The 569925-nt window shown below is 45.5% G+C and overlaps 7 protein-coding genes, 3 long non-coding RNA genes, 1 other non-coding gene and 5 pseudogenes across 57 annotated transcripts, besides 37 other annotated features; 8 read left to right on the plus strand and 8 right to left on the minus strand.

Moving 5' to 3' along the window:
* Positions 23240–23767: an enhancer, noted in NCBI's record as "H3K4me1 hESC enhancer chr2:131484365-131484892 (GRCh37/hg19 assembly coordinates)". NCBI's record gives its function as "activates a minimal SCP1, AML or CMV promoter by ChIP-STARR-seq in primed H9 embryonic stem cells {active_cell/tissue: H9 hESC(primed)}" and the evidence as "EXISTENCE:reporter gene assay evidence [ECO:0000049][PMID:30033119]".
* Positions 24089–24668: an enhancer, noted in NCBI's record as "H3K4me1 hESC enhancer chr2:131485214-131485793 (GRCh37/hg19 assembly coordinates)". NCBI's record gives its function as "activates a minimal SCP1, AML or CMV promoter by ChIP-STARR-seq in naive H9 embryonic stem cells {active_cell/tissue: H9 hESC(naive)}" and the evidence as "EXISTENCE:reporter gene assay evidence [ECO:0000049][PMID:30033119]".
* Positions 24151–24320: a silencer, noted in NCBI's record as "silent region_11961". NCBI's record gives its function as "represses an Ori minimal core promoter by ATAC-STARR-seq in GM12878 lymphoblastoid cells {active_cell/tissue: GM12878}" and the evidence as "EXISTENCE:reporter gene assay evidence [ECO:0000049][PMID:35858748]".
* Positions 24669–25247: an enhancer, noted in NCBI's record as "H3K4me1 hESC enhancer chr2:131485794-131486372 (GRCh37/hg19 assembly coordinates)". NCBI's record gives its function as "activates a minimal SCP1, AML or CMV promoter by ChIP-STARR-seq in naive H9 embryonic stem cells {active_cell/tissue: H9 hESC(naive)}" and the evidence as "EXISTENCE:reporter gene assay evidence [ECO:0000049][PMID:30033119]".
* GPR148 (G protein-coupled receptor 148) lies at positions 25518–26784 on the plus strand. The gene has a single exon (NM_207364.2). It carries the CDS (start codon positions 25600–25602, stop codon positions 26641–26643), a length of 1044 nt encoding a protein of 347 aa, NP_997247.2. The 5' UTR covers positions 25518–25599; the 3' UTR covers positions 26644–26784.
* Positions 36880–37381: an enhancer, noted in NCBI's record as "H3K4me1 hESC enhancer chr2:131498005-131498506 (GRCh37/hg19 assembly coordinates)". NCBI's record gives its function as "activates a minimal SCP1, AML or CMV promoter by ChIP-STARR-seq in naive H9 embryonic stem cells {active_cell/tissue: H9 hESC(naive)}" and the evidence as "EXISTENCE:reporter gene assay evidence [ECO:0000049][PMID:30033119]".
* Positions 37382–37881: an enhancer, noted in NCBI's record as "H3K4me1 hESC enhancer chr2:131498507-131499006 (GRCh37/hg19 assembly coordinates)". NCBI's record gives its function as "activates a minimal SCP1, AML or CMV promoter by ChIP-STARR-seq in naive H9 embryonic stem cells {active_cell/tissue: H9 hESC(naive)}" and the evidence as "EXISTENCE:reporter gene assay evidence [ECO:0000049][PMID:30033119]".
* On the minus strand, positions 39362–52330 carry LOC124907890 (uncharacterized). The gene is made up of 2 exons (XR_007087239.1): positions 52131–52330; positions 39362–40494 (listed from the first exon to the last, which is right to left on the minus strand). It is a non-coding gene; the product is annotated as an uncharacterized LOC124907890 (long non-coding RNA).
* Positions 51764–52263: an enhancer, noted in NCBI's record as "H3K4me1 hESC enhancer chr2:131512889-131513388 (GRCh37/hg19 assembly coordinates)". NCBI's record gives its function as "activates a minimal SCP1, AML or CMV promoter by ChIP-STARR-seq in naive H9 embryonic stem cells {active_cell/tissue: H9 hESC(naive)}" and the evidence as "EXISTENCE:reporter gene assay evidence [ECO:0000049][PMID:30033119]".
* On the plus strand, positions 51988–64582 carry AMER3 (APC membrane recruitment protein 3). 5 transcript variants are annotated; one of them, NM_001105193.2, is made up of 2 exons: positions 51988–52253; positions 58502–64582. In NM_001105193.2, the coding sequence occupies exon 2, from the start codon at positions 58521–58523 to the stop codon at positions 61104–61106; it is 2586 nt and encodes an 861-aa protein (NP_001098663.1). In that variant the 5' UTR covers positions 51988–52253; positions 58502–58520; the 3' UTR covers positions 61107–64582. The 5 variants fall into 5 exon arrangements, with proteins under 5 accessions (NP_001098663.1, NP_689911.2, XP_011509095.1 ...); NM_152698.3 differs by having other exon boundaries at positions 51988–52122; XM_011510793.3 differs by having other exon boundaries at positions 51988–52122; positions 58505–64582.
* Positions 53142–53645: an enhancer, noted in NCBI's record as "H3K4me1 hESC enhancer chr2:131514267-131514770 (GRCh37/hg19 assembly coordinates)". NCBI's record gives its function as "activates a minimal SCP1, AML or CMV promoter by ChIP-STARR-seq in naive H9 embryonic stem cells {active_cell/tissue: H9 hESC(naive)}" and the evidence as "EXISTENCE:reporter gene assay evidence [ECO:0000049][PMID:30033119]".
* CYCSP8 (CYCS pseudogene 8) lies at positions 73040–73605 on the plus strand (annotated as a pseudogene).
* A 2748-nt stretch (positions 73606–76353) lies between these two features.
* On the minus strand, positions 76354–82156 carry LOC124907891 (uncharacterized). The gene is made up of 2 exons (XR_007087240.1): positions 82000–82156; positions 76354–76593 (listed from the first exon to the last, which is right to left on the minus strand). It is a non-coding gene; the product is annotated as an uncharacterized LOC124907891 (long non-coding RNA).
* Positions 82095–82595: an enhancer, noted in NCBI's record as "H3K27ac hESC enhancer chr2:131543220-131543720 (GRCh37/hg19 assembly coordinates)". NCBI's record gives its function as "activates a minimal SCP1, AML or CMV promoter by ChIP-STARR-seq in naive H9 embryonic stem cells {active_cell/tissue: H9 hESC(naive)}" and the evidence as "EXISTENCE:reporter gene assay evidence [ECO:0000049][PMID:30033119]".
* Positions 93993–94142: a silencer, noted in NCBI's record as "silent region_11962". NCBI's record gives its function as "represses an Ori minimal core promoter by ATAC-STARR-seq in GM12878 lymphoblastoid cells {active_cell/tissue: GM12878}" and the evidence as "EXISTENCE:reporter gene assay evidence [ECO:0000049][PMID:35858748]".
* Positions 94453–94702: a silencer, noted in NCBI's record as "silent region_11963". NCBI's record gives its function as "represses an Ori minimal core promoter by ATAC-STARR-seq in GM12878 lymphoblastoid cells {active_cell/tissue: GM12878}" and the evidence as "EXISTENCE:reporter gene assay evidence [ECO:0000049][PMID:35858748]".
* Positions 110784–111283: an enhancer, noted in NCBI's record as "H3K4me1 hESC enhancer chr2:131571909-131572408 (GRCh37/hg19 assembly coordinates)". NCBI's record gives its function as "activates a minimal SCP1, AML or CMV promoter by ChIP-STARR-seq in naive H9 embryonic stem cells {active_cell/tissue: H9 hESC(naive)}" and the evidence as "EXISTENCE:reporter gene assay evidence [ECO:0000049][PMID:30033119]".
* Positions 116504–117107: an enhancer, noted in NCBI's record as "H3K27ac-H3K4me1 hESC enhancer chr2:131577629-131578232 (GRCh37/hg19 assembly coordinates)". NCBI's record gives its function as "activates a minimal SCP1, AML or CMV promoter by ChIP-STARR-seq in naive H9 embryonic stem cells {active_cell/tissue: H9 hESC(naive)}" and the evidence as "EXISTENCE:reporter gene assay evidence [ECO:0000049][PMID:30033119]".
* Positions 119830–120405: an enhancer, noted in NCBI's record as "H3K27ac-H3K4me1 hESC enhancer chr2:131580955-131581530 (GRCh37/hg19 assembly coordinates)". NCBI's record gives its function as "activates a minimal SCP1, AML or CMV promoter by ChIP-STARR-seq in naive H9 embryonic stem cells {active_cell/tissue: H9 hESC(naive)}" and the evidence as "EXISTENCE:reporter gene assay evidence [ECO:0000049][PMID:30033119]".
* Positions 120406–120983: an enhancer, noted in NCBI's record as "H3K27ac-H3K4me1 hESC enhancer chr2:131581531-131582108 (GRCh37/hg19 assembly coordinates)". NCBI's record gives its function as "activates a minimal SCP1, AML or CMV promoter by ChIP-STARR-seq in naive H9 embryonic stem cells {active_cell/tissue: H9 hESC(naive)}" and the evidence as "EXISTENCE:reporter gene assay evidence [ECO:0000049][PMID:30033119]".
* Positions 120746–120795: an enhancer, noted in NCBI's record as "active region_16529". NCBI's record gives its function as "activates an Ori minimal core promoter by ATAC-STARR-seq in GM12878 lymphoblastoid cells {active_cell/tissue: GM12878}" and the evidence as "EXISTENCE:reporter gene assay evidence [ECO:0000049][PMID:35858748]".
* Positions 120956–121115: an enhancer, noted in NCBI's record as "active region_16530". NCBI's record gives its function as "activates an Ori minimal core promoter by ATAC-STARR-seq in GM12878 lymphoblastoid cells {active_cell/tissue: GM12878}" and the evidence as "EXISTENCE:reporter gene assay evidence [ECO:0000049][PMID:35858748]".
* Positions 122138–122713: an enhancer, noted in NCBI's record as "H3K4me1 hESC enhancer chr2:131583263-131583838 (GRCh37/hg19 assembly coordinates)". NCBI's record gives its function as "activates a minimal SCP1, AML or CMV promoter by ChIP-STARR-seq in primed H9 embryonic stem cells {active_cell/tissue: H9 hESC(primed)}" and the evidence as "EXISTENCE:reporter gene assay evidence [ECO:0000049][PMID:30033119]".
* Positions 122714–123291: an enhancer, noted in NCBI's record as "H3K4me1 hESC enhancer chr2:131583839-131584416 (GRCh37/hg19 assembly coordinates)". NCBI's record gives its function as "activates a minimal SCP1, AML or CMV promoter by ChIP-STARR-seq in primed H9 embryonic stem cells {active_cell/tissue: H9 hESC(primed)}" and the evidence as "EXISTENCE:reporter gene assay evidence [ECO:0000049][PMID:30033119]".
* Positions 123292–123869: an enhancer, noted in NCBI's record as "H3K27ac-H3K4me1 hESC enhancer chr2:131584417-131584994 (GRCh37/hg19 assembly coordinates)". NCBI's record gives its function as "activates a minimal SCP1, AML or CMV promoter by ChIP-STARR-seq in naive H9 embryonic stem cells {active_cell/tissue: H9 hESC(naive)}" and the evidence as "EXISTENCE:reporter gene assay evidence [ECO:0000049][PMID:30033119]".
* ARHGEF4-AS1 (ARHGEF4 antisense RNA 1) lies at positions 127421–133442 on the minus strand. The gene is made up of 2 exons (NR_186036.1): positions 132758–133442; positions 127421–129564 (listed from the first exon to the last, which is right to left on the minus strand). It is a non-coding gene; the product is annotated as an ARHGEF4 antisense RNA 1 (long non-coding RNA).
* ARHGEF4 (Rho guanine nucleotide exchange factor 4) lies at positions 133362–343701 on the plus strand. 8 transcript variants are annotated; one of them, NM_001375901.1, is made up of 16 exons: positions 133362–133440; positions 210434–210467; positions 213845–213946; positions 227400–227427; positions 227539–227705; positions 242957–243083; positions 324393–324532; positions 335301–335480; positions 336464–336640; positions 336709–336888; positions 337678–337910; positions 338263–338392; positions 339900–340031; positions 340747–340990; positions 341817–341894; positions 342486–343701. In NM_001375901.1, the coding sequence occupies exons 4-16, from the start codon at positions 227406–227408 to the stop codon at positions 342635–342637; spliced, it is 1962 nt and encodes a 653-aa protein (NP_001362830.1). In that variant the 5' UTR covers positions 133362–133440; positions 210434–210467; positions 213845–213946; positions 227400–227405; the 3' UTR covers positions 342638–343701. The 8 variants fall into 8 exon arrangements, with proteins under 8 accessions (NP_001362830.1, NP_056135.2, NP_001354422.1 ...); NM_015320.4 differs by having other exon boundaries at positions 210434–213509; positions 227400–227705; NM_001367493.1 differs by having other exon boundaries at positions 210434–213946; positions 227400–227705.
* Positions 142690–143224: an enhancer, noted in NCBI's record as "H3K4me1 hESC enhancer chr2:131603815-131604349 (GRCh37/hg19 assembly coordinates)". NCBI's record gives its function as "activates a minimal SCP1, AML or CMV promoter by ChIP-STARR-seq in primed H9 embryonic stem cells {active_cell/tissue: H9 hESC(primed)}" and the evidence as "EXISTENCE:reporter gene assay evidence [ECO:0000049][PMID:30033119]".
* Positions 144084–144761: an enhancer, noted in NCBI's record as "H3K4me1 hESC enhancer chr2:131605209-131605886 (GRCh37/hg19 assembly coordinates)". NCBI's record gives its function as "activates a minimal SCP1, AML or CMV promoter by ChIP-STARR-seq in primed H9 embryonic stem cells {active_cell/tissue: H9 hESC(primed)}" and the evidence as "EXISTENCE:reporter gene assay evidence [ECO:0000049][PMID:30033119]".
* Positions 146776–147310: an enhancer, noted in NCBI's record as "H3K27ac-H3K4me1 hESC enhancer chr2:131607901-131608435 (GRCh37/hg19 assembly coordinates)". NCBI's record gives its function as "activates a minimal SCP1, AML or CMV promoter by ChIP-STARR-seq in naive H9 embryonic stem cells {active_cell/tissue: H9 hESC(naive)}" and the evidence as "EXISTENCE:reporter gene assay evidence [ECO:0000049][PMID:30033119]".
* Positions 177934–178435: an enhancer, noted in NCBI's record as "H3K4me1 hESC enhancer chr2:131639059-131639560 (GRCh37/hg19 assembly coordinates)". NCBI's record gives its function as "activates a minimal SCP1, AML or CMV promoter by ChIP-STARR-seq in naive H9 embryonic stem cells {active_cell/tissue: H9 hESC(naive)}" and the evidence as "EXISTENCE:reporter gene assay evidence [ECO:0000049][PMID:30033119]".
* Positions 193699–194297: an enhancer, noted in NCBI's record as "H3K27ac-H3K4me1 hESC enhancer chr2:131654824-131655422 (GRCh37/hg19 assembly coordinates)". NCBI's record gives its function as "activates a minimal SCP1, AML or CMV promoter by ChIP-STARR-seq in primed H9 embryonic stem cells {active_cell/tissue: H9 hESC(primed)}" and the evidence as "EXISTENCE:reporter gene assay evidence [ECO:0000049][PMID:30033119]".
* On the minus strand, positions 226210–226332 carry LOC124900527 (small Cajal body-specific RNA 4). Its single transcript, XR_007088720.1, has one exon.
* Positions 245829–246156: a silencer, noted in NCBI's record as "fragment chr2:131706954-131707281 (GRCh37/hg19 assembly coordinates)". NCBI's record gives its function as "represses an EF-1alpha promoter that drives an FKBP-Casp9 reporter gene in an ReSE screen in K562 erythroleukemia cells {active_cell/tissue: K562}" and the evidence as "EXISTENCE:reporter gene assay evidence [ECO:0000049][PMID:32094911]".
* Positions 263111–263730: an enhancer, noted in NCBI's record as "OCT4-NANOG hESC enhancer chr2:131724236-131724855 (GRCh37/hg19 assembly coordinates)". NCBI's record gives its function as "activates a minimal SCP1, AML or CMV promoter by ChIP-STARR-seq in naive H9 embryonic stem cells {active_cell/tissue: H9 hESC(naive)}" and the evidence as "EXISTENCE:reporter gene assay evidence [ECO:0000049][PMID:30033119]".
* Positions 282411–283229: an enhancer, noted in NCBI's record as "H3K4me1 hESC enhancer chr2:131743536-131744354 (GRCh37/hg19 assembly coordinates)". NCBI's record gives its function as "activates a minimal SCP1, AML or CMV promoter by ChIP-STARR-seq in naive H9 embryonic stem cells {active_cell/tissue: H9 hESC(naive)}" and the evidence as "EXISTENCE:reporter gene assay evidence [ECO:0000049][PMID:30033119]".
* On the plus strand, positions 331540–331710 carry SMIM39 (small integral membrane protein 39). Its single transcript, NM_001414894.1, has one exon. It carries the CDS (start codon positions 331540–331542, stop codon positions 331708–331710), a length of 171 nt encoding a protein of 56 aa, NP_001401823.1.
* Positions 338203–339075: an enhancer, noted in NCBI's record as "H3K4me1 hESC enhancer chr2:131799328-131800200 (GRCh37/hg19 assembly coordinates)". NCBI's record gives its function as "activates a minimal SCP1, AML or CMV promoter by ChIP-STARR-seq in naive H9 embryonic stem cells {active_cell/tissue: H9 hESC(naive)}" and the evidence as "EXISTENCE:reporter gene assay evidence [ECO:0000049][PMID:30033119]".
* A 622-nt stretch (positions 343702–344323) lies between the features above and the next one.
* On the minus strand, positions 344324–389908 carry FAM168B (family with sequence similarity 168 member B). 13 transcript variants are annotated; one of them, NM_001321743.1, is made up of 9 exons: positions 389662–389908; positions 388257–388411; positions 385491–385784; positions 379025–379105; positions 368303–368386; positions 352001–352143; positions 351720–351897; positions 349339–349463; positions 344324–348900 (listed from the first exon to the last, which is right to left on the minus strand). In NM_001321743.1, exons 4-8 carry the CDS (start codon positions 379092–379094, stop codon positions 349351–349353), a joined length of 588 nt encoding a protein of 195 aa, NP_001308672.1. In that variant the 5' UTR covers positions 379095–379105; positions 385491–385784; positions 388257–388411; positions 389662–389908; the 3' UTR covers positions 344324–348900; positions 349339–349350. The 13 variants fall into 13 exon arrangements, with proteins under 13 accessions (NP_001308672.1, XP_016858816.1, XP_047299293.1 ...); XM_017003327.2 differs by having other exon boundaries at positions 385411–385784; XM_047443337.1 differs by lacking the exon at positions 388257–388411.
* Positions 389362–390081: a silencer, noted in NCBI's record as "silent region_11964". NCBI's record gives its function as "represses an Ori minimal core promoter by ATAC-STARR-seq in GM12878 lymphoblastoid cells {active_cell/tissue: GM12878}" and the evidence as "EXISTENCE:reporter gene assay evidence [ECO:0000049][PMID:35858748]".
* Positions 394355–394526: a silencer, noted in NCBI's record as "fragment chr2:131855480-131855651 (GRCh37/hg19 assembly coordinates)". NCBI's record gives its function as "represses an EF-1alpha promoter that drives an FKBP-Casp9 reporter gene in an ReSE screen in HepG2 liver carcinoma cells {active_cell/tissue: HepG2}" and the evidence as "EXISTENCE:reporter gene assay evidence [ECO:0000049][PMID:32094911]".
* Positions 395160–395660: an enhancer, noted in NCBI's record as "H3K4me1 hESC enhancer chr2:131856285-131856785 (GRCh37/hg19 assembly coordinates)". NCBI's record gives its function as "activates a minimal SCP1, AML or CMV promoter by ChIP-STARR-seq in naive H9 embryonic stem cells {active_cell/tissue: H9 hESC(naive)}" and the evidence as "EXISTENCE:reporter gene assay evidence [ECO:0000049][PMID:30033119]".
* Positions 401508–401637: an enhancer, noted in NCBI's record as "active region_16531". NCBI's record gives its function as "activates an Ori minimal core promoter by ATAC-STARR-seq in GM12878 lymphoblastoid cells {active_cell/tissue: GM12878}" and the evidence as "EXISTENCE:reporter gene assay evidence [ECO:0000049][PMID:35858748]".
* Positions 401784–446293, plus strand: PLEKHB2 (pleckstrin homology domain containing B2). 20 transcript variants are annotated; one of them, NM_001309452.2, is made up of 9 exons: positions 401784–401846; positions 417382–417426; positions 420018–420115; positions 422201–422353; positions 423132–423234; positions 427169–427208; positions 429350–429439; positions 436615–436723; positions 443085–446293. In NM_001309452.2, exons 4-9 carry the CDS (start codon positions 422308–422310, stop codon positions 443219–443221), a joined length of 525 nt encoding a protein of 174 aa, NP_001296381.1. In that variant the 5' UTR covers positions 401784–401846; positions 417382–417426; positions 420018–420115; positions 422201–422307; the 3' UTR covers positions 443222–446293. The 20 variants fall into 20 exon arrangements, with proteins under 20 accessions (NP_001296381.1, XP_011509687.1, XP_011509688.1 ...); XM_011511385.4 differs by lacking the exon at positions 420018–420115 and adding an exon at positions 440856–440897 and having other exon boundaries at positions 429350–429463; XM_011511386.3 differs by lacking the exon at positions 420018–420115 and adding an exon at positions 440856–440897 and having other exon boundaries at positions 429350–429463; positions 436618–436723.
* Positions 410348–410937: an enhancer, noted in NCBI's record as "H3K27ac-H3K4me1 hESC enhancer chr2:131871473-131872062 (GRCh37/hg19 assembly coordinates)". NCBI's record gives its function as "activates a minimal SCP1, AML or CMV promoter by ChIP-STARR-seq in naive H9 embryonic stem cells {active_cell/tissue: H9 hESC(naive)}" and the evidence as "EXISTENCE:reporter gene assay evidence [ECO:0000049][PMID:30033119]".
* Positions 450802–451071: an enhancer, noted in NCBI's record as "active region_16532". NCBI's record gives its function as "activates an Ori minimal core promoter by ATAC-STARR-seq in GM12878 lymphoblastoid cells {active_cell/tissue: GM12878}" and the evidence as "EXISTENCE:reporter gene assay evidence [ECO:0000049][PMID:35858748]".
* Positions 453045–453214: an enhancer, noted in NCBI's record as "active region_16533". NCBI's record gives its function as "activates an Ori minimal core promoter by ATAC-STARR-seq in GM12878 lymphoblastoid cells {active_cell/tissue: GM12878}" and the evidence as "EXISTENCE:reporter gene assay evidence [ECO:0000049][PMID:35858748]".
* On the minus strand, positions 473866–475536 carry NEK2P4 (NEK2 pseudogene 4; annotated as a pseudogene).
* NF1P8 (neurofibromin 1 pseudogene 8) lies at positions 484896–494456 on the minus strand (annotated as a pseudogene).
* Positions 497192–497693: an enhancer, noted in NCBI's record as "H3K4me1 hESC enhancer chr2:131958317-131958818 (GRCh37/hg19 assembly coordinates)". NCBI's record gives its function as "activates a minimal SCP1, AML or CMV promoter by ChIP-STARR-seq in naive H9 embryonic stem cells {active_cell/tissue: H9 hESC(naive)}" and the evidence as "EXISTENCE:reporter gene assay evidence [ECO:0000049][PMID:30033119]".
* Positions 497392–499389, minus strand: MED15P8 (mediator complex subunit 15 pseudogene 8; annotated as a pseudogene).
* Positions 505984–561726, plus strand: POTEE (POTE ankyrin domain family member E). 5 transcript variants are annotated; one of them, NM_001083538.3, is made up of 18 exons: positions 505984–506267; positions 507476–507631; positions 514037–514131; positions 514758–515371; positions 520044–520158; positions 520318–520491; positions 523271–523377; positions 524692–524829; positions 527284–527354; positions 533180–533250; positions 534642–534686; positions 535726–535892; positions 541855–541925; positions 547226–547296; positions 548974–549018; positions 549366–549547; positions 558174–558294; positions 559803–561726. In NM_001083538.3, the coding sequence occupies exons 4-18, from the start codon at positions 514851–514853 to the stop codon at positions 561129–561131; spliced, it is 3228 nt and encodes a 1075-aa protein (NP_001077007.1). In that variant the 5' UTR covers positions 505984–506267; positions 507476–507631; positions 514037–514131; positions 514758–514850; the 3' UTR covers positions 561132–561726. The 5 variants fall into 5 exon arrangements, with proteins under 5 accessions (NP_001077007.1, XP_047300374.1, XP_047300377.1 ...); XM_047444421.1 differs by having other exon boundaries at positions 506002–506267; positions 514037–515371; positions 559803–561702; XM_047444418.1 differs by lacking the exons at positions 533180–533250; positions 534642–534686; positions 535726–535892; positions 541855–541925 and having other exon boundaries at positions 514037–515371; positions 559803–561702.
* On the plus strand, positions 526055–526161 carry RNU6-127P (RNA, U6 small nuclear 127, pseudogene; annotated as a pseudogene).
* Positions 561727–569925: the final 8199 nt, after the last annotated feature.

The raw sequence follows: 569925 nt of genomic DNA on the forward strand, positions 1-569925 counted from the left end.
GTTAGCCCCTTTATAAGGGAGGAAGTCATCTTCAGCATGCTGAATTGTCATCTTTCTTAGCAGTGCAAATGACTAAAACTTAGCCAATGTAGAGTTTGTCCAAATTTGGAGCTCATAACTCAGTTCTTGAGCAAAGTGAAAAGAAAACATTGTGATTATGGGGAAAATATTTGTACGGGACTTATCAAATAAAGATAGGAAAAGAAGAAAACTCAAATATTATAGGCAGAAATGCTAAAGGTTTTAAAATATGTCAGGATTGGAAGAAGGCATGGATAAAGAACAAAGTTCAGTTAGGAAAGAGAAACACAGAAGGAAGAGACACAATAAAAGTCATTATGTATTCTGTGAGAAGTCAGACAGTAAGATTTGTGGGAAATGGGTTGGTTTGTTGTATGGTATGTATTTTAGCAATAATCTTTATGGCAGAGAAAGCTAAAATCCTTTAGCTTGCGTGAATGATCACTTGCTGAATTCCTCAAGGTAGGCATGATGAAGGAGGGTTTAGAGGAGACACAGACACAATGAACTGACCTAGATAGAAAGCCTTAGTATACTCAGCTAGGAATAGTGATTCTGAGGGCACACTGTGACATGATTATGTCATTACATGTATGGTAGTGATGGGGATGATAGAAGGAAGAACTTATGGCATATTTTCACCCCCACAAAAGTCAGTTAAATATTGGGACACTAACCATCCAGGTCAAGAAAAGTCACATGCCATAGCCATGGTATTGCACATCATTCATCTTGCATTCTTTGAGAATAAGAAGATCAGTAAATAGTTCAGAAGTGGGAAGCTTTGTCCAGGCCTGTGTGTGAACCCAATGTTTTGTTTAGAAATAGAACAAGTAAGTTCATTGCTATAGCATAACACAAAATTTGCATAAGTGGTGGTCAGCAAATCCTTGAATGCTGCTTAATGTGAGAGGTTGGTAAAATCCTTTGTGCAACACTCTAACTCCCTGAATGTTTTGCTGTGCTGGGACCTGTGCATGCCAGACAAGGCCAAGCTGGCTGAAAGAGCAACCAGCCACCTCTGCAACCTGCCACCTCCTGCTGGCAGGATTTGTTTTTGCATCCTGTGAAGAGCCAAGGAGGCACCAGGGCATAAGTCTACTCACTTATATCTGTTTGTCTGGAACATAACCCATGTTTGTTTTTACAACAAATAAAATTGATCTTGAATAAAAAGTGAGTGGTCGTTGTCATTAATCTTTGAACCCAGATTAACCTTTTGGTCATGCCTAGTCTAAGAGAAAAGACATATTCTTATCAATAAATACAGAGCCCAGCTATGTCAGTGAAGATCTCAAGTGCATGGACAGTAGTATAGGGAAGAGTCAGAGGCCAAAAAGACAGGAATGGCAGACATTGAACAGAGGAGAGTGTGGTGTTTGCCTCTGCATCAACTGAGATTATGGAAGAACACCTGAGGCTTGGGGAGAGCACCTACAAGATACCAATAAAGCATTCTAAGAACATCTATGAAGTGAGAAAATTTGAATTACTGTTGTTCTTGTGGTTATGATTGTATTTATGGTTGTTACTTCATTCGTATTAATCACCTATGTGCCCAAGTGTAATCATGAAGTTAGATTTTTCCCAGTTTTTTTTATTAGACTCAAGAATTCCCATAGACAAAGGCAATATCACTATCCTATTCATACATTTCTTGTCTCAGTTCTGCAGAGCCAAAATGTAGAGTCCAATGCAATAAAGGCTGACTTGGATTATCTAACTGGTACATGAGGCCCCGTGTGGTAGTTTACTCCAGAGGAAATTGGCACTTGCATATAATTGTAGTTAAGTTGATCCCTTGATATCAGAAAAGTTTCTGCTATGCAGTCCTTTTTGATGATTTCTTAATATATATCCTCATTTTAGATAGTAGCAGTGGCCATAGATGTACTTGGCAGCAGAGTATTACAGATGGTAAAGCTTGAATCTGCGTTTTAGTAGCAAGAGCATTTGGAGTCTTGTGCTTCCCTTGTAGACATCTTCTTCACATCTACAGCCTATCTTTCGTCTACTGTTGTTACTGCTACTAGTTCCATAGACATTCTAATTTTCACTTGGGATATAATTTTTGTTATTTGTAAGCTCCCCCTTCTTTTTCATTTTTTCACTCCATTTCAGACTGTTCTAAAATCAGAAAGGAAATTCTCCTCCATGAGCATGTATATGTTTTTGGCTCTTGGAACTTGAGATGGTGCAAGTAAAGTACAAGGACATTTTCCAGATAAGTCATGTGAAGTGATTTACATTTCATAATATGATCATTTCTGATTGATCTTATCTATTAAGACCACCCATAGAGATGGCTGTAAAGAATTAAGAACATCAAACAATGTCAAGTTGTTCATTGCATGTATTTCAGAACATTGCCAAGATAAAGCCAGGTGGAGTCATTAATTTCACCAGCTGGTTATTTCCTTGCTGCAGTACCAAAGATTGTTATTTTAGAATTAAAACCTCTGGTTTTTCTAACTCATCTTTCATTGTTGATCATGGCAAGTGAATAATTAGTGAATGTATATGTTTGGGTTATGAGGAATTTAAAACACACCCTAAGAGTTGTAATGTTGATTGCTTTTAAATGTTGTAATGGTTTTGAGAGTGTCTGCTAATGATTCCTTAATTACATACTTGCTTTTCTTAGAAAATCAACTCATTTCATTATTAGTGATTAATTTTCTCTTAAATATTTAACTTTATATTTTAATAATCACTATGCCTGGGATTCCATTAGATATTTGAAAAGACCAAGTTTAATTTTTTTACCCAGGTAACATATACAATGGCTGAAGATTTGTGTTCTTTGATCTCACAATTTAAAAAAATACACATTAAGCACCATGGAAATCCCAGCAACTTCAGCAAGAAAGAGTCTTTGTTCCACAGTTTCTTTGCTTGATAAATACGTGGAATAAAATAAATGGAATATCTTAATTCAGTTTTTGCTTCATGAGACTGGTTGAGTGAACATAGGCCTAGTGCTTTGAAAATAGGCCTATTGTAGAAGATTGATATTCTAGTAGCCTAAAGAGAATCCATTTCTTATAAGAATATATATATTTTGGAAAATGTGGTATTTCTCAGAAAACTACTGAAATGAATTATGTATCTTTTCTATCTTTATCTTTACTTCTATTACTTTCAAAGATCTAAAGGTTTCACTTGAAAATTAGTCTTTTGGAAAAAAAAGACATTGAAACTAGTGTTAAATTAATTTCATTGAGGTAATGAATATGAAGATTCATTTGCTGTAATCTCCTTGTGATCTTTTAGTTTCTTGTGCTTTTAAAAATAACAATATAATGGTCTATATGTTTATCAGTTTTTACAATAATTTGTCTAAACTTCGCTTATACCAGTGTGCATGAAGAACCAAGTGCAGTCTGAATTAGCACAATGCAAACAGAAAACCGACCTTTTATTTTCCTCACAAAATTAATATAAACCTTATGTAAAAGAATTTTTAGGTGCTTGTAAATTAATAACAAAATCATACATAATGTCAGTGGAGGAGAAAAGTTAAGGATTTTATATTGCAGTAAAATGCATTTCTAAATTTACTTAGTATTGTTATAAAACATATTCTTGAATATTGTATCAGAGTTTATCACCACTACTGAAGTCAAAATAAAGATGGATCTCTAAAGTATGCAATTTATTTGGGAATCACAGAATTGTAGTTCTGAACAAAACTGAAAACCACGGTGGTCTTCTATATGTGTGAAGGACAAAGAGAAGATTGGGGGTTTACTAGCGAGGGAAATGCTACATATTGTTTTGAAAGAAAGCTCACAGACACTAGAGAAGAATTTGGGAGCTGGTCAAACAAGCCTAATGGGAGACAAATCTTTTGAGACTTCCCAGGATCCCAACTAGAAAATCCCTTAGTCAATTTTAGGTGAAAAAGAGTTAAATTTGAATTTGATTCTGGGGAAGTTTGTCATTTGTTTGGATTCAAAAAGCCTAAAAATATTTAATTAAAGTAGAATTACATATCCTTGAGAGATAATGGTCACTTATTTAACCAGAGTAATAATGGAAAGACTTCAAAAACAAATTCAAAAGTTACATAGTCAAGAGAAAAAAAATAGTTAGACCTGTATTAGAGATGACTTAGTTTTTTCAGGTGGTCAAAACCCGAATAAAGACAGCCCAAACCACAGGAAGCTATCTTGAAACATAAAATACCTGCTTATTAGGTGGATTACTTAGAGAGAGAGAAAAAAAACCTTTTGTAGTATGACCATTTCTCTTGGTATATGCCCTTTTGAGTAAGCTGGAAATTAAACCCCATGAAAAACTACTTTAATTCAATTAGACACTGGAAGAGTGTGTGTCTAAGGTTATAAGTAAACCATATTATAGGATAATAATACACACACACACACACACACACACACACACACACACAAGTAGTACCTCCACCAGGTGGAATGGATGGCTTTTAGAAAAAGTAAGAGCATGTGAAATTTCCTGGTTACATAGAACAATTTGGATACATCAGGAAAAGCCGAGTACAGAATTCGTCTATACTGGAAAAACATTGTTTTTCCAGTTTTTTTGAGGCAAACATTCTCAGTGTCAGGTTATAATACCAGAGTGCGAAGTGGGGAAAAATGCAATAGGAACTGACAAAAAAAAAGAAAAAAAAAGAAAATGAGAGAGAGAGTCACCACTCACCACACAAAAAGATGTAATGTTTTAAGGAGAGAAGTAAGAGCAGAAGGCATGGATGTATTAACTGCAAATTACATGTAGTGAGATGCATAAAAAGCCAAACCCTTGAGATAAAAATCTGAAAAACTTTAAGAGGAAAACTCCACCTCCTGAAATGAAGCGATCATTTATTTTTCTTTATTGCTGCTTCTAAAAAGAAGATACATGTACAGAATGTGCAGGTTTGTTGTATAGGTATACGTGTGCCATGGTGGTTTGCTGCACCTATTGACCCGTCCTCTAAGTTCCCTCCCCTCACCCCCATATCCCCCAGCAGACCATGGTGTATGTTGTTCCCCTCTCTGTGTCCATGTGTTCTCAATGTTCAACTCCCACTGAATGAGTACATGCAGTGTCTGGTTTTCTGTTCTTGTGTTTGTTTGCCAAGGATGATGGCTTCCAGTTTCACCCATGTCCCTGCAAAGGACGTGCTCTCATTCATTTTTCATGGCTGCATAGTATTCCATGGTGTATATGTAACACATTTTCTTTATCCAGTCTATTGTTGATGGGCATTTGGGTTGGTTCCAGTCTTTGCTATTGTAAATTGTGCTGCAATAAGTAGAATGATTTATATTCCTTTGGGTATATACCCAGTAATGGGATTGCAGGGTCAAATGGTATTTCTGGTTTTAGATACATGGGGAATCACCATGCTGTCTTCCACAATGATTAAACTAATGTATATCCTCACCAACAGTGTAAAAGCATTCCTATTTCTCCACAGCCTCACCAGCATCTATTGTATCCTGACTCTTTTAAATAATCACCATTCTGACTGGCATGAGATGGTCTCTCATTGTGGTTTTGATTTGCATTTCTCTGATGATCAGTGATGTTGAGCTTTCTTTCATATGTTTGTTGGCCAACTTCCTTTGAGAAGTGTCTGTTCATATCCTTTGCCCACTTTTTAATGATATTGCTCATATTAATTTTGAAATGACTGAAAATTCAAAATAAAGACAATAAAGATAAAATTATATTTTTTAAGTTACAGGTATGAAGTATTTTTGAAAGGAAAGAAACCTCCAGATTATATATATATACATATGTGTATATATTTATATGCATATGTGTGTATATATGTATTTGTATATATAATATATAGATATTGTTTTCAACAAAAAAATTATTAGAGCCGAAGTAGTACCATCTTGAGATGTTTTTATTCAGCTTGGTATCTAAAATCATTTAGGTGACTCATTCCCATGTTTGGAAAATTTTTAAAATTTGTTGTCTACATCTGTGATATTCAGTATAGTAGCCACTAGCTACTTTTAATCAGTTATAATTAAATGAAATTTAAAATTCAGTTCTTCCGTCATACTAGCTACATTTCAAATGCTCAATAGACGCACTTGGCTAGCGGCTTCTTTATTGGACAGGGCAGGTATCACAGAATATTTAACCAGACAGCATTGATCTAAATGGTTGGTTTTTTTGTTTGTTTGTTTGTTTTTTAAACTGGAGTGCAGTGGTGCAATCTCAGCTCACTGCAACCTCTGTCTCCCAGGTTCAAACAATTTTCTGCCTCAGCCTCCCAAGTAGCTGGGATTATAGGCGCCTACGAGCACACCCGGCTAATTTTTTTATTTTTAGTAGAGACGGGGTTTCACCATCTTGGCGGGGCTGGTCTTGAACTCCTGACCTCATGATCCACCAGCCTTGGCCTCCCAAAGTGCTGGGATTAGGCATGAGCCACTGCACCAGGCCAAGTATCTTGTAGAGAGAGTTTATATTATGATTCAGATTTCCATGTTGCCCATCTTTTTAATTAATCTTACAGACACTTAATGGAGCCCTTATTATGTCTTAAGTGCATGAGAAGTGCAAAGAGTGTAAAGACAAAAATCATGTAGCCAAATCAAGTGGTGGAGACAGACATTTAAAACATAATTGCAACCCAACATGAATTCTCCAGGGAGAGGAGAGCAAAGGACAATGAAGGCAGAAAGAATCACGCTTGCAAATCCATGAAAGCTGTGGTGTGTTTGGGAAACTCTGGGTAATTTATTTAGCCCTAGACTAGTAAAAATAAGGACTAGAAAGGTATGCTGAGGCCAGATCTTGAAAGATTTCAAATAACTGCAGTCAGGTTACATTCCAATGAATGAAAAGCCAGTTGAAACTGGTTTAAAACACAAAGGTGGTGTATTGATGTACAATGGAAAAAATCCAGCACTAGAGTGGTGAGCAGCTGTGATTCAACTAGAACTCTGGCTGCCTTGGTCTTTGAGTCTCTCAACTCTGCCACTTTGTTCTGGTTTTATCCTCATGATGAATAAGATGTTTGCTGTAGCTTCAAGCTTTGCACACATAATATGGCAATCTTTGGATGAAGAGAGGCTGGCCCTCTTCAAGATTTTCTCCCAAGATTGATGAAACTTGTTTTCTAAAAACCCTCAGCAAATTTCCCTCCCATCGCATCAGCTTAGTTAAGGTTACCTGTCCATTTCTGGCCAGCCCCTGTGGCCTGAGATTATGCCATGTACTAATTTGTTGAGAAACCTCAGACGTAAGCCAATCACTGTCTAGAATGTAAGAGTGCATGGAGATCAATCAGCTTTTCTCTGAAGCTGGGGTGAGATTATGTGTTTCTGAGGCAAGGTCGCTACTGGAGAAGGGTGAATACCTGCGTGATAATTCAGAACTCATCAAGAGATAGAAGACTGGGTGTTAGGGGGTTAGCATTCTGAGTGGAGCATGGTTTCTGAAGTCAGACCTGAGTTGGTGTCCTTTATCCACCACTGCGTGGTGTAACTTTATGTAACTGAGCCTCAGTTTCCAAATGGAGATTATAATGGTCATTCTCTTTCATACCATTGTGAGATGTAAAAAGGTTAACATAGGAAAGGCACTTAGAATAGTGCCTGAACCACAGTAAGCGCTCAGCAAATATTAGCTTTAAATTCATACTCAAATATGGGAGGGAGTTTGAGCTTTATCTTTTAGAGTCTGACACTCCCATTGAAGGTCTTTTGTATCTTGACAGCTAGAAGATTTCCTACTACTTAAATAATAATAAAAGATTAGAACTCAAGTGATGCTGATGATGACAGGAAATGTGAATTAGTTGAGTAGTTGGGACAGAAATCACATGGCCCGCAAAGCTGAGAATATTATCTGGCCCTTTACAGAAGTTTGCCAACTCCTGAAATAGAGGACCAGAAAAATGTCTTCTGATATAAAACACCTAAACATGTTAAGCCTGGTGCAGTGGCTCACCCCTGTAATCCCAGCACTTTGGGAGGCCAAGGTAGCTGAATCCTCCCATCTCAGACTCCCCAGTAGTTCCATATCAGCCTGGACAACATGGTGAAACCCTGTCTCTACCAAAAATACAAAAATTAGCTGAGCATGGTGGCAGTTGCCTGTAATCCCAGCTACTTGGGAGGCTGAGGCAGGAGAGTGGTTTGAATCCAGGAGGCAGAGGCTACAGTGAGCCGAGATCACACCACTGCACTCCAGACTGGGCAACAGAGTGAAACTCTTTCTGAAAAAAAAAAAAAAAAAAGTTTTTATAAAATAGTTTTAATGCATAGCTGAACTTGAAGCAAAATAAGGAAATTCCTAAGTGTCCCAAAATGACAAGAAAGTACACACCTACACACAAACAGAGTGAGAGAAGTTGAACAAGCACACACACAAATATGACAAATGTGTATTGAGAGCCAAATATACGTCAGGTACATATTGCTCTGTGCCTGGGGAGCAGGGGCAATAAGGTAGAAAACAAAACAGACATGGGATTAACCTCATAGATCTTAAAGTCCAGTGAGGTAGGCAACTTCTATAAGAAATAAATGTATATTAAATATTTTGAAAAGTACTGTGAAGAAAAAGAGCAAGATGCTTTGAAAGAGAGTAACAAGTGACACCTGCTTTAGGATTAGGTGCCTTGAAAAGGACTCCAGAAATAGTGCCACTGGAACTCAGGAGGAGTTAATGTATTCACGGAAATGGGAGAGAGCATTTCTTTTAGGTAGATGCCTAGGCTCTGCCAACTTTGCTTGATTCTATCTGATTCTATTAGACAAGTTATAGAAGTATAATAATGCCTTTGCTACAAAACCAGAAATGGATAAATACTTAAGAATAAATTTTCACATCTCATCAAATGTGCGTTTTGATGCTATAGTAATTGTTCCAATTTAAAACATTCATTTATACATATTTTCTTCTTTTCTTTTCTTTTTCTTTCTTTCTTTTTTTTTTTTTTTCTTTTTTTGAGACAGGTTCTCACTCTGGTTCCCAGATTGGAGTGCAGTTCACAATCAGCTCACTGTAACCTCAAATTCTTGGGTTCAAGGGATTCTCTTGTCTCAGCCTCCTGAGCTGCTGGGAATATAGGCACACACAGCCACAGCTGGCTAGTTTTCATACTTTTTATACAGATAGGGCCTCACTATCTTGCTTATGCTGGTGTTGAACTTGTGGTCTCAAGCAATCCTCCTGCCTCAGCCTCTTAAAAGTGCTAGGATTACAAGTGTGAGCCACCACACCTGGTTTATACATATTTCAATCATTTTAATATAACAGCAAAGTCCGTTTGAGGCAGAGGACAGACTTTTATTTTTTTAATTATTGAAACATCTGTCTTGCTCTTATCACCAAGGCTGGAGGGCAGTGCATGACCATGGTTCACTGCAGCCTCATCCACCAGGCTCATGTGATCCTCCCACCTCAGCCTCCCAAGTAGCTGGGACCACAGATGTGCAACACCATGCCCGGCTAATTTTTTTTTTTTTTTTTTTTTTTTTTTGTAGACATGGTGGCCTCACTACATTGTACAGGGTAGTCTTGAACTCCTGGTTTTAAGCAATGTTCTGGTCTCAGCCTCACAAAGTGCTGGGATTACAGGTATGAGCCATCACACCTGGCTAGAGAACAGACTTTTAATAATAAAAGAAAAGTCCTTTTTATACTAAGGTTGACTTTAGGGGCCTGTCTAAAGTAAAGGTGGGTAGATGAGACTGCTTACAGAAAGCTAGCTTTGTGTGCTGAACTTGATACTATTAGAGGTTTCTTGAAAGATGTGGGAAAAAAGTTTAAAATTGCAACTGGAAGATGTTTGCTAGACTAGAAATGGAGAGTCCTAAGCACTCAGGAATTCAGCAAATGGCTGCTGGTTAGGTTTTTGTTTTTATTTTTTGGATTTAAGATACCCTCAAACTTTAGTTATTTCTGAATTGAAGATGACCAATTGATGGGTATGTTTGTATTAGTAAAATTGAAAAGCTTATTAATTTATATTTCACATTATCAAAACCCATAAAGAAATTATACTTTGCCTTTGTAACCCATATGTCAGCTTGGATATCCCTGCCCTTTAATAAAATGTAATTATTGGCATTCCCCAAGAATTGTTGAGGATTCTCAGGTGGCTAATTGTTCATGGTCATCTCTGCTGTTGCTGGGGATGGATCAGTTTTGTTTATGAATCATTTTCATTTCACGTGAGCTCCATAACAAGTCGATCCAGACCAGGTAAAGGCCTCATTCTTCATTTGTCATAAATTGAGAATCAAACAACAAAAAAGAGAGAACACGTGCCTAGGCCGGCCTAACACTCGTAGGACCTGCCTTTACATACCACACATAGACATCCAATCTTTCAATGGGTCCTCTACCCTGTCAACTGAAATTTTCTGTCTTTATTTTTCTCATCTTTTAAATCTTCCATTTACTGAAATTTAGGAGAAAATGAGGTCACTGAGTTTGTTAATTCATTTTGCTGAGTTTAGTACACAAATTCTAGGCAACATTTCACAGACCTGGCTCTTTCATGGTGTAATAAATGTGGGCTTTTGCAAACTGTTTTCCTCTTTTTGGTCTCACAGCTATGTTTTGGATAATTAAAGTTGCTAAAGTTCTAAACAGTCAATAGCAGGTTACTAGTAGGTTTTGTTCTTACATCTGCACTGGGTGGTAGCATAGGGCGGTAGAAAGAACACTGAAGCTCTAGTTACTACTATCTCCTCAATCAGAGAAGTAGAGCTTGGTGGAGAGACCATAGCCTAGTTAGCTAACCCATATGAGTCTTGTTTTTAGTATGCATAAAGTGGATCTGATAATAATAGCTATTTCACAGGGATTTGCAAAAATCAAATGTAATCCTAAGTATAAAATAATGTTTTATATTGTGCAATATAAATATTAGTTTTGTTATCAGTAACCTCTCATTTCTTTTACCCAGGTATGTTCTTTTGTTCATTATCCGTAAGCAAGACTCTCTACATTGCCTGTGTCAGTTTCACACTCTTATCAAGGATGTATACATTCCTACATTTTCTTTTCTACAGTTAGTCATCATTTCATTAGAAAGACATTTAGTATTCACATTTATATTATAACATTTAATTTGAAAAAAGCTTTTTGCAAGAAAGGAGAGTATAATCAGAAATTCATCTATAAAGTCCTAGGTTTCACCAGCCTGTGCCATGTGTGTTCACAGTCACTCTCCATTCTGCATGAGTTGTACTAATGTGGGAGCTGAAGGAGATAAACCCCCCAAATCAGTAGCTTAATACAAATGAAATGTGATTGTCAATCACAGTAGTTCTAACTGGTAGAAGGCGTTGCACTCCACAGTCACTCAAGGATCCATGCTGATGGAAGGTTGCCATCTTCTGCACGTGGCTTCTAAGTCATCCATCTCTCTGGATGACAATATCCAGCTGCCAATGGAGTAAAAGAGGCACTGACATAATGTGGAAGGATTTTATGGTCCAGTCCCAGCAGTGCCCATCACATCTGTCCATATTCCACTCTCAGAAGTGTCACTGGGCTACATCTAAGTACAAGGATGGCTGGAAAATACATAGCTGTGTGCCCAGGAGGAAAGGAAAATAGGATTGCTGAATAGCTAATGAGGTTCTGCCATGGCCTTCTTTTTAGGTCACCAAATATCTGCTTTCCTGTCTTTCCCACACATACAAGACACTCATTCCTACCCAAGGGTCTCATACCATTATTGCATCCAGTTCAAAGTCCAAGGTCCAAAGTCCAAAGGGGAATAGACTATCCTTTGTATCAGATTCTGATATGTCAGCTTCTGGTTTGGCATTCTTGAATAAAAAGGCCAATTTTCTGCCTCCCATGTAGGGGTAAAAAATGTCTCTCTTCTACCTCTTGTCATGGTAGAACAGTGAAAAGACCACCATAATTGAAGAAAAAAATAAAATTAAACAAATAAAGAAACCTGCTATGCAGGAAAGAGAAGACAGGCAGGCAAGCAGCAGTCCCTAGATTATAATCATAAGGAAATCCTGAGTAGCAAGTAGTGAGAAGCTCCCTACACTGGGCATGGAGAAATTCCTTAAATAGCCTCTGAATCTACTCTCTGGGAGGAACCCTCTTTTCTGTCATTTTTGGTGGTGGCTCCATCCTCTGGAAGGTTCTTATTTCTTATTCGCTGGCTGTCACCTCTGAACTGGCTGTTAAGGAGTGTGCTTTTCTTGAGGTCTTTGGCTTTATAACTCATGCTGCAAGAGTAAAGGTGAAAACTAATGGGTGTTTTATGCTGATCTGTCCCGCAGACTCTGGCCAAGCGATGAATGAAAGGAGTTCCCTGACACAGGTATTTTTCCTGACAGTGAGCTAGGGGACTGCACCACTCAGCACTGCCAATGAGAGAGTGCAGCAGCCAAAAGGAGTGCAGCCCCCTAAGCTGGCCCCACTTGAATTTATTTAGTACAGATTTAATGACAAGGGCTTGGAGCAAACACAATTTGTGGGTAATTAACATTGTCAACCCCTGCAAGTAGAGAGCAGTCCTGCACATGAATGATCAAAGGTTGGTTTCCAGAGATATAAGTAGAACAATTTATCTAGATAAGTTTCTTTACATTCCCTTGTTATCTAACCCTTGCTCTTAAGAGAATTTAACTGCCTTCAGCTAAATTCTCCTTTGAAGCTTTTGCAAAACCTCCCATTCTTCCAAGAAGATTTGTGTCTTTCCCTATAACCTTTTCTTACAACTTTTCCCACCACCCTGACCAAACTCCTACAGTTTTAGGTTTAAGGTCAGTCATTTGCTGGCTCTGGGGCTGTGGAAGAAAAACTAAATCCCTCAGTTCATGCACACAGTGTGACAGCTTGGCATAAGTAAAAGACATGAACAAAAGGATTAATGAAGGAGTGAAAGAAGGAAGGAGTGTGCATTAGGCACAACATCATCTAAAAACTAAAAAAACTAGAATGCATTAAACTTGTTCACTCAACAAGTATTGGTTGAGTGCCTACTAAGTGTCAAGTGCTGGGCCCAATGTGGGGGATACAGTGGAGGATACAGTGGCAACACATGGAAAGTAAAGGCAGTGAAAAGGCCATGGATTTAAAAATTAAAGGAAAAAAAGGGGTAATACATTTGTTATTGGTCTTAGCAAATCGAAAAAATGTGAGAAAATAGTGCAGCGTTTGCCAAATCTACAACTCTTTCACCCTCACTGAGTCTCAAATTAAGAATGCACAAAAGCAGAATTACTAGGAAATCAAAGTTTTATGGGTGTATTCCCTGAAGTAATAGCACTATACTGCAAAATTGGTGGAGGCCGTCTGCACATTTGAAATAACCAACCTGCACCTTTACCCCCTCCCCCAGATTCTAACCAAATAAAGTATGAAATAAGGCAGAACTCACCATGCTACACCAACTTACCAGGAATGAAGTTGATGCTGATTGGAAAAGTGTCAAGCAATAAAGAAGAGTTTGGATTTATCTTTAACATTGTCTTCATGTCACTCAAGACTTTAATCTCAGCCAAATCTACTTCCAAAACCAATCTCTTGTGCAATGATCTTGTCTGGGTCCAGGCCAAGGCTTACTTCTATTGCATAGCCACTCTCACCCTTCTTGATTTTCACTCTGAAGAACTTTCCTGTCTGGGTTAGAGTTTCCTCTGGTAGGCATCAGATTCTGCAAATATTTATTGTCTCATGTTAATCAAGACCCCCTCTAGATTCTGCTATTTAACTTTAACTATTTTGACATAAACAGAGTGATTTAAATGCAGTTGTAACTTGTTCCTAAGTAGGGCCTGGTATAGCTTTTAAGCAATATATCTCTCCAGTCACACGTAATAATGAATGGATTCTAACTTACGCTAAGTACTACCGTGTTCCTGAAGGTAAATAAACCATGTCAGCTGTGTGAGGCTTATAAATTTTTCTTTAAAGCATAGTAACCAAAAATGTTACCAGTTTTCCTTTGATTACTACTATATTGCCCAGGAAGTGTGATCAAAAGACATCTGTTGTATGTATCAAAATTCATACATCTGTTTCATTCATTTCCTTTTATGGTATCACCTCTGACTTCCAGTTTCCCTACTGTCAGAGAGAAACAATTAAATGGGAGCTGCTTTGGACAACAGGATTTTTAAAAATCCAGTGGCCACAGAGAATTGGAACTGAAGAATCAGAAGAGAGGATTAATTTTCTTTCTTCTTACTAAGTTTCTTAAGTATTTTCAGAGCTCTTAAAGGGACATATCAATAGCAGGGAAAGTATCTGAATTAATGGCAGGATTCTTGAGGACTTTCTCACAAAGATAATTAAGGTGGCACTCTAAGAAAACAACCAGAGACATCACAAATAATGTATAGATATTTTTATTGTATTATTACTTATGGTAAACTTGGATCCAATTTGAATGTTCCACAATAGAGGAAAGATTCAATCAACAACAATACATACAAGTGTTAGAAAAGTATTCAGGCATTAAAAATCATGTTTTATCAAATACTAAATGACACAAAAAGGCTTGTAATATATTCAATGCAAAACCATATTCAGTATAATCTCAACTCTTAGCCCTAAATGTTCATATGATCTTGGATTAATTTTTTTTTTTTACATTTTCAAATTTTCAAATTAGAAGTATGATTATTCTACTTCTATGGTGTGGAAAAAATTACCCTCTGTAAAAGTGAAAAAGTAAGAACAGTCATCTTCTACTTTCCACGTTTTCCAAATACAATGAACACATTACACTTTCACAGTGGTAGAAAAGAAACATCTATCTTTTAAAACAGTAAATAAATCAGAATAAGACAAATTCATCATGAATTTACAAAATTATGTCATCAAGTATAAGTTCAGTTCATGTTTAGTTTTGAAACTGTTTATCAAAATTAAATAGTTTGACTTATTTTTATTAGAAATATGATTCTAAGTATTCAACATTGCTTTTTAAAAAATTATCTTCTAGTTTTTCACAAAATCTGAGGAGCTGATACGGAAAGCACACCAGATCTCATGTGTTGAAATGTGAACATGCTCACCACAGACCAAGGACATTCAACCTGTCAATCCCCAGGATTTCCAAGCCAGGAGTTTCATCTCTTACTTGTGGAAAATTTGTCCATTTAATTGTGAACCAATCAGCTTTTCATTGTGTCAAAATCAAATCTGGATAGTGAAATATATATTTTATCTTTATTGTTATCTTAAATATATCTTGGCTTAAAGAGACATAAGTAGCTCTTCCCCACTACACCAGATAATGAGTTGCAAATAAATCATTCAGTAGTAAAGTTCAAAGAAAGCTTGAAAGCATTTTGAATTTCCTAGTGTCTTACAGATTTGTTTCTTTTTACAACAACCATGTCCCATGTATATCTGTTTAGGACCTTAAGTTGTTAATAATCTACTCTGAATAATTCCTTAAGAAAACATTAAAAGGACAATGTCTATACCTGGGAAATAAAACCCAAAGTAGTAGAAATTATATTAAAAATCATGTAGTTAATTACAAATGAGTGTGAGCTTAGACACTGAAAAATGTGTCACTGAAAAAATACCAAAAATGGTCAGCCTTTTCCTGTTAAGTTACAGAAAGGTATATAATATAAGTACTTAGTACATAAGAGAAGAGTTAGAATGAGATTGTACCAGGTTCAGAATTCCTCATCCGAGAAGACCAGACAAAATTCAAGGTTTTTAGAGAGGGACTACCCTGAATGATGTCACCAGTAAGTGAGTTTATAAACAAAGACAGAGCTTGGCAAGTTGCACTGGATACTTCAAACCAGTTTCTCTGGAAAAATTTGAGTTACTCAATAAACCCTCAGTTTTCCTGAGGTAAATCAACTTTGAAATACAGTGGAGAACTCTGGGTGATAAATCACGCCGTGCTACACACTAGGACTGCAGTTCACAGAACGTGATTAGATTTAAGGCAATAGAAGATAGGAACATTTTTTGAACTAGTTTATTGAATCCTTTTGAGAATATCACTGTTTGGCAGTTCCTAGAAAGCTTAGACAAATTAATCTTCAAGAGGCAAACAAATTAACTTTGAACTAAAAAACAAAAACACAACCAAAAACTTTGAATTAGAAAACATCTGCTAAGAAAAGCCCAACAATCTGACATGTTGATTATTATTTTTTAACACTTCAGGAATGCAAAGATGATTTTACTATTCAGACCTTTACATATCACACAACAGAAAAATCCTTCAGTTGACTAGTTTCCATAAACTTTGTAGCGTTATGGCAAAACAAGAGTCATCTGTGAAATACACAAATGTTTTGTACTGAGGGATATTTTCACATAACACAGGAGATGATACACTTAAATTTAGACCCCCTCAATCTCATCGTCATACTGATTATACTGTAAGCAGTGATTGGGGTGCACACACTGTAACCTTCGACACCCTGGTTCAAGTGATTCTCCTGCCTCGGCCTCCCGAGTAGCTGGGATTACAGGCACGCGCCACCACATCCAGCTAATTTTTGTATTTTTGGTAGAGAGGGGGTTTCACCATGTTGGCCAGGATGGTCTTGATTTCCTAACCTTGTGATCCACCCACCTCAGCCTCCTTAAGTGCTGGGATCACAGGCGTGAGCCACCGCACCCTGCCAATTAATCTTTAAAGTTAAGTGAACACAACAGGCCGGGACCTGCAGGAGTGCTCCAGGCAGAGGGGCAGCGCGTGGGTGGACTCTGGGCTGGGCATGGGCGGGGTGTGCTGAGCAGAGGACAGTGGGTGGGGCAGCTGCCGCCCTGCAGGGAGGGTAGCCACAGGGCTTTGCAGACCAGGACACCAGCTGCGATGACTTTAATTATCATCCAGACTTCATGGACCTTCAGGAGGCTTCAGTGGGGGGTGGACATGGTGGTCAGAAGAGAAATATGGTCATCGACTAAAGAGGCTTTTCAAAGGCTTCACATGTGTGCCAAAATCCAATAAAATAAACTCCACCACTCAAGTCAGTGGATAAATAAAAAGTCACTCTGCCATGAGGAGAAGGGTGATAGAGATGCTAGTGTGTGTAGGAGGAGAGCCTACGCACACTAGGAGGAGCAGGAGGCAGGCCAGTTGCATGCCAGGAAGAAGGACCAAACACCATTATCATCCTTGCCAGCGCCCCCAGGTGCATACAATCATTATATTTATCCTTTCCAGAACTGACTGGGCACCGCTCTGAGCCAGCAGCCACCATGTGAAGTGGGACTGGGGCACAGGGCCAAAGAGACCCAGCCTGGCAAGGAGCTCAGTGTGGTAGAGGGGGTCTAGCCAGAAATTGAAAGAAAGGAGGGAGAAATATTGGGGGACTATGGGAGCTGTCAGAATTAGTTTATCTTTAGCAGTATATATTACTTAATTATTTTTTAAAATCCAGGTTTAACCAAGAGATGCAGCAACATTCCAATATCCTTTGATATGGATTGGAAATCTAATTGCAATGATGTCAATATGCTCAAGATCTCTCAGATCTCGAGGAGTGTTCCAGAAAAGCACCATACCTCTGACACTCCTGATCAATTTAAAACCTGGCTTTGGAGGAGCACTCCTCTTCCCTACCTCTGGCCCATCACAAGGACACTTCCCTCTGCTTCCAGGACTCCTCTAGCCCATCGTCTACCTGGATGTTCACTCTGTCCTTGCAGATGCTGAGTTTAGTCTTGTTGCTCTGCAGTTTAAGTTGCTTCTCTCCACCTTCCTGTCACAGCCAAGGAAGCCCATGTGAAATGCCATGGCGTGGCCCTGGCCTCTGCTCAAACTGAGTCTTTGGCCTCAGATTTCCTCTTCATCTTTTCCCCCCATCTAAATCCGCTGGCCTTAAAGACAAGCCGTTTAATAATCTTCAGTCTGGCATTTGCCTCTCTGCACAATAGGCACTGAGGGTACACCAGTGGGCAGGACAGACACAGCCCCTGCCTTCATGGAGCTGATCCTGATAGCAAGGTTAGGCATAACATTAAACATTAAGAAAAATTGTAGTAAATGGTGTAAGAGGAATAAAGGGCAATATATGAGTACAGGCATACCTTAGTGCATACAAGGTATGTACCATAATAACTGATGAAGGTGGCTACACTAAACAACAAATTTTCCACGTAGATGAAACAGCTTTCTATCGAAAGAAGATGCTGCCAGCCTGAGCAACATGGAGAAACTCCTTCTCTACTAAAATAAAAAAAAAAAATGGCTAGGCATGGTGATGCATGCCTGTAGTCCCAGCTACTAGGGAGGCTGAGATGGGAGAATCACCTGAGCCTGGGAAGTCAAGGCTGCAGTGAGCTGTGATTACACCACTGCACTCCAGCCTGCATGACAAGTGAGACTCTGTCAAAACAAACAAACAAACAAACAAACAAACAAACAAAAAACAAAAAAAAAAGAAAGAAGATGCCATCTAGGACTTTCATAGCTAGAGAGCAGAAGTCAATGTCTGGCTTCAAAGTTTCAAAATAACAGACTGACTCTCTTGTTAGGAGTTAATGCAGCTGGTGATGTTAAGTTGAAGCCAATGCTTATTTATCATTCTGAAAATCAGAGGGCCCTTAAGAATTATGCTAAATCTACTCTGCCTGTGCTCTATCAATGCAACAATAAAGCCTGGGTGAGAGCACATCTGTTTACAGAACGGTTTACTGAATATTTTAAGCCCACTGTTGAGACCTACTTCTCAGAAAAAAAGATTCCTTTCAAAATATTACTGCTCATTGACAAGGCACCTAAGAGCTCTGGTGGAGATGTATATAAGGAGGTTAAGGTTTATGTGCTTGCTAACACAACATTCATTTTTCAGCCCATGGACCAATAAGTAATTTCAACTTTTGTCTTATTAAGAAATACATTTCATAAGGCTATAGCTGCCATAAATAGTGATTCCTGTGATGGATCTGGGCAAAGTAAATCGAAAACTGTCTGGAAAGAATTTACCATTTTAAATGCCAATAGGAACATTCATTATTCATGGTAGGAATTCAAAATGTCAACATTAACAGGTGTTTGGAAGAAGTTGTTTTCAACCCCCATAGATAACTTTGAGAGGTTCAAGACTTCAGTGGGGGAAGTAACTGCAGATGTGGTGGAATTAGCAAGAGAGCTAGAATTAGAAGTGGAGTCTGAAGATGTGACTGAATTGTTGCAATCTCATGATAAAACTGTAAGAGATGAGGAGTTGCTTCTTATGAATGAGCAAAGAAAGTGGTTTAATAAGATGAAATCTACTCTTGGTGAAGATACTGTGAATGTTATTGAAATATTACATCCACTTCATTGATAAGACAGCAGTAGACCTTGAGAGGACTGACTCCAGATTTGGAAGAAGTTCTATTTACTGTAGGTAAAATGCTATCAAACAGCACTGCATGCCATGGAGAAATCTTTCATGAAAGGAAGGGTCAATTAATGCAGCAAACCTCATTGTCTTATTTTCAGAAATTGCCACAGCCACCCCAGCCTTCAGCAATCACCGCCCTGATCAGTCAGCAGTCATCAACATCGAGGCAAGGCTCTCCACCAGCAAAAAGATTATCACTTGCTGAAGCCTCAGATGATTGTTAGCATTTTTTAGCAATAAAGTATTTGAAAATTAGGGTATATACATTTTTTTTTAGACATAGTGCTATTGCACACTTACTAGACTACATTATAGTGTAAACATAACTTTTTTTTATTATTATACTTTAAGTTCTAGGGTACATGTGCACAACGTGTAGGTTTGTTACATATGTATACATGTGCCATGTTGGTGTGCTGCACCCATTAACTCATCATTTACATTAGGTATATCTCCTAATGCTATCCCTCCCCCCTTCTCCCACCCCATGACAGGCCCCAGTGTGTGGTGTTCCCCACCCTGTGTCCAAGTGTTCTCATTGTTCAATTCCCACCTATGAGTGAGAACATGCGGTGTTTGGTTTTCTGTCCTTGCGATAATTTGCTCAGAATGATGGTTTCCAGCTTCATCCATGTCCCTACAAAGGACATGAACTCATCCTTTTTTATGGCTGCATAGTATTCCATGGTGTATATGCGCCACATTTTCTTAATCCAGTCTATCATTGATGGACATTTGGGTTGAGTGTAAACATAACTTTTACATGGACTGAGAAACTAAAATTCATGTGACTTGCTTTCTTGTGATATTCACTTTATTGTGCTGGTATGGAACCAAACCTGCACTATCTCTGAGGTATGCCTGTATAAAGCAGGGAGCTGAGGTCCATTCTAAGCATCAGGAGACATTTTCCAGAAGAGTCATTCAAACTGAGATCTGGCTGAGCAGAAGTGAAATGTGCGAAGAGGGTAGCAATGTCCCCAGATAACAAAGGTTGTGCATTCTTTAACGAGTAGAAGGGGTGCAAGAGAGCTGGAGCACAGAGGATTGATGTGGGAGGGACAAGGGATAGTGATATAGTTTGGATGTTTGTCCCATCCAAATCTCATGGTGAAATGTGATTCTGAATGTTGAAGGTGGGGCCTGGTGGGAGGTAATTGGGTCCTGGGGCAGATCCCATGATTTGGCACCATCCTTTTGGTGGTAAGTGAGCTCTCACTCAGTTAGTTCATGTGAGATCTGGTTGTTTTAAAGTCTAGGACCTCCCCCCACACCTTGCTTCCACTCTCGCCATGTGACATGCCTTCTCCCCCTTTGCCTTCCACCATGACTGTAAGCATCCTGAGGCCCTCACCAGAAGAGGACACTGGTACCACACTTCCTGTACAGCCTGCAGAACTGTGAGCCAAAATGAAACTATTTTCTTTATAAATTACCCAGCCTCAGGTATTTCTTCATGGCAATGTAAGAATGTGCTAACACAGATGGGCTGCTGTAGGGCTTGTGCATTAAGACCAAGATTTTGGTTTTTATCTATCTTAAGAGTGATGAGAAATCAGTGGGGAGTTTGATTTAATATGGGATAATCACCATCACAACATGATATGATGGTGGTGATGATAATGGTGAAGAGGAGGATGATGATGGTGATGATGGTAGTGATGATGGTGCTGATGATAGTGATGTAATGATGGTGATGATGGTGCTGACAGTGATGATGGAGTTGATGATAGTGATGGTGATGATGATAATGATGGTGGTGATGGTGCTGATGATAGTGATGATGGTGTTGATGATAATGATGGTAATGAAGTGCTAATGATAGTGATGATGATGATGATGTTGACAGTGATGATGGTGCTGATGATAGTGATGATGATAATAGTGATGGATGGTGCTGATGAAGATAGTGATGATAATGATGGTGGTAATAACAAAAGTGGTGGTGATGATATGGCTGCTACGGTTTGGACGTGTTTCTTAAAGTTCATGTATTGGAAACTTAATCCCTAATGCAACAGTGTTGAGAGGTGAGACCTCTAAGTGGTGATTAGGTAATGGGGGCTCTTTCTTCATGAATGAATTAATGGTGTTATAATGGAAGTGAAAGTGGGTTAGTTATCTTGGGAGTGGGTTCTTGATAAAAGGATGAGTTTGGCCTCCTTCCCTTCTCTTTCTCACATGTGCTGTCTTGCCCTTCCACCTTCCATCATGGCATGACGAGCAAGAAGACCCTCACAAGACACTGGCACCTTGAACTTGAACTTCACAGCCTCAAAAACTGTAAGAAATAAATCTCTGTTTTTTATAAATTACCCAGTCTCAGGTATTCTGTTATAGTAGCATTAAACAGATCATGACAATGGTGATGGTGATGGTGGTAATGTGATGATGGTGATGGTGATGATGATGAGATAAGGGTGAGGGTGATGGTAATAGTGATGAAGACATGAAGATAATAAAGATATGTTGACTGATATTGATGGAGACTATGATAATGATGAAGAGTCCAGTACCAATGCCAGCCAGGAAGGTAGAGGTAGAAAGATCATCCAGGGAACAGATGGAGCGAGGATGGAAATAACACAGGATTTGGAGTGAGACATGCCTATTCTCTGCCACTTATTTGCTAGGTGGCCTTGGGAAAATTAATTGGCCTCATATGCATGTCAATTTCCTGATCCTCATCAGGGTTCTGGAGGATGAAAGGAAATGTAAAATGGTACCCAGAATTTGCCACGTCAGTTCTTTGTGTATTACCTCTGCCACACATGCATGTACCCAGGTGCAATGATGAGGGCCCGGGGGCGGGGGGGCTGGAGATTTTCTCTGCTCCTGCAGCTAGGTCAGGTGACATGGCCAGTTGCTGAGGGACATTGCATTGCTGCCAGGAAACCAAGAACCCCTGTTTAGATAATCCTTTTCAACCTGGCTGCCAGCTGCCTTTGGGAGCTGCTGTGTGATGGGAGGCCCAGCTGGGAGTCTCAGTCACCTCTGCCAGTGCCCACTGCCCACCCTCTGACTCCCCGAGCCTTGACCTGACACCACGGTGAGTAACTCCTGTCCTGCTGCCACCATTGGGGGCCATAGCAACAGGGTCTGCATGTCTCAGGAAAGAGAGCTTTTTTTTTTTTTTTTTTTTTTTTTTTATGGAGTTTTGCTCTTCTTGCCCAGACTGGAGTGCAATGGTGTGATCTTGGCTCACTGCAACCTTCGCCTCCTGGGTTCAAGAGATTCTCCTGCCTCAGCCTCCTGAGTAGCTGGGATTACAGGCATGTGCCACCACGCCCAGCTAATTTTTGTATTTTTAGTAGAGACAGGGTTTCTCCATGTTGATCAGGCTGGTTTCAAACTCCTGACCTCAGGTGATCTGCCTGTCTCGGCCTCCCAAAGTGCAAAGTGCTGGGATTACAGGCGTGAGCCACCGCTCCCCGCCAAAAGATGGCTTCTTACTAACACTGAACTCTCTCAAAAGGTGACCTTAGGCAGGGCACTTAACCTCCCTGGGCTTCAGTTTCCCACAGAGCAGCATGTCATTTCTGTGAGTGTGCTCAGTGCCTGCACAGAAGGTGCTCCACGATGAGGCTGTGGGTGGTCACTGTTACCTCATCTCAGCCGGAGGACCCAGGAGCATGTCCATTCTGTGGTTTAAACATGTTTGCATTAGGCACGCCTACAGCCTCAGTTTACCTCCACCTTCCTAGAGGGCAGGGACACTCCAGCATCCCCAGGCTCTTGAAGGGCCACGGATGGCTGAGATTCAACTTCCAAAGTTATGTTCAGATTCACTAGCCTGTGCTGCACACCCACCCCGCGTCTGCACCCAAGGCCAGCAGGCCCGTCCTGACCCATAATGATTACAGGAACGGGGCAAAGGAGTTAAAGGCTGCAGGGTCCTAACCAGGGAGGCCAGCTCTGTGACCCCAGAGCTGGCACTGGGTGACCCCACATCTGGGGTTGATTACAGTGTAGAAACTAAGGGTGGTTCTGAGAAAGCCCATCTTCCCTTTCGGAGAAACCGCGATGCCATAGGGCGGACCCCGCCTCCCTGTCCCCGCGCCCTGGGCTGCACTCCCTAGGGCCCCGGACTGCATTTTCCCAGGAGGGCAGCCTGGATAGGGAACCTCGGCAAGTGAGACCAAACTGATGTTCCCTTAGGGGCAGCACCCGCTCGGTGCTCTGAGATTGTTGTATGGGCTATTTAATTCCTAAGATGATTCTCAGCAGGAGGCAGGCTCTGTATCATCCCAGCGGCTTTTTCACCTTGGGAGTTTCGCGCTTTCCGATTCCATGAAGTTGCTGCTTGTCACCCCGTCACCGGCTATAAGGATTTAGCTCACAACCACATTTTTACTGAGGGATTGTCATTTAACGAGTTTCCCTCTCCCAGGGAATCTGCATTCTAAGACCCCAAAGGCCGGCGAGGGTCGTTGTGCTGGGCTGGACAGCAGAGAGAGGCTCGGCCTTGGCCCTCAGCCCTGCAGCACACAGGGCACCCGCGCAGAGAGCGTGGCCTGCGAATGGCTCTGCTGCCTCTCCCGGCCTGGGGCCGATTAGACCGGTCAGAGCATCTGTAAAGTACAAGGGGCCCCTAGGGAGTGCAGGCCAGGGCAGCTGGGGCAGGGAGGCGGGGTCCGCCCCATGGCATCGCGGTTTCTCTGGAAGGGGTGATGGGCTTTCTCAGAACCACCTTTAGTTTCTGTACCGTAATCGGCCAAAAAGGCGCAGGCGCTGCTGCTCCTGGCAGCTGCGTAACAGGCTCTCAGAGGAGGACGCGGTTCCGGGCTGCGGCGGGCGTGGTCCGGGGCTGTTCTGGGCGTGGTCTTTGGCTGTGATGGGCGTGGCCTTGGGCTATGGAGGGCGTGGTCCCAGGGCTGCGATGATGGTGGTCCGGGGCTGTGGTGGGCGTGGCCCCGGGCTGCGGCGGGCGTGGTCCCCGGGCTGCGGCGGACGTGGTCAGGGGCGGTTCTGGGCGTGGTCCCTGGGCTGCGGTGGACGTGGTCTCGGGCTGTGACGAGCATGGTCCCTGGGCAGCAGTGGACGTGGTCTCACACCCAGAGTCTGAAATTTCTGCCTCTTCCTGGCCCTAAAAATATCCTGCCTGTTCCCACGCGGCTCCTGCCTTCTGGAGCAGTCTGCCAGGCCGGCGGTGGGTGTTGGGCAGGGGTCTCAGGCTGCCAGCAGCCAAGTGCAGCCCGTTCTGCAGTGATGACAGGGATCTGTGGGCAGAGGGGACCGAGCCTCGGAGGATGCTGTAGGTGGGAGAGCTAACATTGACTCAGCATTTACTTCAGGCTATGCACTGTGCTGAGTCCCTTACCTCTGGGCTTCCGCAACGTTTCCCTGAGGTCAGTGTGGTTGGCATTCGTGTTTCACAGATAAGGAAACTGGAACAAAGCTTTTCAAGGCCACGCAGCCAACACCTCGAGAGAGCGGGAGAGCTTGTTCACTTGAACTGGATCCCCAAACACCAACAGCCACCCTGGCCACTGGCTCTGACTGAGCTCACCCCACCCCCGACAAGCCAGGTGCCTGGGGAACCTGCCTTCCATTCCTCCCCACTAGCTCCTATGAGGTCTCTGCCTGCCAGGCCTCCTCCTCCCCAGAGGAAGGGACGTTTCTACCACACAGCGACCCCACAAGTCAGCTGAGATTTTGGGGGCACCGAATACTCACATGGAGCCCTGAGTGGAAGGGGTGTAGGAGTCACACTCACACGCATGCACAGGGTCACCCTGAGCTGGAGACCATACCCAAGGCTCTGTGAGGAAATGTGAGTGCGCCCAGGCCCCTCCAGCCTGGTCCAATTTGCTGAGCCTCTAGCTCGACAGAGGTCAGACCAGGTCTACAGCCCAGCGATCCTAGTTCCAGACAGCTGCTCCTTCCTTTCTAGGAGGGCAGCCCGGAATATAATCCAGTGTGGTGAGAATCCATTGCACACTCCCTGTGAGCCAAGCAGACAGGTTTGGGGGCCACTGAGATAGGGGACACTTCTGGAGGGGTCAGTGACTGCAAAATGGTGGCAGTGGGATGATCTGTTATGTCTACCCACGCACATGCAGCTGCACAGTTGCAGAGATGTGAATGCAGGAAGCCAGGTGTGAGTCTGAATTCACATTGGTTTTTTTATCTTTATTAAGCAGTCATTCCTAAGGCCTGCCCGAGCCTGGCATCTCTACAGAGGAGTGGTGCCATCAGGACCCCTGTGGGGCAGATCAACACTCAAGGCAGGTGCAGAATCAACAACCTGTGACAAAGCCAGCCATCCCTGCCAGGAAGCATGGGGGATGAGCTGGCACCTTGCCCTGTGGGCACTACAGCTTGGCCGGCCCTGATCCAGCTCATCAGCAAGACACCCTGCATGCCCCAAGCAGCCAGCAACACTTCCTTGGGCCTGGGGGACCTCAGGGTGCCCAGCTCCATGCTGTACTGGCTTTTCCTTCCCTCAAGCCTGCTGGCTGCAGCCACACTGGCTGTCAGCCCCCTGCTGCTGGTGACCATCCTGCGGAACCAACGGCTGCGACAGGAGCCCCACTACCTGCTCCCGGCTAACATCCTGCTCTCAGACCTGGCCTACATTCTCCTCCACATGCTCATCTCCTCCAGCAGCCTGGGTGGCTGGGAGCTGGGCCGCATGGCCTGTGGCATTCTCACTGATGCTGTCTTCGCCGCCTGCACCAGCACCATCCTGTCCTTCACCGCCATTGTGCTGCACACCTACCTGGCAGTCATCCATCCACTGCGCTACCTCTCCTTCATGTCCCATGGGGCTGCCTGGAAGGCAGTGGCCCTCATCTGGCTGGTGGCCTGCTGCTTCCCCACATTCCTTATTTGGCTCAGCAAGTGGCAGGATGCCCAGCTGGAGGAGCAAGGAGCTTCATACATCCTACCACCAAGCATGGGCACCCAGCCGGGATGTGGCCTCCTGGTCATTGTTACCTACACCTCCATTCTGTGCGTTCTGTTCCTCTGCACAGCTCTCATTGCCAACTGTTTCTGGAGGATCTATGCAGAGGCCAAGACTTCAGGCATCTGGGGGCAGGGCTATTCCCGGGCCAGGGGCACCCTGCTGATCCACTCAGTGCTGATCACATTGTACGTGAGCACAGGGGTGGTGTTCTCCCTGGACATGGTGCTGACCAGGTACCACCACATTGACTCTGGGACTCACACATGGCTCCTGGCAGCTAACAGTGAGGTACTCATGATGCTTCCCCGTGCCATGCTCACATACCTGTACCTGCTCCGCTACCGGCAGCTGTTGGGCATGGTCCGGGGCCACCTCCCATCCAGGAGGCACCAGGCCATCTTTACCATTTCCTAGAGTTCTTGAGTCCACAGTCTGGCAAGCTGAGGTTAAAAATCATATGTTGAATGCAGCAGTGTCCACTTATGACTAACTTCTTAGAACAGCACAATATAATAGTGGAATTGGGCCTTTCAGAAGACCTCAACTGATGATTTTCACCATTTTGACAGTTTTTAAGTAGAGAAAGCTCTCTTATGACACTGAAATCCTACTTGGAAACGGAAGCAAGTAAAGGCAATCAAGCAGGGCTCTGGTCTAAGTCAAGCCTTGATCTGCGTCCCTCCAATGGCTTGCTGCACACCCTCCCTGGCCACTGTGGATGCATCCTTGCTGACCAACACACAGAAGCCAAAATGTTGCTGACAGTGAGAACCACAGAGGTAAGCAAGCAGAGCTGCTGAGTCCTGGGACCATGAGCTCTATCTGAGCAGCCGCTCAGGATGTGGGAGGGAGGAAAGGAAGCCAACGATCCACAGCAGTGGAGAGTGTCATGGAGATACCACTATAAAGCTGGAGTGTGCAAGGGTTACACTCTCACAATAAAGGTAAATGATAACCTAACCTTACAGAAGGGGTCAGCAAGGGAGTTTGCCTGCCTTGACTTTCGTGCTGTGTAGAAGAAGAAAATTCCTCGAGAATTCTTAAGTAGAAGCCACTCTTCAGACAGTTTTAGAGCTAGGCTTCAAATTATGTTAGTGGTAAAAAGACCTCAGTCTGTGGTTGGTGTGGTTCTCCTGGACGATCTGAGCTTCACCTTAGGCTGCAGAGAATTTCCAGAGTCAAAGAACCTCAAATAATGGAGTTGCACATGGTCAAATCTCACAAAACCACATAGGGAGATAAGGCACCATGAATGAGAGCAAGAAGAAACAAGAAGACAGCAGCGTCATACCACAGCTCCTTGAATTATCAACACTGGGTTAATATAAAAATGTTCAAGATGTTTTAAGACATTAATAATGACATGAAAATATGAGCAGGGATAATACTTTTTTTTAAATAACCAAGAAAATTTGGAAAATATTTAAATAGAACTTCTTGAAACAAAAATATTAGAATTATGAGTTGAATTTAATATGGATTAAAGAGCATGTTAGACACAACTGGAAACAGACTCTGCAAATTGTGAGAGAGGTCCAGATAAATTACCTAAAATGCAGCCCAGAGGGACAAAGAGACAACCATATAAAAGAGAGATTAAGAGACATTGAGGTTGGGATGGAAAAGACTAACATACATTTAATTTGGGAACACAATACAGAAAATGTAGGAGGGGAAATATTTGAAGCGATAACAGCTGAGGATTTTTTCAGATTTGTTTAAAGATATCAAACTTCAGATCCGAGAAATCTAACCAATCATAAATAAGATAAATGACCAATAACCCACGTTGAAGCACATGATGCGAAACTGCAAACAGCTAAATACAAAGACAAGATATTTAAAGCAGGCAGAGATAAAAGACAAAAGAACATCAATTAAACTCACCTTGACTTCTCAAACAATGGAAGAGACCAGCCTGACCAACATGGTGAAACCCCGTCTCTACTAAAAATACAAAAAAAATTAGCCGGGCTTGGTGGCGGGCGCCTGTAGTCCCAGCTACTCCAGAGGCTGAGGCAGGAGAATGGCGTGAACCCGGGAGACGGAGCTTTCAGTGAGCCGCGATCACGCCACTGCACTCCAGCCTGGGCGACAGAGCAAGACTCCGTCTCAAAAAAAAAAAAAAAATAATAATTAGCCAGGCCTGGTGGCATGTGCTGTCAGCTACTTAGGAGGCTGAGGCAGGAGAATCGCTTGAACCCGGGAGGCGGAGGTTGCAGTGAGCCGAGATCACACCACTGCACTCCAGCCTGGGCGACAGAGCGAGACCCCATCTCAAAAAACAAACAAACAAACAAAAAACATGGAAGCCTTGGCAACTGGAATAATGTTGCCAATGTGCTGAGAAAATAACTGTCTTCCTAGAATTTTATATACAGAAAAACCTTTCCAGACCTTGATAGAACACAAAAGCTGAAAGACAGTATTCCTAGCAATACACATTAAGAAAACTTCAAGGGATGTATTTGTTGCAGAAGAAAAATTATTCCAGGTGGAAGGTTTGAGATGTATGAAGAAATAGAAAAGTCACTGGAGACTATGCACATAAATAGGAATAGTTATTGTCTAGTTGCCTACATAAAAGCAATAAAAATGTCTAATTTCGGCCCGGCATGGTGGCTCAATGCCTGTGATCCCAGCACTTTGGGAGGCCGGGGCGGGGCCCATCACCTGAGGTCGGGAGCTCAAGACCAGCCTGACCAACATGGAGAAACCCCGTTTCTACTAAAAATACAAAATTTTGTATTGGGATGGTGGCGCATGCCTGTAATCCCAGCTACTCGGGAAGCTGAGGCAGGAGACTCACTTGAACCCCGGAGGCGGAGGTTGCGGTGAGCCAAGGTTGTGCCATTGCACTCCAGCCTGGGCAACAGGAGTGAAACTCTGTCTCCAAAAAAAAAGTCTAATTTAACGGTTTAGAAAAAATGGAAAAAAAGAATTACATAACAGTGGTATATGTGTCAGAAAGGTGTAATTGTACTTAAAGCATTCTAAAGTCTAGCAGTCTTCAGGAGGAAGGTAGAGATATTAATCTAAGACTTTGTTAGGCATGCAAGTTGAAATGAGGTAACCACTAACAGACTAGACAAAACGAGGATCACTCTCTAAATAATCTAAGGAACAAATGAAATGAGTAAGAGAAAAGATCACTCAGCCAAAAGAAGGCAAGAAAAAATATATAGAAAAGTCAGGACAAATAGAAAGCATAAAGTAATATGATAGAATCCAAACAACTAATTCAAATCTACTAAAACAATAAATTTAAATGACTAAAATTTGATGGTGGGGAAACAATATTGTCCATTTACTTTTAAATTGGATATATGTTATTTATAAGAGATTATGCTAAACAAACAACAGAGAATGGGTGGAAGTAAAGCAATAGTTGGGAGTATAGAAAAAGACAGAAAGCCTTTCCTGGATCCTCCAATCAAAACTTAACTCAGGCTGGGTGCAGAGGCTCAAGCCTGCAATCCCAGCACTTTAGGAGGCAGAGGCGAGAGGATTACCTGAGGTTGGGAGTTCGAGACCAGACTGGCCAACATGGTGAAATCCCGTCTCTTCTAAAAATACAAAAATTAGCCAGGCATGGTAGAGGGCACCTATAATCCCAGCTACTCAGGAGGCTGAGGCAGAATTGCTTGAACCCGGAAGGTGGAGGTTGCAGTGAGCTGAGATCGCGACATTGTACTCCAGCCCAGGTGACACAGCGAGACTCCATCTCAAAAAAAAAGATAGAAACTCGCTAAATGAAAGCCAATAGAAGAGACAAAGCTGAATTTAAAGCAAAACAGCCTTACTAAAGAGGGTGACTACATGATAAGTTCCAATTTATCAAAGGAGATAAAATTAACATAATAAGATAATGAAAATTTATAAAGCAAACATTGACAAAATTTTGAGGGGAAATTAACAAACCAACTTTCATAGAGAAGTTTAAGAGTGCTCTCTCCCTAACTGGTAGAGCAAACAGACAAAATAAATAAGGATATTGAATATTGAACAACACAATTGACAAGTTTGACTTAGTGAATAAATTTAAAATATGGCACTTGACTATTGGAAAATACATAATATATATAAGTATGCCTGGAATTATTAAGAAAATTGACCACATGCGGAAGGCCGCAGGGTCCTCTGCCTAGGAAAACCAGAGACCTTTGTTCACTTGTTTGTCTGCTGACCTTCCCTCCACTATTGTCCTATGACCCTGCCAAATCCCCCTCTGCGAGAAACACCCAAGAATGATCAATTAAAAAAAAAAAGAAAACAAAAAAAAAAAAAAAGAAAATTGACCACATGCTACCCCCATAAAGCAAATCTAAGTAAGATTTCAAAGACCTGATTCCAATGCAGACTATATCATCTGGGTCCAGTGTAATTAAGTTAGAAATAAGTAACAAAAAGATAATTGAATAAAATATGCTTGGAAATGTAAAAGTCACATTCTAAGCAATTCATAGATCAAAGACTAATTAATTAAAAGCAGAAATCAGAAAATTGTTTAGAACTGGGTGATAATAAAACTAGTACACATGGAAATGCATGAGATGCAGCCAGCAACATTTAGAGGCAAATGTACACTCACGTGTGTTCTACCCAAAATGAAAAAGGCTCAAAATTAATGAGCTAGGATCCAAATTAAGAAACTGGAAGAACAGCAGATATGTGTTAGTTAGCTCTGACTGTGCCCCACAGGGGCTTTACAGATATGACTGAGTGAAGGATCCTGAAAGGAGGGTTATCCTGGACTATCAGGTGAAATGATGCAACCCCAAGGGCCCTTGCAAGGGAAAGAAGGAGGCAGGAGGGTGGGAGAGATATGTGATAATGATGGCAGCCAGGTCAGAGACCAGGAGAGATGGGAAGATGCTGTGCCGCTGGCTTTGAAGATGGAGAAGGGGCCACCACCCTAAGAATGTGAGCAGCCTCTAGAAAAGGCAAGGAGGTGGATTCTCCCTTTGAGCCTCTGGAAGAACACAGTCCTGCCTGCACTGATTTTAACTCAGTAAGACCCATTTTTAACTTCTTATCTTTAGAACTGCAAGATAATACATTTGTATTGTTTCAAACCACAGATTTTTGGTATTTTGTTACAGCAGCAACAAGAAACTCATCCAGTGGCCTTGGCTTGGATGCTCTTCTCTGCTTCCCAATGTTGTCACTGCCAGCAGGTTAACCCAGGCTCGTTCACAGGCTTCCAAGAGAGGTTCACTGGTTTCCAAGAGAGCAGACGTGCCAGAAGCTTAAAAGCAGCACGCCATGACTTTGCTGCACTCTGCTCGACAAAGCACCACACAGCACAGCACAGCACCAGGCTCATGAAAGAAACAGTAGACACTATCTCCCATAAAGGGAGTTCCAAGGCCACTCAGCAAGGGATAAGGATACGGGGAAGGGGAATACTAAGGCTATTGTCGTAATCTTCAACCACAAATACAGCAAAGTTGAGGATGCCCTTACTTTAGCAATTACGTTCCCACATATATTCCCTAGAGAAACACTTGTTCATTTACTCCATGTTCACAGAAGCACTATTAGCTAAAAATGAGAAACAACCCAAACAACCATCAATTAAAGAATGGGTCAATGCATATGGAAGAGTCATGCGATGGAATACTATACAGCATTGAAAAATAAACAGTTGTACACATCAGTATGGATGAATCTCATAAGTATATGGTTTTTGGAAAAAGGCAAGTCCCAGAAGAATACATACTAATATGACTGTATTTGGAGATAGGGCCTGTAGGGAGTTAAGTAAGTTAAAAGAGGTCATGAGGGTGGGGTCCTAATCTGATAGGATTGGTGGCCTTAAAAGAAGACAGATATCTCTCCCTTCTACAGTGAAAAAGACAGCCACCTGCAAGCTGGGAAGAGAGGCTTCGCTGGGAACTAGTGCCGCCTGCACCTTGATCTCAGACTTCTGAAGCCTCCAGCACTTCGAGAAAGTACACTTCTGTTGTTTAAGCCACCCAGTGTGTGGTATTTTGTTACGGCAGCCTGAGTAGGCTAATATAGTGGGAAAGTACAAAAAAAAATTAAAAAAAGATAATAGTGAACACAAAATTCAGTACAATGTCTATTGATATGTGGTGGGGAGGACAATGGGGAGTTCTAAACTGTGGTTCATATATTTCTTCAGCGGGGTGATGGGCATACAGCATCTGTTCCTTTGTTATATTTAAAATTGCATAAAGAGGCCAGGCACAGCGGCTCACACCTGTCATCCCAGCACTTTGGGAGGCCGAGGAGGGAGGATCACGCAGTCAGGAGATCGAGACCATCCTGGCTAACACCGTGAAACCCCGTCTCTACTAAAAATACAAAAAATTAGCCGGGCATGGTGGCAGGCACCTGTAGTCCCAGCTACTCCCCCCTCAGTAGCTGGAGGAGTCCCAGCTACTGAGGCAGGAGAATGGCGTGAACCCGGGAGGTGGAGCTTACAGTGAGCCGAGATCGCACCACTGCACTCCAGCCTAAGCGACAGAGAAAGACTCCATCTCAAAAAAAAAAAAAAAATTAGCCAGGCATGGGGCACATGCCTGTAATCTCAGCTACTCGGGAGGCTGAGGCAGGAGAATCGCTTGAACTCGGGAGGCAGAGGTTGCAGTGAGCCGAGATGGCACCACTGCACTCCAGCCTAGGCGACAGAGTGAGACTTCATCTCAAAAAATAAATAAATAAATAAAATAAAATATGAAATAAAATTGCATAAAGAGTTTATATACACCATTTAATGTATGATGCGTACCAAATAAAATAATTAAACCACATAGCCTACAGCCTCCCCCCAGCCCTCCCACTTTCCCTCTCCCCTGTGCACGGGAGAAAATAAGACCCAGGAGGGACAGAACGTGCCCAACGTCATGGGCTGCTCATGAAGAGGCCAGCCTGCCAGCTCCTGGCCATGTGCCTTGCCAGCTTACAGCCAGCAGCAAGCTGCTGTGGCGTGGTGGCACTGTGATCATCCCCAGGCTCACCCTGCTCAGAAGCCAGCTCGGATTGATTTGTTAAATACCCCACAAAATTCTGTCAATGTTTGCTTTATAAATTTTCATTCTCTTATTATGTGTTAATTTTATCTCCTTTGATATTGGAACTTATCATGTAGTCACCCTCTTTAGTAAGGCTGTTTGGCTTTATTTATTTATTTATTTATTTTTGAGACGAATTCTCGCTCTGTCGCCCAGGCTCGAGTGCAGTGGTGCGATCTTGGCTCACTGCAAGCTCGACCTCCCAGGTTTACGCCATTCTCCTGCCTCAGCCTCCTGAGTAGCTGGGACTACAGGCATCCGCCACCACGCCCAGCTAATTTTTTTTTGTTTTTTTAGTAGAGACGGGGTTTCACCGTGTTAGCCAGGATGGTCTCGATCTCCTGACCTTGTGATCCACCCGCCTCTGCCTCCCAAAGTGCTAGGATTACAGGCTTGAGCCACTGTGCCCGGCCGCTCTTTGGCTTTAAAGTCAGCTTTGTCTCTTCTATCGCTTTCATTTAGTGAGTATTCGCTTTCTTTCTTTTTGAGACACAGTCTCACTCTGTTGCCCAGGCTGGAGTGCAGTGGAGCGATGTCGGCTCACCGCAACCTCCACGTCCTGGGTTCAAGTGATTCTCCCGCCTCAGCCTCCTGAGTAGCTGGGATTAAGGGCTCCCTTTACCATGCCCAGCTAATTTTTGTATTTTTAGTAGAGACAGGATTTAGCCATGTTGGCTAGGCTGGTCTTGAATCCCAACCTCAGGTGATCCATCTGCCTCAGCCTTCCAAAGTGATCAGGAGCCAGCTGGGGATAATGTGAGTGAGCATTTCTCAGGCAACTGTTATTGGTCCAGAGTGGCAAGTACTGTAAGCAGTCCATCGACAGAAGTCTTCTCTCCCATCTGCGGGCTCCGTGGCCTGTGGCTGCCATCTGTGGCCACTAGGACAGCAGAGGTCCCAGCTCTCCTGATAAGAGGCCAGTGAGATGCCTCACCCCAGACCCGGAACCAGGAGCCAGTGATGCCAGAGCCGGGGCAGCCGTCGTGGTCGCTGCAACACCATCCCCCGGGCAGCAGAGCCCCTCTGAGCCCGCCCGTGTGGTCAGCCAGGCAGGCTGCAGCCTCACTGGCCAGCACCAAGGGTGGCACCGTGGCGACTCTGAGACCTACCCAGGATCTCTCGGTACACCTTTCCTTCAGTTAAACCAGCCAGGGTTGGATTGTTGCTTGTGACTAAGAACTTGGATTTATACAGAATTTGATATAGGAAGAGGCAGAGTCATTACATGTTTAAATAATACGGCTTAAATAATAGCAAAAGAAGAAGTGAACTCATGAGAAGCCCTGTCCTGGTGATTCTACATGATAAACAATTCTCCCTAGCAACTTATAAATGTAACATGATCCCAATCCACACTTGAAGCAATATTGCTTTTACAAAAACATGAATGAACAAGGATAGCCAGGAATATCCTGGAAAAGTAACAAGCAGGCACTGGCCTGCCAGCTACAACCATGGGGTACTAGCACAGGATGGAACGGGATGCTCAGAAATTGCTCAAAGACACAGGTCATGCAGGTATCGAGCCATGGTCTTCAGCAGAAGCCCACCCTCTGTACTCCTCCTTGTAGCACTGGGGCTGGGCTCTGCACACCCCGCTTGACCAGCTGTCCTCTGGTTAGGCTCTGCCAATAAGGGTCACAAGAAGCCAGCTGGAGGGGGGTGAGACACTGGGCCTTCCTGTTTTGCCCCGTGTCTGTCTGCATCACCCAACAGCAGCCCTTCCCCTCAGCAGGAACCACTGGTTCCAGCTTCCACCCTTCCAGGTTCTCTCTCACTGTGGCAGCACCCACGGGAGAGCGCCCCTTTCTCTGGCTATGGTAACCACAGCCTCTTCCCTATGTCCCACAGTGCTTGGGGAAGAGCTGCTTCCTAAGGTATTATCTCTGCGTTACTCTCTCAGGGTCCCCTCCCACCCGTTTAAACATGTTCAAACAATTCCCTATGTCTAGTTCTTTTTTTTTTGAGACAGAGTCTCACTCTGTCGCCCAGGCTGGAGTGTAGTGGTGCAATCTCAGCTCACTGCAAGCTCCGCCTCCCGGAGGTTCACACCATTCTCCGGCCTCAGCCTCCCGGGTAGCTGGGATTACAGGTGCCTGCCACCATGCTCGGCTAATTTTTTGGTATTTTTAGTAGAGACGGGGTTTCACCATGTTAGCCAGGATGGTCTCGATCTCCTGACCTCGTGATCCGCCCGCCTTGGCCTCCCAAAGTGCTGGGATTACAGGCGTGAGCCACCGCTCCCGGCCTAGTTCTATTAAAAGAATAGTGTGGTTTTGTTTTTCTGGCTGGTCCCTGACTGATAGAATTAAAGAGATGATAGATACATAGCTTGACAGACACCATTCCATAGCAGTGGGAAATGATGGATTATCCAATCAATCATGTGGAACGCCCAGGAGACCATCCAGACAAAGACAATTTCCAGGCTAATCAAATATTTAAACATCAAAATACAATCATAAAGAGCTAGAAGTTTTTACACTCTTTTTTTTTTTTTTTTTAATGGAGTTGTACTCTATTGCCAGACTGGAGTGCAGTGGCACAATCTTGGCTCACTGCATCCTGTGCCTCCCAAGTTCAAGCGATTCTCCTGTCTCAGCCTCCCGAGTAGCTGGGACTACAGGTGCGAGCCACCACGCCTGGCTAATTTTTTGTATTTATAGTAGAGATGGGGTTTCACCGTGTTGGCCAGGATAGTCTCAATCTCCTGACCTCATGATCCACCCACCTCGGCCTCCCAAAGTGTTGGGATTACAGGCGTGAGCCACTGTGCCCAGCCAGTTGTTACACTCTCACAGTATGGAAGGTTTCTCAGTACAATAAAGAATACTGAAGTGTTATAAGGAAATATTAACTGATTTTCCCATAGAATACTAGAGAGTTCTGCAGAAGGGAAAAATGCCGTAAGTGAAGTAAAAAGGCAAATCAAAAATTGTGACAAAACATTTACTACTGATATGCAAAAGGGCCAGTTTTCAAAAATATATAAATTCAATAAGTTTAAGATGAATAAGCCAATTAAAATTGTCAAAGAACACACACACAGTCCACATAAAGAGAAATGGCCATGGCCCATAAATATATGAAAAGATGATTGGCCTCACTCATACAAGAGACGTGGAAAATAAGGCCACATGGACATGCCATTTCTCACCTCTTGGTTTGGTAAAGACTTAGTAAATTTAAGAATATTTTCCATTGACAAGTGTGATAAGTCTGGCTTGTGAGAATGTAAACTGTTTAAACTCTTAGGGAGGGCAATGTGCAATAACTAACAATATTTTAAATATGTATAATAATGATCCTATGCGATAGATACCATATCGCTTCTCATTTTACAGATTAGGAAACTGAGGCACACAGAGGGTTAGTATCTTCCCCAGGGCCATAGATCTAATAAACAGTAGAACTGGAATTCAAGTTCAGGCAGTCTGGCACTGAATACAATATGCAAGAACAGTCCACCACACGAGTGATCCACTCATGTGACCCAGGGGTTCCACTCTTAGGTCTTTATCCTACATCTCTCATTGCACATGTACAAACTAAATATGTTCAAAGATATTCACTGTAGCAGAATACTGGGAAATAACCTATTTCGCTCCTAGAGATATGTTCATATAATTATACTGCATCCATAAAATGGAATACAATACAGTCATTACATAACTGAAGCTTATACCAAAAAAAACAGACAAACTGTTGAGTGTGAAAAACAAGGAGCAGAGGGGTTCCAGTTCTGGCAGCAATGGCGCGGCCTCTCCAGGTCTCCCCCTCACACCATATGATTGATAAAAGCTGGACAAATCCCTTGAAACCATAGTATGCATTACAAAGAGCAACCAAAGCAGCCGAGACAAGGGTCTGAAATCCTTGAATGAAAGGAAACTCATGAGTTGCGTTCCATATCTAGTCTGGCTCTTCCCCTGGAAGTTATTCCGCGGCCCACAGGGAACAGAGCCCAAGCACAGCACAACAGCATAACTGCCCTGAGGGTAGAAGGGCCAGCAGCACAGACAGAGGGGAGCTAGGGAGAGGGAACCCCAAAGCCTGCATGCGCATTCTCTTCAAGGTGTGCAGCGGCAGGGCTGAACTCCAAGAAACTAGGCAAAAAGCAACCACTGGGAGGAAAAGAGCTGGTGGGAAGTTGTTGCCGACACGGTGCAGGGGAAACAGAAGCTGGAGTCAAGTCCGGCCGTGGGGGAGAAGAGTTGCGAACATCCCAGGCTCTCTGTGGCATGCCCGAGGAGGGAGGCCATGCAAGAGGTCAGGTAAATTACAGCGGCCTGTCCCAGTGGACAGTAGAACATATTCAGACTGAAGCGCAGTGAGAAGGATAGCAAATGCAGAAAGGGCACGGGAGAGATATGGGATGTGGCAAAAAAAAAAACCGGAATATATCTATATCTGGAATCCCAGAAATAAGAGATTGGGAGAGAAGCAATATCTAAAGAAACACTAAGTGGCCGGGAGCAGTGGCTCACACCTGTAATCCCAGCACTTTGGGAGGCCGAGGCAGGTGGATCATGAGGTCAGGAGATCAAGACCATCCTGGCTAACACAGTGAAACCCTGTCTCTACTAAAAATACAAAAAATTAGCCAGGCGTAGTGGCGGGCGCCTATAGTCCCAGCTACTCGGGAGGCTGAGGCAGGAGAACGGCGCGAACCCGGGAGGTGGAGCTTGTCATGAGCCCAGATCATGCCACTGCACTCCAGCCTGGGAGACAGAGCGAGACTCCATCTCAAAAAAAAAAAAAAAAAAAGAAACACTAAGCAACAATTTTCAAAATCAATAAAAGATGCCAAACCACAGATTAAAGAAGCCCTGTGAACACCAAAGGGGATAAATACAAGGAAAACCACACATTATACTAAAACTGCTAAAAATAAAGGATAGACAAAATATAAAAGTAACCACAGAAAAAAAGACATGTTACTTTAAAAGGAGCAAAAAGAAGACTGGCATATCTGAGAAATAATGGAAGCCAGAAAAAAATGAAGTAATATCTCAAAGCTCTGAAAGAAGAAAAAGACTGCAAACCTCAAACTTTATACCTGAGGAAAATATGCTCCAAAATTAAAAGTGGAATAAAGCATATTTTGTTTTTTAAAAAAATAATAAAATTGTTCAACAAACCTGAACAAGTAACGAACAAAAATGTCATCTTGAACAAAGGGCCCTTCAGGATGCACAGAGCACAGAAACGAACAAAGGAAACCGGAAAAGAAAAGTTAGCAGTAAATGCACTGACTGCCTACAACAACAATAATAAAAGTATCTTTAGGGCTTAAAATACACACGGGAAAAAGACAATAGTCGTTACACGAAGAGTCTTTAACTATGACTATTTAAAGTCATTTCCACAGTTAATTGCTTAATTCTGATGCAGTTTCTGGTAACTTCACAAGCACACAAAAATCCTATAATATATGGTTTCTTTTAGGAGTTCCATAAAAGGATGGAATAAAATAAAAACATATTTTCAGACTGGATAAAAAAATATAAAGTCAACTACACGTTAAAAAAAACACACATGAAATGGAGAAACACAGAAAGACTGAGCAGCTGGACCCAATCGAGGGTGAGGAAAGTAAGGTCTCAGATCCCTCAGGGGTGAAGCTCTGGGCCACCTCTACCTGCAAGGCTGAAAGGATCTAGAATGGGTGACAGGGCAGGGAGATGATTAATACTGTCTACAATCTTGGGACCAGCTAAAACCCTAGGATTATAGCTCTTGTTTGGTCTTGCTGCTTTCTTCAAGTTACTTATTTATCATTTGTTATTATTATTATTGTTTTTTGAGATGGAGTCTCACTCACTCTGTTGCCCAGACTGGAGTGTAGTGGCATGATCTCCACTCACTGCAACCCTGCCTCCCAGGTTTAAGCAATTCTCCTGTCTCAGCCTCCGGAGTAGCTGGGATTACAGGCACCCGCCACCATGACTGGCTAATTTTTGTATTTTTAGTAGAGACAGGGTTTCATCATGTTGGCAAAGCTAGTGTTGAACGCCTGACCTCAGGTGATCCACCCGCCTCAGCCTCCCAAAGTGCTGGGATTACAGGCATGAGCCACCACGCTGGGCCTATTTATTTATTTATTTATTTATTTGTTAATGACAGGATCTGGCTCTGTGGCCCAGGCTGGAGTGCAGTGGCATGATCATGGCTCACTGAAGCCCCGACCTCCTGGGCTCAAGCGATCCTCCCATCTCAGGCTCCTGAGTAGCTGGGACCACAGGCATGCACTATGTCCCACGAATGTATTTTTTATTATTTTTAGTAGAGATGGGGTCTCCCTGTGTTGCCCAGTCTGGTCCCAAACTTTGGAGCACAGGAGATCCGCCCACCTCGACCTCTCAAAGTGCTGGGATTACAGGTGTGAGCTACCGTGCCCAGCCTGGTTCTGCTTTTTTTAACTCCCCTTGTTGATTCTCTTCAGAGACCATCGCTTTCCACTCCGTGACAGGGGCTCTGTGGCTTGCTGGATTTGTCTCTTCGCCGTCAGGGAAGAAATGACATTGTGTTCCCAGATCAATGCAGTGTAGCCACCGTCAATGACTGGACAGAATGAGAGGGCATGAGCCAGCCAGGCAGTTTCAGAGAGGCCTGCAGGAGACACAGCCTAGCTGCCACCACGGCTCCCCAGGGTCCTTGGACGCCTGCTGGTCCCCACTGGGCTACAAGCAGCTTTGTGAGAGACATGGGGGCGGGAGGATCCACTGGCTTGGTACCTCTGCAGCCTGGAAATGGAGATGTTAATGTTCTGTGGGTTCTTCCCCTGTGAGATGCGGCAGTTCACAGGTCTTTCAGAAAATGAAAGGTGAAATGGGAGCTTAAACACAGTATGCATGTCCTACCACGCAGCCGCCAGCTCTTTGGGGCACAATTCCGGTCGCTTTCCTTGCTTGTCTGACTCATTCTCCTTTTCTTTTCTCCTGCTTCCCTGGAACTGCGTTCTTCAAAAGATATAGCATATATATTTTATCTGAGACTCTGCTTTCTGAGGAACCCCATGTAAGCAAAGGTCAAAGAGGAAAATCCAGACCGCTGTTCTGAGAGTCCAAATATCCCTATGTTTTACCTCTTGAATAGAAAAAACATCTGAAGAGGAAGTCAAATCAATCTCTGAAAATGTAGTTGCATGTAAAGGTAAAACTCTTGGCTCCAATGGGTTATATGTATAAGATGCCATTCCAGGAGAGAGGCCATGCTCTACACACTGTTGACATAAAAAATAATGTTTAACCTTCTTCAGGTTATATTTTAGTAAATGTTAACATATGATCCAAAATTCTATGGGATTTCTAAAATTCTAATATGCCTGAGTATATGCTATCAATCATAATTATGGTTATGTTGTTATTGCAGACCACAGAAATAACCAAATTTCCTTGTCAACTGTGTCTTTAACTAAGACTATTTAAAGTCATTTCCACAGTTAATTGCTTAATTCTGATGCAGTTTCTGAAAACTTCACAAACACGCAAAAATCCTAGAATATATAGTGTATTTTAGGAGTTTCATAAAAGGATGGAAAGAACCCTGAAAAGCACTCATGAACAAAGTCCAGGAGCAATCCAGGGAGCCCAGGCCCAGACGCGGCAGGCAAGAGGCAAGGCTGCAGCAAGCAACTCTGCAGGAAGGACGACCTGCGCATGCCACCACCTACTGACTCCCCAGCACAGACGCGGCTTCCCCTCCACCTTGGCATAGGTGGCAGGGGCCCAGGATCCCTTCCAGGGAAAAGGTGTTCCCTTGGAAGGTGCAGAGGCAGGAGAAACAATCCCTCCCTTGACTGGCTCCAGGGGCCAAAGTCCTCTGAGAGCTCTTTGTGCTTCCCTGACAACCCCCCATGGCTGTCCTGTCGCCAGAGCCCTACGGAGCAGCAGATGGTTGTGCGCTTGATCAAACACAGGCAGAGATAAGACAGTGTCTGGGATTGCTCCAGAGGTGCCATGGCTGGCAGGAGTCAAAGGACACTTGAGACAGTGATGTGCTCTCGCAGAATCTATTGAGCTGAGCTGACTGAGCGGTCTGTTTTTCCTCCCGAGGCCAGCAGGCCAGCATGGAGACTGAGAGGAGAAGAGCACTTAGCCTAGGGCGGCCGGGGAGCAGCAGGCCCACCGCCCTTCCCGAGAGGCTTAGCTGGGGCGGGGGTGAGGCCAGGGCCCAGTCCGCTCTCCAGGCTGCCAGGAGCTGAGGCTTCATCCCAAAGGGCATGAACCTGAGGATCCGTCTCCAGAGAAGCTGAGTGGGCCCAGACTCTGAGTGTGTGGGGGTGTCAGCAAGCAACGGGCTGCACACACCACCAGTGGCGCCCCCGCAGGGCTCCTCACCCACCATCCATGGGGGAAGCCTCCAAAGCGAAATGCACAGATCAAAGCAAACACAAGAGAGGATGGAACACAGAGGAAAAATGCAATGCAAGGGCAAAAGGAAACTGGACTCTACAGAAAGGAAATTATAGGAAATAGGGAATCCGGGACTCCAGGAAGAGGGGCTCTGAGAAAAGGAACAACCGGGGCCCCAGAACACTTCTAACATCTGCCAGGAGCTCTTAGAAATAAAAAATTATGCGCGAGAAATGAAAAGCTCAAATAGAATAGGAACATGAATTTGAGAAAATCTATTAGGAAGTAGAGAAAATAATAAAATCAAAGGATCAACCCAGGAAGTCCAACTTATAAATACTAGGAGTTCAGAAGGAAAGAAGAGGAAAGGAATTACAAAGATATTCAAGAAAATTTCCCGGCCGGGCGCGGTGGCTCACGCCTGTAATCCCAGCACTTTGGGAGGCCGAGGCGGGTGGATCATGAGGTCAGGAGATCGAGACCATCCTGGCTAACAAGGTGAAACCCCGTCTCTACTAAAAATACAAAAAATTAGCCGGGCGCGGTGGCGGGCGCCTGTAGTCCCAGCTACTCGGGAGGCTGAGGCAGGAGAATGGCGTGAACCCGGGAAGCGGAGCTTGCAGTGAGCCGAGATTGCGCCACTGCAGTCCGCAGTCCGGCCTGGGCGATAGAGCGAGACTCCGTCTCAAAAAAAAAAAAAAAAAAAGAAAGAAAATTTCCCAAAGTTTGGTTTTCAGATTTAAAGAGCCCACTGAGTTTTCAGCATAATAAATGGAAAAAAAAAATCCCACCAAGTTATATTACCAGCACATTTCAGAACAGCAGGAATAATGCTAAAAGTTTCCAGAGAGAAATGGGGCAAATAGGTGACAGATATATATATATATATATTTTTAATGGAAGAAAGAAGATCAATTCCTTTATAATTCTGAGGGAAAGTTATTCCCAGCCTAGAATTTAGCACTCAGTCAAATCTAAGAGTAGAATAATCTCAGATATACAAAGTCTCAAAAAATTTACCTAAGGAAGATACTAGAATACAGATTACAGCAAAACCAGTGAATTAGCCAAGAAGTAGGAAAATGACCCATTCCAGGAAAGCAGCCAGAATCCCCCAGGTGGTGAAAAGAAATCCTTGGGCTGGGGCTGTGCAGCTGGTCCCACAGGAGTAGGAGAGGCAGTGCCAGGGAGGAGATATTCACAAAGAAGAAGTGAAAGAAATTGATAGATGAGGAATGCGTTTGACCATGTGAGAAATATAGTTTATTTACAGAGTTGTTGAAGAGTTTGAGCAGCCACAGATATATGCCCGGCTAATTTTTGTATTTTTAGTAGAGACAGGGTTTCACCATGTTGGCCAGGCTGGTCTCGAACTCGTGACCTCAAGTGATCTACCCGCCTCAGCCTCCCAAACAAAAGCTAGGATTACAGGCATGAGCTACCGCATCTGGCCCCTCACGTTTTTAATTTGTGTTTCTCTAGTGACCCAAGATAGATACCTCTACACATGTATAAAAAAGACTGAGGTTTTGGTTGTTGTTTTGTTTTTTGGCCTAACTGAAGAGAATCTGCTCATCCTTAATCTTAAAGACCTGCTGGACCATAGAAGGGTCCCTTGGATTCCTATAGTTCAGCTGAGCCTAAACTAAAATTTTAAAATAACCCTGACAAAAGGAAGTGATCATAGCCGAACTACAGCACTGGATGTGGTATCGGGAGCTCATTTCTGTTCAGCCTGACGTGCAGTGCTGCTCCTGAGAGCTGACTGTGAGCGAGGAAAGAGGTTCTGGGAAAAGCAAGTGTGCATCCCCCCCATCTCTGAGAGATGGCAGCAAACACTTTAAGCCACCCTCCTCTTGAAAATAGTTTACATAGCAAGATTCAATATTGAAAATGCACCTTAAATAAGTCATCTATCAAGACCAAAAATGAAGAGAAACATGGATTCCTGGAAAGTCATTATCAGTTTTGCCCTAAGGGCATCTGCAAAACCTCAAGGTCTAACCACTGAGAGGGGCTTGGAGAGGGGACACAGGGTCCCAGAGTGAGAAGTCTGGGAGGAGGCATTGGCAGAGAGCTGGAAGACTGTCTTAGATCATTCTCGCTGCTAGAGCAACAAACCACAGCCTGGGCAAGGTATATGGAATAGAAATTTATTTCTCACAGTTCTGGAGGCTCAGAAGTCTAAAATGAGGGCACCAGCAGGTATGATGTCTGGTGAGGACCCAGTCTCTCCGTGTCCTCACACAGCCAAAAGGACAGAATGACAAAGGGGGTCACATGCTGAGGGAGGCCTCCTTGATAAAGGCCATCTTCCCACCCACAGTGAAGGGGCCCTCACGACCTAATCATCTCCCCAGGGACCCACCTCTCCATACTGTTGCGCTGGAGATTATATCATTTCAAGAGGAATTTGAGAGGGAACACAAACATTCAAACCTTAGCAGAACCTAAGTGTGAAACAGGACGTAAGCCTTGGGAATTGAAGGAGTCCGCAAAGGCACCTTCCTGTGTTGAACAGTGGCTGGAGGAGAAACTCAGCTGAGACTTCATGAGCGTAAGTCAGTCACTGTGTGGATTTGCACCCCAAAGCAGAAAAAACCCTCAATCATAATTTGATTTTTTTTTTTTTTAGACGGAGTTTCGTTCTTGTTGCCCAGGCTGGAGTGCAATGGCACGATCTCAGCTCACTACAACCTCTGCCTCCCAGGCTCAAGCGATCCTCCTGCCCTAGCCTCCTGAGTAGCTGGGATTACAGGCATGCACCACCAGGCCCAGCTACTTTTTGTATTTGTAGTAGACATGGGGTTTCACCATGTTGACCAGGCTGGTCTCAAACTCCTGACCTCAGGTGATCCTCCTGCCTCGGCCTCCCAAAGTGCTGGGATTACAGGCGTGAGCCACTGCGCCCAGTGGATAAATTTTAAATTTAAAAAGTGATGCCAGATGGGTAGAGCCCCTAGAAGACTAGAAGAAATGAATTCAAATGAAGGAAGTCATAAAGCTTCAAGAAATTCCAACAGATAAAGTTCAAGGAAATTGGTCAGCTTACTGTGAAAAAAATGTCAAAACTCACAAGGAAATAATATGACAGAGAACCAAGAGAAAAGGCAGAATCAGACCCAGACTTCGGATCAGACACAGAATGTGAAGTAAGTTTAAAGGGTTTAAAGAAATAAAAGAGAGACTTAGAAATATGAACAATTAAAAAGACACTATAAAAATTAACAGGCAGACTTGAAGGGGGAACAGATAGACGAACAACCCTTCTAAAAATGAATTATATAGTAATTGAAGTTAAAAACTCAATGGACAGCAGAAAAGCTGCCACAAAAAAATAACTGAGGAAATATAAGATATATCTGAAGAAATTATGCAGAATCCAACCAAACAATAAATCAAAAAGATTTAAAAATATATTTTGAAGAGGGAGAGTCATGGAAGGGAGATTGAGAAGATTTAACATAACTAGATTCCAAGAAGGAATAATAGGGAAATGAAGAAAAAGCAAAATTTGAAGAGATAAAGCCTGAGATATTCTACAATTATTTGAAGGTGCTAAGCCTCAGATCCAGGAGGCAGTTGGCCCTAAAAAGGGATAAATAAAAAGAAATCTGCAATAGACATGTTACCAGGGAAGTTGGAAGCAACAGAAAGAAAAGATCAACCATTTACAAAAGATCAGCAAATAACCGATGACAGGTATGTATTTTTCAGAAGACGAGCAAACCACCCAGTGACCTTTCACGTTGTTAGGGGTCTCTCCTAAGACCTTTTTCTGGGCATTGCAGCATCCTCAGTTCATTCTCAGGATAGGCCAGGAGTGCGTGACACTTACAGCCTCTGAAAGCAGCCCTCGGCCCATGATGAATGTTAAATATATGGCCCAACTTCCTTTCCCCAGGTGTGGATAACTCAGGAATGCTCTAGATAGCCTCTTGGAGCCTCACAGGGAGACTGAAGGCCACCCCTGATAGGAGCAAATGGCCTAATAGTGTCCCCATCCGCTGCCTCAGCCCCACTCACTGCTAGCGCTTCCTGCCATCACATCCCAAACTAGTAAGCACCCACATCATCACGGCCGGCTTCTGGGGGAATCCAAACAGGACAGGCTCTAGCACAGTGGCGTTCTGCACCCCTCATCCTCTCAGCAGGCCACTTTTCCTAAGGAAGCCCTCCTTCCACCTCAGTCTTTTTTTCTTTTTTTTTTTTTTTGACAGAGTATTGCTGTTGTTGCCCAGGCTTGAGTGCAGCGGCATGATCTCGGCTCACTGCAACCTCCGCCTTCCGGATTCAAGCAGTTCTCCTGTCTCAGCCTCCCGAGTCGTTGGGACTACAGGCATGTGACACCACACCCAGCTAATTTTTTGTATTTTTAGTAGAGACGGGGTTTCACCATGTTGGCCAGGCTGGTCTCGAACTCTTGACCTTTAAACTGGATCACTTTAATCACTTTAAAGTTGACTTTTAAAGTGGATCACTTGCCTAGGCCTCCCAAAGTGCCGGGATTACAGGCGTGAGCCACCTCACCCAGCCCCCCTCATTCTTTAGAGTCATGGCCTGGCCGTGACACCAGCCCCCAAAGGCATGGTGGCCAGGTCTGTACACATCCAGCCCATTCCCTGCATAGAGACCCCAGGAAAAGGTGTCCCCACTAGTGCCTTCTTCTGAGGAAAACAGTCATGCAGGGTGAGAGCTTAACTAAGGACATTAGGGATCCGCTCAGCCAGTAGGGCTCTGGGCAGTTGGGGCAGGCGTCTGCCTCTTCTTTCAGTGAGCTGCAGGGGCCCAGTGAGATGATGCGTATGGACATGCTCAGACTTTCCAGGAGTGTATGCTCCTTCACACATGAGCCAATGCTGGCTGCACATCCACTATGCACACAACACTGTTGAGAAGAAAGAAGAGCAGTCATTTGACCCAAAGCAGAAGCAGATGACAATGATCGTGACAATTATTACAGCAATTATGAGAGTAGAGAAAAGCAAATTGTAATTAAAATCATAGGTAAAAACTACATGGAATACGTCGGGAAGGGCTGGAAGGAAGTTAATGTATGTGAAGGCATTTGCGCTTTCAGGAAGGGGGAGGGTATATTATACCTCCTAGCCATCAGGAGATAGGAATTTTTCAGCTCCATTATAATCTTATGGGACTAAGTCTGTCATTGACCAAAATGCCATTATTATATAGCATATGATTCTGTGTGTGTGTGTGTGTGTGTGTGTGTGTGTGTGTGTGTGTACTGTACATGTGTTTTTAGGTTTTTTATATTAACCATGTTGGTTTATAAAAACTTAGAAAAAAATCACAAGGCCGCTATAATTCCACCACCTGAATACAATCTTTTAAATATTTTAGTATACATTTTCAAGTTGTTTTGTTAAATATATTTATTTTACAGAATTAAAACAAGATTATATGTATTCTTCTATGCTGCCATTTATTTAGAAACATTTCATGAATATCATTTCATTTCCCAGGTTAAAAAATATGGTGTCCAACGTATTTTCAATGGCTGCATAATTCCCCACTATATGGATGTAACCAAAACTTATTTAACCATTATCAGTTTGGGGGCCAGAAAGCTATATTCTGTTTTAGACTGCATTATAAGCAAGGCCATCATAAGCATCCTCAAGGTTTTGTGTCTAATGGTTTCCCAGCCTCTTAGCGACCTTATTTTTCTCCATAACTAACCAACCATCTTGCTTATAACCAACTTACCATACATTTATTTTACTTATTGTCCATCTCCCTCAATCAAAATCTAAGCCCCTTGAAAGCAGAGCTTTTTATCTGATTTATTCCCAATGCCAAGTACAGTGCCTCGGATGTCATAGTCACCAAATAAATACTTGTTGGATGTGGATGGATGCATGAATGGATGGATGGATAGACACAGGGATGACATCAGAGAAATACAGAATATGATAAAATCCTGGAAAAATGGGCCAACAGAGCCAAATGTTTTGATGGAGGGATTAGGGAGAGGCAGGAGTTTGTGTGAGTTCTCTTGGTGACAGGAAACAGTTTATACTTGTGGATGCCAAGTGTGGGTGGGGTTGGGAATCTATGCTCGTTGGCCAGGGGCTCTTTCAGGCCCCTCCCCCACCCTTGTTGGAGTAGACAACCCCCAGGTCCAACCAGTTTCAGAACCTATCATTTTGCTAACCCAAGCCTTTTTTTTAAGACAGAGTTTTGCTCTTGTTGACCAGGCTGGAGTGCAATGGCGCGATCAGCTTGCTGCAACCTCCACCTCCCAGGTTCAAGCAACTCTCCGGTCTCAGCCTCCTGAGTAGCTGGAATTACAGGTGCATGCCACCACACCCGGGTAATTTTTGTGTTTTTAGTAGAGACAGGGTTTCACCATATTGGTCAGGCTGGTCTCGAACTCCTGACCTCAGGTGATCCACCCGCCCTCAGCCTCCCAAAGTGCTGGGATTACAGGTGTGAGCCACCGCACCTGGCCCCCAAGCACTTTTATAGGTTAAATGAGATTGTGCCAAATAAACTGTATTTCATTATTTTTTTCCCAGTGTTTAAGGGCATGGTTGTTAATAAGAGTGATAAAAACAAGAAACATAGCTAAGCCAGAGAACCTCCACATAAAATTTTAAAATAAAAGGGTTAGGGCCCGGTGCAGTGGCTCACACCTGTAATCCCAGCACTTTGGGAGGCCGAGGCAGGCGGATCACGAGGTCAAGAGCTCGAGATCATCTTGGCTAACTCAGTGAAAACCCCATCTCTACTAAAAATACAAGTGGCGGGCACCTGTAATCCCAGCTACTCGGGAGGCTGAGGCAGGAGAATGGCGTGAAACAGGGAGGCGGAGCTGGCAGTGAGCCGAGACTGCACCACTGCACTCCAGCCTGGGTGACAGAGCGAGACTCCATCTTAAATAAATAAATAAATAAATAAATAAATAAATAAATGGGTTTGAATGCTTACAAAAGTAGACTGGGACAAAGCTACAGTAATCGAAACAGTGTGGTACAAAGACAGACATACAGACCGATAAAATAGGATAGAGAGCCCAGAAACAAATCCTCAGGTATTTAGTCAAATGATTTTCAACAAGGATGCCAAGACCATTCAATGGAGAAAGGACAGTCTTTTCAACAAATTATGCTGGGAAAACTGAATAGTCACATCAAAAAATGAAACTGGACTCTTACCTTCTGCCATATACAAAAATTAACTAAAAATTGATCGAAGAGCTAAAAGTATAAAACTTTTACAAGAAAACCTAGAAAATCTTTGTGACATTGGATTTTGCAATGATTTATTTGATATGACACCAAAAGTTCAAGAAATAATACACAAAATAAATAACCTGGACTTTATCAAAATTAATGAAAACCACTCATCAAGAGTGACAAGGCAATCCACAGAATGAGAAAAAATATTTGCAAATCATCTACTGGGTAGGGGATTAACATCCAGAATATATAAACAACTCCTAGAACTCAACAATAAAGACAAACAATCTAATTAAAAATGGAGAAAGGACTTGAATAGATACTTCTCCAAAGAATATATACAAATGGCCAATAAGCATATGAAAAGATGCTCAATATCACTAATCATTAGGAAAATACAAATCAAAACCACAATGATATACGACTTCACAGCCATCCTAATGGATGGCTACTATTTATAAACAAATAACAAACAAACAAAAACACACAGAAAACAACATGTTGGCGAGGATATGGAAAAATGCTCTACATTGCTGGTGGGATGTCAAATTGTACACAGTGGAGAACAGTATGATAGTTCCTCAGAAAATTAAACATAGAAACCATTATGACTCCAATATGGCACTTCTGTGGTTTATATTCCAAAGAACCAAAAGCAGGAACCTAAACAGGTATTTGTACATTGCTGCTTATAATAGCATTATTCACAATAGCCAAAGGTGGTGCAACCCAAACGGTCCATTGACAGATGAATGGATAAACAAAATGTGGTCTCTACACACAATGGAATAATATCCACTCTTAAAAAGGAAGGATATTCTGATACATGCTGCAACACGGATACACCCTCAAAACATTATGCTAAGTGAAATAAGCCAGCCACAAAAAGACAGATACTGTATGATTCCACTTCTATGAGGTACCTAGAGTGGTCAAAATCAGAGAAAAGTAGAATAGTGGTTCCCAGCAGCTACGGGGAGAGGAGAATGGAGTTTTAGTGCTTAATGGGTACAGAATTTCTGTTGGGGTCAGGAACGTGTTTTGGCAATAGACTGTGGTGATGGTTGCACAACAGTGTGAGTGTAAATGCCACTGAACTGTACACTTAAAAAGGGGTAAATGGTAAATTTCATATTATGTATATTTTACCACAATAAAGAAAAAGAAACCGGCCGGGCGTGGTGGCTCACGCCTGTAATCCCAGCACTTTGGGAGGCGAGGAGGGCAGATCACCTGAGATTGGGAGTTTGAGGCCAGCCTGACCAACATGGAGAAACCCTGTCTTTACTAAAAATACAAAATTAGCCAGGCGTGGTGCTGCATGCCTGTAATCCCAGCTACTCAGGAGGCTGAGGCAGGAGAATCACTTGAACCCGGGAGGTGGAGGTTGCAGTGAGCCAAGATCACACCATTGAACTCCAGCCTGGGCAAGAAGAGTGAAACTCCATCTCAAAAAATAAGATAAAAATTTTTTTAAGAAAAAGAAACCAACTGTTCACTGTTTGGAAATATGAAATAAAAAAGTTTTTAAATATTGAAAATTTTAAAAGAAAAAGAAACAGCTCAAAGCAGTAGGTCTGATGGTACCCCACAAATGCAGCTGACGTGACTGGCACAGTGGATGGCCGACTCATTTGTGCCCACAGTCAACTCTTTGGCCTGCCAAGAAAGCAAGGGGTGGTGTGGCCAGAAGGTCTGAGACCCTGGGGACAACCAAGTGACCAGAAAGCTAGTTCCAGGAAAGAAAAGGTTTACAGCCACTGCTCAAAAACACAGATGAGAAATCTAAGTCAGTGTTTTGTGTGTGTTTTTTTGTTTGTTTTTTTTTTTTTTTTGAGACAGAGTCTCGCTCTGTCACCCAGGCTGGAGTGCAGTGGCACAATCTCGGCTCACTGCAAGCTCCACCTCCTGGGTTCACGCCATTCTCCTGCCTCAGCCTCCTGAGTAGCTGGGACTACAGGCGCCCACCACCATGCCTGGCTAATTTTTTTTGTACTTTTAGTAGAGAGGGGGTTTTGCCATGTTAGCCAGGATGGTCTTGATCTCCTGACCTTGTGATCCGCCCGTCTGGACCTCCCAAAGTGCTGGGATTACAGGCGTGTAAGTCAGTGTATTGTAAAAATAAAATGTAAGTTCACATTAGAATAATATTTAAGAAAAATCATTCAGTGGTATCTGAACTGGGTAGCCTAGTGTAAAAGATTTTTCCAGGAGTCCCTGGGGAAGACCTGATCCCACATCTTGGGGAAATAAAAAATTTGAAATATATATTTTCATGTTACCCAAAAGTTAGGGGTGTTTGAAAACTGTCTGAAATGACAAAGTAGAAGGGTTGGAACAGTTTGCAGTGGCCGAACGATGACCATGTGAGCATCGAAAATGAGCAATTGTCACTCACTGGAAGAAGCTGAATCTGTAATTATCCTCACAATTACATGATTTTATAAGACACATTAAAAAATCCTTAAATGCAAAAGCGGGGAGAGCCTAATAAGGAAGGCTAATGCTTACTAATTTTAACAAGAGGAGGACTGTGGGGTCTGCGGGAGTCCTACCCCTGACTTGGGGTGTATGTGGCAACGAGGCAGAAACTGCCTTCTGTCCTACCTAAGAGAAAGACAGGGAACTCCCACAGCCAGGATCTGCCAAAAAAGGTCAAGACTACCAGCAACATGGGCGAGGGGGCCTCTGGGGTCACGTTGAGTTAGTCGCTGCATAGAAAGAGGGCTCAAATCTAAAAAATGCAAGAGGGTAGGTCACCCAAGGGTGGGGAAGGTCTTGGCTGGAGGATGAAGGGGCCTCTTGTCTCTGGGGCGAGGCGATGTCAAGGGGAATGACAAACCAAACCAGTCCAAAGCAAGGGGACTCTGTGTCCTGGGTTCTCAGACAAGGTGACCGGGAGGGAGCCCACCAAGCTCAGGGAAAGGCCTGGCCTCCGTCATCCACCTGAGCTCTGCCTTCCCTTCAGCCTTAGCCTCAGCGTGGACCCGGGACTCCTGCATCCTCCCGTCCTGCCCCGCCTGGGCACACCACGGCCGAGAGCCTCCTGTTGGCATCAGCCTCTCCCCAGCACCGACTGTGCGCTCCCGCTCCCCCCTCCTCCCCACAACCCCGCCCCACACTACTGGCACTGCTGCCTGAGCCTTCCTGGAGTTACTTAATCCACCCCAGCCCCAGGCACTGAACCACGCGTGCAGACCCCTCGTCCTCAGTTCTGCGGAGACAGAGTCCCCACAGCATTTCTGCTCCTCCCTCAAGACTGCGGCAGAGCACAGCACCAGTAGACCCCACACAGTGAGTACCTGTAGGGCAAGTGCCTCTTTCGTTCTCTTAATAATAGAGTCAGGTCCCTTCTCCAAGGGAAGACCCTGCCTTGCAGCCCCAGCCTGGCCTGCCCCTTCTTGCAGGCCCGCTCCGAACCCTGGGTAAGACTCGTGACGAGGCTCCGGGTGGCCGAGCCCTTCCGAGAGTGCTGCGGTCGGCAGGGCTGGGCTGGCTCTCTGGGCTGAGGGGGAGGGGCTCCCACACCTGTGCGCTCCCGGAAGAGGGGACAGCGGCGGGGGCGCCGTGCGCACGGGGGCGAGGGGAGACGACTGCACCTGAGGGAGGCGCAGCCGCAACCGGGTGGGAGGCAGAGACACCCAGAAACAGAGACGGGGCGATACGAACAGACAAAGCCGGCTCGAGCGCGGCCCGAGCGGCGGCGCAGGGAGGCGGCAGCCTGGCGGAGCAGCCCCCACCGCGGCCGGCGCGCCCCCTCGCCACCCCTGCGCGCCAGCGCCGGCCCGCCCCTCCCGCTGGCCTCTGGCGGCTTAACCCTCGCCTGCCCGACCCCGCGGGGCCCCTGGAGCCGCGGTGGGTGGGTGCGGGCGCCGGGCCTCCCCCTCCCGGCCGCGGCGCGCGGCGCCGGGAGCTGACCGTGGTGCTGAGCGCGGCTCGCGCTCCGACGCGGTGCCCGAGCCTGTCGCGGCCGCGCCCTGCTGCACTGCGGGCCCCCAGCGGTAAGTCGCCAAGGCCCCGAGAGGCTGCGTTGGTCCTGCCCCGCGGATGTGGACCCCCGGGGAGGGCAAGGATTGGGGAATTTGGTGCATTCTCTGGCGCGATGGACGGGCTGAGGGCAGGAAGCAGGGTCGACACCCTCCACCCAGCGGTTCCCGGCGCAGTCAGGGGCCTGGGAGCGGTGACCCTTTTAGGTCTGGGCTAGGGAAGCGGAGAAACCCTCCGCCGGCGGATGCAGGAGCTGAGGGAGAGCCAATATCGCTGTGAGGCCCATCTCCTTGCCCCTGGGCAGGCCAGGACCGCCCAGAGGCGCCCTCCAAGGAGGTGGGCCAGGACCTTCCCTCCCCAGAGGGCCCTTTGTCTCCCCAGTGTGGGGGTTGGGTGGCTTGGTGGTGCTCTCACCGCAGATTCTATTTCTGTTTTATTCCCCATTCCCACCCCCACCCCAGAGCACGGTCGCTTTCCCTCCGCACAGTGGCCCTCACTCCAGCCCTCCCATGACAAGGCAGCCTACTACTGAGAACGCTATTGCCCCATAGCTCTACCGCCAGCCCAGTTTCCAGAGGTCCCTGGGCCTGCGCTTTTTTATCACCATACACTCCTTTGTATCACACTGCTGTGACTTTCCTGCATACCGGGGAAGGCATAGAAAATACCAAAACTATTAGCCAAACGTTTTTTTGTCTCAAGGCGTTTCTGTGGCATGTGTATTCCTCCAGGGTTTTTATTTTGCTCCATGAAATCAAACACCGGGACACTTTCAGGTTAAGAAAGGAAAAAAAAAGCCACGGAATTACCTTCTCAAAGGAAAAAGAAAAAGCTGGGCAGCTAAGCCTGAGTTGGTCATGTAGAAAAGCAACCAGTAGAATAACTTCATTTGCCCAATTTGCAATAAATCCATGTCTGTGTGTGCCGTGTAAAACACTGTGATGGGAGGTGCACAGACAGAGGAGTCTCTGCCACCACCTTCTCTCCCCTAAACCCTGCTTGGGCTCCTAACTCGCCTCTGTGTCTCCGCTGTCCATTTTCACCTGCATCTTTGAAAGTGAGAATTGGCCCGTCACTTGCCCTGGAAGGTTGGCTCCCTGTGGCTTGCAGATAAAAGCACGGCCCTCGCTGAGACCTCAGGCCGGGTGTGGTGTGTACAGCCCATCTCCAGGCCTCATCCCTCTGGCTTGCTGCTCTGGTCACTTGAGCTGCTTTCAGATCCTTAAATATTCTACTTCTCTTGCTCCTCGGGGCCTTTCTGAAGGGTGTTCTCTCTGCCTGGAATATGTGTCCAATGTCTTTTGCCTGGCTGTCCTCTTCTGTCTTTTAAGTTTGGTTTAAATATCACATCCCTGTAACAGAATTAATTAAGTAAATACATTGTGTGGTCCCTGTTCCCATGGAACTTGCAAGTTCGTCTTAGAGATGAAAGACTCAGCCCAGGGTCCTGGTGTCAATGCTGTCTTAAAAAATGATGCACATAGGCCGGGAGCGGTGGCTTACGCCTGTAATCCTGGTACTTTGGGAGGCCTAGGTGGGAGGATCACAAGGTCAAGAGATCAAGACCATCCTGGCTAACACGGTGAAACCCCGTCTCTACTAAAAGTACAAAAAAAATTAGCCGGGCATGGTGGCGGGTGCCTGTAGTCCCAGCTACTCAGGAGGCTGAGGCAGGAGAATGGTGTGAACCCGCGAGGTGGAGCTTGCAGTGAGCCAAGATCACGCCACTGCACTCCAGCCTGGGCGACAGAGCGAGATTCCATCAAAAAAACAAAACAAAACAAAAAACCCACCATCCTGGCCAACATGATGAAACCCCATCTCTACTAAAATTAAGAAAAAAAAAATTAACTGGGCGTGGTGGTGCGTGCCTGTAGTCCCAGCTATTCAGGAGGCTGAAGCAGGGGAATCGCTTGAACCCAGGAGACGGAGGTTGCAGTGAGCCTTGATCACACCACTGCACTCAAGCCTGGGCAACAGAGGGAGAAAAGAAAGAAGGAAAGAAGGAAAGAGAGAGAGAGAGAAAGGAAAGGAAGGAAGGAAGGAAGGAGAAAGAAAGAAGGAGGGAGGGAAGGAAGGAAAGAAGGAAGGAAGGAAGGAGAGAAGAAAATGATCCACATAAACTGTATCACAGAATTAAAATCTCAGACTCTGCATCCTGTTTAGGGAACTTAGGTGTAAACATTTGACTAAGATATCTCAAATATAAAATAGTTCATTTAACTAAGTAATAGCTCACCGCCTACTATAGTTGGAGTCCTGGACCTTAAAGAATTTTCAATCTCGTTGGGGAGTGCAATCAAGCACCAGAATGAATAGTTGGTGGTTGCTGAGCCCTGCAGACAAGAAGGCACCCGAAGGGTAGGGACGGGTCTGAACCCTCCTTGGGGGAGGGATGTGGCACTTGTGGGAGTGGACCTGTCATGTTTCTTGCTGGGGTTCCACTGACGGGTCTATAGCCACAGGGTTACAAAACAGTGTGCATTTTTGCAACTGAGAACCTGGACACATTTGGCCTCTGCCCTCAGGCAGTGACAAGGCCAGCATCTGGCTGTCCACATAAATCCCATTCTGCCCCAGAGAATTGTCACAGAAGTTGACTTCTCAGTCTGCCTCCAGCCAGGCAGTGGGCCCTCCAACCACCCAGGGAGTTCCCACCCCCATCATAGGTCACACATTTCCAAAGAGACAGGTTCCGATAAAACATTTTAATATGGATTTGGACTGGACCGAACACAGACTAGAGTTCATGGGATGCTCCAGTATTGCTAAGCCTCTGGTTCCTCATTCTGTATCCTACACTTATTGTCCTGTCTCTATGCAAAGTGCTCAATAAACTCAGGAGATGGGCTTGGCATTGTTAGTGTCACTGAGTCCAGCCATCTATAGCAATGACAGTTATTTTAAAGGATCATTTTTCAAGTTCAGAGTGGAGTGAAATTTCCAACTGTTCATGATTTTAAATCAGTTGACTGTTATGAGAACTGAGAAACTGGTAGTTTTATTTATAGACATCTATATCAAATAAAACATTTTTGTTCTTGCAGTTGCAAAATTCTGCACAAGGTGAAATAATCCTTGCTGTGCCTGGCTGAAGTTATATCCAACAGAATGTCAATCAAAAGATTTTTCCAAAACATAGAAAAGAATAAGGGAAATAGAGATCTCATAATGAATATTTCCAAAATTTCCTGCCATAGGAATTATTATTACCTTCAATTATAATTTTTCTAAATCTGTGTGAGCTACCCTTCTTGCTTTTAATCTTCACTTTCATTGTGTTTTACAATATTTTTCATGAAAACACATTTATTATTCTACTTTTAGATTTCCCACAAAAGAGTCTGAGCTGTCGGTTTATAGACTGTCAGGTTCAGAATCAGATAGACCTGGGTTCAGATCCCAACTCTGTCACTTAACACCTGTGTGACTTGGGTCAGTTCATTGACTTTTCTGAATCTGAATTTATCCTTTGTAAAATGGGGGTTACAGTAGTTTGCCCCTCATACAGTTATGGGCCAAGCTGTCTGCCTGGTTAGGTGGGTGTAACCAAGACTCCAGCCAGGGTCATCTGAGCCACAGCTTGGAGAGTAAGCCCTGTGCTGTGTGCAGCAAAGCCCAGCAGAGCTTCGGAGGCCTTATCACGGCTGCAAAGGATTGTGCAGAGTAGAAAGTCTGCAGGTGCAGGGTGGGAAAGACTTAGGCATACACCATCTGGCATGAGGCAGAAAAGCCAGTGTGGCTGCTCAGGGCAGTCTCCCTCTGTCCAGGGTGCCACTAGCAACAGCTGAGCTGCAGCTGGAGCCCAGCCCAGGTTCTGTGGCTCTCCTGGCATGGTGCCTACTTCTTCTCATCCTCCAACCAAAAGTCTGAGGTGCTTCCGAGGAAGCACTTCCCTTGGGTGGGAGCGGGTGGAGCCTGGTCAGCTTGCCCCTGCCAGCCCCTGCAGTGTCAGCTCTTCCACCCCTTCCCATTTTCTTGGCCTCAACGTGCCCACTGGGCTATGAGGCAGTCCCTCGCCCCCCTGGGTCCTCATGAAGAAGCATTTCAGGGTCTCTGGCAGGTAGCTGCAAAGCTTACTTGGGGTGGGGTGTGAAAGGCACACCGGCTGATGGAGCCCCAGGTCATGTTCATGCCTGCTGCAGGCTTCCTCACAGCCAGGAGCTGGGGGATGAGTGCAGGGTTGCCTCCGTGTAGTCCTTATGGAGAGGCGAAGGAGCCAGCCGCAGTCTCTTCCTGGCCAGACTGACAGAGTACTGACTGTCAGGCCACTCACTACCAAGAAAGGTGGAGACCCTGGCAGACAGAGGTATTTTGGGTGATAGGAGCAGGCTGAGTCCAGGGCCTGAGGACATGGTGAGGGGAACAGAGGGGAGGGACTCAGTCTGCCCTCTCTTCCTGGGTACTGAAGGTCTCCACAACACACCCCAAGGCAGCATGTTTAAAAACTAAACCCTAGCTCTTCTTTCACCTTGGCTCAGCTCCCTCCTCCTTCGCTCATTTCCCTCCTCGAGCTGTCCCACGCTGTTGGTGTAGATCCAAGCCTTGGCCTTCAGAACTCCCTGCCTGCTTCTCTATCCCTGCTGTCGGTGAGCCCTGGCATTCTTCCCTTTGGAAGACCCTACATTACCCCTGCAGCCGCCATCTGCCTTGCTCCCCATCCTCAGTCCATTGGGACTGCCTCTGGCAAGTCCTCTCTGCTCACAATTCATTTTTTCTGTCCTCCACTCGGAGGTCAGGTGCGTGGCCCTAGACCGCCAACTTCATTAAAGTCCCTGCTCCTACCCACCCACAGGAAGATGGCTGTAGCTCCCCACTGATCTCAGTGTAGGGCCGGATGCCCTAACTGGGCCGGGACAGTCAATTGGCTAGCACTGCTGCCATCTGTCCACCTCCATGCCCAGGGCAGATCCCAGGACCCTTTCCCATTGAACTCAGACCAGGCATCAGAAACCTTCTCTGCATGGCACTGCAGGCATCAGTATGCCTCGGTGATGTGTGCACAAAAGGTGGTGGCTGCCTACCCTTGCAGCTCTGCCTGCCCACCCTGTGTCCCATGCTCACCTCCCACCACGATGCTCTGGTTCCTCTGTGTCCATGCTCTTGCACCATGAAGTTCTGGGCTGTGTCTTGCCTGATGGCATCTGTAGATAGAGTCTTGCCTCCCTGCACAGGCACACAGTCCTGGAGTCTGCAATATGCACACCCCCATAGCCCCAGCTGAGGGCCAGCTGCCTTCAGCCCAGGAAGCAGGCAGGTGTGGGTGTCCCTTTAGCTGCCTGATGAAGGAGGCCACTGCCCTAATTGGATCCTCCGCCCATCCACTCAGAAGGGCCATGACACCCACTCCTAAGGACCTGCTACGGATACACTAAGGAGCTGTTTGTAGAACGCTGGGCACTCTACACAGAACACGGAGTCTGAATGGGCCAAATGAGCTAAAAGGGGGATTGGGAGAGTCAAGCACTCATGGGTGCAGCAGTCACCAGGCCCCAGGCAGCTCTCATTTTGGCTCCTACTGTGTGCTGTTAGGGCTGCTCCCATCTTTCTCCCCCACCTGCAAGGAGGATCTCCTGGGACAGAGGCCCCTGCAGAGAGTGAGCTGTGTGAGAGGGGTAGGCAGGGTCTTCCAGAGCCCAGGGCCCTCCCGTCTATGATACTGAGTGCCTCCTGCTTTCCTCCACAGCAGCTGGGGCACTGGCAGCATGGAGCTGAAGAGAGGAAAGACCTTCATCAAGTCCAGCCTGCAGGTTTCCCACGAGAAACCCCCAGACCCAGCAGCCGTGGCTGCAGCCAGGGAGGGGACAGGCCCCTGGTCAGTCCTTCCAGGAGGGCAACAGAGGCCCCACAGTGAGAAGGGCCCCCAAGCCAGCCCCAGTGCCCAAGAATACGACAGATGCCCCAACAAAGGGGCGCAGCTGGACCCCAAAGGGGGACCCGCAGCCCTCTGTGGAGCCACCTTCAAACCGGTGCGAAAGTGCAAGACTCACGACAGCATGTCTGGGGCAGGCAGGGCCACGGCTGCCACAGGGCAGCTGGTGGGCAGTGCAAGCTTCCCGGGCTCCCCGGGCAGCCGGCGCATGATCGACTACCGCCACTTTGTGCCCCAGATGCCCTTTGTGCCAGCTGTGGCCAAGAGCATCCCGAGGAAGAGGATTTCCCTGAAGAGGCCCAAGAAGTGCTTTCGGAACCTATTCCACATTCGGAGAAACAAGACTGAGGACTTGGCCTCGCTGGCGGCCGAGGGGAAAAGCCTGCCCTCCCCAGGGGACCCGTCAGACCCTGGGGGGCGGCGAAGCAAAGCCTTCCTCCCCCCGGGTGAGGGGCCGGGGCTGGACGGCCTGTGCCAGGACCTGTTGGACAGCGAGCTCCTGGCCGATGCATCCTTTGGTCTCTGCAGGGCCCTGTGTGAGGACGTGGCCTCACTCCAGAGCTTCGACTCGCTCACGGGTTGTGGGGAGGTGTTCGCAGATGAGAGCTCGGTGCCATCTCTGGAGCTGAACGAGGGCCCGGAGAGCCCAACCCAGGCTGCTCAGGGCCTGGAGAGCAAGGTTCCCAGGGGCCCTCTCCAGGGCAGTGTGGAGCAGCTGGCCTCGCCCGCCCAGAATGAAGCCTCTGACTTCACCAGGTTCTGGGACAGTGTGAATCGCTCAGTGCGTCAGCAGCAGCGTGCCCTCCTAGGCCCGTGGCTTTCAGGCCCCCAGGGGACAGACAGGGACCAATCCCGGCTGGACACAGCTGGGCTCGCTGAGCTGCCCCTCTGCCCCTGCAGGGACCCTCGCAGCGGCTCCAAAGCCAGCTCCATCGACACAGGCACCCCCAAGAGCGAGCAGCCCGAATCCGTGTCCACAAGTGACGAGGGCTACTATGATTCCTTCTCGCCAGGACTTGAGGAGGACAAGAAGGAAGCTGAGAGCCCAGGCACTCCTGCCGCCACCTTCCCACGGGACAGCTACAGTGGGGACGCCCTCTACGAGCTCTTCCACGACCCCAGCGAGGGTCCTCTTGGCCCCAGCCCAGATGATGACCTGTGCGTGTCTGAGAGTCTGTCAGGGCCGGCCCTGGGGACGCCACTGTCCATATGCAGCTTCCGAGTGGGGGCCGAGGAGAACTTGGCCCCAGCACCAGGCCCTGACCTGCTCAGCCAGGGCTTCCTACAGAGCTCCTGGAAGGGCAAGGAGTGCCTGCTGAAGCTGTGTGACACTGAGCTCGCCATCACCATGGGCATCGTCAGCTGGCTGCGCCGAGGCCCCACGCCCCGTGCCCCACCCACCCCTGGGCAGCCTGCAGCTCCACCTGGTTCCCAGGGAGCCCCTAGGGCACCCACAGAGAAGCTGGGGGGCAGGGAGGGCCTGGCCTCAGATGCAGGGGGGGCGACAGTTTGCTCAGCACCCAGCAGGCAGGAGCTGTGGGCACACCCGGGCACCACAGGCCTGCTCGCCGGAGAGAGCAAGGCCCTCGGAGGGGCCACACAAGGGACTGGCACACTGTCCAGGGATGCCTCTCGAGAGGAAGAGACACGAGGTCACTCTGAAGGCTTGTTCTCCTCTATGGAGTCTGCAGCCACTTCGACAACAGATACTTCCGGTAAAAATAAGGCCCCAGTTCCTTCTACCTGGCCCTGCTCCCAGAAGGAGCCTGGGCCACCAGGGGTCCTGGGGTGTTTCCGAGGCCCCTGGAGGCCAGGTCACGGAGGTGACACTCTGGATGCAGAGCCCATGCTGGCAGGCTGTGTGGCCCGTGTGGCAGCCCTGAAGATCAGCTCAAACGAACAGCCCCCGGCCGCATGGCCTCCAAGGCAAGACATGGGCAGTGGGCTCTTTGGGCAGCGCTGGGCCAGGGGCCCTGACATGCTGGAGCAGAAACAGTCCAGCAGCTCCCCCAGCATGACCACCATCCATGGCCTACCCTACTCAGCCAGCACACAGGACCAGAGGTGTCGAGATCGTGTCCAGGACCTGAGCTGGCTCAGGGTGGAGCCCACCGGGCTAGGTGTCCAGGCCTGGGCCTCTGTGGAGGACCAGCCCTTGCAGCTCAGCACAGAGGCTGTGGAGCAGGTGGCACACGGCAGCCAGCTGGACTCTGAGCCCCGCTCAGCCCCTGCTGCCCGGTGGAGTTCCCAGGGCCACCATCCAGAAAGCCTGGGCCTCACTTTGAACAGCCAGCAGGAAGGGGGGGTCTCTGCAAGTGCCCCAGAATGCCGCTGCAGCCTCCTGGCCCGTGAGGGCCTCCTCTGTGGCCAGCCAGAAGTGGGGGCCTCTGGGCCAGCCATGGCTGAGCCCCATCTGTAGGACAGGCTCACATGCACCAGGAACTGCATGTGTCTTCATGACCACTTTCAGGAGAGCCTAGGACTCAAATCTCTATCTTTTGTCCCTGATGTGGGGACTGTGTTGGGGGTGGGGGGTGGCAGGACTCAGGCATGCAGAGGGTAGCATGTTCATGTGGAGGCATCCTTGCCTGAACCCACCAGCTCAGGCAGCCCACCGCCAAAGACAGCGCGAAGCTGCAACCACCTAGCTGCTCCTCATGCAGGGGCTGGAGAGAGGGGCTAGGGCTTGAAACTGAGGGGGAGAAAGAGCTGCACATTGTAAATGGGAAGCAGAGAGCCAATGAGTCTGCCTGGGATGTGTGTGAATCCCAAAAGACGCAATCCCAAATGCCATAGTCCCAAGTGTTGAGAATCCAAAATATTAAAATTACTATACTCTAAAATCCGAAAATCACAATCCCAAAAGATCTAAATCCTGGAAATATAATTCTGGGAAAATTTTTTTTTAATTTTTTAAAAGATACTTACATTTTAAAAGGATTTATTTGAGAAACATAAAAACACAACAGAACACATCAGCCACTTCACACAATAAAATAGGCAATAATACATATTTTTGGAAGCATAAACAGGTATACAGACAGTTACACCGGTGTGAGTTATTAGCAGACAAACTATATTCATGAAGAAATAGGTCAAAATGGGAAATGTATACATGCATGTCACTATGCTTGGTAATTGTGTGCACCTCGCTTTATACTTGCAGTCATATCATGACCAACAACCTAAGTCTTTTGACGAAGTCAATCTATGATGCGTCACCACCACACACACAGTTGCCCAAAGAGCGGAGATGGCAAGAACTTTCATCTCTCACAATTGCAGATGTACAAAAATTACATCTCTTCATTTATTGAGGAAGTTTTGACGTTTTTATACACACGCACAATGCTTACACACACAGTCAACCTGGGATGCCGGCAGGGTGGCTCAGGACGAAAGCCTCAGGACCCAGGAGGGCCATGGGTGTAAGTTCCAGAGTCCAAAGGCCAGCGAGCCTGAAGCTCTGATGTCAAGGCAGTGGAAGAAAAGCCTGTCCCAGCTCTGAGAGAGAGACCAGTTTGCCTTCTTTATTTGTTCTCCCTGGGCCTCAGCAGATTGAATGCTGCCCACCAACATTGAGGGTGGATCTTCCACACCTAGGCCCCTCAGATTCACACACTAATCTCTGGAAACACCTCACAGACATGCCCAGAATAATGATCTCCCAGGTCTCTAGGTATCCCTTAACCCAGTCGAGTTCACACCCAAAATGAAGTCCACAGGTCCACCCCTTGTCAACTTGGCATCCATCCGCATCCCCTTAAACCATTTTCAGTCTCCAAATAAAGCCCCAAGCAAGGCAGTAGCTCCACCTAACATGATGCAACTATCCCGGGATTGTGATTTTTAAGACTTTAGATGTTAGGGATTTGAAACTTTAGAGATTTGCGTCTTTCAGTATTTCAATGTTGGGGACCAGTGTTTGGGATTATGTCTTTTAGAATAATGATCCAAACTTGTGTGAGGACTGTGAGGCTCAGGGTGGGAGACGGGTGGGGGAGCCGACCTTAGGAGGGCCCACTGAACCGGCCTCAATCTGGCCCCAGTCTGGCCTACTCGCTGCCCCAGGACAGGTGGCTACAACATGCTGAGGGCCTGAAGGGCGTCCCCTCAGGAACATTGTATTACTGTTTTGTGTTGCTATAAAGGATAACTGTGACCAGATCATTTATAAAGTAAAGAAGTTTATTTGGCTTGTAATTCTGCAGGTGTAGAGGCATGGCACCAGCATCTGCTGCTGCTTTTTTTTTTTTTTTTTTTTTTTTTGAGACAGGGTCTCACTTTGTTGCCCAGGTGGGAATGGGAGTGCAGTGGCACAGTCTTGGCTCACTGCAGCCTCTACCTCCTGGGCTCAAGCAGTCCTCCCACCTCAGCCTCCCAAGTAGCTGGGACTACAGGCGTGCGCCACCTTGCCTGGCTAATTTTTCTATTTTTTTGTAGAGACGGGTTTTCGCCATGTTGCCTCAGCTAAAATGTCTCAAAATCTCCTCAACTAAAATGTCTCAAAATCTCAGCCTCCCACAGTGCTGGATGACAGGAGTGAGCCAGCCAGCATCATGCATCCCTGTGCGCCCTGCCAGGGCTGGCGGGACCCTCCCACCCTTGTTGATGGGCAGTGCTAGATTATTTGTCACGAATCATCCCCTACAAACAATGATTTCCCTCCGCTTGCACTCTCTAACTAGAGCCATGGATGGCCAAATGCTTTTTGGGAAGAAGCCAATGGATTCTCCTCGGCTCTGCCTGCAAGTAACAAAGGCTTTTGACTCCACTCCCTCCACGCTGTCAGATCGCCATTCCCCTTCAGGAAAACTTCGAATGGGGCTGTGGACCTCACTCCCCAAAATGTCACAACACATGTGCAGCACCCCGACATTCAGAACCATGAAGGGAGAAGGTGGCTGGTGTCTGTAGGAGGGACAGGTGTCCGTCCTGGGCCAGTGTCAGGCCAGCAGGTGCAGGGACAGATGGGCCATCCACATTCTCCAAGATTAGCTTCTACCTCAACCAGCACACCTCAGCAAGATGCCAGGATTGGGCTCCACAGGCAGCCATGAAATGGGTTTCTGGAGGAAAGATCAGCACAGGAAAAGGGGTCAGTCAGGTCGCAGGCAAAGTGCTAGGGAAATCCCATCTCATGCAGAGCTCCCACCAAGAGGAGCGTGAGTTGTGCTGTCCTGGCTCGAGAAGAAGGCAGCACAGGATCTGTAGCTGAGGGTGGCCCTCCCACCAGGGGACGCTGGTCAGTGCCTCTCCTGACTGCCTGACGCTTGGTCTCCGGTGGCCCTCTCTCACCAGGGCTCCCTGAGGCCTGCTGCAAGCAGGACACAGGCTGCACATCACAGGTTCCAAAGTGTGCAGCAAGGCTTCTGACCAGGCCCGTCCAGATCTGGAGCCCCTGTGGAGCCACATCTGAGCCCTCCTCCCAAGACTCACACACAGGACCACAGCAGCATCACTGAGCCGAGCTGGGGGCAAGTTTCACCAGATTCGCTTACCTGATCCTTGCATCAACCTCAATGCAGTTGTCAGCCCCATTTTTCAGACCTGGACACGGAGGCACAGGGTGCTGGTGTGACTTGCCCACAGTTATTAGTGTGTGAGGTGATGGGTTTTGTCCCGTCCCAGCTCCAAAGGCCCTGCTCTTCCTCAAGCTCCAGAACCTCTCACTGAGCTCCTGCAGTGAAGTCCCCCCTCAGAGCCCTCAGCCCTTCCTGCTTTCAGGCTCCAGATGTCAGAGCACCCTTGGGTGCCAGCCACAAGTGGCCCTCCAGCAGGCTGAGCACCCAGGGGGAGGCTGCCCTGACTCAACCCCAGCCTGGGGCTTTGTGCTGCACCTGAGGGAGTAGCCGCTCTGTAAATCCTTGTTGAAAGAATGAAGTGTCAAAAGGTTGTGCGTGCTTTTCTGATTTCTTGTTGACCATAAGCCTTGTGTCTGGAGGGCGACTCTGGCCTGAGTGCCAGCCGCCTCCCCGCTGGCAGAGACAGAACACTCCCTTGTGCCATGCTGTGATGCGGTGACTCGTGGTGATGGAGAGCCCAGCCAGGCCCAACGGCGCTGGGAAGGGCAGGAATCCAGGCGGTCAGGGAGTGGTCAGGAGGGCCTAGGGTCCAGAGAGGAGCAAAGGGTGCCCAGGACCCGGGCCATGTGGAGGCGTGGTCTACAGTGACCCGGCTGCAGGGCCATGCCTCCTGGGAGGACCCACTGGCCTCGGCTCTCCACTTGGGGGCACTATAGACAACCTCAGAACCCCAGATTCGAATTCAGCATCTGGGCCTGGGGTCCCAGGAGTGGCCTGCTAGGCACCCTGCTGGGGGATGGAGGGGGCAGCGTGAGCTCCCTCAGGGTGATCTCTCTCTGTCTGCACCCCACCCTCAGCCTGTTTTTCCCTGCAGGCCTCAGGGTGACCCACTGTGGATAAAGAAGGGAACTTCAAGCCCAGCTCCCGGGACACGTGCCTAGCCCAGTGCCGGGAGCAGAAGAGGCTGGCTGGGCATGTTCAGACCTCCCTGGTCATTTCCAGCCCTCTCATCCACACATGGATGGCTGTAGAGGTGACAGCAGATTTCCCCACGTGAAATAAAATCCTGAGAAGTCAGTCCAGTTGCCCTAAGCTCACAGCTGTCCCACAGAGCTTGAGTGGCTCGCCCAGGCTCCCAGAGTCCCACAGGTTGTGGAAAAGGGGTTTGCCCAGGGGCCGTGCACTGGGGCTTCCAACCTGCCACTGCCACGTTGTGCTGGGAAGCTGGGAACATTGGGTAGGGCCAGGAGGGAGAGAGGGAAGAGGACAGGGAGGACGGGCAGGAAGCGCTGAAGAAGAGAAGGGGCGAAGGCCAGCACAGGCAGGGAGAGACTGCAGACCACATCCCAGGATGCTTCATGTCTTTCTTGGTTTCCTATTTTATTTTATTTTCTGGAATGGGAATAAATACACAGGATACAAAACTCAGAAGGCACAGCAGGGAAACAGTGAAAGTCGAATCTCCATCCTTCCTTCCTCAGCCCTCTGTTGTTACAAAATTAATCCACTCTGACAGAAGACAAAGTTGCAACAAATTTCATTACAGATCTAATTGGCTTTTATTTGTGATTGGTGAATGCGGCAGCCTCCATTCTACAAAACAGAATGAGAGCTGCTCCAGGCAATGACGGAACACTGAGTTTTGTAAGGTGGGGGCAAAAAAACAGTAACAGGAAAGAAGCTGATCAGTTAACAACAGGCTACTTCAGGTGACTTCATTGTAAGGGCTGAAGCAGAGGGGCTTGCTTATCACACGGACTCCAGGACACTGGAATCTCTCATTTCCAGGAAAAACTGGTCTGTTTTGGAATCTATCTGCTTAAAGTTTCAGTTTGGTGATGTGGCATTTAGCACAAGTGACTGCATTGGGGTTTGGTCTGGTCTGTTGGGATCTGGGGCAGGAGCTCAGTCCAGAGCCAGGGCCACCTGGGATTGTGTTTTCACAACAGTGACTACACCCAATCCAAACAGCCCCAGTGCACAGGCCCCTTCCCTCCTTTTCTCCAGCCCTGGTGGGAGACGTCAGACTCTTTGCATTCCCGTGACATACATACTGTTAACGGAGAAATCATATTCTGTGGAATATCTTCAAGAGGCTTACCCTGAGCCAATATGAGTGACTGCGGGCCCAGGAAAACACAAACCCAAGAAGTCCGGAGTCAGTGGGCCTGAAGCAGTCGGATTACAGTTTGGTTTTATGCATTTTAGGGAGGCAGTGATTACAGGCAAAGACATAAATCATACTTGCCTGAAAAATCTACCTAAAATAATAAAACATGAAAAAAAGGGGGGGGGGAGATATAAATCAATCAGGGAAGTATACATTGGTCCAGCCCAAAAAGGTGGGATGTCTTGAAGTGGGAGGGAGGGCTTACAGGTTATAGGTGGCTTTAGAGATTCTTTAATTTGCAATTGGTGAAAGGAGGCAGGCTCTGTGTAAAACTTTGAGACAGCAGAAAGGAAAGTTTTCAGTTCAAGTAAGAATGCTATCTATGTAGCAAGATTGCTGGCCTGCAGGCTGACTTAACCCTGGCCTTGCATGGCCTTAGGTCTTGCTTATAATTTGGCATCTTATTGCCCCAAAGAGTCTGTTTTGGCTGGTGCAGTGGTTCACACCTGTAATTCTAGCATTTTGTGAGGCCAAGGCAGGAAGATTGCTTGAGTCCAGGAGTTTGAGACCAGCCTGGACAATATGGCAAAACCCCATCTCTACAAAAAATACAAAAATTAGCTGGGCATAGTGGCTCTCACCTGTGGTCCCAGCTACTTGGGAGGCTGAGGTGGGAGGATCACTTGAGCCCAGGAAGTTGAGGCTGCAATGAGCCATGATCATGCCACTGCACTCCAGCCTAGGGGACAGAGTGAGACCCTGTCTCAAAAAAAAAAAAAAAGTCTCTTCTGTCAGTTTTATGGTTTCTGTTTCAACATTAATGCTGGTCAGTTGTACCGAAACTCCAAAAGGGAGGGGGTATAAAGAGGTGTGTCTGCCCTCCCTTCTTATCATGGCTGATAATTTAGATTTTATGGGTTTTCTGGGGTCCCCTTGGCCAAGCAGATTCCGTTCAGTCAGTGGGGGGCTTAGGATTTTATTTTTAGTTTACAACACGTGAACTTTAATGAATTTTTACTGCCCAGGACATCCTCCCTAGCTTAGCAGGCACCGCAGTGGGCAGCTCCCCCATCCTTCTGCACAGCTGCTCTCCTGGAGGGAGCGGTTAATTTAAACATTCCCCTGTTGATGGACATTCAAGTTACTTCCCATTTGCTGTTAAAATAATGCTGCACTCACTCCTTCATTCCTGGAGTGTTTACCACTAAAGTCCTCTTCGAGATTGTAAAAATGAAACTGACTTGTCGAAGAAAAGATGCATTTTTTTTTTTTTTTAATGAAGAGCGCCTCTTGCCTCCGCCTCCCACCCACTGACCACTGTTTTGGGGCCCTGGCGTAGATGCCTGGACCGCAGGCCTATACGAACATCACACACCCTGCCTTTGGGAGCGGAGATGTTTTTTATTATTACATGTAAAGGCTTTGGAAGTGGCCATTCTCATCCTTCAACAAGAAAAAGCTGGACACACCAGCTTTTTTTCTTGACCCCTCTGAAAAATGAAGTCCCAGGGCAAACAACCTTCCAGAAACCTGGAGAGACAGACCATCCAGAGAAATTCAACAACCAAGGCCTGTGGTTGGGAGCAAAAGTCTCCAGATACCCAAAGCTGGTAGAAACACTGAAATTACAATGTTGACACATTGTTGCAGGCTGAAGAAGCTGGGGGATGGGCAGTAAAAGGCAGTAAGAAGCTGGGGGATGGGCAGTGTCAGAGGCTTTTCCTCCAGGAACCACTCCACATTTTCAGTGAGGATCAAACAAAGACCCTTCCTTCCACCCCTACCCCTGCAAGGGGAGGTGGGGGAACAGGGTCCTCTTTTTTTTTTTTTTTTTTTTGAGATGGAGTCTCGCTTTGTCGCCCAGGCTGGAGTGCAATGGCGTGATCTCGGCTCACTGCAAGCTCCACCTCCCGGGTTCACGCCATTCTACTGCCTCAGCCTCCCGAGTAGCTGGGACTACAGGCGCCCGCCACCACACCCAGCTAATTTTTGTATTTTTAGTAGAGATGGGCTTTCACCTTGTTAGCCAGGATGGTCTCGATCTCCTGACCTCGTGATCCACCTGCCTCGGCCTCCCAGAGTGCTGGGATTACAGGCGTGAGCCACTGCGCCCGGCCGAAGAGGATACTCCAAACTTCTCCTTAACAAAGTCTTCCCTGAGGGCTATTCTGAAACCTTTTCAAGCTAAAGGGTTTCTACCCCACTCCAGTCCTCTCCATCCTTCAGGTCTCAACTAAGGGAAAATAAAGCGATAGTCAACAAGGGAGAGGACTTCAAGAAAGCAAGCAGGAAACACTGGCCAGGGAAGGGACCAGGGCTATGAAGGATTAGCCCCACCCTGAGGCCGAGGCACAGAAACTAAAAGAATGAGGCCTGATTGGAGGTTAGAAGACAAGGGAGGCTGGGCGTAGTGGCTCACACCTGTAATCCCAGCACTTTGGGAGGCCGAGGCGGGCGGATCACGAGGTCAGGAGATCGAGACTATCCTGGCTAACACGGTGAAACCCCGTCTCTACTAAAAATACAAAAAGCCGGGCATTGTGGCGGGCACCTGTAGTCCCAGCTACTCAGGAGGCTGAGGCAGGAGAATGGCGTGAACCCAGGAGGCGGAGTTTGCAGTGAGCCGAGATGGCTCCACTGCACTCCAGCCTGGGCGATACAGCAAGACTCCATCTCAAAAAAAAAAAAAAGAAGACAAGGGAACACCCCTCTCCCCACTTGCCAGCACATGGTGCCACCACACTAACAAGGCGCCAGTAATAACAGTGGGTCACAGCTAACAGAGCTAAGAGACAAACTCTCTCTCTGAGGACCAGAATGAAAGGAAGCCACAGAGACAAGAAAGAAGAAAAAGTAAGCCCATTAGAATGATTTGAAGCAGCTGGTGGCCTAAAGCTATGACAAATATTACAACTCCTAGCCAGATTAATAAACCCTAACATTGAAAGCCTATTGACCTCAGTGCCTATGGCCCAATATGTACAACATGTCTGGCTTTAGACAAAAAAATTACAAAGCCTGTTAAAAGCAAGAAAAACCAAAGCCTAAAGAGACAAATCATTAGAAGCTGATTCATATATGACACAGATGTTGGAATTATTAGATGGAATATAAAATAACTATCATTAATATGGTACAAGCTTTAATGGAAAAAGTAGACAAGTTACAAGAACAGATGGGTAATGTAAGCTGACAGAATTCCAAGAAAAATAAAAAGGAAATGTTAGAAATCCAAAGCACTGTCTTAGGAATGAGTAATTACTTTGATGGGCTCATCAGTACCCATGACATGGGTGAGTAAGGGACCAGTGAGCTTTATTAAAAATGCCTTGAAATGAATGAAAATGAAAACACAACATACCAAAACCTGGGAGGCAGACAAAGCACTGTTAGGAGGGAAATTCATAGCCGTAATGCATACATTAAAAAAAGAAGAAATCTCAAATTAATAACCCAACTTTACACCCTAAGGAACTAGAAAAAGAAAACTAACCCAAAGCCAGCAGAGGAAAAAAAATAATAAGAATTAAAGTGGAGATAAATAAGATAGAGAATAGAAAAACAATAGAGAAAATCTTCAAAACCAAAAGTTGGTACTTTGAAAAGACTAAATTGACAAACCTTCAGCTAGATTGACTCAGAATAAAAGAAGACTCAAATCACTAAAATTAGAAATAGTGGAGACATTAACACCAATTTTACCAAAATAAAATGAATTATAGAAGAATGTTACAAACATTTATATGCCAACGAATTGGATAACTTGATGGAATGGACAGATTCTTAGAACGCACATCTATCAAAAGTGACTCATGAGCCAGGCGTGGTGGCTCATGCCTGTAATCCCAGCACTTTGGGAGACCGAGGCAGGCAGATCACTTGAGCCCAGGAGATTGAGACCAACCTGGGCGACATGGCGAAACCCCATCTCTACTAAAAACTACAAAAATTAGCCAGCCATGGTGGTGCGCACCTGTAATCCCAGCTGCTTGGGAGACTGAGGCAGGAGAATTGCTTGAACCCAGGAAGTGGAAGTTGCAGTGAGCTGAGATTGTGCCACTGCACTCCAGCCTGGGCAACAGAGTGAGACTCTGTCTCAAAAACAAAAACAAAAACAAAAACAAAAACAAAAACAAAAGAAAAGGAATAATGATAAAATCGAAAATCTGAATAAACGTATAATGAGTAAGGAGACTAGATCAGTAATCCAGTCTCCCAACAAAGAAAGCCCAGGGCAAGATGAGTTCACTGGTGAATTCCACCAAACCTTTAAAGATTTAGCAGCAATTCTTCTCAATCTCTCCAAAAAAAATTAAAGAGGAATACTTCCTAATTCATTTCATGAGACCAGAATTACCCTGATACCAAAGCCAGACAAAACCACTACAAGAAAACTACACACTAATATTCCTTAAGAATACGTAGATTCAGGCCAGGCATGGTGGCTCACGCTTGTAATCCCAGCATTTTGGGAGGCCGAGGTGGGCAGATCACGAGGACAAAAGTTCGAGACCAGTCTGACCAATATGGTGAAACCCTGTCTCTACTAAAAAAAATTAGCTGGGCATGGTGGTGGGCACCTGTAATCCCAGCTACTCAGGAGGCTGAGGCAGGAGACTCGCTTGAACCCAGGAGGCAGAGGTTGCAGTGAGCCGAGATCACGCCACTGCACTCCAACCTGAGCAAGAAAGTGAAACTCCGTATCAAAAAAAAAAAAAAAGAGTATGTAGATGCAAAAATCATCAACAAAATACCAGCAAAGCATACTCAGCAATATATTAAAAGGATTACACACCACGACCAAGTGAGTTTTATTCTTGAAGTGCAAGGATGATTCAACATCCAAAAATCAAACTATGTAATACATCACTCCAATAGGATGAAGGAGCAAAATCACATGATTATTTCAAAAGCAGAAAAACATTTGACAAAGTCTAACACCCTTTCATGATTAAAAAAAATAACGTACCAGGAATAGAAGTAAACTTCTTCACCATGATAAAAGGAATTTCTGAAAAATCCACAGCTAACATCACTCTCAACAGTGAAAGACTGAAAGCTATTCCCTAAGATAAGGCATAAAACAAGAATGCCCACATTCACTACTTACACTCGACATAGTATTGGAAGAGCCAGAGCAAAGAGGCAAAAGAAAGAAATACAATACATCTAAATCAGAAAGGAAGAAGTAAACCTATTTCTGTTCTCAGATGACATGATTTTATACGTAGAAAACCCTAAAGACTCCCCAAAAAACTATTAGAGCTAATAAATTAGTTTAATGGAATTGCAAGATACAAAATCAACACTCAAAAATCATTTGCATTTCTATACACTAGCAATGAATGATACAAAAAGGAAATTAACAAATACATTCCATTTATAATAGCGTTAAAAAGTACTTAGGAATAAATTTAACCAAACAGGTGAAATAATTGTACACTAAAAACTATAAAACATGGGCTGGGTGCGGTGGCTCATGCCTGTAATCCCAGCACTTTGGGAGGCCGAGGCGGGCGGATCACGAGGTCAGGAAATCGAGACCATCCTAGCTAACACAGTGAAACCCCGTCTCTACTAAAAATACAAAAAGTTAGCCGGGCGTTGTGGCGGGGGCCTGTAGTCCCAGCTACTCAGGAGGCTGAGGCAGGAGAATGGCCTGAATCTGGGAGGTGGAGCTTGCAATGAGCCGAGATGGCGCCACTGCACTCCAGCCTGGGCGACAGAGCGAGACTCCGTCTCAAAAACACAAAAGAAAACAGAACTATGAAACAGGCGAGGCGCGGTGGCTCACGCCTATAATCCCAGCACTTCCGGAGGCTGAGGCGGGCGGATCACCCGAAGCAGGAGTTTGAGACCAGCCTGACCAACATGGAGAAACCCGGTCTCTACTAAAAATACAAAAATTAGCTAGGCGTGGTGGTATGGGGCATGCCTATAATCCCAGCAATTTGGGAGGCTGAGACAAGAAAATCGTTTGAACCCGGGAGGCGGAGGTTGCAGCGAACTGAAATCACACCATTGAACTCCAGCCTGGGCAACAAGAGCGAAACTCCATCTCAAACAAACAAACAAACAAAAAACTATAAAGCATTGCTAAAAGAAATTTCTTTTTTTTTTTTTTTTTTTTTTTGAGATGGAGTCGCGCTCTGTCGCCCAGACTGGAGTGCAGTGGCGCCATCTCGGCTCACTGCAAGCTCCGCCTCCCGGGTTCACGCCATTCTCCTGCCTCAGCCTCCTGAGTAGCTGGGACTACAGGCGCCCGCCACCACGCCCGGCTAATTTTTTGTATTTTTAGTGGAGACCGGGTTTCCCCGTGTTAGCCAGGATGTTCTCCATCTCCTGACCTCGTGATCCGCCCGCCTGGGCCTCCCAAAGTGCCGGGATTACAGGCGTGAGCCACCGTGCCTGGCCTGCTAAAAGAAATTTAAGACATAAATAAGTGAAAGATATCCCACATTCATGTACTGGAAGACTAATATTGTTAAATAACAACGCTAACTAAAGTGATTGAATGCAATCCCCATAAAAGTCCCAATGGATTTTTTATCCAGAAATAGAAAAACTCATCCCAAAATTCATATGGAATCTCAAGGGATCCCAAATAGCCAAAATGACCACAAGTGTGGACAAAGCTGGAGGACTCACACTTGCGGATGTGAAAACTTACTATAAAGCTATGTAATCACAACAAGGTGCTATTAAGAGAAGCATTAGCCAGCTTCCAAGCGGGAATCTTCATAGTGTGAGTGATAAAGGAGAGAATTTAACAGGAGTAACGTAGTAAAAGGCAAGAAGATTTTGTTCACAAGGGTACCCAGTGCCACACTGTGGAAAAAAGAGGCAAGCACAGACTGGGCCAGAACTCCATGGGCTCTGGGCAGCAGCCAGGTCAGGCCATTGGATCCCCTTACACAGACGCCAACAGAACACAGCATCACCTGGGGAGAGGAGACACCGGTGGAGTATTTGAAGAATCCAGAGAATTACATCCTTGGAACAAAAACAGTCTTCACTGGCATTAACAAGAAGGTAGAAAGAACAGACTTGATAACTTATCTCAAAAAAGCCACTAATGAGTAATAATTGGCCACTGCCTTTATTTATTACAAAACAAAGGTCTCATAACTTCATGTGCACCAAAATTTAATTGATCTCATACACCAGAATTTAGATCATGAATGAGTGGCAGACCTTTTTTGTTGGACAGTCCTGATTTAAGTCACACTAGCTTGTGGTTAAATGAATATGACTGTTTTTTTGAACTTTGATAGTAATTTCAATTCAGTAAATGTTATCACTGTTTTCCCCTTCTGAAGATATGATTGGACTTCATTAGTAACGTTCAACTTTTCATAAAGGTGGTGAATGCCGTCTCAAAACATATTGGGGATTGGTTTTATATTTAGAGTTCTATAACTGTCTTTATGAATATATTTAAATACTGTCTCAGAACCAAGCAAGACTCACCTATGTTTTAATTTGTGTTCATTACCCTGTAAAAGGCAAGGGCTGAAGATAAGACAGCAATGTCTACTTTATATTTTTGGTCTTAACTATGCCAATCCAATTAGAATTCCCTGGATCTAAAATGCTGCCTTTTACTAATTGAAATGCATTTTATGTGTAATATCAAATAAAGAATAGTTAAAACACTTCTCAAATTTTATAGATGATCTATAAAGTCAGATGCTTCTGAAAATCAGTGTAACAAGAAATAGTAGTAAGGTAAAATTTACTTTTGAATTCTTTGCTATCTAAATCTGACTAAGTTATAATTTAGGATTGCCTTTAAATGATTCAAGCACGTAAAACTGTAGAAGTACTGTGTACGTGTGATTGGTAATGGTGCTTTTGTCAATGTATTAGAAGGATTAAAGTGGAGAAGATATACATTAATTTAGAAATTGTGTGTGATCATAAGACTTTGATAATTATAAACAAAATGACAGATTATAACAAAACCAGGGTGTTACTGGCATAAGGACAGACATAGTGGCCCTCAATTTATAGTCAGTTGATGTTTGACAAGGTTGCCAAAACCATTGAATGGGGAAAGGGCCATCTTTTCAACAAATGATGCTGGGAAAATTGGATATCTGCATGAAAAGTATGAAGTTGGACCCTTAATTTATGCCATATACAAAAATTAACTCAAAATGGAACTAAGACTTAAACATAAGAACCAAAACTATAAATATCTTAGAAGACAACAGAGAGGGAAATCTTTATGATGTTGGATTTTGCCATGATTTTTTGTATATGACACCAAAAATATAAGCAACAGTAAAACAAAACAGTTATTGAATTTCATCAAGATTAAAAACTTTTGTGCATCAAAGGACACTATCAAGAAGGTGAAAAGACAACCTAAAGGATGGGAAAAAATATTTGCACTTCACGAATCTCATAAGAAATTAATATTCAGGATATGTAAAGAATTACTGCAACTCAACAACAAAAAGACGAATAATTCAACTTTAAAAAATAGACAAAAGCCTTGAATAGACATTTCTTCAAAGGAGACACACAAATGCCAAATAAGCACATGAAAACATGCATATTTGCTTATCCCTGATTACTAGGGAAATGCAAATCAAAACCACAATGAGGGCCGGGCGCGGTGTCTCACGCCTGTAATCCCAGCACTTTGGGAGGCCGAGGTGGGCAGATCACAAGGTCAGGAGTTCGAGACCAGCCTGGCAAATATGGTGAAACTGTCTCTACTAAAAATACAAAAATTAGCCAGGCGTGGTGGTGCACGCCTGTAGTCCCAGCTACTCGGGAGGCTGAGGCAGAAGAATTGCTTGAACCCAGCAGGCGGAGGTTGCAGTGAGCAGAGATCATGCCATTGCACTCCAGCCTGGGCGACAGAGTGAGACTCCTTCTCAAAAAACAAACAAACAAAACCCACAATGAGGTACCACTTCACACCCAGTAGGATGACTGTTGGAATAAAAAATGGAAAATAATTGTTGGCAAGGATATGGGAAGATAGGAACGCTTGTTCATTCCTGTTGGGAAGGTAAAATGGTGCAGCCACTGTGGAAATCAGCTTAGCAGTTTCTCAAAAATGAAACATAGAAATTATCATAATCAGCCGGGCGCGGTGGCTCATGCCTGTAATCCTGTCACTTTGGGAGGCCGAGGCGATTGCCTGAGCTCAGGAGTTCGAGACCAGCCTGGGCAACATGGTGAAACCCTGTCTCTATTAAAATACAAAAAAAAAAAAAAAATTAGCGAGGTGTGGTGGCATGCGCCTATAGTCCCAGCTATTTGGGAGGCTGAGGCAGAATTGCTTGAACCTGGGAGGCGGAGGTTGCAGTGAGCCAAGATGGTGCCACTGCACTCTAGCCTGGTCAACAGAGCGAGACTCTGTCTCAAAAAAAAAAAAAAAAGAAAGAAATTACCATAATCTTGGACATAGAAAATACACAATACTATACCATAAACATAGAAAAAACCTCATCTATTCTATCCCTAAGTATATTCTTAAAAGAAATGAAAGTGGAGACTCAACAAAGATATTTATACTCCATTCTTCACTGCAGCATTAATCACAATAGATAAAAGGTGGAAACAACCCAAATGGTCTTCGACACAAAAAAGGGTAAATAAAATGTGATATAAGCACTCAATGGAATAAAAAAGAATGCAATTCTGATATATGCTAGAACATGGTTGAACCTTGAAGATGTTATGCTAGGCATTAAAGGACAAATGCATGATTCCATTTACATGAGGTACCTAGAATAGGCAACTTCATACAGACAGAAAGTAGAATAGTGGTTACCAGAGGCTAGTGGGGAGGGCAGAATAGAGTGACTTTTTAATGGGTATAGAGTTTCTGTTTGGGGTGATGAAAAAGTTCTGGAACTGGATAGTGGTGATAGTTTGACAATATTGCAATCACCCACAGGTTCATCTTGTCCACTGCCTGGAAAAGCTAATGCACTGAGAACAGCAAGGTTTTGCAGCAAAAATAAAATAAATAATTTAAAAAAGAGTTTAATTAACACAGGGCTAGCCAATTGGAAGATGGAGTTTATTACTCAAATCAACCTCCCTGAGAATTCAGAGGCTAGAGTTTTTATGGATAAATTGTCAGGCAGGGGGCTAGGGAATGGATGATGCTGACTGGGGATGAAGTCATAGGGATGTGGAAAATGGTCCTCATGTGCTAAGTCAACTTCTGGGTGGGGGCCACAGGACCTGTTGAGTCAGGAATCACGGGTCCAGGTGGAGTCAGTTGGTCACCAGAATGCAGAAGTCTGAAAAACAGTACCAAAGGCCAATCTTAGGCTCTACAATAATGATGTTATCTATAGGAGCAATTGGGAACATTATAAATCTTGTGACCTCCAGCACAGTAAATGACTATAGAAAGGCAAGTTATGCCTACATCTTAGCAGAATTCAGGCTGCTCTCATAATCTTAATCTTGTGGTCTCTTTCAATAGTCATAAAAAGGTGGTTTTAGATCCCTGAGCAAAGAGAAGGTTAGTTTTAGGGAGGGACTGTTATCATCCTTGCTTCAAAGTTAAACTATAAATTAAATTCTTCCTACGGTTAGCCTGGCCTACACCCAGAAATGAGTAAGGACAGCCAGCCTGTGAGGCTAGAAGCAAGATGGAGTCAGCCATGCTAGACTTCTTGTGCTCTCATAATCTTTGCAAATTCAGCTTCAATATTGTGAATGTACCTAATGCCACTCAATTGTACACATATAAGTGACTAAAATGGTAAATTTTATGTCATGTATATTACACCACAATAAAAAAGAAAGCAAAAAAAATCAGTGAGTATGAAGACAGAGAATTGAAACTTCCAAAATTGAAATGCGAAGAGAAAATTAACTGGGTAGGTGGGTGCAGGGAAGAGCAGAGAAGAATACAGCATCCAAACTGTGAGACAGATCAAAAAGTGTAACATATATGCAATTACCAGAAGGAGCAGAAAGAGAAAATGGGACTGTATTAGTCTATTCTCACATTGCTATAAAGAACTACCTAAGACTGGCCGGGCACGGTGGCTCACGCCTGTAATCCCAGCACTTTGGGAGGCTGAGGCGGGCAGATCACCAGGTCAGGAGATCAAGACCATCCTGGCTAACAAGGTGAAACCTCATCTCTACTAAAAATACAAAAATTAGCCAGGCGCGGTGGCGGGTGCCTGCAGTCCCAGCTACTCGGGAGGCTGAGGCAGGAGAATGGCATGAACCCGGGAGGCAGAGCTTGCAGTGAGCTGAGATCACGCCACTGCACTCCAGCCTGGGCAACAGAGGGAGACTCCGTCTCAAACAAACAAACAAAAGCTACCTAAGACTGGGTAATTTACAAGGAAAAGAGGTTTAATTGACTCACACTTCTACAGGGTTGGGAGGCTTCAGGAAACTTACAGCCACGGCAGAAGGCAAAGGGAAAGCAGGCACATCTTATATGGCAGCAGGAGAGAGAGAAAGAGGGAAGAGTGAAGAGCCACCCACTTATCAAACAAGCAGAATGTGAGAACTCTATTGACGGGAACAGCACGGGGGAAACTGCCCCCATGATCCAATCACCTCCCACCAGGCCCTCCCCTGTCATGTGGGGATTACAATTTGAGATGAGATTTGTGTGGGGCCACAAAGCCAAACTATATTAGGCATATAAAGAGTTTTGGGCTGGGTGGGGTCTCTCACGCCTGTAATCCCAGCACTTTGGGAGGCCGAGGCAGGCGGATCACAAAGTCAGGAGATCGAGACCATCCTAGCTAACACGTTGAAACCCCGTCTCTACTAAAAATACAAAAAATTAGCCGGGCATGGTGGCGGGCGCCTGTAGTCCCAGCTACTCGGGAGGCTGAGGCAGGAGAATGGCGTGAACCCAGGAGGCAGAGCTTGCAGTGAGGCGAGATCTCGCCACTGCACTCCAGCCTGGGCGACACAGCAAGACTCCATCTCCAAAAAAAAAAAAAAAAAAAGAGTTTTGAAGAAATAATGGCTGAGAACTTTCCAAAATTAATGATAGGCAAAAAACCACGGATCTAAGAACTTCAGAGAACATCAAACACCCCCCACCCACACACACACCCTGGACGTGTGTGTGGGATTCTGGATTCGGTAATATCCAAATTGCAGAAACCAAAGACAGAAAATTTTAAAGAAAGCCAGAAGTTATTGAGGGTGGACACTTTAACCACAAAAGATCAAGAATAAGAATTATAATAAACTTCTCATCAGAAACCATGAAAGAAATATTAAAATGAAGCTGGGCGCAGTGGCTCATGCCTGTAATCCCAATACTTTGGGAGGCTGAGGTGGGTAGATCACTTGAGGTCAGGAGTTTGAGACCAGCCTGGCCAACATGGTGAAACCCCATTTCCACTAAAAATACAAAAATTAGCCTGGTGTGGTGGCGTGCACCTGTCATCCCAGCTACTCAGGAGGGTGAGGCAGAAGAATTGCTTGAACCAGGGAGACGGATATTGCAGTGAGCTGAGATCATGCCACTGCACTCTGGTTTGGGTGACAGAATGAGATTCCATCTCAAAAAAAGAGAAATATTAAAATGAGTTATTTAGACAGAAGAAAAATAATATAAGGTCATATACTTGGATCTACATAAAGAAAGATGGAGCCCAAGAAAAGGAATAAATTAGGGTAAAATAAATAGTTTTATTTTTATTATTCTTTACTGATCTAAAAGATAATTGTCTGCTTAAAACAACAATAGTAACAATGTGTTGGTTTATAGCCCATGGATAAGTGACACGAATAACTGTAATGTCATCAGGCACAGGAGGGAAGAATTGGACAACCCTGCTGTAAAGTAGCTGCAATCCACAGATAATGTGGTTTGAAGGTGGTCGTAGACAATTTTAAAATGTATGTTGTCAATCCTAGGGAAACCACTAAAAAACATTTTTAAGGAGTGTTAATGATGTGTTAAGATAGAGCTAAAATGTAATCATATAAGATACTTAAAACCAGAGAAGGCAGAAAAGAGAAGGAAAGGCTACAAAGAGCAAATGCAATGAATATATATACTTAACAAAATGGTAGATTTACTCCAACTATATCAACAATTACTTTAAATGTGAACACCCGATAAAAGAAAGTCATATGTGATTGGATTTTTTTAAATGTAAAAGACCCATCTACATGCTGTCTATAAGAAACACACATGAAATATCCTGACACAGACATGTGAAAAGTAAAAGTACAGCGAAAGATATACAATGCTAACACTAAGCAAGAGAAAATGGAGTAGCTATATTAATTTCAGACAAAGTTGACTTCTTTTATTTTTGAGACAGAGTCTCAGTCTGTCGCCCAGCCTGGAGTGCAGTGGTGCGATCTCAGCTCACTACAACCTCCTCCTTGCGGGTTCAAGCAATTCTCCTGCCTCAGCCTCCCGAGTACCTGGGACTACAGGCATGCACCACTATGCCTGGCTAATTTTTGTATTTTTAGTAGAGACAAAGTTTCACCATGTTGGCCAGGCTGGTCTTGAACTCCTGACCTCAGGTGATCCACCCACCTAGGGCTCCCAAGTGCTGGGATTATTGGCATGAGCCAATGCGCCCAGCCTAAAGCTGACTTTAGAACAAGGAAGATTATGAAAGATAAAAAGGACCATTAGATAATTATAAAATAGTAGGGCATCAAAATATGTCAGGTAAAAACTGATAAAACTGAAAAGAGAATTAGGTAAACCCACTATTATAATCGAAGCCTTCAACAGTCCTTTGTCAATAATTGATAGATCAAACAGGCAGCAAATAAGTAAGAATATAGATAATCTGAACAACACTGTCAATCAACTTGGTCTAATTGAGTTTATAACATACTCCAGTCAACAGTGGCAGAATACATGTTTTTCTCAAGCACACATGGAGCATTCACAAAAACAGACCCACACCTGGACCATGAAATACACATTAAAAATTGAAAATAATAATAATCATGCAAAGTATGTTCCTGTGGGGGCACAAACTAACAATTCTGAACTCACTGTACTTGCATACTGGGATTGAATTTTGGATTAACTAGTAAAGGGATGGTGGTATGGCAGATGCGGGAGCCAGGTTTCTCACTGCTGAAGGTGGAGGTCGCAGATAAACAAGAAGGGAAGGCTACAGTGAAACATTTGGCCATGGATTAGAATCAGAGACAGCAGAATGAACTCATGTTTAGCTTAATGTACTGATGGGTAAATGTGGAAGTAGTTATAGGTATATGTGTATATTTGGGTCAGTGTACATACATCTATTTCCTAGCTCAGTCTACTAAAACAGCCTAGAAGCAGTGACACCCTGTAGCAATAAGCACACCCAGCCTCCAGATCTCTTGTAAAAGGAATAAGGGTCTTTGGAGATATGGCTGATTGTAGAATATATGAGATGAGCCTGGAGCATATGGTAATGCCAGGAATTAAGAAAGTGCTAAACACACACACACAATAATGAGAGTATGTTAAAGGGACACAGGCGCCGACTGAAAGAGCGTCCAATGGCCAAATGAATGGCTGGAGCGATTTAAGCAGCAACAGAAAATAATGTGATATTGAGTTATGCCCAAAGGGTGTCTGGGCTGTACTTGGTTACTTTCTTCTAGAGTACAGTGAGGAAAGGGGATAAAAAGTAGTTTTACCATAGATAAACCTGGCAAAGATGACCTCAGCTGGGCGAACAGGGCCAACATTAACAGTGATTGAGTCATGTTGAGCTATCCTTGATATGATGTGGGGAGAATGGTACCTCACCTCTATGGTCTTCCTCCCAAAACCTGTAAGCCCAGTCTAACTACAAGAAAAAAACTATAAGAAAAATGTCAAACCAACCCAAATTGAGGGGCATTCTATAAAATGTCTAGCCAGTACTTCTCGAAACTGTCAAACTCATCAAAACATCATTTTAGGCTGAGAAAATGTCACAGCCCAAAAGAGAATAAGGAGATATGACCACTAAATGGAATGTGGTCATTTGGATAAGATCTTGAAACAGAAAAGGGACATTAAGGAAAAACTAAGGAAATGTGAACAAAGTATGGAGTTGAGTTACTAATAATGATGTATCAATACTGGTGAATTAGTCATGACAAATGTACCATAGTAGTATGAGATGTTAATAGCAAGAGAAATGCCTGAGGAGTGTGGGCAAACTCTGTGCTATACTCTTAAGCTCTTTTGGAAACTTTTCTATAAATCTAAAACTTCTAAAGTAAAAAAAGTATTTATACATATATGTGTGTGTGTGTGTGTGTGTGTGTGTGTGTGTGTGTGTGTGTGTATATATATATATATATATATATATATTTTTTTTTTTTTTTTTTTTTTTGAGACAAAGTCTTGCTCTGTCGCCCAGGCTGGAGTGCAGTGGCACGATCTTGGCTCACTGCAACCTCCGCCTCCCAGGTTCAAGCTATTTTCCTGCCTCAGCCTCCTGAGTACAGGCGCCCACCACCACACACGGCTAATTTTTTGTATTTTTAGTAGAGATGGGGTTTCACCATGTTAGCCAGGATGGTCTCGATCTCCTGACCTCGTGATCCGCCCGCCTCAGCCTTCCAAAATGTTGGGATTACAGGCATGAGACACTGCGCCTGGCCTATATATGTATTTTTAAGTCAGCACTGGTGCCACCCCCACCCACCCACCCAAAAATGACAACCAAGAACAGCTTTGCGACACTGCTCACCTCTCCTTATGGCTCCGTACGTCTCACCGGTGCTCCAGGCAGGTTGGGCGTGATCCCTGTGGCTGGTGTGGGCAGCTGCTGGGAAGCACAGGCAGGAGCTCAGCCGAATGTGTCAGCACAGCCTCCTCCTCCATCGCCATCTGTCCAGTTAGGTCAGTCAAGAAGGCCCCAGTTTTCCACAATGACAGTCAGCTCAAGGTTGGCGTTCACCCTGAGTGCTAAGGGAGATTGTTTTCTTTTTGGCTTGATTACACTTCTCTGAAACAAATGGTTCACTTCTCATGGCTTCAGTGTGCTTGTTGGCCAAACTCCAGTGGCTGTGCTAGTTCACTCCAGCTGCCATAACAACATACTACAGACTGGGAGGCTTAAACAACAGAAATGTATTTCTCACAGCTCTGGAGGCTGCAGGTTCACAATGAAGGTGCCGGCAGAGTCGGTTCCCCCGAGGTCTCCCTCTGTGGCTTGCAGATGGTCACCTTCTCGTGGCCTTTCTTCTGTGCACACACAGCCTGTGGTCCTGTGTCTTTCTGAATGCCCAAACATTGTCTTCTTTTCAGGACCCCAGTCACACTGAATGGAGGGCTCACCCTGAAGGCCTCGATGTAACTGAGTCACCTCTCTAAAGGCCCTACCTCCAAACACAGCCCCATTCTGAGGTACTGAGGCTAGGGCTTCAACATGTGAGTTGGGGGACATACAATTCCAATCATAATGGTGGCATTTACAGCTAGTGAGCAGGTCGCTGTGTGGTCCCTGTGCTTGTTGGCTGGTGGCATTCACATGCCACCCTTGATTGGCCAGGCAGGCAAGGGGCCACCTGGGCTGCTGCGGCCAGCGCACTCCTCACATCTTCAGTGAACAGCGACCTTGGGAAGAAACAGAGCCCAGATCTTCTTTTAAAATAATCGACAATACTGTCTTATTCACGGGAGTTATTGAACAGACATAGAGGGCTCTTAGGACTGAAGACTATTGTATTAGTCCATTCTTGCACTTCTATAAGGAAATACCTGAGACTGGGTAATTTATAAAGAAGAGGGCCTGGGCCAGGCACAGTGGCTCACGCCTGTAATCCCAGCACTTTGGGAGGCCGAGGCGGGCAGATCATCTGAGATCAGGAGTTTGAGACCCGCCTGGCCAACATGGTGAAACCCCGTCTCTACAAAAATACAAAAATTAGCTAGGTGCAGTGGTGGGCACCTGTAGTCCCAGCTACTTGGGAGGCTGAGGCAGGAGAACCACTTGAACCCGGGAGGCGAAGGTTGCAGTGAGCCGAGATCGCGCCACTGCGCTCCAGCCTAGGTGACGGAGGGAGACTCTGTCCCAGAAAGAAAGAAAGGAAGGAAGAAAGGAAGGAAGGAAGTAAGGAAGGAAGGAAGGAAGGAAGGAAGGAAGGAAGGAAGGAAGGAAGGAAGGGAAGGAAGGAGAAAGAAGGAAGGAAGGAAAGAAGGAAAGAAAGAAAAGAAAAGAAAAGAAAAGAAAAGAGACTATTGGCTCAGGGTTGTGCAGGCTGTACAGGAAGCATGACCCCTTCTGTTTCTGGGGACGCCTTAGGGAGCTTCAATCATGGCAGAAGGCAAAGGGGGAGCAGGAGCAGCACATGGCTGGAGCAGCAAGAGTGTGGGCGAAGGTGCTGCACACTTTTAAACAACCACAGATCTCGTGAGAACTGTATCATGAGAATAGCATCAATGTGGATGGTACTGAACCATTCATGAGAAATCACCCCTGTGATCAAATCACCTCCTACCAGGCCCCACCTCCAACACTGGGGATTACAATTAGACATGAGGTTTGGTCAGGAACACAGACCCAAACCATGTCAGCTATCCACAAAGGTTGCCTTTTCTACTAGTCTAAGAAGTCAGCGACTCAGGCAGGGTGCTGCCCTGAGCTCCCGTCTACACTGCCTCCCAGGTGCAGGCCACTGTTGAGCACTAAGCACCTGCTGACTGCACTGCCCTCCACTGCACTGGATTCACAGCGGCCTCTCCATCTTCAACCCCGGCCCATTTGTTTTGAAAATCTATATAGTCCCCTGAACATTTTTAAACAGCAGCCCCAACTTCCTTTTATCTCAAGAATGTCTAAATGGTTGTAAAGGATATACTCACCCGTGTATCCTAAAAATTAATATTTTAAAACAAAAAGTGAATATCATGCTTCTAAATTTATTCAACAGAATCGAAGCACCATAGCACTTTGGTGGCCATTGTCCGATTCTAAAAAGCAAGCAAACAAGCACTTGTTTCCTTTTTCATTGTTTCTTTTTCTTCCTCCACTTCCTTGACAAGACTCTATTATAAAGTCATATCTTCTAATTGCTCTCCGTCTCACAGGCATTCTCAGGCAGTTTTAGAGTAGAGACCCATGGAGACTGACCGCCTGGGCCCACCCCGGGGAGGTGTGCATTGGTTGGTACTGGTCAGCATCCGGCAGGTGGCTGCAAGCCCAGGCGACAGAAAAGTCTGGTCAGGACTCCCCGCGGTGAGGTTAAGGCAAAGAACCAGAAGAAAAGGCACCGTGGTGCGGGGAGGCGGTGTGCCAGGCGCGGTGGCTTGCACCTGTAATGCCAGCACTTTGGGAGGCCGAGGTGGGTAGATCACGAGGTCAGGAGATCGAGACCATCCCGGCCAACATGGTGAAACTCTGCCTCTCCTAAAAATACAAAAATTTAGCCGGGCATGGTGGCGCGTGCCCGTAATCCCAGCTACTCAGGAGGCTGAGGCAGGAAAATCACTTGAACCCAGTAGGCAGAGGCTGCAGTGAGCCAAGATCGCGCCACTGCACTCCAGTCTGGGTGACAGAGGGAGACTCTGTCCCAAAATAAATAAATAAACAAACAAACAAACATTAAAAAAATAAAAGAAAAAGAAAAGGCACGGTGGGGGGCACTAGTTTCAGGCAGAAATAAACTTGGAGAGGAGGGCAGAGAAGGACTGGCACAGGGGTGGTGCTCCTGCCATGGGCAGAAGACAGCATCATGGGAGAGGACGGGAAGAGCCAGCCTCAGGATGCTGGTAGAAAACGGACAGAAGGAAGCCTAGTTCTAAACGGCATCTTGTCTGGGGCACCCCGTGGCTGTGTTCGCATGTGTGTTTCTGTGCTCACGGAGAATGAAGATAGAGATGGTGCTGCGCTTTTACAGTGAATATCTGGTAACTGGGGAGAAAAACCTGAAGGTATATTTCCCAAGAAGCAAGAGTATTTAAGCAATTTAAATTTAGAAGGAGGAAATGATAACAAGAACACGAGGTGATGGTCAGTGGGTTAATTACAATATAGGCGCTGAGCAAATTCAATTTCTGGAGGCAAACAGTTGCTGCCTTGGAGGGAGCTGACAAATATTCTATAGCAAACAGTGACAAATAAATTTCATGTAACAATCATGCAGGGTTTCATGGATACAAGTTAGAGGCCATGGAACCTGAGTATACATGTAATAATAATCGTTATTACCAGGGACTTCCCCATCCTTCCAGCAAGACATCCGGCCTGTATATCAACTTTACGATGGCAGGATGGGAAAAACATTAAAATTGATGTCAAATAGGTCCTTCACCCCACGAATTAATACTTGTACATTTCTTAAAATAGTGCCTAACTTATAATAAATACTGTATAAGAGTTTGTTAAATAAGACACAATTATACGATAAAATATTTAAAGGATAAACTTTTTATCCCTGTGCCTTTATAGCAACTAATCAATATTCCCCACCCTGTACTTATTAAAGAGGGCTGGTGATTTGGGCTGAATTGTGTTCCCCCAAAATCATAGGTGGAAGCCCTAACTCCCAATGTGACTGTATTTGGGTTGTTTTGTTTTGTTTTGTTTTTGAGACAGAGTCTCGCTCTGTCACCCAGACTGGAGAGCAGTGGCCCGATCTCGGCTCACTGCAAGCTCTGCCTCCTGGGTTCACGCCATTCTCCTGCCTTAGCCTCCCAAGTAGCTGGGACTATAGGCGCCCACCACCATGCCCAGCTAATTTTTTTGTATTTTTTTAGTACAGACGGGGTTTCACCGTGTTAGCCAGGATGGTCTCGATCTCCTGACCTCATAATCTGCTCCCCTTGGCCTCCCAAAGTGCTCAGATTACAGGCATGAGCCACTGTGCCCGGTCTGTTTATAGCTGTTTGTATATAGCCGTTCATAGCTGGTCACTTTTTTTTTTTTTTTTAAGACAAGGTCTCACCTTGTCACCCACACTGGAGTGCAGTGGTATAATCACAGCTCATTGCAGCCTCGACTTCCTGGGCTCAGCTGATTCTCCCACCTCAGCCTCCCAAGTAGCTGGGACCACAGGTGCACACCACCATGCCTGGGTAATTTTTGTATTTTTTGTAGCGATGGGGTTTTGCCATATTGCCCAAGCTGGTCTCAAACTCCTGGGCTCAAGTGATCCACCCACCTCAACCTCCCAAGCTGGTCACATTCTGTGACACATGATTATTATGTATTATTGTGTGTACATACCTATGAGCTCCCTGGGAGAAAGGTAAGTGTCCTAAAACTCCTGGCATATTGCATCAGGCTGAGATGCTGCCCAAGAAATGGATGCTGGATGTCTGCACAGGTGGATGGATAGGTGGATGGATGGATGGATGAGTGGATGTATGGATGGATAGATGGGTAGGTGGGTAAATGGATGGATAGATGGATGGGTGAATGGATGGATGAGTGAGTGGATGGATGAATGAATGGGTGGATGAGTGGGTGGGTGGATGGATGGATGGATGGATAGTATTAGAGAAATCTAACTTGAGTTCCTTGGGTATGCCCATCAGAAGCACAACTAGAGGATCCCAGCCCAATCCTCAAGGGGAATCCCTGGCACTTTGCTCATACATCTTTTTCTCCCATCAATAAGATGGAACAGGTTTTTCTGGCCTTCTGGAAGCCCTAAGCCATTGTAAGGGGCCTCCCTCAATTCCTGCCATCCTCAGGCTTGAGTAACGACAGCAGTGACTCAGGGTCAGGGTGACAGGGAGAGGGTATAGGAAGTAAATCATCTCATAAGTTACTGTCTACACTTGCACACAGATCCCTAGGTTTCTCTGAGGACAGCATAAACTTCATTAATAAAGGCTGATCATCCACACCCACTGCTACGATCCAGGGATGAATGATCAAGTATCAAACAATATGGAAAGGGGCTGGTGCTGAGGGAGGGAAGAGAGCTCCTAAGGGTTCCAGGAACTTCCCGGCCAGAAGCACAAGTGCAAAAGACCTCAAGGCTCATTGGACAGAGCAGGCCCTTGGAGCCTGGAGCAGGGCCTGCCTTCTCTGACTCTGACTTTCTTTACACACTGAGCTTGGCCTGAAAGCAGAGAAGATGAGAAGAAAAGGGTGAGAAGAATAAGGAGCTGTGTTTTATGGAAACTCTCATCTAGGAATAACTACCACTCCCTCTTTTACTGAGCATCACGTGCCTGGCCCAGAGCATGCACTTGCTGTCTCTTAGCAACTGCCTTGCAAGGTAGCTGTTCTTAGCTCCATTTTGGGCTCAGAGATTGTGGAACATAGCTCACTGACATGCTCCAACATCTGACTCTTCCTCCAGCCAAGGAACATGCCAGCTGGTCACCCGGCCACAGTGGATGCTTCAGCCCCAGCCTGATACCACAGGAATTAGGTGGAGGCCTGGATCCACCTCTGCCTGTACTTAGGTAACAGGGAAGAAAAAGTCCTCACATGAGTCCATGGTCAACCTCTGGGAGCACTGAGGAGGCAAGCCTGCGGTGTGTCTTCCCTGGTGCCTCACACTGGTTCCTCTGCGTCCCTCCGGCTCCCGTGCGTGCATTCTCCCATACGTGCAGTCTCTCTGACATGCTGAGTCCTCACAGCTTCCCCTCAGGCTCAAAGTGGTAGAGTGTCAGGCTTCATAAATGCTCAGCGCCACTGCCCAGGGTGGCACATGCCACTCAGGAGGCAGGTGACACTTGTCCCCTCATGGTGAATGGCCAGCAAACAGCACACTGAGAGGGAAGCTGGACAACAAGCTCTGACCACCAATCAAGACAAGAGTTGTTCCTGGGGAATTCCCAAGACACAGAATTGGCAGCGAATGCCTGTTTACTGCCACTTGGACTCCTTAACAGTCACCTCTGGCCATGTGGAACTTGTTTACTAAGTGGGCTTACCAGGTAAAAGCAAGCAAGCCCTGCAGTGGAGGAGGTGCTCATCACCCAACTGTCACGTGGACCTCAGGAGGGCCTGCTGACTCCGGGGCTGCTCAGAGAGGATGTTATGTTCCTCAAAAGTACGGGTCATGTGTGGGAGCCTGTCTCAGCCAGACACAGCAGTCAGCAGGCCTGTGGCCAGGCCACAGGAACCCCTGCACCTGCCCCATGCTCTCCTGGGCTGCTGCACAGGCAGCTAATATTTTAATAATAGTTTTATTGAGATATAATTTACATGTCATACAATTCACCCCTTTTTAAAAATTAGCATCCTCTTGAATACCAAAAAAATCACCCTTTTAAAGTGGATAATTTAATGGCTTTAGTCTAGCCACAGAATTGAGCATCCCTCCCAGTTAGTTCTTTTATGTAATTTTAGAACATTTTCATCCCCTCTAAAAAAAACAAAAACAAAAACAAAACACCCATACTCCCCATTCTTTCTTCCCCCAGCCTCTAGCAACCACTAATCTATTTTCTGCCTCTATAGATTTGCCTATTCTGAGCATTTCATACAAATGGAATTATACAATAGATACTCTTTTGTGACCATCTTCCTTCAGCGAGTGTAATATTTTCAAGATTCACCTATGTTGCATGTGTCGCTAATTCATTATGTTTTATGGCTGGATAATATTCTACTTTATAGACATGTCACACTTTATTTATCCATTCATAAACTGATGGACATTTGAGTTGTTTCCACTTTTTGACTATTATGTATCATGCTGCTATGAATATTCATGTATAAGTTTTTGTGCGAACATATGCTTTCATTTCTCTTGGCTTTATACATATAAGTGGAATCACTAGGCCAAATGGTAACTCTTTAATATTTTCAGGAACTGCTGAAGTGTTTTCTAAAACAGCCACAGCATTGTACTTTTCCACCAGCAGTGTACGAAGTTTCCAATTTCTTTAAATCCTCTCAAACACTTATGCTGGCCATGCTGGTGGGTGTGAAATGCTATCTCATTGGGATTTTGATTTGTATTTCCCTAATGACTATGGTGTTGTGCGTATTGACCACTTGAAGAAATGCTTATTCAAACCTTTGCCTGGTTTTTCACTGAGAATTTTGTCTTCTTACTGCTGAATTTTAAGAGTTTTTAAAAATATGTGTTGGTTACTAGACTCTCATCAGATACATATTTTGCAAATATTTTTCTCATTTTGTGGGTTATCTTTTCACTTTATTGATGGTGTTCTTTGATGAACAAAAACTTTCGATTTGATGACATTCAGTGTATCTGTTTTTTTCTTTTGTTGCCTATGCTTTGGGTGCCATATATAAGAAACCATTGCTTAACCCAAGTTCATGAAGATTTACTCCTATATTTTCTAAGAGTTTGATAGTTTTAGGTCTCGCATTGATGTCTATGATCCATTTAGAGGGAATTTTTGTATATGGTCTGAGGTAGGGTATGACATTATTCTTTTGCTTGTGGACATCCATTGTCCCAGCACCATTTATTGAAAAGAATATTCTTTCCTTCATTGAATTGTCTTTGCCCACTTGTCAAAAATTACTTTACCATAATTGTGAAGGTTTCTATTTGAACCTTTGGTTCCATTTGATTCCATTTATCTTGTGTCTCTCCCTATACCATTAACACACTATCTTGATTACTACAGCTTTGTAGTAGGTTTGTAATAGGGAGGTATGAATTTTCTTTCAAAATTGTTTTGGCTATTCTGGGTCCCTAACTTTCCACATGAACTTCATGTTCAACTTGTCAATTTCTTCGAAAAAGCTAGCAGAGATTTTGATAGGGATTGTGATGAATCTATAGATCAGTTTGGAGAGTATTTCCATCTTAACAACATTAAGTGTTCCAATTCACGAACATAAGATGTCCTTCCATTTATTTCTCTTTAATTTCTTCCAACCATGTTTTAGAGTTGTCAGTGTACAAGTGTTGCACTTCTTTTATTAATTTATCTTTAAATATTTTCTTCTTTTTGATGCTGGGCAGTACATTTTTAAGGAAAAGAAGTAGTAGACACTGGGACTGAAGGCTGTAAGGAAGCACTTCACTCCATTGCCAAGCTGCTCTCCTCTTCCAGGTGATGGACAGAGAACAGGGCTTTGCACATTGTCAGATACTCTCCACTGGAGCCATTTAGAGGGTGTCAAATAATATGTTATTATGGTTTCACTTGGCATTTCTCTGTGACTAATGAGGCAAAGCATCTTTTTAGGTACTTCCTGCCCATCCACACTTCCTCATCTGTGAAATGCTTTTTCATGTCTTTGATCCATTTTTTTAATATTCTTATTGATTTTTGTAAATTCTTTATGCATTCTGGATACTAATTTACTATTTTCTTCCTATCTATGGGTTTTCTTTTTGTTTTTGTTTGTTTGTTTTGTTTTGTTTTGAGACAGTCTCGCTCTGTCACCAGGCTGGAGTGCAGTGGCACGATCTTGGCTCACTGCAACCTCTGACTCCCTGGTTCAGGTGATTCTCCTGCCTCAGCCTCCCAAGTAGCTGGGATTACAGGCATGCATCACTATGCCCAGCTAATTTTTTTTTTTTTTTTTTTTTTGAGACGGAGTCTCGCTCTGTAGCCCAGGCTGGAGTGCAGTGGCGCGATCTCGGCTCACCGGAAGGTCTACCTCCTAGGTTCATGCCATTCTCCTGCCTCAGCCTCCCAAGTAGCTGGGAATACAGGCGCCCGCCACCACGCCCGGCTAATTTTTTGTATTTTCAGTAGAGATGGGGTTTCACAGTGGTAGCTAGGATGGTCTCGATCTCCTGACCTCATGATCCACCCACCTCTGCCTCCCAAAGTGCTGGGATTACAAGCATGAGCCACCACGTCCGGCCCGCCCAGCTAATTTTTGTATTTTTAGTAGACACAGGGTGTTGGCCAGGATGGTCTCGATCTCCTGACCTCGTGATTCGCCCACCTCAGCCTCTCAAAGTGCTGGGATTACAGGCGTGAGCCACTGCGTCCGGCCATCTTTTTGTTTTTTCATCAATATTTTTGTATATGATTTGTGCTTTTGTGTCTTGCTAATGAAATCCTTACTCACTGCAAATTTATAAATATAGCCTCCTACCATTTCTTCCGGCAGTTTCAAATGTGGTTTGTTACACTTAGGTCTTTAACCCACATGCAATTTATTTTTGTTCATGATTTAAAGCAAAGATCCAACTCTACTTGATTTTCTAAATGGATAACCAATTGTTCCAGAAAATTGATTTACCGGCCCATACTTTCCCCATGGATCTGCAAGCTCTGTCACAAACCAAGTCTCACTATGTGGGAGGGGCTGCTACTGGGATTTGGTTCCTTGGTCAGTTTTTTCCCTGTGCCAGTACATTCTGCCTTAATTATGACATCTTGAATATCTGTTGGGCAATGCTTACCATCTTGTTCTTTATTTTTATAATGGTCATAGCTCATCACTCTTCCATATAAATTATAGAATCAGTTTGACAAGTCTCCCCCTAAAAGCTGCTCAGATTTTAGTAGAATTGCAGGAAAGTGCATGAATTTGAAGATAATTGACATTTTTTCACATATATTGCTCCATTTATATAAACTTTCTTTAATGGCTTTCTTTTCAGTTTTGCCATTTTCTCTATGAAGGACTGCATCCATTTTACTTTTTATTCATAGAAACCTTATGTATTTCATTGCTATTATAAGTGAAATTTTGAAAATACATATTCTAAGTTTTTCTTGCTAGGGCATTTTCATTTTAGGAGGGCTCAAACCCCACAGTGTGGAAGAGAACCACTGGCTTGTGTGGTCTGGCAGCTCTGCCTCCCACTGCACTGGGAGCCCCACGGTCAGGCTATCCTCAACCCAGCAACTCCCTGTCCTTGCCTGCTTAGCAGCCAGGGGCCATCTCAGAACAGCCTGACTGCTGGCTCATCTGACTGTGGCTGGTTACACTTCCTGTTGGGTCATTGATTCAGTGTGAGGACAACAGCTCCAAGAGGCCTCTGGGTGCTATAAACTGACCAGGAGGTGAATGGCAGGGTTTCCTGACAGCAGGAGAGATTCGGGAAAGACAGTGTGGTCAGAGCCACCCAGGAGTAACCTACAGGCCAAGGGACAGAGCAAGTGTGCCATGGGGCCAAGTGTCTATGACAGCATGCCCTCCTTCCTTCTCTGAGCAGGGGGCTAGGGTCACCAAATCAGCTGCCCAGGACTGAGAAGTTTATCCAGATGAAGGACTTACAGGGCTAAAATTGGGAAATCCCAGGCAAACTGGGACCTGCTGATAACCCCACAACAAACATGAGCTGAACAAGATGAGTCCACAGAACCAGCTACAAAATTTGTGCAAAGCCTCACATACTGGGACCATTTGTGATAACCCAGGCCCCATCCTATGCAGCCAGCCGGTCCCACCTGTCCCTGCTCTCCAGAAGTGTGACAGCTCATGGGCATGGGTGGGAACAGTGTAAGCCCCACATCCAGATGAAAGGAAGGAGGACTGCTAGAAGAGCAGTTCCCCATAGAGATGGCCCATCGATTCCTGCAGCATGTCCTGCTGGAACCTCCGCTGGCTCCCATTCCCTCAGTCTCTGAATTGGTCTACCCTTTCTTCCAAGTCCTTCCCTCCAGGGCCCAGGCCCATCTCTCCATTGTGTAGGCCAGTGGTTCTCACACTTAACAAAAGCACCAGAAGAATATATGACAGAGGCTGTATGCAGTGACTCAACACCATTGCAGTCCCACCCCAGAGCGTGGGGAGAGCCAGGCTGCAGGGTGCAAAGCCCCAGGCCACTTCCTGCTGACTGTGGCTGCCAGACCACTCAAAGCCCTCGGCCTTCCACAGCCTTCTCCTCTGTCACCTCTGCAGGTGTGCTTGCCTCTGTCCCCCTCCCACTCTGCATTCCTGAGCTCTGCAGGGCCCTGTATCCTCTTACAAGGGAGTCATGCATGGGAAATAGACCCTTCCAGCCTCCAGGGCCCTGAGAGCCATGCGTTTTCTTTCTTTCTTTTCTTTTTTTCTTTCTTTTTTTTTTTTTTTTTTTTTTTTTGAGACGGAGTCTCGCTCTGTCACCCAGGCTGGAGTGCAATGGCACTATCTTGGCTCACTGTAAGCTCCGCCTCCCGGGTTCACGCCATTCTCCTGCCTCAGCCTTCCGAGTAGCTGGGACTACAGGCGCCCGCCACCACGCCCGGCTAATTTTTTTGTATTTTTTAGTAGAAACGGGGTTTCACCATGTTAGCCAGGATGGTCTCGATTTCCTGACCTCGTGACCCTCCCGTCTCGGCCTCCCAAAGTGCTGGGATTACAGGCGTGAGCCACTGCACTTGGCCCATTTTCATTGATTAACTGTCTGCTGGGGACCCTGGCTAGACCCGACTCTGGGGGCTTTTTCTTTCTTTTTCCTTTTTCCAGACAGAGTTTTGCTCTTGTCGCCCAGGCTGGAGTGCAGTGGCTCGATCTCGGCTCACTGCAACCTCCGCCTCCCGAGTTCACGCGATTCTCCTGTCTCAGCCTCCGGAGTAGCTGGGATTACAGGCGCACGCCACCACACCCAGCAAATTTTCGTATTTTTAGTAGAGACGGGGTTTCACCATGTTGGCCAGGCTGGTCTCGAACTCCTGACCTCAGGTGATCTGCCTGCCTCAGCCTCCCAAAGTGCTTGGATTACGGGCTTGAGCCACCGCGCGGGGCCTCTTTGGGGGCTTTTCATAAGGGTGTGTAGAATGTCAGTAAGAGGCTGCTTCTTCAGAGCCCTCTTCGTGCTACATAAGCCGGGCAGGGTGGATAGAAGTGGGTCTCTTGCTGCCTGTGGCCCTGAAACCCAGCCACGGGGCGGGGCCTGACTTCTTAGCGCAGTCCCCCTGCCGCGTGGAGGACCCTGCTCTCCGGCCCAGCATAGAGCGACTCCCTCCTGCCAGCAGGGGGCGCGCGGAGCTGTCTCTCCGGAGGCTCCCGGCGGCTCAGTCTCGGAACCCGCAGCCGGGAGCGCAGGGCGGGCCACACAGGGCGCCAGCACCTCCCACGAGCTCCGCGGGCCTCGCATCCGGAAGACGCCCCGGCTGACCGCGCGAATGGCTCGCGCTGCCGCGGACACCCGCCTGCCAGGGACGGGGCCTCTCTCCTGGGCCGTTTCATCTCACCGAGAGCGAGATCCGCTTTCCTAGAGGCTGGGAGGACCAGGCCCGGGCACAGGACTGGCTTCGCACCACTGGCCCCGCAGTCGGGTCCCCGGGGACGCGCCACGGGTCACTGCTGCCTGCTAAAGCGACACAAGGCGCCTTCATTCCTCAGGCCGAGGCGGCCGAACGCCTTGGCTCTGGCCGACAGTGAGCACCCACTGCGAGTCCGCACACACTGCAGCGCCCCCGGGCACGCCCCGCAGTCCGCCCAGCGTCCCCCGGGGCGGGGCACAGCCAGAGGACGGCCCGAGAGCCCTGCTGTCCCCGTCAGCGCCGCAGGAGGGCGCGACTTCCCCGCTGGGCCGAGGCCTTTGCCGGGCCCTCTACTGTACGCCGGTCCTAGGGCTGGGACCGCCGTCCTGGACCGACCTCAGCCCACTGTTCTGCGGAGGCCGCGTGTTGGGCGACAGCAGCCACCCAGCCCGGAAGCAGCCGTTCCGAGCGCAGGGGCGCCAAGAGCCCCGCGCCCCGCCTGTGCGCCGGCCCTGAGACTTGGAACGATGGTGCAGGCAGGAGGGGTCACCGGTAGGGATGCCACTGGAGGGACTGGGCCGTCCACACGGACCAGCTGACACACTAAGTGCTGGGTACACAGCAGGACAATGGCAAGGGCTGCTCAGACTGCGTTTTTAAAATCGCCTCACCACGAAAGACAGAAAGTAGGGAAGGGTACCTTGCTGTGGCCAAGGCCGCCCTCGCTGAGTCAGCTGGCATTCCCACGACTCCACGAGTCCCCAAAGGGCTTGTCAGAGCCCAGCGGCACCCTCGCCCTGGAAGTGCCCTGCGTCCTCCTCAAGAGCCTTATTTGGGACAGAGATCAGATCAACCGCGCCACCACCCTCCCACCCACCTTCCACATGTGATAGGGTCGCAGGAATGGGGAGCCTCGCAGAGGCGCGGCGGCAGCTCTCGCCTGCCAGTGACAGCCCACCTCCCACTTTAAAACAGGACGTTCCGAGTCCTGGTTCCACATGTTCAAAAGGCCGTGGCATGGGGGAGTGGGCCTACACCTGAGCTTTGGCTGCGAAAACACTCATTTCAAGGATAGCTGCTAGGCGCTGCCTTCCCCCATCCCCCTGCTGTTGGCCCCCATCCAAGCATCTCCAGCCTCTGCCAGGCCCTGCCCCCTTCCCCGCCCTCTATGGCCCTGAAGTGGGAGCCGGCTCAGGGCTGCAGGCTGCCTGCTCAGCGCCGGCACTCGCAGGCCCATCCCTGCTGTGAGCAAACAGACCAGTAGCATCCCTGAGACAGAGATGGACACCACTCCTGGGTAGGAGGGCAGGCTATGGACATCCGTTGCTGGAAAAGCTGGGAAGAGGGCTGGCAGTGGAGACGCTTCAGGTGCACCGTGTGGACAGACAAGGTTGCAAGTGATGCTGGTCCTCAAGGTATCAGGTGTGAGTCATCCCAAAAGGACCCTGCCTAAGAGGGTGGCCTGTCAAGAGGAGCCTTCTGGGGGCACAGCAGGGCCAGGAGTTGAGACATAGGAGGTTGCCCAGAAAGTGTGGGATGCAGCTTAGGCAAAGTGCAGAGGGTGAGCCCCATATCTCCCAAAAGAAGACCACAGATGCCCTAGCCTCTCTCCCCCACGCCCTGTCAGGGCCACCATGAGGGATGACCCTCTGTAGCCACAGGGTTGAAACTGCTGAAAATCAAACACAAGTCCTCACCATGTGACTGGCTGAATTACAGCAAAAGCTGAACTCCCAGCCTCCCAGGATGTCTACTATTAAAGTGAGGGTATTGATTGGGAGAGGATGACAACCTGTAAATTGGGATGGGGGTGTATGGGAATATCCTGATGAAACTGGGAGACATTGAGCTCCTAAATTCTGATGAATTCTCTTTGCCCACGGGAGTTGTCTTCCCATCCACAGCAAAACTAGCCTCCCCATCCCCAGGGGAAGCAGCCTTCACACCCTTCGTGGTGTTGGCCTTGGCCTGAGGAGATTAACCCTGCATTGCTGGAGGAAATGATAAAGACCTCCCCTGAGGCAGTTGTCATGCAAGACAATGCTGAGTTTCCTTAGGACCCACCTGTCTTTACTAGACCTATAACTAGACTCAAGGCCCAGCAGGCCCCCAAAGGTGAGGACATAGCAGGACCCAGGAGGAGGTGTGCCACAATCCAAAAGAACTACTTGAGTTTTCTAATTCATACAGGCAGAAATCCAGTAAATGTGTGGAAATGGATCTTAAGGATCCATTAAACATGCAGGATAATGGTGGAAAGACCATAAAGTCGGATCAGGCCAAATGTATTGATGTGGGCCCACTAAGCAGAGATTCTGCACTGAATGCTGCAGCCCTGGGCGTGTAAAAAAGACCTAATAGTTTAGTTGGTTAGGGGAAACAGATTAAAAGGCGGCCTACAATGAGCAAGTTGGAGGTGCCAGATATCCCTTGTTTTAATGTAGAGGAAGGGAATTGAAGAGATTGGAATTAGAGTAGATTTGCCATTTTAGACATACTTACCCACACTAGTCCAGACACACCTTTCACCAATATTGTAAGAAATGGGTTTGTGAGGGGAGCCCCAGCATCCTTCAAGAGCTGTTTCATTGCTTTTCTCTCTGGGCAGACCTTACAGTGGGAACCACAGTCACTCAATTGGAAAATTAAATGCAATGACAGCAACTGATCTCAGGGTGGGAGGAGCCAAGAGGGGAACTCAACCACCTAAGACAAGGTGGGTGTGACTACCATAATGGACAGAAGAGACAAAGTAACAATCAGAATAGTCTGACTTGTGTGAATATGTGATGTTGGATAGTTGATTATGGCGTTCCTAGAAGTGAAATAGATAGGAAGCTTGTACTGAAGTCAACATTAAAAGGTAGAGACAAATCTCTAAATATAACATTTTATTTGGGATATAAGAATTGCAATTTGGGTCATACACACAGACCAGGTGTTTTTCAGTATGTCCAAAGAACAAAGAGCAGGTTGGGGATTTTATAGAATAGAGGAATGTTGCTCGTGGTCTTGAGAGAAAGTTTATTTGTATTAGTAAAGCTTTGGGACTAGCAAGCTGATTGGTGAACGATAGCAGTGGACACAATGAGCCCTACATTGGCGGCAAGATATTCCACAAGCTATAGACAAAACTGGTCTCAGGTTACAATAGACAGTTTTGGCTGCTGGACTTGCAGAAAATTGCATTTCTGAAGCGATGTTATAAATCCTGAGTGTTTTTCCCTCCTTGGCCCTCAACTCAGATTTAATTGGGTGTGACAAGAATCACACATTTATGATCAACTTTCATACCTATTAAATTCTTAATCTGTATAAGCAGAAAACTTCCAGGTCGAGTTAACAAAAATCTTACTTGAATCATGAAAATAGAACATCATGGTCCATGCAGGGGAAGCACAGTCCCCTCCAGAAAGGATCCTGTATGCTATCAAAAACCTCTACTGTTAATCTTTCTCTCAGCCTTCCCTAGAGAGACCTTTGACCTTTTACCAGGGTCATTGTGTACTAGGAAAAAGAAAATAATCAGACCTCTCAGGCACTCTGGGACACTGGCTCTGAACTGACATTCATTCCAGAAGACCAGAAGCATCCCTGTGGCCCTCCAGGGGCTTACGGAGGTCAGGTGGTCAAGGGAGTTTTAGCTCAGGTCCATCTCACAGTGGGCCCATTGGGTCCCCAGGCTCAGTCTATGCGGTTATTTCCTAAGTTCCAGAATGCATAATTGGAACATACTGTCATGTGTCACTCACCGAACGGTGGGGATACAGTCTGAGAAGTGCATCATTAGGTAATTTAGTCTTTGTACAAGCATCATAGAGCATACTTACACAAATCTAGATGGTATAGCCTCCTCCATACTAGGCTATATAGGATAGCCTATTGCTCCTAGGCTATAAACCTATATAGCAGGTTACTGTACTAAATACTGTAGGCAACTGTAGCACAATGGTATTTGTGTATCTAAACATAGAAAAGGTACAGCAGGCCGGGCGCGGTGGCTCGTGCCTGTAATCCCAGCACTTTGAGAGGCCGAGGCAGGTGGATCACCTGAGATCAGGAGTTCGAGACCAGTCTGGCCAATATGGTGAAATCCTATCTCTACTAAAAATACAAAAATTATCTGGGCGTGGTGGGTGGTGGGTGCCCGTAGTCCCAGCTACTCAGAAGACTGAAGCAGGGGAATCACTTGAACCCAGGAGGTAGAGTTTGCAGTGAGCCAAGATTGCGCCACTGCACTCCAGCCTGGGCGACAGAGTGAGACCCCATCTCAAAAAAAAAGGAAAGAAAAAAGAAAAGGTAGAGCAAAAGTATGGTATTATAATCTTATGGGACCACCATCATATATGCTATCCACCATTGAGCGAAATGTTATGTGATACGTGGCTGTACTTAGTAGCTAGCAGAGTACCATGTTGGTTCCCTGAGGACTCTTCTGATAGGCAAATCCAAATGAAAGCCACTGAAGCTGCCTTTGCCTAAGAAAACCAAAAGCATTGCTGCATTCTAGAGAGACTGCAGAGATTCGGAGATTAGCACCAGCATCAAGGACTTAAAAGATACAGGAGTGGTGATTCCCACCACATCCCCATTCAACCCTCCTATCTGGCCTGTGCTAAAGAGAGATAGATCTCAGACAATGACAGTGGCTTCTTGTAAGCTTAACCAAGTGGTGACTCCTATTGCAATTGTTGTACCAGCTGTGGTTTCACTGCTTCAGCAAATTAACACAGTAAGCAGCTATTGATCTGACAAATGCCTTTTTCTCCATGTCTTTCTGTAAGGTTCACCAGAAGCAGTTTGCTTTCAGCTGGCAAGGCCAGCACTACCCCTCCACTGTCCTACCTCAGAAGTATGTCAACTCTACAACCCTATGTTATAAATTAGATTGCAGGGATCTCAATTTCTTTTCCCTCCTGCAAGATAGCACACTGGTCTATCATGACACTGATGACCTAGTGCTGACTGGACCATAAGTGAGAAATAGCAACTACTCTTAACTTACTGGTGAGATATTTGTGTGTCAGAGGCTGAGAGAGAACTCTAACTGAAATTCAGGGATCTTCTACCTCAGTGAAATTTCTGGGGGTCCAGAAAATGTTGAAAATATCCTTTTTCTCTTTTTTAAAACTATCTGGAGATATGAAATATCCTTTCTAAGGTGAAGAAAGAATACATGATTGCATGTGGCCCCTCTTACAAACTAGAAAAAGACACAATTACTAGCGGGCCTACTTGGATTTTGGAGGCAACATATTCCTCATTTGGGTGTGTTACTACAGCCCATTTATTGAGTGACCTGAAAAGCGGCTAGTTCTGAGTGGGGCCCAGAACAGGAGAAGGCGCTGCAACAGGTCCAAGCTGCTGTGCAGGCTGCTTTGCCACTTGAGCCATGTGACCCAGCAGATCTAGTGGTGCTCAAGGTGGCAGTGGCAGACAGGGATGCTATTTGGAGCCCCCATAGGTGACCCAAAGTGCAAGCTCTTAGAATTTTAAAGCAAAATCCTGCCATCCTCTGTGGATCTTTTTGAGAGACAGCTCTTGGCCTGCTACCGGGCCTTAGCAGACACTAAACACTTAATCATGGGTAAACCAGTCACCATGTGAGCTGAGATGCCCGTTATGAACTGGGTGTTATGTGATCCAACAAGCCATACAGTTGAGCAGGCATAGCAACACTCCATTATCAAGTGGAAGTGGTCTATACATGACTGGGCCTGAGCAGGCTCTGAAGACACAAGCAAGTTACATGAAAAAGTGGCTGAAGTGCACATGGTCCCCCTGCCTGCTGCACTGCCTTTTCTCTCTCAGTCTTCACCTATGGCCTCATGGACGTTCACATGCAAAATAATGAAATCAGGCCCTCTCCTTACACTAGATACAAAAATAACCCAAAATGGATTAAATACCTAAATGCAAAGTATTTACTTTAAGGCTGGGTGCAGTGGCTCACGCCTGTAATCACAGCACTTTGGGAGGCCAAGGTGGGCAGATTACCTGAGGTCAGGAGTTCAAGACCAGCCTGGTCAATATGGTAATACCCCATCTCTACTAAAGATACAAAAATTAGCTGGGCATGGTGGCACAAGCCTGTAGTTCCAGCTACTCAGGAAGCTGAGGCAGAAGAATCACTTGAACCCGGGAGGCAGAGATTGCAGTGAGCCAAGATCGTGCCATTGCATTCCAGCCTGGGCAACAGAGAGAGACTCTCTCTCAAAAAAAAAAAAAAAAAGTATTTACCTTAGAACTATAAAACTCCTAGAAGAAAATATAGGGAAAAATCTTTATGACATTGGATTTGGCAATGATTTCTTAGATATGATACCAAAAGCCCAGGCAACAAAAGAAACAGATAATAAATCAATTGAACTTTATCAAAATTAAAAACTTTTATGGCTGGGCACGGTGGTTCACGCCTGTAATCCCAGCACTTTGGGAGGCCGAGGTGGGTGGATCATGAGGTCAAGAGATCAAGACCATCCTGGCTAACACAGTGAAACCCCGTCTCTACTAACAATACAAAAAATTAGCTGGGCATGGTGGCGGGCACCTGTAGTCCCAGCTGCTCGGGAGGCTGAGGCAGGAGAATGGCGTGAACCTCCGGGAGGCGGAGCTTGCAGTGAGCCGAGATTGCGCCACTGCACTCCAGCCTGGGTGACAGAGAGAGAGCAAGACTCCGTCTCAAAAAAAAAAAAAAAAAAAAACAACTTTTATGTATCAAAGTACACTATCAATAGGATAAAAAGGTAACTCATAGAATAGGAGAAAATATTTGCAAATCATATATCTGATAAGGGGTTATTATCCAGAATATATATTTTTAAAACTCCTACATTTCAACAATAAAAAAAAAGGTCAAGCCAGCTCAAAAATGGACAAAGGAGGCCAGGTGCGGTGGCTCACGCCTGTAATCCTAGCACTTTGGGAGGCTGAGGGGGTCGGATCACCTGGGCTCAGGAGTTCAAGACCAGCTTGGCCAACATGGTGAAACCCCATCTCTACTAAAAATACAAAAATTAGCTGGGCGTGGTGGCAGGTGCCTGTAGTCCCAGCAACTTGGGAGGCTGAGGCAGGAAAATTGCTTGAACCCGGGAGGCAGAGGTTGCAGTGAGCCAAGATTGTACCACTGTACTCTAGTCTGGGCGACAGAGCAAGACTCTGTCTCAAGAAGAAAAATGGACAAAGGACTGGAATAGACATTTCTCTAAAAATATATGCAAATGACATATAAGCATATGAAAAGATGCTCAACATCACTTACAGAAATACAAATCAAAATCACAATGAGATACCATTTCACACCCATTAGGATAGTTACTATCAAAATTGTGTAGCCACTATGGGAAATAGCATGGAGGGTTCCTCAAAAAAGTAAAAGTAGAATTACCATATGATCCAGCAAACTCACTTCTGGGTATACATCCAAAAGAACTGAAAACAAGATCTCAAAGCGATATCTACACACCCACGTTCATTGCAATGCTATTCACAATACCCAGGGGGTGGAGGCAACTCAGTGTTTTTCAACAGATAAATGGATAAAGTAGACAGAGAGAGAGAGACAGATGGAGAGAGTGTGTGTGTGTGTGTGTGTGTGTTATTCAGTTTTGTTGTTGTTGTTGTTTTGTTTTTTGTTTTTTTAAGATGGAGTCTCGCTCTGTCGCCCAGGCCTGGAGTGCAGTGGTGCCATCTCAGCTTACTGCAACCTCCGCCTCCCGGGTTCAAGCAATTCTCCTGCCTCAGCCTCCCGAGTAGTTGGGATTACAGGCACATGCCACCACGCCCAGCTAATTTTTGCATTTTTAGTAGAGATGGAGTTTCACCATGTTGGCCAGGCTGGTCTGGAACTCCTGAACTAGGTAGGTGGATCACCTACCTAGGCCTCCCAAAGTGCTGGGATTACAGACGTGAGCGCCACTGTGCCCAGTCATATTATTCAGTTTTTAAAAAGAAGGATGTCACACACTACAGCATGGGTAAACCTTGAGGACAGTAGGCTACTTGAAACAAGCCAATCATGAAATGACAAATACAGTATGATTTCATTCATATGAAGTCCCTACAGTCACCAAATTCATAGAGACAAAAAGAATGATGATAACCAAGGGACACGGGGAGGAGAAAGGGGAGTTGTTCAATGGGTACAGAGTTTCAATTTTGCAAGATGAAAATGTTCTGGAGATGTTCTACAACAGTGTGGATACAGTTACCACTACTGAACTGCACACCTAAAAATAGTTCAGATGATAAACTTTATGTTAAGAATTTTTTTACCTTAATTTAAAATTTTTAAAAGACCACATATTGAATTATTCCACTTATATGAAATGTCCAGAATTGGGCAAATCCATGAAGACAGAAAGTGGATTGGTGATTTCCTAGGGCTGGGGAAAAGGGGAAGTTTGGGGTGATTCCTAATGAGCATGAAGGTTTTTGGGAGGAGATTAAAATATTCTAAAATTGGATTATGGTGATGGTTGTATAAGCCTGAATAGATTAGAAACCATCGACGTACACAATGTTTTAAAAGGTGAATTGTGTGGTATGTTAATTAAGTCTCTATGAAACCCCTTAATAAGGGGTAGGATGTGGGCAGTGAGCCCAGGAAATGGAAGCCAGAGGAAGCAGAGGGGTGCCGGCAGCCACAGCCAGGCAGGTGCCAGAGAGAGCTTGGAGTTGATTAGCAGGGACATGGACACATCTTGCTTTTTCTGTGTGGTATAACCTACTGTTCTGCTTCCTCACCAACACTTCAGTGAAGTCCACATTGCTTGCAAATGCTTTGAGTTGCTACTGTGCTTGCGTTTCAGATGGACCCCTACTGAGTCTGATCCCACTGAGACCCTGTGACCTTCTGGGTCTCCATGCCTCCTGCTGGGTCTGGCACTTGCAGGCGCTCGGCAATGTTACTCCATTGGAAGCGTGAATAAATGAGTGAACAAACAAAGAAAAAGACAGATTGCCATTTCTTTTTTTTTTTTTTTTTTTTTTTGAGATGGAGTCTCGCTCTGTCTCTCAGGCTGGAGTGCAGTGGCGCGATCTCGGCTCACTGCAAGCTCCGCCTCCCGGGTTCACGCCATCCTCCTGCCTCAGCCTCCCGAGTAGCTGGGACTACAGGCGCCCACCACCACGCCCAGCTAATTTTTTGTATTTTTAGTAGAGATGGGGTTTCACCATGTTAGCCAGGATGGTCTCGATCTCCTGACCTCGTGATCCACCCACCTCGGCCTCCCAAAGTGCTGGGATTACAGGCGTGAGCCACTGTGCCCGGCCCAGATTACCATTTCTTAACTTTTCCCATTTCTCCTCCAGAGTCTGCCTGGAGGCTGAGGTCACCTTTCCCAGGGGCTTGGCACTCCAGTGAGAAGGGAATACCTGGCCATCAAGCACCCACCTGTGCTAGACATCTTGCTAGCTGCTTTACCTATTTTTTCATTTAATACTCACAACAATAAATTATGCAAGATGGTCACTCTTATCACCTCATGTACAAATTGAGAGAGTTTAAGTGACTTGCCTAGAGCCACATAGCAAGGAAGTGGCTATCCATGAACAACTGAGACCACTCTGCTCCAGAGCTTTCCACCCCACTCCAGTGTGACCTCAAGCCCCTCAAACCTTCACGTATAAGTCTCTAACAGTGGAAGTTTAGGCCCTGGTGGGGATGAGAGTGTATGAGACAATACCTCTCTCTGCCTGGAAACCCATCTCATCTTGTGTTCCATCGTGAAGACTAGGGAAGTGCTGGGAGCATTCTTCCAGTGCTAAAGTGGGTGGAAGAAAGGGCTGCCTTCTCTGCTGAGGACAGGTCTAGTCAGGATCTCAGAGGAGCCAAGAGGACACTCCCAGACACAATCACCCTCAGCCTGCACTGGCTGGCAGCCAGGAGAGGCTATGGCTGACTGCACCAAGGCTGGCCTCACCCAGGCAGGCCTAGCCAGGAGGGAGGGTCCCTGCAAGCACCCACAGCCTGGCCCTGGGAGGAACTGGGCTCTCTTGGTTGGGGCACAGGGAATCCACTCCCCTATAGCTCCCAGAATTATCCCCATTTCTAGACAAGCCCCGCCCCCCAACTGACACACACGTGAGACCCTGCTGAAAGCATGCACTGCCACACCCATATTTTATGTAACACACTCGTCACATGTGCAGCGCATATGCGGCCACTGTCTTACGCATGGACCGAGAGCTGCATTTAAAACTCAACTCAAACTATTGCAAGAAAAGTAAGGCTTTGGTGGAAACTGAATGTGATGGTGCCTGACAGACAGCCCCAGTTTGCACTAGCCCCCACCTGCAAAAGAACTGGGCTGGGCTCTGGGTTGGGAAAGAGGAGTAAAGCAGAAGAGAGCCAGGAGGAGGTGGCAGGAGGCACACGCTTCCCCCACGTCGCACTTGGGAGAGGAGTGCTCTGGCGCCTCTGGGAAGAAACTCCTCGGTGCTCCCCAGGGAAGCCTCCCCTGGGTCGAGAGTGCCCTGGGGAGGAGGATGGGCCTCCCCAGGGTGTTCTCTGCCTGTTCCCCGCTCTCCCAGCACATTCCCAAGATCCACACACCCACCTCTCTTCTCTGCACCCTGAGGATGCACTGATAGCCACAGCGAGCCTGTTTCTAGTGGGAACAGAGAGCTGAAGGTGGAAAAGAAAGAGAAGCATAACCCAGCCTTCCCCGCAGTGTTCCGAAAGGTTCTGGAGCAGGTTTTCTTCCTGGTGTCCTGGCTCACAGACTTGTTTTGTCTTGTTTTCCCCATGGGTTTATCCTGGCAGCCTCTGCTGGTCTTGAACTTGTCCCCGATCCCTGCTGCCTCCTGGCTGCTGGCCAGCCCTTCTGCGGTTCGTAGCCCACCACAAACTCAGTTCAGAACCACTCTGCCTCTGCAGATCACTCCTGGATAAGACATTGGCACTTCCTCAAAATGCTAAACACAGATACCATATGGCCAGCAATCCTACTCTGGGTATATCCAAGAAAAATGAAAATATGTCCATGCAAAACCCGGTACACAAATGCTCATAACAGTATTAGTCATAATAGCCAAAAGGTGGAAACAGCCCAAATGTCCATCAAGTGATGAATGGATAAACAAAATGCGGTATGTCCAAACAATGGAATATTATTCAGCAATTAAAACAAATCAAGTCCTGACACATACTTCTCACTGGAGGCAAAGTCTAAAGGCCTTGCAATGCCTACAGTTCCTTGCGTGATCTCTTACAAGCACTTGTCTGCGTCTCAGGCCCAGGCCCCTGGCTTACTCCCTTGTAGCCAAACTGGACATGGCAGGCAATTGCGACACCAGGTTTCTCACGCTGGCTATCCCTCTTCCTGGAATGTTCTTCCCCTAGGACCTTTATGACTCACTCTCTCACCTACTACTTGCCGAAAAATAAAGCTGACCTTCCCTTCCCTCCTATGTAGGGAGGTGCTCTCCAGCTAGCAAAAAATACAGACAGCAAGCAATGTCTTCAGAGCACAAATTTGTAATGTCAGAAATTGAAAAATACAACTAGAGTAAATCAGTCCCCTAGTGTACTGAGTCCCCGTGTACCTCACCAAATTTATTTTTGTAAATCTACAAACCTTTTCTATGCATCTAAAGAGAATATATTTTAAATACATGACAGCAGCTACCCTTGAGCTGAGGGAATAGGGATGGGTATTCAGGATAAAAGGGAAAGTAATACATAAAATAATTTAAAATAAAATAATTCATAATAATTTGTTGTTGTTGTTGTTGTTTGAGACGGAGTCTCGCTCTGTGGCCAGTCTGGAGTGCAATGGCGCTATCTCGGCTCACTGCAACCTCCGCCTCCCAGATTCAAGCAATTCTCCTGCCTCAGCCTCCCGAGTAGCTGGGACTACAGGCATGCACCACCACATCCAGCTAATTTTTTTTTTTTTTTTGAGACGGAGTTTTGCTCTTGTTGCCCAGGCTGGAGTGCAATGGTGCAATCTTGGCTCACTGCAACCTCTGCATCCTAGGTTCAAGTGATTCTCCTGCCTCAGCCTCCTAAGTTCATGGGATTACAAGCACCCGCCAACACGCCCAGCTAATTTGTATGTGTGTGTGTGTTTATTTTTAGTAGAGACGGGGTTTCACCATGTTGGCCAGGCTAGTCTTGAACTCCTGACCTCACGTGATCCACCTGCCTTGGCCTCTCAGAGTGCTGGGATTACAGGCGTGAGCCACTGCATCCGGCCAATTTTTGTATTTTTTTAGTAGAGACGGGGTTTCACCATGTTAGCCAGGATGGTCTCGATCTCTTTACCTCATGATCTGCCCGCCTCGGCCTCCCAAAATGCTGGGATTACAGGAGTGAGCCACCGTGCCTTGCCAATTCATAATAATTTAAATTAAATGGAGAAAAAAATAAGAGAGGGTTCTCGTCACATTGATGGTAGTAGTCTGTGCCCCTGAACTGAGAAGTGTGAATAATTCAACTCCCTGCATCCCAAGTGCCCCGCCTCCGCCCCCCGCCAATAAAAAGATGAACAAGGAACAGGAAAGACACTGCTGAACATCAAATTACTCCTAAAGGAAGGATTTAAGATACAGATGAAAACGACGGAAAAAAATCTTTCCAAACTAATCTATGCTCTCATTACAGCATCCATAGTTACCAAGCTATAATGAGTGCCTAGGACATACATTCACTTGGAGTGGCAGGAGTTAAGGAGAGAGAAAATGGGCCTGGCCTCTCCAGGTCTGGATCACTGCGCCGCCAGGAGCTCCCCACCTTTGTCCCCCGCTGTTGCCACACGGGAGCCCCCGAGGCAGTGCTCTGCCAGGTGAGAGGACAGACAGAGAATGTGTGAGAAGGGGTGAGAGGGGAGTAAGAAGGGCAGCCTGGGGTTTCACTATGTCGGCCAGGCTTGACAGCAGAGAAGGTAGCCCTTTCTTCCACCCACTTCTCTCCTGTTAATAGTCGCCATTCTGACTGGCATGAGATGGTATCTCATTGTGGTTTTGATTTGCATTTCTCTAATGATCAGTGATGTTGAGCCTTTTTTCATGCTGGCCAAATGAATGTCTTCTTTTGAGAAGTGTCTGTTTATGTTGTTTGCCCACTTTCTAATGGGGTTGTTTTTTTTCTTGTAAATTTGTTTAAGTTCCTTGTAGATTCTGGATATTAGACCTTTGCCAGATGGATAGATTGCAAAAAATTTCTCCCATTCTGTAGGATGTCTGTTCACTCTGATGATAGTTTCTTTTGCTGTGCAGAAGCTGTTTAGTTTAATTAGACCCCATTTGTCAATTTTTGCTTTTGTTGTAATTGCTTTTGACGTTTTCATCGTGAAATTTTTGCCTGTGCCTATGTCCTGAATGGTACTGCCTAGATTTTCTTCTAGGGTTTTTATAGTTTTGGCTTTTACATTTAAGTCTTTAATCCATCTTGAGTTAATTTTTGTATAAGGTGTAAAGAAGGGGTCCAGTTTCAATCTCCTACATATAGCTAGCCAGTTCTCCCAGCACCATTTATTAAATAGGGAATCCATTCCCTGTTGCTTGTTTTTGTCAGGTATGTCAAAGATCAGATGGTTGTAGATATGTGATCTTATTTCTGAGTTCTCTATTCTGTTCCATTGGTGTATGTGTCTGTTTTTGTACCGGTACCATGCTGTTTTGGTTACTGTAGCCTTGTAGTTCATGGCACAGCCTGGGAGTTCATTCATGATTTGGCTCTCTGTTGGTCTCTTACTGGTGTATAGGAATGCTTGTGACTTTTGCACATTGATTTTGTATCCTGAGACTTTGCTGAAGTTGCTTATAAGCTTAAGAAGCTTTGGGGCTGAGAGGATGGGGTTTTCTAGAGATAGGATCATGTCACCTGCAAACAGAGACAGTTTGACTTCCTCTCTTTCCTATTTGAATACCATTTATTTCTTTCTCTTGCTTGATTGCCCTGGCCAGAACTTCCAATACCATGTTGAATAGGACTGGTGAGAGAGGGCAGCCTTGTCTTGTGCTGGTTTCAAGGGGAATGCTTCCAGCTTTTGCCCATTCAGTATGCTATTGGCTGTGGGTTTGCCATAAATGGCTCTCATTATTTTGAGGTATGTTCTTTCAATACCTAGTTTATTGAGAATTTTTAACATGAAGGGATGTTGAATTTTATCAAAGGCCTTTTCTGTGTCTATTGAGATAATCATGTGGGTTTTGTCTTTAGTTCTGTTTACGTGCTGAATTACATTTATTGATTTGCATATGTTGAACCAGCCTTACATCCTGGGGATGAAGCCGATTTGATCATGGTGGATAAGCTTTTTTTTGCTTGTTTGTTTTGTTTTGTTATTATACTTTAATTTCTGGGATACATGTGCACAATGTGCAGGTTTGTTACATATGTATACATGTGCCATGTTGGTTTGCTGCACCCATCAACTCATCATTTACATTAGGTATTTCTCCTAATGCTATCCGTCCCCCAGCCCCCCAGGCCCCAACAGGCCCTGGTGTGTGATGTCCCCCGCCCTGTGTCCCAGTGTTCTCATTGTTCACTTCCCACCTATGAGTGAGAACATGCGGTGTTTGGTTTTCTGTCCTTGAGATAGTTTGCTTAGAATGATGGTTTCTAGCTTCATCCAGGTCCCTGCAAAGGACCTGAACTCATCCTTTTTTATGGCTGCATAGTATTCCATGGTGTATATGTGCCACATTTTCTTAATCCAGTCTATCACTGATAAGCTTTTTTTTTTGAACGGAGTCTTATTCTGTCACCCAGGCTGGAGTGCAATGGCGCCATCTCGGCTCACTGCAAACAAATTCTGCCTGCCAGGCTCAAGTGATTCTCCTGCCTCAGCCTCCCGAGTAGCAAGTAGCAGTGATTACAGGCATGTGCCACCACTCCCAGCTAATTTTTGTATTTTTAGTAGAGACAGGTTTCACCATGTTGGCCAGGTTGGTCTCGAACTCCTGACTTCAGGTGATCCACCTGCCTCAGCCTCCCAAAGTCCTCAGATTATAGGCATGAGCCACCACACCCAGCTGGGTAAGCTTTTTGCTGTGCCGCTGGATTTGGTTTGCCAGTATTTTATTGAGGATTTTTGCATCAGTGTTCATCAGAGAGTAATTGGCCTGAAGTTTTATTTTTTTGTTGTAGCTGTACCCAGGCTTTTCTTTTCTCTCTTTCTTTTTTTTTTTTTTTTAAGGAGACAGGGTCTCACTCTGTCACCCAGGCTGGAGTGCAGTGGTGTGAGATTACAGGCCCGGTCTTTTTTTAAATTATTTTTAGTAGACACGGGGTGTTGCTATGTCACCCAGGCTGGTCTCAAATGCCTGGGCTGAAGCGATCCTCCCACTCTGGCCTCCCAAAATGCTGGGATTGCAGGCATGAGCCACTGTGTCCCACTGCTTATTTCTTGGTAAAAGGGAAGCATTGGCCGGGCACAGTGGCTCACGCCTGTAATCCCAGCACTTCAGGAGGCCGAGGCGGGCGGATCACGAGGTCAGAAGATCGAGACCATCCTGGCTAACACCATAAAACCCCATCTCTACTAAAAATACAAAAAAAAAAAATTAGCCGGGCGTTGTGGCGGGCGCCTGTAGTCCCAGCTACTCAGGAGGCTGAGGCAGGAGAATGGCATGAACCTGGGAGGCAGAGTTTGCAGTGAGCGGAGATCGCACCGCCGCACTCCAGCCTGGGTGATAGAGCGAGACCCCAGCTCAAAAAAAAAAAAAAAAAGGGAAGCATTAACTTCTCCAAGACTGGTTCCCTGAAGGCTGATCTCCCTGGAAGGCTGGACCAGAGCTCAGTCATCTGGCCATACACCATGCTAAGACCCCCGACTCTGATCACATTAGGGGAGAGCCTGGCACCCTACGTCATGACCTTAGTGGACAAGAGGACTGCACATCAGGCTCTGCCATGTTTCGCTGCACTTGTAGCATGTTTTTGATGTTATGTTTCTAGCTCAGGATCATGCCAGGGAAGAGGTTGGGGCATCTTCAATCCTGAAGCTTGAGGGCTAGAGTCGGACATCTGCTAGAGCTGTGAGTGACACCCTGAAATGCACGGGTCAGCGAGGCTCACATGACTGTTTCTGGAGGCCAGTGTCTTTCCCAGGAGCGCTGATCCGGCAGGCCCACTGTGGGTGTGGTCAGCCAAATGTCACTCAGCAAACAAGTTTGCAGATCAGTTTGTGTATCCTTCAGTGGATCACCCTTCCCTCCACTCTTTCTCCCACAGTGAGCCTGGCTGCAGTCTCACCTTTCATACCCCAAACCCTGCAGGAATCAAAGTGCCACCTTCTGCCTGGGCCTCCAGTAAGGCTGAGATGTTAGCCCAGCTCACTAGATTCCAGTCCTGCTTCTTTGCTGATCTCAGAGACATTTTCCTAACTTTTGAGGCTGGCCATGATTTTCTGATTTTGTCCTTTTAATATTTTGTGAAGCATTTCTCTGTGTTTGGCACAGAGGTGATTGCCGAGGCTGAGCTCCCTGCACTGTGCACTCCTGAGCACATCCTGCTTTGCTGGGCCTGGCCCCTGGACAGAGGGGCTGGTCCCACCTGGCCTGCGGGGCCCAGGGCAGCCCCAGTGCTCACTCCTATGTTTGGCTCACTTGTTTTTTGTTGCTCTTTGTTTCTGGCCTCTTGGACGGTGTTCCTTATGGCCTTGCGCTTCCAGGAGTGCATTTGAAAGCATGTTTGTGAATTTAATCCAGCATTTCTTTCCTTTTTTTTTTTTTTTTTTTTGACAGAGTTTCGCTCTTGTTGCCCAGGCTGGAGTGCAATGGTGTGACCTCGGCTTATAGCAACCTCGGCCTTCCGGGTTCAAGCCATTCTCCTGCCTCAGCCTCCAGAGTAACTGGGATTACAGGCATGCGCCACCATGCCTGGCTAATTTTGTATTTTTAGTAGAGACAGTTGGTCAGGCTGGTCTCAAACTCCTGACCTCAGGTGATCCGCCGGCCTTGGCCTCCCAAAGTGCTGGGATTACAGGCGTGAGCCACCGCGCCCAGCCTAATCCAGCATTTCTATGTGCTCTGTGGTGGAAAATGTTTCCAATTAAGTAGACCTGCCATATTGCTGGAATCGGAAGTCCCGGTTTTTGTTTGTAAGCCTAGAACGTGATTCTGGGAGAGAACAGCCCTGCCTGCAGCATGCCAGTCCCTGTGCCTGCTGAGTGAATGTCTGATTTGAGGACACAGGGTATATGTCACAGTGCTTGGGGCAAGAGAGCATGTGGGAGATGTTCTGGAAAGGCCTGCAGCTCGCGGTCAGGAAACCTAGGTCCAAGCACCTCCAGTCTCTGCTGACAGCTGAGTGCCCAGGTGTTGTCCCTGTGCTGTTCTGTCACCTGCAGCAGGTCCTAGGAGGTGTCCCTCCCGGTCCGTGCTTCACAGAGAAGGGAGTGAGACCAGATGTGAAGCGGGCCTTGGAGTCAACGGCCTGGTGACTTCTGGACTGGCCCTTAGGTCTCGATGTTGCAGCCTGGAGTCTTCCTCTGTCCCTGGGTGTGTTTTGAGCAGTAGAGGAGGGGGGACACGGGAGCACCTGTTGCAGAGTTGCTCTTACGGATGATCGTCATGGTATGAACAGCACAGGAACGAACAGCACTCTGGAGTCAGGAAGCGGCACTCCCTGGGGCCGGGGAGGCAGGAGGAAGCTCCGCACCTGAGTTGGGTGGTGTCCAGCGGGCTGGGGAGCCTATGCCCAGGGCCTGGTGTGTGGAGATGGGCTGAGCCTGCTGTGTGGGAGGTGGTGAGGGCTGGGGTCTGAGGCCATGGGGATGGGGGCAGTAAACCTTGGGGGAACAGAGCTCAGCAGCCAAGCATGCTTGTGAGTGACCCCAAATGTTCTGGTCAAGTTCAGTCCCCAGAATCTCAAAGAAGGTCCCTTTGCAGAGGAGGAGAAAGATTTGGGGTCCAGACACTTAGAGCTGTGTGTCCCAAGGATGGCTCTTTTCACTGGCAGACTGAGAAGGCAGGCCTGAAGTCTTGTCCAGGCCGACGTGGGCTCAGATGCTGGGGAGGCAAGCGCTTGGATCCACCTCTGTCCAGAGGAGCTTCTAGGCTGGTGTGGGGGGATCCAAGCACCCCATAGTGTCCAGCTGCCCTGGCAGAGAGCTGGCCAGGGGCAGTGGGCTCAGGGAAAGAGACAAAAGAAAGCTTAACATATTCCTAAGAATTGGAGTCATACAGGCCAGATCCTCCAATGGCAGTAGGATAAGTATGAACTCAACAATAAAACATCAGTCAAAAAACCTGTGTAGAGATTTTTAAAGATGCTAAAAATCCAAAGATAAGGAGGAAACATTTCAAAATGGAAATTTTGAAATTTTAAGAACTGAGAACAATGCAAGGATGACCTATCAAACTATGCGAAATTCAGGTAAACCTGTTCTTACAGGTAAATACAAACCCTAAATGCATTTGCTAAAAAGAGGATAAAAGGCCAGGTGTGGTGGTGCATGTCTGTAGTCCCAGCACTTTGGGAGGTCGAGGCAGCTGGATCTCTTGAGCCCAGGAGGAGTTCCTCACCAGCCTCGGCAACATGGCGAAACCCCATCTCTGAAAAAAAAAAAAAATTAGCCAGATATGGTGGCCCACACATGTAGTCTCAACTACTCAGGAGGCTGAGGTGGGAGGATCACTTGAGTCCAGGAAGTCGAGGCTGCAGTGAGCTGTGATCACACCAAAAAAAAAAAAAAAAAAAAAGATAAAAGAAATGTGTAATCAAAAACTCATGGGAGAACGAGAGAATACTATGATTAACATTAGCAGCAACAATTTTTTTTTTTTTTGAGATGGAGTCTTGCTCTGTTGCCCAGGCTGGAGTGCAGTGGTGCTATCTCAGCTCACTGCAAGCTCCGCCTCCCAGGTTCACTCCATTCTCCTGCCTCAGCCTCTCAAGTAGCTAGGACTGCAGGCGCCCGCCACCACGCCTGGCTAATTTTTTTGTGTTTTTAGTAAAGACGGGGTTTCACTGTGTTAGCCAAGATGGTCTCAATCTCCTGACCTCGTGATCCGCCCGCCTCGGCCTCCCAAAGTGCTGGGGTTACAGGTGTGAGCCACCATGCCTGGCCTAGCAGCAACAATTTTATAAAGGTAGATGACATGGATCATTGTTTAGAAATATTAAAATTACCAAAATTGAGTCAAGAAGAAAGAGAAAACAAGCTGCAAACTGCGAGTACATATTTGCAATACAAAAAACTGGCAGTGAAGTTATCCATAATATATAATGGCTATAAATTAATCAGGAAAACAAACACTCCACTAGAACATTGTGCAAAAATGAAACTAGACTGGCTAAGAAACACAGTAAACATGATTAACCCACTAGTAACCCTGCAAATGCAAATTTAACAGAATGCCACGTAGCATCTGTCTGCAGGGCAAATATTAAAAAGCATTCCATTTGAACTGAGGTCTACAGCAATTGTGGAGCAACAGGGCCTCTCATTTGCCACTCCTGGGACTGGAATTGGTCACCATCACTTAGATGAGCAATTTGGTAACAACAGTAAATTTTAAAACATACATAAACATGATTAGTAATTTCACTAATAGATCTTTTTCCAGACTAAATCTCACATAGAAGGAAATAACAAATAAGCAATGTTTGTGGACCAAACAGTTAGAAACAGTGTAAATTTCTATCAGTGGGAGGAAAGATAAACCAAGTATGATATGTCACTGAAATAAAATGTTATAGGATAGCAAAAATTAAGTGAGCTAGAGCTATAATCATCCACCTGAATGAATCTCAAACACAAAATATTGAGTAAAAACCTAAGTGGCAGAATTATAATTAGAGAATGAAATTGTGTATATATTTTAAAACACCTACAAAACAACGCTATGCCTTTCTATGGACTAAGTATGTCCATAGGAATACACTTATGAATGCCTTACACCTCATACATGCATTTCCACTCAGCTCGGACAACCACCAAGTTGGGCAATTTTACTCCCAGCTCACAGAAGAGGAATGGAAATAACAGAGCAAAATTCAGAATGTGTTTACTTCTGCAGGGAAAAGAATGGGAGGGAGAGAAATAAGATTAGGAAGGGGTCCATGGTGGGCAGGGACTTAATTCATCTCTATTCATGTTTTCTTTCTTTCTCTCTTTCTCTCTTTCTTTCTTTCTTTCTTTCAGTGAAGTCTCACTCTGTCACCTGGGCTGGAGTGCAATGGTGCGACCTCAGCTCACTGCAACCTCCACCTCCTGGGTTCAAGCGATTCTCCTGTCTCAGCCTCCCAAGTAGTTGGGATTACAGGCACGCGCCACCACACCCGGCTAATTTTTGTACTTTTTTTTTAGTAGAGATGGAGTTTCACCATGTTGGCCAGGCTGGTCTCAAACTCCTGACCTCAGGTGATCCACCCACGTTGGCCTCCCAAAGTGCTGGGATTACAGGCATGAGCCACTGTGCCTGGACTTTCTTCCTTTCTTTTCTTTTCTTTTTTCCTTTTTTTTTTTTTTTTTTTTTTTGTGAGACAGAGTCTCACTCTGTCGCCCAGGCTGGAGTGCGGCGGTGTGTCCTCAGCTCACTGCAACCTCTGCCTCTCAGGCTCAAGTGAGTCTCATGCCTCAGCCTCCTGAGTACCTAGGACTACAGGCTCACACCTCCACGTCTGGCTAATTTTTTATATTTTAGCAGAGACGGGGTTTCACCATGTTGCCCAAGGTGGTCTCAAACTCCTGAGCTCAGGTGATCCACCAGCCTCGGTCCCCCAAAGTGCTGGGATTACAGGCGTGAGCCACCACGCTTGGCCCATGTTTTATTTCTTTAAAGAAAAACCTCTGAAGCAAAGAGGGCAAATGACACAAAGATTTGACAAAGCCAGGTGATGGGTAAGTGGGTGTTTGTTATATTAATAGCATTAATTATACTTTGCAGGCTGCTTGAAATAGTACAAATATATGGATAATTCCAGATACTGCTAAGAGCTGTGTAGAAAAATAGTGTGTTGTGATAGAGAAGGACAAAGACAATGGAGGTGGGGCTTAGACAGGGTGTCCAGGGAAGGCCCAGGCCATTTGAGTTGGGTCCTGAATGGCAAGAAGGAGACAGCCCTGCAGTGATTTGAGGGAAGATCATTCAGCAGAAGGAACAGCAGGTGCAAAGGCCCTGAGGCAGGAACCAACGTGGCTGTAGCACGGGAGGATGTGGAGAGGAGAGTGCATGGGGAAGGACGCATTTCCTCTGAGTCAGTCCTGTGCAGGGCCGACCCTGGTGAAGGTCTGAGTGCCTCATGCCGCCCAGAGCCCTTCTGGGACTGGGGTGTGTGCACAGCCCTATGATGTCTCCTGAGCTGGCAGCAGCTGCTGGGAGTGGAGTGCCCTGAGCCAAGGATCAGGGTTGAAGACAGTGGACCCCCACTCTAGTTCTAAGCCTGTTCCTGTGGAGACAGCACAGCTGGCTTTTGTTGGGGGCCATGAGAGGCCCTACTGGCCTTGGCCTTCCTGGGTGTTGGCCTGAAAATGAGGGGGAAGGGGTCCCGTCTGTGAGGGTTCCAGTGAGCGCAGCTCACGTCCCAGCTGAGAACTCTAGGAAAAGAGACACTATTGGGAAACCAGGGCAGTGCCGGGGAGGCTGCCGACCCCGGAGCCTTTCCTCCACCTCACCAGTGTGACCCACCCGCTGTCGGCCCAGGCCTGCTGCCCCGCCTGGCCCCCTTTTGAGCGCCCTCTGAGTGAACAGAGCTGCTGGGCGCCACCTCCCCCGTGCTTGCCTCCTCTAGGCCAGGTCTCCCCAGCTGTGCCGGGGCTGAGCAGAGTACAGATGGGAATCACGCAGACACAGACCTTGCCAGGATTTCAAGTGCCTGACCCCCTCTTCTGTAAGTGAGAGTAAACCTGCCCAACTTGGAGGCTGTCTGGGCTGAGTGGAAATGCACGTATGAGGGGGAAGGTTTTCGTGGGTCCTTAAGATGTGGTTGGCTGCTTCCCTCCTCCTAGACTCAGTCCTTGCCAACAGGGCCCTGGCCCGGCTCTTCTGTCTGCCTGCCCTCTGGTGGTCCTCACAATGCTTTCCACAGGCTGTAAACAAGTACTCGTGGACAGCATGCAGAGGGAGATGGAGAGAAATAACTCACGAGAGTGTACGACTGGCCCAGAAACAATGGGCGTCCACTGCATGCAAAATACGTGGAAGCCCTCATGGTTGGGTGACTGGGTCTCTGCCCACAAGGCCATAGGAGAGCTAAGGGTTAAGCACCAGCCAGAGCAAGGAGGCTGCCTGTGGCTCCACCTCCTTCCGCCACCCGAGCCCGCCAGCCCCAGGCCCAGCTGGGATAGCAGCTTCTCCCTACTCTGGCAGACACAGACCAGAGCTGGAGGGAGGGTGTGGGGGCCCATGAGCACAGAGCCAGGAGATCTGGGCACCCCTGACACCTGGCCAGCCGTAAGAGGCCAGGCCCACCCACTGTCCCAGGCTGGGGTTGGTCTTCAGCCTCCCAGTGGGTCACAGCAGTGTGGCATGGGAGTGGGCCTCCAGCTAGGGTGTTCTGACCATCTCCGTGTGCTGCTCCTGACAGAGGGCGGGTTCATGCCTAGCACCTCCGGCTGCTGTGAGCTGATGCCTGTAAGAGGCGTTCAGGCCCCACCTGCAGTGCTCAGTTGGGTAAAATGCTGAGGAAACCGAATCACAGCTAGACTAGGGGAGTGAAATCATCGTGTCCCTTTCCTCTGTGCACTCACAGAAACACGCACCCCACGCAGAAAATACAATGTTCCTCCTAGAGCTGCAGAATGAACAGGCTGTGCTGGGTAAAAGAAAACACCCCAGTTGGATGCCAACTTTCCTTAGCAGGAGAAGGAATGTGGCCTGGGGCCACCGCTGGTGATGACAAATTTGCTTCCAGAGCCCTCAGACAAAGCCCTTCCAGCGTGGGGCCCAGCATGAGTCCTCAGAAGCTGGGGAGGCACCTCCTCTGCGGCACGGGGAAGGCGCTCCCCAAGGAGGCATAGCGGGGCCGGGGTGGCTTCTTAAGGCAGACCTGCACCTGGGGCCCATGATTATATTTAGGTATATGTATCTCCATCCCAGCCCTTGGAGAGAGCCGCCGGAGCGATTTGGGGGTCCATCTGAGCGTGCAGTGGGTAGCACAGCGGCCGGGAACTAGGGAAGAGACTGTCGTATCAGATGAAATTGAGCGACAGTGCGGTCAGCACGGGTAGGGCTTTTTCTCCCAGCTCAACTGAGGTGTAATTCATCAATAAAAGTGTGTCATTTAAGATGTATGATGTGATTATTTGATCCACACATACACTGGGAAATAATGACCACAATCAAGACAATGAACATGTCCACCGCCTCACAGGCACCTTTTTTTTTGTGTTGAGAACATGTAAGATCTGTCCTCTTAGTCCATTTCAAGTAAACAGTAAATTGTCATTAGCTGGAGTCACCATGCTATACCTTACATCCCCAGAACTTACTCATCCTATGACTGCAAGTTTGTAGCTCTGACAAACATCTCCCCATGTCCCCCACCCCAGCCCCTAGAAACCACCGTTCTACTCTCTGCTACTATGAGATTGATTTTTAAGATTCTGCATGGAACTTGTACTTTAAATTCATTGTCTGTTTTAGCCCTCACAACAGCCCTATAAGGTAGGTATTGCTATTATTCCTATTTCACAGGTGAGGCAGCTGAAGCTCAGAGAGGTTAAGCAATTTACTCCAGATCATACAGCAAATATATGTCAGAGCTGGACTTTGATTTATGATATGATATGATATGATATGATATGGTATCATATGAAGAGTCCAAGCTCTTAAGATCACCAAGTGAAGTGAAACGACAATTAACAAATGGAGAGAAATGAAATGCCTGACTCTTGAGGGCCTCACACTGGACCAGGTAAAACAGACTCTTGCTTGTAAAAGAACTGACTTTCAATTCAGTGGCAGTTTCCTTCCCCAGAATGGGTTATTAAAGGCCTGTGGCTCTCAGAGTTGAAACATGAGGCCTGATGCACAAGGTGAAGTCCAGGATAAATGTGAGCTTCCCAACACCCACTGGCCGAGAAGACAGCTGTTCTCCTGAACAACTGTTCTCTGCAACTGGAAATGCTGCCCTGAGAAGCCACAGTTTCTTAGGTGTGTGGCCATTGCCCTGAACCCAGGGCTTTTGCTACCTGGGGCTGAGCCCTGGGTTCTGGCAGCCATGGGTTAAATCAACAAGGGGGAGTGGTGGGGAAACTAGAGCATACAGAGGAAGGGTTCCGGGGAGTGTGCATGAGGAGGGCCAGGAGAGAGGCCAGCTGTTGCTAGGGCAGACACACCCGCACTGCCCCCAAACCCCAGTAGGGCAGCCCCCGGGTAGGCTGACCCGTGGACATGGGTTACCTGCTAACAGGTGACTGTTAGCCAAGCGGGGTTACCATCAAGCGCAAGGCTGGTGTCTTCGCCCTCCTTGAGCTGGGGCCTCAAGTCAGCAGGGAAGAATGTTAGCCAAGCGGGGTTACCATCAAGCGCAAGGCTGGTGTCTTCGCCCTCCTTGAGCTGGGGCCTCAAGTCAGCAGGGAAGAATGTTAGCCAAGCGGGGTTACCATCAAGCGCAAGGCTGGTGTCTTCGCCCTCCTTGAGCTGGGGCCTCAAGTCAGCAGGGAAGAATGTTAGCCAAGCGGGGTTACCATCAAGCGCAAGGCTGGTGTCTTCGCCCTCCTTGAGCTGGGGCCTCAAGTCAGCAGGGAAGAAGGGAGAGAGGGAGAGCAGTGGGAAGGAATTCCCCTGCTATTGTTGGAAAACTAAATGTCCTAGATCACTGTTGAGATTATTTGTTAACTAAGAGTTAACAGATGCCAAGAGAAGGTCTATAAGCGGGGGCCAGGCACCCTGGTCCCAGCACACTCAGTTGGCATCTGAGGTCCCAGTGTAATAACTTGCACCTTCCACAGTGTCCTGGGTTCAGGTGATGAGGCGTGTGCACCCCTGCCTGTGAGTGTGTGCGCACTCTAATGCAGCCCACCCATCTGAGCAGGGCCCCGCCCTTGGCAAGCCCTGGCTTCCAGTGGTGGCTCAGACTCCAACTGGAGGAAAGCCATCTACACCGAGGGGTCTCAGCCACAGCCATGGGTGCCCTCGGCCTGCATGCCCTGCTGGTCTGTCAGCGTCCAGGCCCCAGTGGGATGCCAGCTGACACTGTAGGACCCTGACCTACCTGGGCTGTGTTGCTCTGAGGAGCAGCCTCCGCTCCACCCCAGGGCAGCTTTCTTCTTCCTCCGGCACCTTCAGGCCTCAGCTCAGGGTGGGCCTGGCCCACCTGCCTATCCAAGGAGATGAAGATGTGTCCTCCCGGCTGGACGGTGTTCTTGGGTGTCTGCCCCGTGAGGCACTGCTGGACCTGTGGGGCAGGCACGCAGAGTTTGGGGGTGGGATTGAGGAAGGGATTTACTCTCAGGGGCAGGGAGAGGCTAGGAAGGGATGGCCAATCTGGCTCCTGTGGACAGTTGGTACCCTTGGAATCTGTCTGCTGGGGAGGGTGTGGAATCCCTGGAGGCTGCAGCTGCCAATGAGGATGAGAGTAGCAGGTGGCTGTGGGGCAGCCCTGAAAGCCACCAGCCAACACTTGGGCAGGATTTGCTGACAGACAGCCTGGGGCAGGCTTTGGGTGGACAGACCACTAGGGCTGCCCTCCCCTGGAAGACACTGGGGTCTGGCTGCGAGGGAGCAGAGAAAACCCCCTTGGTGGCCCCTCTGGCTCTGAGCTTCCTGTGCAGGGGCCAGAATTCCTCCTGCTGGGTCATGGAGTTGTCACCACATTTCCAGGTGACATCTGTGTGGGGAGCTAGGCCGGCCTCTCCTTAGCTCTGTCTTCCTTTGCCAGGTCTGTGCCGCCTGCCTCTCACTGTGATGCTCCCAGTGCCTGAGCTGGTGTCACTCCCCTTGGTCTCTAGCACCACATTATGAGCCTTTGGGGTCACCCTGGGCCCGGGGAAGTCCTGGCTCTGCCATTTCCTGGATTTGCGGACTTAATACACCTGGGACGGTACATCTGGGGAGGATGGCCAAGAGAGCAGCCAGCGCTGTCAGGCCCGGAGTCCCTGCTTCACGTTTGCTCACTCACAACGCCCATTCAATCCCCCCGTTCCCCAAGGGACCTTCTGAGACCATGTGGGAGGCCTGTGGTCCCAGATCCCAGGTGAGGGGGACTTACAGTCACAACCACAGGCTGGCCCTGGCCCTGCAGTCCCCGCCTGCCCAGCATGTTCCTGTAGTCGGGCGGGGACATGCCCTGGGCCTTTCCTCCAACCACTCAGTCCCAGCTGCACTCCCCCATGGCCACACACAGCCACACTGGGCCTCAGTGACCTGGCTGACCCCCAAGAGATCCCCATGACTGCCCCCTCTTGGATTCAGCAAACACCTCTCTTCATGCAGTTTGAATCCTGACACTTTGGAGGGGGTAATTTCTGAGCCTCTGTGGCCTCATCTGTGAAATGGGCCACTGAAGCAGGTGAAGTGCTACTCCGTCCCTGGCCTACAGTGGGAACCCACGCATCTGGGCCCCTGGAGAGCAGCCGTCACAGGGTCAGCCAGCGCCTAGCTGTCCCAGCTCAGTGCACTCTGCGGCCAGCACCCCACGCTGCCCAAAGGGCCTGCACACACACATAGAACAGGACATCCCAGGCAGCTACAGCCCATCCACCAGGACTGTTTCTTCAGTGAAAACCAAAGGTTCTTGTGAACTCACACACATCTGCTAAACTGCTTCCTATTTTGAAAATTGTGATGTTTCATGTGGAAGATAATTGATTCACAATGACGTAAACACACACTGTGGGGAAACCCCTGAATCTCTTTTGTTTCCTGCTGCCTGTGGGAGATGAGTCACCAAGAGGCAAAGGCTCTCAAGTGCCCCTCGTGGGATGGGTCTCATTCAGTCTTTTTGTTTTGCTTGAGCTCTGAGGTTTTGTATGTAAGCAGGAGTGATTCACACACACACACACACACACACACACACACACATGCATGCATGCACTGTGCCCTCTGTAAAGGCGTCTCACACAGGCACACAATCGCAGTGGCCAGGAGCCAGGCACCGCGGGTCTGCGAACTGATTTCTCCCTGCATATCCCATTGTTCAGAGCTTCCTTGGCCTGGGTCCCAAGCACAGGGACCCAGTGTCCATCCCACAGGCTGGCATAGGTCACAGGATGAAGCTTCTCCGGGTGCAATGTTCAGGGGTCACCTTGTGGTGGGTGGGCCATGCTGCAGGGCTGCCTGCCCATCCCCTGCCCAGGTTTTGCACCAAAGCACTGAGCTCTGGCTCAGCCTGCAGCCTATCCTACAAGGGAGATGGGGCTGGGACCCCCATCCCACAAAGGCTGGCCCAGCACAAGCCTTTCGCTGGGGTCTGAGAGAAATCCTGGAGGTTTCTGAGGGGTCCTCACCTCCTCCCCACAGGCAGGCTCCTCAGCCCCTTTTTCAGAAAGCGGGTATGTGTGGGCACCAGGCCTAGCATGCAGGACACTGCCCCGCTGCAGTGTCCCCCTCAAAAGACGCCCTCCCTCATGCTGTCTGCCCATCAAAGGAGCCCTCGCCCACCCCGAGTGGCCTCACCTTGAAACACAGACAGGTGGGGCCAGGGTCAGGCAGGGCCACCCCCCGAGAACCAATGCTCCCCTTCAGAGCCAGGCCTGCCCCTGAGATGGGACACAGAATTCACAGAATCCACAGCCTGGGCAGGCCCACAGTGCAGGGTGAGTCTGCAGCTCAGAGAACTGGGCTTCTGGCTCTGAATCACTCTTCCTTCGACTACACCTGGCCGTCTCCTGCCTCTCACCCAGGAGGGAGAAGGTCCTGCCGTGGGAACAAGGCTGCAGGCCTGCAAACCTGTTCCACCCCAATGGGGTGCTTCTCTCAGGCCCCAGAGCCCCCAGTCAGTCCCCTATTCAGAGCGTGCAGCCCCTGGCCTAGGCCTGGGGTAAAAGCCATTTGTTGCCTAGTGAGGGTGCAAGGCGGGCATCCCTGCCATGTTTTATGGTCCTTTCTTTCCTGCTGCCCGCTCCTGCCTCCACCCCTTTCTCCCCTGGGAACACACTCCCCCCATCTGCTGCACACAAAAGCCCATTCTGGCCTCTTGCTTTGAGACCAGCGTCACCCTGGAGACTGGCGCCTTCCGGCCCAGCCATCCTCTCCCCGCCCCAGCCTGGCCCTGGCTCCCAGGCTGGCCTGCTGCCCCCGTGTCCCCCTTTAGGGTCCTCTCCCGTGAGCCGGGAGTCTGAGGTGCTCTCGGTCTCTCCTCGGGGGCCCTGCCCCACGGGTCAGGCTCCACTTCTGTTGCTGCCGCACCCTGGAAGCCCCCAGGACCGCTCCACACTCGCCATCACCCTGGCTTTGTGTCACAACCTGCGTGGCGCAGGTGCAGGATGCACCAGCATGGATGACATGTCACTCTCCCTGGAGGAACCCGCTTGGCAGGGGTAGCTGATAACTTAGGGCCAGCGCAGACACAGAACTGTGCGAAATGACGCTGATGTCGCAGTGATGCGAGCCGCATGTTCCTCGCCTCACCTGCTCACTTTCTGAGCCTCACTGCAGCGACAGGAGGCAGGAAGCACCCCCAACCCCCGGTTTTAATAAATCCTCCTGCCATTATCACGCCCATCGGAGGGCTGCTGGGCGAGGCCAAGGATTCTGGATGGGAAGAAGATGGTGGAGCAGGTCCCTGGGAGAAGCCCAGGGCCAGTCATGAGCTGGGACGATCCCGCATGGTCAGCAGCAGGTCCCACTTCCTCGTACTGGTGCCACTTATCATTAAAGCAATAATGAGTGAATGCAGACACACAAAGGTGTGTGCAGGGAAGAGCCTCTCCCCAGAGGTGGCCACTGGCAGCAAGTTGGGTGTCAAAGCTGACTGTCTTCCGTGATCAGACGAGATCGGTCGTGTTCAGGGTGGTATGGTCGTAGACAAAGCTGACTGCCATTAACTCTTTCATCAACACTCACTCCGGCCAGGCCGTGAGGAGGGGCTGAATTGGGCCACTGCAGCTCCTGCCGCAGCCCCCACACACGTTCACCTGGTTGGGCTCACAGCAGCCCAGAAGGCAGGTACATGGCTGCCCTGTTTTACAGGTGAGTAAACAGAGGCACAGAAGGGTCAGTCACTTTCCTTGAGCCCCACAGCCAGCTCTGGCCAGGCCTCAGAGCCCACATCCCTTAGTGCCCCTGTGGCCAGCTCCTTTCTGCACCCAAGGGACCCCACACCTGAGGGACCCCACCCAGCCGGGGAGTCCTGCTGTCACTGACTCCTCCTCATGTGCAGACCTTGACTCAAAGGCTAGCTCCCAGGAACACATCCTCACCTGTCCACCCTTGGCTGTGGTCCTCTCTCCTTGCTAAAAGTCACCTTTGACCCAGACATCCCGCAGCAGCCCCTGCTCCAGGAGCTGGGGCAGAAAGCAGGGTATTCCCAGCCTGACTGATCAGTAGGAGGGGCAGGGAAGGCTGAGGGAAAGGGTCCTGCACACCAGACTACTGCAGACCCCATCTCCCACCCGCCGCAGGCAGCCCCCAAAGAGGCACATCTCCCTCAGCTGAGCCCCCAGGGTCCTTCCTGCAGCCCTGGCACGCCCACAACCCTTCCCTACCAGGCCTGTGCTTGTCCTTCGTGGCTCCTCCTCCACTGTCCTGACCCCCGATGACTTCTCTGGGTAGGGGATAAGGGTGGAGGCAAAGATGTGGGGGCTCCCTGAGATGCCCCCGCTCTGCTCCTCGCTGGGGGCTTCCCACAGCAAAGACAGAAAAGAAGGTCCCCATTGTTCCCAAATAAAGACTCTGCTGGTTCTTTCTTTTTCCTCCTTTCTTCTTTTGCATTCCTTTTTTTCTTTCCCTTTGAACAGTCTGCGGTGTTGGCCAGAGACTTCGGATGCTTTTCTTTTCCCTGCCCCGAGCATGGTTCGTGAGTCATGACCTCAGGGAGCTGCATAGAGGCTGGTTTGAGGTTTTTTCAGGCTTGGGGAGAGGTGGGAGAGGAATGTGTATTAATGCGCCGAGCTGGTTGTGCTGGTGCTGAGTCCTCTACTTCTCTGGGTTCAAGATGCCCAACTTCACCCTCCTTGCAGCCAGCCCTGCCCAAGGGAGCTAGAGCATGGCCTCCTCTGGACATGGCTTCCCAGCCCTTTGGGAAGTGCGGTCGTCCCTGCTGCAGGGCCCCAGTGACCGTGTCTGTGTGGGTGTGGCACGGTTGGTGCTCTCCTGCCCAAAACCCCTGAGCCTGCAATTCTACCCAGAGCCACATTCCCGGGGGGCAGGCACTGCTCCTGTGCTCTCAAATGTGACCTCCTGCCCAGAAGGAAGACACACCAAGTTCCTCAGCAGAAGCAAGTTTGACCGAAGGTGGGTGTGTGAAGGCCTCAGAGGCAGAGCTTCCAGCTGCCCATCACCAGGATGCCTTGGAGGCTCGGAGCTGGATTGGCTCAGGATGCACAGAGCCATCACTTCCTAGAAATCTGGAAATGCCAAGTGTGCAGGCCAGGCAGTTGGGGAAGGGGGTATGTCCTGCACGTGTGTGCACACTGTGTGCATCTGTGTCACTTCGAGCATCTGTGGGGGCAGGCCACCTCCTCTAGAAAGGCCTCTGGGCCCCTGCAGGGTGTTTGCCTCCCGTTTGACCGGGAGCCCTCTGAGGGAACAGCAGATGTGGCTCCTGTTTATTCAGGGGTTGGCTTGAATATTTGTCCGCCAAAGGGCCTGATTCAGAACATGTCTGATAATGGAGTGGGAGGCCTCCATTGTGCCAGGGGAGGTGCCCAGGCCCAGGGAGCTCAGCCTGTCATTTGGGTGTGTTTTCAGACAATGACGCCCACCTGGGGGTCAGGTGATGGATGATTCAGAGTCCAGAGTGCTAGCCATTGCACCATGGGACCCCTTCTGGTCAGGTGATGATTGAGGCAGCGGGGGCTGGGATCTGTGCAGGGCTGATGGGGCAGTGTGGGAGTTGGCTGCTGCTGCTGCAGGCCTCTGTGCCTCGGTGGGTCAGGTTGAGGGGCTTGTTCAGCTGTCTGCATCCAAAAGACACGTTCCTAGGCAGCACTTGTAAGACACTTTCAAAGAGCACTTGCAAGATGGATTCAAGTGTTTCTCTGATGCAGCTCCTTCCACCTCCTGGCACCAGCCTTCCCCGTGCCCATGGTGGCACCTGCTCCTCCTAAACCTGGTTTCTGAGGACTTGTGAGCTCTGAGGCCTCCTCTGTGGCAGGTGGGGCCTCATTTCAGATGGCCTTGCTTATTGCAGGAGCGAGAGTGCGGCTCCTGGTGCTCCCTGACGTCAGCGTCCACCTGCCCTGCAGCCTCGGGCCAGGGACAGACGCGGGGCCTGCACATCCATGACTCAGGCCTATCCCACACCCAGGAAGCCCAGCCCTTTGAGAGGCAGCTGAGTCAGTGCAGGGTGGGGTGCAGGGCTCTTGTGGACCAAAACAGAGGGTCCCTCCTCAGGGCAGGCAAAGCCCCATCTGGGGGCGGGGCCTAGAGCTGAGCCTGGAGGCTGAGCAGGGGCTTGCTTTGACACAGCGGAGCAGGGGTGGGAGGGGGCAAACAACATTCCAGGAGCAGAGAACAGTGAGGTCAGTGTGGCATCCCACAGCAGTGAGTACCGTCAGAGGGGCAAGAATCGGGGCCATGTGCATGGGGCATGTCAGTCCGGAGGGGACCCCAAGGCTCCTAAGGCCTAGCTCACATCAAATCCTCCTGTGTGCTCTGCCTGGACACAGGGCGAGGCTCACAGGCCTTCCACACAGCCACCGGGCCCCCAGCCCCACACACTTCCTGATCCCTATCCCCAATCTGCCCAGCAGACTGCAAGCTCCATGAGGGCAGAGTGCCTGCTCTCGTGCCCTCTGAGTCCCCTGGGACTGGACACAGCATAGGCACCCCAAACTTCACATGTCCAAAACCGAGTTCTTGTCCCCATGCCACCCAAGAGCACCTTCCCCAGGGTTCCTTCCATCTACCTGCACTACCACCCCTCTACTGAATCAGAAAAAAAACCAGGCCGGGCGCGGTGGCTCACGCCTGTAATCCCAGCACTTTAGGAGGCTGAGGCAGGCGGATCCTGAGGTCAGGAGCTCGAGACCAGCCTGGCCAACATGTTGAAACCCTGTCTCTACTAAAAATAAAAAATTAGCCGGGCATGGTGGCACACGCCTGTAGTCCCAGCTACTTGGGAGGCTAAGGCAGGAGAATCACTTGAACCTGGGAGGCGAAGTTGCAGTGAGCCGAGAATCGCGCCACTGCACTCCAGCCTGGGTGACAGAGTAAGACTCTGTCTCAAAAAAAAAAAAGAAAAGAAAAAACAAAAACAAAAACAGAGTCCTCCCTTTCCCCAACCCTACACCCAATCCACCAGCATTTCCTGTTAAAGGGACCTCTTCCAAAATGCACCTCAGTCCTGCGGCCACTCTACCACCGCCCTCTCTCCTGGGGCCTCCCGACAGGTCTCAAAAGTTCTGCTTCCTGGCTGGGTGTGGTGGCTCATGCCTGTAATCCCAGCATTTTGGGAGTCCAAGGCAGGCGGATCACAAGGTCAGGAGCTCGAGACCATCCTGGCTAACATGGTGAAACCCCGTCTCTGCTAAAAAAATACAAAAAAATTAGCCAGGCGTGGTGGCGGGTTCCTGTAGTCCCAGCTACTCAGGAGGCTGAGGCAGGAGAATGGCGTGAACCCGGGAGGCAGAGCTTGCAGTGAGCCGAGATCGTGCCACTGCACTCCAGCCTGGGCGACAGCGAGACTCATCTCAAAAAAAAAAAAATTTTCTGCTTCCTCCCCTGCCAGCTCAGCTTAGGGTCCTTCACATTCCTCCCCTGCTTCCAGGGCCCTCTTGCTGTGCCCCACCCTAGCTTCTACTCCATCTCCCCCATCTTCATCTGTGCTCCCTAAAGTGTAGCCATGTATGTGAGTTTTCTGCCTCTCTAAATGTGCTGTGGCCCCAGGGCCTTTGCACTTACCCCCTACAAGGACCCTCTTTCCCTGAACCTCCCCATGCCTCTCAGCCTCCAGGGTTCAGTGGGGACTTCCGTGGCCACTCAGGTCATTCTTCCCTCTCTCGACCCTGAATGTTTTACCTTAATAGCACTTAACTTATCTTGTAATTTTCTGTTTGTTGATTTATTTCCAAGAGTCCTCTGAGGGCAGGCAAAGCAGACTGTTCTCAATGACTGAAACATTTTTCAAATGAATGCTGTATTGAGTTGATTGGAAATAACTATACACTGTAGATGAATCAATGAAAGCAGCCCTTGAGGCCATGCAGCCTGGTGAGGCCCCCTCAACAGGTGCCCACAAGGAGTCCTGCCTGCCTGTCCCACCTTCCCTTCCTAAACGAGAGGGCTCACATCTGTTTTCTCGGCTGCACGCTGGCCACACTCATGCCCCTCACAGTCACCATGGGAGGGGAGAATCATTATCCCAAAAGTGCTGATAAACATACCTGGCCATCTCATTGAGGTCACGTATGAGTGGGCTTCACGACCATGACACTGAAAGCCAAGGGTGAAGACAACAGCTCTGAGAGCTGGCACTATCATCAGCCCCCTTCACAAATGAGAACACTGAGGCTAGGCGGGTCAGGTGACTTGCTCCAGCATTAGGCAGCAGAGCCAGGCTCCGGGGCTCTGGGACCTTCCACCTTCTCCCAGCCTGGAGCCTCCACAGTCCTTACAGAGGGCAACCTCAGTCCTGTCCACGTTCAGACGTGGGGAGCAGGGGCACAAGGAGGCAGGGGTCCTTGCCCTTGCCGCAGCACGGGCCCTGGGGGTGGTCCTGGTCATAGGAGGACCCTCCTGCCTCTTCCCCTGCCTCCCCTGTGTTCAGGTTGAGTGATGTAGGACAGGCTTCTCAGACCAGGCAGAAGTAGGTCAGCTAGTGTGCTGGGGGGGCCCCTTCCAGGTCACCCTGCCAGGAATACACTCCAGTCAGGGAATGAGGGCAGTGCATGGGCTCTGGGCTTGAATCCTGCCTCTGTCTTCACCCTGTCTGTGACTTGGGGAAGAAGCAGGGGGTACTTGAATCTCAGTGGCACCAATAGCTTCTGAGGCCAGCTCTGCCAATCCCTGGGCTGCCCTGCCCTTCTCTGGCTCTCACTCCTTGTGCCCCCAAGCCCCTTCCAGTCAATGTGTCCCCAGCAGCTCCAGGCCCCAGAGGTGTGATTGAGGGTGAGAGGTAACAGGTATACAGCAGAGCTCCCTAAAGGCATCCACACGGGATCCCCATTAGACGTTCCTCGCTCTGCTGCCTCCAGGGTGGAGCCTGGCCACGGTCCTGCGGGTGAGGGTGGGGCGGGGGGGTCAGTGAACATCCCCTCCCCACACCCCAGGTCTGCATAAGAGCCCTCCTCCCCCACCTCCTCCCTTCTCCTCCTCAAATCCTGGCTCCTTTCAATGCCCCTCTGTGCAGCATCTCAGAGACCTTGGGCCTCTGGCTCACCTCACACTGCTTGGCCATCCCAGGTCCTGACCGCACCCCACATTCTTGGCTCCCCTGTCCTTGACCCAACTGTGCCAGTCCTCCTAGAGGCCTGGCCCCTCCTGCTTCACCCCTGGGGCCAACACACAAGGTGCTTTACCCCTTTGAACCCCAATTTCCTCAGGTGGTGAGAGAAATACAGGTAACTCTGCTCACCTCCGGCTCCCTGTCTGTTCCGTGTGAGTTTCCGTGTGCTGCCAAAAAATGCCTGTGTGCTGCCAGTTGTTGTTTTTAATGGCTCTCCAGGTCTCCCACGGCCCTAGACAGCCTGGATGCTGGGCCACGCAGGAAGTAAGATGGAAAGATGGAAAGAGGGGCAGCAGATGGTAACAGCATGGTGCCCGCACCTCGTCTGGAGTGGGCTACTCTGATCCTCTGGTCCTTTTGGGGACAGCTGGCAGGCAGTGGGGCAAGGGGCACAAACAGTTCTCCTGGAACCGCAGAGCCATAGGCTCTGCTTGCAGCAAGTCCAACTCTCCTGGGGGCTCTGCTGAGACCTTCACGGGCCTGTGGCCCCTGCCTGGCTCCACCTCTTCGGCAGCTCTTCTGTCTATCCTGGCAGGGGAGCCTTCCTTATGTCAAGGCACAAGGTGCCCCTGCCCTGGCTCTGGCGGCTCTTAAAGGAAGCCCATGCCTCTCCCACACGCCATCATTTCAGGATCACCAGTCAGTCTGCAAGTGTGGTGGATGCATTTCCGATTGTCCCAAGTCCCCATGAAAATGTAACTCAAGGCCAGGCACGGTGGCTCACATGTATAATCCCAGCACTTTGGGAGGCCGAGGCGGGCAGATCACTTGAGGTCTGGAGTTCAAAACCAGCTTGGCCAACGTGGTGAAACTCCATCTCTGTTAAAAATACAAAAAAATTAGCTGGGCGTGGTGGTCGATGCCTGTAATCCCAGCTACTCGGGAGGCTGAGGCAGAAGAATTGCTTGAACCTGGGAAATGGAGGTGGCAGTGAGGTGAGATGGTGCCGCTGCACTCCAGCCTGGGCAACAGAGTGAGGCTCCAACAAAAGAAAGAAAGGAAGAAAGGAAGAAAAGAAAGAAACAAAAAGAAGGAAGGAAGGAAGGAAGGAAGGAAGGAAGGAAGGAAGGAAGGAAGGAAGGAAAGAAAGAAAGAAAAGAAAAGAAAAGAAAAGAAAAGAAAAGAAAAGAAAAGAAAAGAAAAGAAAAGAAAAGAAAAGAAAAGAAAAGAAAAGGAGGGAGGGAGGGAATGTAACTTGAAGAGTTGGGGACGAGGCAGTGAAGCCTCTCTCCTGGGCATTGCCTCCTCCTGGGCCCAGCCTAGAGGGAACACCAGTGTCCCTGCGCCTTTCTGTGGCTGACCGCCAGCCACTGCCCCTCGCTGACTGTCGGAGCTGGCTATCTGCAGGCCCTGCCCGCGTGTCAGGGGTCACTTGGTCTGAACTCGGCGCTACATATTCACCCCGGAGAATGCCATCATTAGGGTCAGCCCAGCTTTCTGACCTGAGGAGCTCTTTTAAGATTCTGTTTCCGCCGGGTGTGGTGGCTCATGCCTGTAATCCCAGCACTTTGGGAGGCCGAGGCAGGCGGATCACGAGGTCAGGAGATTGAGACCATCCTGGCTAACACGGTGAAACCCCGTCTCTACTAAAAATTCAAAAAAAAAAATCAGCTGGAGGTGGTGGCGGGCGCCTGTAGTCCCAGCTACTCTGGAGGCTGAGGCAGGAGAATGGCAGGAACCTGGGAGGTGGAGCTTGCAGTGAACCAAGATCATGCCACTGCACTCCAGCCTGGGTGACAGAGGGAGACTCCGTCTCAAAAAAAAAAAAAAAAAAGATTCTGTTTCCAACGTGTCCCTGATTTCTGTCCCCCACCTATGACAGCTGTACAAGCAGGCCGGCTTCCCACCAGGCTAGCTGAAGGCTCATGCCCTCCTCACAACGGCTCCCCTGACTCACCAGCAGTCAGACAGCAACACGTGGGTGGTCCTGGACTTTACATCTTTGGAGCTGGTCAAGGACCAGGGACGCAGGGATCGTCGGCAGAGATTACAGGAGGCCAGAGTCTAGGAGCAAAGCTGCAGGGAGAGGCACCAGCCCCAGCCTCCCTAGTGGGCAGTCTGTCTGGTGAGCTCTGGCTGCTGCCGCTGCCGTAGCCGGCTGGCTGCCTGTTTCCCAGGTCAGCACACCTCCCCCTGCCTATGCCTTACTCCATATTCTTGCAAAAATCCCTTTCCTGCTAGAGTAGCCAGGGGAAGTTTCTGTCTTTTGTGACTCAGGCCCCAGCTGGTAGTGTAGGTCTGTCTATATGTAAGCCTGTGGTCTCTGGGCCAGAGAAGTAAAGCAAGTGGCCCAGGCTGCCCAGCGAGGAAAGCACAAGCCCCTGTAAGTTCCATCGGTCCACCCCGTGCCCACGCTCTCTCTGCCACTTGGAATCTGCTGCGATGTTTTCTGTCCTACCACTCACTTCACTCCCCTATGCTGCTGAACCTGTTTAATTGCCATATGTGACAGACAGGAAGTCGGGGTCATATTTAAACATGGGACGCTCCACTGACTAGAAACTCTATTGTACAAATCCTTCAGCGACTCAAACAGGCCTGCCTTTCTTATTTTTAATAACGGCAAAAGAGAGAGCACACCACAGTGCAGTCAAGTCCTCCTAAAACCATGTTCACCAGAAGGAAAAGACAGACATAAACTACCTTTGATTTATTTCCCCTCGAGCATTGGATGTCACTTCTCTAGGGAGGCTGCGCTGTGGCAGGGATCTGGGCGTGCGGGGACACAGCAGGTGCCTGATGAATGGAGCCATCATGACGGTTATGCTCCAACCTGGGGTCTGATCCTCTGCTAGACGGCGAGCCTGGCCCAGGCCCCATAGCCTGAACCAGGGGTTCTCTAAGTGTGGTCCCAGGGCCAGCAGCTTCAGGGTCACTTGGAAACATGTTAAAATGCAAATTCCCAGGCCCCACCCCAGATCCTGTGAGAGGGGGGCAGCGGTGAGGGGCAGCAGCCTAAGCTCTATGGTGTCCTCCACGTGGTTCTGACTCAGGTCTGAGAACCCAGGTCCAGGGCTGTCCACTGGTCAGAGGAGTCCAGACAACAATGGAACCTGTGGCCAGGGGTTGTGTATTTTCACTGGACCTCCCCCCTCGCCAGGGGATTAGCACTTTAAGCCTTCAGAGAAGAGCGAATTAACTTTTGCTAAGCACCTGTGAGGTTTAATTTCTCACGTACTCTCCATGGCAACCCCACCAGGCGGTCATTCCTCTCGAATGTTAAAGATACGTGTTTAGAGCAGATGATCATGATTACACAACTGGTGTGCAGCACAGCCAGGTGCCCAGATCCGAATCCCACACCCTCCTCCCACCACCATGGGCCTCAGGGACATGCTTCTAGCACAGTCATGGACCCTGAGTGACATAAAGGCTGTGACAGGGGACGCAGGATCTTCAGATGGCCCCACAGTGCCTCCTCTGAGTATCTATCTCCCAAGCTTCTCGCCTGGCCTGGTTGCTGTGAGGGCCTGGGGAGAGGCAGAGACAGGTTGGGTGTACGGAAAATGCACACTCTGCCAGGCACCCCTGACACGCACTGCTGACCAGGCATAGCGTTCAGTGGGGCTAGGACTTGGACGAGGGTGCAGGCTTGAGCAGGGGTGCAAAAAGCCAGTCTGGGCAGATGCTCTCCCTCTGTGGGGCGCCGATCTCAGAAATGGTGGACAGAGCAGGGCTGCAGTATGGTGCACATGGGCCTTGGGGTCTTAGCTTTCGTGGGCCTCTTCCTGCATAAAATAAAATAGTTAAAATTAGAGTTTACAACTGCATTCATATAAAGATGAATATACTCCAGGCTAGATTCATTATTATTTTATTATACTCAGTTTTTTTCTTCTGATTTAAAATAGTGCGGTCCTAGGGCTGGTTAGAGTGTTTCCTGGCAGGCCCTGTCTCCTTAAACCCCTGCAAAGAAAGCAGCGAGGACTTCCCTTTGCCCCTTAGCAGAAAGCTGCGCTCCTTAATGGTTACGGGTGTGACCATTCACTTACATCCTATCTGCAGGACATACCTGGAAAGGTAAGTGGGAGGCAAGAGGGAGCTGGAGGCCAAGACTTCGGTCCCAGATATCCTAGTCCACATTTGTCCCCACCAGGTGTGTGAGTGCCGGCGCGCTGCACAGCCTCCCTGGGCCTCCGTTTCCTCAACTGGTAAACAAGAACGCTGGGCGGACTGAACTCTGAAAGTTCTGGGAGCTTGACAATCAGAACTCTCAGCAGAGAGGCCGCCCCTGCTCTCAGGAGGGCGGAGGCACCTGAGTCTCCAGTGCGGAGGACAGGCCGAAGCGCTGCGTTGGAGATGTGCAAATGCGCAAGAAGCGTGCTGCTTTCTCTCTGAGAAAACACTCCTAGGCTTCAAGGGGGCCCAAGAGCTCGACTGGGCGGGATGATCCCGGCGGCCCCTGGGCCGGGTCTGTGGACGGCTCTGCTGTGTGCCTGTGCGTGCCCAGTCCCGCGGGTGACCAAAGCCCAGGGGCGGGCAGGGCAGGAGCCTGGACCTCACGTGCCTCCAGTGGCCAGGTTTGCGGGGGCGGAGCGTCCGGGCGAGGGCGCGGGGGCGGACCCTAGGGCGGGGCGCGGGGTGGCGTCGGTGGAGCCGGCTCGGCGGCGCGGCTCGTAGTGCTGCGGCCGGGCTCCGGGCGTCCCGGCGGCCACCATGCTCAGCGTCGTGCACTTCCTCCGGAGCTTCTTCAAGGTGAGAGCCGGCGTCCGGGACTTGCGGTCGGGCTCCCGGCGCCCTGCGCGGGTGGGGAGGAGCACAGCCCGCGCTGGCTGCTGCGCCCCGGGCCGTCCCCTGGGCACCCGGTGGGTGGGGACACCCTCGTGGCTCCCCGCCGCTCCCAACTTTCCGACGTGCAGACCGGAGGCGGCGTCCTGCAAAGTGGGGCCGTCTCGAGCGCGGGGAAGGACGGGGCTCCGTTGGGGGCGGTAGGGACGGCGGCCCGGGGCGAGCCCCTGAGAGGGCAAGGGCGAGCGCCTGAGCCGGCCTCCCCGCACCTGGACCGTCCTGGGCGCGCGGGGCACTCGGAGCCGCTGCCTGGACCGGCCTGGGCGCGCAGGGCACTCGGAGCCTCTGCCGCTTGGCGCAGTACCAGCTGTTTTGGGAAGGAGGGCTGGTGCCGGCCCGGTGGGTACGGGAGAAGTGGTTGCTGTTGTTATTCCCCAGGCTGAGAGTACGCGAGGGCGCAGCAGCGGCAAGGGGCTGGAACTGGGGTCGGGGCTGTTGGGCTCCTGCTCGGGGTGCCCCCTCTCTGGCCCGATTTCCGGGCCCGCTCACCATCCGGGACCCACTCAGTTGGGACGCCTCCACCTCGCTGCCCCCACAGGAACCCCAAGATGGGCCGGGGGCTCCGGGGCACTGTCAGGGGTGGCCGGCCACAGGTTGCCAAGCCCGACCTCCCCAGGTGAGCCAGCGGGAGGGCGGTTGCGACGCTGGGTGGTGCTGAGCTCCGATGGGCTCCTACTCCGGGAGCAACTGCATGAAAGGAGAGGCGGGGAAGAGCCACCAGCTGTCAGCTGCAGGTCCAGGGGGAGGCAGACCTGTGTGGGGCTGTCGGGGCGGGAGGGCGGGAGGGCGCCCTACTTGGCTGTGCAGCCATCTTCTCCCGGAGTTGAAGACGGGAGGTTGAGGTCGGAGTTCTGTGGCCCTGAGAGCTCTAGTGAAAGGGGCAGGAAGCCAGGTGACCCAGGGCAGACCTGCAGGAGCCCTGCCCTCAGCCTATCCGCTGGCCTGGCATCAGCTCCCACCCCCAGCGATAACGAAGTGATCGCTGGCATCAAGAGTGGAGAGGGCCGGACAGCCGGGAAGGCAGCCTTTCAGGAACCTGTGCTGGTGAGTGTAGGAGATGGCTTGGAAGAGCTCAGACCCCCTTCAAATGCCGACTCTGTCATTGAGGAGGTGTACAATCTTGGGACAATCACATAACCACCTGGGTCTTTGTTTTGAAAAATGTGGGTGATGTTTCCATGCCCTCCACACCTTTCAGGGTTAGTGTGAAGGTCTTATTAGAAAATGTGAGTGTGGCCCGGCGCGGTGGCTCATGCCTGTAATCTCAGCACTTTGGGAGGCCGAGTGGGGGGGGCGGATCGCCTGAGGTCACGAGTTCGAGACCAGCCTGGCCAACATGTCAAAACCCCGTCTCTACTAAAAATACAAAAATCAGCCGGGCGCGGTAGTGGGCGCCTGTAATCCCAGCTACTTGGGAGTCTGAGGCAGGAGAATTGCTTGAACCCGGGAGACAGAGGTTGCAGTGAGCCAAGATAGCACCACTGCACTCCAGCATGGGTGATAGAGCGAGACTCCGTCTCAAAAAAAAGAAAAAGAAAAGAAGGAAGGAAGGAAGGAAAGGAAGGAAGGAAGGAGGGAGGGAAGGAAGGAAAGAAACGTGAGTGTGTTTATGAAGTGGTGAGCCCTGGACCTTGGTTCTGCTGCACCCACAGCAAGGGTGGCAAGGAGTTGCCCAGGTGAGGGGAAGATGGCCGGACAGAATCCAAGATGCCTGGGCAGAATCTGAGTCACCCAGCTGGCCCCAGAAGCTCCAGGAGCAGGTGGAGTGTGGCTGGAGGAGAGACCACTGGACATCTCTGGGCAGCCACCTTGCCTGCTGCTGCCTGGGAGGCTCCTGGGATTTGGCCTTTGTGAAAGTATTCCTGACACACACGGTCCTCCAGTTCCCCATCTATTCAGAGAGGCCTTTCCATACTTTCTGCCTCAGGTCCCTGTAGGTCCTGAGACACCTGAGGCCTCCCCATGCACACCACAGGAAGCATCACCTGTGCCCCTCAGAGGGTCTCCTTTCTGCTGTCCACATGGGAGGGGCTCTGACTGCCACAGCAGTCCACTTCTGGCTGTGTGAGTGTGTCTTGCCGAGCCACCGACAACGTAGTTCATACTTGTTCCTCTCAGACACTGGTCGTAAGGAATACCCCGTGAGGACACAGGTTGTGGGGTGGGCAGAGGAGCTACGTGCTTCAGTCACCGCCTGGTGCCTCCTGGTGTCCCCAGGGATTGGTCCTATGAGGTACCCCTGATGATGGGTGCTGGACTGGGCCAGAAAAGGCCACTTCATTCTGGGAACCTCAGATTGTCTGGGTCTCCCAGTCAGACTCTGTTAGCCAAGATGCAGCTAGTCTCCACCAAGCCCAGGAGGAGGACCCCAAGGCCCCAGGTGTGCCTTCTGGTGGCACTTGGTACAGACTCTGTACAGCACACAGATCTGCTTGGGCACGTTGGGCACCGTGGGATCCATGGGGCATGACAGTCGTGTGGCAGAGTCCCTCCCCGTGCAGGCAGACCAGTCGGAGAGCCTGCACCTGCCAGGGGCCCACACAGGTGCGCCGCCTTGGGGGTCACCCAGCAAATGAGTCAGAGGAGCAGCACACCCAAAAGGAAAATATGTTGTCTCAAAAATCCAGAGGCCCTCCCAGCATCGTGTGTGGGCCAAGCATGACTTTTGATTTCGAGGGTGTATTTCAAAATGTTCCAGACAGCTGGACCCCCTGCTGCCTGCCTGGAGCCGTCACTGAAGTGGCAGGTCCCTGTATTTTCATGGAATGTATGTCCTACTCTCTGGTACATGTATGTCCTAACACTTAGGGTACTTTGCTACTTGGTTTCCTCCAAGACCTATTAGTGTGCAGAAGACCCACATGAGGTCATCAGGAGAGAAAGGTCAAGGTCTTTGTTGGCTAAACCATGGCACAGAATCAGTAAGCCAAGACAAGTCGTGAAGGTGGGATGCTGTGCCCCATGACAGGGAAGCCAACCTACTTCCGTGAATTCCTGAGTACTGCAGCAGGAAGCACACACATAGGCACACACACACAGGCATACATAGGTATACATATGGGCACACACACACACAGGCATACACACTTGGGACACACAGGCACACACACAGACACACAGGTGTACACACAGGTGCACACACACACATAGACCGAGTTTTCATCCAATCAGTGGCTCTATACTATGCCAAGGATTGTGACAGCTTCAGTCCGGTAGGGAGGTCATAAGTGGGACAGCACAGCTGATGAGAGAATCCACTTGATTGAACCCAGATCTGTCCACCGCATTTTCAGGTCCCCATGTCTCCTGCACAAGCCTACCTGGCAGGTTAAGGGGGGATGCAGCAGCGTCTTCTGCCTTGGGTGCTGGTGGTTTCTCAGTCTCCAGGGATGAGGTGTTGCTAATGAGCCACTATTTTGGAGGGGAGGGAGTTGTAGATCCATCCAGGTAGTCTTTCCCACCACAGAAGCCTCCACACCATGGCTCAGGAAGCCAGGATGAAGTTCCTGCCACGTACTGGCATGTGTTTGTCACCTGAGCACTCAGGAACTAGGGAAATTGCCATAGGACAGGTTTGGGATCCCAGTGGGCTGCCACGAGGTGGATGCAGGGCACAGCTCTCGTCATGGCCTGCATGCGCCACTGCCTCTGGCAAGCGTCACTCCTGGTGGCAGGCTGTGGAGACATCCTGGGCTACCAGGAACAGTGTCAGCTCAGAACCAGCCCTCAATGGTGCCGGGAGGTCCAGGTACTTCTCTGTCCAGGAGGCTCTGGAAGATTCACGGCATATACCTGTGCTGTTACGCAGGTGACCAGCCTCCCTACAACTCAAGGAGTTTTGGGTCTATTGAGAGATCTGGGAATTGGGCAAGAGGCAATGTAGTTTATTCAGCAAATATTGGTTGAACACCTACTATGCGCCAGATGTTGTTCTAGGCACTCATGGTAGACTCCTGCCTACCAGACCTAGTTTTAAAAAGTGGTTGTTTGTTTGTTTGAGACAGAGTCTCGCTTTGTCACCCAGGCTGGAATGCAGTGGCGCGATTTCAGCTCACTGCAACCTCCGTCTTCTGAGTTCAAGCAGTTCTCCTACCTCAGCCTCCCAACTAGGTGGGATTACAGGCACGCACCACCATGCCTGACTAATTTTTTGTATTTTTAGTAGAGATGGGATTTCGCTATGCTGGCCAGGCTGGTCTCGAACTCCTGACCTCGTGATTCGTCCGCCTTAGTCTCCCAAAGTGCTGGGATTACAAGCATGAGCCACCGCGCCAGGCCTAGAAAGCTTTTTTTTTTTTTTTTTTACATTTCTATTAATACTACACACATCAGATAGGACCCTATTGGCATTACCTGTTGATTTCAGTCCTAGCAGTGCCATGGGTGAGTCGTCAGTGCCAAGGAGTCTCAGCATGAGAACATCTTGGTGCCCCTCTGGCTGCCGGCACCTGAATGCTTCCTCCCATCCTCTGTCGTGCCAGCCTCACCGTTCTCATCTGTAGAATTTCCACCAACGGGAAGGTCTTCCGTCATCATCTCCAGCTGATAGAGAACGATGTCTGTGGCAATATTCCAAGCTGTTGGTGTTCTCCTTCCTAAATGTTTCTTGGTGCTTCCGGCTGGGGCAGGTCCTTTTGGCTCCCCTGGAGACATGGTTAGGGATGTTGTACAGGTTGCTCTTGATCGGTCTCCACCAACACTGTATCCCTTCAGATGTCTGGATTCCTTCAAGGGATTTTGGCTTTTCAGTTTCACTTTGTGGAGCCACTATCAAGCTGAGGTCAGGGAACCAACAGCTCACCTGCCGGCTCTTGGACTCCAGCATGGGGGGCGCACCTGCAGCAGTACATTGCCCTGGCCTGGGTTGATGCTCTTCCCCCAGGGTCGGGGACACTCCAAATCCGTTCTCACCATTCTCCCTGGTTTTTGCTGGTGTATGTTGGCACAGTCCTTGTTCTCTGAAGTATGTGTCTTTTCCTTGATGGTTTCACTTGTAATTGGTTCCCTTGGCTATGCTGGGATCTGACTCTGCTCTTTGGCCTGGAGGCAGGGAAAGGGGCCAGGGTGGGCATGAGCAGAACAGGGTGACTTGCTGGGGAGGGCATAACAGCCTGAAGCAGCCAGAGAGAGGAGCAAGGGTTCAGTGGGGTTGTGAGCCCCCAGTGCATCCCCACTCCTAAGGTGAGGGTTCCACTCTTTCCCAAACCATACCCTGACTGTCACTCAAGGAGCAAGGAAACAACACATCCTTCTGGCTGTATAATGCGCCAGTCTGCAGATTGGTGGAGTCAGACTGCTTTTGGTTCTGGGATATCTCAGGCCTGTGGCTGCAGAAGAGAAGAGATACTCGTACTTTATGTAGAGTGGTAGAGAGGCCCTGTGAGGACAGAGTGTGTTATTACCTCACTTTAAGCTGTACAGGGCAGTTAGAAGTAGCAAGCGCACCCGGCAGTCCTTGGATTCTTCATGCCTTTCATTTGGATTTTGTAGCAAGAGCTGTTTCTCCCACAAAGCACCCAGTAGTCACTTGGCCACCATTGATAATTTATTTAGGGGCTGGCCATGCAGGCAGTGAGATACTGGAGTTCCACATCTTCCACGTGGTAATGTATTTCCACGGCTTTTGGCTTCAACTAGGTGAAATCCGCAGTCCCAGCTCTCCTCCCCACCTTCCTGCAGATCTCTTACCCGCAGGGATCCTGGTACCAGTTTCTTTACTAGTGAAGGATCTTGATTGCCAAAGACAGTAAAGGGCTCCAGTTAAGTGAAAAAAGAGTGACGTCTTGGCAGGTTGGGGGTAGCTCATTGGCCCAGCTTGTGCAGGGATGAAGGGGGCGACGTGCAGCTGGGCCTGTGGGGCTGCCCCGGGTGTGGGCTCCACTGCTCTGCTGACAACACCCTCTAGTGTCTCTTGTAGGCGGTGAGGTCTGTCCTCAAGAGCCAGGGTCCTGGCTGGGTCTTAGCTGAGCTGCCAGAGGGTGGGACGAGAGGATATCTGCCTCCTTTCTATTTTCAAGATAGATGGGGCCAGATTTTCGGTTATATTGGGATCTCCTCCTCTCCCCAGTCCCAGCAGCTGTTCAGCACGGGGCAGCCAATACCCACTCATGGTGTATGACTGAGAAATTTTCCAGGACTCACTTGGCCCCTCCACATTTGTGGCGGAAGGAGGGTCTAAACTCCAGGTTCCTGGGGCCTCTGCCAGGGAGCCACCTACATCCTTGAACTCTTCTGGGTGAAGGTCGCAGCAGGAACCCAAGGCTGGAGACCCTGAGCTGAGGCGGGCTGCCCTCTTGAACCCTACAGAGGCTGGTCTCCTGCATGGTGGAGTGGGTGGGGCAGACCCGGCAGGGGAGCCAGCTGTCTGCCAGCAGGCCTTCCGTGCCTCCCCTGGGCTGTGCCTCCTGCTAACCTGGACTTGCCAGCCTTGGCTGCGTTGCTGCTCAGAGGCACCAGTGCTTCCTCGTGCTATAGGCCTCCTCTCCCCCACTGCTCTTCCAAGGGGGGGCACGGTTCCCACCTGTGCTTTTCCTCCAGACCCTGCCTCTGCCCCGTTGGGCTCTCCCCTGACCTCACCAGATGGTCTTTCTGTACAACACAAGTTCTCAAGCACCCCCTGCTTGTTGGGACATAATTGGCATCTCCAAAGGTTGTTCTCTCCCTCTGGGCTGTCGGCTCTGAGGGCAGGGCCAGGGTTTGGAGCACAGCGTATCCTCGGGAAATGCGCTGAGTCTGTGTGTGGCCAGGTCAGAGCCCCAGGGGGGCCCTGAATCCAGAGGGCCCCAGATTGATGTTTCTAGAGACATGAACTCCTGAAACCTTCTCTCCAAACTTGGGTGGAGCACAGCCCTGCTCTCCAGGTATGGGCTGGGCACAGCCTGCCCCACCTCTGTGTCCCTGTCCTCCCACTGGCTTCAGTCAGGTGTCCTCAGCCCTTCCTGAGACTCCAGCCACTGTTTATAACCTGGGAAGGTACCAGACCCTGCAGAGGGTTTGAATTCACTCTGGGTCTCCTGTAGGAGTCGCTGACCCCATACGTTTTGTTTGCTTCTCCCGCTGAGCGCAACTAGCTCCCTGGCTCAGGAGAAGTGCTGTGTCTTTCTGGATCCCATATGTGATTTCCTCATCTCTGCAATGGGCTGCCCCTCACCTTCTGCCAGTTATAAGGTGGTGAGGTTTAAACGATATTGCCCATTGGCCCATCCCTGGCTCCGGGACCCTCCACAGACGGGGATGGTGCTGCCTGTGAGGCCCTCCGGCCCTCACGTTGCCCTGTTGTAAAGGAGGCGGGGCGCCCTGCCTGGTGGGCACAGCCCTGTTGGCCAGATGCAAACCCCGGCAGTAAACCCCTAGAGACCCTGTCCCACCCTGGCTAGCTTGAAATGCCTTGGGTATCAGCCACGTTTGTACCACAGGGGTCGATTTGTCTCTCTTCCACAGCTTTTTTGCCTGTGAACTAAAGATTGCCCATGCTCGAGAAGAGGTCTCCTTGGAGCACTCCTTGGAAGCTGCCCCTCTTCCCAGGGTCCCTTTGTGATGGTGATGGCCCCTAGGTGGGTCCACTCTCCCATAGAGCTCTGTGCCCTGGGGCACCTTCATGTAACCCCTTCACTCTCAGGGGCATGTGAAAATTTAAATAAGAAAACCAAGGGAAAGCATGTGGAGAGAGCACCCAACAACTATTAGCTATCCCCCGCCAACCTCTATTTTTGTCTTCCCCAAACAAATATATATATATGTATATATATATATTTGAGACAGAATCTCATACTCTTGTCACCCAGGCTGGAGTGTAATGGCGCGATCTCATCTCATTGCAACCTCCACCTCCGGGTTCAAGTGATTCTCCTACCTCAGTCTCTAAAGTAGCTGGGATTACAGGCGTCCACCACCACACCCAGCTAATTTTTGTATTTTTAGTAGAGACTGAGTTTCACCGTGTTGGCCAGGCTGGTCTCGAACTCCTGACCTCATGATCCGCCCTCCTCAGCCTCCCAAAGTGCTGGGATTACAGGCGTGAGCCACCCGGCCCGCTATATTTTACTTATAACCAGTGGGGTTGAATGGAAACCCATCTCTGAAACTTGGCCAAGTGTGATGCTGCCTGATGTTGCTGGCCGAAGTTCCTGCTCTAGGTAGAAAGTGAGTTTTTGGCCGGGCACGGTGGCTCACACCTGTAATCCCAGCACTTTGGGAGGCCATTTGAGCCCAGGAGTTCCAGACCAGCCTGGGCAACATAGGGAGACCCCGTCTCTACAAAAATGTTTTTAAAAAAATTAACGTGGCATGGTGCACACACCTGTAGTCCCAGCTGCTTGGGAGGTTGAGGCAGGAGGATCATGGGAGCCCAGTACAGGCACCCGCCACCACACCCGGCTAATTTTTGTATTTTTAGTAGAGATGGGGTTTCACCATGTTGGCTAGGCTGGTCTCGATCTCTTGACCTTGTGATCTGCCCACCTCGGCCTCCCAAAGTGCTGGGATTACAGGCTTGAGCCACTGCACCCAGCCTAGAAAGTGTGTTTTTACAGAGGCATGCTGACTATGAGAACATCCTCCTCAGAGCATAGTGGGTGTGGCTGGTGGGAGAAGCTGGGTCAAGTGGTACAGTCTGCCTCTGTGTGAGGACTCAAGCTTGTGAGAAGACCTGGAAGCGACTCACAGGGTGGCACATCCACAGAGCAGCACTAGGAGGGAGGGAACTGCTGCCATACACATCAGGCCGGATGGGCCTCCAGGGAACCAGGCCCAGTGGCAGAAGCCAGACCTACGGTGTGATCCCAAATGCGAACCTACAGTGACAGAAAGCACACAAGTGGCTGCCTGGGGACAGGTGAGCGTGGGCGGAAGCCAGAGGGCAGATGAGGAAGGACAGAGGCAGTGGAGATTTGCTGCTGACTGTGCACCGGTCGAAACCCTCAGGTTGTGCTTCCAGTGTGTGAGTTTATTGTGCGTCAGTTACACCTCGATCAAGCCAGGCCCACCTCGGCCAGAAGGCAGCCATCTCTCTGCAGGCCTGGCTCAAGGTCTGTTGCCCAGGTCCTTCTCTGAGAGCTCAAACAAGCCCCTTGCTTCCTGTATCCACTCTCTGTGTGCCCAGTGGTTAGGCCTTCCTCGGCTGAGTGCTCAGCTCAAACTAAAACTGTCATCAGTGCTGTGTCCTTGCTGGCTGGTGCCGCCAGGGCCTAGGGCCTGGGAACTGTCAGCCTGGGGTGACTGGTCATCTGAGACCCCCACAACCCAAGAGTCACCTCTTCTCGGGTGCTGGGATCCCAGGAGCCACCCACACCGACTGCCAGGCAGGACCAGGCTGCTGGCCCTACGCCAGCCTCCCTGCCCCGCTTGGCTGTGTAGCATAAGCCAGTCCTCCCTCTCAGCACCCCCAGGCCAGCGCCCTCACTCCAGGACCCTCAGGAACCTGCCTGCGGGGGCTGTGACCCCTGCCGTGGGGAGGTGCACATGGGGAGAGCGATATGGGACGGCGAGAGAGAAGGGACTTAGGGCAGGATTCGGGCCCAGTGAGAGGGGCTTGAGGAAGCTGGACTTTGCTTGGATGGATGCCCTCAGGAGGTGCGGGGGCAGCTCTAGGGTCAGGGGTCTTTCTTTAGCAGAAGGAGGAAGGAAGCCAGGCCAGAGCTGGACAGCCAGGCAGCTGGGACACTCAGGCAGCTGGTGCAGGGCATTGATGGGGCTTCTGTGGTCAGGGCAATGCACGTTTGTCTGTGCTCAGACATGAGTCCGGAGAGTCTTGTTCTTCTGATTCATCGTGAGGTGGAAGTTGTGGGCCCCGGGGGTCGAGTTATGTGACACGGGTACGTTTAGCAGGAGAATCAGGGCCTGCCGGATGGCAGATACACAGAGTGTGTTTCCACTGTATCCACAGACATGTGCCAAGCCCTCCAAGCCCCAGATTTGATTCTCCAGAGGAGGCCTGAGCAGGTCTTTAGGGAAAGCCTGGGTGTAATTCTGATGTGCGCGGGCTAAGAGCCCTGTGTGGATTCCTGACGCACTGGGTCCAGTCAAGGCGACCCTGAGGGCCTTTCCCAGCCTTGCCCCTGCCGGACACCTGGCCCCAAAGCCGGCTGCACCCTCCAGAAGCAGGCTACCCTTCCCCTCCCAGGAATCTGGCCTTTCCGGACACTGCTCAGTGCCTGAGCTGAATCTGACAAACTGGGTGATATTAGTGACCAGGGGCGTCTCCTGCTTCCTCTTGAATCGCTTTTCACCTGGAGTATGAGTGCCTCAATGCAGAGGAGGCCGGGGGAAATTATTGAGCCCTCATGGGCACCCAGAGGCATCTGGAAGACAGGAGGTTTCAGTCACCACGTTGGACTTGGAGGCACCAAAAGATCATAACTGTGCACATTTGGTGTGACTTAATCATTCATCCCTCAGTCTTCATATCTGTAAAACGAGGATAATGGTTCCTCTCTGTAAGGTGGCTGTGACAGTCACATGTGCTGACGTTTGTGGAATGTTCCTTTTTACCTGCAAACCTTGAGTGCTCAATGCTGTGGCCCCAGCTGCTTTTCCACCCCAACGCTTGGCTCCGAGGGCCTGACCCCCTGAAGCAGGGGCACATTTGGTGTCCTGTCCTTCCCTGGGTCCACCCAGGTCCCCTTTCTCTCTGTGAGTTCTAGAGTTTAGAAAACATCAGGCGAGGCTTCACAGGAACAGTGCTGGCTTAGAGAAGGTGAGGCCTCCACCTGGGGGTGAGTCAGGCATGGAAGGCGGCCTTGAAGGCCCATCCGTGTGCTGGCTCCACTGCCCCTGGCATGAGGGCCTGCGTGCCCTGACCCTCCCCACAGCCCCTCTGAGAGGCTAGGTCTGAGCCTCAGGAGTGTGTGGGATTGGAGCTGGGCCGCTGGGCTGGGGTCTGTCTGTGGGCGAAGCTGACCTGCTGAGTGGAGGCCACGGGTGTGAGGGAGCCACGTGGTTGCAGGGGCTCTTCCAGAGGAGAGGAAGGAAAGTCATCTGAGGACATGGGGCCTCTGCCCAGGTGGGCAGGGAGGGTGGGCTGTGGCTAGTCTCCAGGGTGGGAGCAGGCCATCTGCACAGGATGGGTGACTTTGGCCTGAAGGGTGAGGCTTCCCGACCTCAGAGGGGCTGCAGCAGGCCTGTGGGGAGAGGCGGTCTGGGCTGCTCCCGCCCACCCTGTGGGGCAGCAGGGCCTCAGGCCAGGATCGCGTCTGAACCACCTTGTGCGCTGCCCCAGCATACCGACTCGACCCCAAGGCCAGTGTTTTCATCCCCACGCACAGCATTTAACTAGTCTTGTTAGAGTCCAGGCCCGTGCTGGGTGCCAGGGAGGTCAGGCCATGAGCAAGACATACATGCAGGCCCTGGACAGGGGCTTCCGAGCCCTCTGGGTAGTAAAGGTTGGCAGCCTTGTGAGAATTCAACGAAGGCTCTGAGCACTGGCACTGGAAGCCCTCCCCACATGGGTGTGCAGGCACCTCCTGCGTGGCATTCCCAGGGCCCAGGGACCAGTGGACGGCAGGGAGGCTCCTGCTCTGAATCCCCAGCTCCTGAGGACAGCGCTTGAGTGATCCTGTCTCTTCCTCCCTCCAGTGCCGGGCTTGGAGCTGTGAGTGGAGCTGGGGCCCTGTGCATGTTTTAGTGAGGGTTCCAGTCACATGACACTTGCCTCCCGGTCTGCAGGGAGACCAGGCCCCGAGGGGACATGCTTGGTTGTCAGTGTGAGTGGGACAGGGATACAGGGCACAGGAGACAGGCCTGGGTGGCGCAGTGAGGCTCAGGGGTGATGGGCCCTGAAGAGGAGGTGCCAGGCACCAGCCCCCATTCTGGAGCTGGAGGGTGGTGGGCAGAATGGGAGCTGCGCCTTGGAGAGGCTAAGCGGGCCCTGGGCACCTCGGATCCTCCATCCCAGCCATGCTAGTTGGGGGCACTGCCCACCTGTGCACCCCCCAGTGGCAGAGGAGGAGAGGACAGCTGTGGGGACTCCCCTGCTGCCCCCCTCCTCCTTGGGTCCCCATCCCCAGCCAAGAGCACCTCTTCCCACCCTCCCTTGGGATCTGGGGCCTTGGTTCTGGCTCCGTGACCCCTCTCAGTGTCCCAACTTTAGTTTGTTTCTCAGTGTGCCCACCTCCCGGAGCTCCCCAAAGAGTAACGGGAGAGTGATGAAAAAGCTGGGGAGCGTTGGGGCAAGAACACCGTTTTGTTGGGTGCATATTGTCATGCCAGGGGGCAGAGAGATGCAGGCAGGGCTGGGGAGGCTTTAGGATGCAGGGGAATTTTCTGTGCCCTATAGGGAGGGTCACCCCCTTTGCTGCCCTTAGAGACAACCTTGCCTGGGGCCCCAGTGCCCTGGCCTGTGAGGTGGGATGGCAGCCATTTTGCTCCTGGGGGCACCCCACAGGCTGTCCCAGGCTGCCTGTCTGCCCTGGAACTTGAAGGAGGAGACCCTCAATCTCTAAGCAGAGGGACCACTATCACACACCTCCTTTCCATGATCTAGGATACTTTTTTTTTTTTTTTTCTGAGACGGAGTCTTGCTCTGTCACCCAGGCTGGAGTGCAGTGGCGCGATCTCAGCTCACTGCAACCTCCTCCTCCCAGGTTCAAGTATTCTCCTGCCTCAATCTCCTGAGTAGCTGGAATTACAGGTGCACACCACCACGTCCAGCTAATTTTTGTATTTTTAGTAGAGACAGTGTTTCACCACGTCCAGTCTGGTCTCAAACTTGTGACCTCAAGTGATCCACCCACCTCAGCCTCCCAAAGTGCTGGGATTACAGGCTTGAGCCACCTTACCCAGCCTAGGATACACTTTTTAAAAAACGGTATAATACTTGTGAAATGAAAATGCATTTGTAATTGATGTGTACATTTAACATAGTGATTTTTCCTTCTTCCTCAAAAGCTCTCCTTGACTTAGTGGCATCTTTGTAAGCAGGAAACAGGACGCTGTAACTGCACATGTGGTCTGGGGCCAGTGTGTGGCATCCCAGGGAGGTCCCAAGCCCTCACCCCACCGGGAGCCTCCCCTACTGCTGGGTCAACCTCCTGGCCCCATGGGGGTTCTCAAAGCAGCCCACGTTTCTAGGGCATCCTCAGAGGGACTCACAGGAGCAGTTGGGCCAGTGCCCCAGGGAGGGGGCAGCCTCTCTAGGGGCCTCTTGGGAAGTGTGTGGGATCAGGCCTGTCTGTACCTGAGGAAGGAGGAGCCACTGGCCACTGCCTGCTGTGTCCCTGGTACCCCTCATATGGAGAGGTCTCCTCTCAGGACACCATGGAGAGCTGTTGTTTCTGATGATACCCGTGTCCCAAGTCTGCCTAGGCAGCTGCTGCTGCCTGTGGCCAGAGGCTTTCTGGGAGCTGGCTCTGCTCTGCTCCCTCCATGAGCCCAGTCCTGGGAGCCTCTCCAGCTGTCCATCATCCACAGCCAGCATCCAAACGGCTGCTGCTCAGACTTCCAATTCCGAATTGCCCAACACCTCCCCCCTGCAAGGACACAGGTTCCCCCAGGTGGGCTGTCTGCGTCCACAAGGTGGGCACATAGCCCATGGGAAGTAGGGCAGATTGTGGGGGCTACAGTGCCCCAAGCAGGGGTGCAGTGGGCCACAGGGTGGTATCCCTACCCCATGTCCCTACCTTCAGATGCCCTCGTGATGGGGCCTCCCTCGGTAGACAGGGGACTGAGGTGCATGTAGAGGTGAGCAGAGCCACACGGGAAGGGGAAGCAGGAGTCAGCGTCAAATCCCCTGCCACTGTACAGTCTTTCCAACAAGACCCCCTCAGATGGCAGCTGAGGCTGCTGGGCCTCTGTCATGCATGCGCTTCTGTGGGGCATTGTCAGAGGGAGAGGCTTCTGTCCCATGCAGGCCTGAGGGGCTTCAGGCCCTCGGTATAGCCTGGGCAGCCCCCGAGTTCCGACTTTGGGCCGTTCACTCAGCTCCTTGGAATGGGTTCATTCTGCTGCACAACCAAAAAAACCAGCCTGCTGGGTCCCCTTGCAGAGCTGTGGGAGCGCAGGCAGGACATGAGTCCGCCAGCTTTCTGTGCTGTGAACACCGGCGTCCTGACCGCTGTGGAGCGGAGAAGTGCCTGCACTTTGAGAAGGGTGGTTGGGATAGGACCTGCCAGAGGCCAGCATGTGCCTTTCCTGCCCTGGCAGCCAGGCAGCTGTGACCTGGGAATGCAGGGCAGAGAGGACACTAATCTGGATGCATCTGTTGGTGGCGCCAACTGTCAGGAGGGTGCTGGCGCCAGCTCCGCAGCCAGCCCTGGTTCGCATCCATCAACCATGCAGTGCTGGTGCTCACACTGTTGTGTCTTCTCAGAGGAAGGAAGCTCACATCTTCCCATGAGACAGGCAGCTGGGAGTGGGGTGAGAATGTGCTCTCAGCCAGAACCGGGTGCGGTTCATGCGGGTTGGGGAGTTTGCTGCACTGCCGAGGCCTGCCCTTCGCCCACCGTGCAGGTGCTCCGGGCCTGAGTGGGCGGCTGCACATGGTCTCTATCCGAGAGGGTGGAGTGGACGGGCTGGGGGGGCTCCAGTCTGTCTGCAAAGCAGCAGGGCAGAGCTCGACACTATGTGGGTCACATGAAGAAGAAGGGTAATGACATGGCTCTTGGCCACTGTGATCCTTCTGACTGCTGCTGTCCTCAGCTCATCCGTGAGCTGGAACAAGGTCCCAACCCTCCCGGGGCCTCCATGGACACAGCCAGCAGGAAATGCAGGGTTGTTGACCTGCTCTGCCAGTCTCTCCGGGCTTGTGTAAGGCCCAAATGAGACATCGTGAGTGAATGTTTGTAGAAGCTGGAGACCTGGTCCAAATTCAAATGCTGCCACCTGCCAGGTTGGTGCTTAACTGTCCTGAACTTCAGTTTCCTTACCTGGAGAATACAGACAATCAGAATTGCCTCATGTTAGGATTAAATAATGTCTAAAAGGCACAGGGCACGTGGCAGCACTTTATCCGTAGCTATTTTATTATTACAGGTGTTATTTTTACAGTGGGGGAGATGAGCCATTCCAACTTCACAGCTTTTATTCTTTCAAGAGTTGGCTGAGCGCCTGCTCCACGGCACACCCTGCGCTGGGGCTGGGGATGCAGAGGCTCAGGCAGGCCCTCCCTTCTGACGAGCTCATGGGTCTAGTGGTGGAGACAGGTGGGCTGGCCCACAGCGACAGCGTCACCTGTGCAGTGGGAGATATGACCAGGGCATGGCTGGTGTGGGGAGCCCAGGAAAGGAAACTCTCAACCCTGTCAAAGGGGAAAGGAGAGTCTTGGGGAGCCGAGAGGATGGACAGGTGATAGCAGACCACAGTGTGGTGTCAGGCAGGACACAGGCACAAGGCACAACATCGGGGTGCCGTTCTGCCTCCAGGACCTCCAAGGAGGCTGCACAGATGAAGCGATGCCTTGATGAGACTGACTGTGGGGAGTGGGGAGCCATCGGGCCAGACTGTGAGCTGGTGGGGGTGGGGGGGACTGTGAGCCGGGTAAGTCCCCGGGCAAGACTGACTGTGGGGTGGGTTGGGGGAGCCTGGCCCATAAGGTGGGACGCCCTGCACGGAGGCGAGCGAGCACGATGTGCAGAACTCCAAGAGTCTCAGGAGGAGACCGCAGGATGGGAGAGAGATCTGAAAGCCGAGCAGGACTGAGGTGGGCCTGAGCCCCGTCGCCTCCTGCGGGCGGTGGAGAGCTGCAGTGGGGAGACAGTGAGATGCAGCTTGTGCTGAGTCTCAAGCCAGCACGCACAGGAGGCACCACTCCTCAGGGTTGTGCTCTGTGAGCCCAGAGCCCAGGAGCAGACAGAAAAGGGCTGAGCGACACAAGGGCAGCCTTGGCAGCTGGGAGCTCAGCAGCAGCCGGCTGCCCCATCTGGAGGCTCAGAGCAGACTGATCGCCCTGGGTGGGGCCTGCCACCTGGGCAGCTGGGAAGAACCTCCTTCCAGCAGCCTGATGCTCCCATCGAGGGTCAGCAGGGCATGTCCAGCACCAAGGCCATGCATGTTTTGTGCTTTGGGTCCCAGGGGGCTGTTTCTCAAATGTCCTGCTTGGCCTTCATATGGCACCATGAGGGACCCCGGAATCCCCACACCTATCCCAAGGCCCAACTTGGGGTCTGCCAGAGGATCTGCATGATGATTCACAGTGCGGGTTAGCTACTGTGCACGTGGCCAGTGATGGATCCTGATGGTAGAAAATTCAGAGTAGCTGGTGGAGGAGGGAGCCCTGAGCCTGAGGTAGGAGAGCCTCTCTGGGCACACGGCTTGGCTGGTCTCTGCCTTCTTTCCTGGAACATCCTGCCGGCTTCACAGAGTTGTTTTTCAGACTTCCTGAGTCCAGGTGAGGTCTAGACAAGGCATCTCGTGCAGCCACCTCTCCCTTCCTTTCTGAACCTCAATCATGTGCTACTCTGCAAAGCACACGGCCAGTCTTCACCTGCCTGTTTCACAGGTGTTGTGAGGGAGGGGCATGTCTTCGCTCAGCAGGCCTGGGCCTCCTGTGTGTCCCCTGGGGATGAGCTGCTGAGCCAGGTGTGGGCTGTCCGTGGTCCTGGTGCCTGTGCACATCGGTGTCCAGGAAGAGCAACGTCTCCCGTTGTCTTTGGCTCTCCTAGGGGCCTATGGTGCGGTCTGCCCCTCTCCAGTGGGAGTCAGCACAGCACCAGGACACAGCATGTGAGCAGCAGCCTTGCTTGTGTCCAGTGTTGTGGGAAAACCACACAAGCCCTGCCGTCATCCCAGGAATGGTGGGCCCTACTGTGTGGCTCAGGAGGTGAGCCGGAGGATGCAGGCCACAGAGATATTGTAGTGAGCTTAGTTAGCCTTGAAGGATGGACAGTCATACCTACAGGCTAGTCTCAGCCTTGCCCATACCTTGCTGTGAGATTCTGGGCAGGTTTCTTAGCCTGTAGGAGAGAGGTCTTAGTCCTCTTGTCTGTCAAATGGGAATGTCCTGCCCTGCTCACCTCATAGGGTCACTGTAAGGATAAAATCTGATGTGTGTGGAAATAACTTGGGAAGCCAAGAAACATGACCAATAAAAGAGAAACGGTAAATAAAAAAATTATAGCATACCTGCACAAAATGGTTCATAAAATCCACAGAATGATTAATTACATCATAGCTGTAAGGAACATTCAAGTGTTAAAATTATAGGCCAAACCCTGTCCTTGGTGCTTGGGGATCAGCAGTGGCACAGTCTGGGACCCCTGTCCTGGAGCTCATGCTTTGGCAGGGAGGACAAATAACACACATTTATTCTTTGGAGTCTGGCTCTATAAATCTGAGGTCATCACGCCCCACCTCTTCCTAGGAAGCGGGGTGGGCACACCCTGGGGAAGCTCTACCCCAGCAGGTATGGCCAAGAAGACGGGGCTGTCACTCCTGTCCTCTGATAGGCTGGTGCTTTGGCTGCACCCCAGGAGGGTCAGGCTGCTGGCATTCTCATCCTCAGCCCCATGTTGCAGAAGCTCTGTTTCTGGCAAGTGCTGCTGAGAAGTCTGGGGATCACTTCCACACCCAACCCACGCTATAGGGTGGAGGCCTGCTCCAAGCACAGCAGGCTGGCCCCAGTGCCCCCATCTCATCTCACTCACAGGATGGAGGTTCCACACCAGGAGGGGCGAGACAGGAAGACCAGGGACTGCCAGGCAACCAGTGCCAGCTGGTAGAATGGGGATGTCATCAGGAAAAGCAGGCCCCCACCCCCAGCTCTGTGTTCTGATGCAGGGCTTCTGCCCAGGGGGAAAGGCAGGGCGTGCAGCTTTGCTGGAGGAGTCTGACTTTTATTTATTTATTTATTTATTTATTTATTTATTTATTTATTTTCGAGACAGAGTCTCACTCTGTCGCCGAGGCTGGAGTGCAGTGGCGCAATCTCGGCTCACTGCAAGTTCTGCCTCCTGGGTTCACGCCATTCTCCCACCTAAGCCTCCCGAGTAGCTGGGACAACAGGCGCCCGCGACCACGCCCGGCAAATTTTTTTTTTTGTATTTTTAGTAGAGACGGGGTTTCACCATTCATAGGATGGCCTCAATCTCCTGACCTTGTGATCCGCCTGCCTCGGCCTCCCAAAGTGCTGGGATTACAGACGTGAGCTACCGCGCCCGGCCGGAGGAGTCTTTTTACTTGAAACAAAAAGTTGGAGAACCCATGCCTTAAGGGTACTGCCAAAAACAGTGCAGCTCTTAGTGGGGAGCAACTAAGAGGAAGCTGGTAGGTTCATGAGTCAGGGGTCACCAAGACCACTGTGAGGCTTGACAATCCACTGGGACTCACAGGACCATGAGTGTAACTCTGAAAAGCTGTTATACTCATGGTTATGGTTTATTACAGTGAAAAGATACAGATTTAAGTCAGCAGAGGGAAGAGGTACAGAAGGTGGAGTCCAGGAGAGACCAGCTGCAAGCTTCCAGGTGTCCCCTCCTAGGAAGTGGCATGCAGTGCTTAATCTTCAGCAACAATGTGTGACAACCCACGTGAAGTGTTACAACCAGGAAGCTCCCCTGAGCCTTGGTGCCCAGGTTTTTATTGGGGTCAGTCATACAGGCATGCATACTTGCATGACTGAACTTAACTATTCAGACTCCAGTCCCCTAGGGCCTCAGGCAGACCAAAGAAGGCAGGATATCCTAAGACCTCAGAGATGATCTCTCAGGAGCCAATCAATAGCCAGTGTTTTCTATGAAATGTGCAGTTTGAATAATCTAAGCCGGCTAAGTCGTTATTGCTTACTTCAAGAAAAAACAAAAGGCAGGGCAACCAGAAGTTTAAACAAATAAACAATTGACCAATCAAACAACAACCATAACAATATCAACAACCCACAGGACAAGTATTAGTATCAGAATTGCTATAATGTTATCTGAAATGTCCAGTTTTCAACAACAAAACAAAAAATAAAAGACAGGCAAAGAAATAGGAAAGTGTGACCCATATACAGGGCAGAAAGCGAGCCATAGAAATATCTTTTTGAAGGGGTGTCATTGGTGGCCTCAGGAGACTAAGACTTCAAAGCAGCTATTATAACTCAGTTCAAATAACTAAAGGAAGCCATGAATAAAGAATTCAAGGAAGGTGTGATAGCAGTGTCTCTTCAAATACATAATATTGTTAAAGATATGGAAAATATAACGACCAAATAGAAATTAACCAAATGAAAAATTCACCAGAGGGGCTGAACAGTAGATTTGAGCTGGTAGAAGAATCCATGAACTTAATGAATAGAGATTATGTAATTTGAAGAACAGATGTGAAAAAGAATGAAGAAAAATGAACAAAGACTCGGAAATGTTGGACACTATTAAGTGCACCAACATATATGGGGATAAAAGGAGAGGAGAAGGTAGAATAAAATAATTCCCAGATATAAAAAAATGGAAATAATTTGTTGCTAGCAGATTTGCCTTGCAAGAAATACTAAAGGAAATTCCTCAGGCTGAGAGCAAGTGACACCAGAGAATAATTCAAATCCACATGAATAAATCGAGATTGCCAGTAAAAGTGATTATTTAGGTAATTATAAGAGATAGAGCAATTGCATATTTTTTCTTCTTAACTGTTTAGAAAGTGATTGCGGAAAATAATCCATGTATCATTGTATTGGTGGACCTATAGCATATAGGAGATATACCTAATGTTAAATGACGAGTTAATGGGTGCAGCACACCAACATGGCGCATGTATACATATGTAACTAACCTGCACGTTGTGCACATGTACCCTAAAACTTAAAGTATATTAAAAAAAAAGAAATGTAATATGCTTCACAGTAAAAGCACAGAGGTGATTGGGAACAAAGCTGCAGTGGAGCTTAGCAGGTGGCAACCCAAATCCATAGAAGGAAATGAAGAGAATGGGAAATTTAAAAGTTAACATAGGCTGGGTGCAGTGGCTCACGCCTGTAATCCCAGCACTTTGGGAGGCCGAGGCGGGTGGATCACGAGGTCAGGAGATCAAGACCATCCTGGCTAACATGGTGAAACCCCGTCTCTACTAAAAAAAAATAATAATACAAAAAATTAGCTGGGCGTGGTGGCGGGTGCCTGTAGTCCCAGCTACTTGGGAGGCTGAGGCAGAAGAATGGCATGAACCCGGGAGGCGAAGCTTGCGGTGAGCCGAGATCGCGTCACTGCACTCCAGCCTGGGCGACAGAGCGAGACTCCATCTCAAAAAAATAAAAAAATAAAAAAGTTAACATAATAAACTCTATAAATATGTACTTGCCTCTCCACTCCTTAAAAAAGACATAAGATTATATGAAGCAGTGTATTGATCTGTTTGTAACATATGGAAACACAATATGTGCAACATTAGTAATGCACACATACACACAAAGAAGAGAGTAGCGCTATGTAAGAGTAAAGTTTCTATATCTGACTAGAATTAAGTAGTATAAATCTGAAGTAGATTTTACAAGCTAAGATGAATATTGTAAGCCCTAGAGCAAGCACTAAGAAAAGAACTTACATAGTAAAAAAAAAAAAAAAAAAAAAGCATTAAAAAGATTAAACTGTCACACTAGAACATATTCACTAAATGCAAAAGGAAGAACCGAGGTACAAAAAGACAAAACACATAAAAAATAACAAAAATCAAAATGGCAGATATAAATGTAACCATACCAATTAAACAACCCAAACTAAGGCAGAGACTGTCAGAATGAATTTTTTCTTAAAAAGAAAAACAAGATCCAGCTATATCTTTTTATAGGAGGTACTTTATTTTTTAAATTTATTTTATTTATTTATTTATTTGAGATGGAGTTTTGCTCTTGTTGCCCAGGCTGGAGTGCGATGGTGCAATCTTGCTCACTGCAACCTCCGCCTCCCGGGTTCAAGTGATTCTCCTGCCTCAGCCTCCCGAGTAGCTGAGATTACAGGCATTCACCACCACGCCCGGCTAATTTTGTATTTTTCTTTTTTAGTAGAGATGGGGTTTCTCCGTGTTGGTCAGGCTGGTCTTGAACCCCGACCTCAGGTGATCCACCCACCTCGGCCTCCCAAAGTTCTGGGATTACAGGTGTGACCCACCACGCCTGGCCAGGAGATACCTTAGATTCAAAGATGCAAATACGTTGAAAGTTAAGGGTGGAAAAACATACCATCATAACTGCATGAGCTGGGGTAGCTATATAAATATCAGCCTACATAGATTTTAAAACAGAAGTTTTACCACAGATAAAGAGGGACATTTTATAATGATAAAAGTTTAGATCTATCCAGACAATAAAACAGTTATAAACATATGCGCACCTACTAACAGGACCCAAAATACATGAAGCTGAAACAGGCAGAATTGATGGGAGAAGCAAACAATGTAACAACAATAGTTGGAGATCACCCTTTCATTCGTTGATAGAGCAACTAGGCAGAAAATCAGAAGACTTGAACAGCACTACAAATCATTAGACCTAACAGACATCTATAGGATGCTCCACCAAACAGAAGTAGGACACACATTTTTCTCAATTGCATATGAAATATAGTCCAAGGGCCAGGGGCAGTGGCTCATGCCTGTAATCCCAGCACTTCGGGAGGCCGAGGCAGGCGGATCACAAGGTCGGGAGATTGAGACCATCCTGGCCAACGTGGTGAAACCCCATCTCTACTAAAAATACAAAAAATTAGCTGGACGTGGTGGTATGTGCCTGTAATCCCAGGTACTCGGGAGGCTGAGGCGGGTGGATCACCTGAGGTCAGGAGTTTGAGACCAGCCTGGCCAACATGGTGAAACCCCGTCTCTATGAAAAATACAAAAATTAGCTGGGCATGGTGGCAGGTACCTGTAACCCCAGCTACTTGGGAGGCTGAGGCAGGAGAATCACTTGAACCCAGGAGGTGGAGGATGCAGTGAGCTGAGATCACGCCACTGCACTATAGCCTGGGGGATAGAGCAAGACTCTGTCTCCAAATAAATAAACAAATAAATATAAAAAGAACAAAGTTACAGAAGAAAACATAAGAGTAAATCTTTGCATCTTGGGTTAGGCAATGGTTTCTTAGATACAAGAAAAGCAGAAATGACAAAAGAAAAATTATGTAAATCCGGGCCAGGCACAGTGGCTCACGCCTGTAATCCCAGCACTTTGGGAGGCCAAAGCGGGCAGATCATGAGGTCACGAGATCAAGACCAGCCTGACCAACACGGTGAAACCCCCTCTCTACTAAAAATACAAAAATTAGCTGGGCATGATGGCATGCACCTGTAATCCCAGCTACTTGGGAGGCTGAGGCAGAATTGCTTGAACTCAGGAAGCGGAGGTTGCAGTGAGCCATGATCGTGCCACTGTACTGCAGCCTGGGAAACAGGGCAAGAGTCCATCTCAAAAAAAAAAAAAATTTCAAATCAAATTGTGTATCTGATAAAGAATTTGTATCCAGAATATACATAAACAGTCCTTACAGGCCGAGTGTGGTGGCTCATGCTTGTAATCCCAGTACTTAGAGAGGCCAAGGCAGGAGGGTTACTTGAGCCTATGAGTTTGAGACCAGCCTGGGCAACCTAGCAAGACTCCAACTCAAAAAAAAAAAAAAAGTAAAAACAAAAATCTGTACAACTCAATAGTAAAAACACAAATACCTCAATTTAAAAGTAGGCAAAGAAAGGCGTAAGAATGGTATGAGGGACTTTACGGACACGGGAAAGGGTGGGAGAGGGCTAAGGGGTAAAAGACTACAAATGTGTACAGTGTACCCTGCTCGGGTGATGGGTGCACCCAAATCTCAGAAGTCACCACTAAAGAACTTATGTATGTAACCAAATACCACCTGTTCCCCCAAAACCTATGGAAATAAAAAATAAAAATAAATAAAAAATAAAAGTAGGCCAAGGATTATGCAACCTCATGAGAGAACCTGAAAACAATGAATAAAAATTAAAAATAGAAAAGGATTTCAACAGACACTTCTCCAGTGAAGGTATACAAATGGCCAATAAGCACATACAAATTTCTTCCGCATCTTCATCATTAGGGAAATGCAAATGAAAAGCACAGTGAGCTACCACTTCACCCCCATCAACACGACTAATAAAATATACAGCAAGTGTTGTCAAGTATATGGAGAAGTTGAGACCTTCATACATTCCTGGCAGGATTGTAAAGTGGTGCATCTGCTTTGAATTTGGTAGTCCTTCAAAATGTTAAACGTAGAGTTACCACATGACCCAGCAATTCCTCTCCTATGCATTTATCCAAGAGAAATGAAAGCACACATCCACACAAAGACTTGGACACAAATGCACAAAGCAACCTCATAACGGTTCAAAATCGTGAACAACTCAAATCTCCATCAGCAATTGAGAGGATGAACAAATTCTGGCATATCCATAGGGTGGAATACTGCTCAACAACAAGAGTGAGTTAGGCGGGGCACAGTGGCTCACGCCTGTAATCCCAGCACTTTGGGAGGCCGAGGCAGGCAGATCACGAGGTCAGGAGATCGAGACCATCCTGGCAAACACGGTGAAACCCCGTCTCTACTAAAAATACAAAAAAAATTAGCTGGGCATGGTGGCGGGCGCCTGTAGTCCCAGCTACTCGGGAGGCCGAGGCAGAAGAATGGTGTGAACCCGGGAGGCGAAGCTTGCGGTGAGCCGAGATCGCGTCACTGCACTCCAGCCTGGGCGACAGAGCGAGACTCCATCTCAAAAAAATAAAAAAATAAAAAAGTTAACATAATAAACTCTATAAATATGTACTTGCCTCTCCACTCCTTAAAAAAGACATAAGATTATATGAAGCAGTGTATTGATCTGTTTGTAACATATGGAAACACAATATGTGCAACATTAGTAATGCACACATACACACAAAGAAGAGAGTAGCGCTATGTAAGAGTAAAGTTTCTATATCTGACTAGAATTAAGTAGTATAAATCTGAAGTAGATTTTACAAGCTAAGATGAATATTGTAAGCCCTAGAGCAAGCACTAAGAAAAGAACTTACATAGTAAAAAAAAAAAAAAAAAAAAGCATTAAAAAGATTAAACTGTCACACTAGAACATATTCACTAAATGCAAAAGGAAGAACCGAGGTACAAAAAGACAAAACACATAAAAAATAACAAAAATCAAAATGGCAGATATAAATGTAACCATACCAATTAAACAACCCAAACTAAGGCAGAGACTGTCAGAATGAATTTTTTCTTAAAAAGAAAAACAAGATCCAGCTATATCTTTTTATAGGAGGTACTTTATTTTTTAAATTTATTTTATTTATTTATTTATTTGAGATGGAGTTTTGCTCTTGTTGCCCAGGCTGGAGTGCGATGGTGCAATCTTGCTCACTGCAACCTCCGCCTCCCGGGTTCAAGTGATTCTCCTGCCTCAGCCTCCCGAGTAGCTGAGATTACAGGCATTCACCACCACGCCCGGCTAATTTTGTATTTTTCTTTTTTAGTAGAGATGGGGTTTCTCCGTGTTGGTCAGGCTGGTCTTGAACCCCGACCTCAGGTGATCCACCCACCTCGGCCTCCCAAAGTTCTGGGATTACAGGTGTGACCCACCACGCCTGGCCAGGAGATACCTTAGATTCAAAGATGCAAATACGTTGAAAGTTAAGGGTGGAAAAACATACCATCATAACTGCATGAGCTGGGGTAGCTATATAAATATCAGCCTACATAGATTTTAAAACAGAAGTTTTACCACAGATAAAGAGGGACATTTTATAATGATAAAAGTTTAGATCTATCCAGACAATAAAACAGTTATAAACATATGCGCACCTACTAACAGGACCCAAAATACATGAAGCTGAAACAGGCAGAATTGATGGGAGAAGCAAACAATGTAACAACAATAGTTGGAGATCACCCTTTCATTCGTTGATAGAGCAACTAGGCAGAAAATCAGAAGACTTGAACAGCACTACAAATCATTAGACCTAACAGACATCTATAGGATGCTCCACCAAACAGAAGTAGGACACACATTTTTCTCAATTGCATATGAAATATAGTCCAAGGGCCAGGGGCAGTGGCTCATGCCTGTAATCCCAGCACTTCGGGAGGCCGAGGCAGGCGGATCACAAGGTCGGGAGATTGAGACCATCCTGGCCAACGTGGTGAAACCCCATCTCTACTAAAAATACAAAAAATTAGCTGGACGTGGTGGTATGTGCCTGTAATCCCAGGTACTCGGGAGGCTGAGGCGGGTGGATCACCTGAGGTCAGGAGTTTGAGACCAGCCTGGCCAACATGGTGAAACCCCGTCTCTATGAAAAATACAAAAATTAGCTGGGCATGGTGGCAGGTACCTGTAACCCCAGCTACTTGGGAGGCTGAGGCAGGAGAATCACTTGAACCCAGGAGGTGGAGGATGCAGTGAGCTGAGATCACGCCACTGCACTATAGCCTGGGGGATAGAGCAAGACTCTGTCTCCAAATAAATAAACAAATAAATATAAAAAGAACAAAGTTACAGAAGAAAACATAAGAGTAAATCTTTGCATCTTGGGTTAGGCAATGGTTTCTTAGATACAAGAAAAGCAGAAATGACAAAAGAAAAATTATGTAAATCCGGGCCAGGCACAGTGGCTCACGCCTGTAATCCCAGCACTTTGGGAGGCCAAAGCGGGCAGATCATGAGGTCACGAGATCAAGACCAGCCTGACCAACACGGTGAAACCCCCTCTCTACTAAAAATACAAAAATTAGCTGGGCATGATGGCATGCACCTGTAATCCCAGCTACTTGGGAGGCTGAGGCAGAATTGCTTGAACTCAGGAAGCGGAGGTTGCAGTGAGCCATGATCGTGCCACTGTACTGCAGCCTGGGAAACAGGGCAAGAGTCCATCTCAAAAAAAAAAAAATTTCAAATCAAATTGTGTATCTGATAAAGAATTTGTATCCAGAATATACATAAACAGTCCTTACAGGCCGAGTGTGGTGGCTCATGCTTGTAATCCCAGTACTTAGAGAGGCCAAGGCAGGAGGGTTACTTGAGCCTATGAGTTTGAGACCAGCCTGGGCAACCTAGCAAGACTCCAACTCAAAAAAAAAAAAAAAGTAAAAACAAAAATCTGTACAACTCAATAGTAAAAACACAAATACCTCAATTTAAAAGTAGGCAAAGAAAGGCGTAAGAATGGTATGAGGGACTTTACGGACACGGGAAAGGGTGGGAGAGGGCTAAGGGGTAAAAGACTACAAATGTGTACAGTGTACCCTGCTCGGGTGATGGGTGCACCCAAATCTCAGAAGTCACCACTAAAGAACTTATGTATGTAACCAAATACCACCTGTTCCCCCAAAACCTATGGAAATAAAAAATAAAAATAAATAAAAAATAAAAGTAGGCCAAGGATTATGCAACCTCATGAGAGAACCTGAAAACAATGAATAAAAATTAAAAATAGAAAAGGATTTCAACAGACACTTCTCCAGTGAAGGTATACAAATGGCCAATAAGCACATACAAATTTCTTCCGCATCTTCATCATTAGGGAAATGCAAATGAAAAGCACAGTGAGCTACCACTTCACCCCCATCAACACGACTAATAAAATATACAGCAAGTGTTGTCAAGTATATGGAGAAGTTGAGACCTTCATACATTCCTGGCAGGATTGTAAAGTGGTGCATCTGCTTTGAATTTGGTAGTCCTTCAAAATGTTAAACGTAGAGTTACCACATGACCCAGCAATTCCTCTCCTATGCATTTATCCAAGAGAAATGAAAGCACACATCCACACAAAGACTTGGACACAAATGCACAAAGCAACCTCATAACGGTTCAAAATCGTGAACAACTCAAATCTCCATCAGCAATTGAGAGGATGAACAAATTCTGGCATATCCATAGGGTGGAATACTGCTCAACAACAAGAGTGAGTTAGGCGGGGCACAGTGGCTCACGCCTGTAATCCCAGCACTTTGGGAGGCCGAGGCAGGCAGATCACGAGGTCAGGAGATCGAGACCATCCTGGCAAACACGGTGAAACCCCGTCTCTACTAAAAATACAAAAAAAATTAGCTGGGCATGGTGGCGGGCGCCTGTAGTCCCAGCTACTCGGGAGGCCGAGGCAGAAGAATGGTGTGAACCCGGGAGGCGGAGCTTGCAGTGAGCCGAGATTGCACCACTGCTCTCCAGCCTGGGCGACAGAGACTCTGTCTCAAAGAAAGAAAGAAAGAAAGAAAAAAAAAAAAAGGAGTGAGTTACTGACACATTCAGCAACATAGATGAATCTCAAAATAATTACGCCTAGTCACAGGAGCCAGTCACAAAGAACTATATTGCATGATTCCATTTATAGGAAATACCCAGGATCAGCAGGTCTATAGAGATAGAAAGTCAATTAGTAGTTGCCTGGGGCTGGAGTGAGGGGTGAAGTGTTGAAGGGGAGTGGGGAGTGAATGTTAAGGAGTATGGCGTTTTGGCCAGGCACGCTGGCTCACGCCTATAATCCCAGCACTTTGGGAGGCCGAGGCAGGCGAATCACTAGAGGTCAGGAGTTCAAGACCAACCTGGCCAACATGGGAAATCCCTTCTCTACTGAAATACAAAAAATTAGCCAGATGTGGTGGTGCACCCCTGTAATCTCAGCTACTCAGGAAACTGAGGCAGGACAATTGCTGGAACCCAGGAGGCGGAAGTTGTAGTGAGCCGAGATCATGCCACTGCACTCCAATCTGGGCGACAGAGCCAGACTCTGTCTCAAAACAAAAACAAAAACAAAAAATACAGCAAGTATTAGTACAAACATGTTCTAAGAGTAGATTATGGTGATGGTTGCACAACTCTGAATTTATTTAAAAACATTCAATTGTCTACTTTAAGTGGGTAATTGGTATGGTATGTGAATTATAGCTCAACAAATCCTTTTTAAACAGCGTGTGAGTGATGGCAGCTGTCTGAAGCACCTTTCCTTTGATGGAGACGCACATGGCTGTGTGTTCTGGGAGCAGAGCCAGCCAACCAGCCAGTACTTCCTGAACGTTTTTGTTGTATGCAAAGCCGATAAGGTGATGCAAGTGAGAGGTCATACTCCCTGTCCTCAGAGGAGGGACTTGCTACGTAAGCAAGGATTTGATTATGAAATCTACAACCACAGTTCAAAATTTTAAAGCATTTAGGGAGGGTTGGAGTAGTCAAAACAGGCATCTCAGAAGAGAGAGGAAATTGCCCTGGGCCTTCTAAGACAGGCAGACCAATGACAGGGATTTAGAGAACTGTGCATATGAGGGACTATGGCAGCATCGTGTCCGGTATTTACCAAGTGCTCCCCTTTACAGCCTCCTCGAGTGCCTTCTGGGGTAACCCAGGAGATGTTGTACAGTCCAGTTGCTGGAAAGTCATGCCTTGTATTAAATGGAAATCTCTCTCCTGTTAATAATACTCTTAGCACTGACGGTGCAGTTATTGTTTCCAGAACGGTGCTGAGCCTCGGAAATATCCTCTCAGGTCGTTCCTCCCACGTGAGGCAGGTTGTGTCACCTCCTCCTCCTAGTCATCATGGTTATTTTCCAGATGGAAGGACCTGGCCATTAGGTATAAAGTGATCTGCCACAATCACATTCCAAATCACACACTCAGGACCCCCTGCGGTGCTGTCGACTGCTGATCTTTCTCTTTTCTGATCCTCGCGGAAAAAGTCTAGTTTCCTTTCCATGTGATGGTGAATAAAGTCAAAGATAGGTTTTGTTTGTTTGTTTGTTTGTTTGTTTTGCCTCCAGTCATCTTTTCTTTTCCCTTGGGGTCAAACAAGCTCAGTTCTTAAATCATTCTGCATCCAGCTGGCTCTTGATCTCAGGCTGTGATCAAGTCCGTCAGTCCTTTACTTGAGTGTGGGCCTTAGACTGAGGGGGGATCTCTGGTGCCTGACCAGCCCAGAGGAGCAGTAGACTCACACCCCATTCTCCTGAGGGATGCATGTCAGTTGAGGCATTCCATGACAGAATTAGCTCTTTTGACTGCCACATTCCACTGTGGACTCAAATCCTGGGTCTTTTCTTCATGTGCTGCTAAGTTAGGTCCAGGGACCTGAAGAGGAAAACTTTAGGGTCGAATAAAAACATTGATCTGGCTGGGCTCAGTTGCTCACACCTGTAATCCCAGTACTTTGGGAGTCTGAGGTGGAAGGATTGCTTAAGGCCAAGAGTATGAGACAGATCTGGGCAGCACAGCAAGGCCACATCTCTAGAGACCAAAAAAAAATTTGTTTTAATAAAATAGCTAGGTGTGGTGGCATGCATCTGTAATCCAGCTACTCGGGAGACTGAGGCAGGAGAATTGCTTGAACCCGGGAAGCAGAGGTTGCAGTGAGCCAAGTTTGTGCCACTGCACTCCAGCCTGGGTGACAAGAGCGAAACTCCGTCTGGAAAAAAAAGAAGAAGGTGGGTATGGCAGGCAGGATTTTGGCCCACATGACCTTAGTCCTCTGGTGCTACTTCCATGCTATGTTATGTGGCAAAGGGACTTCTCACTAGGATGCATGATGTTAGCCGTGGGTTTCGTGTAGATGTTCTTTATCAAGGTAAGGACGTCTCTCCTTGTATCCTTAGCTTGCTGAGGGTTTTTATCACATAGGTATGTTGAATTCTGCCAGATACTCTTTCTGCATCTATTGATTGGTCTATGATTTCTCTTTTCTAGCCTGTTGATATGATGGATTATGTTAATTGATTTTTGAACCAGCCTTGCGTACCTGGGATAAATTCCACTTGGTCATGGTGTACAATTCTTTTGATACATTGGTGGATTCCATCTGCTAGAATTCTGTTGAGGATTTTTGCATCTGTGTTTATGAGAGCAGTTGGTGTGTAGTTTTTCTTTCTTGTAATATCCTTTTTTGATTTTGTAATGCTGGCCTCCTGGGATGAGTTAGGAAGTGTTCTCTCTACTTCTGTTTTCTGGAAGAGACTGCAAATAAACGGTATCATTTGTTCCTTCAATGTTTGGTAGAATTCATTTGTGAAACCATCTGGGCCTAGTGCTTTCAGTTTTTGAATGCTAATTATTGATTCAATTCCTTTAATAGATATAGGCCTTCCTGAATTATATGTGTCTCCTTTGTGAATAGGTACCAGTTCTGTACCCTTGTGTCTTTCAAGGAATTGATCCTTTTTGTCTACATTTTCAAACTGGGGGGTATAGAGCTGTTGGTAATGTCCCTGCTATCTTCCAAAAGTCCATGGTATCTATAATGATGGCTCCTTTTAATATATTATTATTATTATTTTTTTTTTTTAATGAGACGGAGTCTCACTCTATCACCAGGCTGGAGTGCAGTGGTGCGATCTCGGCTCACTGCAACCTCCGTCTCCCGGGTTCAAGTGATTCTCCTGCCTCAGCCTCTTGAGTACTGGGATTACAGGTGCGTGCCACTGCGCCTGGCTAATTTTTGTATTTTTAGTAGAGAGGGGGTTTCACCATGTTGGCCAGGCTGGTCTCGAACTCCTGACCTCGTGATCTGCCCGCCTTAGCCTCCCAAAGTGCTGGGATTACAGATGTGAGACACCATGCCTGGCCAATATATTGTATTTTCATTTTCATTCAGTTCAAAATATTTTCTAATTTCAGTTGTGGCTTTCCTTGGGACATAAGAGAATGGAGAAAAGGAAATAAATCAACAGGCAATTTCTCCCACTTTCTGAGTGTCATGAGTCCCTTTTCCTCCTCTTTCAGCCTGTACTAAGTCTTCCCCAGGGCTTTCTCATCTGTGCCCTCATGCCCACTTCCAGATCAGGAGCTACCAGAGATAAGATGAGGAACTTGCCTCAGCATCCTTCACGTTCCAGCCTTCTCCCCGGTCCCACTGCTGCTGTTTCCTCTGCAGAGTCCTCAGGCAGCCGCCCCCTGCGCCATGTTTTGGCTTCAACGCTGCGTGTGGTGGGAGCAAGGTGGATGTGTTTTTTTCTTTTTTTTTTTTCTTTTTTTTTTTTTTTTGGAGACAGAGTCACCCAGGCTGGAGTGCAGTGGTGCCATCTCGGCTCACTGCAAGCTCCGCCTCCCAGATTCAGGCCATTCTCCTGCCTCAGCCTCCTGAGTAGCTGGGACTACAGGCGCCCGCCACCACGCCTGGCTAATTTTTTGTATTTTTAGTAGAGATGGGGTTTCACCATGTTAGCCAGGATCGTCTCGATCTCCCGACGTCGTGATCCGCCCGCCCCGGCCTCCCAGAGTGCTGGGATTACAGGAGTGAGCCACCACACCCGGCCAAGGGTGGATGTGCTTTTACTGCATCTGGACCTGGGACTGGAGTCTCCTGGACGTCTTTTCCTTATGGAATAATTTCTTACAAGGCTGTGGTCAAGATGAGCCTAAGTAACCTGGAAGCAGCAGACAGTCACCCAGCTGGACATGGGGGTTGGCGCTGATGGCAGAAAAGGGAAAGGAGAGAACACTTCCCAGGGAAGCTGAAACCTGGCTGACTCTTGGCTGGGTGTGGGAGGGTGGGGTGGGGCGGGGCAGGTGTTCCAGGTGCAGAGACCAGCTGCGGTCTGAGGCGGGAGAAAGCGTGGTGTCTTTAGGGAATACAAGCTAAGGATTTCATACTGTCGTGGCACTGTGTGCAGCAGAACATCCAAGGAAAAGGCGAAATCAGGGAGAGGCCAGGTCAGGCAGGAAGTAGGACTTTGCAAACATTCTAGGGTGGTCAGATTTTGTTGCAATTTTATGGGGAAAGTATGACTTTCCTGTAGCTGCTGCAACAAGCTAGTACAAATATTATGACTTAAAATGCAGCCAGTGCATTACAGCTGAAGGACCGAAGCCCAAAGCCAGCCGCACTGGGCTGAAGCCAAGGTGCCTGTGGGCTGGTTCGTTCTGGAAGCTTCAGAGGGTCGGCTTCCTGCCTTTTCCAGCTTCCAGTGGCCGCCTACATTCCTTGGCTTATGGCACCCCCGTCCTTAAAGGCATCACTTCATTCTCTGGTTCCAGCATCACATCACCTTCCGGTGATCATATCGGGACCACCTGGATAATCTGGGTTATCTCCCCATCTCATGCACTTCATTACCTCAGCCCCATCCCTTTTGCCCTAAAAGGCAACAGTCACAGGTTCTTGGGCTTAGGACACAGACATCTTGGGGGTCCCTACTCAGCCTACCAAGAGGGCATTTCACAGATTTTGATTGGAGGGAGTGATGTGATACAGCTGTCATATTTGAGGCTTAGAAAGATCTGTCTGGCCACAGAGAGAGTAGGAGGAGTAAGGGTGGAGGCCTGCAGAGTGGTTGGGAAGCTGAGAAGTAATCTGTGCCGGTGATGGAAGGTACAGCAGAGGCAGTGGTGTGAGGATAGGAAAGAACACTCAGGAGCTGTAACCCACAGAACTTGGAGCCGGATAGATGTGGAATGGGTGAGGGAGGAAGTCTCGCAGGGCTCCGGGTCTCTGCCTTCATCAGCTGGGTCACTGGTGGTGTCACTGACTGAAGAGGGAGTTACCCCTGAGATAAGCAGGGAATCTTGGTGAGCAGTGAGGCCCCTGAGTCTGGGAAGGCAGCTGGCAGTAGCTATTTGATTGTGCCCAGCACATAGGCAGTGCTTGAATCTGTGATGGCACGAGATGACTCAGGGACTGTGTCTAGAATTCGAAGGAGTGTAGAAGCTGCTGGGGAACAATGACCTCTGCAGTTAGAGAGAAGAGAGGGTATGAAAGGAAGCTAGTGAGGCAGGGGAATGCCAGGCAGCAGTCACGGGCAGCCCGGCCAGAGCGGGGAGCTGACATATCCGCATTCAGACCAAGTCGTCCCTCAGCTAGGGAACGGCCGCCTCTTACTGAGGCCACCTGAAACCCTGAAAGGAAAAGGTGGAGAATGGTTTTGTGTTTTCGGTGTTAAGCTTGGGGGCCAGAGGCTCAGACTGGGAGCAGAGCTGTTTCTTGGACCCTCACTGTGTGCACACATGGGGTGCTGAACAAGGCCCCCTCCGTGGAACCCGGTGTGGCCAGCGGGACCCGCTGAGCTCTCAGGCTGGCTCTGGCAACAGCTGAAAAGCTCCATTATTTGCCTTTCTGGGTACATCTGCTGAAGAGGCTCAGCGTTTTGGGGCAGTGTGAACGTCTCCCTGCCACTGAGAACAATATTCGCCCTCTGCTGTCAACCCCTGCAGGGCCTCAGAGAAAGACGCTGCTGGAGGGTGGGAGGCCTGCCCACTGTTTCTTCCATGGGTATTGTTGCTTTTCCCTCTTGTGGCACCTCCTCCCCAGCCCAGGGTAGGCTGAAGGGGCAAGGACAACGCTGAACAGACGAGATGGGACCTAGCCCCCGGGAGCAGGGTAGGCCCTTTGGTAGGACTGGATGTCACGAGTGGGATGTGTTTCAGATGGAGCAACGGGCATGCTGAGATGGAAAAGCAGGAATGGGCATGAAGTGTACAGGGGCAGGGCTGGGGATGGCTCAGCTGAGGGGAGCCCTCCAGGGTCCCTAGCTGCCAGGACACTGCCCAGGAGAGGGGGCAGGAAGGGGCCCTCAGCCCTGTTCCTTCCCTTTGAGGCTTTGTGTTTGTGCGGCCCTCATTTTCCTGCACCCAATCTCATATGACCTTCTCAGAACCATGCACCTTGAAGTGAGTGAGGGTCAAAGAATGAAACAACTGCCCCAGTTACCAACAGTCAGGGATGAAGCCAGGGTGGAAACCAAGGTCTTCCATCCCTGGGGAGGGGAAGGGAACTCACTTTGGGGGTGCTCCTTATGTGCCAGGTATCTAATTTCTTACAAGGCTATGGTCAAGATGAGCCAGAGTAACCTGGAAGCAGCAGACGGTCACCCAGCGAGACATGGGGGTTGGCGGTGGTGGCAGAGAAGGGAAAGCAGGGAAGGCTTCCCAGGGGAGCTCGAAGCTGGCTGACTCTTGGCTAGGTGCAGGGTAGGGTGGGGCAGGTGTTCCAGGTCTCCTGCCTCCTCAGCTCTCCTAGATCTAAGTGCTGTCAGCCCAGGAACTGAGGTTTGCGGAGGAAGTGGCTGGTGCTAGGTAAGCCGTGGTGAACATCAGAGTGTGCTCAGGGGCTCCCTAGAAGCATATCTGCAGTCATGGGTGTCAGTGGGAGACGAGCTCCAACAGTCACTTCACTTTACCCATGAAAGCCTCTGGGGGGCATAAAGGGGCCCCGCCTGTGGGTTGCTGAGCTGGGGCACAGGTCAGCTCTCTCAACCCCACAATGGCCTGGATAAAGGATTTTTCTAAACCTCAGCTTCCTACACCTAGAGCTTTAAAATGCTCATTAATATACAAAGGCTTTCAAAGAGGCTGGGCGCAGTGGCTCACACCTGTAATCCCAGCACTTTGGGAGGCCGAGGTGGGCGGATCACCTGAGGTCAGAAGTTCGAGACTAGCCTGGCCAACATGGTGAAACCTTGTCTCTACTAAAAATACAAAAATTAGCCAGGCTTGGTGGTGGGCACCTGTGATCCCAGCTACTCGGGAGACTGAGGCAGGAGAATTGCTTGAACCCGGGAGGCAGAGGTTGCGGTAAGCCAAGATCGAGTCATTGTACTCCAGCCTGGGCGGCAAGAGCAAAACTCCGTCTCAAAAAAATATATATATATACATATATATATACACATATATACATACATATATATATGCATACACACACACACACACCTGCTTTCAGAAATTTTTAGGAAAAAAAATCTAACTTTATAGCATTTCCAAAATCATCTGATCACTCATCCCTTCATTTGTTGTCTTCCAAATCCTGTGGACACTATTTCAGGGGATGCTTCATGCCAGCAACCTGGGAAACTCAGGTCCACTCTCCCCTACACTGGAGACCTTTTGAACCCTCATTAATGAAAAATCAAGCACTTTTTCTTAACTCTTGCCAGTGGAGAAGGAAAAATGGAGAGACCTTATCTCCCTGGTTTTGAGGTTAATTCTTCCCCCCAAATAAAGATCCATGGAACAGGGTGGGTGTGGGAGCCTATCCAGCGTCATGATGATCTTGGCACATGCCTATCAGCTGTGAGCCTCAGGTGAGCACTCAGCCTAGCAGAACACCAGCTGTGCATCTGCAAAATGGAGCAACAGGGCCTCGCAGCACCGCAGCGCGGTTCAGGTCAGGGCAGGCAATCGGCCCAGCTGGGAATAAACTGTTAGCTCCTTCCTCTGCTGGAAATAGGCTTAGCCTTATAAAAATGAGTTAAAGCCTATTTCTAGCAGTTGGCCATGTTGATAAAGTGGATTAGCTCTTCCTCTGCTTGTTATCAAAACACAGGGCTCAAGCTTCAGGGAGCTGGCAGAGAGGGTGTGTGAGCGACATGGGCCCAGCATCAGGCGTGACCCTATCCTGATCCCTGTTGCAAAGCCTACCCTGACTCCAGAAGGCACCAGGAGCATGCGACTGACGGCAGATGAACGTTTGAAATTGAGGCTGTCTTGGGAAACCCAGCCCTGGTGGCTCCTGCAGCCCCAGGTACTTCTATCCAAAGCAGGGTCCCCCCAGGCCCCCTGCCCAGGCCCCTTTCCGGGACTTAGGTTCCTGCCATCCCCAGCCCTCCTCCGCACCTCCTCGTTTGAGCTGAATCACGCCAATTGTGTGTCCCGTCCCCGTGACCACTGGGTACAATCGCAAATCTTACTGCTGGCAAGTTCTTTTGTCTGACTTCTGCAAGTCTTTTAATGGGGTTTCTAAAGAAGTCACTGGAAAGGAGACTGTTTTCCTGCCAGATCCTCAGCAGAGGGAAGAATTTCCCTGTTGTTTCGGGATTATGGGTTGCAAGGGAGGCGATACAAAGGAGCAGAGGAGAAGAATGGGCCAGGACACAAACTCCGTATGTGTCAGCTGGGAGCAGCAGCACCTCACGGGGCCTTGGTGCACTTTGGGGGCTGAGGTCAGGTCTCGTGGTCACCTGCCTGTGTGGAGCCAGCCCTGAGCCCTGCCTGCAGCTGGCCCAGCACACACATGCCTGCACCATCCACATGCCTACCTGGGGCATGCATGCAGAGGCTTGGGGTGTTCGCCTGTGGAGCACACCTTTAGAGGCTGCAAGGCAGCAAGCCTCTGAGTCAGGCAGCCAAGGCAGGGCTGTGGGCACTCGTGCTCTTTTGCTGCCTTCCCCAGTCTCCAGGGGAATGGGCACACACAGGCTCTGGAGCCAAAGTGCCCGGATTCAAACCCTCCACTCCCTAGCTGGTGTGACTGGGAAAAGCCACTTGATCTGTCTGTGCTGTGTCTTCATTATCTGTCAAATGGCGATACAGTGCACACCTCATATGGTTGTCATAAGGCTGGCCTGTGGCAAAGGTTCAACAAATACTGTCATCAGCATTACTCCCATCTTATGAAGGAAGAAAATAGGCCGGGCACGGTGGCCACGCCTGTAATCCTAGCACTTTGGGAGGCCGAGGCGGGTGGATCACCTGAGATCAGGAGTTCGAGACCAGCCTGGCCAACGTGGTGAAACCTCTTCTCTACTAAAAATACAAAAATTAGCTGGGCATGGTGGCGGGCACCTGTAATCCTAGCTACTCGGGAGGCTGAGGCAGGAGAATCACTTGAACCTGGGAAGCAGGTTGCAGTGAGCCGAGACTGCGCCATTGCACTCCAGCCTGGGAGACAGGAGTGAAACTCCATCTCAAAAAAAAAAAAAAGGAAAAGAAAAGAAGACCCACTTTTTACTTAGCTAACTAATGACAGAACTAAGTAGGACATCTGTCTAATTCCAGTTAGTGGCTAGCGGCTTCTTTTTAGAATACCAAGCTGCCTTTCAGAAGCCAGATCGAGTGATCCTGGGGCTAGGTGGGTGATGAACACTTTGGAGGGGTGGGGTTTGGTGCAGGCCATACTGTCTTGGATTTCCAGGTACCCCTAAGTTCCCTGGTCCATCTGATTTCATCCAGGCCGCTTTGCAGGAAGTGACAGCTGTTTGGGGTTCCTTGGTGCCCCCTGCCGGATAGATTGCATCTAACGTTTTCCTGGGTTGATGAAAGCCCTGGGTGCTTTGAAACTGGCTGGCTCTCCAGATTCAGGAGGGATGTGGATGTTTTTGTCTGCCTCTGCCTTAGCCATCCTGGGCCCAGCAGCTCAATTCCTCAATTCAACCCTGGTTTTTCTTTCACTAATTAAAAGAAGTAGCTTTTAACTCTCCTTTTTACGAGCAGCTTACCAACTGTTCTGCCCCAGCGACTCACCCCACGCTGGGGGATCTCCCTATCAGCAAAAACGGAGGCTCAGTCCCTGCAGATGTTTGGTGGTTCTGTTGCATTCTGTTCTTTCTCCTTTTCAGTAGACAAACTACAAGGCGGCTGTACCAACAGTTTATCCTCTTGTTTCTTCCTCATGTGTTGGGAAAACAGGTCCCAGGAATCCTGGTGGAAGCACATTGGTGGGGAGCTGAGGAGCCTTCTGTTCCCAAGTCATTCTGCTGACATGGCCAGGCCCTCCTCAGGCCCACAAGGTGTGTGCTCAGCACGCCTCTGTCTGTGTGGCCTTGGAGGGATCATGTCTCTGCACCTTTTCTTTCTTACATGACAAATAAACAAAGTCTGCTCAAAATTCCTTAAAGGGTACTCTGAGGACTCAGCTAGTGAGTGGGAATACGACTGCTTTCATAATTAAGTTAAACTTTTTAAGGAGATAATTATAGACTCACATGCAGTTCTAAGAAATAATACAGAGATCTATCATGTACCCTTTACTGTTCCCCCCACTGGTAGCATCTTGCAAAATTTAGCACAGTCTCACACCCAGAATCTTGACAGGGACAGCCACATGGAACATTGCCATCACCACAGCATTGGTCATGCCCTTCTTTCATAACCACTGCCACCTCCCCATCTTTCACCGCTGACAACCCACAGATCTGCGGTCCATTTCTATAATTTTTTCATTTCAAGAATAGTATAAAATGGATCCATATAGTATGTACCATTTTGGGTTTGAATTTCTTTGCTCAGCATTATTCTCTAGAGACTCATCCAAGTTGTGCATATGGCATGTAATTGCCATAAGCTTTGGTTGTTTTCCAGGTCTCCTACAAAGTTGGTTCTGGCAACTCTGGTTCGTTTTTTGATGTTTCTGTTGGAGTTCTCTAGTCTGCTATTTTGCTGACATCATTCCTCTGGAAGATGACTTTAAAATTAGAAAATATTCTGATTTTCCTTCTCCCTTGTTCCCTTTGTATTCTTTTTCTCTCATGAGCTCTATTTCTTCTGTCTTGTGGCTGTCCCTTAGGGCTTTTCCATCAGCCTTATTCTCTTGTTCCTCCACATACAAACTCTAGATTAGCGCATTGCTTGGCTTTATCTACAGATCGATGGCCCCACATCAGTCTCCAGCCCCGATATCACTCTTTTCCATCTGACCACCTCCTGGATACCTACTGTCTGAGTCAGTTTTCTGTTGCTATAACTGAATACCTGAGACTGGGTAATCTTTAAAAAGGTTTATTTTGGTTGATGGTTCTGGAGGCTGGGAAGTGCAAGATCAGACAGCCACGTCTGCTTGGCTTCAGATGAGAGCCCCTTTCTGCATCAACAGCTGGTGGAGAAGTGGAAGGGAAAGCAGGCAATTGTGAAAGTGTGGCCCCACTTTCTAACAACCAGCTCTCATGGCAACTAATTCAGTCCTGCAAGAACTCACTCACTCCCAGGAGAATTAACCTAGTCCCTCTAGAGCAGCATTAATCCCCCCGATGATCAAATCACCTCTTAGATTTCGCCACCTCCCAACACTGCCATGCTGGGGATCAAATTTCCAAGGCATGAATTCTGAGGGACACACTTAACCCATAGCTCCTACCAAGATATTCCGCAAGTGGATCAAACTCAGTCTCATTTCTCTCCCTCCCGGCTCCCACACTTGCTTCTGGGCAGCCTCCTAACATATTTTGTGGTCTCCAGTCATGCCCACTCTAGTTATGTCTCCATATGGAAGCCAGTCTTTAACACCAATCCAGCTTCCCTAGTGTGGCAGACAAGACCATTTAACTTCAGCCCATTCTTCTTTGGCTCTCTTTCTCTTTCTGTAACTCCCATCACGCCGCTTCACTGCGTGGCACATGCCTCCAGCCTTTCCCTAACATGTCACCTCTACCTGGAATGTCAGCTTTTTCTCCAGCCAGGAACCTTACCTTCTAGTTGGTTCAGCCGCTCATAGGGTAGGCTTTCCCCATGTCCTCACCCCGCAGGTGATTCCCTCCATGTGTCACCCTGGATTGCCATGGCTTGTTTGCTGTCTGTCTTGCTCTACAGCCTCCTGGGGGCACAGGCGGCCTAGGGTTTGGAGGGGCTGCATCACAGGACGCTGCCTGACAGGCAGTAGGAGCACCGCATGAATGCTGCCGAGTGGATGGAGGACTCAGGTCCTAGCTTATGGAAATGCCAGCACTTAGAGAACGCTTTCTGTGGGACTGACTGTGTGCTAGGTACTTTGTATGAGCATCTTTTTTTTGTTTGTTTCTTTGAGACAGAGTCTCTGTCACCCAGGCTGGAGTGCAGTGGCGCGATCTCGGCTCACTGCAAGCTCCGCCTCCTCGGTTCACGCCATTCTCCTGCCTCAGCCTCCTGAGTAGCTGGGACTACAGGGGCCCGCCAACATACTCGGCTAATTTTTTTGTATTTTTAGTAGAGACGGGGTTTCACCATGTTAGCCAGGATGGTCTCGATCTCCTGACCTTGTGATCCGCCCGCCTCGGCCTCCCAAAGTGCTGGTATTACAGGCTTGAGCCACCGCGCCCAGCCATGATCATCTTTTCAAAGAGATAGGTATTATTAGCTCCCACTCAAAGATGAGCAAACAAAATCTAAGAGAGTTAAAGTAACTTGCCCAGCTAACTAGAGGGGAAGGTGGGATGTGGACCCAGTTCTGGATGATCCCAAAGCCTGTGTGATCTTTCAGGGTTGTCCTTTCTCCTGAAGTAAAGGCTCAGCAGCTCTTACAAATATATGGATCTTATTTGTCGTTTTTAGATATGTGTGAATATATGCAGTCATGTGTGTCAGGGCAGAGAATTAGTATGTATTTGATAGAGTAAAATAAAAGGGTCTAGGTACAGTGATTCCTAACTTGGGGCTTTTAGTGCCAAAGTAAGATTATGAGGAAGCCCTCCATGGTGGCGATGGGGTCCTCAGAACACACAGGCTCCAACCCGCTCTCCGTGCATGCCCTCCAGCTCACAGGGAGCTGCGTAGAAGCGGTGCTCCCAGGGTAAGGGGGACGCAGGGGTTCTAGAATAGGCCCAGCTCAAATGAGTACATAGCTTAGAGAACCATGGGGCAGAAAGTGGAGAGGGGATGTGCTTTTTTAAAAAAAATCATTTATTTTAAGATTTATTATTTTAATTAACGAATAAATATGGTATATATTTAGTGTACACAACATGTTTTGAAATGTGCATGTGTTGTGGAAAGCCTAACTTGAGCTAATTCACACATGCATTGCTTCACATAGTTATCATGGGATGTGCTTTTCATTCACTTCTCCAGAGTGCCAGACTTCTAAGGCTTAGCGATCCCAAACAGGCATTGGCTTGCCCAGTCATGCCTCCTGGAGCCGTGCGTGGTGGTGCACATGCCTCTAGTTCCAGCTGCTTGGGGGGCTGAGGTGGAAGGATTGCTTGAACCCAGTAGGCCAAGGCTGCAGTGAGCTATGATGGCACCACTGCAATGCAGCCTGGGTGACAGACCGAGACTCTGTCTCAAAAGAATAAATATATAAATAATCATGCCACCTTCTCAGGGGTCCTTCTCTGTCTTGCATAAAATATGAGCCACCCCTATCCACCCCAACCAACCAAACCTTGGAACAACATATCTCCCTTATTCTTTTTTGTTTTCTCCACACCTTTCACCACTATCTGACATGTAATTATTTATCATTCATCACTTCTGTTAGAATGTCAGCGCCATGGGGTTGGGGATTTTGACTGTTTGCTTTAACCAGTGTATCACCAGTTCCTGAAACAGCACCAGGCACTGAATCTGTGTTGAATAAATTAAGGGGTGCTTTAGTCTTGTTTGAGCCTTGTACGGTATCCAGCCCTGTGCTTGGTACTATGGAAACGTTAGGAGGAGATGATGGCACTCCTCCTCTCAGGAAGTTAAATGGAGAGTTGGATTGTCAGAGACTCAGATTACCTTTACTTTCCTTAAAAGATAATAAAGGGTTGGCAAAAATTTAAGAGCGAAATCATAAATACTTTAGGGTTTGTAGGCAGTATAGGGTCTCTGTCATATATTCTTTATCTTTTTTTTACAACCCATTCAAAACACAAAAATCATTCTTAGCTCACAGGCTGTACAAAAATAGATCATGGGCTAGATTTGGTCCACGAATTGTAGTTTGCTGGCCTTTGAGATAGTAAATTATCCTGTCACTGTTTCATGGATGCTGTCAGAAGACATGAGATTCCTGGGTCAGAAACAAAGGATTTTATTACTCACAGGCCAGAAAGAGCATCCTATTTGTGACAGTTTCTGCCTTCTGTAGGACAGAGAGCCAGAGCCAGCACAGAGGGCCCAAGTGGATGCTGTGTGAGCAGTGGGTTTGTATCACAGCTGAGGACAGTCCCTTCCTTTATGGCAAGCCTGCTCTTTGTTCTGGAAGGAGACATTACCTCATCCCTCATAGTTGCTTGCTGCAAACACGACCCTGAGCAATGAGTAGGGATGGAACCAGGCTGTGTATTCTTGGCTTTCCCAGCACATATGTGCAGGGATACTCAGGGCCACGGTGATTGCCTCTCTCAACGTTGGCTTCATTCCTTTGCATTTTCAATCGAATTAAATGGAGTTCAGTGCATTCCAGGAAACACAGTTGGGACTAATGACACAAAGATAAATGAAATATGGTCCCCATCCTCCAGATATTGACGGGTTCTTTGCAGCTGTAATGTATTGTGTTCACAACAGAGGCATACACATTACTCTGGCAGTACAAAGAGGTGCCTGGCCATTTTTTGGGCATCATGGGGACACATAAGAGAGGAAGTAGTTTTTGGATTGGTCATTAATGGATGCCCAGGCAAGGCAACATGGGAGAGGAAAGGATGTCCAGGTAGAGGCTACGGCTCAGGCAGAGGCTCAGAGGCATGTTGGAGCACCACGGAAGAGCAAAGAAGCAGGCATGGCTGAGCACAGCACAGGTGGGAGGGGCCCATGGTAATGAGTCCAGGAGGGAGGGAGTGAGAGAAGAAGCTACATTTTCCAGGAACTGGTTGCTTAGGGACACTAACTTATCTTCATATTCTGTCAGGCAACTTATTGAGCAAATATTGTGTGCAGATCTTTTTAATTATGTATTAATTTGGAATTCTTCTGTATGGAAGATATGTCTCTTTTACAGGAGATTTTTTTCTTTACTTTAAAAATTGACAGATAAAAATCATATATATTTATGGTGTACAACATGATGTTTTGATATATGTATACATTGTGGAATGGCGAAATCAAGCCACCTAACATATGCATTACCTCTCATAACTTGCTTTTTTGATGAGAACTGTCAAAATCTACCCTTTTAGTAATTTTCAAGTATAATATATCATTATTAACTATAGTCACCATGGTATACAATAGATCTCTTGAACTTATTCCTCCTGTCTAACTGAAATTTTGTGTCTTTTGACCAACACTTTCCCAATGCCCACACCCCAGCCCCTGGTCACCATCGTTTCACTCCTTGTTTCTATGAGGTGAATTTTTTAACTTCCATATCTGAGTGTGATCATGTAGTATTTGTCTTGCCACATCTGCTTTATTTTACTTGCGTAATGGCCTCCAAGTTCATCCATGTTGTTGCAAATGACAGGATTTTCTTCTTTATTTTTTTATTTTTTTTATTTTTTTAAGACAAGGTCTCGCTCTGTCTCCCAGACTGGAGTGCAGTGGCACAACCTGAGCTCGCCGCAGCCTTGAACATCTAGGCTCAAGGGCTTCTCCTGCCTCAGCCTCCTGAGTAGCTGGGACTACAGATGACGTCCTTCCTTTTTAAGGCTGAATAATATTCCATGTGTGTATATACCACGTTTTCTCTCTTTGTTTGCCACTGATGGCCCTTCCTTGGGTCGAGTCCATGTCTTGGCATTGTGAACCACGCTCACACAGAGCTTGGAGGCTGTAAGCACGCGATGCCATTTACTCCTCTCAACAGCCTGTGCAGCCTCTCGGCAGGTGGGAAGCCTGAGACTTACTGATTTGCCCAGGGTCACAGCTGGCGGAGATCTGGGACTTGGGTCCAGGCGGGCTGATCCCATGGCCTGTGCTCTTCTGCACGACCCCCTGCTGCCTCAGAAGTGGAGGCTGAGGAAGGTGGTGTCATTACCGATGTTACCCAGCTGACTGATGGTGGAACAGGGATTTGTACCCATGTCCATCTGCCTGAAAAACCAGCTCTGCCTTCCCAGAGGATAGGGGTCCTCATATGCCCACAGCTTCAACATAATCAAAGTTGTTAACTAATAATAGAAGGAGTAGCTTGAATTGGAGATGTGGAAGGAGACCTGGGACAGGGATAGAAGTGTAGAGGAATTCCCAGCCCCTCTTTCCCATTTGTCTTAGCTGTCCTCAGCTCCTTCCACAAAAGGTAGGTTTTCGTTTTTGTTTGAAAAAGGGCTTCGGTCCGTCACAGAGGCTGCAGTGCAGTGGCAAGATCATAGCTCAGTGCAGCCTTGAGCTCCTGGACTCAAATGATCCTCCTGCCCCAGCCCCCTGATTAGTTGGGACTATAGGTGTGTGCCACTGCATCCAGCTAATTTTTAAATTTTTTGTGGAGACAAGGTTTCACTATGCTGCCCAGGCTGATCTTGAACTCCTGGGCTTAAGCAGTCATCCTGCCTCAACCTCCCAAAGTGCTGGGATTACAGGTGTGAGCACCCGGCCAAATTTTTTTTTTTTTTTTAAATAATGGAAGGCAACACAGCACAGGAGTCAAGAACATAGACTCATAATATGAGCAGCGTGGTTTGAATCCTAGCTTTACAGCTAAATAACAGTATGGTATTCAGCAAATTGCATATTTTCTGTAAATCTCTTTCCTTCTTTGAGAGATGGATTCTTGTGAAGATTAAATGAAACATTATTTTTGTTGTTGTTGTTGTTGTTGAGACAGAGTCTTGCTCTGTTGCCCAGGCTGGGGTACAGTGGCACCATCTCGGCTCACTACAACCTCTGCCTCCCGAGTTCAAATGATTCTCCTGTCTCTGCCGCCCAGTAGCTGGGACTACGTGCACCACCATGCCTGGCTAATTTTTGTATCTTTAGTAAAGATGGGTTTCACCATGTTGGTCAGGCTGTCTCAAACACCTGACCTTAGGTGATCCACTCCAAAGTGCTGGGATTACAGGCATGAGCCACCGCGCCCTGCAAATGAGACATTATTTGTAAAGCACTCAACGCAGAGCTTGAGACAAAGAACTATCTGGCAGGATGTTGAAATTGCCAAGGTTTAGGGTAAGATTAGTGTTGGGGGAGAGATGACAGTGAGTCAGAAACTAAAATCTTCAAGGGCTAAGGAGTGTGATCCAGGGCTCAGTACATAGCTGTAGTAAGAGCGGTTGTAGATGGCACAGTCCAAATATATGACATTCAAGGGCCAAGTGACTTGAGACCTTGGGCTTCTGCCCTTGCTGGTGGGAGTTCATCACTAAGAGACTACAGCTGTGCGTGAGCTGTTTCTGAGGCCATCCTCCGCAGACGTACAAGGTTTTGCTATAGTGAATGCTTCGGGAGATGTAAGGAGGGAGCGCTCACTGTGGCTCAGAAGTGCTGGAGGACCATCCTGGAGGGCGGCCCTTGCGTGGGCGAGATGGCGATCCAGAGCAGATGGTGATGCCACGTGCAGCCAGTGAGGACCACAGGCTGGTGTACTGGGCGGGGAGTGACTGGTCTGGTTGCAGCAGGTGTGTACGAGAACCACCTTGGCCAAAAGGGCGTGGTTGGAGGCCCACGCCAAGCTGGCTGGCAAAACAGGTACCCCCTCTCTAGTCTGGGTGGTTGACACAGAGCCTCAGGCAGCGCTTGGGGTAATCAAGAGGGGCTGGGGTGCAGCAGTCAAAACACCAGTGTGAACAGGACATTGAGAATGGCCGGACAGGAAGCGAGCCTGGGCACTGACAGCCTCAAGCAGGGATAGACCTGCAAAGAAATCCCCAAGCCCGCTTTCCCAATTGTCTTAGCTATTCTCAGCTCCTTTCACAAAAGGTAGGGGCTGTTTGTTTGTTCGTCTTTGAGAAAGGGTCTCAACAGGTCCTGGACAGAGAGGAAATCATTTAGGAAGCAACAGGTGTGGTTGCCCATGGCTAGGCTGGGCCCAGGAGGGCCTGTTCCTTCCTGTTTCCAGCCCTCAGGCCTTGTCTGAGTCAGCTTGGGCTGGCTGGGTGGGTGGCTTACACAGCAGACATCTATTTCCCCCAGGTCTAAAGGCTGGACGCCCGTGGTCAGGTTCCAGGGAGGGCTCCCTTCCAGGTTGCAGAAGGCCACCTTCTCACTGTGTCCCCACGTGGTGGGAGGGGTGAGTGAGCTTTCCGGTGGCTTTTTGCATAAAGGCACTAATCCCACTCATGAGGGCGACACCCTCATGACCTAACCACCTCCCAACAGTCTCCTCTCAATACCCTCACCTTGGAAGTTAGGATTTCAACATATGAACTTGGGGGAAGGACAGAGGCCTTCAGTCCTTTGCAAGCCTGAAGTCCAAACCCTGTTTCTGCTCACTGAGGTTACTGACTAAAGCAAAGTGCCACAAACTAGTGCGAACACAGACGCAGGGGACTTCACCCGTACCCTCTCTCGGAGATTTTTCTCATTTAAAAGAAGCAGAAAATGAAATGTCTGTGGGTGCAGGCAGGAGGGCCAGGGTGGGGGTCTCAGTTTGCACCCCGTCAAGCAGATCCTCCCCATCCACAATGGGCTGAGTCCCCCGAGGGACAGGGACATAGGGCTGGACATCTTGTCTAGGTTGTTTGCTTTTTTGTCATTTTAGCTCCTGTTTTTATTTTGATTTCTTTTCTGTCTGTTTAAAAAGACTTCTGGCTCCCCTTTCTGCCTGAGGTTTCATAGCTGACTGCCCCTCCTCACCTTTGGTGGTGATGCATCTCCTGTCCCCTTTCTACCTCTAACCCCTATGAGTTATTTTCCAGGATACCATTGAGAAATTGAGGGTTTTTCAAGGAGCGAGATGCCAGAACCTCTGTGCCCTCTCTGACGGTACTCGGATGTAGTGGGCAGACAGTGAGGATTTGTTGAACTGACTGGGTGGACCCACAGCATCTTCTCACACCAGACTTAAGAGGGTGGCCAGTGGGCATGGGGCCTCTCTGCCAGGCCGTTTTCCTGCTTCCCTGCTGAGACCGAGTGTGCTGGGTGAGCAGCCCCTTCCTGAATGATGGCAGGGCCCTGAGGTCCCTGGGGTGCCAGAGCTCCCTCTTCTGTGGAATGCCGGAGCAGTGTGCTCACCGTTCCCTGTGTGTATAAGCTCAGAATTTTTTTCAGAATAAAAAAGCACAACTCAAAAACAGATCGACTTCTCAGATGTCTCTTCTCTTCATCTTTCTTTTCCTTCCCTTCCCCACTAAAAATACTGTGTTCTGTTATTTACAACACTTTTCTAAATGTCTTGCATGGTGTTGACTTAGTAGCTGGGACCTGGGAAACCAGAGGCAGGAATGGAGTCGCCTGGACCTGGCCCAGTCACAGAGCCAGGGGCAGGGCCCACGCATGTCTGCAGGGGCAGTGGGTGGGACAGGCAGAGCTGCAGTGAATGATGGCACGTGGGTTGAGTGCCCTCTGATGCAGCCGTGGGCACACTGGTCTTCCAAGAGGCCTTAGGAAACCAGTGTCCTGCCTCCTGGTGTCTGCAGGCAGATGGCCTAGGCTGGAAACTGGGGTCTGTCACTATCTGTGTGACTGTGTGTGAATTCCTCAGCCTCCTGAGCTTCAGCCTCCTCATCTATAAAATATGGAATAATAGGTATCTTTTCAGGGTACTTGAGCATTAAATGAGTGAATTTATGTAAAGTTCATGGAATAATGAAGTGCTCCATTAATATTAACTATCGTCATCACCAACATCATCGTCAACATTATATATCCTCCTACTGATTTTATGCAAAGTTATTTTATGTTGTGATGGCAAGAAGTGTGTGGAAATTCCAAAAAGGGTGTAATGATTTCACCAAATAGTTTGGAAGGCTTTTGAAGGAGGCAGGAAATGAGCTGAGCCTGGAGATGTTATCAGTAACAGTATCTGAATAGGCAGGAGAGCATTCACAGAAACTCAATTTATACACACACACACGCATACACATGCACACACACGTGCACACATGCATGCACACAGACACACATAGGCACGTGCACACACACACACACACCCACACTATAGTTTAATGGTTAAAGAGTACAGACCCTGGAAGCAGATTATACTTGTTAGATGACTAGTTTTGCCATTTTCTAGCTATGTAACATTGTCGAAGCTGCTTAAATTCTCTATGTCTCAGTGTATTGTTTTGTAAGATGAAGATGATTATAATGCCTATCTCAGAGGACTGTAATTACAATAAAAAGCTCTCAACAGTGGTAGCTGGCATTATTAGCAGCAGCGCACCTGATATATGGTGGCTGGCATGATTTTTAATACTTTGAGGGCTAAAGGGCAAGTTGCAACACCTGTTCTGAGCGTTCATCCTCTGCTGGACGAAGTAAAACATTTAGAAAGCGATAACAAGTAACCATGATACAAAGCAATATATGGAACTGCCCCTGAGTGGCAGCAGAGTTAGAGAAATACTGTTGAAGGGCCAGGCCCTCATTATTTTGTTTCCAGGGCCAGCAGAATGTTGCTGGTGGCCCTTGAGGCCGGACCCTGCTGCCTCCTGGAATCATACGCCATAGAACAGTGATGATTACAAGCTGAGGACTCTTCAGGATCTGTGCTAACCAGGAAGAGGCTCGGCCTCTCTAGGCCCCTCCAGCTTCTTCATCAATAAATGAAGACAAAATCTGTTACCTTACAGGGCTATAGGAGAGAATGAAAAGAGGTACCATATTTGAAAGTACGTAGTTTGAAGGCATTCAAGTTTATGATGCCATTACTAATCTACTCCATACTTCCACCTTTCTCCCTGGTATACATCACTTCTGTTTAATGCATGTCAGCTCTCAAATACTGTTAGCCTTTCTACTGTCTCATCTCCCTTCACTGGAGTGGCTCTGAGTTTGGGCATATGTCAGATGTTTGAAGGCACTGTAATCATGTTTACTTGTGCATTACAGCCTGCTCTGAGGGACAGTCTTGTCCAACGTTAAGAGGAAAGTCAACAGGGTTGAATACAGGATTGCATAACCTATGGTGATATGAATTGAACAGGAAGCAAAGGACAAAAGAACTAACATGTTTTTAGCTTAGTATGTGCTGGGATTACAGGCGTGAGCCACCGCGCCCGGCCTACATAATAGCATTAATTCATTCAAGAGGAAAGAACCCTCGTGGCCCAATCACATCTTAAAGGTCTCATCGTAATACTGTTACAATGGCAACTAAGTTTCCCACACATGCTTTTTGTAGTGGAGGGGGGTGAGGGCATATTCAAACCATAGCACTCTCTTTTTTCTTATTCTTTTTTTTTTTTTTTTTTTTTTTTAGATGGAGTCTCCCTCTGTCGCCCAGTCTGGAATGCAGTTGTGCAATCTCGGCTCACTGCAACCTCTGCCTCCTGGGTTCAAGCGATTCTCCTGCCTCAGCCTCCCGAGCAGCTGGGACTACAGGCGCCCGCCACCATGCCTGGCTAATTTTTTTGTATTTTTAGTAGAGATGGGGTTTCACCATGTTGGCCAGGCTGGTCCAGAACTCCTGACCTAGTGATCCACCCATCTCGGCCTCCCAAAGTAATGGGACTACAGGTGTGAGCCACCATGCCCGGCCTTTTCTTCTTTTATTTTGTAATTTAATATACTCATAACTTCATGAGACATGTAGAGTTTAACAGAGTTACAAAGCAAATACCCACATAATCACACTGTGAATCAAGAGACTGTTCACACCCAGCACTCTAGAAGCCTCTGGAAACCCCTTCCCAGTCTGTTGTGATCACATGTTTAATTTTATCAAGGCTCTTCTTTCTGGACTGCTTGGTGTGCTCAGATATCTTTTAAATCTGTGACTGTGGGAAATTATATTCATTGGTTTTCTTGTATTTAATCAACTTTGCCTCCTTGGTGCTTACCCAATTTGGCCCTTATTTATTTTATTCTTACTATGTTGATGGATTTGATTTGATGATGCTTTGTTTTAGATTTCTGTATCTGATGAGATTAGTCTGTAATTTTTCTTTCTCATTGCTGTTTTTTTTTGCCAGGTTTTAAGATCAAGGAGGTATTAACCTTATAAAATGAATCAAGTGTTACTTTCTGAAAAAAAATTCTGAAAGATTTTTATAAGATTGGATGATTTGGCCGGGCATGGTGGCTCATGCCTGTAATCCCAGCACTTTGGGAGGCTGAGGTGGGCGGATCATGAGGTCAGGAGATCGAGACTATCCTGGCTAACATGGTGAAACCCCTTCTCTACTAAAAATACAAAAAAAATTAGCCAGGCATGGTGGCGGGCACCTGTAGTCCCAGCTACTTGGAAGGCTGAGTCAGGAGAATGGCGGGAACCCGGGAGGTGGAGCTTGCAGTGAGCCGAGATCGCGCCACTGCACTCCAGCCTGGGTGGCAGACCGAGACTCTGTCTCAAAAAAAAAAAAAAAGGTTGGATGATTTATCCCTTCAATATCTGGTAAAATTTGCTAACGAAGTTTCCTTTGGGGAAAAAAAATTAGTAATAATTCAATTCCTTTAATGGTTGTTGAAGTAGTCACAATTTCTATTTCTTCTTGAGTCACTTTTGGTAATTTTTTTTTTTGTAGATGGATATACAGTGTGTCCAGCAGCATTTGTTGAAAAGACTGTCCTTTCCCCAGTGATGACTGTGGCACCAACAAAGCAATCTATTTGTAGGCTCATGTGGATTAATTTCTGGTCTCTATTTGGCTCCATTAATCTAGTTAGTATCCTTACACCAATGTCACACTATCTTGATTACTGTCACTTTATAGTCTTAAAAGTCTTGAAATCAGGCAGTGTAGTTTCCCAATGTTGTTTTTCTTTTTAAAGGTTGTTTTAGCTAGTCTTAAGATATTTGCATTTCTATATAAATTTTAGAATCACATTAGAATTTCTACAAAAAGCCTGCTGGAGCTGGGCATGGTGGCATGTGTCTGTAGTCCCAGCTACTTGGGAGGCTGAGGCAGGAGGATGGTGTGAGCCCAGGAGGTCAAGGCTACAATGAGCCATGATCATGCCCTTGCACTCCAGCCTGGGTGATAGAACAAGACCCTGTCTCCAAAAAAAAAACAAAAAGGCTGCTGGAATTTTGATTATACCAAATCTGCAGATCAGATATGAGGAGAACTGGCACTTAACAATATTAAGCCTAGTTTTGTTAAATTATAATTTTGTGAGAATTTGTCCATGTCATCTAACTGCTCACATTAATTGACCTATTTTTATCATAAACCCTTTTATTAGTGTCTTTTAATGTCTGCAACATTCATCATGATACCGACTTTTTTTCATTCCTCTACTAGTTACGTATGTGTTTGCTTTTTCCTTGATCAATCTTTTGAGGTTTGTAAATTTATTCGTTAAGGAGTTCTTGGTTTCTGAAAACAACAACAAAATGACAAAAGTGTCCATTTTAGCAGTTTATTTCTCTGAATGAGCCTTTATAATCAGCAGTAGCTTTCCTCCAAGTGACAGTTCAGGAACCCAGGCCATTTCTGTGGTTGGCCCGGCTGTCCTCACCATGTGGTCTCCAGGACGGCGTCCTTTGCCTCCACTGTGCTGGGAAGGAGGATGGAGGACCACGCCGGCAGGGTTTCATGGGCTGGGGCCGAATGTCACTCTTGCTCACATTTCATAGACTAGACCTGAGTCCAGGGACATGGTCTGTCAGGGAGAGCTGGACCAGCATCATGCTGTGTGCCTGGAAATGGGAGGAGGCAGGTGTGTGCAGCTTCCCAGGGTCTTCTACCATAATTTTTATTCATCTTTTAAAAACCTATTGGCTTTGTTGATCCTCTCTGTTATATATTGAATTTCTTTTGTATTAATGTTGCTGTTAGCTTTGCCGTATTCCTTTTTACTTGGTTTGGCTTTATTTTCTATTTTTCTATCTTCTAACTTCTTTAAAAAAATGCTTAGCAGGCCAGGCGCAGTGGCTCACGCCTGTAATCCTAGCACTTTGGGAGGCCAAGGCGGGTGGATCACCTGAGATCAGTTCAAGACCAGCCTGGCCAATGTGGTGAAACCCCGTCTCTACTAAAATACAAAAATTAGCCGGGCATGATGGCAGGTGCCTGTAATCCCAGCTACTGGAGAGTCTGAGGCAGGAGAATCACCTGAACACCGGAGTTGGTGGTTGCAGTGAACCGAGATCACACCATTGCACTCCAGCCTGGCTGAGCGAGACTCTGTCCCAAAAAAAAAAAGTGCTTAACTTATTAATGCTGAGGCTTTCTAGTCTAGTATTTCAGGCTATAAATTGTTCCCCTAAGTAATGTTTCATCTGCATCCCACTAATTTTCGGTTGTGGTATTTTTAAAGTCATTTAGTTGAAACTATTACCTGTTTTCCACTGATCTTCCTTCTTCAGTCTATTGGTTATTGTAAAGTGTTCTTTTGTTTCCAGATACTTAGGGATGATCCTCTGCTACTGATTTCTAGCTTAACTGCATTGGATCAGACAACATATTCTGAATGATTTCAATCCTTTAAATTTGGTAAACATTACAATATTTTCCTCTACTTGTTTAGAAATTATATGTCTGTCGGCCAGGCGCAGTGGCTCACGCCTGTAATCCCAGCACTCTGGGAGGCTGAGGCAGGTGGATCACCTGAGGTCAGGAGCTCGAGAGCAGCCTGGCCAACATGGTGAAACCCCGTCTCTACTAAAAATACAAAAAAAAATTAGCCGGGCATGGTGGTAGGCATCTGTAATCCCAGCTACTCGGGAGGCTGAGGCTGGAGAAGTGCTTGAACCTGGGAGGCGGAGGTTGCAGTGAGCGGAGATCATGCCATTGCACTCCGGCCTGGGCAACAAGAACAAAACTCCATCTCAAAAAAAAAAAAAGAAAGAAAGAAATTATACGTCTGTCTCTATTTGTTAATATTGTCCGAGACTTACAATACACGTATTTAACTTACCAAATTATACAGTGAATAAACTCCTTTACCTTTCTCATGGGTAATATAATGATCTCAGAACATTTTAACCTCAGACTTTTACTGACTTCTGCAGTACTCTTGTCTTGTATTTCTCATCTGTGTTTTCTTTTTTAAATGGTCCTAGATGTTAATTGTTATTTTATATAGCCCATGTGCATATTTATTTAGTCACTTATTAACTGCTTCCCTTGCTATTCATTCTTTCTTCCGTCTAAGATTGCTCTCCTTCTGTCTGAAATTCATCCTTTAGATTTGCCTTAGTGAGAGGCTACTGTGGGTGAATTTTCTCAGCTTTTTGTTTCTTAAATGTACTTACAGGCTGGGCGTGGTGGCTCAAACCTGTAATCCCAGCACTTTGGGAGGCCAAGGCAGGTGAATCATGAGGTTGTGAGTTCGAGACCAGCCTGGCCAACATGGTGAAACCCCATCTCTACTAAAAATACAAAAAATTAGCTGGGTGTAGTGGCGGGCATCTGTAATCCCAGCTACTCGGGAGGCTGAGGCAGGAGAATCACTTGAACCTGGGAGGCGGAGGTTGCAGTGAGCCAAGATCGAGCCACTGCACGCCAGCCCAGGTGACAGAGTGAGACTCCGTCTCAAAAAAAAAAAAAAAAAAAAAGTACTTGCTATTGAACGGTATTTTCACTGCAAATATGCAATTCTGGTTTGGCTGCTACTTCCTTTTAGCGTATTGAGATTTCATTCTACTGTTTTCTGGCTCCTATTGATGCTCTTATCAGTCTAACTCTTTGTAAGTTAGACTGATAATAGCATTTTTTCCTCCTCTGGCTGAATTTAAGATACCTCCACACCCTTCTTTGGAGTTTTTTGGTTTCACTGGTTTGTTTAGGGGTGGATTTCCCACTTTCCTTATTCAGCTTGAGATTTGTTGGACTTAAAAATATATGAATGTCTTCTTTACAAAATTGTCAGCCATTAATTCTTCAGATACTGTGTCTTTGTCATCTTCTCTCCTTCTCCTTTGAGAACTCCAGTTTAAGCTGATATTAAACCATCTCACTTTATATCCTTCCTGTCTCTTCTCTTACACAATTTTCATCATTTTGCCTGGGCATGGTGGCTCACACCTGTAATCCCAGCACTTTGGGAAGCCAAGGCAGGTGGATCACTTGAGATCAGGAATTCAAGACCAGCCTGACCAACATGGTGAAACCATGTCTCTACTAAAAATACAAAAATTAACCAGGTGTGGTGGCGGGTGCCTGTAGTCCCAGGTACTTGGGAGGCTGAGGCAGGAGAATTGCTTGAAACCGGGAGGCTATGGTTGCAGTGAGCCAAGATCACGCAACTGCACTCCAGCCTGGGTGATAGAGCGAGACTCCGTTTAAAAAAAAAAAAAAAATTCCATCATTTTACCTCTCTGTGGTATATTTTGTAAATTTCTTTTAACCTATCTTATAATTCACTAAATTTCTCTTTGGCTGTGTCTGATTTGCCGTTAAAGCTATCTATTGAGTTTCTAAGCCTTTTATCGGAGTTTAAATTTTTAGGAATTTTAATTTTTAGGAGTTCTGTCTAGTTTCCTGTTCCCTATAGATACTTAAGCTTGTCTTTTGTTTTTTTAAACATAGTAAACATACTTGTTTTCGTTTGAGGCACTTTGCATTTATTATCTCCTTTAATCCTCAGGGCCATGCGGTATCATGTCTCTCGAAGAGATAAGAACACAGAGATGCTTGTCTGTGGGTCTCTTACTTCTTTTCTACCATCTTCCTTCAATTCAGCTTGAAGTAGAAGCTCTGAGAAACTGAGACCTCTGAGGCAGAGAGAGGCTTTGATCCTTGCTTAGAATCTATAGTGAGTGTATCTCTGCCTCACAGAGCCCTCTCCACAGCACACAATGTAGACAAGAGGCAGACTCATTGATTGTGGAACAGGAAGCTTTTATGGAACTAAGATTTAAGTCTCTGACTCACTGTGAGCTCCTCGAGGGCAGGGGCTGTCTCTGATACATCCCTGTGACTATAGTGACTAGGACAAGATTAAGCAGATATTTAGTGACTGCATGATTCACTGTTCTGGGTATACAGCTGGGGTGCAAATATACATGTATATTAATAATTAATAATTGGCTAAAATAGCAATACAATTAAACTCACTTGTGCTGTATTTGCCTGTTGAATGTTTACCAATATCTAGCTATGAACATTTAGATCACAGGTTGGCAAACTTCGGTGAAGGGCCAGATAATAAGTACCTTAGGCTCTGCTGACTGTGTGGCTATTCACAGCTACTCTACTCTGCCATTGTAGCCTGTCTTAGTCAGCTCAGCTGCCATAACAACTAAATACCACAAACTGGGTGGTGTAAATAACAGAAATTTATTTGCTCACAGTTCTGAAAGCTGGAAATCCAAGATCTGCCGGCAGGGCTGGTTTCTAGTGAGGGCCCTCTTCTTGGCTTGCAGACGGCCGCCTTCTGATTGCATCCTCACATGATGTTGCTTCTGTGCATGCACGTCCCTGGCGTCTCTTCTTACCAGGACACCAGTTCCATCAGATGAGGGCCTCATGCTTATGATCTCATACAACCTTCATTACCTCCTTAAAGGCTCTGTCTCCAAATGCAGTCACATTGGGTACTGGGGCTTTGACACAGGAGTTGGAGGAGGGGGTACAATTCAGTCCATCACAGAACCCAAAGCAGCCATCGATAATACACAGATGAAGGAGCATGGCTGTGTTCCAGTAAAACTTTGCTTACAGAAACAGGTGGCAACTGGATTTGGCTCATGGAATGCAGTTTGCCAACTGCTTATGTTTTTTCTTTTTCTCATTTTTAAAAAATTTTATAGAGACAGGGTTTTGCTGTGTTTCCTGGGTGCAAGTGCTCCTCCTACCTCAGCTGGGATTACAGGCATGAGCTGCCGCACCAGCCTTATGTTAATATCTAAAGAGAATTGATGTAAATGTGACAATGCTTATTTGAATACTGTCTCTTCAGAGCACTCAGCCTTGACCTAGTGGTCTTGAGGCTCAGTAGGAAGAGTGTTTGTGTCTTGCAGCTCTGACAGAGCACAAAGAGCACTTCTGCGACCAGATGTGGAGAGTTTCCCTCACACAAGCAGTTCTCCAGTAGACGTCGACTGGGTGTCCTGCAGTTTAACTCATTTCTGACCCAACCTACCTGTAGTTAGCATCACATCTTACAAGTTAAAGAGCCCATCCCACAAGACTGCCCCCACTTCAGACCCAATCACAAGCCCTAGATTGTGACCTGCGCTTCTTACCAACTGGTTATAAATCAGGGTCCCATGACCTCCCTTCCTGGGTTCAACAGTTTGCTAGGATGGCTGTGACTCAGGCCTCACCAAGCCTGCGCCTGAAGTGTAAAACAAAGGTCACTGACCACAGCCCTTTCTAGTTCATTTGCTTAAGACCCCTTGCCCAAGGGCACAGAGCCTACTGGCAGGCTGAGGACTACAGCCAGGGTGGAGCCCACAGCCAGGGTGGAGCCCATTCCAGAGCCAGGTTAGCCCTCCTGGCCCCCAGCAAACCACACACAGACCCCTGCTCACCCCTGCATGTCTGTCCCTGGGCCCCTCTCCTGGACTCCCAGCTCCTTCTCTTGGTGGCTATGCAGGGTCTGCTGCCATTCAGGGTGCAGCTTGGGGCACCCCTCCAGCAGCCACTCTCCCACGCCTGGGGTCCACAAGGGCTTCCCTGTCCCCACCTTCTGAATGTCTGTTTCCACACTCCCACCAGAGGAGGCTCTCCCTCAGAAAGGCGTTGGTTTACTTTCCTGTTTACGGGACAGTGGCATCCTAGGCAGTGGCTTGCAGGTTGAGGCCAGACCGCTGAGTGTGGCGTGCAAAGCCCCTGCACCTGGTTACTGCCTGCCTGTCAAGACTTAATCTCACCTTTCCTGGTCATTCCCAGGACACCGTCCACCTGTGGTTTCACGCTAGGTTTCTCTTGCGAGCACGTGCTTAATTAGCACCATGTATTCTGTCCACTGTACCTTCTCTTTCTGCTCATCTTCCCAAGTTCAGTTCCCCGCCTCCCTGTCTCTAGAGAGCCTCTCCTGCCTGCCCTGGCTCACCTGGGAGGGGAGTTCCCTGAAACTGTGTTACTCTCTGCCTCCTTGTCTGAGCCCCGTCCTGTGCTGCTGTCTCTGGGGCCTTTTTTCTCCATATCCTCATTACCTAGCACAGCACCTGGCACACAGTAGGTGTCCCATGAACAATGTTTGAATGAATCTTTGAATTATGGAGAATGAGTAAATGCCACCTGACTGTCAACTGCCTTGGCCTGTTTTCCAGTCCTTGATCCTGTGCCTGCCATGACTCTTTTCTGCTTTGTTGGGGCACGGTGCTGGGAGCCGAGCATGGCTGCAGGTGCCGGGATGCTGAGGTGGTCTGAGCTGCTCCGTGTGCCTCAGTCACGTGGCCGGGCAGGGTGGGAGGCAGGCAAGAAACTCTTCCCTACTTTGCCTTCAGGACAGTCCACAGAGCAAGAATGGAGTTGAACAAGGAGGAGAGCCTGAGCCTCTGTTTTGATCGATCAGATGTGGTCCCAGTCCCCTGCCCCTTGAATCAGCCCAGCCAGAAGGGGCCTAAGGAGGCTCTTGTCACTGCATATGCCCAGGGGCCCTCTCCAAACTTAGCAGGCGAGAAGAGCCACAAGGATTTCTAAGATGGCAGGCTGGTCTTGTGCCTGGGAAGAGACAAGACCTGGTGAGACCTAGATGGAGAGTGAATTTGGAGTTGAGATTGTCCTATTATGCGTCTAAGGAGCCTGCAGGCTGGCCTGCCCTTCCCCCAGGGTCTGAAGGAGATGGGCCAGCCGTCGCCCTGATGGGGTCGAGGCAGGCACCGGCACATCATCTGTGGGTACAGCTATCAGTGGGTACAGTTTCAGAATTTTGAACCTGAGTCTGTGGGTTTCACGTGGTGGACATAGCCCCAGTTTGCCATGGACATGATTGCTTTCTGTAGAAGCTGTTTATTGACCTTAACTAAGTTTTCACTGAACTAAACAGAAGCACAGAAGGAAGGGTGAAGATATTCTGGATGCGCTCACCCATGTTCATGGGCCTCACCACTGCCTGACCACAGCCACTGCCTGCTGTTCATAAATATATGGTCAGGAGGGGGATGTTCACTACTGACAGGGGCCCGGGAGAACCTTTGATTTGAGGTTTCGTCAAGAAGACAAGGACTGTTGAAGAGTTCAGAGCCCCTGGGTTGCTGACTAAATCCAGTAGTCGCTTTGGGCCCTTTCTCAGTAAACAAGCACGGAGACACCTGGACAGGAATCCTGCCAAATGGGAGCAGTGCAGGCGAGGGTGTGGTCCTGCCACGGAGGCAGGACTGGGGCAGGGAAGGGTGGAGAGGAGATTTCACTGTTATTTCATATCCTTCTGCATTTTTGTTTGCTTGCATAACAAAACATCTATTGCCTTTCTACTTTTTTAAAAAAGCAACTTTTTTTTTTGGAAAGGAAGAACTAGTGAGGCTCCTTAACAATACTATGAGTCAGGATTTTTCTGCTCCTTCTTCCTCTGTCCCTGGTCTGTGGCTCCTGTCATGGCCTCTCCTCCTGTGGCGGGAGGTTGGGCAGTCCCCATCCTCTAGGCAGTCTAGGCATGGCCAGGCTTATGCAGTTGTTCAGGGGACATGCCCTCCCCCATTAGTTTCTTTTGTGGCTCCTCTCCTGGTTATCTTATGGAGATTACATCAGGGATATTTTTTTCCTTATTGGCTTTACGTAGATTGAATTTACATACAGCAAAATTCACTTTGAACTGAACAGTTTGATGAGTTTGACACATGTTCACAATTGCATAACTATCCCCACAATCATCAAAAGAACTTTTCTATTATTTAAAAAAGCCCTTGCCCTGCTCCCTACCTGGTCAGTCTCCCTCCCTGCCCAATGCCCATTGCTCCGCCACTCACCGCTCTAGGTTTCCCTTGGTTCTGGAGCCCTATGGAAATAAGATCGTGCAGTGTGTGGCCTTTGGTGTGTGGCTGCTTTCACGTAGCACCATGCCTTGAGACCTCACCATGCTGTTGTGAGTGTGAGCAGCCCACTCCTTTTCCATGGCTGAGGGGTGGCCCGTGGTTCCTTGCCATGTGTTTATCATACACCAACCATGGGCATTTGGGTTGTGGCCAGTTTGTCTATCATGACTGCCTCTGCTATGAGCATCTGCTTACAAATCTTTGTGTGAACATAGGTTTCACTTTTTTGGGTAAACATCTAGGAGCAGAATTGCTGGGTCACATGGTAGTATGTTCCCACCAGCTGAGTGCAGGGCTCCAGTCACTCTGTGTCCTGCCTCACTTGGTATCCTCAGCTTTTTGGGTTTTGGCAATTCTCATTGTGGTTTTCATGTATATTTCCCTAATGACTAGTGATTCTGAGCATCACTTCATGTGCTTATTTGCCATCTGTATATCTTTTTTGTTTAAGTGTTGGCTCAAAATTTTGCATATGCTTTTTTTGGGTTGTTCATCTTCTTATTACTGAGTGTAAGAGTTTGTTACATAGTCTAGATATGATTCCCTGGCAGATACATATTTTTTCAAATCCTTTCTCCCAACCTGTGGCTTGCTTTTTCCTTAACAGTGTTTTTTAAACAGGAAGAGCCTTTAATTTGTATGAAGTTCAGTTTTCACTTTTTTCTTTTATGGTTTGAGCTTTTTGAATCTTATTTGTTTAATCCAATATCATGGAGATTTTCTTATATATTTATTTCTATGAGTGTTATGGTTTAGTCCTAGCACTTAGCTATATGATATATTTTGAGTTAATTTTATGTATGGTGTGATGTGGGGGTTTTGGGGATTTGGTGGGGTTTATTTATTTATTTATTTATTTAGGTATTTTGTAGCTTTTGCATATGGTTACAGTTCCAGTATTATTTGTTGAAAAGACTATTATTCTTTTTCCATTAAATTGCCAGGTCTTGATTTTTATATAGTCTTTTTGATTTTTTAATCTAAGGCACTGTACAATATGTGGAACCTCTTACATAAATGTTAATACATGAACTTTTGTTCTTTCTGTTGTTCTAGAATACTTGTAATGCCATATTCTTGTAAGTACTTATGTTGTCTTGGAGGCATCCATGCTGGTGAATGGGAGGGTTTCTGTGTAGGGTAGACAGGGAGAGCCTCCTATTTGTTGTGGTCCAAGTGGAAACCATTCTGGCAGCAATGGCTCAGGGCTGCCATGCCATGTAACTGTTCTGAGCCCACAGCATGTGGACTGCCTGCAGACATGGGAAGGACATCGCAGTTCACTGCAGTAGTCCACTATGTTCCGGGCGCCTAGTTGAACCCTCCCAACCGCAATATGAGATGAGAATGGCTATCCCATTTTGCAGATGAAACATGTGAGGCCCAGAGAGGATGGCTAACTGTACAACAGTGAATAAGCTGCAGAGAGTGGAGCTGAGCCCATTTTCTTTCTATTTCCTCTACCAGTAATTTTCACATTTCTTGCTATATTAGTAATATTTCAGAACCACTGTCACTTATATTTGGCAAACAAAGAGGACCAGGGCTGGCCTAGAAGGGCCAGGAAGAAGTAGGCCTCTGAGACCTGGGCTGCAGACACCCTGAAGAGCAGGGTCCGTGTCTCAGAGCAGCAGGGCCACACTGCTCACATTGGGGGCTCTCCAATGGTTTTATGGCAGCTGAGTCTGCATGGGAATAGTGAGCATCATCATCCAGGGGTGAGGATTAAATAAGGTAAAATGCCAGGCATGTGGTCGCTACTAAGTTATTGTTAGTCTGCCCAGCTGGATCACCAGGCTGGGGAAGGGAGGGGAACTAGTTCCTGCGAGGTTCAGTGAAAGAGGAATCTTAGGTCCCAGGCACCTGCAGTGAAAGCGTAAATGCTAGTTCCTGGTCCCCTAATGCTAGCAGAATAGTAACATTCCCCTTGCAGCGCACTCCCTGTCTGTCAGTGGATGTGGCTTTGTTTTTTAACCAACAGCGCACACAGTAAAATGTACGTGCCCTCACCTCCCATGAAACAAAGGACAAGCAGCATGTGGATAAGTGAACAGCCAGTCCCGGAAAGGCTGGAGCTGTTGGCTGCAGCTCTGGAAATGTTAGCGCCTCCTGGGAGACGCATGGTGGGCCTGTGGATTCTGGGGTCTTGAGAGAGAATCCATGCAACTGTGGCAGGCCCTGTGCTTCCGCGGAGCTGAGAGGATTCGTAGGTGCTTCCCATGCGCAGTCTAGTCTGCCAGCGGTGAGCACTGCCCTATCAACACCAAGGACTGGCTTCCGGGGGTAATGTGGGGCCTGGCGGGACACCAGGGCCAACCTGGAGCAGCGTGAGGGCCACAAGCCCTGAGGCAGAAGGCGTGGGTTTGAGTTCTGACCACTTCAGTTTGTGAGTTTGAAACTAAAAGAGGAAAGGATCCGGTATTTGTTGAGTGCCCACTACTTGCCGGCATTTTACTCCTGCTGTTTGGTTGAACTCATAGAGACACATAAAATACCGTGTGCTCTCTTCCATCTCAAGATGAGGAAGCTGAGGTTCAGGCAGGTCAGGTCCCTGACTCACAGACACACGGCTGGGTGGCGACTCTTCCAGAAAAGTCTTTTCATTTTTCTAAAATACCATGTTGCTACTGATTCAGCACTGGGGGTGAGGGTAATACACAAAGCAATTGGGAAGATCAAAAGAGGTAATGAACGTGAAGGCTGCAGATTGGCAAATACCGGGCGACAGAAACTATTTTAGCTGCATTTGCTTTTTAGGTTTAAGCAACAAAACAAACCTTCATATAACACATGGTGAGTGTGCCAGAAGAAATTTACAAGTACAGGCAGAATACAGGGTTATGCATGTGTGTGCTGAGATTAATATTTAAATTTGTAAATAGGGAAATGCATTTTCTTTTATATGTAGAGCAGTTGTTTCATGTTATCCACATTTCCTCCCTGTGCCTTGAGCACAAAGATGCCCCCAGGCTAGAGCCCTCTCTGGGCAGGAGCACGACAGACCTGAATCTATCCAGAGTGTGAGGGTGGGATGGTTGCAGCCAACCTTGTGCAGCTGGCTGACAATGTGCCGGGCACCGCTGCGTTCACAGGCACCATTTCAAATCCTGCACTCAGGCCTGGTGGTGAAGAAGCGGGGAGCCTTCCACAGGGAGTATCAGGGTAAGCGGTTATGTCGCTTCTCCAGGTCAGTGTGCCCCTATGGAGATGCGATTGGACGCTGCATCTTTCTTCATGTCCCTAGTGCCAAGCACAGGGCCTGGCATGGAGCAGAGACTCAGCATGAGGCAGTGAACGAGTAAATTTTACAGTGTAGAAAGGAGTACATCATAGTGGATCTGGACTGAGAGGGCTTCCTGAGGCAGCAGCACTGCTAGGTTGCCCAGAGGATGAGAGAGAAAGGAAGGCCTGGGTTCCCAGGGGCCATGAAGTGCTCTGGGCAGACACACATTCAGGGTCCTCTGAGCAGCCAGGATGCACCTGTGAGGAGAAGGCAGTGGGTGCGAACACAACAATGACAGGCAGATGAGAAGGCAGACTAAGCCCACACATTTCTCAGGACTAAGCCAGAGTCACAAGCACTGGAAAGGAAGGCCCTGCAGCTCACACACTCGCACAGCTGATGGAGCCAGTGACAGACAGATTGTAGTCTCTGTGGGCAGCATTTGACGGCCTGGCTGCAGTGCACCAGGGGTTCAGTTTGATAGGGGGCCCCAGGAAGATCCCCAGCCCACTCCCAAACACACGCATGCAGCTCATATTCCCAGCTTCTTGCCCGAGCGTGGAATTCTCTATTGTAGCATCAGTTGTGCATGTAGCCCCTCCAGCTCACAGCCAGCAAGGAAGCATCAGCCCTTTGACACCTGGGAATCCCTGGCTTCTGCCACATCTCACTGCCTTCCTCTTCTGCTTCTAAGCATGTGATTACATCCAGCCCAGCCAGGGTACTCTCTTTATTTTAAGGTCAACCGATTAGTAACCTTAATTGCATTTGCAGTTTTCTTTGCTTCATAACATAACATATTCATGGGCATGATACCAGGAGGGTGAAGGTTATGGAGGCCAAAATTCTGCCCACCTCAGTGCCCGTGCCTTCAAGGATCATGGGGGAATGATAATTGATCACAGGCAATTATAACCCAGCCTAATGAATGCCGCAGAAGAGTGAACACACAGCACTGTGCAGCACTCAGGAGGCCTCCCTCGCTGAAGCCAGGGCAGTTCCCTGGAGGAAGAATATCTAAGTTGAGCCTGAAATGATGAGCAGGACTGGGAAGGGGGATGGCCCGGGCAGGAGGGACAGCATGTGTGTCTGCTGTGCAGTGGTTCAATACTCTTGACCTGTGGACTTCAGGGAGCCAGAGGGACAAAGCACACTGGAAGGCAGACGGGAGAGCCGCCAAAGACTCTAAGCAGGTGAGAGGGAGCCTTTGGGAAGCTCATCTGATGGTGCTCTGGGGATGGAGAGGACTGTGGCTAGAGGAGGCTGGCACACTGCTTAGGAGGTGGAAGAGGGTGATGGCTTGAAACGCAGAAGCAGCAGTGGGACAGAGAGGTGAGTGTGATTTGATTGGAATCCAAGGGGGTGGGAGGGCGATGGGTTACAAGGGAGACCCAAGGGCTTGGCTTGGATGACTGTTCACAGAGACTGGAGGACTGAGCAGTGGAGAAGCTTAGGTTTGCAGATGTATGATCATGTAGGTGGCTTTAGCTTTTCATATGCTGCATTTTAATTTTCATTCAATTCTGTGTATTTTTAAAACTTTCCTTGAGACTTCCTCTTTGAACTATGGAAAATATGTTATTTAATTTCCAACTGTTAGAGCATTTTCTTGTTGTTTTTCTGTTGTTGATTTCCTGTTTGATTCTAATACAATCAGAGAACATACTCTGTATGATATCAATTGTGTTAAATTTGTTGAGGTTTGTTTTGTGACCCAGGAGGTTTATTTCGGTGAATGTTTCATGGACATTAAAAAAAATGTATATTCTGCTGATGTTGAGTGGGCTGTTCTATAAATGTCAATTAGATCCACTTAGATTACGTTATTTAGTTGTTCTTTATTTTTGCTAATAATCTGTCTAGTAGTCCTATCTATTGCTGATAGTCCTCAACTATAACCGTGGGTTTTTCTATTTCTTTTTTGAGCTCCATCCATTTTTGTTTTATGTAGTTTGAAGGTCTTGTTTGGTGTATACATATTTTAAGGTTGTTAGATCTTAAATTATTGGCTTGTCCTTAAGGTCACTGATTCTGTCTTCTATGCCCTCCATTCTGCTGTCAAATCCATTCATTCAGTTTTGTTTCCATCACCATACTTTTCAGTTCTATGATTTGTATTTGCTTCCTTTTTATAATGTCTTTTTTGAAGCTTTATCTTTTTTCATTTGTTTCAAGGATATTGATAATTACTTATTGAAGCAGTTTTCTGGTGGCTGCTTCAAAATCTTTGTTGGGTTGTTCTGTCTGGTTCTTCTCAGTGTTGGGATCAATGGATTGTTTTCTCTCATTCAGGTTGTGATTTTGATGATTCTGGTTGTGACGAGTGATTTTTAATTATAGTGTAGACATTCTGGATCTTATGTTAAAAGACTCTTGACCCTATTTAGATCTTCTATTGTAGCAAGCATTTGCCCTATTTAGATTTAGCATATAGCTCTAGCCTATTTTGTTGGCTACAGTTCTAGTGACAGTTTAGTTTTCTGAGCATTTGCAATGCTATCCTGGTTGGCTTCTCGCTTCTGCTTGGGCCTTCTTTTGATCTCTGTTGGTGATGTCAGCAGGTCAGCAGGGAATCCTGACCCACAGGATAGAGAGCACTTTCCCTGGCCTGTTCTCCAAGTACCCAGTGCTGGTGGGCTTCCCACTCTGTCTCTGCCTCTGCCACTGCCACTGGGGGAGAGAAGCAGCTGTCTTGGCCACCTTCTGCCCCTGGAAAGGGCCTGGAGCTGCAGAGTCTGGGTGGAGACTTCTCCACTGTTGGGTGGAGGATTGGGAGACCCTAGCTGCAGGCTGATTTCTGCTGCTGGGTGGAGGGCCAGGAGACACACAGGCTGCTGACATAGCCTGAGCCTGGCAGGTGGGCGTTGGCTTGCCTGAGTTGTACTCTGAGCAGATCACCCTGCTGGGCTGGTGTGGCCTCCCTGGGATCTGTTGTTGTCGCTGACCAGGCCACTGCTGCCATTGGGTGTGCATAGCCCTTGTTGGGCTTTCCTCTTGCTGGAACTTTGGCCAAAGAGAGTCTGTTTGGCATCCATTCGTCATAGGGCCAAATTAATGGCCAATGTTGTTCACATCTCCCCTGCGATCCAGAGCCCATATTCTTTTTTTTTTTTTTGAGACAGAGTTTCGCTCTTGTTGCCCAGGCTGGAGTGCAATCACGCAGTCTCAGCTCACTGCAACCTCTGCCTCCCGGGTTCAAGTGATTCTCTTGCCTTAGCCTCCCAAGCAGCTGGGACTACAGGCGCCTGCCACCACACCCGGCTAATTTTTGTATTTTTAGTAGAGATGGGGTTTCGCCATGTTGGCCAGGCTGGTCACGTACTCCTGACCTCAGGTGATCTGCCTGCCCCGGCCTCCCAAAGTGCTGAGATTACAGGCCTGAGCCACCGTGCCCGGCCTGAGTCCGTGTTCTGAAAGAACCTCCTTAAACTCTCACACACAAAGCCAACGGTCTCCCTGTCCTAAATCAGCCCAGGGCCAGATACCAGACAACAAGGACAGCCCTTATGCCTCAAAGCCCACCAGAGTTATTCATGCCAGCTGGTTTTAAGTGGTTTACCCTGCCTTCCTTGTCTTTTCACTCAGAAACCCCAAGAATGGTTCTGGACTCGGTTTCCCCTCTGCCTCCAGAGCAACACCGGTGCTTCTTCATGTGGTCTCATGCGGCCTGGTGTGTCCCTTCTCTTGGAAATTTTAAGTAATAAAAATCCTTTCAATGGCATTAGCCTCTCCATTTTGTCACTTAGTCACCTCTATAAATTAAAATTCTGTGGGTACAAATGAAACAGAGAGCAAGCTTTTAACCCTCCCTCCCTCCCTCTCTCCTTCCCTCCCTCCTTCCTTTCTGTCTCTTGACAGAACTGCGGGTTCTCTGGTTCCCAGGCCAGGATACAAGGGAAGTAAAAAGAAAGCCCAAAGCTGGGCACTTTGGGAGGCGAAGGTGGGCAGATCACTTGAGGTCAGGAGCTTGAGAACAGCCTGGCTAACATGGTAAAACCCTGTCTCTACTAAAAATACAAAAATTAGTTGGGCATGGTGGCAGGTGCCTGTAATCCCAGCTACTCGGGAGGCTGTGGTGGGAGAATCGCTTGAACCTGGGAGGCGGAGGTTGCAGTGAGCCGAGATAGCGCCACTGCACTCCAGCCTGAGCGACAGAGCGAGACTCCATCTCAAAAATGAAAGGAAAGAAAAGAAGAAAAGAGAAGAAAAAAGGAAAAGAAAAGAAAAGAGAACCAAGCATGTTGTAGTTGGTAGCACGCAAGCCCTGCATATGTAATCCTCTCGGCACATTATGTTGACATTTTCCCAGCGTGAGTGCATGCAGAGGCCTCCGTCCTGTCGGGTCCGTACCATCCTTCAGTTATCGTTTATTTGCCCTAAATACTTCCTCTACATATTTTGAGAACTACATCTGACATTCTTATAATTTCTGCTTCAATTTCTAAAACCCAAGAAGAGATGGAAAACCTGTTATCCTGGGATAGCCCCACAGGGGCTCTGTTTTTTTGTTCTTTTTTCAGTGTCTTATCTCTGGTGCCCAGATTGTGTAATTTCCATTGTTCCATTTTCAAGTTCTCTGATTCCGTCCTCTGCCTTTTCTATATTGCTTTAGAACTCATTCATCGAGGTTTTTTTATTTGTTATTATAGTTTGCAGTTATAAAATTTCCCTCTGCTGTTCTTTATATCTTCTGCTTATTTTTTTTTTTGAGTCTTTCCGTTTCTTCATTTAGAATTTTTATGGTGCCTGTTTTGAAATCCTTGTCAGATAATGCTAACATCTCTGCTGGTTTTGTTTTGTTTTGTTTTTTCCTGTTTATCTTGACTTTTTTTTTTCTTTTTTCTTTTTTTTTTCCCCAAGACAGAGTCTCGCTGTCACCAGGCTAGAGTGCAGTGGCGTGATCTCGGCTTACTGAAACCTCTCCCTCCCGGGGTTCAAGTGATTCTCCTGCCTCAGCCTCCCGCATAGCTGGGATTACAGGCACGTGCCACCACACCCAGCTAATTTTTGTATTTTTAGTAGAGATGGGGTTTCACCATGTTGGCCATGATGGTCTCGATCTCTTGACCTCATGATCCACCAATCTTGGCCTCCCAAAGTGATGGGATTACAGGCGTGAGCCACCGCACCTGACTGACATTTTTTTAAGATCCAAGCTGTACATGTACAGGTTGGTTACATGTTGCATGACGCTGAGGTTTGGGCTTCTACTGATTCTCTTGCCCAAGTAGTGAACATGGTACCCAATAGGTAGTTTTCAACCCTTGCTCCTCTCCCCCAAATGTTTATTATTCTCGTGATTGTGCCTGTGTGTACCTAGTGTTTAGCTCCCACTTACAAGTGAGAACATGGAATATTCAGTTTTCTGTTTCTGCATTAATTCACTTAGGATGGTGGCCTCTAGCTCCATCCATTTACACAAAGGATTTGATTTTGTTCTTTTTTATGGCTGCATAGTTCTCCATGGCATATATGTACCACATTTTCTTTATCCAGCCCACCACTGATGGGCACCTAAGTTGATTCCATGTCTTTGCTATTGTGAATAGCACTACATAGAAGTGCAGGTGTCTCTTTGATATAATGATTTCTTTTCCTTTGGGTAGATAACCTGTAGTGAGATAGTTGGGTCAAATGGTGGTTCTATTTTTAGTTGTTTGAGAAATCTCCAAACTGCTCTCCACAGGGGCTGTGCTTATTTGCATTCCCACCACAGTGTGTAAGAGCTCCCTTTTCTCCACAGCCCCACCAGCAAGTGTTATTCCTGGCTTCTTTAGGAACAGCCATCCTGACTGGTGCATCTCTCTGCTGTCTTGGTGTTGGCCTCTGTTGATTGCCTTGTCCCATCCAAATAGAGATTTTTCTGCTTCTTGATATGAGGAGTAATTTTTTATTTATTCTGCACAGTTTGGGTGTTATATTATGGGCCTTGGGACCTTATTTAAGTATTGGGACTTAGTGGGCCTCTTCTGACCCTGCTCTGGGGGGAGGGGAGCACAGCCTCATTACTGCCAGGTTTGGCTAGAAGTGCAGTTCCCCACTGATGAAATAGAAGTTGCCACCTGAAGAGAAAAAAGACTCCATCCATTTGATATAACAGCTAGGAATATTGACAGTCAGGATCCAAACATTGAGATTCTTCTGTATGTCAGAACTTGCACCTAAACATTGTACGGACTACAAAGAAGTGATTGCCATGGCCCCTTCTGGAGCTGGTGGTTTGTTGGAATTCCTGACAGAATGACCTATGATTTACATGTATATAAAAGGAAGCCCAACTTTTTTGCAAATATTTTTAAATTATGAAGATAATTTAACTGTTTTATGTGGCAATTAGAGGAGAGGAACAATTTTCACTATAAAAAAAAAACACTGGCCAGGCTTGGTGGCTCATGCCTGTAATCCCAGCACTTTGTGGGGCCAAGGTGGGTGCATCACTTGAAGCCAAGAATTTGAGACCAGCCTGGCCAACATGGCGAAACCCTGTCTCTACTAAAAATACAAACATTAGCCAGGCGTGGTGGCACTTGCCTGTAATCCCAGCTATTGGGGAGGCTGAGGCACGAGAATCGCTTGAACATCGGAGGCAGAGGTTGCAGTGAGCTAAGATCAGGCCACTGCACTCCAGCCTAGGCGACAGAGTGAGACTCTGTCTCAGACAAACAAACAAATAAAAAGTATTATTTATTTTTTTTTATTTCAATGTTTTTTAATATTGCTGTAAATGCTCTTTAATTATAGAATACACAAAATTATCGCACATTCTCTATTTTCTTTTCTAAGTAGCCCTTATAAATTAAGTTTTTAATGGCTGTTTAATTTTCCATTTTGTGTATATAGCTTAATTTGCTGAATCATTTTCCGAGTGTTGAGCACAAGTCATTTATCCTTTTTTTTTCTTGCAAAGAACACTTCAATGAACATGTCACATTGCTGAATCTTTCCTTAAGTTAGAATCTCTCAAGTGAAATTACGTAGTCAGTGTATGACCTTTTAATGACTCTTTATCATAATTTAGCATTCATTAGTACATCTTCCCTACAGGAACTCTTACTGTGGAGTTCTCATGGTGATTCTCTATTTCCCCCAGTTTTTCAGTATTTTATTAACTGGAATTCTTCTGTAAGGAAGAGTTTTCTTTTCTCCCCCATTTTGCATTTAAAGCAGCCCCCCCAACTTATCCACCATTTTATTTTCTGCAGTTTCAGTCACCCAAGGTCAACCCTGGTCCTAAAACAGATGAGTATAATACAGTTCGATATTTTGAGAGGGAGAGAAAGAGACCACAGTCACATAATTGTTATCACAGTATATTGTTATAATTACTCTTTTTATCACTAGTTATTTTATTAATCTCTTACTGTACCTAATTTATAAATTAAACTTTATCATAGGTATATATGTATGTACAGGAAATATCATAGTGTATATAGGGTTCAATACTATCTGCAGTTTCAGGCACTCACTGGGGGTCTTGGAATGTATCCCCCACAGATAAGGGGGAACTACTGTATCCAGTCACTTATTTGTATCAGTATGGGTTTATGGACAATTACTTTATTCTTTGGATTATAATCCAGTCCTACGGTTATTTATGCTGTTACCCAGACTGTTCCCTTACTAGCTGTCAAGAGCTCTTTTCAGTTGGCTTCTGTGCCCTTCAGGAGCTCCCATCCTTATTTTTAATTCTTGAGCAATTCCATATTTTTTGGCACCACAATGTGCTCCAGGTTCACCTTCTATTTGCCCTTGCCCAGTCCTGGCATCAACCACTTCTTCAAGAAGAACCTGGCTTCTTGTATTATAGAATGGTATTTAGAAACCAAGATTTGGGTTTGAAGTGTGTTCATAGCCACTGTGGTGACACTGATTTTAGCTCTCCCAGCAGACAGGGCAGATAAACATACGTTGTATATATTAACCCATATATACACACATATTTATGTTGTTTCATTATCTGCCTATTGATCTGTGTGTGTGAAAGCATTTGTGCATGGATTAGTATACAAATATAAAAATGTACGTACTTTTAAGTGTAAGTTACCTGATATCTGATATCTCCAACTCCAACCCAGCACCACAGGATTCATTCTAGCCTTAAGCTTTTGTTTGTAACTTCTTTTTCTGATGGTAAGAAACCTGGTTCTCATTATCCACAAGGTATTTAGAGACCAGCCTGGCCAACATGGCGAACCAGCCCTCGTATACATGTAAAATAGTTTCAGATTGCTAACCCATAACTCTGTGAGAAATGTTGCAACTAAAGTACAGCGTTCAAAGTTCTTTTTGTCTTTAGCCTCTCAGTATCCAGTCGACACGTCATTCTCTAAAGTTCCTTAGGTCAGCTCCTTTATTTCCTACCCCTGTCAGCATGGCTATATCATTAATTTGGAGTGCAGCTAGAGTCATTTGTCAGTCTATAGTCCATCTTGGGTTTCCCCAATGTTCTGGTGTGGGTGTGGGTATGGGTGGGTTTAATTTGTATAGAGTAAAATGTACTCCTGGTGGTATGTAGTTTGGTAGATTTTGGCAAATTTATATCACAGAGCGGTTCGATCACTTAAAAATTTCCCTCGTGTTGCCCTTTAGTAGTAAAATCATTCTCTAGTCCCCAGTCCCCAGCCCTTGGAAACCCTTGATCTGTTTACCATCCCTGTAGCTTTGCCTTTTCCAAAATGCCGTATAAATGGATCATACAATATGCAGTCTTTTGAGTTTGGCTTCTTTCACTTAGCAAAATGCACTTATGGTCCTTCCAAGTTACTGTGTAATTGATAGTTTGTCCCTTTTTTTTTTTTTTTTTTTTTTGAGACAGAGTCTCGCTCTGGAGACTGGAGGCTGGAGTGCAGTGGCACGATCTGGGCTCACTGCAAGCTCCGCCTCCTGGGTTCACGCCATTCTCCTGCCTCAGCCTCCTGAGTAGCTGGGACTACAGGCGCCTGCCACCATGCTCAACTAATATTTTTTTGTATTTTTTAGTAGAGACGGGTTTCACCATGTTAGCCAGGATGGTCTCGATCTCCTGACCTCGTGATCCGCCCACCTCAGCGTCCCAAAGTGCTGGGATTACAGGCATGAGCCACCATGCCCAGTCAGTTTGTCCCTTTTTATTGCTGAGTTGTATTATTGTATGGATATGGATGCATGGTTAATTTGTTTATCCATTCAACTGCTGAAGGACATCTGGGTTGTTTTCTGATTGTGGAGATTATGACTGGTATGTTCTAGCTATAAAATTTTGTATATTGAGTCCAGGTGCGGTGGCCCACGCCTGTAATCCCAGCACTTTGGGAGGCCAAGGCAGGCAGATCACGAAGTCAGGAGATCGAGACGATCCTGGCTAATAACATGGTGAAACCCCATCTCTACTAAACGTACAAAAAATTAGCCAGGCGTGGTGGCATGCACCTATAGTCCCAGCTACTCGGGAGGCTGAGGCAGGAGAATTGCTTGAAACTGGGAGGGCGGAGGTTGCAGTGAGCCGAGATCACACCACTGCACTCCAGCCTGGGAGACAAAGCAAGACTCTGTCTCAAAAAAAAAAAAAAATTTACATACTGGCTTTCGTGTGAGTATAATTTTTCCATTCACTTTGGTAAGTATCTAAAAGTGGATTTGCTTGGTCATATGTTTAGTTTTATGATAAACTTCCTATCCATGAGCATGGAATGTTTTTCCATTTGTTTGTGTCATCTCTGATTTTTTTCAGCAGTATTTTGTAATTCTCACTGTAGAGATCTTTTGGCTCCCAGGTTAGCTGTATTCCTAGATATTATATTCTTTTTGTGGTGTTTTGAAAGGGATCACATTATTGACTTGACTCTCAGTTTAGACATTGTCAGTGTATAGAAATGCTACTGGTTTTTCTACATTGATTTTGCATCCTGAAACTTTGCTGAAGTTGTTTATCAGTTCTAAGAGCCTTTGGGCAGAGACTGTGGGATTTTTCTAGGCATAAGAACCATGTCTTCTGGCCAGGCGTGGTGGCTCACGCCTGTAATCCCAGCACTTTGGGAGGCCGAGGCGGGTGGATCACGAGGTCAGGAGTTCAAGACCAGCCTGGCCAACATAGTGAAACCTTGTCTCTACTAGAAATATGAAAAATTAGCTGGGCATGGTGGCGGGAGCCTGTCATCCCAGCTACTTGGGAGGCTGAGGCAGGAGAATCACTTGAACCCGGGAGGTGGACGTTGGAGTGAGCTGAGATTGCGCCATTGCACTCCAGCCCAGGCGACAGTGCGAGCTCCATCTAAAAAAATAGTAATAATAAAATTTAAAAAAAAAAGTTTTACTCTTTAAAAGGCCTTGGTAATAAAATGAAAAGGCAAGCCACAGACTGGAAGAAACTGTTTGGAAAACATATATCTGACAAAAGACTTATATATAAGGTATACAAAGAATCCTTACAACTCAATAGTAAGAACACAATCCAGTTTTTAAACATGGGCAAAAGACTTGAAGACACGTCACCAGAAAAGATGTACAGATGGAAAAAACATGAGAAGATGCTCAACATCATATGCCCTGAGGGAAACACAAATCCAGATTGCAAGGAGATACCGCTTCACAGACACTGGGAGGATTAACATGAACAAGGCTGGTGGTACCAGGTGCTGGGGAGGTTGTGGAGCAGCAGGACCTCATACATTGTGGGGAGTGAGGAAGGGAATGGAGAGCAGGTTCTTGAGCAGTTGAACGCATGCCCCTACCCTGTGTATCTGATACAGCGTCATCCCACTCCTCGGTATTTATCCAGGACAAATGAAAGCACATGTCCATATAAAGACCTGTACATGGATGTTCACTGCAGCTTTATGTGAGAAGCCGGAAACTGGGAACAACCCAAATGTCCATCAGCAGGTGAATAGATAACAAATTGCCTTATAGCTGCACTGTGGAACACGGGTCAGCAATAGAAGGAATGAATTCCTGTCACATGCAACAAAACATGGGTGCATTTCAAAATAATCATGCTAAGTGGGAAAGACCAGATAAAAAGAAGACATACCGCATGGTTCCATTTATATGAAATTCTAGAAAAGGCAAAAAGCAGATAAAGGTTGCCTGGGGAAGGAGAGGGTGTTGAGGGAGGAGTGAGGAGAGGCAGAAGGGAAAGAGATCAACGGTCATCATATTGATGGTGGTCATGGTTTCACAGATGTGTGTCAAAACTTTGACTGTACACTTGAAATATGTGTGGCTTTTTTATGACAATTATACATCAATAAAGTTGTAAAAAAAAAAAGTAAATAGCAGTAATACAAAGAAAATAAAACAAAGACCCTTGCATTTGGCAGTGTCACAGGCGCCTCTGCTGGCTGATTCAGGGCTGGGCGGGGTGGCAGCCAGACCCTGGGAGCAGTGTCCAGAACTTCTGATTCCAGAATCACGGCCCACTACACATTTCCCGAAAAGCTCCTCATAACAAAAGCTAAACCTAGAAGTAAAACATATCATCCTAAACAATCTTTAGTTGAGTTCACACACACAAAAGAAATTCCCAGGACAAAAAAAGAAGGAAGAGTTCAAAAAGTATGGAATTCAGTGGGAGGTAGAACCCCAGAGAGAGCAGTGATCACAGAAACACTCATGAGCCACACGCTGGTTAAAAGTGACTGAAAGCAGGGCCTGTCTGGGGGTGGGGTTAGGGGAGGGATAGCATTAGGAGAAATACCTAATGTAGGTGACGGGTTGATGGGTGCAGCAAACCACCATGGTACGTAATTACCTATGTAACAAACCTGCACATTCTGCACATGTACCCCAGAACTTAAGGTATAATAATAAAAAAAAGTGCCTGAAAGATTCAATTTGGAAAGTCCAGCTATATGTTGGTTATGAAAAGCACACCTAAAGAACATTGAAAGATTGAAAATAAAAGGATGGAAAAAATACATGGTTGGCAAATACTAACCAAAAGAATGCTGGTGTGGGTATATTAATATCAGAGGATGGCCTTTAAAGGAAAAGTCTTTCTTAGGGATAAGAAAGTAAAAAAGCCTTTATTACCACTGGTAATAAAGGAGCCACTCATAGGAAGATGTAACAGTTCTGAACTTGTTTATGCACCTGCTCACATAAGGCTGAACTGTAACAGAATTAAAAGAGGAAACTGACAAATCCACTAGGACAGTGGGAGGTTTCCACATGCTTCTCCTAATCACAGAGGAAAAACTAGTAAGACTTCCGAGGATTTAAACAGTCAACAAGGCTGATCTAATGAGCCCTTGTTAACACTGCACCGACCCATTAGAGAATGCACTATCCTTTCAAACGCCCATGGGACATCTCCAAAGTAGGACCTTGTACTATGTCATAAAGCCAGTTTCAACTAACTTCAAAAAATCAGTATCACACAGATGACTCTTTGATGACAGTGTCATTAAATAGAAATCAGAAACAGATAACTAACACATACTTCTAATAAGTCACAGGTCAAAAAGGAAATTATAATGAGCTTATTTTAAAAATTAGGATTGCCAAGATAATGGACATACCACAGATTAAAACTAGTGGTTTTTAGAAGGGACACTGTGTCCTCACATACTAATATTCTCTAAAAAGTGAATGACACATAGGAAAGTGTGCATATTAAATGTAAACTGTGTTATTGAGGAGTTTGCAGAGGGCAGAGGAGAGGTGGGGAGAGGCTAGCTCCACTGAAGGTTTCGGCCAACGTCGGGGCAGCGGGCAGGGAAGCGGTGAGGTCAGGAGGAGGAGGTGGGATGTGGGGCCTGCCGGTCAACACCATCCTCCCCTCCTGATGGGCTGGTAGTCAGCAGTTCACCCTGCTGTGGAACACTCACTGCAGCTGTTTCTTACAGGAGACAGGCTCAGCATCTTGCCCTAAAGCCTCATCTAGTTATAGAATAAGACAGTTGGGAAGTGCCAGGCCTGTGGCAAAATGGAGCCTGCCTGCTTCAGACTTTCAAATTTAACCCACTCCCACCCCTGTAAAAACCCTGAGCCTCCGCAGAAAGAATACTTGTTTGGTCTAGATTCCAGCCCCAGGCCATTCCCAGGACATAACCCTGGACTTACATCACTTTATGCTGAGAAATTATTTGGGGATCGCTCCTGAATCAACTCAGGAAGAAAGTCTTTATAAGATTAGAATCCAATATTCAATCAAATCAAATGTTGTTTTTGATGTACTCATTGAATTTCAGTATCTGTACACTGCAATCAGTCAAACCTGCTCTTCCAGTGCAGCTGCGCAGACTACACCAGCTTTGTTACCTGGAAGAGTCATCTTAGATTTTTTTTCCCCCAAAGGCTTTTGTTTTCATTGAGACTGAGGGAGGCCTCTTGCCAAAATAACCTGGAACTCAGACAAAGGCTGGACCCCTCCCCCCAGCAAGACGCCAGCCCCTGCCTCACAGGTAGTGCCCTGGGCAGCGATGCTGGGCAGGGAGGGCAGAAACGAGCCCACTGGCATTCTAGTCACCAGGGTCCTGATCGTTAGTCATTTGGAACTTGGGACTTGGGATTCTCTGTGTCTGCTCATGTAAGCAATGATGCCTGCGTGAGTCTGGAAGGTGACATCAAGCTATGTCAATGCTGAGAGGATGGCTCCAGTGTCCCTTAGATCAGTTCTTGGTGTCTAAGACGGGTTGGTGAGATGAGGGGCTGCAAGCGCCCTGCAGGGCAGGCGTCACTGAGCTGAGCACCCTGCCCGGCCTTAGCAGCCCTCTCAGTTCACTGGTTAATGACAGCAACCACTTGCAGTTGCACAGTTCTCTGTGCTTGTCCGGGCGTGCTCATGTCCATGTCTCACTGGTCCTCTCCTTGCCGTGGGAGGTAGGCACGCTGAAGGCGTCTGGCCCTGCCGTACAGTCAGGGCGCCTGGCCCCACGGAGGCAGCGGCCGGAGACAGTTCCTGCAGCAGACCCCTGGTTCCTTCACTTCTCTCCTCTGGGACGTCCTGTAACAACCACACAGCCCTCCTTCCCAAATGGTTTGGTTTTTAATGTTTGCTTTTCTATTCCGAACGCCTTCTGCTTTGCAACTTACTTGAAACTGCAGGATCATGTTATTCCTCATGTTCTACCCTGCACCTTAAGAGCACTGGCTTTGGTGTGTGTTTGTTTTCCTTCTCTCAGTTAAGAATTAAAAGCAATTTTACTTTGAGAAAGCTCTTATGACAAGTCCTGGGAAACCATGCCTGGGAGGGGCCGGTGGGGTGAATGGCTTCAGTACAAAGCTTGTGTCAAGGAGCCTTCGTGAGCAATGGGGCTGAGTGCTTGGCCAGCTCTGGGCCTGGGGGAGCTTTGGGGAGTTTGAGCATCGACTGCTGTGCACAGCAGTTTGTCAGAGTTCAAGTCATTGTATGTACTGAGACACGCTACAGCCATGATGCCTAAGGGAAGGAAGCCACACCCAAAAGAACATTCAATAGTCCCCCCTTATGCAAAGTTTCAGTTACCTGAGGTCTACTGCAGTCAGAAAATAGGTGAGTACAGTGCAATAAGATATTTTGAGAGAGAGAGAGACCACTTCACATAACTTTTGTTACAGTCTATTGTTATAATTGTTCTATTTTGTTAATATTGTTAATTTTTTACTGTGCCTAATTTGTAGCTTACACTTTGTCATAGGTATGCATGTATAGGAAGAAACAATATATATAGGGTTCGGTACTGGGGGGGAGTGGTTCAGGCATCGGCTGGGGGTCTTGGAACATATCCCCTGTGGATAAGGGTGGCTACTGTATAATTTGTTTATCTGAAACTCCAGAAAAGACAAAGCAAGACTGTGTGGCAGAAAGCAGGTCATTGTGGAGTTGGAGGGAAGCAGGGATTGACCGGGGAGGGGCAGGGCCTTTTTGGGGAAATGGAAACAGTCTAGATTTTTATCATGGTGGTAGTTACAGGAATGTACTCAGTTTTCAAATATCATAGATCTGTGCATTTTAAATGGATGCTTGAAAATGTATATCTCAATAAGTAGTTTAAGAAATGTGTAACGAGAGAAGGAAATACTTGCACAGTTCTGTATTTTTCTTCTTGTCTTCAAAGCTTTATAACATCCCAAAATGTGTTTGCAACTTCGATCATTCTCATTTTTGTTGTTGCTGTACTTTTTGTGTTTTTTTGTTGTTGTTGTTGTTGTTTTGCTCTAGCAAACCAAACTCAGAAAACACTTCTTAAATGCAAGGGCATTGACTTTAAACCAGTTGGTTACATAGGAACAAACAACGCAAACATATTGATTTGTTCCTTCTTGCTGAAAACGTTAGGCAGAGATATGCTTTTCGCCATGACTCATGCAACATTTTTATACTTATGTAAACGCACATGTGCGTTGGTCCGGTTCTGATTTTTAATGGGGTTGTTTTAAGGATGTGCTGCCTTTTCTCCCTACTGATTGGGTTTGGCTTCATCACTTGTTTTCCATGTTGATAAAAGGCAGCCCTTCATACTTACCTCCCTTCCTAGGGGTACATGGGGAACTAATGAGCCATTTCTGAGCCTTCCTCCTTCTGGCAAAGGCAGGCACGGTGTAAACATGTGCACAGATGTACTCAGGCCTTGTCTCTGACTCCTCTCTTCTTGCCCTCCCAGACTCCAGAGCCAGGTGCACACCTGCCAGGTGAAGGTGAGATTGAAGATAACCAGCTCCCCACATCCCCTGCAGAACAAGTGGAGCAGGGATGGAACCAGCAAACAGACCGCGATGATTCTGAAACGCTGTCCCAGCAGAGTGAAAGTGGATCAGACACAAAAACTGACCCCTTTGAAAGTGCCTCTGACACAGAGTCCTTGTCTGGGTACCTCCCGAGGGGAGTCTTCCACCCTCTAAGAGGTACTCCCGTAGATATAGAAGCACCTTGGGAATACCCTGATGTCTCAGCAACTGGACCCCCTCAGGAGCAGCATTTGACCAGTGTTCCTGGGCTTCATGCAAAGGAAGAACTCGATTTGTCCCCTAGCTTAGAGGATGACTCTTGCAAAAATGGGTGGCGAGCCTTTGCCACAGTTGCTGGAGAACAGGAGGCAGGACACCTCTGGGACTGCGCGACCAGCCTGGAGCGAGAGTCTTTGCTGGCAGGGGTTCCCCGACACACAGGGTGCTGCTTACAGAGGGCCACAGACAGCAGTGGTCCTGAGCCAGTACAGGGGGTGGCTGTTCAAGACCTCAGAGGGCTCTCCAGTGTTTCTCTTCAGAAATCCAGGTCTGAGAGCTATCTGGGCATCCCAGTGGTCTGGCCCTTCCTTCTCTGGTGCTGTGAACTGGGTCGGAGTTGGCCACATATCCACAACAGGGCCAGGGCACTGGTGCTACCTAGCAGAGGCCCACTGGACAACACAGCCCCTCTGGGGACCAGGACAAAGAAGGAAAGTACTCTAGGCCCTGCAGGGGACACAGAATTGCTCTGGTCCCAGCCCCACTCGGATGTCCCCTGCCAGCCTCCTTTGAGGACATCTTGCCTCCTACGCACCAACCGTCACCATAGTGCCCCAGAAACTACTGGTGACAAGAACAGGGCATCCCCCAGACTCAACTGTGGGCACATGAGGGCACTGGTCAGGGCCCATTCCATAGCAGGGTTTTCACCAGAGTGCCCCGAGGATCCCGTGGGACAGAATGTTGTGAAGTCTGGGACCCATGTGAAGGAAGGGGCCAAAAATGAACGAGATCCAAGAATACAAAACATCCCTTCCCCTGCACCCACCCAGCTGTCTGGCCCGATTCCTGCTTTTCAGAGTGGGGCTCCCCATCTGCAGGGTCCCTGCAAGCCTGGTGGGTTTCGCTTGCAAAGGGCCTCTCAGGACACTCCTTCTGCAGGTCTCCTGGGGGAAAACCAGTTAAGACAGGATTCCAGGTCATGTCTGGTGGCTTCATGCCTCACCTCAGAGTTAGTGAAGCTCAGTGCAGAGGAAGTGCCTGAGCCCGCTGAGTGCAAGTCAGAGCAAAGCCCAGAAAGCAGAACCCAGGAACCCCAAGGCACCCAACTCGCACCAAGAGCTGCTGATGAGAGAGAGACACAGAAGCACCTCTGGGGCATTTCTGTCCAGGCAGGAAACCAAACCAGTAATTACACATCAAAGTATGTGCTCAGCGAGGAAAGCAAGTCACCTACCAGGGCCAAGTTCCCACGGCAGCCTAGCAGTGAGGGGACCCAGGTGTGGAGTGGAGACTTGATGGGCTGCTTGGAAGTGAGTGACAGTTCAGATGCCCCTGAGACCACCCAGAAATCAAGCGCAATAGACACTTCAAAGGCAGCCGAAGAAGCCATGGTTCTAGACCCCAACTACAGGGAACAGGCTTTGCAAGGTCTTTCAGAATTCAAGGCAGCCACGGTGTCTCACTGCGGCCCCGGGGCTGAGGAGGGTGAACAGGGGCCTGGGGGTGCCGGGGGCCGGCAGCTGGAGCCCAAAGCAGGCGGCGAGGCCTCGAGGGGCAGGGGCGCCCTCATCATTGTAGCTGTGGAGCAGAAAGGTCTTCAGGCCAGCAGGAGCAATGCGGGGCCTGTTCCAGAAACACTGCCCCGTGACTTTCCTAAGGAAAGACCAGAATCTCCCTTGAGCACTGGCGAGACCCCCTGTGAGTCTCCCACTAGGGGGAAAACACCAGCCGGTAATGAGTGTGAGTTGCCAGCAGCCCCCATACAGGGAGCTGGCGATGGGGCTCTTCAGCGGGTGGCCCAGGCCGCAGAGCTTGGGAGAGTGCTGGTCCCCCAAGCTGCTTCGGAAGAGACGCCGAGCACAGAGGAGCCCCCGGGAGAGAGACTGCGTGGGGAGAGCCGGAGCTCCGGGTCAGGGGAGCGTGGCCCGGAGGAGGCCCCCGAAGGCGGTGCTGCAGCAGCCCGGGGCCAGCGCCCCCGCGTCCCCGCCTTGGAGCCGCCCCAGCCGCCACGCGGGCTCCGCAAGGGCGCGCAGGAGCCTGGGAAGCGCCCGACGTTTTCCAAGGTGACCTCCTTCAGGAAGGGCAGGCCCTTGGCCACTGAGAGCCCAGGAGGGGTCCCGGCCCCGACCACCGAGGGTCGCCGCTGGGGCTCTTCAGGCCCCGAGGGGCTCCCCAGGGAGAATCCGCCCGCTGCGGCCGGTCGGGACGCACCGCCTCTGCACCACGGGGACGCCAGCGCCTGGCCCGAGTTTGTCCCGCAGGCTGCAGGCGACAGGACTGCAGGGCCGGCAGGAGCGGGGCACACGGGGACCTCAGGGGATCTTGGTAGCCGAGGGCCTTCCTCTGAGAGCTGCAACGCAAAGAGACTCAAAACAACGGAGAAAAAACTCAGGGCAAGGTTGGCCTTGGCTCATAAGACCTTTTCAAACTTTATTGAGTCAATAGTTCTAGAGAAAGAGAACACCCATGAACGTTCCCCAAGTTCTCCCAAGGGCGAGAAGGAGAAGAGCAGGCTGCGCCAGGGTTCCTGGCGGGCGTTTCTGAAAAGCAAAGATGCCGGAAGCCCCAAAAAGCCCACCCTAGTGAGTCTGCCTCTAGGACCCGAAGTTCTCTCCCCAGCAGAGACCGACAGCCACTGTGAGGAACGGGCGGAGGACAAAGAGGGCTATGTTTTTAGCGATCACTGGGCACCCCCACTTGCCTCCACACCTTTGTCCTCCAGTTTAGTTTCTCCAGAACACAGGAGGAAAAGTGAACCGACCATCAAGTGCACAGCCACCCAGGAAGGCGGTAGGTACCTACCTTCAGGTATCTTTCCGGAAAAGTCCTGGCTGGCGTCCCCCGGCAGCCCTCGGGCCCAGCAGGCTGGAATCGCACACACCCTGCCTTCCAGCTCTGCCTGCTGCCTGGCATATGAAAACCCCGGGACGCCCTGCAGACCCACGAGCCCCAAGCCCCTGAGTCCCAGGCCTAGTGCTCAGCGGATGGGTCTCCACTACCCCGGGAGGGGTAGCGCCATCTCCATGGTTTCTCTTGGAAGCTACAGCTACGTGGACAGCAGTTCAGGGGACCCTGAAAGACCCAAGATTCCCAAGGGCCAGACCAGTTTCCTGCTTTCTCTGCAGACGCTAAACCAAGATGAGCAGAAGGAAGAGAGCAGGGAAGGAGGCCAGGGTCCGCGCGGCTTGGGCACAGTGCCCTGGCTCAGGGACCTTCCTGGGAGTGAGGTGAGTATCTGAATCGCACCAAGCCTTTCCTGACCTCTGCAGGCAAGAGAAGGAGGGGAGCAGGCGGGAATCTTCCTGAGGGGAGAGGTAAAATAGGAAGGCCAGGCCAAAATTGCCCCCGTTACACTCCCAGCCGCCCCCCCTCCCCCAGTGAACACAGCGGGTGACCAACTTCTTGAACGTTACCAAGCTAACAAGCCAGAATTGGCATTTCATGATCATTTCGTGTTTTTCTTTAATTTCAAGCCATTTGAATTTTCTTTTGTATGAACTGCCTGCTCCCTGGGCACTGCCCATTTTCTTTTCTTTTCTTTTTCTTTTTTTCTTTTTTTTTTTTTTTTTGAGACGGAGTCTCGCTCTGTCGCCCAGGCTGGAGTGCAGTCGCTCCATCTCGGCTCACCGCAACCTCTGCCTCCCGGATTCAGGCAATTCTCTGCCTCAGCCTCACGAGTAGATTGGATTACAGGCACCCGCCACCACGCCTGGCTAATTTTTGTTATTTTAGTAGAGACGGGGTTTCACCATGTTGGCCAGGCTGGTCTTGAACTCCTGACCTCGTGATCCACCCGCCTCGGCCGGCACTGCCCATTTTCTATTGAACGGTCTGTGCAGGCTTTTGTGTTAAACCTAGTTCTTCTCCACTGTGGCATTTAAAAAAATTCCTCATGTTGTCTTCTAGTACTTTAATGGCTTCTACTTTATCGTATTTAGAATTTGATCCAGCTGGACTTACTTCGTATAAAGAGACAGGAAATGTTGGTGCTTCTGAAATGTTTAGTGCAGTAAGATGGTCTCTCCCACAAAGTGACCGCTTCTGTCCAGGATAGGTTAGCAGGGTCAGGCACAGAACGGAGCAGAGAAGGGTTGGATTTCTCATCCCAGCTGCCCTTGGAAGGAGAGAGCTTTTCTGGAAATTGCAGAGCGTGCCCTGGAGACTGCGAAAAGTAAAAAGTAAGGCTCCCTCAGCTTCTTTAGACCAAGCGATGCCGAGTCTTCCGCGCGCCCAGAGCCGGGGAGCGCAGGCCACAGCCACCCCACGCGGTGGCCTCTCGGGCGCTCCCCTCCGCCTGCAGGCAGATGTCAGCCACACCTGGGCTCACGGGCTGCGCAGCTGGGAGGGCGGCAGATAAGGTGCTGGCAGAGCGCCTCCAGGCCAGGTGGGCTGCTAAGAGGGGCGGAGCTGGGCGAGAAGGGGTTTCCCAGCAGAGCATCCCACAAGGCCGAGTGGACAGCATACATTGAAATAGGATCACTACCAGCAGGAAATGGCTTCACCTCCTCAGTCTGTTTGTGTATCTCTACGCAGTTAAACACTAAAGGTTTTTTGTTGTTTTGGGGGGAGGGTTACTTTTTTTCGTTACTGTTACTACTGAAGTTTAAAAACAAAGCCAAACAATACAGATGTAGAAAGGAAAAGGCCTCTCCCCAAAACCGTCTAATCCCACTCCATGCAAGGAAACACTGCCCTATACTAAGGTGTCTCATCTTTCATTGTGTTCTCACACAGGGCTTATGGGGCAGTTTGGGGAGAGGGAATTACACCGCGGGGTCAGACATACACATTGCTCTGCATCTTTCTTGCTTGCTTAATACAGCAGGTAAAGCCCTCCAGCGCCTCATGTTCATGGCTCTGTTTAGAAGTTCCATAATAGTTCAGAGTATGGCCATGCTGTATTTCCTTTCACGGTTCTTCTACTGATTGGCATTGAGGTAATCTCTAGTTTGGGGTCTTTATAAATAACGCTTCAGCAGCACCCTTGAGCATGCGTCCTTAGATATCGATGCTTTTATTTATGTCTGTTGGATATAAAAGTGGGATTGCACAAAGGGCAGGGGTATTTTAATAGCTTTCAGATTACTTCTGAAATGATTGGCAATCAACACTCAACAGCAGTATCTGAGTGCCCATTTCCTCACACCCCTCCAACTTAGTTGCTTATTGCCCTTTTGTGTTTCTGATCACCTGAAAATACATAGAGAACTTGATTTACAAGTAAAAAGACATTTTAGTGTTAGGCAACTCAGAGTTAAATCAAGTAGTCAAAAAAAGATTTTACAGTATTTGAATTAACAAGCCTGATTTAATAGTGATATAGGCCATGCGTGGTGGTTCACACCTGTAATCCCAGCACTTTGGGAGGCCGAAGCGGGCGGATCACCTGAGGTCAGAAGTTCGAGACCAGCCTGGCCAACATGGTGAAACCCCGTCTCTACTAAAAATATAAAAATTAGCTGGGCCTGGTGGTGGGCGCCTGTAATCCCAGCTACTTGGGAGGCTGAGGCAGGAGAATCACTTGAATCCGGGAGGCAAAGGTTGCAGTGAGCCAAGATCACACCACTGCACTCCAACCTGGGCGACAGAGTGAGACTCCCTCTCAAAAAAAAAAAAAGTGATATATACATATCTGTCTCTATGTGTCTGTGTATACACACACATGCACACACATACATGGTGCAGAAGCACATACTGGAAGGCAGATATTCCTGGAAGTGGTCCCTGTGCTCACGTTGTGCATGGGATGGAGCAGGTGCTTTGGGCCTCAGGCACACACCTGGACAGCCTGCTTGGTTTGTTGGGGTTTTTTTTTGTGTGTGTGTCTTTCTGTTTGTTTTTTGTTTATTTTGTTTGATTCAGCGTCTTGCTCTGTCTCCCAGACTGGAATGTGGTGGCGAGATCACGGTTCACTGCAGCCTGGATCTCCCAGGCTCAAGCAATCCTCTTGCCTCAGCCTCCCAAGTTGCTGAGCCCCCAGGCATGCGCCACCACACCCAGATAATTTTTTAATTTTTTGTAGTGACAGAGTCTCACCTTGTTGCCCCAGTTGGAGTCTGCATGGGTTTTAACAAATAGTAAGTGAGATGATGATTATAAAGTATACAGCAAAGGGCCAGGCATGAAGCGGGTGCCAGATAAATGTGAGTTCGTATTCCTCTTTATGTTTCATTCCTTACTGGAGAAGAGGAAGGCCTAGTACACTGCGCCATCAGACCACAGACAGGAGAACAGCAGGTACATAGGGAACGGGAAGGGAAGCAAAGCTCAGAAAGGTTCCCTCTGTCTGGTAGAACCCTGGATGGTGCTGGAATGTGAAACTCCCCTTGGAGAAATGACTGCGCCATCTTGTGGGCATTCCTGGGAGAGCAGGCTCTGATGGTGAGAGTAATTTGCAAGGAATTCAGTCAGTTATTCCCACTTCGTATTAAGGAGCAGCAGTTCTCTTATCCCAATCTTTTAAAACAACCATTCTTAATATTTTGTTGTTTACTTCTAGATTTCTTCCACAGACAAGTTTTATATATGTAACATAGCTGTGATAATATCGTGTATAGAGATCTTAATTTTCTGTGACTTTACATCCTGCAGTTTCTTTAAAGCTTTTCAAAGTCAAGAAATAGAGAAGACTTACAGAACAGCATAATACATAAATGTGTAGACATATATTGTCAACAGACACTGGATGACCTCCACCAGGTCATGAAACACCACATCCCCCACCCTGCCCCCTTCCTGCCACCTCCCTTCCTCCTCCCTGCCCTACCCACTATGCCCCATCTCATGGTGTTCACTTGCATTTCATTATCGTGTTACTACTTTATTACTATGGGTGTGGGGGTGGCCTGTTTTGAGGTTTATATAAACAAAATCTTACACATTGCTTTAAACTTTACTCAGTCTATTTTGTGTCTGCCTTCCCCTGCTCTAATTAAGAATCATCCTGTGGACTGGGTGCGGTGGCTCACGCCTGTAATCCTAGCACTTTGGGAGGCAGGGGCGGGCGGATCACGAGGTCAGGAGATCTCTCATCAGCATGTTGAATTGCTCCGAATCATCATAACACATTGTATTTCTCAGTGAGCTGCTGATGGACTTGGGGGTTGTGCCCGTTTGGGGCTGCTGTGAACATTTGGGTCAGGGGCCTACTGCACGTGCATGTATATTTCTGTGGGTTGCATTTTAGGGGTGTCCTTGGGGGATGCATATCTTTAGTCATACTAAATACTGTCAAATTATTTTTCCAAAGTGATTGCATCAAATTACACTCTCTCATTAGGAGTATCCTTTGCTCTCTGTTCTCATTCACATTTGGTTGATACTGTCAGCCTTTTTAATTTTAGCCATTCTGCTAGGTGTGTAGCAGTATCTCACTGTGATTTTAGTTTTCATTTTCCTGATGTCTGAAGAGGCTAAGGAACTTTTGTTTTTGTTTTTTGAGACCAAGTCCCCCTCTGTCACCCAGGCTGGAGTGCAGTGGTGCGATCTCAGCTCACTGCAACCTCTGCCTCCTGGGTTCAAGCAATTCTCCTGCCTCAGCCTCCCAAGTAGCTGGGACTATAGGCGCCTGCCACCACGCTCAGCTGATTTTTGTATTTTTAATAGAGATGGGGTTTCACCATGTTGGCCAGGCTGGTCTCAAACTCCTGAGGTCAAGTAATCCACCTGCCTTGGCCTCCCAAAGTGCTGGGATTACAGGCATGAGCCACTGCACCTGGCCTAAGGAACTTTTTATGTGCTTTTCAACACTCTGGATACCCTTGTCAAACTAAAATAATCAAAAAGGTCAGAATCTAGTTTAAAAAGAGTTTATTCAGGCCGGGCGCAGTGGCTCAAGCCTGTAATCTCAGCACTTTGGGAGGCCGAGGCAGCAGGATCACCTGAGGTTAGGGGTTCGAGACCAGCCTGACCAACATGGAGAAACCCTGTCTCTACTAAAAACCACAAAAATTAGCCGGGCATGGTGGCGCATGCATATAATCGCAGCTAGTTGGGAGGCTGAGGCAGGAGAATCGCTTGAACCCAGGAGGTGGAGGTTGCGGCGAGCCGAGATTGCACCGTTGCACTCCAGCCTGGGCAACAAGAGTGAAACTCTGTCTCAAAAAAAAAAAAAGAGTTTATTCAGCACAGAAGTCGAGGACTGCAGCCTGGGACACACTTCCAAGTTGCCTTGGAGAGTGCTCCAGAGAACAAAAGAGAGGCTCAAATTTTTTAAAGAAAAAAAGGAGGAATCAGGAGAGGGAGTGAGTACAAATGTTGTTTATCAGGAATTCTCATTGGTTTATGGAAGTAACACCGGTTGGTGATTGGCTATACCTTGTTGAGCTATAAGGTATGTGGCATTTTATGACTCCTCAGAGTGAGTTAGTCTAGAGTCCGCATAGCAAGTGGCTCCAAGAGGTAGCTATTTAGCTGAGGGGGAGTGAGATATTATGTCTTAAATGCCTTTTGGGTTTGGGCCTGATAATTTAAAGGGCTCACATTCCTCAGATTTTTTTTTTTCACTCTCTTGTGGGACATGTCTCTCCTAGTCTGTCATCCATTTGTTTTGGGGTTGTCTTTCTCTTACTGATTCTTGATAGAATTGCATTGTGGGTAAATGTGCCACAGATATTTCCTATTTTGTGTGGCTTGTCTTTTCCCTCTTTAATGATATATATATATATATATTTTGTTTGAGATGGAGTCTTGCTCCGTCACCCAGGCTGGAGTGCAGTGGCACAATCTTGGCTCAGTGCAACTTCCGCTTCCCGGGTTCAAGCAATTCTCCTGCCTCAGCCTCCCAAGTAGCTGGGACTACAGGCGCGAGCCACAACACCCAGCTAATTTTTGTATTTTTAGTAGAGATGGGTTTCGCCATATTGGCTAGGGTGGTCTCGAACTCATGAGCTCAAGTGATCCACCCACCTCAGCCTCCCAAAGTGCTGGGATTACAGGCGTGAGCCATCGCGCCTGGGCATAATGATATCTTTTGATGAACAGAAATTCTCAATTTTAATGTTGTCAAGTGTATCCATCTTTTCTCTACCCCAAGGTCATGAAAAGAATCCCTTAAATTACCTTCTTAAAAACTTTCACGGCCTTGCTTATTACATGTAGGTCTCTGAGATGCCTGTAACTGGCATTTGTGTTCCATTCATCTGTTTGTCCGTCCTTCTGACACAGTATCTTAATCACTGTAGCTGTACAGTAAGCATTACTGACCAGTCTACCAGTTCCTCTCACGTGGTCATCAAGTCGATAAACTGAGCTCGCTGAGTGCCACTTGTGGGCGGGCAATGTTCTAGATGCAGCGGACACTGTACTGAATAATACAGCAGGATGTCCGTCCTCACAGCAGGACAGCATGCAGCAGTCAATAAATTAGTGAGCGAGTAAGATCATTTCAGATAAAAGGAAATGAGAAAGAGAGTTGAGAGGTTTGACGGTGGGGCACCCTTGGCTTGGAGATTTTGGGTCTGACATGTGAACCAAGTCTCAACTGATGAGGAAGCCATAGAGCCCTGGAAGGTCCAGCCTCATATGTTAGTAATGTGGAGGAATCCCCTCAGTCTTGCCATCGCCATTGGTGCCTGATGCTTTAGCTGCAGTCTTTCTTTTATTCTTTTCTTTTCTTTTTTTTTTTTTGAGACGGAGTCTTGCTGTGTCGCCCAGGCTGGAGTGCAGTGGCACGATCTCGGCTCACTGCAAGCTCCGCCTCCCGGGTTCATGCCATTCTCCTGCCTCAGCCTCCCGAGTAGCTGGGACTACAGGCACCCGCCAACACACTCGGCTAATTTTTTTGTGCTTTTAGTAGATACGGGGTTTCACCGTGTTAGCCAGGATGGTCTCGATCTCCTGACCTCGTGATCCACCTACCTCGGCCTCCCAAAGTGCTGGGATTACAGGCTTGAGCCACCGCTCCCGGCCTAGCTGCAGTCTTGATAGGATTGTTTTCCTCACCTGTGGATTGCTGTAGAATTTAACCCTCACAGTTTCACCTCCCACCTGTGAGACCGTGGCATAGTTCCTTTTTTTTTTTTTGAGACCGAGTCTCACACTGTCACGGGCAGTGGCATGATCTCGGCTCACTGCAACTTCCGTCTCCCGGGTTCGAATTATTCTCCTGCCTCAGCCTCCCAAGCAGCTGGGATTACAGGCACCCGCCACCACACCCAGCTAATTTTTTATAATTTTAGTAGAGACGGGGTTTCACTCTGTTGGCCAGGCTGGTCTCGAACTCCTGACCTTGTGATCCGCCCAGACCGTGGAGTATTTCTGCGTGTGTGTATGATGCAGACCAGCACGAGGCAGTCCTCTGGTGTGAAAGGTGCTGTTTGCATTTAGAGATTTCTTTCCTCTGGGATTTCAGGTTTGGGGGCAGAGAGCCTTTGATTCCAGGGGAAGCAGGCTCCAGCGTCTGCTGAAGGCATGCATACAGGATCATGCCCCTGGCTGGAGGGGCTTAGGAAGGACACCAAGACCGAGAGAGAGCAGGACAGAAATAGCTGTGGCTGGGCAAGAGGAATGAGAGGAGACTGGAAATTCAAAACTCCTGTGAGTGTTTTAATACCCACTCTGACCTGACGGTGAGCCTTGGGTTAAGACCACACTGAGACCCAGTTTCCTTGTCTATCAAGGATTGGACCAAGTGATTTCCTAGGTCTCTGCTGGGTGTAATATCCACTTTATGGAATGAATGCTGGATAGCTTTCCTGTCTACCAGCCACAGTTCTAACTTTGGTGGCAAGATTCCAACATACTGTTTCTGCTTAGGAGTTCTAAGTGTGTGTGTGTGTGTGTGTGTGTGTGTGTGTGTGTGTGTGTGTGCGTCTGAGAGAGAGAGAGAGAGAGAATGAACATTTTCTAGCCTTTAAAATGTTTATAATCTAAAATTTGTATGGAGAGATACATACCCTAAAATAGTTAAAACAATTTTGAGAAAGAAAAATCAAGTGAGGGGAATCAATAATTGATATTAATTCATGCTTATTACATAAAGTAATCAAGACCATGTAGTACTGGGGGAGGGAAAATTACATAGAGTAATGGGAAAGAAGAGAGAACACAGAAATAGACCCACACAAATATACCCACCAATTTTTAGGTGCAAAAGCAATTCAATGGATAGTCTTTTCGAGAAACAATGCTGGAGCATTTGGACATCCAAAGCAAAAAAAGAAAAACTTCGACCTAAATCTCACAGTTTATTTAAAAATTAATGCAAGAACTTCCTTTAGCCATTATTTAAGGGTAGATCTGCAGGCAATAAATTCTCTCATTCTTCCTTTCTTTGAGAATGTCTCAATTTTCCCTTCATTACTGAAGAATATTTTCACTGGATAAAAGATTCTAAGTTAATAGTTATTTTCTTGAAAAGTGACACTTGAAAAGTTTTATGTCACTTCCTTCTGGCCTCCAGGTGTCTGATGCCTTTTAAAATGTTTTTCTCTTATAAGGAAGGTGTCTTTTTACCCTCTCACTGCTCTCAATATTTTTTATTTGTCCTTAGATTTCAGAAGTTTGCTTATGTTTCTTCTTCATGTGGATTTCTTTGGATTTATACTATGTGGACTTTGCACAGCTTCTTAAATCTATGGGTTTATATCTTTGGCCAAATTTAGGAAATTCTGAGCATTATTTCTTTAAATACTTTTTCACCCCAACCCACTTTGTCCTCTCTCTTTTGGACTCCAGTTATCTAGTGTTTGATCTTTCTTTGCAGTCTCACAGGTCCATGATGCTCTATTTGTTTGGTTTTCTCTCTTTCTTTCTTTCTTTCTTTCTTTCTTTCTTTCTCTTTCTTTCTTTCTTTCTTTCTTTCTTTGGTCTGTTTTCTCTCTGTTGTTCAGATTGTATAATTCTGTCTCTTCCATCTACAAGTTCACTGATCCTCTTATCCTCTCCATTCTCCTGTAAGCTGATCAACTGAACGTTTTATTTCAGTTACTATATTTTTCAATTCTATAATTTCCAGTTAGATATTCTTTATATATTCTATTTCTTTGCTAAGATTTTCCATTTTCTGAGCTGTTCTATTTTTCATTTGTTTCATGAGTATTTGTATTGCTTTTTGAAGCATTTTTATGATGGCTGCTTTAAAATCTTTGTTTGATAATTCCTGCACCTCTGTCTTCTCAGTGCTGGTGTCTGTTGACTCTCTTTTTTATTCAAGTTGAGATTTTCCCTGTTCTTGTTATGATTAATGAGTTTCTATTTTATTCTGGATATTTTGGGGAGTGGAGTCTTTGTATCTTATTTAAATCTTGTTTTGGAAAACCACCTCTGACTCCACTTTGGTGTGGGAAGGTGGGCACTACCTCATTATTTCCAGGTTTGGGTGAAACCCTACATTCCTTTATTGGCCTCTATTGACACCTTATGCAAGGATGGGTGTTTCATTTACTAATAGGCAGGGATGAGAGTTAAGATTTTACAACAAGCTTGCACCGATAGCTTGGTGTAAGAGTTAAAGAAAGAGGAAAGAAACACAAAAAGTGGCTCAACAGTCAAAGACAGGTTTATTTTGGAAAATAAACCTGAGAGGGACTTCTGGCTGATTTTTTTTTTTTTTTTTTTTTTTTTTTTGGTCAGGAGCACTCTTACAGACTAAGAGTATGTATTGGTGAGAGAGCTTATTACAGGCTTGGAATATTTCTGTTGGGGGGAGAAGTTTATGGTGGGGTTGGAATGTCTCTGGTTGGAGGGGAGGTTATCTTGGGGCTGACATCTCTCTGGCTGAAGGAGAGGTTATCTTGGGGTTGGCATGTCTCTGGTTGGGGAGGGGTTTGGAATGTTTCTGGTCAGAGACGTTATTTGTGGTTTATGGTCATGTTGATCTTAGCCATTAGGTTGATGCCCTTTAGATTTAGGCAGTTTTTGATCAAGGTGGACTTTAGAATGGCAGTGGGTGCTTGTCCAAGATGGTGATACTCCTGCTCTGTCAGTGGGATCAGGAGGCCTTGTGAATGCTAGCTGGTGGTGAAGGTGCTGGCTCTCTAGCAGGCCTTCTCCTGCATTACCCCAGCAGGTCAGGGGAGGAATGCCTCACTGACACCAGGAAGAGGATGGAAGACTGGCCTCACACATTGTCTTCACAGACAGCATGGTGGAGGGCCTCACTAACACTGGCAGGGGAAGAAAGTTCAAGCTTTCCCATCAGCCTTCTCTCACACCACTTGGCTCGGGGACATATGTGACCCATGACAGGTGAGGTTGGGAGTTCTTCACTCAGGCTTTGCTGGGGTGTGAGGGAGACAGGGGTGTGTTGCATGGTTTTTACCTAATGTTTGGCTTGAGTAGAGCATTTGTCTAAAAGTTTTCTGTCTTGCTAGGCTGGTCCTTTAGCTAGAGAATGCAGATTTCTGTTGGAGCTTTTCTGTCTGGACCTAGTGACAGCTCCAGCAAGACTGTTCAGCATCCATATAGGAAGCATGTATGAGTGGTATATATGCGGCAAAAGAAAACCTAGGGAACTACCTGGTGTTGTTCCTTGTATTTTATGATCCCTAGCTGGTCTACTTTCTTCTCGCCACCATTCAGATGTCTTTGTTTTCGTATCTTTGTTTTATACATAATGTCTTAGGTTTTTAGCGGTGCTTAGTGAAACAAACAGGAAGTGTGTCTATGCCATCTTGTCCAGAATTGGAAGTTTCCTGTTTTGTTTTTTCATAGCATACTGTTCTTGTTTAATGATTTCAGTGTCTTCCTTTTTCTTCTTCAGGTTATTAATTTTAGTTATTTTGAAGTTTTCTTCTATCCTTTACATTTTCTCTTTCCTAGTTTTTTTCCCTATTTGTTTATTTTGGTCATTTTAGTGTGTTGAAGGTTTTTCCTAAATGCCTAGCAATCTTTGGGTGAATTTCATATTTATTTCAGAGTAAGACACCAAATATCTGTTTAGATATTATGTGGGCATTTGTGGAGCTAATTGGCTAGTGTGCTTTCCTATCAAGTGACTTTAAAAGAGAAGTTGCTTATTTTATAAGTCAATGTTTAGAGGTCTCTTCTCTGAGGTGGGTCAGTTTCTCCAGAGCGGTATCCTCCAGTCATTTATTGAGAAGATACAGGATTATACCGGGAAAGAATGAAGCAGGGTGCTGAGTCGCTCCCTGTTCACCATGCAGGTTTTCTTGTTATGCTGTTTTCATCCCAAACCTCTCCACTGCTTTCACCAGTTAAGTCCGTGGTCCCCACAAGCTGGAGATTCTTGTTCAATTATTCAGGACCACAAGTCTCTCGTGTTTGATCTTGGCTGGCAGTTTGAGGGAAGGAGAAATGGAAAGGGGAGTATACACAGTCACGTGGCTGACTGTGCTGGGACCTTAACTGAGGGTCACACTTACAAACTTTAAACCAGAACCTCTGCCTGCTTCCTTCCCTGTGAACTCCAAGTCATCTGCATTTCTTTAGATAGCTTCCTGTGCTCTGCAGCACCATCTACCCCTCCTACATCTACTTTACCCTTTCCAGATTTTCTTGAACTTTCTCATCTACCATCGTCTCATCATTTCTTAATGCTGCTCTTTTGGGAATACAACGAAGGACAAAAGTTCCTTTAGTCAAACTCAGATTATCCCACCCCAAAGTCTGCTTTCTGGCCCCCTCCCCTGGACACATGAGGACCACCAGGACAGCCTGAGCTACCTTGCCTCTCTCTATTCTATCTGTCTGTCTAGTACAGTAATTCTCAGACTAGCTTTGCCTCAGAATTCCCTGGAGGGCATTTTAGACACAAATTGCCAACCATTCCCTCAGGGCTCAGAAATCCATTTTTCACCCATTCCCAGGAGTATGGTCTATCTGTTGCTGCATAGCCCAGAGGATCCAGCTGGGTGCCTCTGGGCAAGGACTTGCTCTGAGGCAAGTCGCTTAAGTTCTCTGAGTTTCTAAGGGAGAAGAAACCAGCTGTTTCTGATCCACAAGGTACTTGGGGAGAAATAACTAGCTGAAAATAGTTTTTAAATGTAGAGCAATATTTGGGAGCTCAAATAAACACATTAGATCAGTGGTTTGCAACCTTGGACATACCTGGAGAGCTAGAAAAAGTCTTACTTCCCAGGCTGTACCCCAAAACCATTATGTAATAATTATCCAGCCATCCAGTTTCTCTTCCTCCATCTCTCTCTCTTTCACTGTAAACATATGCATATGTATACATTTTTAATTTTAGAATACCTCAGATTAAGCAGAGAATCTATAATTAAATCCTAATCTTGTAGAAAATTCTTATGCAAAATACTGTAATCTCCCAAGTACATCTAATCACTTCCAGAATAAGGACCCCCTACAATTTCTACCATAAAAATAAACTCTATCGAGGAGCTTTATTTAAAATAAGAACTTCATTTTCCATGTACTTACCTACAAAATAAGCATCATATTCTGTTCAGCAAGAGATATTTAAGAGGCAAAACCCAAGATCCAATATTAAGTAAGCATACCCACTTTTCTCCAACTGATATATCAGTAAGAAATTATAGCAAAAACAGTCTCCTGTACAACTGGAGTAGAGTGTTGGGTAGAACAGTCAGCCGTGTGAGTCTCCAGGGCTGCTCTTGCCAACCCTTTTTTCTAGGAGCAATGTATCAGCAAAATCTTGCCTCATCAGACCCAGCCTCCTTAGTCCTCCAGTATAGATACTTTTTCATTTTTTTTTTTGAGACCGAGTCTCGCTTTGTTGCCCAGGATGGAGTGCTGTGGCGCAATCTCGGCTCACTGCAAGCTCTGCCTCCCGGGGTTCCCGCCATTCTCCTGCCTCAGCCTCCCGAGTAGCTGGGACTACAGGGCCCACCACCACACCTGGCTAAGTTTTTTGTATTTTTAGTAGAGACGAGGTTTCACTGTGTTAGCCAGGATAGTTTCAATCTCCTGACCTCGTGATCTGCCCGCCTCGGCCTCCCAACAGCATAGATACATTTTTAAGGCAGACTTGAAATACTTAAAAGAAATTTCACCTTAGTTTTTAGCAAACAGTACACACAGAGTGCTTGGGGATGCCATTCCACAGAGGTTGCTGCTACAAAGTAGGTGTTCATGGGGTGGGCATAGGGGATCGTTAGACTTGGACAACATGTGTGAAGAAAAGGGTTTCTTCTCCCAGTGGCAAATTCCAAACAACAGAGATGCTGGTGATGCCAACACAGGCCTAACTATTCTGCTAGTGGGGGCATATTTTATTTTGAAATCCTTAAGGTGCCTGGTGCGTAACGGCAACCAGGGATGGTGGTGGCAATGTGGGTGAGGTGGAGTCTTGCCTGCATTTCAGTGAGCATCAGAGTCAAGCTAGAAGAGGTACTGGGCTCTGGAAGAGTGCTTCTGCTTCAGTTTTGTTCATAAGGGAATGTTGTTTAAACGGGAACTTTTACCCCAGTTGCTGGCCTTTAAAAAGTATTTCTAATGAGCATGCCAAGTTCAGTAATTACTTTCAAGGCCTAATTCTTTGATCAAAATAGAAGGCTAGATTTTTTAAAAAATACTCTTGAAAGTAGACATTTTAACAGAGACAAGATTTGTTTTGTTCCTAATCTTCACATTTTCCAAAATGACTGTGAACAAAGTATTTCACTGGACTCTGTACTTTGAAAATTAACCAAAACATAGTGTTATACCCAAAAGGAACTAGGCAGAGGAAGGACAGCGTGTTCCCAGTTGATATGTCCTTTGACCTCTGACCCCTGACCCGTTCTCTCTGCTCTCCAGAACCACATGCCCTGGGAAGAACCAGCAGGTGAGAAGCCCAGTTGCTCTCACAGTCAGAAGGCGTTCCACATGGAGCCTGCCCAGAAGCCCTGCTTCACCACTGACATGGTGACATGGGCCCTCCTCTGCATCTCTGCAGAGACTGTGCGTGGGGAGGCTCCTTCACAGCCTAGGGGCATCCCTCACCGCTCGCCCGTCAGTGTGGATGACCTGTGGCTGGAGAAGACACAGAGAAAGAAGTTGCAGAAGCAGGCCCACGTCGAAAGGAGGCTGCACATAGGGGCAGTGCACAAAGATGGAGTCAAGGTAAGCCACTCCCGGCCAGGAGTCCTCAGACTTGGTCTGGTATCCCCTTCTCTCTGCAGCTGCCTGTTGCTTCCTGAGCTTTTGCCTGACTCTCCTGAGATGTAACTTGTCACCCTGGGCCCCCTTGGATTACAGCATGCTGCCTGGGCCACACTCAGTACTGCAGTCGAGGGCCTGCAAGAGAGACACTTTGAGCAGTGCATTCCCCAGAGCCACAGAAGCCAGGGCCCCCTCTTCCTTCTCTGTAGTATGTCTCTGCCTGTGGCCAGCTCCATGCAAGGTAGTAGTGCAGAGAAGACTGCCATTTAATGAGTGCCTGCTGTGTGCCCGACATGATTAGACACTGCCCTAGCATTGGCTCTGCCACTCACAGAGGCACAGAACATTTCAATAAGACAATCTTAACCAAATTAACTAAAGTCATTATGTTGTCCATTCAATTTTGTCTCTAGGACACTTTGACAACATGATTTTTTGCATGAAACCGACAGCCTACTAAAAAGTAAATTAATGGTGTAGACATCATGCCATTTACCCAATCTCTGACAAGAGTTTCTTGTTTTTTCCCTTTATAAATAGCAATATTTAATATCAAGTGTTTGTGAAGTACACATCTCTGAGTCTCACCTCATCCTTGAAGACTCACTTTTTAAAACTGAGGTGAAATTCACATAATGTAGAATTAACCATGTTAAAGTGAAGAATTCATTGGCATTTAGTATATTCATTCACTATATTTTGCGACCACCACCTCTGTCCAGCTCCAAGGCATTTTCATCACCCCTAAAGGAAACCCTATTCCCCATTTCCCCTCCCCAGACCCTGGAAATACTCATCTGCTTCCTGTCTCTATGGGTCTTCCTATTCTGGATTTTTCATATAAATGTAATTACATGATACGTGACCTTTTGTGACTGGCGTTTTTCACTTAGCGTCGTGTTTTATCCATGTCATAGCACATATCAATACTTCATTTCTTTGTATGGCTAAGTAACATTTCGTTATGTGATTATACAGTACTTGTCTCACTTTGTTCATCCATACATCCATTCCTGAGTAGCTCTTCATCCATTTCTGAGTAGCTGGGATTACAGGTGCCTGCCACCATGCCCACCTAATTTTTGTATTTTTAGTAAAGATGGAGTTTCACCATGTTGGCCAGGCTGGTCTCGAACTCCTGGCCTCAAGTGATCCACTGGCCTTGGCCTCCCAAAGTGCTGGGATTACAGGCATGAGCCACCGCGCCTGGCCTGGAATCCTTTACATATTCTGAATGTAAGACCATTATAAGATATGTCATTTGCAAATATTTTCTCCCATCTGTAGAGTGCCTTTCACTTTTTTGATAGTACCCATTGATGCATAAGTACTTAATTTTGATGAAATCTACTTTATCTATTTTTTTTTGTTGCTTGTGCATTTGATGTCATACCTAAGAATCTATTGCCAAATCCAAGTAATGAAATTTACCTCTGTTTTTTTCTAAGAGTTTTATACCTTTCGCTTTTAAATTTAGGTCTTTGATCCATTTTGATTTAATTTTTGTATGGTATGAGATAGAGGTCCAATTTTAATATTTTCCATGCGGATATGTAGTTACCCAAACACCATGTGTTGAAGAGACTATTCTGTCCCTTACTGAATGGTCTTGGCATCCTTGTCAAAAACCAACTTACCCGCCAGGCGCAATGGCTCACATCTGTAATCCCAGCACTTGGGGAAGCCGAGGCGGTGGATCACTTAAGGCCAGAAGTTCGACGTCAGCCTGGACAACATGGTGAAACCCTGTTTCTACTAAAAATACAAAAATTAGCCAGTGTGGTAGCACGCACCTGTACTCCCAGCTACTCGGGAGGTTGAGGTGGGAGAATCACTTGAACCTGGGAGGCAGAGGTCACAGTGAGCCAAGACTGCACCACTGCACTCCAGCCTGGGTGACAGAGTGAGACCCTGTCTCAAAAAAAAAAAAAAAAGTCAAATTACCTTAGATGTGTGGGTGTATTTTTGACTCTCAATTCTATCCTATTAACTTATATGTCTGTCTTTATGTCAGTACCACATTGTTTTGATTATCATAGTTTTATAATAAGTTTTGAAATTGGAATGTGAGAGTCTTCTTTGTTCTTTTTCAAAATTGTTTTGGCTTTTTGTTGGACCTTGCAATTTCATATGAATCTTATAATTTCCAATTCTGCAAAAAAATAAAGGCCCTTGGGATTTCCATAGGATTGCATTCGATCTGTAGATCACTTGGGAGAGTAGTGCCATATTAATAATATTAAGTCTTCAAATCCATGAACACTGGGTGTCTTTCCGTTTTTGGGAGGTGTTCTTGAATTGCTTTCAGCAGTGTTTTGTAGTTTTCACTGTAAAAAGTCTTGCACATCCTTGGTTAAAATGTTTCCTAAGTATTTTGTTCTTTTTGATGACATCATAAATGGAAATTTTTAAAAGCTTCATTTTGGGATTATCCATTGCTAGAGCATAAAAATACAATTGATTTTTGTTTATTGATCCTATATCCTGAAACGTTGCTGAATTCATTTATTAGCTATAATAATATTTTTGTGGATTCTTTGGAAATTTCTATGTATAAGATTACATCATTTATAAAAATAGATTACTTTACTTCTTCCATTCCAGTTTAGATGCCTTTGATTTCTCTTTTATCCCTTACTTGCTCTGGGTAGAACTTACATAACAATGTTGAGCAGAAGTGGTGAAATGGGGTGTCGTTGTCTTCTTGGTTTTAGGATTAAAGCTTTCAGTCTTTCACTATTGTGTATGATGTTAGCTGTGTGTTTTTCACAAATGCCGTTTTATCATGTTAAGGAAGTTCGTTTCTATTTCTAGTGTTTTTATCATGAAAGGGTGCTGGATTTTTTAAGTGCATGATCAATTTTGATGACGGTTTTTCTGCATCAACTGAGATAATCATGCATGTTTTCTTTGACCTATTAATGTGGTATATTACATTGAATATGTATTCATCTGCAGTTTTCTTTTCTTGTGATGTTTTTCTCTGGCTTTGGTATCAGAGTGATTCTGGTCTTATAGAATGAGTTAGGAAGTGCTCTCTCCTCTTCTATTTTTTGAAAGCATTTGAGAAAGATTCTTCTTTAAATATCTTGTATAGTTCACCAGTGAAGCTTTCTGGTCCTGGGCTTTTCTTTGTTGTGGGGTTTCTGATTACTGATTCAATTCTTTTTTCTTTTCTTTTAGTGTCAGGTTGGTGAAAAAACAATTCTTTACTTGTCATAGACCTGTTAAGAGTTTATATTTCTTCTTGTTTTGTTTTGTTTTGAGATGGAGTCTCACTCTGTTACCCAGGCTAGAGTGCAGCAGCATGATCTTGACTCACTGCAACCTCCACCTCCTGGGTTCAGGTGATTCTCCTGCTTCAGCCTCCTGAGTACCTGGGACTCCAGGCATGCACTGCCATGCATGGTTAATTTTTGTATTTTTTGATAGAGACAGGGTTTCACCATGTTGGCCAGGCTGGTCTCGAACTCTTGACTTCAAGTGATCTGCCCGCCTCAGCCTCCCAAAGTGCTGGGATAACAGGCATGAGCCACTGTACCCGGCCAAAGTTTGTATTTCTTATTGAGTCATTTGGCTTGTGTTTTTCTTAAGAATTTCTCCATTTTATCTACATTATCTAATCTGTTGATATACAATTGTCCATAGTGTTTTCTTATAATCCTTTTAAATTTCTGTAACATCAGTAGTAATGCCTCCACTCTCATTTCTAATTTTAGTAATTTGTATTTTCTCTCTTTTTTTCCTCAGTGTAGCTAAATGCTTATCAATTTTATTAGTCTTTTCATAGAATCTGTTTTTGGTTGTCTTGATTTTCTCTATTATTTTTCTTATTTTTATCCCATTTTTAATTTTTTATCTATTTATTCATTTATTTATTTATTTAGAGACTGAGTTATGGGACTGGTATTTGGTATTTTTGGTAGAAACAGGGTTTCACCATGTTGCCCAGGCTGGTCTCCAACTCCTGGGCTCAAGTGGTTTGCCCACCTCAGCCTCCCAAAGTGCTGGGATTACAGGCATGAGCCACTGCACCTGGCCTCTATTGTTTTTCTATTACTATATTTAATGTGTCTCTACTTTCATCTTTATTATTTTCTTCCATCTATTAGCTTTGGGGTTAGTTTGTGCTTCTTTTTCTTGTTAAATTAGACTAAAAATGTAAAATTGGACTATTGATTTGAGAAATTCTTTTTTAATTTAGGCTTTTACAACTAGAAAGTTCCCTCTCAGCATAGCGTTCACTGCATCCATAAGCATTGATAGGTTGTGTTTTTGTTTTCATTCATCTCACAGTATTTTCTAATTTTGTGATTTCTTCTTTTCTTTCTTGTGAAATCTTATGATTTCTTCTTTGACTCACTGGCTGTTTAATATTGTATTAATTTCCATATATTTGTGAATTTTCCATTCTCCTATTGACATCTAGTGTCATTACATTGCAATCAGAAAAGATACTTCATATGAATTCAGTCTTTTAAAATTTACTGGCCAGGCATGGTGGCCATGCACGTAATCCCAGCACTTTGGGAGGCTAAGGCAGGTAGATCACTTGAGGTCAGGAGTTCGAGACCAGCCTGACCAACCTGGTGAAACCCAGTCTCTACTAAAATACAAAATCAGCTGGGCGTGGTGGTGCATGCCTATAATCCCAGCTACTGGGGAGGCTAAGGCAGGAGAATTGCTTGAAACCGGGAGGCAGAGGTTGCAGTGAGCCAAGATCATGCCATTGCATTCCAGCCTGGGCAACGAGAGTGAAACTCCACCTCAAAAAAAAAAATCTACTGAAACTTGTTTTCTGTAAAAGACTTATGGTCTTTTCTGGAGAATGTTCCATGTGTACTGGAGAAGAATGTGTATTCTGTTGTTGTTTGGTTTAGTGTTCTGTATATGTCTGTTAGTTTTAATTGGTTTATAGTATTATTCAAGACCTCTATTTCCTCACTGACCTTATGTCCGTTTATTATTGGAAGGGTGTTGAAGTCTCCAACTATTATTGCAGAACTATTTCTCACATGATTTCTGTCGATTTTTGTTGCTCAGTTTGTAGGTACGTATGTTTGTAATTGTTATATCTTCTTGATGAACTGACTTTTTAATCAATCTATAATGTATTTCTTTGTCTTTATAGCAGTTTTCAACTTAAAATCTATTTTGTCTGGTGCTGGTCTAGACATTCCAGCTCTCTTTTGGTTATTAGTTGCATGGGATAATTTTTCCATTCATTTTTGAAGTACAGTTTTCCCAGATATATAACTTCTGCTGAACCTTTTTTTTCTTTCCCTCTTTTTATATGTGTCATCCCACTGCCTCTGGCCTCCTTGGTTTCTGAGGAGAAATCAGCTGTTAATCTTATTCAGAATCCCTTGTACATGGTGAATTACTTCTCTATTGCTGATTTCAAGATTCACTTTTTGTCTTTGGCTTTCAGCTATTTTGTTCCAATGTGTCTCAGTGTAAGTCTTTATGTTTATCCATCATTGAGTTCACTGAGCTTCTTGGATGTGTAGATTCATGTACTTTACCAAATTTAGGAATTTTCCACAATTATTTCTTCAGAAGTCTTTCTGATCATTTTCTCTCTTTCTTTCTTTTTTTTTTCTTTTTTCTTTTTTTTTTTTTTTTTTTGAGATGGAGTTTCACTCTTGTTGCCCAGGCTGGAGCACGATGGTGCAATCTTGGCTCACCGCAACCACCACCTCCTAAGTTCAAGCAATTCTCCTGCCTCAGCCTCCCAAGTAGCTGGGATTACAGGCATGCACCACCAGGCCTGGCTAATTTTTTTTCTATTTTTAGTAGAGATGGGGTTTCTCCATGTTGGTCAGGCTGGTCTTGAACTTCTGACCTCAGGTGATCTTCCCCCCTCGGCCTCCCAAAGTGCTGGGATTACAGGTGTGAGCCACTGTGTCTGGGCTTTCTCTCTTTCTTTTGAGATTCCATTATAGGTATGTTGGTGTGCTTGATGGTGCCCTAGGTTCTGTTAATTTTCTTCATGCTTCTCAGGTTCTGTTAATTTTCTCCATGCTGCTTTCCTTCATATTGGAAAATCTCAATTGGCCATCTTCAAATCCACTGATTCTTTTTTCTGCCTACTCAGACATGTTACATTGAATTTTAATTATTGTACTTTTCAACTCCAGAACTTTTACCTGTTTTTTTAATACTTTCTCTTTATTGGTATTCCATTTGATGAGACATCATTCTTTTGGTTCCTTTAGTGGTTTTTGTTTCACTTAGCTCTTTAAGCATATTTAAAACAGTTGATTAGAGTCTTTGTCTAGTAAGAAGACCCTGTGCTTTCTCAGGGATGGTTCTTGTTCATTTCTTTTCTTTCCCTGAGTGGGCCATACTTTCTTGTGTCTTTGTATCATAATTTTTTTTTTTTTTTTGAGACAGAATGTCGCTCTGTCACCCAGACGGGAGTGCAGTGGTGCGATCTCGGCTCACTGCAAGCTCTGCCTCCCGGGTTCACACCATTCTCCTGCCTCAGCCTCACAAGTTGCTGGGACTACAGGCACTCGCCACCATGCCCGGCTAATTTTTTGTATTTTTAGTAGAGATGGGGTTTCACCGTGTTAGCCAGGATGGTCTCGATCTCCTGACCTCGTGATCTGGCCGCCTCGGCCTCCCAAAGTGCTGGGATTACAGGCATAAGCCACTGCACCCGGCCTTTGTATCATAATTTTTTGTTGAAAACTGGGCATCTTGAATATTATAATGTGGCAACAAAGTGGCTGCATGTATGTTGCTGACAGTATTCCGTGGCCTGGACCTACAACAACTTGTTTAATCATTCACCTATTCGAAGACATCTAGATTGTTTCCAGGTTTGGGCTATTATAAATAATATGTTTAATAACATATGTTTTCATTTCTCTAGGGTAAATGCCCAAGAGTACAATTGTTGGGTCATATGATAGTTGTCTGTTTAGTTTGATAAGAATCTTCCACATTATTTTCGAGAGGGCTGTACCATTTTACATTCCCACCAGTAATGTTTGCATGATCCAGCTTCTCAGCATTCTTATCAGCATTTGTTTTTTTGCTACTTTTAAATTTTTACCATAATAGTAATAGTGGTGTAGTGATAACTCATTTTGGAAATGGTTGGGTTCTAAGGCGCCATAATGTAGAAAATATTTTCGTGTGCATATTTGCCATTGGTACAACAGTTTAGGTGAAATGTCTTTTCTGTTCTTTTATCCACTTTCTAACTGGATAGCCTTTTCATTCTCTCCCCTCAAACAATTGAGAGGTAAGGCAAGGCATTTTTTTAATGTTGGTCTTTGAGAGACAGAGTGTATATGTGTCTGTGTATTATATATATTCATATTCCAGATATTAGTCCTTTGTTGAATTTGTGGTTTACAAACATTATCACCTAGTCTGTAGCTTGTTTTTTCATCTTCTTACCAGGGTCTTCACAGAACAAATTTTTAAATGTTGTTGAAGTCTACTTAATCAATTTTTTTCGTTTATGGATGTGCTTTTGGCATCATGTCTAAAAACTCTTCAGTGACCCCTAAGTCTCAAAGATTTTCTTCTGTTTTTTCTAAAGTTTCATCATTGTACTTTTCACATTTAAGTTTGTGATTGATTTCCAGTTAATTTTTTGACTTTCATTTTAGGTTCAGGGGTACATGGGCAGGTTTGTTATATAGGTAAATTGCGTGTTGCAAGGGTTTGGTGTACAGATTTTGTCACCAAGGTAATAAGTATAGTACTGGATGGGTAGTTTTTCAGTCCTCACCCTCCTCCTGCCCTCCACCCTCAAGTAGGCCTCAGAATCTGTTGTTGTCTTCTTTGTGTCCATATGTACTCAATGTTTAGCTCCCACTTATGAGTGAGAACATGTGGTATTTGGTTGTCTGTTCCTGTGTCAGTTTCCCTAGGATAATGGCCTCCAGTTGCAACCATGTTGCTGCAAAAGGAAATGATCTCATTCTTTCTTATGGCTGCATAAGTTGTGGGATTTAGGTGAAGTTTCTTTTCTTCTTTTCTTTTTTTCTTTTTTTGCCTGTGGATACTGTTGGACCACTTGTTGAAAAGAGTTATTATTCCTCACTGAATCACTTTTGCACCTTTGCCAGAAATCAGTTGGATATACTTATGCCTGTTTCTAGGCTCTCTGTTTGGTACTGTCGATCCATGTGTCTATGCTTCCACCAGTGCCACACTGTCTTGATCTTCAAAGCTATGTACTGAGCCTTCATGTTGATTAGATGGAGTCCTTCCACTATATTTCTTTTTTTTCAACATTGTTTTACACGTTCCATGGCTAGTTCCTTCCAATAATAAATATGAAAATAAGTTTGTCTTGTCTACAAATGCTTTGCTGAGAATCTGATGAGACTGCAGAAAACCTATAAATTAATTTATGGGAAACAGTCATCTTCATTATGTTTTGTCTCCCAACACAAGAATACAGGTATATCTTTTCATTTATTTAGGTTTTCTTTAACTTCTTTTGTCAGAATTTTGTAATTTTCTGCATACAGATCCTCTGCATTTTTAAAATGTATACTTTTGTATTTAATTTTCCTAGGAACTATTACAAATATTGTGTTTTAAATTTCATTTTCCACAAGTTGATTTTTAGTATATGGAAATGCGATTGATTTTTATGTGTTGATATTGTATCCTGTGACTCTGCTGAATTCATTTGTTAGTTCAAATGTAGTTGTTTTTTATAGATTACTGGAAACTATCTATGTAAGCAACCATATCACCTTAAAATGGGGGGCAGGGGGTATTTCTTCCTTTCTAGTGTGTATTCTTTTTATTTCTTTTCTTCCAGCCTCTGCCTACTGCCCAATTCCAAAGTCACTTCCAAATTTGTAGGTGTTTGTTATAGCTGTATCCCACTTCCAGGTACTAAGATTTGTATAGTAATTATACAACAATACAGGTGCTACAGTGATATCAACAAAATACTGTTAACAGAGAGGAGGAGGTGGGTAATTCTGTGTAGATGGAACATAAGGAAATATTTTGCATAAAAGGAGACACTTTCCTAAGAATGGATAAAGTTTCAGCAGGGAAGCGTAGTTCAAATAGAGGGGATAGCAACATCACTGCAACCTCTGCCTCCCAGGTTCGCGACATTCTCCTGCCTCAGCCTCCCGAATAGCTGGGACTACAGGTGCCTGCCACCATGCCCGACTAATTTTTTGTATTTTTAGTAGAGACGGGATTTCACCATGTTAGCCAGGATGGTCTCGATCTCCTGACCTCGGATGGTAGTATGAAAATTCATGGAGTAGGCCGGGCGCGGTGGCTCACGCTTGTAATCCCAGCACTTTGGGAGGCCGAGGCGGGTGGATCACGAGGTCAGGAGATCGAGACCACGGTGAAACCCCGTCTCTACTAAAAATAAAAAAAAAAATTAGCCGGGCGTGGTGGCGGGCGCCTGTAGTCCCAGCTACTCGGAGAGGCTGAGGCAGGAGAATGGCATGAACCCGGGAGGCAGAGCTTGCAGTGAGCCGAGACTGCGCCACTGCACTCTAGCCTGGGTGACAGAGCGAGACTCCGTCTCAAAAAAAAAAAAAAAAAGAAAAAAAAAAAGAAAATTCATGGAGTATCAGGGAAGTAGTGAGCAGGTGCCTGGTGGTAGAGAGATGGATGGCAAGAGTTGTTACAGTAGTCAGAAAACAGTATTCGAGGAACTCTGGGTTCCATGCCAATAGATCTTTACTTTATTCTATAAGCAGGAGGCAGCCTTTTATGATTTTTAACATAAAAATGGCATGATAAATTTGCTGTAGAACAAGAAGGGAAGACTTAGAGAATGTTTAAGTAACCCATATGAGAAATGACCTGAGAAAACGTTTTGTCAAACGGATATTCAGTTGGCCCTTAAACCATGCAGGGGTTAGGGGTACCAACCACCCACACAGCCGAAAATCCATTTATAATTTTTTTTTTTTTTGAGATGGAGTCTTGCTCTGTTCCCCAGGCTGGAGTGCAGTGGCGTGATCTCAGCCCACTTCAACCTCCACCTCCTGGGTTCAAGCAATTCTGCCTCAGCCTCCCGAGTAGCTAGGATTACGGGTGCATGCCACCACGCCTGGCTAATTTTTGTATTTTTAGTAGAGACAGGATTTTACCATGTTCGCCAGGCTGGTCTCAAACTCCTGAGCTCAGGTGATCTGCCTGCCTCGGCCTCCAAAAGTTCTAGGATTACAGGTGTGAGCCACCATACTCAGCTCCATGTATAATTTTTGTCTCCTGAAAAATTTAACTATTAATAGCCTACTGTTGACCAGAAGCCTTGTTGATAATATAAACAGTCTAACACTTATTTTGTATGTTGTAAGATATTATAAGTAGTATATATAGTATTGTTGCAATAAAGTAAGCCAGAGAAAGAGAAAATGTTAAGAAAATCAGAGGGAAGAGAAAATATATTTACTATTTACTCACTGGAAGCGGGTTGTCATAAAGGTCTTCATCCTCATCATCTTCACATTCCATAGGCTAAGGAGGAGGAAGGAGAGGAGCAGTTGGTCTTGTCTCAGAAGTGGCAGAAGTGGAAGAAAATCCATGTATAAGTAAACCCGTGCAGTTCAAACCCATGTTGTTCAAGAGTCAACTGTAGTCACAAGCTTAAGTGACTATTTAAAAAAATAAAATGTAATGTGGCCTGCATGAATATGTGTACAGGGTCCAGTTTCCCTTTAAGCAGGATTAAAGTAGATTTTGAGAGGATTCCAAGCCTAAGATTCTTTGATTGTAAAAGGTTTGGAGGCCTAGAGATAATTCCTGATAATTTAATAGAAAATAGAGATTATATACTAGTTGAGTATATTTGACTAGTTGAGTCAAATATGGTTTGGTAGTTTTTTTTTTCTTTTTTCTTTTTTTTTTTTTTTGAGACGGAGTCTTGCTTTGTCACTCAGGCTGGAGTGCAGTGGTGTGATACCAGCTCATTGCAACCTCCTCCTCCCGGGTTCATGCCATTCTCCTGCCTCAGCCTCCTGAGTAGCTGGGACTACAGGAACCCGCCACCACGCCCGGCTAATTTTTTGTATTTTTAGTAGAGACAGGGTTTCACCGTGTTAGCCAGGATGGTCTCGATCTCCTGACCTCGTGATCCACCCACCTCAGCCTCCCAAAGTGCTGGGATTACAGGCATGAGCCACCACGCCTGGCTGGTTTGGTAGTTTCTACTAGTTTCAACTACTCAGATATACATAAATCATATTTTTGTGTAAACACAAAAAGATCAACTGCAGGTATAATTCTGAAAAAAGTATGAAAAGAAGCAAGTAATAATATGGTGTAACATACAAGGGTTAGAACAGCAGGAATAATAACGCATACGTTGAGTGAATCAGAGCACTAGATCACTGTTTTCAAAGCAGTCACTGGAACTATGGTGCAGTTTTTATTTTGGAAGTGTGTTAATTTCTAAATAGATTAGGATTTCGTTTTTAAGAAAAATAATAGAATTACCTTTCTATTACTGATTTATAGTTTAATTCCATTGTGATAGAGAAACATACTTTGTATGATTTCATACTTTCAAACTTTTTTAAAATTTCATTATTATGATTATCACCAAGGATATAGCCTCTCTTGGTGAATGTTCCATGTGCACTTGAAAATAATGGGTATTCTGCTATTGTTGGATGGCTATTCTACAAATGTCAATTAGTTCCAGTTGGTTGATGGTGTTGCTCACTTTGTCTATTACCTTGTTTTTGTTTATTACCTTGTTTTTGTCTATTTCTTCTATTGATTACTGTGATAAAAGTGCTGAAGTTTCCAATCAGAAATGAATCATTGCAAATTTTCCATTTTTCCTTTAAATTTTTGCTTCATATATTTTGAATGTCTGTGGTTAGATGCATGGACATCTAGGATTATATGTCTTTTTGGTGAATTCACTCTTATGATGTTATGTTCTTCTGTGTCCTTGGTAATTTTCCTTGCTCTGAAATTGGTTTTGTCTGATATTAATATAGCCATTCACATTTTCTTTTTGATTAGTACTTGTGTGGCATCGTTTTTCACCCTTTTACTTTCTACCTGCCTTTATCATTATTTTGAAAGTAGGTTTCTTGTAGATAACATATTGTTAGATGTTCTTTCCTTAATTATTTTAATATTTGTTTTTCTGATTATGTGCTTTGAGTATTCAAACTTAATGTATTTATTGATGGTTTGGATTTAGGTTTACCATGTTATCATTCATTTTCTGTTCTCTGATTTGCATTGCTCTGTTTCCTTTTGGATTATTTGGGTATTTTTTAGTTCTCCATTTTAACTTAGTTATTGAGCTTTTAAATATATTTCTTTGTATAGGTTTTTTTAGTAACTCTAGGAATTAACATACATTCTTAACATTTCCGTCTAGTTAGAATTAGTATTTTCCCACTTCGAGTGGAAGGAATGTAGACATCTTCCATCCCATAGGTTCCTTTAACCTCCTCCTTTATGTTGTTGTTGTCATGTATATTAAATCTGCATACATTGAAAACTGCATTAGATAATATTATAATTTTGTGTTTAACTGTCAAATATTTTTTAAAACTTAAGAGGAGAAAAATGGTGTGTTATATTTACCCAGCTATTTATTATTTCTGTTGCTCTTCCTTCATTTCTGAAGTTCAAAGTTTCCCTCTGGTATCATTTTCCTTTTGTATAAAGATCTTCCTTTAACATTGCTTTAGAATAGGTATACTGGCTATGACTTCTCTTAGTTTTTCTCCATGTGATAATGTTCTTATTTTACCTTCATTCCTGAACATACTTTTGCTGGATATAGATTTTTGGGTTGACAGTGATTTAGCACTTTACAAATATTATTCCACTTCTTTCTGGCCTCCATGAAAAATCTGCAGTCATGCAAATGAATGTTCCCCTCTGTGTGATCTGTTGTGGTTTCTGGCTGCTTTAAGATTTTTTTCATTGTCTCTAATTTTCAGCAGTTTATGATGTCTCTAGGCATTGATTTCCTTGGATTTTTCAGCTTGCAGTTTGCTGGGCTCTTGTGTCTGTAAGTTAATGTTTTGAATCATATTTGGGATGTTTTCAGAAATTATTCTTGATATTGTTCTGCACTGCACTCCCTTCTCCTTCTGGAACTCTGATTGACAGAGTATTAGACCTTTGTTGTTGTCACACAGGTCCCTAAAGTTCTATTGGGATTTTTTCCCCCCAACCTTTTCTCTCTGTTCTTCAATTGGATAATTTCTGTTGAGCTGTTTACATGCTTACTGATTCTTTCCTTTTTCATCTCATTTTATAATTGTACTCTGCCACTGGATTTTATTTTAGTTATTTTATATTTTTCATTACTAACATCTCCACTTTATTTTTTATCTATTTATCTGCTATTATTTTTCATTTATGTCAAAAGTGTTCACCCTTACTTCTTAGAGCATGGTGATATAAGAGCTGCTTTAAAGTCTTTTTCTGATAATTCCAACAACTGTGTCTTCTTGGTGTTGCCATTGTTGACTATCTTTTCCCTTAAAAGTTATTGAGATCTCATAGTTCTTTGTGTGTCAGGTAATTTTCGATTGTATTCTGGGCATCTTAAATGTTATGTTATGAGACTCTGGGCCTTGTTTAGTTCCTATGGATAATAATGATTATTAAATTTTTTAAGCAGTTGACCCAGTTAAGTTCAGGCTGCAAGCTCTTACTGGCCTTCAGGGGCTGTTTCTTATGTCAGTTTGTCAGTTCAGGTTTTAAGATGTTTGCAGTGCCACTTGGATAATGTGGATCACCCAGTGGCCCCTGTGGGACCTGAAATATGTTCTACCCCATGGTTCAGTTCCCAAAAGACTCTTATATGCTGTTCAGGGTCAGATCCACTCATACAGCTTGGGGGTAAGTGCGGGAACTCATACACAACATTATGGGATCTTCTGCTTGAGACCCCTCCTCTTGGCATTCTCCCAGGCACTTCCTGGTGTCTAGGAGCCCTCCTTTCCTAGTTTTCTTGATGGAAAGCTGGGGCTTTCATTTTCCCTCTGCCATACACTTCCTGCAACTGTGTCTGCCTCTGAAACCAAGTGGCAGGGAGACAGAGATAGAAAAAAGAAACAAGGATTCTCTCCCATGCCCTTGGGACCACAGTTCCTCTGGTCAGAGAGGATTCCTGTCCCTCAGAATTTTAGATGTCTGCACGACCACCACTGCCATTACCATAATGAGGTTGCCTAGGGGAATAGGGTGGGAGAAATCATCACTCAAATACACATCCCTCATTCCCTCATACCCTTAAGGACCCTTTTCCCTCTCTTCAGATCTGAGAGGGCTTCTTTTGGAGTCCTTTATGTCCATGCCCAGTTTCAAGCTGGTATTGAGTTCAGACCAGGGCACACCACAGGAACAACAAAACAAGAAACTCACCACAGGATCAGTGTTACTTCGAATTCTGGTTTCCTTCCCCAGTCTACCTGCTGCTGTTTCCCTCTAGAGTCCTCAAACGGCTGATCTATACACTCTCCCCAAGGTTTTTAGTTGTGTTCAAATGGATGGGGTGAAGTGTGCAACTCCGTCTTTATCATTGTTTGTATATTGATGTTTCTGGAAATCACTAAAAGAATTTTCTAAGCACTGTTTGCTTAATAGTATGAGGAATAAAAAAGCAAAAAGTAAGGGAAGAAGCATTTATTTGAATACATACCACAATTTTTAAGTTAATACAATAACTTCATAAGGTAGAAAAAAATCAAGAGGGGCCAGGTTTATCTCTGGACAATGGGATGATACAGAAAAGGCTTATATCCCTGGTCATCCCAAAGCCACAGCCAACAGTGGTCCTTACTGTCTGAAGGGCAGTGTCTGCTTCATAATTAGGAGATGTCACGGATTTCGTGAGTTGTGTTTTAATGAAGCATTCCAAAAAGACTATGCCTTAGCTAAAACTAATAGTCTTGCTTTCGGGGAGATATCAGGCTGTGTGGCTCACCAGCTTGGGGAGAGTTGGGAGTCTGAAGACCTTCTCCACAGTCCTGACTTCATCCATGGAATGACAGCCTATCCATGTGGCCAGATAGGTTGCCCACTGCAGACTCCAGGTGAAGTTTTTCTTGTGAGTTTTGATGTGAAAGGCATCCCCTGGAGCTGTGCATATTTTGGTTGTGTGCTCTGTTCACAATGAAAAGTCCTCAGCAATTAGAAAGACTGCAGGGTGGCAATGACAGCCTGTCATTTCTTTTCTTCATTTGCCCTCTGTCTCTTTCCTCCTCTTCCAGTGCTGGAGAAAGACGATCATTACCTCTCCAGAGTCTTTGAATCTCCCTAGAAGAAGCCATCCACTCTCCCAGAGTGCTCCAACGGGACTGAACCACATGGGCTGGCCAGAGCACACACCAGGCACTGGTGAGTTACGCGCCTCTCTCTTTTGCTATGTACTCTGGATCCTGGCATGAAGGACAAGAAGCTAGTGCTGTTGGCAGCTGTATCCACTTGCCTGGTAGAAGTAGCTTGAAGGTGAGAGAGATAAACAATTGTCCTCTTCCTTCAGTTAGGGAGGAGTGCCTACTACCCAAAGAAAGGGAATTATTGGCTGGGCACAGTGGCTCATGCCTGTAATCCCAGCACTTTGAGAGGCTGAAGCAGGCGGATCACTTGAGGTCAGGAGCTCAAGACCAGCCTGGGCAACATGGTGAAACCCCATCTCTACTAAAAATACAGGCCGGGTGCGGTGGCTCATGCTATAATCCCAGCACTTTGGGAGGCCAAGGTGGGCGGATCATATGAGGTCGGGAGTTCGAGACCAGCCTGACCAGCATGGAGAAACCCCATCTCTACTAAAAATACAAAATTAGCTGGGCATGGTGGCACATGCCTGTAATCTCAGCTACTCGGGAGGCTGAGGCAGGAGAATTGCTTGAACCTGGGAGTCAGAGGTTGCGGTGAGCCAAGATCACGCCATTGCACTCCAGCCTGGGCAATAAGAGCAAAACTCCGTCTCAAAAAAAAAAAAAATTATCTCCATATGGTGGTGCATGCCTGTAATCTCAGCTACTCAGAGGGATGAGGCAGGAGAATCACTTGAATCTGAGAGGCAGAGGTTGTAGTGAGCTGAGATTGTGCCACTGCATTCCACCCTGGGCGACAGAGTGATACTCCGTCTCAAGAAAAAATAAAAAAAGGAATTCCTAGAGTCCCCCAGCTTGGCTCCATTAGTTAATTTTGAGCAGAACTACTGACTGTCCCTTCGTCTCGTAGTAGGATGTATAACTTCCAGGAGACAGAATCATGTAGGGAGCTGTCTCTAATCAGCTGATGGAACTTGGGTGTTTTCCGTTCTGAGGAATAATGGCCTCTTCCTTGAGTTTTATGGCAGCCTGTATGAGTCCTTTCTCCAAACTATAGCAAATAGCATCACATCACATATCTGTCCATAAAAGGCCTGGCTTTCTGTGTTAGAAGGGAATTGGGCCGCAGGTGAGAGCCAGGATGGGGCCTCTTTATGTAGAACAACCACCTTCCTCACACCCAACCCAGCAGGGCTGGACACGCTAAGTGAGGCTCAAGGCAGATCTGTCTTCTGGTGGAAGGACAGATGTGGGGTCTCAGGTCTTGAGCAGGTGCAGATTGTGTTAGGTGGTGACCTTACAGTCTAAAAGCTCATGGCTGCTGGAGGGAGGGGCCAAATCTGGTGTTGAAGAAAGATGAACAAGGGTAAAGCCCTAAGAGTTAGAAAAACAAAACAGCCACACCTGTCAAATGCGTGCTTTGTCCAGGCTTGGGAGGAGCGAGCTGGCAGTGGAGGCTGTTGGTAGTCAGGTCCTGTCGGTGCCGAAGACCCATAGAAAGCCAGTGTGGTGAGGCAGAGGATGACGGTGCATGATGGTTGGCCCTGAATGCTGGAGTTTGGCATGTGCCTTGCTAAGGAATCAGCTCTGATGCAGACTCTGAGTTGAGCTCTGAATCTGACTCAGCACATTCGAGGTGCTGGTCCTGAGGGAGCTGGCTGCTCAGATTAGCTGGTGGATGTGGTGGTTGTCCATCAGCAGATGGATGTATTTAGGCTGCACTGTGAAGTGGAGTTTTATTCTTTCCCACATAAAGTTGTGATCTTAAACTCACAAGCAAAGTTATGAAAAGGTGTTTGACAAGTGTTGAAGAAACTTTCCCAATTTCTTGCATGAGCCCTTCATTAAGTCATAGAGTTATTTAGAGTCTTGTGGAAGGGACAGTAACCAGGGAGAGGAATCTTTCCAGAGAGAATCCTCAAAGCTGATTTTGGCCTTTCAAGTCAGTACCTCCTTACAATTCAGAGCTTCATAATCATATTTTCCTATTATTTCAGTGTCACTTGAAATAATTGGCAGATGAGTTCATTGCAGAGGAAATTTTAAAACCTTCATGCCACCAGTGACATCCAGCATGTATGCATACCAAGGGCAATGCTCTGGAAGTCAGAGGTCAGGGCTCTAGCCACACTTCACCCTAGGGTGAGAAATTGGGCACATCCCTCCATTTCCCTATATGTCAGGTTCCTTTTTTCTTTTTTTCTCAGAAATTCTGCAAGAAAGTAATCAGATTCCTTTTTCTTCAAAAAAGGAGTGAAAGCTCCTGTTTTCCTATTTTGTAAGGATAATGGGAGAGACTAGCCTGGACTATCCTGGAGTTTAGCTTAGGAAAGCTTTCTTTTCTTTTCTTAATTACTGCTTCCACTTCCAACTGATCTGTTCCTGACTTTGTAGAATTTCTACTTTGTAGAGATTATATTTCTAGTTTCTATCCCTGGAATCTGTCATCATTCTCATTTGAATTCTCATTCAAATTTGATCCATTTTCTGCCCAGTTCTGGGAGAATTTCTGTTTCATCTTCTGCTTTGTTTTCCTGTTTTGTTTTGTTTTTTTCTCACCTGTGTTCACTGCCTTCACTGGCAGTTTGTGATGCAGTGATCATGTTTTTAATCTGCAACAATCTTTCCAATGTCCTTTTGAAGCCATTAAGAACAGAAAATTGGGATTTTTGTAAAATTTTCTTGTTATTTCCAAATTTCAGTTCATTTCCAAATTCATCTGCTCTTCTTTCGAGGTTTTCTGTTTGTTTGTTTGTTTTTTATTTACTTTATTTTATTTATTTATTTATTTTTTGAGACGGAGTCTCGCTCTGTCACCCAAGCTGGAGTGCAGTGGTGCGATCTCGGCTCACTGCAAACTCCACCTCCTGGGTTCACGCCATTCTCCTGCCTCAGCCTCCCAAGTAGCTGGGACTACAGGGGCCCGCCACCACGCCTGGCTAATTTTTTCTATTTTTTAGTAGAGACAGGGTTTCACTGTGATAGCCAGGGTGGTCTCGATCTCCTGACCTCGTGATCCGCCTGTCTTGGCCTCCCAAAGTGCTGGGATTACAGGCATGAGCCACCATGCCCGGCCTGTTTGTTTTTCGATGGGGTCTCGCTCTGTCGCCCAGGCTGCAGTGCAGTGGTGCGATCGATCTCGGCTCACTGCAGCCTCCACTTCCTGGGTTCAAGCAATTCTCCTGCCTCAGCCCCCAAGTAGCTGGGGTTACAGGTCCCCACCACCATGCCCAGCTAATTGTTGTATTTTTAGTAGAGACAGGGTTTTGCCATGTTGGCCAGGCTGGTCTCGAACTCCTGACCTCAGGTGATCTGTTTGCCTCAGTTTCCCAAAGTGCTGGAATTACAGGCGTGAGCCACCACACATGGCCTCTTTTGAGGCTTTTTATTAATAGGTGAAATTTCTTTATTTGCTCGTCTGTGAGGACAGCAGTCTTCCCCCAGCAGTGGTGTGTTGTTAAGTAGCACTGGAAGTGACGTTCTTTCAGAGATTGTTATGGGTTCCTGTTAACATCCTTCAAACACAGCTGAAGGAGGATGAGGAAGGCAAGGCTTTCTTGTGATGAATGCCATGAGTCAGCGCCTAGAGGCTTGTGGGGAGCTGTCAGTAGTCCTGGCAGGGAGCTCCTCCCCCTCACTAGAATTTCTTCTCCACGTTTGGAAGGGTGGCCAAGAATCAGCCTGATGTGGGAGCAGGCCACCTCTCCCTGGCAAATCGGTGTCCAAGATAAACCCCCACCACACCCGCCCCTCTCTCAGTGGAGCTGGCAGGGCCAGGTACATCTCTGAGAGTCCCTGATGCCTCCAGAGTTCGTGCCTGTGGCTTTGGAAGGGTTGGCTGGGTTTTACCAGGACTACCTGGTAGTATGGTTATTTCACAAGCTGTAGGTCACCTCTTTCTTCAAACCACTTTGTTGTATCTTGTGGCTAACACCCTTCATCAGTCTCTAGTTACTAGTAAAGGATGCTTTCTATTTTTTAAACAGCTTTGTTGAGCTATAGTCATATACAGTTCGGTGGCAGGATATTCACAGATACGTGCGGTCATCACCAGTCCATTTTAGAACATTGTCAGCACCTCATAAGAAGCTCTGTACCTTTAGCTATTACCCCCCACCACCACCCGAAGGAACCACTTATCTACTTCCTGTCTCTGTAAATTCCCTACCCTGGATTTGCCTATGGATGGAATCATGTAGGAACTGGTTTTGTGACTGGCTTCTCTCACTTATAATAATGTTTTCAAGGTTCTTCCACATGTCACATGTACTTCAGTACTTCATTTCTTTCTTTGGCCAAATAATATTCCATTGTATGGATACACCACAGTTTGCTTATTTATTCATCCACTGATGAGCAATTGGATTACTTCTACTACCTTGCACTTCAGTGCTAGGGAGATGGCTTCTGTCCTTAAATCTCAGGAACCAACCTCTGCTAGGTTTAGACTTTTCTTTTACAGCTTCCTCACTTCTCTCAGCCTTCATACAATTGGAAAAAGTTAAGGCCTTGCTCTGGATTAGGCCTTAGCTTAAAGGAGTGTTGTGGCTGATTTGATCTTCTATCTAGACCACTAAAACTTTCTTCCTATTGCAATCAGGCTGTTTCACTTTCTTATTCATGTGCTAACTGGAGTAGCACTTTTCATTTCCTACAAGAACTGCTCCTTCACTTTCAGAACTTGGCTGTTTGGCTTGAGAGGCCTAGCTTCTGGGCCATCTTGGCTTTGACATGCCTTCCTTACTAAGCTGAATCATTTCTAGCTTTTGATTTAAAGTTAGAGATATGTGACTCTTCCTTTCACTTGAAAACTTAAAGGCCATTACTGGGTTATTAATTGGCCTAATTTCCATATTGTGTCTCATGAATAGGGAAGCCCAAGGAGAGGGAGAGAGACAGAGGAATGGATGGTCGGTGGAGCAGTTGGAACACACAACATTTATTGATTAAATTTGCCATCTTCTATGGGCACAGTTCATGGCATGTCTTCACTTCTTGTTTTCCCTGTCTCATCTTTTTATTGTTCTATTCCTTCTTTACTGTTTTCTTTTTCACTGAGTGAATATTTTCTAATGTAGTATTTTAATTTTATTAATGATTCTTTCACTGTATTTTTTGAGATTTGTTTTTAATGGTAGCTTTAGCGTTTCATGTATATATATATAACTTACCAGCATCAACTTCAGATTTATACTAGCTTAATTCCAGTAATATATAGAACTATTACTCCTTTATAGCTCTATTCCCTTCCCCCTTTTTGTGTGGTATGATTGTTATGCATATTATACTTATCAATGTTATAAAGCCAGCAGCACATTAGTAAAATGATTACTCTACCATGTGTCACCATTTTCTTAGCCTATTACAGCTTTTCTCTCATCTACCTCCTTTATGCTGTTATTGACATATATTACATTTCTATATTATATGCTCAATAATACATTATATACATTATTTTATACAGTTGCATGTTAAGAGAAGAAAGGAGAAAATAAGAATAGTGTTTTTTATAATTACATCATTACCTTTTCTAGTACTCTTTTTGTATTCATGTGGATTTACATTATCATCTGGGGTCACTTGCTTTCAGTCTAAAGAATGCCCTTTAGTATTTCTTATAAGTTAGGTCTACTAGCAACAAATTTTCTCAGTTTTGTTTATCTGGGAAAATCCTTATTTAGTCTTCATTTTTGAAAGGTTAGCTTTCTGCATAAAGGATTCTTAGTTGCCAAGATTTCTTTTTTAAAAAAAATCTTTTTAGCAGGCCTTTGACAGAATTCAACAGCCCTTCATGCTAAAAACTCTCAATAAACTAGGTATTGATGGAACGTATCACAAAATAATAAGAGCTATTTATGACAAACCCACAGCCAATATCATACTGAATGGGCAAAAACTGGAAGCATTCCCTTTGACAACTGGCACAAGATAGGGATGCCCTATCTCGCCACTCCTATTCAACATAGTGTTGGAAGTTCTGGCCAGGGCAATCAGGCAAGAGAAAGCAATAAAGGATATTCAGTTAAGAAAAGAGAAAGTCAAATTGTCCCTGTTTGCAAATGACATGATTGTATATTTAGAAAACCCCATCGTTTCAGCCCAAAATCTCCTTAAGCTGATAAGCAACTTCAGCAAAGTCTCAGGGTACAAAATCAATGTGCAAAAATCACAAGCATTCCTATACACTAATAACAGACAGCCAAATCATGAGTGAACTCCCATTCACAATTGTTACAAAGAGAATAAAATACCTAGGAATCCAACTTACAAGGGATGTGAAGGACCTCTTCAAGGAGAACTACAAACCACTGCTCAATGAAATAAAAGAGGATACAAACAAATGGAAGAACATTCCATGCTCATGGATAGGAAGAATCAATATCATGAAAATGGCCATACTGCCCAAGATAATTTATAGATTCAATGCCATCCCCATCAAGCTACCAATGACTTTCTTCACAGAATTGGAAAAAATTACTTTAAAGTTCATATGGAATCAAAAAAAAAGCCCGCATTGCCAAGACAATCCTAAGCAAAAAGAACAAAACTGGAGGCATCATGCTACCTGACTTCAAAGTATACTACAAGTCTACAGTAACCAAAACAGCATGGTACTGGTACCAAAACAGAGATATAGACCAATGGAACAGAACAGAGGCCTCAGAAATAACACCACACATCTACAACCATCTGATCTTTGACAAACCTGACAAAAACAAGAAATGGGGAAAGGATTCCCTATTTAATAAATGGTGTTGGGAAAACTGGCTAGCCATATGTAGAAAGCTGAAACTGGATCCTTTCCTTGCACCTTATACAATAATTAATTCAAGGTGGATTAAAACTTAAATGTTAGACCTAAAATCGTAAAAGCCCTAGAAGAAAACCTAAGCAATACCATTCAGGACATAGGCATGGGCGAGGACTTCATGACTAAAACACCAAAAGTAATGGCAACAAAAGCCAAAATAGACAAATGGGATCTAATTAAACTAAAGAGCTTCTGCACAGCAAAAGAAACTACCATTAGAGTGAACAGACAACCTACAGAATGGGAGAAAATTTTTGCAATCTACCCATCTGACAAAGGGCTAACATCCAGAATCTGCAAAGAACTTAAACAAATTTACAAGAAAAAAACAACCCTGTCAAAAAGTGGGCAAAGGATATGAACAGACACTTCTCAAAAGAAGACATTTATGCAGCCAACAGACACATGAAAAAATGTTCATCATCACTGGTCATCAGAGAAATGCAAATCAAAACCACAATGAGATACCATCTCACACCAGTTAGAATGGCAATCATTAAAAAGTCAGGAAACAACAGGTGTTGGAGAGAATGTGGAGAAATAGGAATGCTCTTACACTGTTGGTGGGAGTGTAAACTAGTTCAACCATTGTGGAAGACAGTGTGACGATTCCTCAAGGATCTAGAACTAGAAATACCATTTGACCCAGCCATCCCATTACTGGGTATGTACCCAAAGGATTATAAATCATGCTGCTATAAAGACACGTGCACATGTATGTTTATTGCAGCACTGTTCACAATAGCAAAGACTTGGAACCGACCCAAATGTCTGTCAGTAATAGACTGGATTAAGAAAATGTGGCATATATACACCGTGGAATACTATGGAGCCATAAAAAAGGATGAGTTCCTGTCCTTTGCAGGGTCATGGATGAAGCTGGAAACCATCATTCTGAGCAAACTATCACAAGAACAGAAAACCAAACACTGCATGTTCTCACTCATAGGTGGGAAGTGAACAATGAGAACACTTGGACACAGGGCGGGGAACATCACACAGGGAGGCTTGCCATGGGGTGGCAGGGGGAGGGATAGCATTAGGAGAAATACCTAATGTAAATGATGAGTTAATGGGTGCAGCACACCAATGTGGCACATGTATACATATGTAACAAACCTGCACGTTGTGCACATGTACCTTAGAACTTAAAGTATAATTAAAAAAATAATAACAAATATTAAAAAATCCTTTTAGCACATTTAACACACTATCCCACTGTCTTCTGGCTTCTGGAGTTTCTGCTAAGAAATCAATTGTTAATCATATTGAAGAAGGCTTGATGAGTTATATGTTGTTTGCTGCTATTCTCTTTTAGGATATTCCCCCTTGTCTTTTACTTTCAGCATTTTTACTATGATGTGTCTGTCTGTGGATCTCTGGAATTATTTTACTTGGAAATAACTGAGTTTCCTGGGTGTGTAGGTTATTGTTTTTCAATAAATTTGGAAAGTTTTCAGCCATTATTTCTTTGAATATTTTCCCCTTCCCCTTTTTCTCTCTCTTTCTGATATTCCCATTACACATATGTTGGTGCACTTAATAGTGTCCTACACTTCTCTGAGGCTTTGTTCATTTTTTTTTCATGGTTTTCCCTTTGTTCTTTGGCTTATGTAATTTCTATTGATCTATCTTCAAGTTTGCTAATTATTTCTTCCATCTATTCAAACCAGCTGTTGAGCCCTTCTAGTGAACTTTTTATTTCAGTTATTGTACTTTTCAACTCCAGAATTTCCTTTTTTAAAAGATTTGAATGCGTTCATTGATATTCTCTGTTTGGTGAGACACTGTCATCACATCTTTTGTCTTTTAATCATGTTTCCTTTAGTTCTGTGAACATGTTTATAATTACTACCTTGGACTTGATAAATCTGATATGTAGTCATTCTCACAGGCAGTTTCTATTGCCAGCTTTTTTCCCCATTGTATGGGTCAAACTTTCCTGTTCCTTTGCATATGTCATAATTTTTGGTTGGAAACTGGGCATTTTAGATAATATTATAGCCACTCTGAGAACCGCTCCCCCACTAGATTTGCTATTATTATTTGCTTATTTATTAACTACATGAACTGTTTTATTTTAGTGAAGTCTATTTCCCTTCCCGTGGGGTTAAGCTTCTGATGTTGCTCCTAAAGGAGATACAGCACTGGGTATGCCCACAGTCACCCATGGATGGCAGTGGCTTTACTAGGGCTCTCTTCTATATTTCTCTGACCACACCACACTGTTAAGCTCCACTCATTGGTTGCTGATTGCTCTGTTATTTTCAATATTGTCCTGGGGCATAAATTGCTTTACAAGCTATCAAATGCTGGCACACCTCAGAAAGGATCACTTTCTGAGGTCAGTGTTTGGTATTTCTTCTGATCCTAGAAGGGCTCCTCCCAGCTACCTTATTCTCTGTTCTCTCATGCAAACTAGTGGGGTTACAGTCCAGGCTATATGTCCATTAGAGCCACAGATTTCCTCTTAATTCCTTCACTGCAACCTCCACTGTTCTTGAAAGCACCTTTAGGTTGCAGCTTCTCCATGCTCTGTTACAAACTGAGCCCAGTTCCTTTAGGAAGAGATCAGGAGCTATCTGTTTTACAACCTGCTTCCCCCAGGCAAAATCTTTGAGCCAGAGCTCAAGCTCTGTGGAGCCCTTGGGGAGGGAGAGCAGTAGCCTAATGTCCTCTCAGCTTGCCTCTCCTGGCATGGAACCACCACCTTAGAAGCAGGGGTAGTTTCTTTTGCTATCAGTCTGCCCCTACTGGGGGGTACCTCAAAGGATATGAACAGACACTTCTCAAAAGAAGACATTTATGCAGCCAAAAGACACATGAAAAAATGCTCATCATCACTGGCCATCAGAGAAATGCAAATCAAAACCACAATGAGATACCATCTCACACCAGTTAGAATGGCAATCATTAAATAGTCAGGAAACAACAGGTGCTGGAGAGGATGTGGAGAAATAGGAACACTTTTACACTGTTGGTGGGACTGTAAACTAGTTCAACCATTGTGGAAGTCAGTGTGGCGACTCCTCAGGGATCTAGAACTAGAAATACCATTTGACCCAGCCATCCCATTACTGGGTATACACCCAAAGGACTATAAATCATGCTGCTATAAAGACACATGCACACGTATGTTTATTGCGGCACTATTCACAATAGCAAAGACTTGGAACCAACCCAAATGTCCAACAATGATAGACTGGATTAAGAAAATGTGGCACATATACACCATGGAATACTATGCAGCCATAAAAAATGATGAGTTCATGTCCTTTGTAGGGACGTGGATGAAATTGGAAATCATCATTCTCAGTAAACTATCACAAGGACAAAAAACCAAACACCACGTTCTCACTCATAGATGGAAATTGAACAATGAGAACACATGGACACAGGAAGGGGAACATCACACTCAGGGGACTGTCGTGGGGTGGGGGGAGGGGGGAGGGATAGCATTAGGAGATAGACCTAATGCCAAATCACGAGTCTGCAGCACACCAGCATGGCACATGTATACATATGGAACTAACCTGCACATTGTGCACATGTACCCTAAAACTTAAAGTATAATTTTAAAAAAAGCCAATAAATAAATAAATATATAAATACATAAAAAATAAAGTGTTGTACCCTAAGAAAAAAGTTAAACCAAAAATAGATAAGCCTTTTCAGGGATTACAGGCTCTTCTCAATTCCTTTACATACCATAAAACTTACCCTTTTAAAGTGTGCAATTTAATAGTTTTTTGTTTTTTACATTTTAAAGGATTGTTAACAAATAAAATAAAATAAAAAGACTAATTCTTCACAAACTCTTCCAAAAAGTAGAAGAGGAGGGAACACTTCCCAACTCATTCTTTTTTTTTTTTGTATGTCATTACAATGGAATTCAGTTCAGCAATTAAAGGAATAAACTTCTGATACATGCTGCGACATAGATGAACTTCAAAACATTATTCTAAGTGAAAGAAGCCAGGCTCAAAAGATCATATATTATATGATTACATTTATATGAAATTCTTGAAAGACAAATTTATAGAGACAATAATCAGAACAGTTGTTGCATAAAGTGAGAATCGGGATTAACTATAAATAGGCATGAAGGAACATTTTGGGTGGGGGTGTTGAGAATGTTCTAAAATTGGATTGTAATGATTGTTGATAACTGCAAATATACTAAAATTGTTAAATTGTACACTCGTGGGCTGGATGTTTGTGTTCCTCCAAAAATTCATGTGTCGAAATCCTATACCCCGATATGATGGTATTGGGAGGTAAGGCCTTTGGGAGGTAATTAGATCATGAAGGTGGATCCTTCATGAATGGGATTAGTTCCCTTATAAAAGAACCCCAGAAAACTCTCTAGCCCTCTTTCCCACCGTGTGAGGATACAATGTGAAATCGGTAGTCTGCAACCTGGAAGAGGGCCCTCACTGGAACTTGGCCAGGCTGGCACCCTGATATCAGACGTCCAGCTTCCCTAACTGTGAGAAATAAATTCCTATTTTTTTTATAAGCCACTCAGTCTGTAGTATCCAATTATAGCAGCCTGAACTAAGGCATTTTACAATGGGTAGATTTTAATGGTATGTAATTTATATTCAATAAAGTTTTTAAAAGGAACAAAAAAAAAAAAGAAAGAAGCAGGGGTAAAGGCTCCCCAAGGCTCAGTATGCTCAGCTTGCCAAAGAAGGAAGTCACCCCGGCTCACCACTCTCATCAGTAACAGACGGCTTCCTGACTAAGCCTCAGCAACAGGTGGCTGGGGGCAGGATGAGAAATACCACTGTCCTCCTCTTCCAGGGAAGAAAGATCCCTGGCTGAGAGGTGTAGGGAGAAGGAGCCCTGTGTTTTTGGCTGTAGTCTGAAGTGGAGTCTCTGCCTCAGTGAGCTGTAAAGGGGGAGAGGGGAATGATCTTGGTTAAAACCCTACAGATTCTCACCTTTCTTACTGAATTGTCATTGATTTTCTTGAATGGATGTTTCTTTTTTTTTGAGATGGAGTCTTTTTTTTTTTGCTGGGGAGGCGGTGGGAGGCAACGCAGTCTTGCTCTGTTGCCCAGGCTGGAGTGTAGTGGCACAATCTCAGCTCACTGCAACCTCCGCCCCCCCGATCCGAGCGATTCTCCCACCTCAACCTCCCAAGTAGCTGGGATTACAGGTGTGTGCCACCATGCCTGGCTAATTTTTGTACTTTTAGTAGAGACGGGGTTTCACCATGTTGGCCAGGCTGGTCTTGAATTCCTGACCTCAAGTGATCTGCCCAACTCAGCCTCCCAAAGTGCTGGGATTACAGGCATGAGGCACCACTCCCGGCCTTGAATAGATGTTTCTTTATTTGCTGTTTACTCTTCAGGACCATTCCAGAGGTTTTAAATGGTTGTTTTTAAAACAGTGTTCACCAGTTTCACTGAGGATCAGGTCAATGGAGTTCCTCTCACTGTCCTGCAAAAGTCAATCTCATTTTCTCTAGTATTGGTCATTTCAGTGAGAGTCTTAGAGCAGATGTTGAATGGCTGTGCTCATGGCATATCTAGATACATTTCTTTTCTTTCTTTTTTTTTTTTTGAGATGAGGTCTTACTCTGTTGCCCAGGCTGGAGTGCAGTGGCATGATCTTGGCTCACTGCAACCTCTGCCTCCTGAGTTCAAGTGATTCTCCTGCCTCAGCCTCCCGAGTAGCTGGGACTACAGGCGCACCCCACCACACCAGGCTAATTTTTGTATTTTTAGTAGAGATGGGGTTTCTCCATGTTGGCCAGGCTGGTCTCGAACTCCTGACCTCAGGTGATCTGCCTGCCTCGGCCTCCCAAAGTGCTAGGATTACAGGCATGAGCCACCACGCCCAGCCTAGATACATTTCTTAAACTTCCTTCTTTTATTGCCAGCAGCTAGCATGATGTTCTGCACATAGAAGGTTTACAGTGTCATTTGCCAAGGACATTGATGGTATTCCAACACAAAGTGTCTGGGGAATCCTCTGAATGGGGAGAAAGGGAATTAACGGTTGCACAGTGGTTCAAAGCATGAGTGGCGAGCACTGGAACCAATTCCACCACTTCTGAGCGTATAATCTTGGATTATTCTGAGCCTCAGTTAATTTCAGTGGTAAAATGGGGCTAAAATAGTAGCTATCAGATAAAGTTGTAGATATTAAATAGTATATGCAAAGTACCTCACATCTGGTATATGCTTAATAAATACCAGCTAATATTTCAGACATTGCTAGGTGTGACTGCATATCTACACATCATTCACTTAATCCTCACAATAATCCTGCAAAAGTAGTTGTCAGTATTCCTATTTGTGGATAAGGAGAGAATGACACAGGAAGATTAAGTAATTTGCCCAAGGTCACAACTAGGAAGAGACAGAACTGAACCCAGGATTGAACCCACATCACTCTGGCCTTTGGCTTCTTTCCATCCAGCACTGTTGTGGAAACTGAAGTGCAGGGTTAATTAGGAGAGACAGAGCAGAAGCCTGTCTCTAGACTTAGACAAGCTTTGATCCCATTCTGTTTCTGTTTTTTTGTGTACAGTAGAATTTCATTGACCACCTTCACATCATCAAGCCAGTCTCAAAAAACACTGAACCTTCTGTGCTGGCCTTTCTGATAAAGACACTGCATTATTAATTCATACATACATAATCACGTTGCATGCATATACACACAATATATATACAGTCATGTGCCATATAATGGCATTTTGGTCAGTTACAGATTGCATATACAATGGTGGTCCCCTAAGATTATAATGGAGCTAAAAAAAAATCATCAGGTGATGAGTGAATGTGAAGGCCTAGGATATTACTGTACACTATGTAGACTTTATAAACATTACAGAACAAATTCCAGTCCTGCAAGCTGTATTCATGTTAAGTCCCTTATACAAGTGTACCATTACGATGTTAATATTTTATACTATATTTTTACTGTGCCTTTCCTATGTTTTGATTTGTTTAGATATAAGAATACTTACCATTGTGTTATCACCCTACAGTATTCAGTACAGTAACATGCTGTACAGGTTTGCAGCCTAGGAGCAGTAGGCTCTACCATATAGCCTAGGTGTGCAGTAGGCTATACATTTAGGTTTGTATAAGTTATGCTCTATGATGTTCACACAAGAAAATCACCTAACAACACATTTCTCAGGACATATCCTTGTTCAGCAACTCATGACTGTATATGAGCAATATATGTAAATGTACCTAAATGATTATTTATGATTATAAACCTACCATATGATGGTAAAGGGATCACCCATCTCTTTTAATAGTATCAGAAGTGGGCCTGTAAGCTTTATGGGGACGGAATCTTCCCCTGGTGAAGGCAGCTAAGTCTCCCTGCACCAGTCTTTGTCCCCAGAGATCCCCAGCACCTTTGATGGTAAGTGTTAATTTCAGCTGTCCTCACCCCCAGGGTCTTAGGAAACATAGATCCCCTTTTCACACTGGAGCTCAAATGGGGACACTCTACCCTTACCCACAAGACAGCTAGGAGCAGGAGACCTGATTCAAAATTACTGAGGTCTCCGGAAGATTAAAAAGGGAAATGGACTCAGTAAAAGCATGGGGCTCGGCTGTCTGGCTGACACAGTGGCTCACACAGGCTCCTTCTGCTCAGGCCACAGCCATCTTTAGGCACTGGCATGGCACCCTCCACTTAGCAACACACCTCAGGCCCCTGAAAGTCCTGACCCCAGACAGCGAGAATCCTCCCTCTCCTTCCCAGCTGACCATTGGGTCCAGCCCCCTCATTCCTCCACGGGCTGCTTGCCCAGCATGGAGCCTGCAGCAGGTGCGCTGTACTCCCTGGACACAGTGATGGGTAATGCCCCTTTGCCCTCATGGCACACCTGGTCTGCAGGGAGCAGACGGGAGAAGCAGCAAGCCACTGACAGATGGAATAAGTGCTGAGAAGGAATCAGTGAAGCCTCACTGAGGGGGGACATTCACTGAGATCTGAAGACCAAGAAGGAGCCAAGCCATGAAAAGCCAAGAGAAGAGCATCCCAGGTGAAAGGGACAGTAAGTGCCAGGCCCTGAGGCAAGAAGGAACAGCAGCAAGGTGGCGGCTGTGGCAGAAGTGCAGGGAGCATGGGACAGAGAGGGACAGGAGGAGGAAGAGAAATCAGGCAGAACATGCAGCATCCCCCAGGTCTTACGAAGTGTGAAGGGAAGCCTCTGAAGATAATGATGCAGGAAACGAGCAAGATGTGATTTATGTGTATTTTAGAGCTCCCTTGGGCTGCTCAGTGGGTGACACTGACGCTGTCGCCAAGCACGGTATGGCGGTGGTAGCAATGGAGTAAGAGAGAAACGGACAACTTGGACATTTATTTTGAAGGTAGACCCCACAAGACTTGCTGATGGCCTGGGAGGGGTAGTGGGCTCTGGCAGTGGCCATCCCTTCCCCAGCACTTCTCCCCACCCACCAGGGCTAAGCTTGCAGCCTTCAGAGGACAGCTGTAGGACACAGATGGTGACCCCATGCAGAAGAGCCTGCATGAGGGCTGAGGAGTGGGAGAACTGCTCTTCCCAAGGACAAGAAAGACTGGAAGCAGGCCGGGCGCGGTGGCTCATGCCTGTAATCCCAGCACTTTGGGAGGCCGAGGCGGGCGGATCACGAGGTCAGGAGATCAAGACCATCCTGGCCAACATGGTAAAACCCTGTCTCTACTAAAAATACAAAAATTAGCTGGGCATGGTGGCGCGTGCCTGTAATCCCAGCTACGTGGGAGGCTGAGGCAGGAGAATCGCTTAAACCAGCGAGTCGTAGGTTGCAGTGAGCTGAGATCGCGCCACTGCACTCCAGCCTGGCGACAGAGCAAGTTTCCGTTTCAAAAAAAAAAAAAAAAAGGAAGCAGAGGCTGGAAGGTTGCGTGCTGGCTACAGAGTGACCAGGAAAGGCACTCTTTCCTGGAGGAACTGAGGAGGGGGCTTTGATGTGATGATCTGGCTGAGTCATCCCCCAATTCTCATCAAATTAAATACCCAGCAACACCAGTTATTACCTTAAGCATGTATGGAGCTTCCAGTCTACCTAAGCCTGTGGTGGCCCACTGCCCCAGCCCCCTGGGTTGTTAGGTCAAATAATCATATACTCATGATAGACAAGATACTAGAGGTCTCACAAGGAGAGGAGAAAGCGTCTATGAAGCTGCAGGGCCTCTTATGGTACAGAGCTTGGAGCACATATAGCTTCCGGATGGAGATGGGCCACAGGAAATGGACCCCAGTGGAGGGCAGGGCACCAAATGCCCAGTTTTCTAGCACCCACCCTATACTAGCTGGTGTGCTGGAGCAAGGCATGCACCTCTCATTTCATCCTCTCCCTCTCAATACTTCTGCTGCTTACACTAGAAGCAGCCCCCAAGGGCTTTGGGGGAATGATAATGCTGTGTACATGGGGTCGGGGCGGGGAGGGGGGCAGTAAGGGGAAGGCCATCAGCAGCCCTGATTAGCCGCTATCACGACTGCCCCTCAACCTCCAAAGGGAGACCAAGTCTCCCACAGTTTTTCACCTCCTGGAATTTGCATTTGCATTTCATATCCTGACTTGTCACCTTGTGTGGAGCTTCTGGGTGGACTCTAAGAACCTAGAAGAACCTGTGTGTGTCTGGGAGGGGCAGATGAAATAGTAATGCCCTTCCTTATCCACCCCCTACCTCGCACACACACTCCGAAAAAAATAAAACTCCTGGCTCCTTGCAGTGGGCCTCGTGGCCCCAATCTTCGTGTGTGAACTCTTGCACTGTAAAACCCGGTCACTGAACTCTTCCACACGCTTTCTAAAATCGTTTGGCATGGACTTTCCTCGGCCCCTTAATCACCACAGGGTGTGTCCTGCCCGGGCTGTCAGGAGGGTCGCAGGCGCCCGGTGGTCCACGCTCACCGTGCGCCTGGCTGAGCGCAGATGAGGGTCGTGTCCCGTCTGAGCGCGCTCCCCCCGCCGGCGCGCACGCCTGCCCGCCGGGTCTCTGCCCTGGGCCGAGCGGGGCCACCTGCTTGCGTCCTCGCCCTGGATGGCGTGGGAGGCGCCGCCAACCGTCTGAGCTGGAATCCTTGCGGTGAAAAAGTGGGCGCCCACCAGCCCTCCTCACCACCGCGGCTGCGACGAGCCTGGGCGTCGCCTCCTAAGGATGGCCCTGTCCTAACACACGCGTGCGGACACAGGTGGCGGCGGCGCGGCCCTGCGGCACCGAGGACGACCCGGAGCCCCGCGCCCGCGCCCGCCGCCGCAGCCGCTCCAGGCCTGCGTGCGCGCGTGCGTGAGCGCGTGCCGACCGGGCCCGCGACCCGCACTGGGGTCGCCGTTGAGGCTCAGCGCCCGCCGGGCGGCCGGTAGTGGGCAGCGAGCTGACGCGCTGCGCTCTGCCGGGAGGGCGCCTGGCCTCGCTCCGAGCCGCGCGCGCCCCGCGCCTGCCAAGGGTCCCAGCTGCCGCGGCCACAGAGCCCGAGCGGGGGGTCGGCTGAGAGCCTCCTTAACGGAGCCCCATGATGTCAGCCGGCCCGCACGCCCCTCGCCCTCCGACTGCGACCCCGGCCCGGGCTCGCGCGCCCCGTCCCCCGGCAGCCCCGCGGCCGCCGCACCGCCGCCCCCGGCCCAGCCTTCCCCGAGCCTGTGGCTGGAGCTCGGGCCCGCCTGCGTGCGGGCGCAGCAATGCCCCAGCGAGTCAAGCGGGCAGACGAGTGGCGATCTCGGCACTAGCAGCAGCAGCAGCGCCGGGCTGTCCCCGGGCTCCGACTCGGACAGCAGCGGCGTGGTGTGTGGCGGCCGCGGAGGCAACGGGGGCATGCGCGGCGCCGTGTCCCGCTCCTGGAGCCTGGAGAGCCTGCGCTCGGCCACCGCCGGTAAGGACGCCGCCATCCCCGCGCCGCACGCGCCCTCCGCGCCCGGGTCTGTGCTCTTGGGACCCCCCGCCCCCCTCCTGCCTTTCCTTCTCCTCCCTCACTTTCTGCCTGTCGTTTCCATCTCCTGGTCCCTTCCTTCCCATTGCTTCGCCCTGCTATTCCTTTTCTTTTTCTGGTTTCCTTCTGATTCCCACTGCCTGTCTCTCTGATCCACGTCTACCGGTGGGCCACCTGTTACAGCCGGGACCTTGTTGGCCCCCATACCAGAGCGCGCTGTCAACTGGGAAACTGATTAAGGTGAGACTAGAATTTGGTGCCCGATGCGCTGTGTTCCTTTCCCCAAACTGTTCTTGACCAGTTGCACCTGTCTGGCTTTACCTACCGCAGCTGCTTAGCCTCTGTAAAGCCAGGAGGATGGAAGGGGGCCGCTGGCCGAGGGTGGAACGGATTGCGCCACCTGGCTGTGAGTGCGCTTGGTCCTGACCGCAGGACTGCAGCTCCCAGCGGAGGCAGCTGGTCCTGGACCCCTCTGAACAAGACTGCGCTTTACCGACCTGGCATTGCTCTGGTGTTTCCTGGGACCGTGTGATCCCTGTAGTGCTCCCGAATCTACCTGGAGGGCCTAATTTGGGTTACTGGTTGAGAGGAAGATTTTGTCCCTAAATATTAATGGAGCAAGGAAGTCAAGAGTGGTTTTATGAATGGTGATCACCTTACCCTTGGTTATTTGCTGACAGAATTATTTATATTTCACTTCTTGCAAACATTCTCAAATATTGTAGCTTCTGCAGTGGGGTTTGTCAAGGGCAACAGTTGCTGCCTGGAAATGAGAGAGTTATACACCCACTATGCTTCTGCATGGGGCTGGAGGTGCAGCCTGTGAAAGCTGCAGGGCCTCACGTAGGTGTGGAATGAGACTCAGAGCATCAAAGCCAGAGGAGCAGAGGGCCATAGGGATGGCAGAATGTGGAGCACAGGCCTTGTTGGGCAGATATAGAGCAAGGTCGGCTCTGGCTGGGTTGAGAGCACCTGGAATGACAGATTCAGAGTTTGGACTTTGCAGTCAGCGAGTTTGGGAGAGAGAAGTGAAGGACATGCAGACCTCTGCATTGAGCACTCCATGACTCATCTGCCCGTTCCCAAAACACACGCATGAAATTCAGAAAAGTTGAATAATCCAGCTGTTGATGTTTCCTTCAACGGAGAGTTTTCCATTGTTCTGCAGCTCTGATTCCATCACATCCCTGTTCCCTTGAAACTGTCCTTTCCCTCCTCTCTGGAGCTTAAATAGAACCCATTTTGGGAACCCCAAGCTAGATCATACCCTAAGTGGGGCCTGAAGCAAACTGGCAGAGGACTCCTGCCCCTTTCCTTATTCAGACGGCTTTCCTTCCTTTCCAGAGGCCTCAGTCCTCCTGGGGACACCTCCTCCTTTCTTTCTTCCTTCTGTCCCAGGGTAAGTGCGCCAGTGAGACAGATGGAAATGGCAGAGACCCTAGTTTATTAGGCAGCCCAGAGATCCAGGGACTCCCTGGTTTATTAGGCAGCCCAGGGACACAGAGGCAGCCTGGATAATTTTCCGAGATAACAGCGATGCTTGCATGAAGATCTGGAGAGAGAGAGAGTTGGGAGCAGGGGGTGGGGAAGGAGGACAGGGTAAAAGCTGAGGCCTAGGAAGTTGCTCTTTGAGGGGCCCAGGGCTGCCCGGCAATGGCAGGGCAGGGTTTAAAACAACATGATGTAGTCAGAGTTGATGTGAGACCCAGAAACGAATGTTGTGCCCCTCACAGACACTGCACCACTAAGGGTAGGCTCTGGGTATCTCTAGGTCCACAGGCAGCACACTACCCGGGGAGTGCTGGTCAGTAACCAGCCACAGAGGCACTGAGGAAGACATTTAAAGTCACCTCTTCATCCTCTCTGCCCCCACTTCCTGCCTTGTTTGGTAGGACCTGCATCAGCAGTGACCAATGCTCGATGTGTAAAAAGACACTCCCGTGTATGCCTTAGAGCCAGTTGAATCTGTGAAGCCGTCTGTCCTTCTCAACTGGTCAGAATTAACTGTGCCTAAGACTCGCCTCTCTTCTTCTACAACGGAACTAGCTATTTCCTGTCCCTGGGAGGAATTGCGGAAACAGGCACTCAAATAATCCTGTTTGAATATGGTTGGAAAAGGCTGGTAAGGGAGGAGAACTTGAAGGGAGGAGAGAAGGGAGGTTACCTTTTGAGCACTCTCTACATGCCAGGCACAATATTCCCTGCTAATCTGGATTTGAAACAGGCTCAGAGGTGTGGTAACTTATCCAAGGTTACCTGGTGAGGCTGCGTCTGAGCAGAGCTTCAGGCCCGGCTGGATGTAACGTGATGAGGCTCTTTGCTGGGTTTTCAGCCAGTCTGTGCCAGCGAGGACGGGCAGCATGCCGGTCCGGTGGTGCGTTGGAATAGTCCTGACTGCTCACACACTCGCTGATGTTACTGTTTTCATTCAACAATCATGGCTTTTTCCTGGATGCCAGCTTTCCTATTTGCAAAGCAAAGAAATTAAAAGCAAAGGTCTGACCTCTTTGCTAATCACCTCTAAAATGCCATGACTCTAGTCAGGGGTATTGATCTGGGGGGTGCGCCCCACTGAGTCGCCATTGATTGCACATTGTGTTTCTGTTTGACTAGTCTAACGGCTGAGACAAAGGACACATGTGTTTAACTGAACTGCATTTCTCTCTTAAGGAAGATTAAGAGTTCCCAGTAAGGGATCGTCAGCACAGCTTGATTGTGGTGTGATTTTTGTGGTGGGGCCTGTCGCTAAACATTTTTGGAGTTCCCAGCAAGCATCTGAAAAGTGAGTGCTTGTGACTGGATAGCAGCTTCCTCACAGGGCGCACAGCAGTAGACAAGGAATCCAGGCAGGGCCTCTAGACTCGCCTTGCTTTCAAAAGACTCCTTGAATTTTAAATGCTCTGTGTTGGCATTTCCACTGAAATGTCGTTCATCTGGCTGTGGAGAGGACTTCCCTTTGAGGCATAATCCGAACACGAAATATAGCTGACAGGGTGGAATTTCCATGGCCCTTCTTTCTGCCCCGCTGTTCTCATCTCCCCTCGGGCCCCTGGAGCCTCCAGCCCATCAGCTGTGCTGCCACACTGCTGGTACTCAGCTGAAGCTTTCACAATTTCTGTTCTGGATGTGTCATCTGACAAGCCGAATTCTCTCTTCGGGCTTCTGGGGCTGACAGTTTTCATGTTCACCTCCTTTTCCATGGTCAGTGTCATGGGATCTCTTCTTGGTGGAGAAGCCATGCTGCTTCCACATTCCCCCGCAGGCTTCTGCAGCATGCATCCGCAGGCAAGGCCTCTCCTGCAGCCACACATTTATTTAACACCTGTTGTGTTCCAGGCACAGTGCTAGGCTCTAGAGGTGGTAGATGAATCATACACATTTCTTGCCCTTAAAGAAATCACAGCACAGGGAGACAGACAGTGATGCCCCATTATGTGTGCTAAGCACGCTGACAGAAGCTCAAAAACATGGTTATACCAGAGGTTCTGAGTTATTCCAGTGTTAGGGTACAGACTGAAGTCAACAAAGGCAAAGAGCACTTAGAGCAGAGGCCAGGAGATACCAGGCACCAGCTTCCAGGTGTCCCCTCCTGTGGAATCACATGGACGATGCTTCAGTCACTCTGCCTCAATATGTGACACCTGTGAAATATTGCCAACCAGATAAGTTCCCCAAGCCTTGGTGTTCAGGGTGGAGGTCAGTTATTTAGGCAGGCAGCACCCACAAGACTGACCTTAGTTGCTCAGTCTCTAGCCCCTCCAAAGGTCAGACTAATACAGTGTAGTTCAAGCCCCCACCCCCCAACCATAAATCACATTGTTGGGGGAAATTATCTGGCATGGCCCAAGGCCCTAGATACACAAAGTGACTCTGATCAGTCAGGATATTCCTAGGGCTTAAAGGTGATCTTGTAGGAGCCGGTCAAGGGCCAGTTCTCCCTTTGGAATTTGTAGTGTTTAAACATCCCCAAGCCTTAACTGCACAGATGAGGAAGCTTAAAGTAGGACCCAACCTATAATGTGGGGCAGGCCAGGAAGGAAATGGTTCAGAGAAACCATTCAGAAGGAGGCTCTCCCTGAGGCCTAAGACCTGCAAGTTAGCCTTGGTAAGGAACAGTTTGGTAAGAGCTTTTGGGAGAGAGGACTAACATAAACAAATGCAGAAGGATGTAGGAAGGAAGGGAACCTGTGTGCCCTGAGCCCCTGTTCTGGGTACTGCATTGGATGCTTTCAGTCTGCAGCAATTGCAAATAGTATGAAATGAAGAGCACTGCAAGAAATGAGGCTAGAGACAGGCCGGCTGCAGCTCCCTGCTAAGAAATATGAACTATTGGCCAGGCACAGTGACTCATGCCTGTAATCCAAGCACTTTGGGAGGCCAAGGCGGGCAGATCACAAGGCCAGAAGTTTGAGACCAGCCCGGCCAAAATAGTGAAACCCCGTCTCTACTAAAAATACAAAAATTAGCCGGGTGTGGTGGCACGCGCCTGTAGTCCCAGCTACTTGGGAGACTGAGGCAGGAGAATTGTTTGAACCCAGGAGGCAGAGGTTGCAGTGAGCCGAGACTGCGCCACTGCACTCCAGCCTGGGCAACAGAGCAAGTCTCAGTCTCAAAAAATAAAATTAAATTAAAAATAAAGAAATATGAACTATCCATTATACTTGGAGCTGTGGAGAGGTTTTAAGCAGAAAGTTTTTGTGGCTACTTTGCTTGCTTGCCTGCTCTCCCCTCTTAGAGATGATCATAAGTAGAAAATGCATTTAGTACGCCTAACCTACTGAACATCATAGCTTAGCCCAGCCTACCTTAAATGTGCTCAGAACACTTACATTAGCCTGAAGCTGGGAAAATCATCTGACATAAAGCTGATTTTATAATAAAGTGTTGAATATCACATGTAATATTGTACTAAAAGTGGAAAAACAGAATGGTTGTGTGGGTACTTGAAGTACAGTTTTTACTGATATGTACCACTTTTGCACCGTCGTAAAGTCAAAAAATCATATGTCAGCCGGGTGCGTTGGGTCACACCTGTAACCCCAGCACTTTGGGAGGCCGAGGCAGGTGGATCACAAGATCAGGAGAGCGAGACCATCCTGGCTAACATGGTGAAACCCCGTCTCTACTAAAAATACAAAAAAAATTAGCCGGGCATGGTGGTGGGTGCCTGTAGTCCCAGCTACTCGGGAGGCTGAGGCAGGAGAATGGCATGAATCCGGGAGGTGGAGCTTGCAGTGAGCCGAGATCGCGCCACTGCACTCCAGCCTGGGTGACAGAGTGAGACTCCGTCTCAAAAAAAAAAAAATCATATGTCAAACTATCGTTATGTCAGAGGCCATCTGTATTTATTTTTAAAGTTATATACAGTAAAAGGCACACTTTTTGGTGTACAATTCTTAGAGTTTGACAGACACATGCAGGTAACTACCCACCATAATAAAAATATAGAAGAGTTTTATTGCCCCAGAACATGAGTGAGGCCCTTTGTGGTCCATTCATTCCCCAACTCCAGTGCCTCGCTGATCTAGACTCCATCCCTAGGGATTTGTCTCTTCCATGATGCCGTAGAAATGGAGTCATATCATGTTGCCTTTTGACTGGCTTCTTTAACCTCATGTGTTGCGTTTGAGATTCATCCTCATGTTGTTGCATTTATCCTTAGGTTTTTTCCTCTTAGTTGCTAAATAGTATTTCAGCAAATGGATGTATCACAGTTTGTCAACCATTCACTAGCTGAAGGATACTCAGATTGTTCCTACTTTTAGGGTGTTACAAATAAAGCTGCTGTGAACATTAGTATGTGAGTCTTTGTATGTACGTAAGTTTTCATTTCTCTTGGGTAAATACCTAGGAGTGCATTGCTGGGTTATATGGTAAGTGCGTGTTTCACTGTATAAGAAACTGTCAACTCTTTCAAAGTAGCTTTACCATTTTACAGTTCCTCTTGATATATATTCTCACCAACACTTAGTATTGCCAGGTTTTTTAAAAGCCATTCTAGGTTGGGCATGGTGGCTCATGCCTGTAATCCCAGCATTTTGGGAGGCTGAGGCAGGTGGATCACCTGAGGTCAGGCGTTCGAGACCAGCCTGACCAACATGGTAAAATCCCATCTCTACTAAAAATACAAAAATTAGCCGGGCATGGTGGTGCACACCTGTAATCCCAGCCACTCGGCAGGCTGAGGCAGGAGAATCGCTTGAACCCGGGAGGCGGAGGTTGCAGTGAGCCAAGATCACATCATTGCACTTCTGCCTGGGCAACAAGAGTGAAACTCCATCAAAAAAAAAAAAAAAAAAAAAGAAAAGCCATCTATTAGGTATGTAGTATCTCATTTGGTTTTCATTTGCATTTTCCTAGCAACTCCTAATGCTGAGCATCTTTTCATGTGGGTGTTTGGCATATGCATATCTTCTTTGTTGAAGCATCCAGACCCACATAATTTTTATTGGATTGTTTGTTTTCTTATTGTTGTATTTGGAGAGTTCTTTATATATTCTGAGTGCAAGTACTTTGTTAGATATGTGATTTGCAAATATTTATTCTAGTCTGTGGCTTGTGTTTTACTTGCTAATAGTGTCTTTTGCTGAACAAAAGTTTGTAATTTTGACGGAATCCAATTTTTCATCTCTCTGTCTTATAAAACATACTTTTGGTGTACATCTCAGAAATCTTTATGTAACCTGAGGTCACAGAGAGTTTCTTTTATGTTTGTTTCCTTCTAGAAGGTTTTACAGTTTTATATTTTGTACTTAGATCTATGATCTATTTTGAGTTAATTTTTTAAGGTTCAAGATAAGAGTGAAGGTTCATTTTTTTGCATATGCATGTCCAATTTTTATAGCACCATTTGTTAAAAAGACTTTTTTTCTCCATTAATTTCCTTTGTACCTTTGTCAAAAAACAACAGTCTATATTTGTGTTGGTCTATTTCTAGCTCTGTTCTGTTCCATGCTGTAGTTTTAAGTCAGTTATGTGAGTCCTCCAATTTTGTTCTTCTTTTTCAACATTGTTTTAATTCTTCTTCTTTTTTGCCTTTTCATATACATTTTAGAACCAACTTGTCAATATCAGTTAGGTGCAGTGGCTCACGCCTGTAATCCCAGCCTTTGGGAGGCTCAGGCGGGCAGATCACGAGGTCAGGAGTTTGAGACCAGCCTGACCAACATGGTGAAACCCCGTCTCTACTAAAAATACAAAAATTAGCCAGGCGTGGTGGCGGGCGCCTGTAATCCCAGCTACTCAGGAGGCTGAGGCAGGAGAATTGGTTGAACTTGTGAGGTGGAGGTTGCAGTGAACCGAGATTGTGCCATTGCACTCCAGCCTGGGCAACAGTGGGAGACTGTCTCAAAAAAAAAAAAAAAAAAAAAGAATCAACTTGTCAGTATCTACAGAATATCCTCTTGAGTTTTGATATGGATTGTGTTGAATCTGTAGATCAGTTTTGGGAGGATTGAAATCTTAACAGTATGGAGTCAGTTTAGAAACATCATACATCTGAGGCGAGGCGGCCACGCCAAGAGCTCTCCACCAGACCTCACTGCAGTGCCTATACATTTTGGTGAATTCTTCTCTTCTCGACGTTTCCAATATATTTTCAAGTTCCTGGGTCTGCCAGACAGTGACTTTCCTAAGTAAAATCTATAGTGCTGGGGGCCCCATAAGCCAGGTACTAGGCCAGTTTTTCCAACAGGCCTTTATAAGCATTGGCTCCATAAAGTCAACCTTAGCTTTTTAAAAGTGTCTGGTTATGTTTAATTAAATGAACATCATTCTCAAATAAGTCATTCCAGGCAAGGCCTCGGGTTGTATAACTAATGTTTCTAATAAATGTCCTGTTAACAAGGAAGACAGATTCTTACTGAACCTATGAAATAATTATATTGCCGCGAAAATAAGAATACTCAGTAAGAATTTCCAAATTCTGAGGGCTTGGGCAGGAGAAAAATATATCACTTACAAATGTTTCATTTCAGTTTATAAGAGCATAGTCTACTAAAGGCCTACTAATGAGTTAAAGATACCTTGAAAGAAAAGAAAAAGGAGATCCTTATATTCCAGAAAATAGAACATTAAAATATCAGCAATGCTCCTAATAATAAGAGCCACAGTCACCTTCTTGAGTTCATTTGGGTTTATGTGATTAATCCTTGCTCCACTCTCTCTTGGGTTTGCAGTTTCTTGAACCTGCATTCAGAACTAGAGTTCTGGAAATCCTGACTCAGTCCTCTGTTGTGGTCTCAAAGTTGTTGACATAACATCATCAGAAGCCTGCACCCAAGAGTTCTTGGCAGGGCCCTTTCCAAAGAAGAGACAGACTTCTTTGTTGAAGAAGCACTCAGGCTAGTAGCTGAAACTTCAGAACAAAACAAAAACCTATCTGTAAACTATCAGCGAAAGACTTAAAGTGGTTGTGGTTAATGTGTTACTGATAATTTTCAAAAGTGAAAGATCTGCTGAGAGCTCATACTAAGGATAGTGCAACTGACAAGGAAATGTGATTGTTTCCGCAATATACAAAACAAGATAAAATCAATAAACAAATATGAGACAACAAAATTATATAATGATTAAGCTTACTTTCAAAGAAGATAGTTAACATTACACCTAACTATAGAAATGGATGAACATAATCTTTAATATCTTCAGATACAACATATTATAATCCTGACAAAATTATATCATGAAAATACTAAGCATACAGTTGGAATATACAAAGATTATACCAAGAATATCTATAAAGAGATTCAGTAAGTCTAGAGCAAGCTCTAAACATCTGTATATTAATAAACCTCCACAGGTAAGTGATGTGAACCCCCAATTAAAACTGCTGGCCTACAGGAAGGATGCAAATAAAAGAAGTAAAGTTGCAATCAAGTTAACATTTAAAAAATAAATGAGGCCGAATGAGGTGGCTCATGCCTGTAATCCCATCACTTTGGGAGGCTGAGGCAGGCAGATCACGTAAGGCCAGGAACTCAAGACCAGCCTGGCCAACACAGTGAAAGGCTGTCTCTACTGAAAATACAAAAATTAGCTGGGCATGGTGGTGCAAGCCTGTAATCCCAGCTACTTGGGAAGCTGAAGCAGGAGGATTACTTGAACCTGGGAGGTGGAGGCTACAGTGAGCCAAGATCATCCCACTGCACTCCAGCCTGAGTGGCAGAGCAAGACTGTGTCTCCAAATAGTAAATAAATAAATAAAATAAATGAAATTATGACTGCTGGCCCCATACTAGCACTTCTTGCAAGTTACTCTTTGATACCAGGCAGAGGAGCACCAGGGCTCTGATAAGTGGATACCCATCATGGACAGTGAAGCTCCAGGAGCTTCCCATACAGCATAACATTTCCAAAATATTTACCATTTTACCCATGCATATCTGACCTAGAGAAGGCTCAGCATCTCTTCCAATTCGACAGCTCTTCCCATTCAGCTAATCAGCAGTAACATATCCAACATTACATATCAAAACTTAAATATTCCTAGCACTTGTTTTGTCTGCAAGGTGAGAGAATAGATGATTTATACTTTCCAGGGGCCTACTGGGAAATCTCAAAGATAATTTTAGGTACAAAAGTTATCATTTAGTGTTTGATTTTGGAAAGGCAAAATATCAAAGTTGTCTGTTGTCTGTTATCAGAAGTCATCTGATTTAAACACTGATTAAGATAGAATCTTGCTGGGTGCAGTGGCTCATGCCTGTAATCCCAGCACTTTGGGAGGCTGAGTAGGACAGATCCCTTGAGTTCAGGAGTTCAAGACCAGCCTGGGCAACATGGCAAAACCTTGTCTCTACTAAAAAAAAAAAAAAATTAGCCAGGCATGATGGCACACACCTGTCGTCCCAGCCACTTGGGAGGCTGAGGTGGGAGGATTGCTTGACCCTGGGAGATTGAGGCTACAGTGAGCCGAGATCACACCACTGCACTCCAGATGGGGCAACAGAGTGAGATCTTGTCTGGAAAAAAAAAAAAAAGATAGAAACATGGGCTATCAAGAACAATACTTGGCTAACTATTTGACCAAAGTGACAATAATTTTTTTTCCTTATCAACCTTGCCCTACAGGTTTTATTTTATTAAAAATAAAATATATTTAAATGAACATAACTGTAAAGAATCCTAGCTCTTTTTGTTTGTTGTTTTTATTTTTTGAGACAGTGTCTGGCTCTGTCTGCCAGGCTGGAGTGCAATAGCATGATCTTGGCTCACTGCAGCCTCCACACTTTCTAGGCTCAAGCGATCCTCCCACCTCAGCCTCCTGAGTAGCTAGGACTACAGTAGGCACACGCCACCACACCCAGCTATTTTTTTTTTTTTTTTTGTATTTTTTGTAGAGACAGGGTTTCGCTATGTTGCTCAGGCTGGTCCCAAGCTCCTGAGCTCAAGCAATCCACCCGCCTTGGCCTCCCAAAATGCTGGGATTACAAGTGTGAGCTACTGCACCCGGCAACTTTTTTGAGTAAGAAATTTTTGTTTTCTGAAATACTCAAGGGCATGACAAACTTAACATAAAACACAAGAATTGATTCTGATAATACACAGAATCTCTGCCATCTGAGTAGATTCCACAGAAAGCAACAGATAACCTTCTACAGCCTCTTGACCTATAATCCAAGAATTGTTTAACAGAGACTCAATTTTTTGCATCAGTATATTATTTGATACTAAAGTTCTTTTTCCTTTTCCTTTAAAAAAAAATAAGTTAGTCTCAGGTGTAAAGCTCTTTTTTAAGAGCAGCGTCTGTGACCCCCAGGGGTTGCCTTGGGTACATGGACGGATGGACGTGCTGTCTGAGGGCCGCAGTCCAGGACAAATAGATTTGGATGAGGGAAATGCTGAATTAAGTTCTGGACACGTGGACAACTTGGACTTAGCAGTGAGGATCGCATCCTCTCCTTCCAAGTGTCTAAGGAGCTAATTGTGTGAATCATTTTTAAATTTTCTGTATTTCCTGATGCTTTGACATCTTGGGGCCTTCCAGACCCTGGAGACTGCCCCTCGGAGGGCTAGCTAATTCCTAGAGACAGCAGACACCCACCTGAGAGCATGCTCTTCAGATGCAAACCACCAGGCCACAGCCCTTACTCTCAAAACCTCCTCTGCTGGGCTCTAACCTGCTGAGCCACTGGGCCCCTACCTTAGTCATCCCAGGCCCAGGTACCAAAAAACTCGGGACAGCCCTCACTCCAGAGCCTCTGGAAATTATTCAGACCCAGCCCATCTTATGCCTGCCTGCCCCACTTTGCCTTGCCTTTCCCATGGAAGTGACTCTTGTCCCCATTGCCCTGCTCCCTGCCTCCAGTCCCACCTGTGCCGCCCAGAAGGCTGCACGTGGCATGCCCTGCACCCCACTTCTACAGAACTGTAAGTAAAACTGGAAGAACTGTAATGGCTTCCTTGACAGCCATTTCCATGTCTGTGTATCTTACCACACATGACTAAAACAAATCCCTGGCACATTTTAAAACATGAACTGCTCTGAGAGTCATTGCTTGGCATCCAGGCCTGGCACTGAGGCGTCACTGTCCCATCACAGTGCTCTGGGCGGTCAGAGGCGGAGGACTGCTGAGGGAGGTGGGCAAGGAGAAAGGACGGGCGCTCAGGAGGGTTCCACTCCATTCTCACTGCAGTTGTTTCTTAGGTAAGAAAGATGGGGGCTCCCGGAGGCTAAATAACTGTCCCATGGGGGTCCGTCACAGGCTGGCTGCTGGAGTAGCCCAGGGTCGACCTCAGGTCTATCCGAATCCCGTGTTTACTCTGCTCGGACTGCCTCCAGTCTCTGTGAAACAAGTGAGGGAATGGACACATGGAGAGGTTGTGCAAGGTGATGAGTGTGAAGAAGAAGCTCAGCCATGTCCTGGAACATCCCAGGGTGTGTGGCCCAGGGCATTGGTCTTGAGGGATAAGAGGGAAAAGGGATCCATGAGTCAGATATGTTGGAGAGTGTGGTTAAACATCGCAGAGCCTAGGACGTTCCTGTTTGCATCTAGAGCTCTCAAAACTCATTCGGCCCCAGAATCGTGTGTGTGTGTGTGTCTGTGTGTGTGTGTGTGTGTGTACACATCTGTACAACTAGTTTCCTGAGGATCATACTTGGAAAGTGCTTTAGTTTCCTGCTTGCACCTGCACGCAGACGCTGCACACCTTTCCTGAGCTCTGAGCATGGGAAGAGAATAGTTAGGCAGTCGGGAGGCCTTTCAAGCAGCCTTCTGAATTTCGGTCACTAAAGTCAGCCAATAACTGTGCCAGCCAGTGATTCACAGGGAGGAGACAGGGAAATAGGAAGGCAGGTGTGAAAAGCCTCACTCCACGAAATTTCAGAAATAAATACGAGTCCTAAAATCTCAACCAAAAACTCGACGTGTAGGATGTGGTGGAGAAGGAAAAGGTGGGGTCTCAGACTGGGGGCAAGAGCTGGCAGATGGCAGGTGCTGGCTCCCGCAGAAGAGGGCCCATCAGAAAGCCAAGCACAGCCTCGCCTGCAGAGAGCCCAGAGGGAGGCAGTGATGTGTGTGTGCATTGTGTATGTTTGGCGTGTTTGTGGTGTGTGTCTGGTGTATGTGAGCATGGTGTGTGTGTGGTATGCATTAGTGTGTGGTGTGTATGGTGTGTTAGTATGTGTGGTGTGTGTGATGTATGTGTGGTGTGTTAGTGTGCATGGTGTGTTTGTAGTGTATATTACTGTGTCTGGCATGTGTTTGCAGTGTGTGTTAAGTGTGAATGGTGTGTGTGTTGGTGTGTGGTGTGTTTTGTATGTGTGTTACTGTGTGGTGTGTGTGGTGTGTTAGTGTGTGTGGTGTATGTGATGTGTTTGTGTGATGTCTGTGTATGTTAGTGTGTAGCGTGTTGTGCTTCTGTGTATTGTGTGTTGTGTTTGTGGTGTGATATGGGTGGTTTTTGTGCGGTGTGCGTGTGATGTGTGTGGTGTATGCTGTGCATGTGTAGTGTGTGGTATGTGCTAGTGTGGTGTGTCAGTGTTAGTATGCATAGTGTGTGTTTGTGTTTGTAGTTGGTGCGTTAAGTATGTGGTGTGTGTAGAGTATGGTGCCTATATTGTGTTGCGTATGTTGTGTGTGTTGTGTGATGTGTTTTTTGTGTATGGGGTGTGTTTGTGTTTTCTATGTGGTGTATGTTGCGTGTGTGTGTAGTGTTTATGTTGTGTGTGCTTTGTGTGTATAGTGGTTTTATGATGTGTATGTATGTTGTGCATGTGTGGTATACATTGTGTGTATGTTCTGGGTTTTGTGTGTTGGGCATGTTACATGTATGTTGTGTATGTGTGGTGCATATGCGTTGCATATGTATGGTGTGTGCTGTGTGTGTTTTGTGTTTTGCATGTGTCGTGTATGTATGGTGTGTGTGTGTGCGCTGTGTGCATTGTGCAAACGTGTTTTTTTTGCATCTTGTGCGTGTGTGGTGTTTCATGTGTATGTGTGTATGTTGTGTGAGTTGTGCATGCATGGTGAGTTGTGTATGTGTCACCAGGGGTTTGGTCTAGGTTCTGCTGCCCACCACACAGAAAGCCAATCACTGAGACAACAAGTATTGCCAAGGAAGAAGGCTTTAATCAGGTGCAGCAGCCAAGGAGGTGGGAGCTCAGGCTCAAATCCATCTCCCTGACCAACTAAAACTAGGGCTTTATGTAGGAGGGAAGAAATGTAACAGTGTGTGAGAAAATAGGGCCTAGGGAGGGGCAAGGAGGCATCTGATGTGGTGATCTGGTGAGTTTCACTCCTTTGACACTTCCTGAGATCCCTTTTCTGAGGAAGGAACTCATATCAAACAAATACAAGTTTCAAGCTTTAACAGCAGAAGGATCCATTTCTATGTTTATCCAAAAGCAACTGTCTATGGGACCCTCGGGCTGGTTTCAGTCCCCCCTTTCTATTTATCAGTTCCACAATCATGAGGAATCTCGTCATTGATCTTTCTGGCTGCTTCATGCTGAGGAGGGGTGTCGTGGGCAGCTCCATACCATGGCTGACCATGTAGCCACCCAGGAATCGAAGGTTAATCTAATATAGAGTTTTCTTCTGACATACAATATTTCTCCCTGGTCCACACTTCTGCCAAAGACAAATCACAGCAGGACCAACCTAGCTGCATAATAAGTGTCAGTCCCATATTCTTGGCCTGATTACTCACACAAAGTGCAACAAGAATCACTGTCCATATAGATTCCCAAGTTGGCTTTGCTGGAACATCTCACAAGACTATTTCAGTCAAAGCCCTGAGAAAATAACCAGTCCCTTCAATTGTGTCGCATTACAAAAGAAAACATGGTCTTTGTGCAAAGAATTACACATTGCCATGAATGAAGAATATTCACGAATAGTTTACAAATTCTGGAGAAATTAGGCAGAGAAATATGACTCAAATTCTGTTTACAAAAGTATACTCAATACACTTAAAGTATATTTCAAGGCTATAAATAGCTCCAAAAAAAAAAAAATTCTCCAGACTCTGAAAAACAAAACAAAAAGAATCAGCAATATTTCAAACAACAAAAGCCATAAAAAAAATTATTTCTGTCCTGCAGTAGTTCAGTCCATGCAGTCACCTCCTGCTCTGCTTCATATTGGGTTAGCAATCTTCAGGAACACATCAGCCTTTCAATTTGTGCAGTGGAAGTTCTCCCTCTAATCCAATGGCACAATCTCCAAAGTTATCAGAAACCTGCACTCACGAGTCCTTTTCAAGAACTCCTCCAAAGAAGTAAGCCTTGGACTGTAGCTAATTCTAAGCCAGTTTTTTTTGAGAAGGATCAAAGTAAAACATCAATTGTGGATGACAAAAGTCTTAAGACAGCCATAGTTAATGACACCGTTGACAGGAAAATTTGGTTATTTCTGTGGCATACAACAATTTAACGTGACAATCATAACTATTACTGACAACATATATTAAGGCATATCAGAATTTTAGGAATCTCATATAATCCTAGAACCCATGTTAGCAACACATCTATATAAATATAACTTGAAGGAAGCTAAACACCACCTCAGATTTGACAATGCTTCCTGCATAGTTCTAATATAACAAGCCTAATAATCCCAACCATGTCTCTCTTGAACTTCAGGGAACCTAATATCCAAAAAGTTTAGTTTGAGGACAAAAAGACTGAATTTAAAACTTGAAATTGGCCAGGCGTGATGGCTCATGCCTGTAATCCCAGCACTTTGGGAGGCCGAGGTGGGCAGATCACCTGAGGTCAGGAATTCAAGAGCAGCCTGGTCAACATGGTGAAACCCCATGTCTACTAAAACTACAAAAATTAGATGGGCTTGGTAGCGGGAGCCTGTAATCCCAGCTACTCGGGAGGCTGAGTCAGGAGAATGGCTTGAACCCAGGAGGTGGAGGTTGCAGTGAGCCAAGATTGTGCCGCTGCATTCCAGCCTCGGTGACAAAGCAAGACTCCATCTAAAAAAAAAAAAAAAAAAAAAACCTGAAATTTTGCTGTTAGAAAATCTGTCAGATTTCAAAGGTTTCAGACAGACACCCAATATCACAAAATAGGATCACAAGTTTCTATAAAATAGTCATTCAGGTAGCGAAAATTATAATATAAAATGTTTACGCTTTGATAGAGAGGAAACTTTCTCAAACAATAAGACCTAATACTTAACTATCATTCTCTCTAACATGTTACAAATTAAAACAATGTAATTGGTGTTTAGAAGTTACTGCCAGCAACACTTCAAACCACTGTATTAAAGTAGTTAGGTTACTCATCACATATGTCTAATTGCTAGTATTCTAGTAACATAACTGTAAACAAAAACATAAAAAACGTTGTAAGTCTGGATGGGCATGGTGGCTCATGCTTGTATCCCCAGCAATTTGGGATGCCGAGGCAGGTGGATCACTTGAGCTCAGGAGTTTGAGACCAGCTTGGCCAACATGGTGAAACCCCATCTCTACTAAAAATACAAAAATTAGCTGAGCATGGTGGTGGGTGCCTGTGGTCCCAGCTACTTGGGAGGCTGAGGCAGGAGAATCACTTGAGCCCAGTGGCAGAGGTTGCAGTGAGCCAAGATCATGCCATCCACCCTGTGTGACAGAGTATGACCATGTCTCAAAAAAAAAAAAAAATTATAAGTCCTATGCCAGACTTAGCAAAATAAGACTAACTAACATTTTTTCTTTATCATTAAAAAATGATAAATGCAAATATCAGTTTTGGAAATTTAGTATGAGAAGTAATCTTTCACTTAAATACTATACAACGAAACAGGGAGAAAGTAAGAATAAGCACACAGCAATTTCTTTTCAGCTATTTTGAAAACACATCAACACACATTTCTAAGATTGGTTTCTAGATACAGTACTGACGACTGGTTAGGCAACCTTCACCACTCAAATCTGTAAACCAGTGCAGCATGTGCACATAATTTGTTTTCAGGTACATACATGAAGGCCCATCAGTGATAAACAGCTTGAGATCACAAATCACCAGGAAGTCTCACCTTTTTTAAAATTACTAATTAATCCAAGTGAATGTCACTTTAAATTAGTTTGAGAGAAATTCTACTCAATATAATTTCCTTAAGGATAAGGCCAATCTTTCCTGAATATTAAAACCATGTACCCATATCACAGTTTTTCTTCACCACCTAAAGGAAAAGATCTGAAACCAACTCAAATTGTTGATTGAATTGAGTTACCTTGAATATAAACACCATTGAAACATTTCTGTTCTCACCTACTTTTGCCAAATTACAAAATTTGTAATATGCTATTTCTGTTCAGAACTTAAGTCTTTTATTATTTCATTTTTTTGTGGCTGGGAACCTTAAAACTCTCATAGCTCTGTAGATCATTAGAGGCAAGCAAATCCAACCAAATTTCAAATGGCTGTTGTGCTCCATCCATTCCTGAAGACCAAACAAAGATAGCCTGGGAATTCTAGATAAATAGAACAAATAATGACTTGCTAGAAATGCATAGGAAACAAAATAATTATTCACAGAACCAAATAAATGCCTTCTACTAAAAACTAAAAAACATCAGTTTTATATCTACGCATACACAAGAAAAACCCAAAGGAGAACAAACAGCAACAAATAAAAACTAGAAGTGAAAATAGGCCTGTAATCCCAGCACTTTGGGAGGCCAAGGCAGGCGGATCCCAAGGTCGGGGGATCGAGACCAGCTTGGCCAATATGGTGAAACCCCGTTTCTACAAAAAATACAAAAGTTAGCCAGGTGTGGTGGCAGGCGCCTGTAGTCCCAGCTACTCAGGAGGCTGAGGCAGGAAAATAGCTGGAACCTGGGAGGTGGAGGTTGCAGTGAGCAAGATTGCACCACTGCACTCCAGCCTGGGTGACAAAGCGAGACTCCATCTCAAAAAAAAAAAAAAAGAAAAAAAAGAAGTAAAAACAAACAGGAAACAGACCCCCCATTCTTTTCCCCACTCAGTTACCCTGGAGGCTGCAGTGTTACCCAGAGTCAAGAAAACCCCACATAATGAATATTTTATTCCTGATCACACAAGTCAGTATCCTTAAGTCCACCAATATTACCATACATCCTGTGCAATCAAGAAATTCATTCTAGGCACATGGCCAGTAAGTACTCTAGTGCCAGCACTATCCATGCAAAACAACAAACATAGTGTGAAGCAATACAAACATGTACACTAAATCTGGCTTCATGCTTAACTACAGTAAAAAAGAATTGCCAAACTGCCAATACATTTTTTTTTGAGATGGAGTCCTACTCTGTCACCGAGGCTGGAGTGCAGTGGCATTGTGTTGGCTCACTGCAACCTCCATCTCCTGGGTTCAAGCAATTCCCCTGCCTCAGCCTCCCTAGTCGCTGGGATTACAGGCACCCACCACCACGCCCTGCTAGTTTTCATATTTTCAGTAGAGACAGGGTTTCACCATGTTGGCCAGGCTAATCTCGAACTCCTGACCTCAGGTGCCTCAGCCTCCCAAAGTGCTGGGATAACAGGCATGAGCCACCATGCCCGGCCTGCGTTTTTTTATAATATTTATTTTATTTTAATCAGGACTGAGAGCTTTAACTATGAAAATGTTAATTAGCCAAATTTCTCCAATTGTCTATCAGGTTTTAAAGAATGCTTTACTATCTAAACTTTTTCAACTTTCTATTTTGTCTGTATGTGCATGAAGATAGACACACAGAGAAACAGAAAAAAATTACATGTGACTTACACAGATTATCCATGACATGCCTGGGCTTTCTGTTCAGTCCCAGATTTTTTCTTCCTTCTTTTTTCGCCTCCTCCTCCTCCCCCTTCTCCTCCCCCTCCTCCTCCTTTCCCTCCTCCTCCTCCTTTCTTCTTTTCTTTCTTACCATTTTACTGTAGGCCAAAAGAATTTACCATACAAGATTCTTTCTCATACAAAATTAGCTTTTCTTTATAACCTTCCTTACCAAAAATACATCTTCATATATATAACTTTTTTCACATCTCTCTCCCTTACTTACTGATTCCTACTGCCTTGTTTCATAAATAATCTTTTTAAAGGTGTAATTTGAACTAACTTTTAGATAACTTCTGAATTAGACAAAATTACTGTTTTTCTAATACATCTTTTGGCACATTTATATACAGAATTACTATTAACTATAATTCTTATCCTTAGTAACCTTAAATTTTAGTGAAACCCTAAAAAGCAAGAAATCCTGAACTATCAGATATGAACATTTTATATAGTTAAGAACAGTTCCACAATTTTCAGAAACATATTTTCCTATATCACAAAGCTTTTTTAATTGGAAGCAACCTGCATATCTAATGAGCATCAAAAATAATTTCCAGATTTTAAATTACACAAAAAGTTTACCTAAAACATCCCATTTACATGTACTCAATTCTTTCATTTTTAGCAGTTTATCTAGATTACTTCTGAAAACTGAGAGATTAAACACCATCATTTAAAGTTAGTAATTTCCTTCTTAACAATTTTATAATCTGTGAATATCAGATGTTCACTGAAATAAGAACCTTAAAGTTAACTACATGGGCATTGTCACTAATAACTCAGAAGATTCAGCTGTTTTCATTAAACCAATAACAGTCTGACTTATCAAAAAATTTGCATGAAGATCATTTTGTTTTGGCCAGCTTTATAGTTTTATAACCTTCCATGCCAAACCCTGACATCTCAAAATATCTCCCAGAGACAAATATAAAAACCAGACAAAAATATATGCTGACAATTCTGAAGACATTCCTGTTTTCATTTTACCAACCATTTTAAAGCAAGCTAGTAAAGATTTACTTAAGTCACATGAACTTGAAAATAGCTTGGACTTAATTTACTTAATGTATGAGTGCTCTTTTATTTATTTTTATTTTATTTTATTTATTTAATTTTTTTTTTGAGATGGAGTCTTGCTCTGTTGCCCAGGCTGGAGTACAGTGGCGCCATCTCAGCTCACTGCAAGCTCCGCCTCCCGGGTTCATGCCATTCTCCTGCCTCAGCCGCCTGAATAGCTGGGACTACAGGCGTCCGCCACCACACCCGGCTAATTTTTTGTATTTTTAGTAGAGACGGGGTTTCACCATGTTAGCCAGGATGGTCTTGATCTCCTGACCTTGTGATCTGCCCGCTTCGGCCTCCCAAAGTGCTGGGATTACAGGCATGAGCCACAATGCCCGGCCTGAGTGCTCTTTTATTTATAAGCCAATTTGGTAGACACAACATATAACAATAAGTGTACATACAAATAAACACATATAGATATGCGTACACACACAAAGATCCAATAGCTTTTACCTTAGAGCTCTAGCAATGAGATAGCAATACAAACATACTGGTTTTACATGGTTACACTTCTTTTGCCCCAGTAGGTAATCTGGTGAAGGCTGTGAACCAAAATTTTGGGTAGTTTCCATAGCAGTTTGATTTTCAAAGGCCCAACCTCCCCAGACTCCAAAGAACATTGTGGCCAAACAGCACCAAAGGAGAGCACCACATACTAAGCAGGCTCAACCCTGCTTAGAACAGCAGCACAGAAACCTGGATACATGCAACTCCAACCCACTTTCCCATTTAACAGCAAACTCCACATTCCAAACGATATTGTGGCCAAACGGTATTGCAAAAGAATATCAAGTTTATGGCCAGGCGCAGTGGCTCACACCTGTAATCCCAGCACTTTGGGAGGCCAAGGTGGGTGGATCACCTGAGGTCAGGAGTTCAAGACCAGCCTGGCAAACATGGTGAAACCCTGTCTCTACTAAAAATACAAAAATTGCCGGGTGTAGTGGCTGCGCCTGTAATCCCAGCTACTCGGGAGGCTGAGGCAGGAGAATCGCTTGAACCCGGGAGGCAGAGGTTGCAGTGAGACAAGATTGTGCCACTGCACTCCAGCCTAGTTGACAGAGCAAGGCTCTGTCTTAAAAAAAAAAAAAAAAATCAAGTTTACCAAATTCTAATTTCCCATGACTATATCAGACACACACACACAATCGCCAGAACACAATCCAGTTGCTGCTGCAACAAACAAGCCCCAAGTGTCCAAACTGAAACAGTTGGGGTGCTTCCTTTCTCCATCGGTTAGGCTTTTGGTTTTTGCAAACAAAAATTCCTTAGGAATTTCCCAAATTGAGAGGAGCTGATCCTGCTGTCTGGTACCTACAAAAGACATGCACTTGCCCGCACACCACACAATTACAAACAAGCCCCCAAGAGTATCCATACTGAAACAACAGTCAGGGTGCTCCCCCATCAAGCTCTTTGCAGGGCTTGTTCAACCTGCAAATGGAAATTCCTTTAAAATTTTCCCAAACTGAGAGGAGCAGATCCTGCTATATGGGCCCAAAAAGGACATGCACCTCTTTGGATGTAGAGGTGCTTCTAGGAAGGGGCTTCTTCCAAGGCAATCAGGAATGCAGTCGGGGCCAGCTAAGGCAAAGCCAAAGAGAGATGGAAACTCGCTTCCAGCCAAAAGTGGGCAGGCAGCTTAGGAGGGCTTCTGAGACCCCAGGTCCAAGGCAGCGGAACCACAAACAACACATTCCTGGTCAGGGAACCAAAATCTGTTACCAAAACACCAGGGGTTTGGTGTAGGTTCTGCTGCTCACCACACAGAAAACCAATCACTGAGACAAGTATTGCTACAGAAAAAGGCTATAATCGGGTGCTGCAGCCGAGGAAATGGGAGCTCAGTCTCAAATCCATCTCCCTGACTGACTAAAACTAGGGGTTTATACAGCAGGGAAGAAAAGTAACAGTGTGTGGGAAAACAGGAACTAGGGAGGGGCAAGGAGGCATCTGGGGGGGTGATGTGATGAGTTTCAGTTCTTTGATACTTCCTGAAAGTCCTTTCCTGAGGAAGGAACTTGCATCAAGCAAATACAAGTTTCAGACTTCAACAGCAGAAGGATCCATTTCTATGTTTATGCAAAAACAACTGTCTGTGGCACTATTGGGTAGGTTTCAAGTGTCTTGTGTGTGTGGTGTGTGTTGTGTGTGTTTTGCATGCATGATATGTGTTTTGTGTTGTGTGTGCATGTTTTTTGTTGTGTATATGTTGTGTGTGTTGTACGTGCATGGTGTGTTTTGTATATGTTGTGTGTGCGTGGTGTGTATTGTATATGTTGTGTGCATTGTGAGTGATGTGCGTGCGTAGGGTGTGTTGCATGTGTGTGTTGAGTGTTGTGTGTGTGTGGTGTGCACTGAATGCATATGTTGTGTGTGGTATGTGTTGAACATGTATGATGTGTGTTGTGCGTGCATGTTTTGTGTGTTATGTATAGTATATGTTATGTGTGTAGTGTGCATGACGTGTTTTGTGTGTGTTGTGTCTATTGTGTGTGCATGTAGTGCATGGTGCATGTGTATATTGTTTGTGTGCATGGTGTGTGTTGCATGTGTATGTTGTGTTGCACGTGCATGTGTGTGCATAGGGTGTGTTGCATGTGTGCATCGTGTGTGGTTTCACTGCCTTTCTCTGCATCAGCGTCCCTCTTTGTGGGCTCTGGCTGGAATGGGCAGCCCAGGGCCCCAGGTTGCATGTGGCAGTGTGTTCACATGGAGAGGCCTAGTGTCTGCACTAAGGGAGGATTCTGGCTGCCCTGGCCTGGAGGCACAGGCTGAGTCCCCACTGAGCCAGACAGACGTTCTGGGAGGCCTCCTTGTGGAGCTGCTAGTCTGGTTAAAAAGATGCCATTTATACAAGTGCAGCAGAGGACTCAGATTGCTAGAAAGCAGCTCAGAGGGCGCTGGGGCCTTCAGCAGGGAAGAGGCCCTGTGCTGGCCAGGTGGAAAGGGATCTGCGCCGCCTGGTGTGAGAGTGCAGCTGTTCTGTACACAGGAGGCCATGAGGGGCAGCCAGGGTGACCACCGGACGGTCTTGGGACCCTCCACCAGCAGCAACTTGGGCCCAGCGGGAAGAATGAAGAGTCGCCCTAAGCAAGCAGGATTTTGAAGGAGCTAGATGTGAGACAACAGAAATAATAATTTGGGGGAAATTAGTCACTTCATAATTGTCTGCAAGTCCCTGCTCTCCCAATAGTTCCCTTTCTCTGGCTGCCTTCTTTCTCCTGCTTTTGGCAGGACATTAGCAGGCTCTGAAGCTGCCTAGGCCCGCAGGAGAGCCTTGGGTCACACAATCCTAGGTGGTTTGCACCAGGAGGTGAAGGCGGAGGACCACAATCTCGCCCTGAAAATCTGCAGGGAATTGAGAATCCTTACACAGCAAGCCAACGCTGGCTCTTCTGTGCATCCCCCCGTGGTCCTGCAGCAGCCTCTTGAGTGCTGGGAAGCACAGCTGTGCTGGACCCCCACAGTGGGGAGGAGCCACTGCAGGCAGAGGCCTGGCCTGCTGCAGGGCCAGGGAGCAGAGCTGTGGGCAGCACTGCACTGCCTGGTACCACACACCATCTGGGCAGGTCGTGGGGAGCTGGCTCTGGAAGGAGGAAGGCTGCCCTGCCTTCCCAGATTCCAGAAGGACTCCCCAAGTGCTAGAGACAGTGGTGGACTTTGTTCAGCTTTCTCCCTGGGGTCCTGGTGTGTCTGGAGTTGGTTCCCGCCCGGTGGGTTTGTGGTCTTGCTGACTTCAAGAATGAAGCCACAGACTTTTGCGGTGAGTGTTACAGCACTTAAAGATGGCACGGGTGAGCGGTAGCAAAAGAGCGAAAGGACAATGCTTCCACAGCATGGAACAGGACCCAAGGGGGTTGCAGCTTCTGGTTGCTGGTGGCCAGCTTTTATTCCCTTATTGTCCCCGCCCATGTTCTGTTTCTGTCCTATCGGAGTGCCCTTTTTTCAATCCTCCCCATTATTGGCTACTTTTAGAATCCTGCTGATTGGTGCGTTTTACAGAGCACTGATTAGTGCATTTTACAATCCTCTTGTAAGACAGGAAAGTTCCCCAAGTCCGCACTCGACCCAGGAAGTCCAGCTGGCATCACCTCTCACTGGCTGAGAGCCTGCAGACCCCCAGCAGTGAGCACTGTGAGCTAGGCCAAGGCCAGGGTGGCTGTGGGATTGTCATGGAAAAATAATGTGAATGTAGTGAGAGATATGGATTAATGCTCTAAGCATCAGAAATGATCTTTGAATTTATTTTAAGAGACGTCTTGGGAGCTGTTGGAGTACTGTAAGGGAAGCTGGGCTTGGGAGCCACACAGACGCTGGGCTTGGACCCCAGCTGTACCACTCACTGTGACAGACTGACAGGTGACCTAATTCTCTGCGGCAGACTTCTCATCCGTAAAATCAGGAAGATAACATGATTCCAAGGGCGTTCATGAGGATTAAAGGAAGTCATGCTCCTAATTTACTGCCTGGCACACAGACAGTAAAATGCTCAATACATTTATGGAAGGAATGAAGGACTCTGGCAGAAAAACAGGTCAGATGTGTCTGCTGTGGACAGGTGGCTCTGTCGGTGCCCGGTGAGTGCCCTGGGAGTCTGGCAGTCACCTCCTCCGCAGCCGTGTCCCCAGGCTCACAGGAGCCACCTCAGGTGGGAAGCTCTCTGCCAGCCTTGGAAGACCAGACTCACAGCTCCAAGCCACGTGTGAGCAGGAGTGCTGCATCCCAGAAAGTGTCTGCCTCAGCAGGCTGGAGATTGGGATCCCCTATGAAATGGTGGTGTGTGGGCACTAAGAAAGGAGATTGGCTCTGTTTCAGAGACTTTTAAAATTCACTGTTACTGGTTTTTATTATTACCAAAGTAATGTATGCTGATTATAGAAATTTTACCAAAAAAATCATTCCAAATCTCCAACCCAGAAACAATTGCTATGAACATTTTGGTGTGTATTGGCTAGCTTTGGTTCTGTGTATATGCTTTTTTTATGAATGAAGTAGAGCTCACAGTGTACGCTTTATTTCATGACCTGTTTTCCCCCACTTAATAATATATTGTGGGATTCACTGGATGTCACTAAATATTTCTCAACAATATTATTTTCATGGCTACATGTTAGTCCATCATACAGATATGTCATACTATTTGTAATCAATATACTATTGTTGACCATCTAGGTTGTTTTTAATTTTCTAGTATTTTAAGCCACATTGTAATGAGTATTCTTCTCCACATATATTTGTGTGTGTGTGTGTGTGTGTGTGTATATATATATATATATATATATATATATAGAGAGAGAGAGAGAGAGAGAGAGAGAGAGAGAGAAAGATTCCAAAAATATAATTATTTTCTTTTTTCTTTTTTTTTGAGATGGAGTTTCGCTCTTGTTGCCCAGGCTGGAGTGCAATGGCACGATCTTGGCTCACTGCAACCTCCACCTCCTGGGTTCAAGTGATTCTCCTGCCTTAGCCTCCTGAGTAGCTGGGACTACAGGCATGCACCACCATGCACGGCTAATTTTGTATTTTTGGTAGAGATGGGGTTACTCCATGTTGGTCAGGCTGGTCTCGAACTCCTAACCTCAGGTGATCTGCCCACCTCTGCCTCCCAAAGTGCTGTGATTACAGGCGTGAGCCACCGCACCCAGCCTCCATAATTATTTTCTGAAGACAAACTTCCAGAAATGGGTTTGGTGTATCAAAGTGTATATAAATTTGAAGGTTTCTGATATAAATTTGAATGAGATTTTGACTGTAGTTTTTTTAACCATGTGCTTTGAATCCCTAAAACAGGATTATCTTCTATTTTCAATCACTTATTAGAGCTGTTGTGTTTATGTTAGGAAAATATACAATATCATAAATAACATACCTTACAAAACAATAGAAGCATTTCATATTTTTAGCATTGCACATGACTATGACTTTGAAAAGAAAAAAGAACAAGTGTCAAAACGGAATAGGAAAAGATTACCCATCACCTCTCTTCCCAGTTAGATCAATTTGTAACATTTTAGCATACTGTATTTCCTTCCAGATTTTTGTTTTCTGTGCATTTAGTCATAGCTGGGATCACCCTGTAGCCTCCCTTCCATATTTCTGCTGGTATGATTTGTGAGTGGGGTGAAGTGCTAGGCTTGTCTCTGTCAACTTTATGACGGCGGGGCCTGTGTTTGACCCTCCTTATGTCTGACATCGGATTAGCACTGGCCTGAGCAGGTTATCTAATCTGGAGCCTGAGTTTTCTCACCTCTAAAATGGGACTAATGATACTCTGTGAATGGAGATATTGAATGGACAGCTTCTAGTCCAGTATTTGGCACATAGTGAATACTTAATCCATGTTTAATCTTTCTCCAGCTTCCGCTAAGGACCATCACTGATGGTTATGATGTAAGGCTGAGGTCACCATTCCAAATATCAAGAACTGGTCAGGAACTGTGAGGGTGGAAAAGGTACAGGAAATTAGCCCACTTAAGTAATGATCCCTGGATAGTAACTGAAGTTTTTGAACAAATTCTTAATAGCACTTTTATTATTTTTACTTTTTTAATGAAAATGGACAGTGTACAAAATTTAAGCTTCTTTCTGCTGAACTCAATTCCATTTCTCTTTTTAAATCTCTGTAGCTGAGGGGAAAATATGTCTTACAAACAGTTTGAAGAGATGTGTTAAAGCATTTGTGCATAGAAGTGTTTTGGGCATTGGTAAAAAAGAAAAAAGAATTGAAAAGTTCACCAGTCTGACACTTAACACAGCAAGATTCCATTATTTGTCTGTTAAAATAGATTTATTATTATTATTATTAGCTTCTTGGTGAGTTTTAGAACCCTAGAAGGTGCAATCCAGCTAGCATTTTGTGCACTGGGAAAGAACTTCCCAGTTCTGCAGGATGGTGAGCTGACTTGAAAAACTCTTGCTATAAAACCCTAGTTATGCTGAATAAAAAACAACAAAAGTTACCTTAAATGTACAGCTAAACTCGTAGGAATCAAAGTGGGAGGCCCTGAAGAGGAGAGTTGAGGATCCCACAGTGATTCTGCAACCGGTAGGGAGGAGATGGAGATTCAGCCTGGGAAACACAGCAGCTGGAGTCATTATCCACTTGGGAACAGATTGGGACCCATGCAAGGCTTAGCGATGGAGCTAAAGACCTTACTCAAACCTGAGACCCTCCGAGAACTCAGTGGAAGAGTGGGTTGTTTTTTCCCTTAATTCTTACTATCTTTGAATTATTGGTAAAGGAAAAATTCTCCCCTTGAGAATTTGAAATCTTAGACATGTACCTCACACAGATATAGGGTTCAGATTTACATCAACTCACACAGTCTGCAAATTGGGAAATTTACAAATTGAGAAATAATCTAAAATTTGGTTCCTATTTAGTGATACAGGGCATTTGAGAAAGTTATATATCCAGCAGGTGTTCAAAAAGGAGAAAATAGACTAAGACAATATTTGAAAAATGAATGGATACAGATTTTCCAAAATGAAGGAGAGATGTGAATCTTCAACAATAACAGTGTGCCACTCATGATGGTGTGGAACACCAAAGACCAAGTAGACAATATTTAAAGCAATGAGAGAGATGTATGGGTGGGGGCAGATGACCCACCAAAGGATACTAGACCGAAAACCTGCTTATTAGCAGTATTGAGAGGTGACAGAGTGCTGGCAGTCCTCACAGCCCTCGCTCGCTCTTGGCGCCTCCTCTGCGTGGGCTCCCATTTTGGCGGCACTTGAGGAGGCCTTCAGCCCACCACTGCGGTGTGGGAGCCCCTTTCTGGGCTGGCCAAGGCCGGAGCCCACTCCCTCAGCTTGCAGGGAGGTGTGGAGGGAGAGGCGCGAGCGGGAACCAGGGCTGTGTGCGGCGCTTGCGGGCCAGCTGGAGTTCGGTGGGCGTGGGCTTGGCGGGCCCGGCACTCGGAGCAGCCGGCCGGCCCTGCCGGCCCCGGGCAATGAGGGAATTAGCACCCGGGCCAGCGGCTGCAGAGGGTGTACTGGGTTCCCCAGCAGTGCCAGCCCACCCGCGCTGCACTAGATTTCTCACTGGGCCTTAGCTGCCTTCCCGCGGGGCAGGCCTCGGGACTGCAGCCCGCCATGCCTGAGCCTTCCCCCGCCTCCATGGATTCCTGTGCAGCCCGAGCCTCCCAGATGAGCGCCACCCCGTGCTCCACAGCGCCCAGTCCCATCGACCACCCAAGGGCTGAGGAGTGCGAGCACATGGCGCGGGACTGGCAGGCAGCTCCACCTGCAGCCCCGGTGCGGGATCCACTGGGTGAAGCCAGCTGGGCTCCCGAGTCTGGTGGGGACGTGGAGAATCTTTATGTCTAGCTCAGGGATTGTAAATACACCAATCAGCACTCTGTATCTAGCTCAAGGTTTGTAAACACACCAGTCAGCACCCTGTGTCTAGCTCAGGGTTTGTGAGTGCACCAATCGACACTCTGTATCTAGCTGCTCTGGTGGGGCCTTGGAGAACCTTTGTGTCCATACTCTGCATCTAACTAATCTGATGGGGACGAGGCGAACCTTTGTATCTAGCTCAGGGATTGTAAACGCACCAATCAGCGCCCTGTCAAAACAGGCCACTGGGCTCTACCAATCAGCAGGATGTGGGTGGGGCCAGATAAGAGAATAAAAGCAGGCTGCCTGCGCTAGCACTGGCAACCTGCTTGGGTCCCCTTCCACACTGTGGAAGCTTTATTCTTTCGCTCTTTGCAATAAATCTTGCTACTGCTCACTCTTTGGGTCCATGCTGCTTTTAAGAGCTGTAACGCTCACCGCGAAGGTCTGTAGCTTCACTCCTGAAGCCAGCGAGACCACGAGCCCACCGGGAGGAACAAACAACTCCAGATGCGCTGCCTTAAGAGCTGTAACACTCACGGGGAAGGTCTGCAGCTTCACTCCTGAGCCAGCGAGACCACGAACCGGGCGGGAACACCAGAAGGAAGAAACTCCGAACCTATCCGACCATCAGAAGGAACAAACTCCAGACGCGCCACCTTAAGAGCTGTAACACTCACCGCGAGGGTCTGCGGCTTCATTCTTAAAGTCAGTGAGACCAAGAACCCACCAATTCTGGACACAGTATCAGTGCAAGCCAGGAGAGAATGCAACAACTTTAAAGTATTAAGGATTATTTAGCTGAATAAAGTATTATTCAAGAGTGAGGTTAAAGTACAGACATCGGCCAGGTTCAGTACATCACACCTGTAATCCCAGCACTTTGGGAGGCTGAGGTGGGTAGATAACATGAGGCCAGGGATTCGAGACCAGCCTGGCCAGCATGGCAAAACGCCGTCTCTACTAAAAATGCAAAAATAAGGCAGGCGTGATTGTGCACATCTGTAATCCCAACTATTCGGGAGGCTGAGGCAGGGGAATCGTTTGAATCCTGGAGGCGGAGGTTGCAGTGAGCTGAGATAGCGTCAGTGCACTCCAGTCTGGGCAACAGAGCAAGACTGTTCAAAAACAAAACAAAACAAAAATAGACATCAAGGCTGCTCTCTTTTCCAGTACAAGCCTAAGGCTATATATTTTCCTCCAAGCAGTTCAAGTTGCATTCTAACAGTTTTTTAATCATTTTAATTATCATTCAGTTTGAATATTTTCTAATTTTAATTGAAATTTCTTTTTGACCCATGAGTTATTGAGAAGTGTATTAATTTTCAAATATACACAGATATTCTAATCAACTTTTTAAAAAATTTCTGGCATATTTGTATTAGGATATAGAAAAATTTTGTATGATTTCAACCCTTTGAAACCTTTTGAAACTGCATTGACTTTCACAATAATTTTAGTGTTTCATATGTACTTAAAAAGAATGTGTATTTTCTTCTTGTTGGGTGCAGAATTTCATTTAGGTCAAATCTCTCTGTCTTTGTCTGCTTGTTTTATCAGTTGCTAAGGAAAGTATGCCTAAATCTTTCAGTAGGATTTTTATTTTTTTCTATTTGCTTTATGTATTTAGAGGCTATCTTAATAGAAGCATACAAATTTAGATTTTGTTATCTTATGTATTAGCCTTTATCATTATTAAATGTTTTTCTTTTTCTCTGGTAATGCATTTTGTCTTAAAGTCTACTTTGACATAAATTCAGCTATTCTAGCTTTGTTTTGGCTAGAGTCTGTAGGACATATCTTTTTTGGTTCTTTTATTTTTTAATTTTTTGTTGGTTTGTTTTTGAGATGGAGTCTTGCTGTTACCCAGGCTGGAGTGCAATGGTGTGATCTTGGCTGTCACTGCAGCCTCTGCCTCCCAGGTTCAAGCAATTCTCCTGCCTCATCCCCCTGAGTAGATGGGACTATAGGCACCACCGCACCTGGCTAATTTTTGTATTTTTAGTAGAGATGGGGTTTCACCATGTTGGCCAGGCTGGTGTTGAACTCGTGACCTCAGGTGATCCACCTGCCTCTGGCTCCCAAAGTGCTGGGATACAGGCATGAGCCACCACGCTTGGCCTGTTCTTTTATATTTAACCTTTCTGTGGCTTTAGATATGTCTCATAAACAGCAAGTGAGTGAATTTTTTAATCCAAGATAATAACCTTTGTCTTTTAATTGGAATATTTAGTTCATTTATGTGCAACACAACTAGTAATATATTTGGGTTTAAATCTTCCATCTTAATAATCTTTACATTTGTCCCCCATATTTTGAATTGCTTTTTTATTCCTTTTTCACTTTTCCTGGCTTGGCCATTTTATATTTTTCCATTTTTAAGTCTTTTGTTAGCTTGAAATGTATACACTCTTATTATTATTTTAGTGTTTATCTTAGAAATTAAATCATGTGGGCAGACCTATCTTATAAAAGCCAAATATAAATCAATATAAATCAGGACTTTTAACATCTTCCCAGACCATGCATTTACCCCTTCCTGACTTATAGGCCATTGTTTTCATAGATTTAATTCTCTACATTTTTTTCACCATATATTTTTTGGTCCAATAAGACGTTGTTTTGTAAAGTTCATGTTCATTTATGTTTTCCCATATACTTGCATCTTCATCGCTCTTCATTGCTTCCTGAATCTCCACCTTCCTGTCGGGGATCCTTCTCTTTTCTGCCAGGATAAAGAAACCTAGTGTTTTCCTTAAGGAGATTGATTCTTTCTGGAGTGTTTTCCTTCTGGAGATGGATTCTTTCAGTGTTTGTTTTTGTTTTCTTCTTATCTGAAAATGCCTTTTTAAATCTTAATTCCTTGCATTTTGTGTATAGAAGTGGACTCTTTATAGATGCCATTACATTGTGTTCTGATTTCCATTGCTTCTGTTGAAACATCAGCTGTTCTAACTTCTGCACTTCAGAGTCAGCCTGACTCCTCCTCGGACTCCACACAGCATTTTATCTGTGTCTGGTGTTTCAGCAGTCTTAAAGATGTGCCCAGATGTGGTTATTTGAAATTTTACTCAGCTTACAGTCCATAGGGATTCTTGGATTCATGGCTTGATGTCTGTCACTTATTTTGGAAAATTCTCAGCCATTCTTTTCAAACATTGCTTCCAGCATTCCCTCTGTCTCATCTTTTGGGACTGTAATTACATGGAAACTTCCCTGTGAATGAATGTGCAGCATCTCTCGCCTTCTCCTCTGTGCTTGCTGTCCTTTTGTCTCTGTCTGTTTTTCTCTGAATCTTTCTGTCTGACCTCTCTTCTTTATTCAGCTGTACCTAATATGTTGTTAAACATATTCATTGAGTTTGTTTCCAGTTATTGAATACTTTGACTCAAGAGCTTCCGTTTGTTTCTTTCCTGGAGTTTTTACTTCTCCATTGAGATAGTCAACCTTGCCTTCTACCTCCGTGAGCCCGCGAGTATATTAGTGCTAACGTTTGTGTTTAGCGACGCCATCATCTGGACCTCTTGTGGATCTGCAGCTATTGAAGTTACCTCCTGTTGTGCATGTTGCCTCTCCTCCACATGTGCCTGGTTATATTTTATTTGGTTATGAATAAAGTATCTGCAGAATACTTTATGACAATAATTTTTGGCTTATGATGATATTATCTTTCTCCAGAGAGGATTTATATTTGCTTCTGCCAAGGAACTCTGAGAACTAGCAATTAAGGTTACTTCGGTCCAATTTCTAATTATTTAGAGCTGAGCCACGTCCTGCAGGGGCCTCTCCATGTAGAACTCGCCCATGCTTCTAGCTTACAGCCATGCGTAGTCCCACCACAAAGTGAGATCTCCACTGTCACCCCTTGGGGCACTCTTGCATCCAGTTGCTCTCACCCCAGCCCCTTGAAGTTATTAAAAGTATTATTCACCTTTTTTTTTTTTTTTTTTGAGACAGAGTCTTGCTGTGTTCGCCCAGGCTGGAGTGCAGTGGCGCGATCTCGGCTTACTGCAACCTCCGCCTCCCAGGTTCAAGCAATTCTCCTGCCTCAGCCTCCTGAGTAGCTGGGATTACAGGCGCCCGCCACCATGCCCAGCTAATTTTTGTATTTTTAGTAGAGACGGGGTTTCACCATGTTGGTTAGGCTGGTCTCGAACCCCTGACCTCATGATCCACCTGCCTCGGCCTCCCAAAGTGCTGGGATTACAGGCATGAGCCACCACGCCCAGCCTATTCAGCCTTTCAACCATACTTCTGTTTCATCAGGAATGGGCACCCTGGCTCCCCAGGCAAGGCAGCCCTGCACACTCGGCTTACCTGCCTGTGCCCGTTCCCTCTGTGTCCTAACCTGGCTGTTCTTCGCATTTTAGTAGCCGTCTCGTGTCTTGAAGTGCATGTGTTTTATATTTTGTCTAGTTTTTCTAACTGTTCTCCACTAGTGAATTTTTTGAATTATAGACTGCCATTACCAAAAGCAGAAGTCACTTATCGTTATATTTTTAAGACCTCTGTTGCTGTGTATATTTTCAGTCCTTTGATTCTCTCTGTAGTCCATGATGTGCATCTCCCACATTTTATCAATTATTCCAGTGATAAATACCTGGATTGCCTTCAACTGTCTACTGGCACAATCAGTATCACAAAAAATCTAGTGTTGTAAATGTCCCATTGTAAACTGTGTCAGAATTTTGGTGGATGCCTATCCAGGAAGAGACTGCTGGGCCTTAGAGAATACCTGCATTTGTTTTAATTAAATGCTACCCAGTGACTTTTTCAGAGTGTGCGCACCAGTATACTCTCCACCAACAGCATGAGACGTCCTGCATCCCCCATACCACCACCAAAACCCAGAATCTTCCAACTTTGTAATTTTCTTCAAGTCTATTGGATGTAAAGTGACAAGTCATCATTTTAATTTGCATTTCTCCAATTACAATCTTTCTGTTTGGGTTTCTGTCTTTTTCTTGTTGATTTGCAAGAGCTCCTTTTATATTTTGAATATATTATTCTTTGTTGGATATAAATATTGCAAATATATTCTCACAGTCTGTCAGCTAACTGCCATCTTATCTTTTACTGCATAAAAATCGAGCAATCACTATTGCTGGTTTATGGCTTCTGCCTTGTGCTATTACTAAAGAAGTCACTGCCCTTATTTATCTTATATTATGAACTTTTAATTTTATACATTTCTATTCATGTACAAGGCTTTAGGTCAAGTGGAGCCCCCTTTTGTGTGTGTTGATGGGGATCCAGCTTCCCTTTCCCCACAAGGCTTTTATTGTTCAGCTCGTTTTGCTATTATGAATACAACCTTCTAGCAGGTTGTTATTGCTGGTGTAATTTAAAAAATACTTTAAAGCATCTATCTGAACTCTCTTACTAGTTCTCATAGTTTGATGCTTTTGTTATGTATTTTTTTTCTTGGTAGATGATTAGGTCATTTCTAAATTGTGACTTCTTTTTCTCCTATAATCCAGTGCCTTTTGTTTCTTGTGCTTCACTTACAGCATAAGCAAGATCTCTGGCTTCCTGGTAAACAGCAGCAGGCATCACGTGCATTCTTCTCTGGTTTTCTGTCTTGAAGCAAACCCATCTTAACTTTCTCCATTACATAGAGTGTGCGCCGCGGATTTTGGCAATAACCTTTGTGAAGTTAAGATAGTTTCTATGTTGAGCAGTTCTAATCCTAATTCTGCAAGGTTGAAGCTGGTAATGAGTGCATAGACTGTATTTTCTGCCTTCGTATATGGCCTGTTCTGCTTTAATGCTTGTTTTGAAAACTCAAATTTGTTCCAAAATGATTGATGTGTTAGGGAACCGTTTGAGTATAATGCAAATTTCATGTTAGCTTATGTGCAATTTCATCCACTAGAAACACCAGGTGAATGCAGAATACTGCCCCCACTTAATGCAGAATATTGCCCCCCATGTGCCCCAAGAGTGGAGCTGCATAGGAACACACAGACGCACACCTCCCCCAGGAGCAGAGCTTCGTAGGAACACACAGACGCACACCTGGGATAGTGTCCAGCTATACATGGATTCACTCTGTGTGTCATGAGCCACACCACCACTTCTGGAGTCACAGCTTGCCTCTGACCTCAGAGACCCCTTCTTTCACCACTTCCCACTAACTCATAAGCTCTTGATGCCCACTTCTACATGCAAATCACAAGTCTTTTTCACATAGTGCCATACTTATTGTAGTATTTATATATTTCCTAACCTTTTAGCATGTGTAAAATTGTGCTATCATTGTTAACATGAATGGACTTTATTTTTTCAAGCAGTTTTAGGTTTATAGAAAAATGAAGCAGAGAGTACAGAGTGTTCCTATAAACCCCTCACCCTGTCACCAGTTATTAACATCTTGGTTAGTCTGGTGTGTTGGTTAGGGTTCACTTTGTGTGTTTATATCCTATGAGATTTGACAAATGTGTAATGACAGGTGTCTACCATCCAGTACCATACAGAGAAATTTCAGTGCCCTAATGATCCCCTGCACTCCACCTATTCTCCCCGCACCTTTGGCCACTGATAATTTTTTCCCTTCTTCGTGGTTTTGCCTCTTCTGTAATGTCATGTAGTTGAAATCCCACAGTGCACAGCGTTTTCAGATGGGCTTCTTTCACTTACCAGTATGCATTTGGGTTTCCTCTGTGTCTTTTATGGCTTCATAGCTCCATAGCTCCTTTTTCTCTCTTGCTGAATAATTTGTCGTTGTGTATATGTATCACAGTTTGTTTATCCATTCACCTACTGTAGGACATCTTGGTTGCTTTCAAGTTTGTCAGTAATGAATAAAGCTGCTATAAACATTTGTGTACACGTTTTGTGTGAACATGTTTTCGACTCGTTTGGGTAAATACCAAGGAGTGTGATTGCTGGATCATATGGTAAGACTAGATTTAGTTTCATAAGAAACTGACAAACTGTGTTCCAAAGTGGCTGCACCATTTTGCATTCCCGCAAGCCATGGATGAGAGCTCCTGTTGTTCCACATCCTCATCAGCAATTGGGGTTGTCTGTGTTTTGGATGTAACCATTCTAATAGATGTGTAGTGGTGGCTCTTTATTATTTTAACTTCCAATTCCCTAATGACATACCTGTATATCTTCTTTGGTGAGATGTTTGTTCAGACCTTTGGCTCATTTTTTAATTGAGTTGTTTTCTTATAATTGAGGGTTTTTTTGTTTTTTCTTTTTTTTTTTTTTTTGAGACGGAGTCTCGCTCTGTTGCCCTGGCTGGAGTGCAGTGGCGCGATCTTGGCTCACTGCAATTCTCCTGGGTTCACGCCCATTCTCCTGACTCAGCCTTCCAACTAGCTGGGACTACAGGCGCCCGCCACCACGCCTGGCTAATTTTTTTTGTATTTTTAGTAGAGACGGGGTTTTACCATGTTAGCCAGGATGGTCTCGATCTCCTGACCTTGTGATCCGCCCGCCTTGGCCTCCCAAAGTGCTGGGATTACAGGCATGAGCCACTGTGCCCGGCCATAATCGAGTTTTAAGAGTCGTGTATTTTTGATACCAGGTCTTTATCATACATGTTTTGTAAATCTTCTCTTTCAGTCTGTGGCTTTTCTTTTCATTCTCTTAATGTGCTAACATTTTGAATAAACTCCTATCTTTTTGTAGATGTGTTACTAACCAAGTTTTTGAGTGTTGTTTCCCTAACCCATTTTTCCTAAATCTTGCATTTTTTGTTGCATGATTTTACATGGCATGGTGCTTTTTTGTTTTGTTTTGTTTTGTTTTTTGAGATGGAGTTTTGCTCTTGTCGCCCAGGCTGGAGTGCAGTGGCACGATCTTGGCTCACTGCAACCTCTGCCTTTTGGGTTCAAGCGATTCCCCTGCCTCAGCCTCCTGAGTAGCTGGGACCACAGGTGCACACCACCACACCTACCACACCTGGCTAATGTTTGTATTTTTAGTAGAGGCAGGGTTTCACCATGTTGGCCAGGCTGGTCTTGAACTCTTGACCTCAGGTGATCCACCTGCCTCGGCCTCCCAAAATGGGATTACAGGCGTAAGCCACCACTCCCAGCCAGCATAGTGCTTTTTAAGATCATATTTATTCTGTTACAGCAGAACTACCTGTATTTAGGAATTTCCATAATAAAATGTTTTCAGTGTTTTAAATAAAAAGATAAAAAAGAAGAAAGTTCTTTTTTGCTAGAAGGTGTTTCTTGTAATGAAGGATTAAACTTTTTAAAGTGCTTTTTCAGCCTTCATTATAATGTCTTATAATTTATTTCCTCTTTTGTCTATTATTGTGGTGAACTTCACTGATCTCATGGGGACCAACCTTGTATTTCTGGATAAACCCCTATTTAAGTATGATACATTATTTTCAATGCACTGTTGTATTTGATTAGCTAATATTTTGTTCGGGATTTTGTATCTATTTTCATAAGTGAGATGGGAATCTGACTTTTTTTGTTGTGTTTCTTTTGTCTTATTTTGGAATCAAGATTGCACTAGCCTCAAGTTGGGCATTGTTTTGTTCTTTTTCTATTTTCTGAAGCAACTTGTAAAGATGTGAATGAATGATTCTTTCAAAGATTGATGGCCTTCTGTACAAAACCATCTGAGCCAAGAGATTTAGGAAGGGAAGGGTTTTTCTTTTTTTAACTACCATTTTAATTTCTTAAGTCTTTGTTCACTCAGATTTTCTCTTATGCCAATTTTACCATTATGTGTACATTTTTAGGAGTTGACGTATTTTATCTAGGTTTTCAGATTTAGAATTGAATGAGAAACTGAAGCAAGCCACAGTCATAATTCAAGGGAAATGTATAAACCTTAAAATATATAAGCTTTAAAATAAGTAGAGAAAGGCAAAGCCAAAAAAAAGCCTATTATAAAGGAAAAGATTAATAAATTTGATAACATTAAAATGTAAACCTGTGCTTCAAAAAATTTTCCAAACAGTGTGCCTTCTCACAGACTGGGGAGTAGTGGCGGACTTAGTAGACTAAGTCACAGACTAGGAAATATATTTAAAATATCTTACGAGTGACAAAGGATTGATGTAAAGAACATATTAAGAACTGAAGATGGGGCCAGGCACAGTGGCTCACACCTGTGATCCCAGCACTTTGGGAGGCTGAGGCGGTGGCTCACTTGGGGTCAGGAGTATGAGACCAGCCTTGCCAACATGACGAAACCCCATCTCTACAAAAATACAAACTTTAGCCGGGCGTGGCAGTGCATGCCTGTAATCCCAGCTACTCGGGAGGCTGAGGCAAGAGAATATCTTGAACCTAGGAGGCGGAAGTTGCAGTGAGCTGAGATTGCACCACTGCACTCCAGCCTGGGCGACAGAGTGAGACTGTGTCTCAAAAAAAAAAAAAAAAAAAAAAAAAACAGAAAGAGCTGAAGATGGATAACGGGAAGACGGATAACATAACACTGGGCATGTGATGCAAATGGGCAGTTCTTAGAAGAGGAACCTGAATAATCAATGAATATGTGAACAAATGTTCAACCTAACTGCCAATCGAGAAGCAACAAGAGAAACCATTCCATACCCTTCACATTGGCAGATGCGTTGTGTGAATGCCAAGTATTGGTGAGGATGTACAGGGTCCAGAATTCTTATAAATGGTGAGTAAATGTAAATTTATACAGATACTTCAGAGGTTAGTTTGGCAGTATCTAGTAAAGTCGAACATGATTCTCTATGTATCCTAGATAAACTCTTCCATGTATGCATAGCAGGCAGCTGTGTGCTGAGGCTTCGAGGTTATACCCAAGAAACATGGAAACGGCAGACTTCAGAAGGATACATGTAGGACGATCATATTTGTGTAAATCTACAAGACACAAATAATAGTACATAACAGTACACCTTAGGATATGTGCATATTTAGTAAGATTATAGAAAATGCATGAGAATAGTACAGAACAATTTAAGCACAGAGATTTGCCTCTGGAGAGGAAGCTAGGGAGGTAACATGAGGGGCAAGGCTTCAGCTCCACTGGTAATATTTTGGGAGATAAGCAATAAATATGCCAAAATGCTGGCATTTGTTTAATCTCTGGGATGGCTACGTCGGAATACTTTCTTTTCTATTTTCTGTACTTTTTTGTATGTTTAGTTTACGTTTATTGAACAAATACTTACTGAGAATCTACTGGCTGCAGGGCTCTGTTCTGGATGCTTGGAGTACAGTGGTAAACAAGGTGCACGCAATGCCCTGTCTTCATGGAGCTTGCCGACTTTAAAATGTTTAAAAATTTAAAAGCTTTAATGCTCAAAATAATTTTTGAAAAGATTAATATGTAGCTAATCTCTTTACTCCTGGAATTAGACACTTAAAAAGCTGTGAGGGGCCGGGCGCGGTGGCTCATGCCTGTAATCCCAGCACTTTGGGAGGCCGAGGCAGGCAGATCACGAGGTCAGGAGATCGAGACCATCCTGGCTAACACGGTGAAACCCCATCTACTAAAAATACAAAAAAATTAGCTGGGCGTAGTGGCTCACGCCTGTAATTCCAGCACTTTGGGAGGCCGAGGCGGGCGGATCACGAGGTCAGGAGATCGAGACCGTCCTGGCTAACACAGTGAAACCCCATCTCTACTAAAAATACAAAAAATTAGCTGGGCGTGTTGGCAGGCACCTGTAGTCCTAGCTACTTCAGAGGCTGAAGCAGGAGAATGTCGTGAACCCGGGAGGCGGAGCTTGCAGTGAGCCGAGATCGCACCACTGCACTCCAGCCTGGGCGACAGAGCGAGACTCCGTCTCAAAAAAAAAAAAAAAAAAAAAAAAAAAAAAAAGGGTTGTGGGGGCTGGGGGTGAAGGAGAGCTCACTGCTCTTTGTAAAATCAGCCTCCGCTGCTGGAACGGACAGTCTGAATGAACTGTTGGTCGGCTTCCTATATTAGTTTTTCAACATTGTTGGTTTACACTTCTGAGTTCATAGAATGAGCACCCTAGCCCTATGGTTTTGTAAGTAGTCACCTAAAGGGAACTGTTTTAATGAATAAACAGGGATGGCTTTTAATTACTACATTTGCTGAATAGATATTTTTGCACCCCAACTTTGTGCAAGACACTAGGATAGGGACTGTTCGGACAAGAGGGCAACAAGCAAAGATCCCTGCTCTGGGAGGTCCCGCAGTGCCTCTGGTATGAACAGCGTTAGTAACAGTGACCTTGACGATGGGGCATTCGCTGTTCTACCTCAGGCATCAACTCTCTAAAGCACTGAGCCATGACGAGGCCAGGGGAATGGAGGACCATCCCGCACGCACTCTGTACCCAGAGGTCCAGGTCATGCCGTAAGACACACCCCCTCTGCACCTCAGTTCCTGATTTATAAAACAATGGCCATTCCTGTTCCACACTGTTTCTGTATGAAGTGAAATGATCTACATGAATGCTCCTGGCACATGATGACCACTCAGTGGATTCCAGTTTCTTCCTTCTTGATCGTGACACGCATCTCTCGTCATTTCTGCAGTATTCCCTGAAGCTTCTTTAAGCAGAGTTCTGGCCAAGGCAGAGACCCTTAGTAAGCACCAGTTGATGGGAAGGCACAATTCACTGGGTCCCTAGATGCACCAGGCTGAGTTGCCTGTGGACAGGTGGGTGAAAATCTGGAAGCTTCTCTGTCCATACTTGCCTGTCAATGAGGAAGAAGATGGCCCCGCAGTACGTGAGGTCAGCCTGAGTGACACTCCTGTTAAGATAGGGATAATCCTTTCTGATCTCTCATTTAGTCTGCCTTGCTTTGGATAGTATGTGATGGCAGTTGCTAGACCGAGCCTGAAATGCAGAAATGCCAGGGCAAAGATGACATCTGACAACATAGCCTAGATATGTCAGTCAGCTAATGACTTCAGATCAGTCTTCTGGGAAGTAGGCTTTTCTGAAATCGATGGGCTTAATTAGAAAGAACTTAACTAGGGTAACTGGGTAATAACGACCTGGAAATATTTATACAGGGACCCTTCACAAGTTTTCACCGAAACAGGACTTTTAAAAAAATCCTAAGCCTTCAGCAGCCAAAGGAGCATCTTTGGTTGGGAGAGATGGGGATAGGAGGATCTTCACTCCCTACATAGAGCCCCTGCACACCCTGGGGACACCAGACCCACCTCTGGGAAAGATAAGAAAGGGAGGAAGCTGGGCCAGTGTGGTGCAGGCCTTCCATATGCCTATGGAATCAAGGAATCTCTGTTAGTTGGTGTGTTTTGTTTTGTTTTGGGGTTTTTTTGAGACGGAGTCTCACTCTGTCGCTCGGGCTGGAGTGCAATGGCACGATCTCGACTCACTGCAAGCTCCACCTCCAGGGTTCATGCCATTCTCCTGCCTCAGCTTCCCGAGTAGCTGGGACTACAGGCCCCCGCCACCATGCTTGTCTAATTTTTTGTATTTTTAGTAGAGACGGGGTTTAACCGTGTTAGCCAGGATGGTCTCAATCACCTGACTTCATGATCCCCCTGCCTTGGCCTCCCAAAGTGCTGGGATTACAGGCGTGAGCCACCGCACCCAGCCCTCTCTGTTTTTTAAACCACATTCGGAAGTATTTCACTCCCTAATTGTCTTTTCCTCAAAGTAAGGAGACAGCCACTGGGAGGTGAATGGGTGGCCAAGCCCACTTGGTGGCAGAGTGCGGCCCTCCTTGTCACACAGCCCGGCCTCGATGGTCCTTCCAGGCCTGACCCGGCCGTGAGCGCCTGCCATCCTCAGCCCTCTTTCTAGGGTGTGGTGTCTCTGTCCCACCCCGGCCTCACAGAACTCAGGTCCAGATCTCTGTGAATGATGGAGAGGATGAAGAATAGTCTGCCCTGGGGACACAACACACTTTGGCTGAACCCTTCTGGCAACCACATCTCTGCTGTTTTATTTACTCCAGTGTCTGGTGTGGGCAAATAGCTTGCAGGTGGCTTTGTGGCTGCCCCATGGCAGGTACAGGAGCAACCCCATTCCCTCCTCCAAAGTTTGGTTTGGATGTGGAGAAGGATAACACCACACACACACCAGGAGGGTGGGGAAAGCTTGTGGTTGGTGCCCTGGGGCTTTCTGTGAGAGCAGGGCAGACTGCAGCCCAGCTGGAACAGCTGCAGCAAAGGGGGCCCTGGGTGGCTGAGTATGGCTGAGGGCTGTATGGTGGTGAGGAGGGAGCCAGGGTGAGAGTCCTGCCACCCCTCGCCTGGGGTTTGCATTGATTTTGCAGTTATGGGGCAAGAGAGGAAGAGGATGGGGCTGGAAGCCATCCGCAGTCAGCAGTGGGCTGATATCTGTCACGCTCTGGGGGCAGAGCTGACTTGACTGTGTCCTGTGAGGGACACAGCAGCAGCCTGAAGAGGGCTCGGCCTCATTCCTCACATCCAGGTAGAAATCGGGAAGTGCAGCCAGGGTAAGCCCTCCCCGGTGAGCTACCGATGACATGGGGTGTCCCACACAGGGCTGCCCTCCAGCAGCAGGGCCCTCCCACAACAGCCACTCCCTGCCGTCCTCAGGCTCCCATGGGGCTCCAAGTCCCAGCTTTCTCCTGACATGGGAGACTGCCCAGTCCTGTTCTGTGTTGAAGTGCGCCTCTGGGGGTCATTTACTTGCATCTGAGATCTGTGAGTGAGATTTCTATATGTTAAGAAAAGCTGGGACCCTGGAGATGCTTCCCAGGCTGCCCTAGTCTTCCCAGTCCCAGGGGCTTGGCCACGTACCCCGCAGCGTGCAGAAGATGCAGGGGAGCTGGCCTGTGTCCTCAGGTGGGAGGGGAGGGGCGGGAGTGCCCAGCGCCCCAGGGGCCAGGCTGTGTGGGCACTGGGGGGAGATGCGCCGTGGACCACAGGGACCCGTGGTGCTGGGCAGCTTCCCGGCAAAAGGTCTGGAAGGTGTGTCTGTAGTAGACAGAATTCTCAGGATGCTCCCAAAACCTCTGCCCACTGGTTAGCCAGACACAAATCTAGGAACTTCCTGCAAGGGACTTTGCAGATAGGACTGAGGTTGCTAATGAGCTGACCTTAACATAGGGAGATAGTTCTGGATTATCTGGGTAGGTCCAGCATAATCATATGAGCCCTTAAAAGCAGCCGAAGAAGCCAGGAGAGGAGCTAAGAGAGATTGAAAGAGAAGGAACTCAACCCACCATTGTGGGGAGGAGACCTGTTCCCCGCCATTGGTCATCCTTGGAAGATGGTAATAGCCCCTGGGCATCACAAGGCAATTCAGCCACCCAGGGACCTCAGTCCGACAGCACTCTGGAACTACATCTGCCTGTAATCTGAATGAGACTGCGAGTTGATTCAGCCGCAGAGCCTCCAGAAAGGGACACAGCCGCGATGACACCTTAATTTAGGCTCTCTGTGACTCCAAGCAGAGAACCCACTGAGCCACACTGTGCCCAGCCCTTTGACCTACAGAAACAGATAACAAATGTATGTGCTGTTAAGCCTCTAAATGCAGGGTAATTTGTTTCAGCAGCAATAGGAAAATAATACATGCATCCCTGCCCGTGGGAGTCACATGGCCCAGGGCCTTAGCAGCGGCCCAGGAGCTGGCTGGCTGTCAGTCACTGAGAAGATGATGAGGGACTGTCAGCCATTAGGGAATGCCATCCAGGAGCCGTTTGTCTACTATTCACTAGTTAGGGAATGGGGAGCTAATTTGCATTTTAATGCTAGATTCTCACCATTTTCCCAAACAGGAAATCCTTCCAGAGTAGAATCTTAGCACTTACCTAGGCATCTTTTATGCTTTTGGGGTTCTGTGCCCTATCCCTCTGGTCTTGCCTGGACTGGGGAGTGGGACTGTTAAGCAAAGAGCAGATTAGGTGAGGCCACCCACCAAAGTACCAACACCTAGGTGCGGGGAGTTGGTCTGAAGAGAGGCTGAAAGACCAAGTCCAAGTCATGAAGGGAAGCAAAAGGCCAAGTCATTGGCTAAGTCCGAAGGATAAAATGGGGCCAAAAGTAGGCCAGGTGGTCCTGCTGAACACAGTTGGGTACTTGTAAGGGATTGGGAGGTGGACTGTAGGTAAAATTGGTCACCCTGTGGCTTAAGATTGAGGCAAGGCTGTCACAATGACATACATCTTCCACCAAAATACAAGGCATAGGGTGTAGGAAATTACAGTGAAATTGCAGAAGAAATTCTAATTGAAGGGATCCAGCAAAGAGTAAAGGCGTTTGTCATGGAGACTGCTGTGACATTAATTTATGGACCTACTATGTTCTCAGTCCTCTATGTGGAAGATGTCTTCACTCTAGATGGTGGGCACCATTATGATCCCTGACTGTCCCCAGCCTCTGTGTCTATTCCAAGGAGCCTCCAGCTTCTCTATCCTTGTGACTGGAGTCAGCCAGTGCTTAAGGGGAAAGTGGCCCAAATGCTGAATTTATGTCCCTGTCCTCTCCTCTCCTCCATCATAGCCCTGCAGTTTCCTCTTTCTTTAATATCTTTCTGGTACCTTCAAATAGATAGTTATTACTTTTTCACTCAAGTTTTTAAGCTCTCCTTACTTTTTATAGGCTAGGGTATTTTCCTCTTTTTTATTCATTCTTCACAGATATTATTTTAAAATATAAACGTGTTTGTTGCTTTTTCTGATTGTGAAGCTAATATATTCATCTTGGCAAATCCAACATAACAGAAAATAATTAGAGTTAAATTCACCTGAAATCCTACCATCCAAAAATAGATACTGTTAACTATTTCGTATGCAACCTTTTGTATATCTATGCCTTTTCATTGTTTGTCTTTTTATTATTTTTTCATAAATAAGATCACACTCTATATACTGGTTTGTAAGCTACTTTTTAATTTAATAATATGCTTTTAGTGACTTTAGTTTTGATAAATATAAAGCTAAATTATTCTTTTCTTTTCTTTTTTTTTTTTTTTTTTTTTTTTTTTTGGAGACAGAGTCTCGCCCTATCCCCCGGGCTGGAGTGCAATGGCACGATCTCAGCTCACTGCAACCTCCGCTTCCCAGGTTCAAGTGATTCTCATTGCCTCAGCCTCCCAAGTAGCTGTGATTACAGGCACCCACCACCCCGCCCAGCTAATTTTTGTATTTTTAGTAGAGACAGGGTTTCGCCATGTTGGCCAGGCTAGTCTCGAACTCCTGACCTCAGGTAATCCACCAGCCTCAGGCTCCCAAAGTGTCAAGATTACACGCATGAGCCACCACACCTGGCCCCTAAATTATTCTTTTGAATTGGCTACATGGTGTTTCATTATATAAATGTACCTTAATTTATTTTAGTAGTCCCCTAATAATGTTCAATTTGTTTGTCTGTAATATTTTTCTATTAGAATCAATGCTGGAATCAATATACTTGTAAATACATACTTGTGTGCTTTTCTGAGTACTTGTTTTCTTAGGATAAAACCCTAAAAATAGAACAATTGGATCAACATATTTGTTCTTTGTAAAACTTTTCTTGAAGTATAATACACATGCATAAAAGTGCACCAATAATAAATGTATGTTTTGATGAATTTTCACAAAGTAGATATTCTCATGCAACCAACATCCAGATCAAGAAATAGAACATTACCATCACAACAGTCTCTTTCTTTTAAATGGAGTATTTAGTCCATTAACTTTTAATGTGATTATTGATATAGTTGGGCTTACATTGGTCATTTTCCTCTTTTTTTGTCACATGTTCTTTGTGTTACTCCTTTTCTCCTTTTCTGTTTTGTTTTGGATTAATTGGATCTTTTTTAAAAAAATCCTATCTTTATTATTGGCTTATCACTATTCCTTTATGTTATTTTATAATGGTTGCTCTGAAGATTATTTTATATATACATGTGTATATATATATCTTTTCATAGTCTACTAAAAGTAATATTTACCACTTTATATAAAATGTAAGAATCTTGCATATGTATAATTTCATTTATCCCTTTCCTGTTTTATGGATAGAGCTGTCATTTATATGCTCATCTACATGTACTATAAGCCCCACAATATAATGTTATGATTTTTGCTTTAAATTGCTATGTATTTTTAAAGAAATTAATTTTAAAATAGTGTGTTGTACATACCCACAGTTTAACACTTCTGGTGCTTATCATTTTATCTTGAAGATCAGAATTTCCATTTGTCATCATTCTCACTTTTGCCTGAGCAACTTCACTTAATGTTTCTTGTAGTAATCATTTGCTGGTCAATGATTCTCTTAGCTTTCATTTTTCTTTTTTTGGACAGCAGACATTGTGGTGGTGTCCTGTGGGTCACCACCAGGGACACGCACCTCCTTCTTTCATTTTTCTGAAGATGTATTTATTTCACTTTTATTATTGCAAAATATTTTTGTTGTTGTAGAATTCTGAGTTGACAGTTTTTTTCTTTCAGCAATTCAAAGATGTTGTTACAGTATCTCTGTCTTTCATTACAGTCAACTGTCATTCAACAAAGGTCTGTCTTGTTATGTTTCTCTGTATTCTGCTTGGGATTCAGTGATCTCCTTGAATCTGTACATTTATTCTTTCACCAGATTTGTGAAACTGTTGGTCATTATGTCTTCAGAATTGTTTCTGCTTCATTCACTCTCTCCTCATGTATGTTAGACCATAGTATTTTCCCAAGTCACTAAGTTGCTGTTCATTATTTTCCAACATTTTTTTCTCTTTTTCAAATTGGATCATTTCTATTCGTCTGTCTTCAAGCTGCTATTTCTTTCAGTATTTCCAATCTTCAGTTCAGCCTATTCAGTAAATATTTTTATTTTGATACTGTATTCTCCAGTTCTGGAATTTCTATTTGATTCTTTGTTATAATGTCCATTTCTTTGCCATTTCCTATTTCTTCATGCTTTAGAAGTATGTGCTTCTGTATATTTTTGAGCATTATTATAATAGTTTATCTGTTGCTTCAGACACCTGCATCGCCTAAGTGCTGGTTTACACTGACTTTTCTCTTGGGAACCAATCACATTTTCCTTTTCTTCATATGTCTAGTAAATTTCGATTGTATGTTGGCTATTGAATAGTTTACAGTCTTTGGATTCTGTTGTTTCTCTGAAGAGGTTTTTGTTTTGTTTTGTTTTGTTTTTTCCGACCTTTTAGCAGGAAGTTAATGTGGTTGAATTAAAACTTCACATTCTACGTTCAGGTTTTGTAGCCTCTACTAGGCTGCTTGGAGTATTCCCCATACCTTCAGAATTCAGGGGTCAGCCAGAGATTTGGGCAGAGCTCCACACAGAGCTCTGTAGCTCGCCTCTGCAGCTCTTTGTTCTGAGATTGTCCTCCTTATTGATGCTTCTAAGATCACCTTAAAATCTTTGTTCTAACTGTTCAATCAGTGACACTGTGACTGCAGGTTTCTCTCTGTGTTTTAGCCACCCCTTGGTGCCTGCCTGCAAGCAGAAAGCTGTAAGGGCAGGAAACTCAGCCAGGGGTATTCCTGTGGTTTCTGCCTGCTTTAGGTCATTCTCCAGTGCCATCAGATAGCCGTTTTGTTGTGCTTTTTTCCCAGTAGGTATAATTATCTGCACAGAGTTTGTCTGATAGTAGCCATTCCACTATTATTAGAAACCCTTAAGAGAAAATAAATATTTTATTCATTGAGTGATTGAGAGGGATATTTTTTTACATTCTCTGACGTGAAATTAGGTTTTGGATGACGCTAATGGCCTCTGTCGAAGAGCAAGCATGTGCTTCTGTATCAGCCACTTTGGACAGCATTGCATGCTACTAATGTCCACATTGGTGGTTCCTGGTAGCTTCCCTCAAAACTGGTTAACTTAGATTGGTCAGGAGCCCACCAGAGCTGAGGGGGTGGGGTAGAGAGAAGAAACGAAGTTAGGTGGGCAGCAAGCTTTGATGCTGTGGGTGAGGCAGAGCAAGTGTCTCTGTTGTGGCTGGGGTTACTTTGTTGTGCACTTGGGACATAATGGAGGGAAGCTAAAGCCACATCCTGACAGAGTTCTACATCTTAGCGTTGCAGAGGCATTTCCACTTTAGAAATCAAACTCGTGTTTATGTGTTTAAAGCAGATCCAGAATGGATGGTATTTTCAAGTTAATGTCTTTAGAAAAAAAGAGGTAGGCAATTATTAGAGCAGAGGTGTGTGTGTTGGAAACTACACAGGTTTGAAGCCACAGGACTTAGGGTTGTGTCTGAATTCTGCTGCCATTTTCTCTCTGAGCTGGTAAAGCCTTTCCACACTGCAGAATTTCTCTTATGTGAAGTGAAGTCAAATAACACAGTTCCACAACAGAGGAGTAAACAAAAATGTTTGTTGAACCTGAATCCAAAAGGTTTAGATTACATTTTCTTGATAGTAAAACAAAATAGTCCAGGCATTTTAGCACACCTGACCTTTTCAGCCTCATTTATCCCAACCTTAGCCCCTTCACCCACCCTTAGATTATCCGAAGTTTCACCAGTGTTCAAGCCCATGCCTAGGAATTTTATGGGAAATATTTGACAAAGGGATAAAAGTAGCCTTTAGCAAATTTGTTTTATCTGTCTTAAAGTATGCATTCATTTGAATAGACAGTGTCAGGGTTGGTAGGAAAAAGGATGGTAGCAGAAGAGAAAAAAAATGCAATTTCTGGGAAGTCTGCATGTTTCCAGCAATATTTAGGACTTAAGCTCCCGTGAATATCAGGACCTCAAGCATGTGCTTCCATATCAGCCACTTTGGACAGCATTTCATGCTATTAATCCCCCCATTGGTCGTTCCTGGTAGCTTCTCTCAAAACTGGTTAACTGAGATTGGTCAAGAGCCCATCGGAGCTGATGGGGGTGGGGTAGAGAGAGGAAATGAGGCCAGATGGGCAGCAAGCTTTGGATGCTGTGGTAAGGAGTTTTGACTGTCACTCTGAAGCAGCTCTCAGGCAGAGGAATGATGTGATTTATTGTAGTTTACCAAGGACCGCTCAGGGTATTGTGCAGAGGGAAGACCAGCTGGAGGTTCTTGTGTCACTCCGTGAAGTGTGGGGGCGGCGGAGGGGCAGAGATGGGACCTGCACTGGAGGTACGTGGTGGACAGATGAAAAATGGTTGGATTCTGGATAATAAAGTAAAGGTAGGGCTAGCTGATGGACTTGATGATAAATATGGATGTGAACTGAAAGAAAGACAGGCGTCAGGATAACCAAAATTATCCTTGCCAAGATTTTTGTTCTGAGCTACTGAAAGAATGCAGTTGTCTGCTACTGAGATCAGGACGCCTGTGGCTGAGCAGTTTTGGGTGGGTGGTCAGGAGTTCTCCTTGGAGGGAGGGTAGGGGCAGCAAGGGGGTCCTCCTCGTGTAGGCAGAACAGCTAGAGACCCAGGGCAGGAGAGGTGTGGAGAGGGTTGGGCATTGAGAGACAGGGAGCAGTTTTCCCCTCCAAGGAGAACCTTGAGATGCATATCAGGCATCTCAGCAGAGGGGCCTAGGAGGCACTTAGAGTGGCACGGGGCAGGTGTCACTTCTTTGCCTAGAGCTTCCTTTGACCACCCATAAGAAGCCTTTACAATGACTACAGTGCAGAAATGTGCAAATACCCAAAAGTGAACGCAAGCCTGGCTGTGTCAGACAAAAGATACTGAAGTTGCAAAGCCACAGGCCTCAGAGTGGGGATGCCTTTCACTGTGAAATCCCATATTTCTAGAGCAAGAACCAAGGCATTTTTGCCAGGACTTTTGTGTGTGTGTGTGTTGGGGGGTGGGGGAGGGGTGTGATACAGAGCCTTGCTCTTCTGCCCAGGCTGAAGTGCAGTGGTGTAAACTTGGCTCACTGCAACCTCCGCCTCCTGGGTCCCAGTGATTCTCATGCCTCAGCCTCCTGAGCAGCCGGGATTACAGGCACATGCCAGCAACCCCAGCCAGTTTTTGTATTTTTAGTAGAAATGGGGTTCTGCCATGTTCGCCAGGCTGGTCTTGAACTCCTGACCTCAGGTGATCCGCCCACCTTGGCCTCCCAAAATGCTGGGATTAGAGGCGTGAGCCACCGCGCCTGGCTATGTGCCAGGACATTCAGCAGTTGACTGTGGAGAGCACAGTGGAAAGGAAGTCTACCAATATTTTCTTTACACGTACAAAATGAGAGATTTATGTAAAAACCACACCTTCAAGATCCAGGAAAAACTATTCTGGTTCAAGAAACCCTAATCACTGTGAAAAGATTCACCTCGGCAGTTACCTAGGACTAATGACAACTGTGACATCTTCAGATATTACGTGCCGAGACCAAAGAACTGCCAGCTTCAGAGGAGGAAGCACAGGGCACGCCGCAGTGTGGATAGAGGCCTGGTTGTCAGGAGCAGATTCAACCTAAGGTGCCCAGCTCTCACCAGCCTGGCAATAGATTTATTTGTATTTGTACTTAAAAGGTGTAATTATCTATTAGGCATTTCTTTAAAATAATATGCTGAAGAAAGTCTGCATGAATTTTAATCCAAACTGAAGAGAAGTACAGGTCTACCAACAAAGTGGTCAGCTAGAGTGTGCACTGGATATCGAGACCAGCCAGCATAAAAGGCCGAATGGTGTGCTGAAGGCCTGATGATGCTTGGATGGTTACTTCAACCTAAAACTAATATCCACATGCCCAACCCCTGTAAGCTCAAACGTTAGAGTTTCTCATGCATGATTGTCCTGATCCATTTCCCTTAAGTGGCTTGCACAGCAGAAGGGGGAAATTGTACCATTTTAGAAGTCTAATTTGTTTGTTTGATTGATTGATTGATTGATTGATTTTGAGACGGAGTCTTGCTCTGTTGCCCAGACTGGAGTGCAGTGGTGCGATCTTGGCTCACTGCAACCTCCACCTCCTAGATTAAAGCAATTCTCCCACCTCAGCCTTCCAAGCAGCTGGGATTACAGGCGCATGCCGCCACACCCGGCTAATTTTTGTATTTTTAGTAGATACGGGATTTCACCATGTTGGCCAGACTGGTCTCAAACTCCTGAGATCAAGTGACCCACCCGCCTCTGCCTCCCAAAGTGCTGAGATTACAGGCGTGAGCCACCACACCCGGCCTAATTTGTTTTAAATAACTAGCTCAGCTATAATCTACCATGAACAATGATGGTGTTTTATTTGGTATTTAAATAATTTTTGTAATGAAAATTGTTAATCATGACATGATTTATTTTATTGCAGAGCATTAGGGTGAAAATAATGAAAATTTTCATTAAAGGAATATGTGACATAACTTCATTATATTATATACAGTGTTGTATTGATTTGCCAAAACTTGTAATTTGGTAACGATATTGCATTCCTTGGGTTTGTACTCCAAAAGTCTGTGATCTAAAATGTTGAGTTACAGGCTGGTTCTGTTCAGTGAAAAATGAAAATGATTACCTGAATTTTGCAGCAACCTAAACTTAGAGGAACAGCTGTTCACATCCCTGGCATTTCACATTTGCCTAACATAACACTACCATGTGTCAGAAACCATGCTTCACTTACTGCTAAATCATGACACAGCCATGTTTTATGTAATTACTTTTTAAAGTAATTGTGACCACAAAGTCTTGTTTGTACATGAAGACCTGACCTTTGACTGATTTCCCAGGTTAGAAAAAGTCCTGCTGGAATTTTGATAGGAATTGCATTAAACCTATGCATCCATTTGGAAGCAACTGAAATCTTTATCCAGTTGAGCCCTCCAATCCATGAACACAGAATGTCTCTCCATATTTAGATCCTCTTTGATTTCTTTCAGTGCTCCATTATTTTAAAGCAAGTCCCAGACATCATGTAATTTGATCTGTAAATAGCATAGTATATGTCTTAAAACATAAGGTCTCTTTCTCTCTGTGCCACACTTTCTTCTCTGGCATTTTAAAAGCAGTGGTCTCCCTGAGGTGGGGATTGAAACAGATTTCTTGTAGGAGTCACTGCTTTTCTTGGCTAAAGGCTCCTCTTACCTTCAGTGAGATGGCACGACAGCACCAAATAGCCAGGGGTCCTTGGAGGGAGAGTAGGGGCAGCAAGGGGGTCCTCCTTGTGTAGGCAGAACGGCTAGAGACCCAGGGCAGGAGAGGTGTGGAGAGCGATGGGCACTGAGAGACGGGGAGCAGTTTTCCCCTGCCCTGGCTGCGGGTTGCCTGAGGGACCTCAGCATGTCTCACCTGTGTGTGAGCTGCGGGGCCTAGATCTGTGCGGCGCACCTAATGATACCTGCCTCACAGGTAGGCTGGAGTCACACACACAGCAGAAGGAGGGTTGTATGTTCTCAGAAAAAGTTATTTTCCCCCCACCAGGAAGAGAACTGGGAGACGAAGGAGCCTGAGAGAAGTTCAGTTTCTCCCAGGAGGGCCCAGACGCAGGTCTCTGCAGCAGAGCGCATTCCCACTTGGGACTGTAGATGGCTCAGGGTTTCTGTTGCCAAAGGAACAAAGCTCTCCAAATCTGAGGTTTTCAGTGAGCCGTTTGTACAACCTAAAAATTAAAAATCTGGAGCTGAGATGACTAAATGTAGTATTGGATCCTGAAACAGAAAAAGGCCATTTGGGAGAACCTGAGGAAATCTGAACAAAATCTGGACATCAGTGACTATCAGAGTCAGTGTTACTCCGTTCGCATGACAAATGTGCCATGCTAGTGTGAGACCTTATGGTCGGGGAGCCCTGGTGTGGGTGCCTGGGAACTCTGTGCTGGTTGACCGGTTGTTCTGTACATCTAAAACTGTTCTTTAAAAGTCTATCAAAAATAATCTTTTTAAAAAACAAAAGCTAGTCTGGGTGCAAGTGGCTCACGCTTGGAATCCCAGCACTTTGGGAAGCCAAGGGCGGATCACCTGAGGTCAGGAGTTCAAGACCAGCCTAGCGAACATGGCAAAACCCCATCTCTACTAAAAATAGAAACAAACTCAGTCCAGTGCAGAGAGCCCAGTGACCTGGCTGGCCGGCAAGCTTTGGCCCCTTGTGAGCGTGTGAAGAAACTTCACCTCTCTGGGCCCCAGCTTCCTCATCTGTAGAATGGACACATCATTTCGCCTTCCTTGTTCATGTCGCAAGGATGAAGTGAGAGGCCCCTGTAGGGCCACACCCGGACACGTATCCCAGTCCCGCAGCGCAGAGCCACTGGGGAGCCTGCACCTGCCGTTTTGCCCGGGCAGGGACCACATGCATGCCAGGGCTCCCCGGGAGCCTCACCTCTCACCCTCCTTCTTGCTTCTCACTCTACTCCAGCCACTCTGCAGTTCTTCCATGACCAGCAGCAACCCCACCCTCTTGCTTCTGGGACTAGATGCTGTCCCTGTTGCCTGGAACACTCTTCACCCCCCTTGCTACCCTGACACCTCCCAACGTGCCCCACCAGGATCTCCCAGGCCTGGTTGGGCCTCCTGTGCCTGTGGTTTCCCAGCATCATCACGCAACATTATTTGTTTAACTCCCTTATTTCCTGCCAGACCCCCATCACCTTCACATTGCATCCTCAGAACCCTGCGTGTGTCTGTGGCGCATACCCAATGGGCTCTGGATAAATACATTTGAGTGAATTCAGAAAGCAGTGAACCAATGCGCAGACGTGAACTGGAAGCACCTGGCTGTTTGGTGCTGGATGAACAGCCAGGCCGCCTGCACCCTGCCCAGTGCCCCCCATGCCCAGATTCCTGTTTCTACTCCAAGACTGTATGCCAGACTCTTTAGAGAAGTTTCTCAAAGGGCCCCAAGGCCATGTCAAAGACTGCATTGCCTGCATTTGCTGGAGCAGAGCTCAGTAAGTCAGTACTCACTTTGTTAATGGCTTTTGATGGACAGCAGTGGATCTCAAATTTGAGCATGCACCAGAGTCATCCAGAGGGCTATGCAGACACAACCTGGGGGCCCCACCCCAGAGTTTCTGATTCAGTGGGTCTGGGGACGGGTCTCAAGGATTTGCATCTCTACCAAGTTCCCTAAGTGCTGCTGCTGGTCTGGGGACCACACTTTGAGAACCACTGACTTGCAGGGCAGTAGGTCAGCATGGGAAAGAGATGCATAAGGAGGACATTCCTCCACCTCTCTCCCTGGGTGGGCAGAGCTACCTGCCTTCCCTTGTAAGGGGAAGCAGAAAATTGTTTGGCTGCTGTTCACCAGAGGCAAAGGCACCCTCACTGAGCATTTATCTAGAATCTAGAGCTCTTAGCTGCTGTGCTGTCTAAACACTGTTGGAATTTCAGAATGAATCAGAGACTGCTGACTTGTCTTCCTATAAAAAATTTAAAATCCAAAATCAAGACTGGCCTTTGTGTTGCTGGGCCATGTTGTTTTTGTTCATTTATTCACCTGCATACACCGTGGGGCACATGGTCCCATCCTTTAACGCTTTCCTATGAATTAGCTGTGTGAGACCCACAGTAGCTTTGTAAGAGAGTTTGAGCCCAGTCTAAGCAGACAAGTGACTGGCTCTCCCACTGGCTGTTTGCACAGAGCCTGGATCTCCTGGCTTCAGTCCCGGAGTCCTTCCCCCACCTTCACCTTCACTCCCTCTCCCACGAATGCCTGCTCAACCTTCCGTTCATGCAGTTGTGAAACCCTCAGGAAACACCTCCTCAATCCCACACCCTGTGCTGGGAGCTGGAATGTAAAATGATGAGTAAAAGTACTGGGAGACTCATGTTGAAACTCGCTTTTCTTTTCTCCCAGGCTGCAAATTTGCTAGATGAACAATCATTTTGTGAACTGCTGAGACCCCAGCTGGGACTACTGAAAAGCCAAGAAAAGTAGTGACTCCTACAAGAAATCTGTTTTATTCCCCTCGAGAGACCATTGCTTTTAAAATACCCCAGAAAAGAAAGTGTAGCAGCAAGACAGAGAGGGAGAGCAAGGGAAAGAGATGCCTTGCCTTTTAAGACATATACTATGCTATTCACGGATCAAATTATGTGATGTCTGGGACTTGTTTAAAATAGCAGAGAACTGAAAGAAATCAAAGAGGATCTAAATATGGAGAGAGATTCTGTGTTCATGGATGGGAGGGCTCAACAGAGTAAAGATTTCAGTTGTCTCCGAGTTGATACATAGGTTTAATGTAATTCCTATCAAAATCTCAGCAGGATTTTTTTCTAGCTATAGACAAGATTATTCTAAAATTTATATGGAAAGGCAAAGGAACAGGAATAGCTAAAACAGGAGGCCAGGGGAGGAAACAAAAAAGAATAGCTAAAACATTTCTGAAAAGAGGAATTAAGTAAGATGAACCACTCTACCAAATTTCAAGAATTATTTTATACCCACAGAAAACAAGACTATTTGGTATGAGAGGTGGATGAACACATTGATCAATGGGACAGAATAGAAAATCCAGAAATAGTGCCAAACAAGTACAGCCAACCAGTTGTTTAAACAATTGTGGTATAATCCACATGCCATTGTTATTTTCATATTTTGTTATTCTTGTTGTTTTTGTAATGACCATACTAAGGATGAACTGGCATACCGCTGTGATTTTTATTTGCATTTCCCTAATGATTAGTGATGTCGTATGTCCTTATTTATATGCTATTGACCATTCGTATGTCTTCTTTGAAGAAATGTCTATTCAAATCCTTTGCCTATTTTTGAGTTGGGCTAGTTTTTGAGTTTTTTGTTTGTTTTGTTTTTTGAGTTGTGGGAGTTTTTCAAAAATGTATTCTGGATGTTATTCCCTTATCAGATATATGATTTGCAGATATTTTCTTCCATTCTATGGGTTGCCTTTTCTCTCTTGATACTGTCCTTTAATGCACAAAAGATTTAAATTTTGATACAGTTCAATTTACCTATTTTTTTCCTGTTGCCTGTGCTTTTGGTCTTATATCCAAGAAATTATTTACAGATTCACTGCTGTAAAGCTTTCCCCTGTTTTCTTCTAAGAGTATTATAGTTTTAACTTTTATATTTAGGACTTTGTCCATTTTGAGTTAATTTTTATGTGTGTTAGGTAAGGGTTTAACTTCATTATTTTGCATTTGGATATCCAGCTTCCCAACACTGTTCGCTGTAAAGACTGTCTTTTCCCTCACAGTGTTAGCACCTTTGTCGAAAATCAATTGACCACATATGGGAGGGTTTATTTCTGGATCCTCTATTCAGTTCTATTGGTCTATATATCTATCCTTATGCCATTTCCACATTATTTGATTATTGTGACTTTGTAGTAAGTTTTGAAATCAGGAAATGCGGGTCCTCCAACTTTGTTTTTTTCAAAATAATTTTGGCTAGTCAGGACCCCTTGAGATTCCATGTGAATTTTAATGATGAATTTTTCTATGTGTGTAAAAAAATGCCACTGGGGCTGGGCGCAGTGGCTCATGCCTGTAATCTCAGCATTTTGGGAGGCTGAGGTGGGTGGATCACCTGAGGTTGGGAGTTCGAGACCAGCCTGACCAACATGGAGAAACCCTGTCTATACTAAAAATACAAGATTATCTCGGTGTGGTGTCACATGCCTGTAATCCCAGCTACCTGGGAGGCTGAGGCATGAGAATCGCTTGAACCCGGGAGGCGGAGGTTGCCGTGAGCTGAGATCGTGCCATTGCACTGCAGCCTGGGCAACAAGAGTGAAACTCTGTCTCAAAAAAAAAAAGTCATTGGATTTTTATAGGAATGCATTGAATACACAGATTGCTTTAGGTGGTATTGTCATCTTAAATATATTAAGACTTTCAATTTATGAACATGGGACGTCTTTCTTTGCTTTTTTTTTTTTCCAGCAATGTTTTGTAGCTTTTATTCTACACATCTTTGGCCTCCTTGGTTAAGTTTATTCCTAAGTATTTTATTCTTTGGTTTTTGTTTTTGTTTTTGTTTTTTTGAGATGGAGTCTCGCTCTGTCGCCCAGGCTGGAGTGCAGTGGCGCGATCTCGGCTCACTGCAAGCTCCGCCTCCCGGGTTCATGCCATTCTCCTGCCTCAGCCTCCTGAATAGCTGGGACTACAGGCGCCTGCCACCACGGCCGGCTAATTTTTTTGTATTTTTAGTAAAGACGGGGTTTCACTGTGTTAGCCAGGATGGTCTCGATTTCCTGACCTCGTGATCCGCCCGCCTCGGCCTCCCAAAGTGCTGGGATTACAGGCGTGAGCCACCATGCCTGGCCAGTATTTTATTCTTTTTAATGCTATTGTAATGAAATTTTCAAAAGTTTCCTTTTCAGATTACTCATTGCAAATATACAGAAATAAAACTGATTTTTGTGTGTTAATTTATATTCTGTAGCCTTGCTGAATTTTAGTAGCTTTAATAATTTTATTGTGGATTCTTTAAGGTATGCTACATGTAAGAAGATGTCATCTGCAAACAGATAATTTTATTTTTCCTTTTCAATGTGGATGTCCTTTATTCTTTTTCTTTATTTTATTTTATTTATTATACTTTAAGTTTTAGGGTACATGTGCACAATGTGCAGGTTTGTTACATATGTATACATGTGCCATGTTGGTGTGCTGCACCCATTAACTCTTCATTTAACATTAGGTATATCTCCTAATGCTATCCCTCCCCCCTCCCCCCACCCCACAACAGGCCCCAGTGTGTGATGTTCCCCTTCCTGTGTCCATGTGTTCTCATTGTTCAATTCCCACCTATGAGTGAGAATATGCGGTGTTCGGTTTTTTGTCCTTGCGATAGTTTGCTGAGAATGATGGTTTCCAGCTTCATCCATGTCCCTTTACAAAGGACATGAACTCATCCTTTTTTATGGATGCATAGTATTTCATGGTGTATATGTGCCACATTTTCTTAATCCAGTCTGTCGTTGTTGGACATTTGGGTTGGTTCCAAGTCTTTGCTATTGTGAATAGTGCTGCAATAAACTTACCTGTGCATGTGTCTTTATAGCAGCATGTTTTATAATCCTTTGAGTATATACCCAGTAATGGGATGGCTGGGTCAAATGGTATTTCTAGTTCTAGATCCCTGAGGAATCGCCACACTGACTTCCACAATGGTTAAACTAGTTTACAGTCCCACCAACAGTGTAAAAGTGTTCCTATTTCTCCACATCCTCTCCAGCACCTGTTGTTTCCTGACTTTTTAATGATCGCCATTCTAACTGGTGTGAGATGGTATCTCATTGTTTTGATTTGCATTTCTCTGATGGCCAGTGATGATGAGCATTTTTTCATGTGTCTTTTGGCTGCATAAATGTCTTCGTTTGAGAAGTGTCTGTTCATATCCTCTGCCCACTTTTTGATGGGGTTGTTTTTTTTCTTGTAAATTTGTTTGAGTTCATTGTAGATTCTGGATATTAGCCCTTTGTCAGATAAGTAGGTTGCAAAAATGTTCTCCCATTCTGTAGGTTGCCTGTTCACTCTGATGGTAGTTTCTTTTGCTGTGCAGAATCCTAAGCCAAAAGAACAAAGCAGGAGGCATCATGCTACCTGACTTCAAACTATACTACAAGGCTACAGTAACCAAAACAGCATGGTATTGGTACCAAAACAGAGATATAGACCAATGGAACAGAACAGAGCCCTCAGAAATAATGCCCCATATCTACAACTATCTGATCTTTGACAAACCTGACAAAAACAAGAAATGGGGAAAGGATTCCCCATTTAATAAATGGTGCTGGGAAAACTGGCTAGCCATATGTAGAAAGCTGAAACTGGATCCCTTCCTTACACCTTATACAAAAATTAATTCAAGATGGATTAAAGACTTAAATGTTAGACTTAAAACCATAAAAACCCTAGAAGAAAACCTAGGCATTACCATTCAGGACATAGGCATGGGCAAGGACTTCATGACTAAAACACCAAAAGCAATGGCAACAAAAGCCAAAATTGACAAATGGGATCTAATTAAACTAAAGAGCTTCTTTATTTCTTTTTCTTGACTGGTCTCACCAGGACTTACAGTACTATGTTGAATAGAAGTGGAGAAAGCAGGCATCCTTGTCTCGTTCCTCATCTTAGTGATACAGCTTTCCGTCTTCCATCGCTGAGTATGATGTTGGCTGTGAGATTTTCATATGTGGCCTTTATCACATTGAGGACTTTTCCTTCTATTTCTAGTTTATTGAATGTTTTATCGTAAAAACTTGGTCAATGCTTTTTCTGCATAGATTGAGATAATCATGTATTTTTCCTTCATTCTGTTAATTTAGTGTATTATATTGATTTGCTCTCCTATGTTGACCCCTCCTTGTATTCCAGAAATAAATTCCATTTGGTCCTGATATATAATCCTTTCAATATGCTGCTGAATTCCATTTCCTAGTATTTTGTTGAGGATTTTTGCATCTATATTCATAAGGGATATTAGTCTGTAGTCTTCTTGTAGTTTCTTTGTCTGGGTTTATTATCAAAGCAATAGTGATGTTATAGAATGAGTTGGGAAGTATTCCTTCCTCTTCAATATTTTTGGAAGAATTTGAGAAGAATTGGTGTTGATTATACTTTAAATATTTGGTAGAATTCACTACCAGATGGTAGAAGCCATCTGGCCCTGGGCTTTTCTTTATTGGAAGTTTTTTTTATTACTCTTCAATTTCCCTACCAATTATAGATCTATTCTGATTTCCTATTTCTTCTTGAGTCAGTTTTGGTAGATTATGTGTTTCTAGAAATTTTCCATTTCATCTAGTTTATTTAATTTGCTATTGTACAACAGTTCATGGTATTCTCATAATCATTTTTATTTCTGTAAAATAGGTAGTCATGTCTTACTTTGCTCATCAAAACTTTTGATTTTTTACAAAGGTACAAAAGCAATTCGGTGGAGAAATGATATTCTTTTCACAAATGATGCCAGAAATAATACCATTAGACCATCCATAGGTGATGAAAATGAACCTTGACTTAAGCTTCACACATTATACAAAAAAAAAAAAAACAAAAACCCCACACACAAAATGAATTGTAGATTTCCATGTAAAACTTTTAGAAGAAAACATTAAGAGAAAATCCTTGAGAACTAGGGTTTGGCAAAGAGTTCTTAGACATGACACCAAAAGCATGACTCATAAAAGGAAAATTTGAGAAATTGAACATTATAACAATTTTAAACTTTGGCACTATGAAAACCCTTTTTAAGGCAATGAAAAGATAAGCTACAGACTGAGAGAAAATACTCGCAAACCTCTTATCTGACAAATAACTCAAATATATAAAGAACTCTCTGAGCCAGCTGTGGTAGCACAAGCCTGTGATCCCAGCTACTTGGGAACTGAGGTGGGAGGATCACTTGAGCCCAGGAGTTCAAGACCAGCCTGGGCAACATGGTGAAACCCTGTCTCAAAAAAAAAAAAAAAAAAAAAGAACTTTCAAAGTTCAACATTAAAACACCAATTATTAAATAGGCAAAAGAGGGCAAGGCATGATGGTTTACACTTGTAATCTCAGCACTTTGGGAGGCTGAGGCAGGAGGATCACTTGAGGCCAGGAGCTCATGACTAGCCTGGGCAACATAGCGAGACACCATCTCTACGAAAGTTTTTCCAGAAAATTAGGCAAGTGTGGTGGTGTGAGCCTGTAATACCAGCTACTCAGGAGGTTGAGGTGAGAGGATCCCTTGAGCTCAGGAGTTTGAGGCTGCAGTGAGCCATGATCATGCCCCTGCACTCCAGCCTAGGCAACAAAGCAAGACCTCATCTTAAAAAAAATAGGCAAAAGACATAAAGAGATATATCACCAAAGAGGATATATGGCAAGTAAGCACATGAAAAGATGTTCAACATCGTCAGCCTTTCAGGAAATGAAAATTGACACCATGATGAGATATCACTATACACCTATCAGAATACCTAAAATATAAAATAGTGACAATACCAAATGCTGCTGAAGATTCAGAGAAAGTGATCTCTGAGACATTGAGAGTAATAGGAACGTAAAATAGCACAACCACTCTGGAAAATAGTTTGGCAGTTTCTTAAAAGCTAAGTAGTCAACTACCATCTGACCCAGTAATTACACTCCTGGGCATTTATCTCAGAGAAATGAAAACTTATGTTCACACAAACCCCTGCTGGTGAATTATCATAGCAGCTGTATTCATAATAGGAATAGTTGGAAACAATCCACATATCCTTAAACAGGTGAATGGTTAAACCAACAGTGGCATGGAATGCCATGGAATTCCATGGAATGACATGGAATATGACTCAACAGTAAAAAGGAATGGAGTATTAATACACATAGCAGCTGGGATAGAGTGCAGGACATTTGGCTGAGTGAAAAAGCCAACCTCAAAAGCCTACATACAGGTTGCTCTGGTGGCTGTGCAGATCTGCACTGGTGATACAGTGCCATACGCCTATACACACACATTGTACTAAAGTCAGGTTCTTGGCTATGAGATCATACTGGACTTATGAAAGCTAGACCATTGACGGAAACTGGATGGAGGGTGCACAGTGCCGTCTGTACTATAGTGGTATGCCCTGTGACTCTACAGTCATTTCACAATAAAACATCTTTTGTTTTGTTTTGTTTTGTTTTTTGGGCGGGGGGTGTTTTGAGACAGAATCTTGCTCCATCGCCCAGGTTGGAGTGCAGTGGAGCGATCTCAGCTCACTGCAACCTCCGCCTGCTGGGTTCAAGCAGTTCTCCTGCCTCAGCCTCCTGAGTAGCTAGGACTACAGGTGTGTGCCACCATGCCCGCCTAATTTTCTGTATTTTTAGTAGAGACAGGATTTCACCATGCTGGCCAGGCTGGTCTTGATCTCCTGACCTTATGATCTGCCTGCCTCAGCCTCCCAAAGTGCTGGGATTGCAGGCGTGAGCCACCGCACCTGCCAATAAAAACATATTTTAAGACCCTAGGGGAGAAGGTATGGCAATTTGACAACTTTTGGTGGATTGCAGTTTGTTTTAGATGTGTATCGTGGTTATGTTTTTTAAAGAAAGAGAGATGGGATCCTTACGTTTCAGAAACATATGCTCTGGTGTTTACAGATGAAATTATATTGTATCTTAGATTTGCCCTAAAAACCATCCAGTCGGGAGGGGAATTAGATGATGAAACAAAAGTGGCCACATGTTGAGAACTGTTGAAGCTGGACAATGAATATACAACGTTCCTTATACTATTTTCTCTCCTTTTGTGTACTTTTGAAACTTTCCATAATAGAAGTTTTTAAACATAAATGAAATAAAAATCATGAGTGTTCCTAGGGACTTGTAGCTGTGTACAAGGTTAGCAGAAGGCCCTTGGCTCCTGCTTGCAAGCTGGGTTCTGGCCACTGCCTCCAGGTCGGAGACAGAGTGTATTAGTCCATTCTCACAGTCCTATAAAAAAATACCTGAGACTGGGTAATTTATGAAGGAAAGAGGTTTAATTGGCTCACAGTTCCACAGGCTTCACAGGACGCATGACAGGGAGGCCTCAGGAAACTTAGATCACAGCGGAAGGTGAAGGGGAAGCAAGTACCTTCACCACATGGCAGCAGGAGAGAGAGTGAGCAAAGGGGGAAGTGCTGCATACTTTTAAACGATCAGATCTCATGAGAACTCATTCACTATCACGAGAACAGCAAGGGGGAAATCCGCCCCCATGATCCAATCACCTTCCACCAGGCCACACCTTTAATTCAACATGAGATTTGGGCAGGGTCACAAATCCAAACCATATCCCTGAGGGTTTCCCAGGTCAGTTCTGGGGACACATGTGGAGCTTTAACTGTTCCTGATGTTGGCTCTGCCAGGCCTTTGGGCTCCACTTTTAAGGAACTTGCCATTTGCCACCCCAGTCATCCTCCCAGCTTCCATCTGTTCAAGTGTTCATCCTTCCATTGGTTTCTTCATCTGTTTCATCACCATTTATGTGTTTCTTCCATCCATCTGTTTACTCATTTATTTACTTAACATTTCCTAAACGTCGACATTACGACATTAACAAATAAGTCATGGCTCCTGCCTTCAAGGAGCTCAGAGTCTATCTGGTTGGGGGGAGTCAGACCAACATAGTGTACAGGGATGCGTTTCCTTCTGTGAGAGTTGCCTGTTCAAGCTCCCTGAGAGTAAGATAAGAGTCATGGATGGGACTCTCACAGACGAGAAAATGTCTGAAAAGAGTCTTCAAAGTTCATATTTTCACCTATGTTGGGCCCATGTGGATAATCCAAGATAATCTTCCTATTTTGAGGTCAGCTGATTAGCAGCCCTGGTTTCATCTGCAACCTTAATTCCTCTTTAATTCCTCACGTAACATAACATATTCACAGGCTCTGGAGATGCCATCTTTTCATCTTTTGGAGACCATTATTGTGCCTCCTGCAAGAAGAGAGTCCAGATGCAGACCCAGCTATCTAGAATCTCAACTCAAGGACAGAGCAGACATTGTAGGTCCATGGGAAAGGACTGCCCATTCCATGAATGGTGCCAAGACCATTTATTATCCTTACAGAAGAAAGAAATTGGTTTCCAACCTCACTCTATACCACAAAAATCATTTCCAGGTGGATTAACAGCATACATATCAAAAGAAAAGTTATAAAACATTAAAGGATAACAGAGAAGAATATCATTATGACTGAGGTTGGAAAGAATTTCCTAGACACAGAAAACATACACCAAATAGGACTAGATTGACAGATTTGTCTATATTAAAATTAAGGACTTCCGTTCTTCAAAAGGCACCTTAAAAATAGTAACAAGCCACAAACTGGGAGGAGATAGTTGTGGCACATCTGAGTGACGGAGGTATCTAGAAGTGAGGAAAGGAATGTGTGTGTATACATACATACATGAATACATACATATTTTTATGTCAATGATATGTTAAAGATAAGCAATTCAATAGACAAATGGGTAAAACTCATAAACACTTCACATTAAAGGAAAATATAAATGGCCCATAGATAAAAGGTCAACTCATTAGTAATCTAAAATGTCAATTAAAATCACAGTAAGATACCATTTCATACCCATTAGACTCAAGAATTTAAATGTCTCGTAATGCCAATCACAAGAGCTGGCTGGGATGTGGAGGGATGGAACATTCTTGCGCCGCTTTCAGGTTCTGGGAAACTATTTGGTGTGCCTAGGACCCAGCAGGGCCACACACACCTAGGCGTCTACACTCAGCAGTGTGAATTCACACCAGGGGTGGTGATTTTCCCCAACTGGACAAATATCTTAGCTATTATGATGGTTTATGGCTCTCCAGAATGCCACATTGCGTAAGCAATACACAATACATTTGTGGTATTGATTTCATAGGGGCAGGAAAGGATTAGGAAAACAACGTGCTCCTTAGTGGGGCCGTCATGAAAGCAGGGTTGAGAAACAATGTCCTAGAGAAACCCTCCAACGCATGCCCAGGAGGCATGCAGACACTGTCCAGCAGCACCACCACAGCAGCACAGGGAATGACCCACCCTGCTCCAGCAGTACAGCCAACACACAAAATGTGAAAGACTCGTACAACACAAGACTGTGTGGCAGTGAAAATGAAACAATCACAGCTACACACACAGTTGAGTGAAAAGAGCCAGCCAGAGAAGAGTGGATTTGCTGGATCCCTTTAGACAAGGTCAAAACTTAGCATAACTGACAGAACTAAATGCTAAGACAAAGGCATGAGAATGATTTATTACAAGTTCTAACTCTTGAATATCTCTACAGGAGGGAGATGGGAATGGGACTGGAATGGAGTATACAAGATATGGAAGGTCAAGTTTCTGGTGTTTTTCTTAAGTAGAGTGATGGGTATCAGGACTGTTCATTGTATTAAATTTCAAACCATATTTGCATGTATGTAACTATGTTTTCTTTGAATACACACATATATATTGCATAACAAAATGTTAACATTTTTCCTAAGGGCCTATACTATAGCCAACACAATGGAAAATGGTTTGTCACTGAATACAACCTAAGGGGCTCTCGAGCTGTGTGATGGTGAATACTTATGTTTCCTTGTCAGCCAAGTTGCTGTAGACTGGGTGATGGGTGACTAATGGTGGTGGTGTGAGTGAGTTGGTGCATTCTTTCACCCAGGCCACATGTTTGTGGCAAGGATGGTTTGAGAACCTAGCCCTGCAACCTGCACGCTCCCCCTGCAGAAGAAGCATTTGTCCTGAACCCACTGGGCTCCTTCTCCACGTGTTCTCCCCTCAGCCCTTCCCAGCCCAGCCCCCTTTGCCCAGCTGCTGTCTCTCCTTCCAGCCATGCCTGATGGAGCTCTGGACACAGCTGTCTGCGCTGACGAAGTGGGGAGCGAGGAGGACCTGTATGATGACCTGCACAGCTCCAGCCACCACTACAGCCACCCTGGAGGGGGTGGGGAGCAGCTGGCTATCAATGAGGTAGGGTCAGGGCTGCACGGGCAGAGGGAGGGACAGGCTGGGGCTACAGGCTAGATTCCAGCACGCTAATGCAGGCCAGATGCCCACAGTCCACGTTCCATGTGGCTGCTGGTGGTGCTGGCCATACACAGCGCAGTTTCAGCCTGCAGTCCTCATTTGGGATGTGGTGTCAAGAGCACGGTTTGTCCAACACAGGACTCCCTGTGCCCTCCTGAGGCCCACAGAGCAGATGCAATGCCAGCGTGCTGGTCCACCTTATGGGGCTGTCCTAGTGAGCAGCTGTCAAGAGCCATCCCAGCTGGAGGAGTCCTACTTAGTAGAAGGGAGGCTAGGGCTTCTCCAGTCACTCCAGCCCCTGACCCCCCAACCAGCCATCTGGGCAGGCTGGGAACAAGTTGAGGGAAAAACCATTTTCTCTCCTGACAACAGGAGTTCAGAAGTATTGCTGTTGCTATGACAACTGCGTGCAAGTTGCTGTGTTTTTGCTATTCCTACTGAAGCAGAAGAAATCCATGAGAATCCTCATCCAGGCAAAACTGGTTCCCATCTGAGTTCTCCCTTTGCATTCCCAATAAGAGAGGAATCGTGATGCTTTAACGCCCCTCTCTTTCTCACTCACCCTCCTACTTTCTCAGCCTCTTTTACTTAACTGGAGGGTGTTGTTGAACGTCATGGAAGTGTAACCAGTTGACCAGCACAAGCACATGCCCATAGCAAATGCCATGTTCTCTAGTCAGGAGGTACTGGTGTGTTTCTGCTTCATTAAAACTGGACTCTGACAACCCAGGATCTTATAGCACACAGGTTTTTCCTTAAGAAGAGATCAATTTTGGAAGAGTTAGACTTTTCTGTGAATGAATGAGTTGGGGGGCTTCTCAGAAGCCAGTGAGGAGGGTGGCGTCCTCCTTACCCACTGGACAGAGGAGTGGAATCAAAGGCCCATGAACTCCTCCTAGAGGCCCAGCTCTAGATGATGATTTAAAACAGTCATTAAGGGCGGGCATGGTGGCTCACGCCTATAATCTCAGCACTTTGGGAGGCTGAGACGGGTGTATCACCTGAGATCAGGAGTTCAAGACCAGCCTGGCCAACACTGAAACCCCATCTCTACTAAAAATACAAAAATTAGCCAGGCATGGTGGCGGGCACCTGTAATCCCAGCTACTCGAGAGGCTGAGGCAGGAGAATAGCTTAAACCTGGGAGGCAGAGGTTGCAGTGAGCCAAGATCGTGCCACTGCACTACAGCCTGGGCAACAGAGTGAAACTCCATCTCAAAAATAAAAATAAAACAGTCGTTAAATAATGCGCTACTCAAAATCCATGGTGCATAAAAAATAAACATGTAAATAAGCTTTCCCAACAAAACCTTTCTTTTTAAGTGCCTCTTCGTAAGCTACTTGGGATGGAAGGTGTTCTGAAATGATGCCACCTGAAGCAGAATTCACAAGGAATGGTTGTGCTTTTCCTTTTTTTTTTTTTTTTGAGATGGAGTCTCACTCTTGTCGCCCAGGCTGGAGTGCATTGGCACAGTGGTCTCGGCTAACTGCCACCTCCGCCTCCCAGGTTCAAGTGATTCTCCTGCCTCAGCCTCCCAAGTAGCTGGGATTACAGGCGCCCGCCACCACACCTGGCTAATTTTTGTACTTTTAGTAGAGACAGGGTTTCACCATGTTCGCCAGGCTAGTCTCAAACTCTTGAACTCAGGTGATCTGCCCGCCTCAGCCTCCCAAAGTGCTGGGATTACAAGCGTAAGCCACCACACTCGGCCAGTTGTACTTTCTCTGGAAGACTCAGGCTGCCTCCTCCATCTTGGGGCTCGGTCCAGCAGGGGGACCCCGAGGGGGCCTGTCAGATGTGGGGCATGGAGCACTGAGCAGTGACCGTTTGAGCTGGTTCACATGGCTGTGACACCAGATGGTGTGAGGCTGTGCAGGGCTGATGGTAACTGACTGCACACACCCAGCAGGGTGAGCTCTCAGTACATCTCCAACCACGAGGGTGATCATCCCAACCAAAGCCCTCAGGACTCCGGAGAGGTGGGGGTTCCATGGCTGGCCTTATGGCTGCGTTGATCTTGTGTCTGCATTTCATAGTTGTGTGTCTCCTACCTGAGGATAAAATTATGGATTGTCACATCTTGCTGCTGGCGAAGAGGTGTTTTTTTGGGCTCTGAGTTCCTTGACAAGTTGTTCATTCTAAGATGCTTTGGCCGAGAAAGGCCAAGAGCCAGGACTTCTCTGAAAAAATAACCCAAAAAATGAGGCTCTGTCATCTTTCTGAGGGAAAGGCAGGCAATTTAGATTTGGATTGTGTAAGCGCCTGTTTGGTCCTGTTTGGTTCAGAGGTCTCTCCTGGCATTGGAGGTTGCTGAGCAGACGGAGTGTTGCTGCTTTGCCTTAACGTTTAGGGCGCGTGTCCCCAGGGAGAAGGACACACACATCACAGAGGAGAGCAGGAAGTCAGGCAGAGGGAGCCCGTCTCCTGCGATGCTGCAGGCTGGTGCTGGGGAGGCTGGCTCCTGTCCCAGATGGCATCCACGCGCCTCATGAAGGCTACCAGTGCTTCCAGATCCTCATGTAGAAAGGCTGTCCTGAGAGAGGCAGTAAGAAGGGCAGGCCTGGGCTTGGAGGCCTCTCTGGGTCCAGCACAGCGCTGCAGCAAGGCCATCTCTGTGTTTTGTGGGTGGATGTGACACCGGAGCCCTCACTGTGCCTAGCTTGCACTGCAGACTCAGGAAAGGTGGTGCCTGCCTGTTAGGAGCCGCCAGAAGCATTAAGTGGACTCACTCATCAGAAACTGAAAAGATAAGAAGTGATTGTCCTGCGACAGGCCAGTTCCCGGGCCTTCAGGGCAGCACTCCCACGGGCTCAGCCAGAAGCTTTGCTGGGGGTTAGCGTGACTTTAATATCTAGAGATGAGCAAAGCAACAGGTGTCAGAAAAAAGTCCTTACTAAATAATATTTGGCTTGCCCTAAAATCACACATTCACTTCTATTTTCTAAGAATATGTAGGGGCTAAATTGTGGCCCTTTCTTATCTTTTTGAGCTCTCAGTTCCTTGACAAGTTGTTCATTCTAAGATGCTTTGGCCAAGGAATATCTAAGATGTTTGACATCAACATGAACAAGAAAGGGTCACAATTTAGCCAGATGCCTCCCTCAGAAGGGGAAACCACCTTGCAATTTCCTAAGCAGAACGAATGCAAACCCTCTGGCCTGGAGAGCGGCCCACTCGGGGCAGAGCCGCGAGGCAGTTTGCATTCCAGGTACATGAGGAGTGATTTTTATGCTTGCACACAGATGTGTGTGCACGTGCTGTACATAAAGGGTGTGGGTGTGTGTTGCATACATGTAACGTGTGTAGTGAGTACTTGCGTCAGGGACGCACCAGGTCCTAGGATGCAGCTGTGCAGAAGCCATAGTCCTGCCTGCAGGGAGCTGCCCACAGGCCGTGTCTGTGTGGGCCCCTGCATTGTCCCATATGGGCCTGAGGAACGTGCAAACAGGCACAATGTCTCGTTCCTTCTGCATTCCTTGAGTTCCCTGTGCCCTGCCCCTCGTGAGTGTCCAGTCCCTGCCAGGCAAATTAAGGAATGCAGACGCTGAGTGTTTTCAGTGCCCAGGAGTGTACTCTCTTCTTCCAGCACTGGCCCCTCTAGGGCCTACCCCCAAGGCCATGGCCCAGGCCTGGGCCTGTCTGCCCAGTTCCTCGCCCTCCCCCTTGACTCTCTTGGGCTGCACTGTGCCCCTGCAGTCAGGCCTGAGGCCACCCTAAGCCCCCTGGACTTTTTCTGAAGCTAAAGCCAGAAGCGCCTGTCAGTGAGAGTGACCACCCAGCTCCCTCCCCACCACCACCACCGTGTGGGCAGTGCTGCCAGTGCGAGCCATGATGTGACCAGGGGAGAGGACGGCCTGGCTCCTGCTGGGGAGGTCTAGGGTCTCCCATTGCCCACTGGCACCTGTGAACAGCAGCCTGTCCCCTGCCTCATGTCTTGCAGCATCCTGTGAGCTGCTTCTGCCCCACCTCATGGAGTGCCTAAGCCCAGCTCGTCTTCCAGCCTGGTGAGGATGAGCACGAGGTGTCTGGCGCACTGATAGGCATCAGGCTCCTCTGTGGGGCCGAGGAGGGGGAACAAGAGCCAGGTCCGGCCTGGGGACAGATGTCCCCAGGGCAGGGTCACTGCCCTTGCTCTCCTGGCATTCTCCATGAGACAACCCGAGGATGCTATAGGACATGAGGCCAGCTCTTGGTCACCCCTCATGGAGTCACTCTGACTCGCTCCAGGTGTTTTTGTCTTCCCTGAGTTCCCGTGCCGCTGGACATCCCTCCCCAGTCCTGACCTGGCTCTTATTCCCCCTCCTCAGCCCCAGGGAGGAGCCTGATGGCTGTCAGTGCTGCAGATACCTTGTACTCATCCTCATTAGGCTGGACAGCAAGCTGGGCTTAGGTGCTCCATGAGGCGGGGCAGGAGCAGCTCACAGTCCCTTGGGGCCACTGCTGCCACTTTTGCGCAGGGCTGCAAGGTCACCTGGTGGCCAGCCCCTCCAAAGTGGCTTTCCTCTTCCCTTTGTCCTCCCAAAGCCACAGCACTGGGGGCTCACCCCTCATCTGCCCCAGACACCTATGTCTCCCTTCTGCTTGCACCTCAGTCCTGCCACCAGCCTAGTTGGGCCACTCCCCTCCCTGGTGGGAGCTGTCTGTCCAACCCCTCAAGGGCCTAGGCCTTTGCCTTCAAGCTTTCTTTTCTTTTCTTTTCTTTTTTCTTTTTTTTTTTTTTTTTTTTTTGAGACGGGGTCTCACTCTGTCACCCAGGCTGGAGTACAGAAGCATAATCTTGGCTCATTGCAACCTCCACCTCCCAGGCTCAAGTGATCCTCCCACCTCAGTCTTTCTCGTAGCTGGGACTACAGGCACATGCCGCCACTCCTGGCTAATATGTGTATCTTTTGTAGAGATGGAGTTTCACTATGTTGCCCAGGCTGGTCTCGAACTCCTGAGCTCAAGCGATCTGCCCGCCTTGGCTTCGCAAAGTGCTGGGATTACAGGTTGTGAGCCACCACACCCTGTCTGCCTTCAAGCTTTTCTGTTAGGTTTTTGGTCATGAAACTCACATAGGAAAGCTGTTACCACTGCCGTTCCTGCCATAAACCCAGCTCTCTGGGATATAGAGGCTGGGGGCCCCTAGGCAGGGAGAAGGACCCTGCTCAGTCCTCAGTCAGGGGTGCTTCAGCCACCTTCAGTCCTCCCCAGGCTGCCCTGCTGTGCATGGGGCAGAGGATGTGCGCAGCACTCAGCTGGGGCTGAAGAACCAACCCCTGCCTGCCCAGGCCTGGCCCAGTGGCCGAGCAGGCTGCTGTAGACCCTCCAGCACTCAGTGCCTTTGCCGGCCATCCAGCTCACCGACCCACTGTACCCAGGGCCCAGAGGACATGTACCCTTCTGGGTGGCCAGCTGTTCAGAGGCCACAGGTGCACAATGAAGCATCCACACGTCAGGGGTTCGAAGCCACACCCCATGAGAGGACACATCACCATCTTACTAGAGGACTGCTGGGATTTGGGGGTACCAGCGAGACTTTAGATGTCTTCTGATCCCCCCAATTCTCCTGACAGCTTGGGGGAGCAAACCTGCAGACCAGCGTTTTCTAAAGAACTGGGCATGAGCAGTACACCAGGCGGATGGGCCCAGGCTGAACCTTCAGATGTGAGGGAGGCACACAGCCTCTCTGGACACATCCCTGACACTTCTCTGCACACACACACGGGCACCCACATGTTGTACATAGGCACATGCATGGAAACCCCACCCACATACACACAGGTACCCATATGTATATACACACAGAGGTATCCCCTTACACAGAGGTGCCTATGCCCATGCACACACAGGTACCCCTTGTGTACACACATGCACACACATGTGGCATCCACTCTGCTTTACAGTCAACAGGATGGTGACATTCAGGGTACACTCACCTATCTTTGCAAGGGGTGGCCAAGAGCTGGCCACACACAGAGAGATCAGAGCATACAAAGTCACTCCCATGGGAACACCCAGTCTGCACACATTCCCTCTGTGCGCCCCTCCCTGCCCTCCAGGAACTCTTCTTGCTCCAGGATTCAAAGCACTGAGCTTGTTGCCCAGAAATCTCTGCCCATGCCTGAGCGGAGTGTTTAGCCCTCTCCCCTGCAGTCTTCTTATCTCTCAGAAGGACACACTGACTGTACCTGGGCTGTCATTCTTAAGGATAGAATGAGAGCTCTTGCACAAGAGCTTTGAAACCTACAGGGTTAAGGTTGCAGGCTGTGTCGAGTGGAGGCAGAGGAAGCCCTGGACGCCTGGCTTTTCCAAAGGAACACAATGCTGCTCGGACGCTGCGGTCAGTGAAGAGGGGCCCCTCAGGGTGGATCGCTCCCACCGGAGTTTAAATCCTGCCTCCGCCATCCCTGCATTCCTGCGCGATTTTATGACTGAGCAGAATCCCTAACCTTTCAGAGCCACGTTTACTCATCTGTGAAGTGGGGGCCTGCGGCCAGTCCTTGTAAGGAATCAGAGTCCCTGGCCCATCCCTCCCCAAAGCGCCGGTGCCAGGCGTTTTGGCCTCTGTATCTCTGAAACGAGGAGGTCCCGGGGCATCCCCGAGCGCCCCCGTGGCCATCTGTGCCACTGGCCAGCCCAGGGCCAGGACTGCTGTGCCGGCGTGGAGATTCCCGACCCTTTCCAAGGAGGTGCCAAGGGCGCAGCGCAGCGCACGCCCGAGCCGCCGCGGTCCCTCTGAGCCTCTCCAGCCCGCCGCCGCCGCCGCCCCCGCCCGCACAGCCGGCTTGGTTGCCAGGGTTGCCAGGGCTTGGGGCCTGGGAGGCGCCGCGCGCACGGCGCCGGCTTCGCGGGAGGAGCCCCAGGCCCGCGAGCGCAGGCGCCCCGCCTCTCCCCGGGCGCTGCGGGCCACCGGCTCGGCCCTGTGCGGCGGGATCTCGGGGCCGCACGGAGCGGGAGGCCGGGCGCCATGGCGAGGGCCCCGCAGCCCCGGCGCGGCCCCGCGGCGCCCGGGAACGCCCTGCGCGCCCTGCTGCGCTGCAACCTGCCCCCCGGCGCCCAGCGCGTGGTGGTCTCCGCCGTGCTGGCGCTCCTGGTTCTCATCAACGTCGTACTGATCTTCCTGCTGGCCTTCCGCTGAGCGGCCGCGCAGGGCGCCGCGCCGGGGTGAGTGGCGCGGGCGACGGCACTCCAGCCGTTGCCACCCGCGGCCTCCGCACTGGTCGCGGAGGGAAGGCCTCCTTCCACCCCATGTGCTCACTACCAGGGCCTGGTCCGGGGGTGTCGCCGAGCGGGTGCCTGAGGGGCGTGGTGGCACGTGTGTCACAGGGTCCTTCTGTCCTCTGTGCCCTGTGGGGAGTGGGGGCTGCGGGGGCGAGGGGGGAGGCCAAAATGGCGCGTCTCTGCGAGTAACCGAGGATGCGGATTCAGCTGGGGCTCCCCGGCTGCTTGTCTGGAAACGGAGTGCATGTGACCGCTGGGTGAGCGACCCGCGCTTGCATCTGTGTAGGTTGAGTCAGGTGTGTGGAAGACCCCCGGGCACCGCTGCGCATGTTACCTGCAGTTGTTTTTCCCGTTTTAGGCCTTAAAATACGTGGTGTCAGTCTTCCCACGGGCAGAGCCCCTCTGCCCCCCTTGCACGTGGGCCCTCTGAAGCCCCCACCCCTGCTGCACAAACTGCGGGTGTTCACAGCTGCCCCCACCCTGCACGTCTGGTAGGTGGGCAGGGTGGGGAGGGCAGTGGCGGTCACAGGGAGTAGCTGGAGGCAGAGCCTGGCAGCGTTGCCCTTCTGGAGGCTGTCAGAACCTCAGAGGCACAGGAGGGGATCCCGCTCCCTGCCCTGGGCTATTTGAGTCTCAAATGTGCACCTCCATTGGGACCTTCTCCCACAATAGAACAGCCAGTTTCACAGCCCTGCTGTGTCTCAAGAGTCAGTCTCCGCTCCCTGCAGGCAGAGAGGCAGCCTGGACTCCTTGCCCCTTGGGCCTGCCTGGCTTGTGTCTTGGCTCAGGTGCAGCTGTGCCTACGAGCACCAAAAAGGGCCTCTGCCCAGAAACGCACCCAGCGCAATAGCATCGGAGGTGGAGCATGACTCTGATGTCCTACGAAACTGTCTCTGACCTCACAGAGCCACATTTTGTCTTGGTGACAACACAAACAGTTCACATTTCTCCTAACTCTAAATTAGAGTACCTCCCGAGTGGGAGGCTGTGCAGAAGGGGCTGACATCCTTACATTGGTGGGAGACACAGGAGGAGAGCTTGCTCACGGCACGTGTCCCTCTGCCAGGGTGCGACAAAGGCAATTAACACCTCCTCCCCTCCTCCCCAAGGTCTTCCAGCTGACTGGGCAGGACAAGTGTGGGGCTTGTCCCTAATGGTGCCTGGAAGCTGGCCTCTCTGTGAAGCCCTCCTCTTGCCCGACACCTGGTGACCTTCCCTGGCAGCTATGTGGGGGGCCACCTATGCCGGACCCAGTCCCACCTGCAGGGACAGGCAGCATAAAGGAAAGGGGAATGGGGGCACCAGGCTTCTGCTCAGGGCTCATTTAAGGGAACCTAGAGACAGAGGGTGACACCTCACCTGGTTAATATCAGGCAGGAACCTCCTGAGAAGGGAAGCAGTGGGAAAATGAGCCATGTTGAGTGTGTCGGGTCACCTCCTGACAGCCTGTGTCACAGACCCCAGGTCAGGGCCATGTCACCTACAGCTCACGCTCTCACTGGTGTCCCCAGACCGCCATGTCTGCTTCCTTCTTTCCCTGGAGCCTCATTCTTCAGGGCCTCAGCGGGGTGAGCCAGCTCCCCACTGTGGCTGGTGGGCTCCTACCATATGGTCGCCTGAGCCCTCCTGTCTCATCTCATCTGAGTGGCAGCAGCAGCTCATGATCTGGAGGCCACCTGCAGAAGGTCTTTGTGGCTGGGAATGAGAGCAGTGGCCCCCTGTGGAAGCCTGCTGCCCCCAGGAATAACCCAGGGCTCTGTGCCTGGGACCCCGTGGAGGCCTCTGGAGGTCTGCAGCCCCCGCGTGGCTGCCGCGCTGTGAGGGTTCCTGGGCTCACAGGCTCATGTGTCACTCTGAGGAGAGCGTCCATCAGGACTGGAGCAGGTTTTACCCCCAGGAAAGAGAAGGTTTGTCCTTCCCTGAACTTGCTTGCTCAGGACCCCTGGAGGAAAGCACCATCCCAAGCAGGCTCTGGAGCTTCAGTGCTCCAGTGGCCAGCCCCAGCCCTCACCCTGCCCATTCAGGCAGAGGCCTCTTAGCTGGAACACAGGACTGGCCCCACTCTTGGTTTCCATGTTGAGGTGAGGATTCACACAGTGCTTAGGGAGTACCCAGTGAAGTGAAAGGAGGGCTCCTGGGATGGGAGCTCAGAGGAGGGCCTGTTTGTGACATTCCCATCCTTGACCGCCCCCACAGCTGTGACAGCCAGTGCCAACACCTGGTCCTAGCAGGGAGGGTCGTGGACCTCACCTCCTGTGCAGCCCCAGCCCACTCCTCCTCTCCTGCCCTAAGGCCCTAGAACTGCTCATCATTCAGGGAGCAGAAACAGATCCCATGTTAGGAGAAAGCAGGGGTCAGCCCCATGGCGTACAAGGGCTGCCTGGGAGAGGCAGGGGAGCGTCCAGTGTCTTAGTCCACACCACTCTGGAGCAAGGCACTCTGCTGGTTATTTGAGCAGAGAGAAGCATGTGAAGAATGGTCGGCTAGGTATAATGTGGTTGACTGGGTAACACTGCATAAGAGCAGTCCTGAAGTGCCTGTCACAGAGGTAGCAGCTGCAAAACGTTTCTGCTTCTCCTAGAACTTGGGAAATGAAGAGAAGAGGTTGGACTAACTCAAACTTAGGATCACAGGGCTTGGGACCTAGAGCTCTAAGAAGGGGCATTGCTCAGCTGGTGCTGGCATCTCTGGGGCTTGGGATGGGAGCAGGGGTGCCATGAGGTTGGTTCTGCAAGTGTTGAAAAACACACAGTAAACAAGCTCCAATCACTCCAATGGCAGGGCACTGTCTACCTGGATGAAGGGGCATTGTGGTTGGTGGCTGACCTTACAGGCAATGCTCATCCACAAGAAGCCCACAGGAGGGCACCAGCCCCCAGCCCCTCCCTCCTGCAGCCTTGCAGCCCAGCCTCTCCCTCCTGCAGCCTTGCAGCCCTCAGCCTCTCCTTCCTGCAGCCTTGCAGCGCCCAGCCCCTCCCTCCTGCAGCCTTGCAGCCCCCAGGCCCTCCCTCCTGCAGCCTTGCAGCCCAGCCTCTCCCTCCTGCAGCCTTGCAGCCCTCAGCCTCTCCCTCCTGCAGCCTTGCAGCGCCCAGCCTCTCCCTCCTGCAGCCTTGCAGCCCAGCCTCTCCCTCCTGCAGCCTTGCAGCCCTCAGCCCCTCCCTCCTGCAGCCTTGCAGTGCCCAGCCCCTCCCTCCTGCAGCCTTGCAGCCCCCAGGAATTCTGGATTGGGAATGCTAACAGGGAGCAGTTGGCAGTCCCAGTGACAGGATCAGATTCTGTGGTCAGTTCACTTCCGGCTCCATCACTGAGCCTTGATAATCTAGACATGCCCAGAACATAGCCCCTGCCCCAGGAAAGCCCTGCTCCTGTCAGAGGCAGCCTTGTCAGCTCCTCTGTAAAGAAGTCAGGATCCCCTCTTCCCAGGGCTGCTGAGGGAGTGGAGACAGAGAGCAGGGAGGCCCAGGCAGCCTCCCCCACTGACCCGCCTGCCCGTGGCTCTCTCGGCAGCTCATCAGCGATGGCAGTGTGGTCTGCGCTGAAGCACTCTGGGACCATGTCACCATGGACGACCAGGAGCTGGGCTTCAAAGCTGGGGACGTCATCGAAGTGATGGATGCCACCAACAGAGAGTGGTGGTGGGGCCGGGTCGCCGATGGCGAGGGCTGGTTTCCAGCCAGCTTCGTTCGGGTATGGTTCCAAGCCCCAGCTTCTCCCAAGTTGGGCCCATAAAAAGCTACCTGGTTCTGCAGAGAAATCCAAGCCCAAAACAGCTCTGGCATCCTAGGTGCAGAGCACTGGGTGGTGGGTGTCGGGGCGCAGTGTCACAGCCTTCCTCCTCCTGGAGAGCCACTACTCCTGCTCCCATTCCTCTTCTGGTGAGCCCTCGGGGGCCAGAGAGGAGAGCAGTCGAGAAATGAGTGTGTGCAGACACTAGGCACCCCTCTGCGATACCCCCGCAACTCCAGGCGCTAGACATTTCCCAAGCCCTGAAGAGCACTGATAGGGGACTGCTCACCTCACACACAGCCCCGGGAGTGGGAACCATGACTTACACCTGAAGAAGTTGAGGCACGGTCAAGTTATTAGCCCTGGAGATAGCAGAGAGGGGACCTGGATTCCATCTAAGGGGGTCTCCAGTCTTCAAGGAAGGAATCCAGGTGCAGTCTCCAAAAGGCCTGGCTCAGGGCGTCCAAGCTGAGGGCCGTCCGGCGGGGAGGTCCCAGGCCCTGGTGTTCAGATGCTCCTCCTGCCCCAGATCCCCTGGGAAACTGTCCACTCCGCACCCTAAGCCTTTCCCCAAGTTGCATGTTAGCCAGCGGGCGCGCCACCCATCCCCCTGCTTCTGCCCGCTGGGGCTGGCAGGAGCAGGCACTGGTTCAGGAACTGCAGCAAGCGCTCCAGCCTCTGTGCCGGGCACAAGCAGGGTCTAGGAAGGAGGCCAAATCGGTATTCGGATCACACTGACGGCGGCTGCGGGCGTCGGAGTCGTCATTCCTCGGTCCAGGACTTGCGTGGGTGGCGTGGTGGGGGGAGCTGGCCGGCCAGTCCTCAGCCCTGCGCCCCGTACACCCTGCGGGGCCTCCGAGGCCCGGTTCCCGCCGCTGCGGCGCAGGGCGCGGGGCGTTGCTCCGAGGGATGCGGGGCACTGACCGGCCACGCATGGCCTGCAGCTGAGGGTGAATCAGGACGAGCCCGCGGATGACGACGCCCCTCTGGCCGGGAACAGCGGAGCGGAGGACGGCGGGGCGGAGGCGCAGAGCAGCAAGGACCAGATGCGGACCAACGTCATCAACGAGATCCTCAGCACTGAGCGGGACTACATCAAGCACCTGCGCGACATCTGCGAGGTGAGGCCCGGCCGGCGGGCGGTGACTGGGGACCCGGTCGGGGGAGGCCTAACCACGTCCGCCCGCAGGGCTACGTCCGGCAGTGCCGCAAGCGCGCAGACATGTTCAGCGAGGAGCAGCTGCGTACCATCTTCGGGAACATCGAGGACATCTACCGCTGCCAGAAGGCCTTCGTGAAGGCCCTGGAGCAGAGGTTCAACCGCGAGCGCCCACACCTGAGCGAGCTGGGTGCCTGCTTCCTGGAGCATGTGAGCGCGCGGCCCCCGGCCCCTACCTGGGCGCTGCGTTCACAGAGGCTGCCGCGGGCGCCAGCGCGGACAGCGGGTGGCTGGTCCCAAAACCTTCCACAACGCCTGGGCCCCAGCTCCAGCCCTCTATCTGCCCCGCTGCCCGCACCCTTCAGGACAGTTTTAGGATGGTCTCTGCTTCTGTGTGGCGAAACCAAGTCAGGGAACGCTCCTGGGAGCAGAGGGCTGGGGCGTCCCCCAGGAAGGACTTGCTTTGACAGATAGGAGGGCAGAGGCCTGCCGAGCGCCGCAGGGGCTGTTCAGAGTGAGCTCTGGGGTTTCTCACACAGGGAGAATTTACAGCCTGCTTAGGCGGCAGATGCCGGCTGGCATTTACCAAGGTTCACTGGGCCGCTCTAAGTGGACACCTCCTAGCCTCACCTGGTAGAGAAGGGCCTTGTTTTGGCCCTCTTGGGCAGTCGAGCGAGGGTGAGCAGAGGATGCCTGTCCCACCCAACCCCCTACCACCGCCGCTTTTGGCATTGTTATCCCGTCCTTGTTATCATGGATTTCACCCAGAAGGCTAGCGTGCAGCCGGGACACCTGCTCATATTCTCACCATTCCCACCCCTGTGTGTGACTCCATGTAGCTTATGCCCCAGGGAAATAGGTACACACAGCCTGGGTCTCCCCTAGCCCCCAGCCCAGCTCCTGAAGGAAATGTAGAGGCTCTTGCCCTTCCCACACATGCAGCTGGATTGCCTGTGGGAGCAGCAGAGAGCTCTGCTAACCTCCAGCTGTGCCCCTTAGCAAGCCGACTTCCAGATCTACTCGGAGTACTGCAATAACCACCCCAACGCCTGCGTGGAGCTCTCCCGGCTCACCAAGCTCAGCAAGTACGTGTACTTCTTCGAGGCCTGCCGGCTGCTGCAGAAGATGATTGACATCTCCCTGGATGGCTTCCTGCTGACTCCGGTGCAGAAGATCTGCAAGTACCCTCTGCAGCTGGCCGAGCTGCTCAAATACACGCACCCCCAGCACAGGTAGGAGGGCACTGAGGCAGGGAGGCAGCCCACGCCTCTGCATGCCTCCAGTCAGCCAGTTTGAGCATTAGCAGTGTGCTGGGCACTGCTGCAGCCCTGGGGCAACACACAGAAAACTAGCCCTGTCCTGATGAGCTCCTTGCAATGGGGGAAGAGGATGCCAACAGGATATTAAGCTCTGCTCTGTGCTTGCCATTTATGGAGAAGAGAGGGGCTGTGCATCTGATAGTGAGGATGTGGTCAAAGGGCACAGCCCCAGAGGAAAGCAGCTCCACACGTGGGGGCTGCAGGGGATCCTCACCCTTTCTCTGTCTCCAGCCTGCAGCAGCCTTCCATCTCTGTTCTGCCCCAGGGACTTCAAGGATGTTGAAGCCGCCTTGCATGCCATGAAGAACGTGGCCCAGCTCATCAACGAGCGGAAGCGGAGACTTGAGAACATCGACAAGATTGCTCAGTGGCAGAGCTCCATAGAGGACTGGGAGGTGAGGGCCTGGGGGCACAGAAAATTCCAGGAGGTCTTGGCCCCTCGCTTTAAAATCATGCTTGCCCCTGAAAAATCTAGAAGGGAGCTGAAGCAGGGAGCTGCGCTCCTGGGAGCTAGCAACAGATGCTCATGGTGTGAAAGCCTGTCCCCAGCGTGGGCTCTGGACCTTTGCTGCTGCCTACCGTAGCAGGCTTTGGCACCTGGTGGCCTCTTTTCTATGTGAAACTCCTCCCATGAGCAGCCAGCCAGCCCAGGAGAAGCCCTCAACAGAGGAAGTGTGTTCCTCAGCTGTGTTCTGTTCCTCTGCCTTCAGGGGACAGGCCAGATCCCTGTTTTAGTTCACTTCTGGGACTCCTAACAGAAGGCTGCAGGCCCAACACAGCATGACCAAAAATGCATCGCCACCCATCAGAGCCTCCTGGTTCTGTTTGTCTGACTTGCACATTTCCCTTTGCATCTGCCAATCTTGCCTTAGAACTAATGACGATGTTCCTGTCCCCCTCCACCCACCCCCACTTGCATCTGCCAATCTGCCACCTCCTGATCTGTTCCCGAAGGCTCCCTACCCACATGGGTGCTGCCACCACCATGCACCAGCTGTCAGCGAGAGAAATGGCCTGGAAATCAATCAGTATCAGCCACAGAACATTATGAAAATACAGATTCCAGGGCCCCACCCTAGACACAGTGAATCAGAAGCCCTGGGGCGGGGCTGAGGAATAGGGGCAGTCAGCTGTGAGGCGGGGCTGAGCAATAGGGGCAGTTGTGAGGCCCAGCCCTGGCTCAGGGCCCTCCAGAGTCACTCATCCCAAACAGGCCACCGCCAACCACTCCCAGCTGGGGTTTGCATTTTCAAGGTAGAATGAGACCAGGGCAGGGCTTAGTCTAAAAGTATGAAGCCCAAGGGTGGATGATGGACCTTCAGGTACTCAGTGCACTTAGCTGGGAAGAGGGCCTCCTTAGAGATCTCAAAGGTTGGCCTCAGAGGTGAATCCCAGACAGGCCTAATTCTTCTCTAGGGCAGCACTGTCCAATCAAACTAGTATGTGAGCCACATATGGAATCGTATGCTATGCAGTAGCCATCTTTAAAAAGGGAAAAAAACAAGTGAATTTAATTTTAATAATGTTTCATTTAACTCCAAAATAGCATTTCAACTTGTGATCAACTATCATTAATGAAATATTTTACATTATTTCATATGAAGTCTTCAAAATCAATATGTATCTTACACTGACATCACATCTAATTAATATGGATTAGCCACACTTCCAGTGCCCAACAGCCACCAGAGGCCACTGGTGACAGGGGGCTCCTATTTTGCAAGGACAGCCAACTCACAGGCCAGACGTGCCACCTCTTCCTCCCCCTCCCACCATGGCCTGGCCAGGTGGGCGCTGCAGGCAAGGCCAGGGGGAGGTGCGCCACCCACCCATGATGGGGGCAGGAAGTGGAGCCCACGGTTGGGTATGCGAGGCTCATGGTTCTCCTTGGGATCTTCCCAGGGAGAAGATCTCTTGGTCAGGAGCTCAGAACTCATCTACTCGGGGGAGCTGACTCGAGTTACACAGCCTCAAGCCAAAAGCCAGCAGCGAATGTTCTTTCTCTTTGACCACCAGCTCATCTACTGTAAGAAGGTACCAGAGCTGCTCTGCCCTGCTGCCCCAAGTTGAGCAAGTGGAGGGAGGGGAGCTGAGGGCTGGGAGCAGCTGCCCAGAAGACAGGTGCCAGCCAGACCATACCCGGGGAGCCTGGCCAGACCCTTGGGGCTGGGATGGGGTGGCTCTCTGCAGGTGAGCCTGGTGGCCCAGGAGCAGCAGGCGGCTTTCACAGTCTGACCAGGCCGGGTGCTGTTGAGAGCATGATCTTTCCTGACCTGGCCGCTGCTTGCTCCTCAAGCTACCTCTTCTCTCCCTGCAAACCTCCACATCCCCTCTCTCCAACCCCGGAGTCCCCTGCTCTAGCCACCTCCCAGCTTCCTCTACGCTGCCGGCTTCTGCTCCTCTTTCAAAACATGGCCCAGTGGCCTCATGTCCATGAAGCCCTCCTTGTCCACGGGTGATCTTTCCTACGTGTGGTGTGAGCCACTGTCTTAGTCTCCCCACCTCAAAGACAGGGCCAACCCCGGGCTAGTCAGTACCTGCAAAATAAAGGAGCAAGGCCTCTCCACTCATGGCTCAGCATGTCTGTGGGCTGCAGAAGGCATGCTCTGCCCTCAGGATCTCACTGTCTGCTGGGGAGGTGGAGGCATCACCAGCAGCCCCTCCTATGGCTGGGGAGAGGAGGTGGGAGCAGCCAGGAAATGGTCAGGGGAGCGGTTCAGCAGCCAGGGCTGAGGCCAGCATCTGGCAGGACCTGCTCCGCCGCGACGTGTTGTACTACAAGGGCCGGCTGGACATGGACGGCCTGGAGGTGGTGGACCTGGAGGACGGGAAGGACAGAGACCTCCATGTGAGCATCAAGAACGCCTTCCGGCTGCACCGTGGCGCCACAGGGGACAGCCACCTGCTGTGCACCAGGAAGCCCGAGCAGAAGCAGCGCTGGCTCAAGGCCTTTGCCAGGGAGAGGGAGCAGGTGCAGCTGGACCAGGAGACAGGTTCGAGACCCTGCTGGGCCTTGCCCCGCCCCCAGGGCCCACCCGGCGCTCCCGCCTGCCTGGCCGCCTGCCGGTCAGGAGAGCGCCGCTCAGCCCTCTCAGGTTGCAGGGTGTAGCAAGGCTCCAGGCACCTCTAGGTCCCAGTCATGAGCATAAGGCTTTGCCTTCATCACCTCAATGGCAGGGTTACCTGACCGCATCCCATGATACAGTTTCGCAGAGTTCAGCCCCAAGGCATGGGTCTGCTGGCTTTTGGGGAGTTGTTTCACTACACGCGCTCACATGTGCACACACTCCATAGGACGGGGTCCTCTGCGCAGTGCCCTGGGTTGCTGGGACCTGCGGGACCCCTTTCCAGCCAGCAAAAGCCCTGGGAGAGCCTTGGAGTGGGCTGTGGGTACTGGCCTCAGAAGCCTCCCCTGCCCCATGCACGCAGACATCTCCCCACTACACCTTCCCTCCTGTCCACGGGCCCCCACATTACCCGCCACAGTGACCAGGTCGGCTCTTGGTCTGGGAAGGAGCCTCCACTGCAGTGGAAAAGACACTAGACATGGAGTGAAGGTGAGAGATGGGTGGGCAGAGGAAGGACTCGGGGATCTTCATTTTCTGCCAGGAGCCCCAGGACAGGACACCAGAGCATGCCCTCTGCCCTGGTTGGCCAAGGCAGGCTGACTGTGCAGAATGGGCAACAGTCCCCGCTGTGGCCAGTACTGAGTCCCCAGTACATGATGAGACCCTGGGCACCAGGAAGGTGCAGGTGTGCAGGGAACTGCACCTGGGGCCACGAAGTGGGGCAGCGCCCTCACCTGTGCCCCTTCCTCAGGCTTCTCCATCACTGAACTGCAGAGGAAGCAGGCCATGCTGAATGCCAGCAAGCAGCAGGTCACAGGGAAGCCCAAAGGTAGGCGGACAGCAGCCCCACCTCCTCGGCTGCCCGGTCCTTACCCTGCTGACATCATTCCCTTCTCTGAACCACAAAGCCAAGCCAGCTAGCCACCAGGCCTGAGGGGGGCCCACTGCCCTTTGCAGCTGTTTGTTCCCAAAGGTTGGTAATAAGGGGCCACTGGGGAAGCCTGGGTCAGTATATGGTTGACATTCTTACTCTCAACACCTTGGCTCCCCCAGATCAGGGCCATTGGTGACAATGCTTGTTTCCCCAGGGTTCCTTCCTGACAGGCATCTGGGGTTGGTGTAGGGATGGAGCTGCTTTCCCCATTTCTACAGAGAGCCATGCCCCTGAAACATCACATGCCTTTGCACAGGCCACCCCCCTCTTCAGGCTGCTGCAGGAGGCCAGGCCCAGGCCAGAGACCCCAGGCAGCCTGAGCTCTTGGATGTGGTCAGCTCTCCAGGAGCAAGTCCTGTGTGGCAAAACTGCCTCCTACGGCGGCTCTGAAGCAGAGCCCTGGGACGGACCCCATGCTGTCCCCAACAGCTGGGGTGGCACTCTGCCCTGGGCACCCATGACCCTCTGCTGTCTCTCCCTGTTCAGCTGTTGGCCGGCCCTGCTACCTGACGCGCCAGAAGCACCCAGCCCTGCCCAGCAACCGGCCCCAGCAGCAGGTCCTGGTGCTGGCGGAGCCCAGGCGCAAGCCATCTACCTTCTGGCACAGCATCAGCCGGCTGGCACCCTTCCGCAAGTGAACTGGTCCCTGCCTGACAGCACCTGCTGGGCCTTCCTGCCAGTGGCCCCCAGTTTTTCTTCCCCGAGGCCCACTCGGCCTGGCCTTCCTCTGCCTGCAAGTGAGCAGGGATGGGCTGGGGAGTTGCTTGTGCCACCAAGACGTGCCAGGTCTGTACTCCTGTTGTCTTTTTCCCTGCTCCTGGTGCCCTGAAGAGACCAGCAAGGGGGCAGACCCCGCACTCGCCACACCGCCGCTGCAGCTTGGGCCCCATCCGCCCTCTGGACCTGTGTAGGGCCTCACTGCTGGAGCGGGGAAACCGCAGCTCAGCCCAGGCCCAGCTGGGGAGAAGGCGCTACCTGCGTGGGACCCTCTTCTCTGGAAACCTAATCCTCCTTTCATTTCCTCTGGGCAGGACTCTCTGGCCTTCTGTGGCCTGCAATGCCAGGCCATGTGCCCCTCTGCCCTCTAGTTCTCCAAGTCCCCAGCCCGGCCAGTGGTGCCAGGCAGCTTGCCACTTGGGAGGGCAGAAGCCAGGAATTCCACACCCTTGTGTTGCGCCCGGAGCCCGCCCTTCGCCTCCCAGCCCCTCAAGACACCGCTGGCTGCTGGACACCCTCTTCACTTGTGTGTGTGTGTGTAGCGGAAAAGGACAAGACGGTGCAGTCGGCTGCATACTCCCAGTCGGGAGTGTGGTCAGTCTGCCTGCTGCTGTGCGGTAGCTCCAGAACCACCTCGTTCCTGGTTTTGTTTGGATTTTGGCATCTTGTTTTTCTAACAACAAACAATGGAGAAAAAGAATTGATTCTTAGTGACACAGAAGATTGCCTTACGCTCGTGAGCGTGAGAAGCCATAAGAGAGAGACCGAATTCTGTGGCTCAGCACACAGGACTGACCCACAGCCCAGGCAGCGGGTGTGTGGAGATGGCGCCCTGTCCTGCCAAGGGGCGCCAGGAGCAGAGCCAGGGCCTGGCGAGCTGGCGTGGAGCCCACAGGATTCAGCAGCATGGACAGTCACTCTTGCACTATTCCTTCTCCAAGCCAGAAACCACATTTAATTTCATAAATAAATTTATGAAAAGTAACCTGGCTGCTAGCCCGTTTTCTGTGGGTGTGCGTGCATTTTCCTGTGGCCAGCAGCCTCTAAAGGTGGGGTGGGGGCTCACCTGTCGCAGATCACACCCTCGGGGATTTAGTGGAGATGATAGGCTGAGGCGGGGCTGGCTGCAGTTGTTCGCCTAAGGCGAGCAGGGCCAGGCCATGCTGGTTGCTGATGGGGAATACAGGTAGCTCTGCCCTCCCTTGCACTCAAGACCCAGAAACCAGTGCTTCCCTGTGTTTGTTTGACTGGAGCTGGCCCACGTGAGTTTGGTGGGTGAGTAGTCAGTAATCTTTCTGGGCCTCAGCATCCCTGGTGAAATGAGGAAGAACGTGTCTTCCCAGGGTCTTCTGACCCTGGCCACAGAAGCCAGAAGGGGAGCATGGTGCTGCTTCCCTCCCTGTCCCACTTGGGAAAATGGTCCCCTGCAACCTGCTGCCTCCACCACACTCCAGCACTGCCAAGGTCACTGGGGCTGGACGCCATGGTGGTCTTCTTCTCAAAACCCCTGGCAATCTCCCAACTTGAGAGAAGCCCCAGCACCTCCCAGTCAGGCCATGCTACCTCTAGACAAAAACCCATATGGAGAAATCATGAAAACCACAATATGCAACACAAGTCAATCTTTATTGAAAACTGCAGTATTAATACATAACAATTCTTGTTACAATAAACGTGCTTTTGAGATTTTTAAATCTGAGCTCATCTCATCAGATTGCATAAAAAATTAAAATAGTATCAATTGACACCTAACTGAACTGGCTCAGGATGGAAATTCCATTCCTTGGCATGGATACGTAAGTTCAATGCAGAGGTGAGGGATGCCTTTAACACTGGAAGACAATGCTGACTTAGCTTAAAAAAAGTACCGAGAGAACGGTGTAAAAAACGGTATTTAAAAATCATTTTTAAAAAAACAAAAAGGAACCGTTTCTTCTTTAGTTACAATCCATGAGGCTCTCTAGGGCCTCTCCGTGTGGCCAGCACAGCAACCCTGCTAGGAGCACAAACGGCTGGCCTGAGATCTGGCCCAGCTGCCTTGCCCACTGGTCTGCACAGGGACTCATGGGCACAGCCTGTGGTGAGGAGGAGACACCTGTCATGCCAGTCCTGGGAGCACACCACCCTTCTGCAGGCCCGGGGGGGGGTCCCTACACAGACGCCGCTCATCCTCTGTCTCCCCTTCCCAAGTGACTTCACTTCAGTCCTGTGGACCAAGATAAGGCTATCCCCACAGGCTCTCTCTTCTTCAAATAATGAGTAGGAAAAAGAGACAAACTTTCTGAAACATGCAGTTTCCGACCCAAATAGGCCACATACCCCAACTTCTGTGTTACTTGGTCAGTTGAGCCCCTGGAGCCCTCAGGACCTACTGATAAAGCATGTCCTCTGCAGTATACTCAAGAGTCTGCTGCCCTTCAGAAAGCCAGAGGGAACACTCACAAATGCAGAGGTACTAGAGGGGAGAAATACGTGCTCTGCCTTCCCCCAGGCCAACCACACTCTGCTTTAGAGACCCTCTCAGAAAGCACCAGAGAGGAGGACCAGACGCTGCCACCCACCTCAAGCCACACCCCTGCCACCTGCTGCTGCGCCCAATGGAGGTCCTGTCCTGTCCGGGCAACAGCCAAACTGGCGACAATGGACACATCCAACAGTCAGCTGTCGGATAAGGTGAAGGTGGCCCAACTGCTCAGAGTAACACTGTTCTCAAATGTTTAAAAAGGACAGGTGAAGTCTGGGTCTCCTTTTTTAAAGCAGACACCAATACTTACATAACTAGTACATGTTGGCCTTTCACCAGCACTCACTGGCACTCACAGGTGCCTTACATACCTTACGGGGGCCAACACTGACAGGTATTAGTACGTCGCAAGTTGCTGTAATAATGTATTTCCTCTCGTTACTGTTGTGTCCCCCAAGACACATGCAAATTATTTCCTAGACCTCATTCATCACAGCCAGATGATGCCACCAGAAAGAGCAAGGTACTGTATGCCCAGCTGGGGAAGGGCAAGACACTCACTGACCAGGTGCCCACCCCAAGGCTCAGGACCACCCCCATTGCCTGTGAACACATTTGCATAGCACTCAAGAAGGTTTCCCAGAATAGCGACAGGTAGGCCTACAAACCACACCAAGAAGAACGTTCTTAACAGATGGCTCACGAGAGACATAAAAGGTTCTGGAAGTGCCTTCAGGCCCATTACCATGACTGGCCCTGACTCTGGCCCTCACAGAGCGGCAAGTTCATGGGTCACTGGCTCACACTAAATGCTCAGCCGCCAGCACAGATCCAAACAAGACCTCCATGAGCAGAGAAACTGCAGCGGCTGAACACACTCCCCAAGCCTCAGGGGAGAAGGTGTAGAACAAATATTTTTTAAATAGCCATCATGATGTCCATGTTTACATGAACTAGGTCCTTTGCTTACCTGCTGTCTCAACTTCTAAAAGAATAGTAATTCAGCTGAAGGACTCCCAAATTAGGAATGTCAAACACACAAAAAGCAAATTTCTCAGAATGCTCCACCATATGCTTCGGGACAAATTATGAAGCTTTGTAACAGAATTTTGACCCAAGTTCTATTTCTTAATTGACTTTAATTTTACTAGAAGCGAATGTTGATAAAATTACAACCTATGACAGTTTTGTGACTATTTCCTAAGTCCAGATTCTTACCTGATATCTACCTTTCGTATCTGACAGCTGACGTCCTAAAAATTTCAAAGTCAGAAAGATTTCTGCACGGATGTGCAATGCAAACTTATTTCATAAAGCCTCTCAACTTCATAAAAGGGAAAAAAGGTTAAGTTACAGGGAGGAAGAAAAGTGTTTATGAAGCTGATGTAAATGGCGTGTGGGGGGTGCAGCCCACTCTTTAAAACACCATCCTGTGTGTGCCAAGTACCAAGCAAGCCTGAAGAGATGCCTGTAACTTCTAACCTCCTCCTGAACCCCAAGACTCCAGCCCTCACAGGAGTTGTACATGTATGTTTCCATTTTGTTGTGTGGGGCTTTTTAAAAGCATACACTAACATTGTGAGTATTTTATCCTAATCTATTAGCACTCAATTGGGAAAAAAGACTTCTCTGCTACTTGGTCAGCTGAACCCCTGGAACCGTTAGAACCTACTAATCCTGCCAACCATCCACTAAACAGATGGAATTACCAACAGAGACTTGAAGAAAGGGGCACAAACTGTGTGCCTGCGGTAAATGTCTGCCCCCACACATAGACACTAAGATGGATTAAGTGCTCATGAAGCAATTTAAAGTACTTATCAGTAAACATTCTATGTTAATAGACATCAGGAATAAAGAATCTGCTGTTTACAATGATCCATGCAAAAATATTCCTAAACTTCTTATAAAATAAGATGTGAAAAAGAAAATTATAAGAAGTACTTACTATAAAAAATAAGGTTACCAAAGGCTCAGTGGTCAGGTGTCCCCCCACCAACCAACTGGGGCAGAATGCTAGTGGGCATCCTCACTGGGCGCCAGTGCCCTGACCCAGCTACCAGCAAATGAAGAGGAGCAGAGCCCCCTCCCCACCAGAGCCCACAGCACTCAAACCACCACTGCACTGGGAAGAAGACGCACGCTCCTGCCCTAGAGGCCGCTGAAAGGGACCCAGGCCTTACATCCCCCACCCCCACTCTGACCCTCACTGAGAACCGACATGCACTCTCATGGATACAGGACGGGCATATTTTGGGGGCGGGGTGGAGGGAAGCCTTTTCATTTCTTATGTACAAGATTCAGATCCTAAACTCAAATTCCTCTCCCACAATAAACCCTGCCAGCAAACGCACTCCAGCACTGCCTGGCCCTCTCTGCTGTCTGTGCTTGCTTTGTGCCAAGTGCCCTCAGCTGCAAAAGAGATGGCAGGAGAGGCTCGCAGACAACAGACACTGGCCTCCCCCTCGCCCCATCTCTAAGCGTCCCCTCCAGCCGGCCTCAGCAGACAAGTCACCACCATCAGGTGGGTGATCCCAGAAGCAGCTACAGGTTTCTACATTTCCAGACATATCCACGGCCCTGCCTTTCTACAAGAAATTGGAGGAATTTTAAATAAAGTTTTGTTCCCTTTTAACTCATTCTTAAATATACCACTTTCTTCATAACATACAGCTGAAACCTTTGCCCTTCTTTGTTGGGGAAAAACAGCAATGCCTACCTGTTTTCAGCTGATTCAAACATTTCTCCAGGAAAAAAAAAAAAAAAGGAATGATTTTCTAAGCTAAATAAAGCAGAGGACAATACCTCCTGCAAGCATGGCTGTTTCTCTTTCACATTTCTTCCATCCCAGGAAAATAATTTAGTTTTACATAGGACTTTTCCAATAAAGACATATAAAAACATCATCTCTCTAAGAGAACTGTAATGAAAATTTAGATAGCAGAGAAACTGCTTTGCTGACACATAAACCACCCCCCTCGCCCCAAATTTCACTGGCCACACTACCATAATCTTTCATGATGAGCTTTAAGCATGTCCCTGTTCCACTGACTCCACCAAGCCTAAACTCAAAGGGATGTCCATGAACCAGCTGCACCCAAGCAGCTGTGGCTTCCCTACTCTCTCCCAAACCTCGCAACTCCCTCCCAGGACAGTCAGTGCCAAAGAAACAGGTCGCTGAAAACTAAAATGTCCACATCCCTAACTGGCAACCCACATCAACCCCAAAAGGTTGAAGAATCATCTAAGATATTTCAGATGCTCTATGAAGAAATTCACTTTAACACTTATAACTGTAAGACTTTGCATACATTACAACAGTGCATTAGTGATACAAGTTGTAAAATACGTTTCCATTCCTTTGGATTTTGCATATGATGGTTTTGCATCAGTCACTGCAGGTAGATTGAGCAAGCTTTTTGTGTTTGTTTTTTTAAACATGCATTCAACTAGATATGATTCAGAATAGATTAATACTCCCTTTTTATCATTACAGTTAGCTAAAAAATTGCCAGGCAGTCCACAAAACAGAATTTGCTTTAAGACCAACCCACAGAGTCAGCTGGAGACTAACGGCGCTGGGGCCTGCTGGGCCGGGATATAGTCGTGTTTAGCTAAGTGTCGAGAGCATTAAGAAGAAAGTCCTGGTTGGAGGCGCAAGGCCTGCAGCACCAGCTGTGGAATCCCCAATAATGTGACTGCACAGCTCCGTCCTCAAACCTGCAGAAAGGAAGACAGACACTCAGTCACACAGAGCTCTTCCGGCACCGCTATTCCAAAATCTCAAGTAGGATGAGGCCCAGCAGGGTCGGAAAGGGCAGCAATGGGCAAAACTGCTGGACCTGGTTCTCACTTCCTTCCTAGAGACCCCCAATTGCAACTGGAGCCCTATTTCCTGTAGCAGGCAGGTGGGGGGTTAGAGCACATTCCAGGCAAGGCTCAAGATGGACAGTGTCAACAGTAGGTATTCAATGGTTCCTTCCTTCCTTCTACTCTGTAATGTCTCAATAAAAACAAAAAATTTAAACACTACATTGCCTCTGGATCCAGGGTCAGGCACACTTTCCTCGTTAGTGCTTAAATATGTGGTAAATTTGCCACTGTCCCATGGAAATGCCCTTTCATCAAAGGCTAGCCCAGCCTTCCCTGGTCACTTACATTTGCAGGTGATCACCACTGAGGGGGCACATAGCTGTAAGTGGGCGTTCCTGGGGCCCGGTACGTGGGCACAGTGACCGGGTGGGGGGCGACAGGAGTTGGGGAGTGAGCAGTCAGCAGGGTACCTGGAAGAAAGAGCAGCACATGACATGAGGCTGACCTCCTGCACAGCTCCACACTGCCTGATACGCACACAAGCCTGGCCTCTTTGCAAGGAGGAGGGTATACAGGAAGAGGGATAGTCTTGACCCAGATACTGTCAGAACTCTGATTAGATAATCCCCCACACCCAAAAGTTGTCTCCACACAGCAAGCTCCACAGACAATATGTTCGTAAAAGCCTTTTGTGTGTCCCCTTCATAAAGCACACCCAATAATTTTTATAGGTCAGATGATAAACAAATGAGTATGCTTCAGCCTTAACAAGGAAGGAGATTCTGACACATGCTACAATATAGATGAACCTTAAGAACATAATTCTGAAAGAAAGAAGCCAGTCACTAAAAGACAAATACTTAATGATTCCACTTAGATGAAGTACCTGGAGTAGTCAAATTCAGAGACAGAAAGAAAGTAGAACAGGGAATTAGCGTTAATGAGTACAGGAGTTCAGATTTGCAGGATAAAGACGTTCTGGAGCTCTGTTTCACAACAATGTGAATATACTTAACACTACTGAACCGTACTTAAAAAGGGTTAAGATGGGCTGGGCACAGGGGCTCATGTCTGTAATCCCAACACTCTGGGAGGCTGGGGTGGGAGGATAGCTTAAGTTCAGGAGCTTGAGATGCGCCTGGGCAACATAGTGAGATCCCAGCTCTACAAAAAGTTTTAAAATTAGCCAGGTGTGGTAGCATACTTATAGTCCCAGCTACTCAGGAAGCTAAGGTGGGAGGATGGCTTGAGCCCATGAGTTCCAGACTACAGTGAACTGTGATCGCACCACTGCACTCAAGCCTGGGCAAAAGGGCAAGACCCTGTCTCAACAAAAAAAAGTTAAGATGGTAAAAACAAATAAATAAAAAACAAGAGGCTGGCAACAGTGACTCACGCCTGTAAGCCCAGCACTCTGGGAGGCCGAGGCAGGTGGATCACCTGAGGTCAGGAGTTCGAGACCAGCCTGGCCAACATGGTGAAATCCCATCTCTACCAAAAGGTACAAAAAAATATTAGGCAGGCATGGTGGCAGGCGCCTGTAGTCCCAGCTACTGGGAAGGATGAGGTGGGAAAATCACTTGAACCTAGGAGGCAGAGGTTGCAGTAAGCTGAGATCACACCACTGCACTCCATCTTGGCTGACAGGATGAGACCCTGTCTTAAAAAAAAATATTAAAAATTTTAAAATTAAAAAAAAAAAAAAGAAATGAGGATTCTAAACTACATGAGCTTCTGAGTTCTTTAAGAGAAATCTATTTTTCCTACAACTGCAGAAACTCAACAACTACTTGAGTCCCTTTATGGACCAGCACCACCTCCAACACAGTGGCACCCAACCTGGTGCCTGCTGCCCTCCCTCCCTGTGCCTCAAACCAGCAGTTTCTGTCTATGCCCAGTTTCCTGTTCCTTGACAGATAAGTATGGGGAAAACCAAATCAGAGTCTACATTGAAGCACACATAATAACCCGGAATGCTTTTCTCTCTGGCATAATTTCCTTACACTGAAGTCAAGTCCAGAAAAACAAGGAGGGAACAGTACGCTTTTGTGTGGGCATGACCTAAAGGTGGTCATATTGACCCAGAGACCAGGAGGTGAATCCACATGGGTGGTCATACAGATTGGGTGGTCACCCAATCCCTAGACATCAGATCAAACCCCCAGGGCTTCCGCGGAGATGTGCCCATCCCAGCCAGGGGCCTCATCTTTCCATGGTTTATTTTCCTTAGAGGAGGCCTTGCAAAGTAAAGTACGGTAGATGAATGCCAAAGGATTTCTACAGGCAGCTGTTTCTTCTATCAACGCAAGACCAGCTCTCCTAGATGCATGAAAACATCCCGATGAAGACAACTGACCTGCAAAGACAAGCTCCCCTCAAGGGAAAGGAAGAAGGCCAGAGCAACCCCGGTACACAAAGTGTCCTCCTTCTACTCAAGTCTTACATGGTCATAGGGGGTGGGAGGAGAGGGGGCACATCCTGCATTGCCAAATGGCTCAGTTCACCAACAAAGCGAGTCCATCAGATTCAGAGAGGCCTCCACAAGGGGTCACTCAGGTAGGCAAAATAAAAGATAACCTGCTGTTTCTTCCCCAAAGAATTTTCTGTCCTTCCACACAACTACAGCTATGAAAACCTAGAGCCAAGGGTCAGAGGATTCGTGAGCTCTCCCCTCCCCCAGCTCTAGGGTACACCATAGGACAGACACCGCAGGAACGAGGACTTACCTGCTGACATGGCCATGGTGGTCCCAGCCACCATGCCCATGGTGACCCCGTTGCCTCTAGGAGGGGGGATGGGAGCAGGGTACACCGTTGCAGGCATGCCGTTGGGCTGCACCACCGTGGTGTGGTGGATGACGTGAGGAGGTGCTGCATACAGCGGCTGTGTGTAGTACGTGCCTTGCTGTGGGGAGAAGAGAGACAACTGACACAGGGTCCCAGGGCCAAAGGATGAACGCCCAGGTGGTATCACCCCTTCCCACACAGCAGTGTGTACCCAAGCATACCTGTGCATACGGGCTCTGCTGGGGGTAGGCACTTCGCACAGGGTACACGGCAGTCTGGTAGGGGTTCGGGGAGGAGGAGTACGGTGGCACAGCCCCGCTGGTGGGGGAACAGGACACTTTGTAAGGTGTGCCAGGAGTGTAACCTGGAACAAAGAAGGCAATGGCCTGAGTTCACCCAAGCCGGTCCAGGCGCAGGGAGAGGACACAGGCAGGGAGGAGCTAAGCTGCGTGTCAGCCCCACGCAACTCGCCAGACCTGCTGCCACTGCCGCCCCCACTCTCCTCCACTAAGATCTGACTTCATTCTTACTTTGTGTACGTGTGTGCATGCACGTGTGTGTGGTGGCAGGGTGTTGGGGAGGAGGAAAAAATACCAAAAGAGAACGTTCTACAGATGGAATGCTCACACAAGGACAGGAAATAAAAACTGTCTTGTCCTGCTGGAATTTAAATTGGTATGGCATTCCTGGGGCTAAACTTGGCATCTAAAGTATATATGCCTTTTAATCCCACAATTCCACTTCTAGAAGTCTGTCTTAAAGCAATACACATGGATCTATACACACACAGAGACTTAACTGTAAGCATGCTCATCATAGTGTTGTTTGTTACAGCAAAAACAGGAGAAACTTGCCCAGCACCAGGACTGGCTAAGCACTCTATGGTAAAAAGCCCTCTGGGTTAAGGGAGAAAGCTGAACACACATACTTGCTTTTGTCCCCACACAAAATGACATGAAAATGACAATAAAGCAGATTAAGAGAAAAAAGACATAAAACTCACCAAGAATGGAAGAGAAGACAGCATGTTGAAGCCTGGCAAGCTGAAGTGGAGGATGATTGAGCAGACTCGAGAAGAAGGCACTCAGCCAGCAGCGAGGAGCAGCTGGCACCAAGAGAGCCGTTCCCCAAAGCCCTGCAAACTGCTGGCCACCAACCCGTCTCCAGAAGCAGATAAAGAGACCCCATCTAGTAGAGTGGTTGAGTTTGCTGAATAAGCAGTTAGGTGTCCCTTCCTGACCCCAACAGAGAAGAGGGGTTTGGTCTCAGGGGAGGGAGAGGGTCTCTGGACAGCTATGTTCACAGCAGCTATATTCACAATGATCAAAAGCTGGCAATGGCCCAGATGCCCACCAGGAGACAAATGGGTAAACACACTGTGGTGCATCCATACAAATCCTACTGAGCAAGCCAAAGGGACAAACTGCTGATCCATACAAGCACATGAATGAATCACAAAGCCACACCATGTCAAAGGAGCCAGATACAAGGACACATGCTGGATGCATGTACTGACAGAAGCTCTAGGAAAGACCAACCTAATCCAGAGTCATCAAAACCCCAGCAATGGTGCCAGGGGCCAGAGGGGCATGCGAGAACCTTTCCAAAGAGTGCATTCACTCAAATGTGGTGACGGTCATACAGCTGTGTATGACTGTCCAAACATACCAAACTGTACACTGAGAAGGATTAACTTATAATATGTAAATCAGACCTCCATACAAGTGCTTATGGCATCTCACATTCCCATGGGTGAGAGCAGGAGGGGTGGAGCACTCACACACTGTCCGTGTCAGACAGTGCAACTTTGCAAGCCAGAGACACATCCCGCAACATCCAGCAATCCACTCCCAAAACTTCCCCTAGAAAAATGAAAACACAGGTCCACGAAAGACTTGTAAAAAGTGTTCAATCTTATTCCTAGTAGCCAAAAATGGGAACTAATCCAAATCTTCATCAACTGGAGAAAGGATAAATCATGATATGTCTCTATAAACATTACTCAGCAATCAAAAGGAAAAAACATGGATGAATCTCACAACATGCTGAGCTTTCCAAAGAAGCTGGAAACAGAACAGCACATAGAGCAATGATCCCGTTTATTCCCTAACAACAAAGAAATTTACCTACGGTGACGGAAATCAGAGGGGAGAGGGCGAAGAAAGCGTTCTGGGATGATCAAAGTATTCCATGTTTTATTTGGAGTGGTGGTTCCATGGGCATGTACAACTGTCAAAACCCACCCAGTTGAGCACTTAATATGTGGGTGTTTTGTGCATAAATTATACCTCAAGTTTGAAAAAATGAGCTGAGTATAAAGAATTTTGGATCACCTGAGCCGGAGGTCAACGCTGCAGTGAGCTGTAATTATGCCTCTGCATTCTGCCTGGGCGACAAAGTAAGACGCTGTCTCAGAAAAATAGTAATAATAATTAAAGTTAATTTTTAAAAAATTTTACACAACTGGGCTGTTAGCAATATGTACGTGTGTGTATTTTTTTTTTATTTTTATTTTTTGAGATGGAGTCTTGCTCTATTCCCTAGGCTGGAGTGTAGTGGTGCAATCTCAGCTCACTGCAGCCTCCGCCTCCTGGGTTCAAGCAATTCTCATGCCCCAGCCACCCGAGTAGCTGGGATTGCAGGCATGTGCCACCACATCCAGCTAATTTTTGTAATTTTTAGTATAGACGGGATTTTGCCATGTTGGCCAGGATAGTCTGGAACTCCTGGCCTCAAATGATCCTCCTGCCTCAGCCTCCCAAAGTAGTAGGATTACAGGTGTGAGCCTGTATATATATATGTGCCTGGTCCATATATTTTGTTTTAATTTGAAAGGGAAAGAGAATGATTGGCCCCCTGGGAAATTCACTAGTCTGGGGCCTTTTGTTTGGGGTGCCAGTGCAATTCTGTGACATGGATATATTGCACAGTGGTGAAGTCTGGGCTTTTTCACCTAAATACTGCACACTGTATCAATTAAGCAACACGAAGCCTTCAACATCAGCCTTCTCATACTCCCCTGCATGCCCTTTCATGGTCTCACGGTGGGAGGTGCTGTGGCTGAGATCTGCAGCAGACCAAACAACAGGTGGTCCTGTCCTATGCAGCAAAGCGGGTGCTCACACCCAGATTTGTCTGCATCCAGAGTCCTGACCCTTCTACCCAAACCAAGCAACTCCCAACCTCAGCTAGTCTCCATTTGAAGAAAGAAAAGATTCCTCCAGGGCTCCCTGTATTTTGAAATTCGCTCACCGCTATGTTAACCGTAAATAGAAACACTGCCAAAATTTGAATACAACAACTTTTTAATACTGGTGCTTGGCCAAAGGAAAGCAGAATACGCAGATTTTCCATTAGGATTTGGAAAAGCAAGTTTCAAGACAAGAGCAGTTACAGAGTTTCCTTCTCTGGCTGCTCATCTCCTCGTCTTTAAGAAGGCTAAAAAAGGAAAGTGAAAAGGAAAGCTTCACAGGTGTACACAGGTTAAAACTCATCAAACTGAAGCTTTAAATCTGTACACTTAGTTGTATGCCAATTACGCCACAACGAGGTTGTATAACATTTTCTTTAATTATAAAGAAAAAGGTAGTGTGAATGCCATCAAAGAATTATAAAGGAAAAGGTAGTGTGTCCGGCCATGTACTGATACTCCCAGGAGACCCGGGACAGTCCAATTCCCCCTAAGTGACTAGCTAACTCAGGGAAGAAATGCAAAAAGGAAGCATGGTGTGTGGCGGGCACACATGTGACTAGTGAATGGTGACTGGGGCATTGTACCAACACAGAGAGGCTATTCACCATCAACATGGGGCCATGCCCTGTCACAGCGGAGATGATCAGGACAGATCCAGCCCTCTCCATAAGGTGCTTGGCTTCAGGGGGAAAAGAAATCACAGGAAAACAAACCACCAACATAGCAGCATTTTATGCAGTCTTGGCAAGCAATGAGGAGTCAGCTCAGAGAGGGGCAGGTGGGGCAAGGATGTCTCAAATGAAAGAAACTGTGGGGATGAGGGACGTCAAGGGTCATCTTGGATAGCTCCCTTCTCCCCAGCCACACCACCTCTTTCATTTCCCACCACCATGCAGCAGCCAGACACCAGCGGGTACCTTCAGCTGTACCTAAAGGAGACACTGCCGAATGGGATCCCCACTGTACGGCTTAATCCCAGTTTTCTGCCTCATATTTCCACTAGCCTGAAAAGAGATCCTCCCAGGAGTCACCAAACTCTTATCTGACCAAGATGATATTTTTTTTATAAAAATGTCAAAACATAGAGCTACCCTCTGTGTGTCACATCCTGAGAACAGATGCTAGACTTCAAAGTTGGGAATCTCATTCCAAACTTCCAACAGTTTAAACAAACAAACCCACAGGGTTCCCTTTCTTCATACAATTAAAAACATTCATGACAGATAACTGGAAATATGAACACTGATTACAATCTCAGTAGTGATAAAAAAAATTTTTAGGTGTGACAATGACACAGTTCTAATTTATCTTTTAAAGATAATATTTAAAAAGCTGATGAATATAATGTCTGAGATTTGCTTCAAAATAATACAGAGGAAAGTGGCAGGGGCCCAGATGAAAAAGATCAGCCATAAGGTGGTAACTGCTAAAGCCAGGTGATGTGTAGGTGGGAAGTATATTCCCATGTACTTGTGCTTAAGCCAGGTGATGTGTGAGCAGGAATTTTTTTTTTTGGATGGAGTCTCGCTGTCTCGCTCTGTCACCCAGGCTGGAGTGCTGACACCATCTTGGCTCACTGCAACCTCCACCTCCCAGGTTTAAGAGATTCTTCTGCCTCAGCCTCTCAAGTAGCTGGGACTACAGGCGTGCACCACCACACCCAGCTAATTTTTGTATTTTTAGTAGAGATGGGGTTTCACCATATTGGCCAGGCTGGTGTCGAACTCCCAACCTCGTGATCCGCCTGCCTTGGCCTCCCAAAGTGCTGGGATTACAAGCGTGAGCCACCGCGCCCGGCCGTGAGTAGGAATATTCCCATGTACTTGTGCTAAAGCAAGGCAATGTGTGAGTGGGAATTATGTTCCCATGTATTTCTGTAAATATCTGAAACGTTTCCTAATCACTCTTTTGAAGTCAAAGTATTAAAAAATACAAGGAAGACTGCTACAGATTGAAAGAGATAAGAGACATAAATTCAACTTTATAAAAAATTCACTATGTGATGCTGAGTACATTATTCTGATTCCAAACGTTTTTTAAAACTTAGGGGGTAACTGGGCAAATGTAAATAGGAGCTACTTTTAAAATTAGAGACCTGCTGTTTCTAAGTGTGGACAGGCAAAAGCACACCTCACTCATGTTAGGGAGGGCTACACTCAAGTCCATTGGACAAGACACAAAGGATTCTGAATTGATTCCACAAGAATAAAAGAAAAACCACACAACACTCATCCTTACATAAGGTAAATATGGGGAAAGATCACTGGGGAATCTAAGTGGTGGGTACTATGGACATCCACTGTATTGTCCGCTCAACTTTTCTGTATACGTAATTTTTTTTTTTTGAGACGGAGTCTCGCTCAGTTGCCTAGGCTGGAGTGCAGTGGCGCAATCTCAGCTCACTGCAAACTCCGCCTCCCGGGTTCACGCCATTCTCCTGCCTCAGTCTCCTGAGTAGCTGGGACTACAGGCGCCCACCACCAAGCCTGGCTAATTTTTTTTTTTTTTGGTAGAGACGGGGTTTCACCGTGTTAGCCAGGATGGTCTTGATCTCCTGACCTTGTGATCCACCCACCTTGGCCTCCCAAAGTGCTGGGATGACAGGCGTGAGCCACCGCGCCTGGCCCAATTTTTTTAATAAGGTGGAAGGCCGGGCGTGGTGGCTCACGCCTGTCATCCCAGCACTTTGGGAGGCCAAGGTGGGCAGATCACATGAGCCCAGGAGTTGAGACGAGCCTAGCCAAGCTGGCAAAACCTCGCCTCCAAAATTTAAAAAAAAAAAAAAAGTAAAAATAAGCAAGGTGAAAAGTATACAGTACTTTCAGATGCTGACACACAACTGAGAGCGTGTACGCTAGCCAGAAAATCTCCATGGAAACAACAGTCATGCATGAGGTAAAAGAACAAGCAAGGAAGTTAGCTGAAAGGGCCCACGGATCACCACACCCAAACGCACCCCTAGAAGATGAATTATAGTCAGGCGCAGTGGCTCATGCCTGTAATCCCAGCACTTTGGGAGGCTGAGGCAGGCGGATCACCTGAGGTCAGGAATTTGAAACCAGCCTGGCCAACACGGTGAAACCCCATCGCTACTAAAAATACAAAAGTTAGCCAGGCTTGGTGGCCACACGACTGTAGTCCCAGCCACTCGGGAAGCTGAGGTGGGAGAATCAGCTGAACCTGGGAGGTGGAGGTTGCAGTGAGCAGAGACTGCGGCAATGCACTCCAGCCTGGGCGACAGAGGGAGACCCTGTCTCGAAAAAAAAAAAAAAGAAGAAGAAGATGAATACAAAATTTTGCCAAGCCTTTAAAAAGGCCATCAGCAGGAAGGATTCTATAGCAGTCTGAAAGATGCTGATCTGGAAGATGGCCTGGCAGTTAGGCATAGGCTGGAAAAAAAGTTAAACTATGCCACTGGACATGTTCAATATATACAGCCAATGTGCAACAAGAAGTTACAGTTCTATCTGATAAACTGATTCACTAAAGAAAGAATGAGAAGAAAAAGGAAAAGCTGTTAAAAGAAGTCAAAACAAGCAATAAACCCACGACCCACATCCATCAACATTGCTAATAAGAAAGTCCTTGACCTTTTTATCACTCTTCAAACTGCAGAAAGAGCTCAGAGTGAAGAGAAGATGCAAGCTGCCAACCCAAACAAACCTCTAATACAGAGTATAAAACCAAAGTGAGGAAAATCTGAGAACACCTCTCTCCAAAGAGGGAGTCTCTCAGCCACAAGTGCTCATCTGGCCCACCACAGCCACTGAAAAAAGGTGAAGTCCTTTTTCATGCCTCATTTCCTTAGGATACACAGTCGAGGGGCCCACCTACGATGTCTTCCTTTTCTTCTACTGGAAGCCTCCCACTGCAGAAATCCCTGCAGCTAGCCCTAGGTTTCCCAATCCAATCACCCAAGGTGTCTTTTTTGTTTTTGTTTTGAGACGGAGTCTCGCTCTGTTGCCCAGGTTGGAGTGCAGCGGTGCTATCTCAGCTCACTGCAACCTCTGCCTCCCGGGTTCAAGCGATTCTTCTACCTCAGCCTCCCGAGTAGCTGGGATTACAAGCGTGCACCACCATGCTTAGCTAATTTTTGTATTTTTAGTAGAGACTGGATTCACCTATGTTGGCCAGGCTGGTCTCGAAGTCCTGATCTCAAGTGATCCACCCACCTCGGCCTCCCAAAGTGCTGGGATTACAGGTATGAGCCGCCGCGTCCGGCCTACCCAAGGTGTCTTACAACACCTACTTTACAGGTAGGCGTTGCTGAAGCAAAAGGAGCGACTGCTCCAAGGAAGCATGCATATGCAACTCAGCATGCAATGCATGGGATGCTAAACTTGTGCATTTCACACATGCACATTTTACTTAAAAACAAAACCAAAAAGGAACTAAACAAATAATGATGTGCATGCTCAAGTTATTGAGGTAAGATATACTGAGGACCACAACTTACTCTGAAATGAAACCCATCAAAAAATAAGATGGACTGAAGGATGGATGGAGTAATGTGTATGTGATACAAGTAAAATGTTACTTGTAAAAGTTGACGTTAAAAAGTTTAATCGTAGAATCTTAGCAGTCCATATATAGGTGATCACTGTGAAGTTTCTGCAACTTTTCTGTGACATCTGAAATTTTTTAAATTTAAAAAATTTAATCGTAGAATCTTAGCAGTCCATATATAGGTGATCACTGTGAAATTTCTGCAACTTTTCTGTGACATCTGAAATTTTTTACAATAAAATGTTGAAAAAAGTCACCAACGATTTCTAATCACAACAATGGTTTTTAATATATATTATCTTACTGTTTATTCTTATGACTGTGAGGCTACGTTCTAATGCTCACCAGAAAACTTTTGGTCTTTGGTTTAGGCATGAATATTACACCATTTTCTAGCCAGCACTTAAGACAAGTGCATTTCAAGTAAGGCAAACAGGTCTCCCTATCAATTTAAGACTTAGTGTGGGGCCAAGAGCTATGGTGCACACCTGTAATCCCAACACTTTAGAAGGCCAAGATGGGAGGATAACTTGATTCCAAGAGTTCTGAGACTGGCCTGAGCAGCATAGCGAGACCTTGTCTCTACAAAATAAAAATTAGCAAGGCATGGTGGGGTGTACCTGTAGTCTCAGCGATTTAGGAGGCCAAGGCAGGAGGATCGCTCATTGAGCACAGCAATTCTGGGTTACAGTGAGCTATGATTGTGCAACCACACTCCAGCCTGGGCGACTGAGCAAGACCCTGTCTCTAAAAACTAATAATAATAATTTTAAAAATTTAAAACACTAAGTAAAAAAATTTTTTTAATTAAAAATAGACAGTGTGTGCTTGCCACCTTTTTTTTTTCATTCAGCACTAAGTCCACCATATCCCTCCATAGTAACTCAACAGGAACTTCACAAACTTTAAATAAATACACACAATTACCTCATCGTACCCAAAAATATACACTGCCTCCCTGAAATATCAAATTCATTCAGTGCTAGGTCTTTCCAAAACAACAGCTTTTCAGATTCTCCCTCCCCAGGAAGCCCATCTGTACTGATGCAACCCAGGCGGCGCAGACAACAGACGCTCCCTCCTTCCACTTCACCAGACCTGTGAGTGACCCTGGCTGTGCCCTCAGGGAAGAGGACATGCACAGGGTCACTGATTTTAGAATGCCAACTGTTCGGGAACCAGAAACTTTTTATTTAAATAGGTCATTTTTTTTTTCAAAAGTACTGTGTACCACGCGGATTTTTTTATAATAATTTTTTGAGTAAAAAAAGACATTTATTTAGAAAATTTAAAAAATTCAGAAGCCTGAAGTACATGTGAGGAGAGAAGATCTGTGCCAAAACACAGCATCATGAAATTTCTGAACACTGGAGGCAAAAATCCTACAGAATAGCAAAGAAAAACCAAGGTTACACTCAATCAGGCACCAACAAGGTACCCCAATTCTCAGCAACAGTGGTGGAAGCTGGAAAGCCATTGAGCAAACACCCGAATATTCTGGGGGGAAATAACTGCTCTCTAGAATTCTGTATCCAGACAACCATCAACGAAGTGTGCGTGCAGAATAAAATGTTTTCAGACATGGAAAATCTCAAAATTGTGACTTTTCCATACTCTCCCAGGTGGTTACTGAAGAAAATCCCCCGCCAAAACCAGAGTAAACGAGGAAAAAAGAAAAGAACTCAGGCAGAAGGGAAAGGCAAAAGCAAGCCCTGGGATGATGAGAACAGTGACCCCCCCAGGGTCTGGCCCAGAGGACAACCAGTCCAGATAAGAGAGAGGAAGGGAGGGCTTCAGAGATCACCAGGAAAACAACACACAAGTATCTGAAATTGCTAAGAAGAGATCTCAACACATCGGGGGTAGCTGGAGGTTTAATTAATGCTATGGTCACAGAAACCTAATCAAAGACACCAGATAAGTACAGTATTAATTCCAGGGACACCGCAGTAGATGCAGAAGAAACTGCAACAGGGCACAGGACAACAGGATCGCCGCACAGAAGACACAGCCGTGAACAGTGCTGATGCGGCCACAATAATAGAACTGTGAAGGAAGGTCGGGGCAGCAAAGTGAGAAGTCAGTAAAGCAGTGCCACTTTACAAAAACAAACAAAAAAAGAAGCAGGGAACAGCAGAAACATGTCATGTGGAAGCACGGAAGGCACGAGCAAAAGCAGCTTTAAAGAGTTAAAGAGCTGGAGTTTGCCCATGGGGAGTGAAATGTGGGGGCTCCCACAAGGGAGCAGGCAACTGCTATTGTTCATTTTTAAAAGCCTTGTGGAGCACTGCAATCTTTTACCTCTATGAATGTAAACCTTTAAGAGGGAAAGAAACAGGCTCCACAAGACCTCACAGACTATTAATATTCCAAAGGCTATTCTCTCCCCCTCGGCTGCCATGCATGAAGTTTAATTTTTAAACAAACCAAGGGTTTCATTTTATGGCTATAATTCTGAGTTCAAAAAGAAAAGAAACGCCGGGCATGGGGGCTCATGTCTGTAATCCCAGCACTTTGGGAGGCTTAGGTGGGCGGGATCGCCTGAGGTCAGGAGTTCAAGACCAGCCTGACACACATGGAGAAACCCCGTCTCTACTAACAATACAAAAATTAGCCGGCGTGGTGGAGAGCGCCTGTAATTCCAGCTTCTCAGGAGGCTGAGGCAGGAGAATCGCTTGAACCCAGGTGGCAAGGCTTGCAGTGAGCTGAGATCGCACTACTGCACTCCAGCCTGGGCAACAGAGCGAGACTCCAGCTCAAAAAAAAAAGAAAAAAAGAAAAAAAAAAAAAAGAAAAGAAAGCTCTACTGTAAACCATTTTCACTTATCATTAAATATTCTCCATAAACAAGTACCAAAACCAGATAAACACTGTGTGATAAACAGTTTAATTAAACCATCACTTCGTAATTAAATGCATGTGTACCTGTACATAAATGTTTGCACATCCAATTATTGCCCTTAGAATACATTCCTAGAAGTGGGTCGAAAGGGTTCATTTTTAAGCTTCTAACATACACTACCAAACTGCCCTCCAAAGAAGTTTCTCCAATTTACCCTCCACCCAGCCATACACACCAATGACCATGGAAGCTATTTCATCACTCCATCACTCTTTGCAACATTTGTATCTTTTTTTTTTTTTTTTTGAGACTGAGTGGAGTCTCGCTCTGTCGCCCAGGCTGGAGTGCAGTGGTGCGATCTCGATCTCGACTCACTCACTGCAAGCTCCGCCTCCCAGGTTCATGCCATTCTTCTGCCTCAACCTCCCGAGTAGCTGGGACTACAGGCGCCCACCACCACACCCGGCTAATTTTCTGTATTTTTAGTAGAGACGGGGTTTCACCGTGTTAGCCAGGATGGTCTCGATCTCCTGACCTCGTGATCCGTCCGCCTCGGCCTCCCAAAGTGCTGGGATTACAGGCATGAGCCATTGCACCCGGCCTAAATTTGTACCTTTTAAAAATAAGTGCTAATGTAATAAATATCTAAACAACCTTGTGTGTAGAGCTTATTACAAAGAACAGACTGTTTTGACAATTTCAGATCATCATTACCAATATTAGTTACAGGTACTTGTGACTCTAAGTAGGACCAGAACAGAGGCCTCAATGTGCTGGCCCAGCTGACATCTATGCCTGATCGTAGGCTTGGGGCTGAAATCCTCCCATAAGAAATCAAGGAGTTATTTATTCATTATTCCAATGCCAAGGGTGAAGTTAAACAACTTTCCCAGGGAGTGACACAGTCAGGAGTATAATCCACATCTAGCTAACTCCACAATTCAAAGCTCTGATTCCAAAAATGGACAGCCCAGTTGTATTAGTTCATTCTCATACTACTAATAAAGAAATACCCGAGACTGGGTAATTTATAAAGGAAAGAGGTTTAATGGACTCACAGTTACACATGGCTGGGGAGGCCTCACAATCATGGTGGAAGGCAAAGGAAGAGCAAACGTGTGCAGGGGAACTGCCCTTTATAAAACCATCAGATCTCGTGAGACTTATTCACTATCATGGGAACAGCACAGGAAAAATCCACCCCCATGATTCAATTACCTCCCACCAGGTCCCTCCAGTGACATGTGGGGATTACAGGAGCTACAATTCAAGATGAGATTTGGGTGGGGACACAGCCAAACCATATCACCACCACTCTTGATGTGTGCATACACAGCCTTGTTCAGGAGGACAAAATGAATGACACCTTCTCCATTCCCAGATTCTGAAAAACAGAATTCTTCAGCAAAAGACATCTCATCACAAGGGTCTCGGAATCCTCTTATATCACAATTGGAAGAGGGCTAAGAAATACGTGGCATTTGGATTACAAAAGTGCTCTGGAAGTCAGACTCCGCATATACAGCGTTGAAACCACAAGTCAGCATTGGGTGCAAACTGAACGGCAAGATCAAGAAAGCAGCAGGGGCTGGGTGTAGTGGCTCACTCCTGTAATCCCAACACTTTGAGAGGTCAAGATGAGAGGACTGCTTGTGCTCAGGAATTTGAAACCAGCTTGGGCAATACAGTGAGACCCCATCTCTACAAAAATTTTTAAAAAATAATCTAGGTGTGGTGACTTGTGCCTAAGGTTCCAGGTACTTGGGAAGCTGAGGCAGGATTGCTTGGCAGTGAGCCAAGTTCATGCCACTGCACTCCAGCCTAGGCAACAAAGTGAGATCCTATCACACTCACACACACACACACACATACACACCCACCTCCACACACCTTCAGAGAAAGACAGAGAAAAAGCAGCAGGAAGGGAGAAAAACTTCTCTTTTAAATTTTTTATACTGATAATTTTGGCTTGCTCATCAGAAAAAGGGAAAGGCTCACTGAAAAGGGAGTTATAAAATTCAAAACATGAAGCTGGGTGTGGTGGTTTATGCCTGTAATCCCAACGCTTTGGGATGCTGCGTTGGGAAAATCCCTTGAACTCAGCAGAAAAAGGCTGTAACTGTACCACTGGACTTTACCCTGGGTGAAACCACAAGACCCCCATCTCTTAAAAACAAACACCCAAGACATGAAAACAGAGAGGATACCAGAAAAAGATGGGCACACAGCTGTGGTCCAGACTCAGGTTAGATGGACAACAGCACTTGTGGGACATCAGAAAGACTTTTTCTTTTTTCTTTTTTTGAGACAGAGTCTCGCTCTGTCACACAGGCTGCAGTGCAGTGGTGCGATTTTGGCTCACTGCAACCTCTGCCTCCCAGGTTCAAGTGATTCTCCTGCCTCAGCCTCCTGAACAGCTGGGACTACAAGTGTGTGCCACCACACTCGGCTCATTTTTGTATTTTTAGTAGAGATGGGGTCTCACTGTATTGGCCAGGCTGGTCTTGAATTCCTGGCCTCAAGTGATCTGCCCACCTTGGCAACCCAAAGTGCTAGGATTACAGGAATGAAAACCACCGTGCCCGGCTGCCTTATATTTTTCATTCACCAATTTCACAGCTTCTCCTACAAGACCAGAAGATCTGGCACTGGTGAGCCAGCAGTCTGGCACCTAACAACTGCCTGGCACCCGTCAGCAGATGCCCCTCTAAACAAGGTAGGCCGTTTGGGCAGCTGCAGTTGCTACCTGCCTGTCCCAGCTTCTGGATTACAGGAACAATTTGAGAGCAGTCTTGGAAAAGGGACAACACAGGCCTTACCTCCCTATGAGAAAGGAGAGATGTTCGAGAAGATGGGTGACAAGCTGGGCATGGTAGCTCACGGCTATAATCCCAGCACTTTGGAAGGCTGAGGCAGGAGGATCACTTAAGCCCAGGAGTTTGCGACCAGCCTAGACAACATAGTGAAACCCATCTCTACAAAAAAATAGAAAAATTAGCCGAGTGTGGTGGTGTGCACCTGTAATCCCAGCTACTCGGGAGGCTGAGGTGGGAGCATTGCTTGAGCCTGAAAAGTCGAGGCTGCAGTGAGGCGTGATTGCACCACTGCACTGCAGCCTGGGCGACAGAGCAAGACCCTGTCTCAAAATAATAATGAGATGGGTGGCCCATGTTCCACAGGGTGGCCCCCACAGGCACCCAAGGGGGGAAGGTGTCAGCAGCACTCAGTCTCCACCCTGCCTCTGCTAGGCAGTGCTGCACATTTTTGGCAAGAACAGCTCTCAGCCTGAAATTAACTCAAGGTTCTTCTTGTAAAATAAAAAAGTTGAAAGTTTTAAGTACATTTTCACACTGATTTGTGCTCCATGAAGAAATGAGTAAAAGTGGGCTACCTCTGAAAATCCTAGAAGAGTAACTTACGTTATGGTGGTCTACGGCATGATCATCACATGCCACATTGATACGTATGCCAAAGATATAAACTTCAATCCATTCCTACCATCATACACAAAAATTAACTGCAAATGGGTCACAGACATAAATGTAAAACCTACAAGTGTAAAACTTCTACAAGAAAAAAGAAGAAAATCTTTGTGAAGTTAGGTTACACAGGTTTCTTTCTCTTTTGTTTTTTTTTTTGGGGACGGAGTCCTGCTCTGTCGCTCAGGCTGGAGTGCAGTGGCGCAATCTCGGCTCACTGCAAGCTCCGCCTTCCAGGTTCTGGCCATTCTCCTGCCTCAGCCTCTGGAGTAGCTGGGACTACAGGAGCCCGCCACCATGACCAGCTAATTTTTTGTATTTTTAGTAGAGAGGGGGTTTCACCGCGTTAGCCAGGATGGTCTCGATCTCCTGACCTCATGATCCACCCACCCCGGCCTCCCAAAGTGCTGGGACGACAGGCGTGAGCCACTGCGCCCAGCCAAGTTACACAGGTTTATTAAGTATGGTACCAAAAGCATGATCCATAAAACGACTAACCCTCATCAAACTTTTTTTTTTTTGGTTGAGACGGAGTCTCACCCTGTCGCCCAGGCTGGAATGCTATGGCACGATCTCGGCTCACTGCAACCTCTGTCTCCTGGGTTCAAGTGATTCTCCTGCCTCAGCCTCCCTAGTAGCCGGGATTACCGGAGTGCGCCTCCAAGCCCAGCTAATTTTTGTATTTTTAGTAGAGACGGGGTTTCACCACGTTGGCCAGGCTGGTCTCGAACTCCTGACCTCATGATCCACCCGCCTCAGCCTCCCAAATTGCTGGGATTACAGACGTGAGCCACCGCGCCCAGCCTAAACTTTTAAAACCCCTGCTCTTTAAAAGACGTTGTTAAAAGAATGAAAAAGCCACAGACTGGGAGAAAACACGCATATATCTGATAAGAACTCTCAAAAACTCAACGATAAGAAAACAATAACTGACATACAGTAAAAGCAAATTCTTCACCAAAGACATACAGAAGGCAAATACGCACATGAAAAGATACTGCTACACATTCACTAGAATGGCTAGAATTAAAAAGACTGACCACACCAAGTGTTGTTAAGGATGTGGAGGAACGACAACTCACAAACACTGCTGGTAGGAATGTAAAATGGTACCACCACTTTGGAAGACAGTTTGGCAGTTTCTCACAAAGTTAAATATACACTTGCCATAATAACCAGCCACTCAAATCCTCTGTATTTATTTACTCAAGAGAAATCAAAGTGTATGTTCACACAATAACCTGCATATAAATATTAATAGCATTTTCATTTGTAATAGCCCAAAATTGCAAATAACCCAAATGTTCATCACATGGTAAATGGATAAGCAAACTGAAGTATTTATTTCCATACAACAAAATACTACCTAACAATAAAAAGGAATGAACTGCTAATATACACTACGAGATGGATGGTTCTTTCAAGGCAAAACACAAAAGGAAAACCACTCTAAAGGGAAAAAATGGGCCAATATGGCAAACAGCTAGGGACTGAAAGTCGAGACTCTAGGCATAACTGTGTCTCACAGTCATGGGAAACCACTGAGAAAAATTCATCTGGGAGCATCGCTCTGGTTTAAATGGGAAGAACACTAACCCGGGGAAAGAAAGCTTGGGAGCAGGAAGACCAAGTCAAGAACGTTTTTCTCAGGGTGTGAACTACGGTCTGAACAAGGGTGGTCATATAGGGTCATAGTGGAAGTGGAAATGGAAACGAAGAGATGGATGTAAGGACAGAATATAAAGGCAGAATTTTATGATTAACAAAACAGGAAGAATCTGGGGAAAGGACACTGCTGTTGTCTCCTCCTCTGTCAAAGTTAACTGTGTGAAGCTACTGTTGAGGGATAAAGTTGCCCCAGCAGTCCCAGGATTAAGGCCAAACCACAGCCTCAGATCAGAGTGTGCACCACCACTGCTGCGGCAGAAAGGCAAAGCCCCGTGTGGGTGAAAAAAGTCCAAAAGGAACCAACACCAGAGAGTGCAGGCTCCTAGCAGGAAATCCCACTAAATAACCAATCTCCTCAAGATTCAGACCCAAACCAATTCCACTTTTAATATTAACAGTGATTTCCAAAATCTAAAAATATTCATCTATACATTACATGGAAAATAATACTTTTTTAAAAAATATTATCAGAGTGCTAAAGTAGTCTAACCAAAAATTATCTCTAAAAACATTAACATGGAAATTCCACCTGTTGGCATGGCAAGAAATTCTTCAATTTCTAGTAGGTGATACTATTTCATGAACAGATGCTCTGGCAGAGTTAACAACCTAGTGATTACAGATTTGCCTTGTGGGAGGACATGAGAAACACAGTATATAAAGCTTCAGTGCAGTAAGAATTAAGCTTTTGTTGCACTTATCAACAGGCTAACTTAATGAACTTGAGAAATCGACTCAACCAAGTCCTAATTCTATACCCACCCCTCTCAAAATCCACCCCTTCACCTTTCTCTCCCAGCTGTACGTACAAAGCATTTTACCACCCAGCACATACCTGTTTGGAAGGTAGGATTCGCTCCAGGATACATGTTAGGAGAATAGGCAGGAGCTGCTGCTGCATAGCCCATGGGAAAACCAGCTGAAGAAAAATAAAGAACAATCTCATGTCATCAACTGAAGTAGCGACAATCACTAGAGCTCCTGCAAAGCCATCGCTCTTACCTTCTTCCCCAGAACTCCACAGACTTAAGCAGCCCCAAGAGCACTATGTGTGGCCAACAGCATGTCTCTAGTTGTCTTCTTCCCGCAGAACTTTGTTTTTTTTATCGTTGTCGTCTTTTGAGACAGAGTTTCACTTTCATCGCCCAGGCTGGAGTGCAATGGCATGATCTTGGCTCACTGCAACCTCTGCCTCCCAGGTTCAAGCGATTCTCCTGCCTCAGCCTTCCGAAGAGCTGGGATTACAGGTGTGTGTCACCACACCTGGCTAATTTTTCTATTTTTAGTAGAGACGGGGTTTCATCACGTTAGCCAGGCTGGTCTTGAACTCCTGATTTCAGTTGATCCACCCGCCTCGGCCTCCCAAAGTGCTGGGATTATAGGTGTGAGCCACCACGCCTGGCTTTCCCTCAGAATTTTGATAGGTAACAATTATATATTTTATTTTTATTTATTTTTTGGAGGGGGACAGAGTTTCACTCTTGTTGCCCAGGCTAGAGTGCAGTGGCGCGACCTCGGCTCACTGCAACCTCCGTTTCAAGCGATTCTCCTGCCTCAGCCTTCCGAGTAGCTGGGATTACAGGCATCTACCACCACGCCCAGCTAATTTTTGTATTTTTAGTAGAGACAAGGTTTCACCATGGTGACCAGGCTGGTCTCGAACTCCTGACCTCATGATCCACCCACCTCAGCCTCCCGAAGTGCTGGGATTACAGGCATAAGCCACCGCGCCAAGCCTCAATTATAACATTTCTGGAAGTTTCATTCCAAACTCTAATCACATAATTACTTAGCAAGAGTAGTAAGAGTGCTAAGGGTATCACACGCTAGGTCCTGTTACCCTCATCTGACTTCACTGCACAAAGTCTGGAAGAATCAGAATTCAAGTCTAGCTTGGACTCAAGGGCCTATTTTTGCTGCTACCAGTGAACAGCTAAGCCTATGTAAAGGTCACTCATTTTCACTGAATTCCGACATTTCCTACATTACATATTTTGACTTAAAAGCTATTATTTTTTGTTGTAAGAAACTGTTTTAAACTTCTAAATTCATTTCAGGTTTTTTCACATTCTGATGTTCTTTTTTTTTTCTAAGACAGAGTCTTGCTCTGTTGCCTACGCTGGAGTGCAGTGGTGAGATCTCGGCTCACTGCAACCTCCGCCTCCTGGGTTCAAGCATTTCTCCTGCCTCAGTCTCCCTAGTAGCTGGGACTACAGGCGTGCACCACCACGCCCAGCTAATTTTTGTATTTTTAGTAGAGATGGGGTTTTGCCATGCTGGCCAGGCTGGTCTCGAACTCCTGACCTCAGGTGATCCACCTGCCTCGGCCTCCCAAAGTGCGGGTATTACCGGCATGAGTTACCACGCCTTGCCATATTTTGATGTTCTGATCCCCAACTTCTCCAGCATGACCAGCTAATATGTTTTCATATGTCCTCTCCAAAGCTCACGTTAAAATTTGTCATTTTAACAGCACTGAGAGGTGGGACATTTAATAGGTGACGGCTTTATTATGAAAGTGGGTTCCTGATAAAAAGGACAAGTTCAGCCCCCTTTCTCTCTGACGCACTCGCTGCCCTTCCACCATCCATCACAAGAGGATAGAGCCCAAAAGCCCTCACGAGATGCCATCGCCATGCTCTTGGACTTCCCTAACCTCCAGAACCAAGAGCCTAATAAATTTCTGTTCATTATCCAGCTTGATATTCTGCTAAAGCAGCAGAAAACAAATTAAGACACCAGTCATAAACCCAGGCTGTGTCTTACTTAAGCTTCAGTCTTCTTACAGAAGGAGCTCTAACTGGGAATGCATACACACAGAAATGGGAAAAATCCAACTACAGTCCACGTGCAAATAAGCTGACCTTTATTAATACAAATGAGGAATCTTATTAAGACTAAACCATGACCTAGTAATTCATAATATGAACGAAACAGAAACATCAAATAAGACATTGAGTGCTACAGTCAGAATCCTGGCCCCAAGGTGCAACCAACAGAGGGGGCCTCAGGCATCTGCCCTTTTCGATAAGGCCTCCCTTCCCTTTGGGCTGACCCCTCTGGCTCACAGTACAGGAGGCATCACTTGTGACAGCTGAGGTATTAGAAAGTATTCTCTCTTTTTTTTTGAGACAGAGTCTCGCTCTGTTGCCAGGCTGGAGTGCAATGGCGTGATCTCGGCTCACTGCAACCTCTACCTCCCTGGTTCAAGCGATTCTCCTGCCTCATCCTCCCAAGTAGCTGGGATTTCGGGCACACGCCACCATGTCCAGCTAATGTTTGTATTTTTAGTAGAGACGGGGTTTCACCATGTTGGCCAGGATGGTCTCCATCTCCTGACCTCATAATCCGCCCTCCTCGGCCTCCCAAAGTGCTGGGATTACAGGTGTGAGCCACTGCACCTGGCCAGAAAGCGTTCTTTCTATTTGGGGCACACAGCCAACAAGATGACTCAGGTTTCCTAGCCTTGATTACTGTTCCCACTAGCTGTGAGAAGCTGTAACTTCTCTACTGCACACTTCCTTCACCTGTAAATAAAGTTGAAAGAGAAGAGCAGTCTTCAAAAGAAACTGTGTTGAGGAGGCCTGGAGAAAGGTGTCTCTTACAGCACTTGGACTGGGATTTTTAAGGTGTTACGATCCCTTAGGAACAAATCATGGTGCTAACAGTAACCAAAGCAAGGAAGCCCTAAGGTTGAGGTAAAAACAGGGGGGATCTGAGTGGAATGCCAAAAGGAAAATCTTTGTAGGTGGGACAGAAAGTTCTGAATACAGCTCCTCACGTGCCTCCCTTCGGCCCCCTCAGCCTGGATCCCTTGCTCTATTGCCCTGCATCCCTAAGCCATCTTGCAGGTTTCTGTGGGAACAGGAGGCATCAGTGTCACCAAGCCCTAGCCCCAGAATCCCTCCAAGTGCCCAGTTCTCATCTTTATCCTTGCTTCAAAGTTGCTTTCCTCACTTCAAACTGATCCCCCTCTACCTCAGCAGAAGCCATTCCGGGTTTCCCTCCTGGACTCTCACCCTCCCGTTTGCCCTCTCTAATTAGTCAGAGAACAGAGTGTGGTGGACGTCAAGGGCAGATTCAACTTCAAAGAGACCCACAATGGCCACTGGAAAGACCAGGACAGCAGTTCTGGGGATGCTGAGAGACTCCTCAGAAGCCCAATTGTGAGCACAGGAAGACCAAGAAAGGTCTGGAACTGCCCTCAGAGACCAGGGAACCAGCAAGATTTTTTTTTCCAATGGTTTCCTTCTTTTAAAAAAAAAAAAAAAGTTTCAACTACCACTGACCTAGATCATATCCTGTAGGCCTCTGCAATAATTTCCAGAAATTCCAAATTCCTCATCTCTCCCTAAAACTCTACCAATATATTCTCATGGGAAGAGGGCTGCTCTGGATTTGTTTGCTGAAGATTGTGTTTAACGGTCCCTGAAAAACTACTGTCTTCTTTGCTTAGTCCTTCCCATCCCCACTTTCTTTCTTTTTTTTTTTTTGAGACGGAGTCTTGCTCTGTCGCCCAGGCTGGAATGCAGTGGCGTGATCTCGGCTTACTGCAAGCTCCGCCTCCTGGGTTCACGCCATTCTCCTACCTCAGCCTCCTGAGTGGCTAGGACTACAGGGGCCCGTGCCCGGCTAATTTTTTGTATTTTTAGTAGAGACAGGGTTTCACCATGTTAGCCAGGATGGTCTCGATCTACATACCTCGTGATCCGCCCACCCCGGCCTCCCAAAGTGCTGGGATTACAGGCACGAGCCACCGCGCCCGGCCCCCCAGTTTCTAACAAGAAGTTAACACATCCTATAATGAAACAGCAAACACACACGATAGTATTTAAGATGGCATCACTAGCCACCAGCAACAAGATGCACTACATACCTGGTCTCTGGTATGGGGATCAAAGACTCCCAATCTCCTAGACAGCCTCTGCTGCTTCCGTGCTCCCATCGCCTCATCCCATCAGCCACATCCCACTTGCTCTGTCACCACTCTGACCCAAGCCGCAGCGTGGCTCCCCTCACTATCTCCAATGGTTTCTACCTGGACTGCACAAAACCCACAGGGGCAGCTTTGGGAGGACCCCCAACACTGCTTTAGCTGGTCTCGGGTGCACCAGCCTCTTTTTTCTCATTCTCTCCAGACAGTGAATCTGCAGGGTTCCAAGCAATGGAGTTAAGAATCACTGTTTCTTCCTATTCCTGATCTTTCTGGGTACCCCAACCCCCAGCAGACACAGAGACCGTCTCCTTCAGCATCTATTCTAGCCCTCTTCTGGCATGGTAGGCTGGAAAGGCCAGACTCCCTACATCAAGGCACCAGAGCGATCCCAAACCTGAATCATTTCTACAAGACTGATCACCTTGGCCGGGCGCAGTGGCTCACGCCTGTAATCCCAGCACTTTGGGAGGCCGAGGCAGGTGGATCACGAGGTCAGGAGATTGAGACCACGATGAAACCCCATCTCTAATAAAAGTACAAAAAAAAAATTAGCCGGGTGCAGTGGCGGGCTCCTGTAGTCCCAGCTACTCAGGAGGCTGAGGCAGGAGAATGGCGTGAACCTGGGAGGCGCAGCTTGCAGTGAGCCGAGATCGCGCCACTGCACTCCAGCCTGGGCAACAGAGCAAGACTCCGTCTTAAAAAAAAAAAAAAAAAAAGACTGATCACCTTACAAAAGTAAAAGCTTCAGAACAGCAAAAAATACCATAGTTAAGCAAAAGGACAAATTCAGATAAAGTATCTAAATTATTTAGACAAAGGGCTAGTACACTTAATACGTAAGTAACTTTTAAAACCACAAAAACAAACATCCCGCCCCACCCCCACCACTCAAATCAATAGACACAGATACACAGAATTGCAAACTACAACTACGCTGACTAACTTCCGACTAGCAGAAATCCAGAAGCTGGAAAACACATTCTGTTAGCCAGGCTGTGGGGAAATCGTCTCACACTGCTGATAAGAACTCAGCAGTATCCTAACAATCACATGTGCATTTGCTCTCTGACCCAGCAACCCCAGCTCTAGGAACCCACCCTGAGGAGAATTCCCAGAGTCACACAAACATAGGGCTGTTCACAGAATCATTACTAAAATAGCACACACTTCAAACAACTCCAATGCCCATCACAAGGAAACTGGCTCAATCAACTATGGAAGCCCACAAGATGGAGTGTATGTAACGCTATTACATTTAAAAAAAAAAAAAAAAAAAAGAACAAGGCAAACTTCTGTGAACTGTTATGGAGTGATTCCTTACAAAGCGAAGTGAGCAACGCCGCCTGCATCTCTTTTCCAGAAAGAACCTACTGTTCAGCCAGGAGAAGTATGTGGGTCAACAGTCTCAGGAGCAGGACCAGGCCGCTGGTGCCTCATGTCGGCCTCCAACTGCTAACCCTTGCCCCAGAGCACCCGTGGGCTGGCCATGAGTTCGGCAAATGTGCCTCACAGTCTGAGGCTCTCCCTAATTCTACTTCCTCCCTGCTGGATTTTCCTATGTGATAGCCCCCCCAAAATGTTTATGTTCCTAACTCCATCCCAGTGTCCACTACCATTTGTGGAACAAAGGAGAAATTAGGATCTACAGCCTTGTTGACCTGGGCGGTGCTTGTCAATTCTCAGCATGGGCAAGAGGCCAAGTCTAGGTTCTCCCTGGACAGAAGGCCGTGGCTGGAGGACAGAGAAACATGGGTTTTGGTGATCTTGAAGGGCTGTAGTGATAAAATTGGACCTCAGATGAGCTTCAAAACCAGTTAAAGTCTGCTTTAAGACATATGTCAAATTCTAAAGCTACCCCAGCAGACAGCAAAAACCAAAAATCTCTGAAACGCAGAGTTTTCCTTACTCCCCTGGTGTAAGAGACAAAGATCAGGGTACGGATCCACAAGAGGGATGGACTGTGCAGAGCATGTCAGGCTTATGGAAACCCTGCGCTCCAGAATAAGGGCAGAACAAAGGGAGACCAAGCCTTGCCAAAACTGAAATGCATCTAAGCCCAGCTCCAAGTGGATTAAGAAGACCATTCAGCATGCTACCTTCCCAGCAAAAGAAGACATCATCAGTGAAACCACCCATAATTTCTAATACACTGCGTGAGACAGTTAATGAAAAACACCAGGCATGCCAAGACAGGACCATGTGACGGAAAAACAAAAGAACAGAACAAATGGACAATAAAAACTGACGCACAGGTGATCCAGAGACTGCAGTTAGCAAACAGTTTTTAAAATAACTCAGTAGTATGTTGGAAAAAACAGAAGATGGAGAAAATACATAAAAAGACTTGATTCAATACATGAATTATAGCAAATTAGAGCAGAATTAGCAGGACAAATGGAAGCAGATCAGTATAAACTATCTGTATTAAAGCTCATGGAGAAAAAAACAGAAACTATAAAACAGGGTGCAAGAGACAGAAAGGACAGACTGAAATGGTCTAAAACACTTATAGATGGAGTTCCAGGAGAGGAGAGAAAGGGACAAAAACAATATTTGAAGAGCTACTGCTACTGCTGGAAGAAATCAACTCAGAGTCAAGAGGTTCTCTGAACACTATGCAAGGTAAATACAAATAAAATCGCATCTAGTTACATCATGGTAAAAGCAAAGATATTTTCAAAGTAGCAAGGTACACGGGTTGGGGGAAATGTAGAGAAGAAACATGATTTCAAAGAGGCAAAAATTATTCTAGGCCGGGCACAGTGGCTCAGGCCTGTACTCCCAGTACTTTGGGAGGCTGAGGTGGGATGAGCACAGGAGTTTGAGATCAGCCTGGGCAACACAGTGAGACCCGATCTCTACAAAAATTAAAATTAAAAAATTATTCAGGCATGGTAGCGCACACCTGTAGTCCCAGCTACTTGGGAGGCTGAGGCAGGAGGATCCCTTGAGTCCAAGGAGTTTGAGGCTGCAGTGAGCCGTGACTACACCACTGCACTGGGGCCTGAATGACAGAGCAAGACCCTTTCACAAAAAAAAAAAAAAAAATTATTTTGACAGAAACCAGATGACAAATTTTATCTTTAAAGTGCTGAGAGGAAATAATGTGACATTATTCGGGAAAATAATCTTCACAGATGTGATTAAGTGAAGGATCTTGAGATGAGGTCATTCTGGAATCCTGGACTGCCCAGGCTGGCTCTAAATCCAATGACAAGTGTCCTTATAAAAAACACACAGGGCCGGGCACGGTGGCTCAGGCCTGTAATCCCAGCACTTTGGGAGGCCAATCACCTGAGGTCAGGAGTTTAAGACCAGCCTGGCCAACATGGTGAAACCCTATCTCTACTAAAAATACAAAAATTAGTCGGGCGTGGTGGCACGCACCACATACCTGTAATCCCAGCTGCTCAGGAGGCTGAGGCAGGAGAATCACTTGAACTTGGGAGGCAGATGTTGCAGAGAGCCAAGATCACGCCACTGCACTCCAGCCTGGGTGACAAGAGTGAGACTTCGTCTCAAAACAAACACACAAAAGACACACAGGAGAGGATGTGACCATGGAGGCAGAAATGGGAGTGATGCAGCCACAAAGCCACATGCTAAAGACTGCAGACAGCCACCAGAAACTAGAAGATGCAAGGAATGGATTTTCCTCTGGGCCTGCACTAGGAGTACAGACCTGCCAACGCCTTGATTTCGAACCTCTGGGACTACATCTCTATGGCTTTAACCCACCAAGTTTGTGGTTACCTGTTATAGCAGCCACAAAAAAAACAAACACACCCGGCAAAAGAATGCCTCAAAAGAAAAGCAAAATAAAGACAATTTCACAAAACAAAATTCACTAACAGACTTGTGGTTTAAAAAAAAAAATGTGGCTCGGAGCAGTGGCTCACGCTTGTAATCCCAACACTTTGGGAGGCCGAGGTGGGAGGATCACCTGAGGTCAGGAGTTCTTGATCAGCCTGGCCAATATGGCAAAAACCCATCTCTACTAAAAATACAAACATTAGCTGGGCATGGTGGCAGGCGCCTGTAATCCCAGCAACTCAGGAGGCTGAGGCAGGAGAATCACCTGAACGCGGGAGGCAGAGGTTGCAGTGAGCCAAGATCACGCCATTGCACTCCAGCCTGGGCAACAAGAGTGAAACTCTGTCTCAGAAAAAAAAAAAATGTTGAGAGTTGTTCAGATAAAGGTCAATGACTCCAGAGAGAAACATGTAAATAGAGAAAGCAATGAAGAGCACCAAAAACAGTAAATGTGTGAATAAATATAAATGGCTGTTGATTGCACAAAATTAAAACAGTAACGTCTTTTTTTTTTTTTGAGACAGAGTCTCGCTCTGTCACCAGGCTGGAGTACTGTGACACAAGTAATATCTTAAGGTAAGGCAACAACAGAAAAAGAGGGGCTCACGCTTATAATCACAGCACTTTGGGAGGCTCAGGAGAGCGGATCACTTGAGGTCTGCAGTTCGAGACCAGCCTGGCTCACACAGTGAACAAAAAATTAGCTGGGCATGGTGGCATGCATCTGTAATCCCAGTTACTCGGGAGGCTGAGGCTGGAGAATCGCTTGAACCCGGGAGATGGAGGTTGTAGTGAGCTGAGATCGTGCCACTGCACTCCAGCCTGGGCAACAGGGCAAGACGGTCTCAAAAAAATAAAAATAAAAGAGGTATAATCTTTATAATAAGCACTAAAAGAATAGTAAAAGAATTTTTTTTTTGAGACAGAGTCTTGCTCTGTCGCCCAGGCTGGAGTGCAGTGGCACGATCTCAGCTCACTGCAAGCTCCACCTCCCGGGTTCACGCCATTCTCCTGCCTCAGCATCCTAAGTAGCTGGAGATACAGGCGCCCGCCACCATGCCTGGCTAATTTTTTTTTGTATTTTTAGTAGAGACGGGGTTTCAGTGTTAGCCAGGATGGTCTCGATCTCCTGAACTCATGATCTGCCTGCCTCGGCCTCCCAAAGTGCTGGGATTACAGGCATGAGCCACTACACCCAGCCTGTCACTCCTTTTCTTACAGTTTCTCTACTCAGCCCTTCTGGAGAAGAGCTCCAGATGTTTCTTTACTGTTCTGTTTTCCTCCCTTTCCTTATGTTGCATTCTGGTTCTCTCTTAACCAGTGTCTTGTCTTGATATTAACCTGAAATTTGTTCATATGCCATTTTGTTTCATTTCTTAAAGTTCCAGCTAGTTCTTTTTTCTCAGCATCTTGTTCCCCTCTTATGTTTCTGATTCTTTCTTTTATATCTGCAATTCTTCTAAACTTGGCTATGTGACATAGCATCTACCTGATGGTTCTTCTCCTGCAGTCTGTCATGGCTGGTGCCTCTTACTTGATGGGAGGCATCCCATGCTAGCAGGCAGAACTTTGCCTGCAGGAAGCCCACGCAACCTGGGTTGTGAACATATGCCCCCACAGCAGTTCTGCATTCGCTGCTGTCAGGAGCCCCAGGAGTAACCAAGCCTGGAGACTATTTTTACGTTAATTTCTCAACTTCTGAACCCCTGGGGAGTATAATACAAGCTAGAGCCCCAAACATCTCTGAATGCTTACAAAGTCTTAGTAAAGATCTCCCGCTTCTCAGAGCCCAAGCATATAAACTTCCTTATGGGGCCACTGGACGACTAGACTGTTTAGTCTATCTCTTTGCTGAGAGTATCACCCTCCAGAGGGACGAGAATGACTGATAAGAAGTCTCACTCTCATTCCCTGTCGCAAGGGTCCTAATACTCAATCTCTATCCCCATGTGGGTTGTTAAAACCCACAAATAGCACATGTGCCCAGGACAGGCACGACATTAGTTCAAAGGCCAAGTTAGCTGGGTTTAACATGGCCTTCACATTTGACCCCAGATATCTCTCTTACCTCCTGCAAGTTCAGTTATACATTTGTAAAATGTTTTATTTCACTTTCTGAGAGTCTTAGCAACAAAGTTTTGGGGTTATCTCTTCTACCATATTATCAAAACCCAAAATGAAACTGTATCATTATAAATAACTACTCCTTGTGCAAAGTCACCGAAGGGAACAACCATTTGCTATTTTTGACCAACCAGCTCCTATCCCCTCAATATCCATTTCGCTGCAACCCTCACTTGCAGTCCATATTTGACTAGCTGACTCCACTAAAGGGATGTGGATCAGGCCTAAGTCAATCAGCAGACTCCCCTTTGTGGCCCAGGGATGGATGCTGAGTTTAATCAGAACAAAGCCCAGGACTGGTTTGAATAGAGAACAAGCAGTCCCATCAGGCTTTCCTGTAGAGTGGAGGTAAAGAGGCTCTTAGTGAGGGACTACTGGGAGGGGCCTGAACTTCAGAGACCACAATGAGAAGGAGTGGGACCTGTGACCAACACTAAGTTAATACTGAGGAAGCGAAGCTGAGACCAGGAGGTAGAGAAACTAGATCCTGGTCCCAACTGCTGGAGCCACTAGATCAAGTTTTGACCAAATCCAGTCCTATCATTTGATTTTTCACTTCCAGGTATTTTCTTTCTTGTCTAAGCCACTTTGAGCTGCGTTTGTCAATAGAAAGCATTCTTAGTGACATGAAAATATACCAAGTATTCAAAGTTCAAAAATGAAAACAAAATTTTACTTACTTACCTGGATAACCAATTCCTTTGGCATTTGCATAGGGAACCCCAGAAGATCCAGGACTATAAACAGGATTCATGATTTCAAAAACTAAAAGAAAAAAAAGGGAATTTAGCCAAGCACTTTTGCTCTCAGATTTTTCTCCAGTACCAGTCCCCAAAAAGCAGGTAGCTAGAGTCCTTTCTCTAGGCTGCTATAAAACAATGCATTTCATGCTGCCCCCAACCAGCGAAGAACAGAAAAGGGACACTCGATGTCCTAATGGGTGCCAAACCAGGGCATGATAAACTTTTTTTCACAATTCTCCTCAGTCCATCAGAAGCTAAGGAGTAAAAATTGTTAGCTATATGTCCACTAAAAGCAAGGGGAAAGGCCAGGTACGGTGGTGCACTCCTGTAATCCCAGCACTTTGGGAGGCCGAGGTGGGCAGATCACCTGAGGTCAGGAGTTTGAGACCAGCCTGGCCAACATGGTGAAACCCCATCTCTACTAAAAATACAAAAATTGGCCAGGCATGGTGGCTCGTGCCTGTAATCTTAGCACTTCGGGAGGCTGAGGTGGAGGAATCATGAGGTCAGGAGACCAAGACCATCCTGGCCAACATGGTCAAACTCCGTCTCTACTAAAAATACAAAAATTAGCTGGGTGTGGTGGCGCGTGCCTGTAATCCCAGCTACTCAGAACGCTAAGGCAGGAGAATCGCTTGAACCAGGTAGTCGGAGGTTGCAGTGAGCCAATATTGCACCACTGCACTCCAGCCTGGCGACAGAGCGAGACTCCGTCTCAAAAAAACAAAACAAAACAAAACAAAAACAAACAAAAATTAGCCAAGTGTGGTGACGCACACCTGTAATCCCAGCTACTTGGGAGGCTGAGGCACAAGAATCACTTGAATCCAGGAGGTGGAGATTAGCAGTGAGCCAAGCTCATGCCATTGCACTCCAACCTGGACAACAGAGCGAGACTTTGTCGCAAAAAAAACATGGGGAAAACCCTACAAGTAACCAAAATGTTCTTCTAACAGAGGATAGTTAAGTTAACCAAGACATATCCAGAACATGAAATATCACGCAGCTGCTTTTCAAGAAATGTTTAAAAACAGAATAATACAATGTTAAGTGAAAACAAAGTAGAGTATTATACTGCATCCTGCATTACACAGTATGATCCCATATAAACACCTATGTGTATAAAAATGTGCATCCCTGGCACAAACAGAAAAAAAGTCTGAAAAGAAATATATAAAAATATGAACAGTGATTGACTCTAGATGGGAGTGGATTTAGTGGTCCTTTTGCAATTTCCTGTATTTATTTATTTATTTATTTATTTATTTATTTATTTATTTATTTTCCCAGACGGAGTCTCGCTCTGTCGCTAGGCTGGAGTGCAGTGGCATGATCTCAGCTCACTGCAACTTTGCCTCCCAGGTTTAAGTGATTCTCCTGCCTCAGCCTCCCGCATAGCAGGGACTACAGGCGTGCGCCACCACACCCAGCTAATTTTTGTATTTTTAGTAGAGACGGGGTTTCACCATGTTGGCCAGGATGGTCTCATCTCTTGACCTCGTGATCCGCCCACCTCAGCCTCTCAAAGTGCTGGGACTGTATTTCTCCCCTCCGCCCCCCCCACCCCACCCCAAGACAGGGTCTTGCTCTGTTGCCCAGGCTGGAGTGCAGTGGCACAATCTCAGCTCACTGCAACCTTGACCTCCTGGGTTCAAGTGATTATCCCACCTCAGCCTCCCTAGGAGCTGGGACTACAGGTGTGGTGCCACCACATCTGGCTAAGTTTTGTATTTTTTTTTTTTTAAATAGAGATGAGGTTCCATCATGTTGCCCAGGCTGGTTTCAGACTGCTGGGCTCAAGATATCCACCCACCTCAGCTTCCCGAGTAGATGGGACTACAGGTGTGTGCCACCATGCCACTCTAGTTTCCTGTATTTCTTCAAAAACTTGTTAAGTTTTTTTTCCTAAGAAAGACTAACTGGTTACAGCCCAGCACCTCTATGAATCCATTCAATGTTTTATCATCCATGGATCTTTCTTTTTCCTGACAAGTTCAAGAACTTGCACAGCCACAACCAGGACTCTACCCCTCCCCAACAGAAGTACTGTTGGGAACTGATTCCCATTCAGCTCTCTAGTAAGCTCCTCTGAATCTTATCCAGGGTATTATTTACTTTTATTTATTTTTTAGACGTGGTCTCGCTCTGCCAGTCATAGCTCACTGCAGACTTGATCACCCAAGCTTAAGTGATCTTCCCACCTCAGCCTCCAGAGTAGCCAGGACTACAGGTGTGCATCGCCACGTCTGGCTCATTTTTAGTAGAGACAGAGTTTCACTACGTCACTCAGTTTGGTCTTGAACTCCTGAGTTCAAGTGATCCTCCCGCCTTGGCCTCCTAAAATGCAGTGTATTAAAGTGTAAGCTTTCACTATTCCTCATCTGGTAAATCACTCACTGACGTATGTGGTTATAAAGATTAAGGTGATCTTTAAGATTAAAACAGCATGTGTGGGGGTAGGGGGGTATATGGGAACTCTCTGTACCTTCTGCTCAATTTTGCTGTGAACCTAAAACTGCTAGACCTAAAAAAAAGTCTATTTTTAGGCTGAGTACAATGGCTCATGCCTGTATTCCCAGCACTGTGGGAGGATCGCTTGAGGCCAGGAGTTCAAGACCAGCCTGGGCAATATAATAAGGTTCCATCTCTGAAAAACATGTAATAAGTAACAAAACACAAAATGTGCATTTTATGTCTGTCTTCCCCACATCCCCATTTAGAATGTAGCCAAAACAAGCAGGGAACAGTTGCACTTGGTTCTGTTTAAAGGCAATATCTCCAGCATCAATAACAACATCTGGTACAAAATAGCTGCAACTACCTACCGACTTTCTAAAAAACAAATGCCTTTCAGAACACTCTAGGTGTCAAAATCCATTACGAAGACAAAATACAAAAAGAAACCACTTCAAATTTTCAGCTCATTTGTCTCATTTAGAATATTCACAACCAAGCAATCCTGTAGTAAGAAGAAAATATTAGGTCACATCCTTAGCCTCTGTAACAGGAAGTTCTGGATTAAATCAGGAATAAACTGGCAACTTTAGTAACTAAAACATTCATTACCTGAACTGTCTAATTTTTTTAAACTTCTAAACCAAATCCAAATGCCAGATTTGTCATGCCATTCACAACTACAGCTACGTGATAGGTCTTGACCAGCACTGACCAACAAAACTTTGTACAATGACCACATCCTTCTCCATCTGTGCTGTCCCCTACAGCAGCCGCCTGCCAAGAGTGCTGAGCATCTGAAAAGTAAGGCTAAATGAGGCTACTGTGAGATTGATCTTTTAGCTTTATTTAACTTCAACATAAGTAGTCACATGTGGCTAGTGGTTACTATACTGGACAGTGCAGGCCTACAGTTCAGAGTAGGGAGGAAACAAGTATACAAAGGCATAGCAGGTAGGCAGGAGAATCAATTGTGTGTCTTACCCTACAGTTTAGGAATAAACATACTAGCAACTGCCAATCCCTAGTCCCCTGTACTTTTAACCCATGCTTGGCGGATCTGCAACCAAGAAATTGTGGGGGTCTGCAAATACTTCACCTACTTCTCTGGTTCAACTATCATCTCTCAAGAAGCAAATATTTCCCAAATGTTATTTCTTTCTTCTGTGCCAGGAGCTACTAATTTTTATTTCTTAATTGAATTCCAGATAAGCAAAGCACTACACAAAGGCCACAGAGAAAACAAAATGGCAAGTCACAATCTCTTCTGAGTTTTACAATCTGGAAAAGCGCTGTCCAACAGAACTGTTCACAAAGATGGAAACGAGCCCTGGCAATATGGCAAGACCCTGTCTCTACAAAAAGTAAAAAGATCAGCTGGATGCGGTGGTGCACACCTGTGGTCCCAGCTACTTGAGATCAATTGAGTCCAGGAGTTCGAGGCTGCAGTGAGCTATGATCGTTATCACTGCAGTCCAGCCTAGACAATGGAGCAAGACCCTATCTCAAAAACAAAGATGAAAGCCTGTCTGTACTATCCAAATATGGTAAGTGAATTTTTAGTTTAATTAACTTCAACAGTCCTATGTAGGTGACAGCCATCGTATTGGACAGTGCAAACATATACATAATAAGATTAAAAGTATGAATACTTTCTGATACAAGGCAACAAGTGTTAAGAGTCACAAGAGAAAGGCCGGGCGCGGTGGCTCACGCCTGTAATCCCAGCACTTTGGGAGGCCGAGGCGGGCGGATCACGAGGTCAGGAGATCGAGACCATCCTGGCTAACACGGTGAAACCCCGTCTCTACTAAAAATACAAAAAATTAGCCGGGCGAGGTGGCGGGCGCCTGTAGTCCCAGCTACTCGGGAGGCTGAGGCAGGAGAATGGTGTGAACCCCAGGGGGCGGAGCCTGCAGTGAGCCGAGATTGCGCCACTGCACTCCAGCCTGGGCGACAGCGAGACTCCGTCTCAAAAAAAAAAAAAAAAAAAAAAGAGTCACAAGAGAATAAAGTGTTCTGAGGGCTGAGAGGGGAGAGCAAAAATTCTGTGGAGGAGGGAAGAAATAGGAAAAACTTGATTAAAGGGCAGCGTTAGGCCAGGCACAGCGGCTCATGCCTGTAATCCCAGTACTTTTGGAGGCCAAGGTGGGAGGATCACTTGAGGTCAGGAGTTGGAGACCAGCCTAGCCAACATGGTGAAACCCCATCTCTACTAAAAATACAACAAAAATTAGCCAGGTGTGTTGGCAGGCACCTGTAATCCCAGCTACACAGGAGGCTGACGCAGGAGAATCACTTGAATCTGGGAGGCAGAGGTTGCAGTGAGCTGAGATCGTGCCACTGCACTCCAGCCTGGGCAACAGAGCAAGACTCCGTCTCAAAAAATAGTAATAATAATAATTAAAGGGCAGCATTTCCAATAAACAATGGATAGGATCAAATCAGCCTCAGAAATGAGAACAAGCAAGATGCATTTTAAGAACATTAAGCAACTGAGTTTGTTTGGAGCTTAGGCTCTATGTAGGGAATCAGTAATAGATGATTGTGGAGACACAGCTTAGGTACAACCACCAAGTGGAGACCCTTAAATACAGGCCTGAGTGGAGATGTCCTCTGGTAGGCAAAGAAGCTCCTGAGCAACTCTGAGGTAAACAGAGTTACCACATGACCCCACAATTCCACTCCTAGGTACATACCCAAGAGAAGTGAAAACACATGCTACACCTACAGTTGGACATGAACATTTGTAACAGCATTATTCCTAACAGCCAAAAACTGCAAATTCAAATGAAGTACTGAAGGATGTTAGGAGGCTCTCCTTCCATAATGACCTGACTTATAGCCTAGACCAATAATAATAAAACTCTACTTGGCTGGTTGCAGTGGCTCATCCCTGTAATCCCAGCACTTTGGGAGGCCGATGAGGGCGGATCACTTGAGACCACGCGTTCGAGACCAGCCTGGGCAACATGGTGAAACCCAGTCTCTGCTAAAAATACAAAAATTAGCTGGGCGTGGTGGCACACACCTGTAATCCCAGCTACTCGGGAGGCTAAGGCATGAGAACCGCTTCAACCTGGGAGGTAGAGGCTGCAGTGAGCTGAAATCGCACCACTGCACTCCAGATGGGGCAACAGAGCAAGACTCTGTCTGGGGGGAAAAAAAAATCAAATGGAGCCTTTACATCTAACTTCCAGTTTACAAGAAACGCAGGAGTAGGAGGGAATATGCTGAATGACACCATGAAACAATCAGACAAACCCCAAAAGTGGGACATTCCAGAGGACAAATGACCCAGTTTCTTCAATAAGGCAATGGTGGGGGGAAAAGGGGGCGGGAGAGGAGGAAGGCCAGATAATTCTAAATTAAAATAGATATAGACATAAAAGCAATAGCTGAATTTTGTTTGGACTCGATTTAGACTGAAACAACTGTAAACAGAGTTTAAAGATATCTGGGACACGACTGAATACTGGGTATCAGCTGGTATGAAACAATTATGTTTAATCCTGGTAACAGTACTGTGATTATGTATAGTTACATAAATTTGTAAAGATACAATAAAGTATATAAAGTCGAAAATGATACATCTATACTTTAAAATATTTCTACAAAAAGAGCAAATAATCTCTACATCAAGTAGAAATTATGTAAATGCTAATAATCTTTACATCAAGATGTTGCATATAAGGTTATGCACTGTACTGCCGCATTTTCAATTCTGCATAATGCAAAACTAAAGAAAAAACACACCATCACCAATCTACCTGAAATGTTAGTGCTACTAAAATCTCCCTGCAACCACCAACTTTCCAGTCTAATTTGCTGTGGACTAAGAAACCCAAACCCAAGGCTGGATCTAGAGCGTACCACTTTTTTTTTTTTTTTTTGAGACAGAGTTTTCACTTTTGTTGCCCAGGCTGGAGTGCAATGGCGCGATCTCAGCTCACCGCAACTTCTGACTCCCAGGTTCAAGCGATTCTCCTGTCTCAGCCTCCTGAGTAGCTGGGATTACAGGCATGTGCCACCACACCCAGCTAATTTTGTATTTTTAGTAGAGACGGGGTTTCTCCACGTTGGTCAGGTTGGTCTCGAACTTCCGACCTCAGGTGATCCGCCAGTCTTGGCCTCCCAAAGTGCTGGGATTACAGGCGTGAGCCACTGCACCGGGCCGAGCTTACCACATTTTTAGTTTCCCATTTGAAATGACTCAACTGTCAGAATTCTTATGGGTGGTTTGACACCTGCATTAGAATAGACAAATGTCAGATTACCTTTAAAAAGATGACAGCAAAAATTCCTAACTTGAAAATCAAATCATAATCAGAAGAAAACTCTATCTTTAAAATGAAAGACCTGGCCAGGCGCAGTGGCTCACGCCTGTAATCCCAGCACTTTGGGAGGCCAAGGCGGGTGGATCACAAGGTCAGGAGATCGAGACCATCCTGGCTAACACGGTGAAACCTGTCTCTACTAAAAAAAAATACAAAAAGAAAATTAGCCACTCACAACTACTTGGGGAGGCTGAGGCAGGAGAATGGTGTGAACCCGGAAGGCGGAGCTTGCAATGAGCCGAGATGGCGCCACTGCACTCCAGTCTGGGCAACAGAGCGAGACTCCATCTCAAAAAAAAAAAAAAGAAAGAAAAAAGAAAGACCTGGCTGGGCATGGTGGCTCACGCCTGTAATCCCAGCACTTTGGGAGGCCAAGGTGGGCAGATCACGAGGTCAGGAATTCCAGACCAGCCTGGCCAACATGGTGAAACCCCGTCTCTACTAAAAATACAAAAATTAGCCAGCGGTGGTGGTGCACACCTGTAGTCCCAGCTACTTGGGAGGCCGAGGCAGGAGAATCACTTGAACCCAGGAGGCAGAGGTTTCAGTGAGCCGAGATCATACCACTGCACTCCAGCCTGGGCGACATGGACGCTCCATCTCAAAAAAAGAGGCCGGCGCAGTGGCTCACGCCTGTAATCCCAGCACTTCGGGAGGCCGACGAGGGCGGATCACGAGGTCAGGAGATCGAGACCACAGTGAAACCCCGTCTCTACCAAAAATACAAAAAAAAAAAAAAAAAAAATTATCCAGGCACGGTGGCAGGCGCCTGTACCCAGCTACTCAGGAGGCTGAGGCTGGAGAATGGCGTGAACCCAGGAGGCTGAGCTTGCAATGAGCCCAGACCGTGCCACTGCACTCCAGCCTGGGCGACAAAGCGAGACTCTTGTCTCAAAAAAAAAAAAAAAAAAAAGAAAGAAAGACCTATCACTATATACTATTGTTTCCTGGTTTGGAAACATACCATCTCTAAACAAAGTTCCACACAGAGCACTAAGTATGAAATACTATAACACGAGGCCTTTAAAATTTTATATCAACAAATCTAATTTTAAGAGGTTTAGATTCACTCTCAGAAACACCAATATACAAGATACAATACTCAGAAAAATCAACATTGGAAATTCTCAGTAATGTCTGGCAACATCAACAAGAGCTTGTAGACTTGGTGGCAAGTGCCTGTAACACCAGTGCTTTGGGAGGCTGGGGCAGGAGGACTGCTTGAGCCCAGAAGTTTGAGATCAGCCTGGGCGATATAGTGAGACTCCCATCTCTACAAAATGAACATATATATGTATAATATATACAAATTTTTTGTTTGAGATGGAGTCTCGCTTTGTTGCCCAGGCTGGAGGGCAGTGGCACAATCTCGGCTCACTGCAAGCTCCACCTCCCGGGTTCACACCATTCTCCTGCCTCAGCCTCCCCCAGTGGCTGGGACTACAGTTGCCTGCCACCATGCCCGGCTAATATTTTGGTATTTTTAGTAGAGATGGGGTTTCACCATGTTATCCAGGATGGTTTTGATCACCTGACCTCGTGATATGCCAGCCTCAGCCTCCCAAAGTGCAGGCATTACAGGCGTGAGCCACCACACCTGGACAAAAATATATTTTTAAAAAAGAAGCTGGATACGGTGGCTCACGCCTGTAATCCCAGCACTCTGGGAGGCCAACGCGGGTGGATCACTTGAGGTCAAGAGTTCGAGACCAGCCTGGCCAACATAGTGAGATGAGACCCCATCTCTACTAAAAACACAAACATTACCTGGGCAGGGTGGCATGTGCCTGTAATCTCAGCTACTCCGGAGGCTGAGGCAGGAGAATCACTTGAACCCGGGAGGAGGAGGTTGCAGTGAGCCGAGATCACTCCACTGCACTCCAGCCTGGGCGACAGAACAAAACTGTCTCAAAAAAATAAATGAATAAATAAAAAATAAAGCATATAGGCCGAGCGCGGTGGTGTCTCCAGCACTTTGGGAGGCCGACGTAGGTGGACCACCTGAGGTCAGGAGTTCAAGACCAGACTGGGCAACATGGTAAAACCCCGTCTCTACTAAAAATACAAAAAATTAGCTGGGCGCAGTGGTGTGTGCCTGTAATCCCAGCTACTCGGGAGGCTGAGACAGGAGAATCCCTTGAGCCCGGGAGGCGGAGGTTGCAGTGAGCCGAGATCACGCCATTGCACTCCAGCCTGGGCGACAGAGCGACACTCCGTCTCACAAAAAAAAAAAAGAAAAAAGAAAAGAAGTTCTCTCCCCCAAACTTTACCTTCATTACCAAGGTTTGGGTTTGCATTTTACTGGGAGGAATTCATGTATTTCTGCACAGTACAATCAGACAGACTTAACAGACTGGACACAAGGCATGAAAAAACTATTACTCTATTACGCTGGTGTACTGTTCTTTTAAAATTGTGCTCGGCCAGGCGCGGTGGCTCACGTCTGTAATCCCAGCACTTTGGAAGGTCGAGGCGGGCGGATCACGAGGTCAGGAGATTGGGACCATCCTGGCTAACACGGTGAAACCTCGTCTCTACTAAAAAAAAAAAAAAACAAATACAAAAAAATTAGCCAGGCGTGGTGGCGGGCGCCTGCAGTCCCAGCTACTTGGGAGGCTGAGGCAAAAGACTGACGTGAATCCGGGAGGCGGAGCTTGCAGTGAGCCGAGATGGCGCCACTGCACTCCAGTCTGGGAAACAGAGGGAGACTCCGTCTCAAAAAAAAAAAAAAAAGTGCTCAATTGATCCAGGAAAAGAAACTGTCTAAGACAACTTGGGTATAATTTCCCTTTAAACTACGGAACTCCACCAAAGTAAGCCTGCTTTGTAAAGACAAAGAGAAGCAAGATCTTCACAATTTCTGCAACACTAGCTTCAAAATTAGAATAGCCTTACACTGCTCAAATCTTGGCTGTCAAAGCAAAAATAACCCACTCCTTCATCTACAAGAGCTTAAAAATGTGTCCTGTTTTTGCCAAAACCAAAAAGTTTTATTTAATCTAGAATCTTTCATCCATAGTATTTGAGAAAAGTGATCTCAAATTACACAAGGATGACCTGAAAGTTTAAGGAGTGGAAACTATATAAACCTTTTTATTTATAAAGCTTCCTTGCATGCGAAAACACTGCAAAATATTCTTGTTTGACTTTAATGATTAAACATTAACTCAAACAGCCCATGAGATGCACACTTCATGTTCACATACACTATAAAACAGAAATACCCTTATTTGTGGACGTCGTAAAGGCGCACTGCACTCTTTTTTCAAAGTTAACCCAGGCTAGGCCACGAAACGTCCTTTCTGAAGGAAATCTTAAAAATCTGTAATTTAAATCGTGCCTTTTCAAGCTGGAAGGAGAACGCTCAGATTCCGCCAAGCAAAAAAATAAAAATAAAAATTATCTTTACTTCGTGGGTAGACAAAGTGAGCAGTTACACATTGGAAATGACTATTGTCACAAAGCTCTGCCCCCGGGTTTCACGCTCGCATTCCTGACGGCTGTGACCCCGACCTTTAGGAGAACGCCCCGCGCCGCGAAGCCACCTCGGCCACCTAGGCGGCAGGCCCGCGCCGCCCGGACCGCACCTGCACGCGTACGTGTCCGGCCGAGCTCCGCCCCCGGCCCCCGCCCGGCCTTGCCCGCGGCACAAAGCGCAGCCCAGGCCGGTCCAGACGCCCAGCGACCCCGAGCCGCGGGCCGACCTTGGCGCCGCCCCGAGCCGGCCGCACAAAGCGCCGCACTTCCGGCCTGGACGCGCAGTCGCCCGCTGCCCGCCCCCACTCACCGCGCCGCGGCGGCGACCTGGGCCTCAGTGACCAGCGCACGCCGGCCCGCGGCGGGCTTGGCCGTGGGGCGAAACAAGGGGGGCGTGCCGAGGAGACCTGCTACGATAAGAGGCTGACCCTCCGAGCCCCGCGTCTCCGCCGCCTCCCGGACGCCGCGCTCCCGCTCGCTCGGCTCCGCTTGGCCCGGCCCGCCTCTCCGCAGCCCGCGCTCCCCGCCGACGCTGCGCAGCCACCGGAGCCGCCGACCTCACTTCCGCCTGAGCGCGCCGCGACGGGGGCGCGCCGGGCACGTGACTGCGCAGCGTGCTCGCTCCCGCCGGCGCCCTCGAGACGCCCGGATGGACGAGCGCGAGCGCGAGCGCGGAGTGGGCCGGTCCCAGTTGGCGAAAGGGCCGGGTGTAGCTGTAGTTTTTTTATTAACTGTCTGTGAAAAAAGTATTTAATTTATATTTTGAGATAGTCCCGCGCCGCAGAAACCTTTGTGTGTGCCCAGACGCCAGGGCGCGGATCCTCAGGCCGCACCCGGGAGTCGAGCACACCCCGGGTGACCGCCACTACGGGGTCGGAGCGGGGCGGAGCTCAGCTCACAGATTCTTTGCCAGTGCGGAGGCTGCGGGCGCCCGCTCAGGAGTGCAGATTTTAGAGAATGCAAGTCAGCGTTTCAAGTGTAGAAGTGCGGGATCATTTCTATAGACAAGAGTTCAGGGAAGTGTACTAGAATGTTAGGGGGTTTTTTGGTTTTTTTTTGAGACGGAGTTTCGCTCTTGTCACCCAGGCTGGAGTACAATGGCGCGATCTTGGCTCACTGCAACCTCCGCTTCCCGGGTTCAAGCGATTCTCCTGCCTCAGCCTCCTGAGTAATTGAGATTCCAGGCGCCCGCCACCACACCTGGCTAATTTTTGTGTTAGTAGAGACGGGGGTTTCACCATGTTGGTCAGGCTAGTCTCGAACCCGTGACCTCAGGTGATCCACCCACGTTGGCCTCCCAAAGTGCTGGGATTACAAGTGTGAGCCACCGCACCCGGCCAAATGTTAGTATTTTTATGTAAGGCTTAGTGTATAGTTACAATGATTTGGTTAGTTCAGGGTGTCTCTCTGGGGGAGGTATGTTTATTATTTCGTATTAAAGAGGTGCGTGTCTTGGTGTTTGTGTTTGGGGTGTCGTCTGGTCTGAGCTAGGTACAGGACGACAAAGGAGGGAGTTATTGCAATAAAGATTAGTGATGGAAGGGAGGAGGCCTGGCTCTGGTCTTTTTTCAGTCGTTTATGAAATAAAAACAGATGGGCGCGGTGTCTCACGCCTTTAATCCCGGCACTTATAGGAGGCCGAGGCGGGCAGATCACGAGGTCAGGAGTTCAAGACCAGCCTGGCCAACATAGTGAAACCGCGTCTCTACTAAAAATACAAAAATTAGCTGCGCGTGGTGGCGCACATCTGTAACCTTAGCTGCTCTGGAGGCTGAGGCAGGAGAATCTCTTGAACCCGGGAGGCGGAGGTTGCAGTGAGCCGAGATCGGGCCACTGCACTCCAGCCTGGGCGACAGAGGAAGACTCCGTCTCAAAAAAAAAAATAAAAATAAAATATAAATGTGATAAAAGGACAAGAAGAAAACATGGGGAAATTCCTTTTTAGTATTGGAGTAAAGAAGGCTTTTCTACATTATTACTTGAAATCCAGAAGTCATGACTATGAAAAGCTTTGGTCGGCAAAAAGCACCATAAGCAAAGTCAAAAGATAAATGATTAACAAGGAAGAAATAGTCCCAACACATGTAATAGACAAAGCTAATCTCTTTAATATTCCAAAAGCTTCCAGAAGTCAACAATAAAAAGCCCTACCACCCAATAGAAAAAGGAGAGTTCACAGCAAAGGACTAAGTCTGGCTGTTAGTCATATGAAAAATATCCAATCTCACTTCTATAAAGAAAAATGCAAGTTAAAACTCTTTGAGGTAGCAGTTTTCACTGTGATTGGCAAACATCCAAAAAATTGACAATGCTATTGGTAAGGCTGCCAGGAAGCTCGCACTCTCAGACATTGCTGGATGGGAAAGGGGATCGTCTGATGATGTGTGTCAAAATAAACGCACAAACAATGTTTCATTCAACAGCTGCACTTCTGGGAGTTTGCCTACAGAGATACTTATAGATGTGTGAAATAAAATGAGTTCACACCTATTAATTGCAGCATTGTGCATAGTAGCAAAATACTGGAAACAAACCCTAGTGTCCACACCTAGGGAAATGACTGAGTAAACTCTGGTTCATCATGCAGTGAAATAGCCTATAACTTGAAAAAGAAATGGGGAAACTTTGTATGTACTGAAATGAAAATATCTCCAAGGTAGACTATTCAATGAAAAAAAACCAAGGTATGGAACTCTGTGTAAGAATAGTATGTAAAGCCGGGCACGGTGGCTCACGCCTGTAATCCCAGCACTTTAGGAGGCCGAGGCGGGTGGATCACCTGAGGTCAGGAGTTCGAGACCAGCCTCAACATGGGAAAACCCCGTCTCTACTAAAAATACAAAATTAGCCAGGCGTGGTGGTACATGCCTGTAATCCCAGCTACTCGGGAGGCTGAGGCAGAAGAATTGCTTGAACCCAGGAGGCGGAGGTTGCAGTGAGCCGAGATTGCCCCATTGCACTCCAGCCTGGGCAACGAGAGCGAAACTCCGTCTCAAAAAATAAAAAATAAAAAAAAAGAATGTTATGTAAAAAGGTAGAAATGAAAAAATATATCTGTATTTACTTACATTTACAGAATATTGTCATATTTACAGAAATACCAAAAAATAGCCAAAAATCTACCAGCAATGATTATCTGTGGTGAGACTGGGAAAAAGTGGGCTCTGAGCAGATAGGGGACAGAGGTGAGAAAGATAATTTTCATGTTTGGGTTTTTTTTTTTTTTTAATTTTTGAACCACGTGAATACATTACCTACTCTAAAATTAAATTAAAAATAAATAAAAATCTTGGCCAGGCGTGGTGGCTCACGCCTGTAATCCCAGCACTTTGGGAGATTGAGGCAGGCTGATCACGAGGTCAGGAGATCAAGACCATCCTGGCTAACATGGTGAACCCGTCTCTACTAAAAATACAAAAAAATTAGCCAGGCATGATGGCACGTGCCTATAGTCCCAGCTACTGGGGAGGCTGAGGCAGGAGAATTGCTTGAACCCGGGAGGCGGAGGTTGCAGTGAGCCGAGATCACACTACTGCACTCCAGCCTGGGTGACAGAGCGAGACTCTGGCTCAAAAAAAAAAAAAAAGAGATTGTGACCATCCTGGCCAACATGGTGAAACCTCGTCTCTACTAAAAATACAAAAATTAGCTGGACGTGGTGGGGCGCGCCTGCAGTCCCAGCTACTGGGGAGGCTGAGGCAGGAGAATCGCTTAAACCCAGGAGGCGGAGGTTGCAGTGAGCCAAGATCGCACCACTGCACTCCAGCCTGGCAACAGAGTGGGACTCCGTCTCAAAAAATAGTAATAATTTAAAATATATATATTTCTGATGGGAGTACAAAATGGTATAATCACTTTGGATAAAGTTCTAATCATTTCTTGTGAAACTAAACATCTGGCCTGGTGTGGTTGCTGAAGCCTGTAATCCTAGCAGTTTGGGAGGCTGAGGCATGCAGATCACTTGAGGTCAGGAGTTCCAGACCAGCCTGGCCAACATGGTGAAACCTCGTCTCTACTAAAAATACAAAAATTAGCCGGGCGTTGTGGTGGGCACCTGTAATCCCAGTTACTCAGGAGGCTGAGGCAGGAGCATTGCTTGAACCCGGGAGGCAGAGGTTGTAGTGAGCCGAGATCACGCCACTGCACTCCAGCCTGGGTGACAGAGGGAGACTGTCTCAAAACAAATAAATAAACAAACAAGCAAACATCAGCCAGGTGCAGTGTCTTATGCCTGTAAGCCTATAATTCCAACACTTTGGGAGACCAAGGCGGGTGGATTGTTTGAGCCCAAGAGTTCAAGATCACCTTGGGTAATATATCAAGAGCCCCTTTTCTACAAAAAAAAAAAAAAAAAAAAAAAAACATATATATACACACACACACACACACACACACACACACACACACAGGCCGGGTGCGGCGGCTCACAACTATAATTCCAGCACTTTGGGAGGCGGAGGTGGGTGGATCACCTGAGGTCAGGAGTTCAAGACCAGCCTGGCCAACATGGTGAAACCCGTCTCTACTAATAATACAAAAATTAGCCAGGCATGGTGGCGGGTGCCTGTAGTCCCCACTACTGGGGAGGCTGAGGCAGAAGAATCGCTCGAATCTGAGAGGGAGAGGTTGCAGTGAGCCGAGATCACACCACTGCACTCTAGCCTGGGCGACACAGAACAGCAAGACTCCGTCTCAAAAAAACAAAACAAAAATTAGCTGGATGTGGTGGTGCACTCTGCAGTCCCAGCTACTGGCAGGGGGCAAGTAAGGTGAGAGGATTGTCAAGCCCAGGGGTTGGAGACTGCAGTGAGCTATGATGATGCTACTGCACTCCAGCCTGGGTGACAAAGCAAGTCTCTGTCTTAAAACACAGGTCAAGAATTCGAGACCAGCCTGGCCAATATGGTGAATCCCCATCTCTGATAAAAATACAAAAATTAGCTGGGCATGGTGGTGGGCACCTGTAATCCCAGTTACTCGGGAGGCTGAGGGTGGAGAATCGATTGTATCTGGGAGACAGAGGTGGCAGTGAGCCGAGATCATGCCACTCCACTCCAGCCTGGGCAGCAGAGTGAGACTCCATCTCAAAAAACAAAACAAAACAAAACCAAAAACAAACAACAAAAAACTACACATCTATCTCATCACTCAGCAAATTGTACCAAAGAGAATTGCAATCATATATCCATGCAAAGACTTGTACAGAAATGTTCATTACAATTTTATTGATAATAACCTCAAACAGGAAAGCATTCATGCATCTATCATCAAAAGAACAGCTAAACAAGCTCAGGGATATGCTGGGGCCACTAGTGTAAGCCAAAGGACAAATTTCCAGGAATTCTGTAAGCCATCTGTGAAACGCAGCCAATATTAAAAATTATACTGTGTAAATTTAATATTAAAAACAAAGGGAATATATGATCAAAATGCATTCCTGCCGGGTGCGGTGGCTCACGCCTGTAATCCCAGTACTTTGGGAGGCCGAGGTGGGCAGATCACAAGGTCAGCAGTTCGAGACCAGCCTGGCCAACATGGTGAAACCCGATCTCTACTAAAAATACAAAAAATTAGGCGTGGTGGCAGGTGCCTGTAATCTCAGCTACTCCGGAGGCTGAGGCAGGAGAATCCCTTGAAGCCGGGAGGCGGAGCTTGCAGTCAGACAAGATCGCGCCATTGCACTCCAGCCTGGGCAACAGGGCGAGACTCTGTCTCAAAAAACAAACAAACAAACAAAACTACAACGACAAAAACAAAATGCAGGCCGGGCACGGTGGCTCACTCCTGTAATCCCAGCACTTTGGGAGGCCGAGGCGGGCGGCTCATGAGGTCAGGAGATCGAGACCATCCTGGCTAACACGGTGAAACCCCGTCTCTACTAAAAATACAAAAAAATTAGCTGGGCGTGGTGGTGGGTGCCTGTAGTCCCAGCTACTTGGGAGGCTGAGGCAGGAGAATAGCGTGAACCCGGGAGGTGGAGCTTGCAGTGAGCCGAGATCGCACCACTGCACTCCAGCCTGAGCGACAGAGCGAGGCTTGTCTCAAACAAACAACAACAAAAAAACCCAAAATGCATTCCTTCCTAATGACTTTATTATGTGCCCTTGAGGCTCCTTGCATCTATTATACCTGCCTGTGGACATGCTGTATAGCACCATGCTGCTGGCCTTCCTGGCTCTCTCCCTTCAGTTAGTTTGAGACCAACCTGGGCAATATATGGAGACCCCCCCACCAATCATCTCTACAAAAAATAAAAAAATTAGTTGAGGGCTGAGTGTGGTGGCTCATGCCTGTAATCCCAGCACCTTGGGAGGCCGAGGCAGGAGGATCACTTGAGTCCAGGAGTTGAAGACCAGCCTGAGCAATATAATGAGACCGTGTCTCTATTTAAAAAAATTAAAATTACTAGGCCGCGCGCAGTGGCTCACGCCTATAATCCCAGCACTTTGGGAGGCCAAGGCGGGTGGAACACGAGGTCAGGAGATCAAAACCATCCTGGCTAACACAGTGAAACCCCGTCTCTGCTTAAAATACAAAAAATTAGCCGGGCGTGGTGGCGGGCGCCTGTAGTCGCAGCTACTCCGGAGGCTGAGGCAGGAGAATGGCGTGAACCCGGAAGGCGGAGCTTACAGTGAGCCAATATCGTGCCACTGCACTCTAGCCTGGGCGACAGAGTGAGACTCTGTCTCAAAAAAAAAAAAAAAAAGTTAAAATTAAATTTAAAAACAATTAGTTGGGTGTGGTGGCACACACTGTAGTCCCAGCTACTCTGGAGACTGAGGTAAGAGGATCACTTGAGCCCTGGAGTTCAAGGCTGCAGTGAGCTGTGGTCATGCCACCGCACCCTAGCTTGTGCAACAGAGTGAGACCGTGTCTCAAGAAATAAAAAACAGAAAGGCCAGGCGCAGTGGCTCACGCCTGTAATTCCAACACATTAGGAGGCTGAGGCAGGCAGATCACAAGGTCAGTAGTTTGAGACCAGCCTGGACAATATGGTGAAACCCCATCTCTACCAAAAAATACAAAAATTAGCCAGGTGTGGTGGCGTGTGCCTGTAGTCTCAGCTACTCAGGAGGCTGAGGCAGGAGAATTGCTGGAACCTGGGAGGCGGAGGTTTCAGTGAGCCGAGATCACTCCACTACACTGCAGCCTGGGTGACAGAGCGAGACTCCATCTCAAAAGCAAACAAACAAACAAACAAACAAACAAAAAACAAAGTATTTGGGGTTGAGGGCTTCGGATTCAAAATGGGAGGCCAAGAACTCATTTTGTCCCTCCATAGATGCCTGTGAAATAGGTGACAGATGTTCAACAGTAAACAAGAAACACTCCAAACTGAAGTAGCAGTAGAGGCTCAGGTGGGCTGGAGGAGAAAGGGCACTCACTTTCCTGTGGATGGTTGAAATAGGCAGAAAAGGCTGCAATCCAAAGCAGGGAGTGAAGGGGGAGAGAAACAGACCTGTAAACAAGGACATTAACTGCAAGGCTGCCTGTACCACAGCTGTGCCCCTTTTTATTTCTCCATTCTTGTGTACATGGGCAGCTTCCTGTTTATAGTGGGCAAAACCCCAACTACTATCCTCAAAAGAAATGGATTCCACTGTCTTTGGCCGGGCGTGGTGGCTCATGCCTGTAATTCCAGCACTTTGGGAGGCCGGGGCAGGCGGATCACCTGAGGTTGGGAGTTCGAGACCAGCCTGACCAACCTGGAGAAACCCCGTCTCTACTAAAAATACAAAATTAGTCGGGTGTCGTGGTGGGTGCTTGTAGTATCAGCTGCTTGGGAGGCCGAGGCAGGAGAATCGCTTGAACCTGGGAGGCGGAGGTTGTGGTGAGCCAAGATCGAGCCATTGCACTCCAGCCTGGGCAACAAGAGTGAAACTCCGTCTCAAAAAAATAAAAAAAAGAAAGAAAGAAATGGATTCCACTGTCTGAAGAAAGCCATGGCTTCTTAGTAGATGTTGAGGGCAAAATGAAGTAAAATTTAGGCATGCAAAAACTCATTGTTTCCCACCCCAAAAAGCAGTTACAAAGTTTCCGTATAGGAGAAGCAAAGGTGCAGCCAGCATGCTGGAACGGCTTCCTGCGCTGCACTCTGCATTGCTTGCCCCTGCTCTTCTCCCTAGTGCTGTGTGTCTGTTTGGGATGGACCTGGGTGTTGGTAAACATTGTGGGGCAGCTGAAATCCTACTGTTCCACCCTGGCTACTTTTATACATATAAAAAATTTCGGCCGGGCGCTGTGGCTCACGCCTGTAATCACAGCAATTTGGGAGGCTGAGGCGGGCGGATCACGAGGTCAGGAGATGGAGACCATCCTGGCTAACATGGTGAAACTCCGTCTCTACTAAAAATACAAAAAATTAGCCGGGCGTGGTGGCGGGTGCCTGTAGTCCCAGCTACTTGGGAGGCTGAGGCAGGAGAATGGCGTGATCCTGGGAGGTGGGGCTTGCAGTGAGCCGAGATCCCGCCACTGCCCTCCAGCCTGGGCGACAGAGCGAGACTCCGTCTCAAAAAAAAAAAAAAAAAACACAAAGAAAGAAAAAGTAAAGGAAGAGTGCCTGTTATCTCCTATTCCTTGGAAGCTCCACATTCCCAATTATGTGGGGTGTAGCAGGGGAGACATGGTATTTTACTTCATGTTCTATTTGGAGTTTTTTTTTTAAATTTACTTATGTTTTTGTATATTTTGTTTTACTATGTTGTCCAGGTTGGTCTTGAACTTTTGGCCTCAAGTGATCCTCCTGCCTCGGCCTTCCAAATGTTGGGATTTCAGGTGTGAGCTAATGTGCCTGGCCTGGAATTTCTTTTTTAACCACCAGAACTTCTCACTTTATTTTCTTCAATAAAGAAACGCATACTAGTAACTGGGCAAGAAATGGAGTGGGGCTTAGCAGCAGGTAATTTGGTTTGAGCCAGTTGAGGGCCACAGAGACAGGTGACTGATGGGTACAGAGTCCCAATGCAACTCTTTGAACTCTTGGACTTCTCCCTCTCAGTTTCAGACAAGAGGCTGCACATTCAGATAGGGGGCTGGAAAGCAGGCGTCCTCACCTGCACCCAGCCTTCTTTCCCCTGGCCTCTTCTCAATAAACATGAACAGGAAGCCAGTTTTTCTTTTCTTTCTTTTTTTTTTTTTTTTTTCTGAGTTGGAGTTTCACTCAGTCGCCCAGGCTGGAGTGCAGTGGCACAATCTCAGCTCACTGCAACCTCCGCCTCCTGGGTTCAAGCTATTCTCCTGCCTCAGCCTCCCAAGTAGCTGGGATTACAGGTGCCCGCCACCACGCCTGGCTAATTATTTTGTATTTTTAGTAGAGATGGGGTTTCACCACGTTGGCCAGGCTGGTCTCGAACTCTGGACCTCGAGCGATCTGCATGCCTCGACCTCCCAAAGTGCTAGGATTACAGGCGTGAGCCACCACGCCCAGCCCAGAAAGCCAGTTTTACTGAATCAGAAAACTTGTTATGGGACACTCCCTCCTCCAGGTACTGGAACGCCTACTTAAACTGAACTTTATTAAAATATTACTTTTTTTTTGTCTGGGTGCAGTGGCTTACGCCTGTAATCCCAGCATTTTGGGAGGCCGAGGCAGGTGGATCACGAGGTCGGGAGTTTGAGACCAGCCTGGCCAACATGATGAAACCCTGTCTCTACTAAAAATACAAAATAAATAGCTGGGTGTGGGGGCGCACACCTGTATTCCCAGCTACTCAGGAGGCTGAGGCAGAATAATTGCTTGAACCCAGGAGGCGGAGGTTGCAGTGAGCCTAGATGGTGCCACTGTCCACCAGCCTGGGTGACAGTGAGACTCCATCTCAAAAAAAAAATTATTATTATTTTGAGGCAGGGTCTCATTCTTTTGCTCAACCTGGAGTGCAGTGACACAATCATGGCTCACTGCACCCTTGACCTCCCGGATTCTAGTGAAGCTTCCCTCTCAGCCTCTCAAGTAGCTGGGACTACAGATGCATGCCACCATGCCAGTCTAATTTTTTTATTTTTATTTTTTTGTAGAGAAAGTGTCCCACTGTGTTGCCCAAGCTGGTCTTGAACTCCTGGGCTCAAGTAATTCTCCTGTCTTGGCCTCCCAAAGTGCTGGGATTATAGACGTGAGCCATCACACCCAGCCTTAAATATTACTTTTTCCTGTTGTTGAAGTGATACATATTCATGAAAGAAAACTTGGAAAATGCAGAAAAGTAGAAAAAAGAAATGTCATCCACAGTCCCATCACTCAGAGAGAATGTGTTAGTGTATTTTTGGATACTCCAAACTCAGACCCTGAAAGGTCCCTAAGACTGACCCTGAAGGTGGTCAGGGCTAGTATAGCCTTAATGAGGGCTGGTCAAGAAGCTTGTTGATGTCAGGCAATTTACCCGAGCTCATCCAGAAGCAGCGGAACCAGGAAGAACCCCATGTCACACAAATCTCTGAACTCTTGTGTTGACTAAGCTATAATATCTTGCAAAAGATGGGATTGCAGGCATCATAGGACTCCCTACCCTGCATTTTTTAAATTTTCCCCAGAGAGGAGCTGGGTTAAGACAGGGGCCCTGATTGGCAGAGTTTGGGGTTTTGAAGACCAATAATAATAGGGCTCTTCCAATATTTTTTTTAAGAGTTTTTCCCTTTTAAATTTAGATATAATTTATACACAGAAAAATGTACAAATCTTTTTTTTTTTTTTTTTTTTTTTTAGATGGAGTCTCTCTGTCGCCTAGGCTGGAGTGCAGTGGCGTGATCTCGGCTCAGTGCAACGTCTGCCTCCCGGGTTCACACCATTTTCCTGCCTCAGCCTCCCAAGTAGCTGGGACTACCGGCGCCCGCCACCACGCCTGGCTAATTTTTGTATTTTTAGTCTCTGAGTATCTGGGATTACAAGCGCACCACCAGGCCTGACTAATTTTTTTTTGTATTTTTAGTATGGACGGTGTTTCACCACGTTGGTCAGGCTGGTCTCAAACTCCTGACCTCGTGATCTGCCTGCCTCGGCCTCCCAAAGTGCTGGGATTACAGGCGTGAGCCACTGTGCCCGGCCAAAAATGTACAAATGTTAAGTATAGTGTTCAGCTTGATAAAGTTTTACTTACACACACGTACCCACCACTCAGATCAATGTATAGAACATTTTCAGCACCCTAGGAGTGGGGTTGCCAGGAGGCTCTCTCAAGCCTCTTTCCAGGCAGTACCCCTACACCACCCCCCAACCCCTGCTAGGCTGGAACGCAGTGGCTTGATTGCAGGTCAAACTTCTGGGCTCAAGCAATCCTCCTGCCTCTGGCTCGCAAAGCTCTGGGATTACTGGCATGAACCATCTCACCTGGCTAACATTTATTTTCCCTCTATTGTCTTCAGAAAACCCCCAACTTTTCATCTGGAATAATTTTAGACTACAAAAAAGTTATAAAGCTAGTATACCCTTCACACAATTTCTCCTAATGTTAACATCTTACATAACCATTATACATTTCTTATAACTAAAAACTACTATTACCTAAACTTAAATTTTATTTTAAGTTTATAGCCTAGCTACATCACCATGTTGCATATGACAGTGTCTCAGTTTTTTTCTTGCTTTTGATTACCTTGATAGTTTGAGGAGTACTGGTGAGGTGTTTTGAGGAATATCCCACAAACGAGATTTGTCTGATGTTTATCTTTCAGTTAGACTGAGGTCACGGTTTTTTTTTTAATCACATGTCAAGGGCAAGTGCAGTGACTAATCACTTTGATTTTCACGTGGAGTGGCTCTACAGCCCTCTTTCCACACTGTACTCTTGGAAAGGTCGTCCCCAGGCATAGGCCACACTCAGGGTGGGTGTGGACGGATTACCACACCCCTCTGGATGAGGTATTATTAGAATTCCTCTGCAAGGAAGATTATCCCTTCTCCCTCATTTATTTAATCACGTATTTATAGCAGCACGGGCTCTGGGCTGTTTTATACTTTAGGTTATAACTTAATGCAATGTACTTTATATTGCTGCTCAAATTGTCCCAGGCGCGGCCCCCGGAAGCTCTCTGGGTAGATCCCTGCGCCCTTGGACGCCCGGTCCTTCAGTTTTTTGAGCACCTCAAGCTTCTGGCCTACAAAACGCTCCCGGCTCAGCTGGAGCTTTCTGCGCCCGGGTCCTAGAGTCGCCCATTTCTCTAAGGCGCCTTGGCCCTATTTTTAGAGAGCGGTATTTAGAAACCAAGATTAGGGTGCTAACAATTTTTTTTTAAATTTTTATATTTTTAAGACAGGATCTCACTTTGTAACACTTCCTTTTAGTGGAAGCGCCGACCTCCTGGGAGACCCACGCCCCCTGCCGCCTTCCGTCCCGTTTCTCAGAAAACCACCCAGACACCCCGCCCCACCGGCCGGGGCCCGCCGCGCATGCGCGCCGAGGCGTGACGTCAGAACGGCGGCCAGGACGCCGGACGTGCGGCAGTTGCAGGCGAGCAGGCGAGGAATCGCCGTGGCGTCTTGGTGTTCTCCACGCTGGTTCGCAGGTGAGTGTCCCTGTTTAGTCCGGACGACCCTAGCTCCTTTCCCCTCTGGCCCGCGCCTCTCCAGATTCTCCTCTAGAGCTGCCCAGCCTCGCGCCCCTCTGAGGGGACCCCGCACCGCGCCACCTCCGCGGTGTCCCCACTCCCTAATTTTCCCTGAGGCTCCTGGCCACGGGTCCGCCCACCTCCCTGGACCACCCTGACCTTCCCCAGGTCCGCCCTCTCAGTCTCCCCTAGAGCAGCCCATTCGAGAGCCCTCCCAGTGGGCCCCCCCGGCCTCTCAGACCCCTTCCCATCGCTTCCCCGGCGTCCGCCTCCGGTCCTTTCCCCGAGCCCCTCCTCTCCGGCCCCGCGGACCCTCCTCCTTTCCCGACTGCAGCCTCCGCCTTGCATCCTTTCTGGCCGCTCGGGAGTGTCCCACATGTCTGACTGCCGGGACCTGCTGCGGCCCGCCGCCTGGGGTCTCCCGGCGTCCGATCTCTACCCCTGCTGCTCCCTCTGCTCCAGGGAACTTGCCTTCTCAGTTCTCCTGCCCAGAGGTCTCCCCTCCTTAAGTCCCGGGGGGCGTTGAGGCTTTACCCTCGCGGTGCGGTCCGCCCCCGCTGCATTTCACCTGCTCTTGGCCTTGCAATGTCTTTAGTCATAAGTGCTTGGTGTACCTTATCTTACATATCTCTCTTCATGTTTGATTCTGTTACTCAACTAGATTGAAAACTCCGGAGGTCAGGGATTTGCATAGGGATCCCCGCCCCGCCACCCCGCTTAAATCTCAAATGTAGACCGGTTCAGGGTGGGTGGAGGAAAGGAATGAGGTGGAGTGGTCACTGTAAAAAATTAAAGGAACATGGTTAATTCAAAATAATACTGACTCATGGTCTCAGCCTTTAAATTTTTAGTGCTTAGGAAAGGGTGGAACCACCACCGAGGGAGGAGGGCTGACAGCTGAGGGGAGGAATATTCCAAGGTCTTCTGTGGCCTTTGGTATGAACCAGTACCAATTCAGGAAGTGACTTGTCCGAAGTCACATGAGGAATTAGGACCCGAGCTGGCACTGGTAACTGCCTGTTTAGTGTGGCCCTCAGTATTTGTTGACTAAACTAATGACCAAAACATGTATGCACAGACACAGCTGTGCGTCTGTGCCCATGCAGTGGGTGTGTCTGCCTAAGGACCTGTGGGGGTGTGGGAATACTGCTGTGACGGTTCAATTGTGGTGCTCAGGAGTGTTCCCTAGGTTCAGAAAGTTCCTAACCCTGGGCTGGTTGGCTGGATATTGATAGGACTGGAGCTTGTCTGGGCTTCCTTTGTGCCTGGTGTTTACTCTCTGTGGTGGTGATCTCTTTACTCGACTCTTCCCTATTCGTACTGATCTCCCTGAGGACAGGAATCAAACTGTGTTGCAGGGTTTCCCTAATAAACAGCATAGTGTTTGGCACTTTGTAGGTGGTCAGTAAATGCTTATTGAAGAAGGCTGCAGAAAAGAACTCAGAACCTGACAGCGGTTCTTTGCTAGCATTATATTTTAAAGGCGGTGGTACATTCTGTAAGTAAATTTCCTGCTATTCTCAAGGACTGAGTTGATTAAATGTGTACAGCAGTGGTATAGAGAGGACAGATACTCTTGTGGTGTTACTCCTTGGGAAGGTGGAGGTTTCTCTCAGCTCTTTCTGAAAGCTTTGCTTATGCTTTTCAGCTTGCATTAATATTTTTGTTTCTCCTTTCCTCTGCCTGCCTTCTTACTGTTTGTCTAAAGAAATTAAAGAATTACCTTATTAATAACAGTAACTACCAAAAACTGCAAAACACACTGTTAAAAATGCTCCCAAAGTGGGGGCTAATTGACCCAGTTGTTTTGTTAGTTATATATTTGCTTCCACAGTGGATCATGGAAACGGAAAGTTGGACTTCCTTGCCTCTTTGCTTTCTTTGCCTGTCTGCCCTTTGATGGTGCTTGTATTAGGCTTGTTGTTAAGAAGTGGTTCCCAACTGGAAATGGCCAATGCCACGTGGGAACTGACCTCTACATGTTGATGGGTCACCCAACCTTCTTTCCCTTCTGTTTCAGAATGTACCTGTGACATCTCTTTGACTCTCCACTGTTGCCCTTGAAGAACAGAGATGAGTTTTCTTCCTTTTTCATAAGGAAGCCACTTTTATAGCGAAAGAGAGCTGGAGAACTGGGATATCATGAGGAGTTGTAGACAGTTAAACCTGAATTCTAGCTTTTGGAACAAAATAGTAATGTAATTGTAGCAGTTCTCACTTTTTTATTTTTTATTTTTTTGAGACGGAGTTTCACTCCTGTTGCTTAGGCTGGAGTGCGATGGCGCAGTCTCGGCTCACTGCAACCTCCGCTTCCCGGGTTCAAGGGAGTCCCCTGCCTCTGCCCCCCAAATAGCTGGGATTACAGGCGTGCGCCACCATGCTCGGCTAATTTTTTGTATTTTTAATAGAGATGGGGTTTCACTATGTTGGTCAGGCTGGTCTCGAACTCCTGACCTCAGGTGATCCGCCTGCCTTGGCCTCCCAAAGTGTTGGGATTATAGGCGTGAGCCAACGCGCCTGGCCAATTCTCACTTTTGGACCATCTACTACAGGGCTGTTTGGACATACCTCCTTTAATTGTCACAGTAACCCCATGACGTAATTGGTTGTGCCTGGTCATACAGGTAAGAAAACTGAGGCTTAGAGAGGTTTAGAATTTTGCTGAAGGTCATACTAGTGAGTAGAAGGCAAAGTAGGCTTCAGGCTTAGAACTGTCAGATTCCAAAGGCAGTATTTTTTGTCCATCTGTTGTCTGTTTCGATTCAATGCTTTCAAAGAGATACAAATTCAAATTTAAAATAATTTAAATTGTTGAATATGGCTTACATTTTAAAGCTTTGCATAGGTTTTATTGGCATAAAAATAATGTTCTTTTGCAGCTAGTTTGCTGGTGTTTTATTCTCTAGAGACCAACAGCTAGGGCTTAGTGTTTATCTGATGAGTTTTAGTTTATGCATTCAGTTTTGCTCCAGGATATAAATAGTGAAATGTTGAATTAAGTTATGGAGTGGTGTGAAATTCAGCATGCTAAGGCAATCAAACAGAAGTCTTCTGAGCCATTTGAGAAGCAGCTTGATGTCCTTGTTCTTAGAACAGGGCTGTCCAATCTTTAGACTTTCTTGGGCCACATTGGAAGAAGGCCATACATAAAATACACTAACCCTAATGATAGCTGATGCACTAAAAAATAAAATTGCAAAAAAATCTCATAACGTTTTAAGAAAGTTTACAAATTTGTGTTGGGCTGCATTCAAAGCTGACCTGGGCTGGGGCCATGAGTTGGACAAGCTTGTTCTAGAATATTTTCGGCAAATTTTGGTAAGGGGGAAAATAAGTAATAGTAATAATAGTAGTAAATAGTAATAATTGCTGTCAAAGCAGCTACCATTTATCGAGTTCTAGTAACTGTGAGGCACCATGCCAACTACTTACATATTATTTCACCCAATTTTCCGAACATCCTGTCAAGTAGGTGGTGGGAATTTTCGTTTTATAGATCAGGCTTGGAAACGTGACTTGTCCGATTGAGTCAGGATCTGAACATAGGTCTTTTAACTCTAAAGCTTATACCCAAACACTGGGTTCTGTGAAATTTCAAAAGCATATGATAGGCTGACTGCAGTGGCTCATACCTGTAATCCCAGAACTTTGGGAGGCTGAGATGGAAGAATCCCTTGAGCCCAGGAGTTCGAGACCAGCTTGGGCAACATAGTGAAACCTCGTCTCTACAAAAACAAAACAAAATGTGATCAAAATCATACTTCATGATTTTTGGTTTCTAAAGATACTCTCTAAATTTCTCTCCCCAATTTAAAAACGAAAGCAGAGCACTGTTGGAAGGTTCAAATAGGTAGATTAATTTAGGTTGGTTTTTTTGTTTTGGTATAGTTGAAGATAATTCAGGTTATTGTTTACATGTTTACATTTATCAAAATAATACATGTACATAGATTGAAAGACCAAATAGGCTGAGCGTGGTGGCTCAAGCTTTTGGAGGCCAGCACTTTTGGAGGCTGAGGCGGGTGGATCCCCTGAGGTCAGGAGTTTGAGACCAGCCTGACCAACGTGGTAAAATCCCGTCTGTACTAAAAGTACAAAAATCAGCTGTGCGTGGTGGTGGGCGCCTGTAATCCCAGCTACTTGGGAGGCTGAGGCAGGAGAATCGCTTGAACCTGGAAGGCGATGGGTGCAGTGAGCCAAGATCGCGCCACTATACTCCAGCCTGGGCAACAAGAGCGAAACTCTGTCTCAAAACAAACAAACAAAAAAAACAACCAAATAGTGCTTTAAACCTTAGAATAAAAAAAAATATATCAATCTCTTGTCCACCCCCTTTTTAAACTATAGACAACTATTTTCACCTTTTTTTGGCACTTTTTAAAATAGTATTTTGGCTGGGTGTGGTGGCTCACACCTGTAATTCCAGCACTTTGGGATGCCAAGGCAAGTGGATCATGAGGTCAGGAGATCGAGACCATCCTGGCTGACACGGTGAAACCCTGTCTCTACTAAAAATACAAAAAAATTACCTGGGTGTGGTGGCGGTTGCCTGTAGTCCCAGCTATTCGGGAGGCTGAGGCAGGAGAATGGCATGAACCTGGGAGGTGGAGGTTGCAGAGAGCTGAGATCGCGCCACTGCCCTCCAGCCTGGGTGACAGAGTGAGACTCCGTCTCAAAAAAAAAAAATAGTATTTTATCTTTGTGGATATGGTAAAATTGCTATTGATTTACATGTAATCTTTTGACTTTTGATCATAGAAGACTTTTGCTGCCTTGTAAAACTCTTCAATCCACCAGTGAGTCAAAAACTTGTAGGAAATTTGTCAGTTACTTTTTTTCCTCCCCTGTAGTACTCGGTCCTGCTCCAGTCTGGACTGTTTTTTTTTTTTTTTTTCCTCCCCAGTCCTTCTGCACAGCTGCCTTTCTGGGAATTTCCTCCCCTGCCAGTTGAAGACCGAATCCTACTCTGTCGCCCAGGCTGGAGTGCAGTGACATGATCATTCATGGCTTACTGTGCTTCTACCTTCTGGGCTCAAGCGATCTTCCTACCTCAGTCTCCCGAGTAGGTGGGACTACAGGCGTGCACCACTATGTGCAGCTAACTTCTTATTTTTTTGTTGAGAATGTCTCACTGTGTTGCTGGGTTGGTCTCAAACTCCTGGGCTGAAGCGATTCTCCCACCTTGGCTTCCCAAAGTGTTGGGATTATGCTCAAGAGCCACCATGCCTGGCCTTGATTAATGATTTGACTGGGTGTGGAATTCTGGCTTGGAAATAATTTTCCGTTAGCATTTTGAAGGTATTGCTCTAGATGTCCTGTGTCTTGCTGATTGTTGATCCTTTATATATGCTTTTTTCTTTGGGAAGTTTTTAGGTTCTCTTCTTTGTCCTTGATGTTATGAAATTTCAGTCATCCTACCTATGGAGAATCTTTTAAAATTCATCATGCTGGACAGTCATTGGATCTTTTGAATCTAGAAATGTGTTATCCTGTTGCAGGAAATGGTTTTATAGTATTATTTCTCTGCTCTTTTCTCTGTGGTTTATTTATGAAATTCTCCTATAAGCAGAATTTTTTTTTTTGAGACGGAGTCTCGCTGTGATGCCCAGGCTGGAATGCAGTGGTGGGATCTCAGCTCACTGCAACCTCCGTCTCCCGGGTTCAAGTGATTCTCCTGCCTCAGCCTGCTCAGTAGCTGGGACTACAAGTGCGTGCCACCATGCCTGGCTAATTTTTGTATTTTTAGTAGAGATGGGGTTTCACCATACTGGCCAGGCTCGTCTTGAACTCCTGACCCCAAGTGATCTACCCACCTCAGCCTCCCAAAGTGCTGTGATTAACAGGTATGAGCCACTGTGCCCAGCCAGCAGAATATTTTATATTCCAGGCTCATCCTCTAATTTTTTTCCATCTCTTGGTCTTTTTTTTTTTTTTTTTTAGCTCTTCATTTCAGAGAGATTTCTTCCATCTTGATCTTTCCAACTCTTGTATTGAATTTTTAATTTTGGTTATTATTTTTAATTGAGAGCTCTGAATATTTCTTTTTATTCTTGTTTTTTTTTTTTTTGAGATGGAGTCTCACTCCAGTCACCCAGGCTGGAGTGCAGTGGCACTATCTCGGCTCACTGCAAGCTCCGCCTCCCGGGTTCACGCCATTCTCCTGCCTCAGCCTCCTGAGTAGCTGGGACTACAGGAGCCTGCCACCACGCCCAACTAATTTTTGTATTTTTAGTAGAGACGGGGTTTCACCATGTTGGCCAGGCTGGTCTCGAACTCCTGACCTCAAGTGATCTACTCTCCTCGGCCTCCTAAAGTGTTGGGATTATAGGCGTGAGCCACTGTGGCCAGCTGTAAAGTAATATTTTTAAAGTTTTCTTTTGTACCCAGCATTGTCTCTGATTCTTGAGGTTTTTTTCTTGAAAATTTTATTTTCTTTAATCTCTATCTTTTATGGTCTAGATTTTTCTCCAGTGTCTGATTGTGGTACTGTGAAATGTTTATTTTGTCTTTGACCTCATTTCCTGCCTTACAACTCCTATTTAATACAATCCTTAAAAATCTCCAAAATGATGTCTTTTTGTATGCTAATGATTGATTGATGGCCTGCAGACTCCCTTCAGGATGGGAGCTGGTCATCTGAAACACCTATGCGACTTTAGAGGGTTGGAACTTTCATGTCTGCCCCCCAACCTTCCAGGAAGGAGAGAGGGGTTCAAGGTGATGTTGATCACCAGTGGCTGTTGGTTTAATCAATCATGCTAATGTAATGAGGCCTCCATAAAAACCCAAAAGGATTGGGTTTGGGGAGCCTCCAGAATAGCCGAACACCTGGAGGTTCCTGGAGGGAGGGTGGTGTGCCTGGAGAGGCCTGAACACTAACACCTTGCCCTATACATCTCTTCATCTGTGTCCTTTGTAATACCCTTTATAATAAACTGGTAAATATAAGTCATTGTTTACCTGAATTTTGTGAGCTGCTCTAGCAAATTAATCAAACACAGGGAGATGGGGGAATTCTAATAGACCTAAAGAAAGAAACTAAAGCAAAAATTACTATAAATAGAGAGTTTATTTAGGCCAGATTTGAGGACAGCAACCTGGGAAGCATAGATTCAAGTTGCTCTGAATATATGCTTTGAGTAGCAACAGTTAGAAGTGGGATTTTAAAGGGCAAAAATAGGGGCAGTTTCTAAGTTGAACATAAACTATTGGTTGGCTGTATATTGTTCTTTGTACCACACATTCCAGGAACATGAAGAAAATGATTGAGGGTCACATTGTGTAACTTGTAGTAACAGTCTTGGTAATTTATCAGCTTGTCTGGAAACTACAGGAAAGGGAAGATTAAAAAAACCCCAAGTCCCTTTAAACAGTTAACCCTGAGCGTGGCTGGGGCTGTGGTAACTAAAGACCCATTTTCTAAATTTTGCCGGCTTTATGTTCTTCAGATTGCTCTGAGCTACTTTTCTTTCTCACTGACTTAAAGCTAGTTGATCACATGTTCCAGAGGCCCTGACTTGTGGCTGGTGTCTGAAGGGTGGGCAGTCTTGTGGGACTGAGCCCTCAACCTGTGGGATCTGATGCTATCTCCAGGTAGATAGTGTGACAGTTGAATTGCAGGACACCTAGTTGGTGTTCGCTGAAGAATTTTTTTTTTTTTTTGAGACCGGGTCTCACTCCTGCCCAGGTTGGAATGTAGTGGTGTGATCACGGCTCACTGCAACCTCCCCATCCCAGGCTCAAGTGGTCCTCTTACCTCAGCCCCCCAGTAGCTGGGACTACAGGTGTGTGCCACCATGCCCCGCTGATTTTTGTATGGATGAGGTTTCACCATGTTGCCTAGGCTAGTCTCAAACTCCTGAGCTCAAGTGGTCCCCTGACCTTCTCCTCCTAAAATGTTGGGATTACAGATGCGCAACACTGTGCATGGGCCTGCTGCATAATTGATTTCTTGCTTGGTATGTGGGGAGAAACCCTCACACATTTGGTCACAGAAGTCTTCTATGTTGATTGTTGTGACGTGAGAGCAGAGGAAAAACAGTATTTTTTTCTACTCAGACTGATGATACTTGCTCTGTATTCCTATTTAAGAGAGGTACTGAAAAGCTGATTGGAAGTCTGTGTGTTTGCTTCAAGTCTGTCTCTTGGTGAGCTTCTCTGGAGGGTGTTAGGCAAAGTTTGGCTTTTTCATTACAGAACACCCAGTTGTCAGTATCAGTGAGCCTTTCCTCTTGGGACTATGCCTTTGCTCTGAGCTAGAGTCTGAGAAGTAAGGAAGAAGATGGAGAATTTGACTTTCACGGACTATATTCTTCTAAGTGTGGCCTGCGACTTTAAGCTGTGTGTAGTGTGGCCACGCCCAGTCTCCAGAGGCATCATCTTCAGGATCAGGGAGGGTCCCTGTCTGCTTGGGTAGGGTGCCTAGTGACCCCTTTGAAGACTTTCCATTAATTCTTCTGATTTCTCCCCACCTCTAGAATTCTCTCTTACCCCCAATTTCTGAGTCTGTTTTTATGTGGCAGGAGTTGGCTTGCTGTGTTTTGGCTTCTGTTAGCACATAACAAAGTAGAGGTGGCCATATTTTATGTTAGTTGACACTTGTCTGTTTGTCTTAGAACTTTCAAAATGTTGTGTCTCGTCTGCTTTTGTCTGCTGCTGTTCTCTGTGGATTTATGCCTTGTTTTCTCCTTAACTCTCATTTTAGTTGCATTTCAGGAGGGAGTGGCCCAGGCTGGAGTGCAGTGGCGTGATCTCAGCTCACTGCAAGCTCCGCCTCCTGGGTTCGCACCATTCTCCTGCCTCAGCCTCCCGAGTAGCTGGGACTACAGGCGCCCGCCCCCACGCCCGGCTAATTTTTGTATTTTTAGTAGAGACGGGGTTTCATCGTGTTAGCCAGGATGGTCTCCATCTCCTGACCTCGTGATCCACCCTCCTCAGCCTCCCAAAGTGCTGGGATTACAGGCGTGAGCCATGGCCCATCCCTGCCCTGGAGACATTTTGCCCATTGTCTTGGTGATTAACATTGGACTTCTTGTTACTTATGCAAATTTCTGCAGCAGGCTTGAATTTCTCCCCAGAAAATGGGTTTTTCTTTTCTGTTGCATCATCAGTTGGCAAATTTTCCAAACTTTTATGCTCTGCTTCTTCTTGAAGGCTTTGCTGCTTAGAAATTTCTTTTACTAGATACCCTAAATCATCTCTCTCAAGTTCAAACTTCCACAGATCTCTAGGACAGGGACAAAATACCACCAGTCTCTTTACATAACAATAGTGACCTTTACTCCAGTTCCCAACTAGTTCCTCATCTCCATCTGAGACCAGTGCAGCCTGGACCTTATTGTCCATATCACTATCAGCATTTTGGTCAAAGCCACTCAGCAAGTCTCTAGGAAGTTCCAAACTTTCCCACATCTTTCTGTCTTCTTCTGAGCCCTCCAAACTGTTCCAACCTCTGCCTTTTACCTGTTTCCAAAGTTGCTTCCACATTTTCAGTTATCTTTTCAGTAGCATTCCGCTGTACTGGTACCAGTTTACTGTATTAGTCTGTTCTCACGCTGCTAATAAAGATATACCCAAGACTGGGTGATTTATAAAGGAAGGAGGTTTAGTTGACTCACAGTTCCACATGGCTGGGGAGTTCTCACAATCATGGTGGAAGGCAAATGAGGAACAAAGTCATGTCTTACATGGTGGCAGGCAAGAGAACTTGTGCGGGGAACTCCCATTTATAAAACTGTCAGATCTTGTGAGACTTATTCACTACCATGAGAACAGTATGGGGGAAACTGTCCCCATGATTCAGTTATCTCCACCTGGCCTCACTGTTGACATGTGGGGATTATTACAATTCAAGGTGAGATTTGGGTAGGAATAAAGCCAAACCATTATCAGAAAGTATGTCTTTTTTTTTTTTTTTTTTTTTTTTTTTTTTTGAGATGGAGTCTGGCTCTTTTGCCAGGCTAGAGTGCAGTGGCATGATCTTGACTCACTGCAGTCTCCGCCTCCCGGGATCAAGTGATTCTTCTGCCTCAGCCTCCCGAGTAGCTGGGACTACAGGCATGCGCCACCATGCCCAGCTAATTTTTAATATTTTTAGTAGAGACGGGGTTTCACCATATTGGCCAGGATGGTCTCGATCTCTTGATCTCGTGATCCACCTGCCTCAGTCTCCCAAAATGCCGGGATTACAGGCGTGAGCTACTGCGCCCTCCAGAAGGTATGTCTTTTCTTTAACACATTCTACTGTAATATATCTCATTTTAATCATCTTATACCCAGGGTACCTTTCAGCCTTAGTTGGTTGTAATAGACTGTAATTTTTACTTTGAATTTTACACTTGTGTCACAATTTAGCCATTAGATTCTCTTTCTTCAGCTGAGTGGCTTCTTGATGCTTTCTGAAGGCACTCTTGAAAGCATCTGTGCTTTTTGATAATAAGATATCCTGCCCCTAAACTGTAACTAGCTCATTTTCAAAGAGTACTGGCTTGTTTTAGAGGAGACTAGTGGTAGAGATAAAAATCTGCTCTGGGAGGTACATGAGATTGTTCCACAGAATGAGGAGAGGTAGACAGGATGACATAAGATAAGAAGCTACTTGAGTCAGCAGAGGAATTACTCTTTTAAAAAGTGAAGAGTTTCTGTTGCTAATTCCAGTTTAAGTTCTTTTCTGTCTCATAATCTGATTTCCCCTTTCTCTAATAGTTTTATTTTATATAGGCACATGAAAGATACGTTTATAATGTCCTCTAGATGTAGACATTTCCATTTCTTTTTTCTTTTTGAATCTTACTCAAGTGGCCCGAGTTGTTTCCCAAGTCTGCTGTTCAGTTTCTCCTTGTTGCCATCCCTTGAGACTCAACTGCCTGAAAAGTAAGAGAAACCCAGGCTAACCTCAAGGAAACACCAGAGAAAACATAGGCACAACATTCGTTGTATTAGTCTGTTCTCATACTCCTTTAAAGAACTACCTGAGACCGGGTAATTTATGAAGAAAAGAGGTTTAGTCGACTCAAGAGTTCTGCAGACTGTACAGGAGGCATGGCTGTGGAGGCCTCAGAAAGCTTACAATCATGGCAGAAGGCAAAGGGGAAGCAGGCATGTCTTCATGTGGCAGTAGGAAAGAGTGAACACACTTATAAACAAGTAGATCTCCTGAGAACTCTATCACAAGACCAGCAACAGGGATAGTTGCCACCGTGATCCAGTCACCTCCCACCAGGCCCCTCTGCCAACACTGGGGATTACAATTCCACATGAGATTTTGGGTGGGGACACAGAGCCAAACCATATCATCTGGCAAATCAGATGTTCACCCACACAATTAGTACATAATACTCCAAGATATCAGGAAATCTCAGGATCCTTAAGGTTTTACCTAAAAGTCTCTTTTAACTCTTTATCGGCCAGGCACAGTGGCTCATGCCTGTAATCCCAGCACTTTGGGATGCCAAAGCAGGCAGATCACTTGAGGTCAGGAGTTTGAGACCATCCTGGCCAACATGGTGAAAGCCTGTCTCCACTAAAAATATAAAAATTAGCTGGGTGTGGTGACACCTGTAATCGCAGCTGCTTGGGAGGCTGAGGCATGAGAATTGCTTGAACCTCAGAGGCGGAGGTTGCAGTGAGCCTAGATAGTGCCATTGCACTCCAGTCTGAGTGACAGCTAAACTCCGTCCAAAAAAAAAGATAGCAAATGTAGCCAAATTAATATCAAGAACCATTAGAAGGCTGGGCATGGTGGCTCACACCTGTAATCCCAGCACTTTGAGAAGCTGAGGCGGGTGGATTGCCTGGCCAACGTGGCGAAATCCTGTCTCTACTTAAAATACAAAAAATTAGCTGGGTGTGATGGCACACGCCCGTAATTCTAGCTACTTGGGAGGCTGAGGCAGGAGAATTGCTTGAACCTGGGAGGTGGAGGCTGCAGCGAGCGGAGATCATTGCACTCCAGCCTGGGCGATGGCACAAACAAAGAAACAAACAAACCCATTAGAAATGTAAAGAAATTGACCACAGAAGTTCAGGAGACTCCTGTTACTCCACGTTTTTATATTCACTGTGTCCTGTAACCGCCTGCGAAGTTGCATGGCTGTGTTTCAGTCAGGTTTTGTATTTGTCATGACTACGTAGTTCTCAGTACCTTTTCTAGTAATTTTTAGCCTGTTCTCATTTTTTTTTGTATGAAATATACTGGGAATTCACATTATGGATGCAGGAAGCTGTAGTATGAATATAAATATCTAGGATTTGACGTGAATGCGTACGTGCTTTGCCCTCTCATTTTTTTGTGTTCTGGGTTAATAACCCCACTGCACAGATGTGATACTGTCTACAACATTCCTTCCTTTTTGTTTCGCCTGTTTCTTCTGCTGTACTAAGCTACATGAGAGTAGCATTTTGGCTTGGTCACTGCTGTATCCTTAGTGTCTAGGACAAGGCTGGACACAAGTAAGGTGTTCTAAGAATATTTAATGAAAATATGATGCTGGTAGTTCTCTGCTTCAAATCCTTTTGGAAGTAAAATGATTGTTTTAGGATATTTTAGGCTGTAAGTTGCAGGAAACCAAATTCAACCATCTTAAGTGATAAACCCATCATGCTGCTTAGTAGAAAGTCTTGGGTAAGGGTGGGTTTGGGGGTTGGTGAAGTAAGTGGCTCAGCAGTGTGAGCTCTGCTGTCTCTGCGTCAGCTGCCCCCAGCCGGTTCCTCATGGTCAGAAGGTGGCTGCCAGCACAGTGAGCAGCAGTGTGCTTCCCTGTTAACATCATCTTAGAGACAGGGAGACTGGCTTTTGTTTGCTGGGGATTGTATGTTTGAGAACCTAAATGTGGTAGAGAAAGATTGGGGAAAAATGAAAAACATTTCGTTTCTTGGTAAGGACAGATAGCATGAATTGAAAAAAACTGCAAAGAGAGCAAGAAGCTTCAGCGTGCATGATTTTGGAGATGCCGGAGTATGGGGTGACTGAGGCTTGTGGCACTCTTTTTAAAGGTTTGGAGAAAGATGAGAAGTCAACCATGCTTAGATATGGGGAAGGAGCTACATTAGAGACTCATTTGTTCTTCTGAGGTGCCCACTTGCGCTTGTGCTAACCTTACCAACCTTAGTGCCTTAAAGAAATAGCTAAAAAAGCTAAAGCAAGGCCAGGCGCGGTGGCTCATGCCTGTAATCCCAGCACTTTGGGAGACCGAGGTGGGCATATCACGAGGTCAGGAGATCGAGACCATCCTGGCTAACATGGTGAAACCCCGTCTTTACTGAAAATACAAGAAAAAATTAGCCGGGCGTGGTGGCGGGCACCTGTAGTCCCAGCTACTTGGGAGGCTGACGCAGGAGAATGGCGTGAACCCAGGAGGCGGAGCTTGCAGTGAGCCGAGATTGCGCCACTGCACTCCAGCCTGGGTGACAGAGCAAGATTCCGTCTCAAAAAAAAAAAAAAAAAAAAAAAAAAAAAAAGCTAAAGCAGAAAACAAAAGTGGCCCATGGTCTCAGCTTCCAGATAATAACTATTGATTTCAAAAAATAAAATGGCCTGGGTGCGGTGGCTCATGCCTGTAATCCCAGCACTTTGGGAGGCCGAGGCAGGTGGGTCACCTGAGGTCAGGAGTTCGAGACCAGCCTGACCAATATGGTGAAACCCCGTCTTTGCTAAAAATACAAAAATCAGCCGGGCATGGTGGCATGCTCCTGTAGTCCCAGCTACTCGGGGAGGCTGAGACAGGAAAATTGCTTGAACGTGGAAGGTGGAGGTTGCAGTGAGCTGAGATCGCGCCACTGCACTCCAGCCTGGACATCGCAGCAAGAATCCATCTCACAAAAAAAAAAGCATGCAAGTTGTTAACTGTTTCAAACAGTACAGAAAGGGGTAATGGGACCAATCACCCTCTTTGTTCTGTGACACACACAGAATCGCCTCATTTTGTTTCCAGAGACACATCTTTCAAAGGTTTTAGGATTCCTCCCAGGAGGCAGCCTGCAGCACATGCTGCTCCGCCTTGCCTGCCTGGTGATCTGTCCTGTGTGGAGGTACCCGCTCAGCAGTCCTCCGTCGTGGGGCATGTTGGCGCGCTTCTGCAGTATGTGTGATGTTGCCGCGAGTGTTTATATATATATCTGTGTTGGTGAACCTCTGCACATATCTCAGTGAGGCAAATTCCTAGTCATGGTGAGATTGCTGGGGCAAAGTATATGAACTATTAAAGTTTCAATAGATTTTGTCAAATTTCCCTTTGGAAAGGTTGCATCAGTTTTCTTTCTGCCATTGTGCTTTCTCCTTGCTGGGTGTCTTGGAGGTTTTCATTTGTGCCCACCTGAGAGGTACAGTAGTTTACTGTACAGTTGGAATTGTATCTGTTGAATTGAGTGGGAAATTCAGTGTCTTTTTACGAGTTTGTTGTTCTTTTTTCTGTGTGTTCTTTTTTCTGTGAACTGCTAAATTATTGCCTTTTCTGTATGATATGTGTGAACTTTGTAAGTGAAGGAAATAAGCTCCTTGCTGCCATATGGTTATGAATATTTCTTCTTCTTCTTTTTTTTTTTTTTTTGAGACAGAGTCTTACTCTGTTGCCCAGGCTGGAGTGCAGTGGTGCAATCTCGGCTCACCGCATCCTCTGCCTCCTGGGTTCAAGCAGTTCTCCTGCCTCAGCCTCCTGAGTAGCTGGGATTAGGCACGGACCACCACACCTGGCTAATTTTTATATTTTTAGTAGAGACGGGGTTTCACCATGTTGGTCAGGCTGGTCTCAAACTCCTGACCTCCTGATCCGCCCACCTCGGCCTCCCAAAGTGCTGGGATTACAGGCATGAGCTGCTGCGCCCGGCCAATTTTTGTATTTTTAGTAGAGATGAGGTTTCACCATGTTGGCCAGGCTGGTCTCGAATTCCTGACCTCAGGTGATCCACCCTCCTCGGCCTGAGCCACCGTGCCCAGCCGTGACTGTTTCTTCTAATTTATCACTTTTAAAGTCTCATTTAACTTTTTTTCCATACAGAAGATTTAAATTTTTATGGAGTTGACTTTATGAACCTTTTTCTTGATGACTTTTGTTTTTTTGCCCTGACCTGGCCACTCCACGTCACTCACTGCTGACACCAGTGCAGCACCCCTGCCTGGGCCATGTGGACCCCACTGGGAACGCCAAATGTAGGCACCTCAGGGCTCCAGCAAGCCACGAGAATCCCCCATGTCCTTGACAGAGCTAAATCCTGTGTCCCTGGGGCTGCTTTATGTTTGTTGAGTGGTGTTAGACTCGGTCAGGTGGGCTGGGTGGTGAGGCTGAAGGCGAGTGTGGGAGGAAGGGAGGGGGTACAGAGTGCGGGGCACATGAACCCCAATGAGGAGGTGTTTGTTAAATGCCAGGGGGGCACTGAGCTAAAATGGCCTTGGGCCCTTCCTCAGCTGATGCTGAAGGGGATAAGGATAGAGACTCGGGCCGGACAGGCTATTCTCTTTCTGGGTATGATTTTGAACCTGCCTGTTTTTGTTCTGTAGGTGAAGAGATGGCGTTTGTGAAGAGTGGCTGGTTGCTGCGACAGAGTGAGTACAGGATGTGCGGTCTGCGATCGGCATTGCCGAAGGGCAGTCTCTATTTCTGTTTGCTTAAAGTTGATCATATTTAAAAGCAAATAACAAAGTTTTATGAGTGCTATGGCCTTGAGTTTCCCCTTGGACATTCCTAGATCTCTGTGAACTGTCTTGCACACCACGGAGCTCCTCCTTGGTTGCTGAGTTGACAGGAACCAGGAAATGATGGCAGTCCCTGCTGCTTTCGCTCTCCTCACTAGCATGCTTTACTTTTTAATTTTAATTTATTTTATTTATTTATTTTTTGAGGCAGAGTTTCACTCTTGTTGTGGAGTGCAGTGGCGCGATCTCGGCTCACCGCAGCCTCCGCTTCCTGGGTTCAAGTGATTCTCCTGCCTCAGCCTCCCGAGTAGCTGGGATCACAGGCACACACCACCATGCCCGGCTAATTTTGTATTTTTAGTAGAGAAGGGGTTTCTCCCTGTTGGCCAGGCTGGTCTCAAACTCCCGACCTCAGGTGATCTGCCCACCTGGGTTCCCAAAGTGTTGGGATTACAAGCGTGAGCCACCGTGCCCAGCTGCGTGCTTTATTATTAATGATGGATCTGGGACTGCCTGGATCTAACTGAGCCCAGCTGAGATACTGGAACAGAGGTGCTGGTCTCTCTGCCTGTCTTATCTGGGGATTGAGCAGTGACTCAGATTCTCAAATATTGGAGTCTTTGTAATTATGTGGCTGAAGAGTTGATCTGAGGCAATGAGTTCATCTAAAACCAAAACTTTTGTGTCTCCAAAAGGACTAGAGAAGAGACTCAGTTCTTTTTTTATGGGATTGAGATCCACTTTCCTAGGCTTATCTCTGCAAACCTGTCTTTCATACACTGTCTGCTTATCTCTGAGGCTGTCACTCCAGGTGGGATTCATACTGTGTTTTATTTTTATTTATTTATTTATTTATTTTTTGAGATGGAATTTTGCTCTTGTTGCCCAGGCGCGATCTTGGCTCACTGCAACCTCCGCCTCCCAGGTTCAAGTAATTCTCCTGCCTCAGCCTCCCGAGTAGCTGGGATTACAGGCGCACGCCACCATGCCTGGCTAATTTTGTATTTTTAGTAGAGACGGAGTTTCTCCATGTTGAGCCTGGTCTCGAACTCCTGACCTCAGGTGGTCTGCCCGCCTCGGCCTCCCAAAGTGCTGGGATTACAGGCAAAGTGCTGGGATTACAGGCGTGAGCCACCGCGCCCGGCCTCATACTGTGTTTTAAAGTGGGAAGAACCAGTCTTATTTATTAAAAAATGCAAGCAGAATATTCTGCTATACTAGAAAGAGTGAAGTTAAGGGAAAAGTGACTACCATGTCATTTATGATTCTAGTCAAAAACTGAGCTGTATCACATACCATTGATTGTTCAGAGACTTGAGTTTATCTATGAGGGTTACTTTCAGAAATTTAGCTAAAGTCAAGTCTACCAGTAAGAATTGATGGCATACCTGAGATGGTTTATCAAAACTATTGTTTACGAATTGTTTGTGTTCCTGTTAAATAGATTTTATGTATATATTCTTAATTCTCACAACAGCTGTATGAGAGGTAAGTGGTATTATTTCCAGTTGAAGAAATTGAGATTCAGTGAGGTTAGGTACTTGTCTAAGTGTGAACTGTGGGTGACAAACCTACATTCAAAGTCAGGACTGTGTGATTTCAACACTGACATTATATGCACCCAGAGACCGGTCTTCAGCCTGTGTGTCTGTGACTAGTTCCATGTTCCCAACCTGGAGCTGAACTGTATGTCCCCTTGTCTGTTAGTCCTGTAGTCTTAGAATAGACAAAGGTGTCGTAATGTTAGCTTCACAAAGAAAGTCCTGGCTTGTTGAAGTCTAGCCCAAGTTTCCTAGTCTTGGGTTTTGCGGTCTCAACGTCCCCATGGTCAGGGGACATGGGGACCCTTGCTCAGACCTTGAGGGTGTGCCCTCCTTTGGCCCTTTGGATGTCCTTTGCCACACCCTTGTTTGAGGGCAAGCTTTCCCTTTTCCACCACAACTTGAAGTAAGTGCTCTGTCAACATAGTGATCAGTGACTCTTTTGACAATTTTGTCCTCCCCATCACGCCTAGCATGGTGATGTACACAAAATAGATGTACTTTAAATAAGTCACATAGACTTTTCCAGTGTTCTGGTCCATGGGTGTTTCAGAAGTGTGTATTCAGACGATTTACTCTGTATATAACCCCATCCCCATATGTATGGGTTAATTTTCCTTCTTTCCTGAAAGTAGAAGTATCAATGCCAGTAAAACGAGGTGAGATACATTATATTCACGGGGTTGTAGAGCAGCAGAGATACACATGTGATGTGGTCACAGGTAGGCAAAGCCAGCCTTGGGACTTATTTTCCTGCCATTGCCACATGTACTGTTGGGACCCAGTCCTGGCCTCTGGAGGACAGCCTGACTTGGGAGTCTGCAGCCAGGGCTTTGATGGCAGGTGAGATACTTGGGCAGAACTCCCTGACCCAGTGGTTCCACCTGTCTCTGTGTTTCTGTGGCTCTATTTAGTAGGGCTTTTTGTTTGTTTGAGACAGAGTCTTGCTTTGTCGCCCAGGCTGGAGTGCAATGGCATGATCTCAACTTACTGCAACCTCTGCCTCCTGGCTTCAAGCAATTTTCCTGCTTCAGCCTCCTGAGTAGCTGGGATTACAGGTGTGCGCCACCATGCCAGGCTAATTTTTATATCTTTAGTAGAGATGGGATTTCACCATGTTGGCCTTGCTGGTCTTGAACTTCTGACCTCCTGGTCCACCCCCCCCACCCCCCCCCCCGCCCCCCGCCCTCGGCCTCCCAAAGTGCTAGGATTACAGGCATGAGCCACTGTGCCTGGCTTTTTTTTTTTTTTCTTTTTAAGACAGGGTCTTGCTCTGTTGCCTAGGCTGGAGTGCAGTGGCGTGATAACTGCTCACTACAGCCTTGATCTTCCAGGTTCAGGTGGTCCTCCTGACTCAGACTCCCAAGTAGCTGGGACTGCTGGCTTGTGTTAGCATGTCTGGCTATTTTTCTCTTTGTAGAGACGGGATCTTGCTTTGTAGTCCAGGCTGGTCTCAAACTCCTGGGCTCAGGTGATCCTTCCACTTCAGCCTCCCAAAGTGCTGGAATTACAGATATGAGCCATTGCGCCCAGCCTATTTGGTAGTTTCTGCACAGCTCAGGTAGTCAAGTGGATGCTTGGGTATCACTTAGTGGTCAGTTAGGCAAGTGCAGTGGACACCCCTCCTGGTGAGGAGAGTGCCTGATACTACTGGCAGGAAAGCCGAATGGCGCATATCTGGTTGACACCAGTTGCAGGCACGGCAACATAAAGGGAAGTACACGAAATGGGATTGTGTGTGTTGGCCAAGAATGGGATGAGATGTACAGGAACAGAAGGTGTAGTGGGCAGTGAATGGATGTGAGGAAGGTAAAGAGATGACCGGAGCTACAACTGGCCTTTAAGTCCACTGCAGGGGTTTTCCCTTCATGCAGTCAAGGAAATTACTGTTTTATATACCAAGTTAAAGGAAATTACTGTTTTATATACCACGTTAAATACCTGGTCCAAGATCACAAATGAAAGGTTGAATTTGCTCAAGCTGACAGAAGTACGTGAGGTAGTAGGATGTGCACAGCATGGGAGGCCAGGCAGGGCCTGGTCTATATCCTGCTGTGCTCATTTATCCAGTGTATGCATCAGGAAGGGGGGAGCCTTCCACACTGTGGGCTTCTGTGGGAAATGGTAGGAAAGAGTATCTGTGAAAACTCTTAAGGACAAAGAAAAAAAACGTGTTTTTTCTTTTTTTTTTTTGGAGACGGAGTGTTGCTCTGTCCCCCAGGTTGGAGGGCAGTGGTGCGATCTTGGCTCACTGCAACCTCCACCTCCTGCGTTCAAGCGATTCTCCTGCCTCAGCCTCCCTAGTAGCTGGGATTACAGGTACGAGCCACCACGCCCAGCTAATTTTTTGTATTTTTAGAGATGGGATTTCACCATCGTGGCCAGGCTGGTCTCGAACTCCTGGCCTCAAGTGATCCATCTGCCTCGGCCTCCCAAAGTGCTGGGATTACACGCGTGAACCACCGTGCCTGGCCAAAATGTGTTTTTTCAAAAGAGAAAGATATTATTTTTATTTGCGTATAGAGACTTCACAGTCCAGCATTTTCTGATCAATCTGGCAATTTAGACAATATTTGGAAATTTAGAAAGTTGAAAAGTTTGAGAGGTTTAAAGTTTAGTACTGTATGAGGAATTAAATGTTAGATATGTTTCATTTGCTGAAAAGCAAGCTTTTTAATAGAAACCCTAACCGGAAAGTGTTGGAACTTCTAAGTTGGTTGGCAGCATTCTCTGTTGACAGTGTGTGCTGCATGCAGCCTGTTAAAGCACCAGTTGGCGGGCCCTGTGCTCTGCTTTCCCTTTCATTGTGAGGGACTGCTTTGGGTAATTCTATACAGGTGTAATTAAGGGGCCAGGGGAAGAGTTCTTTTTGTTTCTGCTGTGAATTAGAGGACTATGTCCTTGCTCTTTTGGCGCAAAGCCAACCTTTCAGATTTCTAAATTTTGAAGGCTGAGCATGGTGGCATGTGCCTGTAGTCGCAGCTAAACGGGAGGCTGAAATGGGAGGATTGCTTGAGCCCAGGAGTTCAAGGCTGCAGTGACCTATGATCATGTTTGTGAATAGCCACTGCATTCCAACTTGGGCGAAATAGTAAGACTGTCTCTAAAAAAAAAAAAACAACCGTACTATTTTTTTTTTCCAGGTACTATTTTGAAGCGCTGGAAGAAGAACTGGTTTGATCTGTGGTCGGATGGTCACCTGATCTATTATGATGACCAGACTCGGCAGAATATCGAGGATAAGGTCCACATGCCAATGGACTGCATCAACATCCGCACGGGGCAGGAATGTCGGGGTAAGCTGGCCTGTCTTGGCCAACTTCTGTCTTCTGCTCTTCCTCTGTCTTGCTGGGAGCTTGGTCCTCTTCCTTCCCTGTTCTGCTTTCATTAACAGATTGAAGAAGGGCTCCATCTCAGAGGGGCGACCACAGTGGGGCCCCAGGCACTTAGATTATGAACCACATGGTCGGGAAATATCAGTGTTCTCAGTCCACGTCCCTCGTTCTCGTGGAGAGGGAGCCAGAGCTCTGGGAACCTCAGGAAGCACAGGCCACCCTAGACTACGTTGATTTTGTACTCAGAAACTGGCTTCTGTTTGATGGTGACTCCAGTCAATTGCTTAAAATCTGGGATGTTGGCCAGGCATGGTGGCTCATGCCTGTAATCCCAGCACTTTGGGAGGCCGAGGTGGGTGGATCACGAGGGCAGGAGTTCAAGACCACCCTGGCCAAGATGGTGAAACCCCAACTCTACTAAAAATACAAAAAAATTAGCCAGGTGTGGTGGCAGGTGCCTGTAATCTGGCTACTCAGGAGGCTGAGGTAGAGAATTGCTTGAACCCGGGAGTCAGAGGTTGCAGTGAGCCGAATATATTTTGTGGACGTCATCTTGGCAGCTGGTCTTGTCAGTCAGCCTAGCTATGTTCTTTCTGCATTCTTGGAAAGGCAGAGGGTTCTTTCATAGATGTAGCACTTGATTTATTGTCTAGTCCTTTGCTTCTCTGAGCTGGTAGTTCTTAGAAAATGTAAGAAGAAATCCTGAAAAAAGTTCCTTTATTCTGCTTATTTTTCATAGATACTCAGCCCCCGGATGGAAAGTCAAAAGACTGCATGCTCCAGATTGTTTGTCGAGATGGGAAAACAATTAGTCTTTGTGCAGAAAGCACAGATGATTGCTTGTAAGTTTTGCTTTCTTATGTGTTTAATTTAAAAAGTATTTTCTATTTTAACTTCTGATTACCAAAAAATGAAAAGAAAGGGCGTGGAGTTTTCTTTCAGGCATCAGAATAAGGGACTCAGTGGATGTATGAGAGAAATGCAAGAGTCGCTTTTCCAATTCTAGTTTCTGCCTCTCTCAGACTGCCTAGGCCGATCCCATTGTGGTGAAAATGGCAGAAAGGAATAGCAGTCTCATCATGCTGTCTTTCATTATTAGATTCACAGTGGGTAACGGGCATAGTTGAAATAAAATGACCAGAAAAGCAAGAAAGTAAAGAGTAAGGAAACTGTCAGTTCCTAGGGCTGCTGTCACAAATTGCTGAACACTGAGTGACGGAAATGGCAGAAATTCATTGTCTCATAGTTCTGGAGGCTGGAAGTCTGGAATCAGTGTGTCAGCAGATCCTTGCTCCCTCTGAGATGCTGGGTAGGATCCTTTCTTGCCTCTTCCTAGCTTCTGGTGGTTGCTGGTAGTCCTTGGTGTTCTTTGGCTGACAGCCACATCACTCCGGTCTCTGCCTCTGTTGTCACATGGCCTTCTTCGGCTGTGTCTGTGTCCAGAATTCTCTTTTCTTATAAAGGACACCAATCATAATGGATTAAGGACCCACCTTAATTCACTATGACCTTATCTTAATTTGATTCCATATGCAAATATCCTATTTCCACATAAGGTCCCATTTGAGGGTACTGGGGATTAGGATTTATACATATCTTTTTCATGAGGACACAATTGAACCCATAATAGAGACTTTTGAGAAAGATGGTGAAATGGATTAGAGATCATCTTCCCTGAGGGGAAAACATTTCAATGGTGCAACCAAATAAAGAAGTTTGATCTCAAGCACAAACTACAAACAGTTAAAGAAAGAAATAGATGATTCTACTGAGATGTTCTTCAATCCTACCCGAATCCCAGAAGCAGTGACAAGATGAGTTAATTAAATCTTGCAAATTTTCAGTATTACCCTGTAATCTGGAGTGATGCTGATTAAGTGTAAGTTACTTTTTGGAAAAGCTAGGGAAAAAATCCTTAAGAATGTGATGTCCTTGGGGCCTCAGCAGAGGCTGGACGGTTCTCCCAGGACTCATCATTGCAGGGCAGTGAAAGGCACTGAAGCTCACAGGAGTTGGGTAATTTTCTGTCTGGTGAAGTGAGCCCTAGCATGGGACATTCAAAGGAATATGCTCAGAAGAGAGTGTAGGACCCAGAGTTTTCAGAAAAGACTTACTCGGTCTCAGAAGAAATGTCCTTCTCTTCTAGCCCTGTGCCCTCAGATTACAGAATGTTGATTGTGAGGGTAACACCTAGCCATCAAACTGTTGCTGGGCTGGACTGAGGTAGAACAGGGTGGAACTACCAGTTGATACCAGATTAGGTAGGAAGCGTGTCAAGGAGAAATAACTCATACTTTATGAGAGCAAACAGCAGTTTTAGATATCACTTCCCATGTTAAACGTGAGCAGGATGTAAAGAAGTGGCTTGGCAACTATGCAGATATACCATGAAGGAAAAATAAGAAAAGGAAAATGCAAGCCTCAGGAAAAGCTCCTAGAGTGGAGGAAAATAAAACCCAAGAAACAGGAGCAGAGTCTTCAGGAATGCTTTCCTGGCCACCATATTTAAAATTGTATCTCCCTGTCCCCATACACACTCACCATCTATCAACTATTTATCTTGTTCATCATCTGCTTTCATTAGAATATATGCTGTGTGAGGGCAGAGATTTATGTTTCTTTTCTGCTCTTTTGTGTCTGTAACTTAGAAGGTCTGTTGCTGTCAAGAGGGTGCCATTCACGTTATAATCTGAAGAAAGTGGTCTTCCCTTCAATACAACCCCAAATGAAAAGTGAATCATTGGCATGGAAGAAAAGACTGGAGATACTCTCAGTGACAGGAAAAAGATGAAAAGATCAGAGATATGTTAGACTAAAAAAAGTTCAGAAAGATTATTGATGTCCATAAAGTGTACAACCCAAAAGAGAGAATTACAAATCTAAGGCAAGAAAAATGTTCTGAAATAATCGAACTGAATTGGCAGACCAAAGTCCCTACTAGACTCTTCCACCTGATATGACAACAAAATCTATATAAGATATATGAATAATCCAGTATGATACCCTTTAGCAAAGTGAATGACAATGGTATGCCACATACAAAATCAGTTGGGGAATTTTGCAACTTAACTGCATTCCTTAGAAAGCTAGAACACTTGGGCTGGGTGTGGTGGCTCAAGCTTGTAATCCCAGCACTTTGGGAGGTCAAGGCGGATGGATCACCTGAGGTCAGGAGTTCGAGACCAGCCTGGCCAACATGGTGAAACCTCGTCTCTACTAAAAATACAAAAATTAGCCAGGCGTGGTGGCAGGCACCTGTAATCCCAGCTACTTGGGAGGCTGAGGCAGGAGAATGGCGTGAACCTGGGAGGTGGAGGTTGCGGTGAGCCAAGATCACACCACTGTACTCCAGCCTGGACAACAGAGTGAGACTCCATCTCAAAAAAAAAAAAAAAAAAAAAAAAAAAAGAAAGCCAGAACACTTGAAAATAAGTGAATGAATCTTTCAACTCAGGGAGATAGTAAAATGAGAATAAAACATAAAAGGAATTGATGAAGATAAGAGGGATAGGGTCAGTAAGAAAAGTAAGGGGTAAAGGAGTGAGGGAGTGCACAAGAGAACACTATTTTGTTTTTTGAGATGGAGTTTCGCTCTTGTTGCCCAGGCTAGAGTGCAATGGTATAATCTCCGCTCATTGCAACCTCTGCCTCCCGGGTTCAAGCACTTCTCCTGCCTCAGCCTCTGGAGTAGCTGAAATTACAGGCATGTGCCACCACGCCCAGCTAATTTTGTGTTTTTAGTAGAAGCTTGGTTTTACCATGTTGGCCAGGCTGGTCTCGAACTCCTGACCTCAGGTGATCACCTACCTTGACCTCCCGAAGTGCTGGGATTACAGGCGTGAGAGACTGCTTTTTGCCTATGAATTAAGAAAGCTCTTGTGATACTTAAGGTTCAGATATCTAGTTTTTTTTGACAATATAGTGTAAAGTTGGTAGGTATAGAGATTGTTAGAATCGTTTTGCAGGGCATTTTGGCAATACCTGCTGAAATAAATTATGTTTTTATCCTTTGATGTGGTATTTTCAGTCTTTGGAATTTGCCCTGTGGAGATGTTTACATAAGAGTGTAAGGGTAATAGGGATGTTAATAGCATTCTTTTCTTCTTTTTTTTTTCTTGAGATAGAGCCCCTCTCTCTCATCCAGGCTAGAGTGCAGTGGTGTGATCTTGGCTCACTACAGCCTCGACCTCCCAGGCGCAAGCTATTCTCCCACCTCAGCCTCCCAAGTAGCTTGGACTGCAGGCATGCGCCACCATGCCCGGCTAATGTTTATATTTTTTGTAGAGCTAGGATTTCACTATGTTGCCCAGGCTGGTCTTGAACTCCTGGGCTCAAGTGATCCCCCTGCCTTGGCCTCCCATAGTGCTGGGATTACAGGTATGAGGCACTACATCCGGTCCCCAGCATTCTTTTTAATGTTGAAAAATTGCTAATCTAAATTTTTTACTCATATCGTGGAATATTATATAGCTGGTAAAAAGGAAGTAGATCTGTGTGTATGCCATGAACTGACAAAGCAAGTGGCAGTACATTTCACATTTATTAAAAAGTAAAGTAAAAAGTATAGTATAGATTATGTTTTAAATATTACATATCTATTATGTATGTAATTTTTAAAAATATATATTCCTAGTGCATGTCTCAAGTGGTTTGGGGCAAAGCCTGAAGACTTGTTTTTTAAACAGATCTTTTCAGGAATTCTGATGCCAGCCCAGGTTTCAGAATCATTGCAATGTTGGATTGCCTTAAATAAAGTACCCTTTTTCTTTTCTCCAGGGCCTGGAAATTTACACTCCAAGATTCTAGGACAAACACAGTAAGTTGCTAATGGCAATCACCAATAATTTTTTTTTTTTTTGACAAGGTGTCACTCTCACTCAGGCTTGAGTGCAGTGGTGCTGTCTCACCTCACTGCAGCCTCTACCTCTCGGGCTCAAGTAGTCCTCCCACCTCAGCCTCCCCTTCCCAGTAGCTGGGACTATAGGCCCATGCTACCACGCCCAGCTTATTTGAAAAAATTTTTTTGTAGAGACGAAGTCTCACTATATTACCCATGCTGGTATCCAACTTCTGGGCTCAAGTGATCCTCCCACTTTCGCCTCCCAAAGTGCTGGGATTACAGGCATGAGCCACCACACCCGGCCACCAGTAATGTTTTCACATGGTCTTGTGTAACAATTGGAGAATGGGGAAAACGGGTTTCTTGACCATCTGGCCACGAATGGGCAGGTAGTGCTGGGCAGGGCGCCTTTTGCCAACAGTGAGCAAGCTGGGTTTGTCAAATGTTTGGCAGGAGGCACCCTGCTCTTACAGGCATGCTTGTTCCAGTGTTGCTTTCTAGAAATGCTTGTATTTCTCAAAGTTCTGCAACACTTTGAATTGTGCTGTGGTTTGCAGTAAAGGCTTAGAAAGAACTGCAGGATCCTTTTCACGCATGGGAGCTCAGCCTGTGAAACAAACATTTTTGTGACTTGTACTTGTCTCTCGTCCTGTTTCTGGCCTTAGGAGGTCACTGAGACAGTGAACCTCATTTGTAGAGCCTCGTAATGCTGTCTTTATCTGTCAGTGATCAAGGGAGTGTGTTACTCTGGTCAGAGTTTTCATTCTTTAGATGGGATTTTTCTCTCCTTTATTAATCTGTAAGAAAAGAAGAAGGTGGATCAAGCTTACAGAAGAATGTGTGCATGTGGGAGAAGAAAGTAAAAGGCTTAATATCCTAATAGCGTCAGTGTTCTCTTCCTTTGTTAGCACACAACAACTTCATTCTAAGCTTACTCTACAGCCGCAGTTACCTTTTCTTCATGAAAATCCCCCTTTTTTTTTTTTTTTTTGGGTAAAATTAGCATTAACAATCCATACAGTTAAGGGCAAGCTCCCCAAATGATTCTTTGTGTGGATTTTTTTTTTTTGAGACAGTCTCACTCTGTCGCCCAGGCCAGAGTGCAGTGGAGCGATCTCGGCTCACTGCAACCTCTGCCTCCTGGGTTCAAGCAGTTCTCCTGCCTCAGAATCCTGAATAGCTGGGATTACAGGCACGTGCCACCACGCCCAGCTAATTTTTGTATTTTTAGTAGAGATGGGGTTTCATCATGTTGGTCAGGCTGGTCTCAACTCCTGACCTAGTGATCTGCCTGCCTTGGCCTCCCAAAATGCTGTGATTAAAGGCATGAGCCATTGCGCCTGGCCACTTTTTCTTTTTTTTTAAAGAGCTAACATGTTTTTCTTTAAATTATACTGGGGAGTAATTTAATGAAGAATTTTGTTTTTTAAGGTAAAAAACAGACTTATGTATAGGACATATCTCTTGATACATTTTAGATTGTAGAGTTTTTATTTGTGAATAAAGGACTGTTGAGAGTGCTGTAACATCTTTATTTTTTTGGAGACAGTCTCGCCTTGTTGCCTGGGCTGGAGTGCAGTGACTTGATCTTGGCTCACTGCAGTCTCGAGCTCCTGGGCTCGAGTGATCCTTGAGACTTAGCCTTCTGAGTAGCTGGGGCCATAAGCACCATGCCCAGTTAATTTCTTGTTTTTTGTAGAGATGAGCTCTCCCTCTGTTGCCTAGGCTGGCCTTGGAACTCCTGGGCTCTAGTGATCCTCTCACCCAGCCTCCCCAAAGTGTTGGGATTATAGGTGTGAGCCATTGCACCTGGCCTGATGTAACATCTTTTAAAAGGCATTGGGTAACAGTGGGGCCTCTGAGTGCCTTCCTGGCTGTGAGAGCTGTAGTCCTGTTAGGGGCCGAGTGAGGACCACTTTGCTCTTGCATTTAGAGGATACCAGAATAGGGGTGGGGGCCCCCACTGGACTGGGGGAGTTTTTCCTGTTTTGCAGAGAGCTATGTATCTTTTTGTTTTTTTAAATTTTTAATTTGCTAAATAAAAGGGACAATGCACAGCATCGAGCACACAGCTGCTGGGAAGCTGTCCTGTCCTCACCCTCTCCTGTCTCCCGCAGGCGTATGTGGGCTCTGCAGTCATGACCGATGAGACATCCGTGGTTTCCTCACCTCCACCATACACGGCCTATGCTGCACCGGCCCCTGAGGTAGGGAGAACCCTGAGCCTCCAGGTGAGGGAAGTTTGGGGTCTCTGCTGCTGTCCTGCTTTGTTTTGTTTTTTTAAATGAAATTAGAAATGTACTCTAAACCTTTTCTTCTTAAAACAGATGATTTCTTATCAACGTTTGTTTTCATGAAATGAAGCAACTATTTTATATAGTTCAGCACATTATAATGTGCTGTATTAATGTGTAACACGTTTTTAAGATAGATCTAAAAATGCATCATGTTAATGATAGTTGCCTTGGGTAATGAGATTTTGATGATCTGTAGTTTATATGGAATGAATTATTTGAATTCTCCTTATAGTCAGAAAAAAATGCTATATTTTAGGGAAAATAACCTTAAAAAATCATGTCAAATACATTGGGATGTCCTCTTGTTGGGGTGCTGACTGAGCTAGTGGAACGTATGTAAGTCTGTTGTGTGGAACACGCAGCTTTTAAAAAAATTGAATTTTGAAATAATTATAGATTCACAAGAAGTTGCAAAGATAGCTTTGAGAGTCTCATGTGCTTTTTATGTGTTTTCCCCATTTGTTAATATTCGATCAAATTAAACCCAGGAATTTGGAATTGGTGTGGTATTTAAGAGTAATCCTGTGTCATTTTCTCATACGTGTAGATTGTGTAGCTACCACCTCAATCAAGATAAAGAATTCTTCACAAAATCTTCCTGCTGTGACACCCTTTAATAGTCATGCCATCCCTCTGCTTCCCTAAACCCTGTCAATCACTGAACTGTTCTCCAGCTCTATAGTTTTATCATTTCAACAATGTCATATAAATGAAATCATATAGCACGTGGTCTTGGGAGTTTAACGTTTTTCACTCAGTATTTGCCCTTGAGATCTGTCCAAGTTGCTCTTTGTCAATAATCCTTTTTATTGCTGAGTGGTTTTTTTTTTTTTTTTGGGATGGAGTCTTGCTCTATCGCCCAGGCTGGAGTGCAGTGGCTCGATCTCGGCTCACTAAAAGCTCCGCCTCCTGGGTTCTCGGCATTCTCCTGCCTCAGCCTCCCGAGTAGCTGGGACTACAGGCGCCCGCCACCACGCCCGGCTAATTTTTTGTATTTTTAGTAGAGACGGGGTTTCACTGTGTTAGCCAGGATGGTCTCAATCTCCTGACCTCATGATCCGCCCACCTCGGCCTCCCAAAGTGCTGGGATTACAGGTGTCAGCCACTGCACCCGGCCCTTTTGAGATGGAGTTTCGCTTTTGTTGCCTATACTGGAGTGCAGTGGCACGATCTCGGCTCACCACAACCTCCACCTCCCGGGTTCAAGCGGTTCTCCTGCCTCAGCTTCCCAAAGAGCTAGGATTACAGGCATGAGCTGATTTATTGGCTTTTCCTTTTCTCGGTTGTGCTTTTGCTGTCAGGTTAAAACTTAACATGACAAACCTAGCCCAAGTTTCCTAAGATTTTCTCCTACATTATTTTCTGAAAGTTTTATAGTGAGGTTTTATAATTATTCTGTATTAATTTTGAATTAATTTTTTATAAGATAGATGTCTTTTTCAGGGCTCTGTTGAGTGTATCTCTTTCTGAGGTCTGTGGTCTGCTCCATTGTTCTGTATTGTTACCTTCCTTTGATCCCACACAGTCTTAATTATTGCAGCTATTATAAAAAGTCTTGGAACTGGGTGGACTGATCAACACCCTCTTTGTTCCTTTTTGGAAATGTTTTAGCTATTCTGGTTCCATTAGCTTTCCATATACATTAGAATAAATTTGTTTATATCTACAATGAAATCTTGCAAGGCTTTTGCAGGAATTGCCTTAAACCTGTGTCATATTTATTTGGAGAGTAATGACATCTTTATTGAATGTTGAATCTTCCAGTTATAAACATGGACTGCATGTGTATTTAGATCCTCTTTGATTTTTTTCATCAGCATTTTGAGGTTTTCAGTATAAAAATCCCATACATGTTTTGTTAGATTTATAAGTGTTTCAGTTTTTTTAGTGATTGCATATGGTATTACATTTTTAGTTTTAGTTTCCTTTGTTTACTGCCAGTATAGAGAAATAGAATTGATTTTTGTAGGTTGATCTTGCAGCTTGTAAACTTTCTCTTTTTTTTTTGAGACAGAGTGTCTCTCTTATTGCCCAGGCTGGAGTGCAGTGGCGCGATCTTGGCTGACTGCACCCTCCGCCTCCTGGGTTCAAGCGATTCTCCTGCCTCAGCCTCCTGAGTAGCCGGGATTACAGGCACGTGCCACCACACTAATTTTTTGTATTTTTAGTAGAGATGGGGTTTCACCATGATGGCCAGGCTAGTTTCAAACTCCTGACCACAGGTGATCCACCTGCCTTGGCCTTCAAAGTGCTGGGATTACAGGCATGAGCCATGGTGCCTGGTCGGCGCCTGTAAACTTTCTAAGCTCACTTACTCTATTTCCTTTTTCTGTAGATTCTTTGGGATATACTACATAGGCAATCATGTCATCTACAAATAGGAATCTGTTTTCTTTGTAACCTTTATGCCTTCTGTTTCCTTACCTTGCCTTGTTGCCTTGGTTAGACCTTCAAATATTATGTAGAATAGCAGTAGTGAGAGAAGACATCCTTGCCTTGTTCCTGATTTTAGGGGGGATGTATTCAGTGTTTTTTTTTGAGATGGAGTCTCGCTCTGTCACCCAGGCTCTGGAGTGCAGTGGCGAGATCTCGGCTCACTGCAAGCTCCGCCTCCCGGGTTCACACCATTCTGCCTCAGCCTCTCTAGTAGTTGTGACTACAGGCACCTGCCACCATGCCCGGCTAATTTTTTTATTTTTTTTATTTTTAGTAGAGACGGGGTTTCACCATGTTAGCCAGGATGGTCTCGATCTCCTGACCTTGTGATCCACCCACCTTGGCCTACCAGAGTGCTAGGAATACAGGCGTGAGCCACCGCGCCCGGCCAGTGTATTCAGTTTTAAGTATGCATTCATTTATTATGAATGTACTGTTTAATTCAGTATTTAATTAGTACTGAATTCAGTATTTAGTTTTACATATGCATATATTTAGTATTTAATGCATTCATTAAGTATGCTGTTAGCTGGAGGTTTTTTATATTTATTCTTTATCAGGTTTAGAAATTCCCTTTTTCTAGTTTCCAGGAGTGTTTATCATGACTGGTTGTCAGTTGCTTGCCTGCCTGTCTTCCTGCCTCCTCCCTCCCTCCCTCCCTCCCTCTCTCCTTTCCCCCGCCCGTCCCCTCTCCTCCTCTCCTCTCCTCTCTCCCCTGACCCCCTGAGAGATGAGGTCTCACTCTCTTGCCCAGGATGGAGTGCAGTGGTACTATCATTAGCTCACTTCAGCCTGGAATTCCTGGGCTGAGGCAATCCTCTTGCCTCAGCCTCCTGAGCCACCATGGCTGCAAAAAAATTTTTTTTTTTTGTTGTAGAGACAGGGTCTTGTTCTGTTGCCCAGGGTGGTCTTGAACTCCTGGCCTCAAACAATCCTCCTGCCTGGGCCTCCCAAAGTGATTTTGTTAAATACTTTTTCTACAGTAATTAATATGATCATGAGATTTTTCTTTTCTTTTTAGCCTGCTAATATGGTGGATTATAGTGTTTGGTTTTCACATACTGAACCAGCCTTGCATTCCCTGGAATAAAGCCTACTTGGTCATGGTGTATGATTCTTTTTATTTATTGCTGAATTCAGTTTGCTAATATTTGTTAAGGATTTTTGCGTCTATATTTATGAGGGATATTGGTCTATAGTTTTCTTTTTTTGTACTTTGTTTTGTTTTATCAAGGCAATACTGACCTTATAGAATAAATTGGAAAGTGTTTTCTGCTCTTTTCTTTTCTGGGAGAAATTGTGTAGAATTGGCATTAATTCTTCTTTAAAATTTGGTAGAAATCTCCAGTGAAACTGTCAGGGCTTGGAGATTTCTTTTTTGGGAGATTTTAAGTGACAACATCTTTTTTCTTTTTTTCTTTCTTTTCTTTCTTTTTTTTTTTTTTTGAGACGGAGTCTCACTCTTGTCGCCCAGGCTGGAGTGCAGTGGCGTGATCTCGGCTCACTGCAAGCTCCGCCTCCCGTGTTCACGCCATTCTTCTGCCTCAGCCTCCTGAGTAGCGGGGACTACAGGCGCCTGCCACCACACCCGGCTAATTTTTTTGTATTTTTAGTAGAGACGGGGTTTCACTGTGTTAGCCAGGACGGTCTCGATCTCCTGACCTCGTGATCTGCCCGCCTCGGCCTCCCAGAGTGCTGGGATTACAGGCGTGAGCCACTGTGCCCGGCCTCTTTTTACTTTTTTTGGCCTAACCAACACACATCTATTTGTCACAGTTCTGGAGGCTGAAAGCCCAAGGTCAAGGTGTTGGGCAGCATTGGTTCTCCTGAGGCCCCTCCTGCGCTTGCACATGGCCTCCTCCTCCCTGTATCCTCACATGACCTTTCTTCTGGGTCCACCGCAGATACAGCTTTCTTATTAGTGACTGGTCTACTCAAATTCTCTAGTTTGTATGGAGTAGGTTTTGACAGTTTGTAGTTTTTGTGGAATTGTTCCTTTTCTTATAGGTTGTCTGACTTAGATGTGTAGAGTTCTTTATGGTGTTTTCTTATTATCCTTGTGATGTCTGCAGAGTCTATAGTAAAAATCCTCCAGTTCATTCATTCCTGATACTGGTAATTTGTCTTTGCTCTTTTTGATAGTTTACTAAAGGTTTTATTAATTTTATGAATAGTTTCAAAGAAATAGCTTTTCGTTTTATTCACTTTTTCTGTCTCTCAATTTCATTGATTCTATTCTTTTATTTCTTTCCTTCTGCTTGCTCTGTGGACTTTGGTTTTCAAAAGTTTGACTATAATGTGTATTTGTGTGGATTTCTTTGGGATTATCCTGTTTGGTATTCATTCAGCTTCTTGAATATATAGGCTTGGGGTTTTGCTAAATTTGGGAAATTTTAAATCATTATTCTTGAGTGCTTTTCCAACCTCAGCCACTTTCTACTCTCCTTCTGGCACTCTGATAACATCCCTGTTAGTCTCATGTGTCCCAGAGATGCTCATTTTTTTTTTTTTTTTTTTTTACTTCAATCTATTGTTCCTCTGTTGTGCTCTGATTGGGTAATTTCTACCCTTTATATTCATGTTTATGGATTCTTTCCTTTGTCATCTCCATTATGTTGTTGGGCCCATTCATTGAACTATTTAAATTGGTTATTGTATTTATTAGTTCTGAAATTTTTATTTGGTTATTCTTTATATCTTGATATATAAAAAATTGAATGTATGTCTTTATATACTTTTTACTGAGATTTTTCTGTTTTATGGTAGATACTTTAAATTTTTTATTTATTTCAAGTGTGTTCATAATTGCTTGTTGAAAGGTTTTTATGATAGCTGCTTTAAAAATCTTTGTCATCTTTGTGTTAGTGTGTTTTGTTGTTGTCTTTTCTCATTTAGTTGAGGTCTTCCTGGTTCTTGGTATAAATGGCTTTTGATCAAAAGCTGGACATTTTAAGTACTGTAAGACTCTGAATCTTATTTAAATCTCATGTTTTAGCAGACCTCCTTCTGGGGAGCTGCTTTATTGCTGCCAGGTAGAGGTGGAAGTCCGGGCTCGCCTTGAGCCTCAGTTGACACCCATGGGCCAGGTTTCTTGTCACTGCAGAGGGGGTTGTGAATTTAGGTTCTGACTAGATCTCCACTGAGCCCACCCTGTCTGAGAAGAGGAAAGGCTCTTTCTTATTGCTTCCCCCGTAGCCTCCACTGATACCATGATTGCCACTGAGAGGTCCTGAAAGGACTCACTTTCCACTTGGTCTCTGCTGATCCCATCTCAGTGGAATAGGGAGGACACCTTATTTCTGCTGGGTGGGAGTGGGGTTCTGGCTCCCCACATGGTCTTCATGGACACCACCCAGCAGGATGGGGGTGTTTTGTTTCCATCTGGTGGGGAAGAAATTCTCAGCCCCCCACTCAGTCTTATTTGACGGTGTTCTGAAGGCCCGGCAGTGCCTTGCTATTTGGCCTGCTGAGCATGGAAATTCAGGCTCTTCACACTTGGCGTTTGCTGATGTGAGGCTGAAGGCTTTTATGTGGTGGTTCCCTGGAGTAGAGAGGTTATTGTCTAAAAATGTTCTGTCTTGCTAGGTTGCCCCTTTCCTTCTTAGATTCTTTGTTAAAGAGAGCAGCTCTTCTCAGGGTCTTTTTGGTCTGCACTGATCGGCACTTCCAGCTTGCCACCTTCCCCATTATCTAGTTTGGGATGTGTGAAGCAAAAAGGAAACCCAGGTCCTCCCTCAGGTGCTAAAGTTCCTCTCCCGTCTGTCTTCTCTCTCTTCAGTCTTCTTGTGTTTGCTTTGTATATAATGACCAGAGATTGTAGCTGTACTTAGCAGGAGGACTACAAGAAAGAATGTCTACTCCATCTTCTAGAAGTGGGAGTCTTGTCTCCTGCTTTTGTAAGATAACAGGTTTAGATCTACACACATGTTTGCCTGGCTACAACTCTGTTCTCCCTTATCAGAGCACTTGTCACAGAACGACATTAGTTGTGCAAGTATGTCTGATCTCCTCTCAACCTGTGAGTATGCAAGGAAGGCCAGTCTTTGATTTCAGTATTTCTCAGCACACAGTGGTCATTCACTGCCAGTGGAGGTGGGTCTGCTGCATGTTTCTCGCCATGTCTTTTCATAGGTGTGTGCAGCCAGAACACCATCAGTCACCTGCCCAGGTGCCACACCTCAGGGCACCCTCATCTTCCATATTGTGCCTGGAATTGCTGAATTTGGGCCAGAGAGGGTTCCGCTTCTAGGCTGGCTTTGCCTGCAGAATAGTGGTTTTGGTGAATCTCATTATCACCTGGTCCAACCTTATCATTTTACAGATGGGCAAAGGAAGGCCCAGGTGACTTACTGAAGGTCAGGTTAACAGCACAGCTGAATTGAAATCCAAATCTCATGCAAGTCCAGTTCTCTTCTTTTGTTGTGTTTTTCTGCCTTCTTCATTCTGTAGCCTGAAAGTGGACTCCAATTGTAGCTTTTGTTTGTTTTTTAGTAATTTTAAAACGGGGGGCCTAACCACACTGTTTCATGTTTTGTTTTGTTTTTTTTAATTGACTGTTGAATTTTATTGATTGCAACCTGGAGACCACAATTTTAATACATTACCAGAGGTTTCACAATTGTATTTCTAATGGGCCTGTTTCTTTTCAGCAGGCTTATGGCTATGGGCCATACGGTGGTGCGTACCCGCCAGGAACTCAAGTTGTCTACGCTGCGAATGGGCAGGCGTATGCCGTGCCCTACCAGTACCCATATGCAGGTAACTCACGCCGGCCTTTCATTCCTCATTTCTCTCCATTTGCTGAGTAGACCAGAGAGACCTGTAAACGTTTTTATTTTTCAGTTTAAGGTTACATGAGCTATATTTTCTGGTTGTAGACTACAAATCACTCTGTTACTATGCTTTAAGAAAGCCTTTGGTAGTTTCATACTGCTCTGCAAAGCTACCGTAGGCTTGATTTTTAGAACTTGGCTTTTGTGTGTAGATTAGTTCTCAGAGAATTTTGTACTTATTGGGATTCACTTACATTAAGAAGCAACCAAAGTAAGAGGCCTATTTTAAGGGATGAGAGGTGACCTTTCAGCTGTTCTCCTTCTGGTGATGTCCTTGGAAAGTTGTCACTACTGAGGTGATGTTCTGTTTCACAGTGGAGTACAGGCCTGGAAGGGCTTGTATTTATTCTGGGCTTGGAGTCTGTTCTTTCTGTTCTTCACCTCACATGAAACACTTGGCAGGCATGAGTAACTGGTGTAGAGGTATCATGTCCAGGTCTCCTGGGCAAGGGGGTTGGCAGGGTGGAGGTGTGGGACAATGCTGGCCACTGCTGGAACTGCAGTGAGGGTGGGGAGGGCAGAGCTGTGGCCGATGGCCACTGTGAAGTGAGGCTGGGCAGGCGCAGTGGGCACAGCACCATAGTGCAGGATGCACAGGTGGGTGGGCTGGAGCCAGAGGCTGAGCTCAGGAGAGACAGGAATGTGGGGGTTTGCAGGAGGAGGAGTAGTCCCGGGCTGTGAGCAAAACTAGCATGGTGTCTCAGCGCAGAGGCAGTGGGAGACGAGCTGGTACCAGAAACGTGGGTCACTAATAGTGGTGCCCAGAGAAGTCAAGGAGGCCTCTGGGTTACAATCTTAGATGGTGTCCTTGTAGTTGTTGGTGGTTGCTTTGGCTTTTGATGCATTTAGCACTTAAAATGGATTCTGGAGTAGAAATAGAGAAATCTCATACTCCTGTGTTCTGGGAATCTGAGGCACATTCACTCAACTAGCACGGACTTTGGAGGATCCTGCTTTGCTTGACTTTTTTTCATGTCAAGTTGAAAACCATTAAAATGATAATAAGTAGTCCGGGCACGGTGGCTCACGCCTGTAATCCCAGCACTTTGGGAGGCTGAGGCGGGTGGATCATGAGGTCAGGAGATCGAGACCATCCTGGCTAACACAGTGAAACCCCATCTCTACTAAAAATACAAAAAAATTAGCTGGGCATGGTGGCGGGCACCTATAGTTCCAGCTACTCGGGAGGCTGAGGCTGCAGGATGGCATGAACCCGGGAGGCGGAGCTTGCAGTGAGCCGACATCGTGTCACTGAACTCCAGCCTGGGCGACAGAACGAGACTCCGTCTCAAAAAAAAAAAAAAAAAAAAAGTAATTATGACAGATTAAATATTTGTCCATTGTCTTGTGAGCCTAGCACAAATACATTTGTTTGAATTACAGTAAGTCCTCACTTAACATCAACAGTAGATTCTTGGAAACTGTTACTTTCCATGAAACAACATATGATGAAACCAATTTTATGGTAGACTAATTGGTATAAACAAGAGTTAAGTTTCTGTTGCTTATTTCTGGTCACAAAAACATCACCACTTCTAATATTAACCATTGAAATTAATGTGAGCCATACATACATGTAAGATTAATAAAGACAAGTAAAATAATTACCTAGTTATTTCAGTTCATGGCCCATGGGTGGCTGGACCCTCTCCCAGCAGCTCAGGGCTTAAGGTGGGAATCCACCATGGATAGGATGCTATCTCATTGCAGGGCACACTCACCCACACCCCCTCTCACTCTGGGACAGTTTAGATACGCCGATTCACCTAAGGGGCACATCTTTGGGATGGGAAGGAACTGAACTATCCCAAGAAAACCATGCAAACATGGAAAAAACCTTCACACTCCACACAGGCGGTGCCCCAGAGGGGAATCCATTCTTTTCTTCTTATCAATGTTATAATGAAACTACATTAAATGAAACAGTGTTATTTGAGGACCTCCTGTACTTCCTCCATATAAAATATTTTCTCCTTATAATCATGCATTGTATTTCTAGTCTTGTTTTTAAATTATATGTATTGAATCCCAAGTGCTATGTAATACTCCTAAGTATTTTTAGTAATTGCCTATTATCATATTGGGTGATGTATTATTAAACCTTCCAGTATTGGCTGTTTTTTTCCTCTCTTTTTTTTTGCTATTGTAGATACTTCTTTGAACATCTTTAATCATTTTCCTTTTTGTTCTTATTGAATATGCATTAGAATATGTTTCTTTTTTTTTCTTTTTTTTTTTTGAGATGGAGTTTCACTCTTGTTGCCCAGGCTGTTGTGCAATGTCATGATCTTGGCTCACTGCAACCTCTGCCTCCTGGGTTCAAGAGATTCTCCTGCTTCAGCCTCCCAAGTAGCATGTGCCACCACACCTGGCTAACTTTGTATTTTTAGTAGAGATGGTTTCACCCTGTTGGCCAGGCTGGTCTCAAACTCATGACCTCAGGTGATCCATCTGCCTTGACCTCCCAAAGTGCTGGGATTACAGGTGTGAGCCACCGTGCCTGGCCTAGAATCTAGTTCTTTTTTTCTCCCCCCCAACTAGACTCTATCTCTATATGCAGGCAGGCCCCAACTCAGGATGGTTTGACTTAATGATTTTTTGACTTTCCGATGGTGCGAAAACAATGTACATTTAGTAGAAACCGTACTTCAGGTACTCCTACCCCCATTCTGTTTTTCACTTTCAGTATAGTACTCATTCAGTTACATGAGATCTTCAACACTTGATTATAATAGGCTTTGTGTTAGTTGATTTTCCCAGCTGCAGACTAATGTTAGTGCTCTGAGCAGTTGAAGGTAGGCTATGCTAAGCTATGATGTTCGGTAGGTTAGGCGTATTAAATGCATTTTGACTATGATGTTTTCAACTTATGATGGGTTTATTGGGAGGTAACCCCATTGTAAGTTGAGGAGCATCTCTGTTAACATGTCAGAAGGCATAGACATTTTTGACGGTTTTTTGGGATATGATTTAAAAATGTAAACGTTTTCAAACATAAAAAATAGGGATGATGGTATAATGAACTATCATATGTCCATCACTGGCTTCAGCAGTTAACCATATCATGTCTAATCTTTTATCTCTACCTCAGCCTCCTTTCTCTACCTCTGGATTAGTTTAAGGGACATCCCAGATTTTTAATCATTTCATCTGTTAATATTACATTAAATCTGGATAGCATTTTGCCAAGTTGATCCCAGAATGGTTTACCAACTTATAATGCCACTAGCAGTTACTGATGCAGTGGTTTATCTGTGATCCCATAAAGATGGCCTGTTGTGCTCTAAAAGTTTTGATAGCTTCAGTAGGTCTCAAGTGGAATCATCGAGTTGCTTTAGTTTATATCACCTTTTATGAATAATTTTCCTTTGCACATTTTTCTGTTGGGATCCCATGGGATGGAGAGTTTTAAGCCCTAGCCTTGCCACATGAGAGCCAGCCTCTTTCTCAGCTTCCAGCCCACAGAATAGGGCTGTTGCCGCTGTTTCTTACTGTATAGAGAGCACAGATATTGCAGACGTGGTTGTTTAGGGCACTTCTGGAAATGAGTCCATCCTTGCCCTTGGCTCTCGTCAGTAGAGTAGAAGTAGCACTCTCACAGGCAGTACTCGGAATGCTTGCCGCCCACATAAGGGGCTGAGTCAGTAGGCATTATGGCCAGCCTGCCTCAGAGTGGTGACCAGGCAGCCCCCAGACTTGCTTGCTGTGGAAGGGTCAAATGGGTTTGTGGTCGATACACAGCAGCTTGTGTTGACAACCAGATGGGTGCTTTGCCACCTCCATGCCATCCTGTCTGCCAGGGTCTCACTGCCTAGAGCTAGTCCACAAGAACCCTCCTAGTCATGCACAGAGCTGGTTAAGGCTCTCTCTTCAGTGTGATTGGGACCAGTGGTTGGTCAGCCAATTGAGAAAGTACAGAGTACTGTAGACGTATTGTAAACATTGTGCTGTGATTTAACCCGCTAGTGGGTGTTCGTTCGGCTCTCCTATAATGTGGGGTTGAGGTGTTTGCTTTGAGTTGGCTCCTTTGGTTGGAGTCTTCTATTTCTGTCTTGTAGAGACCATCCTCATGACACGTCATTGCACTGCAGTTTCCAGGGGTAAGTCCAAGAGCAGACTTCTAGATTTGGGGACTATAGTCCTCCCATCCTCCCATCTTTTATAGTTTTCTTAATTCCCTGATTTGATGGTAATTTGTAAAAGTAACCTTCCTTTATTTAGTTTTTCCTGTAGTATCTTAGTTGCCATAGAAACTGTGTCTGCCTTTTTCTCATTCACATTTTGACCATTTATGTAATATTAGTTAAATTAGGCAATTATAATAAGTGTGACCTGGAAGCATCCACAGCTGACTCTGGCAAGGACTGAGCTCAATGCAGGAGCAGAGCTCAGCAGGAGCCACAAGAGAGTGGCCTGGTCCTGCAGCCAGGGGACCTCAGCATGACTTGCAGGGGCATCAGAATGTAGATTTTCCATGGGACCTTTTCATTAGGTCAGCTCACAAGTTCTATTGTGTTACATTTGGCTAGTTGGAGTTAACATTACTGAGCATTTTAAAATGTCAGGGCTGTGAAAGTAAATGCCGTAATTCCCTAGTTTTGAAATTTAAACATTGCAAAAATAATCACTTGCTTCCAGTACTGTTACCTGTACCAGATCAGCCCTTAGATTTACGATGGTTTCATTGTACTACTCTGTGCCTTTTGAGTTTTGTCATTCATCATCCTCTGTTGTATTTGAGGCATTAGTGGGTATAAATGCATACTGTAGCCAGAGTGCCTGGGTTTGTGTGCCCTTACTGTCCTTAACTGCTGTGTGCCTCAGTTTGCCCATCTGCAAAATAGGGATAAAAGTGCACTCAGTTGAGTAAGAGCATTCCAATGTATGTAGTGCTGTAAGTGGCTGGAAATGTTCACCTTTGTTACCACTGCGGGTTTCACTTCTGCTCTTCATCCACATGTGCACATCACTAGTGACTAGTTTTTTTTCTTTTCTTTTTTTGTGTGTTTGAGACAGAGTTGCACTCTGTTGCCCAGACTGGATTGCAGTGACAGGATCTCAACTCACTGCAGCCCCCGCCTCCCAGGTTCAAGCAATTTTCATGCCTCAGTATGGGATTACAGGCATGCGCCACTACCCCTGGCTAATTTTTTTTTGGTAATTTTTTAAGAGACAGGGTTTCACTGTGTTGGCCAGGCTGGTCTAAAACTTCCGGCCTCAAGTGATCCACCTGCCTCAGCCTCCCAAAGTGCTGGCATTACAGGTGTGAGCCATCAAGCCTGGCCAGCCAGCCTTTGAACCATTAAAGGAATAGAGGATCAAGGAGGAAAGTTAACGCTATTAATACCTGAGCAGTTTGAAAGCTACTTAGCTACTAGGCATTATAGCTGTGAAGCATGGAAGAGAGCAAACAGTATATTTCCAGTTGTAAATTTTAATCTTGCAAATTAAATACTAAATTTGTCTGTGGTTTGTTTTTTTGAAGTTTTCACCTCTAACATAAATATTTATTTTTTCTCTATAAAGACATGCAGTAAAAAAGAGTAGGCCGGGCCGGGCGTGGTGGCTCATGCCTGTAATCTCAGCACTTTGGGAGGCCGACGCGGGTGGATTACGAGGTCAGGAGATCGAGACCATCCTGGCTAACACGGTGAAACCCCGTCTCTACTAAAAATACAAAAAATTAGCCAGGCGTGGTGGTGGGCGCCTATAGTCCCAGTTACTCAGGAAACTGAGGTGGGAGAATAGCTTGAACCTGGGCGGTGGAAGTTGCAGTGAGCTGAGATCATGCCACTGCACTCCAGCCTGGGGACAGAGCAAGACTCCTTCTCAAAAAAAAAAAAAAGTTATATGTGCAGATTTAAGGCTTAATTTAAAAATTGGTTTGCGTGCATACTAAGAAGCTCATTTGCTTTAAGTGAGCATTTCCTTTTTGGGCTTTTGTTGGGCACTGTGTGTCTCCCATGTTCCCCATTTGTCTGCCACCCAATAAGCATGGTGTCGAGGGCTGAAGTAGAAATCAGAGGCTAGAATCTGAAAGCTTCATTAGGGTTCTGCTTTTTGCAGATTAGGGACTTTGGCCCTTAGTGAGCTGAGGATCTTGGTTTCCTCCCAGTGTGCGGTTTCAGGGATGTCGGCCACATGATGTGCCTGTTGTGGAGGAGGGCTGGGTCGCCAGTGTGACAGGAGACAGCAGATCCCTTTTGTGAAAGGAGAACTGGTACTTTGCGTGATGTTAAACTTCACAAACCGCTGCTCAGAAATCTGCTATTTTCCTTCTCTTTTAGGACTTTATGGACAGCAGCCTGCTAACCAAGTCATCATTCGAGAGCGCTATCGAGACAACGACAGCGACCTGGCACTGGGCATGCTGGCAGGAGCAGCCACGGGCATGGCCTTAGGGTCTCTATTTTGGGTCTTCTAGGGGCCTCAAGGTCTTGATGTGCATAGCTTCTGATAACCCTGTGTGCAATAATATGATTTGCAGGGCATTTCTGTTTGTGACAAAAGTTTTTAATAATAGTTTTAATCATTCCTTTGAAAGTAGTGATGTCATAATTGTACTAATCCACATAAGTACCACAGAGAAGGGTTTGAACTGTGCTATTTTGTTCAAATGTTGACTCTCCGGGGGCACTGGCTCATTCCAAGACTGTTCTTGTGCAACTCTCAGAATACCTTATTTGAGCATACCTGTTTTGAAAGGCATTTTCTTTTTAGAGTTAGGTGTAGTGCTTAAGGGTTAATTTATTTTCATGTTATGCCAGTAATATAGTGTTGTATGCCTATTGAGTGATTGTGGCAAGAAAAGCTACAGCTTCTTTGCGTTTAACTTTTTCAAACCACAGACCAGAACTGGTTGCATGTTACTTTAGGAGTTGTGGGTTGGTAAGCTCCCAGGTACTTCCCGAGGCTATGGTGTGAGAGCCCCCGTCCTGCCCTCTGGGGCTCCACAGGCCCCTGGCAAGGCCGATGGCTCAGGATGATGGGGCACAGCCCGCCTTTGAACAATCATGCTTCAGAAATCTGCCTGACCCTAGCTGCTGCTGCTGCTCACTTTATTCTTGTATGGCTTTGGTAGGCATACTTGGAGAACATATCCCACATTAGGAATTGATTTAAGCCTGAGAGTTTGAGGGCTTTAATCCTTTAAAACTTGGAGAAGCTGGCTGGGCGCGGTGGCTCACGCCTGTAATCCCAGCACTTTGAGAGACCGAGGCGGGCGGATCACGAGGTCAGGAGATCGAGACCATCCTGGCTAACACGGTGAAACCCCATCTCTACTAAAAATACAAAAAATTAGCTGGGCGTGGTGGCAGGCGCCTGTGGTCCCAGCTACTCGGGAGGCTGAGGCAGGAGAATAGTGTGAACCCAGGAGGCGGAGCTTGCAGTGAGCCAAGATAGTGCCACTGCACTTCAGCCTGGGTGACAGAGTGAGACTCTGTCTCAAAAAAAAAAAAAAAATCCTGGAGAAGCCAGAACAATATACAAACAAGTATGTGGAGGCAGATTTGCTTTATTCCAAGAGGCTGTTTGAGTGTGTGTCTGCCTAAGCCTCCTTATAGCCTATTTTTCTACTTGCTGAGAGAGTAATATTAAAGGAACAGTGAGGGAGTGGAAGGAGAGCCTTAGTTAGAGCGTTCCCATTTCTGGCCTTTGGGGGTTTGCACTGTGCGGGAGATGCTCTCTCATCACTCTGAAGGCCCATCCTGTGCAGAAGTGGGACTCTGTGGCTGTTCACTGAGCACCAGGGCAGACTGTAGCTGAGCAGACTTGGGTTATGGATGGGATATGGGGCCCAGGGACCCTCAGGACACAGGGACCGGCTCAAGGTACCACTCAGCCTGGCCAGGACCCCCAGCTTTGCTTTTGTTCTTGATCTCTTTGTGATAGAGAAGCTTAGAACATTGAATTTGGAACCCCAAAATGTGTGAGTCTTTGGAAAACCCATTCCAGCCTTTCTTCAAATGCTCTTATTTTCAGTATATGAAGTGTGTATTTGAAATATTCATATTTCTGTTATTTCTTGTTTTCAAGCTCTGAATTATTGCAGTTTTCTGTCCTGCATGCTTTCAACAGTGTGCTTTTACAGTGGCAGTTTAGCACAGCGAATGTCCCTGCCCCACACTCCATATGGTCCTGTTTTCCTGAAAATACACTCCAGGTAGCACAGACTTGTTATTTTGCCTGGCTGGTTACACACATGCTGTCTTGCTTTGCTGCTCAGCCACCTCCCTCTGAGGCCAACTTAGGCCAACCTACATAGGACTCCATCTTTAGCGAGACACCAGAGACACCTAGTGATGACCACGGGTCTGCTTTTCTCTCTGATCCTAGGGGACTTGTTGACATGGGAGTGTCTGTTTCCACATGGAAGGATGTCTGTTTATCTCTCATCTCTGAATAGATGTATGACAACTCTAGTGTCCATGGTTTAAAATGTTGCTTTGAGGATTTTCCATCCTGTATAAGAAGAATGGCTTTCTTCAGATTATAATCGTTATTAAAGCTGTATGTACACTTTACTTAAAAACTATTAACAGTTTTTCATGTTGCACTGGTGGTAATTTTGAACTTGGAATTACTGGGTGGGAATTCCAGGAACCACAGAGTATTGATTTTTGCTGCCAAAATGCTCTTGAAGCAGATGTCCCTGTGCTCCCCTGGCTGCTTCTGGCTGAAGGGGGGAGGTGTAGACTGAAGCTTGGGCACTCATGTGTGTCCCCTCCCCAGTCCCCATCCTAGTGGGGCCAGTCTCATTAGGCAGCCATAGATAAGCCTGGAACTTGGCTGTCATTAGTGACTTGATCCTGGTATGAAATGCATACTGGGTATAAGGTTGCTCAGGTATTTTATTTCCTTGGCCACAACTCCCATAGATGCCAATGTTTTGATAGCCTCAGTTTCTCAACGATGTCTTTTGTTTACAGTGCTACACTTAGTGTGAGTCAAGAAGTGCTTGAGTTACAAGAAACTTCTTATTCAGGTTTGAGTAAGCATTTTACTTCCATGTGTACTTTTAAATAATCCATACCTTGAAGAAGTTGGCCAATGATATTATATACATGCTGATCTGATTGTTCTTTTCATTCCTTGAGTCAACTTCAGGGTCTTGGATACTAAAGAGAAGGAGAACTGTGGTTAATGTTTTGGATCATCATTTGTGAACAAGGCCAGACTTTGCCCATTTTAGGCTATCCAGGACTTAAGGTAGCCATCTGGATCATAAGAAGGTCCTGCAGTTGAGACAAAATGACCCAAGTGTATTTTCCACAAGTTTTGATCCTGTGTAATATTTCTTTTTCCTTCCCTAGTGTATGTAGATACAAGGCATGGAATGCAGTTCCACTTTCTCCCCAGAGTTGATCTTTTTGTGATTGCTTTCCCGTCTCTAGTAGTATTCTGTTGTGTCTAGAGAACTGATTTTTTCCTACATACGCAAATTGTACATTTGTAAGTGAAAATGTCAATACATTAAAGCATTAACCTTAAAGCATGTTTCATTGTGACTTCTGTTGTCTTTAAAAAATTACTTTGTAGTAACATACTCTCAGCTTTTTCTGCTGTCCTGGATCATAAGAATGCCATTTATTGAGGACCTACCAAATGCTAGTATATTGTCACATTAGAGACAACTCACTGAATTCTTAGTGACTCTGTAAGGGAGGTATTATCCAAGTTCCACTGGAGGGACCGAGGCTCAGAAGTTAAATAATTTACTCAGGAGCGTGCAGGTAGTAGGTCTCCACATCTGATGTTAAAACGCCTTGTTGTTCCCTGTGCCGTGTGCATATGAGAATTTGATTTCCACAAACAGCAGTGGCCCGTGCAGTCACACTCTTGGGATGGCTGTGAGAAAACGGACACTATTTTTCCCAACCAGATCCCTCTGGCAGTGTGTGTCCAATAACTTCTCCAGCATCTTTGGATATATGACTTTTTTGTTTTATTTATTTATTTATTTATTTATTTATTTATTTAGAGACGGAGTCTCACTCTGTTGCCCATGCTGGAGTGCAGTGGCGTCATCTCGGCTCATTGCAAGCTCTGCCTCCTGGGTTCACGCCATTCTTCTGCCTCAGCCTCCCAAGTAGCTGGGATTACAGGTGCCCGCCACCACACCTGGCTAATTTTTTGTATTTTTAGTAGAGATGGGGTTTCACCATGTTAGCCAGGCTGGTCTCAATCTCCCGACCTCATGATCCGCCCGCCTTGGCCTCCCAAAGTATTGGGATTACAGGAGTGAGCCACCACGCTCGACCGAAAAGCTCTATTTCTTGTTCAAGTCGCAGTCCATTGTGGGTTCATAAGGGATGAGAGGCTTCTGCTCCAGGCTGTCATTCAGGGACCAAAACTGCTTTTATCTCTTTGCCTTGGAATCTGCTGTGGGAACTTATACAACCTGCTGGAAGAAAAGACAGTGAAGACACACCCATCCTCAGCTCTGGAGTGGCGCTCCCCTTCCAGTGGTGAGGGCTAATCATGTGGCCTGGGCTCAGTGCTTGAGGTCTGGGAAGTATCGTCTGAACCCAGGAAGAAATGGCCCTCGCCTCAGCTGCTGATAACAGGCCGTAGTTAATGACAGATCATGATCATCAAGTATCGCCAATTCTCGGTGGAAGTTGGGTTTGTATTTACTTTGTACAGTTTTTACTGATTAATAAAGCCAGTGGTTGCAAATTACAAGCAAATTGTTAGTTCACACAACACAAATGTCATTTGGTCACTGATATTTTCGTTGCTGTTAAATCGTTTCTTTCCCCACTTACCAACTGTTGTGGATGGGCCTAGAGAAGATATTCACCCTTTCCAGCAAGGAATATAGTTCCTCCATCCATTTGTCCTTTATTACATTACAGTCATGCTGAGGATGACTGCGTTATTGCCCCTGGTTGTCCTGCTCCCCCTTCCCTGTGAGCGGCCTATAAGTTCCTGCCTGGTGCTGAGAGCCTGCCCATGCCATCTTGCCCACCGGAGGAACAGAGTCCAAGCCTAGCGGGTGGTGTGCCATGCCTGGGGGAAGGGGGTGTGAGTGTGTCATGTTTGAGCAGGTGCTGTAGGAAGCAGAGGGGGCTTCTCCAGCCTTCTCATCCTTTTCACCACTGCAGGAGCTGTCCCTCCTCTGTGGTCCCAGATAAGACTCATGGGGCAGAGCCTTCACAGCTGCCCCTCAGGGGCTCCATGTCACGGAAGGCAGGGGGAGCATTGTTTGCCGTACAGTAAAGCTGACCAGGATGAGCTGCCGCTGGGTGCTGTGCCAGGTGAGGGGGCACAGCAGTCAGCGAGACCATACTTGGGGAGGGGGACAGTGCTCCCACTGCCCAGGCCTCACCAGAGCAAGGGGTCCAGATAACACCACACCACGTGGGGTCCCAGGGTCGGGGCTTGCCCTTCTGAGCCTTTTCATGTCTGTGAATGGCTGGAGGGAAGGGGGTGATACCAAGCCCACAGGGCTGGTAGAGGACTAAGTGACCTGAGTGTGCAGGAAGGCCGAGCACGGTGCTGGGCACACTGAGTCCTCTGCAGATTTGACCCTCTGTTCCTCTTTTCCTGAGCTTCTCTTCTGTTATTTGTAAAACTGGGTGACAGTTCGTGTCTCCATTGCCCTCAAAGGTGAGACCACTCACTTCTTGTTCTCATGGCCAAGGAAGGCCCTGCCACGCCTGAGCTTTGCAGGTGGGAAGGGCTTCCTCTGCCCCTCCAGGGAATGTAAACATGGAGTCTTGGCATTTCTGTGTTCCCCGGACCTTTTATTAGTCTTTGCATAATCCCCCACTTTTACTCTTCTTGCAGAACTTTCTCCCTTCAACCACTAACCTAAGCTGGTGGAGGTGGGGGTAATGAGGCATGGTGGCAGTGATGCCTGGCCTGAGCCATCACCGGGCATTTACCAGCTGCATGCTCTGGGGGGCGGCTCGCCGCTGCGTTTCCCCTTTTGTTTACGACAGGTACAGTAGGAGCACCCTGAAGGACTGTGATGTGCATTCACTGAGTCAGCACAGATGGGAGGCATGGAGAGTGGTGCTGGGAACCTTTGTAACTACTGACAATAAATGTTTCTTATGATGCAGGCTTACAGATGAGGGACAGATGTGGTGTACCCTGAGGCACCTGGGTAGGCCTGAGGTCCTGCCTGGCTTGGTGGCTGGCTCTGGGACCTGTGGGACCCCAGCAGGCAGGGAGGAGGCAGTGTGGGCTGGGCTGGGGCAGAGGCTACTCTGCCACCTTGCTCTCATTTTACCTGGTATTGGGGGCACAAGTTGGCCACCTTGCCAAGGTCTTGGGAATCCTGAGGTCCAAACTCCAGTGGACAGGAGCAGGTTAGAAATGCATATTCCTGGTCGGGCGCAGTGGCTCACAGCTGTAATCCCAGCATTTTAGAAGGCCGAGGTGGGCGGATCACAAGGTCAGGAGACAGAGACCATCCTGGCTAACACAGTGAAACCCCGTCTCTACTAAAACTACAAAAAATTAGCCGGGCACGGTGGTGGGCGCCTGTAGTCCCAGCTACTCAACGAGGCTGAGGCAGGAGAATGGCGTGAACCTGGGAGGCGGAGTTTGCAGTGAGCTGAGATTGCGACACTACAGCCTGGGCGATAGAGCAAGACTCCATCTAAAAAAAAAAAAAAAAAAAAAAAAAAAGAAATGCATATTCCTGGGACTTAAAGCCACAACGTCCTGAGGGGGTCTCGGGTGGCCCGAGTCTGCATTTCCACCTGCCCTCAGGTGATTCTGTGCAGCCTTGACTCCCCTGGTCTTGGCCTCCAAGGCCTGCCCTTTCTGAGGCCTCTGCCTTCCTCTCTCCTCTCCCTCCCTGCTCAACTCACTGATGTCCACTGAGCTGCTGGACAGGCGTCCCCTCCTCTAGGAGGCCTCCTGGCCTTCCCTCCAGCTCAGCACGATGCTGAGGAGCGACACTGGACAGTACGGCCTCCTCCCCTCCTGTGGTGCTGCTGAGTCCAGGGACAGTCACTGGCCAGTGGGAGGCAGGAAGGGGCCCAGCACTGGCTTTGCATGGCTCTCTGGGCGTGCCCCTGCCTGGGAAGTGGGAATCAGGTGAGAGGCACCTCCTCCTGGGCCCCAGGAGAGCTGGCAGCTCCATCAGACCCTCCACTGCTATGTCATCAGAATGACATTTCTCAAACAGGGTCACCTCCAAAGGGCAGTGAGCTAGGTGCTCCTAGGTAGCACCCCAGGCAGGCCCTGCCCAGTTCTTTCACTAACCTGTCAGAGGCCAGGTGAGCAGCTTGTGTGTTCCTGGTTCAGTCCCCTGGCAGGCGTGCTAGGCAGGGCCCATTCTCAGGAGCCGTCTTGCCTACCTGGTGCAGACACACCCAGGCTATGACCTGCTCAACAGATGTGCAGCAGGGACCCCTAGGGAGGACTCTGGGGCTGCACTGAATTCAAATCTTTATCACTTCTGTGGGCATGGATGTGGATAGCGTGGGAACGTGGCCTCTCTAGCCTCAGTGGCCTCCTTTATAAGGAAGGTATAGTAATAACAGTACCACCCAGTAGGCACCCAGTAGGAGCAGAGACATCCCTCCATTCCTTTCCCAGACCCATGGCTTGGTCCCAGACCAGCAGCACAGCAGCCTCTGGGAGCCTCTTAGAAATGCTGATTTTCCAGCAGTTCTGGATCTCCCAAGTCAGTGACAGCCCTCAGGGTGATGCCATTACAGGTTCAAATTTGAGGACCACTGGTCTAGAATGGACTCCCTCTCTCCCACTCCCCCTTTCTCTCTCCCCCTTCCTGCGCTCACTCCTGCTCAACGGCACTTCCTCTGTGCAGCTGCTAGTTCTGAGGGCTGCCACCAGGTGTCAGGGCAGCCTCAGGAATGTTCCGGCTGCCACACCTCCCTCGCCAGCCTGGCCCCTGCTACATCTCAGGAGAGGTCCTGAGAGGGTAAAGGGCTTCTGAGCTTCTCACAGGATGAATGCTTCCCTGTGCTTTTCTGACTGCTCAGGGTGAGTCATCTGGGCCCGAAGGTGGCAGATATGTCAGCGTCCTGTGTGGTGGGGACAGGGACAGCCCCACAGCACCTAGTGGGATGTTGTGAGATTTGCGGGGCACGCCCAACTCCTCCTCTACTACTGCCGAGTCCTCACTGTCTTATTCTGCCCTAGGAGGCTTCTCCAACCACCCTGCTCTGTCCCCATTGTGACTCCTGGCCACGGCCTCTGACCCTCCACCCAGTCCCGTCGTCACGGTGGGGCCTCCGAAGGCCTGTCCTGCTGTGCCAATGCTGAGGCCGACTTTGGGCTATTGGTCCAGGCCCTGCCCGGCCCTGTAACTACACGTCCCTAACCGCCACCACAGGCTTGGTGGACCAAAAGCCTCCTACTGAACACAGCCCAGCAGGCTTTGCCCACAGTCCCCTCCCAGCTTGCCCACTCCAGCTCCCCTGAGTTCAAGGCCAGCCCACACCCCCGGACGCACTGGACACCCTCCCGGGCGCCGGTGGAGGAGGCTGAGTAGGGCAGGCAAGGTCTCTGCCTGCAGCCACACCAACCCAGCCGCTATCCTCCCAGCGGGGCTGGGCAGAGCATCGGGAGGACTGCCCGGGTCGCGGAAGGGCGTGCGCTGGATTCCAGGCGAGGAGCTGCTGTGCGAGGCCCGCAGGCGGGCTCAGGCGGGAGTGGCTATGGGCCGTGGGCTGCGAGGGCAGAGAACTTTGGAAAGCGATTTGGGGATGGCAGCTGTGTGGCCACACCGCGGGAGCCCTTGAGATGGCTGGCTGCAGGGCGGCTATCGGGTGGGGGGAAGTGATTTCTGGCAGAGCTCCTGGGCCTTGTGCGGGGGTGCTCGTAGGTGATGCTGTGGGGCAGAGACTTAGGAGTGTGGTTGTGAAGGGCGAGATTTCTGCTGAACATCCGAGTGGGAATGTCCGGAGGTCAGTTCAGAGGCCTGGGCACAGTAGCAACAGAGGGCGCGGGGGCAAGGCGGGTTGGGCACGTGGAGGGCATCGGTGTCCCTGCCACGTTTCAGTGGAAAGCCGAGTGAACTGGAGTTGGGGATGGGGGAGGCCGTGAGTCCAGTTCCCTGCACCTTCTGGAGCCTCCCTCCCCAGACCCCTCCTGACAGGGGCTGGGCCTCTCCCAGGGGGCCTCGCGCAGCTCCGGCCCTGAGCATAGGCGCGGTGGAGGCTGAGGGTCCAGCCCCTCGAGGTCCGCGCCCGCTACTTCCGCTCTCTGCGGGGCTGTCCTTCCCTCATCGGTGTCCGCTGCGGCCCTGCGGCCGGCCCGGCAGCACGAGGGAGCCAGGGGGCACGGTCCTGCCCTCAGGAGGCTCCACGTGGACACTGCGCAGCTGGCCTTGAGGCACGCGCGTGCGTGTTCATGTGTGCGTGCGTGCATGTGCGTGCTTGTTCATGTGTGCGTGCGTGTGCGCGTGCGCGCGCTCTTTGCCCCCACACCGTCACTCCTGCACCCTGCATCTAATGTCCAGAGAGGTGATTATCATCTCCACTCCCAATTCACACCTGGCCCTGAGTCAGCTACATGAGTGGTCCAGGCCTGGCTGTCCTGGGTCTTGTGTGCCACGTGGCACAACACCGGGTCTGTAAGAGAAGCCGTGCCACCAGCCTTGGGAGGCAGCGCCTGCTGGGTGGGGTCTCCAGAGGAGAGCTCCAGAGAGAGAAAGGCCGAGCTGCCTCCACCTCCCCCAAAATCCTCCCTGAACCTCAGCAATCACGTCTGTAAATGGGACAATGACAGCGTCAGCCTTAGAGAGTTGCTGGAGTGAGGAACGAACACACACGGGACCACTTAGAAGACTGTTGGGCGCAGAGCTCTCAGGGCTGCTCTGAGGACCACGTTTACAGATGAGGACTCAGAGCGGGAGATGCCAGTACAGCAGGGGCTCTCAGCCACCCTCTCCCAGAGGCAGGTCCCAACGGACCTTGGTGCCAGCTTGGACGCTACGCTCAGCAGTTGTGGAGTTGATTAATAACATTCTGTCCCACATTCGCGGATTGGAAAGTAATGCCTGATTAAGACCCTAAGCATGTCACTTGTGGCAAACACTCAGGCTATCTTCGAGGGGGCAGCATTGACTTCAGGGCTGAAGTCTTGGCTGGTTTTCCTGGGACACACCTTGAAGGCAGCAGAAGCCCTGCTACCATGAAACAGGAAAGGCCAAGGAGTTTGTGCTGGTCCTCAGGCCCTCAGCCCCTAGGAGGCTGGAGGTGGAGACTGGCCCTTAGGCGGTGGCACCATGCCTGAGCATGAGGGGACACCTGGGGCACCCTGTGAGGTGGGGGCAGAAGGGTGGAAGGCTGCGGGGAGGTGGGGGTGGACCGGCTGCAGACAGAAGAGCTACACTTTCAGTTTCTGTTTCCTCCAAATTACTGATCAAACCCCCTGGGGTGCTGTGGCCGCACCATGCTCCAAGCCCTGTCCTGGAGGGTTTCCTTCAGTGGGCCTGGGCCATGGGTTTCAGCAGAATGTGAGGATGAGCTGAGCTAGGAGTGGGTGTGGGCACCAGGCTGGCCTTGTTCTGCCATGTGCACCGGCCGTTCTCTCTCAGCAGCCCCAGGCCACACAGCAGGGACGGCAGGAGCGGGGTTTTCTGAGGCCGGTGTAACTCCAGAGCCTGCCCTCCTCACCTCATGCAGCCGGTGGACATGAGGCCAGCCCTCTGCTGGCCAGGCCCGGGCCTGCTGGATGGGCACAGCACCCCTGGGGAGGTTGGGGGTGGGGACATTCATTCACTTTAGCCATGGAAGGGAGACCTGCCTTAGCGGTCCTTGTGTTGTGTGGAGGCTGTGACCAAAAGTAAAGTGAGGGCCTCTTTGTGCAGGGTCTTAGGGCATTCTGCATTCATTCATTCCCTTAGTCCCTCATCAAACATGCCCTGAGCAACTAACTGCTCCACACCTGGTCCTGGGCTGGGCATGGCCAGGCTCTAGGAGCTTGTCTGGTAGCTGTGCATGAGTCAGAAAATGGAGCCCCTTCCTCTAGTGAATCTCCTTGTGCCGGGTGATGGGCTGGAAGCAGAGTGCACCTGGACTGACCCCATCCCCGCTGGACCTCTGCCAGGCATTTTTGCTCCCTAAACAACGCCACAGCCACATGAGGCACCGCGGGCAGTCGGGCCTCCTATAGCCAGGCCCTTGGCTGTGGCCTGTCATCTAGGGGCTGTCCCATCCCCTAGTAGGATCCACACTTAGGGACTCTGCTCCATCGTGCTCAGGAGCTCCCACCACCACGTGGCCCAGCCGCCCACACCTCCACCTGTGCTCCATTCTTTCCACCTCCTTTATCAACCCCCTGCCCACCTATTGCTTGTGGTTAAGCCCTGCCCTCTTCCTGGCCACATGATGTGCCTGCTCTTGGCCACCCCATGGGCTCCTTGGTGACTGTGCCAGTTCAGTGCCCCTCCTGGATCTCCTGGCCCAGGAACTCCCCATTGAATGTGCCTTCACAGCTTTCCGTCAGTCCAGCCTTGCTCTGCTCAGGGATTGTGAATGCAGAGATCTGGGCCAGTTTTGAGGGTGTAGTGTGGTGGACACCTCCCACACTGCCATCTATCGGGAGGGCAGCTTGACAGTATGTATTGAAATCCTTAAAAATGTGCATACTCTGACCATGTCCTTATGGGTATCCATCTCAAAAAAGATAACCCCAAAAGGGAAAAATGTCTCCTACACAAAGTTGCTCATCATGCATACCTAGCTGAAAATTGTTAACATCTTAAATGTCCAATAATGGGAATAAAGTAAATCATGGCACAAAGAATCATTTCAGAACTAATGGAAGTAAATGAAGACCATGAAGATCATAACGGCTGAGTGAAAAACAATCAGGTGAGTGGTGCTATGCATATTAGCATAAGGAGCTGAATGCTCCCCGGGGAAGCTCCAAGAAGGATGCGGCACTGCTCACACTGTGATCGCTCACCTCCACAGCTGTAAATAGTAAATAAATGTGTTGTTTTAAGGCACTACATTTGTGATAATTTGCCACAGCAGTAACAGGGAACTAATGCATTAGGTAAGAGTCAATTTATTGGCAGGCCAAGGTGGACTGATTGCTTGAGCTCAAGAATTGGAGACCAGCCTGGGAACATGGCAAAACCCCATCTCTACAACAAATACAAAAAATTAGCCAGGTGTGGCGGCGCATGCCTGCGGTCCCAACTACTACAGATGGAGGCTGAGGTGGGAGGATTGCTTGAACCCAGGAGGCGCAGCCTGCAGTGAGCTCAGATCGCACCACTGAACTCCAGCCTGGGTGACAGGGTGAGACCCTTCCCCCTGCTCCAAAAAAGTGTTCAATTTCTTTAATGGTTCTAGGACCATTCAGATTGATTATTTTATCATGGTTTGAGTTTGGTCATTTGTGGTTTTAGAGGAATTGGTCCATCCCTTTTAAGTTGTCGAATTTGTGAGTGTAAAGTTGTTCCAGATATTCCCTTATTAGCTGTTCAGTGGCGGCGGGAGCAGCAGTCATGGCTCGGCTTCATTCCTGACATGGGTAATTTGTGTCTTTTCTCTTTTGTCAGCTTTTAATAAAGATTTGTTAATTGCTTTTTTCTTTTTTAACTTTTCTTTACTAGAACAGTAGAAACAAACACAAAGCAAGCATGGGAGGGAAATAATGAAGAGGAGAAAATGGGAAATAATGAAGAGGAGAAATCAGTAAGATGAAAATTTCTCCTCTTCATTATTTCCCTCCCATGTTTATTTTGTTTTCCTTTTCCTAGTTTCTTGAGTAGGGACTTTGATTGTTGACTGGACACCTTTCCTCTTTAATTAATGTAAGCATTCAGTGACATAAAAATCTCAACACTGCTTTTGGTATATCCCACATATTTTGATATGTTCTATTTTAATTTTCACTCAGCTCCATGTATTTTTAATTTCCTTTGAGATTTCCCTTTCCACCTATGGATTATTTAGAAGTATGTTGCTTACTTTTTACATGATTAGTTTTTCTGTTTTCTGTCATGGATTTATGGTTTTACTCCATTGTGGTCAGGGAATGTACTCTGCAGTACTCTGTACTTTAAATTTTGTTGAGACTTGTTTTACGGCACAGGACAATGTCGGCCTTGGTGGATGTTTCATAGATGTTTGAAAATAACTTGTAGCTTGCTATTGTTGCATGCAGTGGTTCTGTTGGTTGATTGTGTTGCTCTGATGTCCTCTCCTTGCTGATTTTCTGCGTCAGTTGCTGAGAATAGGATTAACTCAAAATGGATCAAAGACCTAAATTTAAGTGTAAATTTCAATTTATTTTAAAGTGTAGAATTCAGTGGCATTAAGTACATTCAAATGTGGTGCACCTATCACCACTATTCCTGGAACTTTTTCATAACCTCAAACAGTAGCTCTGTATTCATTAAGCACTAAACCCTATTCTATGCTCTCCCCATCCCTAGGTAGCCTCTATTCTACTTTCTGTTTCTATGAATTTGCCTATTCTAGATACCTCATATAAATGGAATCATGCAATATTTGTCCTTTTGTGATTGGCTTATTTCACTTAACCTAATGCCTTCAAGATTCATCCGTAGCAATGTGTCAGAATTTCTTCCTTTTTATGGCTATACCACATTTCGTTTACCCATTCATCTGTTGATAGACATTTGGGTTGTTTCTATCTCTTAGCTATCGTGAATAATGCTGCTATGAACATTGGTGTACAAGTATCTTCTTCAGTTTTTTCTTTTTCTTTTTTTTTTTTTTTGAGACGGAGTTTCACTCTTGTTGCCCAGGCCGGAGTGCAATGGCACGATCTCTGCTCACTACAACCTCCACCTCCCAGGTTCAAGCGATTCTCCTGCCTCAGCCTCCCTAGTAGCTGGGATTACAGGCATGCACCACCACGCCCGGCTATTTTGTATTTTTAGTAGAGACAGGGTTTCTCCATGTTGGTCAGGCTGGTCTTGAACCCCCTACCTCAGGTGATCCGCCCGCCTGGGCCTCCCAAAGTGCTGGGATTACAGGCCTGAGTCACTGCGCCTGGTCTTTTTTCTTTTTTTTTTTTTCTTTTTTTTTTTAGAGATAGGGTCTCATTATATTGCCCAGGCTGGTCTCAAACTCCTGGGCTCAAGCCATCCTCCTGTCTCAGCCTCCTGAGTAGCTGAGATTACAGGTATGTGTCACCACATCCAACTTAGTTCTTTTGAGTACATACCTAGAGGTGAGATTTCTGGGTCACAGAGTAATTCTATGTTCAGCTTTTTAAGGAATGGCCAAACTATTTTCCACAGTGGCTGCACCATTTTAAACTTCTATCAACGTTGCATGCAGGTTCCAATTTCTCCATGTCCTCGCCAACACTGTTATCTTGTTATTTTCCTTTTCCCATTATTTTAATTTTTGTAATAGCCATCCCAGTGAATATGAAGTGGTAACTCAGTGTGATTTAGGTTTGTATTTCCCTAGTGACTGATGAGGTTGGGCATCTTTTCATGTGCTTGTTGTCTATTTGTATATCTTCTTTGGAGAAACGTCTATGCAAATCCCTTGCCCAGTGTTAATTTGGTTGAATTTTTTTGTTCAGCTGTAGGAATTTTTGTATATTCCAGATATTAATCACTTATCAGATACATGATTTGAAACTTTCTGCCATTCTGTGAATTATCTTTTTACTCTGTTGATACTGTAGTTTCCTTTTATGCATAATGTTTTAATTTTGATGGAATCTGATTTATCTATTTTTTCTTTTGCTGCCATGCTTTTGTGGTCATGTTTAAGCAATTATTGCCAAATTCAAGTCATGGGGATTCTTTCCTATTTTTTCCTAAGAATTTTGTAGTTTTAGCTTTTACGTTTAGGTCTTTGATACATTTTGAGTTGATATTTGTATGTGAGGTAAGGTAAGGGTCCAATTTCATTTTTTTGCATATGGATATCTAGTTTTCTCAGTACCATTTGTTAGTAAGACTGTTCCCATTGAATGGTCTTGACAGTATAGTAGAAAATCAATTGAAAATCAATGTGAGGGTTTATTGCTGGGCTTTGTATTCTATTTCATTGGTCTATATTTCTGTCCTTATGCCAGTACCACACTTTTGATTACTGTAGTTTTGTAGTAAGTTTTGAAATCAAGAAATGTGGATCCTCCAAGTTTTCCAAGATTGTTTTAGCTAAATCAGGGTCCTTTGAAATTCCAAATAAATTTCAGAATGGATTTTTCTTTTCTTTTTTTTTTTTTGAGACGGAGGAGTCTTGCTCTGTCGCCCAGGCTGGAGTGCAGTGGCAGGATCTCGGCTTACTGCAAGTTCTGCCCCCTGGGTTCACGCCATTCTCCTGCCTCAGCCTCCTGAGTAGCTGGGACTACAGGCACCCGCCACCATGCCTGGCTAATTTTTTGTATTTTTAGTAGAGACAGGGTTTCACTGTATTAGCCAGGATGGTCTCGATCTCCTGACCTTGTGATCCACCCACCTCAGCCTCCCAAAATGCTGGGATTACAGGCGTGAGCCACCACGCCCGGCCTAGAATGGATTTTTCTAAGCTGCAAAGAAATGCCATTAAGATTTGGATAGAGATTACACAGAATTTTTAGATCACTTTGGGTAGTATTGTCATCTTAACTATATCGAGTTTTCCCATCCGTGAACACAGAATATCTTTCCATTCATTCAAGTCTTCTCTCATTTCTTTCAGCACTCTTTTGTACTTTTCAGAGTACCAGTCTTCTGCCTCCTTGGTTTAATTTATTCCTATTTTAACTTTTGTGGTGTTACTGTAAATGAAATTGTTTTTTAAATTTCCTTTTCAGATTGCTTATTGCTAGTGTGTAGAAATACAACTCATTTATGGGTGTTGGTTTTGCTGATTTAGTTTACTTAGCCCTGTGTGTGTGTGCGCGCTCATGTGAAAGTAATTCTAGGGTTTTCTACATATGTCATCTGTGAAGAGAGATACTTTTACTTCTTCCCTGACAAATTGGTTATCTTTTATTTCCCTTTTTCCCCTAATTGCTCTAGCCGTAACTTTCAGGACTATGTTGAATAGAAGTGGCGAAAGTGGGTTTCATTGTCCTCATCCTGATTGTACAGGGAAATTTTTTGGTCTTTCACCATTAAGTATGATGTTAACTGTTTTTTGTATGTGGACTTTATGTTGCGGACATTCCTTTCTGTTCCTAATTTAATGTTTTTTTTTTATCACGAAAGGGAGTTGGATTTTTTTTCAAATGCTTTTTTTCTGCATTCTGTTCATGGTCCTCTGCTTTATCCTGTTAATATGGGAGTGATTGCTTGATTTTCACATACTGGGCCGCCTTTTCATTCCAGGGATAAATTCCATTTTGTCATGGTGTTTAATCCTTTTATTATGCTGCTGAATTTGCTAGCATTTTGTTGAGGATTTTTGCATCAAAGTTCCTAAAAGACATTGGTCTGTAGTTTTCATTTCATTCATGTCTCCACAGTCAGACAGTATAGTGTCTCTGTCTGACTGTGGTATTAAGATAATGCTGGCTTCATAAGATGAGTTTGGAAATGTTCCCTCCTTTTCATTGTTTTGAAAGATTGTGAGAAGGACTGGTGTTGATTCTCACATAAATGTTTGGTATAATTTAAAAGTAAAGCCATTTCTCCTGGGCTTCTCTTTATTGGGAGGTTTTTGACTTACTGATTCAACCTCCTTACTTTTTATAGGTCTATTCACATTTTCTAACTCTTTTCACATTGGTTTTGGTAGATTTGTACATTTCTAGGAATTTGCCTATTTCACTGGGTTATCCAGTGTGTAGGCATGCAGTTGTTCATTATATTCTCTTATAATCTATCAATTTCTGTATAATCAGTAACAATGTCTCTTCTTTCGTTTATGATTTCAGTAATTTATCCTATTTTTTTCTTAGTAAATATAGCTACAGATTTGCCAATTTTGTTGATCTTTTCAAATAACCAACTTTTGGCTTCATTAATTTTTTTCTATTGTTTTTCTATTCACTATTTCATTAATCTTCACTCTAATCTTTTTTTTTTTTTGCGACAGAGTCTCGCTCTGTTGCCCAGGTTGGAATGCAGTGGCACCATCTCAGCTCACTGCAAGCTCCGCCTCCCGGGTTCACGCCATTCTCCTGCCTCTGCCTCCTGAGTAGCTGGGACTACAGGTGCCCGCCACCAAGCCTGGCTAATTTTTTGTATTTTTAGTGGAGACGGGGTTTCACCATGTTAGCCAGGATGGTCTCGATCTCCTGACCTTGTGATCCACCCGCCTCGGCCTCCCAAAGTGCTGGGTGCGTGAGCCACCGCGCCCGGCCCACTCTAATCTTTTTTATTTCCTTCCTTCTGCTTGGGTTTAGTTTGTTTTCTTTTTTTTTAATTTCTTAAAGTATATAATTAGATTACTGATTTGTAATCCTTCTTCTTTCGTAATGTAGGCATTTACAGCTGTACATTTCCCTCTTAGCCCTGCTTTCATTACATCCCAGAAGTTTTGGTACTTTGTGTTTTCTTTTTCATTAGTATTGAGGGGTTTTCTAATTTCTGTAGTGACTTTTTCTTTGACCCATTGGTTGTTTAAGAATATGTTGTTTAATTTCCACATATTTGTGAGTTTTCCTTCTAAGAATGAGTTCTAGTTTCATTCCACTGTGATCAGACTAAATACTTTATGATTTCAATGTTTTAAAATTTATTATCTTTTTGTGGCTTGTTCTGTAGAATTCACATGAGAAAAAATGTATATTCTGCTATTGTTGAGTGGCGTGTTCTGTCTAATCGATTAGAATGTTGTCAGGCCTCTGTTTCTGTATTGATCTTCTCTCTAGTTGTGCTATCCATTATTTTAAATGAGGTATTGAAGTCTCCAACTATTATAGCATTGTCTTTTTTTCCTTCAATTCTGTTAATTTTTGGTTCATATATTTTGGGGCTCTGCTGCTAGGTGTTTATATTTTATAACTATATCTTTTTGGTGGGTTGAAACTTTTATCAAATGAGTCTTTGTGTCTTGTAACCTTTTTGATTTAAAATCTATTTTTTCTGATTACAGTATGGCCACGCAGCTTTTTCTTTCTAGTTGTGCTATCCATTATTTTAAATGAGGTATTGAAGTCTCCAACTATTATAGCATTGTCTTTTTTTCCTTCAATTCTGTTAATTTTTGGTTCATATATTTTGGGGCTCTGCTGCTAGGTGTTTATATTTTATATCTTTTTGGTGGGTTGAAACTTTTATCAAATGAGTCTTTGTGTCTTGTAACCTTTTTGATTTAAAATCTATTTTTTCTGATTACAGTATGGCCACGCAGCTTTTTCTTTCTTTTTTGAGACTGAGTCTCGCTCTGTCACCCAGGTTGGAGAGCAGTGGCATGATCTCAGCTCACTGCAACCTCCGCCTCCCGGATTCAAGCAATTCCCCTGCCTCAGCCTCCTGAGTAGCTGGGATTACAAGTGTGTGCCACCATGCCCTGCTAAGTTTTGTATTTTTAGTAGAGATGGGGTTTCTTCATGTTGGCCAGGCTGGTCTTGAACTCCTGACCTCAGGTGATCCGGCCGCCTCAGCCTCCCAAAGTGCTGGGATTACAGGAATGAGCCACCGCGCCCGGCCTACTCAGCTTTTTCTATCAGCTCTCTTTTTCCATTGTTTACCTTTGTATTATCTTTTTCCATCATTTTACTTTGAATGTCTTTGTATCTAAATGTTTTATAGGCAGCATATAGATGGATCATGTTTTTATTTATTTATTTTGAGGTGGAGTCTTGCTCTGTTGCCCAGGCTGGAGTGCAGTGGCACAATCTTGGCTCAATGCAACTTCTGCCTTCTGGGTTCAAGCAATTGTCCTGCCTCAGCCTCCTGAGTAGCTGGGATTACAGGTGCCCACCACTACTCCTGGCTAATTTTTTCTATATTTTTAGCAGAGGTGGGGTTTCACCATGTTGGCAAGGCCGGTCTTGAACTCATGACCTCAAGTGATCTGCCTGCAACGATTTCCCAAAGTGCTGGGATTACAGGCATGACCCACCGTCTGCATCATGTTTTTTTAAAAAAATCGAATCTGGGCTGGGTGCAGTGGCTTACGTTTGTAATACCAGCACTTTGGGAGGCTGGGGCGGGCCGATCATGAGGTCAGGAGTTCGAGAGCAGCCTGGCCAACACATTGAAACCCCGTCTCTACTAAAAAAACAAAAATTAGCTGGGCGCAGTGGCAGGCGCCTGTAATCCCAGCTTCTAAGGAGGCTGAGGCAGAAGAATCGCTTGAACCAGGGAGGTGGAGGTTGCAGTGAGCTACGATTGCACCACTGCACTCCAGCCTGGGTGACAGAACTAGAGTCTGTCCAAAAAAAATAAAAAATCTAATCTGTCAATTTTTGTCTTCTAATAGGAGAGTTTAATCTACCTACACTTAAAGTAATTATTTAACCTTCTTTCATTTAGCTATGTGTTTTCAGTATGTCTTATATATTTTTTGTTTCTCAGTTCTTCCATTACTGCTTTATTTATTTATTTATTTATTTATTTATTTATTTATTTTGAGACAGAGTCTCACTCTGTCACCCAGACTGGAGTGCAATGGCACCATCTCGGCTCACTGCAACCTCCACCTCCCGGGCTCAAGCGATTCTCCTGCCTCAACCTCCCGAGTAGCTGGGATTACAGGCATCTGCCACCACACCTGGCTAATGTTTCGTGGTTTTAGTAGAGACGGGGTTTCACCATGTTGGCCAGGCTGGTCTTGAACTCCTGACTTTGGGATCTGCCTGCCTCAGCCTCCCAAAGTGCTGGGACTACAGGCGCCTGCCACCATGCCCAGCTAATTTTTTTTTTTTTTTTTTTTGTATTTTTAGTAGAGACGGGATTTCACTGCATTAGCCAGGATGGTCTCAATATCCTGACCTTGTGATCTGCCCGCCTCAGACTCCCAAAGTGCTGGGATTACAGGCATGAGCCACCGCGCCCGGCCGAGTTTAGTCTTATAATATTTTTTTTCAGTTATTTTTTCCAGTGGTTACTTTGGAAATTGCAATTAGCATCTTACATTTACATCTTGTATGTGAATAATACCAACGTAGTGTTGATCATACAAACACTGCTGTGTAGTTTCCATCCCTCACCCTTTGTGTTGTTATTGTCACGGATGCATCCTTATACCTTGTTTCCCCACAGACACACATTTAGAATTATTGCTTTACGTAATTTCCTTTTAAATCATAGGAAAGAAAGCAAAGTTACAAACCTGAAGTACAATAATACTGACTTTTATATTCACCAGCATGCTTACCTTTGCCAGAGTTGTGTATTTCTTCCCATGCCTTGGAGTTGCTACCCAGTGGCTTTTCACTTCAGCCTGAAAGCCTGCCTTAGCAATTTTTGTGGGCAGGTCTGCTGGTAATCAACTCCTTCAGCTTTTGCTTACCTGGAAATATTGTAATTTCTCTTTCATCCCCCACTCCAGCTTTATTGAGGTATCACTGACAGATAAACATTTTCCATACAAACACACTTCATTTTATTCTACTTCACATTACTGCACTTTACAGCTTTTTTTTTTTTTTTTTTAACAAATCGAAGGTTTACGGGAATCCTACATCCAAGTCGTCTCTTGGTGCCATTTTCTTTTTAAACAATTTTTGGCAGCCACATTTATTAGATAAAATTATCTGAACATATTTTGACATAGAATACCTAAAATATTATCATTTCAACATGTAGTCAACATAAGAAATTATTAAGGAGCTTCTTTTTAAACATTTTTATAGTGTCTTTGGAATTCAGTATGCATTTTACTTTTTTTGGTCTCACTGCAATTTAATTATTTATTTTTATTTATGTATTTTTTATTTTACCTTAAGTTCTGGGATACATGTGCAGAATGTGCAGGTTTGTTACATAGGTATACATGTGCCATGGTGGTTTGCTGCACCCATCGACCTGTCATCTCGGTTTTAAGCCCCGCGTGCATTAGATATTTGTCCTAATGCTCTCCCTCCACTTGCCCCCCACCCCGACAGGCCCCGGTATGGGATGTTCCCCCCCGTGTCCATGTGTTCTCACTGTTCAACTCCCACTTATGAGTGAGAGCATGCGGTGTTTGGTTTTCTGCTTTTGTGTTAGTCTGCTGAGAATGACGGCTTCCAGCTTCATCCATGTCCCTGCAAAGGACATAAAATCATTCTTTTTTATGGCAGCATAGTATTCCATGGTGTATATGTGCCCATGTTTCTTTTTTGAGACGGAGTCTCGCTCTGTTGCCCAGGCTGGAGTGCAGTGATGCGATCTGGGCTCACTGCAACCTCCACCTCCCGGGTTCAAGTGATTCTCCTGCCTTAGCCTCCTGAGTAGCTGCGATTACAGGCGCCTGCCACCATGGCTGGCTAATTTTTGTATTTTTAGTAGAGATGGGGTTTCACCATGTTGGCCAGGCTGGTCTTGAACTCCTGACCTCGAGTGATCTGGCCTCCCAAAGTGTTGGGATTACAGTCGTGAGCCACTGCGCCCAGCGAGTGCCACATTTTCTTTATCCAGTCTATCACTGATGGGCATTTGGGTTGGTTCCAAGTCTTTGCTATTGTAAACAGTGCTTCTTGGTGCCATATTTTTAACGGCACATACTCACTTTGTGTCACATTTTGGTAATTCTCACAATATTTCAAACTTTTTCAGTATCATCATGTCTGTTGTGGTATCTGTGATCAGTGATGTTACTACTCGAATTGCTTTGGGGTGCCACAAACCACACCCATATAAGACAGTGAACACAGTAAGTGTGTCTGTTCTGACTGCTCTACCCACCAGCTATTTCCCCATCTCTCTTTCCCTGAGACACAGCGATGTGGAAAGTAAGTCAGTTAGTAACCCTACAGTGGCTCTCAGTGTTCAAGTGAAAGGAAGAGTTTCGCCTCTCTCACTTTAAATAAAAAAGGTAGAAATAATTAAGCTTAGTGAGCAAAGCATTTCAAAAGCCAAGCTTGGCCAAAAACTAGACATTTTATTCCAAATGGCCAAGTTGTGAATGCAAAGGGAAAGTTCTTTTCTTTTCTTTCTTTCCCTCCCTCCTTCCCTCCCCCCGCCCTTCCCTCTTTTTCGTTTTTTGACAGGGTCTTAGTCTGTCACCCAGGCTGGATTGCAGTGGCGTGGTCATGACTTACTGTAGCCTCAACCTCTCAGACTCAAGTGATCCTCCCACCTCAGCCTTCCAAGTAGCTGGGACTACAGGCACACACCACCATGCCCAGTTAACTTTTTATTTTTTGTAGAGACAGAATCTTGCTATGTTGCCCATGCTGGTTTCAAACTCCTAGACACAAGCGATCCTTCTGCCTCAGCCTCCTAAAGTGCTAGGATTACAGGCGCATGCCATCTCATCTGGCCCAAAGGAAAACTTCTTGAAGGAAACTAAGGTGCTACTCCAGTAAACACACAAACGATAAGAAAGTGAAACAGCCTTATTGCTGATATGGAGTAAGTTTTAGTGGCCTGGATAAAAGATCAAACCAGCTATAGCATTCCCTTAAGTCAAAGATTAATCCAGTGTGAGGTCCTACGTAACTCTTTAATTCTATGAAGGCTGAGCCAGGTGAGGAAGCTGCAGAAGAAAAGTCTGAAGCCAGCGGAGGTTAGTCAGCAGAGGTTAGTTCATGAAGTTTAATGAAAGAAGTCATCTCTTAACATAAGATGGCAAGGAGAAGCTGCAGTAATTTGTTTAGAAGATCTAGCTAAGATAATTGATGCAGGAGGCTACACTGAACAACATTTTTTTTTTTTTGGGGGGGGACAGAGTCTGGCTGTTACCAGGCTGTAGTACAGTGGCGCGATCTCAGCTCACTGCAACCTCTGACTCCTGGGTTCAAGCAATTCTCATACCTCAGCCTCCCAGGTAGCTGGGATTACAGGCATGCACCACCACATGCAGCTAGTTTTTGTATTTTTAGTAGAGACGGGGTTTCACCATGTTGTCCAGGAAGGTCTCGATCTCCTGACCTCATGATCCGCCTGCCTTGGCCTTCCAAGTGCCGGGATTACAGGCGTGAGCCACTGTGCCCGGCCTGAACAACAGATTTGTAATGTAGATAAAATAGTTTTATATTGGAAGAAAATGCCATCTAGGACTTATGGAGAGAAGTCAATCCCTGGCTCCAAAGCTTCAAAGGACAGGCTGACTCTTATTAGGGGTTAAAGCAACTGGTAACTTTAAGTTGAAGCCAATGTTCATTTGCCATTCCAAAAATCCTAGGGCCCTTAGGAATTATGCGAAATATACTCTGCCTGTGCTGTATAAATGGAACAACAAAGCCTGGATGACAGCACATGTGTTTATAGCATGGATTATGGAATATCTAAAACCCACTGTTAAGACCTACTGCACAGATAAGATTTCTTTCAAAATATTGCTGCTTATTGACAATGCACCTGCTCACCCAAGTGCTCTGGTGGAGATGTACGAGGAAGTTACTGTTGTTTTTGTGCTTACTAACACAACTTCCATTCTGCAGCCCATGGATCAAAGAGTAATTTTGAATTTCAAGTCTTATTATTTAAGAAATACATTTCATGAGACTATAGCTACCATAGATAGTGATTCTTTTGATGGATCTGGGCAAAGTAAGTTGAAAACCTTCTGGAAAGCATTCGCCATTCTAGATGTCATTAAGAACATCTGTGATTCATGGGAGGTGGTAAAAACATCAACAGTAACTGGAGGTTGGAGGAAGTTGATTCCAACGCTCACAGAAGACTTTGAGGGATTAAAGACTTCAGTGAAGGAAGTACCTGCAAGTGTGGTGGGAACAGCAAGAGGACTAGAATTAGAAGTGGAGCCTGAAGATGAGACTGAATTGCTGTAATTTCATGATGAACCTGAATGGATGAGATGTTGCTTCTCATGGATGAGCAAATAAAGTGGTTTTTTGAGATGGACCCTACTCCTGGTGAAGATGCTGTGAACGCTGTTGAGATGATAACAAAGTATTTAGACTATTTCATAAACTTAGTTGATAAATCATGGCAGGGTTTGACAAGATTGACTCCAATTTTACAAGTTCTACTGTGGGCAAAATGCTATTAAACAACATTGTATTGCCATGGAGAAATCTTTCAAGAAAGGCAGAGTCACTCGATGGGGCAAACTTCATTGTTGTCTCATTTTAAGAAATTACCATAGCCACCCCAACCTTCAGCACAACCACCCTGATCAGCCAGCAGCCATCAACATCCAGGCAAGATCCTTTACCAGCAGAAAGATTACAACTCTCTGAGGGCTCAGATACTCCATCCTGTTTTCCAGAATGGAAACTTACATTCCTACCAGCAGTGTGTAAGGGTTTCCTTTTCTCCACATTCTCCCCAACACTTACCTTTCATCTTTTTGACAACTGCCATTCCAACAGGTGTGAGGTGATATCTCATTGTGGTTTTGATTTGCATTTCCCTGATGATTATAATGTTGATCACCTTTTCTTTTCTTTCCTTCCTTCCTTCCTTCCCTCCCTCTCTCCCTCCTTCCTTTCTTTCTTTTTTGAGACAGAGTCTTGCTCAGCTGCTCAGGATGGAGTGCAGTGGTGTGATCTCAGCTCACTGCGACCAGTGTCTCCCGGGTTCGAGTGATTCTCCTGTCTCAGCCCCCTGAGTAGCTGGGATTACAGGCACCCACTATCATGCCCAGCTAATTTTTGTATTTTAGTAGAGACGGGGTTTCACCATGTTGGCCAGTGGCTGGCCAGCCTCAGGTGATCTGCCTGACTTGACTTCCCAAAGTGCTAGGATTACAGGTGTGAGCCACTGTGCCCGGCCTGAGCATCTTTTCATACACCTGTTGGCCATTTGTATGTTAGCATTTTTTATTTTTATTTATTTATTTATTTATTTTTTTGAGACGGAGTCTCACTCTGTCACCCAGGCTGGAGTGCAGTGGCGCAATCTCAGCTCACTGCAAGCTCCACCTCCCGGGTTCATGCCATTCTCCTGCCTCAGCCTCCTGAGTAGCTGGGACTACAGGCACCCGCCACCACGCCCGGCGAATTTTTTTTGTATTTTTAGTGGAGTTGGGGTTTCACCGTGTAAGCCAGGATAGTCTTGATCTCCTGACCTCGTGATCTGCCCGCCTCGGCCTCTGAAAGTGCTGGGATTACAGGCGTGAGCCAATGCGCCTGGCCCAGTATTTTTAGAAATAAAGTATTTTTTAAAAATTAAGCTATATACATTGTGCTTTTAGACAACATGCTCTTTCATACTTACTAGTCTATAGTATAGTGTATATATACACTTTCTTTTTAAAATTTTTTTAGGGACATCATCTCACTCTGTTGCCCAGGCTGGAGTACAACAGAACAATTATAGTTCTCTGCAGCCTCAAATTCTTGGCCTCAAGTGGTCTTGGCCTCAAGCCTCCACCTTGGCCTCCCTAAATGCTGGGATTATAGGTACATGCCACCATGTCCCACCATGTATACATAACTTTTATATGCATTAGGAAACCAAACAATTTTTGTGACTCTCTTTATTGCAATTCTAGCTTGATTGTAGTGGTAGAATAGAACCTGTAATATCTCCAAGGTATGCCTGTATTTAAGGCACCATTGATTACCACAATCAAGCTAATTATGATATCCATCACCTCACACACTTACCTTTATTTTTGGTGTGTGTGTGTGGTGAGAATACTTAAGATGTACTCTCTTAACAAATCTCAAATATACGAAATATATATATATATATGTATATATATATATATATGTATATACTATATATACATACAGGCACCCACCACCACGCCCGGCTAATTTTTTGTATTTTTTCTAGTAGAGATGGGGTTTCACCGCATTAGCCAGGATGGTCTCGATCTCCTGACCTCGTGATCTGCCCCGCCTCGGCCTCCCAAAGTGCTGGGATTACAGGCGTGAGCCACCGCACCCGGCCCCCCTTTTTTTTTTTTGAGAGGATGTCTCGCTCTGTTGCCCAGGCTGGAGTGCAGCAGTGCAATCTTGGCTCACTGCAAGCTCTGCCCCCAGGTTCACGCTATTCTCCTGCCTCAGCCTCCCGAGTAGCTGGGACTACAGACACCTGCCACCACGCCCAGCTATTTTTTTTTTTTTTTTGTATTTTTAGTAGAGACGGGGTTTTACTGTGTTAGCCAGGATGGTCTCGATCTCCTGACCTTGTGATCCGCCCACCTCAGCCTCCCAAAGTGGTGGGATGTATACGATATATTTTTATTAACTATAGTCATTTGCTCTACCTTAGATCTCTAGAACTTATAGCTGAAAGTTTCTACCCTTAGACTAACAACTTCCCACTTCCCCCACTCCCTGCCCTCTGGTAACCACCCTTCCACTCTGTTTCTATGAATTCTACTTTTTCAGATTCCACAGAGAAGTGAGATCACATGATATTTGTCTTTCTGTGTCTGATTTATTTCACTTAGCAAATGTCCTCCAGGTTCATCCACATTGTCATAAATGGCAGGATTTCCTTCTTTTGAAAGTTGAATAGTATTCCATTGCATATATATACCACATTTTATTCATCCATCTGTAGACAGTTTGCTTCCATATATGTATTTTTTTTTTTGAGACAGAGTTTCGCTTTTGTTGCCTAGGCTGGAGTGCAATGATGCCATCTCGGCTCACTGCAACCTCCGCCTCCCAGGTTCAAGCTATTCTCCTGCCTCAGCCTCCCAAGTAGCTGGGATTACAGGCATGCGCCACCACACCAGGCTAATTTTGTATTTTTAGTAGAGATGGCATTTTCTCCATGTTGGTCAGGCTGGTCTCGAACTCCCGATCTCAGGTGATCTGCCCGCCTCGGCCTCCCAAAGGGCTGGGATTACAGGCGTGAGCCACTGCGCCTGGCACTCATGAATATTCTTAATGGAATCTAGAATGGTGACTCCTTTCCACAAGGCTTTCTTTCCATTTACTTTGCACAGGTCCATCAGAAGAATCACTATCTATGGCAACTTTAGCCTTATAAAATGTATTTCTTAACTAATAAGACTTGAAAGTCAAAATCACTCCTTGAACCGCGGGCTTCAGAACGGATATTGTATTGGCAGGCATGAAAACAATATTCCTCTGCTTGTACACCTCCATTAGAGCTCTTGAGGAACTAGGTGCGTTGTCAAAAAGAAATAATAATTTTGAAAGAATTCTTTTTTTTTCTGAGCAGTGTGTCTCCACAGTGGGCTTAAAATATTCAGCAAAACACACTGTAAACAGATGTCTTCCAGGCTTTGTTGTTAAATTGACAGAGCACAGGCAGAGTAGACTGAACGTAATTCTTAAGGGCTCTAGCATTTCTGGGATGATAAACAAACAACAGCTTTAATTTAAAGTCACCAGCTGTGTTAGCCCCTAAGAAGAGAGTCAGTTGTCCTTTGAAGCTTTGAAGCCAGGCAGTGACTTCTCTCTAGGAGGAACGTCCTAAATGGCATCTTCTTCCACCAAAAAGCTGTTTCTTCTACATTGAACGTCTGTTGCTTAGTGGAGCCATCTTTATCAATGATCTTAGCTAGATCTTCTGGATAACTTGTTGCAACTTCTACATCAGCACTTGCTGCTTCACCTTGCACTTTTTTGTTTGTTTGTTTGTTTGTTTTGAGACGAAGTCTCACTCTGTCGCCCAAGCTGGAGTGCAGTGGTGTGATCTCAAATCACTGCACCTCCGCCACCCAGATTCCGGTGATTCTCCTGCCTCAGCCTCCCGAGTAGCTAGGATTACAGGCATGCCACTACGCCCAGTTTACTTACTTAATTAATTAATTATTATTATTTTTTGAGACAGAGTCTTGCTCTGTTGCCCAGGCTGGAGTGCAATGGTACAATCTCAGCTCACTGCAACCTCTGCTTCCCAAGTTCAAGCGATTCAACTGTCTTGGCCTCCTGAGTAGCTGGGATTATATGCACGTGCCACTGTGCCCAGCTAATTTTTGTATTTTTAGTAGAGACAGGGTTTCACCATGGTGCCCAGGCTGGTCTTGAACTCCTGACCTCAGCCTCCCAAAGTGATCCACCTGCCTCAGCCTCCCAAAGTGCTGGGATTACAGGCGTGAGCCACCGTGCCTGGCCCAATTTTTGTATTTTTAGTAGGGATGGGGTTTCACCATGTTGGCCAGGCTGGTCTTGAGCTCTCAACTTTGTGATCCACCCGCCTCGGCCTCCTAAAGTGCTGGGATTACAGGCGTGAGCCACTGCGCCCGGCCAACCTTGCATTTTCATATTATAGAGATGACTTCTTTCCTTAAACCCCATGAACTAACTAACCTCTGTTAGCTTCAAACTTTTCTTCAGCAGCAGTTTCCTCACCTCCCTCAGCTTTCACAGAACTGAAGCAAGCTAGGGGCTTGCCCTGGATTAGGCTTTGCCTTAAGGGGATGTTGTGGGTGATTTGATGTTCTAACCAGCACTAAAACTTTTTCCATATCAGCAACAAGGCTGTTTTGCATTCTTATCATTTGTGTATTCACTGGAGAAGCACTTTTAATTTCCTTCAAGAACTTTTCCTTTGCTTTCACAACTTGGCTAATGGGCACAAGAGGCCTAGCTTTCAGCTTAGGTCGGCTTTCGGTACGCTTTCTGCACTAAAGGTAGTCGCTTCTGCCTTTTGATTGAAAGTGAGATTCATGCAGTTCTTCTTTCCACTTGAACATGTACAGGGCACTGCACGGTTATTAATTAGCCTAATTTCAATACTGTTGTGTATCAGGTAATAGAGAGGCCTGAGAAGAAGGAGAGAGCTGGGAATGGATGGTGGACAGAGCAGTCAGAACACATGTAACTGGCAGGGTGCGGTGGCTCATGCCTATAATCCAGCACTTTGGGAGGCCGAGGTGGGAGGATTGCTTGAGTCCAGGAGTTGGAGACTAGCTTGGACAATATAATGAGACCTCATCTCTACAAAAAATTTACAAATTAGCTGAGTGTGGTGGCACATGCCTGCTGTAGTTATTTGGGAGGCTGAGGTGGGAGGATCGCTTGAGCCCAGAAGGTGAAGTTTGCAGTGAGCTGAGATCATGCCACCGCACTCCAGCCCGGGTGAAAGAGAAAGACTCTGTCTCAAAACAAAACAAAACGACACATACACAACATTGATTAAGTTCACCCTCTCATATCAATGAGTTTGTAAACAATTACAATAGCAACATTAAAGATCACTGATCACCATAACAAACATGATAATGAAAACATCTGAAATATTGTGAGAATCAGCGAAACGTAACACAGATACAGAAAGTGAGCATATGCTGTTAGAAACACGGCACCGCAAGACTTGCTTGACACAGGGTTGCCGCAAACATTCAATAGGTAAAAAACAGTATCTGCAAAGTGCAATAAAGCAAAAACACTATAAAACTTAGTGGGCCCGTACATGAGACTTCTCTGCATTATTTCTTTTTTTTCTTTGTGGAGATGGGGTCTCTCTGTCATCCAGGCTGGAATGCAGTGGCACCATCACAGCTCACTGCATCTTTCAACTCCTGGGCTTCAAGGGATCCTCCTGCCTCAGCCTCCCAAGTAACTGGAATCACAGCATGGGCCACCACACTGCGCCCAGCCTGTCTTTTCATTCTTAACAGTGTCTCTGGCACAGCAGACATGTTTCACTTTAATGAAGTCCATCTTGTCCATTTTTTCTTTTGTAGATGGTGTTTTTGTGTTGCATCTAGAAACTCATTGCCAAACCCAAGGTCACCTAGATTTTCTCCTGTGTTATTAAACTTACAGAAGTTTGCTAGTTTTGTGTTACATTTAGGTCTATGATCTGTATTGTGTTAATTGTTGGGAAAGGTGTAAGGTCAGTGGCTATATTCATTATTCCACATGTGGATGTCTAGTTGTTTCCAGCACCATTTGTTGTAAAGACAATCTTTTCTCCATTAAGTTGCATTTGCTCCTCTGTCAAAGATGAGCGGACTCTATTTGTATGGGTCTATTTCTGGGGTGCTTATTCTGTTCCACTGATCTATTTACCTATTCTTTTTCCAATACTTCACTGTCTTAATACATACAGAAGACAACATATACAAAGTAGGAAGTCAACTACAAATGAGAACAAAGTTCTTGTATTTTTCCCCCAAAGTATTTTAACCAAACATTTTGCAAAAAATCAAAATGCAGAAATGTAAGAATGTCAACAAATTTGCTCAACTATAACAGAAAAAGAAAGCTTACAAGAGAATGTAGAGCTCAGAGTTTCTATTTACTGTTCGTTAGATAAATGGTTTAAATGAACTGAAAATCCTGAAAAACTGCTCAAATTATAAAGAATCTATGAAATACTACGGAAGCATTTTCTAACCTGTTTCTGAAACCTCTGAAAAAAACTCATCATGTATCAATACAAGCTAACTTGCTTTACAGAAATAAAAGGAAAACTATATATTTCATTACCTGTGTACATGTGTCTTTCACATACTTGTAACTCAGAAAACCATGCTTTCACAAATATAATAATAGAAATACGATAATATTAGCAATCATAACATTCGTGAAACTATAAAGAACAAACTGGCCAGATGCTCTCTCTTACACCCTAGAACCCAGGTTCTGGTCAGGGCTTCTCTTGGTTGTATGAACTCACCTCATGGAACTGTCGTAAGACTCAAAAGAGATAGTGTAAACAAAAGCATCTTGAAAACTGTATTAGCCTGTAGATATGTGGTTCATGTACATCCAGGCACTTTAACGGCTGACAGCTGCCCTGGCAGAACCGCTTCTCTCGATTTTTTTTTTTTTTTTTTTACAGGGAAACTAAAGAATTCTTTTATTCTGTTAAACAGAATAAAAAGGAAAAAAGAATACAGACATCACAGTGATGAACTTTCACAAAGCTAATAGATTTGAACTACAGAGCAATGGAATATTTATAAGCAAGTTGTCATGGTATTAATGACCAAATGGCATCCAACTAGGTTTTCTAAGCTCAAAAACATTTAAAATCTCAGACTTAAAATTTAAATCTAGACACGACAATTGTAAGCACACCACTCAGTCATTTAAAACTATTCAGTGAGTGCTACTCCTGCGTAAATATTTTTTTCTTCTCATTTTTTTTCTCCCAAGATTTAGAATGTCACATCTCATGTTCCTACTAGTAATCGCACACAGGATTAAAAGCCCAACCAACCAAGAAAGTATTCTTTTTATAATGTGTTCTTAAAAGAAGAAAGAAAAATTAAATGTGAACATTTTGTACAACAGTTGCTGAAGAAGAGCAACACCAATTCTGAAATATCATGTGGACTATACAAAAAGGCATGGCTCATGGAACCAAGTATATAACGCTACAGCATTTGAACATCAGTCTCTAAAAGTTGGTGATATTACATCCTGTACACAGCTCTGTGTCTCTCTACCCGGCTAGCGCATGCCCAGGATCTGGCTGCTTTTTAGTTGATAATTTTTCTCAATATCTGACAGGGCTTGAGCCCGCAGCTGGGCAGCATGAAGCATGAAGCAAGGACCTTCAGGTCCTTGCACTTGGACTTAGATGTGAGCTGACTCTCAGAATTCTCACTCCTCATGACATTCTCTTTACTTTCCCCACTGAAATGACCTTTCTTCTTAATTACTGAGGATGGAAGACTAAGAAGTTCTGGACTACTTGCCAGAGACAGGAACTTCTTTAGCAAGCTGTAATTCTTCAACAGATTTTCTGCTCTAGCCAGTCTGTCCTCTGCTAGTCTCTCACGGACACAAAACTCCTGTTCTTTCTGCTCCAATCTTTCTTCTCTTGCTTTGAGAGCTCGCTCTCGCTCCTCTAACTGAATTTCCTTTAGTTTCAGCTCACTCAATACAGGGCTGGAATCCTGCAATTTTTCTGGCTCTCCTAATTGTCGCCCTCTTCTCTCAAGATTTCTTCTTCGTTCTTCTGCAACCAAATCTGCTATTAAAGGGTTCTCGAGAATTTCTTCAACAGAAGGTCGATGGTAATCCTTTAACATCCTCATAATAATTTCATTCAATTCGTCAGAGTCACGGTATAGAATTTGCCTGAATTTGCCTTCTCTGATTTTCCCAGCAAGTTCTTTCTGGCTAAAAGCTGTAAATGGAGGCATTAATGCACCTAACTCATACAGCAAACGGCCCAATGACCAGATATCTGGTTTCTCATTGTAGGACATGTGATTCGTTTGTTCAGGAGACATGTAATAAGGTGTGCCAACAAATGTTTTTGCAAAACTCGTGTCGTGGTTTAATATTCTGGCTAGCCCCAAATCTCCAAGCTTGACGTTTTGCTTGCCATCCAGGAAAACACTGGCTGGTTTCAGATCCCGACGCACTACAGTATGATCACCATCACTTCGTCTGTGGCATTACTTCAGGGCCAGAGTCAACTGAGTCGTCACTCGAAGAACAAACTCTTCATCTAAGTATTGCCTTTCCTTGGTTCCCTTTGTAATTACACTAGCCAGGTCTCCTTCTTCACAATATTCCATTACAATGTACAGTGTTGTGTTGGTCCGGTCAATAATACGATCATAGTAATGAACGATGTTTGGATTTTTCAGTTCACAAAGCAAATTCACTTCAGAAACAAGCATCTGTTTCTCAGCTTCTGTCATGGAGCCATAATGAAGTTCTTTCCAAACTAGTATCTTGCCGTCACTCTTCCTCTGGATCTTCTGGCAGCGGCCACAGGAGCCTGTGCCAATGGTGTACAACACTTCATAGTTCTCAGCCCGGGACGGCATGGCCAGCCAGTCGCCAGAGTCGCGCTGCCTCATGCAAGTTGTGCCCCCAAGTGCAGAGCTCCAGGGACCGGGAGCTCCAGGGACCTGGACGGAGAAGCCCCCGAGCAGCACTGACCTGCCACCCCTGCCTTCGGCCCTGTTTCTCTCTCGATTCTTAACTTATATTTCCAAGTCCAGTTCAAAAGTTGTATTCTTGGAAGCCTCCGCATCCCACCTGTCCATCCAGGCAGAACTAATCCATCTACACTCTAGCATTATGCTCTCATAACTCTTGGCTCTTCACCAATTCATTCAAGGGTGTAATGAGCATTTAAAATATGTCAGGCATCAGGCTATGCACTGGAGAAAAAAATCCTAAATGTGTAAAACTTCCAAAGTTTTCTCACACACATTATCTCATTTCATACTTTAAAAAAATATCCCATAGGATGATAATTTTTTGTTAACAATTTCTCCAACCAGAATGAATTCCCAGGGGGTAGAAACTAAGTGTGATTCATCCTTGACTCCCCAGAGTCTAGTGCAGTGCCTAGCACACCGAAGACACTCATTAAATGCTTGATAAAGGAGTAACAGACACTTGTTTAATTACTAAAATATCAATCAGGGTTAACACTGAAATAATCTTTCCACAAAGTTTCCATAGGGGAAAGGGGAAAATACATTATATGAACACATCTGTGGAGCGAAAATTCCTCCCTATGACAGAGCATCTCCAACTCAAGTTTAACTGTTTAACAAAGCCATGTAGCAACTGAAGATGGATTTGATTTCACTATTAGAGTAATAAGCTCTAACTGAAAAACAGTGAGTTCTGCACAAAAGCTCCTATGCAGATCATTCTGCTTGGCAAAACTGGACGTTATTGCACAAACATTAAAATAAACATTTAAACTTGGCCGGGCGTAGGTGGCTCACGCCTATAATCACAGCACTTTGGGAAGCTGAGGCGGGTGGATCACAAGGTCAGGAGATCTAGACCATCCTGGCAAACACGGTGAAACCCTGTCTCTACTAAAAATACAAAGAATTAGTTGGAAGTGGTGGCACGTGCCTGTAGTCCCAGCTACTTGGGAGGCTGAGGCAGGAGAATCGCTTGAACCCGGGAGGCAGAGGTTGCAGTGAGCCGAGATCGTGCCACTGCACTCCAGCCTGGTGACAGAACGAGACTCTGTCTCAAAAAAAAAAAAAAAAAAATTAAAAATAGTTAAATTGACAGACTATATAAACGGGTTTACCATCCTTTTCTCCTTTAGTATTTACTTTTCTTAATCTCACGTCAAGTTCTGCTTTACATAAAAAAGCCTCACAGTTTACAAAGCTCTTTCCCATATATGGTCTTAGAAATCCTGTAGATACCATCAAAAGCATCTTGGAGAGGTAGTGCAGTACTGGAGAAGCAACACAATGAGAAGACCTGGGCTTGAATCCTAGCTTTTACTAGCTGTATGACCTTAGGGATATGTAGCTAAAACTGCAGAAGAAATAAAAATGAATATGTGTCTAAAATTATAGAAGAAATAAAAAATGAAAATATTTTTAATGTTTTTAAAATGCCTACAACTTTGGATCACACAAATGACCAAGCTGATAAACCTTAAAAATTCAAAATATCGGCTGGGTGTGGTGGCTCTTGCCTGTAATCCCAGGACTTTGGGATTCACCTGGCTAACGTGGTGAAACCCCATTTCTACTAAAAATACAAAAAATTAGCCAGGCGTGGTGGCACATGCCTGTAATCTCAGTTACTTGGGAGGCTGAGACAGGAGAATCTATTGAACCTGGCAGGTGGAGGTTGCAGTGACCTGAGATCGCGCCACTGCACTCTGGCTTGGGCAACAACATTTTTTCTGGCAGCCGTAATCCCATGCCTCAGCTTCTTGAGTGGCTGAGATTATAGATGTGCGCCCCCACGCCCTACTATTTTGTATTTTTAGTAGAGATGGGGTTTTGCCATGTTCCAGGCTGGTCTCGAACTCCTGATCTCAAGTGATCCACCCGCTTTGGCCTCCCAAAGTGCTGGGAGCCACCATGCCTGGCTGATCCCACTTTCTGACTTTGGCCACTGCACTGAGGGGGATATTCTGGCAGTGTCGTTATCACTGGGGAAACGAAGGCCAGGGAGCATTGCCTTATGGGCTGTGACTGTTTCTTCAGCTGCTTTCACATAAGCTTTGACAGCCTGCCCCCTGAGCAGGAAGGACAGGGATGGCTGTCACCGGCAGGCCCAGGCCCAGCCCCTCAGCCAGGTAGGGTGGCCGGAGGATGCCAGGCAGCACTGGCTCCCCAGCCTGGGGCTCACCGCTCTCGTCCAGGTCCTCCAGGCGCACTGTCTGGTGGGGCACGGGGCCATCCACAACTCGCTCCAGGATGCCTTGGACCAGGGCTGGCTGGTTGCCTGGGCAAACCCTGAGGTGCTCCCCACCGCAGGTAGTTCAGGCCTTGGCTGTCCTCACAGGAGAGTTCCACCAGGATGGTGATGCGGCTTGGGAAGGAAAAAGAAGCCTCAGGTGGGCTGGGCACTGTGGCTCACACCTATAATCCGAGCACTTTGGGAGGCTGAGGTGAGCGGATCACCTGAGGTCAGGAGTTCAAGACCATTCTGGCCAACATGGTGAAACCCCGTCTCTGCTAAAAATTACAAAAAATTAGCTGGGTGTGGTGGTGGCTGTAATCCCAGCTACTTGGCAGGCTGAGGCACATACTGGTCATAGGGACACCAGAAATCAACTGGCTGGCCAGCACCTAACATTAAAGGTCCTGCCAAGCAGAGATATTTTTTAGCTGAATCATATTTTCTTTCTGGAATTTTAGACATGCAAGTACTGAGATAACGAAGGGGTTACTATCTGGGGCAAAAGCTGAAAGGATACAGAAAGATGAAAATCATGAGGAAGAGCTGAACACAAAACCAAGAGACAGTCAAAGAGCGTAGCCAGTTCCAGAACCCACAGCCATCTAGTTCTGGGTAGGCTCTGCTCTAATTCACGCTTTTCCTAAGATCCTTGAGAAAATACAAATGACTGCTTTGCAATAAAAGCCTAACTAAAACAACTTAAATTGATTGCCCAGGCTCTCACAGGTAAAACCAAGATTTGGTGACTAACAATGAGGAAGATAAAAGAAATAAGAGGAGGGGGGAGGAGGGAGGGATAGCATTAGGAGATATACCTAATGCTAAATGATGAGTTAATGGGTGCAGCACAGCAACATGACACATGTATGCATATGTAACAAATCTGCACGTTGTGCACATGTACCCTAAAACTTAAAGTATACTAATAATAAAATTAAAGAAAAAAAGAGACTCCCACACCACTTGTGCACCCCAATCAGAAGCCTGATACCCATCCCCACATGGACAGCTGCACAGGCCCTTGGGCTCCACATGCTTGTGAACACACATGTACTCTCAAGTAAGGACACGGGTTCTTGGGCATCAAGTGGTATGTGGACAGGCTCCTTTGCCCATGACTGGGTATTTCTGGCAGTTTCCTGTTGTTATTCTCTTTGATCTTGTAATGGCTTTTGGGACCCCCACTTCTCCAGTCCCAGGGCTCAGAAGCCCACCAGGCTTTCCGATGCTCTCACTAAGTGTTGGCTTCTTGAGCAAGAAGGGCTAGGTCAGGGGGTGGGGTCTGGTTTTACTCATCTCTGAGTCTAGCCTCTAACCCACTGCTTGACGCAGAAAAGGTACCTGGTGAAAATCTATTAAAATCAATGACTGATTTCGCCCAATTTGGAGTGAGACATGCCTGTACAGTCTCAATGTCTGGAGAGCTTTACAAACCCCAGGGGACACCAGGAAAAAAAAAAAAGAAGAGGAAACAATTTAAAATGATTAGGGTTTCTAGATGGGGAACTAGAAGAGATGATGATGCTACTGAGGAAGAGAAATATGGTGTGAAGAGGAGGTTGATTTGAAGAGATACTGAATTAAGTTTTGGACATTTCAAGTCTGAAACGTCTGCGTACTATCTATGAGGAGATTGGAAAATCCGCAATTCAAAAAGCATCACTTAATACATGGTAGTCTAAGCCGCAGAAACACAGGAGTATCAAAAGACAAGTCAAACCCAAGTGCTCTTTGACAAAGCTGATGGCATATAGACAGACAAGACCTTCATAATGGAGTAAATGGACGCTCTGCCCTGATGTACTGTGTACTCATCTGTCCTGGAGCTAGGCTTCCCACCAGGCGAAAATGAAGGCCAGGAAGAACTCCAGTAGGTCTAAGTAAGAAACTAAAAGGATTGAAAATCTGAAACTGACAGTGCCATATCCCCCAGAAAGAGAACGAAAGAAAAAAAGAAAATCTCAGATTTACTCCTTACACAACTTTATAGGTCACAAAACATTTTATAGGAGAGGTAGACAGTTTTCATAAGCACACACCCCAGCTTTAACATATGAAGCAACAGATTTGGAAAAATAAACTTATCTAAGATTATGCAGCTAAAGCCAGGTGTCGTGGCTCACACCTGTAATCCCAGCACTTTGAGAAGCTGAGGCAGGCAGATCACCTGAGGTCAGGAGTTCGAGACCAGCCTGGCCAACATGGTGAAACCCTGTCTCTACTAATAATGTAAAATTAGCTGGATGTGGTGGTGCATGCCTGTAATCCCAGCTACTCAGGAGGCTGAGGCAGGAGAATCACCTGAATCCAGGAGGTGGAGGTTGCAGTGAGCCAAGATCGTGCCACTGCACTCCAGCCTGGGCGACAAGAGTGAAACTCCATCTCAAAAAAAAAAAAAAGAAAAGAAAAAAAAGAATATGCAGCTAATAAGCAGCAGAGCTGAGAATCCTTAGCACTCTCAAGCCACAAGACTCAACAGGTTTCATGGAAACCAAACTGATTGCATCTCACTGAAGTATCTACAGCAGGTCCAATCTGCTTTCCTTTAGCTTTTTCTAGATCACCACAGAGAAGGAATACAAATATAACAGTTTCTGATCCTGAAAAAAAACCAACCCAACTTTGTTTTCCAGAAATCTTTGCTATTTGTAAACTAGTCAGATTTTAGACTGGGCATGGTGGCTCATGCCTGTAATCCCAGCACTTTGGGAGGCCGAGGCAGGTGGATCACGAGGTCAGGAGATAGAGACCAACCTGGCAAACACAGTGAAACCCTGTCTCTATTAAAAATACAAAAAATTAGCTGGGTATGGTAGTGTGCACCTGTAGTCCCAGCTGCTAGGGAGGCTGAGGCAGGAGAATGGCGTGAACCCGGGAGGCGGAGCTTGTAGTTAGCCAAGATTGAGCCACTGCACTCCAGCCTGGACGATAGAGCGAGACTCTGTCTCAAAAAAAAAAAAAAATTTAAAGAGGAGGGGACACACATCTTCTACCTTCCTCACCAATGTTTGCTTTTTACTTACACAAAAAAGGGAAAGTAAAAACATCCTGGTTGTATTAAAGGTTGGGGTTAGAATGCAAATATGGTTCATCTCAAGTACAAAAGAAAATTAAAAAATACAAACTACCATCAGAGAATACTATAAACACCTTTATGCAGATAAACTAGAAAATCTAGAAGAAATGGATAAATTCCTCGACACATACACCCTCCGAAGACTAAACCAGGAAGAATTTGAATCTCTGAATAGACAAATAACAGGCTCCGAAATTGAGGCAATAATCAATAGCTTACCAACCAAAAAAAGCCCAGGACCAGATGGATTCACAGCCGAATTCTACCAGAGGTACAAGGAGGAGCTGGTACCATTCCTTCTGAAACTATTCCAAAAAGAGGGAATCCTCCCTAACTCATTTTATGAGGCCAGCATCATCCTGATACCAAAGCCTGGCAGAGACACAACAAAAAAAGAGAATTTTAGACCAATATCCCTGATGAACATTGATGCAAAAATCCTCAATAAAATACTGGCAAACTGAATCCAGCAGCACATCAAAAAGCTTATCCACCATGATCAAGTGGGCTTCATCCCTGGGATGCAAGGCTGGTTCAACATATGCAAATCAATAAACGTAATCCAGCATATAAACAGAACCAAAGACAAAAACCACATGATTATCTCAACAGATGCAGAAAAGGCCTTTGACAAAATTCAACAACACTTCATGCTAAAAACTCTCAATAAATTAGGTATTGATGGGACGTATCTCAAAATACTAAGAGCTATCTATGACAAACCCACAGCCAATATCATACTGAATGGGCAAAAACTGGTAGCATTCTCTTTGAAAACTGGCACGAGACAGGGATGCCCTCTCTCACCACTCCTATTCAACATAGTGTTGGAAGTTCTGGCCAGGGCAATCAGGCAGGAGAAGGAAATAAAGGGTATTCAATTAGGAAAAGAGGAAGTCAAGTTGTCCCTGTTTACAGATGACATGATTGTATATCTAGAAAACCCCATCATCTCAGCCCAAAATCTCCTTAAGATGATAAGCAACTTCAGCAAAGTCTCAGGATATAAAATCAATGTGCAAAAATCACAAGCATTCTTATACACCAATAACAGACAAACAGAGAGCCAAATCATGAGTGAACTCCCATTCACAACTGCTTCAAAGAGAATAAAATACCTAGGAATCCAACTTAGAAGGGACGTGAAGGACCTCTTCAAGGAGAACTACAAACCACTGCTCAATGAAATAAAAGAGGATACAAACAAATGGAAGAACATTCCATACTCATGGGTAGGAAGAATCAATATCGTGAAAATGGCCATACTGCCCAAGGTAATTTATAGATTCAGTGCCATCCCCATCAAGCTACCAGTGACTTTCTTCACAGAATTGGAAAAAACTACTTTAAAGTTCATATGGAACCAAAAAAGAGCCCGCATTGCCAAGTCAATCCTGAGCCAAAAGAACAAAGCTGGAGGCATCACACTACCTGACTTCAAACTATACTACAAGGCAACAGTAACCAAAACAGCATGGTACTGGTACCAAAACAGAAATATAGACCAATGGAACAGAACAGAGCCCTCAGAAATAATGCCACATATCTACAACTATCTGATCTTTGACAAACCTGACAAAATCAAGCAATGGGGAAAGGATTCCCTATTTAATAAATGGTGCTGGGAAAACTGGCTAGCCATATGTAGAAAGCTGAAACTGGATCCCTTCCTTACACCTAATACAAAAATTAATTCAAGATGGATTAAATACTTAAATGTTAGACTTATAACTGTAAAAACCCCAGAAGAAAACCTAGGCAATACCATTCAGGACATAGGCATGGGCAAGGACTTCATGTCTAAAACACCAAAAGCAACGGCAACAAAAGCCAAAATTGACAAATGGGATCTAATTAAACTAAAGAGCTTCTGCTCAGCAAAAGAAACTACTATCAGAGTGAACAGGCAACCTACAGAATGGAAGAAAATTTTTGCAATCTACTCATCTGACAAAGGGCTAATATCCAGAATCTACAATGAACTCAAACAAATTTCCAAGAAAAAAAACAAACAACCCCATCGACAAGTGGGCGAAGGACATGAACAGACACTTCTCAAAAGAAGACATTTATGCAGCCAGAAGACACATGAAAAAATGCTCATCCTCACTGGCCATCAGAGAAATGCAAATCACAACCACAATGAGGTAGCATCTCACACCAGTTAGAATGGTGAGCATTAAAAAGTCAGGAAAGAACAGGTGCTGGAGAGGATGTGGAGAAATAGGAACACTTTTACACTGTTAGTGGGACTGTAAACTAGTTCAACCATTGTGGAAGTCAATGTGGCGATTCCTCAGGGATCTAGAACTAGAAATACCATTTGACCCAGCCATCCCATTACTGGGTATGTACCCAAAGGATTATAAAACATGTTGCTATAAAGACACATGCACACGTATATTTATTGCGGCACTATTCACAATAGCAGAGACTTGGAACCAACCCAAATGTCCAACAATGATAGACTGGATTAAGAAAATGTGGCACATAGACACCATGGAATACTATGCAGCCATAAAAATGATGAGTTCATGTCCTTTGTAAGGACATGGATGAATCTGGAAACCATCATTCTCAGCAAACTATCACAAGAACAAAAAATCCAAACACTGCATGTTCTCACTCATAGGTGGGAATTGAACAATGAGAACACATGGACACAGGAAGGGGAACATCACACACCGGGGCCTGTTGTGGGGTGGAGGCAGGGGGTAGGGATAGCATTAGGAGATACACCTAATGTTAAATGACGAGTTAATGGATGCAGCACACCAACATGGCACATGTATACATATGTAACAAACCTGCACGTTGTGCACATGTACCCTAAAACTTAAAGTATAATAATAAAAAAAATTAGAATGCTAAAATCCCAAAAAAAAAAAAGAAAATTAAAATTATCTTAGGCAATTTAGAAATAGCAACTGAGATGAGAGCTGGAGAGAGGCCTTTCATGGGAAGGTGAGAAGGGGTTACTTAGAATTGCTAAAGGGCGGGGGAAGGGGAGGTTCAACACAATTTTCTTATTTTCTTGATTCCCTAATGCTCCAGTCCTTTGGACTTCTTGGTCTTAAGGCTATCTGAAGGACCTAATTAGACAAGTTTCCCATCTTCCACTGATTCTTCACCGCCTCTCCACTATTTCTCAACCTCAGTTTGTTTCCTACACACTGCCACCTGTGGCCAGCAAATTGACTAACAATGTATGTCTACTAACTTAATGGTCATGGATGTTAAACACTGTTAAATCCAGGAAACTGGTAAAGATTAAGTCTATAGCTAATGAGTGGCAGAACTAAGTCTAAACATGATCCTTGAGATTCCAAAATCAGTGGTCTCTATACGTATCATGTTGTCTCTAAGGCTCAATGACCATGAATGTATGTTATGGTAAATGGGACCAAATAATGTCACAGAAGAGTTTTCAAAAGGAAGGTAAAATGAGGCAAGAAAAAAAGACAATGATAGGGAAGGCAATGCAAGCATCATATCTATTATTAAGGAAGAGCTCACAACATTTCCAGAAAGGCTTTCTAGGAACCAGCCTCGACTGAGGGCAGCACGAACAAGCACCATTTTCCAGGCCACCCCTTGCACCATCTTCATGATTTCCCACCACCCCTTTGAATTATTTTCTAAATCACCCTGATGCTGTCTTACACAGCATATTTTTAAAAGTTCTCAGAAACAGGCTCTTACAGTTTTATTTCTTCTTTTAAAAAAAGTTCCCGCTTATCATGTTGTACTATTTAATCAGAATATACTTGAAAACAAAAGATGCTTTGTGGTTTTTTGACTCTTGGTAATTAATCCATTGTAGGCAGTATTTAAAAAAATGATGTAGGACAGGGAAACCCCTATGAAATGGGTAGTCTGAAAAGCAGTTACTAGATACTGACCATCATTTTAGGAAAGGCAGGCTATTTAAACCCACTGTATGCTCCCAGGTAAACTTGTCTTCAATTCTTGTTAAGTCAAATATGAAAAACCAAACTTGCCGTCTCTATAATTGCTATCATTGAAAAAATTCTGTTGAGAGGAGACACCAAACATAGTATTTCTTACCCCGTGCAGCATAATAAAAAATAGGATTCCCAGCTTTGGAAGCCCCAGCTTGGTAGAAAATACTTAACGTTTTCAAAGCCTTGATGTCTTCTTTTTCATGTACCTGATGCCTAAAAGAAAAAGAACAGAGTACCTCTGAGGCTTTATGTTGTCTACTGAGTATGTAAAATAGTCTATAATTGGATAAACAATAAAATACTAAAATAAAAAATATTTTAAAAGCAACAGGCATTCTAAAGGGTAATCTGACAACATGCACCAAAAATTTCAAGGTATTGCTCTTTGAGCCACAAAAGCACTTCTATGACTATTCTAAGAGAACTATTGGATGAGGATATTAACCATAGGATTGTTTTTACTCATGACATTTTTGTCCCAGACAGAAGTTTATGATTTTTGAATGAATTCATTTTATCAATCTTTTCCTTTCTAGCTTATGGATTTTGAATGGATGAAAAAGGCCTTGCTTTGCCATGCTGTTTTGATTGATGGGAGTTTATCCTCACAAATGGTATGAAGATATTTTTCCAGATCATTACTCAGTTTTATCAACACCATTTATTGAAAGTCCAACCTAATCTCCTTGATTTCAAATACTCAACATGTACAGATTTTTCTTTGTTGTTATTCCTTAAACAATATGGTATAACAACTATTTATATAACATTTATATTGTATTAGATATTATAAGTAATCTAAAAATATTTAAAATATATGGGAGGATGTGCATAGTTTATATGCAAATACTATGACATTTTGTATCAGGGACTTGAGTCTGTGGATTTTAGTGTTCATGGGAGTGAGATGTGGGCAGGAGTTTGGGGGGTGGTTCCTGGAACCAATCCCTGACAGATACTGAGAGACGACCGTATTATAAAGCTCGGCTTTGTCAAAGAAACATATGTAAATGCTTATTATACAGTCCATAGTGTTTAATCACTTTCTGATATGTGTCAATAAGTATTTATCATTAAAGTAGACTTAATTACTTCCTTTTTTTGTCTATCTCTGGTGTTTGAATCAGGAAATCAATTGTTTCTTAGACTCAACACAATGAGTTTCTCAAATAATACCTTTATCTATCTAATCATAACATAAATGCAATCTGAGGCTTTATGTATCTTATTTCCCAATAACTGTAGACTATTCTTCATAAACTGACAGCAATAACTTCCCAAACATACCGCTCTCGCACATTTATTTTTCCTGAAAGTCTATCGGTCAAGAAAAAGTAGTAATAAAGATTAGTGTCTTTACATATTTTGAACACAAAAGTTTTACATCTAAAAAGTTTAAATACACATAAAATACAAGTATAAAGCTGTAATGAAGTAGTTACAATTCTCACAGTAAAACCCACTAATATTGGAAAGTCATTTTTTTTTACCTTGTAAGACATTTTACATCATCATCTGCTGCTTGGTTTGATGTTCCCATAACCCAGTCTGTCAGGTATTCCACCATCTTATTCCTATAGAATGGTGGAGAAAAGAGAAACAGCAAACAATTTTTTTGAAGTCACACCTCACCCCCACACACACACCTTTAGTCATGTAAGATTACTTACAGTGCAAATAATTTGGCAGATAACCCAGGTGACATGACGACTTTATAAAAGAGATACTGCTATCATAGATGTAAAAGCCAGAAGGAACAAGCAACGTGGATATTTATCCTCCATCATGGCCCTTAGTTATGCTATCAGATTGGAAACAGAATCAAATTCTTAGCTCAAGTACAGCAGAGTTTTAGAAAAAGGGAGGCTTGCCACAGGCACAAAGCTTAGGGAAATCTGAGGAGAGACATAGAGAAAAACAAACATGTAAACTGCTCTCTTTTTATGTCTTCCTTTCTACCAGTAACCAGATATCTACTCTATTTCTGTACTTCATTGAACAAACTAAGATTTACAAGACCCTACATTGCTCTTTTGAGAACTCACCTAAATTTTATCTCTTGGCAAAATGAGAGGTCATCTCTCGGCAAAATGAGAGGTCATCTCTCCTTGCCATCGTTACTTCAACCAACTGACACAGTTTCGTTTTTATTTGAATTGCATGGACCATATTCCCAAGCACACAAACGTACCTATACAGACATAGAGACAATAAAAAAATTATCAGATACAGACATAAGATAAGGCATTCAAAATACTTTAATCATCAAATAAAACGAACTAAATGTAAGTTTGAAAACAGTAAGATATTTATTTGTAGGAGAGCATACACAATTTCTGGTTACCTTATTTTCACACCGTTTGTGTGCAGTAAAGAATGGCAAATTATTTTATCAATTACTATCAATATCAATGTGTGAGAGGTTTTTCTTGTCTCTTAAATCTTAAAGTATGTTTCTGCTACATTTCAGTAGAAGGCTTACCTGACCAGATTTAACATCATTGTTTCAATGCTAGCTTGCTCTAGATGTTCAGGGCTGCCTTCAGTATGATTATCTAGCAAGTTCTTCATTATATCTAGGGTTTGCTCTACAAATTGAGTATTGGTATCAGTCAATAAAACCTATAGAGAGAACAAATATATTAATGATTTGCCATCAATGCCCAGAAGACAGATCCCTAGAGAGATGAAACTGACTGATCTAAACACACAAATAGAGACATGCACCCACAGGCACGCAGTCAAACAGGCACACAGATATACACAGACACTCATACCCATATACAAGGCACGTATACCCTCAGGCACACATACACATCAGAGTTCCTAGAAGCAAGCTGACCATTCATTGAGATGATTCTTCTTTCTACAATTTTTTGACAATTTTTAAAAACTGTGAGTACCTAATTTAAATACTCTGAAAGAAACAGCCTTCATTATTTCAAACAAGTCACTCTATTCATAGGGAAAGGTGAAAAATAAAAAAGAGCACACTTTACCTGTCCTTAGGAGTCAAAAAACTTGCTGATGGGTCTTCTTCAATTTGTTAAATAGCATCAGATAAAGAGCAGGACTCAATTCTAGACCCACCAGGTCCTTATCATTGGTCGGTATTTGAAGTCCCACTTTCTCAAGGTTACACACCATTAACGACAAGAGCTGATCCATATATTTGCTGACAGGTGTATCTGCGTTTCCCTCTGAGGACATCACTGAAATCATGGAACCCTTATGTTCACTGACCGGACCCACGGGTGGGCTATAGGTTGGCAGGCCAGAATTACTTCTCTGCTGGAGGCACACTCCCCCAAGGGCACAAAGGAAGCCAGTCATGTTGATCCATGCCTGTAGGGAGTCTGTGTCAGACAGATCTATGGGTCCTCCTCCACTCACATGGGACATTCGCCTCTTAACAATGGTCTTGTGAAGCTTTCAACAGCCTAAACACAAAATTTTTGTGCAAAGCATGAATTAAACCTAAATTAGTTGAGACTTGACAAATTACTCGTTATCCAACATTTCGTCCGTGACAAAAGTACAAAAAAATGTAAAAAATACATTAAAATCAACCCCCTAAATTACCATATACATTTTTAAAGAGCCACTGATTTATTTTTGTCATACAGTAATATAATTGCCCAAGTATCAAATTTCTTTTAAAAAGCTTTGATTTCACATGGATGAACCTTGGGAACATTATGCTAAGTGAAAGAAGCTAATCATAAAAGCCCACATATTCTAAAACTCCATTTACAGAAAATATCCAGAATAGGCAAATCTATAGAGACAAAGTAGACTCCTGGTTGCCCAGGGTTGGAGAGGCGGGGGGAAGTGAGACAAGAAAGTGGGGGAGTTGTTAGAGGCAGAGATAGCTAAAGGATACAGAGTTTTTTTTCTCAATTGATGAAATTGTTCTGAAACTGATGGTGGTGATGGTTGCACAACTCTGTGAATATGCTAACAACAGTCACTGAATTGGACACTTTGAATGGGTGAATTGTATGGTATGTAATTATATATTATAGTAACAGTTATCCCCCAAAAGCTTTCATTCTAAAGCTACATGTCCCCTCCAAATAAAGGTATTAGGTACACAATTTTGCTTCACTAAAATATAACTTTTTTCTTATTGTAATTAAGCATGACAGAAAAATAACATGGGGGAAGAGCCAGTTTTTATAAATCTCCTAATAATGAGAGCAATATGAGCATTATAAATCATATACACACAAACACCAACTCATCAATTTCCAAAGCAACAGATAATACAGTCAATAGTAATAGTTGAATGAACTGTCCACATTTTAAAATTTCATTTAATCTATGGGCTCAATCTTCTGCCCAAGACATTCCTTAATTAGAATACCTAACAAAATGGCAAAATGAATTGTTCCCATGTTAATTTTTCTCTACCTCTGTTGCTCCTTTTCTGAAAATTCTGTGAAACACCCTGATGAAGGGAGAAAGAGCAAGAAAAGATAAAGAAATGGTCTCTGCAACAAACAGTCTCTAGCAGTGCTGCCCAGTATTTCTGTGATGATGGAAATACTTTCTCTCTCTGCTGTCTAACAGAGTAAGTAATTGTCATATGTGGCTACCGGGTACTTGCAATGTGGCTACTATATGACTGAGGAACTAAATTGTATTTAATTTTAATTATGTTAAAATTTAAGTTAAATAGTCACACGTAGCTAGTGGCTATCATATTACAAAGTACAGGTCTAGACAAACCACAACTAAATAACAGTCTTCAGACAACTATATGCTTATTTTACTGAGTGACTCGTGAAAGATTACCAAAGTGAAGTACATATATTTAGATCAGTTAATAGACAAAAGGCAACTTTACAAACTTACCTGGCCATCTTCCACTTGGGCTTTTGGATAGCTAAGGATTAGTTTTGTTGCTTGTTCCCATTTTGCATGTGTATCTTCCCAAGCCTAAAATGAAGACAGTTATCACTTGAAAGCAACTTTAAGTCTAGAGCTAAACATCAATCAGCAACAGCCAAGCTTGAAACTTGATATATATTAAGTACTCAGATATTGTACTTGCGATATGCACATATCTTGGATTTACTTCAAAAGCTATTCCTCATCACACATATGTAACAAGAGGCTTCCAAAATTGAGGGTGGGCGCCTGAGAGGGGTGTTTCTGTTGCTAAGGGCACACCTCAGTGTTTCCTGCAGTGGGATGCTCAGTGCGCCTCAGCAGTGCCATCACTCTTTCTGAAGTGCTGCTGTTCCTAAGCAACTACAACAGCCAATCAAGTCACTGCACTTAGAGCCCTGCCTGCCAATGGAGAACCTGATAAGCCCCACCCAAAAGGCAGAGTAGGAGGAGCAGAGCAAATGCCTCAAGTGATAAAGCCAAAAACTTCGTTCACTAACCTCACAGGAAAGGTACTTATCTTAGACTCTACAATGTCCACAGCACAAAATAGCCATTCCCACCTATAATTTACTCATGGAGTTATCCATAACTCCATATGTAAATTACATAGTCATAACTGATAGTAACATATACTGCCAGTTAGTTTTAAAATGTATAGCATATTAAAAACTCAGTGGGAGACTCACAATTTATTTCAAATGCTTTTTATTTTCATCCTACTTTGTTCAGAAAAGGATTTCAAGTAAGCTACTTGAATTTCCCCTGTAAACTTACAGAATAGTAACCTTAAATACATTCTCACAATCAGATGCCATGTGCTTCAGGCAGGTTGAGTAAAAAAACCACTATTCCCATTTACCTGTTGACATCACATTGCTGACAGGCAAACTCCATGAATGTGTTAGAGTTGGGCAAGAGGTTATGCACTGACACTTCATCCACCCCACACTGGGTATCTGCTTCCTCACAGAGGTGGCAGAAACAGGACATGGCAACCAGAACAGCTTCAGTGTCAGGGTTCTGCAGAAACATGTACAGGGCCACTTCTAGACTGGTCTGCGCTTGTCGGCAAGTCGGGGGGCTCCGCTGCATCCTGCTGCACTATCCTGAGAGTCAAGGGTGGTAGACGTATATTTGCAACTTGGGTAGTTTCATGTAAAAAACCCAATGACGCAATAAACTGTGTATGCGTGTGTGTGTGTGTGTGTGTCCATATATATCTCAGCATACAATAACTCGCAAGAGCTTTCTCCTTTAATCATTATAGGAATTTTTCAAACCCCAAAATATCTTGTCCAAATGAGAAATGAGATTTTCTGGACCAACATAAAGCTACTATCTGTCCAATTTCAAATCAAATAGGTATGATCCTATTCCAGATTCCAGAAATATAAACTGATTCTAACATGGATGGGTAAAACACCATAACATAAATCTACTGCAGTAATGATATAATGTACTTCCCAGTCAATTACAAATGACAAAAACAGAGGAAGTAACAGGAAATTCTATCTACTTGCTATAGGAAAGTAATAAAATAAGTACACTGCGGCACTCATTGAAACAAGGGCATAAACAAGAACTAAATATTGCTGTAGAAGATAGACTTGATTCTGAATTACCTATTCCCCAAACATGAAATGGAGAAAATAATTGACAAAATAAATGCAAATTCTACAAGTAAAACAGACAATAATAAATAGCATACTGCTTAGATGTTTTTTTCTTTAACAAGGTTATATTAAAAATTAGGGATGAAAAACATTTTGGTTTGGAAAATAAACTCTTCTCTAATGATCTGATATTTTCACTTGAAATATGATTTATATTTAAAGGAAATAATACACACTAACGCAAATCACAGAAACACTTATCTTTAACATGAAGCAAAATACTTTGTTTTTATCCTTTTACATCTGTACCTTTGTTAGCTGGTACAAATTCTATACTTCTATGGTATGAATGGGTTTTCATGAGGTGGAGGTTATCAGATACAGCTTTTAAGTGTCAAGTGCTATATATACCTTTTTTTTTTTTTTTTTTTTTGAGACGGAGTCTCGCTCTTTCACCCAGGCTGGAGTGCAGTGGCACTATCTCGGCTCACTGCAAGCTCTGCCTCCCGGGTTCACTCCATTCTCCTGCCTCAGCCTCCTGAGTAGCTGGGACTATGGGCGCCTGCCACCGCGCCCGGCTAATTAGACATTTTTTTATTTAACCCTTACAACAACTCTGGAGCAGGAATTATTATTGTCCCCATTTTAAAACTGAGGAATTGAGGAACAAGGGTGTTAAGAATTTGCCCAAAGTTCCATAAAGAGCAGTGATAGAACTAGAGTCTAAGCAGTTTTTCACTATTACACTATATTACCTGGATGAAATTTACCAAAGTTCATTCAGAAAACAAATAGAGCACACGAGATGATACAGGAAAATTACAAAAGAAGCTGACCATAGAGGAGTTCCCTTTTCCCTTCTGGAGAGAGGCTCAGGAGTATGCAGTGACACTTCAAGACCCACGGACATTTGACTGGTATTTCCACTAGAAGGAGTATCACATCCTACTCCATAAAAAAGGAGAAAGTGACAGGAATTTCTATCTGCCTGCTAGAAAAAAGAAAGAAATAAGCTTTACTGATGCACTGACAACCAAGAGGAATAAACACTTATATGGGTGGTCTTCCTGTTTGAGACTCTCCTAGAAAACCTCTCCCCTCAATCTCTATGCCCCATCTTGAAGGAAATTCACTAGAAACCCATTAGAACAAATAATGTTCACTTAATGTCTTTAAAATTTCTTTCAGTTTCAATCATTCTCTAAATAATCAGAAACAGTAGATTCTACAAATATAAATTAAGTCTAACATAAACATAAGTAAAACATCAACAATGTAAATCCACTGTATGAAAACTATAATTTGATCTCAATGACAAAGATTTTTTTTCCACAAGATTTTATCCTGTGCCATGTTGGCATAACTAGAAATTGACTCTGAGATTAAGTTCTTCTGGACCAGTAATTAACCCTGGTATATACACCAAGTATGTCACAAGAGTGACTGTGCTGACCAGGGCACTACGAATTCATTACTGGATTCCTCATACTCATATTCTGGAGATTATACCATAGGCAAGGGCACGAAAGTCTGAAGTCTAATCTCTTTCCATATGTTTGGAATAATGCCAAATTCTGCTATATTAACACATCAAATAAGCCAGATGTGAATAAATCCACTTCACCATTAGTCTATTTCTAAACAGAGACAATTTATTAATAACAAGCTGTATAATATTGAAAAGGATATGAGTTTCATACATTTAAGGTTTTTCACAGCTATGCTTCTAGTACCAGATAAAAACTCATTAAATCAAGTATTCCTAAAACTAGGCCATAATAGAATTCCTAAATTGTTTAACTATAGAAACTATACGTTAAAAGAAATGTAAGACTCTTTTCTATCCTCCACAACCTCACCATGTTTCAATAGTTCAGAATCAAAAAATTTCACTCCACCCCAAGAAGTGTTGTGAAATTTTCAAGATGTGAAACTCTTATTGGAGGAATAGAAATAAACCTAGATTGAGGACCCTCAACCTTTTCCCTTTTGCTTCTTGATAGATAATTCTCTGGACTAGTCTAGCCACAACATCTAGGCCTTTACGATTTCTCAGAGCTATGATTCTAGAACTGGACAAAAAACTCATTAAATCAAGTACTCCCAAATCTATGCCATAATAGAATTCTTAGATTAATTATAGAAGCTATATGTTAAAATAAATTTTATGTATGAATTATATCTATGTGTGAACTTGAGAGTAAAGATAGAATATGCTCCTCAAGCTACTTTGGTTACGGCAGTCACCACTTTTCCTAGGCCTGTCCCATAGACACCTATTTACTCAACTAGAACTAGAATTCATCAACAGTGTGGTTTTAAGGCCAAAGTTTCAGAATAATTTTTAAAGTGCTAATTTGCCAGCCCTTGTCCTCTGCACATATGTATCCTTTTGAGAACCTTGGGGGGAAGGAGGAGCTGAAATAGAAACTAATTTGGCTATAAAACACTTTCTTAATCTCTCCCCATCACCATTCCAAATATTCTCCCATTTTTTAAAGATGTCATTTTGCTTACCTTATTTTAAAGAAGAAATTTATTCCTGCAGGTCAAAATTTCCTGCAACCACTTGAGAATTTCTGTGCTACTAAGCATTTGACGACTAGTTAATTTCTTGCAGATGTAAAAATACATTTGTGAGCTGCAGTAACATAAAGTTCATTGTTACTAGCATCAATAATAACCTAATGCAGATATAACCAGACATAAGAATGGCATTCTCCCATAATGAATACAAGTTTGGAGAAGCTTAGTTATGTTAAGCATGTTAGTTGAATGACAGGGAAATTAAGAAGAAAGAGAAATGTTAAGAAATGGTAAGGGCAATTAAGAATCTGATCTAATTATATCAGTATTCATTATACATTAGGATTCTTAGAGACGTCTTAGTTTTCAGTTATGATCAGAAAGGATCAGTAAGTGCTCTTGAGCTAAAAATTACCCTCAAGGTCTTGGTGTTTCAGTCAAACCAAATGAACTTAGTGTGGTAATTTTGAGACATTTCATAAAAAAACACTTACACAAAGCAAGAGCTTTGGATCTGCATGAATTAGTTTCACCATGGACAAGAGAAGATACTTACAGCTCCTGGTCTCCAGGTCTGTAGGTTTTTCTTTAAATTTAAGGCTTGTTACTTTTTCTTTAAATGTAAGAGTCTAAAAACCAAACAAAAACATGGTATCAGACATAAGACTCAGGATAATAGCTATCCAACCTTTTAAAAGAAATTTATTATGAAAAAACTTTGAAAAAAGCTATTCTTATACTACCAAATGTGTGGTATAGGTAGAAACACTCAATAGTAAGCATAAGGTCAGTATTATTAAGCTTAAAAAAATGGAAATTGTTTTTGCATCATTTATATTACTTTTTAATCAATCTAATAAAACAATGAAAATCTATTACAATACTAAAAGCTTAATATCAGGTTGTAAAAAACCTCCTGTGTAAAAAACGATTTTCCAAAATGTAAAAATATAAGGGAAAAGACATTTGGTCTCTAGTTCTCACAAATCTCCACACTGGGTAACTCATTAACAAACATTCCCCACACACATACACACAAGTATTTCACAGACTCTACAGTATTGTCCGTTGTAAGATGCAGCATTATTTGATGTCCCAAAAGGAATGAAAACCCGCTGTCAATTGTAAGACACCATCTAAAATAAGATACACTCCCAATTTCAGAGAAGAGTAAAAATAAGTGCTTCTTAGAATTAATGAAATATATTATCTAGGCAATCTCTGTATTTACTAGTTTAATTGTAAAATTTGCTTTTTCCTTCGATGGCACTCCATCTCTTTCAAGTTACAGAATGCACGCATTTTGCCTGAAGAACATTCATAAAACAGGAAGAATTCTGAGAAAGGTAAACTTATGGAAAACATGTTTTCATTACAGAGACATAGGATGAATTAAAATAATCATAGATGTTTTTCAACCAAAAATCCAACAATTATATTCTAGATCTAGTATCACCTATTATTATAACATATTTTCCTTTTCTTCTTTAAAAGAACACAAAACTATCTGATTTTGACATGAATGCCTTTATGTAAACATATATATAACATAGAAATAGTAGACTGTGTACCAACTCTGGACCCATAATACAAATGTCCAAGTAAACAGGCTGCCTTTCAAAGTTAAAAAGCGGACATGCATATCTACAACACAAATGAACCGTCTTCAGTGTTTAAGTGAAACATGCATTTGTTATTATACCCAAGAATACTGAAGGGCTGTAGTCCTCAGAAGGGAAGAATAGCTATTTAAATGCACACGCTTATACTCAAGAATGTCACTACAGAAGAGAAATAGCAAAACTTACTAATAGTTTGCTTTTATATTTATAACTGCCCCTTAACCCCTAGGCAAATGTTTTACTAAATGATTTAACAAATTCTGGTTTTACTGTTTGGTCTCTTTCAACTGTATTTTTTCCTCACTCTAAGTTGAGGTGTTTCACCTTAGATCAAGCTGAAACTTTGGTTAAACAGATGTATTTACTTTGACGTAACTAAGTGTAACTATCAAACGACTCTTCTCTGATGCAGCCATTGCACAGAAACATAAGATCAGGGAACAAGTAGTAAATGGCAGAATTTTTCCTTATTTAAGAATAATTTCCAAAAAAGTAAATAGAGTCTTATGCCACATAACAACATTTCAGTCAATGATAGACAATATGTAACACAGCTGAAAAACTCCTATCGCCTAGTGACATAGCCATCATAATGTCCAAGCACAATGCATTACTTTTTGTTTGCAGCGATGCTGGTGTAAACAAACTTTCACTTCTAGTCATATAAAACAAGTATAGCACATTCAATTATGTATAATATACAGTACTTGATAATGAGAATAAATAACTGTTACTGGTTTATGTATTTACTATAATACACTTTTTTTCTAAGATGGAGTCTCACTCTGTTGCCCAGGCTGGAGTGCAGTGGCGTGATCTCGGCTCACTGCAACCTCCGCCTCCTGGGTTCAAGCAATTCTCCTGCCTCAGCCTCCCGAGTAGCTGGGACTACAGCTGCAAGCCACTACGCCTGACTTATTTTTTTGTATTTTTAGTAGAGAAGGGCTTTTGCCATGTTGGCCAGGCTGGTCTCAACTCCTGACCTCAGGTGATCCACTCGCCTTGGCCTCCCAAAGTGCTGAGACTACAGGCGTCAGCCACCAGGCCCAGTCTACTATGGTATACATTTTATTGTTATTTTAGAGTATACTCCTACTTAAAGATAAAAAGTTAACTATGAAACACAGCCTCAGAAGGTCCTTCAGGAGGTACTCCAGAAAAAGGCATTGTTACCACAAGAGATGACAGCTGGATCCACACGTTATTTCCCCTAAAAACCTTCCAATGGGAGCAGATGTGGAGGTGGAAGACAGTAACACTGATGATCTTGACCCCATGTAGGCCTAGGCTAATGTATATGTTTGTGTCAGTTTTTAACAGAGTTTTCAAACTGAAAATTAAAATAGAACATTTCTGAAATAAAAAAAAACTTACAGGCTATAAAGAAATATTTTTATACAGCTAGCTGTACAATGTGTTTTAAGCTGTTATTACAAGAGTCAAAAAGTTAAAAAATTTAAAAGTTCATAAATTTTAAAAGCTACAGAAAAGTTAATTATCGAAGAAAAAATATTTTTTATAAATTTGGTGTAGCTTAAGGGTACAGTGTTTATAAAGTCTACAGTATAGATCCTGAGTATGAGAAAAAAACAAGTATTAAAAGAGGCAGCCTGTGCCCTGCACTCAGGGGCTTCCCTAGGGGGTGCCCCACTTGCCCAAAGCAGCGCAGCCTGAACCCAAAACTGTGAGCAGAGAATCCCATGTGTGTTTGAAGGGTTTCCTATGTCCTCTGTGTTCTCCTATAGAAAGCAGCAGGAGCGTGTCGAGCACACACCGATGCTCTAACAACACCCTGAGCACACCCTCATGCTGCTGAGACTCACCCAGACCCTGGACAGGCCGTGGTGAGAGCAGCCCAAGGATCGTGGCTGGGGACCATGTCTGGCTTCGTGGAGGAAGTCACATGGAGTGCCTTCTCCAAGAAGACGGCCAACGCCCTGCAGGCAGCCCGCTCCACTTTGCCCGTATCAGTCTGTACAAGTGCGGGATTTCATTTGGCAGATCCCCAAGGCAGGAGAGAAAAGGAGGAAAGCTAACCTAACTCCAGGCTCTCCATGGACACCAACACCTAGAAGTGTCTGACAGGAGGCATGCGTCCTTGGCCCCGATGAGGCTGCGGGCCATCCCTGCAGTCCTGGCTATGCAGCTGAGAGGCAGGCCTTGTGGATGCTCCGGGCACAGGTGTTGAGCAAGGTGGTAACCGAGTGCTTGTCTGGGAGCTGTGGCCGCTTGGAGGTCACACAGCGGTGCACTGACCTGAGGAAGGGGTTGGTGCCTGCAACAGAACAGTGGGCATGAGCCTGGGGCAGCCGGCGCTGCACCCACGCCCTGCACACCCGACAGTGCTCTGGGAAGTGGCAGACCCAGGACTGGCTGAAGCACCAGGAGGAGCCCTGCACGCTGCCTGCCTGGCCATCGGCCTCTCCTCCCAGAGCCTCGTCAGTGAAGAACTGAATCTGAACGGGATTTGGAGCCCAAGGCTTTGCCTCTGACAACCTTGGGGACCCAACCCTGTCTCTGCTGTGTGCCAGCTCTGGGCTCAGGGACACTGACCCCTGTCAACATGACTCTCTTTGGAGCCACATCACCCAGATGGGGTCTTGTGTGCCCAAGCTACTGGTAGGACCTGTCAGCCCCGCTGAGCTCCCTAGTGGCCTCTGGGAGAAGTGGGGTCTGTCCTTGAGCCGTAGGCTTTCTCACCCCTCAGCCACTGAACACAGCCACCCTGGACAACTGACCTGACACAAGATGAAGGGGCAAAGGGACACAGAAGAAGAGCAGAGACCCCTATCTCTCAGGTGACCACTGGAAAACCCACTGCTGCCCGCGTAGGGGGAGTCAGAAGAGGGGAGGGACGGGCCTGAGCTGGGAGGGGCTGGAGTGCACAGAGGCTGTCCCTGCAGCACTGGAAGCCTGGTGTTCCAGAATGACCACTGCCTGCCCTGGGCCCCCAGACAGCTCCTCTGGGTCTGCCCACTGTATAGCCACTGCCGGTCCATCCACAGTGGACTCTGGGTAGGGTAGTGGGTGGGCACATGGTGGCACACTTGGGAGGTCCTTGTCGTTTGCAACACACAAGGCTGTACCCGTGACCCAGACAAGCCCTGGCCTGCCCCGCCTCACAGCCCTGCTCCCAAACAGGACTCTTCACACCCCGGGAGGTTCTGGTGAGGCTTGCGGCAAAGCCTGGATGTCTCTCTGACTCTTGGATTTCCAAACCTGAAGCCAGAGTGACCTGCATAGATGGGTGCCCAGAGGTCCTGCCTGCCACCTCCCTAAGGCCCCAGGCAAGCAGAGCCGCATCTGTGTTGGGGAGGTGAGGGTGAGTGGGCTCCGGGGGTGGGGGCAGAGGCATGGCCAGTCTGTCCTGGGCCCAGTGTATGTGAAGACAGAGCAGACAGCCTGCTGGCACGTAAACACAGGATGGGGTCTGGGCACTGTACCCTCTGGCTTGGACAGCAGAGACCTGGGGCTGCGGTCGGGGGTTGCTTTCCTGCACCAGCCTGGCCCTCCTGGACACTCGCCCAGCTTGCAGATCAGGCAGACAGTGCCATTGTTGCTGCAGTGAGAAGGGTCCAGGTTTATCATGCACTTGGGCTCCAGCCTGGCCACCAGGCCCTGGAGCACGCTGGGGATGCTCTGCTGCTCATCGTCCTCAAGCCTGTGCTTCAGGGTGCATACCACTGGGGCCTTGGGGAGGCACCATGGTGACCACACTGGGCACACATGGCCCAGGGCCAGGCAGCCACCCTCCGCGAAGCCCAGCCCAGCTGGATGTACGTGATGGGTGGGCTGTGGATGGCAGTCATGGTTGGAATGATTGTGCGGTACAGGGAATGGTTGAAGAGGGTGAGCGGATGTTGGCCAGGATGGCATCCAGGAGCAGCTGGCATAGGTACTGCTGTTTGGTCGGTGGCACCGGGGGCAGTGGGGGAGTGGGCTGGAGCAGGATGGGCACGGTCAGCAGCCCGGAACCTGAGGGTTCCCCATGTAGGGGGCTTTCCCACCCCAGGCCCGTCCTCACAGCCAGATTCCCGAGGCCTCTCTCTCAGCCTCCACCCTTGTGCAGACAATGTTGGCCGATCCTGGGTATAATCACCACCCCCACAGCCTTGTCCGCCCCAGAGTCCCTGCCCCCTCTGGGCCGGGTGGCAGAGGCACTGATGGGGGCCGCAGATAGAGAGTGACTTCTCCCACGTTCCCACCCAGCACAGCAAACCTGGCCTGGAAGAGGCCTGGTGGGCAGGGTCTCAGGTCAGGCCCAGCCCCTACCCGGCCACCCTAACCTTGAAGGCCCCTCCCAGCAGTGGTCCCAGGAGCTCTTGGGGGAGCCCCAATTCTCCCAGGGATGCCCAGGATCCCACACTCACCACTGCCATGTCAGTTTTGAGTTTTTTTTTTTTTTTTTGAGATGGAGTCTCATTCTGTCACCCAGGCTGGAGTGCAGTGGCGCCATCTCGGCTCACTGCAAGCTCCACCTCCTGGGTTCACGCCATCCTCCTACCTCAGCCTCCCAAGTAGCTGGGACTACAGGCACCCGCCACCACGCCCGGCTAATTTTTTTTTTTTTGTATTTTTAGTAGAGACGGGGTTTCACTGTGTTAGCCAGGATGGTCTCGATCTCCTGACCTCGTGATCCGCCCGCCTCGGCCTCCCATCGTGCTAGGATTACAGGCATGAGCCACCACGCCCAGCCAATATTTTTAAATAAAAAATTACAAAGCTGTTTTTCTTAAAATGTTACAATAAAATTGTATCTGTGTGTAAAATATATCTATTTTATGTGTACGTGTGTGTGTGTGTGTGTGTGAGTGTGTGTGAGAGAGAGAGAGACAGAGAGAGACAGAGAGAGAGAGAGTTATGAATTAGGAAGCATATGTACCAAAACATTAGGAGTAGTTGAGTAATGAGATTATGAATGATTTGCACTTTCTTCTTTATACCTTATCATCATCTCAAAATTTACAATCAGAATTCATTATAAGCTATTGTTTGTTTATTTATTTATTTATATTCGCAGTGGTGTGATCTCAACTCACTGTAACCTTGGCCTCCCAGGGTCAAGCAATCCTCCCACCTGAGCCTCCGGAGTAGCTGGGACAAATCAAAGTTAAGTTTTCTTCAGTTTAAAATAACTTGTTATAATTATGTTGTTTAGCCTCATGGTAACTGGAAAACAAAAATCAATAATAGACACCCTAAAAATGAAAAGCAAGCAATTAAAACACACTACCAGAAAAAATTACCTCACTACAAATAGACAGGAAGGAAGGGAAGGAGGAAAGAAAAGAAAGAAAGAGATCAGAGAGAAGAGAAAGAGGAAGGAAGGGAGAAAGAACAAAAGAAAAAAGAGGGAATAGCAAAACCACCAGAAAACAAGTAAAAAATGGCAGTAGTATGTTTTTACCCGTTAATAATAACCTTGAATATAAATGAATAAAATTCTCCAATTAAGACAGAGTGGCTGAATGGATTAAAAGACAAGACCCAATTATATACTGCCTACAAGAAACTCAGTTCACCTATAAACATACATAGACTGAAAGTGAAGACATGATAAATGATATCCCATACCAGTGGAAACAAAAAAAGCAGGAGTAGCTCTACTTAGATTATATAGACTTTCAGTCAAAAAAAGAAAAATATGAAGATAATTATATAATGAGAAAGAAGTAAACAGCAGAACAATTACAAGTGCATATGCAACCAGCACTCAAGCAACTAAATACAGTAGCAAATATTAACAGATCTTAAAGCGTAGACTGCAATACAGTAACAGAATGCCTCAATGCTCCGCTATAATCAACACCCCACTATCTTCAACGGACAGATCATCCAGACAACAAAACATCATCAGTTAAACTGTACTCTATACCGAATAGACCTAACATTTACACAGCTTTCCATTCCACAACTGCGCAATGCACATTCCACTGAATAGCATACGGATTATTCTCCACAACAGACTATGCGTTAGGCCAAAAAACAAGTCACAACACATTTTTAAAAACTGAAATCATGGCCAGGCGCGGTGGCTCATGCCTGTAATCCCAGCACTTTGAGAGGCTGGGGTGGGGGGCGGATCACAAGGTCAGGAGACAGAGATCATCCTGGCTAACACAGTGAAACCCTGTCTCTACTAAAAATACAAAAATTAGCTGGGCGTGGCGGTGTGCGCCTGTAGTCCTAGCTGCTGGGGAGGCTGAGGCAGTAGAATGCCGTGAACCCGGGAGGTGGAGCTTGCAGTGAGCCAAGATCGCGCCACTGCACTCCAGCCTGGGCGACAGAGCAAGGCTCTGTCTCAAAAAAAAAACAAAAAAAAAAACAAAACCTGAAATCATATCAAGTATCTTTTCTGACCACAGTGGAATAGTACTAGAAATCAATAACAGGAGGAAAAACTGTACAAATATATGGAAATTAAAATACATGCTCATGAACAACCAATAAATAAATGAAAAAAAAGAAAATTAAAAATTTATTGAAAAAATAATAGAAACACAACATAACAAATCCTGTGGGATGCAGCAAAAGCAGTTGTAAGAGGAAAAGGGCATAGCTATAAACACCTACATCAGAGAAGTAGAAAGATCTCAAATAGCCAACCTGACAGTACACCTGAAGTAGTGAGAAAAATGAGAAAAATAAAATGCTAAAATTAGTACAAAAATATCATAAAGATTAGAGAAGAAATTTTAAAAATAGAAACAAAAAATACAAAAAGTCAATGGAACAAAGAGCTGGATTTTTTAGAAAAAAATCAAAACTGACAAGCTTTAACTAGACTAAGGAAAAGAAAAAGAAAAAATCATAGATGAAAAATGAGACATTGCAAGTGATAACACAGAAATATGAAGGATTGTAAGAGATTACTAAAAACACCTATATAAAAACAAGTTGGAAAATCTAGGAGAAGTGATAAATTTCTGGACACATAACAAATTCCCAAGATAGAATGATAAACAAAAAACCGGAACAGATCAATAATGAGTAATATAATTAAAGCAGTAATAAAAAGTCTTCCGTCAAACAAAAACACAAGAATCATGGTTTTACTGCTGAATTCTACCAAACATTTTTAAAAGAGCTAATACCAATTTTACTCAAAATATTCCCCAAAAAGTGAAGAGAAAGGAAGTCTTCGAAACTTGTTCTATGAGGACAGCATGATCCTGGTACAAAAACCAGACCAGGAAACAACACAAAAAGAAAGCCACAGGCATTTTAAATATCCCTGATAAACACAGATGCAAAAAAATCCTCAGCAAAATACTTGAAAATTGCACTTGACAACACAATAAAAAGATGATCTGCCATGATCAAGTGGGATTCATCCCAGGAATATGAGGATGATTCAATAAAACACAAATAAATAAATGTACGACATCACATTCAGCGAATCAGGAACAAAAACCATATAATCATTTCAGTAGATGCTGAAAAAAATAAAAATCAACATTCCTTCATGGCAAAAACTGAACAACATGAGTACAGAAGGAACATAGCGCAATAAAGGCCATATATGATAAACCCACAGCTAACATCATAATCAATGGGGAAAGGTTAAAACTCTTCCTCTAAGGCCTGGAACGAGTGTGGCTACTTTTACACCACTTTTATTCATCATAGTACTGGAAGTCCTAGGTAGCGCAATTAGACAAGAGAATGCAATAAAAGGCATCCAAATTGGAAAAAAGGAAGTCAAACTGTCTCTGTTTGCAGGTGACATGATCATATATATATACATAGAGAAAGAGAGAACCCTAAAGATTCCACAAAATCACCTACAGGAAATAATTTAGTCAAGTTGCAAGATACAATATCAGCACACCCATGCACCAATAGTGAAATACCTAAGAAGGAAATCAAGAAAGCTATTTCATTACCAAAAAAATTATATCTAGGGATAAACTTAACCAAAAAGACAAAAGATCCCACAATGGAAACTCTAAAACACAGATGAAAGCTATTAAAGCAGACACAAGTAAATGGAAAGATATCCCATGTCCATGCACTAGAAGAATATTGTTAAAATGTCTATATCACCCAATGTGATCTAGAGAGTCAATGCAATCCATGTTAAATTACAAAAGACATTCTTCATAGAAATAGGAAAAAAAAATCCTAAAATTCACATGGAAACGCAAAATACCTCAGATAGACAAAAGAATCTGGAATAAAAAGAAAAGCTGGAGGCATCACACCTGACTTCAAAACATACTACAAATCTGTAGTAAGCATGGTAATACCAAAACAGCATAATACTATCAAAAAAAGGGGCGGGGGAGAAACAGAAACGAAGGAATGACAGACATAGACAAGTGAAACAGAATAGAGAAATCAGAAATAAATTCACACATTTATGGCGTACTCATTTTTAACAAAGGCACCAAGAACACACATTCGGGAAGGACAATCTCTTCAATAAACTGCTAGGATAACTCAACACCCACATGTGCAGGAATACATCTAGGCCGTTATCTTACCATATACAAAAATCTGCTCAAAATAAAGATTTAAATGTAGGACCTGAAACTATAAAACTACTAGAGAAGAAAACATAGGATAAATGCTTCATGAAACTGGTTAGGACAAGGAATTTTCAAATAGACATCAAAAGCACAAGCAACAAAAGCAAAGATGTAATTACATTAAACTTGTCAAAAGCACAAGCAACAAAAGCAAAGATGTAATTACATAAAACTTAAAAGCTTCTGCAAAGCACAGGAAGAAATCAGTAGAACGAAGAAACAACCCAGAGAATGGAAGAAAGTATTTGCAAACTATGCATCAGCCAAGGGGCTAATACACAAAATATATAAATAACTACTCAAAAGCAAAAATACAAATAATTTGATTAAAAAAAAATCTACCCCAAATCTTTGTCTCCCACCATTATTTTCCCACCTTCTTTTCCCGACCGCCTTTGGCCTCCTCCCCCTCGCCACCCGTTTTCTTCCTCCATCTACCCCAAAACTTTTTCCCCACCATTTTTCCCTACCGTCATTTCGCAAAGCCTTCTCTGCTCTCTCACTCACCACCCTTTTCCCCATCCACTTACCCACTTTCCCCACTGTTTTTTCCCACCGTCTTTTCCCTTTCTCCCTGGCCACCTTCTTTTCCCCCATCCCACTCTCATCACCCTCTTTTGCTCCTTCATCTAAGCAAAAACATTTTCTCCCGTCTTTTCCCAAACCCTTCTCCTCACTCCTGCTGCTCACCACTTTTTCGCCCTTCATCTACCCGAAAACTGTTTTCCTCATCGTCTTTTCCCCCGCTCCTCCTTGCCACCCTCTTTCCCTTCTCTACCCAAAAACATTTCCCCATAGTCTTTTCGCAAAGCCTTCTCCCCACTCCTGCTCACCTCCCCTTTTCCCCCTCCATCCACCCCCCAGAATATTCCCTACTGTCTTTTCACAGTCTTCCCCCCTTCCCACTCGTCCTCTTCTTTGCCCTATCCTGCTTGCCACTCTCTTTTTTGCCTTCCATCTACCCCAAACTATTTTCCCATTTTTTCCCCAACTCTCTTTCCCTGCTCCCTCTCGTCACCCTCTTTCCTCCTCCTCGTTACCCTCTTTCCCCCCACCATCTACCCAAACACTTTTTACCCACTGTCTTTTCTTTCTCCACCGTCTTTCTTTCCTGCCCACTATCTTTTTGCAAAACCTTGTCTTCCTCCCGCTGGCTACCCTTTTCCCTTCCCCCACCTGTTACCCTCTTTTCCCCCTCTATCTACCCAAAACCTTTTCTCCCCACTGTCTTTTCACAAAACCTTCTCTCTCTACTGCTCAACGCTGTTTCTCCCCCCCACCACCCTCTCTTTCCTCCTCCCTTGCCACCCTCTTTTCCTCCTCCATCTACCCATAAACATTTTACCCACCATCTTTCTGCAAAACCTTCCCTCCCTGCCGCTCCCCACCCCGTTTTTCTCCCTCCATCTACCCAAAAACTTTTTTTCCCACTATCTTTTCCCCACCGCCTTTTTGCAACGCGCTCTCCTGCTCACTATCCTCTCTTCCCTTTGGCACTAACCACCCTCTTTACCCCCTCCATCTATCCCAAAACTCTTTTCCTCCTCTTACCGCTTCCGCCGCACTGCCGTCTCGGTCGCGGTTACCACCAGTCGCAGCGAGGCGAGCCACGGTGTAGCGGCTCCAGCCTCCAGCGTACGGCTGGTGATTACCCATTCCTGGTCCTCTAAGCCGGGCACTGAGCAGCTCCACAGGAAAATACGGGAACGTGGAAGAGCCTGACTTCCCTTCAGCAGCAGGCGTATACCGCGGTTATATACAGGAGGATTCCTGACTGCATGTTCTGATTGGATGAGAAAAACCCTCCAGGGTTACTTGGATTGGACTTTATTATCATGTTCTGATTGGATGAGAGCCAGTCTTAAGACAACCAATCACAGCATGAAAATAAAGTCCAATCAGAGTAGGCCTAGAGGTTTTTCTCTCATCCAATCAGAACATGTAGTCTGGGAACCACATGTGCGTAACCTCAGTACGTAAAGCATGCGGAGGTGGCGTCAGGTCATTTCAGGCTCTTAAGTGTGGGCGTTTGGTAACCGGCATGGCTGCTACCTGTTTCTGGCTGGAGCCTCGGACACTGGCTCACTGCAGTTGGTGGTGTCCACAGAGCGGTAGGAGGGCAACTAGTAGCGGGAGCTTCTCCTGCCAGGCAGGAAGACGAGTAGAAGGGAGCAGCACCGACGCATGCTGGAGGCTGGAGCCTGAGCCCCTGGGGCTCGCCTTGCTGTGTTTGGTGGTGACGTGGGACACTGCAGCTCGGCCAGAGTGGTAGAAATGTCCTGGTGTAGGTGAGTTATCCGGGGATGTACTGCCCGCCTGTGGGGGCAGGGGTTGGGTGTCCTATTGGGGCTCACTGCCCGAGGCTGCACTGCCTGTGTCAGGGGGCTGGTTGGGGGCACTCTCCGAGGTTGCATTGCTGGCGGTGGAGGGGGGCGGTTTTGGCTGGCTGTCCGGGGCTACACTGCCCGTGGTGGCGGGGGTGGTGGGGGGGAGGCAGGTTGTGTGCACTAACGTGTACTGCCGGTGGCGGGGGAGGGGTTAGGGGCACTATTTTCTGCTGCACTGCCCGGGGCAGGGAGTGGTTTGGGTGGTTATTTGGAGCTACAATGCTGGCAGCGGGGGGTGGTTTAGGAGTGTTGTCGGGTGCTGCACTGCCCTTACTCAGGGTGCGCTATCAGGAGCTGCGCTACCTGTGGTGGGGTGGGGGCGGCGATTTTGGGGCACTGTCTTGTGCAGCAACACCTGTGGCTGGGTCAGGTTGTGGGCACTATCGGGTGCTACACTGCCTGTGGAAGGGGTGGTTGGGGGGGGGTATTGGGGTTACACTGCCTGCAACTGGCACAGGGTGTGTTGGGTGTGCTGTCCGGGGGCTACACTGCCGGCGGCAGGGGTCAGGTTAGGGTTGCTATGGGGGCTATACTGCCAGTGGTGTTGGTCGGCTGCAGAGGTGGTGGGGACAGCAACAGCCATGGTCTCCTTGCTCCTTCGGGTAACTCTTCTCTTTTCCAGACTCCAGAGTTCCTGCTCGTGCAATCTTGAGCAGGGCAGGGCCCCCACACCCACTGCGGTTCTCCGGCCTGCACCTCCCGCCCACACCCCATGCTCTGTGTTGGGGAGACCACCTGGGACTACCGGGTGGGGATTAGTGGGCATCGCGGGGGACTGTGGGAACAGGGCACTGTGGGTGGAGGTGTCAGGAACGGGAACCAGCAGTTGAGTGGGGAGGGCTGGCTGGGTCTGAGTTTCTCCTACTCCTGCTCCCCAAGGAGTGCAGCCCTGGTGGGCCCAGCAATTTCTGGCCAGTTGCACCTGGATGGGGGTGGTTTCAGCATAGGCACTCACACCCGCCCCAGTTCCTGGCCACCTTTTGCCAGAAAGAGAGGCTGGACTTCGGTGGGTGGGTGTGAGTGCCTTAGCTGAAGCTGGTCCCTGCCACCCAGTGGCCAGCATGACAAGGTGAGGCTCTAACGTTACCACTCCCTGCATCCCATTCTAGGCTTTTCTGGCTTTGCCGGTCTAGCTGCTCCAAGCCAGGCTGGAGGAGGAGGAGAAGGAATCACCTGTGGTACGCTGGAGCCTGCATGTGGCGTGACTCTGCAGCTCGCCTCGTGTGACTGATGGCAGCCACGGAGACTGCAGCTCGACAGGAGTGGTAGGAGGGTGCCCGCGGGGGCAAGGTGGTAGGAACCTTGTAGGGTGGGCTGCTGCATTGACGGCGACAGCAACTGTATTGGCATTGGTGCTAGTGGTGGTAGTGGCAGAAAGTCTGGGGACTGGGAAGGGGGAGTAGGAGCACTGCAGGGCCCAGTCCGACCTGGGGTGGGGAGGAACCTGCTGGTGCTGTACCATGGGCCTCGGTGGCAGTGGTGGAGGTGCACTTAGGGAAAGGAGTCCTCCCCCTTCTCTTGCAATCTCTGGAGGGTGGCCTCCTTCTGAGCCAGGCATGAGTGGCAGCATTGTCTCATTCTTAACAAAATTTAGGGGGTGACTGTGTGTGTGTGTGTGTGTGGCTTTTTTTTTTTTTTTTTTTTTTTTTTTTGAGACAGAGTCTCGCTCTTTTGCCCAGGCTGGAGTGCAGTGGTGCGATCTCGGCTCACTGCAAGCTCTGCTTCCTGGGTTCACCCCATCCTCCTGCCTCAGCCTCCCTAGTAGCTGGGACTACAGGCGCCTGCCACCACGCCCAGCCAATTTTATTTTTGTATTTTTAGTAGAGATGGGGTTTCACAGTGTTGGCCAGGATGGTCTAGATCACCTGACCTCATGATCCGCCCACCTTGGCCTCCCAAAGTGCTAGGATTATAGGCGTGAGCCACCACTCCCGGTCATTTTTTCCTTCTTTTTTGTTGTGATGGTCTTGGACTTTTTCAAATTTTGTGAATTGGGGAGGGGATAAAAGGTGTCATAATAGGCCTTCTAATTCCTGCACCTGTTCTTTTTGCTTTTTCTAGTCTGTGTATTCTTCTCATCTTCTTGTTCCTCTTCATTTTCTTTTGCTGCTGCTTCTATTTCATGTTTCTATTCTTGTTTCTCCTCCTCTTTTTGTTTTCTTTATGCCAAGCAATGGCCTTAACAAACAACAAGCCAAAATTGTCACTGTGTTGTATTTTTAAAATAACTGGTCCTTTACTATGTTTTAGGGATGAGGAAAAAAATCAGTTGTATAATTAGTTACTTGAATAGCTATGCTTTCATGATTGTGTTAAACCACTTATGCCTAGTGTTCCATTATTGGAATGGTAAGCATGAGGGAGTTAATTACATCCTACTGCTCAAGGTCATTAGAAGGTTTGATTTTTCACTCGTGCAAAAATTCAAAAAATTGCAGCCTCTGGCATAAATGGGCTAATGCGTTATAAGTAGTTATTCAGAGAATCAAAAAATGAAGCATCACATAAAAATATTGGTGGCAAACAGCCATTTCATCTCTCTCACATATTTGGAGCTATGCAGGAGTCACGGGGTAAGTTCTAATTTATGAGATTATTAAGTGAACTGTATTGCCTTCATTTTCTCTGCCACCATTTCCTTTGTTTTCTTTCTTTTTTTTTTTGAGATGGAGTTTTGCTCTTGTTGCCCAGGCTGGAGTGCAATGGGGCGATCTCGGCTCACTGCAACCTCCGCTTCCTGGGTTCAAGCAAGTCTCCTGCCTCAGCCTCCCGAGTAACTGGGATTGCAGGCATGTGCCACCATGCCCAGCTAACTTTGTGTTTTTAATAGAGATGGGTTTTCTCTATGTTGGTCAGGCTGGTCTTGAACTCCCGACTTCAAGTGATCCACCTGTCTCAGCTTCCCAAAGTGCTGGGATTGGAGGTGTGAGCCACCACGCCTGGCTCTCTGCCACCATTTTCAAGAGTATTGCCATCTGCCTGAGCAAACCTGGTTCATCACCACCTCTTTGCAAGAGAAAAAGGAAGTCGGGAGAATTGTGTGTAATTTTTTTTTTTTTGAGATGAAGTCTCGCTCTTGTCCCCCAGGCTGTAGTACGATGGCCCGATCTTGGCTCACTGCAACCCCTGCCTCCTGGGTGAAAGCAGTTCTCCTGCCTTGGCCCCCTGAGTAGCTGGGATTATAGGTGCCTGCCACCACGCCCGGCTAATTTTTGTATTTTTAGTAGAGATGGGGTTTCACCATGTTGGCCAGGCTGGCCTAGAACACCTGACCTCAGGTGATCCACCCACCTCGGTCGGCTGTGTGTATTTTAAGGCAAAGATTCACAACCAAAAACAAGGCTTTATTAACTTTTGTATCTAAGAACCTGCAGTGTCGAGCCCTCTTTTATTCCTAGTATTACTACTTTAGGTGTGAACTTTTTATCTTTATTTTACTGATTCCTCTAGAAGTTTATGCATTTTCTTGACTGCTTTAAAGACAATCTATATTGTATCATTTTTCAAGCCCGTAGAAATGTGTAAGGCCTATAATTTGAACACTTGTTATTTTTAAGGTTATGAGCATGTAATATACCATTGATACATGGAAGAATATGTATAAATACCACTAGATAGGTTATATTGAAGAGATAATATCTAAATTTTTGTCCAGAGTTGATGGGGTGCAGTTTTGTAGGTGTGTTTCTCAATACATTGTGTCCATGTTTTAAAGCATATAGAAATTTGAATACTGTTTAACCTCATATAGTCCTTGTTTATAGGTTTAATATTTCTAAAGACTAAAGACGTCACAGCTCCCTTTAAGATTCAGTAATACTAATAAAATTTGAGATATACAGGGTTAGAGTCCAACAAATTCAAAGGAAAATTGTTGAATTATATAGCCGTAGAGCAGGAATGAAACCCAGGTTCTAAGTTCCAAGGGGGCCATGAGCTACCATACAGGTGCATCAGTGACTGGGCATAGAGTTGGCAAAATTATTTAAGAGAGTGAGCTGTGGATCCTAATTATGTGAACATGAATTTTTGAACTGCATGGTGCCTCAGTTTATCCATCATTACAGTGGGGACAGTAGTAAGTTTTTCTTTTTCTGCTCAGTTGTCTGAATTATTACCCCAGTCTCTCTTGTTGCCACTCTTGATGCCCACATGAGAGGATCTAAGGTAATTTCTGACAACCTGGGACTCCTTAAGGAAAAACAGAAGGTTCCACAAACCCCATTTTAGGAGAAACCTCTGTTTTCCTCATGGAACCCCAAGAACTTTAAGCAGACAGGTCCCTCTCAAAAATCTAAGGCTCTCCTCTGTTTTGCCTTGCGTTGTCTGACCTTTTTGGTTTGGATGGGCATCAGAAATTAGTAGGGGAGAGAGATCTAAAGAAAATTGTGGATATGAAGATGTATTTATTATAAGAAATGTTATGAAGGAAAGAAATGTTATATGAGAGAGGATCTTATATGGCAAATTGTTGTCCTAAAGTAGAATGACTAATTACAAAAGAGGGAAATACAGGACAGGTCAGATAAATTTAATCATGTCGTAGATAGTCTGTGGAAGTTGTGTTATGGTTCATAAAGTGGGAAAGAAAAACTGAACAACTGCTAGATCTTTTCTTGTCTAGAAGTGTTGTGTATGTGATGTATATATAATGGCTCGGCTTAAAAGAAAATGAAAGCTCTTAAATATTTTGTAAGAAAAATAGAAGCTCTAATGCCTTTTATTTCATGTGACTTCAGTAATCTTTGGGAAATAAAGATGGTGTTAAAGTCAGTGGTAAAATAAAAATATCTTCAAAATTTATCCATTTGGTCTAATTTAAGTCAGAGGTTAAGTTTTAGAAGTGCTTTAATGTCATAAATTGATGCTTTGACTTTGGAAAATAGTTTTGTTTACCTGGTTTGGAGCCGTTAGATTTCTAGGTAAGGTCTCCGGACAGGTGGAGTTAGCCATGTCTCCTAGCTATGCTGGAAGGAGTCAGATTTTATCTGCAGTTCTGTCTTGTATCCTAGACTCTGCACCTGGTATGCAATTAAAACTTACTGCTGCTGCTAATCTCTGGGTTCCATTTAAAATCCTTCCATCACATGAATACTATCCCCTGTACTAAATTTTTCCACAATTAAATACTTAGAATCATTTTTGCTGACTTGACCCAACCATTAGTGATATATTTTAAAAATGCTTATAATGTGTCACAATATATTTAGCAAATGTAGGGAATGACATTTTTACTTTCTTCAGCATTTACATAGCATTTATGTAGCAATGCTATCTCAAGTATTTTTAATCATTTAAACGTTAGATAATAGATATGTTTTTGATTCCTTTTTTCTATGTAAATAAATATAATTATGAGATATTTAGTAAATAGTATCAATTGCATATGTCACTTACAGAATATACAATGCAATTAGGATTATTTTTATACACTACATCATATTTACTTGTTGGCTTTACAATAACTTAGAAATAGTATTCTGGATTAACTGTGTGACTCATGAGAGAGGGAGTTTGTGCAATTATAGTCTTTACAAATTTTTACTAGATTTTTCAAGACTTACGCTAGAACTTTGAGAACAAGGTAATAAATAAGCATATCTGTTAATATCACCTTTGGTCAACTCTTGGCTAGACCCAATGATAATGTAGGAATTAACATAATTTTTCTACTAAAGGTGTTGGATTTGTTCCGAGAGACCACAGTTCAAAGTCATTGACAAAGAAAGTTTAAAAATTGTTAGATTAAAACCTTTTAGTGTGTTTGAAATTGTTTTGTAGAAAAATATCCTGGTTTGCATTGATAGGTTTTTTTTTAAATAACAACTAGACCAAGAGAAAGGGAGAGTAGTGATAAATGTCCATGTTTTCGAGTTGAAAAGTAACAATCAGTGTATTACAACAGATGGATTTGATGTCAAATTACAAATGCTGAGAACGTTATATGTAACTGACTTGCCAGAGTAATTATACAAGGCAAAGAAAGGAAAGGCATCTAAATAGGAAGGGAAGGGGTGAGATTGTCTGTGTTTTAGACTCCACAAAAAACCCATTACAGCTGATAAACACTATATTCAATAAAGTTGAGAGTTACAAAATTAACATTGGTTTCCATACACCAATGACAAACTGTTATCTGAAAAATAAGGTAATTCCATTTATAATAGCAACAAAACAAATATATAAGTAAATCAAAGAGCAAGGAGTAATTTTAATGAAGGATGTGAACGATTTGTATACTGAAAATTATAGCACATTGATGAAAGAAATTGAAAGTGACAAATAGAAAAAGTCCTATATTTGTCAACTGAAAAAATTAATATTGTCAAAATTTCAATGCTACTCAAAGCATTCTACAGATTAAATGCAACCGCTGTCAAATTCCAATGTCATTCTTCACAGAAATAGAAAAATTAGTCCTAAAATCTGAATGGAACCACAAAAGATGCTGAAAAACCAAAGCAATCTTTAGCAAAAAGAACAAACCTGGAGGCATCAGACTACCTAATCTTTGACAAAGCAAACAAGAAAATGGGAAAGGACACCCTATTCAACATATGCTGCTGGTATAATTGGCAAGCCACATGCAGAAAAATGAAGCCGTTCTTCAAAGGTTAAATACAGAATTACCACATGACTCAGTAAATTCACTCCTATGTATACACCAAAAATAAATTAAAACAAATGCCTTACACATAAAGGTATTTATAGCAACAAAAAGTAGGAAACAACAGAAATGTCCATGAATTTTGGAGTGGATTAATAAAATGTGGTCTGTCCATAAAATAAAATATTACTTGGCAATGAAAAAGAAAAACATATTAATACATGCTCCAAAAAGGATGAACATTGAAAACATGATAAATGAAAGTAGTAAGTCACACGTAACTATATTATTATGATTCCACTTACATGAAATGTCCAGAATAGGCAAATCCTTCCAGAATAGGCAAATTCTTAGGAAGTAGATGGATGATTGCCTAGGGCTGGGAGAGGTTTAAAGGAAGAATGGGGAAAATAGGGAAAGATTGCTAATGGGTGCAAAGTTTCTTTTAAGGAGCATAAAAATGTTCTAAAATCGTGGTGATTGTTTAACTAGTTAATACACTTAAAAAACTGAATTTTATACTTTAAATGAGTGAATTAAATAATATATAAATTGTATCTCAATGAACCTGTGAAAAAAGTTAAAAAATATGTGGTATGCATAAACAAAAAGTTCTTCATTTTATTTCCTAGGGTTTTGGGGAAAAGGTGGTGTTTGATTATATGAGTAAGTTCTTTAGAGGTGATTCAGGAGATTTTGGTGCACCCAACACCTGTGCAGTATACACTGTATACACTGCACCGGGGCAGGAGCTGGCTGCAATCCTGTGGCCCCAAATGCCCCCTTGCTGATGGCCTCGTGTTCTGGGTGCGGAGCAAAGAGGAGCAGGTGTTGAAGGCACCTCAGGCAGGCCCTGGGCTCGGTGGGCGTCTTGTGCTCCGCGATTTTGAGGCCATTTGCAGCCAGCTCCGTCAGCCCGAGCTCCCAGCTGCAGCTGCTGCCATGCACAACAGCACCGCCAGGAGTGTCCTGGGGGCTTTTTTCAAAGGAGGCTGTCAGCATCCTCAAGTTCCAGACGCTTAGCCCCAGTCCTCCTTTAAGAGGCTTTTTTTTTTTTCACCAGAGGCTTCTCAGTGGCTTGAAAGCTCAGCTGACTCCCACGAAGTTTGCCGGAACTCAAGGCTGTCAGTGACATTCGTGGCGCCAAGACTTAAGCAGGCGCGTTGCATGCATCGGCCAGTGTCTGTGCCACGTGCCCTGACGCCACCTGAGATAAGCACGCCGCACGCCGCACGCCGCACGCGCACGCCGCACGCGCACGCGCACGCCCGGCAGCAGCTTGCTGGCTTGTAACGGCTTGCACGCGCACGCCGCACGCGCATAACGGTTTGGCCGGCCTGTAACGGCTTGCACGCGCACGCCGCACGCGCGTAACGGCTTGGCTGGCCTGTAATGGCTTGCACGCGCATGCTGCACGCGCTTTAACGGCTTGGCTGGCCTGTAGCGGCTTGGCTTGGCTTTGCGTTCTTGGCTTGGCTTGGCGTTGGTAGCTTGGATTGACGTTTCCTGCTTGGATTGACGTTTTCTCTCTCGTGTTCCTTTGCTGGGCTTGACCTTTTCTCTGCTGGGTTTGGCATTCCCTTGGGTGGGCTGGGTGTTTTCTTGGGGGCGGGGGTTGGCCCTTTCTGGGGTTGGCCCTTTCTGGGGTGGGCGTGGGGTCGCCCAGGGGGGGCGTGGGCTTTCCTCGGGTGGGTGTGGGTTTTCCCTGGGTGGGGTGGGCTGGGCTGGAATCCCCTGCTGGGGTTGGCAGGTTTTGGCTGGGATTGACATTTCTCTTCAAACAGATTGGAAACCCGGAGTTACCTGCTAGTTGGTGAAACTGGTTGGTAGACGCGATCTGTTGGCTACTACTGGCTTCTCCTGGCTGTTAAAAGCAGATGGTGGTTGAGGTTGATTCCATGCCGGCTGCCTCTTCTGTGAAGAAGCCATTTGGTCTCAGGAGCAAGATGGGCAAGTGGTGCTGCCGTTGCTTCCCCTGCTACAGGGAGAGCGGCAAGAGCAACGTGGGCACTTCTGGAGACCACGACGACTCTGCTATGAAGACACTCAGGAGCAAGATGGGCAAGTGGTGCCACCACTGCTTCCCCTGCTGCAGGGGGAGTGGCAAGAGCAACGTGGGCGCTTCTGGAGACCACGACGACTCTGCTATGAAGACACTCAGGAACAAGATGGGGAAGTGGTGCTGCCACTGCTTCCCCTGCTGCAGGGGGAGCGGCAAGAGCAAGGTGGGCGCTTGGGGAGACTACGATGACAGCGCCTTCATGGAGCCCAGGTACCACGTCCGTGGAGAAGATCTGGACAAGCTCCACAGAGCTGCCTGGTGGGGTAAAGTCCCCAGAAAGGATCTCATCGTCATGCTCAGGGACACTGACGTGAACAAGAAGGACAAGCAAAAGAGGTAACCAGGCCTGGGCTGGGAGGAGGTGGGACGTGGGGGGATGATGGGGACATACCCTCCTGGCGGGGGAGGAGGGGGACCTGGCTTTCTCGCCTCCGCAGGCCTCACACCACCCTGGATGTGGAAACCTCAGAGAGGTCAGGGTACAGGGCCCTTTATGAACAGCAACACAAAAACAAAACTTTAGCTGATTTCCAATCATAATTTCCCTCATAGAACACTAATAGACTGTTTTAAAGTGATTTAACTTGCAAAATTAATTAAGTCAATGCAGCAGATTATTTTTAATCTACAGATTTTAAAACAATGTTCTATACATTATAGAAAAGTGTATATTGAGAACTAAGAACAAAGCCCCATAACACATCAACTTCAGGGCTAAATATTCTTCAAATAAAATCCAGTATGGATTTTATATCAATGTACAGTATGTAAATATGTTCTTTACTGAGGAACCTTAGAAGGAAACTGAAATGGGAAGATGGTTCCTGTGCTTGAACAGGAAGATTGAATTTTCTTAAGATGTGAGCTTTTTGGCTGGGCGCGGTGGCTCACGCCTGTAATCCCAGCACTTTGGGAGGCGGGCGGATCACGAGGTCAGGAGATCGAGACCATCCTGGCTAACACGGTGAAACCCCGTCTCTACTAAAAAATATAAAAAAAATTAGCTGGGTGCGGTCGTAGACGCCTGTAGTCCCAGCTACTCAGGAGGCTGAGGCAGGAGAATGGCGTGAACCCGGGAGGTGGAGCTTGCAGTGAGCAGAGATAGTGCCACCGCACTCCAGCCTGGGCGACAGAGCGAGACTCCCTTTCAAAAAAAAAAAAAAAAGATGGGAGCTTTTTCTATTTATCACTTTTACCTAAGCCAAATAAAAATAGCAAAGTTTTAGCGTTTTTAAATTACACATGCTGTCTTTTATTATTGTGATAAATTAATTTTTTGTAACAGAATGGAAAAAGTCTGCTTTTCCAGATATCAAAATGTGCATGTTATTTATTTCCACAAATTGTTTACTAACAGCTGAAAAGACATCAATGAATACAACAGAATAGGAAATTTAGAAATACCCAAATATATGTTAAGAATTTAGCGCTTGATAATGGTGGTGTTTTTTATTATTTGAAAAAGATGGATTGTTCATAATTCATGTTTGGAGAAAACTAGCTAGATTTTTATGTCACAAAAATAAGAGTATAGATTAAAAATTTTAAATATACAAAAAGAGAAACATACCAGAAGAGAAACATACAAATGCCTATTTATATATGCAGATATATATTTATATATATACTTTTTTTTGGATGGAGTCTGACTCTGCTGCCCCGGCTGGAGTGCAGTAGTGCGATCTCGGCTCACTGCAACCTCTGCCTCCTAGGTTCAAGCAATTCTCTGCTTCAGCCTACTGAGTAGCTGGGATTACAGGCGCCTGCCACCACGCCTGGCTAATTGCTTTGTATTTTTAGTAGAGATGGGGTTTCACCATCTTGGCCAGGCAGGTCTTGAACTCCTGTCCTCGTGATCCACCCACCTTGGCTTCCCCAAGTGCTGGGGTTACAGGCGTGAGCCACTGTGCCTGGCCTATATTTGCAGACATAATAAAATAAGCTCATTTTAAAATTGGGCAAAGTACTTTTTTTGCATATCTACCAGTGACCTATGCACATAGGAAAAGATAGCGTTCCTGGTAGAAGAAGGAATGTAAGTTAGAAGAGGAATGAAATACTGTTTTCTATTTAAGTTAGAAGAGGAATGAAAGGCCGGGTACAGTGGCTTACGCCCGTTACCCCAGCACTTTAGGAGGCTGAGGCAGGTGGATCATGAAGTCAGGAGTTTGAGACCAGCCTGGCCAGTGTGGTGAAATCCCATCTCTACTAAAAATACAAAAAATTAGTTGGGCATGGTGGCACACACCTGTAATCCCAGCTACTCAGGAGGCTGAAGCAAGAGAATTGCTTGAACCAGGGAGGTGGAGGTTGCAGTGAGCCGAGATCGCGCCACTACATTCCAGCCTGGGTGATAGAGTGAGACTCCATCTCAAAAAAAAAAAAAGAAAAAAAAAAAGGAATGAAATACTGTTTTCTGTCCACAAAGTTTGTGAGGATGAAGAACAGTGGTACTTACGTAGTCATTTAAAGTTTAAATTGCTACAGCTTTTCAAACAAACACTTTAGTGGTAAGAACCACATTTTAAAAATGTTATGCTTTTTACTCATCAATTCCATTATACTGAAATATCTTTACCAAATAGATGTCTGTTTTTCTTAGTATTGATTAAAATAGCAGTGTATTTAGAAGAACCCATATAAAGATTTCATGGACAAATTTCAGTGCATCCATAGGATGGACTAATATGTAACTATTGAGGTTGTCAGTAGATACAGAGATATGTCGACATGCAAAGATGTACTTTGCTATAACAAGTGAGAAAAAAATCAGTTGGTTACACATATACACGAACAGAATCTGCTCGTGTTAGCTGAAAACATGTAGAAAATATAATCAAACTTGTTTCTGGGGATTTGTAAGTGAAGTTTTTCCCTTTCTCTTATCTGTGATTTCTGCAATGAACATCTGAAGTTTTAGTTAAAGTTCATTAGTAATGCAATAATCCTTGGGAAGAGAAGGAATATGCTTCTTGCATAGATGCAAATAATTTGTCACATTCTATTATTTATTTTTCTATCTGTGGTTGGCTATCTTCTGTGAACTTTTACCCTCTTCAGAAGTAGAGGGATTGTGTTTACCTGTTCCTGTAGATTTTATTGTATATACATTTTATTACATAATTATCTTTTCATTAGATATAGATTAACATGTAAAAAGTATGAATTAATCATTTTAGTTGAGTTGTATGTTTATGAAAATTAAAATAGCAAATGTAAGTGATTATTACTATTGCAAATGTATTGCATTACTCGACAGGAGTTTTCTTTGAAAATACTGAACTCCCAAGCTGTGTTCATCCATTCTTTCAATCCATTTAGTCATCAGACATAAGCCAGACACCTATTATGTGGCAGGCATATTCTACTATCTCTCAGGATCCTTCCACCTTTGAAAACTTCATGTTTATCTGCTGGGCTTGAGCAAGCTGAGAGATTTAAAATTGGTGCATTAGGACTTAATCTCAATTGAAGCTTTTCCTCCCTCCTTTCAAACAGAAGCATTTCTGAAGGTAGAAAATAGTAAAAGACAACCCTTAACTGCCCTTTTGAAAATTTATAAGTCTTGGAGAAAGACTGTTTTAGTTGTTTTAAGAACTAAAATGTGGTACATAAACAGCATGGAATACTATGCAGCCATAAAAGAAGGAACGAGAGCATGTCCTTTGCAGGGACATGGATGGTGTTGAAAGCCATTATCCTTAGCAAACTAACAAAGGAAGAGAAAACCAAATACTGCATGTTCTTACTTATAGGTGGGAGCTAAATGGTGAGAACACACAGATACCTAGAGGGAAGCAGCACACACTGGGGCCTATTACAGGGTGAAGGGTGGGAGGAGGGAAGGAAGCAGGAAATAGAATGAATGGGTACTGGGCTTAACACCTGAGTAATGAAATAATCTGTACAACCAACCCCCTTGGTGCACGTGTTTACCTGTGTAACAAACCTGCACATCTGGCACGTGTACCCCTGAATGTAACAGTTGAAAAAAGCTCCACAAATCGTTTCATAAATCCGTTTTAAAAGGAGAAAATTTATAACAGTCTTAAATCCTAATATGAATGATTGGAAATATCTGATGTAGATATATTGTATAAATCTAAGTATTGAAAAAAATGAGCCCATGCTATTCATTTGAATTCCAGGTTTTCTTTGGCTTAAAGTTTATTGAAAACCAAAGTAAGAATTGGTTTATTTTAGAAATTTGTTTTTGTTTTCACCTCAGCTTTCTTATTCCATAGTTCTTTTAAGAACTAAAATTTATCTAAATGCTGGTCATCTGACTGGAACCGCCCCGGACCTGTTATAACATATTCTACTTCATGTAAGACACCAGGGATTGTGTGATGCCCCATTATTTTATGCCTCAATAAGAGAATTATTTAAATGCCGCAAATTATAGTAAATCATGAATTGTAAGTGGTATTTCAGTGGAGACAACATGGAGACAATGATCATCTCAGAATCACTAAAATACAATGTTAGCTGTAATATTTAAAACACACCTGAAAGTGTAGGTATAATTGTATCATCTCAGTTCAAATGTTGTCTTTAGTGGTATTAGTAAAAATTAAAATATCTAACAATTATTGAGCTGTTATTTGTGTTAGGAACTATTCTATATCTTTGGTGCAGAGTCTCATTTAAGCATTAGAGTGGTTTCCTGTGAGAAAGCTACTATTTTCATTCCTATTTTATTGATGAGGAAACTGAGACCCCAAAAGGCTAAGCAACAGCCAGGAAGTGACAGAGCTTCAAGTAGGATTCCAGCCCACGTTGAATGTCATCCAAGGGCTATGCTCTTTATATTTATATAGGCTGCCCTTTCATTAATACAGCGAGCAATGAGAGATAATAAATAGTGTGCTTTTTTCATGGGAAAGTTAAATGTTTGTTTTGAAGGCAGAGTAATAGCAGGCTATTCAGTGTTTGCAGTTACATGAATCATTGCTATGGCTGTAGCTAGTGCACTACAATTTCCTAAAAAGTCTTGTCACTCTCATAGGACTGCTCTACATCTGGCCTCTGCCAATGGGAATTCAGAAGTAGTAAAACTCCTGCTGGACAGACGATGTCAACTTAATGTCCTTGACAACAAAAAGAGGACAGCTCTGATAAAGGTATGCAGTAGCCAACTATATCAGCATGAGGTGGGTTTGATTTCAATACATAGCATAAAAATGAGTTTTCTCCTTTAAATATAACTAGTTGGTGAAAGCTGTGGAATGTTATTTTGAATTCCTAAGATTTGTAATTTGTTTTTGGTCTAATACTGACAGGCCGTACAATGCCAGGAAGATGAATGTGCGTTAATGTTGCTGGAACATGGCACTGATCCAAATATTCCAGATGAGTATGGAAATACCACTCTGCACTACGCTATCTATAATGAAGATAAATTAATGGCCAAAGCACTGCTCTTATATGGTGCTGATATCGAATCAAAAAACAAGGTATAGATCTACCAATTTTATCTTCAAAATACTGAAATGCATTCATTTTAACATTGACCTGTGTAAGGGCCAGTCTTCCATATTTGGAAGCTCAAGCATAACCTGAATGAAAATATTTTGAAATGACCTAATTATCTAAGACTTCATTTTAAATATTGTTACTTTCAAAGAAGCATTAGAGGGTACAGTTTTTTTTTTTTAATGCACTTGTGGTAAATACTTTTTTTGAAAACACTGAATTTGTAAAAGATAATACTTACTATTTTTCAATTTTTCCCTCCTAGGATGTTTTTTCCCTATTGAATGTAAAATGGCAAAATTTGCCCTGAAATAGGTTTTACATGAAAACTCCAAGAAAAGTTAAACATGTTTCAGTGAATAGAGATCCTGCTCCTTTGGCAAGTTCCTAAAAAACAGTAATAGATACGAGGTGATGCGCCTCTCACTGGCAAGGCTTAAGATATTTCTGATTGCTCATGAGCCAGAAGTGGAAAGCAAAAAAGAGAGCAATCAGAAATATCAAGGCCAATTTGGAAATTAGATAATGGAGGGAAAAGACCATGAAGAGGTTGTGTGTGTGTGTGTTGTTGTTGTTGACTGATTTGTTTCCTTTGCATGGTGAGACAAGGTTCTCTTCAATTTTAGAGAATGACAGTTTTCAGTTTGGGAGAGGGAGTTAGTGGGTTGTAAACTACCTAGAGATCAATTTTAGGAGGCCTCTGAGGAACCAGATTGGCAGTGAATAGGTGGTAATGTAAGAGGAAACCCTTGAGCAGAGGGAATATCAAGTAATTAACTGACTTAGTATCCTATTCTGGTAGAAATGGCCAATTAGAGTCTCAGCTCTGCTTTCAAATCTAGAGTGTCTGGATGGGAAGGGGGAAGATAAACAAGTAACAAGATCAAGTTGGATTTTGAGTTGACTAGACCCTGTTCTTCTCTTACCGGGGAAAATCATGTGGTGTTTTCAGCAAATGGGCCTCTCTCCTACTCCTTACTCTTTTTGGCCAAATCTTCAAATGAGAAAGGGAATTGGTCATGTGGGTGAGAAATGAGACTGAAGTAATTGTCTGTTGCACTAGCTTTCAGCTAGAATTGTGCATCCCAGTAACCTGAGGAAAATGTTTAAATAATCAACAAGTCTAGGCTTTTTCTGAATATTTTGATACAGTAAGTCTAATAAAGCCTGGATATGTATATTTGAAAATGTTTCCTTGAAGCCAGGCATGGTGGTACATGGCTGTAGTCCCAGCTGCTAGGGAGGCTGAGGTGGGAGGATTGCTTGAGCTCAGGAGTTCGAGTCTAGCCTGGTCAACATAATGAGACCCTGTCTCTAACAACAACAACAACAACGACAACAACAACAATTTTCTCAAAATCTGGATACACTCCTGCTTAAGAACCACTCAATACTTAAATGTAATATGTAAATTCTTATGTCTCAGAAACTTAAGGTATCTCTAGAAGAGTTGGGGTTGGATATGTGCTGATTTCTTTAAATCTTTCCAATAACATTAATCTGACTTTTTTTTTTTTTTTTTGAGATGGGGTCTCACTCTGTTTCCCAGGCTGGAATGCAGTGGTGTGATCACAGCTCACTGCAGCCTCGACCTCTCCAAGCTCAGATGGTCCTCCAACCTCAGTTTTTTTTTTTTTTTTTCAGTAGAGATGAGGTTTTTGCCATGTTTCTCAGGCTGGTCTTGAACTCCTGGGCTCAAGCGATTCACCCACCTCAGCCTCCCCAAATGCTAGGATTACAGGTGTGAGCCACCATTCCTGACCTAGTCTGACTTTTATCTGTGACTGAGACATTAAAATGAATATTATTGGTAGTATGTATCAGCTTACAGAATAAGACCTTTTCCTTCCTACCATCAGTTATTCACTGCTGTTCAGAAGGTCTTTAGAAATTTGCTGTGAGTAGTCTTTCAATAAGTAGAGGATGGCCCTCTCAGGATTTTGTGTCTCTTTGTTCAGTCATTCAAGTGCTTAGGTCAGTAAGTCGTTAAGAGCAGAGTTTTCTCAATTAGAATTGTAGCAAATTCTAAACCACTTTTTGTCAATTGACGCTGTATTATGGACTATCCAGTGTGTCTCTTAAGTATGTAGAGCTTTGGCATAATCAGCATGGCAGTTTTAAACACTAAAAACCATGGAGTTATTAAGAATACAGATAGGAATTCTGTTAATTTAGTTTCAGTAGTCCTATGAACTGATGGTTTAGTTAACAATCTGGGAAAATTAAATACAAATAGATTTTAAATAAATAAATGTTGGAAAATTTTTTCAAATGGGCAGTATGAGTTTTAATAGCAATTTTTGTTGCATGTTGGAGGTTGAACTTTTGGTAAAACATGAAACTAAAGAAATATTTTACATGCAGATTCTTGCTTTATACACAATTTGTCTTAGGGTTGAGGATATAGAGACAAAAGATACAGCCCCTGCCCTCAAGAAGCTTTTTGTTTAGATGGGAAAAATATTATCATCCAATAACACCATGCCAAATGCTGGTTTAGAAGCAAAGAGCCTTGGAAGCAGTAAATGTTTAAAGTGAGTTTTTGAGATGATTAGAGTTACTGTGGTGAGGCAGAGAAGGGGTGTTTCCAAGGGAAGGAGCAGCGTGTGGGAAAGCACAGAAGAGTGAGAAGGAAGCGAGTACATTTTATTTACTTTCTATGCGTGTAAGTCCATAAGATCTTACATAAAGTTTCCACTTTGGTTGAGGAATATGTACTTTTTTGAATTACATAGGTTTTTGCTTTATATTGTTTTACAGCATGGCCTCACACCACTGTTACTTGGTGTACATGAGCAAAAACAGCAAGTCGTGAAATTTTTAATCAAGAAAAAAGCGAATTTAAATGCACTGGATAGATATGGAAGGTATAGTTCTTTCTTTTAATCTGTGTGTTCTAGATGGACAGCAGTCACTCAAGTCATAAATATTAAATTAATAAGATTAATGTATACTTACTGGGATGTAGTGATCAGTATCAACACAAATCAGTTAGGTAGAAAAACAATTACTTGGGCTGGGCAACATAAAGAACAGTTTTAGTAGGATTCATCTTCTCTTATTATATTGACTGATGTTATTTGTTATGTGACATTTTTGGTTACATGATCTTATGTTAGCTTAAAGGATTTCATATTAATTTTATGAAGTTTGAACTTTAACTTTTAGTTTACTTTATGACTCAGTATTGAACTTCTTAACCCTTTCTAATAGTTTTTAACCTGTGTCTTACATGCTTTTCCATTAAATCTGCTGTATTAAACATAAATAGGGGTTGAAAATCCTTTTGTCTTTTTAATGACTTTGCTTTAAGTTGCTTTCTTTGAAGAATATTAGTGTTAGCTTATCCCTACATGACAATTAATTGCTGTTCCCACATACTGTGGGTTCAACAGCTTTTTTCCTTTTGTTTTTCCAGTGTGTTTTGATGTTTTTATTTTTAATTGGTATGGAGAGAGGGAGTGAAGATAGTTTTAAGTGGATACACTTTTCCTTTAATGAAGACAAGCCGTACGTGGGTGATAAAGAGAAAAGAGCTAGGCTTTGGATTCACACAAGACTGGGTTTAATTAGTAACTTTCTTACTTGCTAGGTGTGTGACCTTGGGGACGTTATTTACCACCAAATATGTTGTCATATATGAAAAGTAGGAGAATATATCCTTCAAAGTTGGCTGTGCATAAGTAAGAAAGATACATGTGGCATTTAATTCAGTGCCTAGCACATGGTTATTGGCACCATTAACTGAAACTCCTATGACTACTATTCTTACCATTATTATTACTGCTTTGAGCATGCAGAGAGCTCTTATTTCTCTTACCCCCTAGCTGATTTTCTATTACAGCATGTCAGTCTAGGGAAGCTGTGACAAAATCTTCACTTAAATCTTTGTCCACCTCAGATAAGTGGCCCTAACATTGTTTCTTGCCCATCAAAGGACTTTAAATTAGTAGCTTCTGCTATGCAATACCCCACTGAGATAAGAGGGTTTTTTTTGGTCCCTTCCTTTTAACCTTGGTGGCATTTTACAAAGATGAACACTTGAGCACTCAAGATGCTTATGTCTTTTAGTGCATGTAAATGTTTGATTCTGCACAGACAGGCAAGATGTTACATTGGTAAAGTATATCAAATTAGCTTTAAAAATAACTTTATTACAGTTCCTATCTCTGTCATTTTAGGACTGCTCTCATACTTGCTGTATGTTGTGGATCAGCAAGTATAGTCAGCCTTCTACTTGAGCAAAATATTGATGTATCTTCTCAAGATCTATCTGGACAGACGGCCAGAGAGTATGCTGTTTCTAGTCATCATCATGTGTAAGTGTTTACATTAAAAGGCTAGTTAATGCTGAATTGAGGTTTAAAATAATTATAACAGTTGCATCTCACATATCAGGTGAGATGTCATAGTTTGGTTCAGGTAGTTTTCGCGTGGCAGTGAGTTAGTCCCCTGCATCAGCCAGAAATCAGACAAAAAGCAAGACAAGTTAGAAGTACCAATGGGTGCGGGATTCTTTATCTCAGGACTTTTAAGATCTTTATCCTTAGAGATCCCAGCATTGTTCATTTGATCCAAGTGTAACACCTATGCAGGGATAAAAAATAGTGTCACATCTTTAATTTTTCTGATTAGTTATTTGGGTCTTGAAATGTCTAGTTTAGCGGAAAGTCTTGTACTGTCTTCTGGGGACTATGTCCTACATACTCCTTGAATTTTTCAAGAACCGAAGGAGTTCACTAAATCCAAGGAAGACAGTCCCTTTTATCAAGTCAGAAGGAGGAGGAAAAAAGACATTGCAATCATTCTGTTGTTTCCGTTGATTTTGTTGCTGCTTTGTGGCCACTCAAACTGGTCCTGCTGCCTTAAGATGAATCAGTAGATTCAGATCCCTCAAGTCTTCATGGCGATTCATACAGTGACTTTGATGTTTTTTAATTCCCATACCTATGCTTATATGCTCAGCCATTGTTCCCAGAGCACCAGCCCCCTGCTCTGGCCGCTGGGCATCTTGACTTTATCCGCACACAAAGTGACCAAATTGACCCTTCCCCACATATTCAGAACCTAATGTGGAACCCACATCTTAGCCAGGAATTAGCTGAGACCTTCATGGTAAGAGATCCTTTGAGGCTGTTGTTGGTCTTTTCTCTGGCAGATGTTAGGTGGGCTTGTTCTAAAGGGTGAGAGGGGTTCAAATAATGTGGCAGAAAGAGGTCAGTGTTTGTTTCCTCTTTGCTACCAGATCTGTACTGTGAGGCACCTTTATATCCTGTATAGAACCCAGTAGAAAGTCCCATATGAACCTTGCCCTGAGCAGTGGCTCCCAGCTGTGGTTGGCCCCTTGAGTGATCTGATTTACATGATAATGAAAATTGTCGGAGCTACTTCCATCTCTAGCTCAAGATTTTAAGATATTTTCAAACTCTAGCTCACAGGAAGCCATTGAAGAGAATTCTCAGAATCTCAAGTAGGTTAGTTGGACTTCACAGAGCCAAGCCTTGTCCATGACGCATCACTAATCATGTGTAAAAGTAGGGCTTTGTGCTTGCTTCGGCGGCACATATCCTAAAATTGGAACAATACGGGGAAAGTTAGCATGGCTTCTGCATAAGGAGGCAGCACAGATCTTTGAAGCATTCCATATTTTGTGCAGTCACTGGAAGGTCATTTGACTATTTGCTGACTAGCTCTGAGGAAATAGTGTGAATCAAAGCAAAATGGGTGCCACCCAAATATTGAAATTGTGATTTGTGCTGCAAAAATAGTCATGTAAGATGGTCTATGAGATGACTTAGACCTGAATAACATGTTCGGTGCAAAATATATTGTTAGTATGTATGTCGAAAATTACAGAATGTCAGCTTGCTACTTCTCTGTGGAAACTAAAAAAAAATAAAAGTAGACTTTTGGTCTCCCATGTCAGCTGGAATTGAACATCAATATAAAGCATTATCCTAACAGACATCTACTGGCTGAGAGTTTGAGTCTGTAGAGAAGGATCGTTGGTCCAAGTCAGGTCTTAACATCCATTGGTTTTTCTGCCCTTGGTGTGATTGATCAACTCCGTAATAGTGGACAATCACATTATCTACTTTAATGAGATATTTATGAATAAATTTAGTTACAAACTATGACATAGTTGAGATGCCCTGAATTATAAGCCATAAAGAGTAGGACAACTAAGAAGCAAAATTAGGACTTAATAACATTTTCTGAAAACTACAACATTTGTATATTAGAACCTATGAACAAAATATGCATTGGGTTTTATTTGGGATTCCAAGATAATTTTAGTCATAAAGTTTAGGAACAGATTATTCCATTGCTTTACTATTTCTCTGAGCATTTAAAAAATGTTATCTCGTTAAACCTTTATAACAACCTAGTGAAATAAGGCAGCAAAGTCCTCACTTTGTTGAAGAAGACATTGAGCCTAAGAGAAGCAAGTTGTCCAAGAACAAATAGCTGTTCATTATGGAGCTAGGACTTATTTAGAGTTGGGACACTTTCTATTATGTCATGCTAATGCTAGCTAATTTACTGGGTCACAGTGCCCTCGATTTATGACTATTTCACCTTACATTTTTTTCTTCTTTAATTAGAAGCTTAAAGAGAAGTTTGTAGAATGTATTCATAAGTGGATGGGATAATACTATTAAGTTCTGTTATTCTGATATTGTTTGAAATACTCTTAATAATTCTACATTTGGTAAGTTTTTTTTATATCAGTATTAAAATAGTAATTTGGTTTATTACATTTTTATACATAGAATTTGCCAGTTACTTTCTGACTACAAAGAAAAACAGATGCTAAAAATCTCTTCTGAAAACAGCAATCCAGGTAAGACTTGTGATAGTGAATTACTTTAGTCAGTTGTCCCCAACCTTTTTGACACCAGGGACCGGTTTTGTGGAAGACAATTTTTCCATGGGCTGGGGGAGGGTGGGGATGGTTTCAGGATTATTCAATCATGTTACATTTATTGTGCTACTTTATATTATTATCACATTGTAATATATAATGAAATAATTATACAACTTACCATAATGTAGAATCCGTGGAAGCTCTGAACTTATTTTTCTGCAACTGGATGGTCTCATCTGGGGGCAAAGTGAGACAGTGACAGATCATCAGGCATTAGATTCTCATACGAAGCACACAACCTAGATCCCTCAGATGGGCAGTTCACAACAGGGTTCATGCTCCAATGAGTATCTAGTGCTATCACTGATCTGACTGGAGGCAGAGTACAGGCGGTAATATGAGCCATAAGGAGTGGCTGTAAATACAGATGAAGCTTCCCTGGCTTGCCTGCTGCTCACCTCCTCCTGTGTGGTGTGGTTCATAATAGTCCATGGACTGGTATGAGTCTGTGGCCTGGGAGTTGAGGACCCCTGCTTTGCGTGGTCCTACCATAGATAAAAAAGTAAAAGTAAGGAATTTTTGATCACAAAAGAACACTGAAGCACAAGTCATGTTACATATGCTTGTCCCAATAAGGTCTCACTATTACTGACTTCATTCCTCCTCATTTGAAGTTGGAAAGAGATATATTTACTTTGTTGGAACAAGATGTGTTCTTCTACCTGCTGGTTAATTGTCATCATAACAGTAATTTTGTTAGAACAAGATGCTCTGCTACCATTTGCCAAAAGATTGTCATAATAAATATACAAATTGCCCAACTCTAGGCTCAGCAGATTATAATAAAAGCAGAAAAACGTTTCACACTAACAAAAACGCTAGTATGCTACCTGGTTGTGGACACCTAATACATTTATAGTCCAAACTGTATGAGGACACCTTTAATTTAGCCATCTATTTATCAAAGAGCTTTTGTAAGTTAGGTTTTATAAGTTGCAGGAGACAAAGATGGAATAGATGTAGTTTTGATCTTTAAGGTGCTCATAATAGAGCTGTCTCCATTTCATTTCTGTGGTTTTTCAACAGAATTTACAAAGAAAACATTTCTATTTATGTTTTCACTTGTCCACTTAACATATAACTATCAAATGTCTTTTAGATAGTAACCATTTTTCTAATGCTATAGACCACAAACAATTAAAAATACAGACAGGAGCTTTTTGTTATCATTGTCATTTTCATTATTTTACTACTTTATTCAGTGCTTACTGTGTGCTAGATGCCCACTGGAAGCTTATAATTATGATTTATTATATATTGATTATGTGCCAGACATATGTGATGAGGAATGAAAGTTTTGGGAAAAAGTAGGTATGATTTAAGGTAAGCATGCAGAGAGAGAAGAATTTTTCTAGGTAAAGAAGCAGAAGAAGAATGTTTGGCAGAAGGAACATGCAGCGAGGTCGTGTGTTTGCCAGAAGGAACATCTAATGAGATTGCCTGTTTGGGAGGAAGAGCAGCAAGTGCAAAAGACAAGATGCTTGAGTGAACATGGCAGGGTTTCTGAGCAGTTCACTTTTGCTAGTACCAAAAGTGTGTGATACGAGAGGTTGGGAATGAGGTGAATACTTAGCTAAGGCAAGTTTATGATAGACTTTTTAATACTATAGAAATGAGTAGGTCTTATCCTGTGTGCCATGGGAAATTTACCGGGTAGAATGCTTTGGACTGCAAATACTAGATGAACAGTGGCTAAAACAGTAGGAACCAGAGTTGTTTTGGTTGTTCATTGATATCCTAGGATCCCACTTTTCCCTCTTTCAGCTGTGCTGTTGACAGTGTTTTATTCACGTCTCCCTTCATGGTTGGCTAATCCGCAGCAGCTCCAAACATCTTGTTCTCACAACACAACATCGCAAGGGCTGCTTTTCTTCACATGTGTCTTTTAAACAGGGAGAAAACTTAGAAGCATGCAAAGGGCTTCCTGTAACATTTCACTGGCTGGGTCACACCACATGCTCATTCCCAAACCAGGCACTGGGAAGGTAAATACCTGATTAGCTTAGAATAATCATTTCTGTTTCTGAGGCTGAGGAGGGGGATTGGGATAATAAATATCCCAATAGACTTGGATTTCTTCTTCAAGAAAGAATAAGGAATGGCTATTGATAGGGAGCCAACAATGTGTGCTGCAGGGGCTCATTGGAGAAATTTGAGCAGGGGAGTCATAAGATTAAATCTGAGTATTAAGGCATTCTGGTTATGGTGTAAAACGGGTTAGCAAGCTTTTTCTGTAAATGGCCAGTTGGGCAATATTTTAGACTATGTGGTCTCTGTCATATCTACTTAACCCTGCTGTTGTCTGCTGTTGTAGTGTGAAAGCCACCATGATTATATGTAAGCAAACAGGCATGACTGAGCTCCTATAAAACTTTATTTACAAAACCATAATGCAGATTGGATTTGGCCTGTGGCCTATAGTTTGCTGGGATTGATGGAAGGTTCTTTACCCTGTAAAGAAACCAGGAGACAAAGGAAGTTTTCGCAGTAGTCAGTTATAGTTTCCTTGTCATACATCCTTGGAGTAGCATCAATGTATTACAAGGTTTTCACCCGTCCTTAGTGAAATACATAAAGTTAGGAATCTCAACTACTTGTTTTAATATGTTGGCCTTTTTTTTTTGGTGTTATGCTTTTTTCATTTGTTTTGCTTAATTTTTTTCATGTAAGAAATAACATTAATAGTTGGCAGGCTTTTTTTTAAATAAAAGCCATTTTGTAAATGTTTGTGTTCCCAGTGGCAGTGGGAATATAAAGCAGAGGCAGAAGAGCGGTATCGTCAATATGATTTAGTGATAATTGAATGAGAAAGGCTTGGGGGACAGAGAGAAATGTCAGATAATTTCCAGGTTTCCAGGTTGTACAGTAGTATTTAACCTGGATGTGAGGACGAAGGAGGAAATTTTCTGGTGAATACAGAAGAGCAAAGAGCAGCAGGTCAGCAGGAATGACTAATGTTTTTCTATGCACGTTTAATGGAAAATTCATGTAGGATATTTTGAGTAGGTAATTGGATAACCAGCATTTATAACTCGCATCCTACTAGTTTGACTCTCACTAATAAGACTTGTCAAAGATCCAAGAATCTGAAAGTTGATGATAAATGTCCATGTGTATCACCATCAATGATCAAAAGTTAGCATCCACAACATAGAATGGGACAGATGAACTTAATGGATAAAGATGAATATCGGAGTTGTTCCTTTTAGGGAATGATACTCTCCATGACCTGTGTGAGTCACAGCTGCCAGAAAAGAGCGAGCAAGGAGCATATGAAGGCAGCACAGCAAATTCAGTCCTAGAGTGCCCTGCTTGACTTCATGTCATAGTTCTGACTTCTAAAAAATCATTTTCTGCAAAATACACTTTGATTTTTTCCCCGCTTGCAGCCTGCAACCAAACAGAATCCCTTTAGCAGGGCATTTTTGTGTTCTTCCTTTAAACAAAGCAATATATAAATAACAAAATGAAAAAAGAGAAAGAGTGTTTTTTGTATAGGCTAGTATTTAACATAAACTTGAGAGTGAGTACCAGGATTATAGTTAGAATTTACGGACTGGGTAGGAAGACTGGATAGAAATCTAAAGATTGCTGACTCAAACACAATGTGGTTTCTTTGCTTTATTGTCACAGCTCTGAATTCACAATTATTAGTTAAATTCATAGGCACTATAACTTTAGAAAGCACCTTCCCAAACCAAGTATTAAGTGATTTATTATAATTTCTCTGACTTCTTATAGAATTGACTTTCCAAGTGTTCATGAGAATTATTGAGAATTTGCTACATAGTATCATCTCAGCTGTGTCCACATGAGCTATCTGTCACCTTGTCTTAATGAATAATTGTTCAGTAGGAATATTGGTTTTGGCATTTAAAGTGATCTATATCTAAATGCAGATAGGATCAGGGACCACTCTTGAACATTAATGTCCAGGCATCTTAAAATTACACATAAGGCTTTCATAATCTGACTTCTGCCCCACTCTCCATCTTTAGGCCTTTTCCCTGTGTGCCCTTTCTCTGGCATTACTGAGCTGCTGGCAATGCCCTACTCACTCATCCTCCTATTGTAGGCAAATACTTTCACTCTTTCAGGCCTCGCTCCCGCTCTTGCTGCTGCGTGGCATGCCGTCACCCTTTCCTGCCCTCTACCCCTTTTAATCTGGCTAGTCTCAATATTTAAGTCTCTGCTTGGGCATGTTTTCTAGAAAAGCCATCCCTGACATGCTTTATTTTAATTGTTTTTAAACCCTAATGCCTAGCATGTATTTAGCAGGACTCAATAAGAAATTTCTGAGTAAAATGTGAGTAAGATGATGCTCAAGACTGTCCTCTGCAGTCTTGGAGCAGACGGGACAGACATGTGGAGGAATAATGTAGAGTTCAGGTGGTAAAGATGCAGTAGAAAAATCAGTGAAGTACTAAGGCAGCCTCAAGGAAGGAGGTACCTGTTTATCTGGGGAAAGACATGCAGAATCAAGGAAGACGTTCTCATAGCATTGTTTTAAAAGATAAAAATAAGGACAAGTGTGGTGGCTCACACCTCTAATCCCAGCATTTTGGGAGGCTGGAGCAGGCAGATCACAAGGTCAAAAGATCAGGACCATCATGGCCAATGGTGAAACCCCGTCTCTACTAAAAACATGAAAATTAGCTGGGCATGATGGTACATGCCTGTAATCCCAGCTTCTCCGGAGACTGAGACAGGAGAATCGCTTGAACCAGGGAGTGTCAGAGGTTGCAGTGAGCTGAGATTGCGCCACTGCACTCCAGCCTGGTGACAGAGCAAGACCCTGGCTCAAAAAAAAAAAAAAAAAAAAAGAAAGAAAAAAGAAAATAAATGTGTCAGAATAGTGGAGGGAAACATTTTAGATATTGGGAAGACATTGTACACTAATAAAGGTGTCAGTAGTAATTTTTGAAATCATTTGTAAGGTACTATTGTTGCAGAAAACAGGAGGCAGGAGAGACCAAGTGGGTGAAACAGGAGGATTTCATTTAGGTTCGCAACAGCTCAGCAGATTTGCATCCGAAAGCTGAGCCCTGAACAAAGACACGGCTTGGCTTGTGTAGGCAAGCTTACAGAAGCAGAACAAAGGCAGTTAATCATATAGTGACAGTTTTGCAACCTCAGCATAGCTTATGACCTTGCAGCTGCATTGAAGGACAACAGGAACTTGCAAATAGTATGCATTTGTAAAAACAGCTCGGAGTGAATGCTGAGGGGAAGGGGAGACAGTAAAGGATTTTGTTTTCTTAACCTTGCTCTGGGATGTCTGGAGCCCATACCTGTGGGCTCTAGCTTCTCAGGCAGGGTCACCACGACCTTTCCTGGGCCCTGCTTGTTACTATCCTTAGAGTCAGACTAGCTAAGTGCGGGAAAACTTGTTTCTCTTTAAAACTAAATTTCCTTTTCTTTACATTTACTGCTTCACTATTAGGAAGTGGAGAACAACATACTGTGTTACCTTACATGCTTCTACTGTATTTTAAAGTTGTGTTTCTGGTGGTTTTGTTCATTTATGTTGGGTGGATGAATTTGTGAGTGAATGACATCAGGTGTCTCCCCAAGTGGTTTGTTGAAGTTTGGGAGAATTATTTCCTAAATAACTATTTCGTGAAAAACTAAACACTCAATTTATGAAATAAAATGTTGTCTTAAATCTATTTTTATAAAGGCAATAGTTTTTAACTGTTCTAAGTGGTTCATTTTAACTGAATATATGGATTTCTCAACAGAACAAGAGTTAAAGCTGACATCAGAGGAAGAGTCACAAAGGTTCAAAGGCAGTGAAAATAGCCAGCCAGAGGCATGGGAAATTTTAAATTTAAATTTTTGATTTAATGTTGTTTTCTTTGCTTTAATAATATTAGATAGTCCAAATGAAATTACCTTTCAGACTAGGTTTTGAGAATCAATAGATTTTTTAAAGAATTTTTTAATAGATTGTTAAAATTTATTTTAATAAATTCAGTAATCTCATTAACAGAAGAATGGATTCTAATTTAACATTTGATATTTAACTTAAAAAACATAACCACTATAAAATTTAAAATACTCTTATAATATTTTTATTTAAAATACTCTCATCTGCCTTTTTGATTAGCTTATAGCTAATCTTTCCTTTTGGAATAGAGGCAAAAACAAATTTCAGAACTTTGTTCTTTTATTTTTACAACACCCGAACATGATGAAGAAGGTACATCAATTATTGGATTATGTTATTAAGCAATAGAATTATGAACAATGTAACTCTGATGGTCCCTGAGCTGGATTCATGGTTAAGGAGTAATCATGGCCAGTGATTGAAAATCTGCAGTTTTATATTGTCAGTCACTGTGATACCAAGGTTAAAAATATATTCTGCCTTATGGTCTCTCGTTGACCTCAGCGTTTCTGTTCAGGGAGGGAACCAGGTCATAAAAGCAACACAGCTGCCTATTACAAGAATCATATCTTGCAGAATGGAACCTTTGGTGTTAGTGCACAAACACAATAACATTCTAATTTATTTCAGTTGCAGAAAATTAGTACATATTATTAAAAAATCTTTATCCACTGTAATTAGTACACATTAGAATATATTAGAACTGGACTTACGCAGATAATCTGGATACATAACACTATCATATGACAGTATATAATCTCAATTAAAATTTGAGAATTTGCATCTCTTTCTGTTTGGTGTTGATTTCGGCTCCTAATAATTTAAATGGTGCCTACAATCCAGTTAGGAATCTTTTAGAAAAGCACTTCAGTGCACTGTAGGGGCTCACTAGTTAGGGTTTCATGAGGTAAACTCTTTTCAAGTGAGGAAGGTTTTGGAACACTACAAATCATCTGCTGATTCATTTTTGGTAGATTTAACACATAACAAATTAAGTTTAGTCCAAACAAATGGTGACCAAATTAAGTTTGCTGGTTCACGTTTTTTTTCTTCCTTGGGCTAAGGTGAATTATTTTTCACATGTTAGTCAGAAGCCAGTAATGTGGCAGTAGCTAAACATAGATTAAAAAGTTAATTCTTAATTTTAATTATTATTTATTTAACAGTTAAATTTTAATTTTAATTATTTTCTAATTTTTCATTGTCCATACTTGATTAGTTAAGAATAAAATTTTTTTAAAACATGCGCTCCAAAAGAGGAGACATCACAGAAACACAACAAGCAAATTAACCTTCTGTTTTTGCCTCTGCAGAAAATGTCTCAAGAACTAGAAATAAATAAGGATGGTGATAGAGAGGTATACCTTCATATTCAAATGTTTCTGTTGAATTAGATTTTTACATTATGTTGTTTAACAAAATGTAGTAAGTGTAGGCATACATGATCCTATCATGTAAGTAGCATAAATCATCAGTGAAAAAGTTAATATTTAACTCAGAAAGAATTCTGTACATTGAGTTTTCAAGAGATACAAAGCCTAGAGATATTCTTTGATTATTATGGAACAATCCTGAATGGTGCTATAAAATGCTAGGTAATGCCACTTTAGGAGCTTTGGACCAATCATTTTATCTTTCTTGGTTTTAGTCTGATTATCAATAGATAATGTGGCTAAAGAAGATAGCTTTTTATTCTGTGTATCTTCCAGCTAGAAAATTGTATGGCTATTCAATGTGAAATTTGGGGAGCATCTCATTTTCTGGAATTCCATGCTTGCACGTCAGCAGTTTCACTCTGCTTCTTGTGTTGTGGCAAACTTTGGCTCCCATTTTCAGTGAGCACCATCATGTTTTTGATATCCCAGCAACCAAATGAAAAAAGAATGCTCAAAGGCAGTGGGGTAGAAGAATATCTTAGCGCAGAAAAGGGCAAACTTCCTTTCTATTCCTGAAGCCGCACAGTGTGTCATCCTCTAAATCTGACTGTTTAATGTAAAATCTAGGTGGTAAAGACGGAAGAGGACACATTTTGCATCTTTGTCTTTTTATTTGTGTGTTCCCATGAATCAAATGGGGTAAATACATACATAAGATTCTGAAGAGTGATTGAGAATAAAAGCACAAAATGAAGGAGGGCCCTTTTTGAATTTTGGAAAATTCTGTTTCATTCATTGAAACAGAAATGAAGCAAACTTTACAAAAATTTCTGTGATATATTAATGAGATGATAATTACATCTTAAAGTTATATGGTAATATTTCTATATATATGATCAAATTTAAGTGTGAAATATTTTTAATGACTAAAATAATGACAAACTGAGTCAATTGATAGAATCAATTAAAAAGGTTCTTTTTATTCAATAAAGTGATAACTATCCTTAATATCCCACTCAAGGTTGAAGAAGAAATGAAGAAGCATGAAAGTAATAATGTGGGATTACTAGAAAACCTGACTAATGGTGTCACTGCTGGCAATGGTGATAATGGATTAATTCCTCAAAGGAAGAGCAGAACACCTGAAAATCAGCAATTTCCTGACAACGAAAGTGAAGAGTATCACAGGTAAGCCTATGGCAACATTGAATAGAAGATAACTATGTGCTGTCAAACTAACCCTAATTTGGGCTAATATTCATGATGAACAAATTTTATAGTTTTACTAGGATATTCAGCCTTGCCCGTTAATCAGAAAAATGAAAATCAGCGAACAATGAGTTACCATTTTTCCAGGCATTAATTTATTTGAAAAATAACCAGTATTGGCAAATGTGAGGGAAAAGGCATTTTCTTTTCTTTTTAGTGAACTTTTCTTTTAGTTTCAGGGGTACATGTGCAGGGTTATTATATAGGTAAAGTGTATCATGGAGATTTGGACTGCAGATTATTTCATCAGCCACATAATAAGCAAAACACCAAAAGTTAGTTTTTTGGTCGTCTCCCTCCCGCGACGCTCCACCTTCAAGTAGACCCTGGTGCCTGTTATTCTCCTCTTTGTGTCCATGAGTTCTCATTATTTAGTTCCCACTAATGAGTAAGAATATGTGGCATTTGATCTTCTGTTCCTGCATTAGTTTGCTTAGGATAATGGCCTCCAGCTCCATCTGTGTTGCTGCAAAAGAAATGGTTTCATTGTAAAAGACATTTCATACACTGCTGGTAAATACATTTTGAACATTAATTTAGTAGCATATTCACAAACACATGTATAACAATAAGGATATATAATATATGTAAAGGATATTTGTGTAGATTTGTTACATATATACTTATGTATAAGGACATTTATTACAGCATTATTATATCAAAAAGATGGATCCTTATCAATAGGAAATTATCATTATCAAAAGTAAATCATTACCAATTGGAAATAGCTCAATTTTCATACCCAGAAATTAATGTAGTATGCAACCATTTTTTACAAGTGAGGTTAGATCTAGAGTATACTGATTATTTCACAATTAAAGTGTATTTAAAGCATCAGTGATGACATCTTAAGAGTTCTTGTTAAAATTCTTGTAATATTTCCTGTGTTGCAAATGGAAGCTACATGCTATATTGACGCTGTACCTTGTTAGCAACAAGATTGCTAGTCATTAAATTTTTATTGTCAGTGCCTGAGTGCTGAAATATTGGACCCTCAATCTGAATATTGCCAAGGGATTGTACATGGGGATCTGTATTTAATATAAACGTTTCAGTATATTGGGTAAAACTTTTATTAAAATATATCAAAGGATCTTTCATCTGCTAAACCAGGAGTTGGCCAGCTTTTTCTGCAAAGAGCCAGTTAGTAAATATTTTAGGCTTTGTGGACTATATAAATTAATTTATTTTTGAGACAGGGTCTCACTCTGTTTCCCAGGCTGGAGTGCAGTTGTGTGATCATGGCTCACTGAAGTCTTGACTTTCTGAGCTCTAGTGATCTTCCCACCTCAGCCTCTCTACTAGTTGGGACCACAGGTGTGCAACATCACACCCAGCTAATTGACACTGTGGACTGTAAAGTGAATAAGCATGGCTGTGTTCCAAAATACTTGACTTACAAAAACAGGCAGTGGGCTGGATTTGGCCCAAGGTGCTAATTTGCTGACCCTTGTGCTAAAAGGAAGGTGCTGCAAGTGAAGTGACTCCTATTTGTAAAAGTGCCCTGCGTGTGTGAAATTATCCTTCCTTTGAGAAAAGGATATATTTCAGTATTCACCTCACCATATTTTTCCACAGTGACTTCATATAATTTTAAAAATTTCATTTATAAAATAAGATTATTTTCTGCATTTCTCCCACTTTATTCCTGTTAATAGAACCCAGTATTTTGCTGTGATGAATTATTTTGTATATTTGATGAGTATCAGTTTTCCTAGAATTGGCTGATTTTATCAAGCAAGAAATACTCTCCTTGAAACTTTTAGTATTTCTTGGTCTTTATGTATAAGCATGAATAAAATGATAATCAGCTTATGTGTAATCTAGAAATGTTCAAGGCGACTTTTAGTTCTATAGTTTTAAGAATTTAACACCTCAGTCTGGCATTTTTAATGCCACATGTGTATAATTTTTATAACCTTTAAAATATATAATTGTTATATAAAATTTGAAAACTACACCTGTTATATAAAACTTGAAACTATTTGTCTATTACTTTTCCATGACTGTGGAAGAAAATTACAACATTCTCAGTCATGACTCCTAAGCATGATGTCCTTAAAAGAACTGTCCACACTCACGAACTCAAATTTTCTTTTCATTCACTCTTAATCTCACACCGGCGTCTTCAATTTCAGCAGTCCTCCAACATTGTTTTTCCTCAAGATTATCACAATTTTTTTCTGTAAATTATGCATTTTTCTTACACCTCATTTTATTTAATCTGTCAGCAATATTTGAGCCAGTGGAGGGCGTCTCCTCCCTAACGGCGTCTTCACTTGGCTTTCAGGTCCTCACTCCCTCAAGCTTTTCCTCCTGCATTTCTAGTCCATTCATCATGGTCTGTTTTGCTTGCTCCTCCTCATCTTTCTCCTTTTGGACATTGTTGTTTCCCAGGGCTCAGTCCTCAGTCTTCTTTCTCCTGACTTTTTCTTTTTCTTTTTTTGAGACGGAGTTTGACTCTGTCCCCCAGGCTGGAGTTCAGTGGTGTGATCTCAGCTCACTACAACTTCTGCCTCTTGGGTTTAAGTGATTCTCCTGCCTCAGCCTCCTGAGTAGCTGGCATTACAGGTGTGTGCCACCATGCCTGGCTAATTTTTGTATTTTTAGTAGAGACAGCATTTCCCCATGTTGGCCAGCCTGGTCTCAAACTCCTGACCTCAGGTGATCTGTCTGCCTTGGCCTCACAAAGTGTTGGGATTACAGGTGTGAGCCACTGCACCCGGCCCCTCATGACTTTTTCTGTTGTGTATATGCTAGTGATTTCCAAATGTATGTCTCCAGCTCAGATCTCTCTCCTTAATTCCAGATTTTTTATATCAGCCTGCCTACTTGACGTCTCTATTTGGTTAGTTATTGGGTATCACACACTTGTCAGATCCAAAATTGGGCTACTGATGTCCTTCCTGAAATCTACACCTCATGTAGTCTTTCCTACTTTGGTTAAGGGCAACTCTTCCAATTGCTCTGCCAAAAATGTCATTGTCATTCTTGACTCATCTGTCCCTCTGACACCTCATATCTAATCTTTCAGTAAATCTTGTCAGGTCTACCTGAAGAATATGACCAGAAGCCAGTCATATCTTGTACATCTGAGCCACTGTCATCTGCAGTCATGAGTGTCATAGACTGGGAATTGATCGTCCTGGCTTTTAAAAACTTCCCTTTTCATCAATTCTTAACTCAGTGGATGTATTTAAAACATAAGTCAAATTGTGTCATTCCTCTTCCCCAGCACTTCTGATTGCCTCCTTTTCACTCTGAGTATGGGTCAAAGTTCCTCCTGATTATCTCCCTTGCTCTGCTTCAGCCACACTGAATTCTTGCCATCCCGTATCTACCCCTAGTGCTTAAAGACTCCAGACACACCTCTGTGCTTGGCAGTTCCCTGTGTCTGGGATGCTTTTCCCCCAGATATCCTCCTAGCTTAACTCTTTCCATTCCTTCAGTTCTTTATTTAAAACCGCCTTTCTAAGAAGAAGAAGACAAAGGGTAAAAAGAAACACATTAAGGAACATCCACTTTCTGAGGAAGAACCGTGTACTACCCAGACGCATCATGCTTAAGATGCAATTGGCAGCATACAAGGAATGCTCTCTAAGGTAATCAAGGCAAGGTTCAATGAAACAAAGTGATTTATCATCTCTAACTTCAAACCTATTTGTATCTTGACATCAACGCTGTTAACCTTATGTCATCGTTTCTTAGAGTCTTTGATATACAAATAAAAGGTTTTTTGTATTAGAAAAAAAAAACCCTTTCTCAGCAGGGACTCTTCTGGCCATCTCAACTTTCCCACCACCCTCCCCATCAAACACATAAACATTTCATTTTCCTGCTTTAGTTTTTCTCCTCTAACATACCGTATATTTTGCCTTATCTGTCTGTTGTTATTGTGTGTTTTTCTCACTGTCATGAATAGGGTTTTTATTTTTCACTACCATATCTTCACTGCTTAGAAAAAGGCTTAGCATATTGGATGTAGCTACCTAATAAATACTTATTAAATAAGTGAATGGAGTTTATCCTGTGTATATTGTTTGATTGATTCTCACTTTAAAAATGTTTGACATGGGTCGGGCATGGTGGCTGACACCTGTAATCAAAGCACTTTGGGAGGCCGAGGCAGGTGGATCATGAGGTCAGGAGGTGGAGACCAGTGAAACCCCGTCTCTACTAAAAATACAAAAAAATTAACCGGGTGTGGCAGCATGCGCCTGTAGTCCCAGCTGCTATGGAGGCTGAGGCAGGAGAATGGCATGAACCCGGGAGGCGGAGCTTGCAGTGAGCCAAGATCGTGCCACTGCACTCCAGCCTGGGTGACAGAGCAAGACTCCGTCTCAAAAAAAAAAAAAAAAAAAAGTTTGACATGGTTCTTAGTCCTAACAGTTTTGCCTGGTAATTGTCTGCATTTTTAAAATCGTTTTGGCTCTTTGTAATAAGCTACATTCTTTATATTAATTTTTTTATTTAGGGAGAAAAGCCCAATATTGTGGTTATTCACTATTTATTCTTTAATAGTAATCATAATTGTCATTATGGTAAACTGAGTCAGAGGAATTGCAAACTTTACTATTTTATTTTATTTTATTTTATTTTTTTGAGATGGAGTCTCGCTGTATCGCCCAGGCTGGAGTGCAGTGGCGCGATCTCAGTTCATTGCAACGTGGGTTCATGCATTTCTCCTGCCTCAGCCTCCCAAGGAGCTGGCCCTTGCATAAGGCGGCCACACAAATTTTTGAAGCATTCTATATTTTGCGCAGTCACTGGAAGGTCATTTGACTGTTTGCTGAGTAGCTTTAAGGAAATGGTGTGAATCAAAGCAGAATGGGTGCCACAAAAACATTGAAATTGTGATTTGCGCAATAAAAATAGTCATGTAAGGTGGTCTGTGAGATGACACCAGAGCCAAATAACGTGTGGGGTGTTGTGTACCAAATATATTGTTAGTATGTATGTTAAAAATTAGAGAATGGCAACTTACAACTTCTTCGTGGAACCTAAAAAAAAATAAAAGTAGGGTTTTCGTCTCCCATGTCAGCTGGAGATGAACATGTATATAAAGCATCATCGTAACAAACATCTGGCTGAGAGTTTGAGTCTGTAGAGAAGGATCATTGGTCCAAGTCAGGTCTTGACATCCATTGGTTTTTCTGCCCTTGGCGTGATTGATCAACTCCGTAATAGTGGACAATCACATTATCTACTTTAATGAGATATTTATGAAAAAATTTAGTTACAAACTATGACATAGTTGAGATGCCCTGAATTAGAAGCCATAAAGAGTAGGACAACTAAGAAGCAAAATTAGGACTTAATAACATTTCCTGAAAACTACAACATTTGCATATTAGAACCTATGAACAAAATTCGCACTGGGTTTTATTTGGGATTCCAAGATAATTTCAGTCATAAAGTTTAGGAACAAATTATTCCATTGTTTTACTATTTCTTTGAGCATTTAAAAAAATGTTATCGTGTTAAATCATTATAACAACCTAGTAAAATAAGGCAGCATAGTCCTCACTTTGTAGAAGACATTGAGCCTAAGAGAAGCAGCTTGTTCAAGAGCAAATAGCTGTTCATTATGGAGCTAGGACTTATTTAGAGTTGGGACACTTTCTATTATGTCAGGCTAATGCAAGTTAATTTACTGGGTCACAGTGCCCTCGATTTATGAGTATTTCATCTTACTTTTTTTTCTTCTTTAATTAGAAGCTTCATGAGAAGTTTGTAGAACGTACGCATAAGTGGATGGGATAATACTGTTAAGTTCTGATATTCTGATATTGTTTGAAATACTCTAAGAATTTTACATTTGGTAAGTTTCCAGATCAGTATTTTAAAACAGTAATTTTATTTGTTATATTTTTATACATAGAATTTGTGAATTACTTTCTGACTACAAAGAAAAGCAGATGCCAAAATACTCTTCTGAAAACAGCAACCCAGGTAAGACTTGTGATAGTGAATTACTTTAGGTCAGTTGTCCACAATCTTTTTGGCACCAGGGACCGGTTTTGTGGAAGACAATCTTTCCATGGGCTGGGGGAAGGTGGGGATGGTTTCAGGATTGTTCAGTCACATTACACTTATTGTGCTACTTTATATTATTATTACATTGTAATATATAATAAAATAATTATACAACTTACCATAATGTAGAATCAGTGGAAGCTCTGAGCTGATTTTTCTGCAACTAGATGGTCCCTTCTGGGGGCAAAGTGAGACAGTGACAGATCATCAGGCATTAGATTCTCATAGGAAGCACACAACCTAGATCCCTCAGATGGGCAGTTCACAACAGGGTTCATGCTCCTATGAGTATCTAATGCTATCACTGATCTGACTGGAGACAGAGTAGAGGCTGTAATATGAATCATAAGGAGTGGCTGTAAATACAGATGAAGCTTCCCTGGCTTGCCTGCTGCGCACCTACTCCTGTGTGGCGTGGTTCCTAACAGACCGTGGACTGGTACCAGTCTGTGGCCGGGGAGTTGTGGAGCCCTGCTCTGGGAGGTCCTACCATAGATTTAAAAAGTAAAAGTAAGGAATTTTTGTTCACAAAAGAACAGTGAAGCACAGGTCATGTTACATATGCTTGTGCCAACAAGGTCTCACTGTTACTGACTTCATTCCTCCTATTTTGAAGTTGAAAGAGATGCATTTACTTTGTTGGAACAAGATGTGTTCTTCCACCGGCTGGTTAATTGTCATGATAACAGTAATTTTGTTAGAAGAAGGTGCTCTGCTACCATTTGCCAAAAGATTGTCATAATGTACAATTTTCCCAATGCAAGGGTCAGCAGATTATAATAAAAATATAAAAATGTTTCACAGTAACAAAAATGCTAGTATGCTACCTGGATGTGGACACCTAATACATGGTACAATCCAAACTGTATGAGGACACCTTTAATTTAGCTACCTATTTGTCAAAGAGCTTCTGTAAGTTAGGTTTTATAAGTTGCAGGAGACAAAGATGGAATAGATGTAGTTTTAATCTTTAAGGTGCTCACAACAGAAGTGTTTCTATTTCATTTCTGTGGTTTTTCAACAGAATTTACAAAGAAAACATTTTTATTTATGTTTTCACTTGTCCACTTAACAAATAACTGTCAAATGTCTTTTAGATACTAAGCAGTTTTTCTAAGGCTACAGAACACAAAAACAGACAGGAGCTTGTTATTATTATCATTGTCATTTTTATTATTTTGCTGCTTTATTCAGTGCTTACTGTGTGCTAGATGCCCACTGGAATCTTATAATTATGATTTATTATATGTGATATTGATTGTGTGCCAGACATATGTGATGAGGAGTGAAAGCTTTAGAAAGAAAGGAGGCAGGATTTAATGTAAGCATGCAGAGTGAGAAGAATTTTTCAGGGAAAGAAGCAGAGGAATGACATTTGGCAGAAGGAACATGGAGTGAGATAGTGTGTTTGCCAGAAGGAACATCTAATGAGATTGCCCGTTTGGGAGGAAGAGCAGCAAGTGCAGAAGACAAGATGCTTGAGTGAACATGGCAGGGTTTCTGAGCAGTTCACTTTTGCTAGTACCAAAAGTGTGAGATACCAGAGGTTGGGAGTGAGGTGAATACTTAGCTAAGGCAAGTTTACGATAGACTTTTTAATACTATAGAAATGAGTAGGTCTTTTCCTGTGGGCCATGGGAAATTTACCAGGTAGAATGCTTTGGACTGCAAATACTAGATGAGCAGTGCCTAAAACACTAGGAACCAGAGTTGTTTTTTTGTTCATTGATATCCTAGGGATCCCACTTGTCCCTCTTTCAGCTGTGCTGTTGACAGTGTTTTATTCACGTCTCCTTTTGTGGTTGGCTAATCTGCAGCAGCTCCAAACATCTTGTTTTCACAACACAACATCGAAAGGGCTGCTTTTCTTCACATGTGTCTTTTAAACAGGGAGAAAACTTAGAAGCATGCAAGGGGCTTCCTGTAACATTTCATTGGCTGGGTCATACCACATGCTCATTCCCAAACCAGGCACTGGGAAGGTAAATATCTGATTAGCTTAGAATAAACATTTCTTTCTGAGGCTGAGGAGGGGGATTGGGATATTAAATATCCCAATAGACTTATGTTTTTTCTGCCAGAAAGAATGAGGAATGGCTATTGATAGGGAGCCAACAATGTGTGCTGGAGGGGGCTCATTGGAGAAATTTGAGCAGGGGAGCCACAAGATTAAATTTGAGTATTAAGGCATTCTGGTTATGGTGTAAAATGGGTTAGCAAGCTTTTTCTTTAAAGGACCAGGTGGGAAATATTTTGGACTATGTGGTCTCTGTCATATCTACTTAACCGTGCTGTTGTCTGCTGTTGTAGTGTGAAAGCCACCATGATTATATGTAAGCAAACAGGCATGACTGAGCTCCTATAAAACTTTATTTACAAAACCATAATGCAGATTGGATTTGGCCTGTGGCCTATAGTTTCCTGGGATTGATGGGAGATAATCATGCAAAGAAACCAGGAGACAAAGGAAGCTTTTGCAGTAGTCAGCTATAGTTTCCATGTCACACATCCTTGGAGTAGCATCAATGTATTACAAGGTTTTCACCCGTCCATGGTGAAATAAATAACGTTAGAAATCTCAGTTACTCATTTTACTATGTTGGCCTTCGTTATGCCCTTTTCACTTGTTTTGCTTAATTTTTTTTCCTGTAAGAAATAACATTAATAGTTGGCAGTTTTCTTTTAAATAGAAGTCATTTTGTAAATGTTTGTGTTCCCAGTGGCAGTGGGAATATAAAACAGAGGCAGAAGAGAGGTATAGTCAATATGATTTAGTGATAATTGAATGAGAAAGGCTTGGGGGACAGAGAGAAATCTCAGATGATGTACAGGTTTCCAGATTGCACACTAGTATTTAACCTGGACATGAGGAAGGAGTAGGAAATTTTCTGGTGAATACAGAAGAGCAAAGAGCAGCAGGTCAGCAGGAATGACTAATGTTTTTCGATGCATGTTTAATGGAATATTCGTGTAGGGTATTTTGAGTAGGTAATTGGATAATCAGCATTTATAACTCGCATCCTACTAGTTTGACTCTAAGTAATAAGACTTGTCAAAGATCCAAGAATCTGAAAGTCAGTAATAAATGTCCATGTGCATCATCGTCCGTGACAGAAAGTCAGCATCCACAGAACACAGAATTGGGACAGATGAACTTAATAGATAAAGATGAATATCGGAGTTGTTCCTCTTAGGGAATGATACTCTCCATGACCTGTGTGAGTCACAGCTGCCAGAAAAGAAAGAGCAAGGAGCGTATGAAGGCAGCACAGCAAATTCGGTCCTAGAGTGCCCTGCTTGGCTTCATGTCATAGTTCTGACTTCTAAATAATCATTTTCTGCAAAATGTGCTTTGTGTTTTTCCCTCTTGCCGCCTGCAGCCAATCAGAATCTTTTTAGCAGGACATAATGAAAAGAAGTAAGAGAAAGAGTGTTTTTTTGTAATGGGATAGTATTTAACGTAAACTTGAGAGTGAGTACCAGGATTATACTTAGAATTTATGGACTGGATGGGAAGACTGGATAGAAATCTAAAGATTGCTGACTCAAACACAATGTGGTTTCTTTGATTTATTTTCACAGCTCTGAATTCACGACTGTTAATTGTATTCATATGCATTATAACTTTACAAAGCATCTTCCGAAACCAAATATTTACTGATTTATTATAATTTGTATGACTTTATTATAGAACTGACTTTCCAAGTGTTCATGAGAATTGTTTAGAATTTGCTACATTGTATCATCTCAGCTGTGTCCACATGAGCTATCTGTCACCTTGTCTTAATGAATAATTGTTCACTAGGAATATTGGTTTTGGCATTGAAATGATCTATATCTAAATGCAGATAGGACCCGGGACCACTTTTGAACATTAATGTTCAAGCATCTTAAAATTACACATAATGCTTTCATAATCTGACTTCTGCCCCACTCTCCATCTTTAGCCCTTTTCCCTGTGTGCCCTGTCTCTGGCATTACTGAACTGCTGGCAGTGCCCTACTCACTCATCCTTCTATTGTAGGCAAATACTTTCACTCTTTCAGGAGTCGCTCCCGCTCTTGCTGCTGCGTGGCATGCCGTCACCCTTTCCTGCCCTCTACACCTTTTAATCTGGCTAGTCTCAATATTTAAGTCTCTGCTTGGGCATGTGTTCTAGAAAAGCCATCTCTGACATGCTTTATTTTAATTCTTTTTAAACCCTAATGCCTAGCATGTATTTAGCAGGACTCAATAAAATATTTCTGAGTAAAACAAAGACTGTTTTTACAAAGATGATGTGCAAGACTCTCCCCTGCAGTCTTGGAGCAGAGGGGACAGACGTGGAGGAATAATGTACAGTTTAGGTGGTCAAGATGCAGTAGAAAAATCAGTAAAGTACTAAGGCAGCCTCAAGGAAGGAGGTACCTGTTTATTTGGGGAAAGACATGCAGAATCAAGGAAAACTTCATATAGCATTGTTTCAAAAGATGAAAATAAGGCCAGGTGTGGTGGCTCACACCTGTAATCCCAGCACTTTCAGAGGGAATCACGAGGTCAGGAGATCGAGACCATCCTGTCCAATGGTGAAACCCCATCTCTACTAAAAATACAAAAATCAGCTGGGTGTGGTGGTGCTTGCCTGTAATCACAGTTACTCAGGAGACTGAAGCAGGAGAATCACTTGAACCAGGGTCGCGGAGGTTGCAGTGAGCTGATCACACCACTGCATTCCAGCCTGGTGACAGAGGAAGACTCTAGCTCATAAAAAAAAAAAAAGAAAAAAGAAAAAAAGAAAATAAATTTGTCAGAATAGTGGAGAGAAACATTTTAGATATTAGGAAGATGTTGTACACTAATAAAGGTGTCAGCAGTGATTTTGGAAATCATTTATAAGGTACTATTAGGAAGTGGAGAACAGTACACTGTGTCACCTTATATGTTTCTACTGTATTTTAAAGCTGTGTTTCTGGTGGTTTTGTTCATGGATGTTGGGTGGATGAATTTGTGAGGGAATTTTTGACATGTTTGTTTGTCTTCAATCTGGTGACATCTGCTATCTCCCCAAGTGGGTTTTTGAAGTTTTTGAGAATTATTTCTTAAATGACAATTTCACAAAAGATGAAACACTCAATTTATGAAATAAAATGAAATGTCTCAAATCTGTTTTTAAAAGGCAATAGTTTTTAACTGTTTTAAGTGGTTGATTTTAACTGAATGTATGGATTTTTCAACAGAACAAGACTTAAAGCTGACATCAGAGGAAGAGTCACAAAGGCTTAAAGGCAGTGAAAATGGCCAGCCAGAGGCATGGAAACTTTTAAATTTAAACTTTTGTTTAATGTTGTGTTTTTTTTGCCTTAATAATATTAGATAGTCCAAATGAAATTACCTTTCAGACTAGGCTTTGAGAATCAGTAGATTGTTTTTTTAAGAATCTTTTGGCCAGGCAAGGTGGCTCACGCCTGTAATCCCAGCACTTTGAGAGGCTGAGGCAGGTGGATCACGAGGTCTGGAGATCGAGACCATCCTGGCTAACATGGTGAAACCCCGTCTCTAGTAAAAATACAAAAACTTAGCTGGGCGTGGTGGTGGGTGCCTGTAGTCCCAGCTACTCGGGAGGCTGAGGCAGGAGAATGGCATGAACCCAGGAGAGGGAGCTTGCAGTGAGCCGACATCCACCACTACACTCCAGCCTGGGTGACAGAGCGAGACTCCATGTGAAAAAAAAAAAAAAAAATTTTAATAGATTCTTAAAATTTATTGTAATAAAATCAGCAACCTTATTAACAGAAGAATCAATAGATTCTAATTTAATATTTGATATTTAACTTCAACATAACCCACTATAAAATTTAAAATACTCTTATTTTAAAATATTCTTATCTGCCTTCTTGATTAGCTTATAGCTAATCTCTCCTTTTGGAATAGAGGCAAAAACAAATTTCAGAACTTTGTTTGTTCTTTTATTTTTACAACACCCTAACATGATAAAGAAAGTAACATCAATGATTGAATCATATTATTAAGCAATAGGAATTATGAACAATGTAACACTGATTCCCTGAGCTGGATTCATGGTTAAAGAGTAATCATGGCCTGTGATTGAAAATCCACAGTTTTATATTGTCAGTCACTGATACCAAGGTTAAGGACATATCCTGCCTTGTGGTCTCTCGTTGACCTCAGTGTTTCTGTTCAGGGAGGGAACCAGGTCATAAAAGCAACCCAACTGCCTATTACAAGAACCATATCTTGCAGAATGGGACCTTTGGTGTTAGTGCACAAACACAATAACATTCTAATTTATTTCAGTTGCAGAAAATCAGTAGAGATTAAAAAATTTTATCTGCTGTCATTAGTACACATTAGAATATATTAGAACTGGACTTACGCAGATAATCTGGATACATAACACTATCATATGACAGTATATAATTTCAATTAAAATGTGAGAATTTGCATTTCTTTCTGTTTGGTGTTGATTTCGGCTCCTAATAGTTTAAAGGGTGCCTACAATCCAGTTAGGAATCTTTTAAAAAAGCACTTCAGTGCACTGTAGGTGCTCACTAGTTAGGGTTTCATGAGGTAAACTCTTTTCAAGTGAGGAAGATTTTGGAACACTACAAATCATCTGCTGATTCATTTTTGGTAGATTTAACACATAACAAATTAAATTTAGTCCAAACAAATAGTGAGAAAGTTAAGTTTGCTGGTTCATGTTTTTCTTCTCCCTTTGTCTAAGGTGAATTATTTTTCACATGTTAGAAGCCAGTGATGTGGCAGTAGCTAAACATAGATTAAAAAGTTAATTCTTAATTTTAATTATTATTTATTTTAACAGTTTAATTTTAATTACTTTCTAATTTTTATTGTCCATACTTGATTACTTCAGAATAAAATTATTTTAAAAACATGCACTCCAAAAGAGGAAATGTCACAGAAATACAGCAAGCAAATTAACCTTCTGTTTTTACATCTGCAGAAAAGATCTCAAGAACCAGAAATAAATAAGGATGGTGATAGAGAGGTATACCTTTATATTCAAACGTTTGTGTTGAATTAGATTTTTACATTATGTTGTTTAACAAAGTGTAGTAAATGTAGGCATACATGATCCTATCATGTAAGTAGCATAAATCATCAGTGAAAAATTAAATAGTTAACTCAGAATTCTGTACATTGAATTTTGAAGAGGTGCAAACCCTAGAGCTATTCTTTCATTATTATGGAATAATCCCGAATGGTGCCATAAAATGCTAGGTAATGCCACTTTAGGAGCTTTAGACCAATTATTTTATCTTTCTTGGTTTTAGTCTGATTATCAATAGATAATGTGCCTAAAGTAGATAATTTCTTATTCTCTGTATTTTCCAGCTAGAAAATTTTATGGCTATCGAAGAAATGAAGAAGCACGGAAGTACTCATGTCGGATTCCCAGAAAACCTGACTAATGGTGCCACTGCTGGCAATGGTGATGATGGATTAATTCCTCCAAGGAAGAGCAGAACACCTGAAAGCCAGCAATTTCCTGACACTGAGAATGAAGAGTATCACAGGTAAGCCTATGGCAACATTGAACAGGAGGTAACTTTGTGCTGCCAAACTAATCCTAATTTGAGCTAATATTCATGATGAACAAATTTTATACTTTTATTAGGATATTGAGCCTTGCCTGTTAATCAGAAAAATGAAAATCAGCAAACAATCAGTTACCGTTTTTTTTCCAGTCATTAATTTATTTGAAAAATAACCAGTATTGGCAAATGTGAGGGAAAAGGCATTTTCTTCTCTTTTCAGTGAACTTTTATTTTAGCTTCGGGGTACGTGTGCAGGTTTATTATATAGGTAAACTGTATCATGGAGGCTTGGGGTACAGATTATTTCACCAGCCACATAGTAAACAAAATACTCGAAAGGTAGTTTTTTGGTCGTCTCCCTCCTGCCATGCTCCTCCCTCAAGTAGGCCCCAGTGTATGTTATTCTCCTCTTTGTGTCCATGAGTTCTCATGTTTAGTTCCCGCTAATGAGTAAGAATATGTGGCATTTGATTTTCTGTTCCTGCATGAGTTTTCTTAGGATAATGGCCTCCAGCTCCATCCGTGTTGCTGCAGGGGAAATGGTTTCATTGAAAAAGACATTTCATATACTGTTGGTAAATACATTTTGAACATTAATTGAGTAGCATATTCACACACACATATATAACAGTAAGCATATATAATACATGTAAAGGATATTTGTATAGATATGTTATATGTATACTTATGTATAAGGACATTTATTATAGTATTATGTAAAAAATTTGGAGCTAGTCTAATTCCTTATCAATAGGAAATAGCTCAATTTCCATATCCCCAAAATAATGTATTATGCAACCATTTTTAAAAAATGAGGTTAGATGTAGGGTATACTGATTATTTCACAATTAAAATGTATTTAAAGCGTTTAGTTTGATGACACATCTTAAGAGTTCTTGTTAAAATTCTTGTAATATCTGCTGTGTTGCAAATGGAAGCTACATGCTACATTGACACTGTACCTTGTTAGCAACAAGATTGCTAGTTACTAAATTTTTGTTGTCAGTGCCTGAGTGCTGAAATATTGGACCCTCAATCTGAATATTGCCAAGCGATTGTACATGGGGATCTATATTTAATATAAACATTTCAGTATATTTGGTAAAACTTTTATTAAAATACATCAAAGAATCTTTGATCTACTAAACCAGGAGTTGGCCAGCTTTTTCTGCAAAGAGCTAGTTAGTAAATATTTTAGGCTTTGTGGACTACATATATTGATTTTCTTGAGACAGGGTCTCACTCTGTTTCCCAGGCTGGAGTGCAGTTGTGTGATCATGGCTGACTGCAGCCTCGACTTTCTGGGCTCTAGTGATCCTCTGACCTCAGTCTCTACTAGCTGAGACCACGGGTGTGCAACATCACACCCAGCTAACTGACACTATGGACTGTAAAGTGAATAAGCATGGCTGTGTTCCAAGATACTTGACTTACAAAAACGGGCAGTGGGCTGGATTTGGCCCACAGGTGCTTATTTGCTGACCCTTGTGCTAAAAGGAAGGTGCTGCTAATGCAGTGACTTTTATTTGTAAAAGTGCCCTGCATGTGTGACATTATCCTCCCTTTGAGAAAAGGATATATTTCAGTATTCACCTCACCATATTTTTCCAGTGACTTCATATGATTTGGAAAACTACATTTATAAAATAAGATTATTTTCTGCATTTCTCCCACTTTATTCCTGTTAATAGAACTCAGTATTTTACTGTGATCAATTACTTCGTATATTTGATGAGTGTCAACTGTCCTAGAATTGGCTGATTTTTATCAAGCAAGAAATATTCTCCTTGAGAGTTTTAGTATTTCTTGGTCTTTATGTATAAGCATGAACAAAATGATAATCAGCTTATGTAATCTAGAAATGTTCAAAGGGCCTTTAAAACCTTGGTCTGACATTTCTAAATGCCATATGTGTATAATTTTTATAACCTTTAGAATATATAATGGTTACATAAAATTTGAAAACTCCACCTGGTATGTAAAATTTGGAAGCTACTATTTCTTGTCTATCACTTTTCCATGACTGTGGATGAAAATTACATCATTCTCAGTCATGAGCGTTAAGTATATTGTCCTTAAAGAACTGTCTACACTCATGAACTCAAATTTTCTTTCCATTCACTCTTGATCTCAATGCCGGTAAGTCTTCAATTTCAGCACTCCTCCAGAACTATTTTTCCTCAAGATTATCACTAATTTTTTTCTGTACTAAATCTAGGCATTTTTCTTACACCTCATTTAATCTGTCAGCAATATTTGAGCCAATGGAGGGCATCTCCTCCCTAATGGCGTCTTCACTTGGCTTTCAGGACCTCACTCCCTCAGGCTTTTCCTCCTGCCTTTCTAGTCCGTTTATCATGGTCTGTTTTGCTTGCTGCTCCTCATCTTTCTCCTTTTGGACATTGTTGTTTCTCATGGCTCAGTCCTCAATCTTCTTTCTCATAGTTTTTTTTTTTTTTTTTTTTTTAAGACAGAGTCTCGCTTTGTCCCCCAGGCTGGAGTTCAGTGGCATGATCTTGGCTCATTGCAACCTCTGCCTCATGAGTTCCAGCACTTCTCCTGCCTCAGCCTCCTGAGTAGCTGGGATTACAGGTGTGCAACACCACGCCTGGCTAATTTTTGTATTTTTAGTAGAGACAGGTTTCCCCATGTTGGCCAGGCTGGTCTCAAACTCCTGACATCAGGTGATCTGCCCGCCTTGGCCTCATGACATGTTGGGATTACAGGCGTGAGCCACCGTGCCTGGCCCCTCGTGACTTTTTCTACTGTGTATATGCTAGTGATTTCCAAATGTATGTCTCCAACTTAGATCTCTTTCCTTAATTCCAGATCTCTATATCATCCCACCTACTTGACATCTCTATTTGATTAGCTGTTGGGTATCACACACTTGTCAGATCCAAAATTGGGCTACTGATGTCCTTCCTGAAATCTACACCTCATGTAGTCTTTCCTACTTTGGTTAACAGCAACTCTTCCAGTTGCTCTGCCAAAAACCTCAGTGTCTGATCTTTCTCTCTCAGTCAAGATCTTCTTGACTGATCTTTCTCTCTGTCCTGACACTTCACATCTAATCTCTCAGTAAATCTTGTCAGGTCTATCTGAAGAATATATCCAGAGGCCAGTCTATCTTGTACATCTGAGCCACCGTCATCTGCAGTTTAGATGAGTGTCATAGACGGGAATTGATAGTCCTGGTTTTTAAAAACTTCCCCTTTCATCAATTCTTATCTCAGTGGATGTATTTAAAACATAAGTCAAATGTTGTCATTCCTCTGCCCCTGCCCTTCTGATTGCCTCCTATTTCACTCTGAGTATGTGGCAGAGTTCCTCCTAATAACTGAAAGGCAGTAAACCATCTGGCATGTTACCTCTCCTGCTGAAACTTCTGTTTCTTATCTCTATTGCTGTGTTTCAGCCACACTGAACTTGTTGCTATTCCTGACCTATCCCTAGTGCTTAAAGACTCCAGGCACACCTCTGCACTTAGCAGTTCCCTGTGTCTGGAATGCTTTTTCCCCAGATATTCTTCTAGCTTACTGTTTCCATTACTTCAGCTCTTTACTTAAAATCCCCTTTCTAAGAAGAAGAAAAAGGGTAAAAAGAAACCCATTAAGGAATAACCACTTCCTGAGGAAGAACCATGTACCAGCACGATTCCTAATCCAGAGAAAATGAAGAAAATGAAAAAAAAGAGAGATAATGAGGACTAACAGAAAGGAATTAGGATTGTATCATCAGGACGCGTCAGGCTTGAGATTCAATTGGGAACATACCAGGGATGCTCTCTAACGTAATTGAGGGAAGGTTCAATGAAACAAAGTGATTTATCATCTTTAACTTCAAACCTGTTTGTGTCTTGACATCAACTCTGTTAACATCATCATTTTTTAGAGTCTTTGATGTACAAATAAAAGTTTCTTTGTATTAAAGAAAAATCCTCTTTCTCAGCAGGGATTTTTCTGGCCATCCCAACTTTCCCACCACCCTTCCCATCAAACACATAAAGATTTCATTTTCCTGCTTTAGTTTTTCTCCTCTAACGTACTGTGTATTTTGCCGTATCTGTCTGTTGTTATTGTGTGTTTATCTCACTCTCATGAATAGGGTTTTTATTGTTCATTACCATATCCTCACTTCCTAGAAAGAGGCCTAGCCTATCAGACGTAGCTACCTAATAAATAGGTATTAAATGAATGAATGGAGTTTATCCCGGGTATATTGTTTGATTGATTCTCACTTAAAAAATGTTTGACAAGGTTCATTTTAACAATTTTGCCTGGTAATTATATGTATTTTAAAAATTCTTTCGGCTTTTTATAATAAGCTACATTCTTTATATTAATATTTTTTCACTTAGGGAGAAAAGCCCAATATTGTGGTTATTCACTATTCTTTTACTGGTAATCATGATAATTGCAATTATGGTAAAATGAGTTAGAGAAATTACAAACTTTACTGGTATTTTATTTATTTAGAGACAGAGTCTCGCTCTGTCACCCAGGCTGCAGTGCAGTGGTGTGACCTCGGCTCACTGCAACCTCTGCCTCCTGGGTTCAAGCGATTCTCCTACCTCAGCCCCCTGAGGAGCTGGGATTACAGGTGCGTGCCATGACACCCGGCTAATTTTTGTATTTTTAGTAGAGACGGGGTTTCATCCTGTTTGTCAGGCTGGTCTTGAACTCCTGACCTCAGGCAGTCCACCCACCTGGGTGGATTACAGGTGTAAGCCACCACATCCGGCCACTAGTATTTTAGTTTTTTTAGGGTGGTAAATGTAATGGACTCACAAATTCTTTCCAAGGGATTATGGACCTTCGGTATTTGAAATAAAAAGACAGTTGGAATTTTTTGCTTCCGATAGTAAGACTATACTGGTCAGGCACTGTCTATTCTGATGGAGCAGCTGTTGCTGCTTGGCTGTCTTTCAGAAGCAAGCTGCTCACACTGATATTGGTTGGTGAGCACAGCCAGTGGTCGGTCATTGATCGATTGACTAGATTTTGAACTGGCTCTGGCTGGCTTCTTGTTACCATGGCTACAGGTCAATTCTTTCCTAAGTTTGAGTCAACTTTAACCAGAAATTTTCTGTTCAAAAGTTGCCTTCCATTAACTATGTTCAAAAAGAAACTTTTTAATATTCCAGAATTGTGGATTTAAAGTTTTGGTTATGATGACTTGGTTAATAATAGCTCTCACGAAGATTTTTTTTTTTTGATACATCATCTTAACCAGAAGTGTTCTCTGTATAATTTATTTCTTAAAAATAAGTGTTTTGTTTTTGTTTTTGGTATTTTTAGAAGCTTTTGCTCAAGTCCTAACATAATCTCCAGTAGGAGATTTTAGTCTCTTTGTCAGTTCATGTATGTATGTGATAGTCATATTCTGTGTTTTTAAATTCCTTTTCTTGTTCACTTTTTTCTCTGTACAATAATAGTGATATTGTTATACATTTTTATCTCATTAAAAAGTTGTTAACAATTTTCTGCTGGCAAATCTAGCTTTTTCTATATTTTGACTGAATAGGTTAAAAATGAAGAAAATTTACGAGATCATTTTATTTTCAAACAAAATCATAAGTAATAAAAATTGCTATTTTGAATTATAAATAATGACATTTAGATATTTTAAAAATAAGGATAACCACCCCCCCCCCCCCCCCGCAATAGTTTGGCTTTGTGTTTCTATGCAAATCTCATGTCAAATTGTAATTCCCAGGTGTTGAGGAAAGACCAGCTGGGAGGTGATTGGCTCATGGGGTCGGTTTCCTCCATGCTGTTCTTGTGATAGTGAGTGAGTCCTCACAAGAGCTGATGGTTTCATAAGGGGCTCTTTGCGCTTCACTTCTCTCTTCTCTCTCTCCTGCCGCCTTATGAAGAAGGTGCCTGCTTCCCCTTCCCCTTCTACCATGGTTGTTAAGTTTCCTGAGGCCTCCCCAGCCATGCGTAACTGTGAATCAATTAATCCTCTTTCCTTTATGAATTACCTAGTCTCAGGTATGTATGTGTGTGAATTACCCAGTCTCAGCTATGTACATATGTATATGTGTGAGTGTATATACACACATACATATATATGATACATGTATGTGATGTGAGATATATATATATGTATATACGTCCATTTTCTTTATTCCACGCATCAGTTGATGGACACTGGTTGATTCCATATCTTTGCATATTGTGAATTGTGCTGCAGTAAACATATGTATGCGGGTGTCCTTTTGAGAGTATGATTTCTTTTATTTTGTGTAGATATCTGGAAATGAGAATGCTGGATAAAATGGTAGGATCTACTTTTAGTTCTTTGAGAAATCTCCATACTGTTTTCCATAGATTTGTATGAAGTTGCATTCCCACCAGCAGTGTATCACTGTTGTCTTTTCACCGCATCCACACCAACATCTGTTGTTTTTTGATTTCTAATAGTGGCCATTCTGGCTGCAGTGAGGTGATATCTCACTGTGGTTTTATTGTACATTTCCCTGATGATTAGAGATATTTAGCGTGTTTTTATATGCTTGTTTACCGTTTGTACATCTTCTTTTGGGAAATGTCTATTCATGTAATTTGGCCACTTTCCAATGGAATTATTTGCGTTTTTCCTGTTGATTTGTTTGAGTTTCTTGTAGGTTATAGATATTAGTCCTTTGTTAGCATCATAATTTTCAAAATTTTCCCATTGTATAAGTTGTTGTTTTACTCTGATGATTATTTCTTTTGCTGTGCTGAAGCTTTTTAGTTTAATTAGGTCTTATTTATTTATTTTCATTTTTGTTGGATTTGCTTTTAGGGTCTTCCTCATAAATCCTTTGCCTAGGCCAATGTTTTCAGGTCTTAGGTTTAGGCCTTTCATCCATCTTGAATTAATTTTTGTATATGGTGAGAGATAGAGATCCAGTTTCATTCTTCCACATGTGGCTATCTTTTTTTCCCAGCACCATTTATTGAATAACCTGTACTTTCTCCAGTGTATGTTTTTGTATCCTTGCTCAGAGATCACTTGGTTGTAGTGGCTTTATTTCTGAGTTGTCTGTTCTGTTCCATTGATCTATGTATCTGTTTTTATACGAGTACCACGCTGTTTCTGTTACTGTGGTCTTAGAGTATCATTTGAAGTCAGGTAATGTGATGCCAACATATTTGTTCCTTTTGCTTGATATGTCTGTTGCTGTTCAGGCTCTTTTGTGGTTCTACATGAATGTCAGCATTTTAAAATAATTCTGTGAAGAATGACATTGGTACTTTGGTAGGTATTGTATAGAATGTGTAGACTGCTTTGGGCACTATGGTCATTTTCACTATATCAGTTCTTTCAGTCCATGAACATAAGATGTATTTTCATTTGTTTGTGTCATCTGTTATTTTCTTTGGTGGTGTTTTCCAGTTATCTTTATATAGATCACTCACTTTTTTCATTAAGTATATTCCTAGGTACTTCACACCTTTTTGAGCCACTGTAAAAGGGATTGGATTGTTGATATGAACTCTCAGCTTGGTTGTAGTTGGTGTATAGTGGTGCTACTGATTGGTATTCATTTATTTTGTAACCTCTGAGACTTTACTGAATTCATGTATCAAATCTAGGAGTGTTTTGTAGGAGTCTTTAGGGTTTTCTAGGTATAGGATAATATCATTGGTGAAGAGATAGTTTGACTTCCTCTTTTCCAATTGGGATGCCCTTTATTTCTCTTGCCCAATTGCTCTGCCTAGGACTTCCCAGTTTTATTCTTAATATGCATGAAATAAAAGTAAAATGGAAAGTGCTTAACGATGAGTTTATTTCACATCTCTCTCTCATACACAGATAAAATTATTTCAAAGTCCTATGTTAAAAACATAATATTAGACCCTGTCTTGTTCTAAAAGGAATTTCTAAGTTGTTTATAAAATACATAGGAATCAAGAATATAAGTAGAAAGTGTTTCCAAACAATAAACATAAAGAGTATGGGTTACAGGACACAGACCATTAGCAGTCCCTGGCCTGTTAGGACCTGGGCCACACAGCAGGAGGTTCGAGGCAGGTGAGCAAGTGAAGCTCCATCTGTTTACAGCCACTCTCTGTCGCTCGCATTACCGCCCGAGCTCCTCCTCCTGTCAGATCAGCGGTGGCATTAGATTGTCCTGAGTGTGACCTGAACCCTGTTGTAAGTTGCTCATGCAGGGGGATATAGGTTGTTCACTCCTTATGAGAATCGAATGCCTTTCTGATCTGTCACCATCTTCCGTCACCCCCAAATGGGACCATCTAGTTGCAGGAAAACAAGCTCAGGGCTCCCACTGATTCTACATTTTGGTGAGATATAATTATTTCATTATATATTAATAATAATAGAAATAAAGTGCACAATGAATGTAATATACTTGAATCATCCTGGAACCATCCCCCACCTCAGGTTCCTGTAAACATTATCTTCCACAAAACCAGTCCCTGGTGCCAGCATGGTTGGGGACACCTGGTTAACAGATGTGAGACCCCTTTGCCTTGTCTTGGAATAATGTGCAGATATGCATTGTGTGAATGACATCTGATGGCGCCATCTTGCCCTGTACATCATTTTAGGGACAGCTCCAGTATTTCATGAAAATTAAAATTTCTTCTAGTGACGAACAAAATGATACTCAGAAGCAATTTTGTGAAGAACAGAACACTGGAATATTACACGATGAGATTCTGATTCATGAAGAAAAGCAGATAGAAGTGGTTGAAAAAATGAATTCTGAGGTATTTTCTTTAGTTATTTTCAAATGTTTTTATATGTGTGTATATTTTAAAGAACTGTATTTTGGAAATATAAAGGATTTTTAAGTCATATATATGTGTGTATATATTCTATATATCCTTTGTCATATATCTATATACGTACGTATAGGATAAAGCCATGTTCTTAATTCACCTTCATTTGCCTGCAACAGTTGAGTAGTGACCTGCACAATGGCCTCAATCCAAAGGAGAAGTATTTGATGTTTTTCATAAGAATTGATGATCTTTCCACATCAGAAATAAGTTTTGCTACTGAAAACAGATTTTCTCGTTTTTGGACATTAGTTTTTTAAAAAATGTTAATAGAGAAGTCAATTGATTATTTTTACTGATAAGAAAGTAGGAAATGTATAGCTGGGTCAGAGGCCACATTGTGGATACCATTATCCTTACTTTTGCAGAGAGGAACAGTTTGCTCCAAGTAGTTTCTCATTTCAGTGTAAAGAGGTTTGAAAACAATGACATGCCATGATACACATTTAGTAATAATTTATTGATAAGTATTTTGTTTCTGGAGAAATAGTTCAGTATATTTCCCCTATTTCACCATTACTACTGTTTCAAACATTATAAAGAGGAAATAAAAGTTACCGCAATGGCAAATAATCTCATGATTTCTAAGAAGATCTCTATAAGTTGTATCTTATTTACCATTCATATTTTGAAACAAAAGGTTTCTTTTGTATTTATATATTTACACCACAGAAGTAAGTGTGGTTTTGTGGAGGATCACTAGAAGTAGCATCAGCAGACCTGGGGAAAATCCTGCATCTGTGTATATTTTTTGACCTCTCCTTTTAAGAATCGCGATCTTAAATGAGTTCAGTATTATATGTAGAAGAGCAATGCCTAGATACAGATGTGTACAGTGTAGAAGGGTACAGTGCTTAGATTTGACAGTTATAAATAAATGTAATTCTTATAACTGAGTATAGAAATATTAGAAATGTAGAATATCGGTAAAACGTTCTTCAGTAAAAGAAACTTAAAGAACTTTGAGAAATTGCTTCTGTCCAAATATATGCATAGCTAAGGCTCTTAGGATGGTGTGGTTGATAGGTTAGATATCAGAGTGTAAACCTAATCTTAAAAATGTAGTCAAATTATTAATCTTATATTTTATGCCTCTGGGTTTTTTGTAACTCAGAAAAAGGCTTTTTTAATTCTGGGATTCTTAAAAATCCTCTAGTGATTTATTTTTCATCGTCTTTAAATAAATATTTAAACTTTTAGGAATTTAGGAGCAGATTCCTAAAAGTTTAAATATTTATTTAAAGACGATGAAAAATAAATCACTGGAGGAATTTACACTCTTATTAGGTTTGAAGTTTTGTCCAATTTTTTTCCAGTTAAATATCCACTATGGGGATTCTTTCATTATACAAATACATGTTATTTTTGAATTTCAGAAGAAATCATGATATGTCAATCTATTGAGTGCTAACTAAAAGTTCTCTTTGTTTACTTAGCTTTCTCTTAGTTGTAAGAAAGAAAAAGACGTCTTGCATGAAAATAGTACGTTGCGGGAAGAAATTGCCATGCTAAGACTGGAGCTAGACACAATGAAACATCAGAGCCAGCTAAGAGAAAAGAAATATTTGGAGGATATTGAAAGTGTGAAAAAAAAGAATGATAATCTTTTAAAGGCTCTACAATTGAATGAGCTCACCATGGATGATGATACCGCCGTGCTCGTCATTGACAACGGCTCTGGCATGTGCAAGGCCGGCTTTGCGGGCGACGATGCCCCCCGGGCTGTCTTCCCTTCCATCGTGGGGCGCCCCAGGCAGCAGGGCATGATGGGGGGCATGCATCAGAAAGAGTCCTATGTGGGCAAGGAGGCCCAGAGCAAGAGAGGCATCCTGACCCTGAAGTACCCCATGGAACACGGCATCATCACCAACTGGGATGACATGGAGAAGATCTGGCACCACACCTTCTACAACGAGCTGCGTGTGGCTCCCGAGGAGCACCCCATCCTGCTGACCGAGGCCCCCCTGAACCCCAAGGCCAACCGCGAGAAGATGACCCAGATCATGTTTGAGACCTTCAACACCCCAGCCATGTACGTGGCCATCCAGGCCGTGCCGTCCCTGTACACCTCTGGCCGTACTACTGGCATCGTGATGGACTCTGGTGACGGGGTCACCCACACTGTGCCCATCTATGAGGGGAATGCCCTCCCCCATGCCACCCTGCGCCTAGACCTGGCTGGGCGGGAACTGCCTGACTACCTCATGAAGATCCTCACCGAGCGTGGCTATAGGTTCACCACCATGGCCGAGCGGGAAATCGTGCGTGACATCAAAGAGAAGCTGTGCTATGTTGCCCTGGACTTCGAGCAGGAGATGGCCACGGCGGCCTCCAGCTCCTCCCTAGAGAAGAGCTACGAGCTGCCCGATGGCCAGGTCATCACCATCGGCAACGAGCGGTTCCGCTGCCCCGAGGCGCTCTTCCAGCCTTGCTTCCTGGGCATGGAATCCTGTGGCATCCATGAAACTACCTTCAACTCCATCATGAAGTCTGATGTGGACATCCGCAAAGACCTGTACACCAACACAGTGCTGTCTGGCGGCACCACCATGTACCCTGGCATGGCCCACAGAATGCAGAAGGAGATCGCTGCCCTGGCGCCTAGCATGATGAAGATCAGGATCATTGCTCCTCCCAAGCGCAAGTACTCCGTGTGGGTCGGTGGCTCCATCCTGGCCTCGCTGTCCACCTTCCAGCAGATGTGGATCAGCAAGCAGGAGTATGATGAGTCAGGCCCCTCCATTGTCCACCGCAAATGCTTCTAGGTGGACTCTGACTTAGTTGCGTTACACCCTTTCTTGACAAAACCAAACTTCTCAGAAAACAACATGAGATTGGCATGGCTTTATTTGTTTTCTTGTTTCATTTTTTGTTTTGTTTTTTATTGGCTTGACTCAGGATTTAAAAACCGGAATGGTGAAGGTGACAGCAGTCGGTTGGAGGAAGCTTCCTCCAAAGTTCTACAATGTTGCCAAGGACTTTGATTGTACATTGTTCTTCTTTTCAATAGTCATTCCAAATATTGTGAGACGCATTGTTTCAGGAAGCCCCTTGCCCTGCTAAAAGCCATCCCACTTCTCTCTAAGGAGAATGGCCCAGTCCTCTCCCTAGTTCACACAGGGGAGGTGATAGCATTGCTTTTGTGCAAATTACATAATGCAAAATTTTTTGAATCTTCGCCTTAATACTTTTTAATTTTGTTTTATTTTGAATGATCAGCCTTCGTGGCCCCCCTCTTTTGTACCCCAACTTGGGGTGTATGAAGGCTTTTGGTCTCCCTGAGAGTGGCTGGAGGCAGCCAGGGCTTACCTGTACTCTGACTTGAGGAGAGTTGGATAAAAGTGCACACCTTAAAAAAAATTGAGGAAGCACAGTATTTCAGTACAGTGGACAGCTTAGCATGTTGACAACTGAGAATAAAATGCTCAGTTCTGAACTGGACAATGTAAGACACAACGAGGAAACACTGGAAATGGAAATTCAATTACGTCATTGTAGACTGGCTGCTGCTCTACATGATTGTGACCAAAGTCAGATAGCTGAAAGAGACTTCTTTCCAGAGAACAAGACATGAACAGGTTTATTTACAGAAGACAATGAATTCTCATTTATCTCACCTAAAAGAGAACAGATTCTTTCTCAACAAGTCTAATGTAGACAGTAAAATCAACAGGCTAAAAATTAAGCTCCACGAAACAAGATAAAACTCTGAGAGAAAAGACGGGGCAGGCCGCCATCTTTCCCGTTCAGGCAACTTAGTCATTCCAGCCTGCGGGCTTTGGAGAGTACAAACCGACGAGGGACAGAAGAGATCCCACAGCACAGCATAGCTGCTTTACCAAATCATGGCCAGACTGCTTCTGTAAGCAGGCCCCTGATCCTGTTCCACCTCACTGGACAGGACCTCCCAACTGGGGCCTCCAGCTACCCCCACCAGCATTCCTTGGCCAATGGAAATGTGAAATGTTCCTGGGACAGAGCTCCCGGAGAGGGGCAGGCCCCCACCTTTGCTCTTTTGGTGACTAGCCATTCTGGCCTGCGGGCTTTGGAGAGCCCAAGCTGACAAGGGGTGGAAGAGGTACCTCAGCACAGCACAGCCACGCTACAAAAACGTGGCCAGACTCTTGTTTACGTCAGTCCCTGACCACATTTCTAGTCAGCGGGTGAAGTCTTTCAACCAGGGTCTCTGGCTACCTTGACTGCTGTTCTCTGGCCGACAGAGGTCTCAGGCCTCCCTGAGTCAGAGCTCCCAGGGGGAGGACCAGATTGTCATCTTTGCTGTTTGGGTGACCCAGCCATTTCAGCCTTAGGGCTTCAGAGTGTCTGAGGTGGACCAGGGGCTGAAGTGAACCCCCAGCACAGCACAGCTGCTCTATAAAAACGTGGCCAGACTTTTTTTTTTGAAGCAAGTCCCTGTTCTTGTTCGTCCTGACTAGGTAAGACTTCTCAACTTGCCTCCAGCCACATCTTATAGGTGTGTTCAGATTGGCAACAGGTTCGTACCTCAGTGGTACAGAGCTTCCAGAGGAAGGGGCAGACTATCATCTTCCCTGGAAAATACAAGGCAATTAGGGACTGGAGGGGACCCCCAGCATACCACAGCAGCCCTACAGAAAAGTGGCCGGGCTCTCTACTTGATGGGCAGATCCTCCTGGCCTGGGTCTCTAGCCAGCCCACCACTGGAGCTATCAAGCCAGTAGCAACTCTGCAGTTCCTGGGACAGAGCTTCCAGGAGCAAATGAAATCCTTTCTGCCACTGCCTCTGCAGTGGAACTGCCCTTGCTACCCTCAGAAGATGCAAGGGAGCAAAGACCCTAAGTGCCCTATCAACACCTCCAATAAGCTGCAGTTGACCCAAAGAACAAGCCAGTCCATCTCCCACGGGTACCACACACCCTCCACTACTCATCACCAGACAGGGAACCCTGGCTTGGGCTCACAGCACAGACCCTCCATCCTGGGCTGATTACACTAAGTGATTGCTAACTCACATGTCTCTGGGATGGAGCACCCAGGAAACAAGCAAAGTGGTGGAGCAGCAAGTCAGGTGATGTGGAGCCCAGAGGTCAGGGATGGCTATCTCTCTAGGGTCCACTTGCCCTTGTGAGACACTTTGTCCCAGCACTTTAGGAATGCTGAGGTCATACCAGCCACATCTTATATGCAAGATTGCCCAGCAGAGATCAGGTCCGAGAGTTCCCTTTTTAAAAAAAGGAGACTTGCTTAATAAAAGAAGTCTAGCCATGTTTGTGTAGAGCAGCTGTGCTGTGCTGGGGGTTCACTTTTGAGAGAGTTCTCCTCTGAGACCTGATCTCTGGAGGCTGGGCAGTCTTGCACTTGAGATGGGGCTGGTCTGATCTCAGCACTCCTTAGTCTGCTCGCCTCTCCCATGGCCCCAGCCTGGCCACACCTGCTTACGGGGCACTCTTAGATGCCCACACCATAGCTTCCATGCTAGTGGACTGTACCATATCAGTGGAGAGCTGCAGCAAGGTGGCCCCTAGAGCCACGCACCAGCCTGCACATTGCCTCTCCATACGGCAGCCCTTTATTTGGAAACTTCCTAAATCACTTTGCTGTGTGTGTTTACACGGGTGGGTTTTGCTTTACTTGCCCTGAGAGCACACGGGAGTGCAGCACACACCCCAACCCACATCAGCTGCCATTAAAGAAAAGAAATTTCAGCCCAGAATTTCATGTCCAGCAAAATTAAGCATCATAAGTGAAGGAGAAATAAGATCCTTTTCAGACAAGCAAATGCTGAGGGAATTTGGTATCACCAGATCTACCTTACGAGAGCTCCTGAAGGAAGCACTAAATATGGAAAGAAAAGATCATCACCTACTACTACAAAAACACTGAAGTACACAGTCCAATGATGCTAAAAACCAAGCACATATGTAAGTCTGCAAAATAACCAGCTGACAGCATGACGACAGGATAAAATCCACACATACCATTACTAACCTTAAATGTAAATGGGCTAAATGCTCCCATTGAAAGACACGGGGCAAGCTGGGTAAAGAACCAAGACCCACTGGAGTATGCCGTCTTCAAGCAACCCATCTCACGTGCAGTGCCATACATAGGCTCAAAATAAAGGAATGGAGAAAAATATTTCAAGCAAATGGAAAACAGAAAAAAGGTGTTGCACTCCCAGTTTCTGACAAAACAGACTCTACCAATAAAGATAAAAAAAGAGAAGGACATTACAAAGGTGGTCCTGACCTTTGATAAATCTCATTATTGCTTGATACCAACCTGGGCTATTTGTATTGCCCAAACCAATAGGATAATTTGCTGAGGTTGTGGAGCTTCTCCCCTTCACAGAGTCCCTGATCTCCGAAAATTTGGTTGAGATGTAAGGTTGATTTTGCTGTACAACTCCTTTTTTGAAGTTTTACTCATTTCCAACAAGGAAGGCAAGTTTTCCTGCTTCCATTGACAAAGGAGAGCAGGCACCTCCTTTCCTGAGTTTCAGCTTGCTTCTGACAGGGAAGGTGAGTGTAAGTTTTTCCAGCTTCTAAGATGGCAGAGAATGATCACCCAGTCTGAGCCTTATTTCCAGGTAAGTAGCAGAATTAGAGTTTTGTCTTAAAATTTTTGTTTAATGACTAAAATTTAAGATTACCCATCAGCTGCTTTTAATTCCTCCTTACCATTAGAACACTCAGTTAATCATATGAATTGTGCATTTGTTTGTTTTGCTTAACTCTTTTTGTTTATGTTTGGGGTTTTATTGTTGTTTCACTTTTCTCCCATCTCTTCCTGACTTGGTCAAATCCAAAGGAATGTTCCAAATTGTGGGGAGCAAGGCATCTGAATTGGCTAAAACTCCTGTGGCTGCAAAACAAAAACAAAAACAAAACAAAAAAAAAACATAAAAAACAAAAAAATCCAGTTGGAAATTTTTTAAAACTTTTTTTTAATTTTTAAATTTTATTATTATACTTTAAGTTTTAGGGTACATGTGCACAATGTGCAGGTTTGTTACATATGTATACATGTGCCATGTTGGTGTGCTGCACCCATTAACTCATCATTTAACATTAGGTATATCTCCTAATGCTATCCCTCCCTCCTCCCCCACCCCACAACAGTTCTCGGTGTGTTATGTTACCCTTCTGTGTCCACGTGTTCTCATTGTTCAGTTCCCACCTACGAGTGAGAACATGAGGTGTTTGGTTTTCTGTTCTTGTGTTAGTTTGCTGAGAGTGATGATTTCCAGCTTCATCGATGTCCCTGCAAAGGACATGAACTCATCCTTTTTTATGGGTGCATAGCATTCCATAGTGTATATATGCCACATTATCCAGTCTATCATTGATGGGCATTTGGGTTGGTTCCAAGTGTTTGCTGTTGTGAACTGTGCCGCAGTAAACATACGTGTGCATGTGTCTTTATATTAGAATGATTTATTATTTTTTCAGTATATACCCAGTAATGGGATTGCTGGGTTAAATGTATTTCTAGTTGTAGATCCTTGAGGAATTGTCACACTGTCTTCCACAATGGATGAACTAATTTATACTACCACCAAGAGTGTAAAAGCGTTCCTATTTCTCCACGTCCTCTCCAACATCTGTTGTTTCCTTATCTTTTAATGTTGGCCATTCTAAGTGGTGTGAGATTGTATCTCATTGTGGTTTTGATTTCCATTTCTCTAATGACCAGTGATGATGTGGTTTGCTTCACATGTTCTTTAGCTGCATAAATGTCTTATTTGGGAAGTGTCTGTTCATATGTTTTGCCCATTTTTTGATGGGGTTGTTTTTTTTCTTGTAAATTTGTTTAAGTTCTTTGTAGATTCTGCATATTAGCTGTTTGTCAGATGGATAGATTGCAAAAATTTTCTCCCATTCTGTGGGTTGCCTGTTCACTCTGATGATAGTTTCTTTTGCTCTGCAGACACTCTTTAGCTTAATTAGGTCCCATTTGTCAATTTTGGCTTTTGTTGCCATTGCTTTTGGTGTTGTAGTGATGAAGTCTCTGCCCATGCCTATGTCCTGAATGGTATTGCCTAACACAAGGACATTTCTGTGCCTGAGTGCCATACCACCCAAAGTGATTTATAGATTCAGTGCTATCCCCATCAAGCTACCATTGACTTTCTTCACAAAATTAGAAAAACTACTTTAAATTTCATATGGAACCAAAAAAGAGTCTACATAGCCAAGACAATCCTAAGCAAAAAGATCAAAGCTGGAGGCATCACAGTACCTGACTTCAAACTATTCTACAAGGCCACAGTAACGGAAACAGCATGGTACTGGTACCAAACCAGGTATATAGACCAATGGAATGGAACAGAGGCCACAGAAATGACACCACACATGTAAAACCACCAGATCTTTGACAAAACTGACAAAGGTAAGCACTGGGGAAAGGATTGCCTGTTTAATAAATGGTGTTAGGAAAACTGGCTAGCCATATGCAGCAAACTGAAACTGGGCCCCTTCCTTACACTTTATACAAAAATTAACTTAAGAAGGATAAAAGAGTTAAACGTAAGACCTAAAAGCAAAAAACCTAGAAGAAAATGTAGGCCACCAACCTCAGGGGAAATGTACTTGTAGTGAAATGCATGGTACAAACACGCATTCCCTACTTCCTTGAGTGGGTGAGGTTGGTGGCTGGTCCATCTGCTCCAAGTGGACCCTTACAGATGTGGCTGGTTGCTCTTTGAGCCAGCTTGGCCTTGCCCGGCATGCACAAGCATCAGTGAATAACTGTGCTATAAATGGAGCCACATAGAGGAAATGAGCAGCAGGCTCAAGACCATGGTGTGCACTGCCTTTGGCGCTCCAGTCCGTGCCTCAGGGATGGTATGGCACTGCGAGCTTCTTGTTTGCCAAGAGGCAGACCACAGGCCATCTTGAGGAGGACTTTATGTTCAAGTGCAGAAAACAGCCAGGATTACCACCCAGGGGACTTGGCCTTCTGTGGCCGTGGCCAGACTTAGAATTTGTGTCAGGGCAGGGCAAGCTCACTCGGAGCAGCGTGTCGGTACCTGGGGCCTGTGCATGCCAGGGAAGGCCAAGCTGGCTCAAAGAGCAACCAGCCACCTCTGCAAGGGTGCGCCTGGACCAGTTGGACTAGCCACCAACCTCACCCACAGAAGGAAGCAGGGATGACCAGGTTACAGGAGCCTGAGTAGCTGCCACCTGAGGGCTGATGGAGCAGAGGCCTGAGGAAAATCAGATGACATGTTTAACTGTTTAATGGATCTTGTTAATTTTTCTATAAAGCAGATGTCACCAGTCCATGCCTCAGAGCTCGTATGGCACTGCAGACCACAGAAGGCCGAGTCCCCTGGGTGGCAATCTTGGCTGCTTTCTGCACTTGAACATAAAGTCCTCCTCAAGACGGCCTGTGGTCTGCCTCTTGGCCCTACCTTTAGGGTAGAAGAACCGATGTACCATGTTCGGCAGCAAGTGAGGTTGGTGGCTGGTCCGGTTGCTCCTGGCAAACCCTTGCAGAGGTGGCTGGTTGCTCTTTGAGCCAGCTTGGCCTTGCTCGGCATGCACAAGCCTCAGTGCGACTACTGTGCCACAAATGGAGCCACAGAGAGGAAATGAGCAGCAGGCTCAGCAGCAGGGTGTGCGCTGTCTTTGGGGCTCCAGTCCATGCCTCAGGGCTCGTATGGCATTGCAGGCTTCTTGGTTGCCAAGAGGCAGACCACAGGCCGTCTTGAGGAGGACTTTATGTTCAAGTGCAGAAAGCAGCCATGATTACCACCCAGGGGACTTGGCCTTCTGTGGCCCTGTCCAGACTTAGAATTTGTGTCAAGGCAGGAGAAGCTCACTCGGAGCAGCGTGTTAGTACCTGGGGCCTGTGCATGCCAGGCAAGGCCAAGCTGGCTCAAAGACCAACCAGCCACCTCTCCAAGGGTGTGCCAGGACCAGGTGGACCATCCAGCAACCTCAGCTACTCAAGGAAGCTGGGATGGCCAGTTTCCAACAGCGTGAGTGGCTGCGTCCTGATGGATGATGGAGCAGAGGCCTTAGGAAAAGCAGATGGCCCTGTGGCCCTACCTTTAGGGTAGAAGTACTGATGTGCCATGTGTGGCAGCAAGTGAGGTTGGTGGCTGGTGCACCGGCTCCTGGCACACCCTCGCAGAGGTGACTGGTTGCTCTTTGAGCCAGCTTGGCCTTGCCCGGCATGCACAAGCCTCAGTGCAACAACTGTGCTACAAATGGAGCCACAGAGAGAAAAGGAGCAGCAGGCTCAGGAGCAGCATGTGCACTGCCTTTGGGCCTGCACTCCATGCCTCGGGTCATATAGCACTGCGGGCTTCTTGCTTGCCTAGAGGCGGACCACAGGCCATCTTGAGGAGGACTTTATGTTCAAGTGCAGAAAGCAGCCAGGATTACCATCCAGGGGACTCGGCCTTCTGTAGCCCTGGCCAGACCTTGCAGAGGTGGCTGGTTGCTCTTTGAGCCAGCTTGGCCTCCCTGGCATGCACAGGCCCCAGGTAGTAACACGCTGCTCCGAGTGAGCTTGTCCTGCCTTGGCTGCCACCTAATTGCTGATGGAGCAGAGGCATTAGGAAAAGCAGATGGCACTGCGGCCCACCTTTAGGGTAGAAGAACTGATGTACCATGTCCGGCCGCTAGTGGGTGAGTGGTGCACCTGCTCCTGGCACACCCTTGCAGAGGTGGCTGGTTGCTCTTTGAGCCAGCTTGGCCTTCCCCGGCATGCACAAGCCTCAGTGCAACAACTGTGCTACAAATGGAGCCACAGAGAGGAAACGAGCAGTAGGCTCAGGAGTCGGGTGTGTGCTGCCTTTGGGGCTCCAGTCCATGCCTCGGGTCGTATGGCACTGTGGGCTTCTTGGTTGCCAAGAGGCAGACCACAGGCTGTCTTGAGGAAGACTTTATGTTCAAGTGCAGAAAGCAGCCATGATTGCCACGCAGGGGACTCGGCCTTTTGTGGCTCTGGCGAGACTTAGAATTTGTGTGAAGGCAGGAGAAGCTCACTCAGAGCAGCGTGTTACTACCTGGGGCCTGTGCGTGTCCGGGAAGGCCAAGCTGGCTCAAAGAGCAACCAGCCACCTCTACAAGGGTGCACCTGGACCAGTTGGACCAGCCACCAACCTCACCCACTGAAGGAAGCAGTGATGGCCAGGTTCCCACAGCCTGAGTGGCTGCCACCTGAGGGCTGATGGAGCAGAGGCCTGAGTAAAATCAGATGGCATGTTTAACTCTTTAATAGATCTTAGGTTAATATTTCTATAAAGCAGATGTCACTAGTCCATGTCTCAGAGCTTGTATGGCAGTGTAGACCACAGAAGGCTGAGTCCCCTTGGTGGCAATCCTGGCTGCTTTCTGCACTTGAACATAAAGTCCTCCTCAAGACGGCCTGTGGTCTGCCTCTTGGCCCTACCTTTAGGGTAGAAGAACCAATGTACCATGTCCCGCAGCGAGTGAGGTTGGTGGCTGGTCTGGCTGCTCCTGGCACACACTTGCAGAGGTGGCTGGTTGCTGTTTGAGCCAGCTTGGCCTTGCCTGGCATGCACAAGTCTCAGTGCAACAACTGTGCTACAAATGGAGCCACAGA

This window comes from Homo sapiens, chromosome 2, assembly GCF_000001405.40.
Source record: "Homo sapiens chromosome 2, GRCh38.p14 Primary Assembly".
NCBI classification, from domain to species: Eukaryota; Metazoa; Chordata; class Mammalia; order Primates; family Hominidae; genus Homo; species Homo sapiens.

Bases quoted from the DNA above. Each gene is read 5' to 3' on its own strand.
- GPR148 (NM_207364.2), top strand. From the start codon at position 25,600: ATGGGGGATGAGCTGGCACCTTGCCCTGTGGGCACTACAGCTTGGCCG.
- AMER3 (NM_001105193.2), top strand. From the start codon at position 58,521: ATGGAGCTGAAGAGAGGAAAGACCTTCATCAAGTCCAGCCTGCAGGTT.
- ARHGEF4 (NM_001367493.1), top strand. From the start codon at position 133,402: ATGCTCAGCGTCGTGCACTTCCTCCGGAGCTTCTTCAAG. The intron at 227,706-242,956 runs GTAAGCCACTCC...CTCCTCTTCCAG, and splicing joins TGCACAAAGATGGAGTCAAG to TGCTGGAGAAAGACGATCAT. The intron at 336,889-337,677 runs GTGAGCGCGCGG...TGTGCCCCTTAG, and splicing joins GTGCCTGCTTCCTGGAGCAT to CAAGCCGACTTCCAGATCTA.
- SMIM39 (NM_001414894.1), top strand. From the start codon at position 331,540: ATGGCGAGGGCCCCGCAGCCCCGGCGCGGCCCCGCGGCGCCCGGGAAC.
- FAM168B (NM_001321746.2), bottom strand. From the start codon at position 379,094: ATGAATCCTGTTTATAGTCCTGGATCTTCTGGGGTTCCCTATGCAAAT. The intron at 351,898-352,000 runs GTATGCTTGGGT...TTCTCCCCACAG, and splicing joins AGCAGAGCCCGTATGCACAG to CAAGGCACGTACTACACACA. The intron at 349,464-351,719 runs GTAAGTCCTCGT...TCTTTCTTCCAG, and splicing joins CACCATGGCCATGTCAGCAG to GTACCCTGCTGACTGCTCAC.
- PLEKHB2 (XM_011511385.4), top strand. From the start codon at position 417,390: ATGGCGTTTGTGAAGAGTGGCTGGTTGCTGCGACAGA. The intron at 422,354-423,131 runs GTAAGCTGGCCT...TATTTTTCATAG, and splicing joins CACGGGGCAGGAATGTCGGG to ATACTCAGCCCCCGGATGGA. The intron at 436,724-440,855 runs GTAACTCACGCC...TCTGTCTTGTAG, and splicing joins CTACCAGTACCCATATGCAG to AGACCATCCTCATGACACGT.
- POTEE (NM_001083538.3), top strand. From the start codon at position 514,851: ATGGTGGTTGAGGTTGATTCCATGCCGGCTGCCTCTTCTGTGAAGAAG. The intron at 520,492-523,270 runs GTATAGATCTAC...ATTGTTTTACAG, and splicing joins ATATCGAATCAAAAAACAAG to CATGGCCTCACACCACTGTT. The intron at 535,893-541,854 runs GTAAGCCTATGG...TTTTATACATAG, and splicing joins GAAAGTGAAGAGTATCACAG to AATTTGTGAATTACTTTCTG.